Source organism: Microtus pennsylvanicus, chromosome 10 (genome assembly GCF_037038515.1).
Source record: "Microtus pennsylvanicus isolate mMicPen1 chromosome 10, mMicPen1.hap1, whole genome shotgun sequence".
NCBI classification, from domain to species: domain Eukaryota; kingdom Metazoa; phylum Chordata; class Mammalia; order Rodentia; family Cricetidae; genus Microtus; species Microtus pennsylvanicus.
Genome location: NC_134588.1, coordinates 88,526,633 through 89,095,676, shown reverse-complemented (window position 1 = coordinate 89,095,676; position 569,044 = coordinate 88,526,633). Strand labels below are relative to the sequence as shown.

General features: G+C 45.7%; 17 protein-coding genes, 3 non-coding genes and 1 pseudogene across 75 annotated transcripts; 12 read left to right on the top strand and 9 right to left on the bottom strand.

Moving 5' to 3' along the window:
* The first annotated feature begins 2,640 nt into the window (after positions 1-2,640).
* Sh3bp5 (SH3 domain binding protein 5) lies at positions 2,641-63,926 on the top strand. Its single transcript, XM_075989027.1, has 9 exons — positions 2,641-2,957; positions 4,684-4,746; positions 25,338-25,466; positions 53,951-54,115; positions 57,539-57,669; positions 59,432-59,474; positions 60,091-60,310; positions 62,043-62,303; positions 62,561-63,926. The coding sequence occupies exons 1-9, from the start codon at positions 2,811-2,813 to the stop codon at positions 62,767-62,769; spliced, it is 1,368 nt and encodes a 455-aa protein (XP_075845142.1). The 5' UTR covers positions 2,641-2,810; the 3' UTR covers positions 62,770-63,926.
* A 1,582-nt stretch (positions 63,927-65,508) lies between these two features.
* Capn7 (calpain 7) lies at positions 65,509-105,565 on the bottom strand. Of its 2 annotated transcripts, XM_075989024.1 has the most exons (21): positions 105,236-105,565; positions 101,569-101,677; positions 97,302-97,459; positions 96,372-96,439; positions 94,104-94,304; positions 91,181-91,267; positions 88,041-88,167; positions 85,658-85,743; positions 83,508-83,601; positions 81,409-81,555; positions 80,447-80,553; positions 79,582-79,702; positions 75,542-75,686; positions 74,418-74,517; positions 72,383-72,518; positions 71,639-71,714; positions 69,688-69,833; positions 68,759-68,821; positions 67,966-68,096; positions 66,737-66,829; positions 65,510-66,650 (listed from the first exon to the last, which is right to left on the bottom strand). In XM_075989024.1, the coding sequence occupies exons 1-21, from the start codon at positions 105,335-105,337 to the stop codon at positions 66,506-66,508; spliced, it is 2,442 nt and encodes an 813-aa protein (XP_075845139.1). In that variant the 5' UTR covers positions 105,338-105,565; the 3' UTR covers positions 65,510-66,505. The 2 variants fall into 2 exon arrangements, with proteins under 2 accessions (XP_075845141.1, XP_075845139.1); XM_075989026.1 differs by lacking the exons at positions 69,688-69,833; positions 72,383-72,518 and having other exon boundaries at positions 65,509-66,650; positions 105,236-105,479.
* Positions 105,566-114,705: 9,140 nt separating this feature from the next.
* On the bottom strand, positions 114,706-121,782 carry LOC142858157 (E3 ubiquitin-protein ligase TTC3-like; annotated as a pseudogene).
* An 18,051-nt stretch (positions 121,783-139,833) lies between these two features.
* Positions 139,834-202,260, top strand: Dnah1 (dynein axonemal heavy chain 1). The gene is made up of 77 exons (XM_075989018.1): positions 139,834-140,127; positions 141,091-141,163; positions 142,862-143,036; positions 143,368-143,524; positions 144,422-144,554; positions 150,194-150,355; positions 150,892-151,144; positions 153,712-153,869; positions 154,691-154,902; positions 155,440-155,738; positions 156,659-156,809; positions 157,519-157,712; positions 157,884-158,109; positions 158,645-158,764; positions 159,171-159,253; positions 160,116-160,257; positions 160,690-160,845; positions 161,223-161,421; positions 161,585-161,838; positions 163,532-163,744; positions 164,783-164,947; positions 165,368-165,489; positions 165,627-165,732; positions 166,205-166,384; positions 166,616-166,756; positions 167,152-167,315; positions 167,506-167,619; positions 167,929-168,117; positions 168,349-168,454; positions 168,987-169,100; positions 169,825-169,974; positions 170,315-170,401; positions 170,512-170,698; positions 172,376-172,467; positions 172,592-172,746; positions 175,429-175,606; positions 176,407-176,601; positions 176,683-176,802; positions 177,040-177,198; positions 177,290-177,397; positions 178,840-178,980; positions 179,121-179,281; positions 179,719-179,876; positions 180,430-180,603; positions 181,321-181,359; positions 184,585-184,763; positions 185,708-185,938; positions 186,442-186,638; positions 187,094-187,229; positions 188,296-188,504; positions 188,694-188,865; positions 189,531-189,722; positions 190,081-190,191; positions 190,991-191,176; positions 191,466-191,657; positions 192,524-192,691; positions 192,771-192,962; positions 193,140-193,271; positions 193,728-193,853; positions 194,049-194,168; positions 194,278-194,427; positions 194,511-194,671; positions 195,405-195,630; positions 195,763-195,958; positions 196,268-196,419; positions 197,031-197,227; positions 197,456-197,600; positions 197,827-197,985; positions 198,065-198,196; positions 198,754-198,924; positions 199,186-199,365; positions 199,439-199,615; positions 200,143-200,317; positions 200,424-200,550; positions 200,875-201,226; positions 201,474-201,708; positions 202,137-202,260. The coding sequence occupies exons 1-77, from the start codon at positions 139,834-139,836 to the stop codon at positions 202,256-202,258; spliced, it is 12,759 nt and encodes a 4,252-aa protein (XP_075845133.1). The 3' UTR covers positions 202,259-202,260.
* Positions 202,261-202,751: 491 nt separating this feature from the next.
* Bap1 (BRCA1 associated deubiquitinase 1) lies at positions 202,752-211,360 on the bottom strand. Its single transcript, XM_075989019.1, has 17 exons — positions 211,181-211,360; positions 211,057-211,086; positions 210,881-210,935; positions 209,787-209,919; positions 209,272-209,391; positions 208,747-208,808; positions 208,532-208,674; positions 208,189-208,267; positions 207,649-207,772; positions 207,207-207,354; positions 206,590-206,771; positions 206,083-206,213; positions 205,077-205,555; positions 204,804-204,964; positions 204,334-204,426; positions 204,167-204,239; positions 202,752-204,005 (listed from the first exon to the last, which is right to left on the bottom strand). Exons 1-17 carry the CDS (start codon positions 211,215-211,217, stop codon positions 203,872-203,874), a joined length of 2,184 nt encoding a protein of 727 aa, XP_075845134.1. The 5' UTR covers positions 211,218-211,360; the 3' UTR covers positions 202,752-203,871.
* A 52-nt stretch (positions 211,361-211,412) lies between these two features.
* Phf7 (PHD finger protein 7) lies at positions 211,413-225,240 on the top strand. 2 transcript variants are annotated; one of them, XM_075989020.1, is made up of 11 exons: positions 211,413-212,186; positions 213,214-213,323; positions 214,551-214,603; positions 215,712-215,803; positions 221,171-221,272; positions 221,696-221,820; positions 222,273-222,432; positions 222,924-223,030; positions 223,397-223,513; positions 224,066-224,187; positions 224,480-225,235. In XM_075989020.1, the coding sequence occupies exons 2-11, from the start codon at positions 213,283-213,285 to the stop codon at positions 224,704-224,706; spliced, it is 1,146 nt and encodes a 381-aa protein (XP_075845135.1). In that variant the 5' UTR covers positions 211,413-212,186; positions 213,214-213,282; the 3' UTR covers positions 224,707-225,235. The 2 variants fall into 2 exon arrangements, with proteins under 2 accessions (XP_075845135.1, XP_075845136.1); XM_075989021.1 differs by lacking the exon at positions 223,397-223,513 and having other exon boundaries at positions 224,480-225,240.
* A 9,631-nt stretch (positions 225,241-234,871) lies between these two features.
* Positions 234,872-247,844, bottom strand: Sema3g (semaphorin 3G). Its single transcript, XM_075989016.1, has 16 exons — positions 247,696-247,844; positions 245,629-245,789; positions 245,459-245,521; positions 245,106-245,225; positions 244,778-244,868; positions 244,549-244,665; positions 244,244-244,389; positions 243,932-244,046; positions 243,752-243,821; positions 243,329-243,473; positions 242,855-243,086; positions 242,675-242,766; positions 241,779-241,820; positions 240,152-240,386; positions 239,770-239,903; positions 234,872-237,412 (listed from the first exon to the last, which is right to left on the bottom strand). Exons 1-16 carry the CDS (start codon positions 247,808-247,810, stop codon positions 236,948-236,950), a joined length of 2,343 nt encoding a protein of 780 aa, XP_075845131.1. The 5' UTR covers positions 247,811-247,844; the 3' UTR covers positions 234,872-236,947.
* Positions 247,845-255,972: 8,128 nt separating this feature from the next.
* Tnnc1 (troponin C1, slow skeletal and cardiac type) lies at positions 255,973-259,124 on the bottom strand. Its single transcript, XM_075989015.1, has 6 exons — positions 259,001-259,124; positions 257,572-257,602; positions 257,204-257,350; positions 256,797-256,911; positions 256,278-256,414; positions 255,973-256,192 (listed from the first exon to the last, which is right to left on the bottom strand). Exons 1-6 carry the CDS (start codon positions 259,022-259,024, stop codon positions 256,161-256,163), a joined length of 486 nt encoding a protein of 161 aa, XP_075845130.1. The 5' UTR covers positions 259,025-259,124; the 3' UTR covers positions 255,973-256,160.
* Positions 259,125-260,594: 1,470 nt separating this feature from the next.
* Nisch (nischarin) lies at positions 260,595-296,025 on the top strand. Of its 2 annotated transcripts, XM_075989013.1 has the most exons (21): positions 260,596-260,806; positions 262,801-262,884; positions 263,872-264,054; positions 274,885-274,933; positions 275,953-276,116; positions 276,404-276,499; positions 277,654-277,749; positions 278,668-278,820; positions 279,429-279,497; positions 279,897-280,082; positions 280,251-280,379; positions 281,910-282,023; positions 282,310-282,421; positions 286,420-286,544; positions 287,427-287,476; positions 289,150-290,553; positions 292,390-292,780; positions 293,274-293,430; positions 293,792-293,920; positions 294,405-294,566; positions 294,788-296,025. In XM_075989013.1, exons 1-21 carry the CDS (start codon positions 260,711-260,713, stop codon positions 295,396-295,398), a joined length of 4,560 nt encoding a protein of 1,519 aa, XP_075845128.1. In that variant the 5' UTR covers positions 260,596-260,710; the 3' UTR covers positions 295,399-296,025. The 2 variants fall into 2 exon arrangements, with proteins under 2 accessions (XP_075845129.1, XP_075845128.1); XM_075989014.1 differs by lacking the exons at positions 286,420-286,544; positions 287,427-287,476; positions 289,150-290,553; ... (3 more) ...; positions 294,405-294,566; positions 294,788-296,025 and adding an exon at positions 282,965-284,050 and having other exon boundaries at positions 260,595-260,806.
* A 3,574-nt stretch (positions 296,026-299,599) lies between these two features.
* On the top strand, positions 299,600-328,972 carry Stab1 (stabilin 1). The gene is made up of 69 exons (XM_075989011.1): positions 299,600-299,788; positions 304,964-305,100; positions 305,370-305,485; positions 305,690-305,775; positions 305,841-305,910; positions 306,243-306,338; positions 306,607-306,717; positions 306,968-307,164; positions 307,358-307,491; positions 307,650-307,777; positions 308,006-308,100; positions 308,263-308,397; positions 308,524-308,664; positions 308,813-308,875; positions 309,113-309,226; positions 309,320-309,373; positions 309,546-309,626; positions 309,847-310,005; positions 310,423-310,485; positions 310,650-310,745; positions 311,118-311,204; positions 312,123-312,234; positions 313,071-313,257; positions 313,343-313,436; positions 313,550-313,708; positions 315,829-315,924; positions 316,559-316,654; positions 316,790-316,837; positions 316,947-317,077; positions 317,242-317,353; positions 317,641-317,718; positions 317,797-317,895; positions 318,014-318,112; positions 318,233-318,364; positions 318,586-318,714; positions 319,156-319,212; positions 319,537-319,620; positions 320,349-320,544; positions 320,654-320,749; positions 320,832-320,877; positions 320,956-321,032; positions 321,146-321,271; positions 321,368-321,441; positions 321,546-321,620; positions 321,847-321,969; positions 322,257-322,304; positions 322,516-322,593; positions 322,698-322,844; positions 323,294-323,434; positions 323,524-323,583; positions 324,455-324,631; positions 324,703-324,789; positions 324,880-325,029; positions 325,133-325,189; positions 325,281-325,479; positions 325,843-325,992; positions 326,071-326,175; positions 326,341-326,448; positions 326,533-326,726; positions 326,824-326,968; positions 327,053-327,186; positions 327,273-327,438; positions 327,528-327,637; positions 327,726-327,845; positions 327,919-328,068; positions 328,143-328,250; positions 328,340-328,486; positions 328,566-328,682; positions 328,773-328,972. The coding sequence occupies exons 1-69, from the start codon at positions 299,708-299,710 to the stop codon at positions 328,827-328,829; spliced, it is 7,725 nt and encodes a 2,574-aa protein (XP_075845126.1). The 5' UTR covers positions 299,600-299,707; the 3' UTR covers positions 328,830-328,972.
* Nt5dc2 (5'-nucleotidase domain containing 2) lies at positions 328,858-337,011 on the bottom strand. Its single transcript, XM_075989012.1, has 14 exons — positions 336,747-337,011; positions 333,108-333,292; positions 332,926-333,000; positions 332,641-332,696; positions 332,446-332,539; positions 332,229-332,357; positions 332,079-332,139; positions 331,891-331,993; positions 331,694-331,795; positions 331,375-331,456; positions 329,673-329,759; positions 329,448-329,588; positions 329,286-329,350; positions 328,858-329,203 (listed from the first exon to the last, which is right to left on the bottom strand). The coding sequence occupies exons 1-14, from the start codon at positions 336,964-336,966 to the stop codon at positions 328,942-328,944; spliced, it is 1,662 nt and encodes a 553-aa protein (XP_075845127.1). The 5' UTR covers positions 336,967-337,011; the 3' UTR covers positions 328,858-328,941.
* Positions 337,012-338,919: 1,908 nt separating this feature from the next.
* On the top strand, positions 338,920-342,010 carry Uqcc5 (ubiquinol-cytochrome c reductase complex assembly factor 5). Its single transcript, XM_075989010.1, has 2 exons — positions 338,920-339,223; positions 341,906-342,010. Exons 1-2 carry the CDS (start codon positions 339,073-339,075, stop codon positions 341,995-341,997), a joined length of 243 nt encoding a protein of 80 aa, XP_075845125.1. The 5' UTR covers positions 338,920-339,072; the 3' UTR covers positions 341,998-342,010.
* A 2,558-nt stretch (positions 342,011-344,568) lies between these two features.
* Pbrm1 (polybromo 1) lies at positions 344,569-445,200 on the bottom strand. Of its 47 annotated transcripts, none has more exons than XM_075988950.1 (34): positions 445,063-445,200; positions 441,590-441,729; positions 441,262-441,385; positions 438,849-439,001; positions 438,111-438,208; positions 434,202-434,349; positions 431,807-431,944; positions 428,076-428,192; positions 422,631-422,699; positions 420,943-421,041; positions 416,499-416,584; positions 415,779-415,874; positions 414,743-414,834; positions 410,577-410,790; positions 407,372-407,513; positions 405,708-405,805; positions 403,696-403,740; positions 399,489-399,765; positions 396,722-396,827; positions 395,410-396,052; positions 391,447-391,658; positions 382,798-382,983; positions 381,419-381,576; positions 380,565-380,828; positions 377,678-377,823; positions 374,973-375,130; positions 361,752-361,935; positions 360,703-360,913; positions 359,590-359,806; positions 356,250-356,414; positions 352,776-352,931; positions 349,601-349,671; positions 349,281-349,497; positions 344,569-347,398 (listed from the first exon to the last, which is right to left on the bottom strand). In XM_075988950.1, exons 3-34 carry the CDS (start codon positions 441,307-441,309, stop codon positions 347,226-347,228), a joined length of 5,187 nt encoding a protein of 1,728 aa, XP_075845065.1. In that variant the 5' UTR covers positions 441,310-441,385; positions 441,590-441,729; positions 445,063-445,200; the 3' UTR covers positions 344,569-347,225. The 47 variants fall into 47 exon arrangements, with proteins under 47 accessions (XP_075845065.1, XP_075845071.1, XP_075845069.1 ...); XM_075988956.1 differs by having other exon boundaries at positions 359,590-359,791; XM_075988954.1 differs by having other exon boundaries at positions 382,798-382,980.
* Positions 445,201-445,205: 5 nt separating this feature from the next.
* Positions 445,206-451,906, top strand: Gnl3 (G protein nucleolar 3). 2 transcript variants are annotated; one of them, XM_075989008.1, is made up of 15 exons: positions 445,206-445,428; positions 446,669-446,727; positions 447,129-447,266; positions 447,372-447,476; positions 447,670-447,750; positions 448,138-448,270; positions 449,350-449,462; positions 449,724-449,841; positions 450,104-450,191; positions 450,525-450,699; positions 450,779-450,921; positions 451,006-451,142; positions 451,228-451,388; positions 451,555-451,615; positions 451,714-451,906. In XM_075989008.1, exons 1-15 carry the CDS (start codon positions 445,416-445,418, stop codon positions 451,788-451,790), a joined length of 1,602 nt encoding a protein of 533 aa, XP_075845123.1. In that variant the 5' UTR covers positions 445,206-445,415; the 3' UTR covers positions 451,791-451,906. The 2 variants fall into 2 exon arrangements, with proteins under 2 accessions (XP_075845123.1, XP_075845122.1); XM_075989007.1 differs by having other exon boundaries at positions 451,549-451,615.
* On the top strand, positions 448,312-448,388 carry LOC142859242 (small nucleolar RNA SNORD19). The gene has a single exon (XR_012912156.1). It is a non-coding gene; the product is annotated as a small nucleolar RNA SNORD19 (small nucleolar RNA).
* Positions 449,510-449,589, top strand: LOC142859250 (small nucleolar RNA SNORD19B). The gene has a single exon (XR_012912163.1). It is a non-coding gene; the product is annotated as a small nucleolar RNA SNORD19B (small nucleolar RNA).
* LOC142859244 (small nucleolar RNA SNORD69) lies at positions 450,397-450,470 on the top strand. Its single transcript, XR_012912158.1, has one exon. It is a non-coding gene; the product is annotated as a small nucleolar RNA SNORD69 (small nucleolar RNA).
* Positions 451,907-452,214: 308 nt separating the features above from the next.
* Positions 452,215-469,924, bottom strand: Glt8d1 (glycosyltransferase 8 domain containing 1). 5 transcript variants are annotated; one of them, XM_075989003.1, is made up of 11 exons: positions 469,150-469,392; positions 464,822-464,936; positions 464,388-464,441; positions 464,205-464,303; positions 456,201-456,414; positions 454,528-454,645; positions 454,240-454,324; positions 453,843-453,955; positions 453,399-453,565; positions 453,194-453,306; positions 452,215-452,764 (listed from the first exon to the last, which is right to left on the bottom strand). In XM_075989003.1, the coding sequence occupies exons 2-11, from the start codon at positions 464,850-464,852 to the stop codon at positions 452,580-452,582; spliced, it is 1,179 nt and encodes a 392-aa protein (XP_075845118.1). In that variant the 5' UTR covers positions 464,853-464,936; positions 469,150-469,392; the 3' UTR covers positions 452,215-452,579. The 5 variants fall into 5 exon arrangements, with proteins under 5 accessions (XP_075845118.1, XP_075845119.1, XP_075845117.1 ...); XM_075989004.1 differs by having other exon boundaries at positions 469,270-469,379; XM_075989002.1 differs by lacking the exon at positions 464,822-464,936 and having other exon boundaries at positions 469,270-469,924.
* Positions 469,925-475,828: 5,904 nt separating this feature from the next.
* Nek4 (NIMA related kinase 4) lies at positions 475,829-524,328 on the bottom strand. Its single transcript, XM_075989001.1, has 15 exons — positions 524,041-524,328; positions 516,415-516,681; positions 514,755-514,952; positions 514,452-514,559; positions 512,083-512,237; positions 507,912-508,053; positions 503,732-504,118; positions 491,810-491,959; positions 490,331-490,480; positions 488,980-489,046; positions 487,449-487,555; positions 485,734-485,822; positions 482,970-483,172; positions 482,032-482,165; positions 475,829-477,079 (listed from the first exon to the last, which is right to left on the bottom strand). The coding sequence occupies exons 1-15, from the start codon at positions 524,131-524,133 to the stop codon at positions 476,987-476,989; spliced, it is 2,343 nt and encodes a 780-aa protein (XP_075845116.1). The 5' UTR covers positions 524,134-524,328; the 3' UTR covers positions 475,829-476,986.
* Positions 524,329-528,287: 3,959 nt separating this feature from the next.
* On the top strand, positions 528,288-540,916 carry Itih1 (inter-alpha-trypsin inhibitor heavy chain 1). The gene is made up of 22 exons (XM_075988949.1): positions 528,288-528,431; positions 528,681-528,701; positions 528,924-529,090; positions 529,559-529,663; positions 530,005-530,167; positions 530,605-530,718; positions 531,731-531,856; positions 531,942-532,058; positions 532,694-532,862; positions 532,948-533,067; positions 533,930-534,111; positions 534,345-534,530; positions 535,881-536,020; positions 536,602-536,756; positions 536,843-536,857; positions 537,315-537,335; positions 537,709-537,789; positions 537,876-537,989; positions 538,885-539,086; positions 539,856-540,028; positions 540,383-540,494; positions 540,645-540,916. The coding sequence occupies exons 1-22, from the start codon at positions 528,318-528,320 to the stop codon at positions 540,772-540,774; spliced, it is 2,727 nt and encodes a 908-aa protein (XP_075845064.1). The 5' UTR covers positions 528,288-528,317; the 3' UTR covers positions 540,775-540,916.
* Positions 540,917-550,551: 9,635 nt separating this feature from the next.
* Itih3 (inter-alpha-trypsin inhibitor heavy chain 3) lies at positions 550,552-565,227 on the top strand. 2 transcript variants are annotated; one of them, XM_075988948.1, is made up of 21 exons: positions 550,552-550,925; positions 551,530-551,550; positions 552,063-552,229; positions 552,317-552,421; positions 552,635-552,797; positions 553,170-553,283; positions 554,157-554,282; positions 554,519-554,635; positions 555,248-555,416; positions 555,961-556,086; positions 556,316-556,497; positions 557,916-558,101; positions 558,215-558,354; positions 558,985-559,139; positions 560,730-560,762; positions 561,028-561,063; positions 561,203-561,316; positions 561,832-562,036; positions 563,941-564,113; positions 564,304-564,415; positions 564,999-565,227. In XM_075988948.1, exons 1-21 carry the CDS (start codon positions 550,833-550,835, stop codon positions 565,126-565,128), a joined length of 2,667 nt encoding a protein of 888 aa, XP_075845063.1. In that variant the 5' UTR covers positions 550,552-550,832; the 3' UTR covers positions 565,129-565,227. The 2 variants fall into 2 exon arrangements, with proteins under 2 accessions (XP_075845063.1, XP_075845061.1); XM_075988946.1 differs by lacking the exon at positions 561,028-561,063 and having other exon boundaries at positions 561,128-561,316.
* The last annotated feature ends 3,817 nt before the right edge of the window (positions 565,228-569,044 follow it).

Below are 569,044 nucleotides of genomic sequence, written 5' to 3'. Positions count from 1 at the left end.
GTTGTGAGATGTCACGTGGTCCTGAGACTTGAACCTGGGTCCTCTGGAAGATCCAGGGCCATCTCTCCAGCCCCCAGTCATCACTGTGACGCAGGGGAGAAATAATTTAAGCAAGGGAAAAGTCACTTTAGCTCCTGGCTGTAGTTCATAGTTGGCTGGCTCTGTCAGGCCAGAACATCATGGTTGCGTTGGAGGCTGATCATCTCGCGATGGCCAGGAGACAGGCAGGAGGAGGAAGGGGTCAGAGTAAGCACCCCTTAAACTGGTATTCCGCAACAAGCACCTGCTTACTCCATGGTTAGCTGTGCATCTGTATGACCAGTTCTAGCATCCTCCTCTCCTTGTTCTCCTTGGTCTCTCTTGCTTTCTCCTTCCTTCTTTTTCTTCTTCTGTTTATTCTCTCTGCTTATCAGCCCAGCCTATCCTTTTTCCTGCCTTGCTATTGGCTGTTCATCTTTTTCCTAGACCAATCAGGTGTTTTAGACAGGCAAAAAACACTGCTTCTCAGAGTTAAACAAATGCAACATAAAAGAATGTAAGACATCTTTGAGTCATTAAACTAATTTTCCCCAGCATGAACAAATGTAGTGCACCTTAAGCTGACATTCCACAACAAGCACCTGCTGTTTTGTTTTGATGTTCTGGCGCTGTGGCTCAGGCTGGTCTGGAACTTACGACCTTCTGGGGCTTGGCTCAGGTTGTAGACTGGAGTTTTCATTTGGTTCCCTGAAAAATTCCTATGCTTAAATCTTAACTCTTAATTGATGGTTTTAGGAAGTGAAGCCCTAGTTGGTCACAAGGCCTGGAGAGTGGAGGTCTGAGCAAATGGAATTAATATCCTTGCAAAGAAACGCCCAAGATTTTCTTTCTTCTTCTATTTTTTTTTTAATTTTTTGTTTTTACATCCCAACTGAAGTTTCCCCTCCCTCCTCTCCTCCTGGTCACTCTCCTTGCCCTCTCCCCACTCTACCCCTTCTCCTCCCTTTCTCTTTTGAAACCAGTGGGTCTCCCAGGGGGCTTAGATCAGTCCCGTGCAGGCTCCCAGGTTGCTGTTTCAGTCTCTGTGAGCCCCTATAAGCCCAAGGTAGTTTTCTTTTTTAATTAAAATTTTTTATTTATTTTACATCCCAATCATAGCTTTCCCTTCCCTCCTCTTCCCATCCCCTCCTCCCACTTACCTGCTGGCCCCCATCCAACCCACCCCTCCTAAACCTCTGCTGGTTGGGCTAGGGTTGTTTCAGACAAGCAAGAGAATGAATGGGAAGTCATTAGACCCTAACCTAATAAGGGAACTGCTAAATGCAAAAAGGGATCAGGCTCTTCCAGACAGGCAAATCGAAGCATGGGAGGGGTGTGACACAGATTCTCTGGTGCTGACTTTGAAGAAGGCCACCACCTGACAAGCAGGGCACACAGCCCCTAGGGTTGTGCCCAGCCTTGTCTGTCAGCAAGGAAGCCGGATCCTCAGGCTGAATTTAGCCAACCCTGAATGAGGAAGTGATTCTTCCTCAGAGCCTGCAGAAGAAACACAACCTGACTGAAACCCAATTTAACCTGTGAGACCTGGAGTAGAGACTACACAGTGGGTCTGACCCTGGATGGCCATCTTGTTCCAGCCTTATCATTGGAAACAAAGAACTTCAAACCATCTCTCCCAGAATTGCCAGCAAGATGCCAACAACGAATAGCTGTGATCTCTTTAGAAATAAATCTAGGCCACACACCTGCACCGTCTCCATTAGACAGGAGTGCAACCTTCCTGGAGTAACCCCTTCCCTTTGCTTCTGGAAAAAACCCAGCGGCAGCAACTTTTGTAGTAAGGTGGCTTTGATCAGGGGCTCCTGGAAACTTCTTTCTCAAGCAAGCTGTCCTCCAAAGTCCATGTGATGGGCCATAGCTCCCTTCCACAAAGTGTCCATTTTGCTCAGGACATCTGACCAGGTACTTCCTGACCTCACAGTGGCCTTGACACCCGCAACTACACAGAGAAACGCCTGTACTTTGTGATGCCCAGTTCACTAGCCAAGCTCTGGTTCCTCGTTTGATGCTGGGCAGGAAAACCACGTGGTTCCTACAATGACCAGGTGTACCCACGAACAGGCAGTGTGATCTCTTTTGGGAAAAAAAAAAACGCCCCAGTCCATGAGATTCCCCAGCTCCACGGGTTCTCAGTGCTTCCTGGATATCCAGGTAGGCCCGAAGAGAACATGCCTGTGTTTGCGACAGTGGACCCCAGCCTTTGGACGTCCCTTCGGTGGTTGGCTGGCTAGCCTCTGCACTCGCTATACAGGTGAGATCATTGTAGAGTTCCCTAGTTCCCTTTTCTGGGAACCCGAGTGGATGCAATTCCCCAGGTTGACCCCATAAACAATCCTACCCAGACTTCCAATGGTAGCTTCGGAGAATGGAAATCACCTGAACTTCCTCCGTGCCTTGATTGGCTTCACTGGAGGCAGGAGGAAGCTTGCTTAATTAAAGCAGCCGGCCCAAGCGCGGACTGGTGAGCCACTGGGCGGCGCCTGCCCTAGTGGTCATGGCAGGGACTCCAGGGCACTGGGCTTTTTGTGACAGAGCATCGGGTGACGGGCAGACTATCCGGCGGCCAGGGCGAAGCGGGCGCCCTGTGCTGCGAGCCGCGGCAGACAGGGGGCGGTCGCGCCCACTTCCTCCGCCGCTCGGCACCCGCGGGGCGGCGCACCCGGGTGGCAGCACTGCGCCCAGACCTTCCCGGCTGCGGCGAGGCGGTCCTCGGCGCGCTCAGATTCCACCGCGCGCTCTGCGACCCGGCTGCGGAGCGTTCGGCTGCCCGCATGGACGCGACGCTGAAGCGGAGCCGCTCTGAGGAGCCGGCAGAGCTCCCGCCACCCGCCCGGGAAGTCGAGGAAAAAGAGGAGGAGGAGGAAGAGAGGATGGAGCAGGGCCTGGAGGAGGAGGAAGAGGTGGACCCCCGGATCCAGGTAAGACGAGGGAGAGGAGCCCCCGGCCCCACCCGGCCAAGGCTGCCACGGAAGTCGGTGTCTACGCGGACCCACGCCTTGCAGCCCCGGGTGTCTTCAGTCGCTGGGTGGAGGCCATTTAGATTCAGGACCTGCACCGAGGCTTGGGACACCCCATTTCACTATCTCCCCGCGGGAGGCTGCCGTGCCCGCGTGGACGTGGCCTGATTATTTGGGGGATTCCTGTAGACCTTTGGCCCAACCCGAGGGTCCTTTCAACGCAACCAGCGGTTCTGGCGGATTGCAACAAAGGGAAAAGGGGGGCGGGGGCCCCGAGCAGAGTCGGGGTACCTTGGTGCGGCTCTCGATACCCTGAACGCTGCACAGCCTCCGGGTTTCGGAGCAGCTTTACCCCGGTTGCGTGGACGCGGACACCATGGTGTGCGAGCGGGGCCGGGTGGTTGTCGCCTGCCCCTGCGGCGTGAGCTGCACCGGTGCCCGGCGCCGCGTAGCCCTCACCTGGCAGAGATGCCTGGTCGCACCCGCCCTCCTTTTTTGGTTCATTGTCAACACACAGAGGGCTTCGTTGCCTTGGCCTGCTTTTCCTTGAGGTCGGGTGTGAACACTAACTAGGGACAACTGATGTGCAAAGCACACGCATGGAGGCAGAGAAGGGAATGGCCTGGCTTTTCATGCCTCCATTTCCAGGAGAAATGATTAAAAAGCAATTTCTAAGCGAGATCCAGAAGTGACAGCTTAACCCCTTCACCCTCCTAAGCAGGAAGCACAGCAAATTCCTTTCCATAAATCTTTTTTTATTGCTGTTAAGCATGTTCTGCAATTTCTGGGTCAGTAATTGGTTTTAAGTGCACAGGAAGAAAAAGCTTGTTTTTAATTCAGTGGTTACGATTTAAATTCATTGTTTTTTTCAAATTAATACACTAAAGATCAGTGAGATCTTAGCTACTCTTAATTCAGACCATAGGTTTGGTCTACAGAATTTTGTGGTTTTAGCCTGTGTTAGCAAGACCCTTTGTTCAGAGTAGAGATGAGTTAACTTCATGTTGGCAACTTCTTACGAAATGTCAGGTTGTAAATGTTTGAAAAGAGCAGGGTTAATGCTAGTTAACCAACAACATCCCCCGTCAGGAAGACTTAGTAATGGCGACTAGGGAAGAAAATCCATCTATAGGGAAAGACAGACCACTTGATGGGCCAATGCTAGAAGTCCGTCTTTTACTTGCCTGGCTCACTGGGTTTGTGATTTGGCTTGGTCTTCTGTAAAGTTCTTCTCTAAAGCAAAGGGTGCTGTTTTGACTGGGTGACTTACTGTTTGTAACAGCTAGTTCGCCTAGGGGGAAATGACCTTTCAGGGAAAAATAAATCCCTAGGACCTTAAGATGTTGTCAAAAAAGGACAATGTCAAAAGGTTTTAGAAATGCCAAGCCTTGCAGTGGTGGCGCACGCCTTTAATCCCAGCACTTGGGAGGCAGAGGCAGGCGGATCTCTGTGAGTTCGAGGCCAGCCTGGTCTAGAAGAGCTAGTTCCAGGACAGGCTCCAAAGCTACAGAGAAACCCTGTCTTAAAAAAAAAAAAAGAAGAAGAAATGCCAAATGCTTTGTTTTTAAGCCAAACCACCACTGTTTTAAGAACTCTCATCATTGAGAGTGATTTTCCAGGTGTAGACTAAGTTACTCTAGTAACGAAAGGCATATCCTTCAAATCTGTCTCTCTCTCTCTTCATCAGGGAGAACTGGAGAGGTTAAATCAATCCACGGATGACATCAACAGACAGGAGACTGAACTTGAGGTACGGAGAGCTGGGCCACTGTTCTTGGGTGAAATAGTGTCAGCACCCTTGACCCTGGGCTGGTTTACTTTGTTTTAATAGCTGGAGGTTGACTGCAGGAGGCCCCTACTCTGGTGCCTGACAGCCAACTACACCAGAGCCCAGGCTGTGGGCAGACACATGTGGATCCAATTTCATATGTTGTTTTCATTATGGAGACTCCAGTGGGGCCAAAATCAAGGGCTGAGCAGAGTATTAAACAGTACTTATGTCCCAGATATCCTGGTATCTGTGGAAAAGCTGAGAGAATTGTGGTTTAGCTGAACTCTTTAATGGAGAAGAATAAATGAATTCACATCTCTTCAGTATTTTTATTTAGGGTGCCCCCTCCCATTCATGCTTGGAGCTGTTTAAGGTTTCTTTCCTCAGACTTGCCAGATATTTTACCTTCCCATACTGATAATTCACTCCTCTTTCCACATTCTTGCTCATTCCTTTGTTTTCTGCGTGTATAGAATGTAATTATCTTAAGGGTAACAAAAAGCTGTTTGGACTGGGAAGAGCTTTCCTGCTGGGAAAAATCTTGGGAGATAACATCTTGATTTGAATTTGAAGATTTTCCAGCTTCCTGTAAACAAGTTAGGGTTCTCTGAAGCTACCCATTTCTAGTAGTGGTTGGGGATGCTAGCCAAGGTGAGTGACCGTTGGCTTGAGGGACTGCCAAGTGTTGTGAGAACGCCAGGCCCCTCAGAGTGAGGGTGTGGGGGATAAGAAAATACTTTGCTGGAATTTATTGGCAGTCCGCTTTCTGATAACAGCAGATACATGTTGGCGGTGAGTCACACGCGGCTGTGGGGCGGCTCATCCATCACTAATAATCATGATGATCTATATAAGGAATTGGCAAACTTTGGGAAGTTGAGCAATTGAAAACTCTCAATCTCAGGTTTCTAAAACATTAAACAAACAAGCAAAAATATCTTTACCATTTCTAGGGAACAGTAACACAGACCAAAGGCTTTCCCTAAGCTTTCATTTGGTCCTGTTATAGCAGCCCAGAGCTCTGGATAGTTGACTATGGAAGTCATGAGCGCTCATGCTTTTCGTTTTGTTTTCTTAAAAAAAAAAATCTCATGTAGTCTTGGCTGACTTTAAACATTCAGTATATAGTGGAGAATGCCTTTGAACTCTGGGCCACTCACCCTTCATCTAGGTACTGGGGTTACAGGCCTGTACCGCTATAACCGGCTCCTCTGAATCTTTAATGTCTGCATCCCAGTGTACATAGACAAGTTGGAAAAGTATTATTTTTTGTTTCGAGCCAAAGTTTTGGCTTGTTTATGTTAGCAGCATTGGAATGAAGTCCAGGGCCTTATGCACGCTAGACAAGCATTTTACTGATGGACTCGTGAAACCAGCGATGAACAGAAATCAGGAACAGCTGGCTAGGCATAGCACGCGTGTCTGCAGTCCCCGCACCTGGGAGGCAGAGGCCAGGGGAATTAGGAGTTGAAGGTCACATAGCCACAACCAAGTTTGAGGCACATGAGACACTGTCTCATGGAGGGAAGGGGGAGAGAAAAGGAAGGAAGGGAAGGAGGGAGGGAGAGAGGGAGGTAATCAGGGACCATTGAGGCAGAGGCAGAAAACAGGAGATGGCAAGGGGGTGGTCTGGCTTTCTGTTTCGGTTTCCAAGAGAGATAATAGCCTCGTTTGTCCCTTTTGTTTGCTTAACCCACTGTTAGTCACCATTCTGGGTAACGAACAAGATAATCCCATAGCCCCATAGCTCATTCTCCGTGGCACCTGCCTTATGGGGGTTAGCTTGGTTCATTTGTTAAACTCTTTTTAGTCCTTATTTCCGAATTCCACAGATTTTGTGTGTCACAGGAAGCCACTGGACAGGTGTTTCCTGCCAGGCTCTGGGGCACATTCGGAGCCCTGGTGTATTAGGAACAGAGCTTATAAAATGAATCTCTTTCTATATAGAAAGATGTCTATTAGAATGGCTTAAAGACTGTGGTCCAGCTGGGCCAACAATGGCTGTCTACCAGTGGAAGGTTCAAGAATCCAGTCCGCGAGGCTGATGTCTCGGCTGGGCTTCAGCATAAACCAGAATCTTGAAGAAGCAGGCTTTAATACCAGTGAAGGAATGGACTTGCAGCAAGAGTGAGGGCGAAGAGCTAGGGAAGGAGGCGTTCGAGACAGGGTTTCTCTGTGGCTTTGGAGCCTGTCCTGGAACTAGCTCTTTTTTTTTCTTTTTCTTTTTTTTTTAAATATTTATTTATTTATTTATTATGTATACAATATTCTGTCTGTGTGCATGTCTGCAGGCCAGAAGAGGGCACCAGACCTCTCTACAGATGGTTGTGAGCCACCATGTGGTTGCCGGGAATTGAACTCAGGACCTTTGGAAGAGCAGGCAATGCTCTTAACCACTGAGCCATCTCTCCAGCCCCTGGAACTAGCTCTTGTAGACCAGGCTGGTCTCGAACTCACAGAGATCCGCCTGCCTCTGCCTCCCAAGTGCTGGGATTAAAGGCATGCGCCACCACTGCCCGGCTGTTCTCTCTCTTTTCAAATATATCTTAAAACAGATTAGATACAAAATGTCCAAATCTAGTTAGGGCCAAGATTTAGAATAATTACAACAATACCTGTATGTGTATGTATTCGTACATAGCATATAATGCCTTTAAAACTAAACTGCTTTCAGCATTTCTCCTCCCTGTTCTGAGAGGAGGGTATCTTAGGACTGTGAAAGGGACTGAGAGCAGGAGGGGAAGGAAGGTCATGGACACCTGCTAGTTTGTCGTTCAGCTCCTGGGCTGCTGTCAACAGCTGACTCCTCCCAACCCCCTTCCTCTGGGCAGTCAGAGCCTTGCCTGGTGAATGTTTATCTGCTTCCCTTGCTCTCAGAGGAGGAAGAGCAGTCTCACAAGGTGGCTTAAAATTAAATCATTGGAGTCCTCCGAGTGTATGAGGCCTGCCCCGGAATCTATCCTTTCCTCCTCCGGGAACTAGCAAACATTTCACTTAAGAAAACAAAAACCAGCCTGGCGGTGGTGGCGCTGCCTTTAATCCCAGCACTTGGGAAGCAGAGGCAGGCGGGTCTCTGTGAGTTCGAGACCAGCCTGGTCTACAAGAGCTAGTTCAAGGACGGGCACCAAAGCTACAGAAAAACCCTGTCTCAAAAAAAAAAAAAAAAAAAAGAGAGAGAGAGAGAGAGAAATCAGCCATGTTTTGAGCTTGGAAACTCTGGAGTAGGCAGGAATGAAGGGCACCGATTGGAGAGCCTGGCTTCTGTCCCTAGTGGGTTATCCGGCCAAGTCAGAAGAGGAAAACCCCTTTATTAATGGGCAGTGTCAGCACAGCCTACCAGTTTCTCCTGTGTGTAGTAGACATGGTGGGCACTGGGCCAGGAAGGTCCCATGAAGCAACATGGTGCTTTGAAGAAAGTGCTAGAGCATTTGAAGTGATAACTGACTTTAAGTAGCCAATAACTATGTCTTGAAGCAGGCACCAAATTCTAGGCCTGATGGCAGGGCAGTTGGGCTGTGGGAAGCCTGACTGTGTTTTCCACACGAGGTCTGGTTGAAATGAATATCAACTCGTCCTTGAGGTTTTTTGAGACACCTGAGACGCCAGGGGCAGCTGCAATGGACAGAAGATGAGGCCTGGGCCTGCTGCCCCTTGGATAGTGGAGTGAGAGAGGTTCCAAAAGAGGACACAGGAGGCCCTGACAGAGTGGAGACTGTCACAGTCCAGGCCTAAAGGATTCCGGTCATCTTGAAGTCACCCTCCAGAGCAGCCTAAAGCTGGAGCAGAAAGAGAGCCGACGTGACCCATTGCCTGTGTGAGGACTGGGGAAGGAGGTCGCTGCGTTTGTCTTATCGTTAGCTCCAACAACATAATCCTGTTTTCTCATGGAACAGGAGGCCAGACGCCCAGGACTGGGCTCCCTTCCCAGCTTGCACAGGGCTGTCTTCTCACCAGGAAGAAGGCGGCTATCTCGTCCTCTTATGAGCATGCTAATCTGTGTGCTGGGCCCTATCCGCACAGCCTCACTTAATGTTGCTGTTTTGAAGGCCCCATTTCTAAACACAGCGGAACAAGACCTAGTGCCTTTAGTCAGTCTGTAGTCCAGTGTTTTTTTGTTTTTCTCAGTGGAGCACATGATGAGGCCCCTCAGTCTGTGAGGTAGACTTTGAGAACAGGGTTAAGAACTCACCAGAGAAACAGGTGAGTTTGTAGTTGAAGTTAGGAGTTTAGAATCTGTCTGCCCCTGTTACTGGGCCATGTTAGCAGCTGGCCCAGACAACAGGTCTCTGTAAAACCTCTACAGGACCTGCTGCTTTCCATCTGATGTGTGTGTGTGTGGGGGGGGGGGGGAGTGAAAGAGAGAGAGAGAGAGATACTTCTGAACTACATCTCCCAGCCTACTCTGTAGCCAAGGCAGGCCTTAAGCTTACAATCCTCCTGCCTCAGCCTCCAGAGTAACTGTGATTAGTCTGCATCACCATGTCCAGAGAAAATCGGTGCTCAGGCCTTGTGCTTCAGCCATGCCCCCGCCTCAACTTAACCGTCTTTGGTATCAGGTGAGAAAACAATCATTTGATTTGTGTGGAGTGATTGGCTTTGAATCCCATCTTCCCTGCTTACTAGCTGTGGGACCCTGAGAAGGTCATTTGATGTGTGAGCCTGTTTCTTCCTTCGTAAGATAGCTGCGTTTGAGACTCTGCTGTGAGATAAGACGGAGCTGTGGAGAAGGGAGCAGATGGAAAGGAAAGACCATGACTTTAGCATCACATAATTTGGGTGAAAATAGGAGGTCTAATGACCTTGAAGCGCCTTGGGTCTCATCTGTGACTGTGGGGAGGTCCTCAGGTGGCTCAGGGAGCGAGAAGAGATGCTGGGTGTGTATCTACTTTTGAGGGTCATTCAGGGTGGAGTACTTATGAGGTGTTTGGATGGCAGGAGGGCTGAGGCCTGCTTGCTGAACAAAAGTCTCTCGTGAGTTGTCCATCTAGGCTAGGCTGGCCCCAGGTCTGGTGATGGCTCAGTTGTCCTCCCCTAGGTGTTTCCATGATCGTTTTTGGTCAGAGAAGACAGTGCTGGTCAAGGAACCAGAGAGAGGGCTTGTACTGGCCAGGATTAGGCAAGATGACTTTGCAGTCATGAGGTCAGCAAGACTTTGTGCTGAGGCCATCTGCTGAGTCACAGAAAGAGCTTGGTGGGTGTGGTGACTCGAGCCTGTAATCCTAGTGCTCAGGAGAAGAAGGCGGGACCATCAAGGTCACCCTTTACCACACTTCCAGTCCTAGGCCTTCCTGGACTATCCAAGGGCCTGTTTCAAAAAGAAGTAACATAGCTAGCCAAAATGTGCTGACGTGCTGAGCGAGCCCTGGTCCACCTTCTCATGGGATCTGCTTTTAGGTAAGTGGCCCCATTATGACTGTGTGACCGTAGATCATCACTTAATGCACCAGGCCTCAGTTTCCCCATTCTAGTGATGGTAATGGTGCTGCTGACTGGGCGAGGAGAGGGGTGCAGCATGTTGGGGAATCTAGGATGTGTCTTTAATAATGACTGATTATGAGCACCTGTGGTGTGCCAGCATCTGGGTTGAGCATTGAGTCCTCAAAACAATTTTATGATATATTCTTTGCCTTAGTTTTGCAGGTAACAAAACTATACAGAGCCAGTGCAAGCATCACGCCTGTAATTTCAGCCCTTGGGTAGCTGAGAGAAGGGTTATGAGTTCAAGGCCAACCTAGGCTATACAGAAAGACTCTTTTTTTTAAAATTGATTTTATTTGAGCTATAGATTTTTCTCTGCTTCCCTCCCTTTCTCTCCCCTCCCCTTCAACCCTCTTCCATGGTCCTCATGCTCCCAATTTACTCAGGAAATCTTGTATGTTTCTACCTCCCATGTAGATTAGATCCATGTATGTCTCTCTTAGGGTCCTCATTGTTGTCTAGGTTCTCTGGGATTGTGATTTGTAGGCTGGTTTTCTTTGCATTATGTTTTAAAAAACCACTTATGAGTGAGTACATATGGTAATTGTCTTTCTGGGTCTGGGTTACCTCACTCAAAGTAATGTTTTCTAGCTCCATCCATTTGCTTGCAAATTTCACGATGTCATTATTTTTCCCTGCTGTGTAATACTCCACTATGTAAAGAAAGACCCTATTTCAAAGAACTCCAAACAACACCACCACCAAATCAACCAGTCAACCATAGAATCCAAGTGTCTTTCTCTGTGACTTGCAGCTCTGGGCACCACGCTGTTCTTAGGATCTTGAGGAGAGCCGTGACCGTCCTTGATAAAACATAAGCTGTATTCTCCTTTACTATCCCACAATCTGTCTACCTATGAAGGTGTTAGCTCATGAAAGGACAATAGTCTGCCATCTTTTACTACATTAGCATTTTAAAATTCGAGACAGGGTCTCCCCATGTAGCCCTGAGTGACCTGGAACTCATGACCCTGCTTCCTGTGTGTGCACCACTACACAGGCCTATGGTAACATTTTCACACTGGCCTTCTGTGGTGTGGGAAGGGGGAGAGGAGACAGGTCTCATATAACCCAAGCTGTCCTCAAACTCCTGATCCTCCTGCCTCCATCACAGAAGCTTTGGGATCACAGCTGGGCACTATTATATCCAGCTGTAAGGTGGCCTTTAGCATTAGAATGGGATGACGTGGTCTTGGGCAAATGGCTGTATTTTGGAAACATTAGGTAAGAAAAGTGTGTGTTGGGGCTGTAGAGAAGGCTCAGCAGTTAAGAGTACTTGTTACTCTTCTAAAGGACCAGAGTTTGGTTCCCAGCACCCACCTCGATCATTTGCAACCACCTGTAACTCCAGCTTCAGGCAGTCAGCACCCTCTTCTGGCCTGAGAGTAGCTCCCCCAACAGTATACATTCACAAGACTCATATATGCACATAAAAAACCCCAAAATTATAAGGTATATACAATAAAAACATGCATATGAGAAGAAAAATGGTCTACTTCCAGTATCCCTACTGTGGGCTGAGCAACGTGCTGTGATCACCAGTTAGGGCTAAGATAACAGAAGCTGACGGTGAGTCTTCTGAGCTAAGCATGGTAGCTCATGCCCGCAATCCCAGCACTGAGCCTTAGGCAGGCAGATCCGGAGCTCACGGTAACCTCGGCCGCGTTAGATCCTGTCACAAAGACGACGTTGGCAAATCTTTTTTTAGTTTTTAGTAGTTTGACACTGCTGTGGCATTTTACTTTCTGTGTTTGTTTTTATTATGTTCTATAGAAATATCAGTTCACAATGGAGTTTAACAATCTGTCACCTTGTAGTTGGAGAAGCATGGCTCCAAAAACTAAGAGTCTACACTCAGATGTTTCCGCCGGTTGCTGCTGCTTCTGGGAAGGCTGGTGCCTTTATTTTCTATTTCTTGGCACTTTTCTGAATTATTTTCAATGAGTAGATTTTATCATCTTAGGCAGGAGGCTAGGGGAGCAGTGAAACTATTATTAAAGGATGCTTTCTGTGCCAAAGAAATTACTTTTGTGGGGGGGGGTGTTTTTTTGTTTTTTGGTGTTTTTTTGGTTTTGGTTTTTTGTTTTGAGATGGGGTTTCTCTATGCAGCCCTGACTGTCCTGGAACTAGCTCTGTAGACCAGGCTGGTCTCAAACTCACAGAGATACACCTACCTCTACTCCCAAATTCTAGGATTAAAGGTGTGCACTAGCCGGGCGGTGTTGGCGCACGCCTGTAATCCCAGCACTTGGGAGGCAGAGACAGGCGGATCTCTGTGAGTTCGAGGCCAGCCTGGTCTACCAAGGGAGTTCCAGGACAGGCTCCAAAGCTACAGAGAAACCCTGTCTCGAAAAACCAAAAAAAAAAAAAAAAAGAAAAGAAAGAAAAAAAAGAATAAAGGTGTGCACCACCACGCCCGGCAAGAAATTTGATTTCTATGGAAGGAATTTTAGGAACCATAAACGCTGTTTGGCAATTCTGCCTAAATTGTAAGTGGACCCCAATGTTGGTGGGTGAACTGGTCAGTTTTTGTCCTCTTGACTCAAATCGGAGTCACATGGAAAGAGAGAACCTCTATGGAGGCATTTTCTCCATCAGACTGGCCTGTGGACAAGCCTGTGGTACATTTTCTTGACTGAGTATGGTGCCACCCCTGTGCAGGTGGCCCTGGCTTGTGTCAGAAAACAGGCTGAGCAAGTCGCGAGGAGCAAGCCAGTGAGCAACATCCCTCCAAGTTAGTTCTTCAATTCCTGCACTGCACAATGAGCTATAAGCTGGAAGGTGAATTAAATTGATTCTTCCCTAACCTGCTTTTAAAGTCAGTGTTGTTACAGAGGCAGAAAGCAAACGAGGACAGTCAGGTTGCCTGATTGGGGTGACTCCCAGGGGAATAAAGAGCATCTTAAAGGCAATTTAGATTGGGCTGTAACCAAGAAATGCTTGTTTGGGTGGTTGATGAAAAGCAATAGAAAACATTGAAAATAATAATATAATTTCTGTCTGTATTTGAGTATTTGAATACCTCTGCCCCATCTCGATTTTGGAAACTCTCATCTAGCTCAGGTAGGATTATAGGTCTTTTGTTTGCCCTGCCCCCACTTGGTCTCTTGAGCTAGGTCTCAGTCTGTATTTCAGACTGGCCTGGAACTCAAGATCCTCCTGCCTCTGTCTCCCGAAAGCTGGGGTAATCGGTGTGAGCACCATGCCCAGCGTATTTGAGTCGTTTCTAAGTGGACAAGGACTTGTGGGCACATGTAGGCTCAAGTCATGCATTAAAGGTTCAAGGCTTGGACAGATTCATTCACTTATAGCCACAGTAGCAAATGATGCAGTCTGGGCTTTGGCTAAAATATAGAAATACCCACGTAATCCTAAAGTTGACACCACTGACAGAAAAAATGGAATGTCTCATTTTGAAGCTGTAAAACCCCATGAGAACATTCTTGGGTCCTTAGCTGGGACTGTCACTGGGTGACACATGCCTGCTATTGTAGCACAGACTGACTTCTCCCAGGTTGCAGCCCTGTCTCTGAGGTGTACTGCAGAAGGCGGGCTGCGGCAGTTGACAGATGGACTCAGCATTGTCTCCTTTGTCTTAGGAATGATCAAATTGACAGAGCGCTCTGGTCCCCATGGACCTTAACCTTTAATACTGAACCATGATTTTCTTTCCTTCCTTAGTATTTGTTGTGAGGACATTTAACATCGCGCGTGTGTGTGTTTTGGCTGGGGGTATTAAACATCTCTCTAACTCAGTCCTTGGCAGGCATCCCAGTTGTCTTTGCTCAGCCCTTCTCTCTGGACTTCCTCGTTCTACTCGTGGATGTTTTTTAGCAGTAAGCATAGAGGGCTCCCTGCACCCCCAGCGGATTCTAACCAAGAGCGTCACAGAAATTTGCAAAGCGACTCTCAGAGAGCTCGGTGAATCAGCCCCTTTCATTTCCTTACAGGAAGATGGAAATTTTTTGTTCTATTCTTGTCCGAGCTTTCCTTTGCTGTGTTTTGCTGGATTCTGTGAGAGATACTCATGTTTGCACTGACTGAAATGAGCTGCTTGCAGGCAGACAATGAAAGGAATATCCGCTGTTTGTTGTAGCCAGGGCCAAAGCCGCTCAGCGGGGCTGCTCTCATTGTTTGGCATCAGACTCAGCCAAAGAACGATGAATGGGTTCTTACGGCGTCTTTGGCCAGCAGCGGAAGGGCTCAGGCTCTTGTGATAGATTTGAAGCCCACCAGTTGAATGTTTGTCTCTTCTTTGATGTTTGACTTTTTGGGACGGGGGGAGAGAAGAGGAGAAAGGGGATGGTGGTGGTCTTTCTGGCTGCACCTACCTCTTCGGTGTTGACAGCAGCCATTTTATTTAGGACATGGTTTGTGCCTCAGGATTTGGAGAGAAGGCAATGAGGCTCCGCTGGCCTGTCCTTGCTTGAGGAGTCTCCTGCAGTTGCAGCCAGGTAGCGGCTGGACTGTGGTCGTCTGAGGGTATGATGGCATCCACAGTGGCCCACTCAGGTGCCTGACAGGCTGTTGGCCTTTGGTTGGGAGTTAAGCTAGTGGTTTTAACTAGAGCATTGGAAAGTACCTCTTCTATATGGTATTCTCAGATTCTCTTTCTTAGGATGTGTGGCATCTCCCAGAGTGTTGCTGGTTCCAAGATGACCACACGGAAATTTGACAGCTTTTTCTGTCTAATCCTTCGAACTTTCTGTATGGCACTTCTGTGTTTTCTTGATCCAAGCACAGACAGACCTGACTTCAGATTCCTCCTAATGGGAGCAGTGCTGAAGAATTCTGGGTCGTGTTTGGAAACCACCATACTTATGATGGTTACAGAGACACAGCGACTCTCCTTTCCTTTTGGGGCACACATCACAAGCAGTTCACGTTTCTGAGAGGTTTGTTTTGCTGTTTAATGAGCCAGCAAAACAAGGACTTCGGTTAGAACTCGTGAGCCAACCACATGAAGGGACAACCACATGAAGGGACAGGGAGCAGGTGTTGGCAGTGCTGTAGGTCTTGATTGGACATAGGGAGCTGTTGCTGCTTTGCCATTCTTTAGTAATGGCCTCTGTGAGCCTTCGAGATGGCTCAGTAGGTAAGGACACTTGCCAAGCCCAACAGCTTGAGCTGGATCTCTGTGACCCACGTGGCAGGAGAGAACCAACTCCTGCAACTTGTTCTCTGAACTCCACACACATTCCATGACTTTGTGTGTGTGTGTGCATACACACACACACACACACACACACTCAAATATAGGGGTTTTTTTTTTAATTATGTTACATCTTCAATGCCTGTTGGAAAAAAAATTGGTGCCACCTAGAGCAGACGGGACAGAAATTATACTTGCTAAGTTGAAGAGCATCTTCTAAAGGTCCGTGGCCACTCCCGCCTTGGTGTGCCCTTCCTTGCTGGCTGCTGGGTCCCTTAGAGAAATCAAATCCCAGTGTTGATTCATTTTCTAGAAACTGGATCTACTTCCCCACTGGAAGTTGTTCAAGAAGCTGCCCTCTAATACTGTGAAGCTTAGAGTCAGAAACCTCTGAGGAGAGTTTTGATAGGGGTAACTAGTAGAAAGAAGCTCCACAGCCCATTGTGGTGGAGACTGCTGTTGGCTGCTCGGGAGAGTTGCCTTCCTTGTGCAGCCTTGGAGACATTCGGGTTTTGTTTTGGCGGGTGAAGGTGGTGCATGCCTTAATCTCAGCACTCCAGGAGGCAGAGACAAGCGGATCTCTGGATCTCTGAGTTCAAGCCGCCCTGGTCTACAGAGCAAGTTCCAGGACAGATTCCAAAGCTACAGAGAAATCCTTTCTCAAAAAAAAAAAAATTTACTCTATTATTTGATAGAGGGTCTCATTATATAGCCCCAGCTGCCCTCAAACTCACCACAAATATCAGGCTGGCCTCGAACTCACAGAGTCACAGAGATCCACCCACCTGCCTCAACCTCCCCAGCACTGGAATTCAAAGTATGTGTCACCATGCCCTGATTTTTACTGTTAAGGTGTGTGTGTGTGTCTGTCTGTCTGTCTGATTTAGAAGCCAGAAGGAGATATCTGAGCCTCTAGAATTTGTCACAGGCGACCGTGAATTGTGGCATGGGTCCTACGAAACAAGCTTAGGTCCTCTCAAGAGTTGGGCTTCTTGACCCCCAAGGCATCTTTTCAGCCCTGGCTTGTTTTTGCTATTCTGGATTTTAATTTTCCTCTCTTTCAGATGCAAAAGTCAATACTTATCTGGCAGGGGCTGTTAATGATTAAATGGTGTTCCTGCAATGCCTGGTATGTAATTCTGAGCTAGGGCCAGGTCTGCCCTTACCTCCTCTTGTTGACTAACCTACCTAAAAATAGCTATTCAGCGAGCGCTTACTATGAGCTAAGTATGTGTTAAGTGTTTGTGTAGGTAATCTTGGTCTCTTAATAATAGCCCTGGAGGATGTTGAAGAGAAACAGAAGAGGTGGTAAGTGTGGGTCCTCCCAGGTCACACAGCCAGTGGAGTTAGAGCCAGGACTGAGGCTGGAACCTCTGTGCTCTAATGATTTGGGGGTCCATGTTTGGGAATGGGGAAGAGGCCTCTGAGACCCCTGTTGAGACTGGCAAAGAGAGTGCTGGCCTACAAGCTGGCTTGCCCGTCTTTGTGGCGACACCATGCTTCGCGTTTGTGGGGGACACCCTTGGTGTCCTCTCCTGTGACCCGGAAGCATCCGAGTTAACTGGTGGGCAGAGTCCTTTCCAGCTCTCCGTTCAGCAGCCTTGGGATTTCAGTTTTCGGCTAGTCACATGCTCCCCCCAGAACAAGCACCTGTAGTCTTGACACACTGGGAAGTTGAGGAGCTTTCTGTCAGTCTGTGCCGCAACAGATTAAACTTTAATGTAGTTTAATTTTTTTACAGTGCTAGGCATTGAGCCTAGGGCCTCATGTATTCAAGGCAAGTCTATGCTACTAATATGCCCAGCCTTTTTTTTTTTTTTTTGGTTTTTCGAGACAGGGTTTCTCTGTGGCTTTGGAGCCTGACCTGGAACTAGCTCTTATAGACCAGGCTGGTCTCGAACTCACAGAGATCCGCTTGCCTCTGCCTCCCGAGTGCTGGGATTAAAGGCGTGCGCCACCTGGCATGCCCAGCCTTTACATTTTTTTTTTTTTTTTTAAAAATGTGTAGCCCAGGCTGGCCTCGAACTCGTGATCCTCCTGCCTCTGCCTCCTTCAGCAAATCCTACCGGCGTGCGCCACCACAACCGGCCCAGCCTTTACATTTTTTATCTTGAGATATGGTCTCAGTAAGTTGATCAGGCTGGCCTTGAAATTGCCATTTTTTGGCCTCAGCCTCCCAGGTAGCTGAGATACCCAGTACCATAAGAGCTGACAAAACTCAAGCTCTATTGAAACAGTACTTAACACAGTTTTCAAGGGCCTGGAGAAGTAAGGTTGAAAGTGGGAGGCTTCTGTCCTCAAGCCCCGTTTTTCTCCCAGAAGCAGACGCCTTTTGACAGCTGCCTCTGGTGTGTCTGGAAAGTGGTGACAGGGACTTTTGACACTGACTCTTTGTACCCTGTGTTCTGTGTGCTCCTTTGCTTCCACGCTGATAGCTTCAGCCAGGAGAGAGACAAACTGAAAGCCAGCAGAAATGACACAGCTCGGCTTGCCTGGAATGCTGTGGTGGGCGGACACAGGCTGCTGAGGGCAGAGGCAGCGAAGGCAGTGCCGGATGACCTCCAGCGCTTCCGGCGGCTGGGCTCTGAGCTTGCCCTGTTGTCCTGGTTCTGAACTCTAGCTTCTCAGAAAGTGGACCTTGTATTTGGAGCGGCTCCACTGGTGGTTGATAAATCTGCCTGGCCAATGCACACGTCAGTTGCATGTCTGACATGTGATGACCCAGATTTGTTTTGAAGCACGGGTCTCAAATTAGAAACAGTTAAACAAACCTGTTGGCCTAAGCCTGGAAACCATCTGCTTGTGGTTGAGTTCAGGGAAGCTGGGCAACTTGGGCCGTTCTGCCTTCCCGTACTTAAAGAATCCTGCGGGTTCATGAATGCGTGTGTGGCTGACACACAAGAAAACATGGGACCTGCCAGTCTCTCTAGCTGTGTGTCTTGGCCTGAGCCCATAGGGTGGCCTTCCCTGCAGTTCCTCCTTGGGGGTCTGCCTGGCTGACGCATGCACTGGGTACTTGCAAAGGCTGATGAGTTTCTTCGTCTCTGGAGTTTGGGGCCTTGGGTGTTGAAGCATTTCTTCCTAATGACTTTAGCCCCTTTCTTGTGGCGTGGACCTATAGCATTGGTGACAGAGGTGACCTGAAAAGGAGCCATCTCCTAACTAAGGGACTGGATCACTGCCCATGTTGTTAAAAATCAAATCAAGGCCGTGAAAGATGAGACTGAAGGTTTGCGATCAAGGGACAGTAGAAGGATGGACTAAGATAACTAAGTGAAATATACGAACCCCGGGGAAAGCCTTGTTCCCGCCTCCTCTCCCTCACTCGTTTCCTTTGCCCCCCCCCCCCTTCCTTTTTCTTTTCTAGTGTGATCTGGGCCAGCCTACAACCCACACTTCTCTTGTCCTAGCCTAGTGCTGGGATGATAGGTGTGCGCCCTCAGACTTTCGTGAGATAGTTGGTGTAATGTGCACAGTCATATATCGGGCCAGGGTTAATGTTCTGATTTTGGTCACTGAGCTATCACATAAGGCAATTTTCGCTCTGGAACATGCACACCAAATGTTCACATCTCCACTTTTCCCACACTTCTTTTCGAATCTGAAATTATTTTAGAATGAAAAGCTTTTTACAAGCTTTTCTTCCCATTCCGATTTTGACTTGGAATCTGGACACCTGCCGCGTGTTCAAAGGGAGGCTGTGAGCTTCTGTATGGGCCCAGGTACTCGTCTGCCTGTGTGGGAGTGTTTCTAGTCAAATCAGAGTTAACGAGAGCCCTTCTGTATGGAGGGGATGGATTCTACCAAGGCCTAAAATGTCTCTAAAGCCCTCCCCTTAATTTTGGGGGGAACATGCAGGAAGACACTGTGATGGCCCCTATCTTTCTCTTGGTTCAGAACCAGAAGGGTTCGTGTGAGGACATGTAAGGGTTAGGTTAAGGGGCAGGATCTGACTTGGACACCACAACTGTCCAGGGACCTGGCACCTGCCCAGGTGTAGATACCTCTGTGCTCTGCCCCACTGTCCACTCGAAATTCTTGAAGTCCGCAGGAGTCATCTCTGGGAGCAAAGGGAAGAAGGAGTTGTTGGATCTTTCTGGGAGAGCCTAGATTTCCCAGGGATCTTGGTGTACGTGGCTGTCCTCACAGTTACTACTGTGACTCTCATCCTGCAAAGGTGTCCTCCAAGTGACAGACTCCATGACCACGTTACTCTGTCCCTAGCAAGAGCCCAGGTACTTGGCTCCTTTGCTACCTCTTGTTCTTGTCTGCGCTTGGGTTCTTGGTTGTCTCGTCTCTCCTTCTGGCTTTCTCTGTTCTGGTCTCTGTGGAAGGGGCTTGTATCAGAAACATGGCATCAGGGCTCCCCACTGTGTGGAGAGAGTCCTCAGGGAGGGAACCAGCAAGACTGGCAGGCCCCCAAACAGGTCTCTACTACCAAAGTCAAGGCTTAAAGTGGGGAAAGAATGTGACCAAGGAGATGGGGCTGTGATAACAGTGATCTGGAGGTCTCCCCAATATAGGGTTCTTGTGCTTTCTCCCTCGTCCTGTTCATTTCCTCAGTGGCTGTGGGGTCCTTCTAACTAAGGTGTCTTTGTCAGGTGTGGGACCTGCGTAGTGGTCAGGGGTGTCATGTGCTACACAGGGCTATCCCCAGCCTTTGCCGCTCTTCACTCTGGCTCCCCCTGGCCGACTCTGCCGCCTCCTGGCCCCGCGCCCTCCTGCTTTGCTCAGCCTTCCTGACCTGTCTTTTTGGTCCCTGCTCCACCCTGCACAGTCAGCAGCTTCAAAGCCTGCTGTGGGATTCTTCAGGTAGAAGCTGTCCTGGCTCCCTCTGTCACAGGGCTGAGAGAAAAACTGACAGACAGTGGCAGCAGCCAGCAGGTCCCAGGAGCATGATGCAGTCATTAAGAGCAAATTTTACAGATAGGGCTGTGCTGTCCAATATGGCAACCATTAGCCGTGTGTGGTTGCTGAAGTTAAAGCTTAAATTGATTAAAATGTGTTGCAGAAACAACATCAAGTGTTCTTTAGCCACCTGTGGTATGGTTATTGCCTCTGAGCCCTTCAGATAGTTCTCTGAACTGGCAGAGAGCACTTTCCTTCTCCTCCAAACATCACTCAAGTGCTTTCTTCGCGTGTGTTGGGCGCTCCCACAAGTACTCTCAAGGACTGGATTGGACATCTTTGGAGAGCACAGTTTGCAGTGAACTCACTTTCCCAGCTCAGGCTCCCCACTACCGGCCGGTAAGCCCAAACGCTTCAGTGGTCCCTTTTACCGTGACTCTGGAGTGTTCTTGCCGACAGTGACATGGCCATCACTCGGGTTCATCCCTCACACTGGGCAGCTGCCTGCTGGCACCATTTCCTCCGGGTCCCAGGACTGCGTGTACACCGACTCCACGTAGTCATTTAAACTGGTGTTTATTTTTACTTCACCCTGCCCAAAGAGGAAGCTTCATTTCTACACATGGGCAACCATCCAATAAAAGGTTATTTTTTCCCCTCTTCATGTCAGTTTCTCTGTGTAGCCCTGACTGTGCTGGAACTCACTCTAGACCAGGCTGGCCTCTGCCTCTTGAGTGCTGGGGAGTGCTGGGGTTACAGGTGTGTGCCTGGCTTTATACACACACACACACACACACACACACACACACACACACACACACACACACACATATATTGTGTATTTCTCAGGTTTAGAGAGAGGAAGATCCAAATTGCATCTCATCACAGTGGAAGTGTGTTTGTCTCTTGTCTGCATTCTGTTTCTTGTGATGCCACAAGGCACATGGCCTCTGGAAAAACCCGGGGGACACTCATGAGAGGATGAGGGTGAGAGGGCAAGGGAATGGACTTCAGTGACTAAAAGGCACTCGCCACCAACACTGGCTTGAATGTTTCTTGGAGTCACTGTATCGGTGAAAGGACAGAACCAACTGTACAGTCAGCCTCCGGCCTCCACGTGAGGCTGCGCACACATGGCTACACACGAAATAATTTTTTAAGAATGAAAAGTCCAGTCCTACTGTATTATGAAAGTGGGTTCCAGCATCACCCAGTGGATCCTGCAGACCGCACGCTAAGGGAACCACTAGAGACCTCTGCATGCTGGACTGGAAGGTTCACTGTCGAGCGTGAGATACCTGCCCTGTAGCCTCACAATCACACCACCTGGCTCCAGTTTTCTTATCTGCATTCTATGGCTGGCTGTGGTTCCTGTTGATCCTGTCTTACAGGGTCATTTCCAGGCTCAGCCCAGGCATTGGAAGCCTCTCTTTCCAAACCAAGGCTGTATATTTATAAACGGCATCACCAAGGAACCTTTGAAGTCCGTGCCGTCTCTCATATGTAGGACAGTTATTTTGAAAACTCTGCCACCCCATCCTTATGCAGCTGGTTCTGGGGACTCCTCCATGAAACCACTCATTATTCCCAGTTTACAAGCGAGGTGGTTGAGGCTCAGCTAAGTTGATTGGCCAGAAAACAGGGACTTATCCCCAGTACAGTGTGACAATGACACCTGTTCCTAAGGCACACTGGCTCTGGGTGGCTTAGCTGGAGTTCGTATCTGATGTGGGGCTGTGTTTTTGACACACTGACACATTCAAACAAGGAGACCGCCACTGTCAGCGATTCTCTGCCTAAGTAAATTACCCTCCCTGTGAGTCACAGAAGCTTAGAAGATCTGAAGACGTGGCTCAGCGGGAACCAGTTCAGAACTCCTTGGCGTGCAGATTTTTAAGTCAACCGGGTTGCTGGGTGTGGTGGCACACACCTATAATGCCAGCACTTACAGGTGGAGGAGGAGTGTGAAGTCCAGACCAGCCTGGACTGCCTGACAAGCCAACAACCCATCTCAGAACAGCCCTGGGATGGTAAAGGGCTTTGTTTGTTTTCGTTTGGGTTTGGTTTGGTTTTTTGGGGTTTGTTTGTTTGTTTGTTTGTTTTGGGCGGGGTCAAGCTGGCCTTGAACTCCAGATCTCCAGATCCTCCTTGCCTCTAAATCCCTGGCTCTGGCGTCACAGGGCTCCTGTGAGCGCGTACAATAGTTCACGTTTTTTGACAGGTAAAGACCTGCCCATCTTCCGGAGGTGTTTGTCCTGATTACCTGTCTTCATGGATTGTTTCCCAGGAAAGCAACTTTCTGTGCACTCCATCCTGAAGCAGCCCTACTCTTGGAGGATCATTTGACTATGATGTAGCCAATCAGACTGCTTTGCTCCCTCAGCTATGAGCAGGAAAGGTTTGGAGGGATGTGAGTGATGATGAGAACTTTAAGTCAGGGAGGTAGAGGAGGCTTTTCTAGAGCTAGGGAATGGAGCAGGAGGCACGAGTCTGTGGCAACTAGCTGTTCAGATAGTATTTAAGGAAATCTTTTTAGCTGAGCTAAATCCCACCCACTGTACGCCAGTGACTGAAGCCCTCCCAGCCAGCTGTGTTTAGTTACAAGGCTGTACCGGGGATGGCGCCGAGATCGGCCTTCTCTTCCTACCCGCATTAGCGTAGCTAATATAGTAACTCAAGGTACACATTGTAGTCTCATGGTTTTTAAAGGGCTAATGCAATTTGCAGTTGATAGACGTCCAATTCCGGCTTGAGCAAAAGAGAAAGCAAGGATGTGGGTGGTGACGGGGAGGGATACTGTCTTAAGGAAGAGAAGAATAGTAGAGTGTAGGGCTGCCTACCACTGTGCTCTGTCGGGCTTTCTCATGGTTCCATCCCATTCTTCGGCCACCTCAGCTGGAGTGTGGTGGGATGGAGCTGACGGTGTAATGCACATGTGTATAGCTCACTGTTGGGGAAATGATTGCCAAACCTGTGTGTCCCCCTCCCCGTGCCCTTGAGCGGTCACATTTTCAGTACAGAGAGTCACAAAAGATGTCAGCCAGGCTGATGATGGGCTCACTGCCCAAGGCACCTTCAAGAAGGCCCAAATATATCAGGTCGTTTGCCCTGAAATCCATCACAAGCTATGATGCTAGCCTCCCAGGGAGGCTAAGGCAGGAGGGCTATGAGTTCAAGTCAGCCTGGACTACAGAGGAAGGGACCTGTCTCTTACTATCCCACCCCAGCATGGATGATGACTCATAGAATCTGTAGCTACAGCTCCATAGGAGGATTGCCAGCCCTGGCTTGGGGCTTATGGCTGCTGTACCATTCTGGGCACCCTGAACCCTGTAAGCTTGTGGACTTGCCATTCTCCAGGAGGGAAGGTTTCAATTAGGAAGAGATGACTGTGTATACTACAAAAACCATGACGGTGATACAGAACTGGGGCAAACAGCTGGTTCAGAAGTGGGATTCGGACTCAGGAGCTCCCAAGGACGGCAGAGGCCACTCCCTCGTGTTCTGGAAGGCCAGCAGCATTGTCAGACACCCCCCCCCCTTCCAAGCCTATAGCTTGAGATGATGATGGTATGAACTGGGAGAACTGATCCTCCACCTGCACGAGGTCCTCCAATTCCACATGTACAACACAAGTTTTTGAGGAGGAGACGTCTGGCTCCCTTAGATGCCTGTAAACTTTGCCATCCTTTTGTTCTTCTCAGCCAAGGAAGGCCATTGTGTCCTTCTTGGGATCAGCCCCCACTCCCCAAGAGTCTTTTCCCCCTCAGGCTTCTGTGTAGATCCTGCCTGCTCCTTTGAAGGTTTTCTAGGGGTCCTCTGCAGTAGCTGATGTAGTGAGAGTCTCTGCTTCTGAGTTCCACGGCATCCCTAAATTCCACAGCAGCTCTGCACTGCCAGGCTGGAAGGGCCCTGAGGTCAGGGCCCCACATAGGGTAAGCTTGCACTCTGTTTAACACGTGTGAGTCCCGTGGTTTAGAGCTCCGAGGAAGTGTGGGAAATGGTGTGGTCATGTGAACTGAAACCACCAAAGACCGCTTGAGAGCTCTTACCCAGATCAGGAAGGTTTAACATACACAGGGTGTCCAATATAAGTCATTGTAGCCAGAAGTTTCTGTCCACCTGGCCCCACAGCCATTCAGTCCCAAAGAAACACACAGAGATTTATATTAATTATAAACTGGCATCTTAGCTCAGGCTTATTATTAACTAGCTCTTACAGCTTAAATTGACCCATAATTCTTGTCTATGTTTAAGCACCATGGTACCTTTTCTCAGTGTAGCATTCTCATCTTGCTTCTTCTGCGTCTGGCTTCTGACTGCATCTAAGCTTTTCCTTTCCCCAAAATTCTTAGTCTGGTTACCCCACCTATACTTCTTGCCTGGCTACTGGCCAATCAGCATTTTATTAAACCAATACGAGTGACAAATCTTTACAATATACAACAGCATTATCCCACGTAAGTCACTAGACATTTATTTTGGTTTTTCAAGACAGAGCTTCTCTGTGTAATAGCTCTGTCTCTTCTAGAACTTGTCCTCTATACTAGGCTGGCCTCGAACTCACAGAGATCCACCTGCCTCTGCCTCCCAAGTGCTGGGGTTAAAGGTGTGCACCACCACTGCCCAACAGTTAGATACATTTTTACAAGATTTTTAAATCACATAAATAAAATACCTAAATTACATGGTGTGGTGGAGAATGCGGATTAAATCTCAGTGCCAGGGAGGTGGAGGCAGGAAGATCTGAGTGTTCAGTGCCATGGTGAGGTGACTCGGAATGGGTAACTGGATGGGTGAGTGATTGGAAAGCCTAACGTGTACGTGTAGCTAAAGTAAGTTGCAAATACGGTTTCTTCTCGGTCATGTGACAAGCTTGAAGCTCTCATGTAGCTGGTGGTAGCACTGATTGGACAGTGTGGGTTCTGGATCCTTCTTAGAATGACTGGCAGGTTTTGGACGGTGCCATGCCTGGTACTGGGTTCCTGCGGTGTGTGAATTCCATCCAGGTGTCTCTGGTCAGATGCAGCAGGTGTTGGTAGCTTCCTCCCTGAGCCTGATGATGTTTCCTCCATCTTCCCCCTGGCTACAGGACGCACGTCAGAAATTCCGATCCGTCCTGGTCGAGGCAACAGTGAAGCTAGAGGAACTGGTGAAGAAAATCGGCAAAGCTGTGGAAGACTCAAAGCCCTACTGGGAGGCCCGCAGGGTGGCACGGCAGGTAAGGTCTCCTCTGCCACTGCTCCCAACTGCACTTGGGGGTCACCCACTGTAGGTCCCATGTGAAATGGCCATGGCTTTGTACAGTGTACAAGGATGGCTGTATTTGATCGCTTTTCTTAGACCCTGCCTCCATGAGCTCATGACACCATTGACACCGTATGGGTGCTGATATGTCTCTTGCTGCATGACTTGGCTGATTGCTCTGAGTCGGAGAGCTAGACTAGACTCATGGGCATTGCGAATGTGTCCAGAGTTGGTGCGTTCCTCCTCTCGGGTAGCACGTCTTACCTCCTGACATGTCTACTTTTGTCTAGGGTATTGCCTACAGAAGGAATCAATAAAGAAATAAGTAAATGATGGGTGTGGGAACCACAAGCCAATCCTTCATCCTCCTCTACCTCCCTGACTTAGAGTTCTCATCATCACTCACATCCCTCCAAACCTTTCCTGCTCATAGCTGAGGGAGCAAAGCAGTCTGATTGGTTTCATCCAAATCATACTTGGTGGGTGGGGCCTCATCTGGCTACCACTCCACCCAAGTGGGTTTCATAACCTTCCTTTCTTTTCTGTTGTCCAAATCACCGTTGGGACAGGGGTAGGAGGGAGCTGTATTGGGAGGCACCTTATCTGCTAGGGAGCAGTGGATTGTGGCATATCTCTTCCTTCTCTTCTCTTCTCATTTTTGACACTGAGGATGACAACCATGGTCACCTAGTCTCTTGGGAAACTATCCAGTTATCAGGTGTAGCCAGATAGTTCCAGGTCCTAGCAGGGAGGTAGCTGGCTGCAGTGGACAGAGGCAAGATGAGTCTTGAGGGAATTGAATCTACAGCTGAACCTGCAAAGCCTCTCATGGACCTTTTTCCTGCTTGCTGGTGGGAAGTGGGGAGAAGGGTTGGGATGCCTCTGCCCTCAGCTCCAAGGGACTTTGGTCTCTTGTGGAGGAACTGGAAGCTTGTGAAGGCTGAGGCAGGCAGGATGTTACATTTCACTCTTTGGGTGACAGGTTACCTGGGCTTGAGCCAGATGTTGTGAGTGGCCCTGTAACCTTTCTGATGGTAGGAGAGTGTCCACCTCAGCTGCTGCCAAGTGGGGTTCCTGTTTTCTTCCTTGGCCTCATCCCAGATCCCTTCCTTTTGATGTTTGCAAACCCTTCTGACTTGCCCAGCAAGGGTTGTAGCTGAGGGTCCTGCCAAGCACTTCCTCTAAGAGTACATCCTGAGCTTCTGCATCCTGTTCTTGAAATGCTGATGGCATTGTTCTTAGGGCTGAAATGAGAGGTTGTGTCTGATAGCAGAGTCCCTGGATGAGCTTGGCTTTCAGTGTCTTTTTTTTTTTGTGTGTGTGGAAAATTTAGAACTGGCTTACTTGCTCCCTCCTCCCCTTCCTCCCTCTCTGTCTTTGCACTCTTCAGCGGTGGCTTCGCACATCTGGAATGCCTGTGTCCCCAGCCAACATCTCACTGAATCCCACAGGATACTTACAAGGAGAAAAACCTTTCCTACAACTTGGCTTTCTGTAACGAGTTTAGAAAGACATGTAGTCATAGGATCAGCAAAAAATTATAACTGTGCATCAGAACTCTGCGTGGCCTTGTTCTCAACGTCAAATCGTTTTCCTGACAATAAATCAGGCTATCTTGTGACCCTGAGACCAAGTCCAGGTAGTACAAAGAGGAGCCAGACCATGCCATCTTTTCTAAACTGGGCTGGTGCAGGGGACTGGCTTGAGAGCTGTTGTGCTTGGGTGAAAGCTTGCTTTCAGGGCGGCCCTGATGTGTCTGCGGTGGCCTGTGCCTCTGCTTGCTCTGTTCTGTGGGGTCGAACTGCCTCAGTGGTATTCTTGGACCTCTCGTTATCACTGGCAGTCCAACCTTTGTTTATTTGATAGGTTTTTTGTTTTGTTTTTCTCTTTTTAAATTGGTAAAACAAGACTATAACAAGAAAATTTCCGTTTAACCATCTTAAAGTGCACCAATTGAGTGGCCTTAACATTTATTTTGCTATGCAACCTAGACCACCAGAACTTTTCTCTTCTCCGATTTAGATTCTGTAGCCATGACTAGAGAGTCAACTCCCACTCCTCTCACCACAGATCCTGTCAACAATCCTGCTGCTTCCTCTCCTAGGAGCGTGCCTCCTCTAGACACCCCATTAAGTATTGAGTTATCAAAGAATGTTCATTATCTGTGACTGACCCATTTTATTTGATGTATGTCCCCAGTTTTCACCCCTGGTGTGTCACATGTCAGCATTCCCCTCATGTGTATGTTTATTGACATCTGTTCCCTCCTTCTACAATGTGGGTTCTAGGGAGTCAGGCCACCGCCACACAGCTGCCCAAGAAGCAAGATGTGAGGTAACAAACCATGAGCCTTGTGGTAAAATATAAAATAGTAGAAATGTGTTAATTTAAGATGTAAGAGTTAGTTAATAAGAATCCTGAGCTAGTAGGACAAACACTATGTAATTAATATTAAGCCTCAGAATGGTTATTTTATAAGTGGCTTCAGGAACAGGCAAGCAGAAAAAAAAAAACAGTCCAGGGGGTCCAGGGAGATGGAGAATAATTGTAGCTACATCTGGCGCCCAATGTGGGGCTGACCCATGTGACCCACTTCAGCTCCAAGTGCTTGTACACCTGCTTTGGATTAAGAGGAAAGTAGCTGAGAGCGCACCCACAGCTCAATACTCCCCACCTGAGCAAGTACCTGGATCAGGGCTGCTAGGTGTACACAGGCAGGAGAGCATGGTGGATTCCCGCCACCACACACAGACATTTCCAGACTGTGCAGCATGCTGCATGGCAAATTTAGCCTTTACTGAGACAAAAAGGGTTTATGTGCCGCGTGCTGCTCCCCAAAGTTGAGGTGGTAAGCAGAGCTCCCACCGGGCGGTCCCAGAGCTGACAGTGAAGGTACCGCCACCATATTGAAAGGCTGAGAGAGGCAGAGCCAGCATCCAGGGCCACTGCCACCAAGCTGCTTACCATTTTTAAAAAAATGCTCCTGGTCTGGAAAGGATTACAAATACACAGTAGGACAGATTCAAGCATAAAAGACCTCTAAATGAGTCACAGTGTGTTTTTTAAAAAGTGTACATAGGCTTGGGAGAGACTGAAAAAAGAGTATAGACAGTTATAAAAAGAAATAAATTGTTTTACAAAACAAACCAAAGTCTTTAAGGAGACAGTAAAAATATTTTTAAAAACCCACATAAAGATTAAAAATACACAGAGTCTGGATTTGTATATTGTGTTTTCTTTGAATTTTTTAAACGTATCTTGACTTCAAAATTTGAGTCTAAGGCCGGGCGGTGGTGGCGCACGCCTTTAATCCCAGCACTCGGGAGGCAGAGGCAGGTGGATCTCTGTGAGTTCGAGACCAGCCTGGTCTACAGAGCTAGTTCCAGGACAGGCTCCAAAACCACAGAGGAACCCTGTCTCGAAAAATACCAAAAAAAAAAAAAATTTGAGTCTAAGGATATGTTACTTTGGAAAAGAGGTTCTGCTTTTCTTTCCACAGAGGATGGGAACCTATGGATTCCTTCCAGTCCAGTGTTGGTTGTCATAACAAGACACCCTGAAAGGTCTCTGTGAACCCTAAAAATACTTCACCCAACAAGCAACAGGAAGCAGTTTAGAGAAACTATGCCCAAATTCCCAAAATAATTGTTTATAAATGTTTATTTTCACTTTAAAAGGGTTGGCTATAAATGGTTAATGGTCATAGTAAATTTCTTTAAAAAAAAAACCAAGGGGAATAAGATATGAAGATAAAGTCTTTACATTAGTATGGATTTTGATCTATTGATACAAATGTAAGGTCCAGTTTGTTAACACTGTGTGTGTATGTAAAAGTATTGTATTTATGCAGCTCATTTAAAAATATAATGTACAGTTAAGAAATACAGATTAATAGTCATCTATAATAGTCAAACTTTTAGTCATGTTAGTTAGGTTTTCTAGATATACAGAAATACATTTAAATTAGAAAATCTTCAACACTTCAAAGACTTATAAAATATTTCATTTAAAAGGTTTTAAGATTGTAGACTTTTCTTGACGGTGAGACATGTCTGCTTCTGGCAGTATTAATTACTAAAGAGAGGTTGATGGGCATTGGAGAAACTCATTATGGAATTTGCCTTCAGTGTGACGAGGCTAGTCGTTTGGCAAGAAACTGCTCTTGCCTGGACTGCTTGGTAGTATGCTGTATGAACTGGACATGCAGGACCCACAGAAAAGTGAATGCTAAACTTTCCAAAGACAGGACAGTCCTTCAGGGTTCCTGCTTCACAGAAGAAGCTGCCAGACATTCTGTAGGACACAAAAGAAACAAACAAACTTTGCCAGTAAAAGGCAGGTCAAATCTTCAAATTTTCTGTTTCACTGAAAAGTCTGCCAGATATTTTGGGACCTATAGGCTGAAGATGGATGCCCCAATATTACAAAAGAACTTTGGGTGACTGTCCAGGCAGCAAGATGTCTGTCACTCTAGTCTTACAGTGCATTTCCTGTTTACTTAGGTAATATTATATCCTCATGGGGTCCTTGGAGTTCAAGACAGATAGCTATAGTTATAGTTTTCCTTAGTTATAATAAAAGATAAATTAGATATAAAACTTTAGACTCACAAAGATAGATGATAAAATATTTAATTTTGTCAGATACAAATAGACTAAATCTTGTTAACTGTAATTTTTACTTGATACTTGTTTTGTTATATATAAATTTTACTAAGTTAAAGTTAAAACCTTTTTATTTATACAGAAAAGGGGAGATGATGTGAGATTCCCCTCTATATGCTGTGATTATGTTTTATTACCATTGATCAATAGAGAAGCCACTTTGGCCTATGGCAGGGCAGAATAGTGCTAAGCAGGAAAACTAAGCTGAATGCCGGGAGAAAGAAGACAGAGTCAGGCAGATGCCATGCAGTTGCTCAAGAAGCAAAATGTGAGGTAACAAACCATGAGCCTCGTGGTAAAATATAAAATAATAGAAATGTGTTAATTTAAGATGTAAGGGTTAATCAGTAAGAAACCTGAGCTAGTAGGCCAAAGAATATGTAATTAATATTAAGCCTCAGGATGATTATTTTTTAAGTGGCTCTGGGAGAAGGTGGGCCAAGAAAACCTGGTCCAGGGGGACCAGCGGGACATAGAATATTTGTAGCTACAAACTTAGATACTTAGGCCTGGTGATCGGGTTCTTTGTCCCCTGAGCCATCCCACTGCCCCCATCTTTTAGGGTGATGGTACGCTCCTGTTTGAACTACCACATGGCACTCATCTCTCAGCACAGGCAGCCTTGTTGTTGTGAAATGGTTGGAATGTGGAGGCTGAGCCCGTTGTCGTCTGTAAGGGCAGTGTCAGCACAAAATGACCAGGTCAAAAGGCTCAGCGCTGCATGTTTATGGGGCCACATGAGGCCGTGGTCTACATTTAACCTTCTGTAGGAGAGTCGCGAAGTGAGGAAACATTTGGAATTTGTAGAGTGACTTGGCTGGAGGAGAACTGGCAAAGCTTGACCTGTGACGTTAGACTTGCCCGGCCTAGGATCCCCAGGTCACCAGTTAGCTATGGGACCTTAGCAGTTCTCTTAGAGTCTGAGCCTCCCGTTCTAATAAAATGGGTTCTCTGTCAGTTAGCTCTGCTACAAATCAAGCGTCTTGTGATGTAGTGGCTTGAAATGCTTATTTAGCCTATGGCTTTGCTAAGCAGTGGTTTTGCCAATCCTGTGTGTACGCAGTTGGCTGCCAGCAGCTCATCCTGGATGACCTTATTTTTTAGACTTGGTTGGTTGTCACCTGGGGTGGCAGGGGTGACTGTCTCTCATTCAATAGGACAGACTGGTCCCTTTCACGTGGTGTTGGATTTCAGGAGCAGAAAGAGCATGCCCTTCTTAGGTCTCTGCTTGATTTTATGTTTGTTGATATCCTTCTTGCTGGAGTGAGTCACATGACCAGCCCTGTTCCAGGAGGTGGAGAAAAATGATCTGCACCTGTAGGCATTTGTGTAATTTACCCTGGTGATTATTTTAGTGTCCTGGAAGCATTAGATAGAAAATGCATTGTTCTAGATAATCTTTCTGTCAAATATCGTATATCCATGGTGAATCTGCCTCCTTAAATACAATGAAACATGACTCCACAGTTAAGCACACATACTGTTCTTGCCGAGGACCCTAGTGTTTCTCAACACCAACTCCTGGCAGCTCACAACTGCTTATAACTCCAGCTCCAGGGAGTTTGATGCCACATACATACACACCTAATTATAAATAATGAAGATAAGTCTTTTTAAAAAGACAAAAAAAAAAAACCAAACCGAACAAAAAAAGAAATAATCTAGATAGAATAAGAGAAAGACCTTACCTGACTGGGAGCAGATACATATAAAGAGATCAATACCAAATGCATTCCACAAATGCAGCCAAGTTCCCATCTATCTGTAGCTTGTTTATGTACCATGGATGTCCTAGCACGTAGGAGAGCGAACACATTCATGTTGGCAAATTTCCCCTTCTTTTTTCTGAAATGTGTATCGCACAGTTAACTCCTTAACCAACTCATTGCCACCAACAGCCCACGGCTGTGTGAAGCTCAGCTAGCACACGGCTCTTCTCCATGAGGTATGTCACAGTCGTGTGTTCACCAGCACTCGGTCTCTCTATCACCGCCCTTTGAGGCTACTTTAAATAGCAAATCGCAGAAAGAACACAAATGTAAAAAAAAATAGACCATGGAGAGAGGATCCTCTTACTGCATGAGAGCAGAACCAGAAGGCAGAGATGGCAGGCTGCTGTCGCTCCCTGCATGTCTCTCAATGACCCTGGGAGCATCCCAAGCATTGATTTGGGGTTAGAAGGAAGCTTAGCAACCAGGTACTCTTACAAGTATGGAATTCATGTGTGAGGCGGGGGTCACCTGGGCTTGCTAAGAGCCAGAGGCCCCGTTAGTGTGCTCCCATTAAGAAAAATTAACCAGAAAAGTGTCAGTCTCCTGGAACTGGAGTTTTAGATGGTTTGTGAGCTACCATGTGGGTGCTGGGAATAGAACTGGGTCCTCTGGAAGAGCAGTTAAGTGTTCTTAATCGCTCGGTCATCTTCCCACCTCTCCCTCCTCCTCATTATTTTACAAATGATAAAATTAATATCAGAGCCTGACGATTGCTTTGGGGGCCTCTCCCCAAACCTTTCCCGTTCGGAGGCTTCATCTGAGAGAACATGAAGCAGGTTAATGCCAAATGACTTAGTAGTTAGTTTTGGTCAGGACTGTGTGGCGATCTGACTGGCCAATAGGACATTGTCAGAGAGCGGGTCTAGCTTGAGTGTGCGTCATTTCTCAGAACAATTAGGTGGAGGTGGCTGGACGCCTTAGTGGGAGGCATCTTGAGAGGGCAGGAAATTCAGAGTGATGGGGAGGTTATGACAGGATGTGCGTGGAAGGCCAAGAGTCAAGAGGTTAAAGATGGAGGGGAGAGGGGAGGTACTCTTTTACACACTTGAGGGGACTTCCTTTTAGGACTGGCCTGGGGAGGTTAAGCTGGCCACAAGGCCCTGCAGTCCTGAGTGAAGGTGACCAGGCAGCTTGGCCTGTGGCAGTTAGATGTTTGTGTCAAGGTGTCAGAGTGGGATTAGATTCCTCATTCTCAGGGGGATAACAGGTTGAGGAAGTACAGAGGGGTTCCCAGACCCTGAGAAGAGAGTAGGAAGGACTGGACCCTGGTTTGCCTGGTTCTGGCTGCCATCTGATTGTTGGCACATTGTAGGCACTTAGGGACTGTATAATCATGACTGACCAACCCATGGGCAAACTGAGGAGACTGCAGGGCGCACAACGGACTGATGTCTGTCTGCAGGTCCTTCCTCTCTGCTCCCTGTCTCTTCTGGGCTGGGTGTAGCATGAGTAATAAAAACCCAGTGACAGATATTGGGGTTCAAGTTGAAGATCAGAAAGGCAAAGCAGCCAAGCCACTAGAGAGCTCTTACCTCTGCCAGGGCTCAGACAAACAAAGGGACAGTCCTGCAGTGCTCTCCACCAGCCTCAGACTCCACTCTCCACTGAGTTCCTGTCTCTTCCCCTTTATATTCCTCTCCTCCCAGCCATAACCTGTCCCCACCTCCCTAGTGCTGGGATTAAAGGCCTGTGATTCCCCCATTGTGTCAGCTCTGTTTCTCTTTTAGACAGATTCAATCTTGTATAGCCCAAGAGTCGCCTTGAACTCACAGAGATCCCTCTGTCTCCCAAGTCCTGGGATTAAAGGTGTGTGCCACCACTCCCTGGCCTGTATGGCTGACTAGTGTGGCTGCCTTGCCCTCTGATCTTCAGGCAAACTTTACTTATTAAAACACAAATAATCGATCACTATAGCTGGCGTAGCCAGAGGTTTTTTGATTTTTATGTTGGCTGACGTGCATGTCTGTCTGTCTGGAGCACGTGTGCTGTGGTATGTAGAAGTGGTGAGAGGACAGCCTTCAAGAGTCAGTTTTCTCTTTCTGCCATGTGGGTCCTGAGGGTTGAACACGGGTTTGTCAGGCTTGCTGGCCGGTTATGCAGGAGGTGCTTGTCTTAGCCTGGGCCCCTCACAGCACACTGTCTGTCTGTCTTTGGAACTGCAGCACGGCTTCATTGTGCCTCCTTCTGCCCAGTCAGTTCTCACTGTGGGACTTGGGTGAGAAGATCTGGCTGGATGACGTACATCTGTGGCCCCGGTCACATTCCTCTGGGTGGCCACAGGCCAGTTTCTGGGAACTGCATCATGCATACTGCCTCTGAACTAAGCCTGCAGTGGAGTGAGGGGGGTGCTCGGCCCCCAGGAGAAGTGATTTACAGTGTGGAGGAAGTGGAAGGCTGCCTTAGCCTCTCTCATGCCCAGAGGATGTGCCCTGCTTTGCAGTCTTGGCTGCAGAGTCTGGGAAAGCTTAGATTCTTTTCCTTCCTTGTCTTTGTGTGTGTGTGTGTGTGTGTGTGTGTGTGTTTTGAGACAAGCTTTTTCTATATAGCCCTTGGCTAGCCTGGGACTCCCTATGTAGACCAGGCTGACTTTGAGCTCATAAAGATCTCTCTCTCTCTCTCTCTCTCTCTCTGTGTATATATATATATATATATATATATATATGGTTTTCATTACATAGTCCATGGTGGCCCTGAACTACTGATCCTCCTGCCTTAGCCTCCCAAACATTAGAATCACTAGTGTGTGTCACCTGCTCAGAAAACCAATATTTACTTTTTTTTTTTTTTTGAGACAGGGTCTCATAATGTAGTTCTAGCTGGCCTGGAACTTGCTATGTTGACCAAGCTGGCCTAAAATTCTGAGGGCTCTGCCTGCCAAGAGTTGGGATTAAAGATGTGCAGCCTCACACCTGACTGAGAAAGCAGCACTTTTAAATTCAAGTGGGCTCTGGAGATGAGTGGCAGCCTCTGCCAAGCCAACACCCCCAGCGCACAGGGATGCGTCTTGACTGCAGCGAATTCTTCCACACCTTGGGGTTGGCTGCACCTCCTGCTTGGCTATTGAGCTCTGCCTCAAGCATCCTGGCCCATCTGGAGGAGGGTTCTCTGGCAGTGGCATGGACGCACTTGCATTTGACTCTTCCTGAGTGCAGGTGGCAGGAAGATGGTCCCAGAGGATTGGTTGTGCAGTCTTAGCCAGGCAGTGAGGCAATAGGAGGCCATTGTCATTCCCAGAATTCTTTACCAACAGCCTGCTTTTCTATCTCCTGGGAGTCGGCTTTCCTCTGGGGCATGGCTGATTCCCAGGAAGCCTTGCTGGGTGGGCATCACGTGGGCACCATGGCACAGCGGTGAGAAAAGAACGGTGTTGTAGAGTTCTCTACACGGGCTGAAACCACGGAGCCCCTTGGTATTTCTGGTTAGCTGCTATGTATTTTTATACTTGCTGCGTGGCTCGAGCTGACCTGGAACGTGCAATCCTCCTGCCTCTGCCTCCGGTGAGCTGAGGTCACAGGCTGGAACCTCCACACCCACTTGTGCTTCCTGTTTTTACTAGAATGTGGCACTGGAGTGGGTGGATAGTCCCTTCCCGCCCTCTCTGCACGCCTCAGGCATTCCCTGGAAAGAGTTGCAGAAACTCTTAATTTGGACATGTTTCTGTAACCAGTTTGGTCAACATAGGTAGGCCTTTTATGCTGTCACGCAACATGTTTGAGCTCTGGCCAGAGGGCAGGGCTTCTCAAGAGCACTTTGGTATAATTTCGGTTCCTGTTTTTGTTTTTGTTTTTTTTTACTTTGGGGGTGCCCCTGCTTTCCTTTTTCCCACCCCCACATGTGACTTTATATTTCCCCCTTCGACTTATATTTCCCCATGAAAATGACCCTTTAAAAAAATCTGGTCAATTAATTGGGTTGGGAATGTGGCTCAGTAAAACATTTTCTTAGTCTATTCAAGGCCCTGGGTTTGAGAACCAGAATTGCCAAAACAAAACAAACAAACAAAAAAACCATAAAAATGACATACATACAGCTGTACTCCCAGCATTCCAGAGGACAGCAGGTTAAGGCAGCCTGTGCAAGAGCATGTTGATGTAAAAACACAACTCTCACCTCGAAGGGAATAAGAATTTATTCTGGAACTAGATTTGAGTGACCAAGTCCCAGGAAACTCAGAGCTAGGTTACCTCGGGTTCCCTGTTTCCACACAAGCAGCTTCATGGAGTTTTCATTTTTTTTTTTTTTTTTTTGTTTGTTTGTTCTTTTCATTGAGACAGGGTTTCTCTGTATAGCCCTGGCTGTCCTGGAACTCCTCCTGTAGACCAGGCTGGCCTCGAACTCACAGAGATCGACCTGCCTCTCAAGTGATGGGATTAAAGGTGTGCACCACCACATGGGCTCATGGAGTTTTATAGTAACAAAACAAAGAAGGCTATGAATCAAGGCACTTAGAAAATAGATTGGGTGCATTAGGGACACGGTAACAGCAGGAATGGGGTCGTCTGTGGGCCTGAGATGCTATTCAATGACATTCTTGGCTTTTGGCTCGGTGGATGCTAGTGGTCTGTTACATTACTAAATTCCTGAAGGTTTTTATCTGTTAGTCACAAGATGTTCTGATACGGACTAGGCACGGAATGGCTATCCAGGGGCCTCCAGCTAGCCTAAGATAAGGTAATTGGCCTCTGGACCTGCAGCATTCCACAGCCGGTTATCAGCCAGTCGGCCTCCCAGCGCTGCTTCTTTCCAGGAATTCTCTCACAAACAGCAAGCACCCTTAACCCCTGAGCCATCTCTCCAGCCTCTTGTATTTATTTTTATGGGCTACATCTGGCAAGAAGGAAGCTGCCCTGAGGTGTTAGCAGGTGAAGGAGAGTTTGGGGTGTTAGCTGCCCTTCCTTTGGGCTTCTGACTCACGGCTTGTGAAGCCACGCAGCAGGCCTGTTGTGCACACACCCATGGCTTAGCTGGGGTGAGCCAGGCTCAGGCACCAGCGAAGATGATCTGGTGCGGCTGTGCTGGGTGATTGACAAGCCTGGAGACTCGGCTAAAGAACTGGAGGTTTTTCCTGCCCCGTAAACTCCACTAACAAAGCTGCTGGGGGCTGGTCAGCACCAGACAGAATTCCCAAGGTCTTCATGGGAGTCTACGTCAGCTGGCTCTCTCTGAAGAATCTCCTAGAATTCGGGGCCCCTTCGAGGCTGTTTCTTCCCTTGACTTCTGCAGCCACTTCCAGGTCTCTCTCTTGGTAGTTTTCTCCTCACTCTAGCTCCTCCTCCCTCCCTTCCTTTGTTTATTTGAGATAGTTTCTCTCTGTAGCCTATATTGACTTAGAACTCACCGTGTAGCCCAGGCTTGACCTCCTGGCAGTCCTGCAACCTCAGCCCCCTGAGGAAGCCTGGGGGTTAACTTCTCAAGCTACCACACCCGACTTCAGCTTTCTGCCCGCCTCTTTCCTCTTGGTTTGCATATTTGGTTGTAAAGGTGGTGGGTTTCATGATAGTGTGATCATCTGTGATGCTGTCTTCTCCTCTTCGCTGGCCCCTGTCCTCGGCTTTTGTGTAGTCCTTTTTATATAACGTCTTCTAGATGGGAATTAAGTCGATAGTTTTGAGACAAGTCTCGCTGTGCAGGCTAGGACGTCTGAATCCTTAGTCTCCTCCTTCAGCCTGTTTTTCTGTTTGAGTTTTGAGAACTGGTCTCCTGTAGCCTAGGCCTGCACTGAATTTACTGTTCCCAAGAATGATGACCTTGAACTCCCAATCATCCCACTCACCTACCATCCGTATGCTGGGACTGCAGACACGGAAAACCACACATGGCTTCCTCTTTTTAGCTTGGTTTCCACATGTGAGATAAAACACATGATACCTGCCCTTCTGCCTGACATGACTGGCTGGTTTCAGTCAGCGTGACAGCCAACAGTCAGTCGTCTGAGAGGAAAGTCTCAGTGGAGGAATTGCCGGATCAGATTGGTCTGTGGGCATTCTGAGGGGCGTGGTCTCATGAGCTGATGCCCGAGGATCCAGCCCCACAGTGGGTGACTCTGTCCCTACAGAGGCCTACAGTCCTGAGCTGGACAGGAAAAGTAGCTAAGGATGAGCCGGTGTGTGAGCCAGCGAGCAGCAGCAGCCTCCATCGCCTGCTGTGTTCCCTGGACTGGGTCTCCTGGGCAGAGGTGATGCTGTGTGGAATAGCAGAGTTCGGCCTTCAGATTCCTGCCACAAGTTCCTGCCTCAGCTTCCTTCCAAGAGTGCCCGGAAGCATGGGCTGAAGGGAGGCCCATTTCCCCCTTGCTGCTTTTGCTCAGAGTTCTGTCACAGCGGCAGTGAAGTAACCAGAGCAATGGTTATCTCCAGACCCACTAATGCTTCTTAGAAATGGCATGCTTACTCGTCGTGGCGGATAACACACCATGTTTTCTTTACCATCTGTTCATGGGCATCTAGGCTATTCTACACCTCCGCTGTCACGAGCAGTCCTGTGATGAATGTGGGCATCCCGGGATCTCTGTGGTATGGTGACTTAGAGTCCTTAGTAATGTGCCCAGAAGTTGTGCAGTTGGGTCATAGGGTAGGGTAGTTCTATATTTAGTGTTTTGAGGAACCTCCACACGGGTTGCCATAGTGACCTCTTCATGATTATGACTGCCTTAATTAGTTAATTACGGACTATTGACGGTTCGCTCTTTCTGTGTAAGATTTCCCTAGACTCTTGGGAGTCGCTGCTTCCTTAGAAGGGAGAGCAGCAGCTCTGCCTCATTTGGGCCGTGACGCGCGGTCTAGGGAGCCTCTGTGTCCATTTTACTGGAGGATGGTTTCAGTGGACACCAGAAAAGCTACTGTTTGCTTGTTAGTTTGCCCCGACCTTGGCAGAAGCTGCACTCTGGGGGAGCTGCTGGGTCTCTTTATTTGTAAAAGGGATGACTGTGAGAGCTTCCAGGGCTCCCAGATCCTAGAATTCAGGTTCCAGCCTCAGGCCCAGGCTAGCCCACTGGAGCACCCAGATCCTAGAATTCAGGTCCTGTCACGTTCAGCCTCGACCAGCAAGGAAGACGCAACACCCGGAGCTCTTCTTGCAGCAGTTTATTCAGGACCTTGTCTCTTTTTCTCTCTTCCCCTCTCTCTCTCTCTCTGGGCAAACCTCTCCCAGCCCTTAAAAAGGCACGGGCTACCAACCCTGGATTGCCAGGTGGGCACTGCCCATAGGTTCACGCATATGCAAGCAGCTGACAATCATTGCGTGATCACAGCATAAGTCAGGTTTTAGCCATAATTAGGAGCTGATTATCAGATGTGGCTCGACGCAGCTCACTACAAGGTCCCAGCCTCAGGCCCAGGCTAGCCCACTGGAAGTCTCTGCATATAGAAAAGCCTGGAAAGTCTGTTTCCACACTGGCCTGGGTCCTCCTCCAAGGTGGTAGGAGGTATCTGTACCAGGCTCTTTGTATTTTTAAGTATTCTTTTTTATTTATGGGTATGTGTTCGTGCATGTGTGCACAGGTAAATGGTGGGCCAGCAGAAGGCATCGGGTCCTCTGGAGGTGTAGGTGGGTGCTGAGCTGCACAGGGGTCCTTTGGAAGTGTTCTTCAGCTCTGAGCCATCTCACCAGCCCTCCCATATCTGTGTTCCAGGATGAACGGAGAGGAGGGAGGGCATTTGTCCCTTGTTTTAAAGACTCACGTAGTATATTACTTCCCTATATTACTAGAACCTGGTTATGTGGTCACAGGAGCTGTTAGGCTTGGCTTTGAGCTTGCTAGATCGGTTTGTTTCCAGGGACAAAAGGGAGAATGGATATTGGGTGGCCCCTTAACAGCCTCTCCATCTCTGCTCTGTGGTTTACTATCTTCTAGAAAGGCGCCTGGCTGGAATAGACCACAGGCAGGCATATGTGACCCACACGGAGCAGACGTGGGACCCCTCTGGACAGAGAAGCACTGTGTACCCACCCAGATTCCTCGGCTGACTAATGTGCCAGCCTTGCAGTGTGGGCGACTTCCTTTCTCTTGTGCTGTATCAGAGTCCTGTGAGGAAAATCCTTGCCTCCCACACATCTGTAAGTGGATGTGCTTGTGTTTTGTAAAGTTGTAGAATCCACTCAGACTTCCTTTTAGAAATATGATTTTGAATGACTCACTTCCCAGGGCCCTCTCAGAACAAGCCCTCGTGGCTGGTACACACTGTTGGGATAGCGTTGCCCCTGCCCTAGCCCATCTCCCGGTGCCCCTGCATCTCTGCACCACCTCCCAGCCCAGCCGTCTTTCCAAAGTCAGTTGCGCTGATAGCCTCACCCAGAGGAGCTCCCACATGGTTAATCTTACATGTTCTGTGGTCGAGTCATGGTGCCTGGCATGTGGCCAGACCTTACAGGGGTTTCCATGAGGATGCTGAAGCAATTGGCATCTGAACAGAACAAAGGGACCTCCCTGCAGCAACCGGACACTGTGCAGACTTGAACTGCAGCCCTGTCTCTTCCTGGAGACTCTACTCCCCTCTGCAGCATCTAGGCTCACCTTACCACACAATCACAGGAGACGGAACTTCAAAGTCAACTAACTGCTCGCAGGCTTGCAAGATACATGAGCCAGGTGCCCAGCCAGATGGTCAGGGTCAGTCAGGGTTTGATCCCCAGGGCCTGCATGGTGAAGGAGAGAACCAGCTTCCACAAGTTGTCCCCTGAACCCTCATACTGTGCCCTGGCACATGCATACCCCCCCCATGAATACACAAAATAAATAAAATGTAATTTATTTAAGAAAAAGAAAAGTTAGTACTCTGGATTTGTGCATGCAACTCAGGTCCTGTTCCCTGAAGAGGAACTGCTGAACACTGTGCCTCAGAGGCAAACAGAGGGCAAGAAGTTTTCAAATTCCGACTGCCCTGGCTGCTCCAGCTGCACAACTCGACTCGGTGCCGCTCCCCAGCAGCCCACAGCTGACTGGGTGCTCTCCTTCAGCGTGCCGCTCCCCACCAGCCCACAGCTGACTGGGTGCTGTCCTTCAGCGTGCAGCTCCCCACCAGCCCACAGCTGACTGGGTGCTGTCCTTCAGCGTGCGGCTCCCCACCAGCCCACAGCTGTCGAGACATGGTGTTCTCCTCACAGTTCCCGAGTAGTCAAGGGGTGTTTTGAGTCATTCCGCATTCTGTCGCCTTTCCTCCCCAGATTGACTAGCCCTCAAAAACATAAAAATAAAAAAGGTTTGGGGCTTAATGGAAATTTTAGAATTTTGGATGTTCAACTAATAAAACCTATGGAACTGTTATAAAAGCTGAAAAGTCCAAGATCAGAAACACTGTAGTTCCAAGGGTTCAGGAAAGGGATGTTCAGCCTGTGGCTGAGTGAATGCAGCTGTACCGGCTTAGAGGCTGGGTCAGGGGTGGGAGCTTGGTACTTCTAATGGGCTAAGTGCACCAGGCAACTGCTAGAGCCAAGTGAAACCCTAGAAGTCAGAGCAAGCAGGCGTGGGAAGCCAGGATCCCTGGCTGACCTGGGTTTCTAGGTGCAGATTATCTGTTGTCCTGGTGATGAGACTCAGGGTCTCCAAGGTGTTTGCAATGCTATTGAGAAAAACAATCAGCTGGCAAAGAATTCAAGATATTGGTTTCCAAAAGTTTGATAATTTTCTTTCTCTTTTCTTTAAAAAAAAATTTGTGTGTGTGTGTGTGTGTGTGTGTGTGTAGGTCAGAAAATAACTTACAGAGGCCAGCACTCCCTTACGCCATGTGAGTCTTGGGAACCAAACTCAGGCCATCAATCTCCAAAACAAATCTTTACCTCCTGAGCCATCTCACTGCATAGCCCTTTTTTTAACCGATAAATCAGTTTATTAAAAGAACTATCTTAGGCATCTGCGTTGGTGACGTCAGCCTCCTGCTCAACACTGCTTTAGCACTCAGAAGTGTAATCACTGAGTGCCTGTGGATTCTCAGACTCTCTCCACATTGTTTTTCTTACGGTGTTTTTGTTGGTGATGGTGGTGGTTTTTGTTTTCTCGAGGACTGAGCCACACTGTAGACCAGGTTGTCCTCAGACTTGCAGAGATTTGCCTGCTTCTGCCTCCCAAGAGCTGGCATTGACTAAAAGTGCAGGCCACCGTGTATGGCCTCTTGTAGTGATTCTTAAGGTCTTGATGAGATACAAACTTATAGCACAAATAATAAAAACCCAGAGATAGATATTGGGGTTCAACCTGAAAACCAGAAAAGCAAAGCAGCCAAGCCACTAGAGAAGTCTTACCTCTACAAAGGCTAGGTGACTGCAGACTAAGAAGGCTAAGCCTCTCTCTCCTTCCATTTTATATCCATCCCCTCTAGTGCTAGGATTAAAGGCATGTACTCCCTAGTACTGGGAGTAAAGGTGTGAGCCACCACCACCTGGATTTGTTTCTGCATTGATCTTGTGTAGCCCAGGGTGGCCTCGAACTCCGAGATCCATCTGCCTCTGTCTCCCAAATCCTGGGATTAAAAATGTGTGCTACCACTGCCTGGCCTCTAGTGGCTTAGCTTTTTCCCTTCTGATCTTTAGACAAGCTTTATTTATTAAAACATCAATAAAATATCACTATACAAACTAGTCTTTTCGGAAATGCACACTGGTGCTTTCATTATCTGAGGATTATTTCCTTTATGCCTCTGGGCAAGTCAGCATCCACTTTTCTCCAGACTTCATGGGGGACCTGGCAAGGGCCATTCGGGTTCTATGGGTGTCTTTCTGTATTTTGAAAAGTCATAGCTGGGATATTAGCTTCCTGACCAAGGGCAAACAAAGGTGAGGCCAGATGAGGGTTAGAGAGCTCTCCTGCATCCTTGACCACACCTCAGAAGATGCTGGGCGGTTTCAAAGTTGCTTTCACACATGCTACCATATGGCAAAACACAAAACCCTGGACCTGTGAGTTCCAAGATGTTAAGGTTCCTTCCCCCCACGCCTATGTTTGCTGAAGTCTCTTTGGGATCGGGGTTATGCAACCTCTAGCCCGGAAAAGATGAGGTACGGTGAGGGGATGAGCTAGGGAAGGAGGCATTCGAGACAGGGTTTCTCTGTGGCTTTGGAGCCTGTCCTGGAGCTAGCTCTTGTAGACCAGGCTGGCCTCGAGCTCACAGAGATCCGCCTGGAAGGGGGCGTTCTTGTGGTGACTTACGCATACCCCTGGCGGTGTGCTTTCACGTTGTCCTTCCTCGGAGACTTCCAAGAACAAATGTGCAGGGAGATGGATTTTATTGTGTGAGCCGCTGGAGAGCAAAAAAGAATCACAAATGCCTTAAAATAAGTGGCCACGAGGGGTTGCACACAGCATGGCTCATAGCAAGACACCTTAATTAAACTAGTATTTCTTACACACTGGCAGCCTTGTAGGTATGGGAAGGGAAAACCGCAGCAGTGGGGCTGGAGAGGCCCAGTGGAGTGGTTAAGAGGGCTCTTGCATTTCCACAGAGCTGGACTCTGGTTTCCAGCATCCATTGGGTAGCTCACAACTTCCATAATCCACCCAGCTCTAGCAGATCTGATATCCTCTTCTGGCCTCTCTGGGTACCTGGACACATGTAGCACATGCATGTGCACGCTCACACACTCATAAACTCACCCCCCCCACACACACACATACACACACATGAAAGACAAAAGCGGCAGCTGTACCCTCAGGAGGCTTCCCTGGTCCTAGGGAAGACTGTGCCTTACTGTGAATGAATGAGGGGATGGTGTAGATTGGACTTTTGCTGTAGCGTCTTGACCCCAAGGCTCTCGGGCGTGGGAACTGGACAGGTTTCACCTAGTGGTGTTGGTGCTATAATTCGAGTTGCCCTTCGGTCTCCTCCCATCACGTTCTCCCTTCACGCCCCCCCCCTCCACCCCCGGCTCTGTTGCAGGTCTTCAGACAGGGAGGCCGCTGAGCCTCCACCATAGAGTGAAGTGGTGTTTGCTGAAGTCATTCTGTATAGAATGCTGAGTCCTCAGACTTCAGCTCTTTGAAGGGAAGCCACAGAAGCCCCCAAACTGAGGCGGCTGGAGCCTGTCCAGGACAGATGTGCCCACAGGCCCTGCACATGCGGTAGGGGCCGTGGCCAGCCACTCCTGACTTTCTGTCACGGAGGCATGGAGACGGTTAATGACTGTGAACTTACGTTAGCACGGTGGAAAGCAGCCTCCAGGTGGGCATAAGGAGCGCACAAGGTTGACTCGAAGACCGGAATGGGTCAGGGTTAGTGTGTGGGCTGGTGGAGTGGCAGACGGAGGCTGTGGGCCTGTTGTGGCGACCCCTCCGCCCACCCCTGTCTCTGAATCTCTGAACGTGATGATCTCGTGTCTCTTCGCGTCTTTATAGCGTTACGGAGTTTCTCTGGCCTGACGGTGATTACTGTCCTGGGGACGGGGGGTTGGCTTGTGAGTGGTGTGCTGTCAGGCAGATGTCTGTGCAGGGAGAACCTGATTGTGGCACACTGGGGATGGGGACACTTCCTCCTCCATCTGCCTGTGGGGTGAGAAGGATGCTATACTGAAGTGCAGGCGGGTTTGGGGGGCCCTATGGTGTGGTAGCTGTGCCGCTCTTGACCGTACTTGAGCTGCTGCAGGGCGGTGCAGAAAGTCATCAATAACTTTGAAAGTTAGCGGCCACAGGTGGGACATCTAAGTTAAACAGGAGCTCAGGAAAGAAGAACCACGTGTGGCAGCTCACACCTGTAATTCCTGCACTGGAGGCAGAAGCAGGGGGTTCTCGTTCAGCCTGGGTTACATAGTGCGACCAGCCTATAGAATATGAAAAAACTGCCATTTATGCATCTTATAGAAGGCTAATATTTAGAATGTGTAAAGAATTTTTTAAATGAACATCAAGAAAACAACCCAGTTAAAAATGTGGTATAGAACTAAACAGAAAATTCTTAAAAAATGAAAGACAAATGGCTGAGAAACACTTTTAAAATGCTCAATCTGGGACTGGAGAGATGGCCCAGTGGTTAAGAACCCTGGCTGCTCTTACAGAGGACCTGGGTTCAGTTCCCAGCACCCACATGGCAGCTCACAACTGTCTATGACTCAAAGATCTGACACCCTCACACAGATATACAGGCAGGCGAAATATTAATGCATATAAAATAAAAATAAGCAAACTATTAAAACTATTTTAAAAATGCTCAAAATCTATAGTCATCAAGAAGATACAAATTAAAACTACTCTAAGATTTTCATCTCCAATCAGAATCGCCAAGATTGATAAGACAAAGGACAGCACAGCTGGCGAGGATGCAGGGAGGGGAAGATTTATTTACTGCTGGCGGAAGTGCAAACGGTTACAGCCACTGTGGGAATCAATGTGGAGGGGCCTCAAAATTTGCTCTGCCACAAGACCCAGCTGTGCCTCTCTTGGGCATATACCAAAGGACCCTGCGTCCTACCGCAGAGACATGACCCAGCTGTGCCTCTCTTGGGCATATACCAAAGGACCCTGCGTCCTACTGCAGAGACATGACCCAGCTGTGCCTCTCTTGGGCATATACCAAAGGACCCTGCGTCCTACCGCAGAGACACTTGCTCCTCTGTATGCGCTGCTGCTGTTAGTCACAATGACCAGAAACGGGAAGCCGCCTGGATGTCCATCAGCTGCTGAGTGGGCAGTAGAATAGGGTGTGTTACACAGTGGAGTGTAATCTAGCTGTTAAGAAAAGGAAATGTGCGGGCTCAGGGATTTATTCAAGAGAGGAGGTGGAAACCTTGTGAGAACCAAAAGCGGTGACTGACTCCAGGGAAACGGTGCCTTCTGGACATAACAGGGCTGATGGCCATAGAGACTCACAGAGACTGTGAAAGCACACACAAGCCCTGCGCAGAGTCAGCCCACATCCCAGCACTGCCAGGGGGAAGTGGGCACAACGTCCCACCCCCTCACCAAGAAGATATCTGCAATTGATGCCTGCTGGGAAAGGAAAAGAATCAGTCTTCCCTCATGGCATGTACTTGGTACATCAGCCACACTCCAGGGTAGACCTCGTGCGTAGGAATAGTTGGCCAACACAAAACACACTCCGTGGTTGAGGCGGGGGACGGGCAGGGAGCATGTGTTCTGTTTTGGTAGTTTTTTGTCTTGCTGGGTTTTGCTTGTTTTGATTTTCATTTTGTTGTTGTTGTTGAAAGGAGATGAAGTTGGGTGAGTTAGAGATGTGGAGAGAGCCTGGGAGGGACTGGGGAGGGGAAGGAATATGATCAAAATAATATGGTATGAAAGAAATGTCAGGGGAAGAAAATGCCTGGCTCAGCAGTTAAGAGTGTTTGCTCAGCTGTGAGGGTCAGGGTTTGGATCTCAGCACACACACATGACAAACTGAGCATTCTGCAGATGTCCTAACTCTAGCTCTGAGGTGTCCAGTGGCAATCATATGATCATAGGTACACAGACATATTCACACTCATACACACACACACACACACACACACACACACACACACACACACCCCAAATCTTTTTAAAAAATAAAGACAGCCCAAGCAGAGTTGCTCAATAGCTGTCCCCTGACACATGTGCCTCTGCCTTGCAGGACCCTTCCTGTGGGTCCCTGTGGTGACATTGTGCTTAGATAGTGTGAGACTTCCTGGGTGTTATCAGAGGCCTTGGCATTTCAGCTAGAGACGGGGAGCTACTTGTTCAAGGTTGCAGGCCCAAGACAACGGTCTTTGTTGGTGCCAGGAATGTGCCCTGTTCCTCCCGTGTCTCTGGGCACAGCCTCCTGCCTCATAGTGACCCAATTGTCTAAGCCTTCAATGCCGGTTCTGTACAAGGCATTGGAATGTGTCTTTTGTTAGCATGCTGGTGTAGTGGGAACTGGGACACCACAGGGGGCCTGTTTGTATTGAGGATGCTGGGAAATATGGGTACCTTTCCTCACAGTCCCCAGGTCAACAAGGCTATACCTGCAGGGGTCAGAACTTGGCCAACGGCTCCTGATGTTTCCAGGTCCTTGACACTGGGACCAAGACCAGGGTTGGGGGAACACTGTGTCCACTTCCAGCTTCCTAGTTCTGTTTTCGTTGAGAGGTTAAAGCACCTCTTTCTATTTATTATTATACGTCTGGTGTGCATGTGTGCACACCAGGGTGGTGGTCAGAAAGCACTTGTGGAGTCAGTTTTCTTCTATATACGTGGGTTCTCAGGATTGAATGCAGGTCATCAGGCTTGCTTGGCAGATACTTTATCTCTGCCTCTCTCTTTCCCCATCTCCAACCATCTCTTCCCTCATCCCCTCTCCTTCCCCCCTCTTTCCCCATTTACTCTTCTTTTTTTTCCCTCATTCCCCTTTCTGTGATGGACCCTGGGGCCTTATGCATCCTAGTCACTGAGTTGCAGCCCTAGCCCACCCTAGGTCCTTATCCACACTTTCGCTCCTGTCAGCGCCAGCTTATTAGCTGCCGAGGACTGTCGTGAGGATGATGACAGAGTATGTGGCTTTCCCCTAGTGAGCGTTCAGCATTTCCTCTGGTATAAGGCAGCATGCCGCCACCTTGGAGTATTGGGCAATGAGTGACTCAGCCACTTGTATGCCCTGAGTCCGCATTTTGCTCCCCAGTAGAAGGAAGGATGATTGTATCATCAGATTCATATGTGTCTTAGACTCCGAAGCTAGCTGCCTATCCTGCAGATGGCATGGTTGCAGGCCAAGTCATGTGTTGGATGTGTGGGATGGAGGTTCTGTCTCACTGCCTTGGGGAAACTGCCACAGCAGAGGGTAGTTTGTAGCTTATAGGTATAGAATGTAGTTCATTCTTGCCCAATGTGTAGGGCCCAGGAAGAACGGTCACTGCTATCTGTCCCTGTCCCATGCACCTGCCACATGCCTGGCCCAGGACTCCTGCCATCAGGAGCCCCGCAGCAGATGGGCCTGTGCCTGCTGCAGCACAGCAGATGTGGGAGCACTGTGGGTGCATCCTTCTGGAGAAGGGGGCAGGGAGAAGGTGGCATCTGTTGTGTATGTCCCTGAAGCCCCAGGAGCACTGTGGGTGCACCCTTCTGGAGAGGGGGGCAGGGAAAGGTGGCATCTGTTGTGTATGTCCCTGAAGCCCCAGGAAGAGTGTGATCTGGTATGGGTTGTTCCTAGAGGCCCTGCCGCACGTGGCTGGCATCTGTCTAAGTCGCTCATAATTGTGACGGAGGTCCAAGCACGAGGAGGAAGTAGAAATGACTGGTGCCGATTCAGGCTGAGTCCCAGGTCACTGTCCTTGTCCTTACTGTTGACTGTAGATTATCCCACCACCCATCCATGATGTCAGTGTCAGAAGCAACCCAGCAGCAATGCTTCATGATACAGGGACCAGGGGCTCGGGCTCCCGATTGATGTGTCTGAGATGCATCACTTCATAGCCTTCCTTAGAAAAACGAGGGGGTTTAGATTGGGTGGCCTATAAACCTCATTACGCCCAAACCTCTGTGGTAGCCAAGACCAGTGTCTGGATGCCCTTCTGAGAGCGGTTACGAGAGGCGTGCATGCTGATCAAGGGATACCCTGCCTGTTGCCCTCTGGAAACATCTACTTTTCACCCTACCTCGCCTGTGACACTGTGTAGAACACCCGTACATCTTCATGTGCTTTGCACACACGACTGACTAGTGTGTAATGAAGGTCACCTATCCAGTTTGTTCATGAGCAGCCTCTCTGAGTCACGGAGGGATTCCAGTCCTTTCCTGTGGGTGTCTTACAGCCCAAGCAGAGCTAGTGTTTGCTTCAGTGGTACTCTAGCTGCAGGCCTCACCTCTCCAGTTTGCTCATTGGTTGTCTCTGCTGAGTGCACCACTGCATGACCTGAGCCACACCTCAGAGCCCAGAGCCCAAAGCCCTTAGTCGATCACGTGGTCGGTCGGGCCTCTGCGGTGCTTCACAGGATGATTTTGTTAGGTGTGTCAAGGATCTCTGGGTGTCATCTTTCATACCATGGTGGAAATGAGGAAGTTGAGTGTGTAGCTCAGCCAGAGAACACTTGCCTGGAGTGTGTGAGCTCCTGGGTCCCACCCACAGGATGAATGAATGAATGAATGAATGAATGCATGCATGCATTCTCGAACTAGAGAACCAGCTCTCTGGGATTGAAGTTCCGCATCTTGTGATCTAACTGGGAGGCTCTCTCAAGTTAAATCTCGAATACAGATATTAGCTCTTGGATGATTCTGATGGCATGGCCTCAGGCCCAATGCCCGAGAAATCTATCCTAAGAGACTTTAACAACCATCCTCTCTCTTCACACCATCAGCGCTTCGTGCCTCTCACAGTTCATGACTGTCTTCATAGGAAAGTTCCTAACTTTCCTGGGGCCCCTTATTTAAGGTTGGCCTCTGTGTTCTGGAGCCGAGTATCCAGGAAGTATTCAATAGAGGCAGAACCACACCCTTCTGTGTCTTGCTGGCCAGTGAGCCATAGAATGTCCCATCCCCTTGTGTGCCTGCCTTGTGTTGTCCTGTGTGTATAGTTTAGGGAGTGTGTGAGAGGAGTGCCCTGTGTGTGTGGTAGTGTGTGCCTGTAGTCCCAGGTGGGGTAGAAGGACCAGGCGTTCACACCCCACCTCTCTCTGTGTAGGTGCGAGGTCGTCCTGGACTACATGACACGGTTTCAAACCAGAGAGAGCGAGCTGTAGGTGGAGACCACTTGTTCGTTCCCAGCCACCCAGACGCGAAATAATCACACAGAAACTGTATTAATCAAAACACTGCTGGGGCTGGAGAGATGGCTCAGTGGTTAAGAGCATTAGAGCATTGACTGTTCTTTCAGAGGACCTGAGTTCAATTCCCAGCAACCACGTGGTGGCCCACAACCATCTGTAATGAGATCTGGCACCCTCTTCTGGCCTGCAGGCATACATGGAGGCAGAATGTTGTATACATAATAAATAAATAAATAAAATCTTTAAAAAAAAACACTGCTTGGCCAATCACTTAGGCATACTGCTAGCAAGCTCTTGAATCTTAAATTAACCCAGTTTTTGTTATTCTATATTTTACATATCTCATGGTTTATCATAAGGTTCTATCTCCTTCAGCGGCTACATGGCATCTCCCTGACTCCTCCCACTTTCTCCCCTATTTCTGCTTGGAATTCCAGCCTTACTGTATTCTGCCCTCCTATAGGACCAAAACAGCTTTATTCATTAACAAAACACATTCACAGTGTACAGAGGGGAATCCCTTATCAGAGACCAAAGGAGAGGGCGGTGTTTTATGGAAGGTGGTCTCCAGTGTATACCCCAGAAGTCCCACAGATGCTTTTACTTGACAGGTATTCCTTATATAGCACCTCACTTCTTGGCATCACTGTGACAAAATGCCATAGACTGGAGACCTTAAACAGCAGCCATGTTCTGGAGGCTGGAAGTCCCCAGAGTCCCCGCTGAGTCAGTGCCTGCTGAGGGGTCTTTCCCGAACTCCCACCGCGTGCTCGCTGCAGGAGTTCATGAGCATCCTTTTTGGGGGATTTTTTTTGCCTTTTTATTTATGTGTGTGTGTGTGTAAGAGCATTCTGGGTGCCCTGGAGCTGGAGTCACAGGTGGCTGTAAGGCACCTGACCTGAGTGCTACCGAGCACTTGAACTCCTGCCATGGTCTGAAGGAGCAGGAAGTGCACTTAACCTGAACTAAGTCCTTTCTAGCTCTCAAGTTCATTCCTAGTTACATATTCAAGTTTGAGGCTTGTCTGGGCCATACAGAGTCCCTGTCTCAAAATTAGAGTGAGTGAGTGAGTGAGTGAATGAATGAATGAATGAACAAGCAAGCACGGGTTGGGGAGGTGGCTCAAGGAGTCATGTACTTGCTATCCAAGTGTGAAGACTGCCGCTGCAACCCCTGCACCTACCTGTAACCCAAGTTCCTGGAGAGGGACAAAAACTCTTGGAAGAAGCTGGGTATCTAAACTAGCTGAACTGACGAGCTCTGGTTCAAATGCGAGGTTCTGCCTCATATATAAGGTGGCGAGCCACTGAAGACACCATTGTCAGCCTCAGGCTCCCACACCCATGTGCGCCCATACAAGGCAAGTGAACACATGCAGGCCTGGAGAGGTGGCTCAGGGGTGAAGAGCACATACCACTCTTGAAGAAGACCTGGGTTCAATTCCCAGCACCCATACTGCACAGCTGAAAGAAAACCACTTTTAACAAATGAACACACATGTGCCCATGCCACATACACACTACAAACAAAGTAACAAACCACAAAGGCTGATGTGGGATGTCCTTCTGTATATGTGTTGCTCTTGTTGGTTAATGAGTAAAGCTTTCTTGGCCTATGGCAGGGCAGAAGATAGCTAGGCTGGAAGAGACAGAGAGAGAGAGTAGGCAGAGGCAAAGAGATGCCATATAGCCAGGGAAGGAGACAGACACCAGAACTTCACCCAGTAAACCACAGCCTCATGGCGATACACAGAATAAATAGAAATGGGTTAATAAGATGTAAGCACTAGCTAGGAATATACATAACCCATTGGCCAAGCAGTGTTGTAATTAATATAGTTTCTGTGTGATTATTTGGATCTGGGCAGCCAGGAAACGAAAGTGCCCTTCAGCTGCAGATGGGGCTCGGTCTCCTGTGTGGCCCTCCTGTGGTCTGGAGAACTAGGACTGTGGCTGTGCACAGGCTAGACCAGGAGGATGCCCATCGCGGGCCATCATGGGTCACTGAGCTTCCCTAGGGCTGCTGTGCTCTGTGTGCTCAGCTTCTTTGTTTCTTTTCCTCTTAATTTTCTTTGCAAATTCTCTTCAGTATATGTGACAATTTCCTCTGTGTCATGTGAGACTTTTTCTGGGGAAGGGTGAGGCCCTGTTGATCCCCTCCGAAGTCCCGGGGGCTGTCCTGTTAGTGTCCTGTCAGGGCTTCTGTGATTGCCCCAGGGACCCTGTTGATTTACAGGAGAGAGGGAGTGGCAGATTAGCAGGTTGCAGTGGCCTGCCCTGTTCTGGTGGGTGGGAAACTGGAGGTGAACCCAGGGGAGGCTGGGGCCTGTAGTGTGGCGCAGCTTTCTTTGTCGCAGGGAGCACGTGCTGCAGTGTGTGTGTGTGGGGGGGAGGTCGGAGACAGCCTCGGTGTAGCTCTTGGCTAACAACTGGCCTGTGAGCTGGGGAGTCTTCCAGCTCACTGGAGTGCCCGGTTACAGATGCGTGCTACCAGGTCTGGTTTTATGTGGGCTCTGGGGACCCGAACTTAGGTCCTTACGCACACTCACACACACACACACACACACACACACAGCAGGCCAGCTCCCCTGCCTGTCTCTGGTGCGGTCACATGATGTAGCCTACTCTTGAGGGAGGAGCATCAAATGCCCAAAAGTGGTGTGAGAGACACCTGTGCACATTTATACTCCCTTGATCACTGAGGTAAAATTAATTTCAGTATGTTTGATTTAGTCTACTGTATCTCGAATATTATCTCATCATTGATCAGAAAAATGGCTAATGGGATAATTAACATTTTTGTGTTGAGTCTTTGAAATGAGGCGTTTTTTCTTGTGTCTGTGTGTCAGGTGTGCATATCCACGCGTGTGGCACACACATGAGCAAGTCCTCATGACTGTCCAGCTACATGCGCATGTGGGGGGGTGGGCACCAGGGTCTCCTTCAGTCGCTTGTCCCCCTTATTTTTTGAGGCAGGGTCTCAGTCAAAGCCAGAGGTCTGAGATACAGTTAGTCTCTCTAACCGCTTGCTTCAAGGATCCCGTCTTCCTTTTCTGAGCTGCAGCAGCTGCCACAGCTCCCCAGTGTTTCTGTGAGTTTGGGGACCTGAAGCTCTAGTCCTTGCTTGTGTAGCAGGCACATTCACCCCCGAGCTTTCCCGGCCATGAGAGATGTTTGTATTCGTTCCTTGCTAACCACATTTCAGATGCTCATGAGTTACGTGTTGGCCTGAGATGGCTCAGTCAGCACAGAGCTCACTGGGCGAGCAGCAGGGTTCTCTATCCCCAGCACCTGTATAAGATTACAGGCATGGCTGGGTGGTGGTGGCGGCGGCGCACGCCTTTAATCCCAGCACTCGGGAGGCAGAGGCAGGCGGATCTCTGTGAGTTCGAGGCCAGCCTGGTCTACATGAGCTAGTTCCAGGACAGGAACCAAAAGCTACGGAAGAAAACCTGTCTCGAAAAATCCAAAAAAGAAAAAAAAAAGATTACAGGCATGGTGGGACATGCTTGTAATCCTAGCTCTGGAGAGGTAGATGCATTCCTGGGGCTCACTGGCTGGCCTAGCTTAACAGGTGAGTTTCAGGCCAGTGAGGAACTTTGTCACAGAGAACAAGGCTCCAAGATAAACCTCAGGCTTCTACACACACACACACACACACACACACACACATACATATATACACATGTATACTCACATGCACACATATGCTCACACATGCATATACATAAACCTATGTACACACATACACAAAAACATCGCACGTGCTGGGTCTGCTGTAGCTGTGAGGATGGCTGCAGTTTGTATTAATTCCTTCCCAAAAGCAGGGTTGTACTGGTCATGCCTGGCCTGGCTGTGCAGTCATTGTGGACTGAGACGGTGGCCACACCAGGCTGGCACTCGTGTTGTGGGGTGTTTGCCTGAAGCCTTGCTTCTGGCTGGCTTTGGAGCTCAGGAAAGGCTGCTTGCATCCTCTCTGCCTCGTCTGTAGCATGAAGTCCCACAAGTATGGTCTCTGGGGCACTTTTGTGTGGTGTGAAGGGAAGGTGCCCAGGGCTGCTGCGTCTGCCTGGCTCAGGTCTTCAGAGAACGTCCACAGCTGCCTTAGCCCTTGCCATCACAGACGCAAGATCTATGCATTTACTTCTCTGTTGTGCTCCAGACTGCCAAGACTGTCTGCTCACCTATCTGGGTTCCACTCAGCCATCAGTCAGTCACTTCCCTGCTACCCTGTCCCATGTATGAGTGCCTGTCTGTGGAGCCTATCCAAGAGAGGCAGACGCAGACAGATAAATCTTTGGCCACTCCTCTCTGAAGGGGGCTGGTAACGAGCTCGGGGACTCCTGGTCTTTGCCTCTGGCCTCACAAGCCCTCCTCTCTCAACAGGCTCAGCTGGAAGCTCAGAAAGCCACACAGGACTTCCAGAGGGCCACCGAGGTGCTCCGCGCTGCCAAGGAGACCATCTCCCTGGCTGAGCAGCGGCTGCTGGAGGATGACAAACGGCAGTTCGACTCTGCATGGCAGGAGATGCTGAATCATGCTACTCAGAGGGTAGGAGGGCCGTGTGTATGCTGGCCATGGGGAGCTGGGCCTGTATGCTCTATGTTCTTTGACTCCCCACAGGAGTGTAAGTAGGTTCCTGGATGGCGTGGAATACTTCTGTAAAGGCTGTCTGCTCTCCCGAACCTTTCGGCTGGCCTGGCTTTAAGCCACGCTCAGGCATGACAGTCTCCCAGTGACACGTGAGGATACTCATTCTTTGTATTGCCTGAAACTTATCTGGTTCACATAGACCCCGAATGTCTTGGCAGTGGAGTTGGGTTTCCCAGAGGGGCCAGGATGCTCTCCAAGGTCAGCTCCCAGTACCCCAGAAGGACCATCAGTCCTCAGTGGAATCCCTGATAACAGTTTGAACCTGCACTTGGGTGTGTGTGTGTGTGTGTTGGTGGGTGAAGTGCCTAGCCCAGAATTAAGTGGACACTCAAGCAGGGTCTTCCAGGCGAAGTTGGGGTCTGGGAAGTGATATGCAGTAGGCAGTAGCTGGGAGTGATTGTCACTGTGGGATTTATGTCGCCATAAGGTGGCTCTCCACCTGCTCCCAGGACGCACTCTCTGGCTCAGAGTTGGAAGTAATAATTGTCTTGGTCTAGGTAGACTACTTAACAAAATACCATAACTGCCTGGCTCCCACACAGAAATACATTTCTCACAGTTCTGTAAGCTAGGAAGTCTAGAACCAGGGCTGGGAATATGAAGGAGTGTACTGGTCCCATAGCATTGCTCTCTCAAGGCCCACAGTATCGCCACCCTAGGGGACATTCCTACTCCAGCAAGTGGGGCCACCTGCTTGACTCTGTAGACCCGAGTTTGCTGGGGTCACAGAATATTCCCGGATACTGCTTCCTTCTAGCCAGGTGCAGCTCTTGTTCTTCTGAGTCTTGGTCCCCTTGGCACAGGCCTGTTCTCCCGCGAGGCCAGGGGGCTGTTGTAAGGCAGGCAGACGAGCTGCAGTCCCTGGGCGCAGACTGTAGCTCTGGTTTCTGTGATTGTCAGAAAGGCTGTCTGTGGGGTTAGAAATGAGGTCCAGGAGCCGGTGCCAGTGGCTGCTCCCCGACAGTGTCACCTGCCACAGTGGCTCAGTCCTGGGTTTCTGATGATTGAAAGTGCCTGACTTACAAATGATTTCAGGAGGACTAGCTAGCTCTGCCCGTGGCTTGGCAGCCTTGAGCTTCCTGCCCCCTAGTGGCCATAATGCTTGTAGACCCAGCAAGGCTGAGAAAAATCTTACTGGGTCAGCTACAGAGAAAGCTAAAGGGGAGGTTGGAACCAGTGCAAAGCCAAGCCGGGTAGAGAAAGAAGCAGCTAAACAAGCCTCAGGCCTGCCCTTCCTCTGGGACTCTTCCCCTCCAAAGCTGTAGATCTGTAGCAACAAGTAAGAGGTAATTTTAGAGACTACCAAATGCGCCTGTTCATGGTGGTGTGTGCCTATGATGCCAGGCCGGAGACTGAGACGGAAGGATCAAGGCTACCCTGGGCTATGGAAGGAACCCCATCTTTTAAAAAAGGAGGAAGAAACCATTGTATGTTACTATGATTAGGAAAGTCCACGTTTTAGTCACGGGCTAATGGCTGCCCACAGAGGCTCCTGAGACCCACATAATGTCTCCAGGAATCACATGCTTGGCCTGTGGAAACAAGGCTCTGGGATCTGCAGCAAGCAGGCTGTAGAGCTTTGCAAGATAGCTTCAGAGCCCTTTCAGTTCAGTTGGGGCTTCGCAATGGCCCAGGCCCATCTGATGTGTACCCTTTGACCACCAAAACAAAGGACCCAAACATCCGGTTCATCTATGTCTATATATGTTATGAACCTGTGTGATCAGTGGGGAGTTCTGGGTCACAGGCCAGGCCTTCCCCATCACGGATGGTACTTCCTTTTTTCTGGTTCCTTCATGGTTACATAGCGCTAGGATGATTCTCCTTGAACTGGTGAGAAATGATCCTCGCCTCTGGGCAGGTACCTCAGTAGTGGAACAAGTGCTTGGACTTAGCTTGCAAGCCATCAAATCCATCCCCAGCAACAAGGGGGGAAGCACACATAAAAATGCTCTCGAGACCATGACCTTTGCCCTGCCTCAGCCTGCAGGATAATAGAGACCCAATCCTCCCTGCAGTCCAGATGCTCATGTTTGGCTCTGAAATAGCGTGAACGACTGTGACCCTCTGTTTAAATTGAGCATTTCTCCCAATGGGGCTCCTGGGGACCATTTGCCAGGCCTTGTGGGGCTCGCATGCTGGGCTGCCTTAGCAGAAGGCCAGGCAGACACCGACTGACTTCTGGAGATGCCAGAAAGCCTGGTTCATTAGGGGAACGGAGCTTTTTATAACCCTCTCCTCTTTCTCTCCACATGTTCCTCACCTGAGGCCATCTGTCTCCTCTTAGTCTCCACTCTAATGGTAACATGAGATGGCCATACTTGAAGTTTTAGCAGAAGCTAACAGTCTAGATGTCAGGAGCCCCAATATTCTCTGGTGGTCACATGTAACACCATAGACAGGCCATGGGGACAGTTCTTGGCTTGGTGCTGGCAAACAGCAAATGGTTCCAGTAACACTTCCGAGCTTGCAGATGAGCAGCCTCCCTCTGGGCTGTGTCTGGTTCCCCAGAACCAGAGGGAGGATTGGCAGCAGAGGTCTCTCCAGCTCTTGGCTGCTTTGATCTTGAAGCGGCCTTCTAGGGAAGGCAAGGACTTTCAACTCTCTGAGACAGGAGTGCTGGCAGCCTGGGAGGGAGGAATTAGCTTTTCTGACCAGATGGAGGAAGAGGTAAGTGTGGCATGGATACAGGAAGGCTGTCCCTGCTGGTGAGCTGGCAGCAAGGGCTCCTGGAGAGGAAATGGCAAGACGCAGCCAACCAACGGCTCCTCCAGGCTTCCAGGATAGCCATGAAGGCTGGGATAGAAGAGTCACTTCCTGGAAGGTTGCCTGAAGGGGGGTCGAGGGCCACCTTATGGCCCCTCCTTGGCATAGAGGTGCAGTGGGAAACAGTTTGGAGCTGCGAGGAGATGGGAAAGCCCTTTCCGTCCAGACGAATGTTTCAGGTTAGGGAGAGGCTGTGGACAGGCCCCAGGACAAGTCCCATGTTGGGAGAATCTTCTAAACCACCTGACTAGAGGAGAAGACCTCTTTCATCTTAGACAGTTGTCCCTGAGCTAAGGTCTCCTGAGCTAAGGTCTACCTCAGAGAAGGATGTGGAAAACTAAGCACCATTGCCCTTCTTTGTACGTTATGTGTAGTCACGCCGTGGCAAGTGGGGCATATGGATGCCTCTGCCTCCCAAATGCTAGGACTAAAGTTGTGCACTACCACCACCCTGGCTTCAAGGAACTTTTTTTTTAAATGATATGAGTATGAACAGTACGCCAGCTGGGCACCATTCTGAGCTTAACCAGGCTGGCCTCTGCTGTTGTTTGAAAGGTCATGGAGGCCGAGCAGACCAAGACAAGGAGTGAACTGGTACACAAGGAGACAGCAGCCAGGTACAATGCAGCCATGGGCCGTATGCGGCAGCTGGAGAAGAAACTCAAGCGGGCCATCAACAAATCCAAGTAAGTCTGGGCACATCCTTGCCTGGGTGGGAGCGGCTCTCTTCTGCAGCTGCTCCCCCTGTATGTACCGTCACTGAGGGATTGTCTGGAGCTTGCTGCCTAGCGCCCTGTGCCCCTGTAGTCACATGTGACACCCCATAGTACTCCTGCCGCTGCCGCTGCCATGGGCAAGGATGCTGGCAGGAAACAGGAGATGACACGGGAAAAGGAAATTCCAAAGCAAACCATTATTTGGCCTATAGATTATGCTTTCGGAAGCTTGCTTTGTATGCTTGGCTTTGTAGCTGATGGTGTGGACTGGACAGGCCCTGTCCCTCAGTTTACCTGTCAGCATCATGGGGGTGAGTTCTGCTCATCATTCATGAAGTAGCTGATGAAATGCTACAAGTTTGGGTAGCTGTGGGTGTTTTCCCCAAACTCTTCTCAGTGACACCCTCCTACATGTTGACAAAGTAACAATCAGTGGGAAGCACAGCTGGGAAGACCGGGTCCCTTGCTTCATTCACTGGGCCTTTGAGAGAAAGAGCGAGCCAGAGCTGGGACAGAGAGCATGTGCTAAACTGGCTATCTGCTCGTCCTGAGACTGACAGAGAACCAGGGTTCAGGTAAGTAGGGGAAGGCGTTATTAAAGGAAGAGGTGGAGCCTCTGTGTTCTGTGCGCCCCATGTCGTCTCCAGGGCTTGCCTCTGCTTTCTGCCTGCTCCCTCCAACACACATACACATCCATGCATCAGAGAAAACGCTTTGTTTGCCACTGCACTTCCAGGGGACACAGCTGGGAGAGGTGGTGAGGGACCCTGGAAAGCCCTTCCCTCCCCTATTGCAGAGGGGAAGTCTCCGTGCTTGCTTTGTATGGTGTGAATATGTGGAGTTTAAAGTCCATGGTGCCTTCTGCACACCCCTCTCACATTTGACCTGCTCACTCATGACTAACCTGTTAAGGAAATAAACTCCTGTGGCCACACTCTGCCAGCCTCTCCAGACGCTTCTGATGACTCCTGTCTGCTTGTGAGACTAAACATCAGTCTGTGCTTTCCATGGAAAGTGCCTTCCCCTCCTGCTTTGGTCACACCTGCTTCCCTTGTTCATCTTTGACAAGTTCACACACTTCCTTCACCTGGGAATCTCATACACCTACCACACTCTTCTCTGCACCTTGGCTGGGCTGATATCCACCCCCATTTAACCACTTATTCCCACATTTCAGATTTTCCTTACACACCAAAGAGGTCCTCCAATGTATCGTCATCAGCAATTACAGAGGCAGGACTTAGGAATTTGATGGACGAGAAATAGCTCAGACACCAAAGTTGCTATAAAGTGCCAGCTTTCTGTCTGACCCAGAGTCCAGGGGTCTTCTCTCTCTCCTTGCCTGTAACCTGGTTAGCTCACCAACACCTAGCCTTAATCACTGTACAAGAGGACGGATCTGAGATTGAGGAAGTGGTGGTCCTGCTATACCCAGCTGACAGGGAGTGGTATTGCTTTCTTCTATAGTTGGTCCCAGCGGAGGAAGCGTTTTCAGCAGCCTGTTCCTCAGTTCCATCTTCTTTATTGGTCAGCAGACCCAAGCAGTCTCCTAGAGTAAAAGGAACCAGAATGCAAGGTTTCTAAAATTTTGAAATGGGAACGAAGAGGCCTTGGGTGAGCCAGGAGCTCTGCTGGTGTCTGTCGCCGCCATGGCCTGACTAGCTGTAGCGGATTTATCTATAGGAGTTGACCATAAGATCATATTCTTACCATTTCTTCCTGTCTTCTGCAGGCCTTATTTTGAGCTCAAGGCAAAGTACTATGTGCAACTCGAGGTACGTGTGACCTTGGATTTGTCACTGTTTTGTGTCCTTCCCCCCCCCCCAACTCAACTCTAGTGTGGTGCAGGCCTTTGAATGACCCATGTGAGGGGAGGACAAGGAAACATGTTCCTCCACCTCAGTACTCAAGAGGTCTTGGGCATTGTGTGTCGTCTAGAGCTATTTGCCGCTCACTACTCACTGAATGGTACTAACTTATTTGATCTTGGTGTGAGTGCCCAAGACAAGTGGTCCCAGAAACTTCTGTAGTAGAGTTCCCAGGCTCTCCATCTACTTCCAGAACCTTTGGGGGATTGGGTCAGCAGTCTACACTGGAAGTGGCTCTACAGGTGATTTCAAATATGGGGCCAAGAACTTGTCTGTGACCTTCCCTGAGGGCTACATTCCATTAATAGCTGTTTCTGCATATTTTTGTGTCACATAGACCAGTGTTGAGATGATAGTCATTTTCTTTACAGTGAATGGTTAGCCACAATAAAAGTAACTGGATCCTCCTTAGGTCATGTCTTGGGTGTTCTAGAAAGTTCTGTTGTAGTCATCTGTAGTCCCTCTCTCAGTGGGGATATACAGAGCCACTTTGGCTTACCAGATCCTCCATCTTCCCAATCAGCAACTGAAGAAGACAGTGGATGACCTTCAGGCCAAGCTGGCCCTGGCAAAAGGCGAGTATAAGGCAGCCCTGAAGAGCCTGGAGAGAATCTCAGATGAGATCCACGAGCGCCGGCGTTCCAATGCCATGGGGCCTCGGGGCTGTGGCGTGGGGGCTGAGGGAAGCAGCATATCAGTGGAGAAGCTGTCTGGGAGCAGACCTGAGCCTGATGCCATCTCTGGTGAGTCTGGCCAGTGGGGACCACACAGCATATGTGATCTGCTTTCAGGGCCCTCTTGTCCCACAGGCCCCGTCTTTTGCCCATCACTAAAGAATTGGAGAGTTGGGCAGCCCTGCAGGCTATCTGGTAATTTCTCATGATTTGTGGGACACTATGTTTGTCGGATTGCTACTGAATGTTAGCATTCCATGATCAAGTAGGTTTGGGAAATGTTCCAGCTCTATCCTTACCCTTCTCAGAGAGTCTAAGTTCACTTTAGAATGTTCAAGACTTTAAGACCTTCTGAGGGAAGATTAAAAGGGACTTGGGATCCAGATCTGATTCAGACCCCATTCTACCATGGCATGGAGTGGGCTAGCTGGGGTCTTGGTGTGTTAGCTGCTTCAGCTGTGTGAAGGGGATAGTGTTTTCTCTGCTGGGTAGAGTGGTCAGGAGGGTTGTGAGAAGTGACACCTAGCAGCTCTCCCTGGGGTCTGAAGCACATGGGTCTCTTCTGTCCAAGGATATCCTGTGCAGACAGAATAGAGGACTGACCTAGTTTCTGTTAATCAAGAAAGCTACCCTGTGACAGTGAACACTTTGCAGCTTCTCTTTTCCTGTGGAATAATCCATTGTGGCTCTTTTAGGCACCTTCCTCAGCAATTCTTTTTTCTTTTCCTATTTTTATGAGTTTTTCCTACATGTATCTACGTATACCACATTCTTGCTTGGTGTTAGGATACTAGATACTCTGGAATTACAGTTGTGAGCTCCCATGTGGGTGCTGGAAATCAAGCCTGGGTCCTCTGGAAAAGCAGCAGGTGCTCTTAACCACTGAGCCCTCTCTAGATCCATCCTCAGTAATTCTTGAAGGCCATCAACAAAGGTTGAATTGCCAGGTTGAAGGGAAATGAAACTATAATGTAATCAATAGCTATGAATGAGTTGCTTTATATCACTTCATTAATCCTGTACGTAGAGCATTTGAGCAGTCAGGTAGCTTGACAAGGCCACACAGTCAACAGTGGGGTCCGGATCTGAATTCAGTCTGTCTCAAGCAGTATAGCACTTATAGTAACCCTCTCTGGAATGCTAGAAGATCATTTTTAAAGACACTATAGGCTTAATGAGAACTAGGAAGGATCTTAAAGCGAAAATGCAGGCTGAGAGGCTCTGAAAACAAGAATGGTGTGTCTCTGAGCCTTGGTTATTCTGGTTCACAAACAGGCACATCGAGAACACTGTAAATGAGTTGTTCTTTGTTGCAGACAGTGGTCTAGGCAGGCTTATGAGATCAAAAGTTACTACAGACATACATTCCATGCAGAGTTGCCCTTTCCAGCAGCAACTGCTGCTTATGCTGGAAGGAAAACCTTCAGTCTTCATTGTAAGATTGCCTCCATAGGACACATCACAAAGGGCTAGTGTCTAAATTTATCTTCCCTTTTTCTTCAATGCTGGGAAGTGAAATCAGGCCTTTGTATATGCTAGACATGTGCTTTACCCTAGCTATCTTTTCTCTAGGTAGCACCTGCTGGCATAAAATCATAGAGCAGGAGTTAATTTTATTTCTAGAACAGTGACTTTCTATGGGATCTAGCAGGAGGCGAGTCAGAAGGCTCAGGACGGTTGCAGAACCTGCACTCCATGCTGTGGGACTGCCTGCCTGCCAGCAGAGAGCTTGTCTGCAAGCCTTTAGGGACCTGGGCTACTTGTTACCAGGCTCCGTGTGACGGATGTTCTCACCCCACAGTGGCTTCCGAAGCCTTTGAAGACGACAACTGCAGCAACTTCGTGTCTGAAGATGACTCAGAAACTCAGTCTGTGTCCAGCTTTAGTTCAGGACCAACAAGTCCATCTGATATGCCTGACCAGTTCCCTGCAGTGGCAAGGCCCGGGAGCTTGGATCTGCCCAGCCCCGTATCCCTGTCTGAATTTGGAATGATGTTTCCAATACTGGGCCCTCGAAGTGAATGCAGTGGGGCCTCCTCCCCTGAATGTGAGGTGGAACGAGGTAAGTTCGACCCCCGGCACTCTGCCTGGCCAGCTTCAATCGTTACAGAATTTAGGCCCCGAGTCTCTCCTAAGAAAAATCCCCTTGGCAGGTTCCTGCTAGAGAGGTTAGCTTCCTAACTCATCTTAGGATACACACAATGTGTTATCCAATGCTGGAGAGCCCCTGAGATGCATGGTGGGTGGCAGTGGGAATGGTAGAGGGCTTAGGGGGCTGGAACTGTCAGCTCCCATTCGGCACCCTTTGTATCTCTACAGGAGACAGAGCGGAAGGGGCCGAGAATAAAACGAGTGACAGAGCCAACAACAACCGTGTTCACAGCAACGGTGGTGGCAAGGGCAGGAGCCAAAGCAGCACATCCCGTGAAGGCCAGGCCTTGGAAACCCGTATGAAGCATCTCTCCCTACAGTGCTCAAAAGGAAGAGATGGGATTATCGCTGACATAAAAATGGTGCAGATTGGCTGACTCACCCAGGGCTACGGCCCATGTGCAAATCACATTTATACATGAAACTTGAGGAACATCGTGCCAATACTCATTTAACATAAGCCAGATAGTATGCATTTACTCTAAACTGCACTAACCAAGTTTCACTGACCTTGAGGGCTGAAGCGTTTCCCTCTGGTAAGAGCTCTTGGGCTGGTGTTTTTCAGAGCAGAGCCATCACAGGAAAACTGTGACCAGGGTCACAGCCTTTGCGGAGCGTTCCCTTGTAGCGGCAGTGTAGAAGCAATAACTAGTTTATGTGAGAGAAGCCGAGCCAGGAGGGGAACTGGACACTTAACCAGACTGGGGTCACCAGCCTACATCTCTATCCCTCTATTTGGGGAAACTGAGATGTTCTCTCAATTATATCACAGGGCACCAAAATAATTTTAAAACTCACACAAACAGAAACTCAAGTGTTCAGAACACATTGTTTTGATCCAGTGAAATCTCAAAAACAATGCCAAGAACACAATTTCATTTTCATCACCTCTGGTGCAGAGGGATTTTTTTTTTTTTTAAAGCATGTCTTCTGGGACACCCATTATAACCATTTCCTAGGAAAGGTACCATGAACTGCACTTTTTGGGGGTGGGAAAGGTGACTGAATGCCAATATGGGGATGGGGAATGAGGGAGCAGGGACATAGCATATGGGGTTTGTGGTTGCAGGAGGTTTACAGCCTAACTTAGCCTGCCAGCCGAGGGGGTTTATTCTAGAAGTGCATGCCACTGTTCTATCTACTGAGACTATTTAAGGTTTATGCTGCACCTAGTATTCTTTAGAGGGAATAGGCATGTGCTGGCAGGGGCTGGGAAATAGAAGCAGTGGATGTTATGCCAATAGTAGTATGTTTAGACTCTTAGTGTTTATACTTATGCATATTTAGGGCACTGTATTTTATTTGTCCTGTTTTATCAATTTGGCTTTTCTGAAGAAAGCAACCCCATTTCAAATTGTCTTTTAATTATGTCACAGCTTGTATATTTTAGCCATGTGTGTATAGCTTCATACAATAGTGATTTCTTCTTTTTTATTGATGGATACAGTATCCTAATTACAAGGTTATTTTGTACTTGTTTTAATACCTTGAGGGTAATAAAAACTAAGAAAACTTTGTGACTTCTGCTGAGAAAGCCACTGTTGTGTGTCTTCCACTCTGGGATGTCCCTTGCTTTGTTAAGAAGGACCATGGGATGCTGTGGCCCTCTGCTTTCATCCTGGTAGTTTAAGGTCTGAATTAGAATTCCACCTTTGGTGTTACAAAGGGGAGCAGCGAGGAGAGACAGAGGCAGGCAGCCACAGGCCCAAGAAAAGAGGGTCTCTGCTTCACTGGTCAGTGTAGTCTCCTGGGGATGGCTGGGGTGGGGAGCTACAATCCTGCAGTACAGGTTCACCTGACTCAGCCTGGCTCTACTAGGAAGCTGAGAGGACTGGATTTTAATGTATATGCTACACTGAAATGTGTTGTGGGAGGACATCCTAGTTAGCTTTGCCCTTTACTGTTAGTCCCTCTCACATTACCTCAGGGATGTTTACAGCTGAGGTAATGTACTCTAATGTTCAGGATCCACCACAGGATCAAATACCTGTCACCCTGAATGTTGGTCCTGACATCTGCCTTCTAAGTTGGAGTCACATGGTAAAATCTCGTGAGTATTCATGGCAGATGGATTTTGTGTTGTGAAGCATAGCACTATATCCCTTACTTGAGCACTGGGGCTTCATAATCTGGCTTCTCCCCGCTCCATCAGCCTGCCACCTGCTTGTCTCCTACATCAGGCTCCTGTCTCATCACTTCCTCTCACATGTCCCACTACAACAGTGTGCCATCACTGTTATTTTGACTTTTTTACTCGTCACCATGTCTGAAATTCAGCTACTAACCAATTTCAGTTTTTTGGCCCTCTTTGGCTTTTTTTCCCCCCTAAGGTGACCACGAACCATATGCTACTAATTTTAGGATGTCACCTTTTCTGGATAATTTTCTTTTTTGTGTCAAGGGGGAGTTTCTTGAAGCTCAACATCTATGCATGTACTGAAATGAGATAACCTGAGCCATCCCCTCCTCTTACTAGCAATTTCTAATTTTTCCATTGTGTCACCTTCCTACAACACAGATCCAACTGTCAATTCCAGCCTGCTGTCCCCACATAGAAAGCAGCTGGGCTGCAGGATTGTAGGAATAGTGCCTACACTTGATTTCTCCATGGAGCTTGCTTACAGGAATCAATACTGTTTACATATAGGTCTTCTCCACTGGGTTTTTGTTTTTGTGCTGTTGGGGACTGAACCCAGGACCTTGGGCATGCTAAGTGCTGTGCCAATGAGCTACCTTTCAGCCTTCTATTAGTTTTTTAATGCAAAAAATTAACCCTTTTCCTCACATTTCAAGTTTATATGGCTAAATCAAAAGTCCTAAGAGTTTAGTTAAGTAAAATTTCATTGATAAATACCTTCCAACTACTGAATTAAGATATCCTTGAAGCACAGGCCTTTAATCCCAGCACTCAGAAGGCAGAGACAGGCGGATCTCTATGAGTTGGAGGCCAATCTGGCTTAGAGAGTTCCAGGACAGGCTCCAAAGCAACACAGAAACCCTGTCTCAAAACTTAAAAAAAAAAAAATCGTCAAAGCATGTATTTTCAATATACATCTGTCTTTTACAAAAAGCACAGTAGATTAACTCAAATCAAGTTCTGGAGGTTAAACTATATAATTTCCATAAGTATAAATATTTTATTTCAATTAAAGGCAGTAGAAATAGTTTTGATAATTATAAAGTAGAGACAATAACAGATCCCATCCTATTTTTCAGGATTTTAAAATCTTGAGCATCATTCTGCATTTACACAACACTAATTCCTGGTAACTCACTTTTTATGAATGCTGTATAACTCGATCACCACATACTAAAGTCTCAAGGACTCTCCAAATTCCTGTTATGAAAGCACAAACTACGGAGCAGTTTAAAACTCTACACACTAAACTTTAACATTTCCAGTCTCAGATTACTACATTTCACCAACCTAAGAATTAAAAAATGGCAACAATAAATATACCTCAGTTCTCTCTCTACAATGAATGATGTATCTAACACTGAGAACCTTCATTCTTAAGCCTGAGCATCTTCATGCTAAGCTAAATGGTACTTTTTAAAGCTTTATTCTTTCATGACATCTAGGCAACAAACATTTAAACACACAATGGAAAATTCAAATTAGTTATAATGGCATGATTCATTTGGTAATTAGTTGCCTCAGATGTATGGTGGGATTCAACATGAACAGGTTAAACTTACGTGCTCTGTAAAAACGGGAAACATAATGTAAGGATTTCAAAATACTAAAATAGCCTGCTCTTGCATTCAGTGGATCTGTGGCCCTTGTTGTCCTCATCTTGTTTCAGTTCCTTTGTCCTGTTAGCAAAAGCATCTCACAGTGATAGCTGAATCTAATCTGTAATCATATATAATTTTTATACAAAGTTAGCCCCTAAATACATGCCAACTCTGTATGCACAAAACCATGTAAACAGTACCTGTAAGATTAAGGTAATTCTATGTACAGTTCCTAGCAAACAGCATGACAAGTACCAGATTTCACTGTAGCATGTCTTTGAATTCCATTCTGATGGTTTACCATCATAATTTGTCTCTGTCTGAAGAGCCGATGACTGCAAAATATAGAATCCAGTAATAGCTGAGATTTCTCTATCACTGGAGTTGTGTTGTCTTGATGGGGACAGTACTATTAAAGTCCAAGAAAAAAGGTCCTTCTTGTTTAGGCAAAAAAGTACTTGGGATGATATTAAAGATTCCAGCAGGTATATTTTCCAATTCTAAGTAGCAAAATCCACACCTATATTGAAGGAAAATGAGAATAAGGTTATTATGTGACCATAATGTCACATAAAGTGTACACTGAACACAAAATGCCACTGTTACCTATAGTCACCACTAGATTTCCTCTGAAAGCCATGAGGACCAGGATCTCCCGTTATGGAAACTGCTACCACCTCAAATCCAACACTGTATTGCCTGGTATTAGAAATCAAACAGCATTGCTATATTAGTAAACAGTTTAAAAGACACTGCAAGGTGCAGGTGAGCTACTGAAGTATGTATGTGTGTATGCTCCACTCTTTACCAACAAGAAAGCACCCTAAAACTCTGCATACTGTTTTTACTCACAATTTCTATCTTGTTTTAAAATGGAATCCATAAAGACTAATAACGCATCAAGCTTACCTTAACACAGACTTTTGCTTTTTGTGACAAGGTCTCAGAAAGTAACCCTGACTGTCCCAGAATTCACTATGTAGACCAAGCTGGCCTCGAACTCAGATCTCTCTGCCTCTGCCACCTGAGTGCTGAATTAAAGGCATTGTGCCATCATTCCCAGCTAGATTTTTTTTTTTTTTTTTTTTTTTGGTTTTTCGAGACAGGGTTTCTCTGTGGTTTTGGAGCCTGTCCTGGAACTAGCTCTTGTAGACTAGGCTGGTCTCGAACTCACAGAGATCCGCCTGCCTCTGCCTCCCGAGTGCTGGGATTAAAGGCGTGCGCCACCACCGCCCGGCTAGATTTTTTTTTTTAAACTACAGGCTCCCCAGGGAATAATATAAAAGATAAAACATCATTTAACATAAATTTCTAGATGAAAGACTGTCGGTGTAACTGACAGAAAACCCTACAGAACAGAAGAAAGCCCTCAAAATCTAAATTCACAGAATAGTTAGTATGTGACTCATATGGCATTCCAAGACACACTCATTCACAGAGAAAAAAAAAGCTGAACTGCATTTCATACCAGATATCATCTGTATTATATTCTAGAAGTTACTGTTTACTTTTAACATCTAGTCTGTAATCTAGAACTGACTTTTAGGCCTGGTGTGAGCTAGGTGAAGTTACTGTCATACATGGACACTTACTCAGGGCTGACCTCCCCTTTATAATGCTGTAATTATCAAAAATACTTTGCCTATGTTTGCATGGATTTGTTTCCAAACGTTGTTCCCTTAAGATCAGTTTTAATATATCCTCATTAATTTAAAACTAAGGATTCTAAGTTAGTAAAAACATAGCTCAGTGCTAGAGTGGTTGCTGACCAACACAAAGCCCTAGGGTCATCTGCAGCACGAAAAGGAAAAAAAAGGCAGCTACGAATCACAAACCTTGGTCCTCTCAGTTCAATCAGTAAGGGTCCAGTTTTATCTATATGGAACTGGTAGATGGGGTTATTTTTGTGAGTCTCCTGAAAATTTCCACATCCTCCAGCACTCTGACCACTCCACTTTCCATTAATCTATAAAATAAAGTTTGTCATAACAAAATTTCACATTCTGATTCCACCATAGTTTTAGTATGTTTCTCCAATCTTTGTCACTGACAGCCTGTCCTCCTTCAGCCATTGCTTTACTATACTCCGCCTCTCACTCCGTTAAATTGTTCTCACTACCAGGAATTCTCCTTAGACTCTTCTGCATATTTATTTTACCCACACTGCAAACTATTTTCAAATTCTTTTTCAGTTCATCTAAGTGGACTTCTGATAAGCAAGGCTATCCTAATCCTGTCTCTAGAATTACTTTTATTCTATTTCCATAGAAACAATGTTGCTCACTGATCTTTTATTCTAACCAAAATAAGCAAACACTTTTCCCCTTTATTTCTGTAAAATCCCAGGAAGTGTTTTAATGGCAGTGAAATGGATTTCTTTTCTTTTTTTTTTTTTTTTGGTTTTTTTTGTTGTTGTTGTTTTTTTTCGAGACAGGGTTTCTCTGTGGCTTTGGATCCTGTCCTGGAACTAGCTCTGTAGACCAGGCTGGACTCGAACTCACAGAGATCCACCTGCCTCTGCCTCCCGAGTGCTGGGATTAAAGGCGTGCGCCACCATCGCCCGGCAGAAATGAATTTCTAAAAAGCTAAAAAAAAAAAAATGAGATTACAACCCACAGACTTTCTTACCCGTTTTGATAAGGTATATGGTGAAGGGATCTTCGAAAAAGTAAAGCTGCACGCTGAATATACCTAGATTTAAAAACATGGTAAGGCCCACCAAAAATTATTCTGAGAAACGTCACAGGAATGAATCACAATGATTAAGGGAATACACTGGCTCTATTCTAAAATACTAGTTGGGATCAAGTCAGACTTAAGTAACCAGGAACTAGAGGATTCTGGCTTAGTCTGTTACTGTGTATGACTCAGGACAATTTTACCAGCCTTAGCTTCTGCAACTTGGGAACAAAGAGGCGAGGCAGGCGGGTTTCTGTGAGTTCAAGGCCAGCCTGGTCTACAAGAGCTAGTTCCAGGATAGGCCCCAAAGCTACAGACAAACCTTGTCTCAAGAAAAAAAAAAAGACATTCCATTCAAGTTGAACTTCTTATATCTGACAAACAAATCTATGTACAACAGAAGGACAGTTACCTTTGAAGCAATATAAGTAAACAGTTGAAAACTGTTTTCTTTGAACTTGAAATTCTCAAGTTTTACAGGTGTGTGCTGCCATCATTGTACCCTACTGAAAGCTGCCATTTAATTGCACTTATTAATTCAATATACCACATTATCTCAGGAATAAACCATCACTATGAAAATGTGTTTACTTAAAATGTTATTCAAAGTAAAGTACAACTTACATTTTTACAGGAAGCATAATTATTTAATAAACATACAAAACAAAATGATTTTCAGAAATAATTCTTTTCTCTAGCACTTTAGAAGCTGAGGTCAGAGTATATGAATTCAACACCAGCCTGCGCTACATAGTGACCTTGAAGCCATACAGCAAGACTATCTCAAATGGCCCCACTTATAAAGCAGAACATGGCATAGACCCTCATTACTGTATTTTGTCACTGCATGGCTGGTTCATGGTTGGTGAATTTCTTACCCGGACTGTGTAATGAATTGTGTTCTGTTTCTCATACTGAGAAACCACTAAGGTAAAGGTGTGAGTCCCGGGCGTGGTCAGCTTTATCTTGGTCAGGTAATGAGGACTGTTGATCCGAATCCCATCAATGTATGGAGGTGGGTCAGCTGCACACAATCGAGTTTATAGAAAAGATTTTCAGAGCCAGGATTAGCTTTCTTGGAGGTTAACATTTTCTTAAAGACATAAAAAATTATATAAAGACATCTATTTAGCCCCACCCCAGAACTAAATAAACCTTGGAGGATGTTAAATTAGTTTCTTAAAGTCCCTCTTAACTACTAATCTTATCTTCCTTTCACTAATGATTTAGTGGAGCTTTTTACAAAGGGGGTTTTGTTAACAGTGATTTGTGTGTGTGCACATGTGGAGGTCAGGGGTAACTTGAGGGAGTCAGTCTCCCCTTCCACCATATGGATTACAGGGATTGAATTCAGGTTGTCAAACTTTGCAGCCAACACCTTTATCCACTGAGCTATCTCAACAGCCCATGGACTAAGTTTTTAATCTGTGTCTGTTTATTTTGTTAATGGAGAGCAAAAATACCTGATCTAGTGTGATGAAAATAAAACTGTAACCCTAGAAGTATCCTGAAAAATCACTACACATAAAAGAGGGAACACTGTTTAACTAAAAAACAAACAAAAAAACCTTTAGTTTTAAAAGTAAAGGGGGTAATAAAATGCATTTATTTGATATTATAAAGCCATATAAAATTTTCATGCATGGAAATTATTTTTTTTTAGTTATATGATGATCAACATTTGAAAACAGCTAGTTTGACTTGATGACCACTGGACCTTATGTGTCATGCCAATTTCAAAACTGAGATACTGACTACTAAGGTTTAGTGCCTTCCATAACCAGTGTAATGGTGAAGAATTCATATTTTCCTTTATGACTGAACAAAGAAAAACATGAACTCATTCTGATCCTCTCTAGAGCTACCTTTCGGACTGGCCTGTTCTTGTCAAGGTCAACAATGACTACCAGATGTTAAGTCCAACTGTATCTTCTCTGACCTCTCAGACAGCAGGAAACAGGTGTCCTCATTTTTCTCTTGGAATACCTCCTCTGCTTAGGTTCTATCAAACCTCACTGTATCATCCATTGTTTCATCAAGCATCCTGATCAAGTTTTCCAGTAATAGTGCCAACTCCTTTGCCCAGCCTCAAGACGTATGAGAACCTAAGGGTCAGTCCTGGGTATTCAGCTCTATCTACAGCCCTCTCCAAAAATGATCTGTACAGTACAGGCTTCAGATGCTACCTATATGCCTCTGCATCATCAGTTTGTACCTCAAGTCCTTAACCTGCCTTATATCCCTGTTCAGAAATCAAGTGCCCACTTGGCATCCTAACCTAGAAGTCATATTACCTCAAATTTAACAAGCCAAAAATTAACATCTGATTTTTCTCTATAACATAAATCTGCTCCCTCCTTGCATCTGACCAATTCTTATCCGTCTTAGTAACTATTACATCTGATTCTAGGGTCCTTACTGAAACACATATCTGTCCTCCTTACCTTACACTACAACAACCCAACTTCAAACCATCATTTCTCAAGTAAAATTGCTTCATTTTGGGCTGTAACTAATAAATGTTGAGAAGAAACTCAATGCTTTTTAAACCCAAGCCATGTCATCTTCCCTCTGTTCTCTTTTGGGCAGTTTGTAGACTTTTGCACCTCTTAGAAATCAAGTTCTGGTGGTATGTACAAGAACATATAAACCCAAATTCCAAGAATCTCAAAATTAAAAACAAGACCTAAATACACAATCTGTTTTGTTATTTTATTAGCCTAACAGCATAATCATTATTGATTTCTACATGCCACCTATATACAAGTCTTTCCTTTCCAACTCAATTATATAAATAAGAATGTTCAATGTCTGCTCAGCAGAACTTACCTGGGTAGTAAACTTTCTTGCCATCAGTCTTGTACACAACCATTGTGATAAACTCACGGTTATTTGCAAAGTCATCCTAAAATCACAGAGAACGCAAGGTGGTTAGGAAAATGGATTCAGGATGTTCTCTATTCTAAATGCCTACTGAATTCATTTTCTTTTTTTTCTTTTTCTTTTCTTTTTTTTTTTTCCAAGACAGGGTTTCTCTGTGGTTTTGGAGCCTGTCCTGGAACTAGCTCTTGTAGACCAGGCTGGTCTTGAACTCACAGAGATCCGCCTGCCTCTGCCTCCCAAGTGCTGGGATTAAAGGCGTGCGCCACCACCGCCCGGCTGAACTCATTTTCAAGAACACTCAGCTACTTAGTTCTATAGGAGCCATGCTTTTCTGAATAAATGACTATGTGAATGATTAAGATTACAGTAAACCTTTCTACAATCAAAACTAATGATCCAACATTTCCAAATCCCTTCCAGAATAGTCTAAGCTTACTATTCATAAATTCCAAAGTATGTATCAACCCTTATGTTCTCACTGAAAAGCAAGCTTCTCCTTCAGAGAAATATGATTAAGACTTTAGTGCATAATTATTAGGAAACTGACCTGATGATAATAATTATATACTTGAGAAAACATTTTCTGACCACCTATATACATGGAACTGGCTAGTCATAAAGCTATGGCTCTAACAATTGTATTTGAAAGAATTTCTATGTGGTGAATGTGGCATTAGAAGGTATCCATACCTTGTCTGTTATGTGTCTACTAAGCAAAACCCAAACTGCAGCACCCCCTTGTGGACACTGCACCTCCAGTTTGTACTGGGGATTGTTGGCCAGGCTATAAGCATCTTTCACAGGTCCTTGTTTAGCATCCCAAGAACTAAAAGAAAAATTAACAAAAAGACAGCAATGATTAAATTTCCAGTAAAGCTATTTTTAAACTTTTTTAAAAAAAAATAATCTTTTTGGATACTTATTTCATTATTTTATGTATAAGAATGTTTGGTCTGCATGTATCTTTGTGCATGTGTGTTTGGTGCCTGTGGAGATCAGAAGAGGGCATCAGATCTTCTGGAACTGGAATTAACATGATTGTAAGCAACTATGTGGGTGCTGGAAATTTAACCTGGGTTCTCTACAAGACCAACAAGAACTCTTAACTGCTGAGCCACCTCTCTAGTCCACAACTAAACTTTTAAACACTACTTTAAAATGTTTCCCTGGGCGGCAGTGACACAGGCCTTTAATCCCAGCATTTGGGAGGCAGAGGCAGGAGGATCTCTGTGAGTTCAAGGCCAGCCTGGTCTACAAGAGCTAGTTCCAGGACAGGTTCCAAAGCCACAGAGAAAACGCTGTCTTGAAAAAATAAAACATAAAAGTGATGTGTTTCCTTCTGCATTGCTGGTACAATGCAAACTGGTACAACCCCTTTGGATGTCATTGTGGCAATTTCTCAGAAAATTATGAAACAACCTTCCTCAAGACCCAATAATAACCACTTTTGGGTATATACTCAAAGGATGCTCAATCGTGCCACGAGGACATGTGCTCAACTATGTTCATAGCAGCTTTGTTTGTCATAGCCAGAACCTGGAAACAACCTAAATGCCCCTCAACCGAAGAATGGATAAGGAAAATGTGGTACATTTACACAGTGGAGTACTACATAGCAGAAAAAAATAACGACAGCTTGAATTTTGCAGGAAAATGGATGGAGCTAGAAAACATTATTTTGAGTGAGGTAACCCAGACACAGAAAGACAATTATCACTCAGAGGTGGTTTTTAAACATAAATTAAAGAAAGCCAGCCTACAAACCACAATCCCAGAGAACTTAGACAACAACAAGGACACTAAGAGAGACTTACATAGATCTAATCTACATGGGAAGTAAAAAGTAGAAAAAGACAAGATCTCCTGAGTAAATTGGGAGCATGGGGACTTAGGCAAGGTTCAAGGGGGGAGAGGAGAGGCAGGGAGGGAGCAGAGAAAAATGTAGAGCTCAATAAATATCAAAAAAAAAAAGAAAAGAAGTGATGTGCTTCAAATGCAAATAAGCTTTCAAAGATTTTTATTATTATTATTTTTAATTATTTCAACTTTATTTTATATACATTGGTGTGAAGGTGTCAGATTCCCCCCTAGAATGGAGTTACAGACAGTTTTGAGCTACCATGTGGGCGCTGAGAATTGAACTCTGTCCTCTGGAAGAACAGCCAGTGCTCTTAACCACTGAGCTATCTCTCCAGCCCTAATCAATTATTATTTTTCAAAACAGGGTTTCTCTGTGTAGCCCTGGCTATACTGGAACTCACTACGTAGACAGGCGGGCCTTAAAGGTGTGCACTACCATTGCTACACATTAACTATCAGAATTTTTTTTGTTTCATCCTTTAAAAAGTTTTTGGTGTAATAAAGTAATATCGAAAAAATGTCTACTACAAATACCAAAAAGAGGGCCTGATGGTCCTTCTGAATTGATCACTGTATTTAAAAATTTTAATGTGGAGAATAGGCACTGGAGAGACAGTTTGTGGTTAAGAGCATGTACTGCTCCTGTAGATGACCTGAGTTCAATTCCCAGAACCCATTTTGGGTGACTCAGAGCGGCCTGTAACTCCAGCTCCTGAGAACCCAACATCCATCCTCTTCTGGCTTCCCAGACACATGCACTCATGTGCAAACCCTATTCTCATTTGCCACATAAATTTAAAAATTTTTAAATCTTTCAAATGTAGAGACTATTATGATGCATACTCTAAAATGTATAAAAACTTACCTGTGAATGCAAGTTGATTCTTTAAAAAGAGCTGGATTCCAACTCAAATACACTACATCATAATACTGGCAAAGATCATCCCAGGAAATCCAAAATATTCCTAAAAATTAAATGTCTTTGTTAATCTAAAACATATCTTAGCAATAAATAAGAAGACTCAGTGGTTAAGAGCACCTGGCTGCTCTGCAGAGAACCCAGATTCAATCCCAGCACCCACACAATGGCCCACAACTCTTTTTAACTCCCGTTTCAGTAATCCGTTTCCAAGGTCACCAAGCACACACATACTGTACAGATATACATTCAGGCAAAACACCTACATATGTAAAAAAAATAACAATTAAAAATTAGAAACTCTTGAGACAGGACTATCTCATATTTATTTATTTGTTTGTTTGTTTTGTTGTTGTTTGGTTTTTCGAGACAGGGTTTCTCTGTAGCTTTGGAGCCTGTCCTGGAACTAGCTCTTGTAGACCAGGCTGGCCTTGAACTCACTGAGACCTGCCTGCCTCTGCCCCCAAGTGCTGGAATTAAAGGCAATGCGCCACCACCTCCCAGTGGTCTATCTCATCTTGAAATGATATTAAAGGGCTGGAGAGCTCGAGATAGCAAATGTTAGTACTTGCTGCTCTAAGACCTGGATTTGGTTCCCAGCACCCACACAATGGCTCATACCCATGTGTAACCCTAGTTTCCAGGGAGTCCTCTTATGATTTCTGTAGAGACTGCACACATTTGGTGCACATACATGCAGACAAAACACACATATAAAAGCAAGTAAAGGCTAGGGAGATGGCTTAGTCAGCAAAGTGCTTACTGCACAAGCATGAGGACCTGCGCCCATCTCCAGTACCCATACAGAAGCTGGGCATGCCAGTGTGTGTGTATATTCCCAGTACCGGGGAGGCAAAGACTGGAGGATCCTGGGGTCTTGATGACTAGCTAGGCTAGTCAATCAGTAAGCTCCTTGTTCAGCAAGACACCTTGTTCTCAAAAAGTAAGGTGGAGAGCAACAGAGAAAGATATTTGATATTGAGTTGTGACCTCCATATGCATGCACACACAGGCACTCATACACACCTCCCAATCCCAAAATGGTATTAAAGTTACAAAGAGGTATTTACCATTATCTATTTTCTGAGCTGTTCGGGGATCAAAGTTTAAATACTTTTGCAATTCTGGGGTCCAGTTTTTCACATCATTTTCACTGTACCTTCCTTTCCAGCGTAAATGGCTCCAAGGGTTTTTCAACTGGATAAACCGCAGGCCCTATATTAAAAGACAAAACAAAACAAAAAGATTAACAACAAAAGATAACATTAAATTGAAAGAGATTTACCATGTTGTAATCTTCTTAGAATAAACTTCATTACTTATCAAATATCAATTCTTTTTTTAAAAATATTTATTTACTATGTATACAATGTTCTGTCTGTGTGTATGCCTGCAGGCCAGAAGAGGGCACCAGACCTCATTACAGATGGTTGTGAGCCACCATGTGGTTGCTGGGACTTGAACTCAGGACCTTTGGATGAGCAGTCAATGCTCTTAACCCCTGAGCCATCTCTCCAGGCCCTCAAATATCAATTCTTAATTCACAGCAATATTTTCTAAAAGGGGAGCATAAAGGAGTAGAAATTTCTGCTAAATGTCCAGAGGCAGATCCTAGGCATCAGAGACATTCAAATGCATATGACTGGAGATTTTACTGATAAGCAGAAAGGGCCCAGAACAGAAGAAGAAATGCAAGAAAAGTTCAGAAAAAAAATTAGTATATGCAGCAACATACAAATTCTAGTTATTTCCAGCAAAGGAGAAAGCCTTAATATAGGTTAAGAAATGTTGTAAGGTGAGTGAACAGAAAAGCAAGGGCCTTGAACCATGGATGGGCCTTAGAGTAAACTATGGGACAGTCCCTCCAGGAGACACAGAATTGAAGGAGGATGGGAAATGGAAATAAAGATCACAGAGCATGCAAACATGTTAGATACAGATACACACACACACAAAATACTTTTAGGAATATATTAATAAAAGTCACAAATGAGATTTTAAGTAGCTTTAAGACTGTGAAAAAAAGTCTTATAGGCATAATAACATTTTAGAAGGAAGTCAAAATTGGTAGGGCATGGTGGCAATATGGCTTTAATTACAGCACTTGAAAGGCAGATCTCTGAGTTCCAGGCCAGCTAGGGCAACATAGTAAAACCCTGTCTTAAAATTTGAATAAATGTTTCAAAGACTAAAGCAGCAGAAAATAAAACTACACACCCAATAAAGGACAAGCCCAGAAAAGGTTCAAATTTATACACAATTAAAGAACACTAGTTAACGCTTTCAATTTCAACACACATCAAGAATTTGAGCAAAGATCAACTCTGACAGCATGAAATTCACAAGCAAGCTTAAAGTGGGCACTCTACAGGTTATAAAACCTGCTCAAGCTGGGCAACAATGCACATGATTGCAGTCTGAAAGGGAACATTATTAGTGAAAAAACTATTACTGGGCCACAGCGTATTTTGGTTACACATACTCTAATAAAATGCCTCAGTGTGTACAGAATGACTGTACAGATTACTGTAAAAGCACTAATCTAACTAGAAAAGCTGCTGTTTCACTATCCAAACTTAATCACAGGCCACTATCTTACTATTCTATCTTATTGTATTACTTATAAGTAATTATTATATTATATATCTTATTATATTACTTATATATATTACTATATACTATCTACTGCACTGACACCAACCTCACAGGAGGCTCTAACAAAGGAGCTCTGGTGGTAGTGGCACAGGCCTTTAATCCCAGCACTTGGGAGGCAGAGGTAGGCAGATCTCTGTGAATTCGAGGCCAGCCTGGTCTACAAGAGCTAGTTCCAGGACAGGAACCAAAAGATATGGAGAAACCCTGTCTCAAACAAACAAAAAAGGAGCTCAGGCCTGGATAGTACGATTCTAAAACAAGCACACCTTTTGGCTTTCCTGAACTTTGCATTAACTTTTTACTTTTTGCTTTAAGGATTCAATTTAGCCGGGCAGTGGTGGTGCACACCTTTAATCCCAGCACTCGGGAGGCAGAGGCAGGCGGATCTCTGTGAGTTAGAGTCCAGCCTGGTCTACAAGAGCTAGTTCCAGGACAGGAACCAAAAAGCTACGGAGAAACCCTGTCTCGAAAATCAAAAAAAAAAAAGATTCAATTTTACTGACATGTTTAAGGAAATAAACAATTTTATACAACTTGGTTGGGGTTGGAATCCTGCCTAATTCATAAAGCCTTAAGATCATAAAGTTTTACCAAGGATTGAGGATTGAATCTATAAATTACACCAAGGATTGAGGATTGAATCTATGCCCTCATGCCTGCTGAAGTGCTCTGCCACTCAGCAACATCATCCAGTGGAGGATTTAAAGTTTAACTGTTGTGGCAGGCTCATACTGCCTTTCATTCCTATACAATTATGTGTCACAACAGCATTTGGCCAGTAGTGGACCTTATATATGACGGTGATCACATACAGTGGTGGCGCACGCCTTTAATCCCAGCACTCGGGAGGCAGAGGCAGGCGGATCTCTGTGAGTTCGAGACCAGCCTGGTCTACAAGACCTAGTTCCAGGACAGGCTCCAAAGTCACAGAGAAACCCTGTCTCGAAAAACCAAAAAAAAAAAAAAAAAAAGATTATAATGGATCTGAAAATTCCTGCTGCTTACTGACATCATAGCCATCCTAAGGTCAGAGTGCAATGCATTATACATACACATTTTAACTAAGTAAGCTAGGAGGCTTGTTTAGAACTGAACACACCACAGGCCAAAATATCATGAATAACATTTATTACTGTTAAATACTATGCATTTGTTGTTTGAAAGGTCTCATTACATATCCCAGGGTGACTACGTAGCCCAGGTTGGCCTTTAGAGTTTGTTTCTTACCCTGTATCTGGAATTCTGGAATTGTTTTTTAACCTTTTTTAAAATTTGCTTTTCTTTTATTGTGAGGCTTGTAAAAATAAACCTATTGTATTTGTACAGTCAACTGTAAAGAGTATAGCACATATAATTATGCAAAGTACACAATATCTAATAATGACAAATACTTCTGGCACTAGCTTATATACTCCCTATATTTTTTTATCATCATTTTAGAATATACTCCTACTGAAAAGGAAAAAAAAGGAGCCAGACATGATGGCATGTACCTGTAATCCCAGAGCTTGGGAGGCTGGGCAGAAGGGTTAGGAGTTCAAGGCCAGCCTGGGATACCTGGCAAAACCCTGTCTTAAAAAAAGCCTTAACTGTCAAACTGTATGCAGCTACCTTAAGCTAACAAGAGCTTCACACATCTTGTGTCTCCTGCTGCACCATTTTCTCTTGTTTGATTTAATCTGGTATTTCTTCTTGAAGGCCCTAGGAGCAAGACAGACAGACAGACACAATATTGCCTAGCTGTATAATAGACCATACCATCTAGGCTCTGTAAGGAACTCTCGTGTCTGCATAACAAAATCACGGACAGATTTCTTGGATTATATCCTGGGCTAAATAGCCTATTTCTGTGTGCCAACTTGACAGTTTAATTAACAAATAATGGGTACTGCTTTTGCTGAATGATCACACCTCTCTATCCAATTAAGGAAGGCCACTTGTATCTTCTACTGCAGAGAACTCATCAACTTTTCATTTAAAAATAACAATAACCTGCAGAGTAATAAGGTCACATTTGAAGACCTCAGGATGCCCAAGGACATACTGAGAAAGGCTGTAAAAGGCCTGACAGCATGCAAAAACTTCAAGGAAGAGAAGTGCACGTGCACACAGGCCCAATCATCTCTTATTCCTAGCCATTTTCCTATATTTCCTTTCACAGATATATATCTTCTATGCCCTTGAGCTTTCTACCATGACTAACCCAGAGCACCAACATGCTACCTGGGCCCGTCAGAGCTATGTACTAGTCTCATCTGTGGTGACTATCCTGGAGAAGAAAAGGTGTGCTGGCATCTCTGTTCCATTGTCACTGCATTTCATCTGCACCTTTGGTCTCCTAATTTCCAATGGCAGAAACCAAGTTGCTTACACTAGTAGAATGGCTCTAAAAGTCTGATCACTGTGCTACTGTAAGATGTTATCAATCAAGAAAGATAAAATTATAAGGCTTAACCTTGAACTCTCTAATATCCAAAACAGCATATGCATGTGTGGGAACCAGGCCCCACTTCTCCCCTTCCGCTTCGGTCATCATTCCAGTTGACGCAGTGATGAGGACATCCCCTTTGTGAAATCTGCACGGGCACCAGAGACAAGCAGTTAGAGCACGACACACTTTAAATCTCAGATCACGTCATCTTTCTTACTGTCTGCTGGCTTATACAAAAACTTCACATTTGAAAACTGTTTTAAAAACTGGCTATTTTAACAGATGAATTATCATTTTTATTACCCACCATCCCACCAGGACAACTTAATTCTCAGGCACAAACCTATCAGTGAAGAAAAACAAGTGCTAAATTTTTACCTGACAAACAAGGATACAGATGTGAAAGATTAAATTTACTTCTCCAAAATGGATTTGGCTTTGTTTACCAAATCACAAGTTTCCTACTTCTGATACTCTATGTTTGTTATGGTTTGGAGAGTTTCCCAGAACCTCCATATAAATTTCCCATTTGCAGTTTAAACTCTCGAGACTTCTTTTCCCACCTTCCCTCAGACTTTATAAGTACTTTGGCAGGAGCATATGGTTTTTCTACATTCCACATTCCATATTCAACAACTATGGGACATCTCAAATTTGGATTAACTGTGTCCACAATTAAGGACAACTAAGGCTGTCAGTTAGCACACATGTAAAATGACTGCTTTTACTGGAGGTAGTGTGTGCAGAGATGATTCCAGAAAGCTGAGGCAGGAGGATCACAAGTTGGAGGTCCACCCATACTTCTCAAAAAACAGTTTCTGCCATCCCTACCCTAAATAAAGTGTGCTGCCTTTAAACAGGAAGGGAGAGAGTGAGGAAACACACTTGCCTTTGATAAAGCATTCTGAATGAATTATCCTTACTGAAGGTCTGGCTATCTGAATGCATCGCAATCCTCTCTGGTATCCACCCAGTCAGTGCATGCAAATCAATATTCTGAAATATAAACACAATTCAGAACTGTCAGTGTTTTTAGGCTGTTAATAAATTCGCAGGAGAGCTACTGATTTGGCATAATGATCTTGAAGATAAAGTGGCTTTTCTGCTTTCTGAACTCGAGAATTCTTTAAGAAAGATTTATGTGTATGGGTGTTTTGCCTGCCATATGTGTCTGTGCACCACTTGTATGCCTGGTGCCCATGGAGACCAGAACAGGCATCAGATCCTCTTGAACTGGAATTACAGACAGTTGGGAGCTGGCATGTTGGAAGCTGGGAACAGAACTCAGGTCTTCTACAAAAGCAACAGGAGTTCTTAAGTGCTAAGCCATCTATCCAGCCTCATAAAAGACTTTTTTTTTATTGGTAGATATAAGAAGACTCAAAATGCAATACAAGAGATTGCTATGATGACAAGTTATTTATCACACAGTAAGTTTTTACAATCAGTCAGTTCTAGCATGTTACATACACTCCTACTCTTTCTTTCTCTAAGTTGAATAAAAAGGCAATCAGCTAGGTAGGCATGATGGAGGTAGAGGCAAATAAATCTCTGTGAGCTCAAGGCCAGCCTGCTCTATATAGCCAGTTTCAGGACAGCCAGGGCTACATAAAGAAACAGCATCTCAAACAAACAAACAAAAAAAAGGGGCAATTAATTACAAAACTAAACTAAAAGCATCTGAAAAAACATAACTGAATGTGCAAGTTGGGAAGTAAAACTGTTAATATCAATATAAGAATGATCTTTCCATTCACTGCCTTGCATTGTAAGATCCTGAAGAATGACTTTTAAACTTTAAAATATATTAGGTAGCATAGTGTGTGTCTGTAACACATATCCATGACTTACTGAGTTGGATCCTGGGAAATCATATCCTCCCATAACTTTCATGTATGCTTTCTCTATAAGTGATACCCATAATTCACTTTTATTGTTGGAATAAGAACACAACAATTCTCCTTTATGATCAACAGGTAACTGATCATCAATTATCACCTGCAGAAAGAGAACATTAACTTCATTAGGTGAAACAATCTTTAAATCTCAATTAAAAAAAACCAACTTTATATCAACAACAGCCACAATGTACCTATTATTAAGATAATGACAGCTTTATAAAATGCTTACCATTTTAATACAATGTCTTTATTCAGTCTTACAAGCTAATCTCACTGACAAGAAAGCCAATAATTACACACGAGATGTGTATGTGTGTGTATATATATATACATATATATTATATATACATATATATAAATCAAGATTTTTAGGGATTCTAGAATGTATACTATATTTAAAATTACAAAAGAGCCTCCCTATTTTTGGTATATCTTTATAAAAAGATTTATACTATATATGATTGTACCAGTAGAATAGTCTAACTAAAAAATACATTTAAATAACTGAGCAAGCAATACCACAAAGATTTGGTATCTAATTAATACCAAAAATTACTTGGGAAAAAAAAGAAGAAAATGATTTGGAATACATGGGGCTAAAATAAGAGTTCTAATCTGAAAATAGTACAAAGATTATTACTTCAAAAACTTTTTGAAACAAGCTATGTAGCCCAGGCTGGCCTCTAGCTATCCTCCAGTCTCAGCCTCCTGAGTCCTAGGTATAGGTATGTGCCTATGTGCCACCATGCTCAACACTGAAAGGGTCTTTTAAACAAGAGGTTACTATCTTTCTCAAAATTGTTTGTTTAGTTTTTAAGTAATCAAAGTAATTCTAAAGTGTTCCCAAACAATAGCATCAGCATTAGGATTAGCACTGAGACTGTTAAAAAGGCAAGTTCTGGCCTCATCCCAGATCTGCTAAATGAGAAAGTAAACCAGGGCTGGAGATACAGGCCTATATTCTAAGCTACTCCAAAGGCTGAGGCAGGAATCAGAGGGTATCACTATGTAGTCTTGGATGGCATGAACTCACTATGTAGACCAGGATGGACTCAAGAGATCTATCTGCCTGCCTTTGTCTCCTGAATGCTGGGAGTAAAGTTATGTACCACCAACCTCTTATTAATTTATAATTTTAAAAAAAATATTATTATCTGTGAATGTGCATGATGCATGGACATGTGTGGAAGGATATGTCACAGCAGGAGTGAAGGCACTCAAGTCCCCTTCCACATTTACATTCCAAGAATTGAACTCATCCATTAGGTTTGCAAGGGAAGTGCCTTTACCCATGAAACAATTTGGCTGATCCCCATTTTCTTTTAATTAAAAGAATTAAAGAGCCTTTCCATTGTTCTCAAGGTGAGGCAAAAGCATTACAGGTTTGAGGCAAGAATGGGATACATTAACCACACCCTGTCAGAAAAAGGAAGCAAAACAAAAATTTAGATCAGATTAAAAATTATTAATCATTAACAATTATTTTAGAACTCTGAATAAGGTATTTGAAAACCAATTTTTAAAAAAGACTTTAGTGCAGTGACTCATACCTGTAGCTCCAGCTATTCATGAGGATCACTTGAGACCAACTGAAGACAATTTGAGCAAAACAATTAAATATATAAGAAAATATTTTTATGGGACTATAAAGACAGCTCAGTGGTTAAGAACACTTGCTGCTCCTCAAGAGGCCAGAGTTCAGCTCCTAGTACCCATATCAGTTTACAAGGACCTATAATTTCTAGTCCCAGGGACCTGACACCCTCTTCTGGCCTCCACAGGCACCTGCACACATGTAATGCATGCACACAAATATACACAAATTAAAAAAGTCTTGAAAAATTTTATACTTGTTTTATTTTTAATTACTAACAAATGATTCTATTAGTAGTAGCATATACAATATATCACATATTTAAATCAAACCAATTGACTTTTAAAATCTTTACACAGTCAACTTTTCTTAGTTTGTTTCCCTCAAGATTCAAGGGTGAAGAGGTAAAGAAAGAAGAGATGGAAGTAGGGAATGGGAAGGAAAAAGATATTCACCTTTCTTGGGACACCATTGAGGTGAAGTTTTACCATATACTTTCCACAGGGATTGTACTCTGGTTCTCCATCCTTATTCTGTGGATAAATTATGCTTTGGAAAGAAAAAAATAAGTATTAAAATACCAATGTTAATATTCAGCATCAACTAATATATAAAATTTTATATTACATTTAAACACAAGCCATTCACTGATAAATATTTTCTTCCAAACTTTATAAAAAATGAACAGACTATTTTATTTTAATATTTTAAACATTGCTTGGTTATGGTTTTCCTTTTGAGATAGGGTCTCATTATGTAGCCAAGCTGATCTTGAACTCATAAGCTTCCTGCTTCAACCTACCAAATGTACCATTCCCAACTTAAGGAAATATCTTCTAAAATCATAAACTAGAGCATAAATCTTCACAATATTCTGCGTTAGGGTCTTACATACTTCAGGCTGACTTCTAACTATATAGCAGAGGAGGGTTTTGAACTTCTGATCTTCCAGCTTCCACCTCCAGAATGGCGGGATGATAGGTGTACTCCGTTATGATAAGTTTATACAGTATTGAGGATTGAACCCAGAGCCCCGTGTACTAGGTAGGCAAGCACTTTATTAACTGAGCTACAGTCTATAGTACTCAATTTTTAACTACAAGTTTTAACAAATCACATATTGAATAAACATATTTTAAGCCAGTTAAAATTATCTTTTATCATTGGTTTTAAAAAGATCATTTCAATAAATATAATTAAAGCACTTAGCACCATTCTAATAAGGCTACACAAAATTAAAAGTATATAATGAATTCTAGAGAGATGACTCAGCACTTAAAAAGTACTTCTCGTCTTTGCAAAGGACCTGGGATCTGTTGCTAGCATCCACACGGTGGCTAATACCCATTTTAACTCCAGATCCAGGTGATCCAAAACCATCTAATTTCTAAGGGCACCAGACAATTTTTGTGTAGAGAGTAAAGACACAACACATATGATCATACAATTAATAAATTACAAAGTTGCACAAAAGGCATGTGGTGCACAGATATACATGCAAGCAAAACATCTATCCATACACATTTTAAAATTTTTTTAAATTATACAATGAGATATTTTAAGAATTTTCGTTACCAATTTTCTTTTAAAAGTGTGCACCAAATCAAGCACATTCCAAATTGTTTATTTATATGGCAAATAAATGAAACTAAGCACTGCCTGATTTATCGTTTATTCTTAGGACAAGCTAAATGAGAGCATGGTTATAATTATACTGAGTGGCCGGGCGGTGGTGGCGCACGCCTTTAATCCCAGCACTTGGGAGGCAGAGGCAGGCGGATCTCTGTGAGTTCGAGACCAGCCTGGTCTACAAGAGCTAGTTCCAGGACAGGCTCCAAAACCACAGAGAAACCCTGTCTCGAAAAACCAAAAAAAAAAAAAAAAAAAAAAAAAAAAAGAATTAATTATACTGAGTGCTTTTAAGCTTAATATAATTTTCAAAAACTGAACAAAACTCAAACATTTCAATACAATTTAAAGCTGTTATAGTCAACAGAAATGCATGCCATTTTATATTTTCCTGTAGCCATATTAAAAGTTAAAGATGAAAAGCATTTAATTTCAACACTAGGGAGGCAGAAGCAGGTAAATCTTTGTTAAGTTTGAGGCCAGTCAGGCAACATAAAGACCATGTCTCCAAAAACAAACAAAAAAGTTAAAAATCAGATTAATTCTGTAATATTTTTTGCTTAATCCAATTATGATTCCAACAAATACTCAACACTTAAAGAAATATTTTCCAATTCTACAATTTGTATGTTAAGTTTTCAAAATCTCATGGACCTCTTGCACTTGCCACCCATCTTAACCTATTCCAAGTGTTCAATAACCAGTGGCTAACTTTCTGTACAGTTAAAATTACCAAGTATAAATAGGACATGGTTTCTACCTTGATTACATCAATTTCTAAACACATTCCACATACATTATTTTGCAACGTATGTACATGTTCTTTAGATGAACTTCCCACATTCAGGAATCATCTATTTAACCCACAGAAGGGTCATAATAATCTAGTGATATACCCTCTCCACTACTACATGCATATGGTCTAAGCCTTAAATTTTAAGTAACAATTATATGAAGGACAAACACAAAAATTTACCTGGTAATCAACTTCTTATTGAATCGTCTCTCATAAGCTGCACTGATGGCCAATGATGCCACAAAGGAACAATCTGATACTATTGTCTGTTAATAAGAGCATATTCTTTCATTCATGTAACCAGCATTTGTACAATATTTATACATTACATCTACCACTTTAGCTTTTATATTAAATATCTTGATTAATATTCAAATAGAAAAATAGAACTGTCATGTTACTAACTCATATATTTTATTCAAACAAATCCTAGAAAAAGTATCGCAATGAATACTTTTAGGTTTGTGGTGTATTATATACTTTTATGGGGTGGTGTATTAGTGTGAGTGTAAGCATGTACACGCAGGTATATATGCAGGCCCAAGGTCAATGATAAGGATTGTTCCATTCAATCACTTTCTACCTTTTACTTTTATTTTTTTTATTTTTTATTTATTAATTTTTTTTTTGGTTTTTTGAGACAGGGTTTCTCTGTGGTTTTGGAGCCTGTCCTGGAACTAGCTCTTGTAGACCAGGCTGGTCTCGAACTCACAGAGATCCGCCTGCCTCTGCCTCCCAAGTGCTGGGATTAAAGGCGTGCGCCAACACATATACATGTATGTGTGTCTGTGTTTATTTTCAATTATGTATCTCTGTATGTGTCTATTTGGGGCTATATGTGCACATGGAGTGTGGAAACTCAAGGAGGACAAAAGAGAACATTGCAGGCTTATGAGCTCCAATATCATGCAGTGGGAACCAAACTTATCCACCCTTTACTTTTTGAGAGGGTCTTTCACTGAACTTGAAACTTCCCAATTCAAGTAGGCTGGCTGGCCAGATAACATCAGAGATCACTTATCTGCATCACCAAGGCGGGGTGTTACAGTAGTACACAGCCATCCTTTTCCTTTTTAAAAAAAAAATTTTTTTTTGATTTTCGAGACAGGGTTTCTCTGTAGCTTTTGGTTCCTGTCCCGGAACTAGCTCTTCTAGACCAGGCTGGCCTCGAACTCACAAAGATCCGCCTGCCTCTGCCTCCCGAGTGCTGGGATTAAAGGCGTGCGCCACCACCGCCTGGTTTACATAAAAATTTTTAAAAAGGCCGGGCAGTGGTGGCGCATGCCTTTAATCCCAGCACTCGGGAGGCAGAGGCAGGCGGATCTCTGTGAGTTCGAGGCCAACCTGGTCTACAAGAGCTAGTTCCGGGACAGGCACCAAAGCTACAGAGAAACCCTGTCTCAAAAAACCAAAATAAGGCCGGGCGGTGGTGGCGCACGCCTTTAATCCCAGCACTTGGGAGGCAGAGGCAGGCGGATCTCTGTGAGTTCGAGACCAGCCTGGTCTACAAGAGCTAGTTCCAGGACAGGCTCCAAAAAACCACAGAGAAACCCTGTCTCGAAAAACCAAAAAAACCAAAAAAAAAAAAAATAAAATAAAAAAAAAAAAACCAAAATAATAATAATAAATAAATAAATAATAAAAAATTTTATGTGTATGGGTGTTCCAGTCTGCATATAATTCTGTGAACCACATGTTTGCCCACTGACCAAAAAAATTAGAAGGCATTCAATCCCCTGGGACTAGAGTTACAAACAGGTATGAGCTTCCATGTAGGTGCTGGAAATTGAACCTGGGTCCTCTGGAGGAGCAGCCAGTGTTCTTACCCACTAAGCCATCTCCATCCCCTCCTGAATTTTTATGTGTTTCTGAGGATGCAAATTCAGGTCTTTATGCTTATGCAGCAGGGACTTCCCTAGCCTCCAAGAGTTAAATACTTAAACAATTAAGTATAAAATTTCCTTGGCAAGTATAAAATTCAATTCTCAAGTTTCACACCTACAAATGCAAAAATCTATACTTGGGGCTTGGATTGTAGCTTAGTTATTACAGTGATTGCCTAGCATGCACTAGATCCCAAATTCAATTCCCATTATTGGAAAAAAAATCTGTAATTGCTCAGAACAGTTTCTCGTATTATTTTCTCAATGTTAAAGACAGAATGCACAGATTGCCCTAGGCATGGTGGCACACACCGTGATCTCAACTACTTGGGAGGCTGATGTTGGAGATCACTGAATTTAAGGCCAGCTCAGGCAACAGAGCAAGATGCTATCTCAGAAGAAAAAAAATAACAAATTTTCGGTCTCATTTTGAGATTTATCTTGTCATGTAGCCCAGACTGGTCTCAAACTTACTATGTAGCCCACGACAGCATTAAACCATGAGAGCTGAGATTATAGGTATGTGCTACCAAATCAAGCTGGAAATAATGTGAAGGATGAGAAAATTTTGCAATTATACTCATGCATCTAAATATATACAATCTAATAAAAATCAAATCTAAATTCAAATTTCCTTAGAGTACCAATTTTCCTAAACATTATACAAAATAAATGTTTACCTGCTTTATACTAAAACTGGATACAGTATATATCATTGTAGGGTTGTTGGTGAGATCTTCTGGTCGTACCCACTTAGAAAATGTAGTTTTTTGTTTAGGTGATAATGGAAGCTTGCCCCATCTATCACTGAGGAAACAATAAAAGTTAAAAGAATATATTAATTTTTAAAGATGACTTGAGAGGGAATGAGACCTCCTTTTTGGCATAGATATCATACAGCTACACTTCTGCCTTCCTAAAATAATCAGGCAGATCTGGCTCTTTACACTTAACCTTGAAATCAGTCAACCTGGGGCTGGAGAGATGGCTCAGAGGTTAAGAGCGTCGCCTGCTCTTCCAAAGGTCCTGAGTTCAATTCCCAGCAACCACATGGTAGCTCACAACCATCTGTAATGAGATTTGGTGCCCTCTTTTGGCCTACAGTCATACACACAGACAGAACATTGTATACTAAATAAATAAATAAATATTTAAAAAAAAAAGAAATCAGTCAACCTGAACACCTTCTCCAGTTTAAAAAAATAAAAGTGAAGACAGAAGCTTATATTTACTTAGAAATATGGTATAGACACTTATCATAGTTATGATGGTCAGGAAACTCAGCAATAAAATGGAGTCATTAACAATACACACTGACCCACTGAGGACCTAGGAAGCTACCAGCTCTTTCCCTTGCTCTTGAAAAGGCAGAGAGACCAGCAAATTTACTAAACAGTGACTTTGTGCCGAGCATAACGCCAATATGCTTTATATATTATTCTCCACTTAAATGCTCAAAATAACTATTCAGTTAAGAACTTTTTAGAAAAGCACAAACTGGTTGGTTACCAAGGTCATGAAGCTAAGAGGTGACAACCGAATCCAAGCCTGTGGTACCACATCCACCATGTCACCCACTACACTGTACTCACTCTGTGCTGTAGGATCTCTTTAAAGCTGACATAAAACCCGAATAAAATCCACCTACCTCCCCAAACCCCAAGTCTTCACCTTCCTACAGCAATGGCAACATGGGTCTCTTTGGATTTCAAAAGATTTTGCGGTAATGTGTAATATGCAAACTAAAACAAATTTGTGTAGTTCTTTTATCCAAGAATGTTGATGAGTATTAGATAAGAAGATTTTGTGCTCAAGTATGACCTGAAAACCTAAAGTACTAGTTTCTTCACTGTAGGTAGAACACCTCTAGACTTTTATGAGCCCATGTTGTTGCAAATCTCTTAGATAGAAACAACTGCCTACAACACTGCTTAAAAACATTTTGTTGTTTTTACATTTTGAGAAGTGGTCTTGAACTTATGATCACCCTACCTCTGCCCTCAGGGCGCTGTGACTGCAGGTGTGCCGTCACACCTGGACTCTCAAACATTCTGATCATCACCTCACAGAACCTCTGCTGTTCAGGTAACACTTTAGCTAGAACCTGTGTAATGTCAGGAGCCGAGTATAAATAGAGACAGGGCTCAGTAAACTTAGGAGTTTAAAGGACAGCAATCACAAACTCGTAAGGAAGAAAATCAAAACTAATTCAAGCCTATAATTTTATCTATTGCTCATCCATTATTAGCCTTCCATATAACAGATACTAGAGAATAAACTGAAGAAAGATTCCACGGTATTTGTTCTCTCAAGTCACTGTTAGTGATTAAAGTCAGTGTTAAACACATTTCTTTTCTTAGACTCATAAGGGTACTAAAAGTATTTTATAAACTACAATGCTTATGATTTAAAGGTTAACATATCACCAGAATAAAAAAAAATTTAAATCAGTCTCTAAATCATTGGTTCTCAATCTGCAGGTCATAACCCCTTTGGGGGAGTCCCATATAAGATATACTGCATATCAGTTATTTACATTACATTTCATAAAAGTAGCAATATTACAGTTATAAAGTAACAACGAAATAATTTTATGGTTGGGAGGTCACCACAACATGAGAAAGGGCCGCAGCATTAGAAAGGTTGAGAACCACTGCTCTAAATTATGTTAAATTATGAAACCTTTTTCCTGTCAATCTGTTAAATAAATTTAAATTTTTACATTTTTTCTTATAATTATTCTCTATGTAAAATAATTTAGATGACAAAAGTGGGAAAATACTGCCACTTAGTCAATTTTAGTATTTATCTATTCTTCAAATGGATAATATAATTCAATATATTATAATCTTAAATATAATTCACTCAGTAAGTAAATCTTGAGTATTTACTATAAAGAGATATTATAGAAATTTAAAAAAAAAGAAAAAAAAACAGATATTGTGCTAGATACAGGGTAGAATTTAGTTAAACAGACAAGATCTCTGTCCTTACAAAGCTTATAGTTTCCAGATGGGGACATGTATTAAGCAAGTAATTATCAAAAAAAGAAAAAGTGGAGGGGGAACTTCTAACTGTGGAATTTAGAAATCCCAATTTAGGAATACTAATTCCTAAACTGAGGGAGCTTTGTCGATGGCCATACCACCCTGAACACATTGATCTCCTGCAAATTAAAAGAGTTTTTGTATTTCATGTTTTACTTTTTCAATCATATTACTAAATTGTCTCAACTTTTCTATATTTTTCTTTTGGACATTCTCGCATGAGAGATGTGATTTAATTTGCTACATTTAAACTGAAAACACAAATTTATATCTCCTTAAATATAATCATACTCTAGTGTAAATACATATATATAGCACATACTAGAGTGATTTACTCTAATAATTCACAATTATAGTATCTTTTGTGTAGGTATTTGAGTGTATCTCTAAACACTTAGATTACTTTCTGGGGTTTTTTCTACAGTGATCCAATCATTAACTAGACAAATGGTTGCTCAGTATTTACACTGTACCAAGTATTATATTTATTATATTAAGCACTATGTCTATAATGTTAGGTTAAAAAAATCCCCTTGAGCCCATAACCAAGCCAATTAAGATCAATGTGATATAATGGTTCTCTATCATCATACTCTATTAAACTGACAACTTCATGTTGCTCAGATCTTTATTTCAACCTCTTTATCTTTCCACCTCTTTCCCAAAAGTACTCCTCTTTTCCAACCAACTTTGCATATAAAATTTAACTTCAAGGCTATGAATTAAATTGAACTTCAGAGTATTGGAAATAAAAGTTAAATGTGCTTACTTACCAAAAAGGCATTGGATAAGCAAAACGTTCCCTCAGATCAACACTCATGAAAGGAACATATTCTATACCATTTATTTTTGATGTTGTCCTATAAGGCACAAGAAAAAGATCTAAGTTTTCAAGTCTATCTTATAAATCACCAATTTTAGTTAAACTCTAAGTTTAAAATACAATAGCATCTCAGTCTTTTAGCTAGTACTGAAGGAAAAGTTTCTTTTCCTTTTTATTTTGGTTTTTTCAAGACAGGGTTTCTCTGTGTTGCTTTGGAGACTGTCCTGGAAAGAGCTCTTGTAGACCAGGCTGGCATCGAACTCACAGAGATCCCCTGCCTCTACCTCCTAAGTGCTGGGATTAAAGGTGTGCACTAACACCGCCCGGCTCTGGTATTTCTCTTATCAAAACCATCCTAATAAAGATCTGAAAACTATGAAGTTGTCAATTTAATAAAGTACCATACTTTGTCATTGAAATTTTTCCTTCATTGCACAGCATGGTGGCGTATGCCTTTAATACTAGCACTCAGGAGGCAGAGGCAGGCAGATCTCTATAAGTTCGAGGCCAGCCTCATCTACAAGAGCTAGCTCCAGGACAGCTAGGGATGTTAACTTCCTAGACTTGGGACAAAGACAAGTCTAACCTAAGACCAAAGAAAAAAGCACTAACTTAGTTATTTGGGGATTTAAAAAACAAGCTGGGCAATGGTGGTACAGGCTTTAATCCCAGACAAATCTATGAGTTCAAGCCCAACCTGGTCTACAGAGTAAATTCCAGGGCAGCCAGGGCTACAAAGAGAAACCCTGTCTAGAAAAACTAAAAGGCAACCAAACTAACCAACTAACTAAAAGACACAATAAACTCTTAAAAATGTGATCTTTCTATCTTCTGGCTATCAGAACATGGATGGGTCCTGAAAGAAGAAAGTGGCATAGAAAGAGCTATGATCTGTCAACAAATTCGGTGAGATTTGTAGAAGTTCTGCATGTTTTATGTTGGGGGCGGGGGTTGTCTGTTGTTGTTGTTGAACTAAGATAGGGCTTTGCTATATAACCCAGGCTATCAGGCTGGCCTCGAACTCAAAAATCCTTGCACTGGAATCTCAAGGGCTGGAATTGCAGCACGTGCCACCAGGTTTAGTAGCTACTTCTTTCTTATGCATCTGCTGTTTTTTTCTTTCCTTTTTTTTTTAAGAGTAGTTGTAGTCTTTGGGTAATATACTCAGTGAACCTGAAGATTAATGTAGTCAGGAATGGATACAATAACTGTTGGGACAGTGTATACTCATTTCTTTTTTTGTTTGTTTGTTTTTTCGAGACAAGTTTCTCTGTAGCTTTGGAGCCTGTCCTGGAACTAGGTCTTGTAGACCAGGCTGGCCTCGAATTCACAGAGATACACCTGCCTCTGCCTTCTGAGTGCTGGGATTAAAGGTATGCGCCACCATCGCCCAGCACTCATTTTCACTTGTATGAAGGACAGTTGTGTTTTAAATGAGTTGTTTTGTTAAAGTGTGGAACTTCAAATGTGTAGTATATATAAAAGTAGTATATAGATTCTGAGTAGCCAAAACGATGAATTCTCACTGTACTGGCTAGCCTCAATTGAGAAAATGCCTCCATAGGATCAGGCTGTAGGCAAGCCTGTAGGGCATTTTCTTAGTGATTGACTGGGGAACACCAGTTCATTCTGAGTGCCATCCCTGGGCTGGTGGCCCTGCATTCTATAAAAAAAACAGGCTGAGCAAGCCATGAGGAGCAACCCAGTAAGCTGCACCCCTCCATGGCATCTATATCAGCTCCTGCCTCGCTTGAGTTCCTGACTTCCTTTGATGATGGACAGTGATGTGGAAGCATAGTTGAATAATAAACCCTTCCATCCCTAAAATGCTTAGGTCATGGTGTTTTATCATAGCAATAACAACCCTAATTAAGATACTCAGTAACTTAAAGCCTCATCTTTAAAAGGACCCTTTTGTTGTTGTTTTGTTTACATACTATTTTTATTAGGCAAAGGAAGCAAACTAAGAGATGTGTAATGGAAATCTTCAGGAAGAAAGGAAGATGCTCTGGAAGGCTGTGACCAAGGAGGGAACACTCTTCCTTTCAGCTCAATCTCTGAAAACTTAAAATTAACATCTAAATGACCTGCCCGACTCAAGAACCATCAGCTGGCTCAGAGATTTATCCTCTTTCACCTGATCAACTGGTTCAGAAGACAGAAAAGGATCTCTACATTATCGAGGGTCTTGCTGTTACTGTTTTTTTTTTTTTGTTGTTGTTTGTTTGTTTTGTTTCAGGCAGGGTTTCCTTTGCAGCCCAGGCTGGCCTTGAACCTGAATTTATAAGTATCCTTTCCCCAGAGTGCTGGGATTACAGGCAAGTTCTATGTCAAGCTCAGGCTTTGAATTTTTAATAGCCCCCAAGACTGCTTTCAAATACACAGAGCTGTCTGTCTAGATCAGAAGTCTATGAACATTTTCTGTAAAGATTGACATAATACACAGTTTAGGTTTTATATAGTGGTCTCTGTCATAATTCTGTTTTCATTTTTTTTAAACTCTTAAAAAGTGAAAAGTAGCCAGGCGGTGGTGCACATCTTTAATCTCAGCACTCAGAGGGCAGAAGCAGGCAGATCTATGTGAGTTCTAAGCCAGCCTGGTCTATAGAGAGAGCTCCAGGACAGCCAGAGCTATACAGAGAAACCCTGTCTTGAAAAAAACCAAACAAATTAAAGGATTCATAACTCCAGACTTTTGTTTGCTGGCTATTTCAAAGTAACCTTCCATCCCCGTGAGACTTGTGGTTACAAATATACACAGAAAATGAGCAGCCTGCCATAACTGCTATGTAATTATTCATGTAATTCCGAATAAAATGGTCTGCACTGGTTATTTTAAAGTTTTCATTACCCTGAGTCATGAGTGGATTTACCTGAGTACTTCTATTTCTTCTGCTGTGTATCTCTGTCCTTGGGCGTCACATGACTGTGGACTTATAAATGGCTGAGGCTTTTCAAGGAAAGGATTAGGTCCCAGAGGAAAATGTGTTCTTACTGGGGCAGTCTTCACTTTCATATTTGTTGATTTGAGTTTGCAAAGTGGCTTTGTCAAAGGTTCACTCAATGCTTCTGCTCTAAAACAGAAGCACAGAAGAATTGTTCTAGTTTTTTTCTTACATTTATGCTTTTGCCTTTTATGAGACAGGGTTTCAATAAAGAGACTGGCCTCAAACTTGCCACGTAGCAATCTGGCCTTGAAGCCCTGATCCTCCTGCCTCTACCTCTTGGGTATTTCATTTAAACTTACAGGACACAAAACTTACTTTGAGTTAGTAAAGCATCTTAATGTAAAATCAGTTCATAAAATCCTTACATACTAACCAAAATTTCTCCATGTAAGCTACTGCACATATTTTGTAAGTAATACTTAAATGAACATTTTATTTATTATATGCAAGGTAAAGGGTGTATAATGATGTATAAATCATATCCTTAAAAGATTTTGTGGATAAAAAAGATAACTGTCAAAATGACAGATGCCAGGACAGAAGCGTTTCATGCAAATGAATACACAAAAGAAATAATAGCCCTAGTCACCAAGAAAAGAGGGTGAATGGAGGGAAGGGCACTGAGACTTAATGCTTGAGTCTTAGAGAACTTCCTCTGCAGTGAAGAACACGCAGTAGTACCAAACAGCAGAGCAAGCAATGGTAATATCAAAGGATGGATACAGACCCCGTCAAAAGTACAAGTGAGAGACAGCAGGAGACGAGGTGAGAGGAAAATAAATTGATTGACAGGGGGCATCACATGACATGCAAGGGGATTTTGACTGTTCTGTCAAAGAACTAACAAGCTAAAAACGTTCTTCACCTAAGATCCACATATGAGCTTCATGAGTCTTATAACACTCCAAAATTATATGCCAAGAACACTAGACATACATTTTCCTAGAAGAAAGTCCTTAATCTTCCTTCAGCAGATCCTCAAAGGACCCTCTAAATGATACCTTGCCCTACCTACCTTCACCTAGGATGAACTCAGAAATACTGGATGGCTTATCTACACAAGAATAAAAACCAACTATGATTAGAGCTGATAAAAGAAATCATGATGGAGAAGGCTACCATGCCTGGTGAACACAATGATTCCCATGTCATAGAAACTGGAGAAGGCAACTGTGTCAAGTGCTCATACTTCATGAGTTTGGGTAAACAAACTAAAGCTTCACTGATGAAGCAGAGAAGGGATAAGCTATTCTGCAATGAAAGGACTAGAACATAGCTACAGGTAAAGCTTCAAACTAAGAATTTCAAAAATCCACATTCTAGAAATAGATGAAATTTCTACTCCTTTCCTTAACAAGAAAGTTTTCTACCTCAGCTCTTGAAAGAGGCAGCATCATTCACTTACACAGATCCATTCATTCACCAAATACATGCTGAACACATCTACACTAGGCATTCTGCAGGGTGCTGCTCACTTAAGCAGTGAACAAAATAGGCAACTCTGTCTTCACAAGTTTCCACTTAGGGAATAAAGGTTGAATGTAACACAGACATCAACAAAAAATACAACAAACTGGTCTTTTTGTATATTCCACAATGCGGTAATAACAATGGAAAAGAATATTGAAACAAGCAGAGCAATCAGAATGAAAGTGTTGGAAGAAATTTAAATTCACCTTTAAATAAAATGTTTCTAGCAAGCCTCAGGACACAAGCTTAAGATGAAGGCAACACATACAGTTTGATGTTGGGGATGAATGTAAGGCCATTCTCAATGTCTATCTTTTAATAGCAACTCTGGATGGCTTTCTGAAAAGGCTGTTTTGGAAGTCTGATATTATACAACACAGAGAAAGGATTCCATCTGAAATATGACTGCGGGGAGCTGGGAATATGGTTCAGTGGTAGAATGAATACCATGCACGAGATCCTGGGTTCAGGCCACAAGACTACCATAGACACTCAGTAACAGGGCAATAAAACAAACCAATTATCACAGTTAATTCTCTAAATAAGCAAAAACTAAAAGACTTCTTGACTAATGAATAGGCTACTTATTTGGTCTGAAGCACTAAGTCTCAGCTTATGGACGAACATTTAGACCTCTATCACACATTTAAGATGTTATGATTAAAAAAAAAAAGAGCACAATTCATGCTGTCCATTGATAAGAACTTAAGTGACAAAACTCACCTATCTAGTGCCTGTCGAGCCAACTGTTTCAATTTATTTTGCAGAGTCTTATCAGCAGTTTCATAAGACTTAAGAGAAAGAGAGACATTCTAAAGCATAGTTCTTTAATTTGCTTAATCCATATTTCTATGCAAAATTAAATATATCTCTTGAAATTATGAGTAAATAAAGACAACATTTTATTTCTGTCTTTAAAGGTTATCACTTAAAACCATATTGAGCATTTTATCACAATTCTGTAGACAATGTGAACTAGACCATAAATGTGTAAACATGGACCATGGGAAGGCTGCGCAGGAGGAACCAGGGAGACCAGCACTTATTTATGTTCTCCAGAGTTGTAGAAATCAAGGTGGGTGGTTTTTCTGACCACAACAGCCTGCCAAAAAGCTTCCATGTGGAAGACAATGGGAACATCCTCTACTACATTACCTCATCCTCCTCCTAAATTCATGGTACTCTTAAGTACTAGATGCCCCTTGAAGCTGAGCATCTCAATCAAGGTCCATTAGGGAGTACTAAGAGCCACTCAGCACATAGATTTTATATCGCAAGTTAATGAAGCTCTCCCAAACTACTACTTTATTTTTTACTGTATGAAATTGAAAAAAGTTTATGCTAAATTTACAGATTCATGATAGTGAATCCTTCTTATAGTAGTTTTAGTTACATGATAACCTTAAACAGTTTAAATATAATAATAAGCAAATATAATGTTTTAAAAGCAATTGCTTAGTGACTCAGTAGCAGCAAAACTTTCATAAAGGTATAAAACTCTATTATTAGTGATCTACTCAACATTTTCAATGAAGATTAAATTAGCTTTATTCATAACAATAGAATGTAGGGGTTCCTTCAAATTAAATTCGTAAATAAGAGAAGCAATTTCTTAACATAATTCCATCAAGTTTAACTCATAGCTATACCTACGGTTTTTAGACAGAGATCCACAGCTTCTGTATATAATTCTATGGCATCTTCCACATTTCCCTTTTCATCCTCATCAAAGGCTTGCGTAACAAGAAAATGGGCACGCTCCAGATCCAACTGATGTTTTGATTTCAAAGGATCAGCACTCTTTGACTGAACTAGTACAGAATAAAAAAAAACATGTAGAAAGATTATTTAAATGTAGCCAGGGAATACCAACATTTTAATATATTTAAGACATTCCTTACTAAATTTTACATCCCTCATTTAAAAGACTTAGCAAGCTATACAACAAAAATCTTTTAAAAGAGGAATAATTTCTCCTTTCTCTCTCTAATCTTAAGTCCCCTGGCCAAGCCCAATTGTTCAGACATCAGAGACAGGGTATTAGAAATGCTTTATTGAAAATTTTCCTGAATCTTTTTCTACTAGCACTCCCTTCATTAAAATAAAAAGCAAAACAAAGGAGAGTCTTCTTCATATCCTTCTCCCTCCACATGAACAAAGTAAAAACTTAGAAAATGCTAACTATTAAGAAACATATAGGGCTGGGGGCATAGCTCAGGGGCAGAACAAACTTGCTTCACAGTATGCCCTGGGCTCTATGGCTACTACCAGAAAAGGAAAAGCGGAAGAAGAGGTGAAAAGGAAAAGAGGAGGAGAAACGAAAAGAAGAGAAGGAAAAGGAAGAGGAAGAAGGGATGAGATGGGGGAGAAGTAGTAATCATCATATTTTAAGGTAATTTTTTAGTACATAGTACAGATAATACTAGACCATGACGATAAGTTCCTGCTCTGCTTTTCTTATCCATCTGAGTCCAGAAGAAGCCATCATGCTTTTACAGGAATTGGTTTTTGTGTGTGTTTGTGTTTTGTTTGAAAGATGTGCTTATGTCCATGGGTATTTTTCCTGCATGTACATCTGTACACTCGATCATGCCTGGTGCCCTTGAGGTCAGAAGAGGGTATAAGATTCCTAGGAAGTGGAGTTACAGACAGTTGTGAATCACCATGTGGGTCCTCTGCAAGAACAAGTACTCTTAACTCCTCAAGCCATCTCTCCAGTCTACAGCACACGTGTAGATGCTCAACATCATTACTCCTCAAGCAATGCACATCAAAACTCAATGAGATATAATCCATCAGTATGGCTAAATATAAAAGTCATTAACAAGGCAATACTGGAGGCAGAGCTCTGTAATCCCAGCACTTGGAAGGTGGAGACAGGGGTATCAGAGTTTGAAGCTGGGCAGCAAGGTCTAGTCTGTTGCAGAGCTATGGATATTGCTCAGTGGCAGGGCACTTGTTTAGCATATATCAGGCAATTCCCAGCACTCTCCACATACACAGAAAAGAGGAGAGGGAGAGAGAGCTTGTATATAAGAGTAAGAACATAAGGGAACTAAGAAACTGAAACCAGCTATGCTGCTGGTGGAACAGTAAGCATAAAATGTGCAGCCATTTTATACCTGAGTGTACACAGTCCACTATGCACAGAATTACATAGTACCTGAACGTGCACAGCATTACTCACAATAGACAAAAGGAAGAAAACCCAAATATTTACCACTTGATAAATGGGCATACAAATTGTAGTATGTTAATACAATGGACTACTATCTAGCCATGAAAAGGAATAAAGTACTGATATATCCTATTGCTGTGGAATAATCTTTTTGTACACTGTGAAGAAGTGTCACTCTGGTCGGTTAATAAAAAGCTGAACAACCAATAACTAGGCAGGATTTCCAGGCACAGAGGATGCTGGGAAGAAGGGTAGAAATGCAAGGAGACACAGAAGTAGCAGGAAAGCAGTATGGGCAGTACGTAAATGATGTAAATAAGCCTCAGGACAGCATACAGATTAATAGAAATGGGTTACGTTATAAGAGCTAGCCAAAAACAAGCTATTGGCTGAGGTTTCATAATTAATAATAAGTCTCCATGTTGAGATTTGGGAGCTGTCTGGCAGGACAGAGAATGACTAGCTACATCCTATAACATGAATAAACCTTAGAAACATTAAGCTCAGTGAAAGAAGCCAAATGACAAAAGAGTAATTAAGAGATTAGTGTTATTCTTCTGTAAGAGAGAATCACGTTCATAGTATCAATTTTAGAATTTACTTTCCAGGATCAAATGCAATTTGTTTTTGTTCTGCATTGTTGCTATATTGCTCAGGCTGGCCTTACATTCATAGACTCAAATGATCCTTCTGCTTAAGCCTCCTGAGTACTGGGACTGCAGGCTCATACCACTACACCAGTTTAAAAGCAATTTTTAACATTTTAAAATATAACACAAACTAGGGAGATATTTCCTAATTCTCTAGGGGAAAAAACTGTATTTTTTTCACAATTGTTGGAAGAACTTGAAGAATTTAGAGATCACTGACTGGAATGAATATAACAGCCCATGGACTAAGAAGATGAAAATTCCCTCAGTTACTAGTTCCTACTCCTAAGCTAGTATTATCACACCTTCTTTTCCTTCTAGATAAGTCTATGTTCACATTTGGCTAATATGTTTCAGAAAGAGTTTCTAAAACATTGCAATGTTCCTATTTTTAGATTTCCACATCTGGCTGCTTAGGGCTTCCTGGGGCTCTTGTACCACCCACCCATTTACCATTCAGCTCAAACATTAATTCAGTACATCACTGTTGAAATAAACTAAAATATCTATAGAGAGAATAGGGAAATAATGGAAATAATCCTGAAGGATTATTTTATGAACTTTAAAAATAATTTTCTTGGGGCTGGAAAGATGGCTCAGCAGTTAAGAGCATTTACTGTTATTAAAATAATAATTATTAAAATAATTTTCTTGGAAAACAGTATATGAAATAATGTGAATCATTTTTTAAACAAGGCAATTACATTTAAGAGCATCATTTACTTGGCTGGGAAAATGAAATTCTTTTTAATCATGCAGCAGGTCCTATGCCCCTTCACCCCATGTTAAGAAGGAAACCCAGAACCTAAAGCATGCTAAATAGGTCTCCTAGCTGAGCCACTCCCAGAGCTCCCAACAAGATATTCTGAATGCAGCGATTAGTGTAACGTTCTGTCAAACAATTCCTATAATTCAGGCAACTTCTGGACACCACTGTTAAGCAGCCTATCAACTTTTAAGAAGACTGTCGTAAGAGGGAATCAAAAGCAGATCACACAGACTTCATCCTAATTATATGCTTATAACTGCTCACTCATTCCACTGAGGAGGGGTGGACGGTAACAGAACCCATCTAAAACGAAATCCTGAGTAGTCCTCTGTGAATTAGCCAACAACAGAAAGAGATAAAAGATTTAAAAATCATCCTAAAGACAAATATTTTCTTCTTTTTTTCAGTTTTTGAGACATGGTTTCTCTGTTTGCCTTGGCTATCCTAGAACTTGCTCTGTAGACCAGGCTAGCCTGGAACTCACAGAGATCCACTTGCCTCTGCCTCCCAAGTACCAGGATTAAATGCGTGCACCACCACCACCCAGTGAGATGAATATATTTCTAAGCCAAAGGTCATCAATATTTTTCTTTTCTACCCATATAAACAACAGATTTTGACACAAACCCTTTTTCACTAACAAAACTGACCACTAAGCTAATAAATATGTCTCTGGTGGCACCTGCTAAGCTGTTCATAAAGCTAAATACAAGCTGCTCCAGGTCTTTGCTTACATGTTGTCTTTCCAAGGTGTAGCATAAAAACAAAAAAACAAAACAAAACAACAAAAAAAAAACCCAGTTCACTCAAGGTAGAAGACACAGAGAAAAGTCTGAGAATCTACTGCCTACTGCTGAAGTCTTTAAACAGTAAGAACAATTCGTGTCCTAACTTCAGTGTCAGAACTAACACTTTAAAACAGGTTCTGACATGGTATTCACTGCAACTCTGTCAATGATAAATTCAATGTGGAGAATTTACTATCTCTACAGCTAGAGAAAATTAGGAAAGTGTGCTCTACATAGGTCTCAGCATTTTTCTTATTTCCCTATCATGATTTCTTAAATCTCTTTAGGAGATTCTTCTCAGTGAACAGAAAGAGCGAGTGTCAAGATCTAAGATGAAACTAGGCAGTGGCACACACCTTTAATCCCAGCACTCAGGAGACAAGGACAGGTGGGTCTCTGTGGTTTCCAGGCCATCCTGGTCTACAGAGTGAGTTTCAGGACAGCTAGGGGCTACACAGAGAAACCATGTCTCGAAAAAGATCCAAGATGAAGAGGAAAGACAAATACAGGATTAATGTGGCACCTTTTGACTAACCTGCAGAGTGCAGAGCTTGGACTCTTTCCAGATATTCACTGATCTTTTCTTGGATCCGTTCTAGGCTGGATCCTGCCATCTCAGCATAAATTAAGGCTTGTGCAGCTTCCTTAAAAAATAATAATAATATAAAGAATTCAAAAGACTTTCACAATACAAATTTTAATTACTACTTTCTAAATTTCTAGTCATTTCATAACAAAACAAAAGCATCTACAAATTCTTTTTATACAGCAAGTAAGTTAAAAAGTTTAGTATCTTTCTTTCCATTTTTAATATCCTTTTTATATTCTGCTTAAAATTGAAGAACCCAATTATTAAACATTTCTTCAGAATAGTTGTGACTTACATGTTTTCTGTGTTCCTTATGTGTAAACTGTATACTCTGAAAAGACACACTGAGTGACTTACATGTTTTCTGTGTTCCTTATGTGTAAACTGTATACTCTGAAAAGACACACTGAGTGACTTACATGTTTCCTGTGTTCCTTATGTGTAAACTGTATACTCTGAAAAGACACACTGAGTGACTTACATGTTTCCTGTGTTCCTTATGTGTAAACTGTATACTCTGAAAAGACACACTGAGTGACTTACATGTTTTCTGTGTTCATTATGTGTAAATTATATACTCTGAAAAGACACACTGAGTGACTTACATGTTTTCTGTGTTCCTTATGTGTAAACTGTATACTCTGAAAAGACACACTGAGTGACTTACATGTTTTCTGTGTTCATTATGTGTAAATTATATACTCTGAAAAGACACACTGAGTGACTTACATGTTTTCTGTGTTCCTTATGTGTAAACTGTATACTCTGAAAAGACACACTGAGTGACTTACATGTTTCCTGTGTTCCTTATGTGTAAACTGTATACTCTGAAAAGACACACTGAGTGACTTACATGTTTTCTGTGTTCATTATGTGTAAATTATATACTCTGAAAAGACACACTGAGTGACTTACATGTTTTCTGTGTTCCTTATGTGTAAATTATATACTCTGAAAAGACACACTGAGTGACTTACATGTTTTCTGTGTTCCTTATGTGTAAACTGTATACTCTGAAAAGACACACTGAGTGACTTACATGTTTCCTGTGTTCCTTATGTGTAAATTATATACTCTGAAAAGACACACTGAGTGACTTACATGTTTTCTGTGTTCCTTATGTGTAAACTGTATACTCTGAAAAGACACACTGAGTGACTTACATGTTTCCTGTGTTCCTTATGTGTAAACTGTATACTCTGAAAAGATACTGAATGACTTACATGTTTTCTGTGTTTTTTTATGTGTAATCTGTACAACTGTGGAAAGACACACCGAGTCTTAAAAGCATGAAAACAGATGTAGGGCTTAGCTATGTACAGCAGTTGCCCGGCATGTGGAAGGAAGGCACTGTGTTCAATATCCAGAACCATCAAAACCAAAACCAAATAAGTAAAACCATCACCAAAACAAATTATCAATTAAAAAAGTCTTAAACTGTAAAGGTTAAAAGTCTCACAGTAGAATATAAACATAAAGTAGATTTCAGTTTTATAAAACAAACTTAAGAAAGCCTAATTTGCCTTCCAGTTTTCCCTAACTTCCATAGTCAGTTGTACTATGGCTAGCAAGGGAGAGAGAGCTTCTACTTTTCCCATCACTGTTCTAAGGTAAACTGTGTGCTATAATCAGCTTCACTTTGCAAACCAGATTTTAAACAGAAACTGTTTAACTGAATCCTACAAAGTCAGTAAATGAAGTTTACAACCCATGAGAAATTCAACCATAAAAGCCAGATGGGGTAGAAAACATTTCTTCAGGGTCCATAAAGCAGGTATTTCAAGGGAGAAAAAAATAATTTTCCATACAAACATTAAATATCTAATCTTATATATTTATCATAATTATTAAAATACATTAAACTTCAATGAACTGAACCCCTTGTATATAAATTAAATAGTAACCTGAAAATAGTTTACCCTTCACATTAAGTACTGATTTTCAAATAATCACCTTGCTTTCTAAAAAGTCAAATAACTATCAATCTTATTTTACTCATTTCACTTATATTCAAAAGTGAAAACATAATCAGGGGCAAAGTTCAAACTCCCCCCCCTTAATTAAAGACACAGTTTCACTATGTAATTTTGGTTAGCCTGGAAACTGAGATGAAGACCAGGCTAGCCTTAAACTTACAGAGCCCCACCAGTCTCTACCTCCCAAGTGCTGGGGACTACACGCGGGTAAAAGGACTCTGGATCTCTCTCCCTCTGTCCCCTGACCAACCCTGCAGTTCCCCCCCCCCACCCTCCCCCCACACACAGGGTCTCATACGCCCTAAGCTGATCCTCCTGACTCCAGTTTTTATGAAGCACTGGAGAGCCACAGCCATCCTCAAAGGATTTTAATTCTTAAATTACAACTTCTTCTAAAAGAAAATGGCTCAATAGTTTCTTTCGTTTAAAAAAAAAGCTATTTTTATATTGTACTATTGGGTTTTGTTTTTGAGACAAAGTCTTACAATGTAGTCCAAGCTGGCCTGAACACAGTGATCCTCTTACCTCTTGGTCCTGAGTGCTGGGATTACAAGCAAATAAGCAGGTGCTACTCCTTTAGGCTATGTGGCAGTGTTTCACTGGTTTAGTAGTAGGGAAGTCATTTCACAAAACTAAAACGGAATTTTCTTTTTAGGAACTCTCAACTGGTAGTCAGGCATGCTGGCACATTTCTGAAATCTCAGCACTGGGGAGGCTACGGCAAGGAGAGGACCAGCCTCCACTATAGAGCTAGATCCCAGAGAGAGAGGGTCACGGACACACAGACACACATACGGACGGACGGATACACGGATACACAGACACACACACACAGGGGTTGTAAAATCTAAAACTAGAAAATTTGAAATGAATGATCCTAAAACACACCAAAAGTCTCTAAGTGTACAGTAGATCTTAAAATAAAATCAATAAAATATTAAGGGAAAGCAAACCATGCTTTATTGATAGCACATATGCGGCGGCGGCGGCGGGGGGGGGGGGTTTACTACCACTGTATAATCAAGAATGCCTACATCATGAAGCTGTAACTGGAGGGGTGTTTTTGCAAACCCTCAGGATAAGCTGCGGAAACGCATGATCCTTTGGTTTAGCTATTGTGCTCCCAGTCATTCATCCAAAAGAAGAATATCACAAATGCCCAAAAATTTAGCTCTAAGGAACCCGCATCATTACATTGCTAGACCACAACCAAACTACGGAATAGGCTGTAAGTGTGGTTAGCTAGAACAATGCAGAAGTGAGGTGTCAAAATAGTATAAACGATAGGATTCAAGTTTCGGAGTGAAAAATCTGTGTACACAAACGTTTAGGAAACAACCATTAACATACACATCAAATGCTGGTAAGAGATGAATTTCTTTTCTAATTTACATTTTCCTTTCTACATCGAACATGCCCTCTTGGCATATTATGACAGATCATCCACGGCTGGCCACACATCAGGGCCAAGGTACAGCGAAGAGGCCGTCCACTCCCCGCCCGCAGCCTGCCTGCCGAGCCGAGGGCATCTGCCAGCTAGACCGCGGCCTGGGCAGCAGGACCCCGCCCCTCCGCCTCGGGCTCCGCCAGCGCTCGCTCCGGGGAGCCGGCCGAGCCCACCCGACGCCTGGCCTTACCTTGTAGTAGAACACCGCCTCAGAGTAGCGGCCTTCGTGGTCGCGCTGCACCGCCAGCCGCGCGAACTGCACGGCGTCCCGCTCCAGCGCCGTCGCGTCCATGGCGCCCAGGCCCCACGCCGGAGGAGGCAGACAAGCCCTGACGCCGGCCCCCGCCGCCCGCACACGTTGCGGGCGGAGCGGTGAAGTTGACTTTCGAGGGCGGAGGAAGGGAAGACGGAGCCTCTATTCCCTCAGACCGGCCAGGACGCCTGTTAGCGCTGAACAGCTTCGCTTCGGAGCCCTCGCTGCCGCCCCTCTTCACATCCACCCCTCCTCGCTCCGCCCACTGGCGGCATTGCGCAGGCGCACTCGGCCCCAAGGCGCACCCTCCGGAGAGGGCGGGGCTCAAGGCACCGCAGGTGGGCGGGGCCTAAACGGTGTTCCGTGGGATTGGGCGAGAAGAAGCAGGTGCCAGGTCGACGCCGAGGGCTTCTCTACGGCCGGCTGCCTAGGAGAGGCGGCCACGCAGGTGAGGGTGTTCCAGACGGTTCTGGTTTTGCTTAAAAGGAGCATGCGCTTGAGAGCCTTTCATCCACTAAGTGTCTGGTAGGCGGAAAGAAACAATCAGTAGCACATCCCGTCGTCAACTGGATTAATTAGGGATAAATCAGAGATATGAAGTGAGGCTAGGACGTGCTCTTGAGATTGTGTTCATTTTCACAAACTAAAACATGACCTTATATGACGCCCCAAGATACACCTAAGTGTGGTAGTGTTTGAATTGTCTACGAACCAGATGATGTATTTTTACTTGTATCTTTAGACAGGTTTAACGTTGTAATTAAATATGTGATATTTTAATTGCCTTCTAATGTTCTTTTAAAAGTTTGAATTCAGCGGTGATAAAAAAAATAGGGGAGTCTAGAACTTGGATGAAATTCAAAATTCATGCTGCGTCAAAGTAGCAGGTCTTGACAAAATTATATACTGTAGTATGATTCTACTAATAAGAAACGTTAGAGCAGCAAATGGTAACACATGCTGGGAAGCCAGCATTCTGGAGGTTGAGGTAAGGGACTAGCCCAGCACATTTTACACAGCGAGAACCCTTGAACAACCCCAGGAAGCATATATCTGTCATAGTGCAATGCTTCTCCATCAAACACGAACACACGTCACCTGGATATCTTGTTCAAAGTTGATAGTTAGCTGAGCATAGTGATGAATGCCTTTAATCCCAGCACTCAGGAGACATAAGCAGAGGCACACAGAGCCCTGAATTTGAGGCCAGCTTGATCTTCAGAGCATATCCCAGGACAGTCAGGGATACAAAGAGAAACCTTGTCACAGAGAAGAAAAAAAAAAAGTTGATTGTGATCCAGTCCAGAGTGGTGTCAGCTGTCCGCAAACTCAAGAAAGACTCCCTAGTAACAGGAATGCTGGTGGTTCAGGAAGTTCATTATCAAGGTCACAAGCATGTAGATGCTAGCTACTAGAACTAGTCAGTGTCCAGCTAAATAGGCTGTGCTTAGCATCCCTGTTCATCTTGACTACATGGACCTTTCACCTTCCTTGTTCCAGCTACGACTGTCATCTCCTCCTTCCCTTCTTACTGTCTCAAACCCCAGCTTTAGGATTTTCTCCACACCAGCCCCTCAGAGGCATGGGTCCAGGGCTCTTGTTCCATGTCATCTCCTAGGGAAGCTCTAGGCTGAGGCTTAGTCTTGGATGGTCCATCACAAATGCACCGTGATGAGACAGGCAAATCATGTTTCAGGTGGATAATTACACATTTGTATACTTGTTCATCAGTTGAGAAATATTTACTTATTCTCACACACACCAGGTCCTTCCTCACCTGTCAAATCTCCCAGGTTTCGCGAAGCTCAAAAAGGATGTTCATGAACCTAAAAGGCAAGAAGTGCTTTTAAGAGTAAATACTTTTTTCCCAGAGCTGGAGAGATAGATGGCTCAGTGGCTAAGAGCACTTGGTTCCTGCAGAGGACTCTGGAGGGATTCCCAGCATCCACCTAGTGGCTCACAATATCTGTAATTCTGGTTTCTATGTCCTTTGCTAACATCTTAGGACATCAGCCACACACCAGACTACATTCAAGCAAAATATTTATGTACATAAAATAAATAAATCTAAACATAACTTTTAAAAGAAGTACTTTTTCACAAAAAAGCCATGAATGTTCATAGCGGCTTTATTTTTAAATTTATCTTGTAATTAGTAAACATACATATCCATGATGCCTTAACAATATTTTTGAAAGGTTAAATTGAGCCAACAAATTCATGTAGTTTTATTCTTACTAGCTAAAAACTAGAAATAATTCAAAGCACAGATAAAAAAGTCGTGATATATTTACACAATGAAATTCGGCTCGGCTTCATTACTGACACATCCTATCTAATATGGATGAATCTCAAAAATATTATTCTGAGCAAAGAAAGCAAGGACAAAGGAGTATGCTCTCTGACCCTATATCGTTAACACTCAAGAAAACATAAAACTAAATTATGACAGAAAATATGTCAGCGTGTACCAAGAACTGTGGGGCAGAGTGGTTGATGGGGAAGGATCACTGAGCTCTCAGTGTTAGTGTTTCATATGAGTATAAAAAAATTTCACCTTAATAAAATTGGTTTTTAAATATAAAAATGATCATAGGAAGGACTTCGTGAATGTGAAGTGACTTATCAGTTATTTCATTACTACTCCTAGCCAGGCAGTGGTAATTTATTACTTCATTCAATAAATATGCTGGGTGTTAAGGCAAGGCGGCCTGCTGACCCGCACCAGCCAACAGGTGGCAGCACCTTTGGGTGATTAATGATAAAGCTGTCAGGGCTGGGAGGGCCTCAGGAACAGCAGCTGAATCAGCACTGAGTCCATGCTGGTGGGTATATAAACTAGAGCAAGCACTTGGAAAATGGTTTGGTAGCTGCTTATTGTGTTAAAAGAAGCATAGCTTCTGATTCAGTAGCTCCCTTTCCAGACCCATATGCAGGAGAAATGACTGTGCATATCCACCGTGAGACATAGATAAATATGCTTTCCTCAACTTTTGAGGAAATGATCAGAAGGGGTCAGGGCTGGAGAGATGGCTCATCAGACTCCAGTTCCAGGGGACTCAACATCTTCCTCTGACTACAGGTATCATATGCTACACAGACATACATACATGCAAAACACCCATACACATAAAATTGAATTAAAATCTAAGAAAAGTTTTAAAAGAATAGAATGGGTAGGTGAATGAAGTCATATTTATGCAATTGAATAGCACACAAGGTTTTTTGTTTTATTTTGGTTTTGGGTTTAGTTTGTTTTTTTGGAATAGGGTTGCTTGACTGTCCTCGAAATCCCTCTGTAGACCAGGCTGGACTCGATCTCACAGAGATCTGCCTGTCTCTGCCTCTCAAGTGCTGGGATTAAAGGTGTAGGGTTAAAGCCACCACTGCCTGGCTACAAGAAGTTTTAAAGGGACATTAGAATGAAAAAAGAGAAAAACAGGATGAATCTCAAAGACATGAGGAATTAAAGAATCCAGGCCAAATGCTACCACAGGGGCCATGACAATCTGAGTGGCGTGGGGCCATGGTGACACCCAAGCCTGGGCTGCTACCAAGGACCATGTATGGGTCTCTGGTCCTACCACAGCTAAGTTCTGTGTTGATGTCCATTGTCCATGGTCCCACCAAAAACCACGTGACTGCTTGGGGTCTGGGCCACAGCCTGTGGCCGTGTTAGTGGCTGATGGCTGTGCTACCACTGGGGCCATGCCAGTCTGGTTGGTCTACACTGCCACACAGGGCCATTGTGTCCAGGCCTCAGCTGCTGCTGTGGGCCATGTCTGGGTCCATGTTCCTACTACAGCTGGGGTCTGTGATTATGTCCAAGGCCCATGTAAACACCAGAGGTAATAGAAACCATGCATGTTGAAATCCAAGGGCTGTGTTAGGCCAGCCAGGTCCTCCCTCTCACTGGACATTGCAGCAGGAGAATTGCCACCTTCCCCACACTCACAGAGATGGCCCCATGGGCCTAGGAGAGCTGGCCCACCCCCATGGGAGAACACCCTCCCCACACACCTCCCATTCAATGAGAAGAGATGGCCCCACCCCTCACTCCAACCCTCACCAGCCAGACCTACAATCCTGAACCTTGGGTTGGTCCACCATAACATCTACCCCATCTCTGACCTGCTGGAGTGATTACCGGGACTGGTCCTGAAGAATAACTGCACAATCTCCATGACTCTGGGAAACAGCAGGGGATCCGAGAGGAGTTTCAGTGAGGGCCCAGTGGTGATGGTGTGCCAGAGCCCTTGAGCCAGACCAGTGACTCACTGCAAGGAACATTTTGTGGGTGGAACTGATTGAACAGAAGGTTATACTGCCTGACACATTGCAGTTCCCAGTGCCGCTAGGATGAATGAGAGGCAATGGGATGAGGGAAGAGCGAGGAATTTTCTTGTTTGTTTTGTTTTTAATTAATTTAAGGGAGGATGTTGCATGGGGGGGGGGCAGATATGGGATGATTGGGAGTTGAGCGGGATTGGGATGCATGATATGAAATTTTTCAAAGAATCAATAAAGAATTATGTTTTTAAAAAATCCAGGCCAAAGGGGTATGTATCTATGATTTCAGTTGTATGAAACTAGATCTGGCAAAGCTGATCTAAGTGAGAAAGTTGAAATAATGGTTATTTCTGGTTAATACTATCTAGGAAAAAAATAAAAGGGGGTATCTAGGGTGTTGGAACTGTTTTATTGTATATTTTAATTTTGATATGTTTTAATAAGTACATAGAAATGTAAATTATTTTAGATATACATCATTAAATGCTTATTAGAATTTAATAAGCATGTGTGTTTGTGGTATGTTTAGAAATAAGTGGTCCCTGCTCAAGAGAGAACTCACTGCCTGGCTGAGGATGATGTGGCCAGCTGCTGGCCTCCTCCTAGTCTCTTTCTGCCTTCAAGTCGAAGCCACTCTCTTCTTACTCTTGCCATGGTCTGAATGTGTCCCTCCAAAGTTCAGACTGGAAGTTAATCTCCAACCTGAAAGTATGTGGAGCAGAGGTTAAGTCTTGAGGGTGGAAACGACTTGTACAAGAGGCTTAACACAGCATCTGGCCCTTCTGAGCCGGTCCCCTCTGCCATATGAGAACATGGCAACAAGTCACCTTAGCTGGGGTCAGTACCAGTGCTTTGATCTTGGACCCCCAATCTTCAGAACTGTGAGAAGTAAGTTTCTTTTGTTTCTAAGTTAGCCAAGAAAGTATTTGGGGGATTGCACCACAAACAGACTAAGACAGCCAACTCCCAATTGATCAAGACAATGATACATCAGCCGGGCATTTCTGCCCAAAGAGGGGCACCATGAAAGGACAAGCTCCTCATCAGTCTGGAAGGTGCATTCTATCAGGTCTGCCTAATGACCCCTAGCTGCCTTCCGTTCTGTCTTCCTCCCATTTCCTTCCCCAGATGCTGTTCTTAACAGGCTCCTTAGACTCCTGACTCCATTTTAGCATATGATTTCCTGAGATCCTAGTGTGTGACAACAGAATACCATCAAGACCTCGACTAAAGAGCAAATGCTACAGTCTATAACATGTGGGTGGACACAGCATGTTTATCTAAGCACCCTGCTGCCAGCAGGAATGTAATGTGAGCCACATTAGTTGTAAATTTCCTAGGAAACATTTTATTGTCTGCTATTCTACTTGTTTATTTAAGACAAGAGTCTCATTGTTTGGCCTAGAACTCAATACCTAGATTTGGCTGACTTTGATTTAGCAGCAATCCCCCTGCTTCTACCTCCCATAGACACATTATTTTAAAAGAAACAAAAAATGATGAGGATATGGTTCGGTGGGTAAATGCACTCTGGCAGAAGTGTGAGGACCCAAGGCTGACTGCCCAGGATCCCAGTAAAAACTGGATGTGAGTGGAGAGACGGGAGATGTAGAAAAAAGAGTCCCTAACAGCCATGGCTGCTAGCTGGGCACACGCATTGGGGGGAAAAAAGACCTTGACTCAGACAAAGTGGAAAGCGAAGATCAACCCCCAAGGTTTTCCTCTGGCCTCCACATATGGACTTCATCATATGTGCCCACAATCGTATACATTGATGTGTGTAAACATACATTGCCACACACAGAGGAGGTAAAGCAAGAGAAACTGGTTTTTGAAATATAATTCAAAATATATGTTTAACCCTGTATCTTGGAAAATGATTCGTCTCAACTAATACAAAAACCACAGCACTTTACGTTCTCTTCTGTGCTAAATTCTGAAGACATAGACCACTGTCCCTGTTTACAGCATGTGTCGGTTTGAAGTGGTCACCCTCATTGCAAGTGCTTTCAGAGAAGAGAGGTTTATCAGAAACAGAGGAAGTGAGCACCACTGTAGACAAAGGAGAAGTGTGAGAACAGCATTGTTATTTCTAGCCTGGATTATTGGAGCTGTCTCCTAGGCTTGACCAGGAAGCTGTACCGTTCCTGTTCTCCTCCCCTGGCTTTCTCAGTGACATATACCACTCATTTTCGTCACATCATGTCCTGAACTCCACTTCTCCAAATTTATGAAGAATAACTGGCACATAGTTGTCCTCTACGTTTCTATCTGGTCAACCAGGCAGAACAGTAGGTAACTCCAATACCTATGTGAATAACCCAATCAGCATTCCCAAATTCCCCTGATATACTTCCTGGTGGGAAGGCAGTCCAGGTTCTCTTTGGAAATATTCATAGTTATATATCCTTTTGAAAGGTGTTACAGCTGGCCTGCAAACCATTAAAAGATCCAGATACACTCTCAGAACTCCTGGATCTCAAACTATGAAAGCATCGGATTCAAGTCCAGGATCTTGTCATATAAATCAGACTCAGGGCAGGAGTAAGGTGACTTGGCTGTGTGTTTGGGGGTAGTGTCCAACTCTGAACATTACTGTCTTTGATTGAATTAAAGGATTAAGAAATCGGTTCACAAACACACCCAATGTGCAGACCTAGAATTATCACTACAGAAGAAGTCTTCAAGAAAATTAAGAGGACTGTGGTGGCCCACAACTATAATTCCAGCAATTGGAGGGTGAAAACAAGAGAATTAGGGTTTCAAGGTCATCCTCAGCTTCACATAGAGAGTTTGAGGCTAACCTGGACAACATGAGACCTTTCTCCAAAAAGGGGAGGAGGGGAATAAACATGGGGGATAGCATATAAACAATTTGAAATTTGGGTACATATCTTTATATTCCATTTAACGTCACTTGTATTCATCTGGAAGTACTCCTGTTTCCTTGTCAGGATACAGTCATACCACAGGGTAGTCAGTCTTTGTGAGTTGCAAATTTGCACCAAGGATGTGACAAAGATTTGTAAACCTGCTTTCAACACATAATCCTGTAGGCAGATTTTTCTTTGAGCCACCAGCTTTTACACACACACACACACACACACACACACACACACACACACACACACACACACAAAGAGCCAACATGGAAATTTTTAATTATTATGAAAGCTCAACCAATAGCTTAGGCTTGTTTCTAACTAGCTCTTATAACTTAAATTAACTCCATAATTTTTCATCTACATTTTTTCACACACTCTTTACCTCACCTTCATTTGCCCATCCTGCTTTTTCCAAGTCTGACTGGTGACTCTGCCTTTCTTCTTCCCAGCATCCTCTCTTCCAGAAAATCTGCCTAGCTATTGGCCGTTCAGGTTTTTAAACCATTCAGAGCGAAACATCTTCACACATTGCAGAGGAATATTCTACAATATCGTCTGTGGGAAAAGAAACCTATGAATACTCACATTCCATAGTCCCAGCTCTTGGACACTGCTGTTGGTCATAATTGTCTTGCCTCAGTCTCCAATTACTGAAGTCTATTTTAATAGATTTTAGAACGTAGTTTGAGATTATTCAGTAATGATGAAATAATAGTATATTTTACCACATGGGGAAAGATCCCCAATGTAGTTTATAATTAAAATGTAGCTTGTATTATAAAGGCTCCAATTGAAGTAATATGCTAGATAAAAGAGCTTTATATGTATTGGTATGTATTGTTAGCATATATTAATATACATAATGGTGGATTTTTATGGTGACATTTTCTGTAGATTAAATTGTCACTACACAAAACTATGAAAAAGCATCAAAAGAAACTAAGATCTCAGAGTAACTGCTTTCTTGAATGTAGACAAAGATGTAGTCAATGTAATACTATCAAACTGAACATAGTAACATAAAACACATCGTATATCATGACAGAGTGTGGTTGTGCCATGATGTGTGACTTAATATGTAAAGTAGTACAGGTGTGTGCATCATATCTGCACTTCCAAATTTCCTGGTGTGTGTGTGTGTGTATGTGTGTGTACGTGTGTGAGTGTGTACGTGTATGTATGTGTGTGGTGTGTATATATGTATGTGTCTGTGTATGTTTGTATGTGTGTGTATTGTGTGTGGTGTGTATGTATATGTATATATGTATGTGTGTGTAGTGTGTGTCTGTATGTCTGTATGCGTGTTTGTATGTGTGTGTCTATGTGTGTATGTATGTGTGTGATATGTGTATATGTGTGTGTATTGTGTGGTGTGTGTATGTGTGTTGTGTGTATGTGTGTTGTGTATATGTGTTTATGTGTGTATGCATGTATATTTGTGTTGTGTGTGTATATGTGTGCTGTGTGTATATATGTGTGTGTATGTATGTGTGTTGGGGTAAACACGTTACCTGGATGATTGGTTAAATGGTACTATATTATAAGTATGATCAAGAAACTTATAGGGACTGGAGAAATGGCTTAGTATTTAAGATCAAAAGATGCTTTTCCAGAAGATCTGTTTTCCATTCCAAGAACCCACATGGTGGCTCATAACTGTCTATAACTCCAGTCCAAGAGGATCCGACACCCTCTTCTGGCCTCTGGTGGCACCAGATATACATTCCAGCGAAATATCCACACATGAAATAAAAACAAATATTTTAAGAACTTAAGTCAAGTCTATTAAATATGTAGCTTTCTGTATATCAAATTATAATCTCTGTATAAAATTAATTATATCATGTAATATTAATAAAATAAGGGAGAGTATGGATGTGATAAGAAATAGCAATGTACTAGATCTATCTACAATTAAGAACTAAGAAAAATAAGAATTAAAGAGAATTTCCACACTCTAATTAAGCACACTTAAGAAGTCTAGTCCTCTGTACCTTAGCTGGAATAATTCCACCCTACAGAAAGCAGCCACTTGGCTGTTGTCTGTGCATTGTGTCCACATTCTAGACTGTATCATTATAAATACTTCTTTCCATTGTCTGAAAGAGTTTGCTGGGGCCATCAGAACCTTTGATAAGAGCTAGACAGGGGCCATATAAACACGTAGCTTTCGATCCGGCTTTATTCGTGCTCTATGTGCTCTACGTGTGTGGTCACATCTGCTGTTGAACACTAGGCAGTGATGTAAGCCAGGCTTGTGCACATCCCTCCGTAGACTGAAGTAGCCGCTGAAGTGTGGTGGAGGACGATGCCGCTTCCATACTTGCGCTCATGTTCCTCTGAAAATAGCTGATCATAAACACGGCGCTTGCCAAGCTGCACTTCTTCAGGACATTCTTCAGCTGTGGGCAGCATCTCAGTCTGGAGGCAGACTGTTTACTGTTTGTTTGTTTGCTACTTTCTCAGGAAATTCACACAACAGGTATCAATAGAAAACCTACAGTAAGCATCATAGAAAGACAACTTCCCTGCTGTGGGAAGTCCTTCTGTATATGTGTTGCTTTTATTGGTTAATGAATAAAGATGCTGTAGCCTACGGCAGGGCAGAATGGAGTAAGGCGGGAATTACAAGCAGACAGAGGAGGAAAGACTATGGAGTCAGAGAGATGCCATGTAGCCACTGAAGGATACAGATGTACCGGAACCTTACCGGTAAATCACAAGCCTCACAGTAAAATATAAAATGATAGAAAAGGGTTAATTTCTTTTAAGCTGGAAGAGTTAGTTAATAAGAAGCCTGAGCTACTAGGCCAAGCAGTGTTGTAATTAATATAGTTTCTGTGTGATTATTTCAGGTCTGGGCAGCCAGAAACAAATGAGCGGCCTCTGCCTACATCCCCTTCCCCACCAAATATGGAAGCCAAACACAGATATTCTTGTATTCAGCATTGTACTCTAGGATTCTGCTAAATAAATCCTGTAAGGAAAAAACTACATATTAAAAGAGTAAAGTGTTGGAGAATATTAACTTGGTAAAGGTGTGTTATATTTGTTTATACTGCATTTGTTTAATGATGTAAGGATGTGTTATACTTTTTTGTGCTGCATTTGTTGAATTATGAAAAGATTGCTGCATTTGTTACTCTTTGCCTGCCTAAGGTACCTGATTGGTCTAATAAACAGATGAATGCCAATAGCAAGACAGGAGAAAGGATAGGCAGGGCTGGCAGCAAAGAGAATAAACAAGAAGAGAAATCTAGGCTCTGAAGGAAGAAGAAGAGAAAAAAAAGGAGAGAATGAGGGACAAACCTGGAGTAAGAAACCAGGCGGATGCCAGACAGACAAACATAGAGAAGCAGTGAAAGTTAAAAACAATGACATCTTGAATTCTGAAAAACAGTGACATCTTGAATTTTGCATGCAAATGGATGGAATTAGGAAACACTATCCTGAGTGAGATAACACAGACCCAAAAATATGAATATGGTATGTACTCACTCATTAGTGGATACTAGCCATAAACAAAGGACATTGAGCCTATAGTTCGTGATCCTAGAGAAGCTAAGTAATAAGCTAACCCAAGGAAAAACATATATAGATCCACCTGGAAATTGGAAGCAGACAAGATCACCTGACAAAATTTGGGAGCATGGGGGCAGGTGGTAGAAGGAAGGGGAGAAGGGGAGGGTTGGGAGAGCTTGAGGGAATGGGATAGTTGAGATGGAGGAAGGACAGGTATGAGAGCAAGGAAAGAGATATCTTGATTGAGGGAGCCATTTTGGGTTCAGCAAGAAACCTGGCTCTAGAAAAATTCCCAAGAATCCACAAGGATGACCCCAGCTAAGACCCTAAACAATAGAGGAGAGGGTGCCTGAACTGGCCTTGTCCTGCAGTCAGACTGATGATTATCTTAAATATAACCATAGAACTTTTGTCCAACAACAGATGGAAACAGAGGCAGAGACCCATATCAGAGCACTGGACTGAGCTTCCAAGGTCCAGTTGAAGAGCGGAAGGAGGAAGAGTATGAACAAGGAAGTCAAGACCCTGAGGGGTTCATCCACTGAGACAATGTGCCTGGGCTAATGGAAGCTCACCAACTCTACCTGGACTGGGAATGAACGAGCATGGGTCAAACTAGTCCCTCTGAATGTGGTTGACAGTAGGGGCAGACCGAGGGGCCAATGACAATGGCACTGGGATTTGTCTTTACTGCATGAACTGGCTTTTTGGGATCTTATTCTCTTTGGATGTATATCTTGCTCAACCTGGATGTAGTAGGGAGGGCCTTGGATTTTCCAAAGGGCAGGGTGCCTTGCCCTCTCTTAGGATTGAAGGAAGAGAGGGAGGAAGGGAGGAAGTGGAAATTTGGATTGGTATTTTTTAAAGTAATAAAATAATAATAATAGTAAAGAAAGTAAGATATACAGAAGGAAGAAAGATATAAAAAGCCCCAAGGCAAAAGGTAGATAAAAAGAAACAGGTTAATTTCAGTTAAAAGAGCTAGCCAGGAACATGCATAAGATAGGCTGAGCATTCAAAACGAATAATAAGTCTCCATGTCATGACTTGGGAGTGGCCTAAAAGAAAAAGCTTGTTACTGTAAAGTTTTTTCTTAATACCCAAGACATAATAGTGTATAATAAAGAAAATTCTGCAGAATATATAAAATAAGAAGTTCAGCAATACTCTTATAGGCTATGAGGTCAAGGCATAAAAATGAACTGTGTTTCTGAACATTATCAATGAACACACCTGAAAGTAACTTAAAGTACATTCCAAATATCATCAAAAAGAAAGAGGGAACAGAGAGATGTCCCTCTGGTTAAGAGTACTAGCTGTTCTTCCAGAGGACTGGAGTTCAATTCCTAGCACCCACATGACAGTTGACAATGACCACAACTGTCTATAACTCAAGTTCTAGGGGATCTGACACCCTTTTTTTCCATAGGCACCAGGTACACATGTGGTGCACAGATAAGCAGAAAAATATCCACATAAAATAAAAAAGTAAGTAAAATCTCAAAAATGAAAGAAAGAGCAATCATTGAGGAACATTTAGTTGCAAACTGTCAAACTCTGTAATGTCCATAGAATTTTTCAAAGCTTGGACACAGCCAAGAGTTGAGGAAGGTAAGGTTTTAATTAAACACCAATGAAGATGTGTGTGTGTGTGTGTGTGTGTGTGTGTGTGTGTGTGTGTGTGTGTGAGAGAGAGAGAGAGGGGGGGGGGGTTTGGACAGATGAGCAACACCTACTAAACGCCAAAAATACTAAGAAAATAAAGTAAGCAATCCAAATAGTGGCTCAGCATCAGTCCAGAAAAATGGGACCTTGCAGGATCCAAACACAGGCACCCCAGGAAATTGTGTTTACAGTCTGTTATCTGGACCATCACCTGCTCCAGGTGTGTGCTCCAGAGATGTACTTGCAAGCAGGCTTTGTGCATAGCCTGTGCTCATCGGGCTAGGCTCCTGTCTCCAGTGTCTGAGGCACGCATATGAGCACCTGTGGCGAACACTTCAATGGCATGGCTTGGCCGTGAAATAGAGCACTGTCAGGTACTGAACCACTTAGAGTTGTGCACAAGTCTACTGTGTTTAGCCATGATTCTAGGTAACAAAATGCACTGACAGGTAAGGAACCACCAGTCTTCCTGGGAGTAGGATGTTCTTTGAAGAGCAGAGGGAGAATTGACTTACCTTCAAAGGCCTAGGGTTGAAAGAGGCAGGGGAGGAACCTAGGAGGCCCTTGGCCTGATCAACAGAAGACGTTAACTCTGATGTCCAGATTCAAGGTGGCTCTCGGTCCTCAAAGTAGTGCAACCACCTACTTGGGCTTCAAGTGTGCTAGTGGTGACAGCCATCCAGCGCCCAGATACCTCACCAGTTACACCGCTGTGGGACTGCTCCACAAAATTGCTAGGTGTTGGTGCTGTGGCAACCGCGTTGGTGCTGGGGCAACCATGGAGCACTCCCTCACATTCCAAGAATATAACACTGGTGACAGACAAAAGAGACAGATGGGTGGAGGGTCTGGGACGAGTGAGGAATAGGAGAAGCAGCAGTTTTGGGGATCAGGCAGGGGCAGCATGGGAGAAGCATTACCTTCTGGGAGCTTCTGAGATAGGGGAAAGGATGTTGGGCTTTCTTCCTGCCTCAGTCACCCAGGCATCTGGAACTTGCATACCATGTAGCATTCAAGATATCTTTATGAGAAATAAAGCTTTTCCCCTGGTTTTCAAATACACCACCTGCTCTTCCTCCTTTAGAGTACTTTACTGGTAGCTTTAAAGCAATCTGGATGGCATAACTACTGTTACTGGATGTGTGTCAAGGAGGGCTATATGCACACCGTGAAGGCGAGAGCCATCAGAATACCCTGGAGCTACAGTTTCAGGCCGTTGTGAGCCACCAGATATGGGTGCTGGGAGCTGAACTCAGGTCCTCTGCAAGATTGGTAAGCCATTGCTCCAGTCCCGTAACAAGCATTTCTAATCCCCATTGTACAGATGAGGAAACTGAGTTGCTGAGCCTAAGAAGTAGCTGGCAGGTAACAGATGACAGGATTCAAATCCAAGGTGACTTAACTCTAAGGGCCATGTTCCTTTCATGCAGTCAGCTGCTCTGAGCTGGGATGTAGCTCACAGATAGGCACTTGCCTCGAATGGGACATCCATGTGAGATACCTCTAGCACTGCAAATGAAACACACAAGTAGAGAAAAATCTATCCTAGCGTGTCCTCGTTCTTCAAAGAAAATGAATTACATCCTAATATCTAATATTCAGAGTTGTACGGATGAGTAGGCTTTGATGCAGCATTCTGTCGTTTCCTAAAATGTCCCTTTATTTTCTCAGGACTGTTCTGCATTTCCTGCACCCATGACCACCCAGATGTGGTGACTTCTGACAGAGAAGCAATGTAACATACTGCCTGCGATGACGGCTGCTGCACATGTCTAATTAAAGTAGATCGTGGACGACAGCTTCAGTTGAGATGGATTTGATTTTGATGCTTAGAATATCTTGGTGTGGTAGTCCACAACTGTGATACTAGCATTGGGAGGCTGAGACGGGGAGATTCTTAATTTAGGACACTTGAGCTACATCAAGAGACCCTGTCTCAAAAGGAGAGGGTAATATCCATATAGCACAGAACTTTATCTCATTTAAAGGTGAATTATCTCATTATTCAGTGAAATTTTTGGAATGTTTGTCTCAACTTCTTCGAATCGATAATGTGTTTCTTTGTAAAAAAAAAAAAATACCTACAGGCCTCCTGGTAAGACAGTAGGAGGGATATTGTGCCATATTCCTGAAGCTTGGTGCGGATCCAGAGCTGTGGATTCCAATGGGAACACAACCCTCCACTGTGGTGTGTGGACAGGAAACATCGCTAGCTAACCAATTGCTTGAACCACAGAGCAGAGAGTGAAGCAAGAACAGAGGTAAAATCATTCAGTCCCATTCCCAATGCACTTCTAACAGAAAAGGAATAGAGCAAGCGACAGCAAGAATAATAAAATGAAGAACTAAGCTTGGACCCTCAGAAAAGTCCTCGTGTGTCTGTCTGTCTGTCCAGTATCTCCGCATCTCCTCTTCCGCTTCTCTGACCTGTTGAAGGCTTTCCATTCATCAACACCCTAGTGAGATCCTGACGTGTTGGGGGAGGTGTGGGGGTGTGTGGATGTGTTTCTCTTTTCGCCAGCCTCAGAGAGTTAAATTTCACCCTGATTACTGGCCCCAGAAAATTAAGTTTTACTCCCTCAGAAGAGAAACTCAACTGAGTGGTTAGCCCACAATCTTCATGGCTCCCCCACAACTCCTGAGCTGCTGAGGGCTGGTCCTCACAGCACCATTGTAACATTTAGTTCTTTCTGTGTTTTATAATCTTTTCCGGATTTCAGAGTTTCCATGCTTTGTAATCTATTTAGAACCAACGTAGGCAACTGTCATTCCAAGAGCATAATTGGCCCATGACCTTGTAACGAGCCCTAGCTCCGTGGTACATCTCTTACCTTCTGAATAGTTTGACTCGGGACTGGGAGCACTAGCCATGACTGTACAGACCAACTCCACATCAATCAAGGACCAATGAGCACTAGCATGATTATCTCGAATATCACCCAGTGCATCTCTTGCACTTGGAGTTTATCACGAATTTCACAAGATAGAACTAAAATTCATATCACAGAATATTAAAATTATCTCAAAGGGCATATTAAAGGTCACGAAATCAGTGCTGGTTTAAGATTTTTGTGTGTGCCAGGTACATGTGGTTACTTGCAGAGGTCAGAAGAAGGAGGTATCAATTTCCCTGGAGCCATAGTTAAAAGTCAGACCAGGATTGAGCCAACAACCTGACTCAGAGTCTGTGATCTCCATCAGAACTGGAACCCCGGGAATGGGACTGAACCAGCTACCTAGGACAGAGAGAGAACAAGCTCCACCAGGAGCAGAAGCCAGGAGCAAACCCAGTCCTGGGACATGGGTGGATCAGGATTGAGCCAGCGACCAGATCCAGAGTCAATGATCTCCACCAGAACAGGTGCGGGGGAGAAACTGCAGATCCAGATGCAGAACTCGCAGCTCTTTCTGCAGCACCATGTCTGGCTGCATGCCACCATGCTTCCTGTTACACTTTTCCTATTCCACAGTAGGCCAAGCAGTCAAGCCCCTCGTTGGGGTGGTGCTCGACGATCCTTTTGAACCAGTTTTCTGCTTCAGACAGCTCCGCAGGCTGTCCTATTCCAAGGAGAGAAATAGCAAGTCCATAGACTACTAGTATGGAATTAATCATGGCCAGGTTCAATTGCCTGATTGTCTGAGGATCTAAACCATTCCACAACTCTGTAAAGGCCTGGGCTGCGCTGCGGCAGCGCGGCTCCAACAAGGCTGTGTACCCATCCTGAATTAAGCTTTTCAACATTTTCATGATGTTAGCAAAATTGTGGTGTACGGCTCTGGAAGATTTTGAAAACTGTTTCTCCAAAATGTTTTTCAAATCTACTGGTAAAGTCACTTGTGAATTAGAACTGGGCTTTTCTGATTCATTGTTTTGTGATTTTTGTTTTCCTTTATGTTTTGGAGGCTGACTTGGAGGTGGCAGAAATTCAGGTTGACAGTCACAATCGTCTCCCTTCAAAGCCTCATCTGCCAACTTTTGATTCTGATCACCACCTTTGCCATCCTGTACTTAGTTTTTCTGAAAGCTCTCTCTGTTTCCACAAAGTTAAGCGATGTTCTAAAAGCAGGTGCTGATGAGTTTCTAGGTATGTAAGCCCTGCTTTCATAAAAAGCTTTAAGTGGATTCTTTTTTTTTAATTATTTATTTATTATGTATACAATATTCTGTCTGTGCGTATGTCTGCAGGCCAGAAGAGGGCACCAAACCTCATTACAGATGGTTGTGAACCACCATGTGGTTGCTGGGAATTGAACTCAGGACCTTTGGAAGAGCAGGCAATGCTCTTAACCACTGAGCCATCTCTCCAGCCCCTTTAGGTGGGTTCTTATTTGGTGTCCGACCATCTGAGACTCGGTACAGTCCTCCACTAATCCGAGAAATCCATTTTCAAAAGTTTTAAAGGGAATTCTACTTCAGCCTGGTGTTCTTCAAAACAGTGACCCTCTTTCCATCACTAAGTGCATTTCTAAACTGTCCCAAACAAAGAAAACAGAGAGCTCAGTTACCATAAAGAAGATGGTTTTCAGGTCCAGGCCAGCAGCCCGCAAGCCTCCATGTCAACCCGATCCATGCAGCGAGCGGCCAGCAGCTGCCCATCATTTTTTCAACAAGTGTCTGTAGGCCTACATCATTTCTTCAACAATAATATTCTAAATATTTTCTAAAATATTTTTGTTTTGGTCATCTCTGTGTCGCATCGTTTGATAATTTGTGGAATGTATATGGGGTTTTTGCATAAATAGAATACACCATCAGCAAATTTGATATTGACTCCGACATAGACTGCTAAGTTATGAGATACACTGGGTTCAAAAAGCCAACAAAAATCTAGAGATATTATTTGCTATAAACGTAAAAGTAGACAAGGCAAGTGGCATTAAATTAATTTGCAAATCTCACACTTCCTAAGTTTACCTGATTAATTCAATGAAGGTACAAAGTAACTTGTCTACAGCCTAAGCCAGCATTATGGAATTGTAACACTTGTTTTGTTACATAACCCACTGGGTACCTCCTCCTAGCTTTGAATGAATCCTTCAGGCTTTGTGAGTAGATGATAGCGCTGGAACTGGCATGTCCCAGGTGTGACAGTCATGGTTAAGGAGTGAAAAGTCAGAAGGCATCTCCAGAATCCATTCTTGGAGCTCAGCAACAGCTCCCCTCGTGTGCGCAGTGGCACACTTGGTTCACGCATTTCAAAGGTCACCTTCACTGTCTTGCTGCCCCAGAATTCCCATGGGCAGTTGCCATGGGGAAAGGATTGATGCAGTACAGATGGAGAGAGAGGATGGTTTCTTCTGCTCCCGAAACCCCACAAACACATTCTCTAAATCTGGCTGTTAATGTAAACTCCAGGTCATAAAGACAGGAGTAGACACATTTTGTGCTTTTCTTTTTATATCATCCCATTATACAGAGAACCACGATGGTAGGTAAAAAGAGAAGACCAAAGTAAAGCAGAAAGCTGAGCAGGTCCCCTTTTGAGATTTCAGAAACCTCTAGGACTTTTACCCATTCATTCACTGCACAGGTCTTTACAGTACCGCGAAGCATCCATCTCAGCAGCCTTCCTTGGCTACACCTCTAAGGGCTTTTAAAATGTGTGAAGGGTTGAAATGAAAACTCCAGGCAGCATACTTGAAACACGCATCTTCGTTTATCTGCTGCGGTGATAAAATACTCTTGATGAAAGCGGCTTGAGAAAGGGTTTGTTTACCACAGCTCTAGGTTACAGTTCATACTGGCAGAGGATCCCCAGAAGCCAGGGCTTGTTACGGGAGGTCCTCCCACTCCTCCAGCCTATCGCCGCTGAGATACCAGCTCCTTGGGGCGTGGTCTCTCTCCCTTTAAAAAAGCGGCCACTTCCCTCTCCTCTCTCTCTTCACTTCCTGCTCCGCCGGTGACTTGACTTCCTTCCTGGTTACGCAGAGGGCTGACAGTGATCTGTAAGTTTTTTCCCCTTTAAATAAATACCACCCTATTAATCATAATTCCAAACTGGTGTGGCATTGTTTGTGACTTACGCCTTCATTTGGCGCCCAACGTTTGGTTTTAGAACCTCTCCCGGCTCGCAGCCGCGAGTTCGGCTTGGCGGCCGGAAGTTCGGCTTGGCGGCCGCAAGTTCGGCTTGGCGGGCGCTTGTTCAGCTTGGCGGGAGCCCTTGCTTCCTCAGCCGCTGCCTGTGGATTTAAACTCCACAGGCCCACGTAGTCTCTGCCCGCCTGGTTTGCTCTTTTCTGAGTCGTTTTTAAATCCCCCTTGCAAGCACAGCTCTTAAGTGGCGCGAACCAGAGCACGCGGTTGCTGAAAGCTGCAACCCCTCAGGGTGACTCTGTCACGTGGAGGCATAAGCGGCTTCCAGGTTGCTCTTCTCTACCCCTGGATTCTGGTTTCTGGTTCCATCTCTGGAATTGATTTAATTACATTTACTTTGTTGAGCAACTTACATTTTCCAGTTTTTAACAAATACTAGGCGGACTCTGAAACAGGACCGTGTTTTCGTCGAGACTTGGCAACAGCGCCACCTGCTGGATAATAGGTAATATGGCAGTTCCCGTTTCCAACGCGAATTTTACTGTTCTGGTTACCAATACAATGGGTTATATCATGCAAGGTTTATATGACTATGGGGATAACTTAATTTACTGGTTACTAGGTTTTAGTATTCTTTTGCATATTCTATCATTTAGGAAGATCATGGCACTCCTAAGAACCATACAATCTTTACTAGAAACTCATGCAGGTCAGGAGATTAAGGATTCAAAAGAGACAATAATAAAAAGACTTGAAATGATTGAAGAAATGATTGGAGCTGGTGAACAGAGTAATAAGGCACAAGGACAGGATACAATGCCAACACCAGCTATTAGAACTGGCTTACCAAAGGTTTTAGCAGCATACCCTATACTTAATTCTGACAAAGCGTCAACTTCTAAAGGCTCAAAGGGAGTCAGAGAAGCTAGATGGACGCCAATAGCAATGAATGATCTAAAAGAAATTAAGCAAGCTATTGTTAATTTTGGCTTGCACTCTGCATACGTAAAGGAAATGATAAGGACTTGGGCTTCTAATGCTAGAGCTACCCCCCATGATTTCCATCAGTTAGTGTCTGCAGTTTTAGATAATGGACCTTCCTTGATGTTTGGAATTTATTTTAGAGAAGAATCCAAACATATGGAACAGCAAGGAAGAGCAAAAGGTATTGAGGTTTCCCAAGACCAAATTCTTGGTGCAGGAGAATATGCTGATCCACAGGTCCAAGCTCTTTATGATGATGAAGTACTGTGTCTATGTCACCAAGCAGCTTTAAATGCTTGGAATAGGATACAAGATCCAGCAAAAAGGGTTGAATCATATACCAGAATTAGGCAGGGACAGAGAGAACCCTTTATTGACTTTTTGCAAAGATTAATTAAGGCTCTGGACATAGGGGTAACAGACCCAGAAGCTAGACGAATACTTCTTGAATCTCTAGCTTTTGAGAATGCAAACATAGAATGCAAAAAGATAATTGGGCCTTTAAAGTCTAGATCAGCACCTATGGATGAATGGATTCAGCATACGATGAATGTTGAGACGTTTAGCTATAACGATGAATCTTGGGTAGGAGAAGCGATTTCCACAGCAATGAGGAGACATCAAACTGCCAGGTGTTTTAATTGTGGTAAATTAGGACATCTGAAAAGGGATTGCAGGCACAGAATTTCTAGGAATATTATCTCCTCTGGGAATGACAAAGATAGGAGACCTAGGCCTTCAGGTATATGTAGGAGATGCGGTAAAGGCCGACATTGGTCCAATGAATGCAGGTCAACAACAGACAAACAAGGCAACCCGATACCGTCGGGAAACTCCTTGAGGGGCCTCTCGCAGGCCCCCAAGCCAACAGTGGCCCAGTCATTCCCAGTCACAGTGGAGAACGTGCCTCACCAAGAAAATTAAAAGCTCCAATTTCTGCTGTAAAAAGTAATACTGGTCTAAATGATGAAATCCATGTGGAGGATGAGTCAAAAAACCCAGTTGGACAGAGTAAACGTATATTTTGGCAGACTTCTATTAATGATCAAAGACCAAAGCTAAGAGTCTGTATAAATGGCACTTTTATTGAAGGCTTATTAGACACAGGTGCGGATGTAAGTATCATTACCCCAGAATCTTGGCATCCGAATTGGCCTCTTCAAGAGGTTGATGTTCAGTTCCTGGGAATTGGAACCCTATCTCGTGTAAAACAAAGCACAAGATGGGTTGAATGCATAGGGCCCGAAGGGCAAATAGGAAGACTAAGGCCATATATAGCCAATATTGCCATAAATTTATGGGGCCGTGACCTGCTACAGCAATGGAATACCCAGATTAACATTCCTGTAGTTCCAGGAACTCATAATTCTGGGAAGGATATGATGAGGTATTATGGAAAAAGGTCACTAGCCATTCAGGCTGTACAAGAACATACAGCAAATACCAAACCTTTAGAGGTACCAACAGCCCTACCTTTAAAATGGCTAACTGAGAAGCCAATATGGATCAAACAGTGGCCTCTAGCTGAAGATAAACTACAGGCATTGGAACAGCTGGTGCAGGAGCAACTAGATGCTCACCACATTGAAGAATCAACCAGCCCTTGGAATTCTCCTGTGTTTGTTGTAAAAAAGAAATCTGGTAAATGGAGAATGGTGACAGATCTAAGAGCTGTCAACAAAGTAATTCAACCTATGGGCTCACTACAATCTGGAATTCCTTTGCCTTCTCTGTTACCAAAAGGATGGCCTCTTATAGTTATTGATTTGAAAGATTGTTTTTTCACTATACCGTTACAAGAAAAGGATAGAGAAAAATTTGCCTTCACAGTGCCTACTTATAATAATTCTCAGCCCAATAGGAGATATCAATGGACTGTCCTCCCACAGGGTATGCTCAATAGTCCTACACTGTGCCAATATTTTGTAAGTAAGCCATTGGAAATAATTCGTAAACAATTCCCCAAGTCCATTATTTATCATTACATGGATGACATCTTGTTATCTGATTCAAATAAAGATACTTTAGAAAGGATGTTTGAAGAAGTAAAGAAAGTCTTGCCTAGGTGGGGATTACAAATTGCCCCTGAAAAGATTCAAAGAGGAAATTCTATTAATTACCTAGGTTACAGAATAGGGTTAGAGAAAATTAAAACGCAAAAGGCACAAATTAGGAGAGACCGGTTAAAGACTCTTAATGACTTCCAAAGATTGTTAGGAGACATTTCCAGTCTACGACCAGCTGTTGGGATAACACCTGATCTAATAGTTCATTTAAACAAAACCTTAGATGGTGATAAAGATTTGAATAGTCCAAGAGAACTGACAGCTGAAGCAGAAAAGGAACTGACAATGATTGAGGAAAAATTACAGGAGGCACATGTGGATAGGGTGAACCCAAATCTTAGCTGCATCCTAGTCATATTGCCTTCCAGAATTTCTCCTACAGGGATTCTAATGCAGAGGGAAGATATTATTTTGGAGTGGATATTTATACCTAATAAACCAAGTAAAAAATTAAAAACTTATGTGGAAAAAGTCTCTGAATTAATTATAAAAGGTAAGCTGAGACTTCGTCAACTAGCAGGTATAGACCCAGCAGAAATTATAGTGCCTTTTACTACTGAAGAAATAAAAAAGTTATGGGAAGACAATGAACCGTGGCAAAGAGCTTGTGCTAATTTTTTGGGAGAAATTAATAGCAACTATCCCAAAAGTGGTAGACTTAACCTCATAAAAAGAACTTCTTGGATTCTTCCTAGAATTGTACGTGATGCCCCAATAACTGGAGCCCGTACGTTCTATACTGATGCAAATAAATCAGGGAAAGCAGGTTACAAGTCAGATGAATTGAGTAAGGTGGAACAAAGCCCTTATAATTCTGTCCAGAAGGCAGAATTATATGCCATTCTTATGGTGCTAAGGGATTTTAAAGAACCTCTTAATATAGTTACAGATTCACAATATGCAGAAAGAGTTATCTTGCATATTGAAACCGCTGAATTTATACCAGATGACACAGAGTTGACTTCATTGTTTATCCAGGTACAAGACATAATCAGGAACAGGCTTTGTCCGATGTACATAACACACATCCGGTCCCATACAGGTCTGCCTGGTCCTCTAGCCCAAGGCAACGCTGAGATTGATCAATTATTGATTGGAAGTGTGTTGCAGGCCTCAGAATTTCATAAGAAGCATCATGTCAATAGTAAAGGCCTAAAGAAAGAATTTTCCATTACTTGGCAACAAGCTAAGGACATTATAAAGAGATGTCCTACTTGTTCTTTCTATAATCAAACACCGTTGCCTGCAGGGAGTAACCCAAAGGGCACTAAGAGAAATGAAATCTGGCAGATGGATGTGTTCCACTTTATAGAATTTGGTAAATTAAAATATGTACACCACACCATAGACACGTATTCAGGTTTTCAATGGGCTACTGCCCTGAGCTCAGAAAAGGCTGATTCAGTAATCACACATTTATTGGAAGTTATGGCCATCATGGGTATACCTGCGCAAATAAAGACAGATAATGGTCCAGCATATGTATCTAAGAAAATGAAACGCTTTTTTGATTATTATAATATAAAACACATTACAGGTATACCAAATAATCCTACAGGTCAGGCAGTTATAGAAAGATCAAATCGTACTATAAAGGATATGCTGAACAAACAGAAAGGGACCGAAAATACCCCCAGAAATAGATTACATAATGCTCTATTAACCTTGAATTTTCTTAACGCTAATGAGAAAGGAACGACAGCAGCAGAGAGACATTGGATAATGGAAAAGTCTGCTGAACTAAATCAACCGATTTATTTCAAAGATGTGCTGACCTCTCAGTGGAAGCCAGGAGATGTGCTACGTTGGGGAAGGGGTTTTGCTCTTGTTTCCACAGGAGAAGAAAAATTGTGGATACCATCAAAATTAATAAAGTTTCGATTTGAAGAAGAGAAACCTCTTGGAAAGGAGAAATGACAACTCATCCACAATGATTATATTCATACAGGTGGTAAGAAAAACATATAGAATGGGGGCAGGGTTCTGTTCTTATCTCCACAGGAAAACACTCATCTTTGAGAAATTCAAGGGACCCTGGATGTTTGGATACTGACAGATGGAAAAATACCTGCCCGATAGGAAATATCAAGAAAACTGAATGGGCTGTGTAAGTAATATTAAACCATATTTCTAAATTTATAAAGCTGGTTTTGAAGTTGGACTCTGGCTCAGTCCCTCTCCAATTCCAAGCCTGTTAGTAAGAGAAAAACCCAGAGTTTCTGGAGTTTCTGTCTCATGTCAAGAGCCATGATGTGGGACAGAAAGAAATATGAGTTTAGAAAACATCTTTGCTTTTCTTCATATCTATCATACTTTTCATTGAATATATCTATCATGTCTTTCATTGAATATATATATATGTCTATATGATTAATGCTTAAGTTTCTCATAATGAACAATGAGTTTTTCCTGAAGTGACATTTGAAGTTTCCAGGAAGAAGATGGGGCCCCATAACAACAACTCCACCTGGTTGATATGACGTCATGATACTGATAGCGCTACAACAAGACCTGCTTTGGGTACCAGCTGCACAAGACAGTTCCAACTTGGTTAGCTGAAATGGTGCACATCTTATACAACATTTTGGCCAGACCTGCACAAAATACTCAGAGACTATTGGCAATATTAAAAGACTTGATCTTGAAATTTAACCATCATTTTACTTTCACAGGATCCCCCAGAAAGAACGTCGCCCCCATGACAGCTGGAAGTAATTCTAGAGGACGACGTCCCCTCTCCCAGTAAAGTTTGCCCTTGGGTTTAGGGACATCATTTAGGGGTTGATTATAATTAGTATACGATTGAGGGTTGGGGGAGGAATTTGATAAGCTCAGGGATCATTTTGAAAAAAAAAAAAAAAAAAAAGAGGGATGATGGGATAATAGATTTGTAATTGTGAGTTACTGTTTTTAGACAAATATATTGGTATAGATTCTTGTATATTGATACAAAGTTAAATTATATTGACTATTGTATGCATGCATGTTTCTACCTTGTTTAAAACATTTTTATGTATTGACATATATTGTATTGTATATATTTACCATATTGCTGTGTACATTTCTACCTCTGATTAAGATACTTATATAATGTTTGTGTATTGATATATATTTACCTACTGCAATGTATATTTGTACATTGTTTATATTTGGAGGTCATTGTCCTCATTTGTTTCACAGTTGTTTATTGTCTTAATCTTTAAGTTAGATAGATATTGAGAATTATATAGACTAATAGCCATCTAAGTTTGTCATTTATAATTAGACTAATCAGGTTCTTTAGATATATAGAGATTATACTCAGTATAGATAGTCTTCAACTTCTTCAAAGAGCTGTAGAAAATGGCCTTTAATCTAACTCAGAGTTTTGTGGTAGTGAGACACAATTGCTCCTGGCAACACCACTCTATTCCCGAGAGAATGTTGAGCACCAAAGACACTCCACCTGGAGCCTTTCCTTTTGGCAGAACTGGCCTTGGGGCAAAGAAATGCCCATACCTCAACCACTGACAAAGATACAGAGCATGCATCAATGGATAAAACAGGGCTGTCTTATCCTGCCAAGACAGGGTAAGATAGTTTTGAAAAGTTGCTTGCCTTTGAAAATGGTGTGTCAGTTATGTTAGGCCTTAGCCAAAGTTGGTTGCTTCAACACTGCTAATGTGACTTTGGGTGATTGCCTAGGTAGCTAGTTGTCTCTGTGATTTGTTGCATGTTTTGGAAGTTGTTTTACTGAACTTCCTAATTAACCAGGTAACATTATTTCCCTTCTCAGATCTTCGATGGGGTTGAAGACTATATAGATGTAGTTACTTTTCTCTCATGACTTGGCCAATTTATTTATTATACAAGACCTAAGCTAGTTAGAATAGGATATTTGTACTTATTGTATATAATTTCATAGTAGGTTTAGAACTCTCTTATTTAAACAAAAGGGGGAGGTGTTACGGGAGGTCCTCCCACTCCTCCAGCCTATCGCCGCTGAGATACCAGCTCCTTGGGGCGTGGTCTCTCTCCCTTTAAAAAAGCGGCCACTTCCCTCTCCTCTCTCTCTTCACTTCCTGCTCCGCCGGTGACTTGACTTCCTTCCTGGTTACGCAGAGGGCTGACAGTGATCTGTAAGTTTTTTCCCCTTTAAATAAATACCACCCTATTAATCATAATTCCAAACTGGTGTGGCATTGTTTGTGACTTACGCCTTCAAGGGCTACTCCTATTGCACCCATATTCAAAAGGCAGAGAGCAATGCACACATGCATGCTTGGGTCTCTCCATATGTTTCTACAGTCCACCCGGGTCAGGAATGGTGCCACCCCTGGTTGACTGGCTTCCTACTTTAGTGTAATTGAGATAACCCCCCATAGGCATGCCTAGAAGCCCAACTCCTTGGAGGCTCCTTTGGTAAGATTGACAATTAACACTCCTACAGCATGTGACTCTCAACTTTCACTTCATAATGGTTCCTAAGAAGATTTATTATAATATTGGGAGGGTTTTTTAAGAACTGAGGGGGTCTTTTCTTTCTTTGAAGTGTGTTTTTTTAAGATTTATTTTTATGTATATGGGTGTTTTGCCTGCATGTACTTCTATGCACCAAGAGTGTGCCTGCAGAGGTCAGAAGAGGTCCCCTGGTACTCGAGTTACAGATGGTTGTGAGCTGCCGTGTGGGTGCTGGAGATTGAACCCAGGTCCTCTGGAGGAGCAGTGAGTTCACTTAACCATTGGGCCATCTAGTCGCACCAGAAGTGATGTTTTTAAATGAAAAAAAAAATCATATTACTTTTGGGTTGTATTAGTTCCTTTTCTGCTGCTGTGATAAAAGACCATGACCAAGGGCAACCTAAGGAGGACAGAGTTTATTAAGGCTCTAAGTACATCTTAGTTCCTCTCGGCTCCAAAGAACTTGACGGACAGCCACTAAGTAACATTTCAGCAGAATGGATGATGGCTCTGTGACCTACCAAGGGCCCCAAACTTCCAGGGAACCTGCGTCTTACACCTCCCCCTTTCTAGAACAATCCACTTTGAGAAACAGGCTGCCAGCTCACCTTTTCCTACCCAAGCTCCAGGGACGGTGCAGGAGGCTTGGGAGCTTCTGATGGCTCACTGGGCAGGCTTCATCCTCCACTAAGCCTGAGTTTTTCCATCCGCACAGTGGGGACGATGAATTCTACTCCGCTCCATATGAACCCATCTGTGTAGAACAGGACCTGACTTCTTTAGGCGTCTGCTGAAAATGCCCTGTGGAAGATGTCACGTTCTCAGGCCTATCATCTGGGGCTTCAGCCTAGACAGGTAGTAAGCAGGAGAGACTCTCCTGTCTGTTGCTCCTGGAGAACAGGGGCTCAGAATCTTGGACCCTCTTCCAAGAATGGTCTTGAATCTTGGGTGAGAGGGAAGCATTCTAGAAGGGAGGGCATGAGGATCAACTCGGGACACAGCTGGAGACACATCACTGCATGGTCACCTACCAAATAGTATTGAGGAGAATGTGTGTGCTCTGCGGGCTGGGACAGCGATGTGGAGGGTCTCTGCAAACACTACACTCAGAAGAGTGTACACACAAGGAAAGAAGAAAGTCAGCATGACTCAGCATGACTCAGTAGCCAGTGTTGGTTCAAACTTCAAGAGTCTGACACTGGGTAGTTTATTTCAGGCATATTTAAGCATGGGAAATTTTGGAGGGAAAAACTTTCCTGGTGATAATTAATTCACTCTTATGTGCACAATAAAACTTAAGGCCCAGCTACATCAAAACTCTTTTGTGGCATCTTCCATGAAGATGGGTTCTATATATTGACTGCACGTGACATTTGAAGGGTCTGGGGGAAGATCTACTATGGTCTCAGTCACACAGATAACGCAAAGGTTCCCAGGCTATTAACGACCTCTGTTCCCAGTCTTCTGGGTGGAAACAGGTCAAATATCTCTCCCTGTGGGCCTAACATTCCTGGTTTCCCTACTGCTTATCTGTGAGTACAAGGACCTGTGTCCTCTACACATTAAGAGATGGCTTCCTGAGGGGGAGTGGTCTGAGATGGAAAGGAAAAATATAGGAAGACCAAGAAGGAGGAATTCCAACCCACAGTACCGTGGGGCAAAGCGTGGAGCAACATGGACTGGGGCTGGGGTGAGTAAAATCTGTTCCATCATGGTCCCCAACATCCGATTCCTAGATGCTTCCTCCCCAGCTCTGGGTTTTCACTGCTTTTTCTGTCAAGTGACAAATGGAGTCAAAGGGAAATTAATCAGTCTAAACTTTTATCAAAGCAATGGATGTACCGCTCCAAAATAGGAGAATGCTGGACAGGGCTGCTGGGCCTAGATAGCTGCTAGTTGGCTGGTGATGGGCACCAGGGAGTAGGAGGAGGAAGCCTTAGACTTCTGTCTCCAGTTTCCTTCAGACTCCTGCTTTTCTCTGAAGTAGCAGACACTGAGTGGTTAGCAAATGAAGCCATGGTTTGGACTCAGAAAAGGTTGCTCCAGCTCCAGGTCTGATGGGTGATGGCAGCTGGCCAAGAGGAGGTGCCAGAGAGAGGTGCTCTGAAGGGAAGGTGTGAGCCTCTGCAAAGGCAGACCTCTGTCCCCAAGCAAAGCTTCTCTCGGCCTTAAGGTTCCCCCTCCCTTGTTTCTCTGGCCCATTCATTCACATTATACAGCCCAGACTGGGATCAATTTAATTCCAGGCACTTAGTGTCCACTGCAGGCCTGGCAACAAGCCAGAAATACTAATACAATGAATAAGATCCATACAATAATAATCACCAGACCCTGCTACTTCCTTCAGTATTAGTATATCTCCGTTACCTCAGTTTTCCTACCTATGAAATGGGATCGTTATGGGAAGCCTCTGGGAAAGAGCTCCCAAATCGAGATGGGGACATTTTTTCTTTTCTTTTGGTTTGCAGTCTACCTCTTCCCTTTACAGGATAAAAGCCAGAGGACTGTACAGTGGACGCCAGCAACCTTCCAGTTCCCGGGTTATCTCTTCCTTCTCTTGGTGCCTATGCTTGTTGCAAATAATTTTTACTAAATCACTGGAAAGGAAACCTCAGCGGACTTGATGTTACTTTTGAAATGGAGGCCACAGTAAGACAAGGACATAGGGCTGGAGAGATGGCTCAGAGCTTCCGTCCTTGCTACTCTTATAGAGGACTGGAGGAGTTCGGTTTCCAGCACCCACTTGGCAGTTCATAACTGGCTGTAATTCCAGGTCCAGTGGTTTCAGCATCTTCTCTGGCCTCCATAGATAATAGGCACCCACATGTTGCACATACATACATGTAGGCTAAATGCTCATACACATAAAATAAAAATAAATAAATCTTTTTAATGCCATTAAGAAGAAAAAATGACAATCCCCTATATATCACAATAACTACTGTCACATTAAATAAAACAAACCATCAGGTATGAAGGCACATTGCCTTTAACTCCAGCAATGGGCAGGCAGAGGCCTGCAGATCTTTGTGAGTTCTGAGTCAGTCAGGGCCACACAGTGAGACTCACCTCAAAAAAAGTGGAGGGGTTCTGTAGATCTTTGAAGTGTTTGAAGATGACCTTTCTATCTAAAATATATCTTTGTTTGACCTTGAAAACATACCTAATGTGACTATAAGTTCAATTATACTAGGTAATTAACTACTAACCTTATTTATAATATGTATAATATTTCCTTATTATCCTCAACAGTTGGTAATAATAATTTTCAAGGACTAGAAATTTGCATTACATTGTTAAGTGAGTTACATAGGTACAATACTTTGAACAAAATTAGAAAAGTATGTACAGTATGTCTTAACAAAATTAATCTCAAATTTGTATCAATATAGAAAATTTGTATACAATATACTTCCTCCAGGAATCTCAGAATCAGACTGTGTGTTGAGAGTTGTTTCCTCCTGCTTTACAATCCTCTCTAGGGCTGGGATTAAAGGCATGTACTGCCCGGTTTCTATGGCAACTAGTGTGGCTCCTGGGATCAAAGGTGTGTGTTACCATTACCTGGTCTGTAAGGCTGATCAGTGGGGCTGTTTTACTCTCAGATATTCAGGCAGGCTTTATTTATTAAAATACAATTGAAATGCCACTGGAGAGTGGGGAGAAAGAAACCTGTGACCATAATTGTGCATGCCTTTAATCCCAGCACTTGGGAGGCAGAGGCAGGTGGATCCAGCCTGGTCTAGGTGGTGAGTTACAAGCCATCCAGAGCTACAAAGTGAGACCTTGTCTGAAACAAACAAAAACTATTCAATATTTAGGACAGGTCAGGGAACGATCTGAACCCATGCCCAGTTTGAAGCCGATGCAGACACTAGACAGTGACCTACTATCAGGGAGGGTGAGGCAAGTGCAGCCACAGGAGGCAGATGCAGTAGCGAGCTGGGGTTGGGAATGGAGTCAGAGGAGGGAGGTGACCAGCTGAGCCTCCAGAGACCCAGAACCAGTGTTGTGTGACACGGTGCCCTGTGATCATCTGTCTGAAGCTATGACTTGAACGCCAAAATCCAATTCATAATCTCAAATCCTTTTCGTTGATATATAGTTGGTTATTGTTGATGGCGTTTTGTTGTTGTTGTTGTTTGAGACGTGGTCTCTTGCGTCCACAGCCGGGGAATGACCTTGAACTTCTGGTCCATTCACCACTAGTTTGGAGACAGGCCAACACTCTACCTCTGAGTTAATCTGCAGCCCCAATGGCTTTGTTTGTGACAAGGTTTCTGGTAGCCCAGGTTGACATCAAACTTGCTATGTATTCGAGGATGACCTTGCCTGTGCGGTTTCACCCCCAGTTCGCTACCCATTATTCAAAGTTTCCACGCTGCATTTTGTTGTTTTGTCAGAGAGCCCTAAAGGGGGAAATAGGGGACGGAGTCTGGATTTGAGAACTAGACGCCTACCTCCAGCCCGGCGTAGTGTAAATGGTCTCTGCTGTGACTAGCCTTGAAGAATCAGACTTGTCTCGGGTGAAAAGTTCGTAGCCGGAAGCTCCCGCTCCGCGGTGCCGGATGGTCCCGCCCCCTCGCAACGGGCTCAGCGTCCCTGCCTAGAGACAGGAGCGACAGACGACTTTGCTGTATAGGGGAGCCGGTAGGTCCGTGAGGCGGCGGGATGATTGGGTCGGGGAAAATTCAAAAAGGCATACAAGTGAGTGGACACGGAGAAGGTACTTTTGCCCACTTAAGATCACCGTTCCCTCCCTCAAGTGTGGGTCCCCTACCGAGCCTTTGCGGGTCGGAGCTGAGACAACAGGCTATAGGAGATGGCACGTTAACCAGCCTTACTGTTAAGTTCTGTATTTAGCACACCGTTTGGGGTGCGGATCCCACCCCTGTGAAGGGAGCGCGATTCAATGCCCTCCTCCCTGTGACAGGCTCCTGCTAGGATCCCTGCAATGAAGGAGACAAAATTCTGGGCCTCACAAGACACCATTCTCTCTCCTTACCTGACCACAGAGTTCTTGTAGAGATCGACTCTATTCCTTCCTTTACAAACCCCATCCAGGTATTTATTGGTTTTCACAATAATTCAGCAAGTGCATTCTGGGGACCATCCCAGGGTAAGGACCTTGTTTGCAGAGATCAGTGTTACTTGAATATCCGTTCGACAGGCATGAGAGAGCACAGCACCATATAATTTCTGACTCTGACCAATGGTGCAAGAAGCGGTGGGCACAGAGCTAGTTTTCCTCTGCCAGACACATCAGAAGGATGAGGAAAACCCCAAGCCTGTGAGAGAGCTGACCACCTACTGTGCTGTTTGCTCTGTTTGCCCAGTGTTCTCAGCAGAGGCAGAGACTCCCAAGATCCTTCAGAGGATGTTCAAAGCGGTAGAAGTGCAGGGTTCTTTTTGAGTCAGGGGATGGATGACTGGGAAGCACAGATTCTCCCAGGGACGCCTATTTTGCACGCACCTCAGGCTTCTCCAGACACTTCTCTGGACCCGAGTTTCCTTGTTTGTAACTGTTGGTAGTACTCCGGTAGTGGCCGCTATGAGGGCCACATTCCTCCCTTCCCAGCCCCACCTCCATTTATCTGTACGCATTCAACCAAAGGGTTGAGCGTGTGCCTGCCTCTTGCTGGCCCTGAAACCTCGGCCAGGTCCTGCAACCTTTTGAGGGTTCATTTTCATCTCTGAAAAAATAAAAGTAGTCTCAATTTCCATGTAAGTTCAAACGGGATCTTGTATGAAATGACTCTGCAATCATCCCTAGTTCTGGGCCTGCCAGGACCAAACCTTGCCACCTCACTTCCTTGTTTCCCCCACACAAAGAAAGGGAGAGAAAGGAGTTCCCAGAGTGACCAGCACTGGAGGCCTCATTGTGAGGCACATGCCAACCACATTCATTCCCAGGTAGAGGCCACTGTCACCCACGGAGCTGTGGGAAGAAGACCAAAGTTTGTCTGTCTGTTAAAAATTCCTGCACACACTGGGTTGTATAAGATCCCCAGGCTGGGATGGGACTGGAAGGGATTTGTTGTGATGGGTTGGAAAGCAGAGGGAAATGAGATTCTGAGTCTACAGCCCACCTCCCATCTCCCTTTCTTGGGCTATGTCTTGATGATTTCCCTCCACTATCAACAGTGCACTCCCTTCTGCAGCCTCCTTAGAGAAAAACAGCTTACAGAACAGGAACAGTAAATCCACTCAGTCAGACTTCTGAGCTCCTGGCACACTGCAGTTTCCCGGGCCGTCATGTGTGTGCTAATCCCCACGCCCCGGTAAAGCGGCCAGGCATGCTGAAGATACTGGAAAGAGACCCCAAGGACAGAATGCTTTCCTGTGGAGATGGGACCCTGGCCTCTCAGAGACCAGCTGTCTGTTTGAAGCTTTTGTTCAATGGTGCTGTCCGTGGGTTTGCAGAATGAGGAAGCTAGAGCTCAGGGGGTCTTCTTGTCCACTCTTGTCCTGAAAGGGGCAGTGACACACAGGTAGGCCACACTTGGGATCATCTTTAGTATCTGCCCTAGGAGGCATCTGGTCACCAGGAATAGGTTCAGGTAGAGTTTCCCATAGGGAGGCCTGTCAGGTTTACCTACTTAGAAGATGGTGAGCCTTCATGCTGGGTATCTGGGGCTTCTACCAGAGTCCCACCTGCCTTTATTTGTCCTTCAAATGGCCTTTCAACTCACCATCTTCTGCTCAGGAAGTGCTCAGCTAATGCAATTGTCTTCTGGGCTGCTGTGCAACTTTGGTCCATATAGTCCCATCCCGCTCCCCATGGTAGTTAGATGAGACCCTCTGCTTCTGTGTATACAGAGCTAGTTCCAGGACAGGCTCCAAAGCCACAGAGAAACCCTGTCTAGAAGAAAAAATAATAATAAAAAAAAGGAGATGCCAGTCAGTCCCACTGAGAATGGAAGACTCCCAAAACATCCCTGTGTGAGAGGAGCTGAGGAAATGCCAGTAAGATGAGGGCTTGCCAGCTCAACCCTCTGGTTTTTGTTAAGATGTCTTCTTTTGTGCTGGGGAAATGGCTCAGTTGGTAAAGTGCTTGTGGCACAGGCCTGAGGACCTGAGTTCAGATCCCGAGAACGCATGGAAAAGCCAGGTGCAATGACACATACTCATAAGTCCGGCACTAGTGGGTAGCAGAGACAGGTGGATCCTGGGAGCTCATGACCTGCTAGCCTAACTGAACTGGTGTCCTCGAGGTTTCATGAAAAACCTTGTCTAAAAAATAATAATTTGGGCCGGCGGTGGTGGCACACATTTTTAATCCCAGCACTGGGGTGGCAGAGGCAGGTGGATATCTGTGAGGTCAAGGCCAGACTGGTCTACAAGAGCTAGTTCCAGGACAGGCTCTAAAGTTACACAAAAGAAACCCTGTTTTGAAAACTCAATAATGGTAATAATGTGGCCTATAAAATGCCTTAGCAAGTATTTGTCACTGAAACTGATGACCTGAATTCAATCCCCAGAACCTACATGGTGGAAGGACAAAAATGACTCCCGAAAGCTGTCCTCTGACCTCCACACATAGGCTGTGGCACATGTATAAACATGTGGAAATGTCTTGAGGAATATAGCTGAATTAAGCTCCTGTCCTCCACATGTGCACACACAAGTGAGTACACCCAGACACATGTGCACACACAGGTGAGTACACCCAGACACATGTGCACACACAGGTGAGTACACCCAGACACATGTGCACACACATTCATGCAAAACACACATAATATTTTTTCACTGATCTTTGTTAGACCTCCTTTTACCTCTGTACCCTAACATGAAAACCTCTTCTTCCCTACACATTTATCTAACTTATTGTAACATTCTCCTGCTTAAGGATTTCCCCTGGTGATAATGATTTGAGGTAACTAAAAGGTAGCTGTGGTATAGGAAGGGCTTGAATAATCACCCTGTAAACCCTTGTCCTCAAGGTGGTGGATGTGGCCATAGCCCAGAGACACCTGCTACTCCTCTGTGAAGACAGGAAGGCTTATAGGAAGATCTGTGGGCCCAAGGATGGTCAAATTTCTCATCATATTGGCCAGATCAATGCATCTTCTGACCCCTGTGATATGGGGGAAATGAACTGGGCAAGCATGGGTGTGGGTGGGTGTGGTGGCCTTGTGCCCACATGGAGGAGGAGGAGGAGGAGGAGGAGGAGGAGGAGGAGGAGGAGGAGGAGGAGGAGGAGGAGGAGGAGGAGGAGACGACTAGTCCAGTAGGTCTGGGCTAGGGTACTGGGACTACTTTTGACTGTATTGAAAGCCTTTGCAGGGAAACTCACTGAGTGAGTGAGCTCTGGGTCTCCCCCTTCACCTCCTACAGCAGGGAAGCCAGGCCTTGCTGGCTAAAAGAAGGGGGAATGTGGGAAGGTCAGGAGGCACAGAGCTGGAGGCATCTACAGTTTCCTTCCCTCAACCCTTGATTCTCCTGGAAGGCCATTGTCACCTGTGGGACTCTTGGCATTGTCCTTTTCTGTTACCCATGTGTAGTAGACTTAGACTTGATGTAGAGAGGCAGTCTGGAAATCCATGAATCACAGTGTTACCTGGGCCGAGACATAGGTTGTCCAAGTGTGAATGATGCTTATCTTTTCGTAGGCGCTCTAGTCGGGACAACTCTCTGAAGAGCAGCATGGAACGGTGTGATAGAGAACAGCCAGGAAGGAGCTCTCAGGACTTTGGATGCTGCCCAGTACCGACTCATGGAAAACCAGAATATGACCTGCAGAAGATACTCCAAGAATCATCTCATCATTTAGAAAAAATATCTTCCATTGCTGACCCCAAACCCCCACCTTTACCCCTCTCAGATTTAGGGCAGCCCCGGAAGTTACCTCTGACAGGCACTGATAAGAAGTACCCCCTAATGAAGCAGCGTGGGTTCTACTCTGACATCCTCAGTCCCGGAACCTTAGACCAGCTTGGGGTGAGTGTGGCAGATGTCCCTTGCCAGTTTCAATCCCTGCCAGGTGGGTTCCATTCACCCATCTTTTTGTCCCACTCAGTGTCAGTCCATTGGTCCACTTAGCTACCTGACAGCACCTATGTATCTGTCCATCATCCCTTTGCCCTACCACCCACCTAGCTCATCCATGCTTCAGGTCACCACTTGTCAGTTCATTGCTATGCTCTTCCCATGTGCCAGACCCAGAGCTGAGCACAGGAGACAGAGTAAAGATAAGACATTCACATCCCCGCTGTGATGGGCTTCGGAAGTCCCCCAGTACCAGCTCTGGTTAAGAAGGGGTGTGTGGACGAGGCAGCATTCTGCTGAGATCTAAAAGCTAGCGATTTACTTGCTGGATAAGATAGGGGCTGAAGAACATGTCAAGCAGGGAGAAATGCAGGTTGGAAGACCCTGGGATCCCGAGAGAAGGCGCGGCCCGGGTAAAGAAGTGCATGTAGAATGTAAACAGAGAGATCAAGGGATGATGCTGGGGCCTGGAGGGAGATGAGGGAGACGGGAAGGAAGCTAGAACAGGGTTCCCAGAGCCCTGCAGGTTCCGAGCAGCCTTAGGGAGATTTTAGGCAGGGGAAAGACTGGAGAAGCAGCGAGGATGCACTGGTACCTGGCTCACCAGTAGTGCTAGAGTGGCCCCTGGGAAAGGAACTAGCTAGAGACAACTCCTGGCTTTGCAGTTTCGGACACATGCTGGGGTGTTCTCTGGAAGGAAACTATGCTGGACTCAAACAGGGCAGCCAGGGGTGCCCCAGGTGACCTCAGTCTGTCATCCACCATAGAGTTTGAACAATGTGTATAAGCTCACCCCCATACTTCTGGGGTGCTCTCTGGTGGGCAGTTGGGAAACACCCAGCCTTAGGATCATCCCTGGGTCCTGACTGTCTTTGGGATGTTTATACACGCTCAAGGTTTTGTGCTTTGTTTCAGAATGTGTGCCGTGGCCCCTACCTGTCCCAGAATTTGATTCGTAAAGCTGACCTTGACAATTTTACCCCCAAAGGTCAGTACTGGGAGGTTTGAGCATATAGTGTTAATGGACATTCAGTCTATCTCAGGCCTCGGGGAAATGGCCTCTTCCTGCAGAAAGTCTTAGCTTCTTCAAGGGTGAAATGATATTAGTGAATTATGAAGCTTGGCAAAGACCCAGTTCACAGTAGTGCTTTGTCCTGACCCTCAGAGGAGCTGAGGGAGAGCCTGGCCTTGGGCTCCTGAGGGCCATAATTCTCTCTACTGGCCTAGGCTCGGTAGGGTTTGAGTTTTCCTCATCCCTCAGAATATGACTGTCGGGAAGCCAAGATCATGTTTGAACCGTATCTGAAACGGAGCCTGGCACAGGTAGATGCCAGAGAAATCTTTCCTAATGGAGAGAGGACTATCAGTGGGCTTCATGGCAATCCTCAGAGCATGCCTGGAAGCAAGGAGAAGATGGCCTTAGCAGAGTCTAGGTTATAAGAAGGGATTTGCCCCCATTGTTTTCCTTCTTCAACAGACAATACAACCCTTCCATCAGACCTAGATACCCCACGGTCCCAAGCATCCATCCCTATTTCTACCCCAAGAAAGGCTTTGCTTCTTCCTAACACTGTTCAAAATAGCTCTGTCAGTCCCCAAGTCTGTGAACCCCTTAAAATGGCCCAGAAAATATCAAAACCATAGACATAATGTGTGTTTGTGCAAGGGTCTAGCCCGTTCTCAACCGTCTCACAAGCACTTAGGATTTGGGAAATGGCACTGAACCCGGGTCTCAGCCTGCAAAGGATGTGAATGGTGCACCTCCCATCCATGGCAGAAGTGGGCCATAGGGAAGGCCAGTGGCTCAGCAGCCTACTCGCAGAAGGAGAAACATCCCAACAGGCCCCAGGGTGTTGTCAGGCACTGATAGATGTTTATTCAGTGACCCGAGGCATCAGCAAAATCTCAGACACTAACCCAGGCTTCTGTGTGATTCCAAAGGCTACCCCTAAAATTAGCTCATGCCTCTAACTGCTTTTTTGCTCCAGAGAGGAGGTGGGGTCCCAGGAGGGGATCACAGGGTCACACAGAACATAGGGGAGAGTAGTAACACATGGTGTTCTACAGCATAGTCCCACACTTTTTTTCTTTACCTATATGGTCTCGGTTCATCTGTGTTTCAGAATACCCCTGTCCTGGCTAGGATGATAGGCCGACCTACCTACAACTCTCTCTCTTCCCACTGTCTCCCTCTCCCAGAATTAGAATGGAAGCCTCTGTCTGTCATTGTCTAAATAGGGGCAGCATCCATTTGGTGGCACAAGGGTCCCATAGAGACCACTCCTACGGTATCCAAAATGCTTCAGTCCCGGAAACAAGTCCAAAGAATATGTGGGGTTCAGACTCTGACATGTAACACACCGTGGGTGTCTGGGATTGAGTAGCAGGGAGGGCGGCCCCCACTTTATCTTCCTGTCCAGCCATGACTGTCACTAGCATTGGTCCCCGGTATCAGAATAATTGATAGCTTGTGAGGGAATGGGCAATGTTGACCTTGGACTGGCCTAACAGCCCGCGGTTTCTCATTTCTCCCGACCCTGCCAAGCACCAGGCAAACCTAAGCGCTGCACATTGCAGGACATGCCGCCCTGCATCCTGTCTGAGGACATGCCTTATGGGGTGGCTCAGAGTAGAGCTGTTGGTCCTGGCCCGACCCCTCAGCTGCTCATGTCTCCTCCACCCACAGTTGAATCGTTCAAGGTCCCTGAGGACTTCCAGGAGCGTGTGGAGCAGCAGCGCATTGGCACCACCACACGGCAGCACACTCAGACGGACTTCCCGATCCAGGCCTATGAACCCAAGGTGCAGGTCCCATTCCATGTGCTGCCTGGCCAGTGCCCTCGGAAGACTGAGATAGAAAGGTATGCCATGAGGGCTGCAGAGGGAGCCTGCCCTGGAAGGGGGGGGGGGCAGCATCCGCCAGGCTCCAGGGGTGGGGCACTGCAGACCATGAGGTGACAAGCCCACAGCAGGGCATGTGTAAGTGTGCAAACAACTCTTATTTTAAAAAAAAAAAATAGGAACAAATGGCTTTCCTTGCTGTGGAATTTGGGAGGGTAGCAATTAAATCAATGAAATGAGGCTGCCAGGGCAGGCTAGAAGGGATAGTTGGGGCCCTGGGTCTTTACTGACATCCCTGAAGCTACCTCATAAGATCCTATGCCATCCTATGACTCTCCCTCCTCTGGCTAGGAGGAAACAACAATACTTGCGCCTGGACATTGAGCAACTGTTGGCCGACGAGGGCATCGACTCCAACAAGCTCATGCCCAGACATCCAGACCCGCAGAACCCTCAAACCATCGAACAGGGCCATGATCCACTCTTCCCCATATATCTCCCATTGAAGGTGAGCTGCACTGCCATGATTGCTGATAGGTGGTGGTCCTGAACCCCAGGGGAAGCTCAAGGAGTCACATGACAAAGGGGACTCCCACTTCAGCCATAGGCACTCATTTCTCACATGATGGAATAATCACAACTCACCCCAGGTGTTTGTAGATCCTGGGTTGAAGCAGACGTAGCCCCCACACAAGTAAGTCATCATTTCCCCACTTCTTCCCTGGAATTGTTTACAGACCATGTGCCTGCTCTGTACCCCAGCCCTGGCCACAGGCATCAGTAAGCAGCCAGGATGAAGTGTGTACTAGGATCCTGACCCCCTGACTAGAGCCCCTGGTGATGAGAGCTTACAAAATGGGGAGAGGAGGATGTAGGAGGGATTTGGTACCACTTTCTCAAGGTACAAACAGGGGAACTGAATCTGGGGAGGAGAAAGAGGGAGCATAGTCAGACCCTGGCTCTCGATGTCTTCTCCTCCCTTCCTCTGTGGCCCTGTGTATCCCTTGGCTGGAGCCCCTGTGGGAAGCAGAACTGACCAAGGTCACCCTCTGAGAGCACCTAGTTTTTGTTGTTTCTGATCAGCATGGATTTCTCAGGAAACCCCAGAGCTATCTGTTCCCTTGGGCCTGAGCTCAGTGTTTCCCCACAGGAGTCAAGAGAGCCCACGTCCTCCTCTGAGACCCTGGTCACCCTTGCACTGAGCCCTGAGTGACTTGGCTAGACATATATCCAGGGCAACACCCCTCGTTCAAACACTGGGGGTCAGAGAAGCAGCAGAGTTCTTACAGATCAGTCTAGTACTGCCTGGAGCTAGCTACTGAGGCTGCAGAAGCCTCTGGCATGCTCGGTTTTGCTTGGGCACTAGGGGAACTGCTTCATTGGACAGTTGTCTGTTTTTGCCAAGGTGTTTGATAATGAAGAGTTTGATTGCCGAACTCCCAAAGAGTGGCTCAACATGGGCTTGGAGCCAGGATCTGAAAACAGGAAGCCTGTCCCTGGAAAAGCCCTTCTTCCCACCGATGACATTCTGGGCCATGGTAAGTAGGACTACCCTGGGGTTGGGAAAACTGTCTTGTCCCAGCAACCCCTTGCCAAGACACTCAGTCTGCCCCGGGACCAGGTAACCAGGAGAGCTAAAGTCTCTGTTGAAGTTCCCCAGCTATGGCACAGTCCAAGAATCTGGACGCAAAGACCAAGGACAGTGCTGTCAGGAGGACTGGGGACAAGACAACAAAGAAACAAACTTTGGGAGGTTAGGGAGATGGCTCAGTGGGTAAGAGTGTTTGTTGCCCAAGCATGAGGACCTGTTCCAGATCCCCAGAATTCAGGCAAAAAGCAAAGTGTGGTGGGTACACCTGTAACCACAGTACTAGGGATGTGGGTAGAGTGGGGAGATCACATGGGCTTGCTAGTGCCAGCCTGGCCAAGAGATGGTGAGTTCTGGGTTTGGTGAGATATCTGCTATCAAGAGAGCAGGCAGAAAGCAACAGAGGAAGACATCACACACACACACACACACACACACACACACACACACACACACACACGGAAATGTTTAAGGGCACAGTTACAGACCATCCATCCATCCTCTCCTGCTCTCAGCGACTCCTCTTTCCCTCCTGGGTTTTTGAGACAAGGTCTCTCTGTGTAGCCCTGGATGCCCTGGAACTCACTCTATAAACGAGGCTGGCCTAAAAATCATAGATACACTTATCTCTGTCTCCCAAGAGTTGGGATTAAAGGTATGCACCACCACCCAGTTTCTGCTCTTTCTCTTGCATGAACAGCACACTGTCACAGAGTTGCTCAGAGAGGCATGCATACACAAGTTGTCACATACATCCATGGTCACATTCACTATGTCACACACCATCCCCCTTCCTGGCATGTTGTATTCAAACACATTTCCACCACATTGTCACACATCCACCCCACATCCTAATGTGTCTACCCCTCTGTCACATCTTCCACGTGTCCTCGTGTGTCTACCCCACAGTCACATCCTCCACGTGTCCTCATGTGTCTACCCCAGGGTCACATCCTCCACGTGTCCTCGTGTGTCTACCCCAGTGTCACATCCTCCACGTGTCCTCGTGTGTCTACCCCAGTGTCACATCCTCCACGTGTCCTCGTGTGTCTACCCCACTGTCACATCCTCCACGTGTCCTCATGTGTCTACCCCACAGTCACATCCTCCACGTGTCCTCGTTGTCTACCCCACTGTCACATCCTCCACGTGTCCTCGTGTGTCTACCCCAGTGTCACATCCTCCACGTGTCCTCATGTGTCTACCCCACAGTCACATCCTCCACGTGTCCTCATGTGTCTACCCCAGTGTCACATCCTCCACGTGTCCTCATGTGTCTACCCCAGTGTCACATCCTCCACGTGTCCTCATGTGTCTACCCCACAGTCACATCCTCCACGTGTCCTCATGTGTCTACCCCAGTGTCACATCCTCCACGTGTCCTCATGTGTCTACCCCAGTGTCACATCCTCCACGTGTCCTCATGTGTCTACCCCACAGTCACATCCTCCACGTGTCCTCATGTGTCTACCCCACTGTCACATCCTCCACGTGTCCTCATGTGTCTGCCCCACTGTCACATCCTCCACGTGTCCTCGTGTGTCTACCCCACTGTCACATCCTCCACGTGTCCTCATGTGTCTACCCCAGTGTCACATCCTCCACGTGTCCTCGTGTGTCTACCACTATGTCACATCCTCCACGTGTCCTCATGTGTCTACCCCACAGTCACATCCTCCACGTGTCCTCATGTGTCTACCCCAGTGTCACATCCTCCACGTGTCCTCGTGTGTCTACCCCACTGTCACATCCTCCACGTGTCCTCATGTGTCTACCCCAGTGTCACATCCTCCACGTGTCCTCATGTGTCTACCCCACTGTCACATCCTCCACGTGTCCTCGTGTGTCTACCCCACTGTCACATCCTCCACGTGTCCTCGTGTGTCTACCCCACTGTCACATCCTCCACGTGTCCTCATGTGTCTACCCCAGTGTCACATCCTCCACGTGTCCTCATGTGTCTACCCCAGTGTCACATCTTCCACGTGTCCTCGTGTGTCTACCCCACTGTCACATCCTCCACGTGTCCTCGTGTGTCTACCCCACTGTCACATCCTCCACGTGTCCTCATGTGTCTACCCCAGTGTCCCATCCTCCACGTGTCCTCGTGTGTCTACCACTATGTCACATCCTCCACGTGTCCTCATGTGTCTACCCCACTGTCACATCCTCCACGTGTCCTCATGTGTCTACCCCACTGTCACATCCTCCACGTGTCCTCATGTGTCTACCCCAGTGTCACATCCTCCACGTGTCCTCGTGTGTCTACCCCACTGTCACATCCTCCACGTGTCCTCATGTGTCTACCCCAGTGTCACATCCTCCACGTGTCCTCGTGTGTCTACCCCACTGTCACATCCTCCACGTGTCCTCATGTGTCTACCCCTCTGTCACATCCTCCACGTGTCCTCGTGTGTCTACCCCAGTGTCACATCCTCCACGTGTCCTCGTGTGTCTACCCCACTGTCACATCCTCCACGTGTCCTCATGTGTCTACCCCTCTGTCACATCCTCCACGTGTCCTCGTGTGTCTACCCCAGTGTCACATCCTCCACGTGTCCTCGTGTGTCTACCCCACTGTCACATCCTCCACGTGTCCTCGTGTGTCTACCCCAGTGTCACATCCTCCACGTGTCCTCATGTGTCTACCCCACTGTCACATCCTCCACGTGTCCTCGTGTGTCTACCCCAGTGTCACATCCTCCACGTGTCCTCATGTGTCTACCCCACTGTCACATCCTCCACGTGTCCTCATGTGTCTACCCCACAGTCACATCCTCCACGTGTCCTCGTGTGTCTACCACTATGTCACATCCTCCACGTGTCCTCATGTGTCTACCCCACTGTCACACATCCTCCACGTGTCCTCATGTGTCTACCCCACTGTCACATCCTCCACGTGTCCTCATGTGTCTACCCCACTGTCACATCCTCCACGTGTCCTCGTGTGTCTACCCCAGTGTCACATCCTCCACGTGTCCTCGTGTGTCTACCCCAGTGTCACATCCTCCACGTGTCCTCGTGTGTCTACCACTATGTCACATCCTCCACGTGTCCTCGTGTGTCTACCACTATGTCACATCCTCCACGTGTCCTCATGTGTCTACCCCACTGTCACACATCCTCCACGTGTCCTCGTGTGTCTACCCCACTGTCACATCCTCCACGTGTCCTCGTGTGTCTACCCCACAGTGACATCCTCCACGTGTCCTCATGTGTCTGCCTCACTGTTACATGTCTACCACAACTGGCACACCCTTTCCATCATATATCCATCAGATGCTACCCACATCTGTTTACTGAATTTCTGTTCGGTTCCCACAGTCATTAAGTCCCAAAGAAATCACACAGATGTCTATATTAATCATAAACTGATGGGCCTTTTAGCTCAAGCTTCTTATTAACTCTTATAACTTACATTAGCCCATTATTCTTATCTGTGTTAGCCACATGGCTCAGTACCTTTTTCAGCAGCGTAGTCACTTCTTGCTTCTTCAGTGTCTGGACAGGACTGGGGAGGAATGGGCTTCCTCCTTTCTAGAATTTGTTCTCATTGACCTGCCTCTACTTCCTGTCTGGTTGTCCCGCCTATAATTCCTGCCTGGCTACTGGCCAATCAGTGTTTATTTAAACCATAATTGACAGAATATAGACAATTGCCCCGCACCACACATCTGTTAACAAAATGCCTATGGTACCTCCATTGTCCTCTGATCTGTGGCCCAATGGGCACTGAAGTTCTCTTCAATTGCCTGCTGTTAGGAGCAGTGACAGGGCCTGCCTGCATGACTGGTCCTGTGCAACCTTCATAGGAAGGTTCCTCAGGCTGCTCCATCCCCTCTCTGGGGTGGATGGTGATGTGTGGAGAGAGTAGTTCCAGTTATCCAGTCATCACGTGGAAAACAGGACTAGATGAGCAAGAACAGGGCTAAAAGTGTATATCCTCTGGGAGGCCCATGACAGTTCTCTGAGCAGGCTACAAATATGTTTCATTTGAAAAATATATTAATACTGGAATCAATTTATCTGAAGCAGACAAGAAGCCCAGAGTGTTTCCTTTACTTTGGGCTTAAACTATAGAAATGTTTAACTAAATTGATTCCAGTTCTCCAGTTCCTGGCAATTAAGCCATAGAGAATGGGAAGCATTAACCTTAAATATGCTGAATTCCAGCCTTTTTGCTTCACTGGGGCCCTAGCCTTGAGCCAGGTACACTAGAGCAAAGAGGGGCTCACAGGGAGCTTCTGTCAGGGACCTCGTATTTTGTCTGGTAGTCTCTTGGGACATATTTTCCTATAAGTTGAGCCAAGATGAAGATTATTTTTTCAAAAAGGAAACATCCCAGGAAGAGAGACAAGCAAAGTAGAACCAGATAGGTGAAGGGCACACGGCGGTGCTTCCTTGACTATCTGATGTCAGAGGCAGGCGCCATCTTTCTGGAATTCCAGCCTTCCTTCCTTAACCCATACTGGAGAACCCATTTTAAGCCATTCCGTGTGGAGAAGTTCTCTGCAGGCTACTGTGCGTGCATCTTACTTTTTCAATAACGTATTTAATACCAACTATGCTCCAATCTCTGTCCTGAGTCCAAGTCTTTAGCTGTGCTTAAGGTGGGACAAAAATGGCTCCTGGCCTTGGGGAACCGACAGCAGCATGGCCAAGCATAGCAGGTTAGAGAGCTATGTGCAGCAGAGATGCTTCTCCAGGGGGAACCACTCGAGCAGGGGACAAATCATCAGGCGGTAGTCATGGCCGGTGCAAAGGGCCTGAGACAGAGCAAGCCCAGAAGTTACACGGATAGGCAGACACACGGTATATGAGCAGAAAAGACAGACGTTCTTAACCCTGCCCTGCCCTGTCCTGTCCTGTCCCATAGTGGTCAATGGCTATATCCAGAGGTGTCTCGATCACCTTAAAAAGGTCATCTAACTTCACCCATGATGACCACTTGTGGTCCTCAACCGTTTAATTTCTGATTTTTGTTTTGTTTTCTTTATGGATATTTTGCCTGCATGAATATCTCTGCACCATGCATGTGCACCTGGTGCCCTTAGAGGCCAGAAAAGCATGTCAGATCCCCTGAAATCAGAGTTACAGACAGTTGAGAGTTGTCATGTGGGTCCTGGGAATTAAACCTCAATCCTCTGGAAGAGCAGCCAGTGCTCTTGACTGCTGAGCCATCTCTCCAGCCCCCAACCCCTTTAAAAAGCTTTTCATTTTGAGACAGGGTGTAACCGAGTTGCCACACCGTCCTTGCACTCACATGGTAGCCCGGTCTGGCCCTGAACCTTTGGCATACCAGTGTGGCCCAGAGTGCCACCAGGCTCCACAGGGCAGGTTTTTGTTTGGCCACACCTTTTATGGTTCCCCATTCACCTGTGTCTTTCTCCACTCTGGTGAGGGTTGTATCCCAAGGCCTAGTCTTTCTGGGTCCTCCTGTGACTGAGGCTTTCTCAGAGGTCAGCTCATCTGAGAGGAAGCAAAGCTGGAGCCAGAAAGGGGTGTCCTGGAAAAAGAGGCACCAGTGTAGTCACCTCTGAGCTCTATTTACAACATTGGCTGCCTCACTCAGAAACCCCTCTGTTTTAGAGGACCCCAAGAATCAGAACCTGGATTATAAGTGGTGTGATGTTGGCGTCCTTGACTACGACGAAGAAAAGAAACTGTACTTGGTGCATAAAACGGACAAGAGAGGCTTGGTGCGCGACGAGATGGGGGTGCCCATCGTGAATGGAGGTGTCACCCCCAACGGTACAAATTCCATGCCTTTCCCAGGTAGATCCCAGCTCGAGCGTGGCCCAGCCTGTGACTACAGCCCAACCCCACCAGCTCAGTTCTGAATTCTACCTACCTGATTTTATTAGCCAGGTCCTGTCCCCTAACCAGTTTGAAGCAGAGGACCTGGAGAAGGCAGAAGGCCACTCACTAGCCTGTGGGCTGTGAGCAGCTGGCCCCGTGGCTTTCAGCGTGGTATCATAAATGAAACCAAGTTAGTCATGTTTGCTCTGGAGCATGGAAGAAGGGAATAGCCACCTGGATGGCCACCCCTGTGTAACTCCTGCCAGGGCATACTCTTTACAATTTACAAAGTATTTTCACATGCATCCATTATACCTTATGAAGTGGGCAGAGCAGGAAATGGCGTTTGACCGTGAGGAGCACCACACCCTGAGATAACAATGACAACTTGCTCAGAGGCAACAGCTGAGGCAGAGCCAACCAGAACCCAGTACTCCAGCCCAGAGTGCCTGACTATGTGTCCCTTTTACCTTCCCACCCACCCCCAGGAAGGCCACCTCTTCTGGTCTCCCAGTACTGGGTGCCGCGAATCCAGCTGCTTTTCTGTGCTGAAGATCCTCGCGTGTTCACACAGCGCGTGGTCCAGGCCAACGCTCTGCGCAAGAACACAGAGGCGCTGTTACTGTACAACCTGTATGTGGACTGCATGCCGACTGAGGGCCAGCGGGTCATCAACGAGCAGAGCCTGAGCAAGATAAAGCAATGGGCTTTAAGCACACCGCGCATGCGCAAAGGGCCGCAGTGAGTCCGGGTGCTGCAGCCTCCCTGAACATTTCTATGGGGGTCGTGTTGCCAGGGTACAGAGCAACCGCTGACACATCTCTGCGGGGTGATGTCTTAGTTGGGGCTTCTGTTGCTGGGGTGAATCACCATGACCAAAAGCAACTTGGAGAGGAAAGGGTTTATTTCATCTTGTCCTTCTGGGCCCATCACTGAGGGAAGTCAAGGCAGGAACAGGAATCCGGAGGCAAGATTGCTGCTTCCTGGCTTGCTCCTCATTGGCTTGCTCAACCTGATTTTTTATACAGCTTAGGACCACTTGTTCATGGGTGGGCTAAATTCACTCACAGCAATCATTAATCAAGAAAACATCCTAGGCCGGGTGGTGGTGGTGCACGCCTTTAATCCCAGTACTCTGGAGGCAGAGGCAGGCGGATCTCTGTGAGTTCGAGGCCAGCCTGGTCTACAAGAGCCAGTTCTAGGACAGGTTCCAAAAGCTACGGAGAAACCCTGTCTCAAAAAACCAAAAAGAAAACATCCTACAGACCTTGCCAACAGGCAATCTGATGGAGGCATTCTTCAACTGAGGTTTCTCTTTGCAAATATCTCTAGCTTGTATCAGGTTGGCACAGGTGACTTGCTGTCCAGTTCCCTCACTGTAGATAGAGCCTGACGGACTCATGAATTCTTGTGATGTTGAAAAGGCTGGAGCGCACTGACGCCTCTTTCTACTCTCCATGCTGAGGCACGGCCTCCTCAGGCTAACCCTGTGACTTTTTGCTCTGCCCTCTCATTCTTTGAGTATGCTCCTACTTCCTGGCATAGCAGGAAGTCCCGGGCTTAATTTGTATATTCCATATCCAGTCTTGAAACTGCCTTTTAAAAGAAAAACCTTTTAAATGTTGTTTTTATGTGTGTGAGTACCTGTTCCTATGTCTATGCAACATGTGTGTGCCTGGTGTCTGTGAGGACCACACGTGGGAACCAGAGTTACAGACAGTTGTGAGCTGCCATGTGAGTGCTGGGAAGTGAACCCAGGTCCCCGAATAGGCTCTTTCTCCAAGAAGCTCCAGTTACTTTTAGTGGGGAGTTCAGAGGCCAGGACTTAGGCATTAAATGTATTGCCACAAATTCCTTAGAGTAGACAGGGTCAAGGGGAAATGTTCTTCTGGACACAATCTTATATCTAGCACCTCTACCTCTCCTTGTTTTCCCTGTGTCGATCTGTTTTCTTCAAGCATGAGCCCAATACCTTCAGACTGACTCTGATGTCACATGGCTCATTCTCACTTTGACATACGTGTGACTGTCTTCACCTGAAGAAAATCGATTTCCATTGTTCAACACACGTTGCCTTATATGGTCCGTCCTTGACTACACCAATAGTAGTTTTGAATGGGTCGTGCCAGTTAGGAAAAAATAAACTCGGTACGGTTTCTAAATTTCATTTGTCTGTTTTGAGACAGTCCTGAACTCCTCATCCTTCTTCTACAAGCACTCCAGCACTGGGGTTACAGGCATGGGTCATCACTGCAGTCCTGGGGTTACAGGAATGGACCATCACTGCAGTCCTGGGGTTACAGGCATGGGTCATCACTGCAGTCCTGGGGTTACAGGAATGGACCATCACTGCAGTCCTGGGGTTACAGGCATGGGCCGTCACTGCAGTACTGGGGTTACAGGCATGGGTCATCACTGCAGTCCTGGGGTTACAGGAATGGACCATCACTGCAGTCCTGGGGTTACAGGAATGGACCATCACTGCAGTCCTGGGGTTACAGGAATGGACCATCACTGCAGTCCTGGGGTTACAGGAATGGACCATCACTGCAGTCCTGGGGTTACAGGAATGGACCATCACTGCAGTCCTGGGGTTACAGGAATGGACCATCACTGCAGTCCTGGGGTTACAGGCATAGGACATCATCACTCCAGTCCTGGGGTTACAGGCATGGGCCATCACTGCAGTCCTGGGGTTACAGGCATGGGCCATCACTGTAGTCCTGGGGTTACAGGCATGGGCCATCACTCCAGCACTGGGGTTACAGGCATAGGACATCATCACTCCAGTCCTGGGGTTACAGGCATGGGCCATCACTCCAGCACTGGGGTTACAGGCATGGGCCATCACTCCCAGCTTCTCAATAGACATTCTGGCACTTGTATCCTTTTTCTCTCTTCAGGATGGGAGAATATAGTCAAAGTATTGTGTTCAAAGCTGATTTGATTTGAATCTTTCTCACCAATAGGATATTTATATATCTTATGAGATGTAGTTTGGCTCAATTAGTTTAATTTTCTAAGTTAAGATTTTAAAATTACATTTGGAGAGAGAGAAGAGATGTGTACATGCCACAATACATATAGGGGTCACAAGATGACTTTTGGGTATCTGTTCTCTCCTTCTGCTATGTGGATTCTGGGAACCAAATGCAAGTCATCAGGCTTGGTGACAAACACCTTCACCCCCCGAGCCTTCCCACTGGCCCTCAGTTTGTTTCTCCTACATATAAACTATATTTTCATTCATAATTAAACTCAGCGGAGTGTATGAACCCGCTGACTTCCTGTCTCCCCCTCTGTGGCAGGGTCCTGGAGCACCTGAGCAGCCTGGCCAGAGAAGTGAGCCTGGATTATGAGCGAAGCATGAACAAGATCAACTTTGACCAGATTGTCTCTTCTAAGCCAGACACGTTCTCCTATGTGACTCTTCCCCAGAAAGAGGAAGAGAAGGTACCGGATCAAGGTGAGAGCCAGCGGACTCTGGCTGCCCACCTGGCCTGCTCGCCCACCCCGCCTCTCTTTCTGTTCAGTCACTAAGGCCTCATAAACCTGGTACTCGCTTGTGCCCACCCTGTCCCTAGACTTTATACCCTTTTTTGCCAGATACCCAGGAAAATCTTGTCCAAGGAACAGTGTGTGTGTGTGTGTGTGTGTGTGTGTGCGCGCGCGCGTGCGCGCATGCACGCGCATGTTTCCAAATAATGTAGAAGCCACAAGGTAAATATGTACCAGGAAGCCATTGTCAAAAGTAGACATTAGGATCATGATAGTCAGATCCCAAAGGTATATAAGCCTTTCTTCCTTCAGTAACAAGAATAGAGTTGGCATTGCTACAGCTCCATGGACGTGTAGAAGATCAAGCCTCAGAACAAACTCAAGAGTTCTCCTTGCTTTGAGCCCAGCCATACATGCGGAGTACATTTCCTGGTCACCACTTCTTTTGTGTTGTGCCCAAGATACAGGCTGGGATGTGGACAGCAGCCAATATATTCCCTCTTTGGGGTCCCAGGGCAGGCTCCTGACCAGCCTCTGGCTTCATATAGCGTGGATAGAAGATAGGGAGGGGTCCACGAATGAACCTGGAGGGACTCTCAGGGCAGGTGACTCACTGTGGGCCTCAGGGCTCCTCCCAAAGGCTAGAGTAGGGAAAGATTGGTTCTGGGAATGAAGTGACTCTCCTGGGAAGGAAGCGGTTGTGTCCCCTCCATCAAGCACTCTAGATAAGTCCTGTCCTCAGTGTGTTCCAGGCAGGTCTGATGCTGGCTTTTGCCCCCACCTCTGCAGGGCTGGTGAGTATCCCCAAGTACCCCTTCCGGGAGCAAAAAGAGGATTTCACTTTTGTGTCCCTGCTCACTCGGCCAGAAGTCATCACTGCTCTGAGCAAGGTGCGGGCTGAATGCAACAAGGTGACCTCCATGTCCCTGTTCCATTCAAGCCTCTCCAAGTACAGCCGCCTGGAGGAATTTGAGCAGATCCAGTCTCAAACCTTCTCCCAGGTACCTGGGCATCAGAGCATGGAGGATGGGGCCTCAGGCCCTTATGGGAACAACACAAGCAAGCATCAGGGCCTGCTGGAGTGGGGCAAGGGTGGAGCAAGGATGGAGCCAGGGTAGAGCTCGTCTTGCAAGGCAAGGAGAATCAGGGTGGGCTTCCTTTCCAGTCCCTCGGAGCCAGCCCTGGTGGCCTTAGGGCAGATCTCCTATCTTAAGGGAGATCAGGAACCACACCCCAGGGTGTGAGGGCGTAGCTGCAGCCTCTCTCCACTCAGTTTGGTCTTTCTCACATCTGTGTACTCCCCTCTCTGCCTCCTCCTCTTCTATGTGTCTGCCTCTTTCCCACGGCTGTTTCTGAGTCCCTCCAAGCAGCTCTGGACCCCAGATGTCACACTGAGGGTATTGGTCCACAGAGCTTGGCCACAAGCTGTAGGGGATTCCCCTCCATTGTCATATGGGTCTCGAGTAATCTTTGAGCATAGTACTTGTGGACGATGGGTCCCTGGGGTGGCTTTTTGATGGCATTTGTGTCTACTTCAGGTGCAGATGTTCCTCAAGGATAGCTGGGTCAGCACGCTGAAAGTAGCCATGCGAAGCAGCCTCCGAGACATGAGCAAGGGCTGGTACAACCTTTATGAGACCAACTGGGAGGTCTATCTCATGTCAAAGCTGCGCAAGCTGATGGAGCTCATCAAGTACATGCTACAGGACACGCTACGCTTCCTGGTGCAGGACTCACTGAGCAGCTTCTCACAGTTCATAGGCGATGCTTGCTGCAGTGTGCTTGACTGCACAGATGACATGCCCTGGGGCGAAGACCTTGTCAACAGCCCCTACAGGTGGGTCCAGGTGGGCAGAGGCACTGGGAAATGACTTCGTTGGGCAACCAGTGGCCGGGTACCCAACACACTAGGTTCTTGACATCAGAGTTTGTCCATCTCTAGGTTACCCAGAAGTGTTACCCTGTAAGCTCTGGCTTACATTCTGGTGACGCTCATGCAGTCACTGACTGGTCATGCAGTCACTCTTTGAGTTGCTTGGATAATACTAAACCCTTGCCATGAACCAGATATTGGTCTTAGGGGACTCTGAGATGCAGTTTTCACTGTATCTTACTTCAGCGGAAGGCAGGCATAGCAAGATATCTAGTAGTTACTAACATTGTCAATTTTATGATGTACTCTGGGGTCAGGGAGGAAGTAGCAGCTGAGGCATGAGGACACTGGCGGTAACTGAAACAAAGAAGAGACTTGGGACAGCTGAGGAAAGACATGCTAGCAAGTATGGCCGGAATACGGAAAAGGAGATAGGCCTGGTGAGAGGAAATGGGACAGGCCAGAGGGACCAGTCTAGATCACCAAGAGCTTCCTGGGTTCAGTAGTGGGGACTGGATTTAGTTTTAATAAGTTGGAAGCTATCAACAGAGCCCTCAGTGGGTCAGCAAGGCTTTGATGTGCCTCAAACTTCTGAAGCCAAGGGTAGCGGGCTCTCAGGAAGAGCATGGGGCTCTAGAAAATGCCTAGGCCTGGCCAACCTGTCCAATGACCTCAAGACCAAGGTAGGATGGTGTCACCTCTGTAGTGGCCCAGGATTTCTGGGGCAAGAGCCAAAGAACCTCTCTAACCAGCCCCAAGCTTTCTTTCTAGTTCATTGGTGGGTTCTGTAGAGAAAGAGGAACAGTGTTACGTAAAAGGAGCTTGAGATCCCAGTTCAAGCAGGAAGGCCAGGCCTTCTCAGTGAGCCCAATTCTTGCCTACAGGCCTCGGAAGAACCCCCTGTTCATCGTAGACTTGGTGCTGGACACCTCAGGGGTACACTACAGCACGCCCCTAGAGCAGTTTGAAATGACTCTGCTCAACCTCTTTGACAAGGGTATCCTGGCCACCCACGCTGTTCCCCAACTAGAGAAGGTATGTGCTGCAGGCTAGGCCTAGCCGTTGAGAGCCACAGTGCGTTCACAAGGACCAGAGTAGTTCGTCCTCACGGGCAGTAACTGTGGCTCTGAAATTCATAAATATCTCCTTCCATTCTCACCACAAATGGAACTACAAACATTGCTGCCTTGTAGACCTGGAAAGATTAAACAAGTTAAACCCACTTTACAAGACAACTAAGTATTAGGACATCAGTTTGATTCTTACCCTTACTGGAGTAATCCCGCCCCAGCCACATCTGCCCTGTATCCCACCCTTGGTCTTCTCCCCCTCGAGTGTCAAGCCAGATGGAGTTCCACACAGATAGTATCCAGGTCTCATGTCACCACAGCTGCACAGCAAGCTGCACACAGCCCACTCTCCAGGCCCGAGAGCCTCTGTAACCCGAGTCCCCTCCTGTACTTCCTGCCATCCGTCAGTGCCATCAGCAGCCTGGTTGCCTCATTTGCTCCTATCCTTGGCAAGTCTGAGTCAGGCCAGGAAGAGAGGATATGGTCTCACAGTAGCTTCTGCGTTTGTTTTCATCCATAGTCATTCCTCAGGCATGTCATTGCAAGCCCTTACCTCACTCCTATGCCACATTGCCTGCGCTTGCCCACACTGGTGCCCATTCCGTCTTTAGACCACTCTGCCACCCACTCCAGGGCTCATTCAGCTCTGCTTTTTCTTGTCCTTTTCCTTAAAGCTGGTAATGGAGGACATCTTTATCAGTGGCGACCCTCTGCTGGAGTCAGTGGGGCTTCATGAGCCACTGGTAGAGGAGCTGCGGGCTAGCATCACCAATGCCATGCGCAAGGCCATGATCCCACTGCAGGCCTATGCTAAGGAGTACAGGAAGTACCTGGAACTGAACAACAATGACATTACTGCCTTCCTCAAGTATGTGCGTGAGTGCATGTGTCAGTGTGTATGTGTGAGCATGTGTCGGTTTGTGTATACGTATGTCAGTGTGCATGTATGCAGGTGTGCGTGTGTCTGTCTGTTTGTGCATGCATCTCCTCCCATCCTGCTAACCATCCTCTGCTCTCTGCGTGTGCTTTCTACCTTCAGGGACTATCAAATCCAGTGTCCGTCGGCAGAGGAAGTTCGGGAAGTGGTAATCACCCACCTGCAGGAGAAAGAGATTCTAGACAACTCCCTGCCCAGCAGCATCGTCATTGGGCCATTCTACATCAATGTGGACAATGTGAAGCAGAGCCTGTCCAAAAAGCGCAAGGCCCTGGCCACTTCGATGCTGGACATCCTAGCCAAGAACTTACACAAAGAGGTAGACAGTGTAAGTAACGACTGGCCTGTCCCCAACGACCACGGCAACACACAAGCAGCCTCGCACGCATGGTGCACGCCCACTAGTAAGATGCTCCAGGTGAAGACTGGGGTGTTTTCAGGGGCCTGAGTCAAAGAAGGGACCTAGAAGTCACCCTTGCTTATGCCTGTCTGCATTCATCTGTCTCCATTTGCTAATAGAAGGTTGATACCGCCATCCCTAGACTTTTAGAAACCTTCTGGACAGCCTGGGCTGAACTGTTCCATAGAGCCGAGGGTATGCAAGTTCAGATGTCAGAAACCCTAAGTGTGTCCTGGGTCCTGAGGAGACTGAGAAGGTGGAGCACACTGGGTGACGCCTTTGCCTCAGGAGAGATCTCAGCAATCTAGTGAGCCTGCCAGGAGCCTCGCTCTTGGAAGCACGGCAGAGTATGGCTATGGGAGAACGACTGACTTCCACGCCCTAGGGTCCTTGAAGAGAAACAGGCCCCAAGGTAGTCAGGGCACAAAACCGTCCCTAGAGCCCTCCAACTCTCGCCCACCAGATCTGTGAAGAGTTCCGCAGCATCAGCCGCAAGATCTACGAGAAGCCCAACAGCATAGAGGAGCTTGCTGAGCTCCGAGACTGGATGAAGGGCATTCCTGAGAAGCTGGTAGTGCTGGAGGTAAGGCAGGCCCACCAGTGCTGGCTGGCCAAGAAGCTGGAGGTGGGCGATGCATTAGGGGCCCAGGGGCTGGTTGCCTAAAACTATTGATCAGAACTTGGGGGCTGGGACAGGCAGAGGCTGGGGGAACAGAGCCAGGTAGTGAGGTAAAGCAGGTATCTAGGGACTGGTAGGAGCCAAAGGTTATGTTGGGGTTGCTGTGGAGATTTGGGCAGTCAGGAGGTCTGAAGGCATAGGTCAGAGGATGGGAACCAGAGATATGGTGGCCATGGCTCTAGGAGCCCTGGGCCTGGCTTTAAAATCTGTTGAAGCTTGCCCTCTTGAAGAAAGCACCTTCTCTCTGCCCCACCCCAGCCACTCCAAGTAGCCCCTCCCCAGCCCAGTTCATCATCCCCTGCTCATGTAGGAGCGGATTGTAAAGGTCATGTCTGACTACGACGTCATGGACGAGTTCTTGTACAACCTTACCACAGATGACTTCAATGACAAGTGAGCAGGGAACGTTGTTCCTGACCCTGGAGGCTGGGTGGGCAGCAGGAGCAGGTAGACATCCCAGTGCCCCAGGTCAAGCCAGATCCAGCTGATAGCATGTTTCCTTCATCCTACCTCTGCTCACACCTACCCCTGCTCACACCTACCCCAGATCACACCTACCCCTGCTCACACCTACCCCAGATCACACCTACCCCTGCTCACACCTACCCCAGATCACACCTACCCCTGATCACACATAACCCTGCTCACACCTACCCCAGATCACACCTACCCCTGCTCACACCTACCCCAGATCACACCTACCCCTGCTCACACCTACCCCAGATCACACCTACCCCTGATCACACATAACCCTGCTCACACCTACCCCAGATCACACCTACCCCTGCTCACACCTACCCCAGATCACACCTACCCCTGCTCACACCTACCCCAGATCACACCTACCCCAGATCACACATAACCCTGCTCACACCTACCCCAGATCACACCTACCCCTGCTCACACCTACCCCTGCTCACACCTACCCCAGATCACACCTACCCCTGCTCACACCTACCCCTGCTCACACCTACCACTGCTCACACCTACCCCAGATCACACCTACCTCAGATCACACCTAACCCTGCCCACACCTACCCCTGCCCACACCTACCCCTGCTCACACCTACCCCAGATCACACCTACCCCAGATCACACCTAACCCTGCTCACACCTACCCCTGCTCACACCTACCCCAGATCACACTCTAGCTGCTTAGGTTTGGGGCCTGGGCACCTGCAAGGGTGGCCTTTTCTTTCTATCCTATCATTCCAGCCATGGCATTTTCCCAAGTCCTAATCCTCTTTCCTGCCAGATGGGCTGCCAACAACTGGCCCTTTAAGATCCTTGGGCAGATAGAGATGGTGCGGCAGCAGCACATTGAGGATGAAGAAAAGTTCCGCAAAATCCAGCTCATGGACCAGAACAACTTCCAGGAGAAGCTGGAAGGACTGCAGGTGGGGCTTGGCTTAGGGATCTGCTAGGATTTGCTCCCCATCACACACACACACACACACACACACACACACACACACACGCAGTTGTCATACGTCTTGCATTTAGGAGATGCCATGTCAGTATATGATGGATGACTGGATGGACAAATTTGCAAAAGGGCTGGGAGAATGAACTGAAAGGCAGAGATGCCTGAATAGAACATTCAGGAAATTTAGCAATAATGGACACAATGTTCTCTACTGTATGACTGGCATCCCGGTGGGCAGTGAGCACAGTGTTTGTCCCCAGTCTTGTAACAGCCTGCCTGTGACTCTGGCAAATGGCTCAGCACAAAACAAATGCTCTGGGCCAGGAGTCAATACCCTGGGTGTGTGGAGTGCATGCTCGTGGTAGGACTCAGATGCATTTGACCTTTGCTCCTTAACCCACAGCTGGTGGTGGCTGGATTCTCCACCCACGTGGAGATTGCACGAGCACACGAGATTGCCAACGAGGTGCGGCGAGTCAAGAAGCAGCTGAAGGACTGCCAGCAGCTGGCAACGCTCTACAACAACCGCGAGCGCATCTTCGGCTTGCCGATCACCAACGTAGGCCTACTGTGGGCGCCTTGCCCCACTTCCCAAGGTTTCAGGAAGCAACTTAGATCTGCAGCCATAGCAGAGCCCAACTGCTCTAGGGCAATCCTCGGGCATGCTGGGGTAGAACTGAGCTGGCCAAGGGATAACGGTAACCTTCCCTGGCTCTCAGGATAGGAGAGCCAGTAGAAACAAGCAGCAGGCTTCTAAAGGTCATCCTAGGCCTTGGAGCTCAGCATCCAAAGCCTAGATTTGGCAAGAGAAGGGACTGGGTCTGTGGTGCAAGAATGGGAAAACAGCCAAGAACAAAGCAAGGAGGACCTGACTGGTAGAGATGGTGTGGAGGAAGCCCTGTGACATCCTGACAGCCCTACCCTCTGTCCCTGTAGTACGACAAGCTCACAAGAATGGTGAAGGAATTCCAACCGTACCTAGACCTGTGGACCACAGCCTCAGACTGGCTGCGCTGGTCTGAGAGCTGGATGAATGACCCGCTGTCAGCCATCGATGCCGAGCAGCTGGAGAAGAACGTGGTCGAGTCCTTCAAGACCATGCACAAGTGTGTGAAGCAGTTCAAGGACATTCCAGGTATCTGAGGACATTGGCCAGTCAGAGCTTGATAGAGTTTGTTCTTCCCTGCCCAAGGCTGGTCAGATGGCATGACATCCAGCCAGCTCTTCCCCGGAGCCCCCTCCAACCTATCTGCTTCCCTAGACTGGCTAACTTACATGCCCTCCCGCCTACCCCACAGCTTGCCAGGATGTGGCTTTGGACATCCGGGCGCGTATAGAGGAGTTCAAGCCATACATCCCACTGATCCAAGGCCTGCGCAACCCTGGTATGCGGAACCGGCACTGGGAGGTACTGTCCAATGAGATCAACATCAATGTCAGGCCCAAAGCCAACTTGACCTTTGCCCGCTGCCTCGAGATGAACCTTCAGGACCATATTGAGAGCATCAGCAAGGTGGCTGAGGTAGCTGGCAAGGAGTATGCTATTGAACAGGTGGGTACTCAACCACCAGCAGGCCTGATCCCATCTGGCCCCTGCTAAACAAGCCAGTCTTGAGTTCTTGCAATGACAGCCATTTGAAGTGTAACAGCAATGGCTCCATCCCTAGGGTGAGGGTACGTCTTATTGAAGGTTAATAATACAGGTGGAAAGCTTGGCAAAATACCACTGCTACAGGACTCATAATACCACCACTGCTACAGTGCTCATAATACCACCACTGCTACAGTGCTCATAATACCCACCACTGCTACAGTGCTCATAATACCACCACTGCTACAGTACTCATAATACCACCACTGCTACAGTACTCATAATACCACCACTGCTACAGTGCTCATAATACCACCACTGCTACAGTGCTCATAATACCACCACTGCTATAGTGCTCATAATACCCACCACTGCTATAGTACTCATAATACCACCACTGCTACAGTGCTCATAATACCACCACTGCTACAGTACTCATAATACCACCACTGCTACAGTACTCATAATACCACCACTGCTATAGTGCTCATAATACCACCACTGCTACAGTGCTCATAATACCACCACTGCTATAGTGCTCATAATACCACCACTGCTATAGTGCTCATAATACCACCACTGCTATAGTGCTCATAATACCCACCACTGCTATAGTGCTCATAATACCACCACTGCTATAGTGCTCATAATACCCACCACTGCTATAGTGCTCATAATACCACCACTGCTACAGTACTCATAATACCACCACTGCTACAGTGCTCATAATACCACCACTGCTATAGTGCTCATAATACCACCACTGCTACAGTACTCATAATACCACCACTGCTACAGTGCTCATAATACCACCACTGCTACAGTGCTCATAATACCACCACTGCTACAGTGCTCATAATACCCACCACTGCTATAGTGCTCATAATACCACCACTGCTATAGTGCTCATAATACCACCACTGCTATAGTGCTCATAATACCACCACTGCTATAGTGCTCATAATACCACCACTGCTACAGTACTCATAATACCACCACTGCTACAGTACTCATAATACCACCACTGCTATAGTGCTCATAATACCACCACTGCTACAGTACTCATAATACCACCACTGCTACAGTGCTCATAATACCACCACTGCTATGCTACAGTACTCATAATACCACCACTGCTACAGTGCTCATAATACCACCACTGCTATAGTGCTCATAATACCACCACTGCTACAGTACTCATAATACCACCACTGCTATAGTGCTCAGTTTCCCTCTTGAGAGTAGAAAGGAGCTAATAGCATTATCATCATTTAACAGATGAGTACAGAAGTCGAGAATGTAGCCAGGCTTGATGCATAAGTTTAATTCCCCATGCTGCTAAAAATTAATTAAATTAATTAATTACAGAACCTTAAGGCTCAGGGAAGTCCAACAGTGGCCAAAGTAACACATTCTTTAGAAGTGACCACACTCCTAACTGGCACCCAGCTGCCTCCCATGCTGCCTGCAACTGTATGCGCTCCAGTCAACCCTGAATTCCGGCAGAGGCCCACTGGGAACCTGCTGATTTGCCAGTGGGGCCCATACGAAGGCCATGGCCTGGCAGAGTCCGTGATTCTCTACCCAGTGCTAGTCAGACAGCATAGCCACCAGCCCTCTCCGGGCACACAGCTCTGCCTCTTCCCTATCTCAGGCTCTAGACAAGATGGAGAAGGAATGGTCATCCATCCTGTTCAACGTGTTACCCTACAAGGAGACAGAAACCTATATTCTCAAGAGCCCAGACGAGGCCTCCCAGCTTCTTGACGACCACATTGTCATGACCCAAAGCATGTCCTTCTCGCCGTACAAGAAGCCCTTTGAGCAGCGCATCAACTCCTGGGAGACCAAACTGAAGCTGACCCAGGTGGGCCTTCTTCCTTTGTCACAAACCCCCCCCCCCCGCCACAAAGGAACACTGTTCACCAAGTGGCACTAAACTTAATGGGTATAGCCCATTGCACCTGCTTCCCCAGCTCCTGGCTCGCTTGCTCTGACAAGCCTCCATCTGGCTTGGTGCCAGGAGAGCTCCATCCATGTACAGGTCTAGCTACTGGAAGGGGCCGTCGAGGCTGTGGAAAGAGTGAAGCTTAATTAAACAATGTGGCTGCCTAAGTTTGGGACAGTCTGGTCATTGGGACTTCATGCGTGGACACTGTGAGGCCCCCGGGCACCTCAGGATCCTTTTCCAGCCTGTCCTGAGCCTCCCATTTCCATCCCATTTGCGATACTTTGAGGAGAGGGGCCAGGGTGCTTGGGACTACAGCTCTCTCGGGCTTTCAAGACCAGAGGCAGGGGCTTCCCACAGAGCCCTAGAGAGTAGGCCTGACCGTGTGTCCCACACAGCCTTTTCCTTCCGTCCTTCTTGGATGTTGTACATATGCCAGTGAAGGCCAGAAGTCAGGTCAGTTGAAGGGAGACTATACAGCATCGATCACTGGCCCCCCTGCTGTGCTCACACTGCCCCCCCACCTGTAATTCCAGCTCCACCTCCCATGTCCGACTCATCCACACCAGCCTGCAGGGTATTTCCAATGAGACCCTTGCTCCACGCCCCTTAATGGGGCTTCCCACATACTGGGCCGTAGAGATCCAGGAGCAGAATGACCACTAGTGTATTCCTCAAGAACAGAAGGCTTTGTCCACTTGCCTGGCAGGGACCTGAACCAGAGCTAACCATGGTGTTAATCATCCATCTCTCATGGGCAGAGCTGAATGAATCAGTCTGCACTGACAGGAGAAGATGGGAAAGGAAACGCTCCGTGTGACGTCATCCAGCAGACACTGGCTCTGCTGTGGGTGCTCTGCCCTGCACTCCTAATGGGGTGAAGTGTCTCCATCATGGACACTAACTCCAGCTAGAGCCCCCAGCTCTGACAGTGCACACCCTGCCCCGTCTTTCCAGGAAGTGCTGGAGGAGTGGCTAAACTGCCAGCGGTCCTGGCTCTACCTGGAGCCCATCTTCAGCTCTGAGGACATCACCCGGCAGCTGCCTGTGGAGAGCAAGCGCTACCAGACCATGGAGCGCATCTGGCGGAAGATCATGAGGAATGCCTTTGAAAACCGGGAGGTGAGCCCCAGGGGGCTGGGAGGGCAGCTAGCACCCCTAGGGGACCCTAATCACATTGCTGGGTACTTCTCCGTCTTTTCCCTTCCTAAACAAGAATTAAGGACCAATCCGAAGGCTTCGGTTGTGGCTCATGTTCTTGGAAGTGGACTCCTGGTACCACAGATGCCCCTCAGAAACAGAGGTCTTAGCATTTTAGAGATCCTGCCCAGTCATGCAGCAAGACAACTCCTTACCCTTATTACTCTTCCTTTTTTTTTTTAACTCCAGCATGGTTCCCGGGCTGATGGAGGCAATCGCTCGCCCGGGGATCCATTTCTTGCCCCCCACCCTCCCTGAGAGTGCCTGGCTGGCATGGGTGCTGTCTGCTGAGCCCATCCTGCTCACTCCTACTCTCTCCCTGGCTGGCTCTGGTTCCTGCAGGTGATCAATGTGTGCCCTGACCAGAGGCTGCTGGACAGCCTGAGGGACTGCAACAAGTTGCTGGACCTGGTACAGAAGGGCCTCAGCGAGTACCTGGAGACCAAGCGGAGTGCCTTCCCCAGGTAAACACCACAGCGTAAACCACTTGGTGGGCCCGTTAGTGCTCCCCCAAGCCAGTCAGCACCGAATCAGGCTATGGGGGCAGCCAGAGCCCAGCAAGTCCACCTGACCTTTCTCATCATCCCTGTTCCCCTGGAAGATTCTACTTCCTGTCAGATGATGAACTACTGGAGATCTTGTCGCAGACAAAGGACCCCACAGCCGTGCAGCCCCACCTGCGCAAGTGCTTCGAGAACATTGCCCGGGTGTGTAGCTCGGCCTGAGGCTTGGCCAATGCACTAGAGTACTCTCTGGAGGAGACATCTCTCCTCTCGTGTCAACCCCTCTTAGAGATAAGATGGCAAGAGTGACCCTGATCCTCAGAGACATACCTGGGGCTCGTGGGAGGGAGGTTATAGCTAAAGAACCCACCTCTCCCCTTGAATCTGGGAGCCCTGTGGTCCTAACTCAGCTAGCAGCTCCTGTCTTTCAAAATCCTGAGATCTCTGGGGAGTGGAAATGCAGAGGGAAGCCTAGCCTCATCCCCAAGGGCTTAAACACAACCTGTGAAATTGCTGTTGGAGAAGGCCCAGTGAGGGCCAAACACTAGGGGTGCCCCTGCACAAGCAGGATCAGCTCCACGAAGGGGCAAGGGTCTAGTCAGGTCAGTCTAGGGTTGAGGCCAAGCCCTCTGGCACATCAGAGTAACCCACTCCTACCCACCCCCACTGCCCTCAGCTGCTCTTCCAGGAGGACCTGGAGATCACACACATGTACTCAGCCGAGGGTGAAGAGGTGCAGCTGTCCTTTTCCATTTACCCCTCCAACAACGTGGAGGCCTGGCTGCTGGAGGTGGAGGCCAGCATGAAGGCCAGCGTGCGCGACATCATTGAGCGGGCCATCAAGGCCTACCCCACAGTGAGTGCAGCCTTCCCGCTCGGCAGCCTCCAGAGTGCTCCCTCATCCCCGCCTCTCTGCCCAACCCACCTCCACCTGCAGAGGCTCGGCGCTTAGTAGCTGCTGCCTTCCTGAGGGAACACTGGAATCCAAAGCTTGACAGGCCAAGGCACAGACAACAGTTCACGCTAGGACGAGGAGGGGGGCGGGGCTGGCAGCGCCTGAGCCAGGCGACGGATATTGTCTTTGCAGATGGCCAGAACTGAGTGGGTTCTGAACTGGCCAGGCCAGGTGACCATTGCTGGCTGCCAGACATACTGGACAATGGAGGTAGCCCAGGCGCTGGAGGCTGGCAACATTAGTAGCAAGCTGTTCCCCCAGCTTTCCAAACAGGTAAGGTTGATGAAGATCGGTGTCCCCCACATCCCAACACTCAACACCAGTTCTCCAGCCTGGAAGAGGGGAAAGGTGAGGTCCACGGCGCAGATCAGATTTAGTGGCGCCAGCAAGAAGGGGCCTAAGGAGGGCTCCGAGACTGGGCACTGCCTCTCTCCTAACGGCCTGTGAGGCTGGCACTAGGCTTTGCCTGTACCATCCCTTGGACGACCCGTGCTCCATGCTTCTCGCCATATTCCAGACTCCCTTCCCAGCCCTGAACACACTGATGGCACTGCACATCACAGTGGCAGTCCTTGCTCTCCTCCCATCCCAGACCAGCACAATTCCCCTGTGGCCAAGGGGCTCCCTTTAGACCTCAGATCTCTGTAGCGATTTCCCCATTCTTTCAGCTCAGTGACCTGGTGGCTCTGGTGCGGGGGAAGCTGTCGCGCATGCAGCGGGCAGTACTTTCGGCACTCATTGTCATTGAGGTCCATGCCAAAGACGTGGTGAGCAAGCTGATCAGTGAGAACATCGTCAGTGTACATGACTTTGAGTGGATCTCTCAGCTCAGGTGAGGGCCAGAATGGGCGAGGCTGGGGTGGGAACGCTGGCAATCACACGACATGTGTCCCTGCCCTCGAAGCAGAGAAAAGATATACAGGGGTGTCTTTATTCTCTAAAATCACCCCCTCTTTTCAACTGTATACCTCTTCAATGGCCTTTGGCTCCATGTCCAGAAATCCATGTCTCTGCATTGCTAGGTACTACTGGGCAAATAACGACCTGTACATCCGCGCTGTGAATGCCGAGTTCATCTACGGCTATGAGTACCTAGGCAACAGTGGGAGGCTGGTGATCACACCCCTCACTGACAGGTGAAGGCCCCTCCCCAGCTGGGCTTTGAGTAAGGGAAATGGATAGCCCCAGGTCAGCCCACCCAGGGGTCTCTGAACAAAGTGTGGCCAGGTATAGCAATAGGACAGGAGAACTACACAGGTAGCAGCCCCAGGCTCCAGTCCTGACCCCTGGCAGTCATGGCTGGCATACCTGGTCCTGAGAGAGGAGCGAGAGCTACTGATCCACGGGGCCCTGAAGGGGGAAGTGCCTCAGGTCTGTAGAACAGCTCAGGAAGGGAATCACCCAGGATGGGTGTGGCCTGTGCCCACCTCCTTTCACTCCCACAGGTGCTATCTGACCCTGACTGGAGCCTTGCACCTCAAGTTTGGAGGTGCACCAGCTGGCCCAGCTGGCACTGGGAAAACAGAGACCACGAAGGATCTGGGAAAGGCCTTGGCCATACAGACAGTTGTGTTCAACTGCTCTGACCAGCTCGACTTCATGGCCATGGGCAAGTTCTTCAAGGGTCTGGCCAGGTGAGACTGGGTACGAGAAGGCACGGGGAGCAGCATGGGAGAACACTGGCTAAGAGGAGCTCACAAGGGACAGGGTGGAGTAGCAGGAGTCAGAGGATCAGCTCAGTGGGCTAGGGTTGGTGCAGCCGAGTATAATTGAGCTTCCTCCCCAGTGAGATCAGAGGGTTGTTGGAAGGAGGTATCAAGTGTGCACTGAGCGCATACCCTACCCAAATGCCTTGTTTGGCTTAGTGCTGGGGCCTGGGCCTGCTTTGACGAGTTTAATCGGATTGACATCGAGGTGTTGTCTGTGGTGGCGCAGCAGATCACCACCATCCAGAAGGCACAGCAGCAACGGGTGAGCACTGGTCACCCTAGAGGGATGGCACTGCCCCCCATCGCCCGGAGTGCTTTGTCTAGAAGGGTTTTATACTCAGTTCCAAACCCCACCTTCTTACCTCAGCCTGCAGTGAGGTAAAGGGAGCCCTGTCCTACACCCTGGCTCATATGGAAAGTCCAGGGCCCAACCTTGTGCAGGGTAGCCAAGGATCTTGCCCAAGGGACAAGAGCTGAGAAGCTGACACACCCCCACTTGAAGTCATGCCCTAGGTTCTGTTCTGGGCTGAATCTAGGTCAATTTAAGTAAATCGTAAGGGGCCAGTCATAACTGACTAGTGGATGTGGGGAACGAGCAACTGTGTGGAAACCCCTGAGGAACGGGGCCAGGCCCTAGGAGCCCATGGGGGATCATTGAGACCTAAGGTCTTAGGCCAGATCCCAGGAGATCTAACCAGGTCAGTGGCATGTGGGAGGAGCCCAGTCAGAGGAAGGGAAGGTCTGCGCATCTTTAATCCCTTTAATGTGGGCCAACCCCTGAACCCCATCTACAGGTGGAGCGCTTCATGTTTGAGGGTGTTGAAATCCCCCTTGTACCATCCTGTGCCGTGTTTATCACCATGAACCCAGGATATGCCGGCCGCACAGAGCTGCCTGACAACCTGAAGGCAAGTTCAGGCCCAGGGTGACCAGAAGGTAACAGAGCTCTAGCCTGGACCCTCTAGGATGCTAAGCCTCTGGTTCAAGAGCACATAGCTAGCTGCCCGGCATGAGGAACTGGGATTCTCTGTGGTGGTGATCCTGTCCCGGAACCCACTGGACCATACACAGCTACAGAGTGGGGGCCTGGGCTTGTCTTCAGGGCGTGGGGGAAGTCTGGGATTCCTTTGGGGTAGGAGGCAGAGCATCAGACAGAAGGGGCTAAGGTGGATATGTGAGAAAAGTGGGAAGACAGAGGGGCCCTCTCCTGGAAGTGCCATGGAGAAGGTGTTCATCCATACAAAGATTCAAAGATTCATCCATACAAAACAGTCCTTTCTTTTTCTTTTTTTTCTTTTTTGTTTTGTTTTGTTGGTTTTTCGAGACAGGGTTTCTCTGTAGCTTTGGAGCCTGCCCTGGAACTAGCTCTTGTAAACCAGGCTGGCCTCAAACTCAGAATCTGCCTGCCTCTGCCTCTCCAGTGCTGGGATTAAAGGTGGCAGCATGCACCACCACTGCCCAGCTGCCTTTTCTAGTAGTAAGCACTGCACAGCCACTGTAGAGAGGAAGCCTCGGTGCGGCAGGGGTGGCACAGAGGAGAATCCCAGCTATGGATCAGATAGTCCAGAGAAAGACTAAGTCCCTGGGTGGGCTGTGATCTGTCTGCCTTTTACATGTGTGTTGTACGTCCAGGCTCTCTTCCGACCTGTGGCCATGATGGTCCCCGATTATGCCATGATTGCTGAGATCTCTCTCTACTCCTTTGGCTTCAATGAGGCCAACGTACTGGCTAAGAAGATCACCACCACCTTCAAGCTGTCTTCCGAGCAGCTCAGCTCCCAGGTAAGGCCCTGGTTAGTTCCACAATCTCAGGCTGAAGCATTGCCATCCACTCCAACCTCCAGAGCTGTTCCAAATTCACCTTCTGTGAAGGAGAGATTCAGAATGGGCACTCCTATATGCCAGGGGCTTGTAGGGCTGATGAAGTAGAAGGCACCAAGGCAGCCCAGAGAAGGGGCACCTAGCCCAGGCTCCCTGTGCAGACCTGTGGGGAAAAGGACATCTCAGCTACAAGATAGGAGACGAGGCATGGCCAGGTTCCATGTGGGAGGAATGCTGACGACAAGGCAGAACACTGAGAAAGGACATCACTCACACATGCCCTTTCCTGTGGTGCCAACAGGATCACTACGACTTCGGGATGAGAGCTGTAAAGACTGTCATCTCAGCAGCTGGGAACCTCAAGAGAGAAAACCCCACCATGAATGAGGTGAGCTCTCTCCACAGAGCTCCCATGTCTCAAGAGGGCTTCAGGAGGGTCCTAGCCCTGGAGAAGAACACAGCCCACCACCCTGAAACCCTTACCATCCCCTCCTACAGGAGCTGATCTGCCTTCGGGCCATCCAGGATGTGAATGTGCCCAAGTTCCTGCAGGAAGACCTCAAGCTCTTTTCAGGGATTGTGTCTGACCTGTTTCCTACCATCAAGGAAGAGGAGACTGACTATGGCATCCTGGACCAGGCCATCCGCAAGGCCTGTGTGAAGAGCAACCTCAAGGATGTGGATGGTGAGCTCCAGTCCCGGGATTCCTACAGACCCTGGCGTTCCAGTCTGAGGAAGTGCTGGCTCCAGCCACCTTGGAATCCAGGGTTCAGAGACAGGGACAGGGCGGTGCTGTCTCAGGGTCTCTCACCACTGACCAAGGTGCCCCTGGACTTGTCTTTACTAGTGCTCTCCAGGTGATGGGCAGCATGCTTCTTTACCGACACCCCATAATTTAGGCCCTCTACCCATGGCAGGAGCCATCCCAACCCAAAGTCCCCTCTCTAGCCTTGCCTTGTCCTGTAGTAAATGTTTGCTGACTGTCCTAGTTAGGATTTCTATTGCTCTGACAAAGCAATGTGACCAAAGCAATTTGGAGAGAAAAGGGTTTATTTCATCTTATAATTCTCAGGAAGTTAGGGCAAGCACCTGAATGCAGAAACTGAAGAAAAGGCCATGGCAGGTGCTGCTTTTTGTTTCTTTTGTTATTCGAGACAGGGTTTCTCAGAGTAGCCCTGACTGTCCTAGAACTCACTCTGTAGGTGAGAACGGGCCTTGAACTCAGACGTCCACCTGCCTCTGCCTCCAGAGTGTTGAGATTAAAGGTGTGCACTACCAGTGCCCACCTGGCCTCAGCCTTGCGTTCTTAGAGCACCCAGGACCACCAACACAGGAGTGACACTGCCCACAGTGAGCTGGGTCCTCCTGCATCAGTCACTGATGTACCGCACTCTTGCCCACAGGCCAATATGATGGGAACTTTTCTCAGTTGAGTTTCCCTCTTTCCAAATGACCCTAGCTTGTGTCAAGCTGACGCACGCTGGTTGAGGCTGTTTGTGCCCCCCAGCTTGGCTGCTGGTGCAGAAGGACACCCCAGCCTGGTCACCACATGTCTATGCAGCTTGTATTCTTGATCCCTACAGTTTCCTGGCACAGCTGCTCCTTCTCCCAGCACCTCCCAGAACGTCCTTAGGGGTGGGGACCCTCTTAAGGAAGGCATGTCTTGCCGCACCGCTCTCCACTAGGGTCTTGACCAGCTGATTTGCTCGTCTTAGCCCTCCAGGGCCCCTACTTCAGTGCTTCCTGTGGATTTCTGTTCCTTGTGTAGCACAACTCCCTTCCCTGGCCACCTCCTGCACTTAGACTCAACAAGCTTGTTAAATCAAGCCCTGGGCTCTTCTCTTCCCCCCACAACCTTGGGCCAGCCCCCATTGTTTGCAGTCTGCCCCCTTGGCAGGAACCCCTGAGCCTGACAGAGCCACAACCACCCCAACACCTTGGGGAAAGGAATGTTCTCTTTCTGAAGGCTCCAACAGACTGGGATTCTGACCCTTGCAGTTCACCTCATGCTGGATAGCACTTGCTCAGGCCGGTGCTCTATGGAGGCTGGGTAGTCACTTCAGGGAAGAAGTTCATTCTGATGCCCATAATGGCTGACCACCCAACTAGATGATGTTAGGCAATGGTAGCAACAATAACACTGGCTGGCCTCCAGAGAGGTTCTTCTGTGTGCCCTGTAAGCCCTGTGCTTGGGGCTGCCCATGCTCCTACCTAGAGCACAGCTGTTACTGCTTTCCCCACTTTGCAAAAGAAGACACGAGGCTCAGGGGGTCAAGTGGCACACCCAAGGCCACACGAGCTGGCCTCAGAGACACAGTTCAGTCCCATCCTCTAAGCCATGTTCCCCCGCCTTGTCCCCTAGGCTTCCTGATCAAGTGCATCCAGCTCTATGAAACCACGGTGGTACGGCACGGCCTCATGCTTGTCGGGCCCACAGGCTCTGGCAAGAGTAACGTAAGCAGAGGGCCTGGGAGGGTGTCTCCAACAAGGGCATCAGTCTCCGCCTGTACCCCATCGGCCTCTGCCTCCCCGCCCTCTGAGAAGCCAGGAGGTTCACTTTCTGGTGGTGACTCCACAGTGTTACAGAGTCCTGGCGGCTGCCATGACGTCGCTGAAAGGGAAGCCGTCCATTAGTGGAGGGGTGTATGAAGCTGTCAACTACTACGTGCTCAACCCCAAGTCCATCACAATGGGCCAGCTCTACGGGGAGTTTGACCTGCTCACCCATGAGTGGTGAGTGACCCCCAAGTTGCTCCAGGGATGCACTCTCAGGCTGCCTGCAGTGGCCATTGGGAAATTCAGCTCTCAGCAGAAAGCCTGGGGTGAGAGCCAGCATTCCACTTCCACCCTCAGTGACTTTCCTCGGTTACATCATTTGCACAGTGGGGACAATAATGGCAGTGTTGCTGTGGAAGGAAAGGAACCTAACACATGGAATGTGCCAGGACGGTGGTTGGCATGGACGGATGCTCAGCAGATGGCTGTCTTTACCCTGAGAGAGGTGAAGAGGTCATCCAGGCCTTGCTCCCAGGCTAGGGCATGTATTTTTAGGGACCGGAGTGGGCTTGGGCTAAGGGCAGCTGAATGGAAACCTCCTTGAATGCTAAAACCTGAGGATCTTTAAAAAAAAACAAACCCACAAACAACCAAAAGTCCTGAGCATCTTTTCCACTCTGTTTCTCCAAAGCCACCACTCTCCTGCTGGAAGTATCTTCTTAGCTGTGGTGCTCCATAAGCCCGGTAAGGGGTGGGCGCTAATGAGGAGAGTCTCTTCCTTTTCCAGTGTGCACCTGCTCCACATCCCCAGTTCTGTACAATGGTCTTTCCCATGCCTACCCCAGACTCATGTGAGTGGTGGTGGGGTCCATAGGCGAGCTCAGGAAAATGCCTCATTGAAGACAAAAAGTTATTGAACTCTTATCTTCCAAAGGATGCTAAAGAAGATTTTATTCAGGACCATGACCATAAGTATAGGGACTGCTGGGGCATCATCTCAGGGTAGGGGACACAACGGGCTCAGCTCCAAACACAGCATGAGCCAGTGTTCCTACCAGTGGGTAGAAAGCTTCTAAGAGGGCACGTGAGGGGAAGGGTGTTTCTGACTAAGCTGACCTCACAGGATTCGTAAGATGGACCAAGTGGTCAGACCTCATCTGGAGAAGGAGAGGGATGGGGAGCACAAAGAGGTGTTGAGGTGAGCAAGTGTGTGGGGTAAGGGCTTGTCTAGATGACTTAGCAGGGTAAGGGCTTATCTAGATGACTTAGCAGGGTAAGGGCTTGTCTAGATGACTTAGCAGGGTAAGGGCTTGTCTAGATGACTTAGCAGGGCTGCCTGCTCAGGCAGAGTTTATGGATGGTGCACATGTAGGCCTCCGGGACTCTCAGGGACCAGAGCCTCTTTCTCCAGCATACAGACATTCTGAAAACTGAGCCTTTCTTGGGTTCTGAAAGCACACTTGGCCCTTCTCCTGTTCTTCCCACCTTCCAGAACTAAATGTACCCCCAGCTCTGCTGTTGTCCCCCACCATTGGGTCACCACCACTGACTTCCATTTAATGTGACTTCTATGGGACCTCAGCAGGGAGGGATAGAAACATGTTTTGTTTTGTTTTGTTAATTTTTCTTTTATTATGTATACAGTGTTTTGCCTGGGTGTATGCTTGTACACCAGAAGAGGGCACCAGATCTCATTGCAGATGGTTGTGAGCCACCATGTGGTTGCTGGGAATTGAACTCAGGACCTCTGGAAGAGCAGTCAGTGCTCTTAACCTCTGAGCCATCTCTCCAGCCCCCGAAACATGTTTTCATTATACCATGTTACACTAAAAACTCAGTTTTCTCATTGTAATTTTTGAATAAGTAGAGATAGGAAAGTGTTAAAAAGATGAAAACCAATGATCACAGTACATTATATATAAGTAATATCCAAAAAAATTAAAGATAGCTTTAAGGAAATCAATTGGCAGGTCATAGATTTGTAAATACATTTGTATCTATATGTGACTTTAGAGTTTTATTCAAAACATAGTAGAACCCTGGTTGTCCCCACCCCACGCCATCAGACATTTCGCTTTCTGTAGATTCAGTTCCCTGAGGTCAAGCGCAATCTGTAAATATTAACTGGAAAGTTCCAGATTTGCAGAATGCATTTTAAATTGTACGTCATTCTGAGTAGTGGGGAGAAATTTTGTACTGAACCATTCCACCCCACCACGGGAAGTGACTCAGCCTTTGTCCAGTGTGGCCACGCTGGGTGCACTGTCTCCCCGTTAGTGACTCAGCCTTTGTCCAGTGTGGCCACGCTGGGTGCACTGTCTCCCCGTTAGTGACTCAGCCTTTGTCCAGTGTGGCCACGCTGGGTGCCCTGTCCCCCCGTTAGCACTTGTTAGGCACATCGGTTATCACACTGACTCATGGTCGCTCTCCTTAGATTTAAGTAACCCTGATTTTAACTATGCCCCATAGTGTGAATTTTTACTGCACTATCCTGTTCTGTTGGTTAATGTACCTAAATTATAAATCAACTTTCTCATACATATTTATAATAGGATAAAACAGCTTATATATAGTATTATGTACTATACACAGTTTCAGATAGCCACAGTGTAGGGGTAGGAGAGGATCTTGGAATATAGCTCTTGAAGATAAACCAATGTCTTTAAGTAAGAAACCTGCTTGTTCTTTTTTTTCAAAATTGACCAGTGCTTCAGTAACTGCTTAGCAAATACATCAAAAACTACATCATATCAGTGTATGAAGACAATATGATGAAACGCATTATTAAACATAACTAATACATGCTAATAAAATTTTTTTAAGGTAAGAGCCAACTGGATGACCAGGTTTTCCTGGGAGCCATTTGTGCCCACACCCCTGAGTCCCTGGCACCTACAGCTCTCTCCTCAATGGTTACAGGACAGACGGGATTTTCTCCTCCCTCATCCGAGCCGGGGCCATTGCTAATGACACCAACAAGAAATGGTACATGTTTGATGGGCCAGTGGATGCCGTCTGGATAGAGAACATGAACACAGTGCTGGATGACAACAAGAAGCTATGCCTCAGCTCTGGGGAGATCATCAAACTCACAGAGGTGTGCTGGCTGCCCACCCACCCAGTCTTTTCAGCATCTAGTTGGGTCTGGAGACTGCACCAGGCTGGCCAGGCCTCATCCCACTCTATCCCTACTTCACTGAGGAGCCTGGATGGCAGCATATCCCTACCAACCCTGAATTCCCTCCTCTAAGCCTTGTCCTATGCAGCTATCTTTCAGAAGACCTGCTTCCTATGGTGTTTAAAGCATAAGGCCATGACAGTTGCCCTACTGTACCCTGGATTATGCTGCTGCAAGCCTCCCAGGTCCACTCCACTTTTGGCCTTGTCTACCCCGTCTGCACTATGTATTAATCCAGTTCTAGCAATGTATGCAGGGACTGGGGACTTGGTAGCACAAACCTGGCCACAGGGACCTGCTTGTTCTGTGTAGCTCAGCTCTGAGAAAGCTATGGGCAGCTATGGCCTGGCTATGAGAACATTTCAGAATGCTCTGACTCCTGAGAACCTGTGGCAGCTTATGTGAACCCATGTGTGACGGGAGCTCAGAAACAGAGGCCATATGGGGTCCTATGGGGTCCCAAGCCTCGAGGAATTTCACACTGGCCAGAAAGTCCAGGACTCCCCAACACCAGCTCTCCCTCAGGACTCTGTGGATGCCCACATTACCAGATGAGGATTCAGGGATCCCTGAGCCGCAGCCCCAGCCCTGTTCCATCCAACTGCTGCCCACAGAGCCTCCTGGCAGGGTGGGCAGACAGCTTCCCAAAGCCCCATGTCCCTTCCCCTTACTTGAAGGCAGGTAGCTGGTCCACTTAACATGTTGTATCTTGACACCAGGCAATGACCATGATGTTCGAGGTACAGGACCTGGCAGTGGCCTCACCCGCCACAGTATCCCGTTGTGGAATGGTGTACCTGGAGCCTAGCATCCTGGGGCTCATGCCATTCGTTGAGTGCTGGCTAAAACGTCTCCCTTCCATAATAAAACCCTATGAGGAAAATTTCAATAGCCTCTTTGTCAAGTTTCTGGAGGTAGGTGAAGTCGCCCAGCCAAAGGGGTGGCAGAGTACTGGTCACCGCTAGCCATGAGAGCCTGGCGCTTGTTCCCAACAGAGTTCCATCGCCTTCATTCGAGCCACGGGGAAGGAAGTGATTGCCTCAACCAACAGCAATCTGACCATGAGTCTCCTCAAACTACTGGACTGCTTCTTCAGACCTTTCCTACCCAGAGAGGTACAGTCCAAACAGTGAGGCTGCAGGATTGGTCCCTCCCAGCCCCTGTTCTCCTTGCTCGGGCTGCAAAGAGCCTATGAATATCACCACCAGCTTCCTGGGAGAACAGGATTGACTCCCCACAGATCATGAGCCCACCCCATCCAATGCGTTGTAGGGAAGCAAACTACATGATATTCCCGCTTATGCTTCCCACTACTGCCCCCGACATAGCCTGATGCTGCTCTTTGTTCCCAGGGCCTCAAGAAGATACCCTCTGAAAAGCTGAATCATATCCCAGAACTGATAGAACCCTGGTTCATCTTCGCGCTGGTCTGGAGTGTAGGCGCCACAGGGGACTACCTCAGCCGCCTCAACTTCAGCCAGTGGCTAAGGATGAAGATGATGATAGAACAGGTGAGAAGCAGGTAGGCCCAGGCCAGGCCTCTGGGGACAATGGCAGGCCACTCACCAAGACTCACGAGGCCGCTTCCCTGTGTCTTGATAGATGAAACTACTTTTCCCAGAAGACGGGCTGGTGTTCGATTACAGACTGGATGACGCTGGGATCAGCAGCACCGAGGATGATGACGATGAAGAGGAGGAGGGCAAACAGGTGGCCATGGCCTGCCCAGGATGGGGGAGGGTAGAACCCCAGACCCTCAATGAATAATGGCCCCTTCGAGAAAGCCACATTGAGGGTCACCAGGTCTGAGGTCGTTGGCTGTTTCTATCACCATCCCGAACTTTACAGTCTACTGGGTGATCACTATTGTGTTCATCTTAAAGACATGAGAATTGAAACACAAAATAGTCCTAATCAGCTGGGCAGTGGCAAAGCTGAACCTGAGCATGGAGTTTGGAAGTTCCGGAGTGCCCACTTCCCATACAAACGTTTCTCCCGCACTGGTGCTGAGTCCAAGGACCAGCCCACTTTTCTAGTTAGCAGCACCCATTTTCCCTAGAAGCAAGCTCCCTAAGGGCCCAGGAGCATGCCTGGTATCCAGCTTTAGTGTCCCCATCTTAACTGTCAGCCATTCAGAGCTTCTGAGTCCACTATTATTCCAGGGAGGTGACAGAAAGTCACAAAGTAGCGTCTTGCTGTGGAACTTCAGGGTACATTTGGGTCTAAGAGTCAGAACTGCCACCAGTGGGACATGTTGGTCTGACCAAAGTGAGTCCTTCATCAAAGGAGTTTTGCAAGGGCCATGGGCAAGGGAAGTCATGAAGCAAGGACAGCGAGGAGATGGGGTGAGGTGGCCCCTCCGCATCCAGCTGTCAGTGCCCTGGGTTCTGGTGTCCCCGCTCTATTAGCATAAAAATAAACAGTGAGCACCTTTGCATCCCTGGGTTAATCAATTTCCAGAGCATCTTCTTGCCAAGACCTAGGGACTGGCTGTGTGTGGAACACCATCACTCAGTGTAAACAAAGACTTCTTGTTCATTCCCAGTTGCCCAGACCCAAATAATCACACAGCAACTATATTAATTACAACACTGCTTAGCCTATTAGCTCAGGCTTCTTATTAACTAACTCTTACATCTTAAATTAACCCATTTCTATTATTTTATATTTTACCATGAGGCTCGTGGTTTGTTACTCTTACTTCTTGGACGGCTATATGGTGTCTGCCTCCTTCAGCAGTTATATGGCATCTCTCTAACTCTGCCTACCCTTTCTATATATATCTCTTCCAGCCTGGCTATATTCTGCCCTGACATAGGCCAAAGAAGTTTTGTTCATTAACCAGTAAAAGCAACACATATACAGAAGGACATCCCACATCAACTCAGCAGCTGCAGTCAGGGAGTCCCCACCTGCTCAGCTGTGTTCAAAGAACCTCTATTTCTGGTGGTTTGTGTTGGGAGCCTCCCATTCCATACAAAGAGCAGACCACAGTAATTCCTATCTCTCAGCAGTAGCTCTTCCCCTAGATGTCCTTGCCAAGACCCAGAAGGACAATATCTCGTCCTCCTGCTGTACTTAGCAATGGGGCTACAGTCCAGAGGGGAATGGGAAGGGATTTCAGACCCAGCCTGAACCGGATGTGGTTCCAGGTTGCCTGGGTAAAGTGGATGGACTCCTCGGCTCCCTTCACCATGATGCCAGACACCAACTACTGCAACATCATCGTGCCCACCACGGACACCATGCAGATGTCCTACCTGCTGGGCATGCTAATCACCAACAATAAGCCTGTAAGTTACCCCATCATGCCCTGTCCCCAGCCCACCCAAGGCTCAGGTTAGGGCATGGCTAGTCTTTCACACCAACCAGTGGTGGTCCCCTCTGTATTCGCCCTGTATGTGCCCCACCTTCCCAATCGCTACTCTCCCAGGTGCTGTGCATTGGGCCGACAGGCACAGGGAAGACACTCACCATCTCCAACAAGCTTCTCAAGAACCTGCCACTGGAGTATATCAGCCACTTCCTCACCTTCTCAGCCCGCACTTCCGCCAACCAGACCCAGGACCTCATTGATAGCAAGCTGGACAAGAGGCAGGACACTCTGGTTCCTTCCCCAGCCTAACTGAACCAGCTGCCTCGCCTCTCCCACCAAATTCTGCCCCTGGCTTTGCCTGAAATGACCCAGCAGATGCCAAAAATCCCACTAGGAGTTCTAGGGTGCTTTTCAGATCTCTCCTTGCCTCTTTCGGGATCCTCCTAGTCTTTCTGTGGGGCTTTTACTGGCCACTAAGGCAGGGCTGTGAACTGCCTTAGAGATAGCTATTATCCACCTTTCTCAGAAGTAGGACACTTCTTAAAGACCTCAGATACAGATCAGCTGGTTCTAAATGTCCCAAGTCAGAGGGCTGGTCATGAGGTTTGGCAATTTAGAGAAGGCTAACATTTAGTAAGGTGCCATTCAGTTGCCTCTTGGATTCTTAGAAGGCCTGGTGCCCATGGGTGCTGGGCTCACATAGCCCCTCCCACAGGCGAAAGGGTGTGTTCGGGCCACCTCTAGGGCGCAACTTCATCTTCTTCATTGATGACCTGAACATGCCAGCCCTGGAGACATACGGTGCCCAGCCACCTATCGAGCTGCTGCGCCAGTGGATGGACCATGGTGGCTGGTATGACCGAAAGATCATCGGTGCGTGCTGTGCTGGGACCGTAGGGAGTGGGCTGCATATGCTGGGTGAAGAGTACTGTAGGTGCAGGGCAGAGACCATTTCAGAGGCCCCCAAAAATATTTTAATTCCTCTTGAAACTGGAGGTCAAAAAAAGGTTTCCGTGCCCGTTAACACATTCCTTATATCAGCTCTGCCGTACATTGCATTTTTGGATGCATAAGTGTACGCATGTTTGCACAAGTGTGGGCACATCTGGGCAGCTTTGTGATGAGTCTTTCCCTTGATCGCTGTCCACTTAGCTGAAGGAGGGTCTCTCGCTGAACTCAGAACTTTCTGACTCAGCATGTCTAGCTAGCCACCTTACCCCTGCCTCTACCTCCTAAATTGCTGAGATTACAGACACACTGTCACATCTACCTGGCTTTTATGTGGGTGCTGGCATGTAACTCTTCAGAGCCATGTCCCCAACACCATAAATTACAGTTTTAACATGCATTCTTACCAAGGGCAAGGGGCCCACAGAAGTCATGTCATTCTGGGTAGACCCCTGACTGACTTCCTACTCCCGCTTAGGAGCCTTTAAGAACCTGGTGGATATCAACTTCATCTGTGCCATGGGTCCCCCAGGGGGAGGCAGGAATGCTATCACGCCAAGGCTGACACGCCACTTCAACTACCTGTCTTTCATTGAGATGGATGAAGTCAGCAAGAAACGCATCTTCTCTACAATCCTGGGATGCTGGATGAGTGAGTATAGGGTCAGGGCAGGAGAGGCCATGGACAAAGGCAGAGACCCAGGGGAGCTGTCACACCACAAAGACAACAGGATAGCACTGGGCAGGACAAAGGCACCGAGCCACCAAGTGCAGCCCCAGCTTTTCTCCTTTAGTAGGCAGTTACGGCTGGCAAGTTCATGAACCTCTCTGAACCTCTGCTTCTTTACCAATGGGTGCTAATATTAATCCCTACCCCTCCAAGTCTTGAGAGTTAAGGTATGGCACATAGCACCTAATATAAAGCCATGGAGCAATTCTGCATATTGCACATGTGATAGATATATATCTCCATATATGCATAGAGACATGTGCTAGTGTTTGCCCAGAAGCTCACATGGAATGACTGTAACTTTTGTAGAACAGGAAAACCCATAAAGACCAAAGGGACAAAGTAGCCCTGCTCCATCCTGGGGCTTGGAAAAAGTCCACCCAGGATGCTCTTTCTCCAATAGCCCACCTCCCACCCAGCACACCCCACCATGGAATGCCACTTGGCACCATGCTGGGCAGAGAGTGTGAGAAGTCAAGCCGTCCATCTGGCCTGGGCCACCCTGCCAGAGCAATAGGTCAGGGCTCTCCTTCATATACGACTGGGCTCTAAGAAGGGATGGGAGGCAGCTGCTTGAGGAGCTTCCAGCAGGAGCTTCCACCTAACTCTGAACCTGGTATCTGTTCCTCGACCCCGCAGATGGACTCCTTGGAGAGAAAAGCTATCGCGAGCCCGTGCGTGAGTGTGGCCTGGGCCTGGGAGGGTGTGGAAGGAAAGGGACAATCCTGGACTCCGGTTCTAGCTGGTGTGTTAACACTGGGATCAAGGACCAGGGCGGGCCCTCCTGGGGCTCACATGGAGTCAGCATAGGCACTGACTGCCCCTCAGGTTCCTCTGCCTGTCTTAGAGCCATTCTATCCCTCGGTGCCTAGTTAGTGTCACACTGGTAGCAGGAAATGGAAGACGAGTAGACAAAGAAAGTAGTCCAGTGAAATCTGCTGTCGAAAAGAACCATCTCCAAAGAAAAGCCCACCTTCTCCAAGGAGCAGGCGTGAGCAGGAAAGCGGGCAGTTTGAAGTTAGGAGGCAGGCATCCCCCTGTGGCAGCCTCAAGCAGCTCTAATCTGTCAGTCATAGCTCCTGTCACCTTGGCTAGGAGGGGACTTCCTAGGCTAATGTAGACCAGACTCCTCCTCTTTGACCTGGTGAAGGATGAGTCACACATCCCCAATCGCAGTATTCCCTGTTCTACTTGGCCACTCTGTCAACATATAAAGATGTGGACGTGGTGCCTTATGCCTTTCATCTCAACGCTCAAGAGGCTGATGTGGGTGGATCTCTGTGAGTTTGAGGCCAGTCTGATCTGCTCGTCTATATAATGGGCTCGAAGACAACCAGAACCACATAGTGAGACCCTATCTAAAAACAAAACAAAAACTTATAAGCATGTCCCATTTTCTTTTGTCTTAACCAAAACACAAAATTATCTATACCCGCCAGATCCCTTCATCACTGTCTCGCCTCTCCGCTCAGCCTTATAAAAAAACTGAAGAGCTCTCCTCCCACTGGTGCTTCCCTATCCTCCCTGTCTTCCATCCAGTTACCTCTTGTCAGTAGTAACAAGAGTGTAGCCATACCAGTAATCAAACCTCAGGTGCCTCATCTACTCTGAGAACAGCCTCTTCTTCCAGCAGCGTCTCCCAGGCCCTCCTCCCTCCCTGGGTGGACCAGTCGGCTTTGTGTTGCTCTGATAAACTAGCCAAAGGAAGGAACACTTTCTTTTTGCTCATCGTTCCAAAGCTTCACCCATGATTGGCTTGCTCTTTGCTCTGGGCCTGTGGTGAGGAAAACACCATGGCACCAGGAGAACATGGTACGGAAAAGTTGTTCACTGCGTGGCAGCCAAGAAGTGAGAGCAGACGAGAGGATTTCAGGGCAATGTATACTCTTTAAAGGTGCTGCCCACACAATCTTCTTCCTCCAGCCCGGCCTGCTTCCTTCACATATTCATTATGGGCCCCATTTAGTAAGCATTCATCAATTAATTAGCCGACTGACGAGGTTAGTGTGCTCATGATGCAATCACCTCCCAGAGGTTGGATCCACCAGCTGGGGACCCAAGCTCTAAATCACAGGCATTTGCAGGGGGCACTTCAAACACAAACAATCATACGAGGCTCCCCATCCTGGACTAACCAGAATTTGACCTCTTAAATATACTGTCCTCAGACAGTCTTAACCTGGCTCAAAAGTAGAATCATCTTTATTTGGCCAGCATCCAAGTTCACACCCTCAGCTCAGATTTCTCCATAAATATCTAATTCCACATTTCTCAGACGTCAACTGTGTATCTCAGCCAAACCTGTCCAAACCCAATGCCCCGTCAGCCCCCTTCTCTGTCCCCTCACTTTGGTGGTGACAGCTCCATCCTTCCAGATGCTCCCAACAAGATCTTCCCCATCATACTCTTCTCAAACCATATGACAACTGTCAGAAAATCTATTGGCTATCACCAGAGAGGCTGTCGTGAATCAACTCACCAACCTGTCCTCATTCACCTCATTATTGGGACAGCCCCATCCCTGGTCTACCAACTCTGCCTTCACTTACCAGTGATCTATCCTCCTTTTGCTGCTAGAGGGACCTGTTAAAACATTAAATCAAGCCAGGAGGTGGTGGTGCATGTCTTTGATCCCAGCACTCAGGAAGCAGAGACAGGCATATCTCTGTGAGTTTGAGGCCAGCCTGGTCTACAGAGTGAATTCCAGGACAGTCAGGGATACACAGAGAAACTCTCAGCAAAAACAAAACCAAATAAAAATCAAACAAACAAAAACATTAGATCAAGCTGGGTGTTCTAGTGCCTGCCTGTTATCCCAGCTACTTAGAAAGCTAAAGTAGGCTAGCCTGGGCAACACTCTGTCTCAAAAAATATACAAAACCACGAATATAATAATGTTATGCTCTTCTTCCACTTAACCATCTTGGGCAAGCAGTAGTCCAGGTCACAGCAGCGCCAGGAAACATTGTCCATGCTTCACATCCGCCATCGCGTCTCCCACTCAGCCTCCCCTCGTTGGTCTTTCACTTCCTATCCTCAGGGTGCTGTTCTTGTTGGCCCCTCTGCCCAGAACACTTCTCCTCCAGCGATGCACATGCTTGCAATCTCACTTCTTGATCTCAGCTTGAATGTCTCCCTTCTCAGTGTGATATCACGCAGCATTTCTGTAATCACACCGAAGCCTAACTTTGAGCTTCCCCAAACTTTGTTTTGCTGTAAGTCTCTCCATAGCATTTGCTCTCTCCATTGATCTGTTCCCAAAACAGCGCTTGTTAAGGGTGAAAGATGTCTGTTTGGGTCAACCTCTATGTTCATCACCTAGGATACGTTTGCTCGTCTGACCCTTTTCTTCTGCCAGTTCTGAGTTCTTCCTATACCCCAAGTTCCCACCCTCAGAGTTCAGTTCCAGGTGGAGACAGGCATATTTTTCATAGAACATGGGTATGAGAGCAAAGAAAAGCAAGATGGAATTCAGGAGCTCCACAGAGGCTGGTGAGCCCCAGGTCGCCCTATGCCCACCATCGAGCCCACCACTGAAGCCTTGTAGGCCGAGTGATCCTTGCCCATATGTGACTCAGCACTGCTGTGTTCAGGTCTTAGCATAGGCTCAGCAGGCAGGAAGGGCCCAGCCGGTACCGAGCCCACTGACACCCACGATTCTGTGATTGCATCTCAGCGCCCTCACACAGCTGGTTGTCAGGAATGTGGATGTCAATATTTAGGGCACACAGAATAAGAGATCTCCGTTCCAAGTTAGGCACAGTAGGAAGGCTTTGCAATAGAGGAAATATCTCAGGAGGGGTCGAAAACCTGAGGCTAGTGGATGGGTGCTGGGGGAGCCGAAGGGGCACAGTTAGGACCTGTAGAACCTACACTGGGCACTCCTGTCTGTGTGACCCACAGCTGGGGCCCCCAACATCGTCCATTTGACGGAGCCCCTCGTGGAAGCTACCATCAGGGTATATGCTACCATCACCTCCCAGCTGCTGCCCACTCCAGCCAAGTCCCACTACACCTTCAACCTGCGGGACCTCTCCAAAGTCTTCCAGGGAATGCTCATGGCTGAACCAGCCAAGGTTGAGGTGAGGATCTGCCAGGCCCCTCCCCCATGCCCAAGGTGCCCTTACCATCCTCCCCAGACCTCTCCCGATTTTAGGCCTTTCTACCTAAACAGTCCCCAGCCATGATCTGTCTGGGCCCTGAAGAAACTGGGATACAAAGGGTCAGGCCCACCAGAGCCAGACCTTAGCACAACTAGGCCCATCTCATTAGTCAAACTCATGTCCAAAATTGTGACCATGGTGAGGTCTTGCCAAGAACAAGTCAGGAGAAGGCAAGGGGGTAGGAGAATTTCTAGTAGAGGCCGTATGTGCAGGAAAACGTGGGGAGAGGTGAACAAGGCGCCTCTGAGAACTAAATGTGCAGGTGTAAGGAGCAGGCAGTGGGATCACAGGAGTCACAGTGGGCAGACTATGGGTCCAGTAGGAAGCTCAGATGGGGAGCCACACTGGAGCCACTGGCTAAACAGCCAAAGTGCAGCTAGCCCTAGGAGGTGGGATAGATAAGACAAAAGTTGGTTCTGGCCTTGTCGGGTTCATAGCAAACCTGGAACTTCCTTAGTGTGCCCAGTTACCCTGAGGAGCATTGAAGTGGAACAGTGGGCAATGGATCCAAACAGACAGAGAGAGATAGGCGGGGCTTGCTGAGCAGTTAGATGTGGGGTGTTGGGAAGGTATCAGGGGAATGAAGTATCCTTCCCAGGCATGGAGATTGGAGGTTTAAAGAAAGAGAAGTGATAACTTTAGGATGCCCATGACCAGCTACTAGTACTGGGTGTCTGGTGGACACTGAGATCTAGGGATAGCGTGGCCCAAGAAGCACTCTGCAATTCACTTGCAATTCAGTTGGCCAGAGGCACATCTTCCAACAGCTCTAGTCCCAAGAAGAGGCATGTCCCTACCCTCTGTCTCTCCTCCTGGTTCTCTGGGCCTGGGACAAGGCAGTCACTGACACCAGGCACTCACAGGACAAGGTGCAGCTGCTGCGGCTGTGGTACCACGAGAACTGCCGTGTGTTCCGGGACCGACTGGTGAACGAGGAAGACCGCAGCTGGTTTGACAATCTCCTTGAGACCCACATGGAGGAGTTAGGGGTGGCCTTCAGCAATGTCTGCCCCTTCCAACCCATTCTTTATGGGGACTTCATGTCTCCAGGCTCAGATGTGAAGTCCTATGAGCTCATCACCAGCGAGAACAAGGTGAGTTGACGCTCTGCTCTGATAGGTCCCCAAACACTTCCAAGGTGGAACTGACTAGACTCCAAAGAAAGCAGCACTAGTGGGTGAACCCAAAGCATCTATTGGGACTTTATGAATACAGAGAGTCACAGATTCCTCGTGAAGCATGGTTGAGAGAAGCTATCCTAGTATTCCACATGAGGGTGGGTGCTGGGGCTGTCAGAGTATAGAGACTTGGCTAGGAACTGTTCTAGAGAGAGAGTGTGGAGACTTGGCTAGGGGCAGAGCTAGCATCTGCCTAGGGTCCTTCCAGCATTCAAGCAACAATCTGGACTAGTTTGTCAGCACCTGAAGATATATAAGGCACAAGATTGACTTGTAGCCCCCAGGAAAAATCTGCAACTTGCCATATCATAGAGTTCTCCATCACTCACAGTTCTGGGTCTGAACAGAGAGCAGGAGGGAACTGGGGGACCCTTCCACGGCGGAGAACCTGACATCCCCCACCGTCTCCCTGTCCCCAGATGATGCAGGTGATTGAGGAGTACATGGAAGACTACAACCAGATCAACACAGCCAAGCTGAAGCTGGTCCTCTTCGTGGATGCCATGAGTCACATCTGCCGCATCAGTCGAACTCTGCGCCAGGCATTGGGCAATGCCCTGCTGCTGGGCGTGGGTGGCAGTGGCCGCAGCTCCCTCACTCGGCTTGCCTCCCACATGTAAGGGATGATGGTAGACAGTGGGTGGCATGTGGCAGACTATTTAGAACAGATGCTTTTCCACCATGGGAGAATCCTGGTGTGGCTCCAACACAAACCTCAGCATGTGAGCTTCTGCAAATGGGACCTGGACCCCAAGAAGAGGCAGCAACAGTGCCCTTTGTTGATGTGGATGAAGGTTAGAAGCAAGCATCCCAGAAGGATGCCTAGGAGAAGTATCCATTGGCCTGCTATCAGAATCAGAGTGTGGAGGGTTGGGAATTAAATGGACAGACTATAGGAATAGTAAGCAAAGGCCAGGAAATAAGAGAAGGGGTACAGGACCTAGAGAACCTGCAAGTCCACTCTGGATAGGAGCAAGATGTCAGGTAGCCAGCTGGGGTATGAGCAGCCACCATCCATCAGTGCCTGGCCTCAGGCCTCTGACGCACCTTGACCCAAACTCCTGCCTCCAGGGCTGAGTATGAGTGCTTCCAGATCGAGCTGTCCAAGAACTACGGCATGTCTGAGTGGCGTGACGATGTCAAGAAGGTTCTGCTCAAGGCTGGCCTGCAGAACCTGCCCATCACCTTCCTGTTCTCAGACACCCAGGTGCAGCCACACAGCAGTGGGCAGGGCTCCGGGTGGGATGAACAGAGTGTCCCCAAGTGGTATCCTATAAGTGGTCAGTCCTATACCCTCAACTCCCTATACATCAGGACCAGGTAGGATTATGATTGAATTGGTCAAGAGAGGAACCAAACCCAGCCTCCAGGGGCTTAGGGAAGACGGAGGTCATTATTTATGCTCCAAGCATAAAAAGGTGCCCTGGCACAATATAGCACACCACCCACAAGCAGTGACTTCCTACGCTAAGTACCTAAGGACCACAAGTTTGCTCCTGAGGGACAGGGGACCCATAGTTCCACTCTTTGGGAGTATATAAGGCCTTATAAGTCCTCTTTCCTGGTCTCTGAGTAGAGGCCACAAGACAATCATTGTAACACTCCAGCCTGGTTTTCAGTACAAGTACCAGGGAACGTAGGCTCCAAGATCATACTCCAACCCTAGACAAGCCCCTCCCCTCCTAGACCTAGGCTCCAAGATCATACTCCAACCCTAGCCAAGTCCCTCCCCTCCTAGACCTAGGCTCCAAGATCATACTCCAACCCTAGACAAGTCCCTCCCCTCCTAGACCTAGGCTCCAAGATCATACTCCAACCCTAGACAAGTCCCTCCCCTCCTAGACCTAGGCTCCAAGATCATACTCCAACCCTAGACAAGTCCCTCCCCTCCTAGACCCAGCCAACCCCTTCATAAGGTCAAGAAAATGAGATTTCCCTCTAACACAGGCCAGAGGCCTCTGTCAGTTGCTTTTGTTTCTTCCTGTGGTAAAATAAGGCCTGGAGGAAAGCCAGGGATCAGGAAGATGTTACACCACCACCCAGGACCTGGGGCCCTGCCACAGCCCACAGGTTATATTCAGAGTTTCCACAATGGGCCCGATCTGAATACAAGTCCAGGGATTATAAGACCACTTGAGTGACCTTGGCCTAGGTCTGTATATGGGGCTGTTACAAAAGTCCAGGAAGACTGTTCAAGAACTGTGATACGGGGGGGGGGGGGGGGGGGGGGGACACCTTCCGTAAAGGCTTAACTCCTTCCCCTCATCCTCCAGATCAAGAATGAGTCCTTCCTAGAGGATATTAACAACGTCCTGAACTCGGGTGACATCCCCAACCTCTACAATGCAGATGAGCAAGATCAGATTGTCAACACTATGCGGCCCTACATACAAGAACAGGGCCTGCAGCCCACCAAAGCCAACCTCGTGGCTGCCTATACTGGACGTGTGCGCAGCAACATCCACATGGTGCTATGCATGAGGTACAGGCAGCTGTCACTAGGTCACGCTGGGGCCTCAGGGATGCTAGAAGGGTCTTATGAAACCAAAGGTGGCCCCAGGCCTGGCCACCATGCCATTCAGACCAAACTACTAGGCTGGTCTGGCTGCTGTGCCACTGGTCTGTAGATGGGCTCTGAGTTCTGAGCCTCATGTGGATCCTTCTCCCTCAGTCCCATCGGAGAGGTCTTCCGAGCTCGCTTAAGGCAGTTCCCCTCCCTTGTCAACTGCTGCACCATTGACTGGTTTAACGAGTGGCCAGCAGAAGCCCTGCAATCTGTAGCCACCATGTTCCTGAACGAGATCCCAGAACTGGAATCTTCCTTTGAAGTCATTCAAGGGCTGGTAGGTGTCTTGGTGAGAAGCAGTCTCTGGGGGAGAAATGTTTCCCTTCGGGTAGAGGCTTGGGGTTGCTGAGGCCTAGATAAGAGCCCTACCACTGGCAGCAAAGCTTTGGTGAGATGGCATTGCCTGTCTATGCCTCATTTTCTCCATCTGATGCCTTGAATCATATGGGGACCTAGTGTTCTACAAACGGCTAGCATCCCCCATTCTTCCAAGAGCCCCCTGACACCCCTCACAGACTGATCACACAAACAGGTTAAGCCAAATTTGTCTGCTTCAGTCTCAGAGAACATTGGCCTTCTGAGGGCCAAGAACTAAGACGAACCCAACATTTCCCTGTCTTAGACCCAGCTTCTGAAGGGATGCCATCTTAGGGCTTTCAGAGAGAGGTAGGCTCAGGGAGCTGTGGCAAGGGCCCTGGGCCACAGCTTGGAGACCCCATGGTCAAAGCCAGCTCTGTTCTTGACTAGTATGGGCCCTGGGCTTTCCATCTGCATAAAGGGTACCTTGACCTGGGGGTTTTGAGGACCTTAGGAAACAGTGAATCTGAGGTAGAAGAGTTCTGTTGTGGCCCTTTCCTCAGGACTAAGACACAGTGGCTTTGTGGGTCTCCAGTACCTGGTCTTTGCTGAAGTGCCACAGTATCCCTGGTCTACCATTCACAGATTCAAGTTTGTGTATATATCCACCAGTCTGTGGCCAAGAAATGTATTGAGTACCTGGCAGAGCTGACCCGCCATAACTATGTGACCCCCAAGAGCTATTTGGAGCTGCTCAATATTTTCTCCATCCTCATTGGACAGAAGAAAATGGAACTGAAGACTGCCAAAAACCGCATGAAGAGTGGCCTTGACAAGGTAGGCCTGAGGACGGCCTTATATAGATAGTGGCTAGCAACTGGGGGTTCCTCCTGCTGGGCATAGCAGTCTTGGATGCCAAGGTGACCCAGAATTTTAGACTGTAGCCTGAAGTGCTGCAGGGGATGATTTCCTTCTCAGCAAAAGAACAGAAACTAAAACCGTGAAGAGAGAGGGCAAGCAGTGGTGCCCACAGCTTCTCAGGGAGTAAGGCCTCCTCCACTAGTAACCACCAAATGACGTGGGGGCCGTGAATGACAGTGATCCAACAGGGCCCCCCTTCTCACAACTTGGCTTCTCTCCAGTCCCTGTAAGACCTGCTGTTTTGTTTTTTCTTCTCTGCTCTCCCCTACCTCAGCTGTTACGAACTTCTGAGGATGTGGCCAAGATGCAGGAGGAGCTGGAGATTATGCGCCCCCTGCTGGAAGAGGCTGCCAAGGACACCTTGCTCACTATGGAGCAGATAAAGGTTGGGGTGTTCCTGGACCCACCTCCTCTCTGATCCTGTCTGAGGATGCTCAACCTCTCAAAACATCAGATGGCTAGTCCCTGGCTTTCACACGTCCTCTAGCCTTTGTCTACTTCATTTTCCTCATTCACCAGTTGTCCGTTTGCTTTTTTTAATTGCATTTTTATTGATATTTATTGAGCTCTACATTTTTCTCTGCTCCTCTCCCTGCCTCTCCCCTTCCCCCTTCAATCCTCCCCCAAGGTCCCCATACCCCCAATTTACTCAGGAAATCTTGTCTTTTTTGACAAATACTTAAGCAGAACTATTAATACTTTAAGCCAGGCACGCCCTTGGCAGGGGTTCTATGAAGAGCAAGGCAGATGAATTCAAATAGGTCGAGCAATGCTGATGAGCACATCTCAGACTGAGTGGCAGGACCACCACCAGCAGATTCTGCACAGAATCAGGGTTTACAGTAAGGGTCCAGTCCTCCCAGCACGTATCACCATTATTACCATGGCAGCTTTCTGCCAGTATTTAAGTGTCCTGCTCTCTAGAGTCAGAGTGTTACAAAATGTTTCCCGGGGAGGTACATCTCTGCATCGTACGTGATGGCCATGTGGGCCAATTGGGCTGGGACACCCAAACCTAAGCCCTGATGTAGGCACTCAAGATACAGAAGGAACTCCTGGCCTTCCTGGGTCTCTACAACCTATTGCAACTAAGAGAGAAAAGGTGGCCATCTCAGCCCTCAGAAAGGGGAGATTTCTGTCCTTGCCACTGGCCACTAACTGGATCCCCTGTCTCCCATTCCTAGGTGGACACAGCCATAGCGGAGGAAACCCGGAAATCAGTGCAAGCAGAGGAGATTAAGGCCAATGAGAAGGCCAGCAAGGCCCAAGCTATTGCTGATGACGCACAGAAGGATCTGGACGAGGCATTGCCGGCCCTGGATGCAGCCCTGGCTAGCCTCCGAAACCTCAACAAGAATGACGTGACAGAGGTGGGCAGCTGCCCATCTTCTCACACTCACTATCATGTCTCTTTCTGGTGTCCTCTTAGGTCCTATGGTGTCCCCCAAGCCCCCCCCCCCCGCATATCTTTTGGTAACTGTGTACCAATAGGTAAGGGCAGAATGAGAGCCAGATACTACCTTCTTGTTCCACTTGCCTTGTGCCATCCCCAGTCAGTCCCAAGGCTCCAGGACCTATGGCAGTAAAGACTTGGTTGGTAGGACCCACCTCACCAAAGGGTAGGACCTTCCCTTCTACACCTCTTGACATGGCCCATAGGTACGTGCCATGCAGCGCCCACCCCCAGGAGTGAAGCTGGTCATAGAAGCTGTGTGCATCATGAAGGGCATCAAGCCCAAGAAGGTGCCTGGAGAGAAGCCAGGCTCCAAAGTGGATGACTACTGGGAGCCAGGCAAGGGGCTGCTGCAAGACCCAGGCCGCTTCCTCGAAAGCCTCTTCAAGTTTGACAAGGTAACCATGCTAAGCATAGGGGTAAGCCCGTGGGTAGGATGCAGTAGGATGGAGAAGTGCCTGCCACAGCAGTATCTTCAGGTACTGTGGTCTTGTTCTTCCTCTACCTGTCCTGCCCCCAGCTGCAGCACACATACCCCTGGGGGACATAGAGGTGTCTGGTACCATGGGAATAGAGCTGTCCCACCCCTACCCCAAGTAGCTGTCAGGGGGGATGACAGCCTCTCCCTCCCCAACAGATGCCTGAGGAAACTGGGATCAGGCCAGGAGGATGTCGCCCACAGTCACTCCAAGGCTTCACAGCCTGGAGATCCCCACCCCCACTGGCCATAGTCAAGAGGTTCACCGCCTGTTCTATGTTGTCTCCCTCCCTAAGCTTCAGCTTGCTCTGGCTATCGCTAGATCCTCTGCAATGTCCATCTGGGATTTTTCAGTGTCCATGGGCATCTGCTCTCTCGGGATGAAGCCCACAACCCCTTCAGTGAACCCCTCTCCAGTCCAGAAGTTCACTGAATGTCAGTTGCCTGGCCTACATGGGCTACCCCCTGCCATCACACATCATAAGGCAGTGACCAGTGTCACAGCAACTGGACTCCCTCACAGCTTCCATAGGCCTCCTCCTACTGTTCCATTAGATGAGAAACCAGACACCCTTCTCAAAGAGGCACTCAGTCCATGAGGGCTTACAGCCTGAGCTCTGACTCCTCTAGGCTTGCCTTAGCTCTGATCCTTGAAGAGCCTGCCAGCAGCTCAGCTCCCAGGCCCATGGTCAACAGCGGTGGGAACAGCACGGATGGGGGAGGCTCTCTGGCAGGCACCTAAGATGCAAGGAAGCAGTGTCCTGAGATCCATGATTTCCACCCTAGGACAACATTGGGGAGGCAGTTATCAAAGCCATCCAACCATATATCGACAACGAGGAGTTCCAGCCAGCTGCCATTGCCAAGGTGTCCAAGGCCTGCACATCTATCTGCCAGTGGGTGCGCGCCATGCACAAGTACCACTTTGTAGCCAAGGCCGTAGAGCCCAAACGGGTAAGGACTATTCAGAGCTAGAAGGGGCTAGCTCCCCTACCAGGTACTGGCTACAAGCTGGCCCTCTTCCTGCCTGCAGCAAGCCTTGCGGGAAGCCCAGGATGACCTGGAAGTGACACAAAGGATCTTAGAAGAGGCAAAGCAGCACCTGCGTGAAGTGGAAGATGGCATCGCCACACTGCAGGCCAAGTATCAAGAGTGTGTGACCAAGAAGGAGGAGCTGGAAATGAAGTGTGAGCAGTGTGAGCAGCGCTTAGGCCGAGCTGATAAGGTATGTGCCCTCTCCGACAGAGCCTACAGGCAGGACCGTCGGGAAGAGAAGAGCTTCTTCCCCTGGGCTCTCCCTATCCCCTTCTTAGCAGCTGATGGCCAGGGCCAGAGTGGGCAGAGCCAGCCCCAGGCCTCAGCCCAGCCTCCCAGAGCCCACACCATAAGACTGTTTTTACAGCTCATCAATGGACTATCAGATGAGAAGGTTCGCTGGCAGGAGACTGTGGAGAATCTGGAGAACATGCTCGACAACATCTCTGGTGATGTACTGGTGGCTGCCGGCTTTGTGGCCTACCTGGGCCCCTTCACGGTAAAGAGCCCCCACCCTACCCTGGACCAGCTTTATCCATCCCACAAGGAGACCCTCCCTAGAGGCCTTCTCTCTGTGAGGGCAACCTGTGGAGTACCTCTCCTTCCCTCCCGCATGTAGCATGAGGATACTGAGCAGGTACAAGTTGTGACGCAGGTCAGAAGAGTCCCCCTTGGAGTATAAAAAGGCTCGCACATATCACCTGTGCCAGATGCTGCTCTCAGTGTCCCATTTAATTCTCACAGCCATCTTTAGGGCAGGCATTGCAGGTGTGACCCCTTTCATAGACAAGGGTCTGTGGTTTGTAGGATCCAAGCAGGCCTGAAGTGTCTGTAATGTCTAGTCCATGTTAGCTAATGCACTGAGCTTTGACTTCTGCATGCCTTTACCAAGCAGTGTTGTAGCTAGAGGTGAGGAGGATCCTGTGTGGTGGTCTCAGGTTTTACATCTCTCCAGGGCCAGTACCGTACATCACTCTATGATCAGTGGGTCAGGCAGCTCACAGTTCACCAAGTCCCGCACACCTCCAAGCCCACACTGATTGCAACCCTGGGAAACCCGGTGAAGATCCGTTCCTGGCAGGTAACTCTCAGATGTCAGGATATGGAGCTGGGCTGAGATCCTCCTGCCTCCTTTCTACTCCCTTTACCAACTAACTCATTGATGCCTCCTCTCTGTCCTCCTGGGTGTAGCAAGCGGGTAGTGAGAGTAGCTAATGTCCCAGCCACCTAAGCTCATATAAGAACCCTGAACAGCATGGCACCTGGATTCCCACAGATTGCTGGCCTCCCCAATGATACTCTGTCAGTGGAGAATGGGGTCATCAATCAATACTCCCAACGCTGGACCCACTTCATTGACCCTCAGAGTCAGGCTAACAAATGGATCAAGAACATGGTAAGCAGACCCACTAATGCTGCCTCGTCAGACAGGCTCAGCCAATTCTAGGGAAGCAACTGAGCCTTGGGCTGGCTCTAAGCTCCCATAACCCCACCTTCCCCTGTAGGAGAAGGACAATGGGCTAGATGTGTTCAAGTTGAGTGACCGTGACTTTCTGCGCAGCATGGAGAATGCTATCCGCTTTGGCAAGCCATGCCTTCTAGAAAATGTGGGTGAGGAGCTAGATCCAGCACTAGAGCCCGTGCTGCTCAAGCAGGTAGGCCTGTTGGGAAAGGGGCAGCTATGGACTGCAGGTTCAGACACCCTGACCACAGTGCCCGCTCATCCTGCCTGCCACAGACATATAAGCAGCAAGGAAACACAGTGTTGAAGTTGGGAGACACAGTGATCCCCTACCATGAGGACTTCAGGATGTACATCACCACCAAGCTGCCCAACCCTCACTACACGCCAGAGGTTTCTACCAAACTCACCCTCATCAACTTTACACTGTCACCCAGGTGAGCCTCCACCCAAAAGAACAAAGCGCCAGCTGTCCCTTCCTGCCGTCTGACCCTTGGCCATCTCTTGGCCATCCCTAAGCTGCAGGGACTCAAGAGGTCTGTCTTTCCTGCTTAGTGACCCCATCAACTTCCTCCCCATCACTCTGGTATCCCAAAGTGCAGACCTTCCATGGGCCCCTCTTATTTCATTTCCACCTAACAGTGTTCCTCTCCCCCCCTACACACAACACAGGCACACACAGGCCTGTTGCATATAAAGCCTTCATTTGAGTAGCTACAAGCAGTGGGAGGGGAACCGTCCTCTTTATGTTTTGTGCATTGGTGTTTTGCGTGCATGCATGTCTGTGTGAAGGTGGCGGTCTCCTAGAACTGGAGCTACAGTTATGAGCCCCCATGTGGGTGTGGGAATTGAACCCAGGTCCTCTGGAAGAGCAGTCAGTGCTTTTAACCACTGAGCCATCACTCCAGCCCCAAAACAGGCACTCTTACGCCTTATCTTACTTGATCATTCATAGCCCCTTTTGCCAAAGAACTCAGGATCTAGCTGGCCAGCCCCTGCTATTCAAGGTCTTGCTGACAGCCATTAGTTTGAAAGCAGCCCAGCATCAATCCTACAGATTGAGGGTAGGCCTCCCAGGCTGACAGTAGCAGTGGTGCTGAGTTAAATGTGGGCTTACATTGAGCCCTAGAGTTCCCCAGGTACTACAAACATGGCCTTCCACCCCGGTAGTGGCCTAGAGGACCAGCTACTGGGCCAGGTCGTGGCTGAGGAACGACCTGATCTAGAAGAGGCCAAGAACCAGCTGATTGTCAGTAATGCCAAGATGCGCCAGGAGCTGAAGGACATTGAAGACCAGATACTGTACCGCCTCAGCTCCTCTGAGGGTAACCCTGTAGATGATATGGAACTTATCAAGGTGCTGGAGGCTTCCAAGATGAAGGCTGCTGAGATCCAGGTTGGAAACTGCCTTCGCCAACCTGAACCCCTCCCCCCACTTACCCCAAACCTGCTTCAACCTACATTTTTGACCTATTGCTCTTTATAGCCTCCCTGGACCTAACACCTTTCCTTTTTCCCCTTTCCCCAGGCTAAGGTCAGGATTGCAGAGCAGACAGAGAAGGACATTGATCTCACACGCATGGAGTACATACCTGTGGCTGTCCGCACCCAGATCCTCTTCTTCTGTGTGTCAGACCTGGCTAACGTGGACCCCATGTACCAGTACTCCCTGGAGTGGTTCCTCAACATCTTCCTCTCAGGCATTGCCAACTCAGAGAGGGCAGGTAGCTCTGTTACACTGGCACAACAGGCCCACTCTAAAATGGATGCAACACTTATGGGCACATTTCTGTGGTAGAGCACATATAGGAACCCTCATCTCTGTTCACTTTTATATCATATACTCATGATCCCAGAAAAGACACCACCTTCCATCCCTACCCTACTTAGAGCCCTTTTCTGGAAACACTAGCTGTCTAGGGAGATGCACAGCGTACCCTGATAGCTGCTGGGAGACTTTTGAGGCTGGGCTAGACCCTGAGATTCTCTCTCCAATTTCCCCATGCTCTGTCACCGCCTCTCCTACCCCATAGACAACCTGAAGAAGCGTATCAGCAACATCAACCGCTACCTAACCTACAGCCTCTATAGCAATGTCTGCCGCAGCCTCTTTGAGAAGCACAAGCTCATGTTCGCCTTCCTGCTGTGTACCCGTATTATGATGAATGAGGGCAAGATCAACCAGGTGCAGAAGCTGGCAGGTGGCTCAGGGCCTGTCTGTCTGAGGGTTACCCTATTGTGGGCGTGAGAACTCAGCATAGGTATTACAGGAAAGCCAGGAATAAAAGGCATAGCACAAGTAAAGGGGACAAAGGTCTTTGGAAGCACAATTACTTGCTTAAACACAACAGGGAATTCTGGGTTATTATGGCCCAAATGATGCTCTGAACACTAGTTTTTTTTGTTTTGTTTTGCTTTGTATTTCAAGACGGGGTCTCTCTGTAGCTTTGGAGCCTGTCCTGTAACTAGCTCTTGTAGACCAGGCTGACCTCGAACTCACAGAGATCCACCTGCCTCTGCCTCCCAAGTGCTGGGATTAAAGGTGTGTGCCACCACCGTCCAGCAAACACGGGCCTTCTAAGAGCCTTAAATGTGCTGCTGAGCAGAGATTGTCCCAGGGACAAACTGTTCTGAGCCTCCCACACTTGTTTAGTCAGGAGCTCTCATGGGCCTCATAGCCAAGAAAGGACAGAAGAGTAGACACTAGGAGTAACCCAGTTTCTCGGGTGAGGGGCCTAAGGACACGAAGGAGCTGGCTACAGGGTGTAGGTATCAACCTGACCTGTACTCTGCTAGGCTGAGTGGCGCTACCTCCTGTCTGGAGGCTCCATCCAGACCATGACTGAAAACCCTGCACCACACTGGCTATCGGACAGGGCCTGGAGAGACATCTTGGCACTTTCAAGCCTGCCAGCTTTTGCCATGTTCTCATCTGATTTCGCGAAGCACCTCCAAAAATTCCAGGCCATCTTTGACAGTGCTGAGCCTCACCGGTGAGCTGGATCCCAGACTAGGCTACCAGGAACACAAGAGAAGACCCCAGGAACAGGCTTGCCCAGAGGCCTTATCTGAAATATTACCTAGTACTGCCTTGCATCCATGGGAATGTCTCCCTGTGCCTCTAGCCCTGTTCTCCTGGGAAACCCCACCTTCTGGCAAAGTTCATGGGCCAGTGGCTTCACATGGGCCTGGCTCTCAGGGAGATGTGGGCTTTGTTTCAGGGAGCTCTTGCCTGGCATCTGGAACAAATTCCTGGATGATTTCCAGAAACTGCTTGTTCTCCGTTGCCTGCGTGGGGACAAGGTTACTAATGCCATGCAGGACTTTGTGGCCAACCACCTGGAACCCCGTTTCATTGAGCCCCAGGCAAGTGCTGGTCTCCAGGCAGAGCTGGTATCCTGAGTCTCAAGGATATGATGGCCTTGAGGACTACCTTCCAGCCCTGTCCAGTTAGAACTCTTGAATAGGGACGTTCTAGGACTCAGAAGGCTCTTCTGGAACTGCTTCAGGAACCTCAGGAGTCCTTGCCCTTGCCCTGAACCCTCCTCTTATCAACCCCATGTGGTCTCAGCATATCTCCCCGTCCTTCCAGACAGCCAATCTGTCTGCGGTGTTCAAAGAGTCCAACTCCACGACCCCCCTCATCTTTGTGCTGTCACCCGGCACTGACCCGGCTGCTGACCTCTACAAATTTGCAGAAGAAATGAAGTTCTCCAAGAAGCTCTCTGCCATCTCCCTGGGCCAGGGGCAGGTAAGGGTAAGGCAGAGGAGGAGCAGGCTGGGGAGGATGGATGAGCAGCTGTCACCTACTCAATGTTCCTGTTCTCTAGGGCCCTCGGGCAGAAGCCATGATGCGCAGCTCCATAGAGAGGGGCAAGTGGGTCTTCTTTCAGAACTGCCATTTGGCACCAAGCTGGATGCCAGCCCTGGAGCGTCTCATCGAGCACATCAATCCTGACAAGGTGCACTGTGCTGCCTGTCATTGGGTCCTTCTCAGTGAAAGGAGTAATAAACCACCCATCAACGACTGAGGCTGCTTCAATGAGACAGTCCCACAAAGCATGCAGCCCAAACCCAGATGCAAAGCATGTCTATCACGATGCAACTAGATTAATCTGGACTTCTGCTGTTGTTGTTTGTCTTTGTTTTTCAAGACAGGACAGCCATGGCTGTCCTGAAACTCACTCTGTAGGCCAGGCTGGTCTCAAACTAAGAACCACCTGCCTCTGCCTCCCAAGTGCTGGAATTAAAAGTGTGGGCCACCCATGACTGACTATTCTGGATTATTAACTAGATTATTATTGTCCCTCCAAATTACTGAGTCTCAGGGGGTTGGTGACTTCCCTAAGGCTACCCAGCACAGAATGGTGACCCTAGAGTTTGCTAAGTCCTGTTCTTAGCCAGTTGTCCACATAGCCGTGGAACTCAGGGAAGGAGTAAGTCAGAGCAAGAGGGTGTTTCTGGATAGGAAGGAACCTTCGCTGAGGTCTTTGTGTTTATGACGTGCTGTGACCACCAGGTACATCGGGACTTCCGCCTATGGCTCACCAGCCTGCCCAGCAACAAGTTCCCAGTGTCCATCCTGCAAAATGGCTCCAAAATGACTATTGAACCACCACGTGGTGTCAAAGCTAACCTGCTCAAGTCCTACAACAGTCTCAGTGATGACTTCCTCCACTCCTGTCGAAAGGTGATGGCTCAGGGGCTAAGAGCACTGGCAGCTCTTCCAGAGGACTTAGTTCAAGCCCAGCATCCACACCAGGCAGCTCTAGCTCCATGGGGATTTGACACCTTTGGCCTCTGTGAGCAACAGCACTCATGTGCACATACTCATATACTTATACACATAATTAAAAATAATTTTCTATTTTTTTAAGTGAGGTACATCCTAAGCTCCCACCTACCTGTCCCACCCCTTCCTCTTATGACCCTGTCCCTTTCTGTCCTGCAGGTTGTGGAGTTCAAGTCACTGCTGCTATCTCTGTGCTTGTTCCATGGGAATGCACTTGAACGCCGTAAATTTGGGCCCCTGGGCTTCAACATCCCTTATGAGTTCACAGATGGAGATCTGCGCATCTGCATCAGCCAGCTCAAGATGTTCCTAGATGAATATGATGACATCCCCTATAAGGTAGGCAGGGGGCAGGTTGGGGACCACTGACTTGGGCACTTTTACTAAGGACCCTTACCCACCCACCACACAGGTTCTCAAGTACACTGCCGGAGAGATCAACTATGGCGGTCGTGTGACTGATGACTGGGACCGTCGCTGTGTCATGAACATCCTAGAAGACTTCTACAACCCCGCTGTGCTCTCTTCTGAGCACAGTTACAGTGCCTCCGGCATCTACCACCAGATCCCACCTACCTACGACCTCAATGTGAGTCCACAGGAGGGGGCCAGTGGGGCTCCTGGGGTCCCATGGAACCCTGACGCAAAAGGGCACAGGAGAAAGGAGGTATAGCCCTGCCTTCCAGAATACCTTTCTATCAAAATCCCACCCACAGCAGAGGCAGTCACACCTAGTGGAGACAGGCTTCTGTGGGGGTAGGCAAACCCTCCTCACTTATTCCACGTATCACTAGTGGGTGGTCATGCAGGCTATGTGTGGGGTAGAGACACTCCCTGAGGACATACTTGACATACTTCTAGGGTGATGGGGGAAGTATCCTGAACTGAAGTTGGGTTGGGTGAGCAAGAGGGAGCATGTCAGGTTTGAGCAGCTACAGAAACAAGTAGAGGGATGGCAATAAATGGCTGAGAGGAAAGCAAGAACCACAGTACAGCATCACAGAGACCATTGCAGTTCCAGAAACAACAGGAAGGTGAACCAGGGAGGGTGACCGTGACTCCAAAGGCTGGCGAGAACAAGCAAAGGCCTTCAGTTTCAGCCCTCTTGCTTCCTAGGGCTATCTCTCCTACATCAAGAGCCTTCCACTCAATGACATGCCTGAGATCTTCGGTTTGCATGACAATGCCAACATTACCTTTGCCCAGAATGAGACTTTTGCTCTATTCGGTGCCATTCTCCAGCTGCAGCCCAAATCATCCTCAGTGGGCGGCCAGAGCAGGGAGGAGGTGGGTAGTAGTGGAGGGAAAGGGTCAAGGTCTGGACAAGGCCAGACTGCCCCATCCTGCCTTCGAGGTAGCCAGTTCAGTCCTCTCATCTTTTTGTTCCCTGCAGTCAGTAGAAGATGTGGCTGAGAACATTCTGTTCCGGATCCCTGGGCCTATTCCCTTAGAAGAGGTGATAAGCAAATACCCTGTGCTATATGAGGAGTCAATGAACACAGTGCTGGTACAAGAAGTCATTAGGTAATTTCTTGCCACACCTTAGCCAACCAGTCAAGGGCCACTGTGCTATAAGAATAACAACAGGTATTGCTATTAGCCAGCTGTCATGCTAAGTGCTAACTAAACATCTGTCTTCTAATTTGGCTGCTTATTTTCATTTTATAGATGAATAAACTAAGGCCTAAGATTGACTGTCTTAAGTAATTGACATATTTACTAAGGGCCAGAGCTGGGATTGTACCCAGAATGCCTCACCCAGTTCCGCATTTAACTTGTATTCTGTCATTGTCTATGGGCACAGATGGAAGGGCACAGCCCACTAATACCTTGCCACTGACCCTACAGGTACAACAAGCTCCTAGTGGTGATCACGCAGACACTTAGTGACATGCTCAAGGCACTCAAGGGACTAGTGGTAATGTCCTTAGAGCTGGAGCTGATGTCCACCAGCCTGTACAACAACGCTGTGCCTGAGCTCTGGAAAACCAAGGCCTACCCATCACTCAAACCACTGGCTTCATGGATCATGGACCTGCTACAGCGCCTGGACTTTATACAGTCTTGGATCGAAAATGGCATCCCCCCTGTCTTCTGGATCAGCGGCTTCTTCTTCCCTCAAGCTTTCCTAACTGGCACACTGCAGAACTTTGCCCGAAAGTTCGTCATTTCTATTGACACTATCGCCTTTGATTTCAAGGTCTGAACACAAGAGGCGGTGGTGCACTACAGTCATAATTGCCTAAGTTTGAAGCAATCCTGAATAGGAGATGAAAAGACCCAGGCCAAGAGCCCCAGAGATATTCAGAGGGGAAGGGCAGACGACAGGTCACAGACTAAAATAGCAGATAGGTGATAGGCAGACAGCAGCTTTCAAGAGGGAATTTGTGCCTTCTGATACAAATCCTAACCGTGCTTCAATGTGGGTGTCTGTGTGCCCACCACAGGTGTTGTCCAGGACCCCATCAGAAATTGGCGAAAGGCCTCGTACAGGGTGCTATATTCATGGACTGTTCCTGGAAGGTGCTCGCTGGGACCCATTGGATTTCCAACTGGCTGAGTCACGGCCCAAAGAGCTGTATACAGAGATGGCTGTTATCTGGCTCATGCCAGTAGCCAACCGAAAGGTTGAGACCCAGGACTTCTACCTGTGCCCCATCTACAAGACTCTGACCCGCGCTGGTAAGGCAACCCAAGCAGGCCATCCACACTACAGGTAAAAGTCTAGTCAGTTTACACGGACCCAGGATAGCTGCCTGGGAGAGCTGATGGAAGTCTGGGCCAGTGCAGAGTTCAGTAATTCCCTGCTTGCTTGCCCTCCTCCTTAGTAATCTATCATGCATCCTAGGAGTCTATAGGCCCAACTTCCACCAGGGGCTCAGAGAAAGAAAACAGGGAATATAGTGGTGGTGGCAACTCCATCCTCAGTGCCTTAACTCTAGGGAGGCCTGAGCCCTCATCAGATCAAGTCACCAAGGATCCTGACTTTTGGGCCCTGGTCCCTTCCTATTCCCAACTCAAGTCTGTCAAACTCATTGTTCATGTTCTTCCCCCCTAACCCAGTGGTGAAAGAGTAGAACCTAACCGTCCCTCTTTCTTGCATGCTTCAGGAACATTATCAACCACAGGCCACTCAACCAACTATGTTATTGCTGTGGAGATCCCTACCAACAAGCCTCAGCGACACTGGATAAAGCGTGGTGTAGCCCTCATCTGTGCCCTGGATTACTAGACCCAGATAGAAGGGCCAGAGCCATTAAAGTGTTTCAGTAAGTCCCGTTGTGCCTTGGCTGTGTACACGAGGCCTCATCTACAGGACCACTGTAGGGGAACAGGGATATAGCAGTCACAGCAGAGAATTGTCAGTAAGGGATGGGGGGAGGGGGCACGAGGCAGCTCTGGCCTGTTGTACCTACCCAAACACAATAAGGGATGAGACATTGAGACATGCAACCTCTCAGGTCCCAGTTCCTCTCCAAGAATTCACCGGTTAGACCTACGGGCAGCTCTTGGTGCAGAGCCCCAGGACCTTTTCAGATTCAAAGCCATCAGATCTGGTGAGAGCCAAGCATTCTCACCTCAGTACCCTACCTTGTCCACAACCCATCTGAAACACCACCCCAAGCCTGCCATCACAAGCAGTCATTCCTGGCTATCAGCAGAGCTTCGGGGCCACAGTCTCATTCCCCTAGCCCCGCCCACAGACCTCAGGACGGCAAGCAGAGGGCCATCTCGGCACACTTTTATTCACTCACTGACCAGTATTTACAGAACTGCAGGGCAGGACTGCAGGGCAGGGCTGCAGCACCATCTCCCCCACAGTCACGATCTACAGATAAGGGCCTGCTTGGATCACCTAATCAAGCAGAACACAGAGCTGTTTGGGGCTGGAGCTTGAAACAGTACTGAGCTTATGACCCACTGTCATCAAGCCCTATGGGAACACAGGAGTTCTAACCCATCTTGACCCTATCCCCGACCCTGAGTACCCTGCAAGAGGCCAAGGAAGCTGACACAGTAAGGAGAACTGAGTAGTGCCAGCTTCGTTCAAGCAGCCCTGTCTCTGATATCCCTAAGAGGAGGGAGACATGGTAATACTGAGGGGCTTAGGTAGAGACTCATCTGACCCCAGAGACAGAGATTAGGAGCCCAAGGTCGGCCCATAGTCAGGGCCACAACACTAAAGGCAAAGAGCCCCAGAGCCTTGCTTTGACAGAATTAGCAAGTGTAGATGGAACCAGAACAGTCTGCATGCCACTGGGACAATTCAACAATTCAACACTTCTCTCTGCTATAGCTGTGGGACCCCGGTAGGCTGTGCATCCTACTAAGACACCCCATGCCCATTCCAGCTCAGCAGCCTGGTCCCTGAGTTTGGCTCTCTCTCAAGAGGAATTCACAAGGACAGGCTAGTAGCTGGGGCTAGAGCACCAGGGCCAAGGCCTTCTCAATTTCCCAGCTGGAACCCTGGTGTCATCCCCAGCAGGATGACAGCTGCTGGGAGAGAAAGCAGAGTCAGAAAGCTGGCCATGATAATATAATGGCAAGAAGGGCAGGAGCCCAAAAAAAGACATTTCCGATAGGTAAAATGTATATCCTGCTGCTCCATGGATGGTCGTGGAGGTCATAGCACCCTCCAATTCCAACTGCTGCTTCCTGCGCATCATGGGGCTGACTTGCCCTGCCAGGCCCCAGAGCACAATGCAGGACACACAGCTCATTCCCACTCCCAGGGCCTGGGCCCTCGCTGAACCATTCATTAATACTGGGAAAAGAAGAGTGGGGCAGGGAGGGCCCTGGTAAGGGCTTTGTGGCAAGAGAGGCTGCAGTTAGGGCCAGAGGTCCTCACTGGCGTTTGGCCTTGTAGGGGCGAGAGCGTTTCCGCCGGTCAGGCTTCCTCTGTTTGTGAAGCCGACCGATGCTGACCCCTTGGCGGCGCCGCACTGAGATGTTCTGTTCCACTAGGTTGGCCAGCATACCTGTGGAAAGCAGAAACTCCTAAGTAGGTGGCTGGCTTCCAGGTTCCATGTGCTTTAGTCTGATCAGCCTCAAAAGAATTCTTGTGGGGTGTGCATGGGAAGCTGAGGGACATAACACTCAGCAGGGGAGGACAATGAAGACACTATAGAAGCCCCCTCACCTTCCTGAGCCAGCATGGAAATGAAAGTACAGATAAACTCGTCATAGTTGTGGGTCCTTCGCTGGTCATCAATCTGTAGGAAAGAAAGTACATGAGGACACCAGAGCTCCTCAGAGCAACTGTCCTTGGGAGAAGACAGAAGGACAGGCAGTAGAGGGATCACTCACCTTGAACTTCTTCCTTTTCTCTACTTCTTCCTTGAGACAAGCCTCATAGTTTGCAATCTCAGCTTCCACACACTTTAGTAGTGCTAGCAGCTCCTGTCAGAACCCAACATTGTACCTTAAGGGTCTGACTGGCACCAAAGCTCCATTACCAAAAAGCAACTAGAAGCAAGGGTGTACAGCCATAGTCCAAGGGGCTATTGAGACCACCCAACCCAAAAAGGCTATCAGGCACCTGGCTGGCCACCAACTTTCACAACAAAATTCCAATCAAGAACCCAATAACAGCTGGGCATGGTGGCTCACACCTTTAATCACAGCAGGCAGATCTTTGTGAGTTCAAGGCCAGCTTGGTCTACAAAGCAAGTTTGAGGACAACAAAAGCTCCTACATAAGAGAAATCCCATCTCAAAAAAAAGGACCCAGTACCTAGGCAGTGCGGCCTCTACTATGAAAAGAAAGCAGAGACTCACCTTAGGTGAGTACTTCTCTCCACTCAAGGGCTCACTGGGCCTGTTCAGCACAGACTTGTCTCTGCTATCTGTGGCTTCCACCATCTCCTTCTCCTCTAGGCTGCTGGACCCCTGGTTGCCTTGGCTTGATCTGGTAGAAGGTGAGGAACCCTTCCCACCCTCTGGGAGAGGACATAAAAAGATGCATCAGAGTACATGATACGTTAGTAGTCACCTGGCCACCTCCCCCCTTCTCGGGTACACCTAGTGGTCAGTGAGGCACCCAAGGCCCACCTGTGAGTGCCAAGGGACTCAGTACACCATCTTCAGCAAGGTGCAACAGGCCTGTGCTAATGACAGGACCCAGGTCACGGACAGCACGGTTGTAGCGTATGCAGTCAACACGCAGAAGGCTGTCATCCTCTCCAAAGAGCACCTTGGAGATGTGAGAGGTGACAGGGCTAGAGGGCCGTGTGGGGTTAGCCGAGCGGATAGGCGAGCGCAAGGGGGAGTTGAAAGCACTGCCAATCTCAGAGGCTGTGTCCGTGCTCTCATTGCTAGGAGTGGGTGAAGGCTGCGAGTGTGTGGGCACAGCCACAGCTGGACTCCCAGCCCCACTGCTAGTCTTGATGGACAGAGGAATTGAAAGGTCTTTCTGAGACTCCTGAAGCTTCTCAGTTAAGACATTGATGGTGTTGGGCTGCAGCACTGACAGTTGCCCATCTGAAGAATTGCTCAACGATCCTGGCTTCCCTGTCCCCTTCCGCTTGTATCTGTGGGGTCCAATAAGAGGTAAAAAGAGGGAATGGACCAAGTGACCACACCCAGCAGTGTCCAGAATGGCTCAAATATATCCTCTTCTCCCCAAGCCAATCTGGAAGCTCCTACACTTGGTCCAAGCAATCTGACCCAGCAATGGCACCCTAAGTGCCACAGTACAGATAGGCCTCAAAGGACTTCCTCTATTCTAGCTAGCTCATTTCTAATCTTCTAATGCTATCCTACTTAACAGACCATCTCTCCAACCTCTTCTGCTACCCCAAGTCTTTGAGGTCCAGCTAAACGATCACCTCAACAAGACACGTCTTGATATATGGTAAGAAACTTACCTCCCCGCTAAACCCACCACAAGTTCCTGAAGACTTGGGGTTTTGCCCTTCAGGCTAGCCTCCTAGCCTCCTCCAAGGTCTTGCATTCTCTAAGTGCCTAGTGTTCTCTGTGGAAATGCCTTCTCAGATACAGGGTGGAATACACAGAACAGGACCCAAGGCACCCCAAGCGTTTTGGAGCTGGGACTGACCTGATGGCAGAGCTGGTGTTCTGCACCTCATCCTCATCATCCTCAAAGTCATCCTCATCATCAGAGTACTGTTGGGGTGGTCGGACCGGACCGCGGCTGCGGCCCACACCGGCCGCCAGGTCTTCCTCCTCCTAGGGCAGACAAGCACAGTATCGAGGAAGGCTACTCACCTAAACTGGGCATTGCAGCTAGGGAAGAAGGTAACTTGGCTCTCAGCTGTGCAAAGTACTTCTAAAAGAAACAGGATGCCCTGCCATATGCTTTTGTTACCAGGAGAAACCATCCCATATAGAACCAAGGACTAAGTACCTAATGTACAACTCACAAAATGGATTTAAAGCCAAAGGAGCTCTCTTGGCCACCTTAAGGCCATGCTATTGTGCTATGGTGGGGACTATGAGTGTCAGAGAACAGTCATCAAGGCCCAAGCAGAGTCAAAGAATAATTACCAGGGACCCAACACTGTTGCCTCTCATAAGAAAACTTGCCAAGGTGCTTTCATCTTACCTGCATAGGCGATTTGGCATAATTGTGATTGTCTAGAAAGGCTGGCAGTCGCTGAACAATAGGGGCAGGGTTTGGGGGAACCCCATTGAGACTCCCTGGAGGCTTCACCACCAGCTTAGATTTGCTGGGAGGACTGTGGGTCGGAACTTGTGGGCATGAACCAGCCACCTCCTCTGCACCATCTGAGACATGGCAGAGTAGACAGGACATTCAGGTGGATCCTTAAGAGAACTTTACAGCAGTCTCCCCAGTCTAGTGACAGTTGTTTCCCCAGTGAAGGCGGCTAACAGGACAGGCCACTAAGCTCTAAGTCATGGTTCCACAATGAGATAGAGAAAAAACAAGGCAACAAGAAAGGCAGCCTTTAGAGAAAATACTGGGGGGCGAGGGAGGAGGATAGGGGCAATATGGAGGGGCAGGGGTCTAAGGTCATGACAGTCCCTTACTCTACAGGTGTCCTTTAAGAAAAACTCACTCTACTCTCCCTCAGTGTTGTGAGGGGGAATTTCAGACCTCCTGTTGAAGCCCCTACACCACTGCCCAAGTACTTTCTTAAAGTGCTTGGGCCTCCCATGTCAAGCTATCCAAATGGCTGAGGCCCCAAGTCCCTCAAGTACCTGTGTGAGTGCACTCAGAAGCCGCTGGGGCCCTGCCTGCCTCCAGCCTGAGGGGGGACTTGCTGCTTGCTGGCTTGGTCTCCTCGGGCAGTTGTGACTCTTGAGATTTGTGGGTTTGAATCAGCTCCGGCTGTGTTACTCTAATCAGCTTAAAACACAACTCAAAGCTTAGAGGAGAAGGGGTAGAGCCAGGTTTCCATCTCAGACAGCTAAAGGCTCTGACCCTACTCATTTATTTGCTAGAAGATAAAAAGGTCAAACCACACTTCTTTTTAGAAGCTTCCCCCCCTAAGTTTTGCCACCCCTGCAAAGGAAAGAAATGGTCAGTTAACCCTGAATCTACAAGACACCATGATCTGGGAATTAGAGACAGACACTACAGTGTTGGAGAGACAGGGAGCAGAGTGTATGGCTGGCATGGCGAGGCAGGAGACCCACTCACCTGCTGCAGGGCCTCCAGGACTGTTTGTCGGTTCACCTTCAATACATGTAACCTGGCCTCATACTTGATCCTGCGGTCAGGTACCACAGCCATCAGGTTGAAGCGGATGTCATGGTATGGTTCCCTGTAGTCACAGTGAAAGCTATCAGAGCAGTCTCTACCCCAGCTATGCCGACAGACTAAGGCAAGTATCTTGTAGTTGAAGGTACAGGCTTTAATCCTATAGGCAGGCAGTAGCCAGTCACGTACTAAGAAACCTGAGATGTACCTTCCATGAACTATGTGAGGGGCCTGTCAGGAAGTGAATTAGCACACTTGTGCCACCCAGCCACAAGGCTTGCCCTTCCTCTAACCCAACCCAGAGCAGGCCACAGGCAGCCTAGGTAGGAAGACAAGGGATTGGAAACCCAAGACCCAAGCCTGATCTTGCCAGATACACCACATGGCCTTACAATTTACAGAGCATCTGGCACCTCTCTTTCCCTCCTAAAGGAGACACAGTTCCAGAAGGGCACAACAGGGCAAACTGAGGGTCTTTACCCTGCAGTAGCAAGGCCAATTCGTTCCATGATGACCCGCCGGGCTTTATCGGTCCACTCCTCATCCTCTCCCCAGGGCCCTAGGAGAGAACAAGATGAGGAATCAGCAGGTAGGCAATCCTGAGATGGTGTGACCAGGGATAACAAGGAACACAGATTACTGTGGTTGAGCCAGGTACAAGCTGGTCATGTAACTTGGAGCAAGATTAATTCTTGGTCAGTTAGATGTCTTTGGTACCCACCCAGTTCATACTACTGAGTCTCAAGAACCTAAGGGCCCTGAAACCCAGATAACCAGAAGGAAGCATGACAAATCAAGCAAGCCACTTCCTCAGGATGCCTACCGTGATCAATAGGGTAGACTTTCAACCCATCCAACTCAAAGAGCCGCCCTGTGATAGGCACATAGCTGACGAAATGGAAAGCCTCCATGGTCCGCACTGCACTGAGGCCATTCTGCTTCTCGGGAAGATGACGTGGTTCTGGCCTGGAAAAGGACAAAGTAAGAGACATCCTCCGCTGCCCCTCCCCCATATCAGCAACCACAGCTCTCACCTACCTGGCATGGCTATTATGTGCCTTGGCCAGCTCAGGAGCATTTCCAATTGCGTATCCTTTACTCTAAGAAGAAAATAAGACTACATGCGAACAGATTCTTAAGTGAGCCTCTGGGTGAGGGCAGAGTTCCAGAGAGCAGGCTTAGAGGCATTCCAGGAATCTCAAGCAGCACAGGTAACTTTCCTAAAGAGCTAGTGGTGGCAGATGAGTGCACGGGACCTCCCAAAGGGAGGGGCCATACTGGCTTTGCACAGTAATCAGTGACTACTGGGGAGCAACACAGCCTGCTACAAAAAGTTACAGGAGAAAAAGTCCTGATGTGGGTGACTTGAGTTTCTCCTTCTCTATTATCATCATCTCCTTCTTAACAGCAAAGTCTAAAACCAACCACCTTCCACAAAACTTCTGAGTCAAATAGATGTTAATTATCATTTGAAAAAGAAATGGCCGAACAGTACCAAATCTCATGTAGTAGCATTGCCAAAGGCTCTGTTTGTGAGCCGTGATTTAAAGCACTACAGCATACCTCTGGGCTGAAGCCTTTGGTGAAATCCTTCATTCGACTCAAGGTGGGCCCCAGATCCACACTGCTGCAGTTCAGGAGCACGCTCAGCAAGGCATGAGTGGCGCAAGAGTTGGGAATCAACTGTAAATCAAAAATAGTCACTCATATACCCCTCACACACTCTTTACCGTAAGCTTCCCCAAGCCCACATTCACTGAGAAGACTACAAAAAGATGCCAGCAACCCTCATCGGTTTCCTTTGTCTCACTCAGACTTTCCTCATACAACACAAACCAACTAAGTACCAAGTATCTAGGGACGCAGAGAATATCCTGAGATACCATCTACTCTAAAGGTATTCCCTTCAATGAAAAAGAGCTAGTTCTGGTTTGCCATGGGGTTTCCACAACTACTCCTGGTACCAGTCTAACTCTTCTTCCTGCTTCCCCCACTGTCACTTTCCACGCAAAACCAATTAACAACCAAAAACAAAAACCAGCATCCTGCCCTTTGAACTAGCTCAGAACTCAGCAGACCTGGTGGGCAAAGAACATGTTATTGACAATATCGTCATCAATCACAGATGTCTCATCCACGAATGTAGAAACCTTGCGGCGGGACCTGCGTTCTTCGATCCATTTGAACAGGAAGATAAATCCATATACAGGCCTAGAGAAGGAAGAGGCAGGTGGCAGTCAGTATCCCCTTCTTTCTCTCCCTAAGTCTGCACTGGGGGTGGGGGACTAGTGCTCTAAGTCCCTCACTCTTATCAAGACTAACTCCAACACGAGCCTGAGACATCACACCCAGAAGCCTCTCCCAGGCAGTCAAGTGTGAGCTTCATGCTCTGAAAGCCCACTCAGTCACATTATGAAGTCTGGGCAAGAGAAGGAAATCTGGAACCGGTGGTCCAGGGTGCACCAAGGTGGAAACTCTGATGAGGAGTCCGCACCAGCTCTCATTTGTGGACCTTAGCCTCAAGCCCCAAAACCGGGGAAGCGTATGGACTTCTGAACCAGTCCCTTCACTTCTAGGAAATAAAAGCGGACTTCTTGGATCATTCCTGTCAGCAAGCTCCTCTATTCTACAGATCACCAAAACCAGAACCCGAGTTTAGGTCCCTGAAAAGGGCCGTGTCACACCAACCAATCAATGCAGGACAACTTCGTTTAGTTTGGAGACATAGTCTCACTATGTAGCTTAGGCTGGCCTCAAACTCAAGACATCTGCCTGCCTCTGCCTTCCGAGACCTGGGATTAAATGGACACAGCACCACTCCTGGTCAGGACAAATTCTGTGTGCACAGCACACGTGGTCATGTAATTAACGGACTGTACACTTATAAAAAAAAAAAGCGCTGTGCAGCCAGAGGCTTCTAGCTGCAACACCAGACAAGGCAGCCGAACTGTACCCCAAGAGTGGTTAGGGTTAAAAGGTGGGTTACTACTTCCTGGAGGGGAAGCGCTGAGGGAAGACTGGGAATTAAACACAAAAACAAAAGTCCAAGGAGGACACCCACAAAGAGCGAAGTTTTCTTATGCGACATTTTATACTACTACTGCCTCCCTTGAAGGGGTACTATTTCACTGCCCTCTCCCAGCCCCCCGGAGGTAAGGGCCCAGCCACTCACCCCTGGCATTTACTCTGAAGATCATAGATCTCCTCCACTTGCACCCCTTTGACACCTATGATCAGGAAAGAAGAAGTCGGCAAGGCAGCCCCAGGCTCTGCAGGGAGAACTCAGGGGGCACCCCCACACACACGCCCCCTAACAGCCAGGTCTCAATGGTCAGAGGCTGCTCTTACCGAAATCTTCCACCAGGAGGGTGAAGAGGCCTGGGTGGGACAAGAGGAGGAGGGATTGTCAGGCAGGAGCGTCCGGGGCCCATCCGGCCTCCCCAGCCCCCGGCCCGCCGGGGCCCCTCCGTACCCGGGTCACTCTCCAGCTCCAGCCAGCCCTTATTCATCTTCCCGCGGAGCGGCCCCTCAGCGCCATGTCCAGGCCCTGCCAACCCCACGCCGCTCCCAGTGGGAGCGCCCACTGCACTCGGGGCTCCTCAGCCCCACACAGACAACGGGCCGCGTCGCGTCACTGGTCCGCGCAGGGAATACGACGTCATCACTACGCGACGACTCTGGCCCGGGACTGGCCTTCCGCCCGCAGACCCGTAGAGGCGGGCTCGCGCGCACAGCGGCGAGCATGCGCACCGAGGCGAGTATACGCGCGTGCGCGGGCAGGGTCGGGGCGCGCGGCCGTTAGCGGTGCTCGTTTTGACAACTGCCCGCAACGCTGAGGTCTCTGCGAGCCACATCGTCCACGTGACCCAGCCCCCGTTAGCGCGTTCGTCTCCGACAGCGCAGTCACCACGCGGGGCGGCCGCCCGTGAAGTAGCTACCACGGCTTGTGTCAACGAATAAAGCTCTGGGACAGCGGCGCCCTCGGCGACAGCTGGGTGGGCAGCCTGGGCTGGCAGTGGTGACTCGTAGCCTTCGTGGGGAGCGAGAGGCGGAAGCAACCTCCAGCCTGGCCCCGAACCAGCTGCCCGGCAGGTGTGACCTGAGCCTGGTCTGGCATGCGCGGAATGCTCCTTGAGCCCCTCTTCTGGCTGTTACCTTCGGGGGACGGTTGTGGCCACACCGACACCTATTTTCCAAATAAATCGTTTATTCTTGCGGCAGCGGGACCGAACACGTTACTATAAGTTTAATTTTCTCAGCAAGCATTTACCCAACACTTTTCAAACGGTGAAAGAATTTGGTAAGCGTTTTGAGAGAGCATCCGCCAGATTAGGAAGTCACGGACTGAGCAGCTTGTTTTTAACCACATCCGTCCTCAACTGTTTTTGAAGATTGTCCCATCTTACAACTACCAGTGTGCACAGACTTCTACTCAAGTAACGTCGTGGTCCAGCGATGCAAAGGACTGAAGTCTCAAGGTTTATCTCTATTCTAACACGGTTGGGTTTAGGGTCAACAACTATGAAGTGGTTAAAGTAGATCCCCCCCCCCGCCCCGCCCCAGGGAAATAGCAAGGTTAGTCTCACTCCAGCCTGTCCACGTTTAGTAAGAAAACAAACCGATGTCAACTCTGTAACTGCATCTCCTGTGTTGGGAAAACCTAGCCTGAAGTTTCAATGCCTTGTAGTAGCTAGCATTTATATCCAATAGTTAGACGTTCGTGAAGATATTTATTAGCCCCAGTCTTGACTTGAGGCTTTGGGTCATGAAGTATAATATGTCTCTAGAATGACCTAATTCACTGAACTCTTTAAGAAATGTTACCCTCCTTCCCCTTACTAGACATAGCCCTTCATGGGGTGACTCCTCTAACCCTTCCTAATCCTCTGGAGACTTTGTAATGACCAGTGAAACCTGGATAACTTTGTAGCCTTTTTACATTGATGACAGGAGTGGATGGCATTTTAACAGGTTACATCTAGACAAGGATGGGCAGGCCAAACCTCAATGGCCAGCTTAACCTGGTAAAGTGGATGAGAGCCAAGGGGGTGGTCTTTACTGTTACTCCTCCCTCAACTAGATGGAGTCTCAGAGCCCTTTCACTAGGAAAGAGCTATGGTACCTAACTGAGTAGAAAAGGCGCCTACACTTGGATACAGAAGGTACATTTTTCTTGAGTGTTGTCCCATGCACTTAGTTAAAAACAGAACCGTTTAACTTCAAGTCTCACTTTGGATCACTGATTCTGACCTTGGCCAAGATGTTTATCTCACTGTACCTCAGTCTCCTCAACTTGAAAATAAGGGTGATAATTGTGCCTCAGTGTGTGGTAAGTGCCTAGAATGGTTCTTGGCGCGCTTAAATCTTTTTGGCCATTACTGGCATTAATATTGGATATACCCCTTTTATTGAGTGAGTTGAAAAGTGCACTATTGCTTTGATCTTAATGAACTTGATAACCAAATGTAAAATCAAATTGCTAATCTACCTTATTTATATTTATAGCTGGAAAAACCTGTGCTGTCTTCATAATAGTACGGAAGAATTCTAGATAGGAAGGAAAGAAAGAAGCGAATGAAGACTGTAAAAGAAACGAAGGAATGTCCAATATTGAGGTAGAGTAGGTGACCTGGAAGAGTTGGGGGAAATTACAGTGGCCATTGATACATGTTGCATTGTCTGTTCCCTTTGGCTAGGGTTAGACAGTATTAAAGCATACACCAGTCGTCCCCCACCCCAAAAAAGTAGCCCTCCCCGCCTTCCCAGTGCTGTCCCCAGTGGCAGAGTGACGACTGTGGGACCGTTACTACTTAAATCTCTATCACACCTATACTGCTTGTTAACTACAAGGCCTGAGACAAATCACATGCCTCAATTTACTCATCTCAAAAGCATGCTTTATAATAGTACTCCCTTGGTAGAATGCTCTGCAGATCTGTTGAACTAATTCATGGTAAAGTACCAAAAATAGTGCCTACCACTGGGAAACAGTAGACTTCAGCCTAATTTCAGTGCTGTGGGTAATTGGCAGAAGAAAATAAAAGGAAGGTTACTCTTGAATTTGTTCAACCCAGGCAGTATACACACTATCCTCAAATAATTTAGTATATTTTATACTTCATTTTTGTTTTTGTTTTTTTTTATTTTTTATTTAATTTATTTATTTATTAAGGATTTCTGCCTCCTCCCCGCAACCGCCTCCCATTTCCCTCCCCCTCCCCCGATCAAGTCCCCCTCCCTCATCTGCTCGAAGAGCAATCAGGGATCCCTGACCTGTGGGAAGCCCAAGGACCGCCCACCTCTATCCAGGTCTCCTAAGGTGAGCATCCAAACTGCCTAGGCTCCCCCAAAGCCAGTACGTGCAGTAGGATCAAAAACCCACTGCGATTGTTCTTGAGTTCTCAGTATTCCTCATTGTCCGCTATGTTCAGCTAGTCCGGATAGGCATCCTCATGAATATTAACCTTCATCAGGCGATGAAAGGAGACAGAGACAGAGGAGCACGGGACAGAAATCTCAAGGTCCAAATCAGGAGCAGAAGGAGACGGAGCACAAGCAAGGAACTCAGGACCGCGAGGGGTGCACCCACACACTGAGACAATGGGGATGTTCTATCGGGAACTCACCAAGGCCAGCTGGCCTGGGTCTGAAAAAGCATGGGATAAATCCGGACTAGCTGAACATAGCAGACAATGAGGAATATTTTATACTTTAAAAACGAAATATGAAAAGCCTTTAGAGAATTTGGTCCCTAATCAGATTATAGTGGCATTTTAAGGGAAAGCCAGAAGGCTTGTCAGTAGCATCATCCAAGTGGTCTTACACTTTTTTCTCTTACATAGAAGAGCTGCCAGGACTAAGAAGGTCACCCCGAAGACTCTATCTTCGGGCCCTGGTAAGAGAGATGAGATGATGTTCAGTTGCTTCCAGCCTTCAGCAAAGAAGGCCACTCGAATGGGGCAGTGAACTCGCTCCTTTCATTATCAACCCCTACTTCTTCCCCAGATTCTCTTGAGATTAAGATCCTAAAGAATTCAGTGTCTGACTCTGGGCGGTGGTGGTGTACTTGGGGGCAGAAGCAGGTGGATCTCCATGAGTTCAAGCCCAGCCTGGTCTACAAGAGCTAGTTCCAGGACAGCAAGGACTGTTAGACAGAAAAACCTTGTCTCAAAAAAACCAAAAAAATAAAATAAAAATAAAATAAGAAGAAGAAGAAAGAAAAGAATTCAGTGTCTGTAGTTTTAAAGTTTCATATCTGAAGTTCAAGAAAGAACTTAGTTAAAGCCAGTTGAGAACAAAACAATATAAAGTGTTAGTCTCAGCTTATGCTTACAGTGTGACCAAAATTATATCAAAGCCTGATACCTAACAAGAATTAACCTCTGTCCTTGCCAGAATTCCTCTGTTCCCGGGAGAGATGCTCCCTGGCTACAGTGCTTTAACTTCTGCTTTGTTTTTTGCATTAAAGCGATGCAAAAGTGACGCGCATCAATAGAAACCGTACTTCATGTTTGGGGTCTTGATGGCTTCCCAAGCTAATGATATCTAGTACAGTATTCTCTTGCAGTGCTGGGCAGTGGCAGCAAGGCACAGCTCCTGGTAAGCCCAGTAAAAGAAAACAACCAACTGTTTGCAGTGTACTGTGCTGCTAAGCTATAGTGCTCCATAGGCTACACCTAGTAAATGCGCTTCCAACTTAGGGTGTTTTCAAAAACCCTTTGAAAGTAAAGGAGCCTCTAGACACTTAGATGGTTAGGCCCACTTTTCTGTTTTTTGTTTTTTTGGTTTTTTTTTTTTTTGAGACAGGGTTTCTCTGTAGCTTTGCTTTGGAGCCTATCCTAGAACTAGCTCTTGTAGACCAGGCTAGCCTCAAACTCAGAGATCCGCCTGCCTCTTCCTCCCGAGTGCTGGGATTAAAGGTGTGCCCAACCACCCTCCGGCCACTTTTCTGTTCTTAATATCAACTTGAATCAAGCCTTTATTCTTAATGTTTACTCTTCCAGTTTGCCTGCTATGCCTTCAAGAACCTGGTGATCCTGAAAAACTAGGAGACTTTCTTCAGAAAGACAGTCTTTGTGTGCACTATTTCTGTCTTGTGAGTATTAAGACCCTCCTGCCCTATGTGTCTTACAGCTTTTGTTAGACAAGTACTTCTGCGTCTAGCCTCAAATTTATAGCTGCTTGTTTTTCCTAGTTTTTAATCTTTTTAAAATTACTTTTTAAAGGGGCTAGAGAGATGGCTCAGTGGTTAAGAGCATTGCCTGCTCTTCCAAAGGTCCTGAGTTCAATTCCCGGCAACCACATGGTGGCTCACAACCATCTGTAATGAGATCTGGTGTCCTCTTCTGACCTGCAGACATACACGCAGAAAGAATATTGTATACATAATAAATAAATAAATATAAAAAATTACTTTTTAAAATAATAAATGACATGATCTAAAATCCTGACAATATAAAGCATAAAGGCCCTCTTCCTTAAATCATGTTCCCTCTTCTTTTCTGCCTCCCAGAAACCAATGCTCACTTGGATCATCTTTCTAGTTGATTTTCCCCAATATGCTTTTTAAATAAATGTAACCTGAATACTATAAAATGAACCAATCTTAAGTGTACTGTTGGATGAATTTTTCAAAGATTTATTTTTATTTTATTGTTTTGCCTGTATATATGTCTGTGCACCATGTATGTGCAGTGCCCTCAGAGGCCAGAAGAGAGCATCAGATTCCCTAGGAGTGGAGTTACAGACAGTTGTGAGCTGCCATGTGGATAACTGGAACTCAAACCCTTGTCCTGCCCAAGAGCAGCTAGTGCTCTTCACTGCTGAGCCCCATCTCTAGCCCTTGATTTTTGATAAACTGTATATCCTCGTGTAATCACCATCCACATTAAAATAAATAACCTTTCAGTCATCTCAGAAAATATACCTCATGCCCTCTTCTAGTCAGTGCCACCAGAGGCAGGCATTAGGAGGATCAAGAGGTTAGTTTGTGTATTATTTTACTCCATATAAATTAAACCATACAGTTTATATTTTTCTATTAGGTCCCAACCCCAAATTGACAGTCTAGGTCCAGCTCAGGCTGGACTCTGACCAGGTAAACAAAAGGATTGTTACTTGAAATCAGCATTTCTCAGAAACCTTGTAAAGTGGGTTTCTGTTTGTCAAGAAAAGCAATGCTAAAGCCATTGCTTCCCTTAGCTACACACCCCTCCCCGCAGCCGCCTACCTCCGGAAAGGGCATCTAGTTTCCTGTTAACTGGAGCAAGCCTCCCGCAGACAAGAGCCCTGTGCTAGTTCCAGGCTGTTGCAGCCAGCTCGCCGAAACCACAGCTCTTCTTCACTGGCTGTTCTCTATCACACGAGAGATAGCCATGCAGCAGTCTGATATTTTCAATAAACGTTTCTCTGTACCCATCGAGTGGTCTGATTTGGTTGTTTCACTGCACCCACGCTTACATCTAGTGCAGAAGAGAGAAGAAACATTGGGTCCCACCCTAATGCCTCTTCTGACCAGACTGTTGATTTGGCCCTCCTGGGTGCAAATCACTTACTTCTTCTGACTCCTGCACCTACCGTGTTGGACTACAAAGTTCAGAGTCTGCCTCTCCAGCCATTTCCTCCTCCGCCTCCTCTAGTCACTATCTTTCAGGTTAGTATCCTCTCCAAGCTGCCTGTTCTGGCTTTGACCCGCTGGAGCTCAATACAAAAGTCATACTGGTATGCCGGACTAGCTTCACACCCTCCTGTGCTCCCCATCAGTATGGAAAAGGATACCTGTCCACTAATCCTGGGCATCTCTCTGACAAGTCTTGATGCCCTGGGGATGTCTTCAGATTGAGATTCTGTCTGTCCTATGGCATTTACCCCTCTCTTCCGCCCTCCCTGTATCTCCATTCCTATGCTATTGAAATCCTTCCCCTGGCAAGATTGCTATTTCAGCCCCCTTTCATAAATCCCGCCCCCTCCATCCTGCTGCCTTCTGCCCCTGTCAATTCTATACTGCTGCCCTTATAAGGATGGCTCCCTTCTGAATTGGTCTTTCTCCATCTTTACTTTGCCTGCCAGAGCCTGAACTAACCATGGATTCTTATCAGACTCATATTAGTTCCTCTCTCCTTCCTCCTCTAATCTTGTTCCCTCCTCAAACTCAGAGAGTCCATAAACCTGGCTTACATCTGGTGCTGAAATGGCTTTTTTCCCCCAACAATGCTTGAACATGTTAAAAGTTATCTTTTCGACAGTTGGTGGAAATTTGATTTGCTTTAGTTAAGTGGACTTTTGTGAATAAAGCTGCTAAAAACATTCATGTGGAAGTCTTTTTGTGACATGCATTCTCCTTCTCTGGGCAGATGCCTAGCAGTGGGATTATTGAGTACATCTAAGTATACATGTGTAAAGTTGCCAAGTCATCTTTCCAAAGTTGTTGTACCAGTTTGCACACCCATTAGCAATTTAGGAGAGTTGCAGCTGACAATTTTTTACCAAAACTTGTTATTGTCAGTCTTTCAGCCTTCCTACTGGATGCTGCTGGCATTTTACTGTGCTCTTAATTTGTGCTTCTTTGAGGAATAAAGATATTGAGGTTTTCATGTGCTAATTCACATATCTCCTTTTAAATCTTGTAGGCCCATATTTCTGTATGGTGTGGCAGCCAGGCAACAAAGCCATAGACCCCATCCGAAGGGGTCCTGTGGCTCTGCAGACAAGCTGTCTCTGCCTAACAATGGTCAGGATGTTTGGTGCTCCTTCCTTTGTAATTTGAAGGATATCTTATAGAGATGCTAATTCAGGCCTACCCGACAGCTTGCATACTCAGCAGACAGGTAGATGTGGACACAAAAGGCCATTTACCTGGTTACCTAGGAGATGAATCTAATGTATCCCCCCCCCCTCAATTTATGTGATGGTATATAAGCTGTTTGGATAATAAACGAAGGAGATCTTCAGGAGAGAAGAAGCCTGAGATGCCCTTTCGTGATGACCCTGTAAGCTGTGTCTGATTATTCCTCGCGACTCTGTACCAGTCCAGTTAAGGAAAAGAGTTATCTGTGTTGGAGCCATATGGGCTCTTAACATAATGGCGCCCAATGTGGGGCACCACTAAACTCCGAGATTAAAGAGAAACATGGTGCTGGCCACTGAACCCCGAGAGGAATGCTGGAGAAAAAACAAGAAGTACAAAAAAGTCAACGTGGTGCTGACCGCCGAACTCTGTGAAAAGCCGGAAAAAGGACAAGGTGAAAACCGTGAATGCTGTCCGCTGAACCCCAAGAGAAATGAGAAAAAGGACGGAGGAGAACATGAGGCTGATCTGCGCACCCCAAAAAGCAAGGAAGAGGTGAACAGATGTGAGGAGCCCGTAAGAAGAAATCGGTGGATATGTGAGTAGTGAGTGCTCAGAAACAGAGATGTAAAATGGAGAAAAAAATGTAGAAAAGCGGGACAAAACTTAAATCGGGAGTAAAAATTTATAAATAAGTTATATATATGGGATAAGAAAAAGGTATTCAGTTGTTTATGTTGGTAACTTAAATGAGAATGGAGCAGAAACAATGACAGAGTTATTGAAAATCTATAAGCGTGATAGACACAAAATTGTAACTTTTATTGCTTGCTAAATGAATAGAAAAGATAAAGGAAAAATGACTTTTGGCCCAAGGATCACCAAGTCACCACTGAGATTGAGTAGCCAGGTGTGCACAGTAGCCAGCTAGTCAACCCAGCTGGGGGTAGAAGACAGACAGAAACAGTTAACCTCACACAGTCTATAAAACAGAGGAGAGGATTCAAAAATTCTCCTAATTTTATGATTTACAAGTTAAAATAAAAAAGATAGTTAAAAATCCGCCCGCCAGAGCTCAGGAAGGCAGTCTAACAGACAAAGTAAGCCTATGTCCTACCCCCTGCCCTGCAGCACAGCTTCAACAAAAAAAAAAGACAGGTTTAAATTAAGACAGCCTCTGAGATATATAAGCTGTTTGGATAATAAATGAAGGAGATCTGCAAGAGAGAAGAAGCCTGAGATGCCCTTTCGTGATGACCCTGTAAGCTGTGTCTGATTATTCCTCGTGACTCTGTACCAGTCCAGTTAGGGAAAAGAGTTATCTGTGTTGGAGCCATATGGGCTCTAACAAATCTGTTTGAATATTTTTGTCCATTAAAAGAAACTAGATTAGCCAGGTGGTGGTGGCGCACGCCTTTAATCCCACCACTTGGGAGGCAGAGGCAGACGGATCTCTGTGAGTTCGAGGCTAGCCTGGGCTACAAGAGATAGTTCCAGGACAGGCTCCAAAGTAAAGCTACAGAGAAACCCTGTCTCAAAAAACAAAATAAATGAATAAATAAAACAAACTGGATTATAAACCAGACATGGGTGGTACACACCTTTAATCCCAGAATTTGGGTGGCAGAGGCAGATGGACCTCTGTGAGTTCAAGGCCTGCCTGGTCCACAAAACGAGTTCCAGGACAGCCAGGGCTGTTACATGGAGAAATCCTGTCTCGAAAGAAGGACAAGGAAGAAGAAGAAAAGAAACTGGATTCTTTTGTCTTGTTGGATTGTAAGAATTATTTATATATTCTGGATACAAATCCTTTTTAATATATATTATTATTTCTAATAGTGCTTTGAAATTTCTTTTAAATTTTGATGATGTATTTATCAGTTTTTCTTTTGTGGTTAGCACTTTTTGTGTGTCCTAAGTGATACTTAAATACCACTGAAGTACCTAGATGTCTTTATCAAAATCAATTGGCCATATATTTATGGATCTAGGTAATCAGGACAGCTAGGACTGTAACACAGAGAAACCCTGTCTCAAAAAACCAAAAAAAAAAAAAGAGGGGCGGTGCAACTCCTAACCTTTTCCTGTTAATGCAGAATGGCCATTAAAGAGGGGATTTTGAAATTCCATTTACCTTCCCGTTATACTCTGAGAAAAATATTCTTAAAAAAATACTGTACTAAATAGGGTAAGACTGTGGGTTCTGTAGGCCTAGTGTGAATGCCAGTTTTGTCATTCCTTGCCATGCGATTGCAGCCATGTCACTTGCCACATCATGCTTCAGTGGCCTCCTCTGAAATTAAAGCCACAATAGCTCTGTGTCGTGTAGTTGTTACAAGCATGAAGTGAGTCAGTCTAGCGAGCACATGTCCCCTCTGGTCACAGAGTGACAGGAGCAGCCCTTAGCAAATGAGGGGCAGAATAGCACTGCATAAAGGTACTGGTTCTGAAGCCCAGTGGCCTTTACCAAGGTAGGTTTTTCGATATTGGGTTGTTCAAAGAGTTAATGATTAGAAAGTGCTGGAGTATCTGATACATACCACTATCAGACTTCATTAAATGAATTGTCCCTTATACACCAGTGTGTTCCACCAAGCTCCATTTCCTTGGTCACCGTCACCCCACTGTACCATTTCACTGACAATCTTACATTGACAGCCGGTTCTGCTCCTCTAGATCCTATCTAGCAAGTTGCCTCAGAAGGGCCAACCCAACAGAGGTCTCCATGGATTTATGCCCAAAGACATCAGAAAGGAAGCAGCCCGGGCTTCTAAGAAGGTTAGAATTCCTTGAGATGGGGATCCTGGAGTGGGTAGGCCTCTTATACATGTTTCAGAATCTGTGTGTGTGTGTGTGTGTGTGTGTGTGTGTGTGTGTGTGTGTGTGTGTGTCTGTCCCTGGGAGTCAAACCCAGGACCAGAGTATGATAAGCAAGCACTTTACCACTGAGTTACACCCCTAGCCCCAGTCCTCCTATGTCCCATCTCTTCTGGGATGTTTCCTAAGTAAGGAGAGGAAGCAGCATCCTGAGAAATCAGGAGGAATCAGTGCTTCCTGACATTCAGCTCTAGAGTACCCTGGACCACTGAGGGAAAGAGGATAGCTGTTGCTTCCCAGAATTCCCAGTCAGTAGAAAGAAGAACCACAACCTCTGTTTGTCTTTCTCGGGTCACAAAACATTTTCTGGAATCTCATTTGCAGATCTGCTTTGTGTGCAAGAAAAAGGGAGCTGCTATCAAATGCCAGAATGGCCAGTGTGCCAGAAGCTTCCATCTGCCTTGTGGCCAGGAAAGGGGTTGCCTTTCACAATTTTTTGGAGAGTACAAGTAAGTGAGGAAGGAGAAAGTTGGGGTGCCCTTTTGTAACCTGCTGTTTAGACACCACTGAAATCAGAACCTAGTTCTCACGAGACTGTTGATTCTCCAACAAATCTGTCCCTCCACTTAATAATGGGAAACAGTGTCTTGACTTGGAAGTTTCACAGGGGTTTCTTCTTGCTTCCTGCCCCCTCCTTAAATTACAAACAGCTGGGGTTCTAAGACAGCTGCACATAACTAAATAGGGCTTTAAGTAATGGGAAACCATGGAGACAGTCGTCAGAGCTTTGCTCACTGGGTAAGCAGCCATAAGAAGTCATCTAGAGGGTCTTCACTTGCTTTTCTGAGGGTCTAGCCATTCACTAGATACCAAGAAAATAGCTGATTGCCCTTCCTAGGTCAGGCAGCAGGGAAGCTGCATCAGTGACAAACCAGAAACCAAATCCGTTTACCCACCACAGATCATTTTGTGGAAAACATCGCCCAACACAGAACATCCAACAGGGGAGTCTGGGGGAGGAAAGCTGTGTCTTGTGTTGCGAAGACTTATCCAAAACAAGTGTTGAGAATATCCGGAGCCCATGTTGTAGTCAAGCTATCTACCACCGAAAGTGTATCCAGGTGGGCTTCCTTTGCTCTAGGGGGACCTCTCATGATTGCCCTGGCCCTGTGCTTGGAACCAAGGCAACCTGGAAATGCTCAGGCATGTCTAACCTTCAGGACTACACACTGCAGGCCGGTATACAGGAACTGCTTCCGGGTCAGTTAGAGAATAATCAGCCCAGTCTCTGGTTATCCTTGGCCTAGGGCCTCATTCACGGTAAGATTTAGACTAGGCAAAATCATCAGGATTGCCAAAAGCAAATGGGTATTTCCAAGAGTGAGTCCAAGAGCTCAAAATCAGCCTCACTGCTAGGACAAAAGAAAAGCGAATGTGTCCAGCAAATGACCCCTGCTGAGTCAGCACTGCTGAGACCCTAGCCAGAAATGACAACCGAGGCACTCCTGGGCACTCTTCAAAAGTGTTCTGGTCACAGGCCTGACACCTGATGCATCACCTAGCACACCCAAACTGGCCTGATGGTTTTCACAAATGCCTTCTTCTCTTACAGAAATATGCCCACACGTCAGCGAAGCACTTCTTCAAGTGCCCCCAGTGCAACAACAGAGAAGAGTTTCCCCAAGAGATGCTGAGAATGGGGATTCACATTCCAGACAGGTAGCGGAAAATCTGTACAGAGGGCCTGAGCCAGGGAGTGGGTTGCAAGGGTAGTTCAGAGACTGGCAGCAGCTGGGCGCTGGTGTGCAGTGAAGTAAGAAGAGTGCTTTTCAATCATTCAAGAAAAGGAAGGGGGAAGTGGACAGAAGGCATAGTCCTGAAAAGGTGCTTTGAAACAGAACAGAAATCTCTGGGGATGGGGAGTGTGAACTCAAGGGCGGAGCTAAGGACCTCTGCCCACAGCCAGACCACCCCCAACCTTGTTGGCAGTGCTGGGCAGCCTTTGAACTCTTGCTGTGCTTAGCTTGGATTCTCAAGGGTCACCAGGGGATTATGTGTCCTTTACAACTTCTTCTCCCCCTGCAGAGATGCTGCCTGGGAACTGGAGCCAGGGGCTTTCTCGGAACTGTATCAGCGCTATAAGCATTGTGATGCTCCCATCTGTCTGTACCAACAGGGCAGAGACAGCTTTGAGGATGAAGGGTAGGAAGAAGCTCTGGGGCAGTGCCATCTCAGGTCTTGGCAGTGTTACTAAAGCAGGGCGTCTGCTCTTGCCCACCCTCTGGATAAACCCAGTTGCCAAGTTCCATTTTAGACCAGCCTCTGACTTACTCATGCACAGACGGGCAGGGCTCCTCTGCAGGGTCTGCTGTTTGTGTCCACTGGAGAGGCATCTGTGCCTACCTGTCGCCTCCCAGGGCCATGGGGTGTAGTAAATGAGTATAGTAAAATTAAACTAATTTAAAGTGCCCTTAGGGTTGGAGGATGACTTAGTAGTTAAGAGCACCAAATGTTCCTCCAAAAGACCCAGGCTTTATTCTCATCATTCTCATAGCAGCTCCCAGGGGATCTGACACCTTCTTTGGCAATGTATGCACGTGGTACATATACATGCATGCAGGCAAAACAGAAAAACACATAAAAATAAATTTCCCAGGAAGTTCTCCTCGTGGCTGAGGCTGGATGGTAGGTAACATTCCAAAGTGACAGTTGGTGTCCTGATTGACCCTACACCTCTCCATGACTCTTCCGTAGACAGTGGCGCCTCGTTCTGTGTGCTACATGTGGATCCCATGGAACCCACCGAGAGTGCTCCTCAGTGAGACCCAACAGCAAGAAATGGGAGTGCGGAGAGTGCTCACCTGATTCAACCATGGGTAAGAATGGGGTGGGACCTAGGAGGTGGTGGTGGGTGCGGTACACATCTTTCATTGCAACACTCAAGTTCAAGGCTAGCTTGGTCTACAAATTGAGTTTCATGACACAAAAAAACCCTAGGATAGGGATGAGAACTTGTCCTGCCTGGGAATGGAGAAAGCATGTCACAGAGGGGAACTTTGGATGGGCACCATGGCTTTGGAAGGGGAGCGGCTGGTAAGGGGTGGAAGGACCTATACACAGGAGAAACAAAAGTTGAGTTTCCCTTCCCTCCTCTTTCTTTCACCACAGATTATATATCTGAAGACTCAGCTGACGTCCCCTGCTGCAGCAGTGCCTTCCAGCCCCAGGAGCATTTCTCCAGGGCCACCGACCTGGAAGAGAATGCAGGCTCTTCTTGGACTGAGTGGATACGACCTTCCCTATCAGAAAAGCCTGAGTCCTCTGGTGGCAGAAGAAGACGCTCCTGGAGATCCAAAGGAGTCAGAGTCACTAAGAACTGCAAAAAGTCCAAGTAAAGCTTCAGAGGAGCTGCTGCCAAGGACAGTGGAGTACCAGACAGCACTGCTGCCTCAGTTCGGAGAGGTAGCACTTTGAAACCATGGGACAAAGGGGACAGCAGTGAGATTAGTATCCAAGAGAAGGGCTCTCAAGGGAGGCTGGGAGCAGAACTGAGTAAGTCTGCATGCCAACAGCTGAGCATAAGGGCACCTCTGCTCTTTCTCCCGGTTCTTTTCTCCCTTCACAAAGACTCTTCCGCCCTAGATGGTTTGCATGTGCCTCCTCCTGCTTCACTTGTTTGTTATTTACAAATAAAGTTGTCTCTCCAGTGATGGCTCCTTGTGAGTTTGCTCTGGAATCTATCTGGTACACTAAGGAATCTGGAGAACAGAGTAAAGGAATAAGAGAACTCAGCTTTCTGGTCCCCAAAATGAGTCACTAAACTATTGAACGTAGAGCATAGATGTTCTTTGGGAAGGAATCAGCTTGCAGAGTAAGTGGGACCCTAGGGGCACAGAGTATGGCCCTCAAGCAAATAAACTGAGATTAAGTTCCAGAAAATGAGCCATTTTGGCAGTCCACTTGGGTCTGAGAACAGGCCCTTGTGGCAAGGCTGGGGTCCCTGCACTCAACATGCTTATGTGGGGCCGAAGGCTTCCACTCACCCTAGCCAGTGTGGTCTTAGCTCTGTAGCTAGAGCGAGCCACTCTAAGCCCCACTGCCTGGTGGCAGGAGCACTTCTGACTAGCATGAGAACTTGCATACCACAACATCCACATTAGGCAAGGCAGCTCGGATGGGAATCTGGCAGAGAGCCTGGGGAGAAACTGAATAGAGCCTATCTTATATTTGTATGTTTTTTAATTATTTCATGGGGCTTGGGTTAGTGGGAGAAACTCAGCATTGCTACATACTGAATTCCCAAGGTTCCAGTGAGTCATTGTCACTAACAGTGGAGGACAGTGCTCTCATTTCAAATATTGCTAAATCTTGCAGACTTAGATCCAAGATGTATATGGTGATTGCCCTCAGATTTGACTATATTCACTTGAAATCATAAACATTGTTTTGTTACTATCAAAATAAACAGGAAAGTAATATATGTAAAGGTATGTATTTTTAAATCTGTAATAAATTCATTTAAAAATCTGCAGTTCCTAGGAGTGGAGTTCAGTGGTAGGACACATGCTTGCCATGTGCCAGGTTCTGGCACGACTCACCATCCAGCACTTGCATACTTATGAAAGTCATTAGACTAGTAAGGCTTAAAAGGATAATAATGAAAACCACTCCTAGCTCACCCTTCTCTATTTCTAGTCCCACTTCCTAATGGCAACTACTGCCATTTTAAAGCAGTTTCTTGATTTAGTAGTATTAGAAATTATTGACTTCTTATGTTACAGTGGGCTTAGCACCTTAGGAAATTCCCATTTTCAGTCTTCCGTGATAATTTATATTATCATGACTATAATAATATGATTTACTATTGATCCAGACAATACATTATGGTTTAACTTTTCTCCCCCTAAATTAGTAACTGCCCTTTTTTGCTTTCCTTTGGGTTTGGGAGTGTGGGTGGAGAGGCATTGTCTTGTTTTCAGGCAGTATCTTGATGTGTAGTAGCCCTGGCTGGCCTAGCACTTGCTATGTAAGTAGACCAGGGTGGCCTTGAACACACAGAGGTCTGCATCTCTCTGCCTCTAGAGTGCTGCCATTGAATAAACTGCCTCTTTTATTCACTCTGTACCTATTGCTAACTTCAGATAGTATATCATTGTCGCTGTACCTCGTTTCTGGGAGGCCCGCCTTCTATAGCCAGCCTAAGCTGGCTGCCCCTGAACCTTCTGAACAGCTGCTATCCTAGGGGTTCCTGGAACTAGACCCTTTTTCTTCATTTTCTATTTCATAGGTTTGATGGGCAGGATGTGTCTTGTTCCTGACTTAGAACTTGTCTTGTTCTGGCCTGGAACTCACTGTAGCCTAGGCTGGCCCTAAGCTCTCTAGGCTGGCCTGAGCCCCTCAAGTGCTGAAATGACATGTTTGGGCCACTATTATGGTAGGTGAGTTTTTGTTTTGTTCTGTTTTGTTTTGTTGAGACAAGGTTTCACTGTGTAGCCCTGGCTGTCCTGGAACTCACTCTGTAGACCAGGCTGACCTCGAACTCACAGAGATCAGCCTGCCTCTGCCTCCCAAGTGCTAGGATTAAAGGCATGTACCACTACCGCCCAGTTTTAACAAACTTTTAAAAGATTTATTTTATATATATTAATGTTTTGCTTGAATGAATGTCTGTACACTGCCCCAGGGAAGTCAGAATTGAGTAGGATCTCCCTGGAACCAGAGTTACAGACAGATGGTTGTGAGCCTCCATGTGAATTCTGGGTCCTCTAGAAGACCAACAAACATTCTTTTTTTAAAATATTTATTTATTTATTTATTTATTTATTTATTTATTTATTTATTATACAGTGTTCTCTCTGTGTGTATGTCTGCAGTCCAGAAAAGGGCACCAGACCTCATTACAGATGGTTGTGAGCCACCATGTGGTTGCCGGGGATTGAACTCAGGACCTTTGGAAGAGCAGGCAATGCTCTTAACCACTGAACCATCTCTCCAGCCCCCCAAGAAACATTCTTAACCCCTGAAACATCTCTCTAGCTCCTTAAACAAAATTTTAATTTTAAAACAGTTTACAGGGGAAAAGTGAAGATGGGGAGAGAATTCTCACATATCCAAACCCAGGGCGTCTTGCTGTTGTCTTAGCTTCGTGTGGTAAATTCCTCACAGCAAATAAACCAGTGTTCATACATAATAATCCACTACAGGCCACACATTATTCAGCTTTTCTTGTTTTTTTTTCCTGTATTTTTCTTACGTTTTATTTCTGATGTCTACCCAGGATACTTCCATAGCACCAACACATGTTTTTGTCTTTTTTTTTTTTTTTTTTTTTTTTTGGTTTTTCGAGACAGGGTTTCTCTATGGTTTTGGAGCCTGTCCTGGAACTAGCTCTTGTAGACCAGGCTGGTCTCGAACACACAGAGATCCGCCTGCCTCTGCCTCCCGAGTGCTGGGATTAAAGGCGCGCGCCACCACCGCCTGGCTTTTTTGTTTGTTTGTTTGTTTTTTGAGACCAGGTCTCACTATGTTTCCGTAGCCCTAGATCCACCTGCCTCTGCCTCCTGAGTTCTGAAATTAAAGACAGGTGCAACGTGCCCCGCCACCTTGAATCATTTTCAGGTTCCTCTTGGAGGTGATAGTCAGATTATTCTGTGACAGTTTTGCAGAGTAATATGGGGTATTTTATATAGTGTCCCTAAAGAGGGTTAAGCTCATGACTTTTATCGTGATTAGATTGGAGTTATGAATTTTGAAGAACACAGAGGTAAAGTGCATTTTATCACATGAAGTTTCATGCTGTCAGTATGATCCAAGGCAGCACTTGTCAGCTGTACCCCTTTGCGTGCAGCCCACAATGTGTGGGGGCTTACGCACCCTTTTCTTTGAGAACATAGGTGACATTCTTCTGCATAAATTTGCTTATTTTCTCCCAGTTATTTATTTACTCAATCATTTTTATTGTTTATATTTTAATGTGTATTTTTCATTTTATCACTAATATCACCATGGGCTTGGAAATGTGTATATTATCCTTTGGGTTTCAGTTCAATATGATTTTTCTTGTCTAGATTGTTCAAGTCTTGGCTTTTAAGCACTTCTGTATTCTTTTCAAACATCTCTATCATTGCGTTTTGTTTTGTTTTTTAATACATCCCTAACTTCTGGAATTTACTGTGTCCCAAGAGTATCTTGTATATTTGAAATGCTTTTCTTGGTATTGGCATAAGAACAGACAGGAGGACCAATGGAACCAAATAGAAGACCTGGATATCAATCCATACATCTTCGAACACATGATTTTTGACAAAGAAGCAAAAAATAACAAATGGAAAAAAGAAAGCACATTTAACAAGTGGTGCTGGCATAACTAGATATCAACATGTAGAAAAATGAAAATAGACCCATATCTATCACCATGCACAAAACTCAAGTCCAAATGGATCAAAGACCTCAACATACAGCAAGCCACACTGAACCTTATAGAAGAGAAAGTGGGAAGTACACTTGAACGCATTGACACAGGAGACCACGTCCTAAATATAATCCCAGTAGTACAGACACTGAGAGAAACAATTAATAAATGGGACCTCTTGAAACTGAAAAGCTTCTGTAAAGCAAAGAACATGGTCAACAAGACAAAAACGACAGCCTACAGAATGGGAAAAGATCTTCACTAACCCCACATCAGACAGAGGTCTGATCTCCAAAATATACAAAGAACTCAAAAAATTGGACACCAAAAGAACACATAATCTAATAAAAAAAATGGAGTACAGACCTAAACAGAGAACTCTCAACAGAGGAATCTAAAATGGCTGAAAGACACTTAAGGAAATGTTCAACATCCTTAGTCATCAGAGAAATGCAAATCAAAACAACTCTGAGATTCCATCTTACACCTTAAGAATGGCCAAGATCAAAAACACTGATGACAACTTAGGCTGGAGAGGCTGTGGGGAAAAGGGAACACTTCTGCATTGCTGGTGGGAATGCAAGCTGGTACAACCCCTTTGGATGTCAGTGTAGCGATTTCTCAGAAAATTGGGAAACAACCTTCCTCAAGACCCAGTAATACCACTTTGGGGTATATATCCAAAGGATGCTCAATCGTGCCACAAGGACATATGCTCAACCATGTTCATAGCAGCTTTGTTTGTCATAGCCAGAACCTGGACACAACATAAATGTCCCTTGATTGAAGAATGGATAAGAAAAATGTGGTACATTTACACAATGGAGTACTACACAGCAGAAAAAATAACGACAGCTTGAATTTTGCAGGAAAATGGATGGAGCTAGAAAACATTATTTTGAGTGAGGTAGCCCAGACACAGAAAGACAAGGATCACATGTACTCACTCAGAGGTGGTTTTTAAACATAAAGCAAAGAAAGCCAGCCTACAAACCACAGTCCCAGAGAACTTGTTTAGACAATAAAAAGACAAGCTCTCCTGAGTAAATTGGGAGCATGGGGACCTTGGAGGAGGATTGAAGGGGGGAGGAGAGAGGCAGGGAGGAAAGCAGAGAAAAATATAGAGCTCAATAAATATCAATAAAATACATATATTAAAAAACAACAAAAAAGAAATGCTTTTTTCATACAGTCTATTGGAACAAATTAGTAGTAGATGTACCTTTTCAACTCATGACTGTTTCATAACTGAGTCCCTCAACAGATGATTCCTTTGTGAAGGACAGAAATGGAATTCTCCAATGCACATGTCCCCCCCATGCCTATTCCCTTTCCTGGGGCCAGAAGCCTCAGGGCTTCATTTTGTCTCCTCCCTGATCAACCTCCTTTCTTGTCAGTGCATCTGTTTTTTACATTTTTGCCCTCTCCTATGCCATTGCCAGTGTTGAGCTCAGACCCACCCTTCCTTCTATCAGTCACAGTATAACACATGATAGCTTTTTGCTTAAGATTGGTATCTGTGGCCTTTCACAGGCCTACACAGCTGCATCTCCCACATAGTGCCCCCCCCACGGGCGTTCTGCTCTGTTCTTTTCTGAACTGCTGGGCCTCAGGTCCCCAGAGTGGAGAACCCTAACTTTCCTCCTAAGCATGGTGAACTGAATGCAATGGCCACCTCTTCGTTGCTGAGTTCTCATTTTTGGTCTCTACTTGTTCCCTTGCAGCCCGTGTCTTCTGTCAGTCCTACAGTTCTGGGTCTGTCTCTCCTGCTGGAGTGGAAGCCCCTTGCAGGCAGAGACCTGTTTTGCTAGCCGTTTTTTTTTTTAGATTTATTTATTAAGTATACAGTATTCTGTCTACATGTATGATGCCTGGCCATCATGTGGACGCTGCGAATGGAACTCAGGACCTCTGGAAGAGCAGTCGGTGCTCTTAACTTTGCCTTTCTTGTTGATGGTGCCAGCCCAGCCACCTCCCCAGGAAGGTGGCTATCTACTCTCACTGGGTTTTGATTATGTTGTTCTGGTATTAAACACCAGAGGTCAGTGTTAGCGCGTTGAGGAATGAGATTATGAAAAGCTTCCTTCTGTTTGGGGAATTATACTTAATTTTAATTAATGCGCCTCACTTGTTCTAAACATATTAGTTCAAGTTTATTCATGAGGTGTATTATGTTAGTGTTAGAGATGAATATTAAAGCTAACAATGACACTACCATTCAGGTCACACTACTTGCATAGTTCCTCTAGACTCAAAGTGGCCTTCCTAACCCTGGCTTGCCTCCCTCACCACTAGTGGGAATATCCAGTCCCAAGGATATTTAATATGATTCTATTGCTCTTCTGCATTGCCTTTCTACCTCATATACATACACACATGTGCACACAGGCAGACACCCACACAACTAGTCTGTGATTGCGTGGGCAAGACAAGAGATGCTGTGAGGTCACATCTCCACTGACCCTGATGTCAGCCCCCACCCCACCCCGTGTTCCAGCATCATGGAGGCCCCCAGATGTAAAAAGACTCCTTTTGACTAAGCAAGGAAACCCTATTTTAAAGGATCAGACATCATGAGGCCCAGATGGAGGAGTGAAGCCTGACAGCCCCTCCCCCTTGACCCTGGCTTTTGACCCTAGCCTGCCTGCATGCCTGATAAACAGGAAGGCATCCGCGCCATCCGTGTCCATCCTTCTAAGTGCGTCTGAAACCCGTCTGGGCCATCAAAGCCATCCCTAGCCATCAGGATCAGACTAGAATGGACACCATCCTCAAGGAAACAATCCCCCATTGTGTTCCGCTCCTTGGAAATGGTGGATTTGTAAACAGGTTCTTACATTTAGACAGATCCTGCCCTGGCTTTGTGTTGGGGTGTTGTTTTTTCTCCCCTGAACAATGTCCTTTCCATTTGGAACAGCCGTTCACACTATTGTCCTAGACCCTTGGACTACAGGAAACGGCCCAGATTCTTATCAGCTGAGGCGGGTGGAGGTGGTAGGCACAATGAGATCATGTCCACCGAGCCAGCCGCTGTTCTGACAGGGCATTCCTCTACATCTGTCTGTGGAGCAGAGCTGACTTGACCTCCCAACAGGCCAATCCGGACTTCAGGTGTCCCTAGTACAGTCCCTTTTATTGGAAGGTAGAAACTTGGATTCTGTTCCAGAACTTTTTTTTAATTCACCTTGGAATCCTAATCAGGTCACAGCTTTCTGATGGCCCTGATTGTTCCTCTCTGTCCAATGGTATACTCATGGGAAACAGATACCATTGTAAGATTAGAGCCTTGGAGCCTATTCCTCCTAGCAGTCCCCCATCAGTGGGACAGGCTACCAGCTGGCTGGAGGCCTCTAGGAAGAAATCCCAGCATCCCTTACAAGCCTCCCTGGAGACTTCGCAGCAGTTCTTACCTCCAACAGAGAAAGGTTGAGGAACTAGAAATTTCCTTAATGAAACTCCATCAAAGAAAGTGAAAGGCTTCATTATAAGGCAGCCTTGGAGGAAAGGGGGCGAGGCGAACAGACTGGGCGGGGGTAAGTGGGCACGGGGCCATTGCCGCTTTCCTCATCTCCAATAGACCAGAGAGGAAGGTGAGTCCGGAAAAGGAGCCGGGTGGGACCCCAACAGTCCCCAAGCTTATCAGATATCGTGTCCAAATCTGGCCCTGGACTCCTAAGTTTGCAGTCTTAGAAAACCATGGAGCTTGGTTTCTGGTGTGTGCTCAAGCTTCTCCTCATGGAGGACACCCCTGAGCCCAGGACTCAAGTGGGGCTGGGTTGAGTCATTATTCCAGTGAAAACTGGAGTATTTCTGAGTACCTCTCTCTTAAGAAAATGGTGCCCATGTGGTGGTGGCACATGCTTTTAATGCCAGCCCTTGGGAAGCAGAGGCAGGTGGATCTTTGTGAATTCGAGGCCAGCCTGGTCTACAGAGTGAGTTCCAGGACAGTCAGAGATACAGTTTAGAAAAACTAAAAACAAAACAAACAAAAAACAAAACTAAAAAAAAAACATGGTGCTACCTAGAGAAGCCTCCATTTCCTGGGCTGACAGAAGTGTGCAAATTGGTCTTCCAGGGAGCCAGGCTGCTGCCACCTACAGAGAGGTTTGTCTTAAAGGAGACAGTCTCTTGGTAACTTCTATATGTTCACTCCTCGAGATTCTTGGGATGTCTAGGACCTGACCCAAGCTTAACTAAATCAAAGAGAAGCACAGAAGCCATTTGAGAAAGAGAGAGGCTGCTCCCTCATTCTGACAAGCTCCCCACCCTCCCTGAGAAATCGCTCTGCTCAGTTCATGACAGTCACAGCCTCTCTGCCCCCCTCCACCGGACAACCATACAAGACACTGGAAGAGGCAGAAGAGGCTGAGGAGGCAGGCTGAGGGTAGGAGAATGGAGGCAGAGCAGGAAAGACCCCAGACCCACAGTTCCTGTGCTACTGGGTTTACAGCTCTGCCTTCAGGGCAAAGGAAGTGGAGACCAACTGACATCTGGGAGTCAGGACCTCCAGTGTTTACCAACTTGGGAGGCAACGATTAACAAATTAATCTCATGTGTAAAGGGAAGGAATTAATCTAATCAGCACTTTTAAAAAATGTGCTCTTCAGAACATTAGAAACAAGATCTTAGCAGCCCTGAAAAAAAAAAAAAACAAGAGACAAAGGCCATGCCACCCGTAAAGAGGAGGTGGGTGAGAGGCCATTGCAGGAGTCCACAGAGGAGTAACCCCCAGGCACGGGGCAACCGTGAACACAGAAATCCTGCAGTCTGACAGACCATGTAGACCAGGAGGTCATGGAGGGTTTCCTGGGATTAGCAGTTCACAGGACACAATTTTGGCAACACTTGACTAGTTAGTCTCTTTGTCTCCACCTCCTTTTAGCTCTAAACCTGTTTGGGAGATCAGGAACCAGGGGTCTGGACAGCAGAGGAAGTATGAGAGTCGGAGGGAAAAGCTGCAAGAGAAAGATAGAGAGAAGGTGAAACTACTGAGGCCGGAAATTGGGCTTGAGCTAAGAAGTGAGGGGAGGAAAGATGGGCGATGCCTCTGGGAACGTGGGTGGCAGCGACAGCTGGGAGCAAGGGCTGCACGGTGTGGCCAAGGGGAGAGAGGGCTTAAGGGGGCCACATCTGTACTCTTTGCTGGGCCAGTACCAAGTAAACGCAATGGCGATGCCTCTAGTCAGTGTGGATGATGGTTTGAAGTGGGGCAACGGAGCGTCAGGTTCAGTGAAGCCTAGGTGTCTGTAGAGGGGGCTCAGGTTAAAAAGAGGACCTGGGCTGGGCGGTGGTGGCGCACGCCTTTAATCCCAGCACTCGGGAGGCAGCGGCAGGCGGATCTCTGTGAGTTCGAGGCCAGCCTGGTCTACTAGTGCCAGGACAGGCTCCAAAACTACAGAGAAACCCTGTCTCGAAAAACTAAAAAAAAAAAAAAAAAAAAAAAAAAAGAGGACCTGGTTCCAGAGTCAACCTACAAGATGAGATCAATGGCTGACCTGTTTTGCTACTCTCTAAGGGATCTATCCAGGCTAAATGTCACAGCCAGTTTCCTGGGGAGGTAGGTTGCTGTCCCCCTCTGTTTTGAAATGTTCCTGTAGTTTTTCCCCATCTTGCCCTAGCATCAGTGTAGACTTTGGGAAGGATGTCACTGGAGCAATGGGGATCGTGGTCAGAAAGTCTTCTGAGCAGGCCCAGTAGCTCACTCTCAAGGTCTCCCCTCCTCCACAGAAGCTGTAGTCTAGCCTGGCCCGGGCATGATTTCGGTGGCCTTAATATACATTAGTGTATGGCTTATAATGAAGGCAGTACCAGGCTAAGAGGCAGTGTTACAAATGTCAAGAGTTGTGAAAAAGGAACGGAGCCGCCTACGTGCCTGTCTGCCCTTTGCCAGATTCTCCTGCCCCCTCAAAATCTTCTGAAGTTCCAGAAAGGTCAATGTTATAAGCCCTCAGGACAGGATTTTCCTTGTGTATTGAGTAATCTCTGCTTTATGAGCAAAACCCTCTGACTTCTTCCGCTGTCGTACACTGCCTGTCTGCTAGAAAATGCCATCTCTGCTGACCATTTCCGGGAACACATAGTGTTCTTCCTTCCTCATTGGTAGCACGCATCCATCAGTTTAGTACAAAAGCACACAAATACAGTCATGATGTAATTGGGTGATATAAATATTTTTTTCATCCCTTTATGGCTCTGCGTCCCTCATCAGAGCTCAAAGGTAACCACGACAATAAAAATATCAACAGCAATTTCAGTAAGTATGCTTGGAAGACCGAGAAGCCAAAAGGCCCGTTTCAAAACACTAGCTCAAACACATTTCACGCAGTGTTCCTAGGTGCTCGTACCACGGTACCATGGGGAGGGCGGCTGTCGACAGGAGCTGTCCTATTCCCAAGCAGAGGGGAACATTGTTCGGGATGTCAAGTTCTTTCTCCCTATGTTTTCCAGGGCCATTTCTCCAGAGGATCCTAGCCAGGGCTTGGCAAAGTAGAATCGGTCCAAAGGCCACTGAGGGCTAGGTTGCCACTTTCTGTCTTCTTAGGGCCTCCTCCTTCTAAAGGGTCTACCCCCTTCATTTCCTCTATCTCCACATCCCTTCTTTCCCCCAGCTTCCACCCATTCCCCTCGCCTCTTGTTTAACCCACCAATATCCAAGGGGTGGCACCCACAAGTAGAAGGGAATCTGGGTTTGGGCGGGTGGATTTCAGGGCTGTTTGCCGGATGAGCAAGTGGAGAAGGGGTGCACGTTCAGATCCCAGCACTGGGGGGGGGGGGCAGATAGGGGAAATAAACCCACAGTTTGGACTTCAATAAAACAAGAACCTCTATCTTGCTTTCTCATCTCCTCCCCCCACCCTCTCTTTTCTTTTTCCTCCTTTTCAAAGGAGGGATCTCACACTTGCCCTCTTGTGCGTCACTAACTTGTTCACCCTCGGGCTGGGAATAGCTTTTCATTTAATTGTCCTCCTCCCCCACTCCGCTCCCCAGCTGGACAGACAGCTGATGGCAAAGCCCCTCCCCTCCAGCTGGGCCAGATGTGCCCTTGCTACCCAGCCTCTCCTAGAACAGCAGAACTGCCACTCCACCAGTTTCTTCTCCATGGTCTCCATGAAAAAGAGAGAGTGAGAGCTGGGCTCTAACTCAGCGGCAGAGCACTTGTCCAGCATGCGTGAGGCCCTGGGTTCAACCCCAAGTACCACGAAAAACATGGGAGTCGTATAAATGAGCCATCATGACCACCCTATGTCTAGCAGAAAATATAGACTCAGGGTTGGAAATGTCTGGACTACCCAGTAACTCCTGAACCAATTGATGTCACTTTGATTCTTAAGGACACCTGTCATGGACCTGCCAGGGACCTGTCAGGGACCCACCCCTCTCTAGTTCCTTGTGACCCTAGACAAAGCCCAGCATGCTGGCCCTGCCCACTGGCTGCAGTTCTCAGGGAGCCCACTTCTAACCTCACTGTTAGAAAGTAGCCCGTGCCTCCTGCAGCTGCTTTCTTCCCCTCTCTCCACCCCACAGACCTCCTCCTGATGGTGAGGTGCGGGCACCCCACAAACGTGGCCTGACAGTTTGGGACCTGGTAAATGGGTACCATGCTGGTGTAAAGGGGGAGCCAGGCCACCTCCAGGCTCCAGCAATCCCTTCCTCTGTAAGTATGAGAGGGTGATGGGCTGAGGCAGAGAAACGTCTATCAGATACCAACCATAGAGGCAGGTGAAGAGCGCTCCCCTCCCTCCTCACTCTGTCACCTTCTCTCACACCTCTGTTGGGGCAAGAGCTTCTTCGTGAGTGCCATCTTACGAGGCTGCTTTCCCCTTCTCTGGTGAACTGCCAACACACCCCTCAGAGCCACCCATACACCCACTCAGAATGGCCATTGTTCTGCAAGCTGAGAAAGAACCACCCAAACATCTTGCCTCTGGGCACAACGGGAAATGTGCTCCGGAAGCCACGCCATCTCTGAGAACAAATAGCAGGCCCCTTGGGACATATAATCAAGGGGTGCCAGCTCCAGCCTGGGACAGAGAACACAGAGAAGGGCAGGGGGAGGCTGAGGTGCACGGTCCCTTCCACCAGCCTCTAGTCTTGCCTGTAGGTGGTAGAGAATTCCATCTCTAAGAGATAACCAGGTGCCCTGGCCTCCTCTGCTCTAGCTGGGTGGGAGGGAGATGGTGTTGAGTCCTCCAGCCCAGCCTGTCCACCCCCTCCTCAGCCATCTTCTATGCGGCTTCTACCTCCCGGGGTGTCCTGTTGTGCTCAGCCAGCACCCGACTCTTCACCTTCTTGCCCAACTCCAGCCCTGCCCAGCTCTTGCCCTTAGCCTGCTTTCCCCGGCCCCGGGAGGAGCCTGCGCGCTCCCCCACACCCCTACACCATACGCGTTCACAGTACTCATCCACACGGGGCAGGTTTGCAAAACCAGCGAGCTGAAGGATGTCCTTATACCACGACTTGGGTGAGGCGGAGACCAGGCCTCTCCAGTCTGAGGGTTCCTCCAGCCTTGGCTCCCGAAGGAACAGGCTGTCCAGCTGCACAGCTGCGATCACCTCCAGGGAAAAACGAACCACAGTCTGGGAGAAGCCATGCTCCAGTGTGGTGCAAGTATAGTTCCCTGCATCCAGGCGGCTGAGCCTCCGGAACAGCAGCCCCTGCTCTGTTTGAACAACTCGCTCGTCTGTCTTTACCTACAGGGTGGGTAGGAGGGCACAGGAGACATTAGCAAGGAGTTGGGGAGGACATTCATCTCATTTTCTTTGCCCTGCTTTTCCACATTTACCATCCTTAGGTGTGTGTCTAATGAGGTTTTACTCTGAGCTAAGGAGAATTCTACAAACATGCACATATTCACACACACACACACACACACACACACACACACACACACAGGAGCGGTCATGCTGGCCCTTCCCTGTCTCGGTCTGTCCTGCTCACTTCCCCACAGTGTGAGACCCACAGCCCAAGCCTGGGGTGGGCTAAGTGCCCACTCAAGTGTGGGAGGCAAGAGCTGGCTCTGAGCCCAAGTTCTTCTACTAACTAACCCCGTCTGGGCTTTGGTCTGTGCATCTGCACGTTGAGGGTAAACCGCCTGGGTGGTTAGCATTGTGTTACCTCATCTTGTTGCTCCCCCTACTCCAGGGAATCTCCTTAGTGCCCAGCCCTGCAGCTGGTCCCAGGCTTGTCCTCCCTGGCTCCCAAGCTGGAGGAAGAGCCCTTCCCCCTTGTAACTAAACCCCTTCTTTTTTCCCTCCTCATGGGAAACCCCTTCCCAACTCTGCTCTGCCTCACACTCCAGACTGAAGCCATCTTGGGGGTGGATGGACCTTCCCAGTTGGGACCAGAAGAGGGCTTGGCTAGACAACTGGCTTCTGAGGAAGAAGCTTAGGGCTAGGTGTTTGCCACATCCACGGCTGTCTCGCCTGTGTGACAAATGCCTCTCAGGTGGTGGCCGTCTCAAAATGAGGGGCTCATGCTTCTTGGAGCTTGGCCCCTGGCAGTTCCCTAGCAGTCTGCTCAGAGTTGAGGTGTCTGATTAGCCGACTTTGTTTACTTTGTTCCTGGCGATGGTTTCTTGCATTGACTTTGCTATCCTTTCTTCTGTTCTATTTTTCTCTTGACAAAAACTTAATCTGTTCAAGGAACCAGGAAACATTCCTAATGGCTCCTTGAATATGGAGGAACTGATGCGCCAGTTCCCTCCCTTGATTCAGGCCATTAATGTTATGATTAAGACTCTGGCTCACTCTCTGGGGGAATTTACAGATACCCTAGAACAGAAAGAGCTCATGATAGGAGATTTGGTAGAAGATGGGCAAATTATGAAGGAAAATGTATGGAATGGCATGAATTACCATTTATGGAGAGGCTAGCCAGAATGAGAAACCCCTGGTACATTTTAGATAGGAAAAAAAGGCAAGATATTCTTGATAACATGAAGCCAGCCATTCAATATTGAAACAAACCCTGGGGGTGGAATCCTGAAGAATGGTGTTTGGGTTACCTTGGCTACCTTGAGGGCAGATATGATTTAGGGCCATGAAAAAGCACAGTTAGTTAGTGGTGTGAGACGAATTTCAAAGAAAAGCTCTGCCCACCTGGCCCTGACCACAAAACTTGCTGAGAATAACCAATTGTCTGTAATCATTTTTCTATGGAAACTTTTATGTCTGCCAACTTCCTTCTGTAATCTCTTAAAAGTGATGCTTAAATTTTAGTAAAGTTGCAGCAAATTCAAATCTCATTAGAGTTGTGTCTGTCTGTCATTTGCCGAATCCTGGGTTCCCCTAAGCCTTCACCCCTGTTCTCCCTCGGTCTTAGATCTCCAAGAGAGTCAGTCCGCGGCAGGTGTTGGGGACTGTGGATCCTCAGACCCTGAATTCTCTATGACCCCTTGCCTTCCGGAGTAAACAACTTGTTTTCTTATGCTTGTAGCTTCTCTGAGCATGAGACCTTCCTGATGGCAGGGGAATGGTTTCTGGTGGGCTTGCAACTGAAAGGATCCCTAGAGCCGGAGCTGCCCTGGAACAAAACGAAGTTGGCGTTCTTGGCATTCTTGTTTCAAGGATGACCCGTGTCTCTCTGTGTGCATGCGTGCACACATGTGTGTTTCAATCTCCAACCCCTTGCCCAACTCGCTAACTGACTTGTGGTAGGCAGGCTGTATGGTCCAGGCAGGCCTGTACAGCTAGCAAGAGAAGGTAACATAGTGGTCAGGGACCAGGGCTGAGGCAGAGAAGAATTAAACTCTGGGGAAGAGACCCTTCGAAGCTGAGCCATGTGTTAGCACAACAACTTGCAGACCACCTTGGACCCCATTCCCTCTCTCCAACCTCTGCCCCACCCCTCACAGGCTAGAGAGGCTGACTGTAGCTACATCCAGCCTAGGTGCTCCCAGAAGCAGAAATATGGAGAGGTCTTTATAGGTACCTTGGGGTATAATTTTTCTCAGGATGATCTTTGCCAGTTCACCCCAGAGTCCCTTTCTAGAGCTTAGGGTTTGGAGTTCATGGAGGGAAGCAGTTCTCAAGGTGGGGTCTCCACTCACCTGGTCGGTCCCCTCATCCCCCGGTCTCTGTAAGAACCAGCGCACTGCAGCCTGGGGAGACTTGGGCAGACACTCAAGGAAGGTGCTGTTGTACTCTGTGCCAAAGACTCTGGTCGCCAGTCCTGAAGCTTCCTCTGTAGAGAGGACCAGGTCAGGTCGGCATGGGAACTCAGGGACCCCAGCTCTGAGGACCACAAACTAATTGGCATCAGATGATGACTTAGACATTCATCACCCGCAAGACATTCTCAGTGCGAAAAGAGTGTAGCCCCACAAATAGGGAAACCGAGGACTTTATGGCAATAGGACTTTTCTAAGCCCATACTTCCCAGGGATGAAGTCCAGCTCACAGGTTAACCCACATCCCCAGCCCACCACTCACTGTCGTGGTTCTGGCCCTGGCCCAGACACTGCAGAGCAGGGTTGCCATGCCGGATGTCCTGCCTACGAAACCGGCGCTTGCCCAAACTCGGACGGTAGCGGGTACAAGACGAACCATCCCAAGCACAGTATGGGTCCCGGGCCAGGCAACACTCAGCACAGGCACTGCCGTAAGTCTCACACTGGTGCAGCTGCAGCCGGGCCACGCCCAGTGGAGAGCCCACATACAGCGTTTGCTGGGGAAGGAACACAAGAAGAGCCGCGGGTGAGCTAGGCTTCACCAACAGGCTCTCAACTCCCAGATTTTCCCGAGATCCATCAGTTTCAGGAAGACTTCCAGCCTGGAGATGATGAATGTTCTCCAGACCATGTGCTAGGCTGTGAATGGAGGGTGGTGGCCTGGTGGCTTTTCTATAAGACTTCTTCGGAGCCGGGCAGTGGTGGCCCATGCCTAATTCCAGCACTTGGGAGGCAGAGGCAGGCAGATCTCTGTGAGTTCGAGGCCAGCCTGGTCTACAAGAGTTAGTTCCAGGACAGGCTCCAAAGCTACAGAGAAACCCTGTCTCGGGAAAAAAAAAAAACTTTTTTGGGTCTTCTTTGCTGTCAATCTTTGCTGGCTAGCCTAAGGGATTTTGGCTGATTGACCTCTGACTTCAGAATTGTACCTTGCAGGCATGGCCAAACTCCTGACATTGTGATATAACACTGTCATCTGCAAAGTTCATGTATGAGCAACTGAGTTATCAAAAAAAAAACCTAGGGGAGGGAAAAACCAACTAGTGTTTTAAAGTTAGTTCATAATTCTGTGTTGGGCCACGCGCATAGCTGTCCTCAGCCCCATGTAGCATGTCCACAGTGTTCCCAGTGTAAAAAATGAGATTTGGACCAGTGTTATGACTCTGCAGGTAAAGGTACTGCCACCTCGCCTGACAGTCTGAGTTTGTCCCCATGTGCTAAGAGGACAGAATCCACTTCTACAAACCATTCTCTTATTTTCACCCTCCATTTGCCACGACAATGTTCAGGGGCCTGTAGACTCAGCCTCCTGCTCACTGCAACACGAGCCTGGCAGGATAGTTTTTAAAGGTTCAAGAAGTTGGCTCAGGGGCTGGAGAGGCACAAGGACCCAAGCTCAGTCTTCAGAAACTACATGTGAAAAAGCAGGGTACGGTGGCCCCGCCTGCAACTCCAGGCTGGGGAAGCAGAGACATGTGGCGCTGGGGATGGGTGGCCAGCCACTCCAGCCTAATCGGAAAGCTCCAGGCCAACGAGTTGTCTCAAAGAAAGGTGAGCAGCTCCTGAAGAATGACACTAAGGAGATAGATCCTCTAGCCTATAGGCAGACAGACAGACAGACAGACAGACAGACACACACACACACACACACACACACGGCTAAGGGCATACAGCATACCACTAAACGAAGTAACCTTGTTTGATTAGAAATCTGGATTTTATTTCCCATGCTCCCCCAGGGGCTTCTGTGGCTTTATCTGAACACATGACACTCTGCTCCCTGCTGGACTCGGCCTTAGCTGCGAGACCTAATCAAATCTGATGGGCCCAGCTCTCCAACAGAATCCAAAGCAAGTTTAGGAAAGGGGACATGGGGAAGGGGTGGGCCTTACCCTTTTGACAGAGATCTCCATCTGGGTGATGGGTGTTGGTACCTGCAGAAGAGATGGGGTCTTAGGATGGGCTGGTGAAGACTCTGTCCAGCATCCCTGCTTTCAACATCTCCCAAACCCAGTATAGGAGCCAGTTGCCCTCCACCTGATCACTGTACCTGCTGGCAGCAAAGGATAGGTGGGGTTGGGGAAAGGTGGTGCTTGCCTGTAATCTCAGCACTTGAGCAGTCAAGGCAAGAAGACGGAGAAGTCAAAGCCAGACTGCTCTATATAGTAAGTCTCAGTCTAAGCTAAGCGACACAGAGACACATGATCCCCCAAAATGAAAGCAAATGCCGGCTACAGTGGTGAATGCCTTTAGTCCTAGCACAGAGCAGACAGAGGCAGGTAGATTTCTCTGAGTTTGAGTGCAGACAGATAAATAAATATACAGCTGGGTAGTCTTTTCCTGACATCCAGAAATGTCCCCTCCTCCTGGCTGGCCTACTGGTCAAGCGGGAGACTTGGCACAGAGGTCCAGCATCCCTTCCCACAATGTTCCCCAGCCGTGAACCAACTGCTCTAAATCATTTGCCTCATGTCCAGAATCAAAACAGCCTCCCAAACAGAGTCACTCCCTGTCCAGATCTATGTGGGGAGGAGAACTCTTGGGGACTTGGCGTCTCACCCACTCTATCACTGCAAGTTGAACCTGATAAGGCTTTCCCTCCCCAGAAAGCACCAGGCATTTGAGTCTACAGTCCACTTGCTACCTTAGCTCTCCCAGTAATTTAGAAGCACCCCAGGGCCGCTTCAGCAGTGTGTGCCATATTTCGAGCTTCTCCCCTGGGTTCACTCCCCTGGAACCTACCCCAGGCCCAAGGGTGGGAGGTAGAGCCCCCCCCCCAGTTGCTCACCTTAAATACCTGGAGCTCCTCCAGGACCACTTCTTCAGGCTCAGCCAAGCCACTAGCATGGAGGGCCATGACTTTGAGCACAGACCCTGAATCTGGAGCAGGGGAACAAGGGTTAGTGAGACAAGAAGGAAGGAACTACCCTATCCCCACAAACCTGGCTACCTCTATTTGCCCTCCTACCGGTCCCTAGGAAGATGACATCGTAGACCCCATCCTCGGCCTCCACTCGGTCCACCACAATCTGGCGCAGCTGCTGAGACAAGTGAGTTTTGACCAGGACAGGGCGTCCATGCCTGGGCCTCACAGGCTGGAACATGAGTGGGTGGTCTCGGACAAACTGCAGCACCTCATCTGGGGAGTCCTTGGTGCTGCCAAAGGGTCGCCCAGGCTGTGCGGTCATCTTGCTAGGGCACTGCAAGTGGCAATAAAGGGAACACTTGCAGTCCCCAGGATGGCACTGCCAGGCTTCTTTCCACCTCCAGGCAGGGGAGCACATAGCAGAGGCTCTCCTCCCAAGCCCTCTGGAAACCCGGCCCACAACTACCATGGGATGGATGAAAACCGGAAGCTTTTCCTACAGAGGAGCTCCCCCGACCCCTACCACCTGCATCATCTACTTAGGACTCCTTTGCCTGGTCCCAAGCAGTTACTTACTACGCCAGGACGGGGGAAGGGCACCTTGCCCCCATAAGGTCCCCACTGATGCTGAGGGCCATCTCGATGGGCAAAGGGCCCATTGAAGACCTCCCAGATGTCTACCATGTGGTACACACAGACGGCAAAGCCCTGGAACACAGCACTGCCAAGGACAAACAGGGATAATCAGGCCAGGCCGAGGGAGTTGCAGGTGATACAAACTGGATCAGTAAGTGATACGGAAGATGACAGTGTCTACTGAAAACAAAGACTGGAACGCAGGACACAGAGACAGTGACAAAAACAAGGTTAAGATGAGAGAATAGTCACAGCGTCACCGAGTCAGGGAGAAGAAGCACAGAAAGACTGTGGCGTGAGGGCAGAGGCTCAACAGAGAAGCCAGACTGAGGTGGCTGGGTGCGGGGCGTAAAGCGTGCCCACCTGACGGTGCTGAACAGCGCATACACCTCAAGGTTCTTCCCTGCCTTGGGCCACAGCAGGAACACGTCCTCTGGGACACAGAGAGAGGCTTTAGCATCATAGCAGCTGCCAGGGTTCTGACTTACCTGCTCAGAGCCCTCCCTACCCCCAGAACCCAGTCCTGGTTGGCCATTCCCTTACCCAGTTGGTCAAAGTGAGTCTCAGCCCCACCGGGGCCAGGCACAGAGCATACCAGCCTGGCCTTGAGGAAGGTACTCCACTTGTTCACCAGTACCCGCTGGCCGCCAGCATCATTCTGGGGAATGGGAGGCTGGAGTTGGATTTATGCCCCATGAGGGTGGGCCCCACTTCCTGTTCCTCTACCCCAAGCATAGGGAGAGGGATGGATTTCAGCGCTGTGTCCTTGCCTCAGTTTCTCTACTGTGGAGGGACAGTCTAGGAAGGAGGTTACAACAGGGATCTTGAACCTCACCACCCCACCACAGCGCTTACCACACAGACGCGGCCCACGCGGCTGATGGTGACGTGACCTGGGCCACCATCTGGTGATGGGACAGTCTCAGAGAAGAAGAAGTACACCTTGTCATCATCCCGGTCGGAGTTATCCGGGATCCGAGCAGCCATCACAAACCGGGGGTCTGGGAGAGCGGCAGGGCAGTGATGTGACTGGAGAAGCCACATGACTCCCCCACCCCAGGAGCTGGAGGTGTGGCCTGTCCATCTTGTGCCACCTTCTAGCTATCTTCTGTCACCCAGAGGGATGGATCCCAGGCAGCCTTGCCTTCAGGGGGCCTCACCATGTAGGATGCTCTGGTCAGAGTCAGAACGCAGGGCTGGTCTGGTACCCCCACTTCGGAAAATCACGGCCTCACGTCCAAGAAAATCAGCAGTGAGGCCTGTGTACAACTCCCCACCTAGAAGGGGCCAGAGTTAGGAAAGGGCCAGGCCCAGCAACCAGCCCATCCCTTCCCAGTGCCACAGGCCAACTCTCACCCTCCCGGCTTACTCTGGCTTGGTGTCACCCACCTACAAAGGTGCTGGCAAAGGGACGGCTTGGTTCGTGTGGGCAGCGCCCCCTTCCATTTTCCACAGTGCTAGGTTCCAGGTGGAGCACATGCTAGAGGCAGGAAAAGGGCACAGAAAAGTGACCCTGGCGTGCAACTGGAGCATAGGATGGGGGTGGGGGAAGAAATCCTCATCCAAGGCCTCTCTGATGGGGTCAGCACCCCAGCACAAAGGCGCCTTTCAAGCCCCTGCCCCCTCTGTCTTACCCTGGTTCAATGGGAAGCGTTCAGACAGCAGGGAGGAAATGTCACTGCTTCCCAGTCTCTCATGGGGCCAGGCCCAGGCTCACCTCCCCACGATGTCCCACTGTGATGAGGGTGCAGATGGGCTGAAAGGCGCCAGTGCCGCAGGCCAGCAGATGCGTCCGGTTGTGGGGTTGTAAGACTCGCACAAAGTTGGCACACTCTGTCTGCAGAAGGGAGGCGCCCAAGGGTGAGGAAGAAGTGCACCGTGCCCTTGGGTTCTAAGGCTCAGCCCTGCTTCGTATCAGCTCTGAGGACTTGGGTGAAGGTCACATTCTTCCCAGGCCTCCCAAACACTCAGGATCTGCTCCAAAGGCTCCAAGCAGAGACACCAGGGGAGCGGCTGCAGGCCATGGCCTGGCAGTGGGTAGCTGGAAAGGCTCTTGTCAACAACACTCACCGAAGGATCTCTTCCCTTCCGGACACACTCTGCCCTCTGTCCTGGCTGTGGCAGCCACAGGACCTGAAATACAGCCGGTGTCTCAGGGTCCTTCCACTCAGAGTCTCGAGCCTCCCTCTGGCCTCCCATCTGGAGGTGCCCCATTTTCACCCCCCATCGGTCCCACTCACCTCCCGGGGGTCTGGCCATGCCTGATCCAGCCTCAAAGAGTAGACGGCATCACGGGCTCCCAGAAAGAGGCGATCCCGATACTCGTCCAGGTACATGACTTGGAGGTCTAGGGAGCCCCGTGGGCCCAGAAAGATGGCAGAGCGGTTGGCAGACAGGAGATCTAGCAGAGATCGGAGGGGGGGAGGGCAGGGTTAGGGTCTGCTACTCAACCCCAGTCAGATAGTGCAAATGGGGATCCCAGCTGTACACACTCCGCACACGTGCATCTGGGAAATGTTGCCGTGCACAGGGTTGCTGGAAGGCTTTTGGGACATGGTTCTTGGGGCAAAGAGTAGAAGCAGCTCTCAGCTCCCACCCAAACTAGCCCAATTTACCTTCATTCTTTTTATTTTAAAGTGGTCCTGGAGATCAGACTTAGGGCCACCTTCCATCACGTTCAGCACCCAAGCATTCTACCCCTAAGCAAATTCCCAGTTTCCCTCCCTCCTCCATTCTTCAGACTCTTGCTCTTTCAGGGGACCACTTCCCCGGATCCTATCTGTACCTGCTAAGCGCCCAGGGAAGACAGCCCCACCAACAGAAATTATGTCAGCAAGCTCAACAAAGAGCTCGGAGAGTCAGGAGGAAGGTGGTAGAGTGTGAAAATCTGCAAGACGGGCTCCGCCGGGAAGGTGGATAGGTCCAGGCAGAGGGAACAACACAGCACAGGGCAGGTTAGACACAGCCAGACAGGACTCCAGCCTCAGAGTTGTGGACAAATGACATTCTCCCTCACAGACACTGCCCTGCTGGCTGACCCCAGAGATGGAGGGATCGAGGGCCCCAAGAGTTGTGGGTCTTGATATAGTTCCCTGGGGAGGTAGGAGTGATGCTGCAGTGAATTGCTGGTGGTCTTGGCACTCTTGGGAAGGCCCAGAGCAACCCATAGCCTAGAGCTCCTCCGGCACTCCACGCCATCCTCAGACTCATTGCTGGCCTCTTCAGGAAGCCCTCCTTGGTTAATATGGACTCTTCACTTCTGTCTTGCACGCCATTTCTAGCAGCCTGATCTCCCCTCAAAACCGAAGCTCCCCCTTGGTCTCCACAGCAAGCTTGGACCTTCCACCTTCTAACCGAGGTTCCCAGAGGAGGGTGATTCTTCCCCACAAGGGCAGTCAGCAGGGCTAGTGAGATGGCTCAGCGAGCTAAGACCCTTGGTACCAAACCTGACAACCTGAGTTTGATCCCTTGGGGCCTCAATTCTGCAACTTGTCTTCTGACCTCCACATGTGCACCTGGACAACACATTCTGTCTCTCTCTCTCTCTCTCTCTCTCTCTCTCTCTCTCTCTCTCTCTCTCCTTGTCTCTCTCCCTACCCCTCTCTCAAATGAATAAATTAATCAATGTGATACATTTTTGGTGAAGAAGAATCTGTAATAAAATCTTAGTCTTAAGCATCTTTCCCCTTAGACGGTCAAAGGAGACGGTACCACACAGCTAGATTAGATGGGAGGCCCCCTCTGCACACATGTGCACACACACACCACGTTGGATGGCAGAGGGAAGCAGAGGCTCTCCTGGACCTTAGGTGGAGAGGGGATGATAAGGTGAGCTTGGATGATAAGCCAGGACAGGCTGCAAGAGGTAGAAGAGGCTTCTCCCTTCCCTGTGGCTCAGGACAAGGGCTGACTTCTACCCACACCCTGGATGTCCACCCAGACTCTCTCTATACACTCCCTTTTGCCTGTCTCTCTGTCCCCCTCCCAGCTCTGTGCCCATCCCTACGGAGGTCTCTCAGGATTTCCATCTCCCTCCCTCCCCTTGCAGCAGCCTCCTCAGTTTCCACCCTGTATTAGTCTCCCACTTTGGCCATGGCTCTTAGGATGTGTCTCTATTTCCTCACAGTCATCCTTAGCACCATCCAGGGGCTAACCAAGGGATCTACAGAGCCTGGTTCTACCGCTGCTGCCGCTGGCTAGCTGAGGGATGTCCTACAGCCACAGACATTCACAACATGCACACACACACACACACACACACACACACACACACACACACACACGAACAGGGCAGCACTGGCCAGTACCTCTGTAGGAGAGCCGCAGACGGGGCACACTGGGGCTGGGACCAGGACTGGGGCTGCCCCCATGGAGCAAGAGGCTCCCCAGGAGGCAGCAGATGGCCCAAGCCGAGGGGACCATGTTGGGACCCAAGCTCTGATCCAGCTGCTGGATGTCCTTTGCGCTGCTGCCACCAGGCCTGCTACTTATAAGGCGGTGGCTCCACCCAGTGCTGGGTGGGAGGGCGGGAGTCCGAGGGAAGCAGAGGAGCTCCAAGGCTGCCATCTACCTGCAGTTTCTCCAGCCACCCCAGTTGTCCCATTCAGTGCCTGTGCAGGAAGCCAGCCTGTTCCCCTCTTAGAAGACTCCCTCCTAGCTGAGGTGCGGATAGTTTAAATGATGGACACGCACGAATTCAAGTACCCAGGCTCCTTGTGACAAAGGGGCAAGACAACCTGAAAAAGAGGTCAGGGTCAAGTGGGGGTTCTGCCTTGGCTCCCTGCCTCTCCAGAGACACCGCTGACCTGACTGCCCAGCTCTCCTGGACTGCCGAAGTTGCTGGGGATAGAGAGCTCATTTCCAACCCAAGCAGCTCATCCTGGCAGGGGCTTAGGAACCCACCGCATGTCTCAGGTCTGCACTGGTAAGAAATGAATGGCTAAGGCAGTAGTTCTCAATCTGAGGGTTGTGACCCCTTTGGTGTCTAAAGACCCTTCCACAAGGGTTGTGTGAGACCATCAGAAAACACAGATAATTAGCCTGGCCCTGAAGGTGCACACCTTTAATCCCAGCACTTGGGAGGCAGAAGCAGGCAGATATCTGAGTTCGAGGTCAGCCTGACCTATGCAGTTAGTTCCAGGACAGCTAGGGCTGTTACACAGAGAAACCCTGTCTGGGGACGGGGGTGGGGGGTGGAGGACCACAGATATTTGCATTACAATTCATAACAGTAGCAAAATTACAGTTATAAAGTAGGAATGAAAATAACTGTATGTTTGGGGGTCACCACAACATGGGGAACTGTATTTAAGGGTCTGCAGGTAAGGAAGGTTGAGAACTCCTGGCCTAAGGTCACCCACACAGACTTCCCCAGGCTCCACAGCCCCACCCTGAATCTATCAGGTTCTGCCTCAGCTCAGGCTTTCTCTGAGGTGGGAACAAGGTTTATTGGAAACCCAGGGGACCTTCCATTGTCTTGCTTTCTTCAGGCCCCAGAATTTCAGAAGCCCAGGGAGCAGAGCACAGTGGGTCAGTGGAGAGTTCTTCCCAAGCCCACAAGTCCTACATGCCATGGTTCTGCCTTGAACTCTGGTGAGTACAGGAAAGGAGCTGAGGGAAGATGCGGCGAGAAACTGGATCTGGGTAAGTGGGAGCCTCCACACCACCATTTCAGAGCCCTTTCTGTCCCTGCCATCCCCAGCTTCTACCTCACCCCACCCACCACCTTCCTTTCAGAATCCACTACCTACAAAGTTAGAGCTTCCAGGATTCTAGAAATGCCTGTAGGGTGGGCCTCTAAGATGGAGCGGCCTGCGCTCCCAGAAGGTGGGCGGCAGGAAATTTAGGAGCAGCTGTTCAGAGAGGTACCTGACTCCGATCATAGCAGAACAGGCTCAGCTCAGCCCTGGGGCCCTCTTTTGCTTCTGGGACCCTATCTCCCCTCCCTATCTCATCTCTGGAAAGGAAACAGATTAGCCCCTTGGCTCAGCATGAAAAGGATTCATAGCTTACAATTTCACCCCCCCCCCAGTCCCCTGGACCCTAGAACATTAATACGGTGTGGGGGCTTTCTACTTGGAAGCAGACCAAGGGCTGCTCGGAGACACTAACAACCACCCCCATCCCACCCCTGCCTCGGTTTCTTCTGAAGAACCCCAACCAGTGCCCTTTAAAACCTGGGTCTGCCTTCTCCCCCTAAAGCCAAGGGACCAGTCATCCTGGATATGAACTTACACACTGAAGAATGGTTTGTCTGTACAGAGACTGATAGAGTCGACTCTATCCTGGAAACTCAGTAGGGTGGAGACATTCTGCCTCTACTTTCCTGGGGAAGCATTGTGATAAAGCCCAGGCTGAGGCTTTATGCCTTGCTTGAGATCGAGCTGGACACGCGACAAGTTGAGACTGTGAGCAGGGTGCCTCCTTGGGCCACCACCTTGAAGGTGTATACTCAGCCAGACCCTAGCTGTGGCCTTCAGGGCAGGCACCTGGGGTGGCAGGGGCACTTCATGTCGTAGAAAGAACCTGTGACAGACTGGAGGCCCATCCTCAGCTGTGTGGACTCAGTCGAGTGTCCCATTCCTTCGCTCGCTCTCTCTCCATCCCACCCTTTCTCCTTTTCTTCCTCAGTTTCCCAGTTTAGACTGCAGGAGGCCGATCTTTCCTAAAGGACCCTTCCCGCCAGCTGCAGACCCAAAGGTACCCTGAAGGCTCAGATCGGAGCCTCGCACAGACACCTGGTGCCATCTAATGGACAAAGGTGGAACTTCATGATAGAACCAATCTGGTTTTGTGCTGGAACCGCCTCAGTTGCCTAAGACACCACAATGCAAAGACACGGAAGCAGAAAAGATGCTCTGATGAGTTCTTCTAATGGAAAAAAAAATCAAGAGAGGTGTCCCAGAGAAAGCCCTATCCAATCAAAGGATGACACAACTCCACAGTAGAGAGAGCAGGAGTAAGTGATGCATGCCAGTGACATGGCATTAAGTGGTGAGCGCTTGGGATCCCTGGCGGGGCTGACTCATGTGTGCTCAGGTAGCAGGTGCCACCAGATGGGTACATGCATGGTTGTGTAGCCCAGCCGTTCCTGGTACAATTCTGAATCAGTGATGCCTGGAAGAAATGGCTCCCTTTTCTGTCCTCCACTCCCATGGCATTTTCTAGAACTCCCTTCAGTGAATGCATCCTGATCTTCATCTCCCCCAGAATGGTTCCCACCTCTGATAGCTGGTGAGGACAGCCAGGGTGAGCATAGACATTCCTGCTCTCCTTCCAGCTCCTTCCTGACAGTTCTCACTTCCAAACCCCAGGCAAAGAGGCAGCTGTGTAGCAGGCTAGGCCTCCCTCCTCTTTCCAGCATAGTGGGCCCGACTCCGTCCCCTCTCCAGTCACTGCTCATCACCCTCTCTCCCACACGGACCTGAGGCACTCTTCAAGTGCTCACCAAGAAGGACATGCCTTTCTGTGTGCATCTTAGAACATACCCTCCAGTCGGGCGGTGGTGGCGCACGCCTTTAATCCCAGCACTCGGGAAGCAGAGGCAGGCAGATCTCTGTGAGTTCGAGGCCAGCCTGGGCTACAAGAGCTAGTTCCAGGACAGACTCCAAAGCTACAGAGAAACCCTGTCTCGAAAAACCAAAAAAAAAAAAAACCCCAAAAAAACCTCTTAGGCCCAGCATTGTGGCCCAGCACTGGACAATGGTGGCCAAGCCACCCAGCCTCTGCATCACCCTCGACCGGTTATTTTCATCCTTCTTCCCTCCTCCCTCTGTTCTTCCTCTGCTGTTTGGCTGTTGTCCACACCATTCGCCATCTGACTTCTGTTCACTCTCTTCAGCCCCCTCAAATCTGGTTTTCATCCTACTGCCCCCTGGGACCCTCCCATCCAGATAGCTAAGGCCTAGAGGGAGGAGGAGGAAGGGGAGGAGGGGGAGAGAGAGGACTCTAATTCCAAACCCCTGGAGCCATTAGCTGTCATCCAGGCCTGTTTCTTTCACCCATCGACTCCTACCTGTGTGTCCTATCCAACTGTTGGTGTCAGGCCCAGGCAGCCAGTCTCTGCCGCTTTCTCTGGGACTCTCATTCGTGGACAAACCTGGGAAAGGTTCCCTGCTGTGCTGACCCTTATGTTCCTGGCTCTCACTCTGCCCCTCTTCAGTGCCCCTCTGTGCATCTTCCCAGCAGCTCAGCGTTGATTCTTCATCTTCCCTGTCATCAAGTCATCAAAACAGCCCCACCTTTATCCTGAGGAAACCAATCCGAACTCTGAGAGTCTACCAAGGAACCAGCCTCGGGCCTGGAGAGGTGACTTGCTTGGTCTAGTGCTTGCTCTGCAAGTGTGGAGACCTAAGTTGGAACCCCAGAACCCACGTAATAAAACAGGTTTGGTGGCATGCTCTTGTAATCCCAGCACTGGGAAGGCAGAGTCAGGACGATCCCTGGGGTGCAATGCCCTGTCAGCCTGCCTCATCTGTGAGTGCTCAGGGTAAGTGAAAGACGCTGGACAGGACCTGAGAGATGGCACTCGGAAAAGACGCTGGACAGGACCTGAGAGATAGCACTCGGGAAAGACGCTGGACAGGACCTGAGAGAGAGCACCCAGGAAAGATGCTGGACAGGACCTGAGAGATAGCACTCTGAAGCTGACCTCTGGTCTACACACACACACACACACACACACACACACAGAGAGAGAGAGAGAGAGAGAGAGAGAGAGAGAGAGAGAGAGAGAGATTTTGAAAAGAACTTGGACTTGGGAGATGGTACAGTGGACCAAGTGCTTGCTTTGCAAGCATGAGGCCCTGAGCTCGGCCTCCAGGATCCTCATAAAAAGTCATGCATGGTCATATCTGCACCTGCAATCCCAATGCTGGGAGCAGGGAAAGATAGAAGGATTGCTGGGGCTGCTGGCCTAGCTCAGTCTCTGTGAGAGAACCCGTCTCAAAGGAATAAGGCCGAGTAATGGAATAAGACACCCAGTGTCTTTCTCTGGCTTCTGCATGTACCCAAAAGTGTGGGTATACATACACACATGTATACATGCACCCAAGAGTGCACACAACACACACACATACACATACACACACACACACACATACACACATGTGTACATGCACCCAAGAGTGCACACACACACACATACACACACACACACATACACATACACACACATGTATACATGCACCCAAGAGTGCGCGCGCACACACACACATGTATAATGCACCCAAGAGTGCACACAACGCACACACACATGTATACATGCACCCAAGAGTGCACACAACACACACACACATACACACACACACACGTATACATGCACCCAAGAGTGCACACAACACACACACACACACAACACACACACACACACAAAGAGCCTGTACCCCTTCCAAATCATCAAGGTCTTAAAAGATGAAGAAAGACTGAGAAACAGTCTGACAAGGAGCCAGGATAGCTAACATACATTGTGTACGTTATACACATACACACTGCTGGCAGGCCTCCTGGCTCTCTCTCTTGCAGCCCTTTTCCCTCTGCAGCTCCAAGAACGCCTCACTCTATACATAAGCTGAGCTGTTCCGAAGCGTGTGATGTATATTGTATCGCTAAATTGTTGTGTGTTGTTTAAGCTTGTAGAAAGTGGAAACTGGAGCCAGGCGGTAGTAGCCTGCGCCTTTAACTCCAGCGCTCGGGAGGCAGAAGCAGGCAGATTCTGTGAGTTCGAGGCCAGCCTGGTCTACAAAAACTAGTTCCAGGACAGTCTCAAAAAACCAAAAAAAAAAAAAAAAAAAAAAGCAAGTTCCAGGACAGGCTCCAAAGCTACAAAAGAAACCCTGTCTTGAAAAACAAAACAAAACAAAAAAATAAAAATGGAACCTGGGAGTCAGGGGAAGTTCTTTTGTACCAGACTCCAGTATGTTTATTTTAAATATTCTCCAAAATGTCTCCTGTGGCAGACTTGCCCCCTAGCTCTGCAACAGGAGAGAGATAACTAAAAAAGTCCAAGAATAAAAACACTGTGTCCTTGAAAACAGCCAGAAGGTCAACTGTTTCCAACTGATATTACTACTATTTAATCCTAGGTTGTACAAATGTCTGCAGTGGTGTGGGGGTCAAGGTCATCACAAGGGAGCCCACGGAAACAACTAACCTGGGCTCATAGGAGCTCACAGACTCTGGACCGACAGCTGGGGAACCTGCATGGGACCGATGTGTGTGTCCTCTGCATGTGTGTGACAGTTGTGTAGCTTGGTCTGCTTGCGTGACTCCTAGCAGTGGGATCAGGGTCTGTCCCTAACACTTGGGCTGGCTTTTGGGAACCTATTCCACATACTGGGTTGCTTCTTCCAACCTCAATGCAAGGGAAGGAGCTAGTTCTACCTCCACGTGATATGCTGAGCTTTGTTGACACCCATGGGAGGCCTGCCCTTTTCTGAACAGAAACACAGAAGTGGATGAGGAGGCAGGGGGCAAAGGAAAGGCAGGGGGAGGAAATGGGAGGAGAAGAGGAAAGGAAAACTGCAACAAGGATGTAAAATAAATGAAAAAATTTTAATCAGTAAAAAGAAAAAAAAAAACAAACGGAAAAAAATGTCTGCAGTGAGGATGAAGGCACCAGGAAGAAAGCTCAGCTGGGCCCCGCTGGCTGCTTCGGCTTGTCCTGCGGTTTCTACTGCGAACCGACTCGAAGTTATCTATCTGCTCTTCTACTCACTGAGACGGTCTCCTCCACCACGACTCCCCACATTAGGAACACCACACAGTCATCTAAACAGGGCTGCCCCAGCTGATTTCTGCGGGATGATTCTAACTCTCCCATTGGATGGTATTGCCTTCTGGGCACGCTCTCAGCCAACTCTCCCATTGGATGGTATTGCCTTCTGCGCACGCTCTCAGCCCCGCTGAGAGAGCATCTCTGCTGGATGACTTGATGTGCTGCTAGCTACCGCTTCTCTCCATCTGTGACTATTTTTGACTTTTGCTTGCTACATATTTAATAAACTCATTTATAAACTGTAGATCCTTCACTGAGTACCACAGAACAGGGGGCCAGGCACTGCCCACCTCCCCCTGAGGCAACTGGGGTTCAGCTTCTGTCCCAATGCTCATTTCAAGTCTTCCCGCTTGCGCCCCATAGTTGGCCCCTTGGTGCTCTTAGGGGTTCTGCTCCAGACCTCCTCTTCCAGGAGACATTCCAACGTGACTTTATGTCGTGCCACCACACCATTCTGCTTTCCTCATTGAATGCCTTTTCATTTCCCACAGATGGCTAGATTAGGAACACAGATTCTGAGATTAGGAACGAGGCCTCGCTCTGACATGCCACAGCATCTAACCTTTACATACTACAGAAAGGGTATGTGTGCGAGCTTCCTGAATGATGCCCTGCCAGCCTTCACCACCAACTGAGGCTCCTCCTCCTCTTGGACATCATCCTTGCTGGGTCACTCTGGATGTCTTCATAGGACCCCCAGTTCTCCAGTTTCCAATCCCAAAGGCAGGCCTGTGGGGACCCATCTCCACTCCTCCCGTGGCTCTGCAGGGACTGAGAGCTCCTGGCAGCTCTCGCCTGGCCAGAGGCATGTCTAGAATTCCAAGACTCTCTCCGGAATGTGCAGCCTGTCTGGAGAAGGCTTAGGCTGCGGCACAGGTGCAGAGGCAGCACAATAGCAGCGCTGAGCTAGGACAGCTGCTAACATTCTGGCTGGAGCCTGGCTGTCATTATCAGCTGTCTGTCCTGAAAGCATTGCTACCAACACCTCTACTTCCTTGCAAATGCCCAGTTACCCCTCCCCAGTCACCGTTCTGGCTGCAGCTCTGACCTGGGCACCCCCACTAAGCTGGTGATATCACTAGATCTCAGGCCTTCATTTCCTGTCAGGAAGGAAGACCAGATGGGTGACTGGAGGCCAGTCTCGGAGGGCCAAAGGAGCTAGACAGTAGGTCCACCTGACCAAGTCTGTCAGAGTCCTTGGCTGGCTGCAAGGTGGCTAAGCCCTCTTATAGATTTGCCAGATGCCCTTGGCTCTCTGGGTCATTGGGTCCTCATCTGTAAAATGAATGCTAGATTGTGAATAAACTACCTGCTCGCCAGAGGCCAGGAACCAATATTCCTGGTGGGAAATACAAGGCAATGGGAAGATGTTAGTGCCACAAGCCTGCTAGGTCTCACGAGATTTAGCTTCGTTCCAACCAGGATGGAGAGGTTGCTGTGCCGGGAAGCATCCAGTGCTCACTGAACTAACTGCTCCCCGTGAGGATGGCTGTTGGCTGCCATGCTGACTGACCCGGGCAGCTCACCCCGATCCCAGAGCCTGGCTAGACAGGGAAAGTGGGAATGGGCGGCACTTAGTGAAGATCGTGTCACCCGAGCTTGTTAGAACACAGATTCTGTGGCTGCCGCAGAGCCCAGTCACTGGGAAGGCACAGAGCAAGTTGTCGTTGACCTGATGACCTCTGGCAGAAGGTGGCTTGAACAGTCAGAACACAGGCTCTGCAGCTAGCTTTACATGGATGGGGTCATCAGGAAGAAGGGAACCCTGAGAAAAGACTGGCCCCAGGAAAATCAGAGCAAGATACCAGCCTCTGGGGAGCAAGGATTTATTTGCACCCCCCGGGACAAGAATGGGGAGAGAGTCTGGGGGTGGGGTAGGGGGGACACCGTTAAAGGACACAACCGGGTTCAGAATCCAGAGAACCCAGTTGCACCCGTACCACGGGATCTGTCTGGAGAGGGAGCACAGGCGTGGGCAACTCTGAACAAAGCCAGTGTCTACTCCACACCCTTCATGAATTCCAGGAACTCTGTGGAAAGAGGACAACGTGTGGGTCAGAGGTAAGGCCCTGGCAGAGGGTGGACAGCAGCAGATTGGTCCTCCCACCCACTCACCGTCATAGTCAATGCGGCCATCATTGTTCTTGTCGCCGTCCTTCATGAGCTCTTCAATGTCGTCTTCTGTGATGGTCTCGCCCGTAGCCTGCAGCATCATCTTCAGTTCGTCCAAGTCAATGTAGCCGTCAGCATTCCTACCGGGAGGGCAGGGGAACCTCAGAGCTCACCCGACAACCCCAGGAGGCAGGGCAGGGACACTACACAGGATGGGAGATAGACCACGTGGTATCTAGCATGGGATCTGAAACTCCTTCTTCCTTCTTTTCTTTTTTATCTTTCTTCTTTTCTTCTCTCCCTCCCCCCTTGTTTTGTTTCCTCAAGACAAGGTTTCTCTACGGCTCTGTGTAGCCCTTGATGTCCTGGAACTCACTTTGTAGACCAGGCTGGCCTTGAACTCAAGAGATTCACGTGCCTCTGCTGTGCTGGGATTAGAGGGGTGTGCCACTACCGCCTGGCTGAGACTACCCCTTCCCACTCTCTACTTGAGTCAGGGACAGAAGCCAAGCACATTCTCACTTGTCAAACATGCGGAAGAGATCCGACAGCTCCTCCTCAGACTTCCCTTTGCTGTCATCCTTCATGCACCGAACCATCATGACAAGGAACTCGTCGAAGTCCACTGTGCCGCTGCCTGTGGGTAGACAGCAGGGCCGGAGAGAGGACACAGTTAGCACCAGGCAGTGCCCTCCCACGCAAACACGATAGGGCTAGAGTGTTCATTTGCCCTCTCTTCTTATTTGAGGTAGAAGCTTGATCTATAGTCCAAGCTGGCCTGGAGCTCCCTATGTGACCCAGTCAGACGGACTTCAAACTCTCACAGCCTTCTTGGGATTACAGGCATGAGCTACTTGCCGAGTTTCTGGGTGAGATGGTTAAGATTTGGAGGCCTGTTTGTGAAGATTGGAGTGGGTGAAGGGGCTTACCATCCTCGTCCACCTCATCAATCATCTCCTGCAGCTCCTCGGGTGTGGGGTTCTGGCCCAGCATCCTCATCACCTTGCCCAGCTCCTTGGTGCTGATACAGCCATCCTCCGCACCCAGGACAAAGATATCAAAGGCGGCCTTGAACTCTGTGTCCAACAGCAGGGTGAAGAAATAGGATCAGCAGCCAGGACACTAGAAATCCAGTCCCAGGGCCACCAGCAAACTGCTCACTTCCCTCCAAGAGTTCTTTGAAGTCACAGCAAAGAGAACCCACAGACTATGGCCTCTAATCCGGGGTTCTTTCCTGGAAAGGCATCCCCACAGCCCCTCCACCTACCCCACTGTCTCCTCAGTGGGAGACACTTACCATTCTTCTGTTCTTCTGTCAACTGCTCTACCTAGAGAGGAAAAGGCAATTCAGGACCCAGACTCAGGCCTCAGGGGAGACTGCTGGAGAGACTGACCCATTCCAGGTGGGAAGGAGGCACGCACTCCCAGGTTACAGAGGAAGTCCTCTGTCCTCCTTTCCTGGGCCCCAAACACCAAGGTGACCCAGCTGATCTTCCAGAGGCTAGGCTAGAGGCCAAAGTGACTGGCGGGCACCGCTTCCAGGAGCAAGGTGTCCTGAGTAACAATACCCATTGACCATTCCATGCCCTTTAGGTCACCCTAATGAAACCTAAACTGTGTGGCCTTAGTTAGAGACAGCTGTCCCTCAGGTTGAGACAATAAAACTAATGTGAGGGTGAGGGAAGCCACCCTCTGTAACCTGACCAGGGTGGCTGGCCACTCTGCTATTTTTAGAGGACAAAGTTAAACCTGGTGATTGTTCTGGGGACTTTGGTATGTGGGGGTGGGGGAGGTGGGGCAGTGTTATCTGCCCCCCTGGCCTACTGGTGCTGCCTCAGGAGCCAAAATTAGTCCCCAGCCCCGCCAGGCCTTGTATGGGCACTGGGTGGAGGGATACCCCCCCACTCCAGCTCCACGGACTCCTACAAGTTAGGCAAGGATACCGTAGGAACCAGCTGCAGCCCTTCCCAGCTCACAAGAGGGGCCATATTTTGGGGGCTGGGGGAGAATTCCCTGCGAACAGCTGTTTGCTAGGATTTTCTTGTCCTAGCAAACAAGGTAGAGGTTATAGCAAAAGCCCCTCAGGGTCCCGCGGAGATTGCAGAGTCTTGGGGTGACGTCCTCTAGCCCTGACTCTTACCACCCTCCATGTCTACTACCTAAAGCTCTGAGCCTGCCAGACCTTACAATAAGAACAAGGCTTCAGCTTTCGTTCCTCTCCTACCTCTCCCCAGGCCTGGATCTTCTAAGCACCTTCTCCATCCCAGAATTCACACTCTGCAGCCTTCCTCATAGTTGTCTCCCACCTCCTAAAGCTTCTTTAGCCAGCTAAGGGCCTGGAGCAGGGTGGCAGAACTGAGAGAGACGAGGACTCAGAGAGACAATGAGGAAGGAACAGAGATGGAAAGACCTTGAGGAAAAGAACAAAAGACCTAAAGAATAGAAACACAGATACAGAGGTGGAGCCAAGACGGTGACAGACTAGACATTAGAAACAGAGGGGGACACTGGATGCTAGAAGTTAAGACCACACCCTCTAGCTACCCTGAGAGCCCTCTCCAGACCCGGAGACTCCTTCTTTTTCTGCACTATCCAAATGTCAGCCCCACTATTCCTTTGAGGGGCTTAGCTACGGATGTATGGGGCGCCCGTCTCCCATTCTGAGCTGAGTGAACCCCCAATAGGTCTACCCACCCCAACCCTTTTAAGACTTATCTCGCACTCACCGCAGCTTTGTAGATGTCATCCATGCTGAAGGCAGTTCACAGGACAGGCTACTGGGGTTGCCAGCCTGCCAGCCCTCAGCCTGGGCTTAAATAGCTCTGCCTCCCTCCACCTCCTGCTGCATTCCCAGCCCAGCCCACCACTGCCTGTAATATCCTCCACCCCCTCCCCTGGTCCCTGTAATCTCAGGCTGGCCAGAGTCCCTGCATCCTCTGCCTGGGCCAGGATCTGTGAAGGACCGCAAGGACCAGGTCTCTGGCCGTCTGTTCCACAGTGAATTCTCAAGAAAAAAAAAACCCAACTTATTATGTTTATTTGTGTGCGCATGGAGGTCAGAGGATATCTTGTAGGAGGCATCCATTTCTCTCTACTACCTAGATACCCAGGACTGAACTCAAGTCTCAGGCTTGACAGCAAGCACCTAAAATGGTGTGTGTGTGCGGGTGTGTGCGTGTGCGTGTGTGTGTGCATACATGCCAGCTCAGTAGCCCCAGGAAAAGTTTTTTGGATGAATGAAAACGTGGAATCCAGGCCCAGATAGGAAATTAGGAGTAGTGAGCTCCAGACCAGTCAGGACCTTAAGAACAGTTCAGTCTTCTACATAATCAGAGAGGTGGGTGGAAACACCCTCATTTTCCAGGTAAGGAAGCAAGAAGCTTTCAAGTGGACAGTGACTGGCCTCAGATCAGGCTGACTAGAAAACCCCACCTTATTTACAGCTCTCGGGAGTGGGTGACATGCACCAGAAACTGGCAGTGTAAGCCCTGCCTAGAAAAGCCTACGTGAGGTTCAGAGCATAACATGAACTGGTAGGGGAGAGTCAGCCAGATCCGCTATGCCCCACCTTCTGTTCAGTATTCACTTTGGACCTCAGGCTGCTGTGCTCTGTGATTCAACAAGTATTCCTAAAGAACCCTATCGCTATCAGGATTCTCTTTCCTCTTCCTCTAGTTGGGTCACCTCTTCTCCGGCTCAGTCTTCCCCTTGGCTAATGAGGCTTTCTCATTCAACCACTGAAGCTTTGTGTTCAGGGCCAGTGTGTGTCCCCCTCAATTTGAGCTCTTGCAGGATGTCATCTGGGGAACCAGATGGGCAGCACAGATCCCCCCCCACACACACACACAACACCTGCACCTCTGCTTCATATACATTCCCTCTGAACGCACCAGTTTGCAGCCTAGCACACAACGGGGATGGGCTGAGCAATGCAGAATCACCACATTCAATTCTCCATCACTACATGAAGCAACAGACCCGGAGGATCAGAGAGTCCAGCTCTAAGTCCAGTTCTTATCGTCTTCATCTTGCTCTTGCTACACAGGGAATGAGCCTAAAACAGCCAGGCGAGACCTTATTAATGTTCCCTCCGGAAACGTAGGCCAGGCGAAGCATACTGACTTCAGAGAGTTCAAAAGGCCCCTGGCCTCCGTTGCTGAGGGCGCAACGGATAATAACCACAACTGCCAGAGAAAAAGCTACACAGGTACAGAAAGGGCCACGGGTTAGCCCGCGGGAGCTACGCATGCGTGCCGTTGGCCGGCCCGTCAATCACGGGCGAGGGGCGGGGCGAGGGCGCGTGGAGGCAGTGGGGGCCAAGATGGCGGCGCGGGAGCGGGCGGGGGGCGGCGGGGGCCGGGGGCCGGCGGGACGCTGACCCCGCCCCCTACTGCTGCCAGTCTGCGCCGGGCGTCGGCAGCGGTGGAGCCCGCAACATGGCGGCGGCGGCGCTCAGCTTCGGGCCCGAGCGGGAGGCCGAGCCGGCCAAGGAGGCGCGCGTCGTGGGTTCCGAGCTCGTGGACACGTACACGGTGTGCTGGGGGACGCGGTCACCCAAAGCGTGCATAGCGCCTGGAACCCGGAGTCCAAGTCGGGGGCTCGAGGAGGGGGTCAGGGTCGCACGTCCGTGAGAGGGGGGGGGAAGGGTCTGCGGTAGCGACGAGGGAGCCCTAGAAATGGGGTGTTGAGGGGAAGGGGCTGGGTCGCATAGGTCCCGGAGGAGGTTCTAGGGCGGGGCGCGTGGAGGGGGTTGGGGGGGGGAAGGAGCCGTGCTGGAGGAATCCGAGGGTAAAGGAGGACCTGGGGAGGAAGGGGTGTGCTGATGAGATGGAGTCCTTCTAGATCCTCCAAGCAAGGAGGGATGCCAGCCTAAGAGATCTTGATTAGGGAGTCTGGGAGGAAGGGACTCGAGAGGGGTGGTCTCGTAGATGGAACCGGAGGAAAGGGCCAGGGATCTTCAGGCGGTGAAGGAGAGGGGGCGGATCTTGATCTGCACCCCCACCCCCACCCAAGCCTGTCGCAGTCCAGATCAACCCTGCGATGTGAGGAAGGGGTATGGGAAAATGGGCCCTGGGAGTTTGGGGGGGGGGAGAATTGGACCCTAGTGGTTGGGAAAAGGAGAAGTTACCTCAGGGCTGAAGTACAGGACCTACAAACCATAGGGGACTTCATGGCTTAGGGAAGAGAGACAGTGAGCGTCTTTTACATATCTTTGTAGGCTACAAGGGAGGCCCGACAAAAAAGGAAAGTAGTTTTGGTGATGGTGTTAGAAGCCCTCTTGGTCTGGATAGGTTTGGATGCCAGGCTGCCAGATGAAAACTTGTTCTGTGGTGGGGGCTCATAAAGCATCTCCCCGTCTCCTTGTCCTTTGTTCCCAGGAGGGTGGACAGTGGTAAGGGCCTTGGCCCTGCCTATGCCTCACCCTATTGGCTCCCATGCTAATACCGCATCCTGAGGGCTATTCCTCTAGCTCTTCTTTCCCCAGCAAGGAAGGGGGACTGTGGAATGCTGGCTGGTGGCTCCTTCTGGAGCAACAGGCTGGTGTTGGAGAAATGGCTGCCTCTGGGGGTCAGAGGAATCAGCCGAGTTGACTGATCCCATTCGCCCGTTCCCTGCTACACAGGCAGAGGTGGGAAGCTAGGACCATGGAGCGGGCTCCTCTAGTTAAGGGATGAGGTCACTCAGCTATGACTAGCTGCAATCAGTAGAGGTTCATTCCCCCCAAAAGCTCTTCCTTTTCGGGGCTTTGTCCTTCCTCTAAGTGACAGGGAGCATGGTGGTGATCATCATTTGTCCCTGGGTGTGCTGCGTTGGATGTTAGTAACATACCTGTCTTTTGTGTGGCGTTAGGGCCTGCACAGTCATTTCATACTTAATGCTTTACTCGATCCTTAAGCCTACCAGGTTTTAATATGGAGGAATTGAGGCCCAGAGAGAATTTAGGCTCCCAGTCACTTACATAAGCTGCACATAAGCCACACCCAGGAAATGGGATAGCCAGATTTTTGAACCCAGGTTTTCTTAACCACCAAAACCATATTGTCTTCTGATTGGACCACTGCTGCCCCTGGGAGCGTGGTGGTGCCTCCAGCTCCTGGTTCAGCAGCCGAATTCAAAAACACAGCCAGAGGGAAATGTTGGCCGAAGACCTGCTTCTAGGATGGAGTCAGGGTATCTGGAAAGGTGCATAGCAGAGACACCGGTCGTGCCAAACCCAGCTCTGCTCTGTGTCCCTTACGAGGGACAGCCTGCCTACCACTCAGGTTGAGGCAGGATGTAAAAATCTCAGTCGGTGTATTTCCATTCCTTGCTGATAATCGAAGCACAGCTTGACCCCCCCCCCCAGACCTCACAGGGCTGTGGGGAAGGCTAGGAAGTCTGGGCCACCACTGCTCAGTAGGGGTCAGGTGCACATTGGATGTACAAAGAGCCTGACTCTGGGTTTTTGGGGAGTGGGGTCTGAATACTTTGCAGCTATTGTGGGAGCAGGGTTCCCTAGTCACAAGGAGTCATTTTTTCCCTTTAGGTTTATATCATACAGGTTACTGATGGCAACCATGAGTGGACAATCAAGCACCGTTACAGTGACTTCCATGACCTGCATGAAAAGGTAATCTTAAGAGCTGGGAACCTGTATCTCAGGGCTTAGGGGCTTGAGGACCAAGTCTCCATTGTGCTACACACAAGTTTTAGGGTAAAACTGCCTCCACATCTATTGTTTGCTAATCTTTAAAAATTTTATTTATAACTGGTCATAGTGGTGCATGCCTTTAATTCCAGCACTTGAGAGGCAGAGGCAGGAGGATCTCTGTGAGTTTGAGGACAGCCAGGGCTACACAGAGAAACCCTGTCTTATAATAAAAAAATTTAAATATATATATAATTTATTTATTTTAGGTGGGAGGGGGTGCACACGTGCCACAGCATATGTGTAGCGGTCAGAGGGCAGCCTGTGAGCAGTCATTCTCCTTCCACCACATCGGCCCCAAGGCTTGAACTCAGCTCATCAGATTCAACAGCAGGCACATTCACCAGATGAGCCCTCTCTCTCATGGGCTTTATAGCAGACCAGTTTTTAATACATCTGACGAAAGAACTGGTTGGGCCTAGCAGTCCAACCCTAGCATGAGACTGTCTAGATTAATATGTTTCAATTTTAATTTTAAAATTGCTGTATTCCTGAGGAGAGTACAGGCTCGAACTTGTTTCAGAAAGTATATTTTTTACTCTTTGATAACGGATTGAGATTATATTTTTTCCTTTGCTCTTAGACAGAGCTGCTTTTCTGAGGGCTTTTTTACAATGAGACTGAAATACAACACGGACTCCTTTGGTTTTTGAACTTCAGGGGGCCATAAGCACTACTTTTCCCAATGTCCCCAAAGACCAAAGATGGACTTTCTCACTTGGAATTGTATTGGTATTTCCAGTACCACTTGGATTGGAAGAGGCCACATTCCAGGTGCCCTAGCTGGGAGCACTCACCCTGGCACTGCTGCCAAGAGTGATTGTAGAAGATATGATCCTTGCCAGCCTGGGGCTTACATCCATACAGAGCTACTTGGTCTGTGGTTGATGTGCTTGTGTTTTCTTGCAGCTTGTTGCAGAGAAGAAAATTGACAGAACTCTCCTTCCACCCAAAAAGATAATTGGAAAGAACTCACGAAGCTTGGTAGAGAAGCGGGAGAAGGACCTGGAGGTGTACCTCCAGACCCTCCTGGCCACCTTCCCTGATGTGGCTCCCAGAGTTCTGGCCCACTTCTTGCATTTCCACTTCTATGTAAGTTCCCTTTGGGTTCTCAACTTTGAGGAGAAACAGACTGGACCCTGGCTCTGAGGTTAGAACGTAGAAGAGCAGAGTCAGGTAGAGCAGGTCATGTTTGTGGGTGGGTTTGTATAAATCAGACTGACCACTTATTTTCTTCTATTACAAGGCATTTTGTTTTGCAAAAACATTTCTTGATTTTTAAGGTAGATTTCCCTCCTAATGGGTGAGGATGGACAGGAAAGAAGTGAAACCTGGTCTAGATACACTGTTGGAGTTGGGCTGCGGCTCAGCACCAGTGAGGGAATTAGTCATTCTTCTTGGATTTTAAGGTAATTTTATCTTTAGTGTTGTACATTTGTGTGGGGTGTGTACATGTCAGTGTAAGCACCGTGTAAACCAGAGAGGATGTTGGGTCCCTTGGAGCTCGAGTTACAGGAGGTTGTGAGTCACCCAGGGAAGTGAATCTGGGTCCTCTGTACGTGCAGTTTGCTCTTTTAACTGCTGAACCATCCTTCCAGTCTGGAATTAGTCATTTTTAATTAATGAATTGCCATCATAGGGCCCAGGGTCGATGGCTCCACTGCTGGCTTCGTGGAGCAGCTCTCCTCTTCCTCTGCATAGATCATGAAATGCTACCGCTGACAGAATAAGTCCTGCTGAGCAGAGGGTTCATCAGTATGTGGCTGCCCAGAACTGTATAGCAAGACTGTGTCTCAAGAACAATAAAAAGTAAAAAATAATTAAGTTGTCAGACCTTAAGAAGTGTGAAGCCAAAATATCAAAAACCAGGAGCAGTTTTCTTCTGAGAATTTATTCTAAGGAAAGCTAAGGCAACTGTAAAAGGATATGTGAACAAAGGTAGTTATTGCAAGATACGGAAGACAACACAAAGAATGGTGGGAAGAAGTTTCTTAAAAAAATATCAAGTCATGCCGGGCGGTGGTGGCGCACGCCTTTAATCCCAGTACTCGGGAGGCAGAGGCAGGTGGATCTCTGTGAGTTCGAGACCAGCCTGGTCTACAAGAGCTAGTTCCAGGACAGGCTCCAAAGCCACAGAGAAACCCTGTCTCGAAAAACCAAAAAAAAAAAAAAAAAATATCAAGTCACACCAGGTATGATGGCACACACCTGCAGTTCAGCACTTTCCAGACTGTAGGTCTTGAAAATTCTCCATGGTGACACAGGCCTTTATCCCAGCAGCTAGAAGCAGGCAAATCTCTTGAGTTTGAATTACCAGGGCTACATGATGAAACTCCTGTCCCCAAACAGACAAACGAAACAAAAAAAAAGTGGTCAGCCTTACAACTGGACCTTATATTGCTGGTGTAGCTGTGGACCTTCTGCCATAGAAAATGCATGTATGAGAGGAACAAGTCCTTGCTATTCAGGCGCACGCCTTTAATCCCAGCACTTGAGAGGCAGCAGCAGGTGGATCTTTGTGAGTTCAAGGCCAGCCTGGTCTACACAGCAAGCTTCAAGCCAGCCAAGGCTACTCAGTGAGAGTCTGTCTCAACACCCCCCCCTCGCTAAACTTCTTCCCCCCACACACACACCAAAACAACCCAGTATATAGATTAGGGTTCTAGTTTTATAAGAGAAAGGATCACATTGATGTAGTTGTCTGTGAAGAACTATGTGGGATAGTCTCTTTGAGAGGTTTTCTGATAACATATATCTACTTTTTAATTCTTTTTCCCTTAAATGATGAAGATGCCCTTGGCTTATAGGAAGTAAGTACCTTCTTTAAAATAAATCTTTCTTCTGAAACCACAGAGTAAGACTCCTGAATCTTTTTTGGAATACTAAATAGAGCCTGGAGATTTGGAGTTTGGTGATATCACAAGCTGGAAGGGACCAGTTAGAATGTGTCTGTATACCATCTCCTGTTGTGAGTGTCTTTTTACATTTCCTTGAGTAAGAAAAATTCTCATTCCCTATGTGAGTCTGTCAGATAAACTTCACAAAACTTCCATTTTCTGCTGAAGAATGAAACCCGATAAACATCTCTTTGAAAGTATAATTTGTTGCTTAAGACTGTCTTTGGGGAGTTTTTCCTAGCTACTGCAGGTTTGCCCAACTCTGAGCCATGAAAGGCCTAGAATACTCTTTTTAGTTAGACTTACCTGCCATAGTTCTGGGGCAAGCCTAACTCTGTGGTTCTGGTTTGAAGCATGGCCTCAGAACTTTTTGGACATATTTGGCATTATTGACATAAAATATATGCATAGGTTAAATAAATGTGAGAATTTTAAAAGTAATTAACTTGTCTTTAGATTAAGATGGGTTCTCAGCCATGGTGAGGGGCACTACTTAGCAGCATCCCTGGCCTCTATCCAGTCCGACTGGCACTGCCCTTCCCAGTCCCATCCACTCCAATTCTGTTCTCTAGAGGAGACAATGCCCATCTTCTCATGGTGGGGAGGGGGTAAAATGACCAAGCTGATACCCTCTAGGTCTTCCTTTCAGTTTAATTTTGAACCAACACAGTCTTAAGAGCACTGTCAATTTTTTCTGCAGGCAGGAGCTCTCCAGGGAATCTTTGTCTTAGCCAGTATCTACCTAGGGATTGTTGCAGATACATCTGTCCTGCATGCTGACATTGGATGAAGTGGGGGTACCCAGGGAAGCCTACTTGGTTATGGTTTGGACTACTTATATTTTATTTTGTTGAGTTGAGACAGGCTTTGAATAAATAGAGTTTGCATAAGATTTTCCCGCAGCCTACAGTGACCTTGAACTTGCAGTTATACTCCTGCCTGCTCTTCCTCCTGAGTACTGCAATTACAGCAGATACCCACACACCTGGTTTTCTTGTGATTGTTGCTGTTCTTTTCTGTTTGTTTGGGGAGAAATACCTTTAGATTGAGATACAACTCACTCACTATAAAGTTCACTGTAAGTATATCATTCAGTAGTTTTCAGCCGATGCACAAAGGTGTGAAGTGAGCACGGCTGCATTGATTCCAGCATGTCATCACCACAACCCAGCCCTGTGTTTAGGGCAGTCACTGCCTGTTCCCTCCTTTCCCCAGCCCTCAGCACTCACGGCCTTGCTTTCTGCCTCTTTGAGTTTGTTTGTTCTCAATGTTTTGCATAAGTGGTTCATATAACATGTAGCAATTTCATTTATTTCTCGGATCCATTCATGTAGCATTAATCTTTTAGTCCTTTTATGACTAAAATATTCTTTGGATATACATTCAGAAATCCCTTTCTAATCTGATTTTAAATTCCATGGTTTGAAAATGTTAAATGGTAAATAGTCCGTGAGTTTTAGACATACCATTCTGAGTAGTGTGGAGAGCTCTTTCGCAGGATCAGCTTTGTCTGGCGAATCACACTGTACATACATCACTCTGTAGGCCACCATCTCAGTTTGTCAGATCGAATGTTACAGGTAAATCTGATTTTATGTGGTAATAAATAGCCCAAAGCACCTGAGTCATGATGTTGGCAATTCAGATATGCCAGAATGTAGCCATGAAGTGTTTCCTGTAAGTGAAAAGGTAAAAGTAGAAGATACGTTGAGAGACCATATTACATAATTTTTATTACAGCATTTTTGTTTGTTTGTTTTTCGAGACAGGTTTTCTCTGTAGCTTTGGAGCCTGTCCTGGAACCCAATCTGTAGACCAGGCTAGCCTTGAACTCAGCAACATATTATTTTAATAATTTTAGAGTATTAATGTTTGGCTCTGCCTTCTCTTAGATTAGACTTTATCACGAGTATGCATCTGTAGGAAAGAGTGGTATGTGAACTATCCGTGGGTTTTAGAGTGTGCCCTCCATGACTAAGGAGGGACTGCCATACCATCTTGTGTTTATCCTTCATCCCTGTATCTGAGACAATGAACACATTGTAAGGGCTCCAATAGACAGCTAAAGCCAAGCTCCATGCTGAGCCTTACCTGTGTTCTTTCCTATATGTGCTTGTACAAATCCTTTGTTATTTCTGGTCTGAGTACTTATGTGTTCTAACCACAACCTTTTCAGTTGAAGTATCACAGCAAATCTAGTAGGATTTTCTTCTTCACAATTTCCTGGATAGAAGAATCATTTTTACTGTGATCTTAGCTAATTTATTTTCCTATCATCTCTTCAAGACTTGTCTTGGGCATATCGGAATCCCTGCATCTCCACTCCCTCATGTTCAGACTGTTCTGTTTCAATACTATAGTAGCCAAGATGGCTGCTAATGACTAGCAGTCTACTAAGTGCTGAGTGTATTCCATAGATGTGCTGAACAGAGGAACAACTCGTGCTCCAGGTGGGACAGAGTGGGCCGGTTGGAGAGTTCATGATACTCAGAATGGTGTGCAATTTAAAACTTAGGAAGCATTTACTTCTGGTGTTTTCCATTTAACAACTTTGGACTGTAGTTGATCATGAATCCCACTGAAAATGAAATTGGATAAAGGGAACTGGGGGAGACTACTGCAGAAGGTTTTATGTATGTCTGTGGTATACCCAGAATAGGAAGGTGAGTTATATAATAACTTGGCTTTTTAAGGAACCACCAGATTCTTTTTGGCTTTTTAAGGAACCACCAGATTCTTTTCCATTCTTAGTCACAATGCGTATGTTCCATTTCCCCACATCCTAACCCGCCTTTGCACCTGTCTTTGTTTTATCTAGATGTCATAGTAGGTGTGAAGTAGTTCCATTGTGGTTTTCGCTTACAGTTGCGCCATGATTAATGATGCTGAGATTTTTTTTAAAATATGCCTATTGGGCATTTATATCTTTGGAGAAATGGATTTAGATCCCTGTCTGTGTAACATTAGGTCTTTCTTTTTTACAATTTGTTGTTGTTGTTGTTGTTTGTTTTGTTTTTTTGAGACAGGGTTTCTCTGTATAGCTTGGAGCATCTCCTGGAACTCGCTTTGTAGACCAGACTGGCCTCGAACTCAGAGAGATCCTCCTGCTTCTGCCTCCCAAGTACTGGGATTAAAGGCATATGCCACCACTGCCGGGCTTATAATTTCTTTTTATTTTGTGTGCATTGTTATTTTGCCTGCATGTATGTCTGTGTGCGGGTGTCAGAAACCCTAGAACTGGAGTTACAGACAGGTTAGAGCTGCCATGTGGGTGCTGGGAATTAAACCAGGTCTTCTGGAAGAGCAGCCAGTCCTAGTAACTGCTGACCATGGTCCCTTTCTTTTTCTTTCTTTTTTGTTTTTATTTTAACTTCTTTTTGTTGAGTTGTAAGAGTTCTTTATATATTCTGGATGCTAAACCCTTATCAGAACTGTGATATACAAATAACTTACGTTCTACAAAGGTTTTTTATTTTGTTTTTAACTTTGTAGTATATTCCACAAAGGTCATTTTTTGTTTTGTTTTGGTTTGGTTTTTGGTTTTTCAAAACAGGGTTTCTCTGTAACCCTGGCTGTCCTGAAACTCTCTCTGTAGACCAGGCTGGCCTCAAACTCACAGAAATTCCCTGACTCTGCCTCCTGAGTGCTGGGATTAAAGGCATGCACCACCACCATCCAGCTTGTTTTGTTTTTAACCCTTTACTTTTTACTTTGTTTTTTTTCTTCCTCCCTTCTTTTCTTCTTTTGTCTCTCTTTCGTGTGTGTGCTACAGATCAAACTTCAGGCCTTTTATATCCTAAACATGGACTACCATTGGTTTGTACCCACAGCGGTTCACTTTGTTTGTTGTTGCTGTTGTTTCTTAGAACATGATCTCTGTGTAGTCCCTGCTGGCTTAGAACCTTAGAGAACAAGCTGGCCTCAAACTCACCATCGTCCTGCCTCAGCCTCCTGAGTACTGTGATTATGGGCATCTACCACCACACTTGGCTTCCTTTACTTGATAATATCCTTTAAAAATATTTATTTTTATTATGTTCATGGGTGTTTTGCCTGCATATATGTCTGTGACCATGTGTGTATAGTGCCTATGGAGGCCAGAAGACGGGTCAGATCCCCTGGCACTGGAGTTATGAACAGTTGTTAGCTATGTCGGTGCTGGGAATTGAACCCTTGTCCTCTGTAAGAGCAGCAAGTTTTCTTGACCACTGAGCCCTTGATAATATTCTTTGAAACATACATATTTTAGATTTTGACAAAGTTTATTTTTTTGTATGTTTTGGTCACTTGTATTTTTCATGCCATATCTGAGAACCCATTGACTAATTATCACAAAAAAATTATATTTTCTCTTTTATGTTTTGTTTTTACATTTAGGACTTTGATCCATTTCAAGTTCATTTTTGTATATGGTAAAAAATATAAAGTCCAGTTTGATTCTTTCATTATTTGGATTTTAATGACAAGGGAAAAAGCATTTCCCTCCCCAGCCAACCCAGAACTGGGGAATTCCAGGGGTGAGGCAGCCTTTGTTTCCTCCTCCACTGGATAGCTGTGCTCCTCGCTTCTTGGACTCACAGTGATAGACCCCGTCCCAGAATGTTTAGAGAAGTTCCAAACTCAGCAGAATGCAATCCCATGGATAATCATAACCAAGATCATCCTGAAGCAGGCCACATCACAGTGGGCTTGGAAATAGAGCCCAGTCTGTCTCCCAGGCCTGCTTGTTTCAACCAGTTTATTCCAATTCAGTTATTTAACTTCTCTGTGCCTTATTCTGTTTTGTGATCTGGAAGGTGGTAGTCTGGGGGTTGTTTGGAGCCTGCCTGAGTTTTTACAGTGAATATCTGAGGCTTAGAAAAGGGGTGGGTCAGGGCTCACCACATGTCACCATGCTGGGCTGCTCTGGTAAGAAAGATAACTGAGTTCCCTTCAAAGGTGAGGTGTATATCATTTCCTTATTTTAAAGCCACTTGACTGTAACCAGAAAACAGTTTTTTAAATTTGAAATGAAATTGTCGACTATCTTAGTATTGGCTTTTTTTTTTTTTTTTTTTTTTTTTGGTTTTTCGAGACAGGGTTTTTCTGTGGCTTTGGAGCCTGTCCTGGAACTAGTTCTGTAGACCAGGCTGGTCTCGAACTCACAGAGATCCGCCTGCCTCTGCCTCCTGAGTGCTGGGATTAAAGGCATACGCCACCATCGCCCGGCAGTGTTGGCTTTAGATCCATTTTATTTTTATAATTAATTTGTTTTAGTTGCAAAGGGCTGAGGTTGTGAATGATAACAAACCTGTTTGGTGTGTTTGTTTTTCAACTTAGAGTCTTGAAGCTTTTTAAAATTTATATGTGAATCCTTCAGTGGGGAATTTTGCTTAAAGTTGAATCACATATAATATGCCTGACTCCTGGTAGACAAAATGCAAGGCCCCTCCAACTATAACACGTGTGTCCAGATCACACCTGGGTGATGGCCTCAGTGCCAAGTAGTTCCTGCCCAGTGAATGTCCACTGACAGGCACACTGCCTTAGCATGAGCCAAGCAGAGGTGGCAGGGACTAGCGAGGGGTTTCTAATTGAGCATCAGATCTGTATTTGGGGGTACACTTACAGCTGGGCTCTGTGAGTAGGCAGCTAAAGATATAAATAGCCTAAGTAGTCCGCATGGTGTTGGGGTACAGCCCAAAGAGGCCTAACTGAGGTAGAGGCCTGACTCTGTGCCCTTTGCCTTCAGGTGCACCTTGGCCAGAGGAAACTAGTGCTTTAGGTTTGCCGACTAAGAAATTTCTAGATCCTTCTGGTTCAGACTCTCTCCTGAGGTGAAGGTCAGCCTGAGGAAGCCAAGTAGGAAGGCCAATAGTGTGCTCTTCCTGTGCGCAGAGAGGAAAGAAGATTCCTCAGAAGTTAAAGCTCTTGCCTCTGGGTCTTCTGGGAAGCCCAGCTCTGACCCTTAGCAGGCTGTCTTCCAGCGTGACTCTTTCTCTTCTGTCCAGATCAACACCAGTTGCCCAAAGAAATGTTCCATAGGAGGTATATTTCTGCTGGCAGTGGTGACAGGGCAGGAAGCCCTTTTTTTTTTTTTTTTTTTTTTTTTTTTGGATTTTCGAGACAGGGTTTCTCCGTAGCTTTTGGTTCCTATCCTGGAACTAGCTCTTGTAGACCAGGCTGGCCTCGAACTCACAGAGATCCGCCTGCCTCTGCCTCCCGAGTGCTGGGATTAAAGGCGTGCGCCACCACCGCCCAGCTAGGAAGCCCTTTTTTTCAAGAGCCTTCTAGCAGGCTCCTTGTGTCTGTACAGTGCCTGAGAGGCCTGTGGAGTTGAGGTAAGTGTGGCCGGGCAGCCTCTGGTACCTTAGCACCAGGAGGTCTGGCTATAGGAGGATAGGAAAGAAGGCCGTGCTTCTCAGAAGTGCGTGGGAGACTTGCTTGTAGGCCATCCCAAGCTTTTCCTTGACTTCGGATCCTCACAGCTGCCAGGGTAAACTCATGGGCTTTAGGAGGTTGTAAGAGACTGAAGTTGCACTTCAGAGACCCCGTAGCCTCTACTGACTGGAACCCTGTTGCTCTGTTAGCCTCTTACATTTGACCTGTGCGCTGAGCTCTCTAATGCTGAAGTGCAGTGGCTTATCTTCTCTCTCTGGTGAGGTGGGAAAGGAGCAATTCTTAACATATAAACTGAATTTCAAGCAAACTCTATAAGCACAACTTTTAAAGATCATGAGGTCAAGAGAAAACTGGGATAATATTCTTACATTCTTAGAGTAAAAGAAGAGATCTCATAGTCACAAAGGAAAAGAATTAAAAGTTAAACATAAAAATAAAAAACCTCACTATGTTAAGAAAACCACCTTGAACAAAGGACAAACGTGCATGCAGGCTGGAGGAAACGATTACTGATATTCCCAGCTGTTAAGATTGCTGTTGTGAGCTGGGTGAAGGGCTCATAGCTCCCACCTACTTGGGAGGCTGAGGCGGAAGGATTCTGAAATTGAAGCCACCCAGTTAAAACAGAATAAAATAAAAGGTTGTCTGCTGTGGTTGAGGGATAGAGGCCCCAGATTCAGTTCCTGGTATTTGAGGCGGATAGCTGTGATGTATAAAACATTATAAGGAAGAGACAAACAATTCATGAGGTCACAGGAAAAGGACACCCTGTCCTCAGCCACCTGGTGCTTTCTAAGTCCCATAAATGCATAAGAGATTGTGTGTCCTGTGAGTTGTGAGGGGTTATGTGCTGCCTCTATCTGGGCTTGCTTACAAAAAGACCTGTGGACTGCTGTCAGTCAGTTTAATTTCTTACCTGTGGGAGGTGGGGCTAAAGGTTTTGGCGAGTGTCTCCAAACCTCATGATTGTTTTGTTACTTTTTTTTTTTTTTTTTAGATTTTTAGTATTTCATGTGTCTGAGTGTTTTGCTAGCGTGTATGTATGTGTGCCATGCCTGTGACTGGTGCCTGAGGAGGTTAAATTCCCTGGAACTGGAGTTACTAATGGTTGTGAGCCATGTGAATCTAAACCTAAGTCCCCTGGAAGAGTAGCAAGTGTTCTTAACCACTGAGCCATCTCTTTCCCCACGATTGTTTTGAGTGCAGAAGCAATTGGCTATGTTCTGAGAGGACCAAGATCAAGTGCTCGAGTGTAGCCCTGCTGGTTTATAGTCATAAAGCTGGAGCGTCAACACCTTCCTCCTGTGTTTGCTTGTTTGTGTAACAGCATCTATAGGGTGGTGGGAGAAGTCAGTGAGCCAGGACCTACCTAGTACTTAGACACCGTCTGCTGTGACTTAAAGCCAGCGTGGTAGCTGTTAATGTGAGGGAAGACTGGTTCTTGCTGTTCGCTTTGTGGCTTTGTGTGGCATTTGGAACACCCTTGCTGTATCTTTCTAGTGACCCTGGGGCTTTGTTGTGCTGCTGTGAATCTGGGAGGCTTGAACGCACAAAAAAGACATCCTTCCTTCCTTCCTTTTTTTTGTTGTTGTTGTTGTTGTTGTTTGTTTTTCGAGATAGGGTTTCTCTGTAACAGCCCTGGCTGCCCTGGAACTTGCTTTGCAGACCAGGTTAGCCTCAAACTCACAGAGATCCATCTGCCCCTGCCTCCTGGGTGCTAGGATTAAAGGCGTTTGCTGCCATAACCGCTTAATTTCCACTCTTTGAAAAAACATTTGACCTGAGAGAAGGTGGAAATAGTCATTCCTAGGGAAAGTTGGTGCTGCAAAGTCACGTATTCTATTAGTCAGGGCCTCTTTTTTCCCTAAAGAATCAGGATTTCTTCCCTGGGCACCCTCTCCTGGGAGCCCCATACTTAGTGAGGAAGCTGCTGACTCCCCCAGCCAACCCTTGGCATAAGTCAGGCTTTGTTGGCCCCTGGGCTGCAGCCCACTCAGCCAGCGCCTGTGCAGACTTGCAGTTGTTTTTGAGGAAATGCTCAGCTCTCCATATATCTGAAAACAGTTCCCTTTCTAAACTTCTTTTTTTAAAAAAGATTTATTTTTGGTGTACAGTGTTCAGCCTACATGTACACCTGCATGCCAGAAGAGGGCGCCAGATCTCACTGAGGATGGGTGTGAGCCACCATGTAGTTGCTGGGAATTGAACTCAGGACTTCTTTCTGGAAGAGCAGCCAGTGCTCTTAACCTCTGAGCCGTTTCTCTAGCCTCCCCCCTTCTAAACTTCTTGCTTCATTCTACGTTTCCTCCCTCCTTTAGTTGTTCTCTATCTAAAAGCTGTGTCCTACTTGTTGCCTGCAGGCTATGTGTGGTCTACGATAGCTATGAATGCAACCCAACACAAAACAGTAAACTTACTTAAAGCATTATGAGATGCTTCTTGTGATTGTATTGTTGTTACTTGATTGTGCAGTTCTCAAGTATGAATTTTGTTGGTGACAGTGTCTTAATTGCAGTGTCAAAAGATTGGACACTCCTGAGATCTAGAGCTGACCCTGCAGGAGCGAAGTGAGTGGATAGCAGGGACTGTGCAATTCCAGCGATGGGCAGATGGACCTCTAACTGCAGGGTTTGTATCTCCACAGGAAATAAATGGCATCACTGCAGCACTGGCTGAAGAGCTCTTTGAAAAAGGTACATAGCCATTGGCTCTTGAAATGCTGGGGGCATTGCCTAGTGCCCAGGGTGGCACTGACTTTATATTAGATCCTACCCATCTCCTTGAGGGTGTCAAGTCCTTGGCCCTGGTCCCCAGTCTACCCACTACTTGCCCTGTAGGTGAGGATCCTTCGTGTTTAAGATTCTCTATTATAATTTATTATTGCGGGGTATGTGTATGTGGGCACATGTGTCACAGCACACATGTGGAGATAGAGGACAACTTGGTAGAGTCAGTTCTCTCCTTCCGCCTTTATGTAGGTTCTGGGGATCAAACTCAGGTAGCCAGGCTTGTGTAAGGTGAGTGCCTGGGACTCACCTACGTCTCAGGATCTATTCCCAAGTCACACGGGGTGTTGGAAGGTGGCTGGCATGCTGCCATCTTGCACCTGGTTTGTCCTTGCTTGAAAGTGTTCAGATCGCAAGTAGAAGCCAATCTTGGGTCATGTTCATATTAACAATTAACAGTAGTAGAATGAGCACGCCCCGCCAGCAGGCTTACATTTAGCATCTTACTGCTTTCCCTGGGGTAAAGGTAAGGGTACTAGTGGTCAGAGGTATGGAAACCTGCTAGAAGGAGCAATTTAAAGCCTAAACACTGGCATCTTAGGTCTATAACTTATGACCTTAGTCTCTGTATATTAGAGGGTGCAGGGTAGTTGTGACACCTAGAGTACTGCCTCTCCCAGCCTCCTCTTGGCTCGGTGCCTTAGCTCTCCACCACACCTCACCCTTCAGGAGGGCTCCCCAGTTGCACAGCCCTTCCCTTCTCCCTCATCATGTGTCCAGGATTGCCCTGTGCCCGGTATGAGCTCAGAAGGGCCAATCCTATGTACCTAAGACTGTAGCTTCGCATGGTGGGTGGGGTGGATGCTTGTCATAGGTGCTTGCTGCATGCTTGTTGACTGTTGGCTTGGTGCTTGTCTCCCCTGGCTGTCCAATAGGCTGGGACTGGACTGGGGCTGGACACTCACTCTTGAACTTGACTGTTACAGGAGAACAGCTTCTAGGAGCCGGTGAGGTCTTTGCCATCAGGCCCTTGCAGCTCTATGCTGTCACGGAGCAGCTACAGCAAGGAAAGCCTACTTGTGCCAGCGGTGATGCCAAGACTGACCTTGGGCACATCCTAGACTTCACCTGTCGCCTTAGGTACCTTAAGGTACAGTTACAGCAGCATAGCTGTAGAGCGTCTCTCAGTTGTCTGACAGCTCACCAGCTGGCAGTGTGTGAAGGAGACTAAGACTGGGCTCTCAGTGGATGAAAGCCTCCTGGTGTTGTTGATACTGTGTTTCTGCCTGTGAGCGCCAGGGGGCATCGTGGCCCATTGTCTGAATACAGTTGAAGTGGTCAGAGCTTTGAGTTTGACAGCTGTGGCCACATTCACCCAAGAGCGCAGAATGGGAGTTCACTACAGCACCCCTAATTTAAATCCATCTTTGACCTCAGGTTTCTGGCACAGAAGGACCTTTTGGGACCAGCAACATTCAGGAGCAGCTCCTGCCCTTTGATCTTTCTATATTCAAGTCTCTTCATCAGGTAGAGGTAAGGCCCAAGGCTGCTAGTGAGCAGGCAGGGCTGAGCCTGCCCAGCAGTGTCTTGCTCTGTTGTCTCTTTGCAGGTAATGGTTGTGATAGCAAGTGGTAAGGCACCGTTGCTTTAATATTTGGCAACATGTTGACAGATTCTGTCCAAGGAAATCAAGCCAGAAAAGGGGAAAGCCAGAAAGGAGCCTTTTCTGTCCTTAGCTGGTTTGCAGTTCTCCACCCCTATTGTAGGCAGCAGAGGTATTAGAGACCAGAGCCGCAGAAATTAGTTTGCTGCGGCCTCTCATGGAGTCAGGATCATGTGTTATTCAGGTAGAAGTCATAGAAATCATCCTAAGGCCAGACGGAGGCAATTCCAACTCTTTGTTTTCCCAGAAGAATGCTTTATATTACTTTCTACTGAATTCTGGTTCCTAACACTAATTTTGTTGTCATTTTTAAAAAGAAAGGGGAGTCAGTAATGAACAATAAAAGCTGTTTTTTATAAAATAAAACCACATGTTTCCTGAACTTGGTTTTTGTCTTCAGCTCTACCCAGTGCCCATGTATTCTTGACCAACTCTCCCCAACTTCTCTGTGAAGTTTGGATACTTTTGTTCTCAATTTTACAATTGAGGAAACTGAGGCTTGGGGAAATGAGGAAGTTAGGCCAGGATATTGAATTTGAATTCCAGAAGCCTGCTTCCATTGACCTGTATTGCCTGAGGACAGAGGGTCAGGCTGGGTAAGCAGGAGAGATGCTCCATGTGCTGTGGCTGCATGCCCCTGTTCTCCATCACTGATTCCCAGCTCCTACCTTTTCTGTTTCCTTGGCAAGTTCCTGGTAGCCCTTAACCACAAAAATGGAATTTGTGGCTCATAAGGAACCTGAGCGTCCATTTTTGAGGCAAGATCAGGCTGGCCTCGAACTCACAGAGATCTGCCTGCCTCTGCCTCCTGAGTGGAGTCTAAAGGTGTACGCCAGCATGCCTGGCTACATGCCTTTCTTACTAGATACTTAAAATGTTTATCTGCAACTGAGACTCACTGGGGAATAAAAGAGGCCCAAGTTTATCTAGGGATTTGAGCTTGCCTGTGGGATGAACATCTAGTTCCTAGGGTTTCTGAGGGGCCAGGATGCCATTTCTGAGACACAGCTGTTGTTTGTTCCAGATAAGTCATTGTGATGCTAAGCATATCCGAGGGCTGGTCACCTCCAAGCCAACATTAGCCACAATGAGTGTCAGATTCTCAGCAACCTCAATGAAGGTGAGCTCTGCCTTTGTGTTTATACTGGGGTCTGGCCTGGGGGGCATAGCCTTTGTTAGTGAAGCCGACTGAACTTTCTCTGAGCCCAGCAAGCACTGGCTTAGCCCTCATTTGTATCTCATCCTCCCTGGACTTGCAGAGAAAGGTGAGGTGTAGAAGGGCTGGACCCTGTTTGGACTGAGTAACAGAAATAGCCCAGCTGTTAAGGTAGGGAGTTTCTTTTACCATTATATGGATGCCATCATAATAATATTTAAGTCCTCCTTCAATATAGGGAGAGACTCATTTTGTGACTTCTGATCAGGATTTGGGTTTGTTGAAAATTCTTTCTCTTGAGGCCACTGACTCAAAGGAAGAAACTGTACAGAGAGTCGAGTATAGATGTCCTCTGGGAAGTACTTCTTGCCATATAGCTGAAGGAGCTCAGGATAACCCCATATAAGAAGATGTCTTATAGACATCAAAAGTCAACCGAGAAGAACTGCCTCCCTCTCCTGTGGTGACTGATGCCCTGTGCTGCTGTTCTCGTCTCGGTGATAATTCTCTCCCTGGGAAGTAATGGTTAAGGGATTTGTTGTTCACAGTGGAGACCACTCTGAAAGCATGGTTGTCCGGCAACATCATGAATTCAAACCTTCACCTTCTGAAGGTTTAAGCCAGGAAAGATATCACTTGTAGAGCAGAGGCCCCGGGGGGGGGGGGGACTTGACTAGCATTTGTTCCTGAAGTCACAGGACCAGAACATATTCCACATCTTTCAGTTATTTCACAATCACTTTAAGACACATAAAGCAAAGCCCATTTTTAATGCAAACTCATTTCCACATGCTAAATATGCTCTAGTGCTTCCTTAAATTTTGCAACAATAGCGTATTCTACTCAGTGTTGCGTGAGGGCTCAACAGATGTTCTCATGCAGGAAGTCCTTGTTCCTGAAGCCTCAGAATTTGATGAGTGGGAGCCTGAAGGCACAGCCCTTGAAGGCCCTGTGACTGCTATCATCCCTACATGGCAAGCGTTGACCACTCTGGACCTGAGCCACAACAGCATCTCTGAGATCGACGAATCTGTGGTATGCTTGCAGCAGCCTCTCAAGGCCTTCAGACCTTCCAAACCCGAGGAATAGCTATTATATTTTACTTTTTCTGAAGGCTCACCCCCCCCCAGAAAAATCTATTAAGTGCTCTACATATTATGTGTAGTCTTTTTAAGTTGAATTTCAAAATGAGAATGTTTTAAAATGGTGAGTTATTAATAAAACCAAGTGAAGTATATAAATTATGTATGCATTTAATATAACCAAACCATGGTAAATGATAATTCCTTTTAAGGAATAGCAGAAAACTCATTGCCTAGAATATAGGTGTGCCTGTGTTAGAGCGACATCCCAATGGTCTTAAGAATGTGCTTCTTTTTGTGATCCTGTGGGGGAGGACAGGGTAAAAAAGGACAGGTTCCCTTGTTTTTGGAGGACATTACCATGTGTTACCATGTGTATTACTTAAGCCAGTTGTTCTGTCTAAACAGTAGATTCCTTTGGATTTCTGCTGAGTGGGCAGTGGGAGGTGTCAATGACCCTGCAGATAAGCCAGCCTGAAGCGTGTGTTTAGCCACTGGGTACATGGACTGTTTAGGGTCCTACCTCCTTGAGTAACACCAGACATTCTTTTCTTTCATAAGAAACTGATCCCAAAGATTGAGTACCTGGACCTGAGTCACAACGGAGTGCTAGTTGTGGACAACCTACAGGTAAGGTCTGCCCACTAGCTCTCTAGGGCCCTGCTGTCCTGATGGGTCCGAGACTGGAGAAGCATTGCACCCTAGGGGGTGGCAAGCATAGGGGCTGTGGCCTTCCTCTTGGGCTTCCAGGGATGCACTGATTGTTTTAGTTCCAAAGTGTTCAAAAAGCTGAGTATGTGCAGAGTGTGATGATGATAGGCAGGCTGAGTTTTCAGTGCCCACCCCTGACCTCTGCAGGGGATACCATGAGACTATGGCATGTGAAAGAGGGAAGAGGGACTTCCCTTCCCAGTGGTTGTCAAAAGACTTATAAACCTGCCTCACAGAACTGGTCCGATTGGTCTGAAAGGGCACAGTGGCCTCTCTGGAGGCCTAACCTGTGCTGCCACTGTGTTTCTCCTGTTCCAGCACCTGTACAATCTCGTCCACCTTGACCTGTCCTACAACAAGCTCTCCTCCCTGGAAGGCGTGCACACTAAACTGGGCAACGTCAAAACCCTAAACCTGGCAGGCAACTTCCTAGAGAGTCTGAGTGGCCTGCACAAACTCTACTCTCTGGTTAATCTGGACCTCAGAGACAACAGGATTGAGCAGGTGAACCCCAGCCCTGAGACCCTCGGGGATCTGAGATTGCTAGGCCTTGTTTGTTATCTTAAAAAAAGAAAACCAATAGGATTCTGTTCACTTAAAAGAAACCATCAAGTGTGTAGTCTGTTGCTGAGTTGTTAAAAGAAGGGGCTAAATGGCACTTCTATCTTGCAGTTGGAGGAGGTCAAGAGCATAGGCAGCCTACCATGTCTAGAGCGTGTGGCCTTACTGAACAACCCTCTGAGCATCATCCCTGACTACCGGACCAAGGTGCTCTCCCAGTTTGGCGAACGAGCCTCTGAGGTAAGCCCCAGAACCACCCACAGAGCCCAGAGACTGGCAGGATGAATTCCAGTTCTACATAAGCAAAGCAAGGCCCTCGTCTGCATCAGGTCTACAAGTCCACTGCTCCTTCTCCCATCAGTTGTGTGTTCCCTAGCAGGCTTCATGTGTGCCAAATCTTCAGGCCAGGAAGGCTCCAGGAACACATAGGCACAGAGGGATTGTCTTCAACTTTTAAAACATACACTGGAAACTGAGCAGTGGTGGTGCACGCCCTTAATCCCGGCACTCAGGAAGTCCAGAGGCAGGTGGATCTCTGTGAGTTCGAAGCCAGCCTGGTCTACAGAGTGAGTTCCAGAACAGCCAGGGCTACACAGAGAAACTCTGTCTTGAAAAACCAAAACAGAAAAAAGAAAAGAAATACATTAGATATTTTAGACAAGGGGCCTAAAATAGATGTCTAAAATTATGTGTAAGATTTTTATTTAATTTATGTAAGCTTCCTAAAATTACCAATTTTTTGAACAGCAGGTAACCCTGGTACTTAACTAACTACCAGCCTTGAGATTTTATTTTTTTCCTCTACTGGATCAATCCAGTCCGGTGCCTGCTGCCTACTGCTATGACAGACAGTGCAGGTGCCACCATGCTAACCACGAAAGTCCTTACCCCAGGTGCACTCCTTTCCCTCCGTCTCCAGCCACTTTGGCTCCATTCCCATTCTCTCACCAGTTCGTGGAACCTATTTTCTCCAGATCCCTGGCCAGAAGATAACTGTGGCTCTGTTTGCATCTATCTCCAGCCCTTCTCTGCCCCCACCAAGTGCTGCTTTGTCCATATTGTCACTAAGATAATTTACATAAGAGGTTATCTCTTGCTGGAGAGAATTGCTTATACTTTTAATTCCAGAATTCAGGTTCTGAAGAAAAAAAAAAGAATTCAGGTTCTGAAGCAAGAGGGTTACCCAGAGTTCAAGACCAACCTGGGTGACAGAGTGAGACTCTTCTCAGATAGATGGATGGATGGATGGATGGATGGATGGATGGATGGATGGATGAATGTTCTTCCCTTTTTGGCTCCAGAGCTGGAAGGCCCCCTGATTCCACCTGCCCAAAGCTTTTGGAGTATCCTTCAAGTGGTTTTTCTGCTTGCATGCTAGCCTACAGCTCTCCGGAATGGGACTCCTGCCTTCTTCCTCTACTATTATCTCTGCCCACTAGTCCCTTGTCCAGAAGTTCTCTTCTTGCTCTTTGACAGTCAACTCCGCTTGTGTTCTGCCTATAAGTAGGAACTCAGTATATTCAGTCCCCAAGAGGCTGCTGCCCCCTCTTAATAGAGAAGGACTCCTGAGATGTCCTAAGCTATGTGGGACCGCCATGGGCCCTCCAAGGTGGTTCCAGATTTCTTATGTTGTGGTGTAGAGCCTCTCTTAGCCTCCAGTATCTTGTTGAGGGCCTATTGGGGTGCTCAGACCCAGTCTTCAGAATCTCACCATTCTCCCAATATTCTTTGCCAATTTCAATGCTGTAAGCTACCTTCTGGATTTTGTAGATCTGTCTAGATGATGCAGCAACCACAGAGAAGGAGCTGGACACTGTGGAAGTACTGAAAGCCATTCAGAAAGCCAAGGATGTCAAGTCCAAACTGAGCAACACAGAAAAGAAGGTAAACATGGTAGAGGGAGCCAGCCAAGGATGGAACTTATCTTGGGGAAACTGAGCCATGAACTCCCTTAGGGTCTCTGATCATTAACACCGCTCCTGTCCCCATGAAACCTCAGGCTGGGTCCTCAGGCGGTGTACAGTAGTGGTACCTACTATTCGATTCTATGAGAGCATTCTCAACATTCTGTGGTCGGGGAATGTTGACTCTTCTTCACGTCCCTGGCCTCAGCATTTCTGTTCTTCCTGTCCTTCTTTCTCGCGTGGACTGACTCAGTACTCTTCCTCAGGTTGGTGAGGACACCCGGCTCCCAACTGCTCCCTGCGTCAGACCCAGCAGCTCCCCTCCCACTGCAGCTCCCACCTCAGCCTCCCTGCCTCAGCCTATCCACTCCAACCAAGGTAATCATGAGTAGAACTTGTTCCTAGCTGAGCTGCTCAGCACTGCCTGGACGCAGGCAGGGTTAGGCTTGAGAGAGAAAGGTTGGCACTTGCTTCCTACGGGGAGGGTGGCACATTCTGCAGGCTGGCTCCTTGGATGGCACATAGCAGGGAGGTGCCTGGCCTGATTTCAGCACTGTTGTTTGCTTAGTAAGGACCCCCTCTCCCTTATGGGGTGTTGGACAGAGAACTGAGACTGCCCTTTGAGCAGGATTAGGCTGTTGGCTCATGAGAATCTGTCCCTTGCAGACAGTGTGGGCAGGTCAGTTCCTAGACAGTCAGGCCTTGTTACTTAACTGAGTCTGGAGCCCTTGATCCCTGTGTGGAGAGCTTGCTTTTATCATTGTGATGCCTCTGACTCTCAAGGTATAGCTAAAACCCCCAAATACTGCATTTATGGGACCAAGATGGGCTGTCTGTTCCCATGGACTCATGGAAGAACACCCCCTTTGATCTGCCCATTGTCTGTGAGCATTTTCAAAGGGCTTTCACCTCTGAACCCAGGCATCCGCGGAGATGAGTGAGTGAACCAGGTGCCATGAACGTGGCTGCCAGCCTGGCCCCGACGGAAGAGGGACAGGTATGCCGTCCCAAGTGGAGCTGAGGCTCGGGACACACAGGAAAGAACGCCGCCTGCCCAGGCTCCTGGAGACGCAGAACTTGGTGTGAGGTCTTGAGAAACTAGTTTGGCCCTAGGTTTTAAGAGCCAGAAATACATTTCTATTTCTTGACCTTGTGACCCCACTGGAGAAAACTTTTCTAGAGAGGGCTAAGATCCTGGGGAAGGGGAAGTTTACCCCACTAGCATCAGTGAACTGTGGCGTGCAGCTGTGGCACAGAACCCTCCACAGCAGTCCTGTCAGGGTGAGAAGCAGAGGTACAGAAAGACAGTACTCGCTCATGTTAAGGCTTATGCTCAACAGCCTGAAGTCACACTGATATGCAGAAGAGAAGCCATGAAAATACAACAGTAGAGCTCGGTGCCAGCATTTGCCCACTGACTTTGTCAAACTCTGACAAAAAATAAATTTATTCTTTTTTTTTTGTTTGTTTTTCTCCATAAAAGAGGAAGAAAGTTTGAGTCTCTGTGAGGAAGTTTCTCTAACCTCTCTTCAGGTCCCCACAGTATTAGTGATACCACATAGAAAGCAAGTAACCATAGACTTCTGGGACAGGGCCATACTAAGGTCCCAAGGTCCAGGATGTAACCTATTCTAGCATTCGTTGAATCAGTGCGTGTGTGTGTGTGTGTGTGTGTGTGTGTGTGTGTGTGTGTGAGAGAGAGAGAGAGAGAGAGAGCGCGCATGTGCGCGCGCGCGCACATATGTGGACAGGCAAGTGAAGAACAAGGCTAAACACAGATCCTGGCTAGGCAGGAGGAATGAGTGTCTCCTCCAGGCCGCAACTGCCAGCAGCCCTCTACCTTGTGGTGGTGAAGTCTCTGCAGCCTGGGGAAGCCTCATCTACGCCTTCCGTGGTGCCCTTTTACCCCTGGGTGCTCTGTAGTCTGTCCCCCTTTTCCCAGTCATTGGACACTGAGAGATGTTGTCACAGATTTATACCTCTTGTAAATAAACTCCAGTGGATGTCTTTGTGTGCACATCTCTTTCCTTTGGGCGAGAAATGACAAAGGTCAGACCCCTGTCTGAGGACTGCTGGTGTCCCCTATCCCATCTGCTGAGTGGCCCTTTCTGGCCACTTGTTTGTACAGGCATGGTCCAGGAAGGAAGTGGACAGACTGTCCTGTCTGCATTTCCTCATGCCCAAACAAGGCTGGGGTGGGGAGGTAAGGGGTAGTGGCAAGAACATAATGCCTTTTTTTTTCTTTTTGTCCTCACAAATGTGAGGCACCTACATATATGTTTGTTTGACCATGTGTTACTGGAGCTGGCCTGGGTGGACAGTAGTTTTTCTATGTGAGAATAGTTTTACTGACCACGGTGGCTCCCAATCTAAAACACACTTGTGAAGAAAAACTGTCGAGAAAACACTAGGCCTCTGGTCATCACAGCTGTTAGAGCAGTGGATTGTTGTGACTGAGAGGAGCCAGTGTCCAGGATGCCAGAATCCATTCTCCAGCCTTGTCGAGGGCCTGAGAGAAGGTTGTTGTGGAAGTGATTAGAAGCAGGCAGGCAGCTGAGTTCATGTTCCATCCTCCTGGCCATGAGATCTCGAGCACCATGCAGCACTTGGAAGCTCTGCAACCTCTTCTGTTCTCTCAACCATAAGTGGACCCATCCCACTTCACCGATTCTAGGATGCGCACTTCCACCTATGACTTCTCTGAAATTGAGATGCGTCTTTCAGTCAGTGGCGTCCCCTAGTTGCTGTCAGCCAGCTGGTAATCGTGATGGAATCGTGGGAAATCCTTCCGTGGACTTCTGCTATGACCAAGATGGCCCCTCCTCCACAGATCTTAGATTTGATGAACTGTGGTAAATAACGAGGTGCGCATGAGCTGATGCTGGGGAAGCGCTTAGCAGTGCTGAGACTCAACAGGACTGGTCAGTAGGGACGCTTTCCTTTATCTTGAGTTGGGGTTTTAGGGCAGTACCTCTAGGAACGTGGAGCTACTTGGGGAGAGAGACTACACCTATGGAAGAATGAGGTAGAACAGTTTGGGAATACGTTTAGGACTGTAGCAGAAAGATGGGTTGGGTTAAGATATTTCAGTAGCAGGGACAATATAAGCAAAGACCGGGGATGCTTGGTGCTTGGCTGTGTGCTTGTCCCCTTCCTCCCTTGTAGCCTCTGCAGCTTAGCTTCATGGGAGTATCTGGGCTTGGGCTGCCTGCTTACCCTTTGGGCAGAGAAGCTGGGCTGGTTGAGTTGTTCTGTTCTAGGCAGCAGTCAAGCTGGACAAGGTGTCCCAGGCTCTGAGGGTTCAGTCATTTAACTGGGCCATGGTGGCTGTTCAGCAGCAAAGCCAGGCTGTGGAGGCAAGGCTCTTCTAGACCATCCTTTTGGTGGTGGTGGTGTTTTATTTTTGTTGTTGTTGTTTGTTTGTTCTGGTTGTTGTTTTTTTAAGTGGGAAAGAGGGGTTTCCCTTACCTGGCTTGCAAACTCGAGTGAAATAATAGATCCAAGCGGCCTATTCATAGAAGACCTTGAGTATGGCTCAAATAATCGGTACATCTCAAAGTACATGATTAGGACAGTCAGTAGGGCACCTGGTAAGGAAACCTGTGGGTTCAGGCTCCAGCTGTGTTCAGCAAGCCCTAGAAGAATCAAGTCTGCAAAGCCTGCCTTCTTGGTAAAGGGTCCTGTGCTTGGAGTTTGCAAGCCCTGCAGAGATACCAGATGAGGGAACAGGGTCATGTATCATCCTTTCTTTGTGTTCCAATATGTCCACAGCTATTGATAAGTATATCACCAGATTGCTTCCCTGACAGGTGGACCAGCTTGTACCCCAGTGCCCACCTCTTTCTAGTTAGACTGGCCCAGGCTGCATGCTCTAACCATGCCATAGAAACAGAAAAGGTGGTCTTCTATTTCAATTTGTCTTTCTTTGTGTAAGCATTGTTTTGCATGTTATATTCCATGGAGTGTCTGTTCATATTCTTTGCATTCTCATGGAGATGTCAGACAAGTTATTCCCCATTTTTGTAATCTGTAAGAAGATCTTTAAGATACTTTAAGATAAGATCTTTGTTTATACTCTGAGCACATTTTTCTCTGCGTTTCTCTGTGCGTTGTTTTGTCTGTCTATAGAGTGCACCTCTAGGGGTTTGGTCTTCATGATTCTCTCCCCTGCTTGTCTGCTCAGAAAGCCTCTTCCTAACAGTAGAGAGCAGCCACATGTTCGACCCTGAGTTACTGAATTACTGCATTTTATTCTGTGACCTGTAATGATGGATGATTTGGGATCTGGCTAGTGCCCAGCCGTGCCATGTGCCCAGGACTTAGCTTCTTGTTGAACAGCTGCTCTTCCCACCCACTTGCCTACCTCGTCTCTGCAGGAATCATGTTCGTACAGGAGGAGGCCCTGGCCAGCAGCCTCTCATCCACCGACAGTTTACCCCCTGAGGACCGGCCCATTGCCCAAGACTGTTCCGACTCCTTGGAATCTATCCCCACAGGACAGGTAAACGCCCTTGCCTGCTTCTGGGTACTATTTCCTCAAACCATGATGCTGCTGCGTAATATTCTTCACAGTGGGGTGTGGCCTGGTGAGGGTATGGCATGTGTTGCTAGGGCTTCTGGGGGTACTTTGCATGACATGCAGTCTTTCTCTTAGATGTGACTCTAGTTGGGTCATCTTCATAGACCAGTTGCATAAGGATATGAGTTTGGCCTCCTCCACCCCAAGGAACAAGCAATACTGGGGCCCTGAGGGACAAGGAAGGTGGCATTCTTTGGATACACATGAACTGGCTGTACAAGGGGAATCTCCCCTAATGCCTAGCACCCTGAGGCCACTCTGTCCCTTCTCACGTCACCTTGGTGGTCTGAATAGTGAGACTATAATACCTTTTTTGTAACTGCTGTCCAGGCTTCTGGGCCCATCTCTGTGTTCCTGGAAAATAGAAGAGGAAAATGAGTGCCTGGTGCTATGTGCTCCACGCCTGGGCCTCCCTGTTCCCTGATCCCTACGCAGCAGGGCCATGGCCATGAGATGCTAAGACAGCTCACAGAGCTTTGTCCCCAGTACTCTATCTTAATGTTATAGGAGAGACAGAGACCTGGTCTCGGCACTGGGGGACCTTGCCAGGACCACCTTTCATCATGTCACTGTCTGGAGCCAGACCTCCATGGAAACAGGCTCTGACCCACGGTTGGGTGTGTAAGCTCAAGTCAGATGGGTGGGAAAGCCAGCACTACTGAATGTTAGCAAGATAGCCAAGTGAGCACTTCACCAAGTTCCAGAGCACACCCAGAGTGGAGGACAGGTGGCCAGGCAGCACCCAGTGAGCGCCAAGGAACAACTACCTGCAGCAGCCGAGGCTCACCTTCTCTCCTCTGTCAGGTGGCGTCTGAAGGCTTAAGGGATGTGCCAGGAGCTGTTGGTGGTGCAAGGTAAGGAAGAGAGCCTTGTCTCCGGGGTAGACTGAACACCCAGTGGGCTTTGTTAGTAGCCTGTCGGTAGAAGTCTGTCTTTACTCCAGCACAGTTGAGAGGAGCTCCATCTGTTTCCCCTCAGCTGTCTAGTGGACATTGTTTTACACTGGAGGTTGGCAAATCAGAGCCAACGTGGGCCATGGTCTGTTTTGTACTGTGAGCCAAGAATAAGTGTTCTCTCTCTGTTTGCTAGTGGAACTTTTGTTGTTTTTTGAGATAGGGTCTCACTATGTAGCTCAAGCTGACCTCAAATTCATGACCCACCTCCTCCCTCAGCCTGAGTGACAGGCACAGAAATAAACCACTCCACCTTGCTTGATTTTTTGTTGTTGTTGCTGTTGTTGTTTTGTGTTTGTTTTTTGCCTTTGAGACTGTCCTGGAACTTGTTTGGTGGACCAGGCTGGCCTCGAACTCACAGAGATCCGCCTTTTTCTGCCTCCTATTGGCTGGGATTAAAGGTGTGTGCTACCATGCCTGGCTGCTGCTTCTTTTTGTTGATAATGTTTTTAAGATCTGCTTGTTTTTCTGAGCATGGTGATGCACTTCTTTAATCCCAGCACTTAAGAAAACAAAAGCAGACACATCTCTATAGGTTCCAGGATAGTCTGGTCTACACAGCAAGTTCCAGAACAGCCAGTGGTTCATAAAGAGATCCTGTCTGAAAACAAACAAAAAATCATTTATTAATTTTAAGTATTTATGAGTGTTTGCCTGCATGTATATGTTTAACTGCATATATATGCACCACATGTATGCTTGGTGCCTTTGGAGGCCAAGACAGGGCATCACATCTGCAACTGGAGTTACAGATGGTTATTAGCCACCATGTGGGTGCTGAGAAACAAATATAGATCCTCTGCGAGAACTTTTGAGTACATTTAACTGCTGAGCCGCCGATCGAGCCACTGATTATTGCATTCTTAAATTCCTGTTTAAACAAGATTACATGGATAGGGCTAGCACACACATCAAGAAATGTTAGCTCCTTCGCCCTTTACAGGAGTTCGTTTTTTTTATTTGTTTGTTTGTTTGTTTGTTTTTGAGGCAGGATCTCTACATAGCCCTGGCTGGCCTGGGATTCACCATGTAGACAGACTAGCTTCAAAACTCACAGAAGTCCAAGTGGACTTCTGCCCGGTTCTGGGATTAAGTCATGCTCCACCATGCCTGGGTACAGAAGTATATTTCAATTTCTTATTCATGGCAGGGTTGTAGAGGTCATGAGGGACTGGAATTTAAATGTGATGGTCCTTGGACTCACCCAACTTGATTTATTGCCCTGGAAAGCCAGAATGTCCCTAAAGGTAGTCATTTTTCAACAAAGAGATTCACACCTTGGAGTACTTCATTGCCCATTGACACCTGGTAACATGCAAATGACAGAACTCTATGAGCACTTCTGTTGTGGAAGCTAGGTTGGTGAAGCAGGTGTGTGTTGGTGGATAGCTGTGCTCTGAGTATGAGGAAGCCTGAACTCAAGCTGGCTACCCATCCTGGTGGCAACTGCTTGAACAGGCTCAGCTCTGTGAGAGGTTTAGGAGACCATGGATTGGCTTCCCAGGATCAGAGTACTATGGCAGCCTAGGGAATAGGATGTTCCTCTGTCCTTGATCCAGTCTCTTCTTGCACAGCCCAGAACATGCAGAGCCAGAAGTTCAGGTGGTGCCTGGGTCAGGCCAGATCATCTTCCTGCCCTTCACTTGCATCGGCTACACAGCTACCAACCAGGACTTCATCCAGCGTCTCAGCACACTGATCCGCCAGGCCATTGAACGGCAGCTCCCTGCCTGGATTGAAGCTGCCAACCAACGAGAAGAAGCCCATGGTGAACAGGGTGAGGAGGAGGAAGAAGAGGAAGAGGAGGATGTTGCTGAAAACCGCTACTTCGAAATGGGACCCCCAGACATAGAGGAAGAGGAGGGCAGTGGCCAGGGAGAAGAGGAGGATGAGGATGAGGAAGATGAGGAAGCTGAGGAGGAACGTCTGGCTCTCGAGTGGGCCCTAGGCGCTGATGAGGACTTCCTGCTGGAGCACATTCGCATCCTCAAGGTGCTGTGGTGCTTCCTGATCCACGTACAGGGCAGCATCCGCCAGTTTGCTGCCTGCCTCGTGCTCACTGACTTTGGCATTGCTGTCTTCGAGATCCCACACCAAGAGTCACGAGGCAGCAGCCAACACATCCTCTCATCCCTGCGTTTCGTCTTCTGCTTCCCACATGGCGACCTCACTGAGTTTGGCTTCCTCATGCCAGAGCTGTGCCTGGTACTCAAGGTACGGCACAGCGAGAACACACTCTTCATCATCTCGGATGCTGCCAACTTGCATGAGTTCCATGCTGACCTGCGCTCCTGCTTTGCACCTCAGCACATGGCCATGCTGTGCAGCCCTATCCTCTATGGCAGCCACACCACCCTGCAGGATTTCTTACGCCAGCTGCTCACCTTCTACAAGGTGGATGGTGGCTCTCAGGAGCGCAGCCAGGGCTGCTTCCCTGTCTACTTGGTCTACAGTGACAAGCGCATGGTCCAGACAGCTGCTGGGGACTACTCAGGCAACATCGAATGGGCCAGCTGCACACTCTGCTCGGCCGTGCGGCGCTCCTGCTGTGCGCCCTCTGAGGCCGTCAAGTCTGCTGCCATCCCCTACTGGCTGCTGCTCACTCCCCAGCATCTCAATGTCATCAAGGCCGACTTCAACCCCATGCCCAACCGAGGCACCCACAACTGCCGCAACCGCAATAGCTTCAAGCTTAGCCGTGTACCGCTCTCCACTGTGCTGCTAGACCCCACTCGCAGCTGCACCCAGCCACGGGGAGCCTTTGCTGATGGCCATGTCCTTGAGCTGCTGGTTGGCTACCGCTTTGTTACTGCCATCTTTGTGCTGCCCCATGAGAAGTTCCACTTCCTGCGAATCTACAATCAGCTTCGGGCCTCCCTGCAGGATCTGAAGACTATTGTCATCTCCAAGAAGCCTACATCCAGGCCAAGATCCCAAAGTTCCCTCTTGGATGGTCAGCGTGCCAAGGGCAGGACCAGGTGAGACTAGCACAGACTTAGGGCATGGGATTGGCTTGGGTGTGGTCTCTGGGCACTTGTACTTTAGGGGAATCACCCCTTTACTTTCCCCTTTTCCCTGGCTCCTCTCCAGCACTGACCACCCTCAGCCCATTCTCCAGATCTCCAGAAGCTTAAAAGCAGCTCAGGCAAGCTGTCCCATGCAGGGCAAGTTAAGGGAGCCAGTCCTGTCTTCACTTTGTCCCAGGTCCTACCACTGTCCTCATATGCCCAAGCATGGTTTCTGGGTACCATCTTCCTCCTCCACTCCTCAGGGGTCTCATCCACTGGCTGTCTCTGTCAGCTCAGGTCTGCTCCAGGAACTCCATTCCTGAAAGCAGCTCCCAAGCTTAATTTTTGGTATCACACACAAAGCCCTTCTCAGGAAGGGCTGAGGTGGATCTACTGGAAGCCCCTCCCAAAGGACCTTCTGAAGACCAAGGTGTTAGGGTAGGTCATCTTATCTTCAGGGGAAATCGAGGTGCTTAGCAGGAAGGATCAAGCAGCTAGAGCTTCTTCTCATGTGTCCTCTCCTTGGAGTCCTTGAGAGTGCCCCTGGTCTCCGTTGTGGAATTTCCCCACCTGGGGTCAGGGCACGAATCTAATAGTTGGTGTTCTCTAGCCTGGGAGAATGCCGAAACCCTGTCTTCACCTCTGGCTCTCCTTAGCATCTCCTGGGTCATCTTCCCGCTCAGTCACCGGCTAATGATCCAAAGGACTTCCAGCTCCTACAGCTGACTTCCAGCCCCTGTTCTACCTGTACAGAAGTGGCTGTCCCCACATTTCCCCTCACCATGTAAAGCTTAGTTAGTATGCACCTTGTCCTCCTTCCGAGTTACCACAAGCCTGGCTTGCAACTGGGACTGCTGCAGAAACCAGACCCCATAAAGATGTATCTGTACACCCAGCAGCTTCATGGGTATTTGATCAAATACAAGATCATGGCCCCAGGGATTACAGCAGTTGGACTGATCTGATGGATTGAGAGGGCAACATCCACCCCCTTTGCTGGGTATGGCCCTATGGATCGAATGCTGGAGATCCCAGCTCCCATGAACTTCAGGTTTCTGAGTTGGTCTTATGACTGGGATAGACCAGTGACATTGCAGCATGGCCATGTGCAGTGGTGGTTGAGAAAGCTAAGTGCCTGGGCCACCTAAAGACATCCTCCCAAACCAACCGAGGAGTGTTTTTGAGTTTTGGTTCTTTCCTCTACTAGCCATACACACCCAGGTTCTAACTTGGGTTCTTGCATAAGTACTCTAGGGTAGCGTTTCTAACACATCTGATACCTTGCTCCCAAGTCATAACCCTGCAGTGGCCTTTCTGATGTCTTTGCAGTGCTTTCAAAATGGACTTCCAGGGCTGGAGAGATGGCTCAGTGATTAAGAGCACTGGCTGCTTCTCCAGAGGACCCTGGTTCAATTCCCAGCACCCATATGGCAGCTGCAACTGTCTATAACTCCAGTTCCAGGGGATCTGACACCTTCACACCAACGCACATAAAATAAAGTTAAATAAGTTTAAAAAAAAATAAACTGAGTCCATGAGCCAAAGTCTTTATTACATATCTATGGTCGGCTCAGCCCTGGCGTGGGGGGGGGGGTCTGCTCTGCCCACATCTGCTGAAGAAGAGGGCCTGACACTTTCCCTCTGCTGTGTGGTCCTCCCATGAAGAACCTGATGAAGTAGGTCTCCCAGTGCCTCCAAGGGTAGCACATGGCATACAGTTGACCTTTACACTCTAATGTGCATAGATATGAATCTCTGTGGGTTCACATGTTTATTTGGCATTTCTTGGGTCACTGGGAGATGTAGTGATGAGCAGCGACCACAGGAGGCCCCAGCAGAAGCTCCAGCTCCAGTTCCTGCTGCAGCTCCGGATCCAGCTCCAGTTCCTGCTGCAGCTCCGGCTCCAGCTCCAGTTCCTGCTGCAGCTCCGGCTCCTGCTGCAGCTCCGGCTCCTGCTGCAGCTCCGGCTCCTGCTGCAGCTCCGGCTCCTGCAGAGGCTCCAGCTCCAGCGGAGGCACAAGCAGAGACCCTGGCACAAGCTGAGGCCCCTGCCCAGTACCCAAGCGAGCGCCTGATCCAGTCCACATCTGAGGAGAATCAGATCCCTTCTCACTTGCCAGTCTGCCCGTCGCTCCAGCACATTGCCAGTCTTCAGGGGAGCGCCATCATTGATCTCTTCCACAATAGCATTGCTGAGGTATTGGCCCAGGCGCTGCTCTTGCTGCCTGGCACTTGTGTGGGGAAAGCTGTAGGCTCTGCTGTGCTACCAGTCAGTCTGAGGGTAGAGCAGGGTTTGTGTGGGGACATCCTTAGGTCCCAGATTTCTCTGACATCATGTGGTCATCATCTCCACTTGCTCACAGGGTTGAGGATCTGGTCAAATGGTCTGCCACTTACCTCCCAATCAGGTGTGCCCTGTCATATCTAACTCTGTGTAGCCCTGGTGCAGGCACAAACACCTCCTTTTCTCATCTCTTCTCTGCTCTGAGTTTGCTTGCGATGAGCTTCCTGTCCCTCCTCATCCGAGTCCATGAGCAGTTTCTAAGACCAGGAGTCACCACAGTAGAAGGCGGGCACAGATGGAGGGATGGGCTGCCTGGAGTCTGCACTCAAGTGTGGTCTTGGAGGAAGGAAGGTGTGGCCTGCCTCACTCCATTCTACAGGCTCCCACATTGCTCCCCTGTACCCAGGTTGAAAACGAGGAGCTGAGGCACCTCCTGTGGTCGTCAGTGGTGTTCTACCAGAGCCCAGGACTGGAGGTGACCGCCTGTGTGCTGCTCTCCACCAAGGCTGTGTACTTCGTGCTGCATGATGGCCTCCGCCGCTACTTCTCAGAACCACTCCAGGGTAGGCACTCCGGCCTGCAGGGGCAGCATAAAAGCCAGCTGTGGACTTGGGTGGCAGCTCTGTGCTCAGAGTCCCTCATCTGAGGAAGGGGTGACAGCAGTACTTCCCTAAGGTTAGATATGGGTGTGCCATGCCAGGGAGTGCTTGGGCACTGACTGTCACGCGCAGGGATATGACAGCCTCTGTCTCTTGGATCTCAGTGGGAGTCTCATCCAGTGATTTGGTGACTCCGCTGAGCTGATGATGCTGGTACCCACACCAGGTCTCTTGAAGTCCTCTGTGCGTGCAGGTGGTGGTGGCTCCTTGCCAGGTGGCACTCCCACTGGACATGTTTAACCTTGGCCTCTTCTCTCCACCACAGATTTCTGGCATCAGAAAAACACGGACTATATCAACAGTCCTTTCCACATCTCTCAGTGCTTTGTGTTCAAGCTCAGTGACCTGCAGTCAGTCAATGTTGGCCTTTTCGACCAGTACTTCCGGCTGACTGGTAAGTGACCCAGTGTGGTTTGTCCCAGTTTGGGTGAAGGCCAGTGTCGTCAGTGGGCCTCTACCTCGAACACATGGGTGCATTATCACTAGACACATTATGTCCACTCACAAGTCAGGTACTCGAGTGGGAGGAAGCGGCTCCAGGAACTGCTGAGGTGGCAGGACTCCCATACCAGGGTTTATAGACGTGGGGGGCGGGTATGCAGAAGCCAGCCAACCCTAACTGCAGCAGAGTGGGCCCTCAGCCTAGGGGCAGGATGTTTCTGACTCACACTTCCTGAAGAGAGAAAGCTAAGTTCTTCCCCTAATGCCTCTATCCCTTCCAGAAAAACGTCTCAGCCCTTCCTGCCTGAGATATGGCCACTTCCCTGGGTCCATGATGCTCTCCTACACGGACCCTCTGGGTCCTGGTTTTCTGGGCAGGGACTTTGCAGGGGATGGGAGTGGTGGCCTGTACCTGTGACCAGCCCCTTCTTGTGCAGGTTCCTCCCCAGCGCAAGTGGTCACGTGCTTGACTCGTGACAGCTACCTGACACACTGCTTCCTCCAGCACCTCATGCTCGTGCTGTCCTCGCTGGAGCGCACGCCCTCACCCGAGCCTGCCGACAAGGACTTCTACTCAGAATTTGGGGACAAGAACACAGGTATCCTGTCCACTCCAGAGCCCTCACTGCATCTGCCGAGCTGGCCAGGGCTTTATGTGGGCCTCTTCCATGGCAGACTCCATCCAGGAGGTAGCTCTCAGCCCTGGAGCACCCTTAGCTACCTCTCACTTAGAGTCTAGGGCTGGTGTGGGGCTGCTGTTGCTTCTAACCCCACCAAAGGCTAGCTCAGGCTACAGCCCTAATGTCATCTCTTCCTGTAGGAAAAATGGAGAACTATGAGCTGATCCACTCCAGCCGTGTCAAGTTCACCTACCCTAGTGAGGAAGAGGTTGGGGACCTGACCTATATCGTGGCACAGAAGTTGGCTGATCCTGGAAAGGCTCCATCCCTCAGCATCTTACTGTATATCCAGGCCTTCCAGGTGGTCACACCAAAGCCTGGACGGAACAGGGGCCCGCTGCGCCCCAAGACACTCCTGCTCACCAGTGCTGAGATCTTTCTCCTAGATGAGGACTATATTCACTATCCGTTGCCTGAATTTGCCAAAGAGCCACCACAGAGGGACAGATACCGGCTAGATGATGGCCGCCGTGTCCGGGATTTGGACCGGGTACTTATGGGCTACCAGCCCTACCCACAGGCCCTCACTCTTGTGTTTGATGACATGCAGGGTCACGACCTCATGGGCAGCGTCACCCTGGACCACTTTGGGGAAATGCCAGGTTATCCTGGCAGGGCTGGCCAGGGCCGGGAGGTCCAGTGGCAGGTGTTTGTCCCCAGTGCTGAGAGCCGAGAAAAGCTCATCTCACTGCTAGCACGTCAGTGGGAAGCCCTTTGTGGCAGGGAGCTACCTGTGGAGCTCACTGGCTAGTGCAGGCCACAACAGTCCTGGCCACCTGTTGTGTGTGGTCTGGTCTGGTGCCCGTGGGGGCAAGGAAGCCGGCCTTCTGTGTTCCTTTTACGGTGTTCTCCCCTCCCTGGATTCTATACATTGATTGCCCGTGGCCCCCATACAGCTCCCACAGAGAATGTGAACATGTGTGTTGTGTTCATTCTTCCTAATGCTGGGAAGAAGTATGCCAGCCCCACCAGAGTGTCCTTGTGCCGTCAGCCTCCCTTGTGCCTGCCTCTGACATGGTACAGCCAGGCACACAGCATTGTTTGTCCGTGATTGTGATGCTCTTGTGAACGCGTGGCTCTGTGAACCTGGTAACCTCCACCTCCTTTCCTAGAGTGTTGAGTCCAGTCCGCTGTTGCTGTTGTTGTGGGCATTTTGCTGCTAATTACGAAGCTGGTAGCAGAATACACAATGGAAGCTCCCATTTTGTGGGCTTTTCCAAAATGGAGGCTTCCTCAGGTCCAGACAAGAGGAAGTCCTATGGGGAGTTCCCAGGCCGTGGGGCCAAGAGGAGCTGGTGCAGGGGACGTAGAGCTGCCAGCACCAAGCATAATTCCTGTTGCCTATTTTCTCTATTCTAATAAAGTGGAGTTTGACACAGTCTGGGTCTTCTAGGTCAAAGATAACTGGGGCTTCAACCAAGGGCATGGTCAGTATGGAGGAGACTACAGACGGGGCGGGGGGGGGGGGGACCTCTGGATAGGGCCATGTTTGACTGTGGTCAAACCTGGAGCCAGGCAACGAATAATCCACGCAGTTCTTCGGGGCCCCCCTCCACCTCTTTCCCTTCCTCCGTGTGTCCTGCATCTGGGCCTCGCCCACTTGAAGCTTTAGTCTAAGGGTAAGGCCTGGAGACTGGGGTTGCTAATTTGTGTACGACCAGGGGTCTGATGAAGATGGCCTATGAGTGGCAGTAGGAAGTGGGCGGGGCTATGGACAGTGGCAGGAAGAGCCTCCGGCTTATCTCTGCCTCTAGTCAGGTTGAAAGTCAGCAGCTACCTGAGGGACCCTGCAAAGTAGGACCCCAGGTTTCATGGATGATCAACCCCTGAGTCCCACCCTTCCTCCACCGTTTCCCACTACTAAAGCAGGGCCTGTTCCCCACTCGCCTCATCTGGGTCAGGTTCTACACTGCTGCTCCCCAGTTCGTTAGTCTAGTGGTGGGTTTTTGTTTTCTTTTTTTTTTTTTCTTTTTCTTTTTGGCTGTCGTCAGAGTAAACCCTAGCATGGAGACCCTGCTGCCCTCAGAAAGGGTGTGAGTGTAGAGGAAAGAGAAGGAAGTCAAAAGAGTTCCCGGAAAGGGCTTCTCCCCCTTAATGCCCACCAGCCAGACCTCCAAGGCCAGCCTAGCCCTACACACTGGCAGGGTGGGACCCGCCAAGGAAGAGCAGGGAAGTATGTGGCCCTGGGCGCCAGGACCACACAGCATCCACTCGAGTGGAAGGGGGTGATGGTGCAGCTGTCCTAGGGTTCTATTGCTGCAAAGAGACACTACGACCACAGCAGTTCCTAATGGAAAGCATTAGATTGGGGCTGGCTTACAGCTACCATCATGGCGGGAAGCACAGCAGCTTGCAGGCAGGTACGCTAGCAATAACTGAGAGTCACATCTGTCACAGAATCAGGGAGAACTGTGAGGCACCGGCCTGGTTTGAGCGTCCGAGACCTCAAAGCCAGTGACACACTTGCTCCAACAAGGCCACACACCTAATAGTGCCAGTCCCTGTGGGGCTATGGGGGGGTGGCATTTTTATTCAAACCACACACACACCTATAACCCTGATGTAAGCAGGAGGCTGGGGCAGGATGATGAGAGCCCAGCCAGCCTGGAGTAGACAGCAAGACCCTTGTTTTTAAAAAAAATTAAGAAGCTAGGCTTGGTGACTCAGGCCTATAATCCCAGGAAGGTCAAGCGTCTGAGACCAGTTTGAGCTATGCTGTAAATTCTAAGGAAGTTTGTTTCAGAGAAGGGAGGAAGAGGAAGGGGCCGGGGAGAAACAGAAAATACAGCAAGTAAGAGAGAGCAGTAACAAGTAGCTGCGCCTCCCACTCTCCTCCTGGGGGAGCCTGGATCCGAAGCATAAACTCAGCTCAACTACCCGGGGTTCTGAGCCTACATCCTCTAACAATAACAGGAATAGTAAATCAACTATCTTCATTTTATTCTGTGTCTCTTTTACACATCTGTACTGGCCAAGATGGTACCCCTGCTCTTTCTCAGCTGACACTCCAGGGGCTACAAAAAATGAACTAGTAAATAGGACAGTGGCCACTGATGGCCAGTGCCGAGGGGGATGAAGCCAAGCCCTAGGTTGCCTGGAAGCCTGGGGTCGGGTCACGGAAGTGCTCTGAACCCTCATATAAAGGAAGACCGGGGCTGGGGTGTAGGCAGCAAAGCACCTGCAGCCCGACACACACAGCCATAAACTAGTGAAATACAGCAGAATTTATCAGAGCAAAGGAAACCTAACTCTTTAATCAGGCAGCACTGAAGAACAGTAGTTGGACAGACCCAAACCATACAAGACTTAGAGGAGACAGAAAGGCACAGAGAACTTTCAAATTAGGCTTGGGGGCTGTGGTGGCGCACGCCTTTAATTCCAGCACTTGGGAGGCAGAGGCAGGCAGATCTCTGTGAGTTCGAGACCAGCCTGGTCTACAAAAGCTAATTCCAGGACAGGCTCCAAAACCACAGAGAAACCCTGTCTCGAAAAAACCAAAATAAATAAATAAAACAAATAAATTAGGCTTGGGTGGCAGCTAAGGTCCCTTACACATGCTGCAATTGAGATCCAAGTGCCTGGTCTTTTGGGCACAGCAAGAGATTTTAGTCCAAACAATGGCTTCAACACCAGACCCCACACTTGCCTGGAAGGGAAGCAGCAGGTACCCTGGAGCTTACTTTTTGTTTTTTATTTTTCGAGACAGGGATTCTCTCTGTAGCTTTGGAGCCTGTCCTGGAACTCACTCTGTAGCCCAGGCTGACCTTGAACTCGCAAAGCTCTGCCTGCCTCTGCCTCTGAGTGCTGGGATTAAAGGCCTGCGCCACCAGCGCCCTGCTCCCTGGAGCTTACTTTAAGAGAAAAGCCCCAGCTGGCCAAGAGGCAGAATAGAAAAATTTTACAAGAATGTGGGAAACACAAAGTCCAGTCAAAGCCCCATACACATTAAAGCCAAGTGTTGGTGGTGCGCTCCTTTAATCCCGCCACTCAGGAGACCAAACTCAGATATTCACTTGAGACGAACCTGGTCCTCAGAGCAAATTCCAGGACAGCCAGCGCTACGCAGAGAAACCATGTCTCGGAAAACAAAACAAAACAAAAGCAAACCCCCAAAAACTTAAGTATTTTAATAAGTGGTGACTGAGAAGCCTGCACACGTGTTCTTGAATGTGCTTTAATTCTTTAACACTGCTTTTAGTAAAACCTCACTTCTAGTTCATACTGGCCACTCCTGAAATTCTTTTCTACTTTGAACCTATGAATTATGGGTTTGCCTAAGTGGATATCCCTAAAAGATTAAAGAAACTCCTTAGGCTGTGGAGCTGTGGCTGTCAGTCACCTCTGACATCTGAGCGGAGCTGGAGACATCACAGAAACCCACCACAGGCATAGAAAGGATTGATGTGTGGTAGGCAGTGGGGGGAGGGCAGGCAGTCGGGGGAGGGGGACCTGTAGAGCCGGGCTGATGGGGGGCCATGAGGGCCAAGAGTGGTGCAGGCTGGTGAGAGAAGAACAATGTGGGGGGCTAGTCTGGCCCTAACACTTCCCTCTACTGATGTTGGGGGAAAGAGTGAGGCAGCTGGTCCAGGGGCAGCCAGCCCAGAACAGGGGCCACCCCACTACCTCCTAGCCAAGCCAGCCACCAGAACCCCAAAGGCTCTGAATGAAAACCCGGCTTGACAGAAGCAGGAAAATTGTTTATCGGTGTTTGAATTTGCTTCAGAATCTCCCCTAGGCCCCAGGCAGGTGGCTGATGGTTGCTTTGGACCTCCAGACTGTGATGTCAGGATCCTGGGCCAGGAAGGCCTGAACTGGGCCCAGGTCGTCCACGTGGGGGTCAGTGGCCAGCGTCTTCCCTTCCGCCTGCAGGCTGCTGATACGCAGGAGGAAATCCTGGTGGGTTCCTGTGGGGGTGAGCTGACGGATAGCTTTTAAAGCGACTGCTCACCCACCCCGTCCTGCCTCCTTCCTCATGCCTGCCTCTTGGAGCTCACGCACGGCCTGCCACTGCAACCTCTGTCTCCACACAGTTTTTCTCTCAGACAGCGGATCTGCCTACCATGGCAGAATCCAGGATTCTCCTTTTGTTCTGCTTTTTGATCTTCTGCCTGGCAGGCTCCAACTTCATCGGAGGTCAGAAGGTGAGTGGAATCAGTCTCAGGGACCAGGGAGGGAGCCTGCATAGCTGGTGCGTGTATGGGGTGGGCGCTATCAAAGCAGCTGGTACCTGTCTGACGTCCATGAGGGCCCAGGTTGCCAGGCTGGTGTCCCACCTCCCCAGGCTGAAGTCTGTGGCTGTTCTACCTGAAGTTCAAGGCTACAGCAGCTTGATCTCTATGTTTGGCAAACTGTGTACTATGTATGGGCAGTCATCCTGGTTTCCCCAGCCTGTGAGAGAGCGGGAACAGAGCAAGCCCCATCCTCCTGGCCTCTCCACCCAGACTAAGGCCATCGTCTATGTGGTCCTTACCTGGGGCTTTTTAGATGTGATCACTACCCAGCTTCTAGGAACTCTAACTGGAGAGACTCATTCAGAACCTGGCCACACATGTGCCTGTGACCAGCTCTGAGCCTGTCTTAGGTCTCAGAACTGCCCCTGGCCAGCCCTGGGCATGGCCTCTTCAGTCTTTACAACCTCTGGCCAGCTTGTTCTGTTCTTTTGTTGGGCATCCAAGGCTAGTGAAGGATGGCTACAAGCTGCCCCCACTACAACCGCAGTCTAGACCGCAGCCTGTGATTGCTGCTCAGGCCTGCAAGTCCCCATGTGGGTGCACCGTGTGGATAAGAGGTCCCTGCGGCCAAGAGTGCCAGGCTGCTGTTCCTGTTCCTAAGTCTCCCCATCCCATAGTAGGGAGGCTGCTTGCTGCTTGGGCTTTGGGAAGAGCTCCACACCCTGACTGCAGAGACTGAGCTTTGGATCTGTAGCTGGGCAAGGGAGATTCCCTTGTGAGACCAAGTTCATCTGTTTCTTGAGCAGTTTCAAAATTTCCTGTGGTAGAGAGGGGATCTGTCACCAGGTAGCTGTGGGGCTCTTTGTCTTTACACTCCCTGTGGTTCCATGGGGGGAGAAATGATTTCAGGGCCAGGCCAGGGCTGGGAGGGGCAGGTGGGACACCGGGGGAGCATGATGGTGGAAAAACCACCAGCTCCTGGGGTGTGTCTGGCTGGAAATCACCTTGTCACCTGTGTTCTGGGCAGTGGGGACAGAGGTTAGTGAGAGACCTCAGATTGGAGGGCTTGTTGATTGTTTGTTTGTTTGTTTGTTTGTTTTGTCAGACTTGGTATAGTTCTAGACAGTCCTGAGTCTGTAATTCTGGGACTGGGGCCCAGCCAGCCTGGACCAAAGAGGTCCTAAGGCCCCTGTAGTAGAAATGCCCTTTCTTTCTCTCACAGTCATTCACCCTATAAGACGTGAGACACACGCTGCAGCCAGGATGGGGAAAGGCACCCCTGGGTCACATAGCCAACGAAGATGATGGCAAGAGGGCTTGGCACAGCAGGCTTGGGCAGTGGAGGCGCCCAGAGCTCCCTGAGGGAGGATCTTAGCATATGTCCATCTAGAAGCCCAGGGACTACTTGGTATCGGCATAAACCTGGGGTCCACTGTCAAGGTACAAAAGCAGGGGCATCGCCAAGCCCCCAGCTCTGTCCAGTCTCCTGTAATCCAGAGGAGCAGGGCTGGGGGCAGCTCAGGAGCCCTTCCTGCCTTATGGGGTTTAGGTTCTAGGCTGTCAACCTAGAGCCTCTTCAGGACCTTGGTCCCAGCTTGGGGAGTTTCTTTCGCCTTACTATTGGGCTTAATAGCTCATGTCTCTTCGGCTTCCCCAGCAGCACCTGCACAGGAGACAGATACTGTAAACTCAACCCTGAACTGAGTGCTCTAGCAGGTCCCAAGGTGCCCCCCAGAAAGCTGAAGTCCAACCCCATCCCTCTCAGCTGGATCAAGGCCGATTTGAATGCCTTTCTAGGGTGTGGTCCCGGGAGAGGTGCTGATTTGGCAGTTGGCTTATCCACACATCACCACTTCACACATGCTCACAAAGCTCCAGCTCCCCCACCCCCCTCCGCCCTCCCTCACTCTGAGCGACAGCATTACCCAAGCCCGGCAGAGCATCCTACTGTCCTGATCCGAGTGGCGGCCTCACTGCAACCTCTGCCTGCCTCTGCCTCCGCAAGTGGTTTGGAGGGTCCCACTGTCAGCCAGCACAGGCCCTGAACCTGAGCCTAAGTCGTTCAGTTTCCCAGCTGTGCCCTGGTTCTGCAAAGACGGACTTTGTGATGACGAATCCAAACCTAACATCAGGACCCAAGCAGCCAGTTCTGAGGTTGTGCTGAGTAACTTCCCTCTTGCTAGACCGCAGAGCTGAGCAGAAATCACAGCAGCAGGGATGGGCGCCTGGGACTTTGTACCCCCCCGAAAGAAAGTGTTTTTCCTTTTCTCTGGTTTTGGGAAGTCACTCATGTGTAGCTCATTTTAGGAGAGGGATTCTGGGTGCACCCCTTTGCAGTACTGTGTGGTCAGCAGTTTCAAGAAGAGAACATGTGGCTTCTCCAAGCCGTTCCTTCTCCGAGCCTGTCACTCACAGCTAGGAGCTCGGTCTGCCCTCCAGGGTACAGCCTGTAGCTTCTCTTTGGCCCTAAAGGTGTCCTCAGTGGAGGTCAGTGGAAGACTGCTGTCTCTGCCTGGGACGACAGGATGGAGGCAGGAAGGGCCTCTTCACACCTTCCACCCCCACCAGCATGACACCCTCAAGTGATGCCCTCACGCACCCCGCCCCGCCCCACCTCTGCCCGGACTCAGGTCTCTACACAGTGTCGCTTTAAAGCACTCACTGAAGCCAAGTGTGGTAACTCACACAACAGGTGGACATGGAGGTAGGAGGGGCGGAAAGTCAAAGCCAGCCTGGGGCTACATGAGACATGCAATATAAACATATATGAAAGCTTTAAGAAATAAATTTACTGGGTGGTGGTAGTGGTATATGTATGTATGTATTTATTTATTTAAAGATCTATTTATTTATTATGTATACAATGTTCTGCCTGCACAACAACCATCTGTAATGGTATATGTATTTAATCCTAGCAGTCAGGAGACCGAGGCAGGTGGATCTCTGAGTTCAAAGCCCCGCCTGGTCTTCAGAGCGAGGTCTAAGACAGTCAAGGCTACCTAAAGAAACCCTGTCTCAAAACAAACAAATGAGAAAACAATAAACAAGTAACCTTAAAAACAACAAGCAACTCATTAGCTGGGTCCTGGGGCCACACCCAGCTCTGCTCACTCAAGCTTAGCTGGCTGTTGTCAGCCTGGCCCCCAGCCGCTCCCCATCTCTTGCTGCTGTGCAGGCCACACGTGGTCATTGCTCTTTTTCATCCCAGCCTTGGTTCTGTTGCCCCTTCAACCAGACACTGACTCTGGCCAACTCTCTTACAACCTTCAGGTTCAAGTCGTGGGAGTAGTTTCAGTAGTCAGCATGGCACGGCTGGGACTCACCTGGGAAGGGGGTCTCAGTGAAGGATTGCCTAGGTCAGGCTGGCCTGTGTGTGTTTGTGGATGCCTAGGTCAGGCTGGCCTGTGTGTGTTTGTGGATGCCTAGGTCAGGCTGGCCTGTGTGTGTTTGTGGATGCCTAGGTCAGGCTGGCCTGTGTGTGTCTGGGGATGCCTAGGTCAGGTTGGCCTCTGTGAGTCTGTGGATGCCTAGGTCAGGTTGGCCTCTGTGTGTCTGTGGATGCCTAGGTCAGGCTGGCCTGTGTGTGTCTGTGGATGCCTAGGTCAGGTTGGCCTGTGTGTGTCTGTGGATGCCTAGGTCAGGTTGGCCTCTGTGTGTCTGTGGATGCCTAGGTCAGGTTGGCCTCTGTGTGTCTGTGGATGCCTAGGTCAGGCTGGCCTGTGTGTGTCTGTGGATGCCTAGGTCAGGTTGGCCTCTGTGTGTCTGTGGATGCCTAGGTCAGGCTGGCCTGTGTGTGTCTGTGGATGCCTAGGTCAGGTTGGCCTCTGTGTGTCTGTGGATGCCTAGGTCAGGCTGGCCTGTGTGTGTCTGTGGATGCCTAGGTCAGGCTGGCCTGTGTGTGTCTGGGGATGCCTAGGTCAGGTTGGCCTCTGTGTGTCTGTGGATTCCTAGATCAGGTTCGCCTGAGTGTGTTTGTGGAAGATGATGTGGATTATGTCAGTTGACATGTGAAGGCCCAGCCACTGTGGGTGGCACCATTTCCTACACAGGGTTTCTGAGCACTAAGACATTGGCTGTGGCTCTCCTATGCTTACAAGATTGTGGATGTGAGCCTGGCGGTGGTGGCACACACCTTTAATCCCAGCACTGGGGAGGCAGAAGCAGGTGGATCTGTGAGTTCAAGGCCAGCCTCAAACTAGTTCCAGGCCAGCTAGGGTGTTACACAGAAAAACCCTGTCTCAAAAAAAAAAAAGGACTGTGGCTGTGGTATCACTGGCTGTTTTAAGTTCCTGTTGCCTCGACTTCTTTGCAATGATGGACTATAACCTGAAAGTCTGATCTGAAATACTCCTCTAAGTATTTTATCAGGGTATTTTATTAACAGAAATAAAATTGAACATCCTGGGTCCTGTTCTGCCAGCTGCCCCCGCTGCCTGTCATTGCCTGGACTCTGGGTCCCTATCTGCAGGTGAGGCCTTGGGCCATGACTGGCATCAGGGCTGCCCAGCATAAACATATCAGGCCAGATCCTCAGCTTAGGGCATGGCTGGTGCTTGGCTGGAAGCTTGAGCCTTGTCCTAGTGTGACAGACTGAAGATGAAGTCACTGTATTCTCCCCACCCCCAGGCGGTGTGGGCTTGACTGTCCTGGAACTCCCTCTGCAGACCAAACTGGTCTCCAACTCAAAGAGATCCACGCGCCTCTACCTCCTGAGTGCTGAGGCTAAAGGCGTGCACCATGACACACAGCTGAAGTCACTGTTTTCTTGCAAACAGTGTGAGGCTTATTGCGTGTCTATCTGGACTAAAGAGGCAAGAAGGAATTCTATGCAATGAATGTATACCAGGCCCTGCTTCACATCCTGTCCCTGTACCAGGTTGGCAAAGGGCTACCTCGCCTTCATCTCCTCACCTTAGAGGGAAATGATTCTCCTGTCGGAAGATAAAGTCCTGAAGACTTTCAGCCGTGGACATGGAGACAGGATGTGGCATTAGCAACTCCTCATAGGGAGGTTTCTCAAGACCTTCCCCGGCCTCGTTCCCACCGAACAGAGGGGAAATCGTGGTCTTGCTGTAGCCAGTATGGACTCAGGGCTAGACCAGGGTCTGGGCCCCTTCCTCACTGTGCGTTCTGCCTACGGCCCAGGTGCGGTCGAAACGCTGTGACGTGAAGACCAAGTTTGTCACACACTCACCCTGCACCGCGTGCGCAGCTGTCAGGAAGCGGCTGTGTCCCTTAGGCTGGTTTCGGAACTTCCCAGAGAAGATACTCCTGGACTGTCGGTATGGGCACACCGCTTCCTTCCCACGTTCAGAAGGGTGGCAGGGGACCCAGAGGAACCTCACTGACCTCCAGGTCGGGGCAGACAAAGTATCATTAACCCGCACACCTGTGTCCCGGGGGCTTCCCGGGCACCTACTATATGCCAAGCTCTGGGCTCGGCCATGGGCCAGATGGAGAGGCCAGAGGTGTGTGGATATGATCCCTGAAGCTCAGTGTGAGGACGGTGGAAGTATGCAGCACCTCACCACCGGCCTCCTCTCTCTCCTAGCTATGAGGTGCAGCTGGGGGGCTCTCTGGTCTCCTTAAGTGGCTGTAGCCAGGAGTGCTGGAAGGACGTGGTGCAGAAGGCCTGCTGCCCCGGCTATTGGGGTTCCCAGTGCTATGGTATGGAAGAGACAGCCCGCCGCTCCGCTCCCTCTCTGCCCCAGCCCCACCTTCTCGTCTGAGAAGAACCTATACTGCCCTCAGCCTGGTGACCGCTCATTGAAAGCCACCCTAGCTCCCTAGCACTAGCTGTCCAGGGGGTGGGACCGGAAGAAGAGGTAAGGGGACTATTTCAGAGAAAAACTGAGTTCTTGGGGCCCACAGAGTGCCCTGGAGGTGCCGAGACCCCGTGTAATGGCCATGGGACCTGCCTGGATGGCATAGCTGGAAATGGGACCTGTGTGTGTCAGGTAAGGGTTGAACAGGGATAAGGTGGGCATGTTGGGGAAACCCTACTGACTTTGTGCATTCACAGGAAAACTTCAGCGGCTCAGCCTGCCAGGAGTGCCGAGACCCAGGCAGATTTGGGCCTGACTGCCAATCAGGTAAACTTGCAGGGCCTCCTGGTAAGGCCAGTCCTGCCTGCCTTTAACCCCTCTGAACCCCTCAGTCTTGCCTTTCCATCCTTGAATGCTTGCCTTGCTTCCTTATGCCCTGAGGCTCTTTGTCATCTCGGAAGCCTCTTCCAGGAAGCCCTCCATGATGTCCCCCCCCTTTCACCTGGCTCTGGGCTTCCCCCTTTCCCTGCGATCCTGTACCACGGCTCTGCACTCCCAAGATTATTCCTACATTCCAAATACACAATTGGAGAGGAAGTGATGTTCTCGTCTGTTCCTGGGCGAGGCTGGAGTTCCACTTGCTCTTGTGTCTCTCTCAGTTTGCAGCTGTGTACATGGCTTGTGCAACGATGGGCCACGGGGGAATGGGAAATGCCTGTGCTTTGCTGGATATACGGGCACCCGCTGTGACCAAGGTGAGCAGTGCTGTCTGGGAGGGACAGTAGGTTTTTTGTGGCCAAAGCAGGGGAGGACAACTGGGTGCCAGATAGTGTCTGAGTAGAAGCAGGACCTGGGCCTGCAGCCTGTTAGAGGTCTGGGAGTGTGTCATCTCAGCTTCCAGTGTCTGGAAGTTCAGGGAGGTGGGGCAGCTGCCTGGAGTCACACAGCAAGTGGAGCATGGAGCTTTGTGAGCCCTTCCTCCCCAACCTGAGGTTGAGCCTCCACGGTGACTTCTCCTCTCAGAGGTTCCAGTCTGCCAGGGCCTGAGATGCCCCCAGAATTCCCAGTGCTCCGCAGAAGCACCCACCTGTAAGTGCCTGCCCGGATACACTCAGCAGGGCGGCGTTTGTCTTGGTAAGCCTGTGATCTGGAGGCGGGGGACTTGGAGAGCTGAGTGGGTGGGAGGTACTGGGAAGGGAGCCTTTTGTACCAGAACGTGCAGTCTGTCCACTCACGCACAAAAACCCAAACCAAACCAAACCAAACCAAACAAACAAAACAAAACCTGTCCCTAAGAGGCAGAAGGCCTGGGGCTCCTCTGATGGAAACCATGATGAGAAGGCTCCTGGAATTCAACTCACTTAGGCTTTCTCTGCCCTGGCAGCTCGTGACCCTTGTAAGCTGTCCCCTTGCTCCCCACTGGCCCGATGTTCAGTGAATCCCAAGGGGCAGGCTCAGTGTCGCTGCCCAGAGAATTACCACGGTGATGGCAAAGTGTGTCTGCCCCTGGACCCATGTATCACTAACTTTGGTGGTTGCCCCAGCAACTCTACCCTCTGTCTGTACAAGGATCCAGGCAAGGTGAGCTAGGACACCTGCTTTTCCACTCGGAGCAAGTCACCCCAGATGCCCCACTTATAAGATGCGGGGAGAATGCTAACCCTAGTCTTTGAGGATGGGTGGCAGGGCTGTGTGAGGGAGACATATGCAAGCAGTTTCCCTGAATTCTGACTGGCGGATGCTCCACCCCTTTCTGGCCCTGCCATTTGCCCAGGCTGTCTGCATATGCCAGCCAGGTTTGATGAGTCTTAACAACGATGCTTCTGCGGGATGCTATGCCTTCTGCAAACCACATTCCTGTGACAAATCGGCCACCTGTCAGGTGACCGCTGATAGAAAGACCACCAGGTGGGCACAGGGGTCAAGTGGGAATGGGCATGGAGCAGGGAGGGTGGAGTGGGCAATGTACTCAGCTGTATTCCTCCATTCGAGGCCCGGCAAGGAGGGCTGGGGAGGACCAGGGAGATGGCCCGTCATGTCTCTGACCAGTCTCTCTGGGTCTCCAGCTGTGTGTGCAAGGATGGTGAGGTGGGTGATGGTCGTGCCTGCTACGGACACCTGCTCCATGAGGTTCAGAGGGCCAATCAGATAGGCCTGATGGTTGCGCGTTTGAAACTGGCCATTGCCATGCTGGGTATGTGTCCTTCAGCCTACTTGTGACAATACCCCTTCGTCCCACAGAGCTGGGAGGGAGGGCCAGCCTCTGCACAGACTCTTGTTTCTTTGCCCCAGAACTGGGTGAGGCCAGGATAGCGGTGGGAACTGGTCCCAGCGCTAGTGTATCTTCCCATGCTAGGCATCTAGACCCACCCCTCTGGAGCTCCCCGTGTTTATTCTGACGTGACCTTTCTCCCCCTTACAGAGCAGGGCTGCCAGGAGATCCTTACCACATCGGGTCCATTCACTGTACTGGTGCCGTCCTTCTTCGTCTCTTCTGTCCCCTCCAGGACCATGAATGTGAGCTCTTTTTCCCCAGAGAGCAAGCCAAGGTCTCCCTGTACATGATGCTCTGAAAACAGAGACCTGCAAGGCCTCTCCTCTCTGTGACTCAAGCAGGGGGAGTTGCAGAGGGCTGGCCTGTTTGGGTTAACCCAACACTCCGTCCCTGTGTACCTGCAGGTGACCCTCGCCCAGCAGCTCTGTAAACAGCACATTATTGCAGGGGAGCACATCCTGGAGGATGTAGGGCCCTCGAATACCCGCAAGTGGTGGACGCTTGCTGGCCAGGAGATCACCATCAACTTCAACCATCTGGTATGACAGGGACCTCCAGGGGATTGGCAGGTGGATGACAGAGCTGGGACAAATGTGCGGGGGTGGGAAGGAGCTGCAGGACAGAGGGCTGGCATAGGGGACGTGGTCCTGTGTCTGTCTCATCAGAGATACACCTATAAGTATGAAGACCAGCCTCAACAGACGTTCACCATCCAAAAGGCCAACTATGTAGCAGCCAACGGGGTTTTCCACACGGTCACTGCCCTACGGAGGCAGCTTCCCCCTCCACTCCCAGGGGACCCCAAGGTGAGCCAGCAAGCTCTTCTCCACCCTGTGCCCTAGGGGATGGTGTTTAAATCCAGGCATGAGGCTGCTCTGGCTTGTGGAAGCATGGCTCCTCCTCCTCCCGAGGCTGAAGTAGCCTCATCCTGCCCTATGGCCCTTATACCTGCAGAAAACTGTCAGCGAGATCCTGGCTTCCACAGAGGCTTTCACGCGGTTTGAAACGATCCTGGAGGTGAGCTTGGGGAAAGCAGCTCTCCCTAGCTGGGCTTCCAGACCAGAACAGCTCACTGCCCCAGAATCTGTGCACTCATCTTCCCAGAGCCTGTCCCCTCACAATCTCGGGGCTTTATGGACCAATGCATCGCTCATGTCTCCCTTAAGCAGGGGGAGCTCCCTCCTGTCTGACAGTGGCAGGAGCCAGGAGCTCTGAGGCCAGGATCTAGCCAAACGTTTCATTCTGCTGTCATAGAACTGTGGACTTCCATCCATCTTGGATGGGCCCGGACCCTTCACAGTTTTTGCCCCAAGCAATGACGCTGTAGACAGCCTGCGAGATGGTCGACTGATCTACCTTTTTACATCAGTAAGCTCTCAGGGGAGGCGGGCTATGGGCTGTGGTTGCTAGACTCCCACCCCACCCCCATCAACCTCAAGCAATCGATCCCCCCCCACCCAGGGCCTTTCCAAACTTCAGGAGCTGGTACGGTACCACATCTACAACCATGGCCAGGTACTTCACAGTGTCCCCTGTTTCAGGGGCTACTGCAGATTTTGATCTTTCTGGGGGTTCAGTGTCCTCATCCTCCCTTCTCCATTTCTGGGGACTCAGAGTCACTGTGCATCACCTGTACAAGGTGTGGCCAGTATCCAATCTGAAACCACTCACTGTCTTCCTGCCCCAGCTGACGGTGGAGAAGCTCATCTCTAAGGGACGTGTCCTCACCATGGCCAACCAGGTCCTGACTGTGAATATCTCTGAGGAGGTGAGATCAGTGAACAGGTGCACACATGGATCAGAAGGCTGCAGGCCTTGTTCATGCCTGACAGCATGCTCCAAATACCGTAGTGGGCAGGACACTTGACAAGGTCCCAGCTGGGCTAGGAGAATAGACATAGGTCCCACAAGTATGAAGTAAAGCCACAGCAGACAAAAGCAGAGCAGCAAAGGCCGGCTGGGGATGGCATATGGGGTCTGTGTTGCAGGGGCGCATCCTGCTGGGACCTGCGGGCATCCCTGTGCGGAGAGTGGATGTGCTGGCTGCCAACGGTGTGATCCACATGCTGGAAGGCATCCTGCTGCCCCCCACCATCCTGCCTATCCTACCCCAGCACTGTGATGAAGAGCAGCACCAGATTGTGCCAGTGAGCCCTGCCCTGAACCCAGACTTCACCCTGTACCCAGATCCCTGCCCCTAGCACACGGACAGGAGAGAACGCTGGTTGGGTTGCCATCATGGGATATTTGAGACTGGCTTATTTTGGCTCACAGTTCTGAATGCATGGTACAGTGACAGTTCAGCTCTTGCTGAGGGAGGGCCTTGTGGCACAAGGGCGGTTGGACATAGGTGAAGAGATCAGAGCGACAAGCGTCCAACTCATTCCATCAGCTGCTGTGGTGATAAGCCTACCCTGCATGAGGGGAGCCTGGTGGCCCACCTGCCTCTACAGGCTTCCTCCCAACACCTTTCCTGACCTCTCTACAGTTGGCTCTTTCTCCTTCTTCGGATCTTTGCTTGATGTCTCTGATCCTTTCTCTCTGCCCTGCGCTGCTCTTCCCAGGGTACTTGTGTGGACTGCCAAGCCTTGAATACCAGTGTATGCCCCCCAAACAGTGTGAAAATGGTGAGCACCCCTAGCCTTGCCCTCGGGGATCCCTTTTTGCCAGTATCCCAATCGTACGTCAGTTGCAGTGGGGAGTAGAGGCAGGGAGGCTAGACCATACCTGGAGGCTCAGTATGTCCTAAACCCACCTACTCTGCTGACTGACTTCGTATGGCGTGTTCTAGGATATCTTCCCCAAGGAGTGTGTTTATACCCATGACCCAACTGGACTCAACATGCTGAAGAAGGGCTGTGCCCACTACTGCAACCAGACCATCACAGTGAGCCTGGGCAGGCCTGCACTCTCTGAAGACCCTGGCCACTTCCTCTTTGTTTGGGGGATTCCCAAGTTGGGTTGGGGGGAGGGCTTCCCTTCCCAGGCATTCTTTTTGTTTAGTTTGGAAGGATTTTTGTTGGGTTTTTTGTTTGCTTGTTTGTTCATCTTTGTGTCCGTGGTAGGACTAGAACCCAAAGTCTCACATACTAGGCAAGTGCTTTGCCGCTGAACTACGCCCCACATCCTAATGGTTAAAGAGGTGCCACTGGGGGATTCCTACCCATCCCTGTGCTCTCGAGATGAGGCCAGCAAGCAGAAGCATCCTGTGTGGGATCTGGTATGGCCTGGATGCTCACACACGCTCTGTCTCTTGCAGAAACGTGGCTGCTGCAAAGGATTCTTTGGGCCTGACTGCACACAATGTCCTGGGGGCTTCTCCAACCCCTGCTATGGCAAAGGCAATGTGAGTCCCCACCCTGGTAGGTGTCATGAGGCTGATACCTTCCCTGGCTGGCAGTGTCAGAACCAGGCCTGACTCTCTCTTGTCTCGCCTTCCCCACTTTAAGTAGTTGATGTTGGACCAAACTGTTTTACTAGAAATTATTGCTCTCAGGTCTAGAGAGATGGCTCAGTGGGGAGAGCACATGCTACCCTTGCAGAGGACCTGATTTGGTTATCAACACCCATGTTAGGTGGCTCACGACCACCTGATAATCCAGTGCTTCTGGCCTCCACCGGTTTCTGTACTCAGGTGCACACATACACAAAATTATTTTCTGAGATAGGATCTCTATATAGCCCTGGCAGTCCTGGAACTCTTTCTATATCCCAGGCTGGCCTGGAACACACAGAACCTGCCTTTGCCTCCCGAGTGCTGGAATTAAAGATGTGTGCCACCACGCCCAAATGCCAGTATTCTTTAGTATTCTGCTTTTGACACTTTGAGATGTCAGTGCTGCACTGAGTGTTTAGTGCCTGCACAGAAGAACTCAGGAGTTACTGTCTGAGTTACACATAAAACCTCCGGGGCCGCTGGGCAGTGGTGGCGCACGCCTTTAATCCCAACACTTGGGAGGCAGAGGCAGGCGGATCTCTGTGAGTTCGAGTCCAGTATGGTCTACAAGAGCTAGTTCCAGGACAGGCTCCAAAACCACAGAGAAACCCTGTCTCGAAAAACCAAACCAAACAAAACAAAAGGTTGTGTGCCTTCAGTAACTATCTGCCAGCTTGGCAGCTTAAGTTATTTTGGAGGTCTCTTACAGGGTGAGGTCTCAGGAAACAGGGGTTCAGGGCCCACCAGGAAGGGAGGTTCAGAGGGTCGGGGGGGGGCCTGTGGTGACCATGTCCTTGACTGACCCCTTCTGTGCCTGCCATCTTCCAGTGCAGCGATGGCGTCCAGGGCAATGGAGCCTGCCTCTGCTTTCCAGACTACAAGGGTATTGCCTGCCATGTCTGCTCCAACCCAAACAAGCACGGCGAGCACTGCCAGGAGGGTGAGTGACCGGGCCCAGGCCACCTCCCAGAGAAAGAAGCTCTTAATGGAGCGAAGGTGACTAAGGGCTCCCAAGGAGGAAGAGGGCCCTAAGCGGAATGCTGGCCCAAGGAGTAGTACCAGTTGGAGAACAGGCATAGATACTGCCTTTTTCACCAAGAGAAAACCATGCCTTAAAGCAAGCACGTTTTAAACAAGACTGTCTCATAGTGAGATTGGAGACAGAGTAGCTAGAATGATGTGACTAAAAATTCAAAGCTAGGCTATGGTGGCACCTACTTTCAATTCCAGCACTCTGGAGGCAGAGGCAGATGGATCTCTGTAAGTTCGAGGCCAGCCTGGTCTACAGGAGCTAGTTCCAGGACAAGCTCCAAAGCTACAGAGAGACCCTGTCTTGAAAAATCCCCCCCAAAAAAAGAAAAAACAAAAACAGCGACTGGAGAGATGGCTCAGTGGTTAAGAGCATTGCCTGCTCTTCCAAAGGTCCTGAGTTCAATTCCCAGCAACCAAATGGTGGCTCATAACCATCTGTAATGAGGTCTGGTGCCCTCTTCTGGCCTTTAGGCATACAAACAGACAGAATAATGTATACATAATAAATAAATAAATAATATTTAAAAAAGAAAAAACAAAAACAAGAAAATGGCCTCCTTCATAGTTTGCTTATCTGCTCTTCGAGTTTGAATGAGCTATGATTTAGGTACCCTAATAGAGGGTCAAATAACAAAGTCAAGTCTCTTAGCCACTCCATTCTCCAGCCCCTTTGCAAAACCAATCTTGGCTGGCATCAAGTCCTACTTCCTGTCCAATTTCTCTGTTCCCACTTCTTCCCCATAGACTGTGGTTGTGTCCACGGTCTGTGTGACAACCGTCCTGGCAGCGGAGGAGTGTGCCAGAGCGGCACATGTGCCCCTGGCTTCCAAGGCCGCTTCTGCAATGAGTCCATGGGACACTGCAGTCCCGGAGGGCTGGCTCAGCTCTGCCACCAGCATGCTCGCTGCGTCAGTCAGGAGGGCAAGGCCAGGTGAGGACTCTGCCTTCCTCTGTGTCCTGCCATAATTCTCCAGCCTCTTCCCCAAGCTCAAGTGGGCCTCTCCTCTCTATCCCAGGTGTATCTGCCTCGATGGTTTTGAAGGTGATGGCTTCTCCTGCACACGCAGCAATCCCTGCTCACACCCAGACCGTGGTGGCTGCTCAGAGAATGTCAGTTTCTCTCTTTACCCTTTCCCTAGTGTTCTGACCCAGATGCAGGATGGGGCTCCTTGGCCTCCACCCGTGGCCCTGTACCCGGAGCCACTTATTCATAACCCACACAGGCTGAATGTATCCCTGGAGACCTGGGCACCCACCGCTGCGTTTGCCACAAAGGCTGGAGTGGGGATGGCCGCATGTGTGTGGCCATTGACGAATGTGGGCTGGACACTCGAGGTGGCTGTCATGTGGATGCTCTCTGCAGCTACGTGGGCCCTGGACAGGTGAGGAGCAGAAGGACAGCTGGGGATTTGCCCCCACCCACTCTGACTTCAGGAACATCTACTCCGAGCTCAGAGTCTGGACCCACAGGTGCAGACGAAGTCCTGCACCCTGATACTGGTCACTCGTGTGTTCCCTGGCTCCATATGTGTTATGGGGCAAGCTCTCTCCTACACTGGGGAATACGATACCAAGCAAGACAAGAGGAAACCTGCCTCTAGAGGTCCCACACTTCTAGAATAATCTACAGTAATCTATCTCTGGAACTTCACAGTCTAGGCTCAAATTACTTGTTGTGGGATCTTAAAGCATTTTGAGGTTCATGAACCCGAGTTCTGGCAAGTGTTCAAAAATATCTAACATGGAGTCAGGTGATGGTGGTGGCACATGCCTTTATCCCAGTACTCGAGAGGCAGAGGCAGGCGGATCTCTGTAAGTTCGAGGCCAGCCTGGTCTACAAGAGAGCTAGTTCCAGGACAGGTTCCAAAAGTATAGAGAAATCCTGCCTTGCAAAACCTAAATAAATAAATAATATTTAAAAATCTAGCACGGACCAGGCACAGTGGTGCACGCCTTTAATCCCAGCATTCAAGGGGCAGAGGGAAGTAGACCTTTGTGAGTTTGAGGCCAGCTTGGTGTACATAGAGAATCTCAGAACAGAGACACATAACAGACCCTGTTTCAAAATAAAACAAAAGAATATCTAAGGTGGGGGAAGAGAGCTGGCTCCGTGGTTAAGAGCACTGTGGCTCTTGCAAAGGACTGGGTTAGGTTCCTCGCATCCGTAGGGCAGCTAACAACTGTATAGCTCCAGTTCCAGAGGATCTGATGCCTTCATCTGGCCTCTGCAGGCACTACATGCGTGCGGTGCACAGACACAAAGCAGGCAAAACTCCCATATATAAAAATTAAGCATAAATAAATCAGGGCTGAAAAGAAGGCTCAGTGCTTAAGAGTTCTGGCTGCTCTTACTAAGAACCCAGGTGATTCCCAGCACTCACATGGCAGTTCACAATTGTCTGTAACTCTGGTCACCGGGGATTCAGTGCCCTTTCCGGGCCTCCACAGGTACCAGACAGGCACATGGTGTACACATACATGTAGGCAAAATATCCATGCATGTAAAATAATTTTGCATACATAAATAGTTTTTAAAGAATATCTACTGTACTAGCAGGGAGGTTAGGTTGGCTGGCTCAGAGTCAGCCCCTTCACGGCCCTGTTCTTTCAATTCTGTGGTGGCCTCTGAGTCAGCAGTCTGTAGAGTATTGTCAATACAAAAATCAGGTTGGGCTGGGCGATGGTGGCGCACGCTTTTAATCCCAGCACTCGGGAGGCAGAGGCAGGCGGATCTCTGTGAGTTCGAGACCAGCCTGGTCTACAGAGCTAGTTCCAGGACAGGCTCCAACTCCAAAGCCACAGAGAAACCCTGACTCGAAAAACCAAAAAAAAAAAAAAATCAGGCTGGAATAAGGGGTAAAGCCCTGAACCCCATCCAGAGCCTTAAAACTTAGAACTCCGTAGGAGCTTGGGAGCACTCAGGAGGCAGAAGCAGGGGATCTCACATTCAAGACCAGGCTGGATTACATAGCCAGACCCTGTGAAAGGAAGAAAGGAAAGAAAGATAAAGAAAACTCAGAACTGAGGTTTTGAATGCTTAGATATAGATGCCCTCCCACACACACACACAACAGTTGCTATCAGGGAAGAGGGTCTCACTTGTGCTTACTTGCAGTATAGACAAGCCCAAAGGCCTGTCCATTAGGGGAAGAGACCAGAACAGTTGACTGGGTGACAGGAAAGGAGGTGGGGTCCCAGTGCCCTTCCAGGGGCTGGTCTTGGCCAATCCCTGCCCACTTGCCAGAAGACACTGACCTCAGGCCAATGACCTTGACGGGGGTTCTGAGTCTAGGGTGGTGCTGAGTCTGCACAGAAGCATCCAGCCAGTACCATCTCTGATCAGTCTTAACCCCAAGAGCTGATTTCTCCTTGGGGTTCCAGAGCACAGATCTGCAAGGACAAGACAACAAGAGCTCGCCTGGGGTGTGGGCCCATCTCCTTGGGATCAGAGGAGGAGATGGGGCCTGTGGTGTGGGATAAAATTCTGTTACTTCCTCCCCAGAGTCGATGCACATGCAAGCTGGGCTTTGCTGGAGACGGCTACCAGTGCAGCCCCATCGACCCCTGCAGGGTGGGCAACGGTGGCTGCCATGGCCTGGTAAGAGGGGACAAGGGCTTTGAGGCCCTGGGGAGGCTCTCTGGGGAGGGCTGTTGCAGCAGGGCACGTTTGTCCTTAGCACTTGTATCTCCCTAAACTCCAAACCCTGACACCACTCCCTCATTCTATCACAGGACAAAGCCCTTGTGCTGTGTTATTAAGGCCTTAGACCCTCCTAGAGCCTCTCAACCTGCCCAGCCCCTCTCACTGCCCCATGCCACCCCGTTCCTTGTTCCTCTGGCCCCGCCTAGTTCCTTGCTGTCCCTTGACTTTCATACCCCACAGTATCTGCCTTTCCCAGACACTCCTCAGGCCTTGCCCCTCCTGCTTTCAAAAACTCAGGCTCCTGAGGTCAGGGTTACCTTTGTGGCCGTATAGCACTAGCTCCCCAAGTCTCTACTGGTGGGATGATCCCTCATCGAGTGCTCTGTGGTACTGGAGCAGGGCTACTGAAAGGGCTTTTTGAACACAGGCAGGATAGCTGAAGAATTTAGTGGCGGCACAGGTAAAGGGTGGGGAATAGGTGATAACGGAAGGAGAAAAAGATGAGAGTAGATGGTATCCAGCTTGGTGTTTGGATGATGGATGGATGGATGGATGGGGGCCACTAACTGTCTGTTCCTCACTCTACCAGGCTACTTGCCAGGCAGTTGGGGGAGGTCAGCGGGTTTGTACATGCCCCCCTCATTTTGGTGGTGATGGCTTCAGTTGCTATGGAGACATCTTCCAGGTACGTGGTGCACAGATTTGTTCTCTCCCTATGTCTGTGCCATTCTCCCATGTCCCCATGGAGAAGGGGATGATTGGGGACTTGAATTTGTTCTTGGGTCTATGGCCTCAGCTTTTTTTCCCCCCTGCCCCTTAGGAACTGGAGGCAAATGCTCACTTCTCTGCCTTCTCCCAGTGGTTCAAGGTAGAGACAGGGTTGGGCTCATGTCTCTAAGGCCTTCGTGGATTCAGGAATGCTACCTAGAACTCCCAAGAGTCACCTTCATCTCCCTGTTCCCACTCACTGTGTGCAGAATTCAAGTGTCACTCTTCCTGCTGACACCAGAGTCACCGCCCTGGTACCTTCTGAAGCTGCCATCCGTAGGCTGAGCCGTGAGGACCAGGCCTTCTGGCTGCAGCCAAAGATGCTGCCAGAATTAGTCAGGTGGGACAGCTGGGAAGGGCCTGGGCCATGGAAGGGATTCCGGGTGAGACCCTGGACCCTTCCCAGACAGGATGGAGAGGATCCAGTTCTTTGTTTACCATGTATCTACAAAAGTGGGGAGAGCCCAGGCTTAAGGTTCAGTGCCCCCCAACTGTTCCCCATAGGGCCCATTTTCTCCAGGGTGCCTTCTCAGAGGAGGAGTTGGCCCGGTTAAGTGGACAACAAGTAGCCACACTGAGCCCCACGACACATTGGCAGATATACAACATCAGCGGGGTAAGAGCTGAACGCTGGACATGTCCCACAGTGGCTTTCTCCCAATACCTGGGCTCCCAGGAAAAAAGCTTGGGGTTGCCCAGGGCTGATTCAGAGACCACACACATAGTTGTCTCATTAGAAGTGGTGTGTGCCAGCGCATGTAACCCTGCCCCTCTTTATGTGGGTACTAGTGATGGTCTATGCACCTACCTGGTAGAACCTGAGGCCTGGTAGAGTCCAGTGGGGTGTCTCTTATACCATGTATCAGTGAGCAACTAGAGTAAGCTCTGTCTGCTGCCTTCCAGAAAGTCTGGGTGCAGAATGTCAGTGTGGACGTACCCGACCTCCTTGCTACCAATGGCATCCTACACATTATCAGCCAGGTATGGCAGGAGAAGGGAGCATGGGGAACCTTCTGGGCCAGTAATGACGAACTGACAGCCCCTCCTGCTGTATACCAGGTCTTGTTACCTCCAAGAGGTGATGTGCAGACTGGGCCAGGGTTGCTGCAGCAGCTAGATAGGGTGCCTGCCTTCCACCTCTTCAGGGAGCAGCTGAAGGTAAAGGGGGTTCCTTCAAGGGGAGTGAGTTCCCAGGAGGCTGCAGGGGTCTGGCTGGCTCCCCGCATCAGGACTGAGGGCTGCCGTACTCATCCTTGCTCCCTGTCTCTATTCCTAGCATCACAAACTGGTGGCCCAAATTGAGGCTGCCAAAGCCTACACCATCTTTGTGCCCACAAATCACTCTCTGGAGACCCAGGGCAACAGCAGTATCCTGGTGAGGCCTTGGGGATGGGCAGGATGAGCCCCCTTTGCCAAGATGCAGGGGAATGATGATGGCATGATGCTCAGGACCCTTGAGAGTCTTGGAAACCCTGAAGTGACTCCTCCCTGGCAGGACATAGACATAGTCCGGCATCACGTGATCCTTGGGGAGGCACTCTCTGTGGAGGTCCTGCGGAAAGGAGGACACCGGAATTCGCTTCTGGGCCCTGCCCACTGGCTGGTCTTCTACAATCACAGCGGCCAGGTTTGAAGGGCAGGGATTAGGAGACTCTTCCCCTAGGAAGAGTCTTAGGACCTGCCTTTGAAGCTTTCCCACCAAGGAGACCCTAGCCTCTGGTCTAGAAAGACTTCCCTTTCATTCTTGGAGCTACCCCCAGTCCTGGAGTGGTTTCTTATCTTGTTGTTTCTAAGAGGGAGGCTAGTGGGAATGGGTAGGCAGATCCAACCTGCTGTCTTCCGTTGCAGCCCGAGGTGAACCACATGCCACTGGAGGGGCCCTTTCTGGAGGCTCCTGGCTGCTCCCTCTTTGGTTTGGCAGGGATCTTGACAGTGGGGTCCAGCCGCTGCCTACACAGCCACGCAGAAGCTCTTCGGGTAAGAAGCTGGCGCCAGAGGGATGTTAAATGTCAGCAGCTGCAGGGGCTGGAGAGGTGGCTCAGCAGTTAAGAACACTGGCTGCTCTTCTAGAGGTCCTGAGTTCAATTTCCAGCAGCCACATGGTGGCTCACAACCATCTATAATAGGATCTGATGCCCTCTTCTGGCCTGCAGAACAGTTATACATAAAATATACATAAATAAATTAAAAAAAAGATCTGCAGCTGGGAGTGGTGACATACACCTCTAATCCCAGAACTCTAGAAGCTGAGGCAGGCAGATCCCTTCTTAAACATCAGGCCAGTCAGGGCTACATAGTAAGACCCTGTTTCAAAAACAAAAGTGAAACCCACAAGCAGCAGCTGCTGCTTGGTCTGAGTAGCAGGAACACTTGGCTAGTCTATCCTGGACCAACTGATACCTTCCCCTTCTTCTCCAGGAGAAATGCATAAACTGTACCCGGAAATTCCGCTGCACTCAAGGCTTCCAGCTGCAGGTGATGCTGGGCTCAGTACAACCCCGTACTTACTTCCATGTCCCCACTAAAGTCCCAGGTTCAGTCTTGCTGGGAACTGGCCCAGGATGGGCAGGGGCAACTCCCTGTTAAGACTGAACCATAGCCCTGGTCTGCTCAGGGGAGCTTCATTGTTGCCCTAGTCCTGATCCCTCTGCCGTCCCCTCATCAGGCCCGTCTGTCTTGGCCTCTACCTCTCCCTTCTACTACCCTTATGCTTGTCCAGTATAGTTGTTTATCTCCCTCGAACAACCCTGTCTTTTCCCAAGCCGGCAGGTGACCCTTCCTGTGTGTCTCCAATTCTAGGACACACCAAGGAAGAGCTGTGTCTACAGATCTGGCATTTCTTTCTCCCGGGGCTGTTCCTACACATGTGCCAAGAAGATCCAGGTTTGCTCTGATGTGTCCCCTGCTAAGGCTTTGCCACTTTGCCCAGGAAGGAGAGCGGAGTAGGCCCAGGGAAGAGTTCAGACTGAATTTCAAGGACAGAGATGCTGAGTCTTCAGCAAAGACAGCAAAGCTGGGGCTGGAGAGATGGCTCAGAGGTTAAGAGCACTGACTGCTCTTTCAGAGGTCCTGAGTTCAAGTCCCAGCAACCACATGATAGCTCATAACCATCTGCAATGAGATCTGGTACCTTTTTCTGGCCTACAGGCATGTATGCATACATACATACAGACATGTATGCAGACAGAACACTGCGTATATAATAAATACATTTAAAAAAAAGACAGCAAAGCAAGGGTCTTAGGACTGTCCAAAATCAGAGGGCTACTGTTATTCCTGTGTTTAACCCCTGGAGAATGGACATGAGAGATACAGAGTTGAATCCCAGAGCTGGCACCATCAGCCAGCGCAGTACTGAGGCTTTCTTGTTTCTTCTGTGCAGCCCATGGAGTTGCCACTCTCCCTTGTTTGAGTCTACCCCCACCAGGGGAGGGTTGTGGAGGGCAGCCCCCGCATCCCCTGAGGGTTTTGGTCTGCCCTCCCTGGGTCTGTGCTTCCAAGTTGCTCTGTTTGGTGACCCTGAGATGTAACCATCTCTTCCTGGCTAACGACATCCATCCTGGCCTACCCTGGGCCTCTCTCCTCCCCTTCCCATTCCCCTGCCCCTACAGGTGCCCGACTGCTGCCCAGGCTTCTTTGGCACACTATGTGAACCATGCCCAGGGGGTCTAGGTGGAGTGTGCTCAGGCCATGGGCAGTGCCAAGACAGGCTCCTGGGCAGCGGGGAATGCCGCTGCCAAGAGGGCTTCCACGGAACAGCCTGTGAGATGTGTGAGCTGGGCCGCTATGGACCCACCTGTTCTGGAGGTGAGGTCTGCAGAGAATAGGGTGGGGGCCCTTGGGAAGGGGAGCAGACTGGGTACTACACCGTAAAGAGCAGGAAAGTAACTCCTGTCCTTTGTTGTCCCACTTCCAGTATGTGACTGTGACCACGGGCTGTGCCAGGAGGGGCTGCGAGGGAACGGAAGCTGTGTGTGTAATGTTGGTTGGCAGGGTCTCCGCTGTGATCAAAGTAGGTCCCAGGAGGTTAGGGTCAAGTGACAACAGGGGAACAATTTTGCTCCGAATGACCAGAACCTTCTGTCTACTCCCAGAAATCATCAATCCTCAGTGTCCCAAGAAGTGTGATCCCAATGCCAAGTGAGTGAGCCCAGCCTGTGGTGGGGTGACTGTGGGCAGGACAGGGCAGACAGGCTAAGTGGCTGCCATCCCTCCCAGCTGCATACAGGACGCCACTGGAATCCCCGCCTGTATCTGTGCTGCAGGATACTCAGGCAACGGCAGTTATTGCTCAGGTTGGCCATCCGGATGCCCTGCATCCCACTCTGGAATGCTTGGGGTGGTCGTCCCACAGTCCCTCTAACCTTTTCCTTATCTCCTGTCTGTGTCTCACAACCTCTGTCCCTAGAGGTGGACCCATGTGCTGCTGGCCATGGGGGCTGCTCGCCCTACGCCAACTGCACCAAGGTGGCTCCCGGGCAGCGGACGTGTACCTGCCAGGAGGGCTACACAGGCGACGGAGAGCTGTGCCAGGGTGAGGTGCCCCAAGATAGACGCATGTGAAGGCAGGCCATGCAGATGGGCGGGGGGCCATCAGGGCTATTCCTCATCTCGGCGTTTCTTCCCCTAGAGATAAACAGCTGTCTCATCCGCCATGGAGGCTGCCACGTTCATGCTGATTGCATCCCCACGGGCCCCCAGCAGGTCAGTTGACACTTAACACTGAGGCCTCCGTTCAGACTACTAGTTCTGGGGTGGCCCTGCCATTCAGGGCCCCATGCAGCCACAATGATCAGGATTTGCGACAGGTCTCTTGCAGCTGCCGTGAGGGCTACAGTGGTGATGGCATCCAGACTTGCAAGCTTCTGGACCCCTGCTCCCAGGTTAGAACCTTATATCCTAGCGCATTTGTCGAGAGAAGGGCACTGAGACCAGACACAGCTCTCCTCACCCCTAGGGTGGGCCCAGGACCTTCCAACCCCTAGCTCTAGTTGGATGCAACAGCAGAAATAAAACTGTGAGAGGCAACCAGGGACTTTGAGGCATCCTTCCTAAGGCTGGTCTTTCAGAGGTGGCAGGACGCCACCACAGCCTTCCTCTTCTACCCAGAACAATGGCGGCTGCAGCCCTTATGCTGTGTGCAGAAGCACGGGGGATGGGCAGAGGACGTGTACCTGCAACCCAAGTCATACCGTGGGAGATGGGATCACCTGCCATGGACGAGTTGGACTGGTAATGATGCCCAAGTCTGACCCAGGCTTGACTGTGGCTATGCCCGACACAAACCTGAACTCCAGTCTAGGCTAAGATCCCAGATTCAATTCTGATCCTTGACTATGACCCCATGACCCTGAATCTGACCCCTAATTCTTCCTGGGCTAAACCTCATCTGCATCACATGCAAACAATCCTGGCCCCAGATCAGAACCCTCCCTGGCTTTCCTTTCCTCATCTCTGCCTTGGCCAGACCTTGGTGGGGGGGGAGCACCCAAAATCTGAACTGATCCTTGCTCCCCCAGGAGCTCCTACGGAACAAGCATGCCTCGTTCTTCAGCCTCAACCTCATGGTGAGTAGCCAGCCTAGGCCTTTGAGGCCTGCTGGGCAGATGCCAACCTGCTCTGGACCTCTGTGTTCCCATCTGATTGGCTGGGGGTGGGGTGGGGAGGGAGTTGGCTGGCGTGGACTCTTCAGAATTTCAGTTTTTCCCAGATCATTAGACGTTCCAAGTTGGTCCCAGATTGTTCCCCTTCCACTCACATCGTGTCCTGCCTCCCCAGGAATACAAGGAACTCAAGGGTGATGGGCCTTTCACCATCTTTGTGCCCCATGCTGATTTAGTGAGCAACATGTCCCAGGTATACAGCCCTGGGAGAAGTCGGGAGAGAGATGAGTGCTCTGGTCACGGCATGGGCAGAAGTGACCGTCATTGGCTCCCACTGTCTTCCTGACTCTATGCTAGGATGAGCTGGCTAGGATCCGTGCCCATCGCCAGCTGGTGTTTCGCTACCATGTGGTTGGCTGCCGGCAGCTGGGGAGCCAAGACCTGCTGGACCAGGAATATGCCACTGCCCTGTCTGGACACACGCTGCGTTTCAGTGAGAAGGAGGTGAGCTCTCACACCGTTGGTCCTACTGGCTATAGAGTCTTCCTGCAGGATTCAACCCCCAGCTCAGCCCCCTTCAAACTGTCCCTGTGCCCCTGCCTCCATCCCTTTACTACTCAGCCTGGATCCAAATGGGAGGGAGTGGAGTCCGGCCCAGAGAATACCCACACCCAGGGCCCTCTCCGTCAGCACTGGCCTGCCCCAAGTCCGGATTTCCAAGTCAAGCTGATACCAGCATCATGCTCCCACAATACCAGGCCTAGTGTGGTTCCTTGTACAAGCGTCTCATAGTGATTCTGCCCTTTCCTGACTCATCTTCTACCTCAGTCCAAAGCCCAGCACTGTCTACCAAAAAAACTCTCCCCACCTCAAGCCCTGCTCTGGCCTAGGCACACCCCGTAGCTTCAATTCCAACCTCAGCGTTGCCCCATGCAACCACGGTCCTCCCACAGGGCAGCATTTATCTCAATGACTTCGCTCGGGTGGTAAGCAGTGACTATGAGGCCGTGAATGGCGTCCTGCACTTCATTGACCGTGTTCTGCTGCCACCGGATGTGCTACACTGGGAGGCTGACACTGTCCCCGTCCCTCGGGTATGGCTGGGCAAGAGCCTGGGACTGGGTGGCGGGCTGGGATCCTCTCTTCCTGCCTGACCATGTGACCCATGCATGCTCTTTCCCAGAGAAATATCACCGCCGCTACTGAAAGCTTTGGTTACAAGATCTTCAGCAGCCTAGTGACGGTACTGCTCTCATGAATGCGGGCCTGCCAGTGTGTGCGCATGTGTGTAACAGTATGCATGCTTTCCTCTTTCTGGGAACCAATGTGCCTATGGGAATTTCCTTGTACCATGTAAGAGCCTCTCGGTGTGGATACACGTGAGGAAATGCAGCCAAGGTGTGTGGAGACTTTTCCCTGCAAGTGTTCCCCTACCTACAATTTCAATTCACAGTCAACAATGTTGGCAAGATGGCTCAGTGGGTGAGAGTACCTGCTACCACACCTGACAACCCTGGGACCCATGCATCAGGAGAAAAGTGACTCCTGTAGGGTCTCCATGTGTGCAGTTGCGAGCATGCCCCCTCTCCCATGTCACACACACACACACACCCCAAAACAAAAACCAACCAGGTTAAGTATAATAAAAATATTAAATTGAAAAGCCCTAGAAATATCTCACATTTTAAATAACTTTTATTATGGTGTATTGTTTCAATTTTATTGTTCCTCTCTCTCCTCTCAAGACAGGGTTTCTCTGTGTAGTCCTGGCTGTCCTAAACCAGGCTGGCCTTGAACTCAGAGATCTGCCTGCCTCTGCCTTCTGAGTGCTGAGATTAAAGGCATGCGCCACCACCTCCTGGCTATTTTTCATCCCTTATTGTAACTAGTTTATAAATAACCCTTTATCACAGGTAGAAGAAAGCAGTATATATATATATATATGTTTCATAAATACATGGTTCATATGTATGGGCCACTGTAATTTAAGGCATCTGCCCCTGCAGATGAGGGGATGATGGTCCACCCAGGACTGCAGATCAGCGTGGCTAGTTATCTGGGCCGGTTTCTCTGCATCTTTCTCTAAGTGTCACACCTTTGCTCCGCCCCCACAGGTGGCTGGTCTTCTGCCCATGCTTCAGGATACAACTCATCGTCCCTTCACTATGCTGTGGCCCACAGATTCCGCCCTGCAAGCCCTGCCTCCTGACCGGCAGAACTGGCTCTACCATGAGGACCACCGTGACAAACTGGCAGCCATTCTTCGGGGTCACGTGATCCGCAACATTGAGGTGGGCACAGACCCGATCTTTGGTCTCTACTGCCCTCATGCCCAACTCCAATCATGTCTTCATCTTTTTAGGCCTTGGCATCTGACCTACCCAACCTGGGCCAACTCCGAACCATGTATGGAAACACTATCTCTTTCTCCTGCAGTCGTGCTCGGTCTGTGAGTCCGGGGAGAGAGCTTGGTTAAGGACAACAGGGGCAGGGCAGTGAGGGGCTGCAGTGCCCATGATCCCTACATCTTCCCCTTTAGGGTGAGCTCCTGGTAGGTGAAGACAACACCCGCATTGTGCAAAGACACTTGCTCTTTGAAGGGGGCGTGGCTTATGGCATTGATCAGCTGCTGGAGCCACCCGGCCTTGGTGCCCGCTGTGATCGTTTTGAGACCCAGACACTTCAAATGGTGAGGAAGGCCACGGGCCACAGGTGCATGGCAGGGGCCCAGCCTACCTGTCCTGTCCTGTGCACCCACCTGACCCTGCAGTGTTGACCTCCATCCCCTCCAGAAGACTTGCAGCGTCTGTGGGCTGGAGCCACCCTGTCCTCGGGGCTCACAGGAGCTGGTAAGGGCCTAGAGGCTGAGAGGAGGGTTGAGGGGAGGGGCCGAGCACCATCAAGCTCAGGCTGGCTGTGGCCTGACTCCTTTTGACCCAGGGCAGCCCCAAGTCCTGCTGGCGTGATTACTCCAAGTTCTGGGCAACCCCACTACACTCCCTGACAATGCGTGGTGGAGCCTGGATACAGCCTAGTTTTTGGAACCACCATCGACTGGGTAGGGGCTGCCACCGAAACTGTGTCACAGTCATCTGGAAGCCCAGCTGCTGCCCTGGTCACTATGGCATTGACTGCCAAGGTAAGCATTCTGAGAGCAGCAGACAAAGCTGACCAGCTCCTCTAGCCTCCAAGATGGCCAGAATCAAAGCTCTGGCTATTGCCCTTTAAGAAAGGATTTTGGGGTGCTCTAGGGTAGGGGAATGCTTCAAATGCGTGAGGGTAGGTGTACAGAAGATTCATAATCTGGCACGGAGTTCTGAAGGCTCTGGGTATTCTCTGGGGTCTGATGGGGGTCTCAGAGCTGTGAGGACACGGGTGAACTGACATTCCTTGAAGAGCCTTGGCTGGCACTCAGTAGGGGAACAGACGGCAGATCCCGGGATGCAGGTATGTGGGTGTTCTCATGGGAACCTCTGGTCCCTTCCTCTACGCTATTCCCTAGCTTGCCCTGGTGGCCCCAAAAGCCCCTGCAGTGATCACGGTGTGTGTCTGGATGGCATGAGCGGAAGTGGGCAGTGTAAATGCCACTCGGGTTTTGCTGGGACAGCCTGTGAATTATGTGCCCCAGGTACCTTTGGACCCCAATGCCAAGGTATGTCATCTCTGTCTTGTCCCATTCGATCTCGCCCCACTTCCTTTGCCCTGTGTGTCAACTTGTCCTTCTCCCCAGCTTGCCATTGCACCCCACATGGACGTTGTGATGAAGGCCTTGGGGGCTCTGGCTCCTGCTTCTGTGATGAAGGCTGGACTGGGCCACGCTGTGAAGTGCAGCTGGGTGAGTAGCCCTTGAACCTGGGCTGCTGTGCATTTGTGCACACCCTGGCCGCACACCCCTCCGCCTAGCTGCACACACAGGTGGAGACCCCTATGGTGGGTGGGAGGGGCAGCGGCTAGGAGGGGAGCTACTGACGTGATCTTATGGGATGGGTCCTGGGGACAGAGTTGCAGCCCGTATGTACCCCACCCTGTGCAACCCAGGCCGTGTGCCGTGTAGGCAACAGCTGTGAGTGCAGCCTGGGCTATGAAGGGGACGGCCGTGTGTGCACAGGTAAGCAGGAGGCTGTGAGTTGCTGGTAAGAAGTCCTGGACCCACCCTAGGTATGCGGCTCAACCACTCCTTCCTTGCCCCCAGTGGCAGATCTGTGCCGGAAGGGGCATGGCGGCTGCAGTGAGCATGCCAACTGCAGCCAGGTGGGGACAATGGTCACTTGCACCTGTCTGCCTGACTATGAGGGCGATGGCTGGAGTTGTCGAGCTCGCAATCCCTGCTTGGACGGCCACCGTGGAGGCTGCAGCGAGCATGCTGACTGCCTCAACACTGGCCCGGTAAGCAGGTCCCGGGGAGCTGAGTAGTCTGGGTGTAGAGGCCTCACAGCCCACTCCTCCAGTCTCTGTGAGCATCCACTGCTCTCTCTGCCCACAGAACACACGGCGCTGTGAATGCCATGTAGGCTATGTGGGTGACGGACTGCAGTGTCTGGCAGAGCTTAAGCCACCTGTGGACCGATGCATGAGCAAATCAGCTCCCTGCCACAGAGACGCTCTGTGCACTGACCTGCATTTCCAGGGTATGCTTCCTTACCCACCTCCAACCCACTGTAGTATCCCTGGTTACTGTCCTGTCAATCATACACCCTCCCTTCTTCCTGCAGAAAAACGGGCTGGTGTCTTCCACATCCAGGCCCCCAGTGGCCCTTATGGCTTGACCTTCTCAGAGGCCAGGGAAGCCTGTGAGGACCAGGGAGCAGCCCTTGCTTCGCTCCCCCAGCTCTCCGCTGCCCAGCAGGTGCACAGGACTCAAGGGTAGGAGCTAAGCCTATGGAAGCCCATTGAGTTGGGCTCTGGTCTCAGCATCTCCTCTTGCCCCTACAGCTGGGTTTTCATGTCTGCTTCATGGGCTGGTTGGCCAATGGCTCTGCTGCCCACCCTGTCGTCTTCCCAGCGGCAGACTGTGGCGATAATCGTGTAGGTATAATCAGCCTTGGGGTCCGCAAGAACCTTTCGGAGCACTGGGATGCCTACTGCTACCGTGTGCAAGGTACGGCCACTCTACCCACCTCTGCTTACCCCCAACCCCTGATTTCTCCAATACTCCTCTCTAAGCTGATATGCCTTCCCTTTCTGCAGATGTGGCTTGCCAATGTCGGGCTGGCTTCGTGGGTGACGGGATCAGCACATGCAACGGGAAGCTGCTCGAAGTCCTGGCTACCACTGCCAACTTCTCTACCTTCTATGGGGTGTGCAGAGGTCTAGCCTCAGAAGTGGGAATGTAGGCAGTTGGGATCCCCAAAGAAAGCTTGTCCACACCCCATCTCCCCACCCTAGATGTTGCTGGACTATGCCAACGCCACCGAGCGAGGTCTGGATTTTCTGGACTTCTTGGACGATGAGCGCTCCTTCAAGACACTCTTTGTTCCTGTCAACGAAGGCTTTGTGGACAATATGGTAACGGCAGGGGCTTGGGTACAGCTTGCGCTCTCTGGTGGGCCTAACCCAACAGATCTTACTCTGTTCATAGACGCTGAGTGGCTCAGACCTAGAACTCCACGCTTCCAATGCCACCTTTCTGAGTGCTAATGCCAGTCAGGGGACATGGCTTCTTGCCCACTCAGGACTTAGCCTCTTCATAAGAGATGAAGGCCCTGACAACAGTTCTAGGGTCCCTCTGGTGAGTCTGGCCTTACCAGTACCCTCCTGGCTCAACCTTGCTTACCTGGGGGCCTGACTGCAGTTTCTCCACAGACCCCGGGGACAGTTGTGGTCAGCCACATCCTTGTGTGGGATATCTTGGCTTTCAATGGTATCATTCACGCTCTGGCCAGCCCCCTGCTCACGCCGCCACCGCAGTCTGTGAGTGGGCAGAAGTGGGAGACAGAGCCTCAAGGGGGAGGGGCTATCTCTGGCCTGGTCCTTGACACTCACCCCCTTTTTGCTTACAGAGGCCGGTGCTGGGACACAAGCCTCAACCTGTGGCACTAAGCATGGGGATCGTGGTAGCTTCTGGAACACTGCTGGGGCTGGTAGCTGGAGCCCTCTACCTGCGCGCCCGAGGCAAGCCCACAGGCTTTGGCTTCTCTGCCTTCCAGGTAAAGAGGGGTTGGGGCTGTGGGGACAGGGTCCTTCTGTCATGTGTGGGGGCCTTACCAGTCACAGCTCCTCTTCTAGGCAGAAGATAATGCCGATGATGACTTCTCCCCATGGCAAGAAGGGACCAGCCCAACCCTGGTTTCTGTCCCCAACCCTGTCTTTGGCAGCAATGATGCCTTTTGTGAGCCCTTTGATGTGAGTGTGGGGTGGGAAGTGTGGCTGGAGGGGGGTGGGGACAGGCCCTGGGCTTAGCCTTACTTGGCTGCACCCTGCCTCCCCCTGCAGGATTCGCTCCTGGAGGAGGACTTCCCTGATACCCAGAGGATCCTCAAGGTCAAATGACAGTCTGGAATGGAAGCAGAGGCACATGGAAGGACAGAGAGCACTTTTATTGCTTGTCAGGGTGGCTGGGGCTAAAAGAACGGATGGTCTGTCTAGGACAATAAAAGTGCCCTCAGCGGATGTGGGCCATGTCGCCGAGAAAAGGTGTCTTCATGCATCCAGTGCAGAGCTGGTCCATCCAGAGGGGCGCCTCGTGCTGCAGGGGTGTTCGACGTGGGTAAAACGTGAAGTCCACACGGTAGTTGAGCAGACAGCTCAGAGAGGCCATGTAGAGGTCAGAGAAGCGCACGAGGCGCCTGGAGAAGTAGGTGGGGTTGTGGAAGGTGCGGAAGATGCTCCCAAACTGCGCATTGAATAGGGCCTTGGTGATGCATCTGGGGAGAGAAACAGGGCGCACATCAATGCACTGAGAAAAAGCTGGGGCAGGGTCCCTGTCGTGGCCCCGGGTCTGCTCACCTCAGCTCTTCCCGCTCCTTCATCCAAGTAGCCAGCACCTGTCGCGACTCTGCATCCTGATAGGTCTGGGGGAACACAATATGGGGAGTGGGGTAAACACGATTTAGGAGGTGCAACCCCAACTCCAATTTACCAGCCCCCAAGCCCTCCCGTTGTTCCTACCTGCATGCGTTCCAGCAGCCCGGTGAGCGCCTGCTGCCAGGTCAGCGAGTGCATGTACTGTTCCGTGTTGATGATGCGGATCTCGCGCTCCAGCTCAGGGATGATGGCTCCCGTGCGCCAGCCATGCCGCAGCATGAGATCCTAGTGGAAGGGATGGGAGGCAGACCTCAGCACCAGCTGGCAGCGCTCCCTCCTTCCCCGGGGAAAAAGCCCCCCACCCCTCACCGCCAGGTCACTGTAGAGGTGGTCACCGAAGTAGAGCACACGCGGTCCTCGCCATTCTGTCAGTCGAAGAAAGTCAAACAGGTTTCCCTGGGGAGGGGAGGGCACTGCTGAGCCAGCTGGGCTCCCTTGACTGTGGGAGCCTGCCTGGCTTTGTCACCAGTCTTCCCGGCTCTCCCGAGGCAGCCAAAGCCAGCCGGATGCTGGGCTGCCCTTTCCCGTGGCCTCCCTGCTCCATGGCCCTTACTACATCTCCCTTCCAAGAGAAAAGGGGGGCAGGGCTGCTTGCAGCAGAACATCTCTTGTAGGGGTGGATTGGCCCTCACTCCAGGGCCTCTTCCAATGACCTTTCACCCACCCAGATAAGGGCATTAATCCCTGTTTGTGAGAAACCACAAGGCCCTAGAGCAAAGAGCCCTGAAGTTCTTGTGAACCTCCTCAGTCTCCACCCACAGGGCCCTGTGGACCACCTACAGAGCGCACTGGCAAGCCATGTGCTTCTCTGCTCCAAGGCCAGGGAAAGATGACAACACCAAGGGACAGCCATGACTGAGGACGCTTCAGGGGTCGGGGTGCCATGTGCTTCTCTGTTCCAAGGCCAGGGAAAGATGACAACACCAAGGGACAACCATGACTGAGGACGCTTCGGGGGTAGGGCTGGGGGTGGATTGGCCAGAGTTGGGAAGTACAGGGGCACCCAGAGGTGAACACTCAGCAGAGCACAGTTCATAGAACAACTCGCAACAGTGAGCCACAGAGAGATGGGAGCTGGGGGTGGCATCCAAAGGGCAGTGGAGGACATGTCCCCTAGATCAAGAATCTCAAGGGGAAGCTGGGTGGTGGTAGCGCATGGCTTTAATTCCAGCACTCGGGAGGCAGAGGCAGGCAGATCTCTGAGTTGGAGGCCAGCCTAGTCTATAGAGTGAGTTCCAGGACAGGCTCCAAAGCTACACAGAGAAACCCTGTCTCGAAAAAAAAAACAAAACAAAACAAATAAAAATAATCTCAAGGGGCAGATGAAGGAAAGATGCAGGGAAGGGCTCCTGAGAACTACACAGGGTTCTAATACAATGTTAGGCCTGAGAGCTGCCAAGAAAGCAAGTCACTTTCCTGCAAAGAGGGCCACCGCAGTCTGATGGTAAGACAAGAGTTGGGGACTGGAGATCTGTGTGCGGCAGGCAGGATACTGAGCAGGGGCCTGCCAGCTGAGTTGAGGCATCTAAATGAAATGCCGTTCTCCTGGCCCCAGGACCATCTCAGCTAAGATGTCAGCTCAAATCTGGCCTTTCCTCCGAGTCACCGCACAGGAAACCAGGATGCGTTTCTGTGTGCGCGCACACGCGCATGTGTGGTGGTAGTGGGTGTCTCCCCAGCCTCACCTCAGGACTTCAACCAGGCTGGTTTTGCCTGTCGAGTGTGCATTCGAAGGCTTTTGTACCATGACTCAAGCGGGATATTCTAAAGGATAGCAAGGCCTAGAGGTGATGACCAGGGTCTCCAGGCTACTGAGTAGATACAGAATCCAAAGCAAGCAGTGTGACCAAAGGCCAAGCTCTCCTCCACTGTCACCCAGGCTTGTTTCCTAGTAGCCCTGTCCTGGTGCCATTTGCTCTAGTCCACAGTGCAAGCCAGATCAAGGCCAGAAGGCTGCCCCTGCATAGCCCAAGGCCACCTATTAGGCACTGCTTCCCCAAAGAGTCCTTACCTGCCGGTAGATCTTGCCCTTTTCCAGCCGCGTGATGCGGTCCCAGTGCAGGGAGCCTTTCTCATCAAGCTTCCGGAAAGGCCTGGGTGAGGAGTAAAGAGCCTGGCTTGCGTCTGTGACAGAGCCACAGCTTGAGCGCCTTCCTTCCTGGACCTATAAAGTCCCCCACTCAAGCGGCACACTGTCAAGCAAGGGGGCATCTCCATCTAAGCACAGAGAATACTGAGTCTGGGCCAGTTGGGTTTTGTGTCCAAGTCTTCTCATTGAGTGGGGCCTGTAACCTCCTCCCATAACCCCAAAGTCCCTGCTAAGCTCATACTTGCGCCGGTCGGTGAAAAAGTTGGGCTTGTCTGCCTGGACAATGACTACATCGAAGAGCTGTCGCCAGTCAGGACCTACCATGTGCCGCATGCCTTTGTCCCTGTGTAGAGATGGCACTGGCTATAGTCCGGGAGCAGTACGGTGTCATCCCCCGTTCCAACCCACACACACCCTTCACAGCGGGCCTGGACTCACACAAAGCTGAAGGGACTGTTGGTGATGAGGAACAGCTGCTTCCCGTGGGCCACCAGGCGGCTCAGCACTGCAAACGTCTCGTCTCCTCTCAGGATGTACTTCTCTGAAATGGAAGGTGGGCCTGTGAGGGCCAGGCCTGTGATCCTCTGCTCAGGCAGGCCACGGTAAGGACGACTCTCCACCCTTACCCATGTCTTGCTCAATCCACTGGTACATGAGGCCCTTCACGTGCACATCCCGGATGGCATCCTAAGAGGAACAAGGAGACAGTGAGGACATGCCAGGGAGGAAGGCAAACAGACTCGGGCTCACCTAAGGGACAAGGCCCTCCTCCTCACCGTCACATCCTTGTAGAGGTGTACTTGGTCAAACTCCAGGCCATGGCCCAGAAAGTAGTCCACCACACAGGACAGTAGTGCCATCTCTGGTAGGGAGAAGATGTCCATGAACTGCTTGATGGAAGGGCCCTGGGGACGGAGGTCAACTCTTAGCCGCTGTTCCAAGTACTAGAGACGGAGGGATCTGCCTTGGGGCACCGGCAGGCTGTGTGGGTACCTTGCCGTAGAAGCCGCTCATCTGGTATAGCGGGATGTGCTGGGTGCCACCGTATAGGTCAATTACTTCATCATCTGGCACGGGCTGGAGACCCCTGAGTTGGGGGTAAGTGGGGGGACAGATACCCTCAGCCGGAGCCCAGGAAGCAGGACAGGATAGGAACAAGGGTAGATTGAGGGTAGAACTGACACTAACCTGTAGGCTGTTCCCAGCTGTACATAATGAAAAGCATCAATCTTCATCAGAAGGCTCTGGAAGCATGCACGGGGCAGGGCCAGTGGTGAGGACGCAGGTTTTTTTGTCCTTGGACCTGAGCCAGCTTCTTCCCCAGTACCCCCCAACCCTCCGCAACAAAACCTCTACGGACGCTACTAAGGGGGAAGTGACAGCCGAGGTCAGGGTGGCCCGATAAGGAGAGGAGGCTGAAGAAGCCGGCCCTGTGCACATCTAGTCAGGAAGGGTCAGTGTCCAGCCACCCACCTTCTGAATGTCATAGTGGAGACCGCGGATGGCAAAGCTGGGGTCATAGTCATACTTCCGAATTCCCTCAGGGTACTGTTGGACAAAAAGCCAGGAGCAGGGCCAGCCCTCAGCTCAGGATACCAGGGGAACCCCAAGACTCAGCCTGGGTCCCACTGGCTTCTAGGGCTTGGCCGCCTCACCTTGTAGTGCTCTATCAGGATGTCCCTGGCAGCATTGAAAATCTCGGGGTGCAGCGCATCTGCATACTGGGCCAGCGTGTAGTCGTAGTCAAAGCCGTAGACTTCAACGTCACTCAGGCTGATCTCATTGTTGGCGTAGATGGCTGCTGGGTTTAGGAGGCTACAGACCTCAGGGGGCAGAAGGTCTGGAGGGAAGGAGATCCAAGAGGATGGTGCCATTATGATGGTCACAGCTAAGGCAAATGGCCCAAGTACTTTGTGGGTACCCAGCCCCATGGGCCCCACAAGATACTGAATTATTACATCTTGGCCCAGTCTGCTCTCCTCCGGGGGCCTGGTCATAGCTACAAGCCTCCCTTTCTATGTTAATCTGTCATTTGTGGTGCCCCACAGACACCAGTGTGTGGGAACCCTGGCAGCACTACTCAAAACCTGTCCAGGAGCCCCACTGTCCACTGGCCTGTCTTCCACTTTCTTGGGGTTACCTGTCAAGGGCAGGGTGCAGGGACTGTGGACTCCTCACACAAGATGCTGGCTGGCTCCATTTTGGCCTAACTGGAGGCCAAGGCCATGAATGCTGCTTTTTCACTTTGCCCAGAGAAGTGGTTGGGGCCCAAGAACATTAGAGGGGTGGAGAATCCCCCAAGGCTGCCAACTTGGAACACCTGCCCTAGCCCTGGAGAGCAAGGTCCCTCTAATCGGATTTCAGCTGCCTGCCAGACCACATAATGACATTCCCAGGCCGGAGCCAGAGAACATGCTAATCACCACAGGAGGGATGTAAGATGTCGGGGTTTGGGACACTACCCAGCTTGCTCTCTTCTGGTGACAGTCACAAGCCTCTAAAAAGAGTCACAGAAGAAGGCCAAGCCTGGAACTATGTCAGGAAGGTTCTGGGGTCCTAGGTTCACCCGCTTTGTCTTCCCCATTTGGAAAGTGGGCATGGTGTATGGAGAAAAAGGACATGATAGGACATGGGCTGTGAGCCAGGCAGATCGGGCCCTCCCTCCCTCTCATGCCTATGAATTTGAGAATGTTATCTTAGCCCCTGGGCTTGCTTCTCTTAAAAGGGGAATAAAACCAGAACCAGTCCACTTCATGCAGCGTTCTTGCCTGTACCCACACAACATGCAGGATCAAATGTAGGATGTGTGCAAGCTGGGTCTCGCTTGGTCAGTCCCGGAGTTGGAGAGGAAGGGGAAGAGAGGCAGGACTGGGGTAAAGTCCAAACCTCCAGGGAGTCTGTCATCAACCACACTGATTCTGATCATCAGCCGAAAATCTCTGGCTCCACAGCACGTCTAGCGGCTCCTGTGCGGGGCAGACACCTCGTCTACGTGCTGAGCTGTTGCCTCAGAGGCCCCTTTGGAACACAGGGCTCCACCCCCATTTCCTTTAGTGTCAAGTGTAGGGAGTTAGGTGTGGGAACAGGTGTGGCTAGTTTCTCCGGTGGCCTACAGCCAGCAGTGAGCAGCTGTTCTGAAGATCCCCAAGTGCAGACAGAGCTCTTCACTGGGGCATGCTTAAGACACAGCGGATGGCCTCCCCCTAAAGAACAGTTTCTGAGAAACCCATCACCTGGTGTCACCAGGACCCCAGGTCTCTGCTGCAAAACATAACTAGTAATTTCCACAACCCTACACTCCTGGAATGTCAACTTTGCTTATGGCTTGCGTTAGTGTCCAGAAAACCACTGGGGTGGGAAGCAGAGGCATGGTATCTGTGGGCCCAAGTTTGCAGAGTTCTGACTAGGTCCATGCCTTGCCTCTACTTTCCAGGGTCTTCTGGGGGATTAAACCTTCCTGGAAACAGTAGGATGGGGAAACATACGGGGCCCAAGGTTACTTATCTCATTTCTGGACCAAGGGAATCCTAGCTCTGGGTGGTTAAACAGGCCCACTTCCTTCCATAGGTTATCAGTCGTGCTGAGTAGGCCAGGAGAGGGTATGCCATGACTCAGCGGTCGTCTGGTGTGCTTATAGTATCACTGGGCTAGCCCCAACCTCCTCTCGTCAGGTTTTAGGGCTCTAGCAGTTTAAGACCATGTGCGAGTTTTTCGGATCATCTCATTCCCTGCTCCAGTCTTGTGAGGTAACCACACATCTATCTCCACTGTCCAGAGAACCAAACTTGGGGAGGCAAAGGTCCCCAATCAATCGATCCAGCACCAGACAACTAAGTTGAGAGGCAGGTTCAGACCACGCCACCTGCTTCGGCCTCCTTTTCCTTCTATCATATGAGGACAAGCATAGGCTAATGGTCCTCCACTGCTCTCTGAAGGGCTACTAGCCCTAGCCTTGACAGTTTTGTCCAGACTCCGTCAGAAAACCTAGCCTGGTGAGGTCTGGGTTCAGAAGCAAGAAGTTAGTTCACACTGGCACGTTAGTGGAGGTGACCCTGCACACAAGAACTCGGGGGGGGGGGGTCCATAAGGATCCGAAGACACAGGAGGACCCTGAAGGTTATGAAAGTAGACCCTCCTCCCCAACACCGCCAAGACACACAGGCTTCTCAGACACTCAGGGATTTTTCTAGGTGCAGAACAAAGAATTCTGTAAAGCTGCTTACCCTGCAATATTCCCAGTCCTTAAAAGCAACCATTCTTCAGAGGTCTCAACTATTCTGATTGTGGCTTGTCAAGAGATGAACTCTGGCCAACCTGCAGGTCTCCACACAGCTGGAGTGGAAACCCCTGCCCAGTCACAGCTGGAATCTCCCGACAGAGCCACTCTGTTTTACCAGACAATGCAAGCCACAGCACCTCTGGGGCTTCCTCTAGAAGCCCCCCCCCCCCCCCAGCTTGTCCTTGTTCTTTCTGAGTCATCACCACAATCCTGGGACAGGAGTCTGAGGGTCTTGGGAGGGTGTGAGGAGGCCGGGGTGGGGTGGGGTGGGGGGCACCCTGCTGGGCAGCGACAGGGGCCACAGCCCAGACCACATCTATCTGCGGCAGAGACAGGGCCCCACTAGACCCCACCCAGACAAATGGACAGATGTTCCACACTCAGATCTCCTGCCTCATCAGCCCATTTCAGGGAGAGAGAAAAGGCTAGGGGAGGGGAAGTGCCCTGTACAGCTCTGGCTGGGACTACAGCAACATCCCGGGATTGCAGGGGGCTACAGTAACTTTTCGGATCCTCCAACGCCTTTACTCTAAACAAGCTGTTTAGAGTGTTGTAGACCGCTAGAGGCAAGCTAAGAGGTGCCTACAATGTCCGGCCGGTGTCGCCTTACGTCGGGCCGTCGGTGAGCACCGCTCGCTCAGTCTTTGTCCACACACTGGTAACTAAAAGCCAGCGGAGAACAAGGGTCTGAGGTTTCCACCGCCGCTGCCCAAAGACTGGACCCAGGAGCAAGACCCAGGGACGCGTGCGCAGCGGCTGCTCCAGGCATTTCAAGCTCCCGCACCCAGAAAACAAAACCTCCGCGCGCCCCGGGAGTCGCGGTGCTGTGCAGAGGCACCGCGTACCAACCCGATTGAGCCTTCCCAAAACGCCATCATATTTTGGGACCCTGGCAAGCCCCACCGGGCACTTCCAGTAAGCTGCTCCCGGGAAGGTTGGGGACGGTGCCCCGGCCGTCTGTTGGGCGCCACTCGGCTGACGCCCTCCGGCGCACTGCCCACCCAGAGTCACCCACCGTGCACCAGCCTCCGCATGTCCTGGTAACGAGCCCACAAGTGCGCGCTGAGGTCCGCGCTGTCTGCGGGCGCCGAGCGCGGGGTGCTGGGGCAGTGGGCTCCGGGACCCGGCGGGCCGCAGCCAGGGCAGGAGGGTGAGGACGAGGCGGCCCGCGGTCCGCCGTGGCCTCCGCACAGCAGCCAGCGCCGAGCTGCCGCCCGCAGTCCCGCACCCGCCATGCCCCCTGAGCGCTGCCCCCGCCGGTCCGCCGCCCTCCGACTGCCCGCCCGCCACCGTGGCCGCGTGCTTCTCAAGGCGGCCGACCAATGGGCGAGGCGCTGGAGTCCATTCGGCCAATGGGCGCACCACTCGGCCTGGGGGGCGGGAGGTCCCGGTCGGGGCGGGGCGGGTTCCCGACCCCCTTCTCCTTGTCCCCAGCTCGGCCCAGGGGCTCTGCGCCCCCCTTTGATCATCTCGGTGATGGCCGCACCTTCTTCCCTTGCGCGGGAAGTCGGTGGGCTTAAGAGCCAGAGTCTCGGAGAGGCCCTGGACGGTCCGAGGAGCAGGAGGTGCCGGAGTGCACAGCTCCTCCTTCATCCCACGGTCTTCAGCCTCGAGTTCCCCCTGACCCTGGCGCTTTCGTCCCCTCTCCATAGCTCCTGCTCTGGCCCTGTGCCCCTGCCCAGTTTCTGACCGACTGCACGTCGGCGTGCACGCCCGACTGGAGCTAGGGCCGCTTTATTCGCCTAACGCACCGCGAGCCCTTTCTGCCTGCAGTGATCATCCCGAAATGGGTGAGATCACTTAGCCTTCAGGGCAGCTGACATCTGCTAAGGTAGCTTTTTCTTTGTATCGCCTGGTACCCAGCACGGTGACGGATTCAGCTAGGAGCCTATCTCCTAGGCGTACCCTGAGAGGCTGTGGGCCAGGATCATTGCAGCCACCTGGTTCTGGCGGCTGTCAATGGATGTGCCGGACAGTGCAGGCCCACAATTGAAATACCGTAGACTGTTCAATCGCTGTCTCAGTGAAAGTCTTTTCCGCTTGAAAGCGCTCCATCTGTTTTCTTAGGCTGCAGGTGTACCCCAGGAGAGGCTGGTCCAGTATCCAGGGCCTTGGTGGTGAGCTGTCCATCTGAGCACACGGGGACTGCTGGTTTAAGGAGGCGAGGTGTGTAACGTGTGTGTTTGTACTTCCGCTCTATCTAGGCTGAGGATCGGGTGTGACAATCCTGGGCTGGGTACTGGTAGTTATGGATGTCAAAAGGACTCGTGGGTGACCGAGCCCTTGCAGGCCCCAGTGACCAAGGTGGGCTGTGGAGACCTGGCCACATGTGAATCTCTTGAAAGTGGATGGACGCTCTACATGTTCCAGTCCTTAGAACCTAGAGAAATGGGGACAAGCGCCAGGGGTTCGCCGTGTGTGTGGCTTCTCTCTGGCCTGCCCTCCAGTTTCTTCCCGACTGCACGTCGGTGTGCACGCCCGGACAGGACCATAAAGCTCCTCACAGTCTGCTTATGACCCTTTCCTGGATCCCAGTCATTTAATTCTCTTGGGTTGTCCATCCCCGCAGCATCACAGAAAGGCTCTGTTTTACAAGGGTCCCTATAGGGTATGGCTTGGCAACAAAGTCACGCTTTTTACCATGATGCTTTTCTGCAACTATCAGGTTATGATGCATAAAAAAAGCACCTACAAGTACCCGGATAACGGTAAGTTCCCATTCATCATAGATTCATATTATTTTTAGAATAGTTTGTCGTGGACAATTATACTTTTTGTTGTGATACTGATAAAGTTCAGCTTTCAAAAATGCATATCGAATTTTGTTATTTTAGAAGTCAAGTTCAACCAGTCACATCCCAGAAATAAAAGGAAGGCGTCACGTAACTGCATTTTAGTTTTATCTTCTTCACAGAGGGTCGTCACCTCCGTCAGAGTATTGCAAAAAAAGATGGCGATGGCAGAGTAGGGGGCGCGGCAATCAGCTCCGAGCCCCAGCAGCTGAGAGCAGGTTTGAGGGTGGCCACGCCACGTTGGAGACCCCGCCCCCTGAAGTTGCTCCGCCTCCAGAGTCTAGGCGCCTGCGCAGGCTCCTTCAGACCCGCCCAGCCTCACCAAGCACGCGTGCCCCAACAGCACTCTGATTGGAGAGTCTGAGCGTCCCGCCGCGCTCTGATTGGCGGAGCCGACCGTGCTCTGGGCCTGTCAGCCTCTGCGACCCGACTCTCACGGCCTGGCGGTGGCGCCGCGGCGGGGTCTTGGGTCTCAGTCCGTGGGACACGGCCCGACAAGCAGGCCTGTGCGCCTGGTTCCGGCCGTACCCCACTTCCGACTCCTCGGTCATGTTCTTCAGGGCCCAGGTGAGGCGAGCTCTGCAGCGGGTGCCCGGGAAGCAGCGATTCGGCATCTACAGGTTCCTGCCCTTCTTTTTTGTCCTGGGAGGAGCAATGGAGTGGATCATGATTAAAGTGCGCGTGGGCCAGGAGACCTTCTGTAAGTGGGGGTGCAGCAGCCTCCATTCTCCTGTGGGTATGCGATTACAGGCCGCTGACTCCATTCAGGGCAGAGCTACTTTCACTTTAGGAAAGGACAAGTGTTCTGGCAGCTCTCGTGCGGCACGGACGTGTTCCGCTCACCTTGGCGTCCAGCCCTCTTTCTCCTCCAGCACTTTTAGAGGGCACGGGCCTCCTCTCAATGCTGCCGTCCTTCGTAACCTGTCCTTGGCCCTGCTGTTGGTGACATTGACCTTAAGGAATAGGGGTGCTCACGTGCGGAAGAGGGACCAATCCTGAGGACGTAGACATTCTGGTTAAGTCTTTTGAGATTTGTAGCCCAAACTCTGGAGGAGGACGCTAGCTTGCCTGACTTAGCTGATTACCACCGTTTACAGGCAGTCATTAGTGTCTTTGTCCCAGAATTATGAAAAGAATGCCTGACATGTCTGTGGACTGCCTCTGGCACTGCCAGTTCCCGTCAGGACTTCTCCGAACCTCTGGGCCCTTTGTTTTGCCTCTCATGTAACTTCCATCATTTGAGAATTGCCAACTCAAAATTTTAAGTTGTTATGTGAAAGCCTCCATTGATTCTCTTTCTACTCTGATAAAGGGCCTGTGCTGGCCTTGAATCTTTAAACTTGCAGCCTCCTCTTGCCTCAGCCAAGTCCTGGGATAACATAGGCATGGGCCACCACTCGGTATTTAATTGCCATCCATGACAGGTTCTAGTGAACAAGGCAAAGGATCTTCCTGGGAATAAGACTTGGTGTCGCTTGGTGGTAGAGTACTTGACTCATGTTGGCCCAAGCTCAGTTTCCAACCTGTCTCCCACCACTAAGCATGCCATGAGAAGTATTAGTAGCTCAAGAATCCTGGTTGAACACCTCATTGGATCAGGCGTGGGAAGGCTCTTGGGAAAGGATAGGCATTTAGGACTGTCCGCCAGACAGCCAGGTGAGGGGACCACTGACTTCATGGCAGTGGTAAAGGGAACGTGGAAACATTTGTGTGTGCTGTTTGAAGGGCTGCAGCAGGACTGAGCGAAAGGAGCTGTGGGTGGGAGGGTCCCTGGGTAGGGCCGTAAAAGAACTGGACAATAAGGATTTATCTTAATGATTGAAGGGGCTCTTTTCAGAGAGATTGGTAGAAACACAGGCAATGTCTGCTGGCCAGATTTGAGATGATGGCCTAGTCTAAGGGACGAAGGAGTAATTCCCAAGAAGTGAGTGGAGCTGAGACAGCCTAGAGGTAATGCTGAGTCTGGTAACTGAGATGGGGCATGGAGGCTTCTCAAGGAACAGCCGAGGCAAAGGTGCAGACAATAGGCAGGGCAATCCTGGGTGCCATTTAGGACATGATGAGATGGTGTTAACTAAATAGCTCAAGCTCAGGAGGACTGATTGGGCCAGACATCTGGATTTGCAGGCCTTTCAGTTCAGTTGTGACAGAAGCAGACTTCAACATTTTAAAGTGACTTGGAGTGGTCGGAAGGAACACCAGGAAGATGATCCTTGAAGACGGGTGATAAGGAATTGCCAATGAAAGGGGTGACCATCTGTGTAGGAGACTGAAGGATATGCAGACGCCGATAGCAAAGTAGGGGCTGGAACTGGGGCTGTAGCTCACTTGGTACAGCACCTGTTTTGGCATGCAGGGGCTTTTGGATCCATTCTTCAAGAAAAGTGTGTGTTGGGGGAGAGAGGATGAGGAGGGGGCTGGGAGACTACAACCTTCAGGAGAAGTACTAGTGCCCAGTAGGATCAGCCTTAAATGTCAGCCAGAGAGTTCACTACAGTGGCCTTTCAATGAGAAAGAAGGGGAATGTTCTTAGTCATTCAGGACTTTCAGCCACGTTAATGGAATCAGTTGGAGGTGTCTCAAGCAGCATGCATTGAAAAGTGAGGTAGTTGGCGCAATCTCTGGTTGGGGTTCTGGAGGGCTGTCCAGGAGTCCCGGTAGGGAGGAGAGTTTGAAGAGCCAGCAGAAGGTGGTAGTGAGCTCCAAGAACAGCAGAACTCTGAGCAGACTTCTTCCATGGAACACTGACTGTGGATGTAAAGGAGGCCAAGGGCGGGCACTTCACCACCTAGAAAATGGGTGGTCAAAAGGCACGGAGGAAGTTACCAGTAATGGGCAAATAAGCCCAGGAAGAAGAGAATCTAAAAAAGGAAGATGTTTACTTTTTACATGAGGGTAGAAAATTAGTGGTCTGAAACTGAGAACAAGGAACAGGACTTCCCTCCTTACTTTGGTTTTGGAACTAGGAAAGGGAGCAGGTAAGAGCCCTGAGGCAAGGAAAGTCTTTGAGAACAGAAGGATGCCAGGACTTGATTCTGAAGACACTGATATTTTTACTCTTTTGTAATCTCAGACTCCTCATCATAGCACTCATTCAGCTCATTTTATTTTGAATAGTTTATTTGCCATTTGGTTAAACAGTGTTAAGATTCAGACAGTCAAGACAGACTACTGGTTGACTTAGACAAAACAAAACAACCCATGGGGGCTGTTTCTAAACCTTGCTGATTTTTAGTGCAGTGCTGGAAACTGCACTCAGGCCTTTCCTTCTGCTAGCTAAGCACTCTGTCACAGAGAAAGACAACCCCCCCTCCCTCTGCCAAGTCTCTTTTTAAAATTCATGTTTCTTAAAGATTCTAAGCAAAATTTTTGTTTGATACAGATGACGTCTACCGTAGAAAAGCTTCAGAAAGACAGTATCAGAGAAGGCTGGAAGATACATCAGAGACTGATCTTCATAAGTTAATAAAGTAAATACAAATTTTCAGTGTTGATTTCAGCCATTTTATGTTTTCATAGTCTCACTCTTGCCCAGGCTGGCCTTAGACTCAACGAAATCCCTGCCTCTGCCTTTTTAGCTCTGTTAAAATTATACTTTTCAAGGGGGCTGGAGAGATGGCTCTGCAGCTAAGAGCACTGACTGCTCTTCCAGAGGACCTGGGCTCAATTCCCAGCAACCACATGGAAGCTCACAACCATGTGCAACTCCAGCGCCCTCTTCTGGCATTTGTGGACACTGAACACGTGGTACACAGACACACATGCAGGCACAACACCCATACACATGTAAAGAAAACAGGAGGCTAGGCTGGATTACATGAAACCCTGACTTGAAAAAAAATAGAACCAGAAAGACTCAATTTTTTCTAGCAACTTTTTTTTTCTATTTTAAGTTTGTCTGTTAATGTTAGGATCAATTCAGTGTAAAAAGAGTCATAACTGTTCAGATTGCATCAAAGTACTATGAATACAAAGTTAATTAACTGTTGGTCACCAATAATGATCAATAGTACCAGGGAGAGAAATGTATTGCCCAGAGACACTTCATATTGATTCAGTTGCTGCGTAAGAAGTTGTGGTGTGAGTCTCAATCATGTGGCTACGCTTTGTTTTAGAAGTTGAAGTGTAGTCAACTTCAATGAGTTGAGTAACAGTAAATGCCAATACAACCCTTAGCCAGCTTCTGTCTGCTACAGTTCCTTCCCTGTCCACCTCCCTATCTCTTCCCCATCAGTTTTATTAAAGAAAACCCTTTTGAAAATGGCAGGAGCTGATTTTGATATTTAATGTAAAATGTTTTCAGAGTACATTAGCTTGAAGGCTGGGAGTAAGAACTCATCTTTGTTAACCAAGGTGCAAATTGTGTGTGTAGCTGGGCAGCATGGTAGGGCACACCCTTTACTCTCAGCACTTGGGAGGCAGAGGCAGGTGGATTTTGAGGCCAGCCAAGGCTACACAGAGAAACCTTGTTTTGAAAAACAAAAAAATTGTGTGTGTAGCTGGGAGGTGGTGACACACACCTTTAGTCCCAGCACTCAGAGACAAAGACAAGCATATCTCTGTGAGTTTGAGGCCAGTCTGGTCTACAAAACGAGTTCCAGGACAGCCAGGGCCGTTATTACAGAGAAGTCCTGTCTCGAAAAACAAAAAAGAAGAAAAAAATTGTGTGTGAGGGTATGTGCACATGCATACAGGTGTGCACAAGGGGCCAGAGAGCCCTGAGAGCAGGAATCACAGGTAGTTAGTTGTGAGCCTCCCAAATGCTTAAAGGTGTGTTCTACCACCACCCAGCCAGGGTGTAAAATTTTAACTTTCTACAATATTGTTCAGTTTTTCAAAATTTTAAAAATTACACCATATCCTACCATATTCGAGGATATCTCTGTGACTGAGGCAGCACCCTAATTAAGCCTAGGGCTCTGTGGATGCTAGACAAGTGTGTGCATTGCTTTGCCTTTTTTTCCCCCAATGGGCCTTATAAATTATCCAGAATTATTCTGAATCTGCAATCTTCCTGCTTCAGCCCCCTAAGCAGCTGGGTTAAAGGTGTGAGTCACTGGGCCAGATAGATAAAAACTAGCATTCACTTTAAACTTCCACTGTGAAGAGAAAAAATCATGGGGTTTGGAGCTTCACTTTTTTATATGAAATGATGGGGAAGGGCCTGCATTAGGCATACAGTAAGTAACGAGGGCTATTTTTATCTATTTTATCTATCATGCAGTTTTGCAATGGAAGACTTATTTAAGTCTGATGATTTTTACCTTAACCACATTAGTCTCTTTTTCACGTTTGAGCTTTTCACCATGAGTTTCCTCTCAAGAAAAGTTAATTTTTGGACCATGGAGTTTTCCAAAGCAATTTTTCTCCTTGTAAAGGAATAACAAAACGTTTTGTCACATTTATGAACACGTAACACCCCAGATAGGGGAAAGTAATAGTCTGTTAATTTATTCAGTGCTGAACATTCAGTCAGCTGACCCAGCATATTCTCAAATTAAAAAGCACAAAGGCACTTAGCACTTGTTTATGTAGTGCTGGGTGGAATGTTAGAGATCAGGAATCCTCCAACTGCTCACAGGCATAGGTCCCTCCCTACAGTCTCAGGACAGAATCACAGGGCTATGCAAAGTGGTATTAGGAAAAAACAGTAGGCCGATTTTACCATCATTTTCTACTAAAAGTATAACACATTTTAAGAACTTGTAAACATATTAAAGATGTGTCTGGACCCACTTGTTTTATGATCACACAAATAAGCTATTTCAAATGAGTTCTTCTGTTCTCTGATAGAATATACTTCCCTTACTGTCTTCATTTTTGAAACTTGTGTTTTGTTCTGTCCATGCTGTCAATCCTGAGGACATGGTAAGAATTCTTTGACTGCACACTGCATTCCACCCTGACCAGAGAGAGGTGCATTCTTCCTTGAACTGGCAGCCCTATCCTCCTTAGCATGAAATCAGGGCTTGTGCAAGTCTTCTTCATTCTGCTCAAAACACTTGACACAGCTTTAACAGAACCACCAAACCTGGCTAATCCAAATCACTTTGCAAACTCTTGTTTTTATTTGGATTAAAAAGCTTTGATGAACAAACATATGATACATACATGGTATAGAACCAGTTACCACTTAAACTTCAGATAATGATATAGTACAGAAAACAGAATAAACCAATTTTTAATCATGTCTGGAAACGAACGTTCAAGCTGAAAGTTGTGACATCAATCTGAGGATTTTACACAAGTATTCCTCCCCCCATCCCAGTTCAGAAGGGGAAGGCAGGTGTAGTAAAACCAAGGTCTTTGAAATCAGTTGGCTGACATTTTAAACCTATAGGCCCCCCAACTCAATATAAACAATATTCTTCATAGGAACTTACATTTTGAAAACAAGTATTTCTTAAGCCATATTTCTACATTTCTTAAGTCATGAGAAAGTGTATTGTTTACTTGTACTGCATTAAGTCAGGGCTTTTTCTTTTTTTGAAGATGGCTGACCTCAAATCTTATATTCTAAGTAATAACTTGTATTCTCCAGAAGCATGATTCTAAAATAAATAGTATCTTAAATGGTTTTAATTAATTAACTAATTGTTTTTTAAACTTCATCAGGGCCTGCCTCAGTTGACACCCTGTGCTGGATTTGTACTGCCTAAGGGAACCTGGGCTGGCTCTTGGTTCCTACAGCACCAGTGCACTGGGAAGGAGCCAGGAGGGAGTGCTCTGGCTTCTAGTGCCTCTGGTTGCTGACAGGGGAGGGTTTTTAGAGGCTCCTCAGGGAGCCTCATCTAAACCTTTAAAAAGGGAAATAATATGAATGCATGAAATAAATAAATAATTTAACCAAAATTAAGTTTCTGGTTCTTTGGTGTAATTCAAGGATACCTAAAAAGAAAAGAATCTGATCATTACATAGTCCATGATGAGTCAATGGTCCAAATAACCAGGAATCAAAGACTTATTTAATTCAGTTTAGCAATAAAGTACTGGCAAAATCTGTCAGTACTTTTTTAGAATTTAAAATTCTTTAAAATACTCGATGAAAATTGAGATCCAGTGGTTGACTATTGGCATTAAGTTACAAGGGTTCCTGTATTTAAAGTAGGTACCAGGGACTTCTTTCCATTATATACTCTCATGATTTATTAAGCATGGCAGTTAAACATGAGTACTGATTCGTTGCATTTAAAGGAAAAGACTGTCTTAACAATCATTCTCAGTGGAGAGTGGAAGCGTCCACACAACACAAACATCCTATTAGAATAAAGCAGGTTTAAAAAACAGACCACCATGTGAAATACTGTCACCTGAACATTGTACACTGCCTCAAAATGTTTATTCTAGGGCCATGTTAGAAAGACAGGGCGCTGTGGCTGCTGAGTGTTACAGCACCCGACTTTAATCTCAGCATTTGGGAGGAAGAGGCAGGCCGACTGAGTTTGGGGCTACTCTGGTCTACACAGTTCCACTCCAGCCAAAGCACATAGTGAGACCATGTCTCAAAAAAAAAAAAAAAAAAGAAAAGAAAAGAAAAGAAAGAAAGACAAGGTCACCAAGTCCAAGTGTTTGGGATCTGTAATAGTCTTTTTTTTTGTGAACATTTTCTTAAAGTATAATTTCCTTTTCCTATAATCCAAAGGACAAGCTGAATTTCAAAACATTTTAGAAAGTATCATTTCTGGTTGAGAATTCCAACCCTCAAACAAACAAAACACCACAACCAGTAACAAGGAGATAAAGAATCCACAGCATCTGCATATGTAGGCAATCTACCCTTGGCACAATTATGTGCAAGGCAAAGCTGGTGTCCATTTACACTCTTTCTTAGACTAGGCATTATATTTAAAATAAACCACCTCCATGCGTACTTCAGTACTTTCTTCAGTGTTTTCAAGGTAGCAGATATAGTTTCAAATCATAACATGAAGGCATAAACTGAATCATAAACAGATCAAAAGTACTCTTGAACTTACCTTCCAAAACTAAACAACTCAGATCTGAGCACGTGTTCTGCAAAAGTAACTGACAATACAGGTCTAACTCAGCACAATTACTTCTCCTTCAGTTACACTAGTTGTGGATGGGTACAGAGCACTGATTTTAGATTTCTATGGTGAGCTTCTGTGTTAATAACAGCAAATATGTTGATTCTGTCACATATCTACAGTCTAAACAATCTCACAAAGCACTTCACCTGTAAGAAAACTTGCAGATATTTAGGCATGTGAAACATACATATACACTCCCTAAGATGTAAACTAGGACCAACTTCACATTTCATTGTCAATTTAAACTAATTGTAAACTTTTTTCATTGTTTTTTCTTATATGTGTGTATATAATATATATATATATTTATAAAAAAGAAAATCAAAACCCCAAGCCAAGCCAAAACCTTTGATGATTTAAATCCCTTAAAAAGTAAAGATAAAACTATGACTATATATAACCAATTATGAAACTGGTTTTAAACAAAGGAAATGTATGCAAAAAAAAATCTTTGTGTATTTGATAGTCAACTTAATATAACAAAACCAAATTGAAATAGCTTATTAAAAGTGTCCTTATATAAAAATGACCTTGTGATGTACAGTAAAATGCAATAAAAATTATCCTTTGTTCTTCCCTCCCACCCCCAGTAACTAAAATGGCTACCGTTCCACAACTCTTTGCTTCTACAGAAGAAACACAGTGATGTGATTAAACATTTTCTAGGTTGTATGCTTGTCGAATGTTGAGAGTGTCTCGAAGCATCAAATCCCGGAGGCGCCAGAGGGCGTCTGCCATGGTGGTGTGTGCCCCCTTGCTTTTGAGCCAGTGAGAAGGCAGGCGGCTCTCCTGTTCTTTCGATAAATGGACATCCCGTCTTCGAGCTGAAAATTTGAAGTATAAACAGAGAAACATTAGAATTTTAAGATGATAAAATGACCCCCAGTATTAAGGGCTGATGCATTTACTAAAACAATATTTATTAAAACTGAAAATGTGTTCTAAAGATTATGAATCATAGCAAATTTCTTCTTTTATTAGGCATTGATATCTGACCATTGATACCTTGTCAGTACCCCTGATATTAACAATTATTTTAATGTTATAAAAGGTAAAACATAACCTAATACTCTTAATAGATAACATTTCCTAGCTGGGTTTAGAAATGAATAAGGAAGCTAGGCATGATGGTGCATGCCTTTAACCCCAGCGCTCAGGAGGCAGAGGCTGGTAGATCTGAGTTCAAAGCTAATCTGGTCTAGCCAGGGCTACACAGAGAAACCCTGTCTTGGAAAAAAAAATAATAAGAGCCAGTGGTGGTGGTGCACACCTTTAATCCCAGCACTGAGGAGGCAGGGGCAGTCAGATCTCTGGTCTATAGACCAAGTTCCAGGATAGCGAGAGTTCCAGAGAAACCGTGTCTCGAGAAACAAAACAAACAAAAAAGGAATAAGGGGCTGGTTCAGTTGCTAAGAGCATTTGCTGCTCGCGCAGAGGGCTGGGGTTCAGGTCCTAGCATGTACAAGGCCACTCACAACTGTCCATAACTACAGTCTAGGTGATCTGATGTTTTCTTCTGGCCTCTGAGGACATCAGGCATGCATGTGTTGTGTATATAAACATGCAGGCAAACACCCATAAAATAAAATCTGTAAAGAAATGAGTAAGAGCTGGGCATGGTACTATGCACCTGTAATCCCAGCTCGGGAGGAGGCTTGCCATTCAAGGAAAGCCTGGGATACATGTAAGAGCCAGTTTTATCTCAAACATCAAATCAAACCACAACAAAAATCCAACCAGGATCAGGGAGATGGCTTGGTGCATAGTAGTGCTCACTGCACAAATCTGGTATAATCAGGAGTCGATCCCTTATCGCACACAGAAGGGCAGATAGATGTGCTGGGTATCAGGTATCCTGATAATTTTAAGGGAAGATGGGAGTCAGACGAGAAATACCCAAAGTTCAAGGGGCACTTAGCCTAGAGTCAACAGTGCAGCAACATAAACAAGAGAGACCCTGTTTCAATAAGGTATAAGAACCAACTCCTGAAAGTTGTCTTCTGTCCTCCATGTAGCCAAAGAATATGAACAAAGACATACAAGTTTCTTATCTACTGAGCTATCTCTGCAGCTTACAAGCTTATTCTTTAAGACGAATAAGCAGAAGCTTCCAAATTCCTTTCCAGGAACTAGGTAACACTACTTCACTGTATACTGCAGATACATTGTTCACTGAACTAAATGAATTACTTAGTAGACTAAACAAATATGCTTTCTAGTTTTTTCTTTTTAAAATCTGACATGTATTCTAATGCTCAAATATCTAGAAAAAAGTCAATGTATTTGAGAAGACGAACTTGAATGTATTTGAACAGCTGAACTTTGATTTTTAGACCCATTTTCACTGGGTCAAAGAACCTATTCTATTCTATGAAATATATAATTTATTTTACTGGTATAAGAAAAGGGGGGGCCAAGTGGTGGTGGCGCACGCCTTTAATCCCAGCACTCGGGAGGCAGAGGCAGGCGGATCTCTGTGAGTTCGAGGCCAGCCTGGTCTACAAGAGCTAGTTCCAGGACAGGCTCCAAAGCTACAGAGAAACCCTGTCTCGAAAACAAAACAAACAAACAAACAAACAAACAAACAAATAAAAACCAACCAAAAAACCCCCCCCAAAAAACAAAACAAGAAAAGGAGGAAAATATAGAATCAGCACAAATGAGAAAACTGGGAGGAAATATGTATTTCATCAAGGCTCTCCTTACCTGCTAGAGTTTGGTCCCACTTGCTAATGCTGTTGGATTCAGCACTGAGTCCTTCAATGTATTTCAAGTAGGCCTCTGAGTGGAGAAGTCTTTGGGTCTTTGGTGGGGGAGCCACAAACATGGGTGTTGTTGGCTGCTGTATGACAGGGGGGCCAGTTGGATGAGGACCAGGATATGGAGGTGGTGCCTGCTGCCCTGTAGGCCCCAAAACTCCTACCTGAAACAGCATGAGATTAAGGCAAAAAGATAGTCTGCATATGTTCTGAGAAGACAATGGCCAAAAACCTTGAGTCCAAGGAAAATCAAACTAGGAGGCTCACCTGTTGTCCATACGGACTTCCACCTGGTGCTTGAGTCCCTACCATGGGGGCTACTCCTTGATTCATCACACCTATAATTCAGAATGCAATGGCACAATTAGAGGCTCTGGGTTTCACTGACTGAAAATGTCTGACAAGAGCTGATACCATTTATAATGTATGTACCTTTGCCCTTGAGTGTGGATAGGAACCTTAAATACTCCAAACACAATCTAATTAGGAAATTTATATTCTTTTGTTTCTGGTTACTTAAAGTACATTTTGTCAGAGGTACATTAATTATCCCAGGCTTAGAATGTTTTGAACCCTGGGTGAGATACAGTCAGAATACACTTCTGTTTTCAAGGCACTTTTCTGACCATATCGTCTTGTGCGATTGGAGCCTGAGGAACCCGGCTCAGCAGTAACCATTGTGCTGGGGCAGGAAACAAGGCTGAGGCAGAGCAGTTACCTGAGCCTTGTGGAGGCTGGAGGCACTACCTTAATGTTCCTTTGCAGGCCACCAGCTGGTTCTACCTCAGGCACTAATATTGGCAGAGGGAAGACATTTCAGTGGATGATGTGGAAGCAGGGTAGCCTTGTTGCCATCACCTCGGATTCCAAATGACAAAGGAATAGAAAAAGACTTCATGGCCCTATTCTCTCCGGGAATCATTGGGGAAGTGTCCGCTGGTGAATGTTCATGAGCAATTGTTGTCTCACAGGCCCTCGTTGATAGAAATGGACTGCCCTAAATTTAGTTTTTTAAGGCCATTTTTTCCTCAGGGCTATCTGCTACTTTAACGAAACAGAAATAACCAAGGGACTCAAGCCATAACCAAACCTTCTACAGCTGTTCCTTAAGGGATAAGTCCTGCCAGTGAGATATAGAGGAGCCAGGAGGAACTAGCTTCCTAGTCTTCTGCTCCTCTGGTGAAAATGCTGGTGCTTATGTTAGCTCACACCTGTGACTCTAGACCTGGGAAGCTGAAGCAGGAAGACTGCTGTGAGTCTGAGGCCGGCCTGGGTTATACAGAAACTATGCGCATCTCCCAAAGCTAACGTTCTGACAGGCAGAAAACTGGTCACTTGAAAGTTCAGAGTTTTTAAGTGTCACTTCCAGGACGTACAAGGCATTTTCTTTGTTGAAACAGAGAAGAAAAAGAGTGAAACAAGTTTCTGTTTAAAAAGGAGGAATACGCCAAGTCCTTGCAAATATAACCCAATCACCGTAACAGCTGTGTCCTGGTGATTTACCAACTGCACAAAGTAGTAATGGCAGGTAAGCTGCTGCTTCAGCAACACATTAGTAAACCACAGTTCCGGCTCCCTTCAGGTCTCTCTTCTACCTTAGACTCTACAGACTTGGAGGCTCCCCAAACTGACTGTTATCACAGATTTGTAGGACAGCAGAAGCAAATCAGCAACCCCCTCCACTTCCTGTTAACAAGTACCATGACTGGGGTGGTCATTGTGAACGTGAGCTAAGACAAAAGATAGACCTCTTGAAGCTCAAAGTCAGATCAGCTGTGCATGAGCATACAGAGAGCTCCGTTTCCCTGACTATTATCAGGTGTGCTGTGCTTTCATTCAATGCAGTTTGGATTCTGTAGGCAAAAGAAGCAATGATAACAATGCCCCACACCCACCAAAACACAGCTGCTATATTGGGGTGTGTACTTGCCTTAAACAGGACTTCTATCAAGTGCTATATACATTTAGAAGGTGCCAACTCCAATAAGGTTTTACTGACTGACTCAAAGAAACCTGTGCCAAGGTATGAGGGCATAGATTTAGGACCAATTTCACTAGCCATGTAAGAAAAATTGCTTTCTGATTGACTTCTGGTGCCACGGCATCTCACATGAGTCACCACATCCAGAATGGAGTACAAATGCCACAAACATTCCTTCCTTTGGGAACATTTAAAAAAATCTTTGGTGGAGTTGTGGCCATTCTTGAAGGAGCAGAGAATGTGGCTGAAGTGCAGGGGTGGAATGCATGCATGTCATCCCTGCACTTGGGATGGCAAGGCAGTAGAATCTCGAGTTCCAGGCCAGCCTTGGCTACATAGCCAGATTCCTAGCCAAAAAAAACCAAACCAAACCAAACCAAACCAAAACAACAACAACAACAAAAAAAAAACAAAAACAAAAACAACCCCAAAAACCAAACCACACCAAAAAAACAGAAAGAAAGAAGTATGGTGGAATTATCATTTGTTTCCCCTACACACTCTGAAATATTATTTGAAACCATGTAGATAGAACCTTATGGGCAGTGGGTCAAGCATAATGCAATTAAACCTGACAGACCCCAATCCACATTTCACCTGGGTTTTGGCTCTCTAAGATGACATTTCAATAATGGATCAATTGCTGCTCCAAGTCATCTAAAAGCCACATCTCCCCTAACTAGATTATAGCCAAAAGTAAGTTCTTTTGCATATGATGGAAGTTATTACGAAAACTTGTCATTTTCCAACCTTTCAAATTTCATTATAAAGTAAAGCAATATAGTGGTTTCTGAGCTCTATTTATATATTTCTCCATAAGACAACTTCTGGGTTCTGCTGGCAAGCAAATATGTCCATAGCTAACAAGGTGTTATTTAAAGTGTTGTGTCATGCTTGTTAGGGAACTCAAGACTAAATCAATACAAACTCCTTCCCTTCCTACGTTCTGCTACAAAGGAAAGAATTTCTGAAGAGCTTCAGTATGCTGTTCTGTGATCACCTTAAAAGGCTGTGGAGGAGGCAGAGATGGTGCAGGTGAGGGACTCTACAATGAAGACCCTGTGAGATAAGAATTTCAGCAGGTGAAGAAATGCACTTGGAGCAAACAGTACTTTTATATATGACTCTGGACTGGCAAGTCACTGATAAGAGGTTGTGGCCCTCAAAGCTTTTCAAACATGTATCTGATAATGAACCGTGCCTCCCGCTCCTTGATATATCTAGGTCTGACCTCTGCAATGCATCCTGTGCTGCTGCCAGGTAGCAGATACACAGGGCACAGGTAGTAGTAGGTCACCTGCTCAAATGTAGGATGGGCCCTACTGCTGACAGCTCTGGGATTCTTAGTGAGGGAAGCCTGGCCACCATGGGCAGCAAGTGCCTCCTGGAAGAAGTGGCTGAGGGAGGAAAAAGAATAAAAAAAAAATGAGATTAATGAGTGAATGAGGATGATGTTCTTACCGGGTGGTGGGATGCCTGGGAGGCCAGGAACACCTGGCGGAAGATGGTGAGGTGGAGGCCCCCCAGGGTGAAGTGGCTGCATGCTGCCCATGCTAACAAGGCCATCAACTGGGCCCTGCAAAGGTGGAAGGCCTGGCGGATAGCCACCCATCATGCCTTGAAGGACACAACAAATTTCAGACATGCATCATTAACATGCAACATGAGCTAAGTAATAACAACCCCCTCCATGCACTACCAATGAATAAAGCACCCTTAGTACTGCATGATATCACAGCAATTAGTGCAATTATTTTGTTGCAATAATGAACAAAATAAAGTTACAAATATGAAACCCAACATTTTTGGATGAATTAGTATTTAGTAAATTATTGTTTATAATTATTCTTAATAAGCTAAACATAATGTTTTCATTTAATAATAAAGAGGAGTTCTAGTAACAGCTTTCCCAAGATCAGAACTATTGCAAGCTGTTCAAACAGTGACCACTTCTGCCACCTGCAACTCCAAGTGATCAGTACATACCCCATTACTCCACTCTGCCCGCACTCACATCCCTATCGTGGGTGCACATGAAGGGAAATAAGAATGGAGGGAAATGAGGTGCACAGTCCTGATCACAAGGCATGGTTCTCCAGTTTGGGAGCAAAAAAGTTTCAAGACTTCTTCATATACTCCTCCCTTCTATCTCCACCACTGCTGTTAAGAATGGATTACGTTAAGGTTTGAGCTGGAGAACAACTTCTAACATCCATCACAATAAATAATATTTCATCTTTAGATTTCAGAATATGTTAAGGAGAAATCTAAACCTTCTCACAACTAAAGTCCAGGTTGCTTAGAAACCGACACACAGCAGGCCTGAGGGGACAGCTGGGGAGCTTGGTTCTGCTGACAGGAAGAAAGGCCAGCTGTTATCACTGTCTCCAGGTTCACAAATCTCCTCATGTAAACCTTCAGTTGATAGGGGTTTTAACTGAGGTATAGAATTCCTAAGAACAGAGGCTTTTGTTCCTTTATTTTCCAAGCATACCATCATATAACAAAACATCTGCTAGCCAGGGAAGTATTACAACAAGTATTTTGGAAATAAGAAAATTATTTTGGTAAGGATACACCAATCAAAAAAAAAAAAAAAAAAAAAAGAATAAACTACGACTCTCCTGGAATTGTAAGAGTCTCAATGGATGTAAAGCTCCCCCTGGAGTACAGTCACTTTTAGGCAGTTTCTCACATAGGGCAAAGGCATAGCACCAAAATCCTCTTCGAAGAGAATTTCAGTTTTACTTTGAAGTGGTATTAGAAACCATTTATTTGTACAAGTTTAGTCTTTTAAAGGTATGGCATACTGAAAACCCTGAAACTGACTCACCTTGCCTCCTCCTTAGTCATATCTAAACTGGCTAGAGAAACTTACAATTATACAAAACAAATCTGAAATATTTCTATACATGAAACAGCATGCATTTCAGTTTTGAAGAGTTCAAGGTTAAAAACGACTTTGAGCTGATACCATCATCTTAAACATGATGAGATCCAATGTTGCCAAACTGCCCTTTCAACACCACCAGGTACAGCTTTGAAGGATAAGTAGGTGAGAAATTGAACAATGTTAGGAGGCTTTGCTTTCAATTACAAAAGCCCATCTGAACGCAGCCGCCATAGGCTGTGGTTGAAGATTAAGTTATTAAGAACTGAAAGACACAACACTTGTCTTCATTAAACTGTACTTTGGCATTTATTATCCCAGTCACATGTGTTCAAATGAGCTTCGATGCTTGTAAGCAAAGCTGGTCTCAGACAACAAGAAGGCTAAGACTCAGGCCCTAAGCAACCTATATTCCATGGAAAAATCACCCTCTTAGCTGCAAAGCTCTCACTGTGGACAAAGGCTCTTTATTGTAGAGATTCTGTCCTTCACTCCTGTGGCCCAGAAGCCTGGGCAGCACACCTTTAGTAATAGAGCAGTGGTCTTTTAGAGGGACCATCTTCCTCAACCACAGAGCTATATGATGCTATTCCCCAACAGGGAGCTAAAATGCTGCAGCTGCTAATTTTTGTTTCTTTTTAGCTATTTGTATTCATTTTGTTATTATGTTCCTGGGTTTTGTCGTCAAGGACATAGTGCCACAGATTTATACATCAAATAGAACAAAAGAGGATGTCAATGAGGGAATCCTAACTTTCAAAGTCCCCGTGATCAAGACCGATTTCTGAAAACCTCTGGAACCCCATTAACCAAAATGGGCCATGGAATAGAGCAGGCGATTATGAGATTTGTTAGATCAACATCAGTCACACTGAAAGCACCGACAGCCATGATTCAGACGTGCTTTGGTGAGTGCAACTGCTGAGTTCAGCGACAGTGCATCTGAGAACTTGCCATCACAAAAGTTAGGAGCAACAAGGGAAAAGTTATCCTATGCACGCTTCCTCTAAAAGCAAAAACGAAAAAGGCAAAAAACGAAAACGGCAAGAACAAAAAACAGAAAAAACAAAAACAGTATCCCAACAAAGCTGCCTTGAACAACACTGTCTTGGACTCCGTGCAAAAGAGGTCAGACTATTGTTTAAGAGGAAATACAGGTGGCATGTGCAGAGCTCACCAGACAAGAAGAAGTAACAAAGGAAGGCCTGAGAGGTGGTCTGCAGGCTTTCGTGGAGACATGTCAGACAAGATTTCAATTCAACAGTAGTCAAATTTGCTATGGCTACCAGAACCAGAGACAACACACACAAGCAAACCACATTCATCATTTTCTTTAACTTTTTTTCCTATTCTTTCTTTCTTTCCTTTCTTTCTTTCTTTCTTTCTTTCTTTCTTTCTTTCTTTCTTTCTTTCTTTCTTTCTTTCGTCTTATTGTCTTTATTTAAATATGTGACTGGGATACTAACAGAAAATGCAGTTTAATGTAATTAAATAGAAAAGCATTACAGAGTGGGCACAATGAATTGAATGAGGACTTCCCCCCCTACTAAGCAGTCATGCACATTGGTGACCAAGAAAGGATTTAATAATTCATTGTCAAAAATCCTTTTAAGTGGTCAGGCTTTTAAGGATGGCTGCAGCAGAATAAGGCAAACTGAACTGGCATGAGACAGAACACCAACACCACCTAAAGACTGCTTTTATGTTTTCCTTGGAGTTCTTCAGAACAGAACTCAAGGTCTGTTTATATTTCCTGCTGGAGTGCTCTGTCAAGAGCAGCCTGGGGTAAGAACATTGCCAGACCATGCCTACAGTAAGGGAAGAGCTGCTACCTACCAATTGCCAGGGCTGGGCCCATGGCCCACTTTGGGATAGAGAAGAGGCATTGCCTGTATGGGAAAAGCAATACAGGACAACATGGATGACTTGAAACTTTGAATCTGTCATGAGAAAAGGCTACAGACTGTGGCCTACTCCTTTTGGAGAAAAAAAAAATGAAGGAATTTCTTAAAGTGGAAAAAAATGGTCTTAGCTCCTGTTTTTACCTGCAACAGGTGTCAACTGCTGATTGAGCATCCCCATTGGTGTTGGTGGTGGCACCACCCCCATGAGAGCCCCCACAGGGGTGCCTGCTCGGGGAGAAGCACTCGGCTGCTGTTGCTGTGCTGCTCGCTCTCTCTCCTGCTGCTCAGCAACTTTAGCTGCCCGCTCTGTAAAGGCATTTCAGATTTTCAATTCTGTTTTTAACCCAGGAATTCAAAATACCATCCATTGCATTCAACAGGACTAGTAAAAACACAGGCAACAGTTCTGTCTCAATGGAAGGAACGGTAGATGACTAGTCTCAACACAGGAGTCGGGCCGATTTCACTTGATAACCTAGAATTCAGCTTTCCTATCCCATCTTGAGAACTGGTCTGCAAAGATTTCAAGAGTGTTAAGACTGAACACACATTCAGAAAGCACAGGTTTTATCGAAACACATCGCCAGCGTAACCACCGTGGGTAATCTCACGAGGCACTCTGAAGATGAGAAGCGCTATCATTATTCTAGTATTAATAGCATTACAGATTATAATTTCAACATGAAGCAATTCCATGGCCCATTATAATTTTTGGCACAATTGTACTTACTCTAATTTCCTGATTCCTTGTATCCAATTTTACTAAAATTTGAGGACTCATCATTAATATCACAAGTTTAGCAGCTGAAGAAAATTAACTCTGTAAGGGAAAAGTAGCTTACTCCCTCAAGTTTAAGATCTTAGGAAACGTGAACAGCCAGTTTCTACACTCTAATGAGGCAAAGGAAGAGGTCATGATTAACAGACTCCAAGGGAGGAAATACATGATTAGCTAGACTACAGTCATCAGAAGCGGGGAACTAATACATACATGTACGTAGCAATGGACAAAATTCTCAAAGAACCAGGTTTCCTTAAGCTGAGTTCAAAACTGATCATAAATTACCCTAAATCAGCAAGAATTCCAGCATCTGCACTTAGTGTACCTGAAATGCAAGAGGAGCACATATTTTTGGGACCTCTGGGCTATGAGCCAATAGATCCTCACTTCCTTAAGCTACTCTGCACCTCTAGAGCCAGTACCTTCAGCAGTCACACTTCTAGCAGGCCAGACCTTCTTTGAGGGCATATTCCCAAAGTTCCCACCACACAGGGTTTATTTAGCTAAGTAGGAAGTCCTTCCCATTCTTCAGATGTGGAAACAGAAGCTGGGATACAGGCAGTGACTTGTCCAAGAATACAGGAGAAACAGCAACTTATGGCCCTGACACCTGGTGTCACATTTCAACTTTCACAGTTAACTCTCCAAAAGACTGCAGCTATCTGGGGGAAACAGCTTGAGGTCATGCGGCTTTAAAGAGACTCAAGAACCAACAGCTCCACTCCTTTATGGGAGGATGTGAGAAATGTGCAAGTCAAAGGTCCCCAAGGCTGTGATGGAGCTGGTGTGGACACCTGTCATCACTAGCACTACCCATTCTGACATCCTCTGTAATCTGAGCACAGCAAGTGTGAAGGCCAAACCCATCCTCACAGCCTGTCTTCCCAAGATAGTACTTAAAAAAAAAAACTATTGGTGATCTAGATGCACCAATATTAAATCCAAACTGACATAAATGAAACAGTAAAACTGGGAGGGAAAAAGAAAAATTGAGAAAAATTGAAGTTTGCAAAAACAGAAAAGGTCAGGCGTGTGGATCAAATATTAGTTCTTCCTGAGAGAAGCTGAACTGGGAAGCTCTGTAAGTCAGAATTACTAAAACTATGCCAGCCAAACTCCCAACTTTGGGTTTTGAATTTAGTGGGCAGAGAAACCCAAAGTTCAGAGTTTGAATTTCAGGCTATTGAACCACGCAACTCCCGTCTCACTAGGTCCTTCCTAATTCCAGACACCCCACTGCATGAGCGAATTTCTCAACTATCATTTATTCTTCCTTCGGCCGGGATACAGCTTTTCTGTCTTCACATTATCTCTAGATCCCTTTCTCCCATCCATACCACCAATAACTAACTACCCACACAATACTAGCTGTCTGCCTTGAAACAGGCTTTACACTATATTAGCCTAATTTCTTAGACAGCAGTCCTCCAACTAGGTGGTATATTTGGTCGTAACTTGCAGTAAGCCCTGAAATATCAAAGTGTTCCAGAGTTACAGGTTCTTATGGAACTGACTTAGAGTTCCTCAAAGAATGTTTCACAAATTAACTTTCCAGGGTATTCCTAGATACCACATAAATATCTGGTCATACTTCAGAAGATGGATGACAAATAATAAAAAGGTTCTTTATTATTAATCTATTAATCTAGGAGACTAACTCAGGACTATGCCTAGAATTTGGAATGCTTCTGAAAGAGGTTTTGCCACAAAATATTTTTTGGCAGAGCATCTTGCAGGGTTAGGCTTCACTAGAAGTTCCGTAAGGAAGACCGTCAGATAATTTTATAAGAATTATAAAAGTAATAGAAATATAACTTTTTTTTTTTACAAAAGAGTTGTTTTGGAGATTTCATAAACTTTAGTAAAAGAAGCAGCCTTCATAATATATGCTTGCTGGAAAAAAAGGGATCTGGACTTACTCAAGAAGTGTACTGACCACTGTGGGGAAGGAGACTTTTATTGGAACATTATCTACATACAATCTTTAAAATGGAAAAACTACAACTCAAAGGTTAAAAGGCCTGCCTAACTAATGTATTGCTTTCTCTCATTCATTAAAGTCATATCCAATATTAACTAGAACAACAAAAGATCCAAACCACCACAAATCTCTTAGAATTTATGGCTATGAACCACCAAATATTTGAGTACTAATAATTCATGGCTCAAAGTGATCTAATTGCAGAGTAAAGGGGAAATGAAGACAGCTGAGCTTTGTCAAAAGCATCCAAGTATTAGGTATGAACATAGACACAGCACCAGGCACACCTAGTCTGAGCCTAGAGTTTAACTTACAGCTTTTGGCTGTTAAAAGACATAACAGAAGACACCTATTTTAAAAGGCCACTTGTAGGTGAATTTTAATCAAAATTAAAGTTAACATTATTGAATAGTCACTCCCCTGCTCAATGTGTGTGCCTACAGGGATAAATGAAATAAAATCGTGCAATTTTTAATACCATTTTTTTTTAGAAATTTGTGGCAACACCACCACCAGGATCTGAGGCCAAGTTAGAGGCAACACTCCGTGTACTGGCATCGACTGCCAGTATACTTCTGTTAGCTGGAACAGTCCAAAACACCAAATTCATGTGCATGTGGTAAGAACAAGAGAGTAAAATCTGCCTATGCATGTGCATTCCTGGAAAACACTCCTTTCTTCTTAGGAAGTGGGGACAGTTGTGCCTGGACTCTATTTACCTTCATATTCTGCTTTCTTGGCTGTCTCAAGGTTTCTCCACTCTGTCCCCACCAGTCTGCTGAGCTCCCCGAAAGAGTAGTCTGGGTGTTGGGCTTTAATCACAGCTCTCATTTCACTGCTGAACAGAATGTAGCCACTCATGTTGATTTTCCGTTTAGAACCTTCCTTCTTTGCACTGCCTTTGGCAGACTTTGGGGTAGACTGTAAGACAGAAAGCTTACATAGGGTATCAGAAGATTGCACCAAGTTAACTACATAGTTTCTGGAAGCCAGACACATATGGTTCAATAATAAATGTTTTATAGACATACTCAGTTTGTAGCTCACATTTTCTTGGTCAAAATATACTGCTTTCTTGCCTTGTACAAAAATAAGTGAAAATTTCATTGAATTCCATGACTGCAATCTACAATGGTGACCTCACAATTAAGTCTTGAAAAAATTCTGAATGAGGAAAATAAATACAATAGGAATCACCTCAACCATAAAAAGGGGAAAATTAAAAGACACAAGTATCCAGGTATGGCAGAATACATCTATAATCATTACTTAGGAGGTGGAAATGGAGGCAGAAGGATCACATGTATGGCCACTGAAAATTAAGGGAGTTAAGAGCATAATACCATTCTTTATTTCTTTTTTTCACTACAAGGCAAGAAGCCTTCAATTAAATTGCTATTAAACCATCTCTATGAAATTTAAAAGAGTAATTATTATTGGCTTGATGATGTGACATGTATTTTTGTCAATTAAAAATAAATTAGTAAATAAACAAAGGCTCTGACAAGCAAATAAAACACCATCATTAAAATAAATAAATAAAACAAAAACAAAACAAAAAAACACTATTATTCCTTTTTGCAGATTTCTAGGCAAAAGCTCACATATTAAAAGTGCGTGGCAGTGTATGCCTATACTTCCAGTGCCTGGGAAATGGAGGGAAGAAAAGCAAGAGTTCAAACACACCTTAAATACACAACAAGTCTGAGGCCAGCCTAGGTTACCGACATCATCTCAAACAAAACAAAGGCTGGATACACAGGGGCTGCAATGTCTGAACCTGCTGCAGACCAGAGCTGAGAACAAGGCAGGTAATGGGCATGTCACCTTACCTGCGGGGGGGTGTAGGGCATGAGGTCCAGCTCACTGGCCAGGGGAGTCTGAAGCTGAGGTAGAGATGGAGGTTCAATGACCTCACTATCCTCTTCTCCCATCTCTTCAATATCATCATCTCCACCTTCTAACTCAGCAAACTTAGCTTCTAGCAGTTGTATCTTCTTTTCCAACAAAGGTGAGGGTTCTTTCTGAGGAATGATTGGTTTTCTGAAAACAGTGTCAAAAATAAATAGATAAGTAAGTAGATGTGAGTAAGTTGCTGATCACTTCCAGGTTGTCAGAGAGCAGATTTGAACATCTACAAATGACATTTTACAACCTTCCACAGTCACTCTAAGCCTTAGAGACTAAGGGCAACAAGTAGCTTAAATGGGTATTTGTGATGTCACTTCTACTTAGAAATAATTCTGAAGAGGGGCTGGAGAGATGGCTCAGTGGTTAAGAGCATTGCCTGCTCTTCCAAAGGTCCTGAGTTCAATTCCCAGCAACCACATGGTGGCTCACAACCATCTGTAAAGAGGTCTGGCGCCCTCTTCTGGCCTTCAGGCATACAGACAGAATATTGTATACAGAATAAATAAATAAATATTTAAAAAAAAAGAAATAATTCTGAAGAATACTCACAGAGCACAAGTCAGGTCTAATGGACTATATGTTAAAAGGGAATTGTCATAACCTATGGAAATGAGCAATGCCCCCACAGAGAGGCTGCCAACCAGAACTAAGTATTTCTGTCTTCATTATACAGTCGCTCATGTCTTAGCCAAGGTACTATTAGAAGAACTGTCCAATAATTTTTTTTAATTGAATATTTTCCTTTTCTCTCTGCAACTAAGTCTCACTTTGTAGCCCAGGCTGATTCAAACTTATACAATCCTCCTGTCTCAGCCTCCCAAGTATGGGAATTACCACGTTTCACTAAATTAATATTTTCAACTGGAATTATGTAATGATAGTTCAAGACCTAATAACTCAAAACATTGGGCTACACTATTTTGATAATTTAGCCCAAGTGTCCTTTCTCCCTTAGTTTTAGAAGCTTTACCTGAAGTAGTAAATTTCATCATCTACAACTTTAGCAGAGAGTGAAAACCTCTTCAACCCCTTGAATTTCTTCATCTGCTTGTCACTCTCATTATAGCGGCTCTCACAAAGCAGAATGTCATTTTCTGGTATTTCAGTTGGCCTGCAGGAGAGGAAGTCCTTGAATGACAACACAGCACATTTTCCTGAAAGAGTAAATTGGAGATAGATTGAATGAGTAGGCGCTGTCATGGTTATTAGGCTAGGCTGGGCAGCTAGTGAGCCCCAGGGCGTCTCCGCCTCTCCCGTGCTGGGTGACAAGTGCACACGACCAAACCTGGCTTTGTGAAATGAGGTTTGGGAGACTAAACTCAGGTCTTTAAACTTGCAAGGCAAACCGAGCTGTTTCCCCAGTTCCAAATTTTATATTTTTATGTTTTGGTTCACAGTTAAATAAATCAAAAGGATATAAATAGCATAAAGATATATACAGATGAATAGAATGAAACTGAAAGCCTAGAAATAAAACCTGTACAACTGGACAACTAAATTTCTACATGAAAGAAGTCAATCCCCACCACATTCCACATTAAGTCAACTCAGAATGGATTAAATGCCTACATGGAAGAGCTACAGAATAAGGTTCAGAGGAAAACCTAAGGTGTGATCTCTATCATCTGATTAAACAGTGGCTTCTTAGAACAGACATTAGAGGGACACATAACAGCACAGAGGACAACAGCCAGACTTCAGGGCTGGAGAAATGCCTCAGTGGGTAAGAGCATTTATAGTTTGTTTTTTTTTTTTTGTTTTTTTTGTTTTTTTATTTTTTTTGGTTTTTCGAGACAGGGTTTCTCTGTGGCTTTGGAGCCTGTCCTGGAACTAGCTCTGTAGACCAGGCTGGTCTCGAACTCACAGAGATCCGCCTACCTCTGCCTCCCGAGTGCTGGGATTAAAGGCGTGCGCCACCATCGCCCGGCTTTGTTTTTTTTTGAGACAGGGTTTCTCTGTGGCTTTGGAGCCTGTCCTGGAACTAGCTCTGTAGACCAGGCTGGTCTCGAACTCACAGAGATCCGCCTGCCTCTGCCTCCCGAGTGCTGGGATTAAAGGCGTGCGCCACCATCGCCAGGCTCATTTATAGTTTTTTAAAGAGGACTGAGTTCAACTCCCAGCACCCACAACAGACAGCTCATTACTCCCTGGAACTCCCACTTTGGGGAAGCCAACACCTTTCTGACCACCTTGAGGACATAGAGACATACAAATATATGCATAAGTAAATAATGAAAAAATTTAAAATGTAGACTTCATCAAAATTAAAAACTCTTGAACTCCATAGGATCCTACTGGAAAAGTGAAAAGACAACCTACAGAAGAAAAAAAATTTCAAATTATGTATCTAGTTAAGTATCTAATACCCAGAATATTTTTTCAAAGTCCACAATTTAACATTTATAAGATTCTATTAAAAACAGAAAAAAGTCATTAAAAGACATTTTCCCAAAGATTTAAGATTGTAGTAGGTGCAGGAAAATGATCGCTAGCATCATTAATCATTAGGGAGATGCAAATCAAAACTACAATGTACCACTTCATATCCATGAATATGACTTCTAAGAGGAAAAAGGAACAACGGCAAGTAAGAAACTGGAGAGAATAAACTGATGCAGCTGCTATGGAAAGTAGTCTTAACAAAGGGAACTGGAGGAGGATTTGGGGGTGGATATGATCAAGTTTGTATACACGCATGAAACTGTCAAAGAATAAATGGAACTATATTTTAAAAATTAAACATAATTACCGCATGAAATGCTGCTTTTGGGTGTCTAGCCCAAAGAACTGAAGGATCAAACAACTGTATGGCAATGATTCTTACAGCATGTACAGCAACATTATTAATAGTAGCTACAATGTAGAAAAAAAACTAAGTTGGCTAACAGATAAATGGATAACAAAGCATCATGCATATCTGTTATGGGACATTACTCAGACTTACAAGGAAATGAAATTCTGATGCATGCAACATGGACCAATCTTGGAAACATTATGTTACATGAAATATACCAAGAAAAAGACAAAATATCCACTGTCCTGCTTATGTATAATACAGAACATACAAAATTCATATGATTGAGTAGAATAGATTCCTAGGCAGGGAGGAGCAAGGAGGAAATGGCTCAGCGGTTAAGAGCATTGCCTGCTCTTCCAAAGGTCCTGAGTTCAATTCCCAGCAACCACATGGTGGCTGACAACCATCTGTAATGAGGTCTGGTGCCCTCTTCTGGCCTGTAGGCATACACACAAACAGAATATTGTATACATAATAAATATTTGAAAAAAAATCCAATCAAAAGTGACAAGAACAACCTTGTTTTTATTACTGGACATACTAAAAATGCTCACAGCCAACAACTCATTGTATACATACACTTAAAACAGGTCAGAAACATTTATTTATGTATTTTTTTTTCGAGACAGGGTTCCTCTGTAGCTTTGGAGCCTGTCCTGGAACTAGCTCTTGTAGACCAGGCTGGTCTCGAACTCACAGAGATCCGCCTGCCTCTGCCTCCCGAGTGCTGGGATTAAAGGCGTGCGCCACCATCACCCAGCAGGTCAGAAACATTTAGAAGTTCAAGAGCGCTATCACTGCCTTAGAAATACATGGCAAACTCAATAGACTTTTAGTTAGAACATCCATTCTTTATGTTTTAGAGAAGAAAAAACAGAGATGCAAAAATGATTAAAAAAATTCTCTTCATAGCTAAGGGATCAAATTATTAGCGAGAGACCAGAGATAGGATAGATCTGGGTGAGTGCTTGCCTAGCATGCACGACCAAGCATGGTTAACTCTGCCTGTAACCCATAGTGCTGCAGAGGTGGAAGCAGGAGTGTCCAAGCTGAAGGTCCTTCTCAGACACATACTGGGTTCCAGGTCAGCCTGGGCAACAACAAGACTCCCATTTCAAAACAAAAGTCAAGTGATAGGAAGCCCTGAAATAAATGTATCTAAGTGCTTTGGCTTGAGTTCTTACTAGGGCCCCTAACCACAGGTGAAACACAGCCTTGATTAAACCTAATAATACAATTTTTCTCTAAAAGCTGTTGGATTTGGGAGGTGGAGAGATGGTTCAGCAGCTCACTGGCTACTCCTCAAGTAGACCAGAATTTAATTCCTAGTACCTATAACAGTTTACAACTGTATATAACTCCAGTTCCAGAGCATCTAATGATGCCCTCTTTTGGCCTCCATGGGCACGAGGCATGTACACAGCATGCAGACATATGTGCAGACAAAATGTCTATACACATTAAAATAAGATCTTGAACCGGGAGGTGGTGGCACATGCCTTTAATCCCAGCACTTGGGAGGTAGAGGTAGGCGAATCTCTGTGAGTTCAAGGCTAGACTGGTCTACAAGAACTAGTTCCAGGACAGCTAGGACTGTTACACAAAGAAACCCTGTCTTAATAAACAAACAACAACAACAACAAAAAGATCTTGATAGGAATTACAATGAATTTATAGATTAGTTTGGGAGAATGGATATCCTTAAAATAGTGAGCTCTTCCTTTATAATATAACAGATCATTTTCATTAATTGGGTCTTTTGTAATTTGCATAACATCTTTAATTTATCAATATATTGTTTTGCTCCATATATCCAAATATCAGCATTTTATTATATATAAAGATTAACATAGTTATCGTTATTCTCTTTCATATATTTTGTAATTGTAGTATATATAATACAACTTAACCAGACAAGCCACATTTTAAGTGCTTGAGAGTTACATGTAGCTAGTGGCTACTGTAATAGATACATTTTAATACCTATGAAGTAAAATAAAAACTTCTCACAGAAAACAAGACAAAATTTATACAACCTTGAGACATATAGAGATTAAAGTAACATACAGAACCAAAAAAAGGAAAAGGAAATATACATGTAATATATATATAAATATATACGTCTAATATATGCATACATATATTATATATATAAATATATATGCTGGGCCTCAGCAAAATAAAAAATTTCCTCTGCTTTTCAAAAGACAGAATTAAGAAAATAAAAAGATAAGTCTTCCTCCAAGAGGAAATATTCATGAGCCAGGTAACTGGCAAAGAATTTGTTTTTACAATATATTAAAAACCTCTTACAAGTCAATAACAAGGAAAACAATACAGTAACAAATTCCTGTTGTTGAATATGCCTGTCACTTCTAGTGTTCTCTACTGGGTTTGCTTGTAGGGGAATTAGGTATCAGCTTTCTCTGGTATGCTAACCCATATTAGGTTATTATTTTTTTAATATAAAGTTTTCTTGTAATTTTTCCACCACCTTTTTGCTCTTATGGTTTCATGCATTCTTGCTCCTAGAGATGGATGAAGCATGTATGTTTAACTACAAGTAAATTTAAGTAGCCTCAACAAAATATTTTAATGCATTTGTCTATCTACTATCTGACCCAATACATGTGTGACAAGTAAGGTAAATTCAATTTGCTGTCTCCAGTCCCTCTCTCCCCAAATACTGGTCAAGCAATACCTGTTTGTTAGTTGAGAGAACACATGTACATTTGAGGCATGTGTTTAAAATGTCCTCTCCCATACGTTCCATGAGAACTTTTTTTTTTTTTTTTTATTTATTTATTTTTTTTGGTTTTTCGAGACAGGGTTTCTCTGTGGTTTTGGAGCCTGTCCTGGAACTAGCTCTTGTAGACCAGGCTGGTCTCGAACTCACAGAGATCCGCCTGCCTCTGCCTCCCAAGTGCTGGGATTAAAGGCGTGCGCCACCACCGCCCGGCTCCATGAGAACTTAAAGGCATTATTTATCATTAAATTTCTTATAGCGGTCTGTGTATGTGTCTTTTATTTTTGCTTTATAATTGATGAATTATAAGAAGGTGCAGTCCGTGCTGGCCAGGAACTTTCAGTGATCCTGTGTCTCTGCCTCCTCGAATGCTGGGATTAAGGACCTGCACCACCACACCTGGCTCTTAACACATCATGAAGGATTCCTAGGTACTGAATATTTAAGTGGTGCAATCTTCAAATTCCTTCTTGATGGCACATGGGAATAAAGTATCTTGGTATTTTCACTTACTAACTGTAATAGTTTATCAGATTATCTCTTGGATTTTCTCCATACAGTGTTTCTTTTTTAAAAATTCTGGCTCTTTTTCCTTTTAAAAATTTAAGGCCCAGAAAGACAAATATAATATGTACTCACTCCTAAGTGGCTTTTAGACATAAAGCAAAGAAAAACCAGCTTACAATTCACAATCCCAGAGAACCTAGAAAACAAAGAGGACCCTAAGAGAGACATATATGGATCTACACAAAAAGGAGATAAAGATCTCCTGAGTAAATTGAGAGTGTGGGGGTCACAGGGGAGGATAGAGGGAAGAGGAGAGGAAGGGAGGGAAGTGGAGAAAAATGTATAGCTCAATATAAAAATTTAAACTATTATTTTTCTTGCCTTACTAATAAAACTGCTAAAACATTAAATAGGTTTACAATGAAGGAAACAACCAACAAATATACTAGGAACAGAATGTCCAGTAGGTCAGTCCTGGAATTATTATCTTAGTGGTTAAAGTAACATTTCTGTGGCTATTGGATCCTCCTCCTTTTTCTCCTCCTCCTCATCTTCATCACTGAGACAGGGTCTCTCTCTGTAGATAGATCAGGCTGTCTTTAAAAGAACAGAGATTCTCCTGACTCTGCTCCCAAGTGCTAGGAACAAAGGTGTGCAGCACCACACCTGGACACTTGACCACTGCTTAAATGGGCTAAAGGCAATTCTTCCCCAAAAGTGACAAGGAACATGGCTGTCAAGATAGTTTTCTAAGTGAAATATGCCTACCAGCTCTACACCAGGAAAGCTACAAATAGATCTATTTTCAAATCTTGTTTGAGGAAAAAAAATAAGATTTATATTCAACAATGTACCAAGTTAACATCATAAAATTATAAATCCTTTCAAGTTTAAAGAATAAAGCCCAGCTGGCTGGTGGTGGCACACTGCTTTTAATCCCAGCACTTGGGAGGCAGAGAGGCAGGCAGACATTTGTGAGTTCAAGGCCAGCCTGGTCTATGGAGTGAGTCCCAGGAGAGCCAGAGCTGTTACACAGAAAAACCCTGCCTTGAGAAGCAAACAACAAGCAAACAAAAAACTTCACACCTTTGGTTGGTTGGTGCATACTGAGATGTAAAAATGGAGCTAAATCTTATTTTATGAGCACTAAGTGGGGGGTTTATATCAAAATGAAGCAACCATGTCTCACTGTATGTTTCCTGTGCTGTTCAACATTACAGGCAGGTCAGTTCAAACACACATGTTCCAACTGGCTGTAAACCAACTACCAACTACTGAAACTGACATACAAGTGGTAAGAGTACCAAGTTTTTGTTCTGATCCATTTCTTTGGAAGTAATTTCACCTTTTTAGAAAATACCACCATTTTTCTTATATAGTCATGTTGAGAATCAAGTACGATTCTGGATATAAAGCTGGTTTAAACACTGTAAGAGTCAATACATTGGAACAGAAATCTGTTTTTAAATTTTTTTAAAAGATTTTATTTTTTATTATGTATATTGTTCTGCCTGCATGTATGCCTAAGGGCCAGAAGAGAGTGCCAGATCTCATTACAGATGGTTGTGAGCCACCATGTGGTTGCTGGGACTTGAACTCAGGACCTCTAGAAGAGCAGCCAGTACTGCTGCTCTTAACCATGGAGCCATCTCTCCAGCCCTGTAACAGAAATCTTTGGAAAAATAATTATCCAATTAAATTAGTGAAAACAGTGATATAGGGGGATGTCAACAGCCATTTCTTCTCAGAAGCACCAAGAAAATTTGTTAAAACTGTTAGAATAAAAAAAAAAAATTAAGGGGTGAGGCCTGGAGAGAGATGGCTTAGTGGTTAAGAGTGCTTGTCGCTCTTTCAGAGAATCAAGTTCGATATCCAGCTCCTACAGTACCTAGGTTCCTGTAACTCCAGGTCTAGTGTCCTCTTTGGGTCTCTATGGGCTCAAACACATATACTAACACACACACACACACACACACACACACACATGAAATAAAAAAAAATATTATTACATGGCTGGAGAGATGGCTCAGAGATTAAGAGCACTGGCTGCTCTTCCCAGCAACCACATGGTGGCTCACAACTATCTGTAATGAGATCTGGTGCCCTCTTCTGGAATGCAGGCAGAACAGTGTATACATAATAAATAAATAAATCTAAAAACAGTATTATTACATTTAGTGTGTTTGTATGTGCTATAGGTGTAGAGGCACAAGTATGTCAGAGAATAACTTGTGATTCTCTCCTTTCATCATGTGGGACACGAACAGAACTCAATTACCTACTCAGCCATCTCACTGGCATAGAGCCAAAAATTCTTTATCAAACTCTGGAATATAGCCAAAGTTTCATAACCATATAATGTTTAATATGAAAATGTGGCTGAAGCCTTGAAAGGTGAGCTTTGTAACTTAGCTTCAACCTATCCTCTTCTAAAAAAAAAAAATTTTTTTTTTCAAGACAGGGTTTCTCTGTAGCTTTGGAGCCTGTCCTGGAACTCACTCTACAGACCAGGCTGGCCTCAAACTCATAGATTCACCTGCCTCTGCCTCCCCAGTGCTGGGATTAAAGGGTTTGGAGTCTGTCCTGTCCTGGAACTAGCTCTTGTAGACCAGGCTGGCTTCGAACTCAACAGAGATCTGCCTGCCTCTGCCTTCTACCATCCGGCTCTAAATTTTTAAATGTATTTTATATTTATCTGTACTTGCATATATTTCTCTAGCACCACGTGTACGTCTGGTGCCCACAGAGGCCAGAAGAGGGTGTTGGGATCCCCTGGAACTGAAGTTATAAACAGCTGTGAGCTGCCATGTATGTACTGGGAATTGAACCTGGGTCCTCTGGAAGAACAGCTCTTAAATCACTGAGCCGTTTCTCTAGCTACCTGTGCCTTCCTCTTTTTTTTGGGAGGGGGAGGTTGTTTTTGTTTATGCTTCAGCAACAGTCTTGAAGATAGCCTGGGTTCTTGGTATGGAGTTTCCAGTTTCAAAAGCAGTGAGGAACACTTCCCTTCCCCTGCAATCCCTGAAAGGAATTTTAGCTGACTGCTTGACTTGTGGGAAGCTTCCTGAAGGATGAACCTTGCAAAAAATTTGCCTGTTTTGTCAACTATGGAATTTTCTCAGTGAGGTGACATGACTACACTACTTTTGTTGAAGACATTAGTTTGTTTAGGTTGCTACAGCAATACTACTGTAGACTGAGAAATTTCTAAAGAATAGAAAAATTTCCAGTTTTAGAAACTAGGAAGTCCCAAACAAAGAGAGAGTAAACCAATTTCTATGATCCCTCTCTAAAACTGTTAGTTTATTTAGTGCACAGCCTTTATGACCTAAGCATCTCCCAAAAGATCCTATTGGGATTAAGTTTTGACCTATGAATCATAGAGGGGCACACATATTGAGACCACAGCACATTAAAAGGCAAATTAACGGGCTGGAGAGATGGCTCAGTGGTTAAGAGCATTGCCTGCTCTTCCAAAGGTCCTGAGTTCAATTCCCAGCAACCACATGGTGGCTCACAACCATCTGTAATGAGGTCTGGTGCCCTCTTCTGGCCTGCAGACATACAGACAGAATATTGTATACATAATAAATAAATATTAAAAAAAAAAGGCAAATTAACCACATATTATCATTTGGGGCCTAAGTATCAGATGACTTCCAGGGCAGGCATATATATTTAAGATGTGGTAAGAAGTAGTGGGGAATGGAATGCTTTGGGAAATAAGTATTCTGTTTGTCTGCAATCCTGGAGATGGAAACCGGGGATTTAAGCAAGAGTTCTACATGACCAGCCCAAATAAGGGATGTTATTTGTTTAAAAAAAAAAAAAAGAAAAAAGAGAGAAAAAAAAGTAAATTTCTAGTTTAATTATTATGTTGACATTAAAACTTTATATTGAAATAACTTTTTTTACAAGAAAATTTCTAAGTGCTATTTCTAATAACATTTTAAGAGCTGAAAGGAATACTCTGGAGAGAGGTAACTGCAACAACCACTTTTCTTATAAACAACAATCATATTCTAAAAATACCTTATAAACTACTGCCACAGTTTGCAAGCAAGAGATCAGAATGAGGATGATATTAAAGCTGAGCTCTGGGTGAGGGCAGCTCTTGCTGGTCTGACTGACAAATGTGAGAGCATAGCACATCAGTAATATTTTAGAGATTTTTTTTAAAATTTTTAAAAAAGATGTATTTAGCCGGGCGGTGGTGGCGCACGCCTTTAATCCCAGCACTCGGGAGGCAGAGGCAGGCGGATCTCTGTGAGTTCAAGACCAGCCTGGTCTACAAGAGCTAGTTCCAGGACAGGCTCCAAAACTACAGAGAAACCCCGTCTCGAAAAACCAAAAAAAAAAAAAAAAAAAGATGTATTTATTTATTGCTGGGCGGTAGTGGTGCACGCCTTTAATCCCAGCACTCGGGAGGTGGAGGCAGGTGGATCTCTGTGAGTTCAAGGCCAGCCTAGTCTACACTGTGAGTTCCAGGACAGCCTGGACTAGGCAGAGAAACCCGTCTTGAAAAACAAACAAAATTATTTATCTCTTATGTTTATAGTATTCCTCTCGCATGTATGCCTGCAGGCCAGAAGAGGGCACCAGAGACACCTTTCCAGAGATACTGTTAAGTAGGTTTCCAGGATGCCTTCAAATACTAGCTACATTTTAGGGTTGGCTGGTCAGAGCTAACTGTATCATTAGGTTATCTGGGATGGCCTGAAAGAAAGGGCTAGAGGAGCACTTTCAGGTCTTCCAGTAGTCATTTGCAGGTGACAATTTGGTGATTGTTCATTCTCAGGGCACATAATCACTTATTTTTCAATAAACTCCATCTTGTAGGGAAAAAACAATGTAAGTACCAGCCCCAAGTTTCCCCTTTTTTAAGTCTTGGAAGATTTTCTAGCCTCCTGGTCTAACACATTTCTTTGAGCAGCTGCCACATAGTGGAACTTTGACAGGAGAGGCTGTTGACTGGGTGGTCTGAACGCTCACTCAACTATTCCATTGCCTGGGGTGGTGACTGTGGTTTAGCTACCAGACTTTATTCAGCTTTTAGGAAAGCCCAGTTCTATCTACTTGTTAAGGTGAGTTATTCTTTTAAAAAATTATTTACTTGTACTTTCTGTGCATTGGTGTTTTGCTTGTATGTCTGTATGGTGTCAGATCCCTGGAACAGGAATTGTGAACTGCCAAGTGGGTGCTGGAAATTAAACCTAGGTCATCTGGAAGATTAGCCAGTGCTCTTAATTGCTGAGCCATCTCTCCAGCCCCTCTGTGGACTTTTTTTTTTTAATTGGGAATTTAATTTTTCTTCTTTCTTTTTTTAACTTTTACGTCTTTAAACTCAGCATTCAGGAGGCAGAATCAAACAGTTCTCCATGAGTTCTAGGGTAGCCTGGTCTGCATAGAGTTCCAAGTCAACTGGGGCTACAGGCTGAGTGAGGGTTGTCTCAATTTTTTTTAGCTGTGTGTATGTATGAATAGGGTAGCACATGTGGAGGTCAGAGGACTACTTAAAATATTCAGTTCTCTCCTTCCAGTGTGTAGTTCCCAGGGATTGAACTAAGGTTATAAGGTTAAAAGGCAAGTGCCTTTTACCTGATAAGTCATTTTGCCATGCCCCATTCCCTTGAAACGTTTTATATAGATCTCATTATGTTGCTCAGGCAAACTTCAAATTCCTATGCTCCTAGTCTGCAAGTACTTGGGAATACTGGTCTATACCACTGGCCTGGTTCAACATTTGTCTTTTAAAACAATTAACTAAGTCAAGAGTCCCCTGCTAACAACTTTCATGCAATCTCAATGCAGCCCACATTGTGCGGAAAAGGATGGCCGTTGCTTACAGTATAGCTTTGCTATATACTTTAAATAAAAAAACAAAACTCGAGAATGAGTTTGTGGTGGTGGTGAGACGGCTCAGCAGAAGAGCACTGGCTGCTGTCTTGCAGAAGACCCAGGTTTGGTTCCTAGCACTCACATGCTGGCTGATAACCATCTGTAAAGGTCAGGAGATCTAAGTTTCAGGCAAGCCTGGTCTACATATCGAGTCACAGGCCAGTCAGGGCTTCATTGTGAGACATCATCTCTCTTTAAAAAAAAAAAAAAAAAAAAGGAGTGAGCTAGGTTGAGGCAGGCTTTGAGGTGCACACTTGGAAGATAGAGGGAAATGGACCTCTGTGAGTTTCAGGCCAGCCTGCTCTACATAGTTGAGTTCCAGGACAGTCATAACTATGTGAGAGCCCCCTCCTCGTGCTCTTCAAAACAAAAACAAAAATCCTCAATATTGTTCCTGGAGCAGCAGTATATATTATTTGTGACGAGCTATACTTCTGTAGTCTCCTATGCTCCTAGGAATTTATTGCTAGAGGCAATGTTCTTTGGGTTCTACTGAGGGGACATGGCTTTCACCTCTGTCAAAGGAAAGGTAAAAGTCATATGAAAAGTTGTACCAAAATTAAAATTAAATAAAAATTAACCCAATAAATTATACAGCTTCCCTAGCAAGAGGACACTTCAGCCTCACCTTCAGAATGCTTCTTTTTAATCTTGTTGGGCTTACACTAGAAAATGACTTTAGTCTGGATCAGACTTTAAAAGGAAGATATTTCCTGCTATAGAAAGGTAAAGTTTAATGACTTTACTGGTCTTAGTTCACTTTCCTCATGACAGAAAGTTGAAAATGTCCTGAATCATTCAACAGTGTTGCCATATCTAATTCTGAAAATAATTTTAAACACCCAAACAATTTAGCTAACATATCATCAAATAAAAACTAACATATGTTTGACTCTGCAAATTCCTTTTTGTTTGAGATCCACGGAGGCTTCTTTAAAACCATGAACAATAAGGGACTGTTTGTAGCTATGCAGGTTAATGGTAGAGTGTGTGCCTTAGCAAGCGCAAGGCCCTGGTTCAGCCTCTAACGAGGAGCGTTGGTGGGGGAATCTGCAAAATATTAACTATCATTGTAAAGCTTATTACTAGGAATCTTTTAGGAAGCCATCTCAAGGGATATACAAAGTTAGCATATGATCTAGTGGCTCTCAGGGCATGGAGAAACACAACAGTTGGCAACACTGTTAACCTATGATGAGACATACAACTAGATCTAAGAAACAGTACTGTTTGGCTAGAATCTCCAGCTCACCCCTGCTTGAAGCAGCCATTCTTCCCTCTCAGAAAAATTGTCAATTGGTAGCTCCTCCCCAGAGACTGCCAGCTCTCCAATCCCTGCCCAAAGTGGCACAAACCCCGCTTGTGGAGTCCCACCCCCAATCTCTGGGGGCTGGAGGACTCACCCAGGAGTTGCTTTGCTCAAATATACCCGGTCTTTTACTTTTTAATTCAGCTTGATCTGGCTTAATGTGTTGGTGGAGAAACCTATTGTCAGGCTACAGGAAGCCTATCAAATACCTTTGGGAATACTTGGTAGATGACCAAACAGAAATCAAGACATTAGTTTGGAAAGGAGAAAATAAAATGATCAAGTTTAAGAATCTAACGGAAACTGAATCATTAGACTAGTCTCCCTATCTCCTACTTTACTCTTACAACATTGTTCACACAGCTGCCACAACGATTCTTACCTCTAAGTATGTGTGTCACCACTACCACAGTTCTGTTCATTCCGACCATTTCAAGTCCAATCACTGCACTGTCTACAAGATCTACTATGTGAGTATTCAGAAAACTCTGAGGGTGTATTCCTTACACCACATTCCCTCCCTATGCTCTAGTTACCCAACCCTTTTAGGTCTCACACACAAACAGATAATCTAAGCCAAGGCATTTGCTGAACCCAGAAGAGAGCCTCAGATAATTCTCTTTTATTTTTAAACCATACTAGGGTCAATTCACATAGCATCTATCAGCAAAATTATGACCAATCACATGACTTTGCCTCAACATTATTGTCAATCTTCTTTGTTTTATTTTCATTTAAAACTCTAATTACCACTTGGTGTTCTGTTATTTATTTATTGACTCCCCAGCCTTTGTTCCAATGTCTTTATGAAAGCAAAGACTTTGGTATTTTTATACTGCAATAGACCCAATGCCAAGAAGAGTGCCTTGTAGAACAGTTAATGTTTAATCAATGTTTTGCAGAACAACTGTGATGAAAATTGACAAATACTTACCCAGAATACAACTCATGGGGCAGGTTTCTTCCAGATTACTCAGAAACACTTCTTTTTTGTAGAACATTTTTGTGGGCTCATGTTCTGTTTCTTCTGGATGAATGAAGATGGGGCCATAAAAGTATGCAGCTCCATCTCGAACCCATACTTTTTCAATTCTTGGCGAGAGAAGAATAGAGAAATTAAGTTATAATAATTTAGTCTTGATTGATTATCTAATAAAAAGTACACTAACTAAAATGTAATAGTATGCAGCATCTAGAGGAATTTCACAAATGCTCCTCACACTTTAAGATACCTTCAGAGAAGACAACTCTGAAAAAGAAAAGGGCAATAGGCCCCTCTGTGAGAAAAGACTTTAACACAGTATCAAGGTACGTAACTAAAACACTTTATGCAGTTCACACATTTTCTTCCTGAGATGCTCAGGATAAAAATGAAAAGAACTAATCATCTGTTACTGGATTTAGCAAGTGTTCCTTCACAATAGAGGCTCACAGCTTTTGGGGGAAGATCAAGCACTAAAATGATTTCCCCTTCAGCTGCTATATTTATTTATACATTTATTTTTTTATCAAATTAAAAATTAATATTATTGTCCCACATTTTCAGGGTTCCAGACAAAATAAAACGGCATCTTCTTTTGAGTGAATACTAAGTCTTACCTTTCAATTTACTATACTAACTTACAGGAGTCACCCTTGACTCCTCTACTCTTAGACTCCATAGTCCACTGATTAGGAATGCCATTAGACTAACCTCCTAAATAATACTGTAACCAGCCACATTTAAGAGGCTATCCTTCTTGCCTGGATTATTACAGTAGCCTCCTAGCAGATCCCTTTGCTTTCCATTCTTGAATCCTTTCAGTTTCAATAAGGAGAAAGCAGAGCAATCTTATTAAATCAGGAGTCAAATGTTACTGCTCTACTCAAAACAATACAAAGATACTTTAACTCTACAAAAGTTCAAGTACACTTGAACGCATTGGCACAGGAGACCACTTCCTAAATATAACCCCACCAGCATAGACAGTGGGAGAAACAATTAATAAATGGGACCTCCTGAAACTGAAAAGCTTCTGTAAAGCAAAGGACACTGTCAACAAGACAAAACGACAGCCTACAGAATGGGAAAAGATCTTCACTAACCCCACATCAGACAGAGGTCTAATCTCCAAAAAATACAAAGAACGCAAGAAATTGGACACCAAAAGAACAATAAAAAAAAAATGGAGTACAGACCTAAACAGAGAACTCTCAACAGAGGAATCTAAAATGGCTGAAAGACACTTAAGAAAATGTTCAACATCCTTAGTCATCAGAGAAATGAAAATCAAATCAACTCTGAGATTCCATCTTACATCTGTAAGAATGGCTAAGATCAAAAACACTGATGACAACTTAGGCTGGAGAGGCTGTGGGGAAAAGGGAACACTTCTGCATTGCTGGTGGGAATGCAAGCTGGTACAACCCCTTTGGATGTCAGTGTAGCGATTTCTCAGAAAATTGGGAAACAACCTTCCTCAAGACCCAGTAATACCACTTTTGGGTATATATCCAAAGGACGCTCAATCGTGCCACAAGGACATGTGCTCAAGTATGTTCATAGCAGCTTTGTTTGTCATAGCCAGAACCTGGAAACAACCTAAATGCCCCTCAACTGAATTTGGATAAGGAAGATATGGTACATTTACACAATGAAGTACTACACAGCAGAAAAAAATAACGACAGCTTGAATTTTGCAGGAAAATGGATGGAGCTAGAAAACATGATTTTGAGTGAGGTAACCCAGACACAGAAAGACAATGATCACATGTACTCACTCAGAGGTGGTTTTTAAACATAAAGCAAAGAAAGCTAGCCTACAAACCACAATCCCAGAGAACTTAGACAACAACGAGGACACTAAGAGAGACTTACATAGATATAATCTATATGGGAAGTAGAAAAAGACAAGATCTCCTGAGTAATTTGGGAGCATGGGGACTTTGGGGGAGGATTAAAGGGGAGAGGGCTGAAGCAGGGAGGGGAACAGAGGAAAATGTAGAGCTCAATAAAAATCAATTAAAAAAAAAAAGAGTTCAAGTGCTCATGATGGTCTCTGGAAACCTTACATAATTTGCATATTATCCTTTGCCCCTTTCTACTACCATATACAGGATTCACTCTGCTAGTAGCAAATTGCTGGTTTAAGTGTGGTGTACTTATCCCTCAAGCCTTTACATTGGCTATTAACTCTGCTTGGAATGTTTTCTCCGATATTCACAATTTCTTCATGTTAGCTCAACTGCCAGATTTTAAGTGAAATTTATACAGACCATTCTCTCTGTTCTGACCCCCTTTCCTGGCTCCAATTTCAACAGTATGTATCAGGATCTAACATACAACTTTACTTATCCAAGATGCTTTTATTTATTTTCCTATTTGAACAAATCTCTACTGAAGCAAAATTATCTTTGATTTTTTGAGTGTTTGTCTGTTTTGAGACAGGATGTAGTCTGGAACCTTTGCTCTTCCTGCCCTAGCCTTCCAATTGCTGGGACTGTACACTTGTGTATACCATTCTGCTTGTCACAAAAGTAGGAGCAGGGAAAATGTGGTGTGAGGAAGCTGGAGAAACTGCCAGGGGAGTGACTTTTGTGTTTGCTCTGAGCGTGGAATACTAAGTCTCAACTCTCAGTCCCAACCGCAACCTAATTCACCTGCCCACACGAGGGCGCACCAAGCCATGGGATTTGATGAAGACACAGTCGCCAACCTTCAGCCACATGTCATTGTAATGAAGCTGTTCAAAGTAGTGGCAACCTGGTTCACCATTGGACATCTCCACAGGAACATCTTCTTTTTCCTGTGGAGAGGAACAAATTTTATACAACCTTCTTTATCGTATTTAATTTTAAAGGATTTCCCCCTCCCTCTGTGGTAACAGGGATGGAACCTAGGACTCTGTACGTGCTGAGCAAGTACCGATATCTCAAACCATTTATTTACTTATTTTTAAAACAGGGTCTTATTAAATTGAGCCTGAACTCTTTCTATAGTTCAAGCAGGTCCTAAGCTTTCCTTTCTCTTGCTTCAACCTTTCAAAACCCTGGAATTATAAGCATGTGACACCAGGACCAGCTTCTTCTTAATAATATCTTTATAAATTAAGTTTATTCAATCTCTTCTAACAATGTAGCTCATTTTATCGCCCGCTTGGAAAGTAATACTCCTTTCTGATCCCTGCAGGATTCACAAATATAACAAGTTGGCCTTTAAGTTGCCTTTGTGATACACCCAACAATTCTGCCTATCGTTTCTATTCTAATTTCCGATTAAATCTCTAGTGAAGCACCCAGAGAAAGTCATTCATTAACACAACAGAAATGAATGTGAGGACTGGTTTCCTACACGACAGAAGCACATACCAAACTCATCTCCAGACTAAGTAGGAAAGTGGAGTGGCAGAGCAGATAAACTCCAGGAGCCATACCAGTGATGGGGCTGAGGTCACTTTGGAATATTTACCTGACACCTACTCCTCTCCAGACCTGTTCTATATTACGGGGAAGGCTGATAACAACAGGCTGGGGATGGAGGAGGTACTGAAACTGAGGAGACCCACACTGCCCAAGAAAAGAGTCCAGGCCGGGCGGTGGTGGCGCACGCCTTTAATCCCAGCACTTGGGAGGCAGAGGCAGGCGGATCTCTGTGAGTTCGAGACCAGCCTGGTCTACAAGAGCTAGTTCCAGGACAGGCTCCAAAACCGCAGAGAAACCCTGTCTCGAAAAACCACAAAAAAAAAAAAAAAAAAAAAAAAGAGTCCAGTTAGAAGCCTCCCTCCTTGTCTGGATCTGTGCTTCTAATCTTCTGTTTCCATAAAGTATAATAACCCTCTACTGTAGCCTCTTCTTAGCTACCATTAGACAAGTAAAGCAGGGAGAGGAGAACTAACCACTATCTTGGTACCTTCCCCTGACCTCTACTATACTTTCTTTCTTTCCTTCCTTCCTTCTTTTTTTTTTTTTTTTTTCCGAGACAGGGTTTCCCAGTAGCTATGGAGCCACTCCTGGAACTAGCTCTTGTAGACCAGGCTGGCCTCGAACTCACAGAGATCTGTCTGCCTCTGTCTCCCAAATGCTGGGATTAAAGGTGTGCACCACCACTGGCTGGCTTTCTGATTTCTTCATCTATAAAATGAATGACAGTGTGCCCCTCAGATGGGATTGTTGGAAAGCATAAGTGATACAAAAATGCGAGTTTAAAAAAAAACTAGTAATCTAATGAAATATAAAAAATCCTTTGAGTCAGACAGTAGTAGTGCATGCCTTTAAGCACTCGGGAGGCATAGGCAGGCACACTCTATGACAGAGTGACTTTCAGGACAGTCAAGACAGAAAGAGAAACCCTGTCTCAAAAAACCAAAATAAGTAAATAATCACAAAACAACAAAAACCCCTTTATTTTGAATAATCTCTTCATTTCTAAGTGGAACATTTTCTTCCTTGATAATTTTGATCATGTTTTTTTAAAAAATGGATTTACTTCACTTATAAAAATACCATTTCTTCAATTTTCATATGATATTGATTTCATATTTCAAAATTTCATGTTGTACAGGAGACCAACATACAGTTTTCTGATGGTCTTTGCAGGGTACAGAATACAGTTTGCTCTGGCCTTTCACAATGAACTAAGAAGGGGTTTTGTTTCCACACTGTCAAGTAGCTTAAATAGTTTAAATAGTTTTTTTTTTTTTTTTTTTTTTTGGACACGGTTTCTTTATGTAGACCAGGCAAGGTCCCGAATTCAGAGATCACTCTGCCTCTGATGCTTGAGTCCTGGGATTAAAGGCATGTGCCACCATGGCTGGCTTAAACAGCTTTTACTTATAGCAGCCCTACAAAGAGTTAAAAAGAATCCACCTATGGATGCTTAGTACTCAATATTCATTGGTCTATTTGATTTAATTTTTTATGATTATGAGTATTTTGCCTGCATATATGTCTGCTCATCAGTACATGCCTGGTGTCTGGAGAAGCCTGGAACAGGAAATGAGAGCCTGCTGTGAGCTGCCATGTGGATGCTGGGATCAAACCTGGGTCCTCTGATAGTACTCTTAATGGCAAAACCATTTCTCCAGCCTCTAGCCCTAGCCCCTTGATTTACCTTTTTTTTTTTTTTTTTTTTTTTTTGGTTTTTTGAGACAGGGTTTCTCTGTAGCATTGGAACCTGTCCTGAAACTGCCTCCCAAATGCTGGAAATTAAAGGCGTGCACCACCAATGCCCTTTGATTTACTTTTATTTATTATTTCTTGGTTTTCTGAGACAAGGTTTCCAGGCTGTCCTGGAACTCACTCTGTAGACCAGGCTGGTCAACAAACTCACAGAGATCCACCTGCCTTTATGTTGGCCCTTGACTTACTTTTAAATACTACTTTTAATTAATTTTTTCCTTTTCCACAGGTTTCTTCCTCTTTGTTTGACTAAGGTTTTATACCCTCAATCTTGTACTTTCTTTTCATTTTTTTGAGTTTGAATACATTAATTTCTGGAATAAATATTTTAAGGTTAAAATTCATTTCTAGATGGTTACTATCCACATACCTTTTCCAAGTTAAAATTGTCTTCTGCTCGACTGTCCTCTGAGTTGTCTGTATTCTTCTCATCATCTGCTTTATCTGCATTTGCAAATACGGAAGCCACTCGAACCACAGGCAAGGGCACATCCCGAGGGACAAACCTAACTGAGCTGATGGGCATTGTCCACAGCTTAATTTTCTTAAAAGATTTGGTTTTGGCAGAATATCTTGATTCACAGACAAAAACATCCTCATCTCGAAAGTTTTCTGGGCATAATTTAAAGTATTCCTGGGATGAATTGGGAATAATAACACAAGTAGGTGAATATTCTGAAAATTACTTTCCATATACTGAAAAATGTTCTTAAAGCTTTAGACAGGTCTTGTGCATATGACAGACAGCTGCACATTTATTACCTAAGAACAAAACTGACAGGTAGTAACGATTACCTTTCAGAAAACACCGTCTTTAGAAAACAGCCCAGCAAAATAAAAACATGAATATATCTGTATGCAGATAAATAATACACAGGAAATGGTCTCTCACAATTATATTCATGTTAATTTCTTATAAATAGATGTAGGTGAAAGATGTTTGAAACAGAGTTTCTAATTTTCTATTTTTCTTTTTCTTTTCTTTTTTGTTTTTTTTCCAGACAGGGTTTCTCTGTGGCTTTGGAGCCTGTTCTGAAACTAGCTCTGTAGACCAGGCTGGCCTTGAACTCACAGAGATCTGCCTGCCTCTGCCTCCCAAGTGCTGGGCTTAAAGGCCTGTGCACGGCACAGCCTGAGTTTCTAATTTTTTTTTTAAATACAGAGTTTTATATTTAAAATTGTATTTCCAGATAATGATATCACCGGAATGAATGAGTTTCTTACCTTGACAAACATGACTACACATTTGCCTAGAATTTTACTAACAGGAACTTTATTGTAATAGTCACTCTTAAAAACTTCTTTTTCCAGAAATTTTCGTGTAGCCAAATGGAATGTTTCATTTGGCCGATAAAACCAACAGCCGTACAGCCATTTTTCACCTCAAAAACAGAGAAAGAAAAGAATTATTAAGAGAAACCTCATATTCTTTGCAGAATTAGAAAACATTTTACTAAGCCATTATGCCAAGGTTTAAACACTGTGGTTTTAGATCAAAATTTCTTGATAGAATTATTTTAGAGGAAATAATATTTTAAAACAGAGAAGCACTATGAGACCTAGAAAACAGCACTTAGCCCTTCAGAGGAGAGGAGGAGGTCAGAAGAGCTGCTGGGTCGATATACACTGGAGCACTGTGTTTCAGTGAAGAAGCGGGCAAAGGGAAGGACCTAAGCAAAAAGGTGGTGGAATTCAAAAGCTGATTGGTGGCTTAAAGAACTGGACTGCCTATATCACATTTGAACATGCCGTTAGCTTCATTCTACTGTCTCAGAGGCAACATTCTATTATTTTGGTTTTCTGTTTTTAGTCAGGTCTCACTGTAGCCCAGGATGACCTCAACCTCCTGAGCGTTGGGATGGCAGGTATGTGCCACCAAAACAGCTTAAAGGCGGTTTTTTGTTTTTGTGGTTTTTTCTTTGTTTGTTTTTTTGACAACAAATTATAAACTCAGTTGTATGTTTGCTTACAATGTTTTTCTTTACTAATAAGCTTTCTTGATGTGTGACATCCATTGGAAAAAGTCTGCTAGCTAAAAACATAAGTCTTTTGCTCATCCTACAGGATGAGCATCATAGAGGAATCTCTGCCTTCCTACAGAGTTTAGCTCCAAGTGTTACTGAGTAAACAACTCTTCTCCACACATTAAGAAGTTAATTTCTGACTCTGCTGTGGAACTGCCCAACAGTGTTAGATCCCATGTTTGTATACAGTATTGTGCTTAATTATATTTATTGGTACAGTGAACAGTATATTGATATAACTATTGTTGGAAAGCTTAAATAAATGAGTTAAAATTTTTCTTCCAGAGGATAAAGGAAAAGCAAATAGTTGTATTTCAATCTGTCTTTAAAATTTTTTAATATTAAAAAAATATGTATGTATAAGTGTTTTGCCTGCTTGTATGTATGTGTTCCATGTGTAGTTCCGGCAGCTGCAAAAGTCAGAAGGGAGCATCAGTTCTCCTGAACTAGAGTTAGGGATGGTTGTAAGTCATGAGTAGGTATTGGGAACTCAACTCAGGTCCTCTGCAAAAGCATCAAGTGCTCTTAGCCACTAAGCCCTATTTCTAGTACTTGTCCTTCAATTCAAAACAAACTTACCAGCTGAATCCTCCCACAGTCTCTCAATACAGACTATATGTGGCTGTAGATTGGCCTCTGCAGGTTCAACATAGACATAATCTCCAACATGATACATGCTATTCTTAAAGCTACAGTCCTGGCTGTATGTACGATGTAAGCCTGAGAGGCCTGCAGTACCTGAGGAGTCTTCACTTTTTTCAGCTTCTTGGATTAAAAAAAAAAAAGATACTCATTAAGACCATGAGTCAGACAAACATTCAAACAACATATCACACTAATACATTGAACTCTTTCTCTTCCCTCTCCCCTCCCTTTTCTGAGACAGGGTCTCTCTAGCCTCAAACCTGGGGTTCTCTTGCATTAGCTGCAGGGACTATAGGGATGAGCTACCACAGCTGGCTCTACTTCATTCTTTGTGTGGCACTCAGAGAGGACTCAGGAAACGCAGCAACATCAGTACATTCTCAAAGGTCTTTACCTCAAACTGCATTTTGATTTCTGCGATGAGGGTTTCACTAAGCTGTCTAGTTCTTGAATTCATAGCCTCAAGTCCTGCTCTGGCCTCCCAAGTAACTGGAACTATATGTGTTCACCATTATAACTAGCCTCAAAATGGCCTTTCTGAATGAAAACCAACTGAAAATGATATGTTTTGTTCTATAGTTTTTTATAGAACAAAAATAATCACCTTAATAATATACACCTGTATATTAATTTAAGAATTCAGAAAGGCATTACAGAATAAATCACATAATCTTACAGAAAATACGATATACCTCTTTTCCATACTGATATTTCTGAAATTATTTCTTCTAAGTTATTACATGGTTACATTAAATTTAGTGGCATTTTAGAAATAAATATGTATGGCACACAATGGTAAACTATGTGCATGTATGTGTATAAAATACTATAAAACACTTCCTCAGACAAAATACTTTTAAACAAGGTTTTGATTTTGTTAGGCAAGATCTTTCTCTCATTCTTCTCCTCCCCTCCTTTGTGGACCAGATGCTGCAGAAGCTCCTTTTGCTCCTCCAGCCAATAGCCTTTGAGATACCAGCCCCCTGGGGTGTGGTATCTTTTGCTTTAAAAAAGCAGCAGCAGCCCTCTGCTCTCTCTCTTGCTTCGGACTCTGCTTCTGGCTACCAGATACTTTTCCTGGTCGTGCAGGAGGCTGCTGTCTAAGACGGTGATCTGTAAGTTTTTCCCTTTAAATAAATAACCCTTTTATTAATCATAATTCCAAACTGGTGTGGGATTGTTTTGTGATTTGCCCCTTTATCTGGCGCCCAGCGTGGGGAAAACCCCCCACTCCCTGGCTCGGCAGCCTGCCGCACAATGTCATGATACTGATAGCACTACTACAAGACCAGTTTTGGGTACCAGCTGCATAAGCCAGTTCTAACTTGGTTAGTTGAAATGGTGCACATCTTTTACAACATTCTGGTCAGACCTCCACAAAATACTCAGAGACTATTTGCAATTTTACCAGACATTGATCTTGAAATTTAACCATCATTTTACTTTCACAGGATCCCCTAGAAAGAACGTCGCCCCATGACAGCTCGAAGTAATTCTAGAGGATGATGTTCCCTCTCCCAGCATAGTTTGTCCTCAGACTTAGGGACATCATTTAAGGGTTGATTATAGCTGGTATACGGTTGAGAGTCGGGGGAGGAATTTTATAAGCTCAGGGATCTTTTTGAAAAAAAAAGGGGGGGGGGAATGGGATGATGGAATAATAGATCAGTATTTGTGAGTTATTGTTTATAGATTATTACATTGGCATAGATTCTTGTATATGGACACAAAATTAAATTATATTGAATATTGTATGCATGCATGCTTCTACCTCTGTTTAAAATAATTTTTTATGTATTGACATATATATATATATTTACCATATTGCAGTGTATACTTGTACACTGTTTACATTTGGAGGTCATTGTCCTCATTTATTGCACAGTTGTTTATTGTCTTAGTCTTTAAGTTAGATAGGTATTAAGAATTATAGATTAATAGTCATCTATGTTTGTCATATTTATAGTTAGACTAATCGGGTTTTTTTAGATACATAGAGATTATAATCTGTATAAATAGATAATCTTCAACCTCTTCAAAGAGCTGTAGAGGCTGGGCGGTGGTGGCGCACGCCTTTAATCCCAGCACTCGGGAGGCAGGCGGATCTCTGTGAGTTCGAGGCCAGCCTGGTCTACAAGAGCTAGTTCCAGGATAGGAACCAAAAACTACGGAGAAACCCTGTCTCAAAAATTCAAAAAAAAAAAAAAAAAAAAGAGCTGTAGAAAATGGCATTTAATCTAACTTAGAGTTCTGTGGTAGTGAGACACAATCGCTCCTGGCAACACCGATCTATTCCCAAGAGATTGTTGAGCACCAAAGCCACTCTACTTGGAGCTTGTCTTCTTCTTAGCAAAACCAGCCTCTGGGCAAGGAACTGTCCAAAACTCAACTACTGACAAACTACATAGCATCTGGAAATGGATAAACAGAACTGTCAAATCTTGCCAAGACAGGCTAAGACAGTTTTGGAAATTTTCTTTCCTTTAAAAATAATCTGTCAGTTATTCTAGGCCTTAGCCAAAGTTGGTTGCTTCAATGCTGCAAACGTGACTCTGAGTGATTGCCCAGGTAGCCAGTTGTCTCTGTGATTTGTTTCATGTTTTGGAAGTTGTTTGTTTGCACTTCCTAATTACTCAGGTAAACTTATTTCCCTTCTCGGATCTTCGATAGTGTTGAAGACTAGATAAATTTAGTTACTTTTCTCTCATGACTTGGCCAAAGTTATTTATTATACAAGACTTAGGCTAGTTAGAATAGGATATTTGTTCTTTTTTTAAAAAAATATTTATTTTATTTATTTATTATGTATACAATATTCTGTCTGTGTGTATGCCTGCAGGCCGGAAGAGGGCACCAGACCTCTTTACAGATGGTTGTGAGCCACCATGTGGTGGCTGGGAATTGAACTCAGGACCTTTGGAAGAGCAGCCAGTGCTCTTAACCACTGAGCCATCTCTCCAGCCCCTAGGATATTTGTTCTTATTGTATATAATTTTGTAGTGGGTTTAGAACTCTCTTACTTAAACAAAAGGGGGAGGTGCTGCGGGAGCTCCTTCCGCTCCTTCAGCCAATAGCCTTTGAGATACCAGCCCACTGGGGCATGGTATCTTTCGCTTTAAAAAAGCAGCAGCAGCCCTCTGCTCTCTCTCTTGCTTTGGACTCTGCTTCTGACTACCAGACGCTTTTCCTGGTTGTTCAGGAGGCTGCTATCTAAGACGGTGATCTGTAAGTTTTCCCTTTAAATAAATAACCCTTTTATTAATCATAATTCCAAACTGGTGTGGATTGCTTTGTGACTTACCCCTTTAACCAGGGACTGAACCCAGGGCTTTATGCACATTACTTATGAATGCTGGCAATTATTTTACTTTTATTTAAAAAAAATGTTTTAATAGTTCCAATACAAGCTATCTGAGAACACTAGTGATTATTACTTGTTTAAAGGAAAATGCCCTTGGTATTACTATATACAAATGATATTCAAGTAAAGCACTCTCTGAAATAGCAAGTCTTAATTTTTCTGTGAACCTCTCCCCTCATTCTAATATTTTTTTTTTTTGGAGATAGTTCTTTTTAATTCAAGATCCACCTGCCTCTGCCTACCAAGTGCTGGGATTAAAGACGTGTGCCACCATCGTCCAGCTTCTGTGAGTCTCTTACCAAGATTATACAATATAGATATAATATTAATATAATATAAAATGGAACCTGGAGCCTCTGAGAGATAGTTCCTTCACAAAAAAAGTTCCAAGCAACACTTCCTGCCTACTTCCTTCTGGGATCTTTGATGGAGTTGAGAATACATAGTTATAGTTTTCCTTAGTTATGATAAAAGATAAAGTAGATATAATATTGTAACTGTAATTCTTCCTTGATACCTGTTTTGTTATATGTAATTTTACTATGTTAAAGTTAACATAGTAAACTTTCCTTTTTATTTAAACAGAAAAGGGGAAATGGTGTGGGAAGTCCTTCTGTATATGTTTTGCTTTTATTGGTTAACGATTAAAGAAGCTGCTTTTTAACAAAACATGACCAGGCTGGAAGAGAGATATATAGGGAGAGAAGGCAGAGTCAGGAGACACCATGTAGCTCTGTGGGAGACAGACGCTGGGGATGAAACTTTACCTGGTAAGCCACAGCCACGTGGCAATACACAGATTAATGGAGATGGGCTAGTTTAGGATGTGAGATCTAGCCAATAAGAAGCTAGAGTTAATAGGCCAAGCAGTGATTTAATTAGTAGAGTTTCTATGTGGTTATTTTGGGTCTGGGTGTCTGGGAACAATCAAGCAGTCTCCTCTAACACAAGTAGATTGTATATGAGCATGGATTTGTGTGCATAACCTGGTTCCAGGAGAATTGGTCAGCCTTGTCTAAAGCTTTATGCTTTTTGCCTTAAATTCTGACTCTGGCTTTTCAAGCCCAGGAGACTTCCAACTAGAGCACAAACTATTCACTCAACCTCTATCGTTTGCCCCAAGAAATCAAAGAAGGCTTAACACTCCACTAGGTTAAAAACATTTATAGGTGTTTATTTTATTTGGAATCTGTTTAAAAGTATACTTTTTATTTAACCTTTGGCAGTGATAAAGATCAAACAAGGTCATCGCTGTATTAGGCTAATATTCTATTACTGATCTGTAGAAGTAATCCCATTTTGGAGTAAGATTTGGTTCAAAGCATATAGTCCACCCTCTGGTTCTCTATCATGTAGTATATATAGTCCAATGAAGTCTTGAGACAGGCACTATTCTTCCTGGGGAGGATGCCTTCTGCTACCAGGTCATTTAATACTTAGAGCTTACATACAAATTCTGTGGGCTTTTCTTGCATGCTCTCCTCCATGATCTCCACTTTTCTCTTACAGAAGGAACCATCTTACTAGGGTTCATGGCCAATGCCAGCTCCACCAGATTCTGCCACATCAATTTGGCATGGTCCCAGACATAAAAAACTAAAAGCATTTAACTTGTGATGATGACTCCCATGAGCACTTAGTTCAGATGCTGCCTTTTGACACTATAACCAAACTTCTAAAGTATCAATAACTTCTTTGACAAGTTTTAAGATCAATACAAAGAAATAAAATGTGCATACCTTGACTGAAATTCCATTAAATGCATATTCTAATTTAAAACAGTAACAAAAATGTAGCTGAGAGAGATACAGCTCATTTAAAGTCTGTAAAACTTCCACCTGAGTCCTGCCTGTGGCTGCTGGCATTGTTTTTAGCACCTCAGCTGCGGCTCTCCCAATGTTTCTCACTCTCAGAAATTTGTGCTAACACATTCTTTCCACATCTAACTAAAGATAGTTTTCCATAAATTAAAATGTTGCCAACAAGCATTTTAAATTTAAGTACATATTCCAAATTAATCTCCAAAAGTCTACACCAACTTGAATCCCTCCTTGTGAATCTAAGAGCTTTGCTAAGTTTTTGAGAATTTTATACAAATAGAATCAGAAAACTGTACTAATAGTAGTGTACAAAATGAAAACAAAAGACTGCCTAGCCCTGCACCTTTATAGACAAGAAGTGAGCCCACCAATCACTCAGGTACAAATACCCCAAGGAAAAATTCTGAAGCAGAGCACTGTGCCACAGAGGACTCTTCTCAGTGAGTCCAATGGCTTCTGTCTAGCTGGATTCAAAAATTAATGAAATCTTTCATTCTTCACTTTTAACTGGAGTATCTGTAGCTATTATCCTAATCATGTATGCGCAGAGGGCATTTTTTGGTCAACATATCCAAAGTTAGAAAGGTATTGTTTGGATGAAGAATCACACCAGAGCCTCAATCACACACCCAGATGATTAGATGATGAGAAGGGACTTCTGAGCCAAGGGTATTTAGTTGAGTTACTGACACCAATTAGAAGGGATCTTGTAAAAACGCATGAAAGTAATTGGGGAGTAGATTAGTGAGGAACAAAGACTGAAAATAAATTGTGACTATGGCAAAAAGAAAACAAAAAACACCCTAGCTACTTACAACAGATTGTCAGCACAAAAATGACCACTATTTCTACACCTTTTTTATCCCAAATAAAACACTACAACAATAACAATAACAGTAATTTCCCATTCCTCCTTCTTGTTCCTGATAACCTTGAAATGCTAGACATTTCAAGCAGGTTCAAGCAAACACCATTTGCCTTTTTATATCTGACATATTTCATGTAGTATGTTTCAAAATTTATCATGCGTATTTAAATTTTTATGACTAAATAATATTCCATGAAATGGATATATTATAATTTCCTTATTCACACACCGTATGCTTGGGGTGTTTCTTGCCCTTTGACCATTACAAATTATGGTATTTGCTCCTGTTTGATATGTCAAGTTGTTTCAGTATCTATTCTGTATCCACTGATTTTTAATAATTTTTGTTCTAGTCATTACTAAAGAAGAAATATTGAGAATATAACTATTGAACTCTTTCATTTCAACTGTTTACTTTCGAATGCTCTAAATACATGTTTTAAATTATGTATGCTTATACGTATGTGCATGTGAGTTTAGGTACCCTTGGAGTTCAGAAGAGGGCTTTAGGCTTTAGATCCTCTGGAGCTGAAATAATAAGCAGGTGGTGATGAACTGCTGAAATGGATGCTGGGAACTAAACTACACTTCTCTAGAGGGCTTGATGTGCATTTAGCTGCTAAGCCACCTATATAGCTCATAAACTTCATTTTAAAGGTAATTTATATAAATACAAATTTGTTTTTTTCCCCCCTGAAATTTTTCTTATTACTTCATGGCTTTCTATCCTCTATTATTTAATATAAAGTCAGCCATTAATGATGCTGTTTTCTTATATCTGATGTTTTTGCTTTGAAATCCAGATTTTTATTCTAGCAGTTTATGATGTATCTAAATAGATCTCTTTGTGTTTATTTACTTGGGGTTTCTGTGCCTGTAGGTTAATGCTTTTCATCAAATTTTTGAAGTTTTCACCTGGTGTGGGACAACTGTCTCTATTCTGTCAATTATATTTTAAATAAATGCTGATTGGTCAATAGCCAGGCAGGAAGTATAGGTGGGACAACTGGACAGGAAGTAGAGGCAGGTCAATGAGAACAGGAGAATTCTGGGAAGAGGAAGTCTTGGTATGCAGTCCTGACCCCCCGCCACAGGAGAAGCAAGATGTGACTGCCTTGCTGAATAAGGTACCGAGCCACGTGGCTAACATAGACAAGAATAATGGGTTAATATAAATTATAAGAGTTAATAGTGGGCCAATCAGTTTATAACTAATGTAGACCTCTGTGTGATTTCTTTGGGACTTAACGACTGTGGGAACCAGGCAGGACAGAAACCCAGACAACATTCACCCATTATGTTTTCAGTTTCTTTTTTCCCTTCTCACTTCTTTCCACTAGTGTTACCATAATAGATACCTGGAGACCTGATACTAGGGGTTGCTACAATTTCTGAAAAAATCAGGAGTCAGTCAATGATTTGAGTGATAGTTACATTCAAACACCTCTACTCCATAAGGATCTGCCCTCAGTTGATTAATCTGTAGATACACTCACGGTTACTGTCAATTTTCACTGGTTTTGCTTTTCACCAGGTTCTTCTATCTTCCTCACGCATGTACATTTTTGGGCCAGCAAGCCTTCAGCTTTACTCAATTCATTTCACATCAACTGCTTTCAGTTGGAAAAGATATAGACCCTATTATCTGTACCACCTTGAATGACTGTATTCCCTCTAGCAGCGGCAAATGATGTTTTTGGAGTTACCTCTATGTTGATAAAATGACATTCTCACTAATTGGCATATTCTCATCCCGCTCCCTCATATATATATTTCAAGCCAATTAATTTTGTTTTCTGATCTCAAGGGAAAATATCTAAGGTCTGATGCTATAGAGTAATATACTTTTGAAGAGTCATATTTCTAGGTTTCAATGAGAACTGAAATGTTACCCAAAATGATCAATTTTGCCAAGTGTGTTGATGTATGTCTATAATCCCAGCATTGGGGGCACCGGCAAGGAGGATCACTTTAAGACTGGCACCAGCCTAGATTACATAGTGAGATCTTGCCTCATTCTCTCCTACCCTCATCACACCATAAAAGACTCTTGATTTGCAATGACAAATTCTCACTATTACGATATTTGCAAACTTGGCAAAGGATTTAAAGTACCACTTTTAGGTTGATATGATTAAAATGAACCTAGGAATGTGGTTCAACTGAAATCTCATCTACTTGCCTATTTCTCACGATGTTTAAGAAGAAAGCTATATTGTCTAAAGGTATGGCATCAACTGAGGCACAGGCTGTTGAGAATGCACTGGAGCCCCAGACAAGCCTCTCGATTATGTGGCGTTAGGTTCCCACACTTGGCACTTAACTGCCTGTTCCTGGAATATTAGCTGTGTCAGAAGTAACTTACTCAGTATGATAACCAAACAAATAAAGACAACATTTCTATCTGATCTCATCTTATTTGAAATAGTCAATAGTCTAGATCTTTGATCACACAAACTTCCAAAGTTAACTGTGGCACCTACTAGGACAGACTTCAATATTTCTTCATATTTTATAAGAGAAAAGGAACCAACCTCTTTTTTCTTCTTCTCGTTTTAGTTTATCTTCCTCTATTTCCTTAGGTAATTTTTCTTTTTTTTCTTTTTCCACATCATTATGCAAATGTTTTGTGGTATAGCTGAGTGCCGGAGAAAGAAGGATCTCTCCATTTTTGCAGAGTTCATCACGAATTCTAATAAAAAACTGCTGAAGCTCTACTGCATCTTCATAAATCTCAGAATCTGTCCTATAATGGAATTAAGAATATTCATTGACACATGAACTGCTTCTTCCATAGCACTCCAATTGCATGCTAAATCCTAGCAAATGCTTCATGTTCACTGATATAAGAATATTTTGGCTTAGTTAGAAGGGTGCCCCCATTAAGTCTGTTAAAACAGAGTATCTGAGCCATGCATGTCTGTGATCCAGCACTTAGGAAGTGGAGGCAGGAGGATCAAGAGTTCAAAGTTACCCTTATTTACATAGGGAATTTGAGACCAGTCTGAGCTACAAGAGACCCTATCTTAACAACAACAACAACAACAAGAACAACAAATAAATGAAAAATTGAATGCATTATTGAGTATTTGAGTTCTGACTTGATTTCCTTTTTCCCAAGGCACACCTCCTTTCTTACTCGTATCAAAAAAAGGACTAATTTTTCTCACACATACAAAGCATGGCAGAAGGAGCTGGCAGAATTAAGAACTGTACTATTGCCCCTGACCAAGTCCAATCAATCCTTAACTTGCATCTATTTTTTTTAAAGGAGCAGTTTCTCTTTGTTGTCCTAGCTGTCCTGGAACTTGCTCTGTAGACTAGGATAGCCTCAAACTTAGAAATCCGCCTGCTTATGCCTCCCAAGTGCTGGGATTAAAGGCATGCACCACCACCATCTGCACCAAGGCTGAATCTATTTCCTTAACTGCAAACCCACATTTATAGACGTTAATAACAAGTATAGGTCTAATAGTTAATTTAAATTTTAATTTCTCAATAGTAACTGATTTGGGAGAAATTGGCAGATACGAATACTGCAAGAAGGAAAAAAATTAGGTGCTATACTCAGAATTTTTCTCAGCTTCTTTCCTCATTATTAGGAAACTATAAAAATAAGCTTTATTGAGGTATTAGTCTCACTTTATTGCCCAAGCTGACCTGGAACTGTGTAGGGAGTCTAGGCTAACTCTGAACTTGTATGATCCTCCTGCTTCCTCCTTCTAAGTGTAGGGATTATAGATACAAATCACCAGGTGTGCTGACAATGTACTATTAATAGGGAAGTAGACATTCTGGTTAGGGAGTATGGCAGACAAAGCAGGGCCAATCAGCTAGCTGTCTTCTGATACTTGACACTAGAGCATCACACATCAGAGATACTTTGGGTGTCAACCCTGTCAACAAAGAGAACTAGCAAAGAAGTAACACTGCCATAACAGAATAACCTAAGGATATTCTGGAGAGGATCTAGAAACATGTTCTGAAGATCCGGAGATACTAATACTTTTAGGAGCAATAAAAATAAAATTTACTAAAGGAAGAAGCCCCTAAAATACCATTTTGAAGTTGTTCTTGAATTTCATAAAAGCTTACAATTTTAGTGGGAAAAATAAACATCTGGTAAATTCGTATTACATAGAGAGGGTAAATTTATATTTTCATCAGGACAACTGATGCAATTAAATTTTGTACAAACCACTAAACACATGAGATAGCCTTTAATTTTGTTCATTCAAAAAGTATTGTGAAGAATTTATTTATTAATCTTTGTTTTGATTGTTCTTGAAAGACTTCTGGCCGGGCAATGGTGGCCCATGCCTTTAATCCCAGCATTTGGGAGGCAGAGGCAGGTGAATCTCTGTGAGTTCGTGACCAGCCTGGCCTACAGAGTGAGTTCCAGGACAAGCTCCAAAAAACTAAAGAGAAACCCTGTCTCGAAAAACAAAAGTACAAAACAAACAAAGACTGCTGCAATATAATTATAATTTTCCAAAACATTCTGTTGGGGAAAAAAAGTAAATAGTGAAATTCTGTCAAGAGCACAGTAAAATAAAAAAAACTGGGGAAGGTGGTATATAACTTTAATCCCAGCATTCAAAAGGCACAGTCAGGCAGGTCTCTGAACTCCAGGGCAACCACGGCTATACAATGAGACTGTGCTTCAAAAAACAACAACAAGCAAAAACAAAAACAAAAAAAGAAACAAGAATTTGTCAACCCAAGAAAGCAGCTGTTCACTGTGCAAGAACAAAAATTCAAGAATTCAAGAGGGAAACCAACCAACTTTAATTTCTTTTTTTTTTTTTTTTTAAAGATTTTATTTATTACATATACAATACAGTGTTCTGCCTCCATGTCAGAAGAGGGCACCATATCTCATTGTAGATGGTCGTGAGCCACCATGTGGTTGCTGGGAATTGAACTCAGGACCTCTAGAAGTACAGTCAGTGTCCTTAACCTCTGAGCCATCTTTCCAGCCCCCCCAACTTTAGTTTCTTTCAGCTGTTAAGTAATCTTTTCAGGTAAGTCAGACATTCCGTAAAACAAAATAATTAAGACTACAAAGACGTTCTTACACTTATCTTTCTATGCAGTCTTTCTACCTGCAAGGGAACCAGAGCACTTTTTAGGAATATTGCCACCACACTGGTCAACTGTCACAACTCAGTATCATGCTGTTCCTGAATGGACCACCTATGTCAGATTCCTGCTCTTATTCACTGCTCACGTTCCTTCTATTACAGTTACGGAGAGCACTAGTGGGTAGGGTAAGTGGTGATGAATTAAGAATATTCTAGAAATCCACATGTGTATTTCATATGAATTTATTTATTTATTAATAAAACCTACACATATAGAATCAACTAACCTGGGCTGTACAGGCTCACTGAGACTCAACCAATAACCAGGTAGCCTGCATGGGACTGATCTAGGCCCTCTGCACATATAAAACAGTTGTATAGCTTGGGCTTCTTGTGGGAATCCCTAACAGTAGGAGCAGCAACTGTCTTTGACTCTTTTATAGACTTTTGGGACCCTATTTCTCATACTGGGTTGCCTTGTCCAGTCTTAATAAATGGGAAGTGTTTATTCTTATAGCAACTTGATATGCCATGTTTGGTTGATATGCATAGGAGGCTGGCCCTTTGCTGAACAGAAATGGAGTGGAATGGGGGGGGGGGGTTGAGACGCAATGGGGAGGGACTGGAAAGAGAGGAAGGAGGGGAAATTGTGGCCCGATGGAAAATAAACGAATTAAAAATTGATAAATAAGATTAAAAGCAAAAAGGCTTTCTTAGTACTTGAAATAAAGATTTAGGGGGATAGTGAAATAGTTCAAGGTTAGGAGAACTAACTGCTCTTACAAAGGACCCAGGTTCAAGTGCCAGCACTTATATGGTGGCTAACAACATCTGTAACTCCAGTCCTAGAGGAACCAACACCTTCTTTTGGCCTCAGTGGGCACTGTACATGTTTGGTGCACAGACATACATGCAGAACATTTATCTGTACATATAAAATAAAAATAAATACAGTTTAAAAAAATGGCTGGATTTAGACCAGTCTAACCTCAGAAAATAATTCAAAGCTCTTTAATTCACTTAAAGCATTCTTGGACTAATTCTTAGACATTCAAAGAAAAATCCTACTTTTAATTTCTATTACAAACTGTATTACTTAGCCTTTAAAAGGCATGTTCTGTGAATGGCTGTATTTTAGGTTTCTGCATTGCACAAGAGCTTCAGTTTTGTCTTCCTTTCACTGGTACTCATTCTGACACTTTATAGGACGCACCCGCTTTTGATATGTTTTGATGCCCCCAACGTTGTAAAGCAGAAAAAAAGTAGTTTTGCCTACCGAGAACTCAGGATACCAGGCTACTCACTATGACAACATACTTAAGGTGAAAAAGTGCATCAAAGCAGAATTCCTTTATCTGTTTTGCATGAAACATCACATATTGTCATCATAAAGAAATGGCTTTGAAAACATACCGGTTCATCCTTCTTGCCCTTTCCAATACTTCAAACATATGCTCCTGAAATAAATCAAGTCGCCGATAGCGATTACTCTCAACATTCTTCCTAATAATGTCAAAGGTAAGGGGAGGTTTGTTGGGAAAGTTTGGATCCACAGCAGGAATTTCTGCTAAGGAGTCACTGTAACATCTTCCTTCATCATCCTGATGACTCATGACTGACACAAAAAGATTATGGATAAGTTCTTGAATCAGCAAGGTCACATTTGGGACATGAGAATCCTCATCTCCCTCCAGGTCTCTCCGAGTTTCAAGGAGAACTTTATGTAGGACAAGAGCATCTTTGTAGATCAAAGACTCTGGCTCATTGTAGGTACAGGCATTATTAAACATCATGACAAAGTCTTCTACCATAGAATCTATATCTTGGTACTTGTTTGCCATCATGTGACTTCGGATTTTTTCCATGTCCATGGGCTTTTTAATGGTCAGATAGTAGTCAGGTAGCTCTGATCTAGAGGGGAGTCTTAGAAATATAGCACTGAGCCGGCGACCTCTCTTATCTGTGTAGTTCTTTACAGCTTCATATACTTCATTTAGTTTCTGCTGCATTGGAGTCATGTACTTTGACTTTTTAGGAGAAACACCACTTTTTCTACCTGAAGAGAGAGATGTAATATAATGTTAAGCAGATAAAATGTATAAGCATAAATTTTTACACAGCTGGTAGTACAACCATAAGAAAGGGGCCATCCCAAATGATTTGTAAAAACACAGTAATCAGTTTATCTTCAGTGAGATAGATCTTATAGACAAAAATAGATCTGGAAAAAAACCTAATCTTTTCAATAATATATATGTATATACACTTTTTTCAGACTAAGTCTCATTATACAACTCAGTTGGTGAACTCTCCACTCTTCTGCCTCAGTCCCTAAGGGCTGGGATTAAAGGTGTATGAATAACACATAAGCTAGTAATGCGAGAGGATTCATTCTGACACAACTTCAGAAGTTCAATCTCCACTGTTCTTGAGCTACAGTAAAATAAAACATAAAGTAAGACGGGAACAGAGTTGCAGATGTGCTTAGCCCACAGTAGTCTGGAAAGAAAAGATACCTCTCGGAGGCGCTCTACCAGTGATCCATTTACTACAACTCTTGTTTACTTAAAGCACAGTCAGAGTGTGCATGTGGAAAAGAAGGATTCCTAACAGTAGAGTGCCAGAAAATAAAAACACAGTCATCATTTAACTAAAGAAATGTCAAGAACTCAGCAATCTCTGTTTGGCAGACTGAACTGAAGAGCCAAATATGAAGCAGACTTACTCAGTTTAAGTTTGGGAGAAGCCATGTCATCATCATCAGGTAGTGGTCCCAGCTCTTTCCGTTTATCTTTGAGTAACTTCTCCAGGATATGAGCATCATTGTATACCTACATTCCAAAAATAAACTTATGATTATTTCCTAAAACACATTATAATTAAAGAAGTATTTATCTCTCTGAAGGCGGTGATAAATAAATTAATTTTCAGCACTCAGGAAGCTGAAAATTACAAGTTTGAGGCTGGCATCAATTACAGTGCAAAAACACCAACTAAACAAATAAAAAAATGATGAATATGTGTGAGTGTTTAGAATACTGTTTAGGACAGCTAATATTAAACATTTTGTTCTCTTCAGAACAATGACATTACCATCTCATGGTGATTCTAATGTATAGAAATGCATGCTAGTAAGCCCAAGTATGGTGACCCTCACCTTTAATCCCAGCACTAGGGAGGCAGATGCAGGCAGAGCTCAGTGAGTTTGAGGACAGTCTGGTCTACAGAGCAAATTCCAGGTCAGTTAGGGCTATTATGGCAGGGGAACCTGGTCTAAAACAAACAAACAAAAAAAAAAAAACAAAAACAAAAAGGAAGGAAAGGAAGGAAGGAAAAGAAATGCGAGCTAGTATCTGAGATTCACTGTGATAGAAGTTATATAGACTTATTTTTATTTCATGTGTCTAGGTGCTGATCCTGCACGTGTTTGTGCCTGATTCTGCAGAAGCCAGAAGAGGATACTGGATTGATGGAACTGTAGTAACAGAGGATTGTGAGTGCCACCTGGGTGCTGGGTACTGAATCATTCATCTGGAAGAATAAGTAGTCAGCGGTCTTAACCACTGAGTTATCTCTCTGAGTCTCAGTTTTGCAGGTTTTTACTGAAGTTCCAAAACACATTTATATGTTCCTTACTCAATGGTCTCGGTCCACAGTTGTCTCCTATCTCCCCAGCAGAGGCTGCATTCCCTTGAATGCCCACAAGAGCAGAGTGGCAGGAGGAATGTGACTTTTCTTCCCTGACTATCTCTCTCAAGGATGTACAGTAGCTGGGTATACTGAAGACAGTATAACTCTCATTATATAAAGGCCTATTTCTTCAATCTACAAGTATCTTTAGTGTGTATACTTCAAATTAAGGGCAGAACAAAGGAAATAGTTTGAAAACATTTTATTTTTGAGTATTTAAAATAGATTAAAGATAAGAAATAGAAAATCTATTGAAGGAGGATCATACATTGGTTTTACTGAAAAAGAATTAAAAATCATGGGCTAAAGATAAAGCTAAGAGGCAGAAAATACATAAAAGTCCTGGCCTCAACTGATTCTTCCTCATGCGCCCAAAAAAGAAAAAGGGTTTAGACACTCTCCAGCAGTGAGAGTGAATAATGCTCTCTTGTATGGGTTCAGTTCCCAGCACCCTTGTCACACAGCTCATCTGCAACTCCAGCTCCAAGGGACCCAACATCCTCTTCTGACCTTAACATCAGGCACACATATGAAATATATACAATACAGGAAAATACTCATACACATAAAACAAATATAAATCTTTAAAAAATCCTTAAAAATAAATAATAAAAGATAAAAGTGTGCAGTACCACCACCCAGCAAGTTATTTCTTTTATATCCCTTTAATATCTTTCAAAACACCAGAGTAAGTGCTGTTATTATTATTTCTAAATTATACACAAATACATAAATTAAACTAAGGTTTAAGTAGGAAAATTTCCTCATATAGAAACTGGTAAAACAGGATGAATTTAAATATTCATCTCTTTATTAGCATCATTATCATTTTGGTTTTTTGAGAACAAGTCTTTCTTACATAGTTTGGCTGGCCTAGAACTCTGTTTCCCAGTATACACCAATACACGTAGCTCCTTATTTTCGTATATGTATTCGTATATGTAAGCCAGGAGAGACGTTGGGTGCCTTTCTTGATCACTTTTCCACTATTTTATTTTTATTTTTTGAGATAGCGCCTTCTCAATGACCCTGGGACTCATTAATCTGGCTAAACTGACTGACAGTCCCAAGGTTCCTCTGGCCTTACCTTCCAGCACTGGGATTACAGGTATGTACTACTATACCAAACTTTTTTTACACTGGGTTTTGGGACCTGAACTTAATAGGTCCTCATGCATGCAGAGTAAGTACTTTACAGATTAAGCCATCTCCCCAACACAAAGCAGGATAAAAATTTAGGTACCATTAAGTGCATAGAAAACCAAAGGAAGGGGGCTGGAGAGATGGCTCAGTGGTTAAGAGCACTGACTGCTCTTCCAAAGGTCCCGACTTCAATTCCCAGCAACCACATGGTGACTCACAAGCACCTATAATGAAATCTGGTGCCCTCTTCTGGTCTACAAGGACACATGAAGGCAGAACACTGTATACTTAATAAATCTTAAAAAAAAAAAAAGGAAAAAAAAAAGAAAACCAGAGGAAGGTACTATGTATCTTCTTCAATCATGCTCTGTCTTATCTCCCTGACTTTCATCTAGGTTGGCTAGCCAGCAAGCTCTCAGGATCTTCCTGTCTCTTCCATAGTGCTGAGTTTAAAGGCATGTACATATACAAGTTATAGCTTGCTGGCAAGTCAGTCTAGCTGAGAGTCAGACAAAAAGTGACTAAGGAAGACTTCACCTCTTACCTTCCTTACACACACATGGAGGGGCGGGAGAGAAAAATGAACCTAGTTCTGATCTTTCAAGACACATTATTTTACAAAAAGAAAAAAGTATTCCCTCTAGGATCCCTCTCATTACCTGGGAGCCCTCCTCATTGTAGTGCCTGGCATTTCGGAACATGAGTTTCATGTCTTCCATCATTCCTTCTTCACCTGCATATTTGTCATTTCGGATGTTATGCTCAATTATTTTCAGGTCCATTGGCTCTAAGATGATTTTATAGTAATCAGGATAGTCCTTCTTGGATGGCTTAACCATAAATAGATCACAAAGTCTTCTGCCTGAACCTGGCTCTCGAGCTTCAAGAACAACATTGAATAAAATTTTCATTCGCTGTTTTCTTATGTTCTTTTTACTGTTGAGGGGGAAGGTAGAAAAGGGGAAAAAAACAACAGGGTCAGTTTTCTTTATCCAAGAGTGACCATGAAATAAAATAAATTTGTGGCAGGTACTTCATAATAATTACAATATATTGATTAGATGTGCCATAAACATAGTAAGCACCCTGGAAAGGTACAAGAGAATATTAGGAAAATTTACAAATGATTAAAATAATGATCCTGGCAGGAGCAACCAGTGACAAACCTGTTTAGAATAGTTCTCAAAATGTAATGTTGAACAAAAGATAGTGTGTGAAACCATAAGAAAATAAAATTTAATCACAAACTGAAATACAATGCAATAAAACTAGCTATTCCATTTTAAGCACAGACAAAACAAAACAACCCAACAGTGTTTCATCTTTTAAGATGTCTACTCCTAAACAGAATATTCTGGATGCCAGGAATAAAACAAAACAAAATAACCCACCAAACAAACGTCTTCATGAAGGCACAGATCTCTCTGGCATTGATAATATAAGGGTCAGTCCCTACTTATTCCTTTACCCAGCATCCCTGTCTAATTCAAAGTAGCTTCAAGTAGTGTGTGGTACATCTAAGCTTTCTCTACATTTTAGCCTTCAGCATGTATTTCTATCTTTCCTTCAGAGTCCACAATCAAGATAAGATCCTGAAAAACTGGTATGAGTGGTACAGAACAAAGTACAAAGACCAAAGATGAACACCAGAGGTTAAAAATGGTCCTACTTAATAAGACCTTACTTAATTGTTGAGAAAACCAGCTCAGAGGCTAAGTGAAATGTTCAAGGCCTAAAAGAGTTTATTTTCTAGTTTGATTTCTGGACAATTGCATTACACTATCAGGATAACTTTAGCTAGTCTGCCCAGCAGTCTCCAAGTGGTCAGGTATGTAAAAAGGAGACGACTTACAATTTAGTTTCTAGTCTGCAAACACCTGCTACAATCCTATAATATAGTATGTAGAGTACGGTTTAGTTGTTTTCCACCTTTTAAGGGGAGGGAAATTCATTACTGAAAAGAATTATATGGCTATGAGTCTCTAAGCCTCATCCTCAGACTATTCCCACTCTCCTGGGTCAGGATGACCCTGCCTCAATTTGATTTAAACACCAGAAACAGAAGCCCACACATGGATGTGCATATTTGTCATTCTAGCACTTAGGGGGTGGAGGCAAGAGGTTCAGGATTTCAAGGTCATCTTTGCATTCATAGCAAATTTAGGCAAACCTCATATACATGAGATGGGGGCAGGGTTGGGGGGAAGAAAGGAGGGCAGAGAAAGATCATGTATGCATTTGTGTATGTATAGTGTTTGTGTTCAAGTAAAGAATAATCAGCAATTGAAAACCCAGACACTGGCCAGGCAGTAATGGCACATGCCTTTAATCCCAGTTCTCAGGAGGCAGAAACAGGTGGATCACTGTGAGTTTGAGACCAGCCCGGTCAACAGAACAAGTTTCAGAGTTCCAGGAAAGCTAGGGCTATACAGAGAAACCCTGTCTCAAAAAACAAAAAACAAACAAGAAAAGAAAATGAGACACCCTTCAGTCTCAGTAATGTCTACCTGGCATGGATGGAGCTCATGACAAATTGAAAGTGGCCTAAGTAGGAGAGGAAAAAAAAAGAATTTCTGGCTCCCAGAATTGGTTCCATTATCATGTCTTTACTCTGGCTGCCCTCCTCCTCTGTGGCCCTGTGATCATTCTACAAACATCTCCTTCATATCCTTTGTCTCTCGGTCAAGTAAATAGTTGTTAGCTAACCTAGGAGATGATTCATCTAGTGGATAATATTTCGTCAAAGAAGCAATATGGGATGATGATGTGGAGAATGTGTTCTTGATTTCTACGTCTGTAGCTAATGGATACTATTAAGAGGGACAAAGCTCCAAAATGGCAGAGCTCCACACTGAAACAAGACAACTTTAATTTTCAGGGACTGAGACAATATTTCAGAACTCGATCAAAAGTCACAGATGCCATATTTAAAACCAAGTCACAAGTGGCTTATCTAGAAATGTCTAACATGTAGAACTTGACTTTAAAAAGAAGATGCAAGAAATCAGTTTTGAAATGCTAGGCTTAAAAGAGCTCACTAACTCAAAAAGAAAACAGTTCCTCGTTTCTGAAGTTGCAAGAAGCAGAACACTTAAGTCAAAGGCCAGATCTGAACCAGGGTAACTTTCTCATCTTCCCGTACCCAGCAGACCATTCCCAATTATCAGGAGACTGTTCTGCATGAAGCTACAACCCTTTTCATTTGGGACAGCATCTGTGGCCAACTTTAAAGAGATTTTAAAAGACAAAGTTTTTAACTGAATTTTGTCAAGTAAATTAGCAAATGGTTCATTCTCTCAATGCCAATCATCCTAACACTTAGTAGCTATGAATGGAATATATCCAGAATATGAATATAACTATATATAAATAATTGTTCTAATCTAGTAACTGCAATTTCCTTTCTCTATGTATATCATGAACAATATATAATTGGCAAACAAAATTATTACCTGTTTTGAACAAATCCAGTTTTGTTGCTTTGTTTTCAGTTTTCTAAATCCTTACATACTGTCTTTGAGACTGAGAACCATCCCAGTCCAGTCAAACTTCAGGGCTGACCTTCTATAACAACTGTGTTAACTTTAGTGGCTGCTATGTACCATGAACCTTATTACATGGAAGACTTCTGAAAGTTTCATATACTTTATGGAATGAGACAAATCCTGTATTATAAAAGTATAGAAACTTCAGCTCCCTTCACCCCACATTTCTGGCCATTTTCTTTTTTATTACCTTTATTAATGCTTGCATGTGTTTGCAAGTGTATTGTATTCATGCATGTGTGCATTCACATGTGTGTTCAGGCACATGTGTATGTGTGTGTGTGAGAGAGAGACTATATGCCATTTGTGTTCAGGCGTGTGCATATATTTTATTTGTGTGGATGTTCTGCCTACATGCATGTCTGTGCACCATGTGCTTGGGATATCTTCAGGGACCAGAAGCGGGTGTTAAGATTGTCTGGGACTGGAATTCGAGGCATTCTTAGGTGTTGAGGCTCACTCCCGTAATCAGAGCATTCAAAAGACTCAGGAAGGAAAAATCACTATCAATTTGAAGCCAGCCTGGTATAACAAGGAATTAAGAACTTGGAAGGATGAAATTCACAGGCCAATAATGGAGACTTGCATCTCAGGGTACACCAACTAATTTAGCTAATACCGCATAGCTTTGCAGTTATTTTCCAAGTTAAAAACTGTTCCCAATTGCTATTTGAGAGGGAAAGACAGGGCAGCTTTCGGCTCCTGAGTCACATTTCAAAACCTTCTGATTTTAGTAGATCTTTTTTAATGCAAATACATCTAAAAAAAAAAACTATTCGATGGTCATTCATCACTGTAACATGGCAGCTTATAGGTTGTACTGAAAATCCTAAGTAACATACTAAAGATGCCTTAAAGAAATGGATGCTTTTAAGAAGTAGGATATAGACAAGATCAGAGACTAAGAAAATTAAACAAGAAGCATTAGCCCAACACGATGCCCAAGTGCCCACAGGTACTGATAGCTGGATTGCCAATGTTGATTCTGACCTTTCCACCATCTCAGTCAGCAAGACATTTCTGAGATGCAATCAGCACCACAAGCCCTCTACCTCTTGCTAAAGAAGCACAGTCACAATGATAAGTGAGGAGGCTGTCTGCCCCTGGAAAGAAGTCAGCAACAAATTGAAGGAAGTAACGAACATATGGAGGCTAATTTTGACACACTAACAAGACTTTTCTTTACTCATAAAATAAACTGGTACTACAAACACTTGTTTCACATGCATAAGGTTTTTCTTCTCATAGTGTCAGTACTGACCATGTCACAGAAGGATTACACTTTTAAAAGTATGTTTATGCATAAAAAAGGTCTGCACACCTGGATAGCCTCCTGAGACCCAACATCTCACTGTCATGAGTATTCCTGGGAAAGCAGAAACAAACAATACATGTGAAGAGAAATAAAATAAGCAACATTGGAGGGTCATGCATAAGCCAAACATGATTGAGAAAGAAGATTATTTGGTCCAAAAGATAAAAGATCATAACACTTGAAACATTTCAACACAGAAAACAGAAAGCAGATTGTTCGGTAGAAGGCAGGGGAAAGGATGCATTTCCAGAATGAAAAGATTACATAGCCACAAATCATTTTCTTTTTCAGACTTTCAGTATAAAAAAACAACAACAACAAAGCAAAAACAGAATCATATACATTATTGAGGAGTACAGTGGTATTTGGAAAACATGGCTCTGACACCTCTGGCCAATCTCATGTTTCTTGACTCCTGCTGAAATGCTCTTATTAACAAAACCTTCTAACTAAAGTTTATTACTTTGTCACTGACCAATAGGACTGAATTCTCAGTCTTTTAATAACCATGCCTGCTTAGAGCCCCAAACTGGGACAGTTTTTTTTTTAATTGTTTTGGTAGAAAACTTATGGTTCTGCCACTTTTTCCCACTTCATTGTATGAACCATTTCCTAGGGAACCTACTCACAAGGCGACTTTTGTCTGAATTGGGATCTAGTAATTTTAATAACTATAGCTTAGTATTCTTTTTATAGGAAGTTGAAGAGCAATAACTTTATCTAATTGAACTATACCATAAACTACAGGCCCCAGAGATATGTACTTTTTAAGTACCTAGTCTAGGTTAATGCTTCCTTGGAACTGCTTCCTAACACTCAACTTATTTAAAATCATTTCCTCTAATACTGGGGCTAACTGCACCATCACTTTTGCCTCCATTACCTTCTTTTGCCTGAGAAGTTTCTATCTTTGATTGGTGACTGATCTTACTCAAAGATGTTCTTGATTTGATGTCTCTGATCTGGTTTCACATTTTTCCTCCGTTGTCCCTGGTATAACAAGGAATTAAGAACTTGGAAGGATGAAATTCACAGGCCAATAATGGAGGAGACTTGCATCTCAGGGTACACCAACTAATTTAGCTAATACCGCATAGCTTTGCAGTTATTTTCCAAGTTAAAAACTGTTCCCAACTGCTGTTTGAGAGGGAAAGACAGGGCAGCTTTCAGCTCCTGAGTCACATTTCAAAACCTTCTGATTTTAGTAGATCTTTTTTAACACAAATACAGAAATATGTCAAAAAATGAATTGGCTTCTTCATTCAATTCTGAGTCTGTCAAGCCCTCCTGCTATTAATGATTAGCTTATTCCTTGTTCAAGGGATCCTCCCAGACTGACTGCTTTACAAAGAATGTAAATCTTCAGGAAGAATATGGTGTTCCACAATGATCAGGCCAGAGAAATTCCAAGAGATGGTCTTGTGTGATTCCTTATAAGAGCCTAACTTCTGAATCCCAGGTAAGTTCTTCTTAACCAGTGAGGAGAAGAAAAGGATTAGGGAAGTTGAGAGGATAGTTAGGAAAAACAAAACAAAGCAAACACCCAAATAATCAATTTAACATTTTTATTGCCTACAACAGCTATGACTTGATAGTCTCAAAACCCTAAGTAAAGACCAAGTTAATGAGGAAAAGCAACAATCAGAACAGTGACTTATTTCACTGGAGCAGCAGCAGAGGTGACTTACTCCTTACCTTTTTCATTCCTACTCTATTTCTGCAACTAAGAAACAATTATCTAAGATTTAAGTGGCACTTTGAAAATGCCACCTTAAAAAAAAATCTGGACAGCAAAAAGAATAGTATGTTTCCCTAAGCTACATGTCATTTTTTTGTTATCTGAAAGCAATATGGTACTTGTGAAAAAGAAAATACTATCAACTTACAAATACACTGGAAAATACATACTATCAAAGCTTTTAGAAGAATTCATACTTCATAGCTTACATTTTTCTGCATTTATAGAAAATACAATAAGTAAGAACTCAGCTGGCTCCAGATATGAGAAGATCATGTACCTTTTTCTTTTGGCACTACCAGTATCAGAAGTGGCTGAAGAGATCATGCTGTCTCCGTCCTCAATGTCATCTCTCCTGGCAAGCTCTTTCTTCTTTGCCTGGAATAGAGTAGATGCCAGGAGGGAGCCTCACACTGTCAGGCATTCTATGAATATATGGATGTTAAAGAACTAGGCATATCACATTCATTTAGAGAGGTACCACCTCACATAGGATACATAAAACTGAACAGTCTCCAACTATTTTTTAATAACCTAATTTAACAAAAGCCTGTGTGATAGAAAAGTAGGCTAAAAAATGGAATCAAACTAAAACATAGTGCTACCTAGAGTATTTATGACTGTCAATGGCATGGTATAGTTAGAAGTTCCGAGACGAGCTGTGGGGTTGGCTGGCCCTGCAGGCCATGATCAAGTTATGTTAACTTAGAGGGGGGGCCTTTGGCATCTGATTTCTAAGGAGCAGTATGGCAAAGAAAAAAAAAGTTTAAAACTGAGAGGTGAAAATCTAGCTATATCTTTCATGACACATCTTTTAAAGCTACTTTGCAGACACAGTTGAAAAGCCCAAGCACAGCAATCTTAGAGAACAGACTAACTACAGCAAAGATATCTGAAATTCACAGCACTGAGAAAGAAGCAGTACTGATCATTAAAAAAAAAAAAAAAGCTCTATGTTTGATTTAAAATTGCCTTTGCTTCTTCTTGGTTCAAGGCTACTCATTTTCAGAAATAGTCAACCAAAAACAGTGAGACAGAGGCCAGCAAAATGGTTCAGCAAGTAAAGAATTTGGTTCAAGTCTGATAACTTGAGTTTTCCTGAACTCACATAGGAGGAGAGAACTGACTCCTACAAACTGTAACCTGACCAGCCCCCTGCCACCACACAAATGAAAAAGCAAATAAAACCCAACAAGAACAAAAAAACCTAAATGTAAGACAGTGTTAATCTGGAACTCGCTCAGAGTTCTGGCCTCGACCTCAGAGATTGCCTACCTCTGCCTCCCAAATGCTGGGATTCAAGGCGTGTACCACCACCACCTTGCTAGCCTGGGTTAATCTGTATTTCATATCTACCGTTTTGTCTTAAAAATCCCTAGATGATCAATAGCATCTAGTTCTTTCCAAGGTATGCTATGAGAGATCTGACAAACTCTTGGATGTTACAATGATCAATTAGCATTCAGATGTCCTGTTGTCAAAATCAGTAACCCCAAAGCGTGTGTGTGTGTGTGTACACTACAAGGTATTGTTATATATAGCACAACCTGGCTGGAAAATTAGGGTCTTCTTGCCTCAGCCTCCTCCTGGGTGCTGGGATCACAGGTCCTAAAAGACTACCCCATAGCAACAAAGTCTAGAACCAAAAAGAATAAACTGCAGACAGAACAATTACCATGTGGAATTGAAGGGTAACTTTCTGAGAACACTGAAACTGGCTCTCTCCACTGGGCTAAATCCTTGCTCCCTCTAGTACAATATTTATGTTACTTAAAATATTCTTTCTTCTCTATAGAGCTCTGATAAATCTAAAAAACATTCAACAATATTTGTAGTGGAAACAAATGACTCAATATTCTGAGGGTGGAGATAGGGGACACATATCCGAAAAGGACATTCCAATCACATAAAACTAATTCAATGATACAACAAACAGCAACATACCTGCATGACTTGCTGCAATTTCAAGACTCTCTTATAGATAGTTGAATTGGGAACATTATAGCGTTTGGCATTTTCAAACATTAAATTCAGATCACACTCCAGATGATCTAAAGTTTCATATTCCTGGTTTTTTAGCTTCGTTCTGTAAAAGACAAATAAATGATTAGAAGTTTCTATTATGAAAATTACCAACCATTCTTCCTGAAAGTTTATTACAAAAAACTTTCACAAGCGCTACATAATGTCTTTATTAATCACTTGTAACTGGCTTTTAAGTTAAGAAGTAAGGTCTAAAGAAATATTCAATTTAGACAATATTGCTGTTTACCTGAAAATCTAAAAGAATAAATTAAACAAAAGAACAGAGTAAACTATGAATGCAAACACACTAGGAAAATTCCCAGTGAAAAAAATCCTGAGGGAAAAGAAATTAGATTTTAAACTGCTTCAATGAATCACTGTGAACTCCTGATTTCTGAAAATTAAGATGTATACAAGTAACCAGTGATAAGGTGCTGAGAAAGCACCTAGAGTAACATATTTACCTCCAGAGCCAGAAAAGACACACAGATAGTGAAGGGGGCTCTCATGATGGGAAACAAGAGGCAGATCTGTCAGAGTCTATTTGTTACTATTCTTCCAGGGCAGTCATTTATAAAGAAGTTTAGAGCTGAGGACTGTTTATTTTACTTAAAATCCCTAGGAATTTGTATCTTAGACACTATTGCTATTACTATCACCTATGCTCTTCGTATAAAGTCTGTTGGCCCTAACTGTATGGATTTTGGATATAAACTTTTACATCTTTGATTAAAGTACCTACATGCTAATCACTGAAATAAAAAAAAAATTGTGCTAAGAGAATGACAATAGGTAAAAACAGCCTCATCAAATGGATGTAGAGATCCCAAACTTTCTCTTAGAATGGTACTATTCAATATGCATGTAAAGGTTCACTTTAAGTTTTATTCAAGTGATATTCAGATTCTGTGCAGTGCTTAAGGAGATGTAAGTATTGGAAAACATCTCTGGATATAGCAAAAACAATTAAGCACAAATTCAGTTCTTAGTACTAGCTCATGAGCCTAACAGCAGAATTTAAATTACGCTCAGTTTATTCTTGCCAAACCAAAGGTGAAGAAATAGGTGTTAAGAACACCCACAAAGAACACAAACTCTGGGCTGGCAAGAGTCAGTGGGTTAAAGCACTTGCTCTCAAGTTTGACATCCCGAGTTCAAACCCCAGATCTCATAGTAAAAGAACTGACTCCTGAAGTTGTCCTCAGACCTCCACACAAGTTACGGTATGCCTGTGACTGCATTTTACAGCTACATGTACACATGTCACAAAACAAAATCCAAACTTGAAAATGATAGTTTGCTAGTCACTGCTAGTATCATTTAATGGCAGTCTTCGGGGGGGATAGAAAGGGACATGGGGATGGCAAACCTTAGTACAATGGAGAGTGGCATGAGGAGTCACACTGGCCAGTTCCTCTAAGTTTGTTTGCTTTCCTTTTGGTGGGGCTGGAGACTGAACCCAAAGGCATGTTAAACAAACACTACCATTCACACAGTCCCAGTCTTCTACTCTACATTTGGGAAGGCATCTACCTCCCTTCCTTCTGCCAACAAATATTCCTAGGAGCATGCTAGATTGCACAGCCATTGAAATTGAATGAAATTTAAAATCAAGTTTCTTACTAGCATTCACCAAATTTCAAGGGCACACCATTTATAATCACACGTCTGACACACATAGTACGATATTTCTGGCATCACAGAAAGCATCTGAAGAGCATAGCTGGAGACACAACTACATCTATCTTTCAAAACTCTGGTGTGATGCCTCAAGGCCTCAACTATGTCCCTACTTCTCATTCTTTCACACTGGTACACTACAACACAATGGTTTTCAACCTTCCTAATGCTGTGACCTGTAACTACAGTTCCTCATGTTGCGATGACCCCTAACCATAAAATTATTTTGTTTCTACTTCATGAGTGTAACTTTCCTGGCACATTTTTAACTGTTATGAATAGTAATGTAAATATCTGACTAGGCTATCAGCTGTGACCCCCAAAGGGGTCACAACGTATAGGGTTGGGACCCCTGCACTAATACAAATACCACAAAAAAATTTAAATGAAGGAAGATGCAGATGAATCTTTCAAATTATATATTGTCTCACTTAACAAATCGATATTTGTATTATAAAATTCCAATTTGGAACAACTGTCAACTAAGATAGCCGAGGACTTTATTTGGCTTTTAAAATGAACTAGACCAATGACTAGAAAGATGGCTCTATAGGTCAGAGCTCTGGCTGCTTTTCCAGAGGACTGAGGTTAGATCTCAGCACCCACATGATAGCTCACAACTACCTGTTCCTGGAGTTCTAGGGAATCTGATATCCTCTTCTGGTCTCTTCAGGCACCTGGTACATACACAGTACATAGACAGACATGCAGACAAAATACCCATACAAATTTTTTAAAAGTAGGGGTTTTGGGAACAGGACACACTAGGACATGGTCCAGCATTTAAGAGCACTTACTGATCTTATAGAGGATCTGAGTTCAGTTCCCAGTATCCACATGGTAGCTCACAACAGTCTACACCTCTAGTTTCTAGGGATACAATGCCCTCTTCTGATCTCTAAGGACACCACATATGAACATGCTGTACATATGTACATGCAAGCAACACCCACACAAATAAAATAAATCTTTAAAAAGTTAAAAAATTAACTAAACTACTTGAATTTCTTTAAGTAAAGGAAAAAGAAACTAAAGAAAATTTTTTTAAATTACAAGGGAACTTCATAATGTCTGTAAATTTACTCTCCTTCCTAAGGCAAAGAATATAAAAGATAATTTTCTAATAAATGTTAACCTAATTTCTGTTTCATTTTAGTAGGCCAAATAAACTGATTTTCTATATGCTGAGGCAGAAGGACTTTGGAGACAGCCATGACTATACAGCAAGACTATGTCAAAAAAGCTAAGTAAATGAAAAAGTATCAATGAATGACAGTGTGGGCATGAAGGTTTTTTCTTTACTCAGTTATGAGACAGACAATTAAATACTGAGGTAAAAACCATTTTTACCACTTAATTCCTTATCTACTGGAAGGAATAGGTGTGTGCAGGCTCAGCTAACACGGAGACATATCTACACTGAGGAATGTAGAAGCGGTCTTACCTGATTTGTTGAAGTGATATGGGCATTTTAATCTGCTGATAATAATCTGGGTATTTTTTCTTTGAAGGCAAATGGAAAAAAGGTTCGGCTATTAGCTGCCCTTGGTTATTGCGACAGCTCCTGACTGTGTCATAAAGCTGATGAAAAGGATTTGAAACATCCATGAAGGAAGTAATGCTCTCGGCTTCAGACTCCCCTTCTTCATAACGTGCAGCTGAGAAGACAAAAACATATTTACCAGGGAAATAAAGACAAAACGATCCACGTTTAATCTTCGTGATTCTTAAAAAGATTTTATGTGTATGAATATTTGCCCCCATCTATGCATGGGTACCTGGGGCCTACAGGTCAGAAGAGGGCACTGGATCCTCTTGGTTTAGAGTTACAGAGAGAGTGAGCTGCCTTGTGGGTGCTGGGAATTGAACTTAGGTCATCTACAAAGCAATAAGTGCTCTTAACCACTGAGCCATCTATGCAGGCCAGAACCAACACTTTAAAGCGTGTTTTTTTTTCTTTCCTTATAAATTAGGTCCTACACCATGGCCCAATTTGATCGAGAGAGCTCAGAAATCCTGTTTTAGTCCCTTGGGTGCTGGAATTATGGGCAGGCTCAATCATGTTCAGAACCTATTTATTTTTTGGATGAAGGGTTCACTACATAGACTTGGCTGGCCTCCAACTTACATCTACCTCCCAAGTGTTAGGTTTATAGGTATGTGCCACTATGTACAGCTTTGAAGATGATTTTACAAGATCTCTAATTTTCCTTAAAAATAATGTTAAATATGGCTAGAGTAAGTACTAGAGAGATGGCTCAGTTAAGAATACTTGCTACTCTTCCAGACCTGAATTAATTTCCCAGAACCCTCAGGTGATAACAACCTTAACTGCAAAACTGCAGGACATCTGATTCCTTCTTCTGACCTCCATGGGCACCTTCAAATACATGGCATACACTCACAATACATACCACACATAAATAAAAATAAACACCTAGTATAATTGCACATTTTAGAAAAATATTCCCTGGAAATGGTAAATTCAAAAGCTGCACTCAGTTAAAACACTAAAAAAGTTTCTTTTTAAAATGTGATTTCGGGTTGTAAGATGGCTCAGTGGTTAAGAGCACTGGCTGCTTTTCCAGATGGACCCAGGTTCAAACATTCTCAGTACCTGCATGGCAGCTCACAACTGTCTGTTAATTCAGTTCCAGGGAATCTGACACTGTCACACCAATGTGCACAAAATTAAACTAATAGATAGATAGATAGATAGATAGATAGATAGATAGATAGATAGATAGATAGATAGATAGTGATTTCTTCTAGCCTTTGTTGACTCCCTGAAAGTCTTACCCTCTCTGAGAGTGAATTAGGGGGTGGGATAAAGGGTGGTGGGGGAAGGTGGAGTGATATGGGATTCCCTTCTGTACGCTGTGAATACTACTGATAAATAAAGAATCTGCTTTGGGCCTAATGCACTACAAGGCAGGAATTCCAAGCAGATAGAGAAGGAGAGAGTAGGCGGAGTCAAAGAAAAGCCATGAAGCCACTGCAGGAGACAGACATCGGATGGAACCTTACTGGTAGGCCACAATCACATGGCGATACACATTACTAGAAATGGGTTAATTTAAGATCTAAGAGCTAGCCAATAAGAAGTGTGAGCTAACAGGCCAAGCAGTGTTGTAATAATACAGTCTCTGTGTGATTATTTCAGGTCTGGTGGCTGGGAAACAAGCAGCCCCCATCAACAGTGGAGGGAGTGGAAATTGGATTGGGCATGTAAAATGAGAAAAGATAGTTATTTTTCTTAAAAAATTAAAAGAAAATATGATTTCTTCAGACTTCCTGCTATGCTCAGCCAAATGGAACAAGTAGTCATTTAGAGATCTCAGTACCAAAACAGAAGCAAGAGGTTCCGTGCTACAGTTAGGATCTGTAATGCATCCCCCACCCCAAAGACTCATGTGTTAAATGCTTGTTCCTCAGAGTTGCAGTACTGAGAGGTGGTAGAAACTAAAATGTGGATTAGAGGAAGTCACGGGGGCATGCATCTGAAGGAGGGAATGAGACCCTGCTTCTCTTCCTTCTCACTTCCCAACACACAAGGTAAAAGGTTTTACTCTATACCATGGCCCCTAGTATGTATGATATGCTGCCATGCCACAGGACTAAAAGAAACATGTCTGACTGATCATGTACTAGAACTTCCCAAACTGTGAGCCAAAGCAAGATATGGTTTATTGTCACTAGGTATTTGCTAGGAAAACAGAAGACTAACGCATTTACCACAGAACAAATTTAGATTAGGTTGATACTCTCAGACATGATTGCCCCACTCATTTCTAACATCAGAGAATGATTGATTCCTTAGTAAGGAAATGTTCAGTAGAAACTAAGTCATAAAAACACCAGAACAAAGCAAATAATTTTTATAGAAATACAAAACACATGCTGCTCAATTCTCTAAAGATTTAGTTACCTGCATGTATGTGTATAAGCTGTGTGTGCAGGTGCCTGAAGAGGTTAGAAAAGAGCTTTGTTTTGTAGCTAAGGCTGATCTTGAACTTCCTGACCATCTACCCCCAGAGCACTGGAATTACAAAATATATTACCACAGTTGCTTTTATGAGGCACCGGGGAACAAAACCAGGGTTTCATGCATGTACAGCAAGTACTCTACCAACTAAGCTACATGCCTGGCTCTCATTAGATTTTTAAACTTTATCTTTTTCATTACTTTTACATTAGTTGGTATCCTTCTTATACTATTATCAGAAAAATGCCCTGCATTATTCTGAAACATTCAAAACCTATTGAAATTTATTTTAAATTCTGTAGATAGTCAACTTTGATAAGTGTGAACCTGGGAGGAATATATATATATATATATTTTAAGTGCAGAATGTATCTATCAAGCCTGCTATAGTAAGTTATATAGTAGGCACTAGAACATATCAATGTTCCAATCCAAAGAACCTGTGAATGCTACCTATGTCAGAAGAACAACTTTGCAGTTGTGATAGTATTGACTTGAGTAGGCACTTAAAAATAATGGCAAGGATACCGCCATGAAGGAGTCAAAGAAAGAAGGAATAACAGATACTGAGGCTGAAGAGCTATAGTTTAAAAATGGAAGAAGGAACCACCAGCCAAGGAATACAGGTAGCCTCGAAAAACCAGAAAAATCAAAGCATCTATTTTCCTGGAAAACATCAAAATAGAAGGCTGGCCTACTTACCCACCTTGACCTTAGACACTTGAGCTCTACTGCTCTAAGAAACTAAATTTATGTTGCTCTAAGTCACTAAGTTGGCAGTAATTTGTTTCAACAATAGTAAACAAAGTAATAGGAACAAAGTGTGTTCAAGGTTGGGGTGTAGCTCAGTGTTAGGGCTTTGTCTAGCAGGAATGAGGCCCTGGGTTCAATCCCTTGTACCACCTGAAGGGAGTGGTGGGTATTGGCGGTTGGGACACAGTAAATGGATCTATGCCTAGCACCTCTTATTTAGCCAGCTATGAAAAGGGCCTATTAACTTCTAAAGACAGTATTTTCAAGTATCTTACAAAGCTCCATCTGTTTGTTTTTTACACACTTGGTCTTCTTCTGTAATACCTTCCCAAGGAAACAAATTTTTCATCACTATTGACAGAACATTTTCATTTGTCAATATCTGTATTCGAGAGTTCACTTTATTATAAGTCAATACAGCTACAGTTCCTCTTTGGTTATTTCTTTTTGTTTACTATTTGCCTGATACATTTTCTTTAAGAAAAAGTGTTATTTTTATTTTATGTGTATGGGCACTCTGCCTGCATTTAAGTACCATATGCATGCAGTGCACATGAAGCCAGAACAGGGTATCAGATCCCTTGGAACTGGAATTACAAAGGGTCATGAGGCACCATATAGGTGCTGGGAATTGAACCCACGTCCTCTGCAAGAGTCACCTCTCTAGCCTCTTGCCTGATTTATCTTTATCTACTCTCTTATGTTCAAGTTCCGTCCATTAACACAAAGCAATTTACCTTTGACAATTTTACTTATCCAAGACTGTATCAAGTACAACAAAACATTTTCTTAAAAAACTAATCAATTCCAAGAAAGATCAAAGTCAATGCAATTTCCCTCAGCCAGAAGAACTACAATATAAGAATGCCTACCAGCCAAAGCAGCATCCTCTTCACTTTCCGAACCATACTGAAGCGCCATGGTAATTGCTGATAAGCGACCTCCTTGGACTGCTCTTTTATTACTACAAAGAAAAATGAGCAATTAGAAGACAGGCTGGTGTTACAATTTGTTCATCTTATGAAACAGGAACTGTTAAAATGTACTAATATCAAGAAAAAAATAAGTTCTATTACTTGTCTTCTTAGTTTATAACAGTCTTCATAATCAGTCTTAGCAAAGAAAAGTATATTTCTTTGTTCTCAAAAAAGAAAACTTGGGGCTGGACAGATGGCTCAGCAGTTATGAACACTAGCTGGTCATCCAAAGAATCTGGATATGATTCCTAACATTCAAAGGGCAGCTCCAGGCTGCCTGTCACTCCAGTGCCAGGAGATCTGACACCCTCTTCTAGTTTCCGCCGGCACTGCACTCACATGGTGCATGGCCATACAAGCATGCAAAACACCTATATATACAAACCTTTACCAACAGACAGAAAGTGGTAGCAGAAAGCCTACAGTAAACTAATACAATTTGTTTTGTTTTTCACTTAACTGTAGTACATTACTCCATATTTTGTGGAAAATAAGGATTTGGTTATTTTCTTCTAAGATACTCATTTCACAATAACAAATTTTATTATGAACACAATATTTATTTAGTATAAACAAGTGTTTAATACCACATTTTATTTGTAAGACTAAACACTACTTAATAAAGCTTAAGTGTTATTTGAGAGGTGAGAAAAGATCTGTACAGAACCTTGACCTACTTGTGGTTACTTTTGTGACAGGCTCTTGCTATGGAACCTGGACTGGCCTTGAACTCACATCTTCCTGCCTCAGTTTACCAAATACTGAAATTTTGGTATATGCCACTATGCCCAGCTCTTACCTCAATCTTCTTAAGTAAAGTACTTGATACACCCTCCTCAAAACCTAGAGTAAAACTTTAAGACAGCCATGTGGCTAGCATGCCTATGTCACAGCATGAGTCAGCTCTCAGACTACAGCCTCTTACTCTCACCGGAAATACTTGCTAGTGGGGTTTCTTTCTTCACCAAGGCTGCTTTTACTGTGCGAAGGACCTGTCAGTCTGGCTGCAGCCAAATTTGATGCAGTCCTATCCAAAGATAAAATAAAAAAATAAAATAAAAAAACCCTCAGAGACTGAATAGCTAAAAATCAGAATGCTGGGCAAACAAAAAGGAGACAACTATTTCCTTCTAAGAAAAGTATAAAATATTTCTGAGAGTCTATTATACAGCAAGTTCTGTGTCAAGATTGGGGACATTGAAGAAAGGGACCAGGACTAGTGTTCATGGGCTTGTGGTTGCTACAGAACCAGAAGAAACAAATATGAGGGCCAGAAGAAAGCTTTGAAAGTAGTTACTCAATGTTTCCATTTCATTTAAGAGGAAATAGAATCCCACAACTAAGACATTTTCAAAGATATAGTTCTAATGAAGGACAAGCCAGAATGAGACCTGAATTGTTCTATCTAAACAATTTATTGCACACATATAACACAGTATTATTATATATTCACATACTATATATATATACACACACATATACATACATCTTTTCAAATACTTTCTTCAGCTACAATGAAGCAGCTAAAAAAGTTTCTATGGTTTTCAGATTCATACAGCAACTGTAAACTCATCTTATTTTCTACTGTATTGATTTTACTAGCTAAAAATTCAGCAAATAGGCACAAGGATCTTAGATATCTTAAACCTACCTTATTCGAAGACTTGATTTAGCCATTTCATGATGTTCAATTTCTGCCTTTTTCATATAAAATATTTTTTTAATCGAATTGGCATCCTAGCAAGATAAAATTACTTTGTTTAGAAAAATACTCACAAGATGGCTCAGTGGGTAGAGGTTCTTGCCACCAAGCCAGATGACCTGAGTTCTATCCCTAAGACCCACATGGTGGACGGAGAGAAACAACTCTTCCAAGTTGTCCTCTTATCTCCACGTTTAGGCCTGCACACACCCAAAACAAAGTAGTGGGATAACTCCCGACTCATGCACTGCTGGCTTGCACGTCACTGTCACTTAAGTCTGCATCTCTAACACTCTGCAGGAGCTCCCAGAGCACCTTCATGAGCTGTCACTGAGTATGACTTTAGAGGGCTGCTGCTCTTTTATAATTTGGCAAGTAAGAGGCACACTGGATCTAATGGGAAAATACAATGAATTCTATTTGTATAAAATGATCTGAAAATTAAAAAAATATATAATTCTACAATTTGAAAGACCATGCACACAAATTTCAGATAAATAAATGTACTTGCTTAAATTAATAGCAAACTAACACATTAGATCTAAAGCTTCCTTTCTTGTAGTTCAGGATGATTGTTGAGAAACATACTCATGCTCTTGGGTCATCTCTCTCTGTTTCCTAAGCACAGACCTTTGTAGTAAGCTTAAATCTATGTTAAACTTTAGTCCTAATAAACTCCAACTCTGCATCATAAAAATAAATGAATAAATAAAAACAACTTAGGTCAGGGAAAATAATTAGACTAAAAACTATTTTTTTTTTTTTTTTTTTTGGTTTTTCGAGACAGGGTTTCTCTGTAGCTTTGGAGCCTGTCCTGGAACTAGCTGTTGTAGACCAGACTGGTCTTGAACTCACAAAGATCTGCCTGCCTTTGCCTCCAGAGTACTAAGAATTCAAGTACTTCCTAATTCACTTCTGACACTCCTCCCCCCCCCCCCCCCTTTGTAGACAGGTTCTCTCTACAGAGCCCTGGCTGTTCTGGAATTCCTTAGGTAGACCAGAATGGCCTTGAAGAGATTCCCCCTGCTTCTGCCTCTTGGGTGCTAGGATTAAAGGTGTGCACCACTATACCTGGCTTCATTCAAACTTCTTAGCAATGAAAAGAAAGTGGACTGAGATGGGTAAACTGTAGAAATGGTTTTGCTACTCTCTTGACTGAGGAAGTCCTACAAAATTATACAAATCAAGAAGTTCAAAATTTCATATTAATTTTAGGAACAATCATAAGGGGCTGGAGAGATGGCTCAGCAGTTAAGACCACTGTACATTTCCAGAGGACCTGGGTTTTATTCCTAGTATCCACGTGGCAGTTCATGACAGTTTGTACTTCTAGTTCCAAAGATTCCAACACCCCCTTCTGGCCTCCCCAGTCACCAAAATGCACATGGTACAAAGACACACATGCAGGCAAAACACTCACACAAATAAAGTTAAAAAAATGTTTTTAAACAGAAATCAATGTTACAGATATTACCTCCCTTACATAGCTCACTGGGATGTGGGGTGGGGGAATATACCTGTGAAACTAGCCAGGCCATCACCAGTATAAATATCTGAGAGGCTACCAAGGAACTAAAAGATGTAACTTGAAAGAAGCACTATGTCTTGTAAGGCAGATACAGGTGGACCTCCATGAGTTAGTTCGAGGCCAGCCTGGTCTACATACAAAGTGAATTCCAGGACAGCTATAGTGGTTACACAGATGAACACTATCTCAAGAAAAGAAAGGAAGGAAGGAGGGAGGGAGGAAGAAAGGAAGAAGCACTATGTATAACCCCAGCAGTGTGATGGTGGACCCAGCAAGTATGCCCAGGCCAAACATTGGGGCACAAGGTCAGTAACCCAAAAAATGAGTGCTGAATTTTTGCTGCTTGCACATGCGTAAGAACAAGAGAGTAATACTGAATGAAGGGTTCAGATGTAGATTCTATGGTCACTGAACACATCCAGGTGAATAAAACACCCAAAATGTGTCATTTACAGAGCATGGCTGTGGTGGGCCAGCTCATCTATGAACTCTCCTGCCACAATGAAATGACTTCACTGAAAAAGGACAAACTATTTCTAAGTCGAGGAGGCTACACAGAAAAAAAAAAGACACCCTAGAGAAAACTAAAACTTAAGGCACAGGAATAAACTCAGCATAAAATATGTACAAATAAAAGCTAACTGTAACTACCAACAGCAATGTTGAGTATTTTGGCCAGCATTCAGAAAAATCTAATGATTTTCTTAGTAGAAAGCTTTCTGAGCACCCTTTTCTAAATACCCAATGATATGTAGTACATCTCTGTGTAGCCCTGGCTGTCCTGGGGTTCACTCTGTATACCAGGCTGGCCTTGAATTTACAGAGATCCACCTGCCTCTGTCTCCTGAGTGCTGAGATTAACGGCACACACCACCACTGCCTGGCTAATCAAAGACATCTCTACAACCAACTATTCATTATTAGAACCAGAAAGCTTCTAAGGGGCAACTGCAAAGCAATCAGTTATTCAATATTATTTACTACATTTCAAAGAATGCTTTTTGTATTTATGAAGTTTAAATGCAAGGACTAAATAGTTATTTAAAAAACTGTATATTTAGATGAACAGAAGATTAAGAACCTAAGAATAAACGCTTTATCCATGGTTAACTGATTTTGAGTAAGGATGCAACACAATTCAATGGAGAAAGAATCATCTTTTAAAATAGTGTTGGGGGTAATAACCCATGCAAAAGAATGCATCTGAATGCCTACTTAACATACACAAAAACTAATTCAACCTAGATTCAGGATCTAAATGTAATACCTAAACTATAAAATTCTAAGAAGAAAATACAGGTGTAAATATTTTTTAACTTGGATTAGGTAATGATTTAATTGTTATGATGCCTAAAATATAAGCAAAAGAAAAAAAGAGAAAGATAAACTAGAATTCTTCAAAATTAGTGAAACCATGTCAAGATGAATTACTTTGAAGGGTGAAAAGACAAGAGAATGGGAGAAAGTATTTTAAAACTTGGAGAGATGGCTCAGCAGTTAAGAGCTCTGCCTGCTCTTCCAAAGGTCTTGAGTTCAGTTCCCAACAACCACAATGTGACTCACAACCACCTGTAATGAGATCTGGTGTCCTCTAGAGGAAGAGACCTGGTCAGTCATCCTCATCAATTTAGACCATGAAACCCAATATGGACAAGTCCAATGGAACTACCATATACAGGCTGCCCATGCATGCTTCAGCATTGCTAGGGCATAAATTTCATTTTTCATTTTAAAACAAACTGATAAGAATAGGATACCAACAATATAATTTTATTACATTTTTAATATAACTATTAAAATGACAGTGAAAATATAAGTAACCAAATTTTAAAAATGGGCAAAGAATCAAAATAGGCATTTCTCCAAAGAGGACAATATCATACACAAAAGGTCACTAAGTACATGAAAAGATATTCAATATATTAAAGAAAAGCAAATCAGGGGCTGGAGAGATGGCTCAGTGGTTAAGAGCATTGCCTGCTCTTCCAAAGGTCCTGAGTTCAATTCCCAGCAACCACATGGTGGCTCACAACCATCTGTAATGAGGTCTGGTGCCCTCTGCTGGCCTACAGACATACACACAGACAGAATATTGTATACATAATAAATAAATAAATATAAAAAAAAAAAAAAAAAAAAGAAAAGCAAATCAAAACTATAATACACTATGATACTCCCAAGTTTGCTGTAATAAAAACAAAATGAAAAGGATGTGTTTGGTAAGAATGTCGAAAAATTGCAGCATTTGAATACTGGCGATATGTAACACAGAAAAGTTGCTCGGGAAACACTTTGCGAATTCTTCAGTAAGATAACTACATAGTTACTGTATGACCAAGCAACTGCATTCCTAGGTATGTACCCAAGTATAGTGAAAATGTATGTCTACAAAAACTTATATATGTGAATACTCCTATTTATAATAGCTAAAAATGGAAATAACTAAAATGTCTAATAACTGATTTAAAGAAAAACATATGGTGCCATCTTTAAGAAAGACTATTAATGATCAATCAATCATGAAAAAGAGGCTAAGCATTGGCACACACACAAATCTTTAAACAGTATGTTAAACAAAGAAATTAGTCATAAAGGAATCCATGTTTTATGATGTCACTTACATGAAATTTCCAGAATAAACAAATACATAGAGACAGAAAAGTAGATGAAGGTTATTTACACTTTGAGAAATTATAGGCAAATGAAAATGAGCACTAATTTACTGGTATACTGGCTACACAACTCTGTAATACTAAACCCCTAAGTTCTATATTTTAAATGGATGGAATTTATGGTTATAATAAACACTGGAACTAAGTTAGTGTCTACTATCATCAATGAAAATAGCAACGACAAAACACTAACCTTGAATACTTGAGAACCAGGCTCATTATATGTTTTGGCATTTTTTGCTAGAAGATCTATATCTTTGGCCATTGCATGAACAGTTTTGTAGCTTCCATTCTATAGTAAACAACAAAATATAGCAATTTTTATTAATAAGAATTAGTCAATATAACCTTTAAAGAAAAAGACTTGCCAGGCAGTAGTGGTGCATTCCTTGATCTCTTGTGAGTTCAAGGCCATCCTGATCTACAGATCAAGTTCCAGAATAGGTTGGGGGAGGCGGGGGGGAGAAAAGAAAAGACAAAGAAAAAGACTATTTTTTATTTGTTTAGTTTTTCAAGACAGTTTCTCTGTAGCTTTGGAGCCTGTCCTGAAACTCGCTCTTGTAGGTACTACAGTCCAAAATGTCACTGGGAAATTTAATTGTAAATAATACCTAAAATTATCTTCCTTTTTATAGATTATTACCAGTACCTATTTATAAGTACAAACCAGAATCTATATTATTTTCATAAACAACTTACAATTTTTTTAAAAAAATCAAGTGAAGTTTATTTTATGAGGTTTATTTAGGTTTTATTTAACAAAAACAGTTTACTATGCACCAAACACTAAGTGCTATGTGAATATTAAAGTAAACTTCCTCTATTTACCAGATATTGAGGTAAAGTATAAAATCAGTTCTACTTGTGCCTAAGCTATTACACATTAAAGCTCATTCAACCCAAAATAATGCAAGGATACTCATATAGCTGCTTCAAATACTGAGGAAGGAACACACATACCAGGTAAAGGCATACGACTGATGGCCAGTACACAGAAATAAACAGGGTAAGTTCTGAAAAGCAGAGAAAGCAAATGAAGTGTAGTGGAGGGTGAGAAATGGTAAAGCTGAAGCACAGACTGCGCAGAGAAAAGACAAATAAGGAAATTGGGATAGCCAGGCTAAGGAAAACAGTTGGTGAGCAAAGCAACATCTGAACATCCATCTTATTTGGAAGGACTCTCATAGGTGAGAGGGGGCCATGAGACTGAGCATTGGTTGCTTTGCCAACAGCCTAGCAGCAAGGCCAAGGAAAATCCCCATGTGTCAGCTAATTCACAGTTTAGATCTCGGAATGACTAAGTCAAGAAAGGCAGGATTCCTCCCTGACTTCTGTGAGGTCTAGCACCAGACCATAAAGCAACCATGGCTCCTGGTAACAAACAGTAGCAATGGGACTAGTACCACAAAGAAGCTGTCACAACTCTTTCACTACAACTCTGAGTTCTGTCTGTTTCCCAGAGAGCATTTTCCTTGGGGAAAAAAAGGAACACACACACCAGGCAAAGGACACATGGACAAGTACCTATTTTCATTAACCTTACAGTCAACTATCTATTATTCTAAGTAATTTTCATTCGAATATATCATAAAGTGATTTAGAAGAGGGTAAAAATCAACAAAGCTTTTATTGTCAATGTCATAATCAGAAATGTCTACAACCAATCCCACTTATTTAGCTATTTATTTATTCATTCATTTACTGACAAGAGATTGAACCTTAGGCCCTTGAACCTAAGCTACACTCGTCTCCTAAAATACAATAAAAAAAACCCCCACAATTAGAAGAAAGAAATATCTATTATTTTACTTTCTAAAATCTCCTAAGTATGCAAGCTGATCTCCTAAGTATGCACATGATTACATATGTTCACCTTCATACCTGTATTCTCTGGGCAATGGTCTTGAGATCTATAGGCTCCTTAATTATTGCATAATAGTCTGGATATTGCTGCAAGACAAAAACAGGTATGGTCAATAATCTAAAGCACTCAGAAGGTAAGTCTGTTCTTCAACCAGAAAACTGAGAAACTTAATGAAATCCATGGTGAAAGCATACTGAAAAAGAATTGTGTTTTTTCTTTCTTTTCTCTTTTTCAAGGAAAATGAGACAGGGTTGTTGGAGAAGGCTTGGCCCATTAGCTCTAGCTTCTTATTAGTTAACTCTTATATTCATTTAACCCATTTCTATTAATCTGTATATTGCCACGTGGCTGTGGTTTACCAGATAAGGTTCCCAGTGTTTATCTCCAGTGGTTCCACGGCTTCTCTCTAGCTCCGCCTTCCTCCTCCCATGCTATAGGCAAAGCCAGTTTCTTTATTCATTAACCATGAAAAGCAACACATAGACATAAGGACCTCCCACACCAGAGGGTGTCACTGAAAAATTTAGGGTAGCCTCAAACTCTTAAAATTCTTCTGCCTCAACTTCCCATTTGGCTGGAATATTAGGACCACATGACCAGACCTAGTTCTTAAGTTTGGGATGGACTCAAGCTTTTCATATTTGCAACACAACATTGGCATACACAATATTCATGTTGAACAACCATGAGATTTGAATTTGAACTCTTCCTCCTTCCCTCAAAGTATTTTAAAGACATTTAAGATTTTGTAGCATAGGTGAGATACACCTGTGGTATTTATCTAATCTGAGCTCATCTCAAGAAACAGGCACACTAAGGAATGTCCTTGTAGCTTTCATGATGCTTCTCATGCTCACTACTCTCAGGCTCTTCTATAAGTTTTACTTCTTGAAATAAATAATTGAAGTTGACCAAAATCCAAAAGTAGTTTGCTCTTTTTATAAGTCTTTAACACTTCTGAAATTAAAATATAATTACTCAGAGACTGAAACGGTAGGATTTGTTTGTGACAAGTCTAGGTAATATAGTAAAAATTTATACCAAAATAACAAAAATAAGTAATATTTAACATAAATAATAAGGATAAACTGTTAAATTATACTATTATGCAGCAGAGTAACAAAACCAAAAAGAGCACATGAGTTTGGGACCAACTCAATCAAAACAATCAGAAAATCTGCTCCATCTCCCTCCCCCCTCACACCAATAATCTTTTTTTAAAAGCAAACCTTTGGGGGCTGGATAGATGGCTCCAAACTTAAGAGCACTTGATGCTCTTGCAGAGAACCCAGATTTGATTCCCCGTACCCACATGGTGGCTCCAAACCATCTCTAACTCCAGTTCAGAGGATCTAACACACTCTCCTCTCTTCCACAGTCACTAGGTACACAAGGCACATAGACAGACACACAGGCAAAAGGCCTCTACTCATATTAAATTTTAAAAAAAAGCCATCTTCCAGTCAAGTAAAATTACAAATTATGCTTTCTGTTGAGGCCATGAAGAATATCACTTGGCTAACTTTAGTGATGTGGGATTCCCCTCCGTATGCTGTGAATATGATTTATTACCATTGGTTAAAAAAGAAGTTGCTTTGGTCTATGGCAGGGTAGAATATAGCCAGACTGTAAGAGATATATAGAGAGAGTAGGTGGAGTCAGAGAGATGCTACACCATGTAGCTGCTGAAGGAGAAAGATGCTGGAACCTTACTGGTAAGCCACAGTCTTGAAGTGATAAGCAGATTAATAGAAATGGGTTAATTTAAGATGTAAGAGTTACTTAATAAGAAGCCTGAGCTAATAGGCCAAACAGTGTTGTAACTAATATAGTTTGTATGTGATTATTTGAGTCTAAGTGGCTGGGAAACCAACGTGCAGTCTCCATTTACAAATGGAGCCAAACGTGGAGAATTACATCCACATAAAACCTGAGAGAGCTTGGGAAGGAATTCTAGACAAAAAAGAACAGAGTTAGGCATGGCTTCTTGGTAGCAGCATTTTCTTGGGTGGGCTCTGTTTGCTGGAGGCAAGCAGAGGTACAGCTCCTTTAAAAGAAAGCTTCTTGACTCAGCATTAGTAGCAAAAAAATGCATGGCTTCTTTAACCATGGTTCCTGGTTCCTGCTGGAAGCATGAACTTTGACTCTTTCGGGTGGTCCTGCACTTAAATGTGGTTCCTGAGCAGTATGTCACAAATTGCTTAAAGGCGACAAAGACCCGCTATGTCTCTAGAGCTAGGATGGTAAGCATGATTTGCAGAGGCGGCAAACATACAGCCAACATGCTGGACTGGGCAGAGACAACAGGCAAAGCTGCTTGTCAATCCTAGCCTTGTCCGCTTAGCATTCTTTCTCCCTCTCCTTCTTCCTTCCTTCCTTCCTTCCTTCCTTCCTTCCTTCCTTCCTTCCTTCCTTCCTTCCTTCCTCCCTCCCTCTCTCCCTCCCTCTTTCTTTCAAACTCCCCCCCCCCCCGCCTCCCTGTGAGACAGGGTTTCTCTATAGCTTTGGAGCCTGTCCTGGAACTAGCTGTTGTAGACCAAGTGGCACCACCACCACCAGGCCTCTATTAGAGGTCTTTTAAGTCTGAGTCTGTCCTATTGTGTATCATAAATCCTTGCCTGACCAGGAGCATTTTTTTTTCTTTTGAAATAAGTAAGTGGGGGCAGTGGTGGCACACACCTTTAATCCCAGCACTCGGGAGGCAGAGGCAGGCAGATCTCTGTGAGTACAGGCCAGCCAGGTCTACAGGAGCTAGTTCCAGGACAAAGCTACAGAAGTTCTCCAAAGCTACAGAAAAACCCTGCCTTGAAAAACAAAAACAAAAAAAACCCTCTAAACAAGACATAGTGTATTTAAAAAATGTACGTAGGCTTAGGAGAGAGAAGAAAAAGAATATAGACAGTTATAAAAAGAAGTAAAGTTTTTAAAGAGACAGTAAAAGTAATATAAAAGAGTCAGACATTCATAGATAAAAGGAATAAAAATAAATACTAAAAGGTAACAAAATAAAAAATAAGCCACATAAAGATGAAAAATACAGAGTCTGAATTATGCATATTATTGTGTTTTCTTTGAATTTTTTGATGGCAGAGAGACATTTGATTCTGGGAGCTGCTAAATTAAACCAACGTAAAGATATCATGACTTCAAATTTTGAGTCTAAGGATATGTTACTTTGGAAAATTGGTTCTACTTCTGTTTCCACAGAAGAATCTGTGGATTCCTTCCAGGCTAATGTGGTTTGATGGAACAAGACCCCCTGAAAGGTCTCTGTGAACCCTAAAATATTTTACCCAACATATAGTAGGAAGTGGTTTGGAAAAAACAATGCCCAAATTCCCAAAATGGTTGTTTATAAATGTTTGTTTCCCTTTTCCTGTAAGAGGCCAGAGGTGACCTGTGAAGATGGTTCGCTACTCTCTTGACCCAGAAAACCCTACAAAATCATGCAAATCGAGAGGATCAAACCTTAGAGTTCACTTTAAGAATACCCGTGAAAGGGCCCAGGCCATCAAGGATATGCAAATTCAAAAATCCACCAAGCATCTAAAAGATGTCACTTTGAAGAAGCAGTGTGACGGTACACGGGTGAAGTTGGTAGGTAGGTGCGCCCAGGCCAAACAGTGGGGCTGGACACAGGGTCAGTGGTCAAATAAGAATGCAGAATTTTTGCTGAACATGCTTAAAAATGCAGAGAGCAATGCTGAACTGCAGGGTTTAGATATAGACTCTCTAGTCATTGAACACGTCCAGATAACAAAGCACCTATGATGCGCTGACGAACTTACAGAGCTCATGGCCAGATTAACCCTTTTATGAGCTCCTCATGCCACATCAAGATGATCCTCACTGAAAAGGAACAGATTGTTCCAAAGCCAGAAGAGGAGGCTGCACAGAAGAAAAAGATATCCCAGAAGAAACTGAAGAAACAAAAACTTATGGCACGGGAACAAATTCAACATGAAATAAATGCAGACAAAAGTAAAAATAGATAAACAAATAATGTTTGTTTTCATTTAAAGAGAGATATAATAAAGAGATGAATACTTTGGTATGGAACTTAGTCTACTGATACAAATTTAAGGTGAGTTTTGTTATACGTATATTTCTTCTCTTGTTTAGTGTATTGTTTATACAGCTCATTGAAACATGTAATATATTAAAATTATGGATTAATAGTTATTTATAATAGTCAAACTGTAGTCTTGTTAGTAAGGTTTTCTACAGAGATATATTTCAGTTAAATAATCTTCAACACTTCAAAGACCTACAGAATATGGCACTTAAAATGTTTTAAGAACCTAAGACTTTTCTTGACAGTAAGACGTGTCTGCTCTGGCAGCACCAATTACTTCAAGAGGACGATGGGCATCAAAGAGGCTCCTTATGGAGTTTGGTAGCCATTTGGGCAAGAAAACTGATCCTGGACTGCTTAAAGGTATGCTTGACATGCAGGACCCACAGAAAAATGACTGGTAAACTTGCCTAAAGATGAGACGGTCCTTCGGGGTTCCTGCTTCATGAAAGAGTCTGCCAGATATTCTGCAGGACACAGAAGAAAGTGACTGACAAATTGCCAAATATAGGCGAAACAGTCTTTCAAATTTTCTGCTTCATGGAAAAGTCTGCCAGATACTATGGGCCTGTAGGTTCAAGATGGATGTCCCAACATTACAGAAGAACTTTGGGTGACTGTCCAGGCAGCAGGATGTCTGTAAATTCTAGAGTTTTGGAAGTTGCTTATAATGCACTCCCTGTTTACTTGGGTAATATATCTCTCTGGGGTCTTTGAAGAGTTGAAGACAGTTATAGTCTTCCTTAGTTATGATAAAAGATATCTGTTTTATTATATGTAGTTTTACTTTGTTAAAGTTAAAACCTTCCTTTTTATTTAGACAGAAAAGGGGAGATGATGTGGGATTCCCCTCTGTATGCTGTGAATATTATTACCATTGGTTAATAAAGAAGTTGTTCTGGTCTATGGCAGGGCAGAATATAGCCAGGCTGGAAGAGATATAGAGAGAGAATAGACAAAGTCATAAAGATGCCATGTAGCTGCCAAAGGAGAATGATGCTGGAACCTTACCGGTAGGCCACAGCCTTGTGGTAATACACAGATGAATAGAAATTGGTTAATTTAAGATATAAGAGTTACTTAATAACAATCTTGAGCTAAACTGGACAGTGGTGGCACACTCCTTTAATCCCAGCACTCGGGAGACAGAGGCAGGTAGATATCTATGAGTTCAAGGCCAGCCTGCAAACAGCATTGTAATTAATATCATTTCTGTGTGATTACTTGGATCTGGGCAGCTGAGAAACCAATGTGCAGTCCCCATCTACATTACTTAACCTGCAGCACTTAACCTTTAATCTTATTTTACTTATTAGTATCTAATAAAATTCTTAAAGTACTTAAAAATAAATACTTTAATTCATTTATCATTGATCATATCTCTTACCACTTTGGAAGGCAGTTTCTGAAAAAGTTCACTGATGAGCCGTCCTGATGGATTTGTGGCTACAACTATGGCTTCAAGAAGCTGCTCTAGGACCTCCTTTAGGTAACCTGGAGAAGACTAGAGGGCAAAGAGGGACAGGGAGAGAAACAAATCCATACATAAGTGCCAAATAGGAAACAATTTTTAAGATTACAAAGCTAATTCTAAAGAGCAACTATTGCACAATATTTATCCTAAGTTCAAGTTTCAAGAGTACATTAGAAATGCTCTAGTGTAGGCACAAGCTTGTGCCTAAGAAAGACTAAGTGAACTTGTGAAGCTCTTTGAAATATTTCTGTAATTAAGTCTCCTGGATCAGGTCCTACAATGAATCTTAAATTTGTAATAAACATTGTAAAATAAAAGTAGCATATATGTGAATGTGGAAATTCATATCCTTAAAACTAGAGAAAACATGCCCCATAATAATACTTGACTACTCTGTTCCTCATAGCTCCTCAAATTAAGTAAAAATCTATTGGACCTTCCTTGTTACCTAGTCTCTCTGGGTCTGTGAATTGTAGCACAGTTATCCTTTACTTTACAGTCCGGGGGAATGTATGTGTGTGTGTGTGTGGGGGGGTGACACACATGGTTCTCCCTGAGAAGGAGAAATAGAAGAGATCTTATGGGTAAACTGGGGGATGGTGGAATGGGAACATGAGGGATTGAATTGAGGGGAGGATGAAGAGGAAGAGTACTGAAAGAAACGACCTAAAAGGGGGGAAATTTCAGGGTCAAATACAGTCCTGATGCAAGAGAAACTCCCAGGAATCTACAAGGATGATCCCAGCTAAGATTCCTAGCAACAGTGGATACATAGCTTGAACTGGTCATCCTGTGACCAGGCAAGACTTCCGATGGAGGGACTGGGACACCAACTAGCCAAACAATCTTTCACCCACAGTCTGTCCTGCCTATGGGATGTGCTGGGCTAAGGGTGGCAGATTGCTGGAGTGGTCAACCAATGACTGGTCCAGCCTGAGACCCATGCCGTAAGAGTGAACCCACCCCTGACACTGCCTAAAGTGCTAGGACCCAGAGGTTGGATGACCCAGAGGCCTAGGATAGAACCAACCACGATTGGAGAAAAAAGTCAGCATATGATGCCTAACAATATTTTGCTATACTCATAGACTGAGACTCAGAGAGCCTCCATCCAGTAACTTATAGAAAACAGATGCAGAGACCCACAGTCAAACATTAGGCTGAGCTCAGGGAATCCTGATGAAGAGAGGGAGGAGGGATTGTATGAGCCAGAAGGTTCAAGGATATCACATACACACACACACAAAAAAAAAACCCCACAGAAACAACTAACCTGGGCTCATAAGAGCTCAGAGTCTGAACCAACAATCAGGGAGCCTGCATGGGACTCTCTACATATATGTGACAGTTGTATAACTTGGTCTACTTATGGGACTCAGGGGCTGTCCATAAGGCTTTGGCTAGCTTTTGGAAACCTATTCCTCATACTGGGTTGCCTTGCTCAGTCTTAATACAAGGGGAAGTGCTTAGTCTTACAGCAACCTGATATGTCACGCTTTGTTGATGCCCATGGGAGGCCTGTCCCTTTCTGAACAGAAACAGAGGAGGAATAAGTAAAATAAATAAAATGATTTATGTTCTAATTAAAATTTTGTAGCAGAACAAAATAAGACAATTTTACCTTAAATAAAAACTAGGAGCTAAAAAATGCCTTCCCCTTTCAAAAAAAAAACCCATATGTATATATATATATATATTTTCTTTTTAAAGCCCAGGATTTTCAACAAATATGAACATGCAAGATTTCTCCATTTTTTAGGCCGGGCATCAGTGATGGCGCATGCCTTTAACTCCAGCACTCAGGAGGCAGAGGAGACGCATCTGTGTGAGTTCAAGGCCAGCTTGTTCTACAGAGCAAGTTCCAGGACAGGCTCCAAAGTTACATAGAGAAACCTGTCTCAAAAGACAAACAAAAATATTTCTATTTCTCATCATTTATGCAAATGAAAAAAAGACAGGCAAGTCCTTTGTTGAGATGAATTTCAGCAGGAAAGGTCAAGAAATGAGAGAGGGTAGAAGGGAACCAAAAAACCCAAAATGCATTGTTTACATGTATGAAAGTATCAAAAATAAAAAAATTTACAAGGCTAAGTTCTAAATTTTATTTTCTGGCTATAGAAAGGCTGGGGCTTCAGCAAGCCACATTCTGCTAATTAATTATTTGCCTTCTTGGGTACTTGGAACACAACTGGTACACAGACATACATGTAGGCAAACACCTACACACATAATTTCTTAAAATTTTTTCAGCCAGGCGGTGGTGGTGCACATTTTTAAACCTAGCACTTGGGAGACAGAGGTAGGCGGATCTCTGTGAGTTCGAGGGCAGCCTGGTCTTACAGAGTGAGTTCCAGCACAGCCAGCGTTGTTACACAGAGAAATCCTGTCTTGAAAAACCAATCCAAACCAAACAAATAAGAAAACAAGTAAAAATTTATTTCTAGGGGACTGGAGAGATGGCTCAGTAGTTAAGAGGACTAGCTGTTCTTCCGGAGGACCTGAGTTCAATTCCCAGCAGCTCACAACTGTCTTTAACTCCAGTTCCAGGAGATCTGACACCCTCACAGAGACAAACATGCAGGCAAAATACCAAAGCACAAAAAATAAAAATAAGTAATTTAAAAAGAAAAAAACTATTTCTAAGCACAGGTAACAGCAACTGTAAAATTTCTGAGTTCAGAACACACGTGGCATGCCCTAAGATCACACAGTAAATAGTGATTTATTAAAATATTCCTGCCGGGCTGTGGTGGCGCACGCCTTTAATCCCAGCACTCGGGAGGCAGAGGCAGGCGGATCTCTGTGAGTTCGAGGCCAGCCTGGTCTACAAGAGCTAGTGCCAGGACAGGCTCGAAAGCTACAGAGAAACCCTGTCTCGAAAAACTAAAAAATAAATAAATAAAATAAAAAATAAATAAAAAATATTCCTGACAGCTGCTTACAGAGACTTTTATCAGGCATCACTATTAAGTCTATTTAATTCTTTTAAAGATACTGACAAAATACCTGGCAAGTACAATTTTTCTTCAATTTTATCTTTTTCTCCCTCACCCTCTTTTCCAGATACTGGCCAAAAGACTAAGCATCTCTCCTAGACACTTTGGCCGTTTTCACTCTTCTCTGAAGGTCCTCTCCCTTTATGCCATGCAGCCACTTGTCAACCTCCCTACAAAATGAATGACTTTCTTTCTTCTTCTCTTCCACTTACCTCCTCCCAGTAGCTGCCAAGATCTCCAGCTTGTTTGTTGTTTCTCCTCTCAGTTCTAACTGTCCTCTAGCTTGAAAAAATAAGGCATTCCTAACTAAGGCGATTCACCCAGCTCTTCCAAACTTTAATCACAACACTACCTACACTTACCCACTATTTTAATCTAGCAATACTGAATTGAACTAGCCCTTGAAAATACCATGATTTTTAAAACTGAGCAGGAAATATGCATTAATATAAACAGTTTATAAAAACACCCATGAATAACACTGAGTAACATTGTCCAGGATGTTTAAAATTACACGAAACTGGAGTGAGGTTCTCTAACTTAATGTTCACTTACCCTCTCAACTACCAATACAACTTCCCACAACAGCCCAGAAAAATTAGTTATCCCTACTTCCCAAGCTATCCATGCTGCTACATGCACACTTACGCCTTCAGTTCCTTGATTGTCTTGTGCATCTTCATCATCATCTTCATCATCTGCTTCTCCTTTTTGAACAAATTCATTTCTTGTTCGAAGGTACAAATCCCAGAGTTTACAAGCAGCTTTATATTCAGGGGACTCTGGCTATGTATCCATTAGCAAAGAGAAGAGAAAGGAACATTACTTTTATTGGTAATGGCTAGTTTTAAAGAATCCTGTTCAACAGAGATTGGTATTTTGAGGCAAATTTGAAAATATAATTATTACAATTATTTCAAAAAATTCTTTTTTTTTTTTTGGTTTTTTTCGAGACAGGGTTTTGCTGTAGTTCTATAGCCAGTCCTGGAACTAGCTCTTGTAGACCAGGCTGGCCTCGAACTCACAGAGATCCGTCTGCCTCTGCCTCCCGAGTGCTGGGATTAAAGGCGTGAGCCACCACCACCCGGCGTTATTTCAAAATTCTTATGATTAGAAGATACACAGGACTTCATTAACTTTCTAAAAAAAAAAAAAAAAAAGTGCATTTTAAGGGCATTCTTGAATAAATTTACAGAGATACTTGAGGCAGAAGACAAATGATTTGTTAACTTAAAATTAATTACTAATAATAAGAAAGTCACTATAAAAGAAATAACTGATGAAATTGCTTCTATTTTATAACAGACTAACAGTAAACTTCAAAAAGACCCACATTGGAGCATTGGACTGAGCTCCCAAGGTCCAAATGTGAAGCAGAAGGAGGGAGAACATGAGCAAGGAAGTCAGGACCGTGAGGGTTGCACCCACCCACTGGGACAGTGGGACTGATCTAACGGGAGCTCACCAAGGCCAGCTGGACTGGGACTGAAAAAGCATAGGATAAAACTGGACTCTCTGAACATGGCGGACAATGAGGGCTGCTGAGAAGCCAAGGACAATGGCACTGGGTTTTGATCCTACTGCATGTACTGGCTTTGTGGCAGCCTAGCCTGTTTGGATGCTCACCTTCCTAGACCTGGATGGAGGGGGGAGGACCTTGGACTTCCCACAGAGCAGGGAACCCTGACTGCTCTTCGGACTGGAGAGGGAGGGGGAGAGGAAGCGGGGAAGAGGCAGAAATTTAAAAAAAAAAAAAGTATAAAAAAATACCTAAATACACAAAAGCAGAAAAGGGTTTCAAAGAAACAAAGATGAGAGGAAAGTCTAATGAAAGAGCTGTGCTGGTCTGAAGGAAAACAGCTCTCCTAGGCTCACAGAAAGTGGCACTATTGGAAGTGTGGCCTTGTTGGAGGAAATGTGTCACTGGAGTTGGGAATCTGAGGTTCAGACACTCAAGCCAGTCCCAGTGTCATTTGCTTCCTGTTGCCCACAGATCCAGATGTAGGACTCTCAGTTACCTCTCCAGATATTTGAAACGTAATTTAAAAACGGTTAGCATTCAAAATACTTTTAATTCCCAGAACATAAAAATAAAGAGACAATAGAAGAAATACAGGCAAAATATTTGAGGAATCTATGAAAGAAATGAAGCAAAAATGCCTAAAAAAAAAATCACATGAATGATGTCTCTTTACTAATCAAAGAAATGCAAGCCAGGAATATTTGCAATGCAAGTAAGAGACCAGCCAGTCTTGGTTACCTATTGAGATCTTGCCTCAAGAAAACAAAACAAAGCTGGGAGGTGGCGGCACACACCTTTAATCCCAGCACTTGGGAGGCAGAAGCAGATGGATCTCTGTGAGTTCGAGGCCAGCCTGGTCTACAAGAGCTAGTTCCAGGACAGGAACCAAAGCTACAGAGAAACCCTGTCTCGAAAAACCAAAAGAAAAAACAAAACAAAACAAAAAATTAAAAAATTTCCCCCAATCAACTATTCTAACAAAAATCAAAACAATAATAAAAGAAGACAGAAGAAACTACTCCTTATCTGAATGATTGCTAAATATTAAAAAGCTAGCTAGGGGCTACAAAGATACCTCAGCGGTTTAGAGTAATAACTGATCTTACAAAGGACCAGTTTGGTTCCAAGCATTCACACAACAGCTCACAACTATCTGGAACTCGCTTTAGAGGATCTGATGCGCTCTCTTCCAGCCTCTGGGCATTACACATACACGATGTACTTATACACATATAGGCAAAATATGCATACACATTATATGTGTATAATATAATATGTATAATATAGAACGTATATCTTTTCTAAGTATATATATAAAGATGTACATATTAAACAATCACTAGACATGGTGGCCTACACCTATAATTCTAGTACTTTGAAAATGGAAGCAAGAGGATCAGAAGCTCAAGGTCAGCCAATATCTATATAGTACTCCCCAATAAAATAAAAATTAAAAATTTAAAAGATAAAAAAACAGACAACTATAAAATTTGATACTTTCCAAATCTGATGTTTTCTTACCTTATAATAGGCCTTTGCATTGTTAAAAAGCAACTGGAAGTCTGCAGTAAGCACATTAACGTCATCATACTCTTCCATTTTAAGTTTCTGTTGGATTTTCATCAAGTCAATGGGCTGAGAAACCACTTCATAATAGTCTGGTTGATTTCTGTTATAATTTAAATATCTTTTAATGACATTAATTCAAAACAAATAAAGTTTTATTTCAAAACTATCTGTGTAATATTCAACATACCAAGCAACAAATCTAATTAGAATTTTACCAAGAAACTTTATTACTAGACCTCATTACTAGAGCTAAAAAGAAATAACGAAAGCAAGGCACAGATGTGTTCTCTTTTCAAAATATGTATAGTCATACAAAAAAAAATCTAAGTTAACATCAATGATCAACTTTATATGCTAAGTATCTAATGTTAAAGTTACCAGAACTAAATCCATGCCATGGTTTCCTCTAGGAAAATGATTTACATTTCCTTATTTTCAAAGTGGCTCAAAACAAAATCCAAAGCTCTTTATAAAAACTACACAATGAGCCAAGTGTAATGGCACATACTTTTAATCCCAACACTGAAGGCAGAGACAGGTGGATCTCTGTGAGTTTGAGGCCAGCCTGGTCTACAAGACCTAGTTCCAGGACTACATCAAAACCCTGTCTTGAAAAACCAAACCAACAAAACAAAACAAAATAAAAAACTGTCAGAGTTTAGCATAGGTGATGTGGCAGTAGCTCACTCCATTTTACCAGATGGCACATGGTTTTGTCTTGTTCTAATTACTCTGACAGAATTACCTCTGATCATGGCAGTGCCTGCCAGGCTTCTCTACTGTTTCATTTGTACTTTATGGGGAAATACCTTCAGAAAACCCATTCCAAATCATAGTTTCAATTTACTCAATTATTATGTTCATATGGATTTCTGAGTTCCCACTATACAAAATGGGTTAAAGACTACTATGACAATTACGATTATTGTTTTTGAGACAGGGTCTCCCCAGGTTGTGCTGAATCTCATCATGTAGAATGGCCTTGACCTCAGACAGAATCACCTGCCTCTCAATGCTACCACACATGGCCTATGTTAATATCAAACTGCTTTAATGTCTGGCTGGTGGGTATCCTTTTAAGGTATTTTCTATGTTTTGTATTCATTTTTTCATGTTTTGAGATAGGTTTTTCGAGACAGGGTTTCTCTGTCTAACAGTCCTGGGTATCCTAGAACTCACACTGTAGACCATACTGGCCTTGAACTCACAGAGATTCACCTGCCTCTGAAGGCATGCACCACCACCACCCAGTGTTAAAACTACTTCCAGGGGGCTGGAGAGATGACTCAGAGGTTAAGAGCACTGGCTATTCTTCCAGAGGACCTGAGTTCAATTCCCAGCAACCATATGGTAGCTCACAAACACCTGTAATAAGATCTGGTGCCCTCTTCTGACATGTTGTATGTATAATTAATAAATAAATAAATAAATCTTTTTTAAAAAACAACAACAAAAAAAACTACTTCCAGCTCTTCTGGAGGAATACTATTTAGTGGCTCATATCAGAGAAGAACAGCAAAGAACCATCTTGGCCTGATACTGATATAGACAGGTGGTACTTAAAGACTTTCTCAGAATGAGCATTAAGACCTTGATAATTTGATATCCAAGATGGCTTTCATTTGGGCCAAGAGTTTATTCTTTCTTGCTACTATTGGACCAAAACATCCTTTCATGCTTGTAGGTAGACAACATCTGTAAGCAACTGAGTCTCTACTAAGGACATGGACCTGAAGAAGTAAGCAAAGTAGTGCTTCTTAATTCTAGAATTACCATACTGACCAAAAAAAAAGGGGGGTGGGGATGGATCATACAATATTATCAAAACAGAGATCCTTTTCTTTCAAAATGCATGGCTTTACACATATTTTCACTAAAATTAAACAGGCACAATAGTATAAAAGGGTTGGGACTGTAGCTCAGGCTTAAAAGTGTTTGCCTAGCATATACAAAGCCCTAGGTTCATTTACCAGTACTGTAAAAGCCAACAAACAACAAAAATAAAAAGTATGATCTAGACTCAACAACACCATTCGTGTTTTTATAAACCCACCCAGACTTTTCTTCACAGGAATATGCAAACAAAACTTAACATAAATAGTGCTGTGTAGTACACCTTCTTTTGTAACAGCTTTTCTCCTTCTAAAATAAGAAAAGACACCTTGACATAATACAACCACAGAGAACAAAGATCAATTAATGTTTAAGCCAGAACACTAAGAAACACTAACCTTGATGTACAGGACCTGCTAACTACTTCAAAGCCACTTTCCCTTCTCAGAGGATGATGGCATTTGAATACACAGACCATATTTCCCAGTCCTACTACAGTTACGCTTTAGCCAACACAAACGCTAAGGTGTGTCATGTTCAGCTTACATCCCTAATGCAGCCTCCCTTTCCCTGCCATCTGAGGGTCGTTATAGCGAATCACCTTGGATCATGATGATACCCCAAGGACAGAAGAACAGGGACATACACAACATGTCCCTGAAGACTCTGCCAGGCAGGTCTTCCAACACAAAAGAAATTTCTCTTTTGTTTCAACCACTGCTACAAGAAAACAAACCTTAATACATTCTAAAGTTATCAAAATAAAGTCTCAAAAGAGATTCACAGCCAGTGTGGTGGTGGTTCATACCTGTAAACCTAGCACTCAGGAGGCTGAGGCATAAAACACTGAAAAAACATGTGAGTCACTTAGGCATAAGGCTCATATCTTAAAAACTGCAAGGTAACAGTAGTCCAGCTTCCACAGTCTGCACCTGCACTTCTCAGTACTAGTGGGCTGGTAGAAAGCAGCAAGCAGAGGGGTATACATTTTTCCTTAATATTTTATTTTTAATTATGTGTACATGTGTCAGTGTGGGTTTGCGCATGTTAAGCACAGTGTCCAGAACAGGATGCCAGAAGAGGAAGTCAAATCACCTAAAGCTGAAGTTACAGGTGGTTCTGAGCTGCAGCTGCCTGACATGAGTCCTCTGAAGGGCAGTATACTTCCGTAATCCCTAAACTATCTATCTCTCCAGACCCCAGGGCATACCTTTCCTATGAGGAGTTTTATGTAACATAATGGTTAAGAACACAGGCATCATGGAAAACATGAGTTTTAAGTCGGGCAGTGGTGGCACACGCCTTTAATCCTAGCACTCGGGAGGCAGAGGAAGGCGGATCTTTGTGAGTTCCAGGCCAACCTGGTCTACAAGAGCTAGTTCCAGGGAAATCCTGTCTCGGAAAAAAAAAAAAAAAAAGAAAGAAAAACATGAATGAGTTTGAACTCTATCCTTTAGAACTTGCGGAAGTTCCTATCTGTAAACTGTGATGTCAATTTCTTTTTTTTTTTTCGAGACAGGGTTTCTCCGTAGTTTTTGGTTCCTATCCTGGAACTAGCTCTTGTAGACCAGGCTGGCCTCGAACTCACAGAGATCCTCCTGCCTCTGCCTCCCAAATGCTGGGATTAAAGGCGTGCGCCACCACTGCCCGGCTTGTGATGTCAATTTCTAAAAAGCATTTATGTAACATGTATAGAGAATGCGTGGCACTCAGGCAAGCAAGATATCTCGTAGTAAAGGCACTTGCCACCAAGCCTAACAACCCGAGCTCAATCCTTGAGACTCACATGGAGAAGGCAAAAAAATCAACTCCTACAACTTCTCAGTATGCACAATATAGCCCGCATACATACATAAATAAACAAACAAATATCTTGATGAATAAGACTGAAATTAAGATAGACTAAAAGACCAAACTGAATCCCAGACTTAAACCACTCCTTATGAAGGAAAACTCTATTAGCGAACACTTTGCCTTAGACCCTGTGTCAAATCCTCCCTTTGGACATAATAAGTGTTCCCAACTCACCTCCGCTTTGGTGCCCTGATGAACAGTTCACAGAGGAGTCTGCCCTGCTCATCCTTATAGTCTCGGATGGTGTTATAGAGTTCATGGCACACAGCAATCTACACAAAAGAAGAAAAGAAAAATCTTCAAAATCCAATGAAAATCTAAGGATTATCAACAATTCTTTAATAAAAACATCTCTATAAAAGTAAAACAGAAAAACCCTCAAATTACCCAATGGGATCCCATGTCTGAAATATGGTGAAAAGACATATTCTTTAAAATAATGTTCGGGAGGCAGAAGCAGAAGCTAGCTCTACTTTAAAGCCAACGTGGTCTACATGGTGAGTTGCAGGCCAGCCAGGGCTATACAGTAAGACTCTGTCTCAGAATACTTAAATAAATATATACATAAACAGACAGAAAATACTCTTGCTTTTGTTTATATTATACACTGGACTCTATGTTCCATGTGAAAATGGAGCTAGCGACATAATGCCAAATCTCAATCACTTGAACATGACAGGCACACAATTTTTGCTGAATGAATATATAACATCAAACACTGATATTTTCATCTCAAAATATTACATTACACTATTACTTTTAAGACTTGCGACTAAATATATATTTTCATAAGAGAAAGAAATGTATCAAACCAGAGGGAAAAGAAGGCAATGTAGTTCAATTCCTTCAAAAAAGGAAGTGTAGGCAAACCACAAGAAAGCAGGCAGACACCACAAAGCCTTAGTTACTCACAGGATCTACAGTTGGAAGATTGGACAGTCTTCGCCTTTTCCTGCTTGGGCCTGGTGTGGGCACAGAATGGTGCCCATCATCAAAGTCTCCACTAACACTGCTGGAAGGGGAGGTAGCTCTTCTTCTCTTGGAACCCATGGAATCCAACTTCTTCTATAAGAAATAATTAACAAAGTACTTATATTAATCTTCAACAATGTCAACAAACTCTCAGCTAGACACATACCACCAAACTTCTGGTTGATTTAAAATAATTTGTTCCAGAGGAATTTAACTAGCTCTAAGTTCTTTTGTTAATTTAAATCCCGGACTTCAGTGTTTTAAGCCTTTTACTCATCAGAGTAATTAATACACTATCAAACACGGATAGGGCAAATATAGCAAAAGTATACAAATTTATATGTCAATAATTCTAAATTATTCAACCACTTCTTGCCCCCGATTTATCCAGGAATGTGGCTTCCTAATCCATATGCAGTCTTTTTAAAAAAAATTATTATTTTTGATGTATATGGGTGTTATGCCTGCCTAAGTAAGTATCTATGCACCACATGTGTGCCTGATGCTGAAGGGGGCCAGAAGAGGGCATCAGATCCTCTGCATTGGAGGTACAACTGGTTGTGAGCTGCCAAGTAGGTGCTGGGAAATGAACCCAGCACCTCTGGAAAAGCAGCCAGCACTCTTAACCACTGTGCCATCTTTCCAGTTGCCCATGTGTAGCCTTTATGGTGTGCTGGAAACACTGATCTCTAAGATCTAAGACCCCCGAGGCAGCTAAATAAGCATAAGCTCTAGGGTTATTACAAAGGGTTAGCAGCCCCATCGGCTTTCCTGCATGTCTTACAATTACACCCATTACCTAAATGGGCCATAGGGTAGGGGAAAAACCCAAGAAGCGTTACCTAAGGCAATGAGTGGTGCAAAAGGGGGTGGAAAGGTGACCTTTCTAGCACTGCAGAAGTACCCTAAAAATGAATTCTCCACTTACAGCACAATTCATAAAAAATATCCCTATGAAACATATTCTCCCCTATATTTTATCTGGGAAAAACTAGCAATCTGTGCCTTGAACTCTTTTATTAAGTCTTCCCTCTCAGTTCAATGACTGACACTGTACTCACAGATTTTGAAAATAGCTTTGAAACTCATTAGGTGATCTGGAAGAATGTTATATACACGGGCTCTTTTTGGAAGCACATAAACATCTGTTCTTGGCTTTAGGCTGCATGACATTTTCGTTTGTTTGTGGGCTTTTGATACTTCTTAATTGTTATTTGCAGTACTGGGGCCTGAATGTAGGCCTCACACATGATAGGAAAGCTCTCTAATCCAGAAGAAACTGTGAGTGTGTGTGGTTGTGTGTGCACGCACACCATAGGTTTTGTTGCATGTCTTCCTTTAGCACTGTCCACCTTTTTATTGAAAAAGGGCTGTTCACTAAACCTGGAGTCACTGAGTACATGAGACCTACCCGTCCCTGCCCCTCCAGTGAGGGGCTACGGACACTAATGGCTTTTAGGTGGGTGCTGGGGATCTAAACTTAGTCCTCACATTTACACAGCAAGTTAAGACACTTTTCTTTGCTGGGCATAGTGGTGCATGCTTTTAATACCAGCACTTGAGAAGCTGGAGGCCAGCCTGGTCTACCTATTGAGTTCTAAGTCAGTCATGGATACATAGTGTCTCAAATAAAACAAGAACAAAAGAAAAAAATTATTCTTAATATAACTTTACAATATATTCATTTGGCAATAATGTAAGGAATGCAACCACTGGAATAATTTACTGCAGGTAAAGGGTATAGGCCCTGAAAGCTCTACAATGCTTATATAATTGAACAGCAGTATCAAATAGAGCATTGTAATTTCAAAGAACTTTTCTAAAGTTCTTTCTAAAAGTTAACAGCAGGCCCAGTTTCACTCAACATTTGGTTTCAGGAAACTCAGACAGTAGCAGCTAAACAAAAAGAACAGTGGAGCACTAGCTGCCTGTACCACAGGGAAGAAAATTGGGGATCGCCAGGAAACAAAGAGGAACAAAACAAAAAAAACCCTAAACTAAGAACAAAAGGGGGCTCCTATCTCTTGCTCTGAACTAAAGTTCACACACTGTTAAAGGAACAGTGATCATGTTCCTTCCTCTAGGCTTCAGTTGGTTACTAAGTATATTAGTTTGAAATTGACTAAAAGTGGTTAAAGGCTTCTACAAATGTTCTGTTGTTGCTGTTTACTTTATAAATGACTGCTAACTGATCACAGTCCCACGACTTAATGAAATTAAGGACTAACCCTTGGAAACACTGATAAACACAGGAGGGATTCAGATAGGAGGAATTATAAAAATTCAGAATGTTGGAAGGGAAAAGGTAAAGAATGACAGGAACAGAAAAGGGTGAAGATGATCAGTAATTTACCAGCTTTACCAGAGCACAACCAGCGCCTCGAAAAGCCAATCTCCTCATTATGTCTGAAGGCCAAATGAAGCCAGTGAGAGAAGATAAAGTTTTATAAGTGCTTATTCGGTTAGTTTATTCAGAACTGAAAGAGAAGAACAAGGCAGAGAAAAGGGACATAGGAGTATAAATGAGCATAAACAGACAGGAAACATAACATTCAAATAGAGCTGCTAAAGAAAAAGAAACAGGCATATCAGTTCCCAGGTGACCTGACATTTCTTCCATTTAAAAACCAAATGCTTCCACATGCTTTAGAAACGTCTCGCTGAGTTTCACCTTTACTCACATGAAATGACTGTCAATTCCAGGAATGAAGCATGCCTGCCCAAGTGCCCCCTAGTCAATAAGAGCAGAGTTCAATCACAGAGCTGGAATGGAGAGTGAACACATGTGGGAGGCTCACATGTGACACCAAGTGTTGGCAAGCTGGAACAAACCAAGAACGGCTCATGAGAGCAAACTCTACAAAATTCTTCCTCCCCTCCACCCAAGTATCAGAAAAAAATATTTCTTTCCAAAAGTTCTACCTGTTCTGGAAAGACATAGATAACATTCAAGTTTAGCAGAATTTTAAAAAGTCTACAATTACTTTAGTTCAAAATTACTGCTTTTTCTACTGCACTGGAAAACAAATGACAAAAGTGTAAATTATTAGTGCTGAGTATGTTGAAGTTTTAGATGATCTAATAGCCCAAATCCTTTAATCATTAATACACTTTCAAAAGATAAGAAAAAGATGTAAGGGAAGGATGGTTTTGATTTTACTTATTCAAAGGATGTATTTTACAAGAAACAATGGATCTATACTCAAGAGTCCCTCTTATTTATGTTTGTTGTTACCCAAATCACAACTTCTTAGTTCTATTTCTTCATCTTTAAATGAAAACAAGGACTGGGCCAATAGCTAAATTGGAAGAGGGGTTGCTTATCAAGTGGGAGGTCCAACGCTCAATCCCCAGCAGAAAGTGGAACTAACTGGGTGTGGTGGTACGTGGTAACACTACCCACTGAGGAGGTGGAGACAAAAGCCTAAGAGTTCAAGGTCATCTCAAAATAAAAAACAAAATAAAAACAGTAAAGTATACCTATACCCTTTGACAGGGAAGAAACGAGGTACATTAAATTACTTTGGAATTTCAAAGCAAAACTCTTGAGCTCCCTAGGCACAAGAACTGGGTCCTCTTTATTTTTGAAGCTCCATCCTATAAACAGTGCTGGAAATAAAATAAGTATGCTAAAAATGCATGAGATGTTTAAAACAAAAGTTTGTGTAATTTAAAAATGGTCTCTAAGCATCACTTCACTATTTCTATCTATAAGCAGAAAATAAAATGATTCTGGAATTTAATTCTAGATGTTAGGATGGCCTTATTTATAGTCAAAAATCCAAGAGTCTAACAATGAATGTGGACGCTTCCAGTGGACAAATACCTTAGTGATCTGGGGAGATAGCAAAGCCAGAGTGCCTGCCATGCAAGCATAAGGGCCTGAGCGGAGGTCACCAGCACCCACATACAAGGCAGGCACAGCTGTCAGGACCTGTGACCCCAATACTGAGAGAACGGGAGAGAAGTAAAGACAGGAGGCTCACTGGGCTAGCTCCAGGTCTAACAAGAGTCCTTGCTTAAAAAATAAGGTAGCCCTGGAGTGATGGCTACGCTTCTAGAGGACTTGGTTGGATAAGATTTCTAGCACCTACATGGCCGCCATACTATCCCCAGCTCCAGTTCCAGGGGGCCGTCTTCTGGTTTCTTCAGGCATTAGGCACATGGAGTTAAAACATCCATACACAGAAAATAAAAATGAATAGACTTCAACATAAATGAAAGCAGAAAGCAATAGAAGAAGATAATGCCATGGAGCTCTAGTCTCTACATACACATGCCCACATAGACAAAAATAAGTTTTCTTTTTAAAAAAAGAAAATGTGTAATTGTGCAAGTAGTTAGTATAGCCAAATATCTGACAACTTACTAACATTCAATATTTTTTTTTTCAGTACTACAACACACACTTTAAAAATCTTGGTTAAAAAGATGACTCAAAGACCAAAAAAAGCAAGTAATTATAATCATACTTCCCACAGGAAGACCATCCATTTGTCATTTAAGCCTTTAATATTTATGCCTCAGTTGTTTTCTTTTGTTGGTTTCTTTTCCTTTCTGCAACAGGGTTTCACACATCCCAAGCCAGTGTCAGTCTCCTGCCTCACATGCTAAATGCCAGGACTCCAATCATGTGCCACCATGCCCATTTTAGCCAGTGTGGAGGAACTGACCTACTGCTTCACACATATACCAGACAAGCACTCTACCAACTGAACTCCACACCAGCCCGACTATCTTTTCCATAAACAAAGTGATAAAAAAAAACAATATTCAACAACTGTGTTCTAACATAAAGAAGGTTACCACATCAGCATTCTTCTTCATGTTTGATATCCTAATAACGGTCTGTTATACAGATACATAGTTTCCGTATCTTTAGGAGTTTGGTAAAGCACTATAATGATCTATATTTCATACTCCAATGGAGAAGTCAAGATACGTCTATTCCCATTGGTGCCTTTGCACATACACACTCGTTACTATTTTCATCACAAACATTTCTTCAGAAGATACTATCCTCACTGTCCCCACCCTCCAGCAGTGGCGTAGGCCTGCAAATGCAGCACTCAGGAGACTGGCAGATCATAAACTTGTCAACCCGGCAACAAACAAAGGCCAGGTCAAAGATAAAAAAAGATACTTTTCAATCTTTCACTTCCAATATTAAAAACTACTAAAGCAAAAGCTAGTCTTTAATTTCTATACCGAGTCAAATCCACTTCTGAATTATATTTGGAGAAAGGAGTATTACTAAATAAGGGGGAGAATGATACTTGGAAACACTTTGTTTCACTGGCAAAAGGTGTCCCTATGCAACCTAAGCTGAACTGAAACCTGCCATCGCCCTGCCTGGACCTCCCAAGGACTGGAACCAACAGGTGTATTCTACTGTGCCTGGCTCATAAAGTCATTTTTGAAAAGTCTGAGTTAACACAGCTCGAACCAACGTACACTTCTACAGTTATTCCTAGAATTTCTATACCCACGTTATTGCGTTTTTGTCATTTGTTTTCCAGGAATTTTGTATTTTTGCCCCATCTTTCAAATCAAAACTATTTTAATAGCAAGACTCACTTCGTTTTCAGAAAGTAAAAAACTTTGAGGCGGAAAATACTTTTAAAACTAGAAAATAGTCTTGACGTTTTAGATAAGATGATGTATCTAACCTCTAAATAAATGTCTCACTGAAAAAAATATTCGGTTTGGGCAATCACACGGAAAGAGGGGAAAAAAAACAAAACCAAACGAGGGAGTTTTTGCCGAACGCACAAGAAACAAAAAAACAAAAACCATCAACAACAAAAAAGGAGGCCTTGCGAGGCGGAGGAAAAGAAGAGTTTGCCCGACCTGTCACTGCTTCTGGGGACTAAAGGAAACGTTGACAGCTTGGGAGCCGCCCCGCGACGGGCGGGAAAGCGCAGCGCGGGGAACTTCCGGGCCCCGGTTTGCCTTTGTCCCCGCCGGCAGGTGCGGCCGGGCTGCTGGGCCTGTCCCGAGGCCGCCGCCGAGCCCCGCCCCGCGCCCAGCCCGACCAGCGCGTCCGCACCACGGGGCGGGGCCTCCGCTACGGCTCCAGCCCGCCCGGGCCGACACAAAGGCCCGGCGGCCGGCCGAGGAGGAGCGGCCCCACCCGCCCCGGGCCCGGCCTTACCCCGCCGCTCCGCCGCCTGCAGCCCCGGCCGCGGTCCCCGACCGCCGCGCCCCGCCCCGTGGCCGCCACGGCTGCTATTGCTCCACTGGCCGCGGCCGCTGCCGTCGCTCAGGCGCACCCGCCGCCCTCACCGCCCTCACCCCTCCCAGTGCTGCCGTAAATCCAACCCGTGGCCGCCAAGCGATCCCGACTCTGTGCGACTGGGTGTGCGCGCGCACGCGGCCGAGCCCCTACTCGCTTTACGGCAGTAGTTTGAGCGCGTGACGTTGGCCCCTAGCTTCATTTCGCACGTGGCGTCCGAGGAGACTCGGTGTCCCTGAAGTCTCTCCAGCTTCCGAGCGTCCACTGCCAGCATGAAGCGGCCAAGTGAGTGGGGTAGAGAGCCGGGCGCAGTCCGCCCACCGGGAAGGTCCTCTTTCCTGCTCCAGCAGGCATTGCTCTGTCTCCGTTGAGCAGAGGGTTGGAAGGCCCAGGCCCGGCTTCGGCCTTATTCACCAGGGCCTGTTCTGTGGAAGGGAAGCTAGGCCCAGATGGGGAATCCTAAGTCAGATTTGTGTGGTTAACGTGTCTGAGCCTGTTTTCGGGCCCACGATTTCCATTGGTTTAAGGACTATTCAAAACCACTGTCGGTCTCCCGTTGTGGCACGTGCCGGTAATCCCGTCCAAGGAAGAGTAACGCAGGAGGATCGAAACTTTGCAGCCAGCCTGGCATGTGTACTGAGAAACTGGCTCGAAAATGTGAAAAAGAGAAACCCCTGCCTCTCCTTGAGACTTGTGGTGCTTTCCTCTAGAAGCTTGTTTCACTCGATCTACTGGGTCAAATTGACGGATGCTTGAAAGTGTAGCGTGATTACTGGCATAATTTTGCAGGAAAGGTTGAGGCAGGTTCTATGTAGCCCAGGCTAGCCTTAAATTCCCGATTCTCTTGGTCTCAGCCTCCAAAATGTCGGGATTATATAGCCACGTGTCCGCCCGCCTTCCGATTCCTCACCTCCATAGTCTCATCTAAATTGGTGGTTGACTTACTGCAAGAATAGCACATTATGCCGGGCGGAGGTGGCACACTCCTTTAATGCCAGCACTTGGGAGGCAGAGGCAGGTGGATCTCAGTGAGTTAGAGGCCAGCCTGGTCTACAAGAGCTAGTTCCAGGTCAGACTCCAAAGCTACAGAGAAACCCTGTCTCGAAAAAAAAAAGCACATCAAAACATTGTACTTTTAGGTTATCAAAAACTAAGTGTACATTTTTCAGTGTATTTTTGTAAGTCCCCAGGCTTGATAGAAGAGCGTCTTGAGGGTCAGGAATATAGCTAAGCTCCTAAAGGTGCTTGCCACCACGCCTTATTTCTCAGACCAAACAAAATAAGTAAATGAAATATAATATTTTGGTAGGTGGAGGGGAGAGATGGCTTAGCATTTAAGAACAGTAGATGGTCTTAGAGAATACCCAGATTTGAGTCCAGCACCCACGTGTCAGCTCACTGCTTTCCAGGGAGAAAAGAAGCCATCTTGTGACTTCCTCTGCAAGAGCGCTGTAAGCATATCATTGATGCTCCAACAAGAGCAGGCAAAACATCCATACCTAATTGTTTTGTTTGTTTTTGGCAGAGTTAAAGAAAGCAAGCAAACGCATGACCTGCCATAAGCGGTATAAAATCCAAAAAAAGGTAAGTGTTCCTGGGAGATCTGTACCAAATGGACTGCCAAGCTGGTTTTTGCATCCTCTCCCCTCCGTAGGGAAGGCAGTGTTGGTGATTTGGGATTAGACATGGATACAATCTCTTAACCATTAAGAATGCAACTGTGGCAAAGTACACTGCTCACTATTACATAGTCTTTACAAAGAGCTGAGTATACATATTCTGTGCGATTCCAATTGAATTCCTATTTTTCTAAAGTGCCTCAAATGCATAAGTTGTGTCTAAGACTGACTTATTGCCTAAGTTTTAAGTGGCAAAGTGTTTTTGTGGCATGACATTTTTCTTTTATACAGTACTGAGGATTGAACCTATGACCTCATGCATGCTAGGCAAGCCCTCCTCCAATTTTAGAGTCTTGTTTTTAATAGGTCCGAGAACATCACCGAAAATTAAGGAAGGAAGCTAAAAAGCGGGGTCACAAGAAGCCTAGGAAGGACCCTGGAGTTCCAAATAGTGCTCCCTTTAAAGAGGCTGTTCTTCGTGAAGCTGAGCTAAGGAAACAGCAGGTAAGCAGGCTGAAACTTCCAATAGAATATAGGGTGAGTATGTGTGGTTTCCAAGGTAAACCATCCGCCTCCGCCTCATTCATTGCTTTTATGGCTTCGATGCAGCTCGAAGAACTAAAGCAGCAGCAGAAACTTGATAGGCAACAAGAAAGGAAAAGAAAGCTTGAAGTTAATCCTGGTGATGAGCAGTCCAATGTGGAACCTCAGCAGGTAGGATTATCTCTCCTTAAATAGGAGTTCTGAAGCAGAACTAAAGGTGAAGAAGTAAAGATTCGTAGGAAAGTGTAGATTGTCTCCTATTTAAAATATCAGGTATATTGTCTGTAGTCATCTGTGGAAATGTTCAACTGGTAACAACTGCTTTTTGAGTTTACTATCTTTCCCTTATTTTTATGTCTTTTAGGAATGTGAAGAACCCAAAACCAAGAAAGCTAAATCGGGAAAACAGAATCCAAAGAAGTTGCATTGTCGGGAACTTAAAAAGGTATCTTGATATAGGTCAGTGTCGATGGTGTGAAGATTTGAGAGCTCCTTTGTAACATGGGAATCCTTAGAAATTGTTGCAGTTGAAGTTGGGAGAGTGGGGTAGTAGATTCTTAGTGCACTTGCTTCCTAGCACTGCCAACCCAAGCCCACTCTTCTCTGTTGCCAGAACCTGGCTATGTCTCCTCAGTACTTATAAGAAGGCTTGTTAAACTACACAGTTCATTGTGGGTAAATCATATGTTCAAGGTTATTTGATTTTATTGGGTGGGAAGTTGTCAACAGTCTTCATATTAAAATGAAGACATGGCGATCCTGTCTTCTGAGGGCCACAGTTGAGGGTGCTACTCAGGAGGGACTGCTATTCTAATAGCTTCTTACTGGATAGGTGATTGAGGCCTCAGATGTCCTGTTAGAGGTTTTGGATGCCAGAGATCCTCTTGGCTGTAGGTGTCCTCAGGTCGAAGAAGCTGTTGTCAAAAGTGGACATAAGAAGCTGATACTTGTATTGAATAAATCAGGTAGGTAGAAAGGGTCCCCTTTGTGTCTCATGTGCACTTATGAGGAATGAGGAAAAAATCTGAACAGTCTGATTCTCACTGAAGACTGATAAGATCCAACTCTGACCTCAGCAGAGCCAATGCATGTGCACTCTGGTGCCAAGGACATGGGGAGGAGGTGGTTTCAGCTGGATTTTTCTGTTCTGCTATTTAATGCTTAAATCTCCCTTGGTTTTAAGAATTTAACTGTTGTGTTTCATATGCGAACAGATAGCTCAGCTCTAAGCTAGGGTATAAGATAAGTTACTATATGAGACAAAATATATGTGTCTAGGTGGGTTTGAGCAGCAGGATGAGAACCCAGAAGAAAGACTTGTAGAGAATCATTTGTTCTTTCCTAATTCTTAACAGAATCAGGTACCAAAGGAGAATTTGGAGAACTGGCTAAAGTTTAACATAGAATTACCAGCAGTGGTTTTTAAGCCTCTACAGATTTGGGGGGAGGGTATAGAGGTCTATATAAGAAAGTGGTTTAAAATCACTGTTAGGCTTAGAAAGCTGGTACCTCTTAGTTAAGGGACATAGATGCTTAGATCAAGTGAGCAGTACTGGATGTTGATTTTCAAAAGTTGCTCAGTTGGAACATTGCCTGCCTACTACTCAAAAGATATACTTTTGCTGCCGAGCACACAGAAAACCAACCAATCCCATCACTGAAGGGATAAAGGGGAGTTTTAAAGTTCAAGGCCAATCTGAAAGACAGGGACTGTGGGAGGTAGGTATAACAACTCCTGAACAATGGTGGTACACGCCCTTAATCGTAGCACTGGGGAGGCAGGTGGATCTGAGTTCAAGGCCAGCCTGTTCTACAGAGTAAGTTCCAGTACAGCCAGGACTGTTTGATAGAGAAACCCTGTCTCAAAAATCAAAAAAATTAGCATCTCTCAAGACACAAGTGGTGTGGCATGAAGTTTACTTTTCCCTTAATTCCTTTTGATAAGTTGGGAAAATGCAAATGAATTCAATCAATAGTTTACCACATTTAATAAATTAAGCTTAAAACCAAACTTTAAGCATTGTCTTTTCCCAATTCTTACAAGATCTAGTACCAAAGGAGAATTTGGAGAGCTGGCTAAATTACTTGAATAAAGAATTGCCAACAGTGGTGTTCAAAGCCTCAACAAACATGAAGTACAGAGAGAAGATACTCAAGGTATACTGTACTGTTAGTGGCGGGGAATGTGGTTTTCCTCGGGTTTGTGATGGTTGAAATATGATGAGTGTGCAAAATGTTGATTAAGATGAAAAACAATAAGATCCAACTCTGATTTCATCAAAGATCATCTGAAAGGCAGTAGAGGACAGTGGTTTTTCTAAGAACTGGACTCTGGTGCCAGATTTATTGGGTTTCACCTGATGGTATTTACCAGAATTATTAATAAGAGTACTGTACCTTGGGTTTTTATGTGTAAAGGTAAAGAAGAAAGCTGTTCCAATCCAAAGTAAAACCTGCTGTGGCAAGGATGCACTCTGTAAGCTTCTTGAAAGTTTTCGGCAGTCATGTGGGAAAGATATTCGGGTTGGAGTAATTGGTGAGTTTTGTTCAGCACATTTACCTTTTTACTGTTAAGTCTAGAGACACTTAGCTAAGAACATCACATTGTGAACAGGTTTATCACAAGAGGGAAGGAGTCGTCTCAAATGTTGATTCTAGCTTAACTTACTAAAACACTTACCTACCAGCTTCAGAAGTTGGTGTCTAAGAGCTCTTGGCAGCCAGAACACTTAACCCGGTATGGGCAAAGAAACTATTAAAAAATGTATTTTATAATACGGGTTTGCTTTTATTTGTAGGTTTCCCAAATGTGGGGAAAAGCAGCATCATTAATAGTTTAAAACAAGAATGGATATGTAATGTTGGAGTTCCCATGGGACTTACAAGGTAAAGATTTTCAGACATCAGTAAAAGGTAACTTGGTGCTGGGCTAGGAAGATTCATTAGAAAGGCCAGGCTACCTACAATTGAGTTTGAAAGTCATATTTGGACCTGGTTTCCTAAGGTTAAGGAAATAACCGTGAAGTTTGGGTGCATAACACTGTAACATGCAGTGCTTATTTTAGGATTCTGTGTGTTAAGGTTTCTCATAAACATGGAGCAGTGATGACAAATTGGATCTGACTGCTGTGCTGAGTTGTTCAATCCAACCCTGAGCTTCATGTTTGTTCTCTTGAGTTTAGATAGACCAGTAACCATGTAATTCCATCTCTTTTTCAGGAGCATGCAGGTTGTCCCTTTGGACAAGCAGATCACAGTCATAGATAGTCCGTGCTTCATTATTTCACCCAGTAACTCCCCTACTGCACTTGCTCTACGGAGTCCAACAAGCATTGAAGTCCTAAGACCACTAGAGGCTGCCAGCGCCATTCTATCCCAGGCTGATAGCCAACAGGTAACAGAATTCCCCTTGAGCTCCTTACCACTGTTCTTTATCCACACAGATCAATGACGGTTCGTGTTTTGTTTTTAAGGTGGTTTTAAAATACACTGTCCCGGAGTTTAAGGATTCTTTGGATTTTTTTACTAAACTTGCTCAGAGAAGAGGTCTGCACCAAAAGGGTGGAGGGCCAAGTGTGGAAAGTGCTGCTAAGCTGCTGTGGTCTGAGTGGACAGGGTAAGGTCTCTTTGTATTGGCATTGAAGACAACATAGAATAAAGGGCTGGAACTGTGTTTGACAGATCTTGTTTTTAATGCCAGTGCCTCATTAGGTTACTACTGTCATCCTCCTACTTCCTGGACTCCTTCTCCACATTTCAGTGAGAGTATTACAGCATATATGAAGAAGGGCTTTAATGTGGAAGAACTAGAAATGAATAATGCACAGAGCATACAAGGTAAAACTGTTCTGTTACAACAGGGATAACAGTGACAGGATGCTAGAGGCCTTGCATTAACATGACTTTTGTTCCTTTCCTTTAGTCCTCAAGGGCCTTCATTTAACTAACAGAATCCTTTTCCGGTCTTCGGGCCTGACAAATGGAATAATAGAAGAAACAGACATACCCGAAGAATTGCCAAGACACAAAGAAAACAGACGGGGTGGTGGTGAAGATGACAGAAATGGTGATGGTGAAAATAATGTAAGTTTTGTTTCTTGAGTTAAAGCTCAAATGAATTCTCTAGCATTATAATGCAGAAAGAATGAGGGTCAGAAGCAGAAACAAGTTTGTGATCTAACTGACCCCATAAGGTTAATAAGATGTCAAGGGCTGTTGTGTACCACATTTCTTTGATCCACAGGCAGAGACCTCAGATGCACCCCCTGTAGAAGATACCACAGAGATATTACCTGTGGAATCAACAGCAAGTGAGTCTGGGACAAAGGACTTTAGAACTATGTAGTTTGAGCACAACTGCTTTTATTTTCTTATATAAAATTTTGTGGTTTTTTTTTCTCCTATACAGGTAAACCATCATTTGCTGTGGATAAAATGCATGAAGAGGATGATGATGTCTATGACTTTAGAACAGATTATGTATAACTGCTACAGATGTTAATGTTTTGTGTACAGTATCCCAGACTGGTTTGGCACAAACTGTAAATCTTGTGAATATGTATCATATATGTATATATATATTAAAACTACAAAAATGCTTACATGCATTTGTGTTTAAGATTTATTTATGGCCAGGCATGTGGTACATATGCCTTTAGTCCCACCCAGCACTTGAGAGGCAGAGACAGGCAGATCTCTATGAGCTTAAGGCTAGCCTGGTCTACACGGGGAAACTATCCAAAAAAATGTGTGTGGGGGCAGAGAGGGGTAGCCTATATGCAATGGGATGGAGGCTCTAGAGGACTACATTGGATCTCGGACTAGAATAATCCCATTGTGACCTGATGTGATAGAAGCTGACCTCTAGAAGAGCAGCAGTATTTACATTCAATATATGGAAGAGAATCTGTTCTCTGGAAGCAAAGAGATTTATTGGAAAACATTTTATTTACAAACTGAGCCACAGGTTACAAAATTAAAACCAAGCTGCAGTTCCTAACTGCAGCAGATAGATGAACTAGTGCTGCTGGTTTTATCAGTCTGTCCTTCAGGTCAGTCAACAATGTAGTAAGCAAGCATTTGGTAAGTCAGATGGAGACATTTGTAGTCATCTGGGAAGCTGACTGCCACGGAAGCAATTTGTCATCTCTGCCCAGCTGAAACACCCCTTTTCTGTGGGTTGCTACAGAGACTCAAGCCTGACACTGTTAACTTCCCACATGTGTCTTCCAGGATTTCCTGAGTGGTGTATTTAAGCTTAAATTCTAGTTCACTTTAGTTTGAGGCATCCATATGTCTTCGGATTAAGCTGAATTTGCCTGTTGGGTCTGGAACATACCATTTTTCCCAAACATCAGCATATGAAGCAGCTCTTCCCCAAGGCTTGAAGTGGCCATTCCAGTGAAGTAACTTGGCAGCCTTTACAAACTGGGGTGAATACCGTTTTCCAGCACTGGAACCTTAAAAAAAAATGCCAAATGATTACTAGTAAGACAAAGCAATGTCATGCTAAGCTGCAGAAACCTTAAGGGAAATACTGGGTACAGACATCCCTAAGGAAGAGTTTTTGATTTTTCGAGACAAGGTTTCTCCGTAGCTTTTTGGTTCCTGTCCTGGAACTAGCTCTTGTAGACCAGGCTGGCCTCGAACTCACAGAGATCCACCTGCCTCTGTCTCCCGAGTGCTAGGATTAAAGGCGTGCACCACCACCGCCCGGCAAGGAAGAGTTCTTAATTACCAATTTCTGATTAGCTTAAATCAGCAGCTGTCTTTTTGTTTTGATGTCTGTTAAGTGGCTCTAGCTGACCTCGAACTCGGGGTAGTACTGCTGCCTTGGCATTCTCAAGTGCTAGGATTACCCATGCCCAGCTTGCATGCTTAACACTTACCAAGGTGTCTGACGTTCCACATAGGGTCAATGGTGGAATGTTGTTGATAAAATACGATAAGCAAAGGAGGTGTGGTGATGCTGCCAGCCAGAGTTCTACTGTACAGTCCCTCTCTTGGTGAAAGAAAGAATGTCAATGAAGAGTACTGACCAACTTCTACTGGCAAAGACTTTATTTTAAAAAGATAAACCAGTTAAATACTTACTCTACATTAAGTTTCATCCATTTCTCCAGCTGGTTAGTTACATTCTGTCTCTTCCATTCAGTCAAGTTTGCAACAAAAACTCCAGGGTTAAAGGAACAGGTGCTGGCTTTCATGGAAAGCTTACGAATTCTCTCCTTTTTATAGTCAAGATAGCCAATATAATTGTACTGAAAACACAAATGAGATATTTGCTGCTTAAAAACTTATATAGCAAGTAAAGAAGTAGTTGAACTAAGAATTCTCAAGTTATTAGCAAAAGCAATGTAGGAGATTCGACAAATACAGCAGTTGGGATCTAGTTTGTCTTAGTTGATTGTAAAGTCCATAAATGAATCTACAGAAAAGTAGGCATGCGATCTCTAGTGAAGTAACTGGTTAATGTAAGTTGAGCCCTGGATTTAACACTTCAAGCATTCATAGGGAGTAAGGTTTGCAGTAATTTACTTGGTTCCCTGCTCCACGGATAATGACTTTAGTAGAGGCTGAATCACAATCTTCTGAAAATGCAGCAGCATGTCCTGGCTTCAGTGGTGTATTATACAAGGCAAGAATGTCACCTGGAATGGATAAAGTGAAATGAACAATTGCCTTGAGATTTTGTTCCTTCTGCTTCCCCTCCCCCCAACCCATTTCTTTCAAGATGGTGTTTCTCTGTAGTCCTGGCTGTCCTGGAACTCATCCTGTAGACCAGGCTGACCTCGAACCTGCCTCTGCCTTCTGAGTGCTGGGATTAAAGGCGTGCGCCACTACCCTGCAATCTATTCCCACTTCCAATGGCCTAATGCTCACCATATGACAACCCTTACAACCCAGAATCCAGATAAAACTCATTCTGTGGTACCTTGTACAATTACATCATCATCCATGTATATGGCCTTCTTTACACTGGGCACCAGAATTGGCAAGTAGAACCTTGCAAAGGTTAACTGAAAAGGAAAGAAGCATCAGCACAGGATACAGTAGCTGGGCTCTGTAAAAGCTATTAAAATATTCTCAGAACCCTTGTAAAAGCAGTCAGTGAACTCTTGGAACTGCCCAGATTTGGTCCCTAGAGAATTAGCACTGTGCCCAAATTATGCAAGTATTCTAATCAAATACATCTATAGAAACAAAGACACATGGAACTCACTGGTTTCATGGACTCCCCCTGGTCAGGATCCTGCTTTACTTTCCCTTCCAAAAGTTTAGTGTCAAAATTTACAATTTTGTACCTGATGCTTTTCAGGGAAACACTGTTAAGCCAGGACCTGATAAAGAAAAAACACACTTCAGTCTTAAATAGTCATGTTTGTAAAGTATAGCCTTATCTTTCTATACTTTTCTAACAGTGGCATAATGTAAGAGAAACCCAATACACTAGATGTATGAAGTTCTTTATCTCTAATACTGGGGGTTCCTCAACTGAGATGAAGGCATTCCCATCAAAGTTTCTTCTCAGCCAAGAATCCACAGGGGAAAATCTTCCCCCAAAACTTTATTGTAAAAAATCTAGACTTGAGAACACCCTGCCAAAAAATAGACTTCATTTCTGGAGGAAGTTAATTACACTGCCCAAGGTAACCGTGAATTCACAGTTCTCCCTCAGCCACCCAAATACTGAGATTACAAGGGTGCACCACCATGCCTGGCTGGGTCATAGAATTTTTACCCTTCCAAAAATCAAATCATAATGGTAGTAAAAACTAGTTATCAATAAAACTAGCATTTAATATTCAGCTATAGAATGATTATTTCCTGTGATGAATCTAAGAAACTGACCCACCTGACTGAGGCAATGTAAGGGACAGCCCATGTTATCTGCCCAAGCACACTTCTGAGTCCATTCTAAACCTGCAGTGTGTGCCGGGCGATGGTGACACACGCCTTTAATCCCAGCACTCGGGAGGCAGGCGGATCTCTGTGAGTTTGAGGCCAGCCTGGTCTACAAGAGCTAGTTCCAGGACAGGAACCAAAAGCTACGGAGAAACCCTGTCTTGAAAATCAAAGACAGGCTGGGGTGTATGAGACTGTCTTAAAAAAGTTAAAAACAGAAATCTACAAAACTTATTCCAAAAAGCAGCTTGTTTAACAGACTATCAGAATTCTAAGTATTTCTCTCCTTATGGCTTTCTCCATGGTTCACATTCATTAAAATTATGTTCTCATTCTTGAAAAACTCAGAACCCATTCAAGATGTAGAAACACACTGCAGGTTATTTATTTATTTGTTTGTTTGTTTTTCGAGACACGGTTTCTCTGTGGCTTTGGAGCCTGTCCTGGAACTAGCTCTGTAGACCAAGCTGGCCTCGAACTCACAGAGATCAGCCTGCATCTGCCTCCCAAGTACTGGGATTAAAGGTGTGCGCCACCACCGCTTGGCCCTTAAAACTTACTTTGTAGTCAAGGATGCCTTTGGAACTGATCGCCCTGCTTCTACCTCCCGAGTGCTAGGTTGACAGGCATGCGCCACCATGAACTGAACCCAGTACTTTATGCATGTGCATCTCTAAGAAGCTAAGACGAGTAAAGCAATATATTGTTTCCCTTATCAGAAAGTCAGGTTGCCAAACATTAGACCTATACTAAAAGAACTGCGGAATTAACAGTGTGACTTTGACAGCTAGTTTTGTTCCTGATATAAATTATCATTTCTCTTGCCATAGAGACATGACTCAATCACATGGAAAAAATATTTGTACTCTGTGTGTTTGTGCATGGTAAAACAGGAAGACATCATAGTATATTGTAAATGGTTTCTGGCTCAGCAGTGGGCTGGTGAAGAGCATAAGGCAGAGGCAGAATCACTAGGAAAGCAGTGCTCACCGGAGATGGTCTGCTGTACTGTTGAGGGTAACAATGTAAAAAATCACATTGGAGCGAGTGTTCCGATGAACACTGTTTATGGCCGCAATTGTCCCACCCAGCCTGTCTTCAGAGGCAGCAATGACCACAGGAATCTCTTCTTGTCTCCCATTTACTGGATGTTGATGAACATCTGTGGCAAAGTCTATGGGCTGAAGCCCCAGGATTCCTGAATCTGAAAAGAATACACAAGGAAAACACGGGGACACAATCTCAGGAATTTTTGTTTCACTTGGGTTTGTTGTTTGTTTTGTTCTTTGAAACAGAGTTTTACTATATAATCTTGGCTGGCCTGGAACATGCTAAGTAGACCAGGTTAGCCTCAAACTCAAAGAAGTTACTGTGCTAGATAGAAGTAAAGTTATGCACTACCATGTCCAACAAGTTTGTTTTTTGTTGTTGTTGTTGTTTTTTTTTTTTGAGACAGGTTGTCTCTATGTAGCCTTGGCTGTCCTGGAACTCACTTGATAGACCAGGCTGGCCTAAAACTCAAGAGATCCACCTGCCTCTGCCTCCCAAGTGCTGGGATTAAAGGTGTACACCACTACCACCCAGCTGCCCAGCAAGGTTTTTTGGTTTGGTTTGGTTTTTTTTTTTCTACAGAGTTCAGTGCACCACGATTAATAAAAACCCAGAAACATATATTGGGGTTCAACCTGAAGGTCAGAAAAGCAGAACAGCCAGCCACTGGCTCTTACCTCTACCTCAGTATGAAATGGCGATCCTGCCTCCAGGAATCCTCAGAATGAGACTGTGTCTGAGAGTTGTCTCCTCTCATAATTCTCACTAGGGCTGGAAGTAAAGGTGTGCACCACTACCGCCATTTTCTATGGCAAACTAGTGTAACTACTGGGATTATAGGTGTGTGTCACCACTGCCTGGTCTGTATGGTTGGCCAGTTGGGCTGTTTTACTCTTTGATCTTCAGGCAAACTTTATTTATAAAAATACAAATGAAATACCATTACATTTCCAGATTTTGTCTAAAATTAAAAAGGAGGCTATAACAAATATAAGAAAACTATATACAATAAGTACCATGACTATATATAATTTATGCAAGCAATAAATACATTAATAGTGTCTAGTGCATTTGACAAATACAGAGAAAATATCCCATAATTTATCCTATCCTGGTGAGTCCAAAGTCTTGTACCTAATTTACTTTCTACCATAACTTGCTTTCTGCATCTGGTAAACAAGGAAAACTATATCTAGTCTTCAACTCCCTCAGAGACCCAAGAAGGAAATATTAACTGAGTAAGCAGGAAGTGCATGCAAGAGACTTCTAAAGAATTTGAGAAATGACAGAAAATGCTGGCTGCCTGAACAGTCACCTAAAGTTCCTCTGCAACATTCTGGCATCCGTCTTCAGCCTACAGGCCTAGCTTATCTGACAGACTTTTCTGGGAAACAAGATATTCTAAAGGGCTATCCTGCCTTGTCTTGACAATGTTTGGCAGTAACTTTCTTTTGTGTCCTGCTTGTCTAATTAGGATAGCATACTGTCAGCAGCCAAGGCAAGGGCATTTTCTTGTCCAGTGTGGCATTTACTTTTGCCACAAAGAAAGTAAACTCCATGTGGAGTTTCTTCAATGCCCACCATCGTCTCTGAAGTAGACTGGTGCTGCCAGGAACAGACATGTCTCATTGTCATAATTAAAAAAAAAGAGAGAGAGCTTATTAAAACATCTTAAATGCTATATTCTGTAGATCACTGAAGTGTTTGAAGATGACCTATCTAAAATATATTTTTGTTTGACCTTTAAAATATACCTAATGTAACTACAAGTTTGATTATTATAGGTAAATAATTACTAACCTGCATTTCCTTATTATCCTAAACAGTTAGTAATAATAACTTCCAAAGACTAGAAATTTCATAACATTGTAAAATGAGCTGGATAGGTACAATACCTTGAACAAAATTAGAAAAGTATGTACAGTATGTTCCAACAAAATTTATCATAAATTTGTATCAATATACAAAAGTCCAATACAATGAAAGCATTTAAAACCAGTAGTTGTTTTTTAAAAAGTAGATTGAATACTCTTTCATTCTACCATATTTATATCCTCCCTTTTTTCTTTTCAGAGTAGATTCAATAATTTACCCTTTTATCCTATCATATCTATATCCCTTTTTTTCTTTTCAAAACAAGAACTAATTTTTTAAAACAAGGAATCTAATTTCCGTGTTTAGCTTTTTCCTGACCATTACCAATAAAAACTTGTAACCAACCCCTCTAAACAATGACAAATATCCATAACCCATTGAATGACCAAAAACCACCCACCCTACCTCTTGGGAATGTGGGTGTCATATTCTTAAATTTACTTCCTGATGTCTGGGTTGGGGGCAACGGTATCTTTAGTGGAAAAAAAAAGTGGGTTAATTGCCAAGTCCTAGGAGAAGTAGCTTATCATTTGCTGTCTAGCCTCTGCATAATCCCAAGTGCATGATCCCCAAGTGCTGGGATTAAAGGTGTGTGCCAAATGTGGTACATTTACACAATGGAGTACTACACAGCAGAAAAAAATAACGACAGCTTGAATTATGCAGGAAAATAGATGGAGCTAGAAAACATTATTTTGAGTGAGGTAGCCCAGACACAGAAAGACAATGATCACATGTACTCACTCATAGGTGGTTTTTTTTTTTTTTGGAAGCTATCGCGAGAGCCATAGTTACTACATTTCCCAGAAACCTCTAGGCAGCAGTGGCCCTGGGGGGTACACGAAAACTGGCTGAGTCCTCCGACGGGAATTGTAGTTCCGCGCTCTCATAGGTGGTTTTTAAACATAAAGCAAAGAAAGCCAGCCTACAAACCACAGTCCCAGAGAACTTAGACAACAATGAGGACACTAAGAGACTTACATAGATATAATCTATATGGGAAGTAGAAAGTAGAAAAAGACAAGATCTCCTGAGTAAACTGGGAGCATGAAGACCTTAGGGGAGGGTTGAGGCAGGGAGGGGAGCAGAGAAAAATGTAGAGCTCAATAAATATCAATTTTAAAAAAAAGAGTTTATTATCAATCTATCCTAATTTGCACCTTCTGGGGTCTAATTTTTTTGTAAACATATTTTATAGCCTACATAATAAATAGAATCTTGAGCTAAAAAATAATTTTTATAAAAGAACTAAAAAAAGCCGGGTGGTGGTGACGCACGCCTTTAATCCCAGCACTCGGGAGGCAGAGGCAGGAGGATCTCTGGGAGTTCGAGGCCAGCCTGATCTACAAGAGCTAGTTCTGGGCCGGGCACCAAAGCTACAGAGAAACCCTGTCTTGAAAAACAAAAAAACAAACAAAAAAATCTAAAAAAAAAAAACACACAAAAAAACAATAGATAGATAGATAGATAGAAATGGATAGAATCTCCTCTTTGTATTTTTTCAGGAGTAATTTATCAGAGAGCTGTCTCCTCTCATCTTATATTCCTCTCTAGGGCTGGGATTAAAGGCGTGCACCACTACCACACTGTTTCTATAGCAAATTAGTGTGGCTACTAGGATTAAAAAATTGTGCCACCACTGTCTGGTCTGTAAGGCTGATCACTGGGGCTGTTTTACTCTCTGATCTTCAGGCAAGCTTTATTTATAAAAGTACAAATGAAATGTCACTACAATCCAAGACATAGAAGGAGATAACATGAGAATTACAGTAGCAATTTACTTATTCCTTTTTTTCCTTTTCTTTTTTTTTTTTGGTTTTTCGAGACAGGGTTTCTTTATAGCTTTGGAGCCTGTCCTGGAACTAGCTCTTGAAGACCAGACTGGCTTCGAACTCACAGAGATCCACCTGAGTGCTGGGATTAAAAGTGTGAGCCACCACCACCTGGCTAATTTACTTCTTCTTTTTATTATTATTATTATTATTATTATTTATAAAATATTCTGTCTGTGTATATGCCTGCAGGCCAGAAGAGGGCGCCAGACCCCATTACAGATGGTTGTGAACCAAAATGTGGTTGTTGTGACTTGAACTCAGGACCTTTGGAAGAGCAGGAAATGCTCTTAACCTCTGAGCCATCTCTCCAGCCCCTAATTTACAATAAGGGATTCATTAATTTTGAAGCATACAATAGAAAACTGTGTTTTCACATACATAAGCACTTTTAAAGAAGTGGAAATATTTTAAAAAATAATCTGGCAACACTCTTGATACACCATTGATAAGAAAATTACAGAACCTTTCTAAAATGTATTCTGGCAGTTTATAAGCAGCCTTTAAGGGTGCATTGCCTTTGTCTTAATCATTCTCTCTTAAGGACAAAATCTGAACTAGAGAAGAGTCACATTTTTAGGCTGAAGATCTAGCTCATCAGTAAGGGTATACATTCCAAATGGATAAGACCCCAGGTTCAACCCAAACACACCAAAACAAGTCACCTTTTATTTATACTTACAAAAACCTAGAAACAGTCTTCAAACCACATATCACATGGAGGCATAAAAATCAATGTACTGGATCTTGATCAGAATTTACTCTCTTGTGCTTGGAATGAACCTTGGCCCTACCATATGTCAAGCAAGCTCTCTACTGCTAAGATATATTCCTAGGCCTATGATTTGAGTTTAAATAGGAAAATCTTTGGATTGGAATAGAAAATTAAATTTAAAAAGGGAGTTCAATACAAAATAACTGCAGAGAGTCAAGTAGGTGGTGGTGGCACACACTCTTAATCCCAGCACTGGGGAGGCAGAGGCAGGCGGATCTCTGTGAGTTCAAGGCCAGACTGGTCTACAAGAGTCCCAGGACAGCTAGAACTGTTACACAGAGAAATCTTGTCTTGAAAATCAAAAACAAAAATAAAAAAACAAAATAACAACAGAAAATAACTGCAGCATTATTCTGTAAACCATCCTTCTTGCCTTTTATGATACAGTGGGATTTCCCTCCATATTTATGATTTCCTCATTTGTGGATTTAATCAACCACAGGTGGAAAATATTAGAAAGAATAACTTGTTAAATATGTCAAAACTTGATTTTTATTGTTGGTACCTAAATAGTACAATACAATATGGATTGATGCTATACAAGATATATATATATATATATATATATAGATAGATAGATAGATAGATAGATATAGATATAGATATATAGATATATATAGATATTTTATAATACATAGTAATCTGTATTACTATGGCCAGGCAGTGGCAGCACACGCCTTTAATCCCAGGACTCGGGAGGCAGAGGCAGGCAGATCTGTGAGTTCGAGGCCAGCCTGCCTGGTCTAGGACAGGCTCCAAAGCTACCGAGAAACCCTGTTTCGAAAAACAAAAAGCAAAACAAAATAAAAAAATGGATGTACACAGTTATATGCAAGTTTTGTGCAATTAGATGCAAAAGATCCAAGTATCTGAAGATTTGGGTCCTACAGCCAATCCTATGAATACAGGACAGCTGTGTATTCACTCTGCTATCAATGAACACTGAGTCTTAGTATATCCTAGATGATGTCTAGCCCTAGAGTTACAACCAGGAATAAAGCACGTAAATTTTAACCAGAAAAATATCTATGTCTATGTATGTCTTGCATGTAATGAAGTTCTCACTGTGGGATTGCTATCAAATTCTGAAAGTTATTAAAAAAGAAAATCTATCTTCTGTGGATATAAATAAGCTTAACAGCATTAAAATTACACACACAAAGTCTTAAATACATATTTGAAGTTTACTTAATGCTTATGATAAAAATTACATGGAAAAGGTTGTCATGTAGTTTAGTATAATCTCAAATACATATAAAAATACAAATACTGAGAAAGGAACTAGAATATACCAAGTCAAATTTTTTTTTAGTAGTTTCTCGTGTCAGTGAAATAACTTCTTCAACTAATACTAAATGATTCTATCTCTGCCTCCAAGTGCTCGGCTTAGAGATACGAGCTAACTCTGACTTTATTTCCTTTCTGAGAAAGAGTCTTATGTAGCTCAGGCTTACCTCAACTTGGTACATAACCAAAGATGGCCTGTACTTCCTCCTAATACCACTTATTATTGTGTGCATGTGTATATATGATGTGTGGGTATGGGTATACCATGGTACATGCTGTTGGATTGCTATCCATAGTGAGAGAGTGAGAGAGAGTGTGTGTGTATTTTTATTTTATTATTATTATTATTTTGGTTTTTTGAGACAGGGTTTTTCTATAGCTTTGGAGCCTGTCCTGGAACTTGCTCTGCAGACCATGCTGACTTCAAACTCACATGAAGATCTGCCTCCCGAGTCCTGGGATTAAAGGTGTGAGCCACCACCACCTGGCATATGTGTATTTATTTTTTAAAACAAAGTTTTGCTATTGCCTGTACTAGCCCCAAATTCATGATTATTTGCCTTGCCTCAGCTTCCCAATTGCTAGGAATTTTGGGGTGTGTCATCACATCTAGCCTCAAAAACGATTTTTGCAAACAAGGACATTGTGGTTTGCATCTGAAATTCCATCTGCTGTGGATTATGCTCATTGCTAAATAAAAGCTGATTAGCCAATAGCTGGGCAGGCAGAGACTCAGCGCCAGAGTCAGACAAGGAGAATTTTGGGGAGAGGAAAGCAGAGTCTGAGAGTTGCCAGCAAACACAGAGAAGCAAGATGAGAATGCCGTACTGAGAAAAGGTACCAGGCTGGAGAGATGGATCAGTGATTAAGAGCACTGGCTGCTCTTCCAGAGTTCAATTCACAGCAATCACATGGTGACTCACAACCATCTATAATGAGATCAGGTGCCCTCTTCTGGCCTGCAGGCATATATTCAGTCAGAACACTGAATATATAATAAATAAAATTTTTTTTTAAAAAAAAGAGGGGGGTGGAGAAAAGGTACCAAGTCTCTTGGCTAAACATAGGTAAGAACTATGGGCTAATTTAAGTGTAAGAGTTAGTGAGTAAGAAGCCTGAGCTATCAGCCAAGCATTTATAAGTAATATAAGCCTCAGTGTGGTAATTTGGGAAGTGGCTGCCAGGTATTTGGGACTGAGTGGCTAATTCCATCACTATGGAAGCTGAAGCAGGATGATCAGGAATTCAAGAACAGCCCATAGTGAGTTTGAAGCCAGGCTCAGCCATAAGATCCAGTCTCAAAACAACAGAAAACAACAAAAAGATATCTACAAACACCCCGAAGCCTCAAATATCCTACATTACTAGGGTAGAATCGTATGAACAACTAGATAACTGTAATGTAATTATACAATAGAATGGTTTTTAATCACCTGATAAGACTTTGATGTCTGTTTTATCACACAGTCCTACTGCTGTGACCGCTAAGTTAAAGGAAAGCGACATACCTATCGACACTGCAGGGGTAGAGACAAGCATCAGATACCAGGACGCAACCTCTAAAGCTCTGACCTGATGCAATTTAAGGTCTCTGACTTGATAGAAAGGAATATTCTCTCAGATCAAGTCCTTAGCTAAAGACTTAACTACAGAGACAAGAGCGGGAGGAGTGCCCACGATGCCTTCTGTTGGGATAAACTGAACAAGCTCTGCGGACTCGGAAATACCGACCCTACATGCACTCCAGCCCCTCCCCCTTACGGCCATTGCCTAGCTCAGTTACTCGCTGTCCACCTTATCCAGACAGCCTGAGCAAAGCAATTACCAAAGATCAAACAGCCGTGTCTGGACAAACAGCTCCAGGAAGCAGAGCTTGCACACAGCCCCTGAATCTCCATTTAACTTCCACTTCCCAAACCTATGTAACCTGCAAGTATCCCCTCCTTCTTTTTGCAGACAGCCCTTCCCCACTGTGTCTGTCCTTTGCTGTTTGAAGTTAACAGCCCCCTCTGCTGAGGTCACTGGTCTCTTTTGGCTTTCTGCCCCTTTACACTGCCTCAGAGTCTTTCTAAGCCCAAGAAGTGAGTTTTCCTTTCTTTTTTTCTTTTACACAGTGCTATCAGTTACAATGCGGGACAACATACAGTAGTGTGGAGTCAGTAAAGGTTCCCATACCTGTTACGTCATTCCTTAGCAAACTACTCAAGCTGAGGAAGTTATGGTGCAAAACCAGTAAGAAGAGAACAACAGCCAGGACCCAGATGATGATGCTCACTGAAACAGATGAAACCTGCATTACATCTCTTGGCTTTGGTCTACGTATAAAAGCAATGGAATTTGGAGAGAGGGAGAACATACCTTTACGGAATGACATCCTTTTCTTCTGTCTTATACAAACATTAGATACTAATCCTATAAAATAAAAGTCCCCAAAGTCAGTAAAACCATGAGAATAGTCATCAAAAATACTATTCAGACACTTTTTTCTAAATTTTAACTTTCATTTTTTTTTTTAAATATTTATTTATTTATTATGTATACAATATTCTTTCTGTGTGTATGTCTACAGGCCAGAAGAGGGCACCAGACCTCATTCCAGATGGTTGTGAGCCACCATGTGGTTGCTGGGAATTGAACTCAGGACCTTTGGAAGAGCAGGCGATGCTCTTAACCACTGAGCCATCTCTCCAGCCCCCTAAATTTTAACTTTCAAGAGCCCAATCTGGAGCCAAAAAAAAAAAAAAAACCTTTTTAAAGATATATAGATAGATGTGTGCGCGCTATCTGCATACCTTTACACCAGAAGAGGGCATCAGTCACCATGTGGTTGTTGGGAATTGAACTCAAGACCTCTGGAAGCAGCTAGTATTCTTATCCTCTGAGCCAACTCTCCATCCAGTACAGAGTCTGAAAATTTTATGATGATCATAGTGCTTTCATGTGACATTTGAGACCACATAGCTTTAGATAGTTCCACGAGATTCAACACCTTCTGGCCTCTGCAGGTACTGCATGCACATGGTACGCACAGAGAGAAGTAGGCATTGTGTATACATGTAAAAATCTGCTTTAAGAGCTGGGCGGTGGTGGCGCACGCCTTTAATCCCAGCACTTGGGAGGGAGGGGCAGGCGGATCTCTGTGAGTTCGAGGCCAGCCTGGTCTACAGAGCGAGTGCCAGGACAGGCTCCAAAGCTACAGAGAAACCCTGTCTCGAAAAACAAAACAAAACAAAACAAAAAATCTGCTTTAAGGGACAATAAGTCAGGCTGAGGACACAGCTTAGTGGGTAAGAGTGCGGGCTGGGTTAAGGATGAGGATGTATCTGTGCTCGTATCCCCAGCTCCCATGTCAAAAATTGGGCATGGTCACATGCACATCTGTGACCTCGGCACTGTGGGAGGGAGGCAAAGATTGGAGGATCCTGAGGCTTGCTGACCACTGGCCTAGCTCCAGGTTCAGTAAGCAGAGAGATCAAGCAGGACACCGGAGGCCCTCCTCTGGGCTCTACACACCTGCATGCACAACACACAGAACCCAGATTCATCTCTGTTGATGAAGTGACCAAGTATTAAGAAAGTGGTATCCGCACGGGTGCTTTCTAGGCCCCCTCTGCTCATCTGACACCTTTACTTTCTCACAACAATTCAATTGAGAAGACTGTGGAATATATATTTATGAAATTAAATTGATTAAACAAATTCACCTAAAGTAGTCTTTAAACATGTAGACAGGGGCGTTTATTTGACAAAGGACTTTCAGCCAACCACACTGCTGAGAAAGTTAATTTACACTATGTGTGCATCAGGCATTTAACTTCCCAAGGCCTTTATAAAAGCAGGGATTCTGTTTTAAATAGGACCATGGGTCATATTACACATTTGAGGCAATGTAATTCAGACTTACAAAGAACGAGCTAAAACACATGAACACGTTCCTTTTTAGAACAGTATATATAAAACATATCACACCAATGAACTTCCTCTGTAAAAAATACTCATTATAGACTGGCAAGGTGGCTCAGCGAGTAAAAGTGTTTGCTTGCAGGATAAGCTTGATGAGCAGAGTTCGATCCCTGAACCCACAGAGAACTGACTCCGGAAAGCTGCCTGTCTCTTCTTCCCCATGCGCACCACGGCACCCGCACTCGCTCTCACTCTCTGTCTTTCTCTCTCTCTCTCACTCACACACAAATTTTTAAAATATGTATATATGTATTGTAAGTGTATGTATGTAACAACAATGAAAAAAGGTCTTTTTAATAATTTATTTAGCTTTATTTTTATGTGCATTGGTGTAAAGGCATCAGAACCCCTAGAACTGGAGTTACAGAGTTCTGAGCTGCCATGTGAGTGCTGGGAATTGACCCCCCGGGTCCTTTGGAAGAGCAGCCAGTGCTCCTAACCTCTGAGATATCTTTCCAGCCCCCACACAAATTTTTTTTAAAGTTAAGAACACAGCTGTGGGTTGAGAAGAGAGCTCAGCCCATTAAGAGCTCGCTGTGCATGTCAGGACCCAAGTTAGGTCCCAGAAACTCCATAAAAAGCAGGGTGTGTATCCCATCACTGAGATGAAGACTGCAAGATCCCTGGTGAATAGCCATCTTAAGGAACACCACCTGAGACTGACCTTTGTCCTCCACGTTTGTGTTCTTACACACATGGAAATGCACACAGAAAAATAAAAATACACATTATATGACCCACTCTTTGTCTCTATCACATCATAGGCTGAGCCTGGCCTACAGAAACGGCAGATTGGGAGCCAATCAATAAAGCCTTAACATCTGCCTGCTTTGAGCTAAAGTCCACCAAGACTGGATAAAATAATCTCATTCTAACCATTCCCAGCTAGTTGCTGGTACAAAAGGCAATGGTTTGTCTCATCAACTTCTAGTGATGCTAGTTACAGGTAACATTGTATATGGAATGGAAGTCACATGTATCTGAGCTACTCTAGTTAGCAGAACATAAGAAACACACCTCTAGCAAGTACCGAATACACTTAAGTAGATATACGTGACATAAAACACTAAGTTCTTCCAGTTACCTACATGAAAAATACCAGCTATCATAGTAAGTCTGATCAACGGTGTGCTTCCTGGTAATGAGGGTTCCTTGGTTTGTTTAGGAGCTCTCGAAATTTCATATAGTAGCAACATTTTTGCCAGAGTACAATTGTGTATAATTTTCTTCACTATGCAAATCCATGGTTATTTGCTCAGAAATTATAAAACTTTTACATCCCTAAACTATTTGTATACAAAAAAGCCTCCTTATAAGCACACACACACACACACATACACACACAGGAAACTCAGGACAGATATTGCCCATTACTATGAAAGAAATTTTAAGGAAAAAACTTTTTTTGCTTATTGTTTTTGAGACACGGTCTCAACCTAAAGCCCAGGCTGACCCAGGCTGACCCTGAACTTTTGATCCTACTGCCCAGTGCTGAGATTATTGGGTTGCACCATGTTTTAGCCGTTTCTTTTTTTTTGCTTGTTTATGTGTATACAGTATGTGTGCTTGCATGTGTGCATGCATGTTTGAGAGCAAGTGTGTGTATGTGGGGGAAGGAGTCAGAGATTGACGTCAGATTCTCATGTCCCACCTTACAAAGTCTCTCAACTGAACCCCAACTTGCCAGTCTTTCTAGTCATCTTGTTCTCAGGGGCTCATCTCTACCTCCTGAGTGCTGGGACTGCAGGTGTGCTGCCACGCCCAGCCTGCACTGACACAGATCCTGGGGACTTGAACTCAGGTCCTTCACTTGTGTGCTAAGTACTTTTCCCATCATCTCTCTAGCTAACTTCCACCTTTAAAACACAAACACACTCGCTCCCTGTATTTATAGCCACAGTCTCAACAACTATTTTGCTTATTTTCCCTCTTATTATTACAGACCACACATATGCACAAGATGCTATCCCACTGGTGCCAGGTTCCCTATCCTACAATTGCTTGTAGGGAGCATCATAAACGTCTTTCCATTCCCGGCGGATCACTCCCGCAGCATGCTAGCATGTTCTGGTCTTTCAGTTAGTTAAAGGCGGGAGAGGGGAGTGGAGGATGGACAGGATCGAACTCTGCCTCCTTCATACTAATGGACTGAAAAGATTTGCATCTTTGTTCTTCGACGTCCATTCCCATTTCCAAACTGCTCTTGCGGAGATCACCAACCACTATCCTCTCCTTGTACCACGAATCTCACACTTCCCTCTCGATTATGAAATTGTCACAGGTACGGATTTTTATCGCATGAATGTAAGTTCTATGGAAACAGGGAGCTAAATGAAAATATAAATCTGCTGCTGAATCCCTGAGCCTAAGATCATCCCCACCAAAGAGCAACAGGCACGTGGTATTTGTTGGGTAGTCTTGCAAATTCAGGAGCATCCAGTCTCCAATCAAGAAGAGAATGCCATCTTAATAATCAGGGACACTCTGTCCATAAGGGAAAGTATCAAATTTCTGTGGATTAGAAAAAAAAAAAAGATTGGCCGGGCGATGGTGGCGCACGCCTTTAATCCCAGCACTCGGGAGGCAGAGGCAGGCGGATCTCTGTGAGTTCAAGACCAGCCTGGTCTACAGAGCTAGTTCCAGGACAGGCTCCAAAGCCACAGAGAAACCCTGTCTCGAAAAACTAAAAAAAAAAAAAAAAAAAAAAAAAAAAAAAAAAAAAAAAAAAAAAAAAGATTGAAAAATTGGTGGCTCGGTGGATGGGTAGATGCGGGCAGCATCCACTCAGCTTCCGGCCTGGAGTGGCTAGCATCTCACTGTCTGCAAGCACGGCAGAGTCTTCAGAGATAGATGGCCCCAGAGAGACAGATCCCCAGAATGGGTACCCCATCTAGCTCACTAACTAGGGGAAAGCTCGGGCTTTTGAAATATACACCACCCTTGAAGGAGGGGCTAAGGGAAACTTTTAGGTGATCTTTACCAGGAGGGCTTAGTCTGGGAGTGTGAGAGCCATGGAAACCAACAACCAAATAGTTGGACTGAATATGAGGTCCTCTAGGTGGGGAAATGGGGGCTCATTCCATGAACCGTGGGGCAGCCAGGGCCTCGTGTCTCGGTTATCGTCCCTAATTCTAGGGGTCATTAATGGTCTCCTTACTCTTAGGAGCGACGGGGACGTGGAGTGGCAGTCCCGGGGTTCCACCACGCAATGACAAGCCAGGTTAGAGCCGCGTCAGACGAATCCTCGCCCTGAGGAGCTCGGCGCAGCCGCCTTTACCTGCGCCTGGAGGAGGGGCCGCAGCCCGCGCCCAGGCCCGCCCCGCCAGCTCAGCGCTCGCACCACAGGCCCCAGGCCCGGGCCCCCCGCGGGGCCGCCTGCGTCCGCCGCACCCCGGCCGCGGGCCCCTGGCCCGCGAGCTCTGCAGCAAACACGCTGTGCCACCAGGTCTCGGCTTAACCGTGGCTCCGCTTCCAGAGCGCCACGCGAAGCAGGCGCCACGGGGCAGCCCGGGTCCTCCCGGAGAAAAGGCCGTCGCTATGGAGACGCGGCGCGTTCTGGCGGCCGTTCGGAGGGGCAGGCACAGCCCGCGAGGCGCGGTTCTGGGCAGCCGGTAGCACTGACCGGTGCGATGCTCCGGCCAGGTCGCAGCCCCAGTCCTCGTGAGCAATGCGCTGGATTCCAGGAACTTTAGGAGACCTCTCTCCTTTGGCGATGGCGCGGGGCGGGGCCAGAGGGCGTCTGTGCCCGTCGGACACATCCGCTTCCGGGGCCACGGCCGTTGGACTGAGGGGCTCGGCGGGTCGACCAAGATACGCTCGGTGTCGCGCCCCACAAACCGTACTCCTTAAGAATCGGCTACCTCTGCTTTGTTGTCGATCTTCTTCGCCAATCATGCTGGAACATCTGAGTTCGCTGCCCACCCAGATGGTGAGGATGCGCGTCCCAGGTCCCCGCAGGCCCCGTTGGAGCGCTGGAGTACAGACTGGTGTGGCGTGTGGTTCACATCCTCAAAGATCCTAGGGCCTCTTTTCTTCCCCAGAAAGGATTCCCTTACCCATACTCCGTTAAGGTGCCCAAAGTTTCCCCGGGAAATCAAAATTTTCCTTTCTTACTGGGAAACTCCCGGTGTTGAGTGCTGCCAGTGCCAACACTGAGTTCTTCACAAGAACTTCAGTCCTTTGGTAATGGGACCAACCCCGCCTCTTCTCTTTCGTCCCTAGGATTACAAGGGGCAGAAGCTAGCTGAACAGATGTTTCAGGGGATTATTCTTTTTTCTGCAGTAAGTATTGATTTTTTACCTTTAATCTCATAATCCTGTGTCCCTCGGTTTGACTGTCTTTAATATACTTGGTTTTCTTTTCAGGTAGTTGGGTTTATCTACGGGTACGTGGCTGAACAGTTTGGGTGGACCGTCTACATAGTTATGGCCGGATTTGCTTTCTCGTGTTTGGTGAGTTGGGAAACTTGGTTGGACCTAGTAGTGAGAACCAGAATCAGCTCTTTCTTCGTCTTTCCTAGTAATGTTTCTTCCTATTATTGGGAAAGTAGAATATTAATGTCAGATGGTGTGAGCTGGCCGGAAGAGCAGAACTTTCTTTTTTACAGATTTATTTATGTATTACATATACGGTGTTTTGCCTGCATGTGTACCTGCACACCAGAAGAGGACACCAGATCTCATTACAGATGGTTGTGAGCCACCATATGGTTTCTGGGAATTGAACTCAGGACCTCTGGAAGAGCAGCCAGTGCTTTTAACCTCTGAGCCATCTCTCCAGCCCAAGAGCAGAACTTTCTAGTTTCCTTTTGCAGCTTACTCTAGGCAGGCTTTCCTACTGTGCTCGCTTTGCCTCCATCTTTCTTTTAGTTCTTAAAACTGTGTGTGTGAACACTTCGTGTTTGCTCTCACCTGTCTGGTCAGTTTGTTAATCTTTAGCATGGTGGTTATTTGGAGATCAGACATTAAACATACTGATCTTTTAAACTTTGGGTAGAAATAAATGCTGCCTTTTCTCTTTTCTAATCTAGCTGACACTTCCTCCGTGGCCAATCTATCGCCGGCATCCCCTGAAGTGGTTACCTGTTCAAGACTTAGGCACCGAAGACAAGAAATCAGGGGACAGAAAAGTTAAGAGACATGCTAAAAATAATTGATGTGAGCTTTCACGACTCAGCGCCCGCTTTCGTTTCCTGTAAAATGAGCTGAATGGCTTTCATAACCAAAACGTGAGCTGTGTAGAGATCCAGCTGTGCTTGTTGCTTTCTCATCCAGCTGGTTTTAACTTACAGCGATTTTATTCCATCTCTTCATAATCTTGCCATGGAGATTAAGTGGAATATAAGTGTGCAATGCTTCTTTTAGGTGTACATGATGAATAAAATCTCCTAACTGGTAGTACTTTTTTTCTTTCTAATATAGTCTTGTAATGGGTTCTCACTATGTAGACGAGGCTGTCTCCAAGCTCAAAACCCCAAACTGCTGGGATTACGGGTATATGTACCACACCTGGTTTTTAACTTTCAGAGTTTCACAATTTATTGTGAGTTTTTGAACTGTTTTAATGGTGGTCTTGTTTTGGTGGTGATGCTTTTTGTTTGTTCGTTTGTTTGGATTGTTTATTTTCCGAGATAAGATCTTTCTACATAGCTTTTGCTATCCTGTAATTATGTAGACCAGGCTGGCCCTTGAACTCAGAGTTCCACCCGCCTTCCCTTCCTGAGTACTGGGTTTAAAGTCATGCCCCATCACTCCTAGATCAAATGGTTTCAATTAAAATTCATAGTGTAATTCTATGTGTGACAAATCTTTTGTTGGTTATTTTGCAAAATTTTAGTAAAAAGACAAAATTAAATGTTATGTTTAGAAAATGTAAGCATCAGGCTCGACGGTGGTGGCGCACACCTTTAATCCCAGCATTTGGGAGGCAGAGGGAGGTGGATCTCTGAGTTCAAGACCAGCCTGTCTACAAGAGCTAGTTCTAGGACAGGCTCTAAAGCTATAGAGAAACCCTGTTTCGAAAAACCAAAAGAAGAAAAAAAAAAAAGAAAATGTAAGCATCATCTTGTTCTATCATTGCAAGTTCCTAGGTTTTTTTAAATTCTCACTTTTTAAAAAATTCTTTTTGCGCGCGTGCGCGCGCGCGTTATCTCCTTACACCGTCTAGGTTTTGGAGATGGAACGCGGGTTGTCCAATGCTTTTACTAGCTGAGCTGTATCAATAGCCCCCTTTCCTCTTTTCCACTGTTTTTTGTTTATATGTATTGTGTGGGGCCCTCATGTAGAGATCAGAGGACAGATGTGGGAATCAGTTCTTTCCTTCTGTGTGGGTTCCAGGGATTGAACTCAGGTTGGTAGGCTTAGCAGCAGAACCTTTTGCCTGCAGAGCCATTTCATAGCCCTCCCACCCCATAGGCCAGAGTTTTTTTATTTTAATTTTTATTTAATTTTTAAATAATTCTCATTGATTGGAGAGAAGGAGGTCTCAAGCTCAGAGACCCCAGGAAGCCATCAGACTCTAACCAGATGCCTGGGAGGTGGCTATGGGCAGGACTGAGAGTCTAACTCTACCCAGAGTACCTCCATCCCATTGTGCCGGAGCTAGACCAATGGTGGTCAACCTAGCCAAAAGGCCAGGGAGGAAGCAAGCCTGAGGTATGTCTGGGAGTGAGGGAAAGCGGCTTGGAGGGAGAGGGCTAATGGCTAGTAAGTCTCAATAGTGAGAAACGTAGCCATGCAAGTGTAGTGAAGCAGCCCTTTGGCACCTCTGAAACCAGCATCCAAGCTAGACGTTCCTCCTGATATTTCCAAAGACTGAAAAGAAAAATGTGCTTAAAGGTCTCATATTAACAGATATAGAAGAATTACTAAAGGCAATGTTGTATTTCTCAGGACTTCCCATATTATGAGATTAACATCAGCAAAGACCCTAATTTAACAAACTCAGAAAAGATTAAAATATTTTTCTTCTTTTTTTGGTTTATTGAGACTGGGTTTCTCTGTGTAGCTTTAGAGCCTGTCCTGGAACTTCCTCTGTAGACCAGGCTGGCCTTGAATTCACAGAGATCCGTCTTTCTCTGCCTGCCAAGTGCTGGTATCAAAGGCATGGTTCACCGTTGTCTGACCAGAAAAGATTCTTTTAAAGAAAACTTAAAAGACAGAAGAGGTAATAAATAGTAAAGCTACAAACTTGGAGGTTATAGGGGAATGTGTTACAGTTGTAGTGTTGCAGAGATGTCCTGACTTATCCGGAAGCTGGGCTATACTTAGACCTGCAGTAGGACAGCTCAGCCCTGGAGGAAAGGTCCTGTCGGAAAGCCAGGCTACCTGAAGCTGGGGTACAGTGGGGGATGGTCTCCCCACAGGATATAGAGATCCCGCTCTTCTGGAGAGCTGTTACAGCTGAGTTTTGCTCTGTTCCCTTAAGGGAGCTAACACTCTGCTAAAAGGGGAAGCCCCAGCAGAAATGTAGCAATCTCCTCCGGTTCTGGCAAAAAGTTATTTTTTTCTGCCCAGCCTTGCTCAGCCCTCCTTAAGGAGAGTCCTAGCAAGGTTCTGTTCTGCTCTCCCTAGGGAGCATCTCAGCAAGGTTTTTCAGCTCAGTCCCCCAACGGTGAATGAAGGTCATCACCCAAGAGTCTTTTGAGAAATAGATTTATTTGGAAAAAAAAGGAGGAGTCCAGGAGAGTGGATGCCTCTGCCAGGGAGGGATAAACTGTGGCCTCTTAACTGAACCGGCAGAGAAGCTTATATAGGGCTTCTTAAGGGTGGAGTTTTCCCAGGGAGAAGATGGGTTGGTTAGTTTAGTTGGTCAGGGGCAGAGATGGCTCTGACTTTATGGCCAAACTGTGTTTCTTTTACTGGTCATTTTTAGCTCTTTGACTCTAATTTTAGGACCAGGGTCATGTAGTGAGAGGCCTTGGGGGCTTCCCTTCAAATATAACAGCATATTTAGTGTGAGGCCTGGGGACCCAGTAAGACTTAGAGAGAAATGTAGCGAGAACCTAGCATCTTGGGCTTTTCACAGCTGACACGATCAGAATCTTGAAGGATTTCTAAGTGCAACAGCAATATGCAACCACGTGCACAGGACACGAGACTCAGGCAGGCCTGGGCCCAGCCACCCTCAGTCCCCGTGACCTGCTCCCATGCAGGTGTCGTCTGCAGCCTGGGCTGCCTGGGCCTGAGCCTGCGGCATGGGCAGGGTGACGAGAGCTCGTCTGTGCCGCCCTACGAGAGCTGATGTAAAGTTTTTGTATATTTCATATTCCACCCACCAGATTCTTCTTCCATTTAATAAAATCCTTTTTCTAAGTTAAAAATAAAAAAAAAAAAAAAAAAAAAAGGACCAGGGCATAATTCTTTTACTGGCTCTGATTCTTGGGACAAAGTATGTTTCTTTGACACTAGTTTCAGAGTCAGGGCATGTTTCTTTGGTCCTGGTTCAGGGATAAAGATATTTCTTTCCCTGGCTCAGGTCTCAAATCCAGGGTATGTTTATTTCACTGGCTTGGGGTTCAGAGTTGGGTGCTCAGTGATTGGTTTCCTGCTCCAATTGTCCCTTTTGCCTTGCACAGGTAGAGTTAAAACTCAAGGGAGCTGGAGCAATGCTCAGTTAAGAGCAAAGGCTGCTCTTCCAGAGGACCCGGGTTCAATTCCCAGCAGCTACATGGCAGCTCACAACTCTAACTCCAATACCAGGGGATCCAACACTCTCAGACATACATGCAGGCAAAAGGCATGTATTTATAGGGAAAAAAAGTTACTTTATGGTCTTGAAATAAAAAGGATGAAAACAGGAAGATAGCTAGTCAAAGGCAGAAATGAGGTTAAATGGTGAAAAAGATAAGAATTAGGGGTTAAAGACATGGTTTCAGCTAAGAGCATCAGATTCAATCCTTAGCACTTAATCCTTAATCCCAGTGTTTGTTTGAGAATCACACACTTTTAATCCCAGCGCCAGGGAGGTGGAGACAGGAGTGATATGGCTGGGCAGAGAAAGGAATATAAAGGGGAAGTGACAGGAGCTTACTGATTGTGGAATCTGAAGCTCTGTAGAGACAGGATCTCGCCCTTTCGGCGTGAAAATTTGGTTAGAAGTATAAGGTCTCTCTGATGGTTGGCTGCTTTGCTTTTCTGATCGTTAGGTTAAACCCCAATATCTGTAGGTTTTTATTATTCCTGCTACAGTGTAATTCTCAAAGCAAACAATCTTTTTTCCCTTACAAACAAAACATTTGGAGCCAGTGGTGCACGCCTTTAAAACCAGCACTCAGAAGCAGGTGGATCTCTTGTGAGTTTGAAGCCAGCCTGGTCTACATAGCAAGTTTAGGACAGCCAGAGCTTCACAGTTGAGACCCTGTCTGAGGAAACAGACAAACAACATTTGGAGTAATTTTCAGTCCTTTAAATAAAATGGTGATAGCTCTCTTTTCCATCTTCCTCTGGGAGAGGCAGCTTCACTTCTGCCTCTCTCCCCACTTCTCTGCTTCCCCCCTTCTGTCTCTTTCTCCTCTTCTCTCTCTTTGTTCCCCCTTCACCCTTCCTCCTCCATAACCCCCTGAATAAACATTCAACCTCAAAAAAAATAAAATAAAATGGTGATAAGGCTGAAGAGATGGCTCAGCAGTTCAGAGAACCTGCTGCTCTTGTAGAAAACCTGGGTTCAGTTCCCAGCACCCACATCAAGTGGCTCACAATCACCTACCTGCAAAGCCAAGTCCAGGGGATCCAACATCCTCTTCTGGCCTCCTCAGGCAGCTGCACACACATATGTCACACATATGTACATGCACACACAGACACACACTCATAAAATTAATCTTAAACACTGAAAATTTACCAAAGACTTGTATTTTATTTATAAAAATCTTTCTACATGAACATTACTTATTAAGTAACTAACATAACATGTGATATACAATTATGACTTTTATTTTTGCGATGAGGGTCTCTAGTATGAGCTGGCTTTGAACTTAGTCATCCAGCCTAGCCTGAACTCATGACCCACCTCCCTATGTTTCTCAAATGCTAGGATTTAAGTGTGCACCACTGCATCCAGCTGTACAGTTATATTTAAAATATAGCAACTCAGCCGGGTGGTCATGGCACACACCTTTAATCCCAGCACTCAGGAGGCAGAGGCAGGAGGATCTCTGGGAGTTCGAGGTCAGCCTGGTCTACAAGAGCTAGCAGGACAGGCTCCAAAACCACAGAGAACCCCTGTCTCGAAAAACAAAACAAAACAAAAAACAAACCTAGAAACTCAACTGACACTTTATTATACATAAACAAAAACATTGCCTGCATCCAATAGGGCTTTCCTTGGACACTGCGTAGTTGAAAAGGAATTCACATTTAAGAGATGTTTTTGCTGATAAAAAAAAAAAGAGATGAGTCACGAATCTATACTTTAGATGGCACAAGCGTCCTAAGAGTCTAAAGACTGAACCTCACTAAGATTCAGATTAAATGAAAATATTATAAAAGTTCATTTATGTGCAAAAAAAAGTTGTTCAAATGCAACATAGAACTTCATGTTCTTTACATCTATTCCCAGAATAGTATACTAAGTTGACATTAGAGAATAAACATCACTACTCTAAGGTTATAAACAATACCACATATTACGAGATGTCAGTTGTTTTTTCTCACTGTAGTACAATATAATCCAATGTTTTCTGGCCCCATTTCAAGCTAGTTAATATCTTAAAAAAATAAACTACGTATAATGTTGGCTTAAGGCTCAGTAAATAGTAACAAACAAATATAACATTTTCTCCATAAAAATACAATGATATCCCGTTTGCTTTTTCCTCTGTGAACTTGTTTCACATGAGTCTACTCCATCTCATGTTTCATAGTAAGAAGCCCCAAAGAGACACTGAAGACAGTGAGTGAGTAGCCTCTGAATAACTGAAACGGCCTGTTGTTGTTGTTTAGATGAAAAATCTTTGAAAATAGTCTTTAGTTCTGGCAGCACATTAAAACAAATCTCAAAAATTCACATTTTCTTCAAAAAACTTCAACTGGCGAGCTTTCACACTGTAAGTCGTATACTTGTCGCCCATGTGCTCCCGTAATCGTGCCTAGTTGAGAAACATAAGAAAATCAGTACATAACAGAAAAATAATTCCTGTCATCTTCAAACAAAAGTTTTCCTAAGCATCACACTGTAATAACAGGTCCACCTCAGTAGGAGGTACCTTAGCAGTCACCATTGTAGATGAGCAGGAGGGACACCTGCTTGTCACAGAACAGAACTGGTGGGAAGTTGTAGGCAGTTGGTTACACACAGTCCATCATCAAAAAAGGGGCAGTCTTCAAGCCCCAGATTATTCGTTAGGTAAGCTAAACCAATAAGGTGGAGAATTTGGGATGGGGGCAAGAAAAGGATGGGGATTTCTTGGTTTGGGGAACTTTTTTTTTTAAAAGAGGCCATGAATTTTTTATTTATTTACTTATTATGTATACAATATTCTGTCTGTGTGTATGTCTGCAGGCCAGAAGAGGGCACCAGATCTCATTACAGATGGTTGTGAGCCACCATGTGTTTGCAGGGAGTTGAACTCAGGACCTTTGGAAGGGCAGGCAATGCTCTTAAACCACTGAGCCATCTCTCCAGCCCAGTTTGGGGAACTTTAAAAAGCACTGTCTTGTGCCAATCAGCACACTGGCCACTTCTCCTTTTCTGCTGAATTGTACTTGAAAACTGCTTCATCTTCTCTCTCCTGAATTTGCTGTCTTACTTCCAACGATACCAGGAGAAAACCATATGGGAAATACTACTAGTTCTGTTTGCATAAAACTATTGTGTGTGTATGCGTGTGTATGGTCTGTGTCCAGTTGTGTGAGTTCAGACATGCTGTGCACATGTGGAGGTCAGAGGCAGTTCTGTGGCCCTGGCCTTCTGCTTCCACTTTTATGTGACAACAGCTTTTTCCCGCTGAACCATCTACGTAAAATTTCACAACTTACAGTCCAGACCGGAATCCCATCTACTCAAGTTCCAGGCCTGCCTGAGTGAGTTGAAGCCAAGCTAAGTAACTTTGTGAGGTCCGAGATAGAAAAGAGTGAGGCTTACAAGTAACCCAATAAGGTATGACATACAATATCTGTTGAAATGGACGCTTAAATTTAGAATAACACCTAAGATGCTGAATGGGTGTGATACATATTCTGATATAATTCACTGAAGATACAATGTCACTTTGATGGTATTCTGGTAAAAATACACGACTTGGAGATGGAGGCAGGAGGATTAAGCACTCAAGGCCAGTCTACATAGTGAATCTGAAACCATTTTAGGCAACATGAGACCCTGCCATTAAAAAAAGAAAAAAAGATAACCTAGCTAAGAACACAAGTCTATCACAGCAGCATTGGGAGGCCACTTTATGTTACAAAGATGTCTCATTAAAAACCAGAATGTGAAACTATTCATGAGAAAATAGAGACACATGGTGGCTGGGATGTTTGCCTCACATACAGAAGCACTGGGCTTGGTCTCTAGCACTGCACACGCTGGGTTTGGCAGCAGATGCCTATAATCACAGCACTTGGGGTGGAGAAGCCAGAGTATCAGAAGTTCAAAGTCATCTCCAGATACACAGCAAATCTGAGGTCAGCCTAGGCTACATGGGACCCTGTCTAAAACAGAAAAAGAGACAAGAAAACAGAAAAACAAAACCAAGTGTTATTTTATTTTTTTTGAGACAGGGTTTCTCTGTGTAGCCCTGGCTGACTAAGAACTTGCTCTGTAGACCAGGCTGGCCTTGAACTCAGAGATATGACCGCCTCTGCCTCCTGAGTGCTGGGACTAAAGGCGTGCGACACCACTACCTGGTTTCAAGTGCTATTTTATCGAACACGTGGTCAACTGAAAAATGACAATGTGGGGGCTGGAGAATAAGCATAGAATGAATGATGGAATATTTATTCAAGGGTTGGTTAGGTGACTCAGTGGGTAAAGACACTTGCCACTGAAGCCTGACTCTTTATATTGCATTCAATCCCCACAAACCACAGAGTGCAAGGAGAGCCAACTCTCGAGAATTGTCCTTTACTCTCCATGTTTGCCATGGTATGTGTGTATGTATGTATGCATATGCATGCATATGTATTCTCACATGCACACACATTAAATTAATGTAATTTTTATAAAGACAGGGGCTGGAGAGGTGACTCCGCAGTTAGGAGCACTCGTCCCTGCAGAGAACCTGTGTTCAGTTTTAGGCACCACATGGTAGCTCACGACTGTCCCTAAATAAATCCAGCCCTGGGGACCAAATACCTCTTCTGACCTTGATGGGCACTAGGCATGCCCACAGACAAACATGCAAACAGAACATTCATACACATAAAAATGAAATCTAAATTTTTTTTTTAACATAGGGTTTCTTTGTGTAGCCCTGGCTGTCTTGGAACTAGCTCTGTAAACCAGGCTGGCCTTGAACTCACACACAGATCTGTTTGCCTTGGACTCCTGAGTGCGAAGATTAAAGGTTGTGCCTCTACTGCCTGGCTCTCAATTTTTTTAAAGAACAAACAAAAAAATTTAAAGGATTTATTTAAAAAGATTCATCCAAGAATATTTAATAAGGGCTGGAAATTGGTTCAGTAGTTAAGAGCTGCTTTTCCAGAGGACCTGGGTTTAATTCCCAGTCAACACACAACCATTTGTAATTCCAGTTCCAGGGGATCCAATGTCCTCTTCCAGTCTCCAAGGGCAGCAGATCTATCTACATACATGCAGGTGAAACAGCCATACATATAAAACAGTCACAGCTCAATAAAAATAGCTTTAAAAAGAACATTTAACAAAATTTGGTAGGAACAATGAGTCTTAGTATGTGAATCAGTCAATAGCCATCAAACCTTCACATAGGCCTCCTTGCTGCCAGGTGAAAGGTGATCTTTCTGAGAGAAGCAGGACATCACCATGTCTGTCATCCTACTGCGAAACTGAAGCTAAAATTCAGGAGAGTTCAGCCAAGAAGCAAGAGCTCCTCTCTGCCTAGCAGAGCCTGTTGGACAGGGATTCAACTGTGGGTTCAGCCACACTAAAAAAAATGGGGCTTCAATCACCTTGTCCCAGACACATGGCACAGCATCCCAAGAAAACCAGAGACGACTACCTCAGTCCTCTTCTCCTCCAGCCAAATACCCCGACAACCCCTGCCCACTCATCCTGTCTCTCAGACAGATCTCTGTATCTCCCAGCTGGTTTGAAACACTGGGAATTGAGTGCCCTCCTCTTCTGCCACAGCCTTCTGAGAACTTGATACTATAATTATGTGCTACTAAAAGTTTACAACGTTTTAAACAGATTAAGCAAGAGAGAAGATTCAGAATATGAAAATTAGAAATTAAAATGGAACTATTACTTTCAATTCTATACAAATAAAATATTGTAAAAACTATAAATGATTATATGGCAACCAACTGCATAAACTGAGAAACTGAGAAAGTCCAAGAAATAAACAACCTATCAAACTGACTCACAAAGAATCAGAAAATCTGTATAGGCTCATAGTATAAGAATTGAATCAAACATTGCCGTATATTAGTAGAAACATTTACAAATCTTACATCTGATGAGAGACTTGTATCCAGAATATATAAAAATTGGACAATTTATTTATTTATTTATTTTTTGGGGGGACCTTGTCGGGGAATCGAAAATTGGACAATTTAAAGGTTAATAGAAAAAAAAATGATATTTATACCCTGGCAATGCTGAAGCATGCATGGGCAGCCTGTATATGGCGGTCCTGTTTGAACTTGTCCATACTGGGTTTCATGGTCTAAGTTGATGAGGATGACCTACAGGTCTCTTCCTCTAGAGGGCACCAGATCTCATTACAGATGGCTGAGAGCCACCATGTAGTTGCTGGGAATTGAACTCAGGACCTTTGGAAGAGCAGGCAGTGCTCTTAACTGCTGAGCCATTTCTCCATCCCCCTAAAGGTTTTTTAGTTTTGTTTTTTTGGTTTTTTGAGACCAGGTTTCTCTGTAGCTTTGGAGCCTGTCCTGGAACTTGCTCTTTTTTTTTTTTCTGGAACTTGCTCTTATAGACCAGGTTGGCCCCAAACTCACAGAGATCCACCTGCCTCTGCCTCCTGAGTGCTGGGATTAAAGGCATGTGCCACCACTTCCTGGCTTCTCCAGCCCCCTAAAGGTTAATAGCCCAAGTTTGAAATAAACATTTCTCAAAAAAAAAAAAGCAAATTGTTAGGAGTATATGAAAATATACGCAACATCATTAGTCATTAGGGAAATATAAGCCAAACATAATGAATACCATTTTATATCCAATGAATGGTTATAACTAAGCAGACAATAACAAGAATTGCCAAGGGTATGGATAAGCATAGTCTTACCTTATATACAGCTAGTGAGAATATAAAATGGTGTAGTTACTTTAGGAAACATTCTGGAAATTGCTCTAACATTTCAATATAGCTATTGTATGATCAAACAATTTTACTCCTAAAGGAAATTCATAAATCCAAGAAGAGTGGAGCCTCACAAAAACTCGCCCATGAGTGTTCAGAGGAGTTAAAAACAATGGAAACCACACAAATATCCATCAACTGATGAATAAACAAAACTCCCAGGGTAATATGTTTGGCCATGAAAAAGACTGAAGTATTGGTACATGTTATAACATGGATAACTCTTCAAAATATTACATGGAGAGAAGCAAAACACAAGGATCACTTGTATGAGATTCCACTTATACAAATTGTTCAGAATAGGAAATATATGCAAATATCTGCAGAGAGAACTATTTGTTCTTTGCTTAGGGGTAGGTGGGGACTCAGCAGACAATGGGGGACATTACTAGTGGCCTAAGGTTTCTGTGGGGAACAGTGAAAATGTTCAAACACTACTTGTGATAACCGAACATGGAAAACTACTGAAATATACACTTCAAATAGGCAAGATGCATGGTACATAAACTACATTTAAAATTCTTTTTTTTTTTACATTTAAAATTCTATAACGCAAGCAGCTTGACACAGCCTAAGCCCCTTACCTCTCTCTCCAATTCATCTTCCTCCTCCAAAAGGTCATACACCTGCTCTAGAAGCTGAATCCCCAGACCCTGGATTACATCAGCTCTCAAGACTTCAACTATTCTCCTGATCTTCTCAGAACCTGGTATGACAGCTAAATGTGCAGCAACAAAAACAGGGAACATAAATACACTACAGCAAAAACAATACAATCTCTAAAAATCCTGTTGCAATTATTTTCACATCAATAAGAATTTGGCTTAATGACTCCATTTATATACCTTTTTCTGAGCTGGGCATGGAGACACATGCCTTCAATCCCAGCTATCAGCTAAATAAATCTTAAAAAAAAAAAAAGAGTACTTGTTGCTAGAGGACCTGAATTCAATCCCAGTACCCACACCAGGTGTCTCACAACCATCTGTAATCCTAACTTCAGGGAATCGGAAGCCCTCTTCTTGGAATCCAGTGCCTCTGATCTCCATGGCACTGCACTGCACCGCACATATCCACAAATTTCAGCACTTGAGAGGCTGGGGCCAGAAGATCAGGGTTCAAAGGTGTCCTCAGCCACAAGCAAGTTTAATGGCCACCTGAGCTACATGAGACATTGTCTCATAAAGCCAAAACGTAAAGACATATATTTTCATGAAACTTTGAAATGTGTCTACTGACTATATATAGCTATCCAAACAAAAAACTAAAATCAAAAACAACTTACAGCATTAGCCTTGTTCTCCAATAACTGCATTTGCTACGCTGCAGTAAAAGAATAAACTACCTGGGTGGTGGTGGTGCACACATTTAATCCTAGTACTCAGGAGACAGAGGCAGGTGGATCTCTGTGAGTTCAAGGCCAGCCTGGTCTACAGAGTGAGTTCCAGGACAGCCAGGAGTGTTACACAGAAAAACCCTGTCTCAAAAACAAAACAAAGCAAAACAAAAATAAACTAGTCACCTGAAGGCAGCTCTTTGCAGTGAAGCTCCGCGTCTTCTGCAACTTTGCCGTGAAGTACCAGCGTGTCACGATACTTCCCATGAAGTCTGAATTCTGGCACTGGGTTTAGCACCGGGAGATCTTCACAGCTCTCTTTAGAATCCAGCTTAAGAGTCTGAGTCATCAGCTGTACCAAGTCACTCATTTCATTCGTATGACTTTTCCTTTGGGGGGAGGGGGAAGGGGAGGCTCCTTAATATTTACTTGACTTCACGACAAAAGCTAGACAGATGTGAAATGACCCTTAGGGAGTTCAGCTTGCAAATGCTCTTGTGCTGACTGTCTCGCAGATTGACCCTTCTACAGCAACTAGAATCTTGTAAAAGACAAAAATCAGCTACAGGGAGACTGTTGAGATGGCTCAGTGGTTAAGAGCACTGGCTGTTCTTCTGGAGGTCCTGAGTTCAATTCCCAGCACCTACATGGTGGCTCACAGCCATCTATAATAGGACCTGATACCCTCTTATGGCATACAGGTATACAGGCAGAGCATTCATACATAAAATATAAATAAATAAAAAATTTTAAAAACAAACAAAAAAATCAGCTACAGGAAGGCAACAGAGGGTGAACAAAATCAATAGGTGGCCTTGGAAAGGAGTCCAGGGTTAGTCTAAGGGCAGACCACAGGCATCTCGTGATACAGAAAGAGTTCCAGGCTTTCTGACCTGTAGAAGCAAGGGTCAGGGTTCAACAGTCACTGCTAGCAGAAGGTGAGAGGAATCTGCGAAAGTAGAGGGTCAAAAAGAAACAACCCAACTTTACATATAAATTCTACCAGCCATTTTCAAATGACTTAATTTTACACAAATGTAAGTGTCAAGAATAGTCACAGAAATACTAGCTTCAAGCCGGGCGGTGTTGGCGCATGCTTTTAATCCCAGCACTCGGGAGGCAGAGGCAGGTAGATCTCTGTGAGTTCGAGGCCAGCCTGGTCTACAAGAGCTAGTTCCAGGACAGGAACCAAAAGCTATGGAGAAACCCTGTCTCGAAAATCAAAAAAAAAAAAAAAAAAAAAAAAAGAAATACTAGCTTCAGAGAGCTAAAATTTACAGGGTCCACTCCACTCCAAACTAAAAAGAAGCAGGAAAAAGCACCATTGTTAAGGGGGGAATGAAATTTATGGAAACAAACCCAGAAGTGATACAAGTAACAGAATAAATAGATGAAGACATTAGTTATTATAAATATATCTCATATGGCTATAAAGAGAAAAGGACGAACATGCCAAGAGAACAGCATGGGAGACATTCAACAGGCCGATGTTAAACTCAAGAGACGAAACCACAAGGTCCTAGACGGGGCTAATGGACTAGACACAAGACAGTCAAGTGAGCTCAAATCTTTATAGCAATAGAATCTATGAAAAACAGAATGAAGAAAAAATGTAGAACAATCAGAGCATCACAGATATGTGTACATCTATAAGCAGTCTAATACTCATGTATTTAGGATTCCAGAAAAGGCAAGAGTATGTGTGTGTCACAAAAGCTCTAAGGAAAAGACAGTCAACACTGATAACTACCACAGATTATAGAGAACATGCTCTATAAGAACTCTGAATGAAGCCAGGGTGTGTGTGGAAGGGGGCAGTGTGCTTGCCTTTAATCTTGGCACTCAGGAGGCAGAAGCACGGAGATCTCTGTGAGTTCAACGCCAGCCTGTTCCACAGAGCAAGTTCCAGGACAGGAAGGAAACCTTGTTTCAAGAAAACCAAACCAAAAACAAACAAACGAACAAATAAACAAACAAAAAACTGAATGAATTCTGAATGAAAATTACATTATTTTCATGGAAGATAGATACATTTTAAATTTTTTAAAAAATCTATGGCCAGGCAGAGGTGGTGCATGCCTTTAATCCCAGAATTTGGGAAGCAGAGGCAAACAGAGCTCTGTGAGTTTGAGGCCAGCCTGGTCTACACAGCTAGTTCCAGGAAAGCTAGTGTAATGGTTTAAGTAAAATGCTGTAGGTCCCCGAGTGGCAGCAGGCAGTTGGCAGCGGGTCCCAAGACCACGCAAGCCATGAAGGCAGCCGGGTCCTAGGCAGGAAGCCTCGTGGCGGGTGAGAGAGAGAGATGGATAGGCACACCATGCAGAGTGCAGTTGGATATTTATTTAGTGGGTTATGGAAGGGAAGGGGAGAAGAGGGAAGAGCAGAGAGAGAGGCAGAGGGGGGAGAGAAGGAGAGAGGGAAGGAAAGAGAGAGGGGGGAGGGAAGAAAAGAGGGAGGGAAGAAGGGAGGGAGGGAAGGAAAGAAAAGGAAGGGACTAAGGCTGGAAGCTGAAGATCAGTTTTGGGAGGGAGTGGGCATGGCTTGTCTCTTAAAAGGGACAGGGCAGACCATTACAGCTAGGGTTGTTACACAGAAAACCCTGTCTCAAAAAAGCAAAACAAAACAAAATTATTTGATGTGTGCAGGTGTCTTTCTTGCATATATGTGCACCACATGCAAGCAGTGCTCATGGAAACAAGAAGATGATGTTGGATCTCTTGGAACTGGAGTTACAGATGGTTGTGAGGTGTCTTGTGGGTGCTAGAAAGTGAACCCAGGTTCTCTGGAAGAAAAGCCAGCCTTCTTAACCACCAAGCCATCTCTCTAGCTCCTCTCAGATGTATTTTAAGCTCCAGCATGTGCCACTATTTGTAATGTTATGAGTACCACAGGTAGGAATACTTTTTAGACTCAGTTCAAATAGAACTGAGACAGAAAACCAAGAACTTACCCCTCCCTGGAATCCCCATCTGATTTGTCAGTTGAGCTTGTAGAGGAACTTAACTCATCCTCAGACAGACCATGTGTCAGTCTCTTTTCCTGTTAGTAATTGGAAAGAACAATAAAACCAGAATGCAATACTCCAAATATTTAAGTGCAATAACTAGACACAATGTACCTTGCATGCAATTAATGAGAAACTGATAGAAGACTTGAAGTCAATTTATTCAATGAACACCAGGCAGTGGTGGTGCACATCTTTAATCCCAATATTCAGGAGTCAGAGGCAGGTGAATCTAAATTCAAGTCAGCCTGGTCTACAGAGTGAGTTTCAGAACCGCCTAGGCTACACAGTGAATATAAGATCAATCAGTGAGATTGTAAGACCCTGTCTTGAAATAAAAGTAGAAAAAAGGTCTAGGGAATATACCTTATTGGTACTATATTGGCCTACCACGTGTGAGGCCCCAGGTTCAATCCTCAATATCAAAGAGAGAGAGAAAAAACAAGATGACTCCCTAAGAAAGTATTCTAACTAAGCTTCCAACTGTTAGCAAGAATGCCTGGAAAATATATAGTCCTGGGACCGCAGAGGTCGCTTAGCCATTAAGAGCACTGGAGCCATTCCCCAGCACCCACATGGTGGCTCACCACCATCTGTAACTCAGGTTCTAGGGGATCTTCTGGACTCCATGGGCACCAGGCATGCATGTAGTGAACAGACACACATACAGGCAAAACACTCCTACATATTTTAAAAATGTGTACCCTCAACAAGTTAAGCATAATCCTTTTAATTACTATTTGAGTTCCATTTTGGTTTGTTTGCTTGTTTTGGGGGGTTTTGGTTTTGTGTTTTTTGATTTTTTTAAGACAGGGCTTCTCTGTGTAACCTTGGCTATCCTAAAACTCACACTTATAGACAGGCTGGCCTTGAACTCATAGAGACCCACCTGCTTCTGCCTCCCAAGTGCTGAGATTAAAGGTGTATGGCACTCCCTCCCCCCCACCCCCGCCATGAGTCCCTTCCTTAATCAAGAGTCAAAAAGACGGCTAGGCATGGTGGCACACACCTTTCTTTAATCCCAGAAATCGGCACACAGGTGGCTGGAATAAGAATGGCCCCCACAGATTTGAATGCTTGGTCTCCAGGGAGTGGCACTATTAGAGGTGCTCTTGTTGGAGTAGGTGTGGCCTCGTTGAAGGAAGTGTGTCATTGGGTGTGGGCTTTGGGTGTGGGCCAGGCCCAGGGTTTTGCTTTCTTCCTGCTACCTGCAGATCCAGATGTGGAACTCTTGGCTCCTCCAGCACCAAGACTGCCTGTGTGCCACCATGCTCCCCACCATGACGACAGTGGGCAAAGACTCTGAAACTGTAAGCAAGCCCTAACTAAATGCTTTTCGTCGTAAGAGCTGCCATAGTCATGGTGTCTCTTCCTAGCAACAGAACATTAAGACAGAGACTGAGACAGGAGAACTAAGAGTTCAATATCATCCTGGGCTACATAGCAAGATTTTAATAGTGTATGCCTGCATTCTCAACACCTAGAACATGGAGACAGGAGGATCTGGAGGTCACCCTCAGCTACACAGTAAGTTCCGGGTCAGCCTTGGAACCTGAGACCCTGTCTCCAAAAAGAAATGCCCCGAAGAAATGATGCTGACATCTTTGAAGTTTATGGTATTAGGGTTCCCAGGAACAGACCCTCGGGACTGTGGGATGCACCTGAGGGATGTTGCAGTCAGAAGAGAATCGTCGGGCAGGGGTAGGCTGGTCGTCTTCTTGTAGTTTCACTGGCTCCGCTGCACTGTGAGTTCTCCGGACTGAAGGGCCTGAAAATATGAACCCCTCAGTAGCTGTTTGTGGTGTACTGAGTACAGAGGATGCCATAGGAGGAGTCAGCCAGAGCAACCCAGACAGCATATTCCTCATTCTGGGGTCTGCCACTTCGGTCTAAATTTAGTTCTGGGGTTTTTTTTGTTTGTTTGTTTGTTTTTTACCAGCTTTGAAGCTTGGGCAAGTTACTTAACCCTGTGGAAACACAGGGTAACACTACCTCCCCCTTTGGGGATGATTACAGATATGAAACAAGATACTACCCTTTACACATTTACCGTAATGTTGGAGACAGGGTCACCTTTAATAAAGGAAAGCTGGTAACACAACTTTTAGATGATGGCAGTAAGAAGGCCCACAGAGGGGCTGGAGAGATGGCTCAGCAATTATTAAGAGCACTTGATGATCTTGCAGGAGACTTGAGTTCTATTCCTAGCACACACATAGTGGCTCACAACCACACATAACTCCAGTTTCAGGTAAGCCAATGACTTCTGACTTCTATGGGCACTAGGCATACATGTGGCTTACATGCAAGTAAAACATTCATATACATAAAATAAATCTAAAAATAGTTTTAAGAATAGAATTCTAGTCCCAGGACAGCCAGGACTGTTACACAGGAAAACCCTGTCTCGAAAAAACCAAAAAAAAAAAAAAAAAAGAATAGAATAGAATAGAATTATCCACAGAGTCGCAGCATGCACCTTTAATCTAGCACTCAGGAGGCAGTGGCAAATGGATCTCTGTTTTCAAGACCAGCCTAGTCTACATAGTAAGTTCCAGACCAGCCAAGGCTTACATACCGAGATCCTGCGTCAAAAAATAAACAAAGAAACCAAACCCCCTACATTTCTTAGCCAGGTGTGGCTCTCTGACCATCAGGGTCTGGATGGGAAAAATAAGTTAAATATTCACCTGATTTCCAGCCTGAGATGTCATAGTTCAAAATCCTCTGGCTTTCTCTGTCTTTTTAAAATTTATTTACTTGTTTAAGATTTTGAGATTTTAAATTTCTACGCTATGTGTATGAGTGTCCTGCCCACATGCGTATGTGCACTACATGTGTGCTTGGTGCATATGGAGGTCGGAAGAGGGTGACTGTTGGACCCCCTGGAACTGGAACTAGCTCCCACCTAGGTTCTGGGGTCTGAACCTGAGTCTTGAGCAAGAGCATCACGTCCTCTTAACTGTTGAGCATCTCTCCACTCCCTGCTCTCCTTCCAGTCTTCTTTCTCAGACACATGGTCAAGAGTCAGTACTCTACAATATTTTATAAGGTTTAGCTAAGAAATTTTAACAACTCTACAAAATCACTCCCAGATGGTCATTGCTGCTTTCAAGTTTGTACACCTAACAACCTGAGCCAATTCTTCTGGGCAGCCATCAACAACCAACCAGATAAAGACTTCAGCTTCACCTGAGGGGAGCGCATCTTCCCGTGACTGCTTTAGTCGCCGCCTCTCTCTGGCGGATAGCGGTCGATCCTTTGAAAGAAAGTCATGGAGTTATTTCTGCTTCTACTCAGTTTTCCATCACCAATGCAGGACACATCATGTAACTGTGCCAAAGGCCTCCCACTGGTCTCTCAAGGAGCAGAGAAAGCACTTTGTGTGTGGAGGTTTAGTCCACACAAGAGTAACCCTAGAAAAGAATGATCACAGCCCTGGCTTCGGAAAGATGCTCATTTGTGGACAAGTAAGAAATACTTTTGTTAAGATCTCCTGAGAAAATTGGGAGCATGGGGGTAGAGGGAGAAGGGAGGGCAGAAGGTGGGGAGAACTTGAGGAAATGGGATGGTCAAGATGGGGAAGGACAGAGACAGAGAGCAAGGAAAGAGATATCTTGACTGAGGGAGCCATTATGGGGCTAGCAAGAAACCTGGCACTAGAGAAATTCCCAGGACTCCACAAGGATGGCCCCAGCTAAGACCCTAAGCAATAGTGGAGAGGGTGCTTGAACTGGCCTTGCCCCGTAGTCAGATTGATGACTATCTTAAATGTCACCATAGAGCCTTCATCCAGAAACTGATGGAAGCAGAGGCAGAGACCTGCAGCAGAGCACTGGGCTGAACTCCCAAAGTCCAGTTGAAGAGTGGGAGGAGTGAGAATATGAGCAAAGAGGTCAAGACCATGATGGGGACACTCACTAAGACAGCTGACCTGGTCAGACATGGAAAGAACCAGCATAGGACCAAACTAGGCCCTGGAAATGTGGGTGACAGTTATATGGGGGCAGACTGTGGGGCCACTGGCAATGGGACCAGGGTTTATCCCTACTGCCTGTACTGTCTTTTTGGAACCCATTCTCTTTGGAGGGCTACCTTGCTTACCTAGATATAGTAGGGAGGACCTTGATCCTTCCTCAAAGCAATGTGCCTTATCCTCTCTGAGGAGTAGATGGGGGATGGAGTGGGGGAGAAGGTGAAGGGAATGGGAGGAGGGGAGGGAGTGGGAACTGGGATTGGTATGTAAAATAAAAAAAGATAGTTTTTTTAAAAATAAAATAAAAATAGAAAAAAAAGAAATGCTTTCACACTTCTCATATTCAGAATCTAGTTAGTCTTCTTACATGACTGCAAGTGGCTGTCTTAGGGAGTGCAGACCATACCCATGGCAATCAAACCAATGCTATAAAAGCACAAACTTGTGCCTTCTAGAACTGGTAAAGTAGGGCTAATATGTTTAATATGAAACTCCACAATATACATATATTGAATTATCCAAAGCTTCATAAGAACTATTTTTAAACCAGCACACATTCGTACAAACCTTGGACGACGACGATGAACTGACCCTTGAACTGTCTACAGAGCTGGCCACAGGCTGACTTTGGTTTCCATCCTTTAGTTGTGCTGATACGATATCCACTTTTCCAACAGGAGGGGGAGAAGGCAAAAGCCAAGGGGGTGATTCCTGGAACTTAAGTAATGGAAAGAGAGGGAAGTTATCAGTTTCATACAGAGCCATCCCTAAACTTCCAATTGGTAAGAGCCTGAGGTAAGAAAATCAGTTTTGAGACCTGCGTGTGCTACAGAGCTCTGCCAAAAGTGAATGACTACTTGAGAAGCTTAGGCAAAAAATATCTGAATGTATATGGGTGTGTGTGTACACACACACACACACACACACACACACACACACACACACATGTGTATATCCATATATATTTTAAGATAGTCAGGACTGCGAGTGATGCGTCCACCCACGGAGACAGTGTGACTGATCTATTGGGAGCTCACCAAGGCCAGCTGGACTGGGACTGAACGAGCATGTGATCAAACCAAACTCTCTGAATGTGGCTGACAATGAGGGCGGACTGAGAAGCCAATGATAATGGCACTGTGTTTTGATTCTACTGCATGTACTGGCTTTTTGGGAGCCTAGTCTGTTTGGATGCTCACCTTCCTAGACATGGATGGAGGGGGGGAGGATCTTGGACTTCCCACAGGGCAGGGCACCCTGACTTCTCTTAGGACTGGAGGGGGAGGGGGAGGGAAATGGGGGGATGGGAGGAGGCAGAAATTTTTAATAATAATAATAATACCCCCTTAATCTATCCAAAAATGGCTAGAAGGAGTTGGTGTAAGTCCACTGGGGTGAGGGAACCTAAATTAAACAAGTACAACATACAAAAAAAAAAAAAGATATGGCTTCCTTATTTAAGACTTACTTATTTTATGTATATGGTGTTCTATCTGCATATACACCTGCAGGCCAGAAGAGGGCATCACATCCCATTATAGATGGTTGTGAGCCCCCATGTGTTTGCTGGGAATTGAATTTAGGACCTCTAGAAGAACTGCCAATGTTCTTAACCACTGAACCATCTTCCCAGCACTGAATGGAAGATATTTTAATAAAGGCAGTGTCAAGGGCTAGGAATCCAGCTCAGTGGTAGAGTGTTTATATAGTATACACAAGTTCCTGGGTTCATTTTCCAGCACTGCATAGAAAATATATATATACACACACGCACGCACGCACACACACACACACACACACACACACATACATAGTCATGAAAAAATATTAAAAGAAAATACATGTTCAGCAACATAAACATTAAACAGCCTGTTCCTTTAGCTTTCAAAATGACCCACTTAAGCATCTTATCCTTGCCCAGTTTCTTGCTCCATTCTTGGCATTTCTTCTGCACTTTTGGCAATGGTTAATCATTCTAAACAAAAGTCAAACTTCTAGAGCCATGTCCCAAGCAGCACAATGACTCATTGCAAAGAGATTGCTTACCTGGCTCTTTGCCTGATCATGGTCAGTCTGTTCTCTTTTTTTCTGCCTTCGCTGTCGAGATACAGAAGGTTCAGACACAGAGCTGTGTGGCTGGAATCTTGGGGGGATGCTGTCCTGTTTTTCTATCATACATCCACCAGTAACTTGATCCTTAAAAGAAATAAAAAAGTAAAGAAACATACAAAAGAATTGCCAAGAGTAACAGAACAATCTTTAGATCTTCAAATGCCAAACTCTCCACACTTACTTCTGAAATTGCAAAATGAAAGGCTAGAGAGATAGATAAGCAGTTAAGAGCACTGGATGCTCTTCCAGAGGACCTGCATTCAAATCCCAGCACCTACATGGCAGCTCACAACTGTCTGCAACTCCAGGTCCAAGGGACCTAACACCTTCCTCTGGCTTCCATGGGCACTGGTCACATACCTGTGCACAGACATTTATGAAGGCAAAACACCTATATATCACATAAATTAAAAAATAGTAACTGTAAAATGGAAGTAAGAAGGAAGCTTTCTCTTTCTCAAAATGAATGCTTATGTTTACAGGAAATGATGGCCTTAATCATGTTCTAGTGTTTACTCTCTTGCCTCAAACAAAGGCAACTTTTTAAAATAAAATTCTTAGAAATAAATTTAAGAAAAAAGTATAAGACTATGGTTTGGGGTGTAGTTCAATGGCAGAGGACTTGCCTAGCAGCCTCACATCCTAGGTGCAGTCAACAACACTAAGGAAAAATTAAATAGAAGTTATAAGATGCCTACAGAACGGGATATTGTCAAATCTTGTGTCTCATAAGATGTGGTCCTAGAATAAAGAATTCTTTCAATTCAATAATACGAAGAGAAATAAACCAATTAAAAATTGGCAACAAGAGGCTAGAGAAATGGCTTTGTGGATAAGAGCATTTTCTGCTCTAGCAGAGGACCAAGTTCAGTTTCCAACAACCACACAGCAGCTTACAACTGTCTCTAACTGGTCCAGGGGACCCAAAACCTGTTTCTGACTTCATGGGCACCAGTAATGCATATGGTACACACACACACACACACACACACACACACACACACACACACACACACACACACGCTGGTAAACACACACATAATAATAAATTTTCAATAATTTGCCAATGATTCTATACACACTATTTCTCCAAGGAAGTACACAAATGACCAGTCCGTGTATAGAAAGATCCTCTATACACGAGTCACTAGGAAAATGCAAGTCAGAGCCACTCTGTGGGGTCTGAGGGAAGGATCAGTGAGGAATAACATGTACTGTACTTACAGAAGACTGGGGTTCGGTTCCCAGCACCCACATCAGGTGGTTCACGGTTCCAGGGGACCTGATGCCTCAGGCCTCATAGGACATCTGTCCTCATGTACACATACCCACACACTGACACAGATAATTTAAAAGTAATAAAAACAAATTCTAAAAAAAATATATATTAAGACTCTACCACAGACCTTTAGGCCAACAGCTATAATCACAAAGCTGGACTGCTGTGGAGTATTTGTTTATATTGTAAAGATGTATCACTATAATTGGTTTAATAAAGAGATGAATGGCCAGGAGCTAGGCAGGAGGGAATAGGTAGGACTTCTGGACAGAGAGAGAAACTCAGGATGAATCTAGGTGTGTGGGACATCCCAGTAAGACACTGAAGAAGTCAGACATACAATACAGAGGAGAGATAACTAAGCCACATGGCAAAACATAGATAATAAAAACATGTCAATTTAAGTTTTAAAATCTAGCTGGGAAAAGCCCAACTAGTTCTGCCCTCTGACTTCAGGTAAGGTTTATTTGTTAGAGTACAAACAAGATATCACCACATCTTCCCTTTTCTTTCTAAAATAAAAAGGTTATAACTAACATAAGAAAAACTGTATATAATAAGTACAATAACTATATACAATATATACAGGCAATAATACATTAACAATGTCTAGTCTATCTGCATTTCACAAACTCAGAGAAAAGACTCCATATCTATCCTATCTTGGTGAGTACAAAAGATTGTATCTTTTAATGCCTCTCAACCTTATATAATTTACACTTCTTTTTTAAAAATACTTATTTATTATGTGTACAGCATTCCTTCCATGTGTGCCCGCAAGCCAGAAAGGAGTGCCAGGTCTCATTATAGATGGCTGTGAGCCACCATGTGGTTGCTGAGAATTGAACTCAGGACCTCTGGAAGAGCAGTCAATGCTCTTAACCACTGAGCCATCTCTCCAGTCCCCTAATTTACACTTCTTTAGTGAATTTCTTTTCTGAATCTGGTAACAAGGAAAACTATAACTAAAAAGTATTCAACTAAATCAGAGACCTGAGAAGAAAATAATATAATTTGAGTAAATAGCAAGTACAAGCAAATGACTTCCAAAAAAAAGTGAGAAATGACAGAAACAGATGACTACCTGAACAGTCACCCAAAGTTCCTCTGTAATGTTGGGGCTTCCATCTTCGGCCTATAGGCTTAGCATATCTGACAGACTTTTCTGTGAACAAGGGTATTCAGAAGAGCTGTCCCTCCTTGTCTTGATGAAGTTCAGCAGTCTTTTCTTCCTTTCTTCCTTCCTTCCTTTTAAAGAATTATTTTTTTTTTATTGAGCTCTACATTTTCCTCTGCTCTCCTCCTTGCCTCTCCCCTCCCCCTTTCAACTCTCTCCCAAGGTCTCCATGCTCCCAATTTACTCAGGAGATCTTGTCTTTTTCTACTTTCTACTTCCCATATAGATTATATCTATGTAAGTCTCTCCTAGTGTCCTCATTGTGGTTTAAGTTCTCTGAGATTGTGGTTTGTAGGCTGGTTTTCTTTGCTTTATGTTTAAAAACCACCTCTGAGTGAGTACATGTGATCATTGTCTTTCTGTGTCTGGGTTACCTCACTCAAAATAATGTTTTCTAGCTCCATCCATTTTCTTGCAAAATTCAAGCTGTTGTTATTTTTTTCTGCTGTGTAGTACTTCATTGTGTAAATGTACCATATCTTCCTTATCCAAATTCAGTCGAGGGGCATTTAGGTTGTTTCCAGGTTCTGGATATGACAAACAGAGCTGCTATGAACATAGTTGGGCACATGTCCTTGTGGCACAATTGAGCGTCCTTTGGATATATACCCAAAAGTGGTATTACTGGGTCTTGAGGAAGGTTGTTTCCCAATTTTCTGAGAAATCGCTACACTGACATCCAAAGGGGTTGTACCAGCTTGCATTCCCACCAGCAATGCAGAAGTGTTCCCTTTTCCCCACAGCCTCTCCAGCATAAGTTGTCATCAGTGTTTTTGATCTTAGCCATTCTTAAGGTGTAAGATGGAATCTCAGAGTTGTTTTGATTTGCATTTCTCTGATGACTAAGGATGTTGAACATTTTTTAAGTGTCTTTCAGCCATTTTAGATTCCTGTTGAGAGTTCTCTGTTTAGGTCTGTACTCCATTTTTTTTTATTGGATTATGTGTTCTTCTGGTGACCAATTTCTTGCGTTCTTTGTATTTTTTTGAGATTAGACCTCTGTCTGATGTGAGGTTAGTGAAGATCTTTTCCCATTCTGTAGGCTGTCGTTTTGTCTTGTTGACAGTGTCCTTTGCTTTACAGAAGCTTTTCAGTTTCAGGAGGTCCCATTTATTGTTTCTCCCACTGTCTATGCTGGTGGGGTTATATTTAGGAAGTGGTCTCCTGTGCCAATGCGTTCAAGAAGCACTTGAACTTTTGTAGAGTTAAAGTATCTTTGTATTGTTTTGAGTAGAGCAGTAACATTTGACTCCTGATTTAATAAGATTGCTCTGCTTTCTCCTTATTGAAACTGAAAGGATTCAAGAATGGAAAGCAAAGGGATCTGCTAGGAGGCTACTGTAATAATCCAGGCAAGAAGGATAGCCTCTTAAATGTGGCTGGTTACAGTATTATATAGGAGGTTAATCTAATGGCATTCCTAATCAGTGGACTATGGAGTCTAAGAGTAGAGGAGTCAAGGGTGACTCCTGTAAGTTAGTACAGTAAATTGAAAGGTAAGACTTAGTATTCACTCAAAGGAAGATGCCGTTTTATTTTGTCTGGAACCCTGAAAATGTGGGACAATAATATTAATTTTAATTTGATAAAAATATATAAATAAATACAGCATCTGAAGGAGAAATCATTTGGGGGAAGTGCTTGATCTTCCCCCAAAAGCTGTGAGCCTCTATTGTGAAGGAACACTTGCTGAATCCAGTGACAGATGATTAGCTCTTTTCATTTTCATCCTGAGCATCTCAGGAAGAAAATGTGTGAGCTGCATAAAGTGTTTTAGTTACCTACCTTGATACTGTGTTAAAGTCTTTTCTCACAGAGGGGACTATTGCCCTTTTCTTTTTCAGAGTTGTCTTTTTTTCCTGACTGTTACCAATAGCCACTTGTAATCAACCCCCCTAAACTATGACAAATATCCATAACCCAATGAAAGACCAAAAACTGCTCACCCCACCTGTTGGGAATGTGAGAGTTATGTTCTTAAAGTTACTTCCTGCTGTCTGGGGACAACTGCATGTTTAGGGGATCCTGAAAAGAAAATTTTGGGTTGTCAAGTCCTGGGAGAGGTAGCTATATCATTTGTTGTTCAGTCTCTGTGTAATGGGAAAATGCAAGGCTTGTCTCAAATCCTGGCTAGAGTAGTCTGTGAGGTTGAATCATCTCAGCTAGCCACCTCAAAACTGTCCTGAACAGTTTGCAGTCCAAAGCCAATCTTTAGGTGGTATTTTCAGCTTAGTGATGTTACCATCATCCTGGTAGAATTGTCATTGTGAGGTCCCATCATCCTTTTGGAGACTTCAAAGGTTGCTGTTAGGTGTGGTCATGGTTCACTGTTGAAAACTTAAATATTTTAAATGTTATATGCAGCATATCTCAAAGAGGTTAAAGGATCAATATTTATTATGTACATCCAGAGTACAACTCCTGTGGAAACAAAAGTAAAACCCCTTCCCCAGTGTAACACATATCTTGGTTTCCATTCTAAGGTCAACACATCTTTAAAGTATACAGGTTTATTTAATTCCATAGTTTTTTTTCTATTATCCAATGTTTCTTGGCAGCTGTTGTTCCTTTCTCATTGACATTTAGAAAATTCAAAATTAATAAAGCATTATGCAATCTATTTCTGGAGGCCTTTATTACCCCTGCTTATTTAGCATATCCTTTAGCTCGATTTGATCTTTCTGTAACTGATTGCTCTGTAGGATTCTGTGGTATACCTATAATGTGCTTTATATTGTAACAAGCAAAAAAACTGTTACATTTTCTTAGAGACATGCTGGAGCACTGTCAGTCTTCATTTGTAGATATATCCATGACAGCTATACTTTCTAGCAAATGTGTGATTACCAAATCGGCCTTTCCTGAAAGAAAGCAGTTGCCCATTCAAATCCTGAATAGGTATCAATGGTATGGTGTACATATTTTGATTTTCCAAATTCTACAAAATGCAACACATCCATCTGCCAGAGTTTGTTCTTTTGAGCACCCTTTGAGTTACTTCCTACAGGAAACAGTTTGGTTGTATAAAGAACAAGTAGGACATTTCCTTATAATTTCCTTGGTTTGCTGCCAAGTGATGGGAAAATCTATTTTCAAACCTTTGCTATTGACATGATGTTTTTAATGAAATTCTGAGGCCTCCAGCATATTTCCTACCAATAGTTGATCATTTTATTCATTATCTTGTGCTAGAGGGCCTGGCAGACCCATATGGGATTGGATGTGTGTTATGCATATGGGATAATTCCTATTCCTGATTATGTCTTGTAACTGAATAAATAAAGTCAATTCTGTACCATCAGGTTTTACTAAGCAGTTTCAAAAACAACTCTGCATATTGAGAATAAGTAACTATGTTAAGAGGTTTCATAAAATCCATTAATACCATGAGAATAGCATATAATTCTGAGTTTTGGACAGACATAAATGCTTTGATCCACTTTACTTAAATTTTCTGATTTGTAACCTGCCTTTCCTGATTTATTTGCATCTATATAAAATGTAGGTGCTCCAGATATTGATGTTCCTCCATATAGTGTGAGGAAGGATCCAGTTAGTTCTCTTTATACATTGAATTCTTGCTTTTGGGATATTTGTTGTTTATCTCTCCCCAAAAATTACTGCAAGCTTTTTGTCAAGGTTCACTTTCTGCCCATAATTTGTCAGTTTCATCATTAATAAAAGGTACTATAATTTCTGCTGGGTCTATTCCTGCTAACTGATGAACTCTCAGTTTTCCTTTTAGAATCAACTCAAAGACCTTTTCCACATAAATTTTTAACTTTTTACTTGGTTTATGTGGTAAAATATCCATTCTAAGATAATATTTTCCCTCTGCATTAATATTCCTGTAGGAAAATGCTTAGAGGGTAACATAGCAAAATGCAATCAAGCTCTAGATCCAAATGATCTACATGTGCATCCTGTAATTTTCTTTCCCCCAAAGCCAATTCTCAGCTTCTGCTGATAATTCCCTGGGACTATTTAACACCTTGCCACCATCTAAAGTTTTGTTTAAATTAATCAGGTCATCAAGTTTTATCATAATAGTGTGCTATAGATGGGAAATTTCTCCTAGCAATATTTGAAATTTGAAATCGTTAAGGGTTTGCAATCAATCTCTTCTAACTTGCATCTTTTGGGGTCTAATTTTTTGTAAACCTATTTTATAATCTATATAATTAACAGAATCTCCTCTTTATATTTTTTCAGGAACAATCTGTAATTCCCAACAAGGCAAAATTTTCTTCTTCAAATATTCTTTCTAAAGTAGCTACACATTTGAATCAGATAGTAAAATATCATCCATATAACAGTAGACAAGATTGAGAAACTGCTTACATATCATTTCCAATGGCTGACGTACAAAATATTTGTACAGGGTAGGGCTATTTAACGGTCCCTGTTGGAGAATCTTCCATTCTTTTAATAGGCTGAGAATTATTACAAGTAGGCACTGTGAAGGCAAATTTTTCTGTCTTTTTCTTGTAAAGGTATAGTGAAGAAACAAGCTCTTAAATCAGTAATTATAAGAGTTCATCATTTAGGCAATAGAGAAGGCAAAGGAATTCCAGACTGTAAAAACCCCATTGGCTGAATCACCTTATTAACAGCAATTAGATCTCTTACAATTCTCCATTTTCCATTTCATTCATTCATTCATTCATTCATTCATTCATTCATTCATTTATTATATAATATTCTGCCTGCACGTATCCCTGTGGGCCAAAAGAAGGCACCAGATCTCATTACAGATGGTTATGGGCCACAATGTGGTTGCTGGGAATTAAACTCAGGACCTTTGAAAGAACAGCCAGTGCTCTTATCCTCTGAGCCATCTCGCCAGTTCCCCCATATTTCTTTCTAATAATAAACACAGAAGAATTCAAAGGGCTGGTTGATTCTTCAATATGCTGAGCATTTAGCTGTTCCTGTACCAACTGCTCTAAAGTCTGCAGTTTCTGTTTTAAGGCCTGTAGTTTCTCTGTTCTTAAAGGCCATTGCTTAACCCATGCAGGTTTGTCTGTCAACTATTTTAAAGGTAGGGCTGTTGGTGCCTTTGAAAGATCAGCAGCTGCTATGCCCTGTTGTACAACCTGAATGGTCAGTGACTATTCTTTATAATACCGTCTAATATTTTTCCCAGAAACATATGTTAATTATGGTTTGTTTCTAAGATTGGGGAATGTTAATCTGAGTATTCCATTGCTGTAACAAATCACATCCCCACAAATTCATTTCTATGTTAGCCATATGTTAGCCATATATTCCTCTCTGTTCTTTTGGCCCTACATATTCAATCCATCTTGTGCTCTGTTTTACCTAAGATAAAGTTCCAATCCCTAAAAGGTGAACATTTACCTCCGGAAGAGGCCAATTTGGATGCCAAGATTCTGGTGCAATTATTGTTACAGCCACACCTGTGTCTATAAGATCTTCAAAGATGTCATTTATTCATATTTTTAATTTTGTTCTTTGTTCATTTATAGAAATTTGCCAAAATATTTACTTTATGGTTTCTCCTCAATTTGTTGTTCTCTCTTCTTTTCTAGCATCCAAAGCAGTATGGTTTCTTACAACAGGCATTAGGTTCTTTAATTGTTCTGGGAAGGAGTTTCTTCCATGATGACAAGAAATGACTGAATCAGAATTGGCATGGGAGACTGGGAGAGACCTCTCAAGGCATTTCTGGTGGCAAAGGGTTACCCTTACTGTCCCTTGTTGATACACATTCATTAGTCCAATGCCTGCCCTTGCCACACCTCTGCATAATCCAGAACATCTAAAAGGGGTGTTCTATTTGGATTATGCTTAGAAAAAAACATTGTTTCTAGGAACACTCTGTTTACAATCCCTTTTTACATAATCTTGTTATTGCAATTGGAAACACTTGATATTTTGATTTTTCTTAAATCCTCTGGAAATCACCTCTCCTATCCAAACATCATCATGGTTATGAGATGAGATTCAATATTCATTGTATCTTAGATCCATTCCTCCAAGGGTGCTGATCTTACCTTTAATGGCCTAATTACCCCTTTGAATTGTGCATTGGCATTTTCAAAAACCAGAGATTCAATTATTATTTGTCTATCTTCTGAATTTGGTATCATTCTATTTATTGTGAAAGCCAATCTTTCTAAGATATCTGTAAAAGTTTCTCCATATGGAATTTGCTATCCTTGCCTAGACTGCTGACAGTATGCTGTCAAACCTGGACATGCAGGACATAAAAGAAGGTGACTGTGGAACTTTGTCAAGACAAGGTAGTATATTGTCCTTCAAAATTCCTGCTTCACAGAACAGTCTGTCACATATTCTAGGATGATGCCCCACTGTTGCTGAGGAACCTTTGGTAATGTCCGGGAAGCAAGCGGTCTCTGTCATTTCTTTAGTTTGGGAAGTTGTTTGCTCTGCACTTCCTGTTTACTTAAGTTTAAGGCTAGACAGTTATACCATTTTCTTTGTTATAAAATTCAGAAAAGAAACTTAAAACAAACATGCAAAGTTTATAAATTAAGACACATAAAAGCTTCAGTTGTTTATCTAATAAAACATTTTAAAATCTAAATAGATATGTTTAGGATGGTAATCCAAGTTATGATAGAAAATGGTTTGGTTATAAAAAACTTTGGACTCATAAAGATAGGATAGATAACAGAGTAATTTCTCTGAATTTACCAAATACAAATGAACTAGATATTATGAATCTAATTCTTACTTGACAATTGTTCTTATTGTATATAGTTTTGCTGTATTAGCGTTAAAACATTTCCTTTTTATTTAGACAAAAAGGGGGGAATGTTGCAGGATTTTTGATCATACTGTGAATCCCGAGTTTGCATTTGTGTTACTAAAATCAGTCCTGAGTCAGGAGGCCATGTTAGCAACTTGTTGACATAAAATAATCATAGAGAGTCAGAGGGTAGCTTTAAGACAATAGAGAGATGCACAGGAAGTAGTAGGTAGGAACTTGTGGTGGCATGCATGGGTTGTTTTTCTTTTAGTGGAGCAGAAAGATGTTCTCTTTTGGAGACACTGGCAAAGAGAGAAGGTCAGCTAGTTGTTACTCAGCCTCTCTGAGCTAGAGGTTTTCACCCCTGCCTTTGACTCCTGAGTCTTCCTGGTAAATAGCATAATAGAGATTTAATTAAAAGTTATATTTGGCAGTAGTGAAATAGTCAGTGCCTGCAGAAACAGAATTTCCTCCAAGCTGCAGCCTGAGTGGCCAGGCCACTCAAGAGAAGCAGCCCAGTAACTGTGGAGCCGCAATTGCGAGCTGCAACAGCAGCAGAAGTGAAGCCTCTGTGCTGATGGATAACAACAACTGCACTGGGTGCAGAATGGCAGCAGAGGACTTGCTTAGCATGTATGAAACACTGTGTTTGGGCACAGCATTAAAAATAATGGACAATAACAAGTCCTTATAAAAATTCTGGAGAAAGCAGAATCCTCATATATCACTACTGGGAAGCAGAAGACTACAGTTGCTTTAAAAAATAGCACTGCACTATCTTAGAAAGTAAAAACATGGTGGGGGTACTAGAAAGATGGCTCAGCAGTTAAGAACACTGGCTACTATTCCAGAGGACCCAAATTTGACTCCCGGCAACCAGCTCATAACCGGGTATAACTCAAGTTCCAGGGGAACTGATGCCCTCCTCTGGCCTCCACAAGCAACAGGCACAAAAGAGGTGCATAGGCATACATGCAGAGAAAACATCCATACACATAAAATAAACATTTTTAAATGTTAAACATAGATACAGTGAGATGGCTAAGTGAATAAAAGCTGCTCTGCCATGAAAGCATGATGACCTGATTTTGATCCTTTGAACCCATATAAAAGTCAGAATTAACTCTATAAATTTGTCCTCTGGCATCTGCACCCAGGCCATGGTGTCTGTGACACACACACACACACACACACACACACACACACACACACACTATCCACAATAATATTTTTTCATAGTGATATTTTCTAAGTTAAACAATTACTTAAAATTAAACCCTTGGCTTAACAATTCCATCCTTATTTACTCAACAGAACCAACTCCATGAAGTTGTTTTCTGTATGACATGGTGAGTTCTGCTCCCTTCCCCACATTATACACACACATTAATAAACAATGTTTTAAAAGTTAAATATAGAATTACATAAAATTAAACATCAGACCCAGTAATTCTATTCCTATTTACCTAACAAATGAAGATCTAGATCACACACACACACACAGAGTTGACAAGATGGCACAATGGATAAAGGTGTTTGCCCCCAAACCTGACGACCTGAATTCAATTCACCATTTGGAATCAATGGTGAAAGAGCTCCACTCTCAAAAGTTGTCCTCTGATCTCCACTTGCATGCCATAGCACACACATGCTCCACATACACACATACATGATTTTTTAAAAATATTATTAAAACACACACACACACACGAGCTGGAAAGATGACTCAGGGGTAAAGAGCACTATCTGCTCTTCCAGAGGACCTGGGTTTGATTCCCTGCATCCAACTGGCTGCTCACAATTGTCTGTAACTCCAATCCTAGAGAATCCAACATCCTTTCCTTGCCTCTTCAGGCACTGTACATACATGTAGGCAAAATACCCACATATATAAAAATAAACAAACAAAATTTAAAGAAGCACATACATAAATATCCATAGCAGAGCTAGATATTTAACTCAATAGTAGAGGACTTGCCTAGCTTAGCATGTACAAAGCCCTGGGTTCAATCCCCAATACCACACATGCATACACACACACACACACACACACACACACACAAATCTAAGCATTATATGTAGATACATACAGGGCAACATACTTGACAATAAAAACATACTGGCATGCAATGCCATGGATAAACTTTGAAAACCTAAAATATTATGTAAAGGAAAAGAAACCGGACACAAAATCATGAGTCTATTTACATAAGATGCTCAGAATTGGCGAATCCACAAATGTGACCATGGCTGTGAATGAAGAGGAAAGGGGAGTGGCTGTGACTACACATGCATGGTTTGGTTCAGTTTTGCTGTTCTTTTTAATAGGTGACGAAAACAGTTTTCTAGTTTAAACTTGTATAACAGACAACTGACATAACCATATGGTTAGGTTTTATTAATAGTTCAAAATTAATATTTATTTATTTTATAGGTATGAGTAATTTGTCTGCATGTATGTATGGGTACCACATGCATGCTAGTGCTAGGATCTCCTGGACCTGGAGTTACGGATGGTTATGAGCCACCATAGGGGTGATGGGAACCAAACCCAGGCCCACTGCAAGAGCAACAGGAACCAAACCATCTCTCCAGCCCCATACTTACACCTTTGCAACATACTTGCCGTTTTTTCTCTCTGAAAACCAGGTGTGTATCACTCACCTGGTCTGGCTTTTGGTCCTTCACCACCAGTTCATTCCCTTCCCCACCACAATCATCAGAGGACCGTCTGGGAAGCAGACTGTCAGGCTGATCACTGGACTTGGTATCACCCCGGAATCTCTCTTTCCTGTCTTGAGAAATACTGAATTGACTGTCTACTTCATCAGAGGCATCCGACTGTCTTGGTTGAGTCTCCTGAACTATGTCATCATTTGCTGAGTTCCTCCTTTCTGCAGGCAAGATATCGATATTTATTCTACTGATCGTAGCAAATGACTCTGCCGTATTGTTCATGATGGGTTTGCCAGTGTGGCCTTTGAGGCTAGCAGGTGATTTCAAGGGATCAACGGCCACTGGTTTCTCTTGGGACAAACACTTATCTTCACCCTGGGTAAAAGATGTTCTGAAGTTATTACAGTAACTCATATTGTATACAAAAATTAACTCTAAATGGAACAGCAGTTTCCTCAAGAAGTTAAACAGAATTACTCAATTCTACTTTTTGTCATGCACTATATTTTTACTAAATTATGATCATTGATGCTTTGCCTGCATGTATGTCTGTGTGAGGTGTCAGAAACTCTGGAACTGAAGTTACAGACAGATGTGACCTGCCATGTGGGTACTGGGAACTGAACCGGTCTTTGGAAGAACAGCCAGTGCTCTTAACTACTAGGAAATCTCCCCAGCCTCATGATGTGCACTTTAAAAAAAATAAATAAAAAAAGAACTCAAGAAAGTATGTGGGCCAATGACTCCAGTATCTTTATTTAAAAGGGTGTGCATAGTGGTACTCACCTGGGATCCCACCATCCAGATGAAATAGGGGGACAGTCATGATTTGAGACCAGTCTGAGGACAGTGAGTTCCAAGCTACCCAGGGCTAAATAGCAAGACTCTATTTATTTATTTTTTAAAAAAAAGGGGGGGGGGGGAAGGAATGCTGGATGTGATAGCACATGCCTTTAATCCAATACTTGGGAGGCAGAGGCCAGTCTGGTCTAAATACTGAGCTCCAGGACAGTCAGAGATAAATCATACAGGTCCTGTCTCATAAGAAAGAGAGAGAGAGAGAGAGAGAAAAGGTAGAGACAACCCAAATTCCCCAGCAAATCAATAGATAAAACGTGGTCTATACATGAGACGGTCTATAAACGTGGTCTATACATGAGACGGTCTATAAACGTGGTCTATACATGAGATGGTCTATAAACGTGGTCTATACATGAGACGGTCTATAAACGTGGTCTATACATGAGACGGTCTATAAACGTGGTCTGTACATGAGACGGCTTCTGTGAGCGCCCACACATGCCGTGTACTCACACACATATACAGACACATCAAACTTTTTAAAGGGAGGAGATGGCATTTTAACATGTGCTATAAAACAAAACGCTAAGTGAAAAAGCCAGATAAAAATAATATTGTATACAGCTGCACACTGGTGGTGCATGCCTTTAATCCCAGCACTCAGAAAGTAGAGATAGGTGGATCTCTGAATTCAAGATCAGTCTGGTTTACAGAGCAAGTTCCAGGACAGCCAGAGCTACACAGAGAAAAACTAAATATGTTTATATATGTGTATGTGTAGTATGATTCTATTTATATAGACTGTCTAAAGCAGAAAACTTCATTGATATAGAAAACAGAAATAGAGTGATAGTCACAGCTTGAACAAGTAAGGAGTTTCAGTTTTATATAATGGAAGAATTTCTGAGGACAGTGATGATGGCTATGTTACAACATTGTAAATATAAGCCAGGACACTGGATATTCTGCTTAAGAGCTGTTAAGATACAAAGTGTCAAGACAGCTCAGCTAATAAGGGCATTTACTGCCAAGCCTGATGACCTGGGTATGACCCGCTGGAACCTACATGGTAGAAAGAGAACACACTCCTACAAATTCTTTCCTTCCCTTCCTTCCCCCATCTCACTTTCTCTCTTACACACACCCCAAAATAAATGAATAAATAGACGAACGAATGAATGAATGAACTAAAGAAATGCTTCTCAAGGTCTGGGCACACAGTTCAGAGAAAGAGCCTCTGCCTACCATGCACAAGGCTGGGGTGAAAACCTTAGTATTGGTGGGGAAACTGTTTAAAAATGAAGAAAAAAGCACATGATCATGTCAATAGTTGCAGAAAAAATCCTCTGACAAAACTCAATACCCTTGCATGATGTGGAAAAACCAACTAGGACTAGAGGATACTAAGACAGTAAGGCCATGTGTGGAAACCCCACATTACACTTAGTGACAAACTCTAAACGCCTTCCCTTCCAGATCAGAAACAAAGTGAAGGCCTGCTCCCACTGCCTGCTCTCAACATAATACTGTATGTTGTAGCCAGAGCAGTTAGGCAAGAAAAACAATGAGGCATCTGCATTAAAGGAATACAGAAAATATCTATCTGATCTCTCTCTCTCTCTCTCTCTCTCTCTCTCTCTCTCTCTCTCTCTCTCTCTCTCACACACACACACACACACACACACAACACAGCACACACACATTCATATACACACCTAGCTATCTACCTAGTAGAACTAATAAATAAATTTAACAAAGTTTTTGTGAGTTTTTTTTCTAAGATAGGGCTTCTCTGTGTAGTCCTGGCTGTCCTGAAACTCCCTCTGTAGACCAGGCTGATCTTAAACTCACAGAGATCTACCTGCCTCTGCCTCCCACGTGCTAGGATTAAAGGTGTACACCACCATGCCTGGCTGATATTACTATATTAATACTTACTAATAAAATTTGAACAGATTCAATACAATGCCCAGCAAAATTCTTCAAAGACCTCGAAAGAACGGTACTCAACTTCATATGGAAAAGCAAAAAACCCAGGATAGCCAAAACAATCCTGTACAATAAAAGAACTTCTGGAGGCATCACAATCCCTGACTTCAAACTCTACTACAGAGCTACAGTACTGAAAACAGTCTGGTATTGGCATAAGAACAGGAGGACCAAGGGAACTGAATGGAAGCATGGGGACTTTGAGGGAGGGTTGAAGTAGGGAGGGGAGAGGCAGGGAGGGGGGCAGAGAAAAATGTAGAGCTCAATAAATATCAATAAAATAAAAAAAGAAAAAATAAAAATTGAACCATCAAGACAGGAAGTAATATTTGTTGGTGAGAACATGAAGAAATTGGAAATGCAGAAAGATACAGTTTCTGTGGAAAACTGTGTGGTGCATCAAGAGGCTAAACACAGAAATTATCACTTGGCCTAGCTTTTACATACAGGTAGACAGCACAAAAAGCTGAGAGCAGGTTCGAGCCCGAGATCTAAATGTTCACAGCAAGACCCAACAGGTGAAAAGAATTCAAATGTCCACTAATAGACGAGAGGATAAACCAACGTGGTTTACTATTCAGACCTAAAAGAAGTGAAGTCTTGGTATATGCTACATGGATAAACATTTAAAACATAATAACTCAGATATAAAAGGCCACCTGTTGTATGATTCCATTTATATAAAATATTCAGGAAAGGGAAATCCATAGAGAAAGAAAACACATTGGTGTTTGGCAAGGTAGAGAAGGCCAGAAAGAAGACAGCTCAAAAAAAAAAAAAAAAAAAAAAAAAAAGACAGCTCAATGTGTGAAGAGCTTCCTTTTGATGATAAAATATTTTAGAACTGAAAAAAGGTGATCATTGCAATTCGTGGGTGTGCTAAGTGCCCATAATTGTCCACAGGGCTTTTGTGGCGCTACAGAGATGGCGCTGCAGCTAATGCTTGTTGTGCAATCGTGAGGACCACAGGGTGCATCCCAACACCCACATACCAAGCCAGGCATCCAAATCATGCTTGTAACTTCAGCTCTAAAGGATTCAACGCCCTATTCTGGCCCTCACAAACACAGATGTTACACTTTCACACACATGGGAATACACTCATATAGACACACACACACATGAATATTTTAAAATAGTTTTTATGCAAATTTTATCTTAAGATAAAAACTTACTGTATTGACTTTGTGAACAGTTTGACAGTCTACTGTAAATAAAGTGAGAAACAAGGCTGACCCTCTCCAGTATGCTTTCTTTAAAATTGGAAGTAACTGTATAATGAATCTCTAGCAAAGCACAGATACTGACACATGACTTAAATGTTGGTGTAAATGGCCTGTGGTTCACAGTTCTTAAAGCACTGGCCCAGGGAGCATACCATGGCATGTGCAGTGGAGCCCTCAGAAGAGCAGGGCTGGGAGTGCATCACTTCATGATCCGGTTCTTCCCTTCTGGAAACTACAGCAGCTACAGGCTTGGCTCTGGAGTCACAGTTTTTAACGTTATTTTTGGAAGTTTTTCTTTGCAGGGAAGAAAAGAAAGTACTATTATCAACACAGTGATGATTGACAGTTTGAAAAATATGTGAAATGTGTGTCTACAATAAAACTACATCATTTTACAGAAGTTAGTCAAAACCTAGAAGGCATTTTCTAAAACCTTTGTCTTTAAGATATTCAAGATTACAGCAGAGCAGTGGTGGCACACGCTTTTTTGTATAATTTTTTTTATTGATATTTATTGAGCTCTACATTTTTCTCTGCTGCCCTCCCTGCCTCTCCCCTCCCTCCTTCAACCCTCCCCCAAGGTCTCCATGCTCCCAATTTACTCAGGAGATCTTGTCTTTTTCTACTTTCTACTTCCCATATAGATTATATCTATGTAAGTCTCTCTTAGTGTCCTCATTGTGGTCTAAGTTCTCTGGGATTGTGGTTTGTAGGCTGGCTTTCTTTGCTTTATGTTTAAAAATCACCTCTGAGTGAGTACATGTGATAACTGTCTTTCTGTGTCTGGGTTACCTCACTCAAAATAATGTTTTCTAGCTACATCCATTTTCCCACAAAATTCAAGCTGTCATTTTTTTCTGCTGTGTAGTACTCCATTGTGTAAATGTACCACATTTGGCACACACCTTTAATCCCAGCACGTGGAGGCAGAGGTAGGTGGGTCTCTGTGAGTTTGGTCTACAAAGTGAGTTCTAGGACAGCCAAGGCTACACAGAGAAATCCTGTCTCAAGAAACGGGGGGAAAAAAAAGGAAAGAAAGGAAGGAAGGAAGGAAGGAAGGAAGGAAGGAAGGAAGGAAGGAAGGAAGGAAGGAAGGAAGGAAGAAGCAGTAGTATTGGGCTGGAGTGGAGTGACGTACATGTCTATACATGTCTACAATCCCACCATTCCAGCACTTAGGACACTGCAGCAGGACACCAAGAGTCCAAGTTCTTGGCTACACAGCAAGACCTTATCTCAAAAGGAAAAACTGTTCATCCCAGGAGCATCTCTAACATTGCCTCCTTCCTCCCAAAGTTATCTTGCCATAGGCAGAACTAAGCTAACAAGACTGTGATAGTCTTGTCTGATCCTAAGTCTTAGATGCTGAAATATCAGTTTGCTAAAAGTAAGACCTGTGGTCAAAAAAAGAAATTCCTTTTCTCTTGAAGTTAGAATGAAGCGAAAACCTTCGAATGCTCAGAAATTTGAGCACCATTTTTCTTACATGACCATTTTCTTTCTTTTTTTTTTTTTTTTTTTTTTTTTGGTTTTTCAAGACAGGGTTTCTCTGTGGCTTTGGAGCCTGTCCTGGAACTAGTCCTTGTAGACCAGGCTGGTCTCGAACTCACAGAGATCCGCCTGCCTCTGCCTCCCGAGTGCTGGGATTAAAGGCGTGCGCCACCACCGCCCGGCCACATGACCATTTTCTTACATGCGAAAAGTTAATAGTACCTCTCTAAACAATTAAAAAATCACATACATTCGAACCATCAATGGGTCAAGGAAGAAATAAAGGAAGAAATGAAAGACTTCCTAAAATCCAATGAAAATGACCACACAACATACCCTAATTTATGGGACACAATGAAAGCAGTGCTAGGAGGAAAGTTCAAAACTTGGCCTTCTCTGCCTTGTTTTGTTTTTTTTTTTTGTTTTTTGTTTTTTTGTGTGTGTGTGGTTTTTCGAGACAGGGTTTCTCTGTGGTTTTGGAGCCTGTCCTGGAACTAGCTCTTGTAGACCAGGCTGGTCTCGAACTCACAGAGATCCGCCTGCCTCTGCCTCCCGAGTGCTGGGATTAAAGGCATGCGCCACCACCGCCCGGCTCTTGTTTTGTTTTTATTTTAATCTTTTTACTGGAAACAGCCTAACAAACACATCAAGAGATATGATTCTACAAATTATCTGGAAATCTGCTTGTCCAGTTTAATTCAAATATGGAATTAGCCTTCTTTCTATTTGATGCATGTGTGTATATATATACATAATTGTTCTGTGTGCTAAATAAAATTCTATTTATTTATAGTACTATAATAAACATGTCTAATAGCTATATATTACTATAATAACCACACTGAACCTCATAGAAGAAGAAGTAGGAAGTACACTTGAACACATGGGCACAGGAGACTACTTCCTACATATAACCCCAGCAGCACAGACTCTGAGAAAAACAATAAATGGGACTCCCTGAAACCGAGAAGCTTCTGTAAAGCAAAGGACACTGTTAATAAGACAAAACAACAGCCTATAGAATGGGAAAAAAATCTGCACCAACTCCACATTGGACAGAGGGCTGACCTCCACAATATACAAAGAACTCAATTAATTGGTCACCAAAAGAACAAATAATCCAGTTAAAAAATGGGGTACAGACCTAAAAAGATAACTCTCAACAGAGGAATCTAAATGACTGAAAGACACTTAAGGAAATGCTCAACTAGAGAAATGCAAATCAAAACAACTCTGAGAATCTATCTTACACCTGTTCTCAACTATGTTCATAGCAGCATTATTTGTCATAGCTAGAACCTGGGAACAACCTAAATGCCCCTTGACCAAAGAATGCATAAGGGAAAATGTGGTACATTTACACAATGGAGTAGTTAGTACACAGCAGAAAAAAATAATGACATCTTGAAATTTGCGGGCAAATGGATGAATCTAGAAAACATCATATTGAACGAGATAACCCAGACTCAGAAAGACAAATTTCATATGTACTCACTCATAAGTGGCTTTTAGACATAAAGCAAAGAAAAGCAGCCTACAATTTATTATCCCAAAGAACCTAGACAACAATGAGGACCCTAATATACATGGATCTAATCTACATGGGAAGTAGAAAAGACAAGATCTCCTGAGTAAATTGGGAGCATGAAAACCATGGGAGAGGGTGGGAAGGGAAGGGAGAGGAACGGAGGGGAACAGAGAAAAATAGATATCTCATAAAAACAATTTTTTAAAAAATCACATATATTCATGTCTTTGTGTGCACCCATGCGGAGATCAGAGGACGACTTGTAAGAGCTGCTTCTCTTTACACTATGTGGATCCTGGGGACTGAACTCAGGTTCTCAAGATTGGTGGCAAGTGCCTTTGCCTGCTAAGCTACCTTACCAGTCCCTCTAAATGGTTCTCCATGTTTTTTATTTCAATACTTATGCCAATTTTAGTATTTGCTGTGGTTTTGCTTCTATGATTTAGGGCTTTGCATACACAGGGCAAGTACTCCACTACCGAGCTACATGTTCAGCCCATTTGAATTCTACGACAAGCTTTCACTTAAGTAGACCTGGGTGGCTCACTCTCTAACTTGGACAGACTTTGCTTTTGTGATCCTGAGTAGCTGGGATCCCGTGCCACTAGCCCAGACTAACATGTATGTGTGAAAGGTGCCAGAATATGCCGCTCTAAGAAATGTGACTTTGCTGGGCAGGGATGGTGCACATCTTTAATCCCAACACTATGGAGGCAGAGGCAGAGGAATTTCCTTGAGTTTGAGGCCAGCCTGGTCTACACAGCAAGTTCCAGGAACAACCAGTACTGTTACACAGAGAAATCCTGTCTCAAAACAAAACAAACAAAAACCAAAACAAGTAAGAGTAAGAAGAAGATGAAGAAGAATTAAAAAAATAAAAAATGGAAAGCTGAGGTGGACATAAATCTGCAGACCTTAGTAAAATAATCCTAATTTTCTGTTACTTCCCACAGAGTTCTTTTTCACAGTTCCCTTTCCTGCCAGCCTACCACAGCTCCATTAGGGTTCACTGCTTCAAGCTCTTCAAGTCATAAAACTTCATTCTACTTACAAAACATAAAACTCTTATTTAATAGATTTTGTTACTTTTCTATGCAAGTTAAATTTTGAGGCCCATACCAAAAAAATAAAATAAAACAAAATAAAAGAAGGTAGAATTCTGTCCTCTTATGTATTCTAATTATGCAGTTTTACTTTTTGTCAAAAAAAAAACCCTCACTATAAATTTTATATATGAAAATCTAGAAGCTACCCTCTTTTGCCCCATCAGTGTAGTCCAGGTTTCTGTAAGGGAAGTATCTTACGCCTTTGTGGCCTCCAAAAATAAGGATATTTGGTGTTTTATATAAGGCTGCCTCAGGATGCTCCGCACAGAGGGTCTCTCTTCAGGTCTCTTGCTCAGCATTGTTCGGATCAGCTCTGCCAGCTCTGAGCTATAAACTTTTGGCATTGGTGGCAACTGCAAAGAATAACAATTCTGTAATTATGATTAATGACATTATGATACAAAGCAAAAACTGGCAGGGGTTTTCCAATACTGAAAAAGCATTAAAATATATAAAACTATTAACATTTATTATTTATGTAAAGTCATGCATTTGCAAAAGTAGAAAACAGCTAGCTAGTTTATGTGTCTGTTCTGGTTATAATAGCGAGCTGTAAGAATACAACAGCATTCACCTCAGCTCAGCAGTCCTGTCTGAAGACTCTGTCCTTCAGAGAGAAACACAAGTTTCTTTTTCAAGTTTTATTTATTATTAGTATATGAGCATGTGTGCATTAATGGTCATGCACACATTCAAGCCAAGAACAACTTTTGAGAGTTGGTTCTCTCCTCCCACCCTCAGTTCTAGGATCAAACCATGTCATTAGGCCTGCACTAATCTTTACCCATTGAGCTATTCCTTTAGCCCAAGAGCACAAATAAGTTTTATACACCAGAGCCGGGCAGTGGTGGCTCACGCCTTTAATCCCAGCACTCGGGAGGCAGAGGCAGGCGGATCTCTGTGAGTTCGAGGCCAGCCTGGTCTACAAGAGCTAGTTCCAGGACAGGAACCAAAAAGCTACGGAGAAACCCTGTCTTGAAAAATCAAAAAAAAAAAAAAAAGTTTTATACACCAGAATATTCAGTGCAGTATTGGTCTTGAAGTAGTCAGTAATAAGAAATAAAGTGTTCAAGTACAGAGGATTTAGAAGTAAGTTGTGCCACTGGAGTAGTCTGAATGTAATTGGCTCCCATAATCTCATAGGGAGTGGCACTTTTAGGAGCTGTGGCTTTGTTAGAGTGGGTGTGGCCTTGTTGGAGGAAGTGTGTCACTGTGGGGGCAGGCTTCGAGGTTCCCTAGGCTTAGAAAACCACCCATTGTCTCAGTAGACTTCCTGTTGCCTGCAAGTCAAGATGTAGCCAGCACCACGTCTACCTGCATGACACCATGCTCCCTGTGATGATAACGGACTGAACCTCTGAAACTGTAAGCAAGCTACCCCAGTTAAATGTTTTCTTTATAAGAGTTGCTGTGGTCATGGTGTCTCTTCACACCAACATGTTTCCCATAAACACTAGGCAGCTGCTTCAAAGTAGAAGGCAAATACTGACAGCTAAGTCAAAAATGCAGGCTGGGTCCCACCTCCACGCACAGTGGGACTCCATTTGTTTCTTGTTTAGAGAACTGTGTGTAAGTACATAGACACCCAGAGCTCTATCTGTTTCAAAGAAAGAAAAGAGAGGCCTTGGAATAAATTGCTAATCGTAGTTATCAATAAGATGAAAATAGAGAACTTTTTATTCCTTTTTAAAACTGAGTTCTTTAAATAGTATGCTGGAAAAAATTTTAAAGAGTTTCTATTTTGATTTTATGTGTATGGGTGTTTTGCCAGCATGCATGTAGATGTTACCACAAGCACAGGATGAGAGAGGTTGAAAGAGGGCATCGAATGCCCTAGGTTCTGCAGTTATAGGCAGCTGAGAGCTTCTATGTGGCTCAGTGCAAGCATTCTTAAACAATGAGCCACCTCTTCAACCCTTAAAATTGGAAGATTTTACTTGCGTCCTCTAAAATATTTTCATTGAATCTTTGAATAATCTTTAAGCCACTACAAAGGGCAACCAGCCTCGGGAAATAACATGAAGGTAGTATTTCTGGCATCCACATTATATTTAATACCTTCTGCAGTTCTCAATCAGTTACTTGTAATTATGACAAAGAGCACATTCTCACAGCATGGAGTCACTGTAAACAGGGCTCACTCATCCCTGGGTTACTGGGAGAGAGCACCTTTGCTTCCTAGAGCACCTACACATCCTGCAGTCAGTAGCAGGGAGGATGTTTTCAAACTGCCACCTCTTTGGAATCAATCAGCTACTTGTACATTAAATTAAGAGAAAAATCAAACACATCTCAATTTCAACTTTTTTCACAGAAGAGATCTTATATTACTAATTCGCCAGCTGGGAGAAATGAGTATTAGTCAGTTAACCAAAGTCATGAGTGAGGGCTGGGGACGTAGCTCAGTGATGGAGTGCTTACTCTGCATTTGCCCCAGGTTGGACCGAGGTAGGATGCATACAACTGTAAAGGTGTGTACTGAAAAAAAAAATCAACGATCATAATAATAGATATTTACAAAGCTGTATGATAGAAACCTGTCCAATTAATTCTAAAATTTGTTTTACCTTTCCTTCAATAATCCGATAAACTAAGGAATTCATGTCTTTTGCATTAAAAGCGTGCTTCAGGGTGGCCATTTCATAGACACAGCATCCCAAAGCCCAAACATCAGACTACAAAAGAAGAACAGTACATGGTTAAATGTTGAATAGCTTATTCACATTTTCCCCTCAAAACAAAGCATACATTTTCTTCCAAATGATTCATAGTTAATTCTGTTATCACTACTTATATGGGCTCTGAAATTCTGATGTGTTCCCAGAGACAAGATCAGGCAATACACACCTTTACAGCTGTATGCATCCTACCTTATAGTTGTAGGGTTGGTTTGAGAACAACTCAGGGCTCATATAATAGGGAGTGCCAATGAGGGTGCTTGCCATGTCGCTGTGGTGCTCCAGCACTCGGGCAATGCCCAGGTCGCCCACCTTGATGATGTTTGTTCTTGTTAAGAAGACATTCTGAGTTTTCAGATCTCGATGAAGGATATGTTTCTCGTGTAAATACTGAGAAGAGAGGAAACGTTTTCATCTTATGTAAGCATACTAATTTATTTTCTCATTTCCAGTTTTTTATATATATCACCAATAATTACATGAGTTAAAGAGTCTTAGCTATCTGCCAACCAAAAACATTACTGTTCTATAAGCTCTAAAAGAACTACTTTACAACTTTCAAAGTAAGAAAAGTGAGGTCCAGGGGCTGGAGACAGCTCAGCTGGCAAAGTATTTGCCACACAGCCTGAGACCCTGAGTTTAGACCACCAGCACTCTGTAAACAGCCAGGCATGCTGGCACATTCCTAGCCCTGGAGAGGCAAAGACCAGAGGATCTCTGGAGCTCACTGCCACGTAAGTGCATTTCATGGTCAATGAGAGACCCTGTCTAACACTTTAACATCTGGCTTCTACACACATATGTACATATGCATGTGCACATATCTATGAATGGGTATACACACACACAAAATTAAGCTCCACATATTAGTTATATTTGGTACCTGATGTCTTGACAACTGTATCATACTTTATAATGCCTGGATCCATTATAAACCAGGTATGGTGGCATAGGCCTATTAAGACCAACACTTGGAAGGCTCACAGAGGAGGACTGCTGTGAGTTTGAGATAATCTTGAGCTACGTAGTAAGTTCCAGGCCAGTCTAGACTAAAGAGAATCTTTGTCTCCAAGAAACAAATAAAAACCTACAAAACTACCATTGAAGGTAGAACAACTTATCCAAAGTCAGAGGTACTCTCCTCTCAGACCTATAAAATCCAGACAACATTTAAAGTACAACAGCATCACTCTTACCTTAAGAGAGCATGTGAAAATTTAAACAAGGTCAGTTAACTGCAGGCAAATAAGCCCAGGGCCTGCACGATACTTCAAAACCAGTCTCACACTTGCCGGGCGGTGCTGGTGCACACCTCTAATCCCAACACTCAGGAGGCAGAGACAGGCATGGATCTCTATGAGTTTGAGACCAGTTTGGTTGACAAGAGCTAGTTATAGGACAGCCAGGACTGTTACACAGAGAAACTCTGTCTCAAAATAACCAAAAAACATCAAAACAACAACAAAAACAAACAACCCAGTCTCACTCAGGAGATGTGCATTTTAAAACACAAATCTGTTCAGCATTTTTATCCACTGGGCCACAGAAACAGGACAACCTGAGCCCCACAGTGTCAGACTATTAACTGACCCAGCCATCTTTCAACATGGCATAGCTGACCAAACAATAAGACACACATTCATCCTTTGTTCCCTGCCAATTCAAGGCTCTAAAACTGACTTTGCTATGAATATTAAATGCACACAGAATTGGTATCTCCCGTAATTATATATGAAATCTCATTCACAACCCATGGGTCACTAGCCTATCATGTCATCCCTGGCACAGGAAAATACACCTGCTACCTTCCTGCCACACTGGAGCCTACAGGAATCCATGAACATGACAGTACCTGCAAAGCCATGGCGATCTGTACAAACCACTCCACCACCTGACTCTCAGGCAGAAGCTGTCCTTTCTGCTCCTTGAGCTTCCGGTACAGATCACCTCCTTCGCAGAAGCCCATGACGATGTAGAGCAGACCATCTCCTCCCTCCCACGACTCTTTGTAGGTGACAATGTTGGGGTGCTTCAGCTGAGACAGGAGCTGAGCTTCCTGCTCCGCAGCTCGGCGCTCGCGGCTGGAGGCATTTCGGAGGTTCAGTGTTTTGATGACATACTGACAAAGAAAATGCATACTTTCACAAGGTGCAAGATAGCAGAGAATTCTCTAGGTTCAGAAGTAGCTGAGAGTTCTCACGGACGTCCAGTCCTCAAAACCAACCACCTGAAGCCTATCAGATAAACCACTGGCTTGATTTTCAAGAGGCATAAAATTGCCAGGAGGATACATTGAAGAGGAGATGAATCAAAGAGCAAAAAACTGACCTACTGGTGGTGGTGCACGCCTTTAATACCAGGACTCTGGAGGCAGAGGCAAATTGATCTCTGAGTTCGAGGCCAGCCTGGTCTGCAGAGTGAGTTCCCGGACAGCAAGGGCTAGCTACACAGAGAAACCTATCTTGAAAAACCAAACCAAAAAAAAAAAAAGCAAGCCAGGTGGTGGTGGTGTGCACCACTTTTAGTCCTAGCCTAGCACTTGGGAGGCAGAGGCAGGAGGACCTCAATGGTCCAGCCTGGACTACAAAGTGAGTTCCAGGACAGCCAGCATTATTACACAAAGAAATCCCATCTTGAAACCACCCTCCCCCAAAAAGCATAAAACTGCTAAATGCTAATTAACCCAATTGAAAAATGGGGCACTGAACTGAACAGAGAATTCTCAACTGAAGAAGTTCAAATGGCCAAAAGACACTTAAGGTCATGCTCAACCTGCTTACCGATCAGGGAAATGCAAATCAAAACAACTTTGAGAAACCATCTTACACCTGTCAGAATGGCTAAAATCAAAAACACCAATGATAGCCTTTGCTGGAGAGGTTGTGGAGTAAGGGGTACACTCATCCATTGCTGGTGGGAATGCAAACTTGTGCAACCACTCTGGAAAGCAGTGTGGCGGTTTCTCAGGAAATTTGGGATCAACCTACCCCAGGACTCAGCAATACCACTCTGGGGAATATACCCAAGAGATACCCTATCATACTACAAAAGCATTTGTTCAACTATGTTCATAGCAGCATTATTTGTAATAGCCAAAACCTGGAAACAACCTAGATGCCCTTCAATGGAAGAATGGATGAAGAAAGTGTGGAATATATACATATTAGAGTACTACTCAGCGGTAAAAAAAAAAAAAAAACAATGACATTTTGAATTTTGCATGCAAATGGATGGAAGTAGAAAACACTATCCTGAGTGAGGTAACCCAGACCCAAAAAGATGAACATGGGATGTACTCACTCATAATTGGTTTCTAGCCATAAATAAAGGACATTGAGCCTATAATTTGTGATCCTAGAGAAGCTAAATAAGAAGGTGAACCCAAAGAAAAACATATAACATATAGTTATCCTTCTGGATATTGGAAGTAGACAAGATTGCTGGGCAAAAACTGGGAACTTGGGGGTGGGGTGGGATGGGGGTGAGGAGAGATAGGGAGAGAAAAGTGAGAAGGGGAGGATGGGGAGAGCTTGGGGGAATGGGATGGTTGAGATAAAGGAAGGGTAGATATGGGAGCAGGGAAATATATATCTTAATTAAGGGAGCCATTTTAGGGTTGGCGAGAGACTTGACTCTAGAGGGGTTCCCAGGTGTTCAAGGAGATGCCCCTAGCTAGTTCCTTGGGCAGCTGAGGAGAGGGAGCCTGAAATGGCCCGATCCTATAGCCATACTGATGAATATCTTGCATATCACCATAGAACCTTCATCTGGCGATGGATCGAGATAGAGATAAAGACCCACATTGGAGCACCGGGCTGAACTCCCAAGGTCCAAATGAGGAGCAGAAAGAGGGAGAACATGAGCAAGGACCATGAGGGGTGCACCCACCCACTGAGACAGTGGGGCTGATCTATTGGGACTGAAAAAGCATGAGATAAAACCGGACTCTCTGAACATGAATGAGAGCTGCTAAGGCCAGGACAATGGCAATGGGTTTTGATCCTGCTGCGTGTATTGGCTTTGTGGGAGCTAGCCTGTTTGGATGCTCACCTTCCTAGACCTGGATGAAGCGGGGGAACCCTGACTGCTCTTCGGACTGGAGAGGGAGGAGGAGGGGAGGGGGGGAAATGGGAAGAGGAAATTTTTAATAAAAAAAAGCATAAAACTGGGGGAATTATTTGCCATTGACAATTATGCCTTTTCCCCCAGAGTTGGGATCAAACCCCAGGCCTTGCGCATGCTAGGAAAGTGCTTTACTAATTAGTCCAGCTAATGATATTTTTCTATCATTTTCCCACTCCAGGTCACAAACAAATTACCTTTTCCCTTTGCATTTTACAATTTCTTTGACTCTACAATCCCAGTTACTTTGAAGGCTAAGGCAGAAGGGCTAATTAGGCCCAGAAATTTGAAACCCAACCTGAACATCACAGTGATACCCCAATCTCAAAAAAAAGCACAATAATAATAACTAAAAAGCGAATTCAAGATAACATACTATTAGACAAAGAGATTTAGAAAATCTCTAAATTCTCCCTACAAAAGGTATTAAGATATAGCTTAAATAGGCGTATGAGACACATTAGATACTTGTGACCCAATAAAAAGTATCATTGTTCCTCCATATAGAACATCATTCCCATTTAAAAATAAAGTCCTTTACCTTCTAATATACTATCCTCAATCATCTTATAGATCGATCATATACTCACTCCTTCAATAAATACATACACAAATGTGTTTCCTGAAGTCCACAGCACCTGCTCACAATGAAGTCTAGCCATTACTACAGCTAAGCTCTCACTCTTAGCACAGATGTTCCCTAAGTTCGTGCTACAGGTAGAGAACCTGGCATGAGAGGGGAGAGGGAGCTCTCTTAACAACTGGTTTGGTAGTACTGCGAGATGCCACTTTTCAGATTCAAAATTGTCCCCATTTCTGCAATATATCTAACACCCTGACAGCAAATCATATCGAAGTACTGGTTCATTAGCCTTCAGGTGATAGGATTAAATACTTTACACAAGGAAGGAGTAACATCAGATCTGAGCTCTAGAAACATCACTGCACCAAAAGGGATGGGTTAGAGAAAAGAAAAGAGGCGACAGGGACTCACTAGGAAGGAGTGGGCTATAGTGATAATTTATTTGTGTTTTATAAAGCTTGCCTGAAAATCAGAAGGTAAAACTAAGCCACAAGAGGCCAGGCAGTGGTGGCACATACCTTGAATCCCAGGATTTGGGAGATAGGGGCAGATGGATCTCTGTGAGTTCAAGGCCACCCAGAGCTAACACAAGATCAATGCAGAAACAGATCTAGGTGGTGGTTGCCCATACTTTTAATCCCAATACTAGGGAGTCACATGTGGGATGAGACAGAAATGCGTTCTCTCTCTCTCTCTCTCTCTCTCTCTCTCTCTCTCTCTCTCTCTCTTTCGGTTTTTTGAGACAGAGTTTCTCTGAAGCTTGGAACCTGTCCTGGAACTAGCTGTTGTACATCAGGCTGGCCTCAAATTCAGAGATCCACCTGCTTCTGCCTCCCAAGTGCTGGGATTCAAGGTGTGCACCACCACCTGGCTGAGTCTGAGGATTTCTTAGAGGTAAGTGCTCTCTAGTGACTCAGCTGCTTTGCTTTTCTGATCTTCAGGTTAAACCCATATATCTGTCTCTGGGTTTTTATTAACCATGCTACATTTGACACCTAATGTTTGGGGTACAAAATCACAAAAAAAGCCACTGCCATAGGCTGGAGCTACATGTGGGACCCCAGTTCCACCCGGCTAGGTTTTCCACCCCCACCTCCCCGCCCTCCCAGGTCTCTGCCAGAGTTTGAGATTTTTCTGTTGTAGCCTTCAGACAGCCCCTGAAAACACGTGCTTGTTTTCTAACAATCCTCTGTGCAGTTTTTCAGACAGCCACCTCTCTCTTTCTCTCTCCACCGAGGGTTGTGGGCTCTCCCTGAACCCCTTTCTTGGGCTGCTGCCAAACTAGGTAACTGCCTTCAAATCCAGTCAGGCTTTTACTGTTCTACACAGCAGCAATAAGTCTTATATCTGCATCAACATTGTTGACAGATTTGGTAAGACAATTGGGAATTCTTAAAGGGAGGAATTAGTTAAAAGACAAAGGTTTTCTAAAAAAATGGGAAAACCCATTACAATGGAGGGATTTAGGCCTCTGTATGATAATATGCTAAACAGTTTGAAAGTGGAACAATTAAATGAGATAACTAATTTAGATTGGATTTATGTAATGTAAATTGTAAACATTATCAGCATTATCATTTTTGTCTCATCACTAAAAAAGTTGGTTAATCTAAGTGCTAAGACACACGCCTTAGAAAAACCTAATAAAACAGATCACAGAGATGTTCAAATCCAGACAGAGAAATTTAATGGAGAGCCAATTTCAGCATTGTATTATAAGAATAGAGAGGAACATCCTAAAACCTAGAAGGCTGTTTTCAGACAACCAACCTTAGTATATCCAGTAACCTTACAGGAACTGTCAAATGGCAGAGGCTGTTATAGTTAACGGGACTCCTCTGTCAATGTTAGATTTAAGGGATTCAAGAAAGCAATAGTCTCATATGGCATGCATTCACCTTCTGTAAAGCAAATGTTAAACTCATGGTCAGTTTGTAATAGAATTATCCCTAAAGACTGGATAGAATTGGTTAAAGGTGTTTTAGAGCCTAGACCACAATTATAATGGAGTAACTGGTTTGGAAAAAGAGGCTAAGATTATTGAACAATAGAGATTTATAAGATTAATACATATGTATTTTAAACTTTTTGTCATGATATTAATGGTTATGTAGAGTATTAACTAATTCTAAAAAAAAAAGGTTTCATCTACCTTCCTGTACATGATTTCGGCCTTGAGTCGCTATCAGTTTTCTGCAGTGAACCATGAGCACACCTAGCAGACTTTAAAGTCTCTATAAAGACTCTATGGAGCCTCATAACGACGATACATCCAAGACTATGATAACACCACTGAACTGAAAAACACCACCTAAAGATCAGCTTTGGACTACAAACTGCTCAGAACAATTTCAAGGTGGCTAGTTGAGAAGATCCAGCCTCACAGACTGCTCTAGCCAGGACTTGAGACAAGCCCTGCACTTTCCCATTACACAGAGACTGGACAACAAATGATACAGCTGCCTCTCCCAGGACTTAACAATTAGCCCAAAATTTTCTTTTCAGGATCCCTTAAAGATACCATCACCCCCATATAGCAGAAAGTAAATTTAAGAATATGACACCCACATTCCCAAGAGGTGGAGTGGTTGGTTATTAGTCATTCAGAAGGTTATAGATATTTGTCATTGTTTGGGGGATTGGTTACAAGTTTTTACTGGTTGTAGTCAGGAGGAAAGTTCTTGTTTTGAAAAGAAAAATGGGGGATATAGATATGATAAAATAAAAAGGTGGATTATTGAATCTTTTAAAAAAGCAACTACTAGTTTTAAATGTTTTACATTGAATTGGATTTTATATATTGTATACAAATTTTGTATATTGATACAAATTTTGAATTAATTTTGTTAAAACAGACTGTACATACGTTTCTAATCTTGTTTAAGGCATTGTATCTATACAGCTCATTTAAAAATGTAATGCAAATTTCTAGTCCTTGAAAGTTACTATTACCAACTGTTTACGATAATAAGGAAATTGCAGGTTAGTAGTTAATCACCTAGTATAATCAAACTTGTAGTCACATTAGGTATGTTGTCAAGGTCAAACAAAGATGTATTTTAGATAGCCAGGTCACCTTTAAACACTTCAGAGATCTGCAGAACATGGCATTTAAGAGGTTTTAATAACATAGGTTTTTTTTTTTTATGACAATGAGATATGTCTGTTCCTGGCAGCACCAATCTACTTCAGAGAAGATAATGGGCATCAAAGAAACTCCACATGAAGTTTGCTTTCTTTGTGGCAAATGTAAGCCACTGGCAAGAAAGTGCCCTTGTCTCAATGCTGACAGTATACTGTCCTAATGGGACAGGTAGGACACAAAAGAGAGTGACTTCCAAACCTTGCCCAGACAAAGTAGGATAGTACTTCAAAAGCCCTGCTTCATAGAAAAGTCTGTCAGATATTCTAGGCCTGTAGGCTGAAGATGGATGCCCCAATGTTGCAGAGAAACTTTAGGTGACTGTTCAGGCAGCCAGCTGTTTCTGTCCTTTCTCACATTTTTTTGAAAGTCACTTGTTTCTTACTTGCTGCTTACACAGTTAATATTATTTCCTTCTTGGGTCTCTAAGGTTGTTGAAGACTAGATAGTTATAGTCATAGTTTTCATTGTTTATGAGACTCAAAAAAAATCACTAAAAAATGTAAAGTATATAAGGCTGAGAGACATCAAATGACAATTTTGAATGGTAATGCAAGTTATGATAGAAATTAAATTAGGTACAAGACTTTGGACTCACCAAGGTAGGATAGATGGGGTATATTTTCTCTAAATTTGTCAAGGGCAAGTGGACTAGATATTGTTGATATATTTATTGCCTATAGATATTGTATATAGTTAGTTATTGTACTTATTGTATATAGTTTTCTTATATTAGTTATAGCTTTTTTAAATTTCAGACTAAAAGGGGAAACGTAGTTATATTTTATTTATGTTTTATAAATAAAGCTTGCCTGAAGACCTGAAGGTAAAACTAAATCACTGGAGGCCAGACAGTAGTGACACACACCTTTAATCCCAGGATTTGGGAGACTTAGGCAAACGGATCTCTGTGAGTTCAAGGCTACCCAGGGCTACACAAGCTCAATGTAGAAACAGATCTAGGTGGTGGTGGCTCACATCTTTCATCATAGTACTAGGAAGTCACACGCCTTTAATCCCAGCACTGGATTTCTTAGAGTTCAGAGCGCTCTAGTGGCTTGGCTGCTTTGCTTTCCTGATCTTCAGGCTGAACCCATATATCTGTCTCTGGACTTTTATTAATCGTGCTACAGTGGCTATTTTGCTAGAAAGAATGGTGTCTTATATTGGGGTAGTACCAATAGAGATGAAGATGCTGGTTTGGTCTAGTGACAGTGATTTAAACAGCGTTAGGAACTTTAAAGATAATTGTCACAAGTCCAGTTTAGGCAGCTGCATGGTTGCTCAAGCTACTCACTGAAATAGGGACCTTGAGAAGCGCTGGTGAAAAGATGAGCAGAGCTTCAAGTACAACAAGCTGCACAAGAGATGGTGCTTCAGACAGGAGTGAGGCCTCGGGAACGCATGGCCCCTGCTCTCAGGAAATGTTAAGGTGATAGGAGGCTTGCAGATAAAGTACACTATTTAATACCACAGATTAGACAAAGTTTGGCACTATCATAGAGGAAATTGGGAAGCTGGCCTCGTATCTAAGATGAGTCCTTGCCCACCACTCTGGTCCTACTATTTTTGAGGTCGCCCACCGCGCACCCCTTCCCTCCACTCCCCTGGCAAGGTCCCAAATCCCAGACCTGCTTGCCGTCGCGCCGGTGCTTCACGAGCGTCACCTCCCCGTAACTGCCCCGGCCCACGACCCGCACGTAGCAGTAGGTAGCCTGGGGCATGTTCCCGGAGGTGGCCCACCGTCCGCAAGCTGCGGCAGCGGCGCGAAGAGCGGCGGGAAGCCCCGCTCATGCCCGACAGGAGGTAAACTCCTCCATAATCGTGGCCCCACAGGGCCAGGAGCTTCGAGGCCCGGCCCACCCGGACGCCGCTACCATAGCAATACAGGCGGTGGAGTCCCGCGCATGCTCAGAGTCGGAAGACCCACCATAGAGCCGACCTAGCCTCAGCTAGAGCGACTCCAAAGCCTCGGGAGGACCTACCATTGAGCTGGCACTGGAGCGGCCAGAGCGGTTCTGCAACCTTGGAGGACCTGCCATAGAGCTTCGCCTCCGGGAGGCCACCACGTCTCAGCTCCTGTGCTTTGGTTCTGCATTTGTTCAATTGTTTTAAGAGCGTTAAGAGTACGAATCATTCGTTCTATAAATATTAACCGTCTGGGTGCTTGGCTCACATTGTATTGAAAGAATGGCTGAGTCTAAATTTCACCAATAATGTTTGCTATAATTTTTTTCTTGAATGACAATATTCCTTTTGGTGGATTGAGAAATACGTAAGATATTAGTACACATCATCCCTAAGAGTTTCAACCTGCTTTATTGAGAATTGCAAAGATCTCTCACAGAATGATTGCAAAACCACTATCCTGAAAATCTTACCAGCTTCCTCCTGCTGCTTCCCTGGGAGTACCAAGACCCCCTTTTAACACCTGTCTGGGAAAGTACAAGGCTGAGAAAACAATCTATTAGCTATTAACCGACACCTACCTACCTTGTCAAAGAATTTGCTCTTAAAAAGGAGTAGCATTACTGATTATTCCTCTGTCCCTTTGATATATATATATATATATATATATATATATATATACACATATGTATACATACATATACATACATGTATGTATATATGTGTATATATATATGCATGTGTGTTCTATAAGCCAAGAGACAAAACTCTTCCTTCCTCCCTTCCTTTCTTCCTCCCTCCCTCCCTCCCTTCCTTCCTTCCTTTCTTCTTTATCATCAAAAAGTTCCCAGTTTGTATGGAAAGAGAGAATCCCATCTTCTTTAATTGCCAACTAGCAAATACAGCTTTTACACGGACCAACTATTATTGTTATTATTATGTTACTGTTGTTGAGAGAAGATCTGCCAGAGTACTCACCTTGCAGTCCTACTGTTCATTGTTGAGTTTCCAGGCGTGTAACAACAGGCTCCCAAACCTTTGGAATTTTTCAGTTTTCTAAGAAGCCCCTTTTCTCACTTCTCTATTTTTCCCTCATCATTCTCGCTCACTTTTCTATTTTCCCCTTACTTTCCATTTTGTTGTTGTTGTTGTTGTTGTTGTTGTTGTGTGTGTGTGTGTGTGTGTGTGTGTGTGTGTGTGTGCTTTAGACAAGATCTCACTATGTAACCCAGGTTAGCCTTGAACTCACAGAGGCGGGCCTGGCTCTGCCCCTGAGTGTGGAATTAAAGATGTGCACCACCATGCCCAGCCTTCATTCTTTTTTTTAAAAGGCCCAGTCACATCGGCATAACTGAATGAAGCTCAGCTTTTCCTACTACTGTCAATAGTCACTAAATAAAAATCTTTCTCCTCTTCTGTAACTAATGTTTGGCTTTGTTTATCTTTAGCAATATCATTAACTAGAATTCAATATTTGTTTATGGTTTCTTTTGTTTAGTTGTCTTATTGAAAGGAAATTGGCATTGCTAAAGTAATGTGCCTATCTTAAATATGTAACTAGATCATTTTGGCAAATGCAATCTCAAATATATTAAGACATAGACAGCTGGGTGGTGGTGGCATGCGCCTTTAATTCCAGCACTCTGGAGGCAGAGGCAAGTGAATCTCCTTGAGTTTGAGGCCAGCCTGATCTTTGAAGCAAGTTTCAGGACAGCCAAGACTTTACACAGAGAAACCCTGTCTTGAAAAACAAAAACAAAAAAACAAAACTCAAAAGATATAGACCAGACCAAACACAGTGGGGCACCCAAGTTTCATCATGGTAGTATCCCAGCTCCTAGCATTGTGCCAAGCCCGCCACGGGCTCTTTTCTGCTAGGAAAGGATTGAACAGCTACAAATGCACAGCAGCATGTAGACCTATCTAATCCTCCACCAAGGCAGAAAACAGGTCAGCAGGTCACCTGACCCAAGGCCAATGCCCTTTTCCCAGAAGCTGCCTCTGTGAGACAAAGTCCAGGATGAGCAAACAGATCTGCAAGGTCCCCTTCGTCTAGTCAGGGTCACATCCCACCCCAGGTCAAAGAACAACCTAACCAAAGGACTGCGTCCAGTGTGTTGTGGTTTGTTGGGGACAGGGAGGGTTTGCACATAAAAGCAGAGCAACTTCTTGGACAAGCCAGATCTCTGGGGACGCTCCCCTTGGAGAGCTCGCTTCCACTGCCTTTTATCTCAGGGGCATATCTATCATTACATGATGGGCTCTGGAACCTGAAAGCTAAGTTCAAGTGTGGGTGTCCCAGAGACATGTGACTAGAATTTAGAAAATAAAGAACAACCGTGTGAGACTCCCAGAGGCCTCGGCTGTGAAAGGGTGGTGCTCAGACTCCCAGAGGCCTCGGCTGTGAAAGGGTGGTGCTCAGACTCCCAGAGGCCTCAGCTGTGAAAGGGTGGTGCTCAGACTCCCAGAGGCCTCGGCTGTGAAAGGGTGGTGCTCAGACTCCCAGAGGCCTCAGCTGTGAAAGGGTGGTGCTCATCTATAGCTTCCCAAGCAGCGGCACTGGCACTCCGGCAGGGTGGGAGCAGGACAAAGCTGACTTTTGTTTTTCTTTCCAAATTTGGCAAGAAGGTCCAGAGAAATGATGCAATAGGCCTGGAGCAATGGTCACCTACTGTGCCTCCCCCAAGCTTCCCGCACAGAACTGTCATTCCCAGCATTGGCACCATCAGAACCATGTGTTTATCTAGGTGTCATGGCACTTCTAAGATGCCAACTGTATCTGGCCAAAGCATGACTGATTAAAGAATTTTGGAAGAAAAGCTTCATTAAGTTTAGAAACCTGGGGACTGGAGAGATGGCTCAGAGGTTAAGAGCTCTGACTGCTCTTCCAGAGGACCTGGGTTCAATTCACAGCACACACATGGCAGCTCTCAACTGTCTGTAAGTCCAGTTCCAGGGGATCTGACAACCTCACACAGACATACATTCAGGCAAAACAGCAATGCTCATAAAATAAATAAGGTCAGCTTATGAGACGGGTGCTGCCTGGTGCTAGCGCCAGAAGGAGCTGAAGCATTTGAAGGCTTCACAGTCCTCCTTGGCTGAGTTCAGAGACATACACAACAGCAGTGTGGAGTCTGGCAGGGGCTTTCCAGAGTCCTGAGCTGCCAGTCTCATAAGAAGAAGGCTTTAACTGCCATGGTTTTCAAAGACATTAATTTTTATATATGTGCACATATGAGTGTATGCCATGTGTGTGCAGGTACCCACTGAAACCAAAGGAGGGTGGCAATTCCCTGTAGTTAGAGTTACAGGGCATTGCAAACCATCCAACAAGGCTGCTGGAAACCAAACTTGGGTCCTCTGGAAAAGAGCACACACTCTTACTGCTGATCCATCTCTCAGCACACACCGCCCCTCCTTACTATAGACAAGGTCTCATAGCCCAGGCTGGCTTCGAACCCCCTATGTAGCCAAGGCTTTCTTTGAACTCCTCATCTTCCTGACTCTACCTCCCTAGTGTTAGGACTATAGGCATGCATCACTGATCTCTCTCTCTCTCTCTCTCTCTCTCTCTCTCTCTCTCTCTCTCTCTCTCTCGTGTGTGTGTGTGTGTGTGTGCATGCCACAACACACATATGGAGGTCAGACCACAACTTGAGGGAATTAATTCTCTGCTTCAATCCCATGGGTTCCAGGATCAACCATGTGGTCAGGCTTGGAGGTAAGTTCCTTATTTCCCTGATCCTGCAATTATTTTCAACTTCATTTAACACGTTTATTTCTCTCTCTATATATATAGTGCTGGGAATTAAATCCAGAGTGTGTGAATGCTAGACAAGCCACCTACCTCTGAGCTACAGACCTAGCTCATTGCCAAGTTTGATTCCCTAAATACTGCTATTTGCCTGTGCCGTGTCTAATATTTAATCTAGGTTTGTCCGGCACAGTATTGATTAATGCCCTGAGGAGAGTGACGGGAACCGAATGCCTGGAGACCATGGACGGAGCCATGGGGCTTCGGGTGCTGCTGTGCGTGTGCCTGGTGTCCCTCCTCACTCTGCAGACCATGCCTGCTTTGGGTTTGGCCACAGGCAGACCCAGGGGCAGCGAGGTATGTGACTAAGCCCTTAGGCATAGACGGGCAGTTGTTCCTGCATGAGGCCCTGGAGCTGCAGAAGATCCTACTTAGGGACTTGGGCCACCCCCAACCACCAGCTCATTTCTACCTGAAGAGGTTACTTCCCAACAGGAGGAGGGAGGTGGAGGAGTAGCAAACACAAACCCTGTTCCCACCCCATAACAGATGGGCCATGGTCCCTGAGCGTTTCCACTCACACTCACCCATGGTCTTGTTTTGCAGAAACGACAGGCTGTGGATACAGTAAGTGAAAGTCTTGGCGAAGGGTCTGAGGAGGAGCTTTCTCTCACCGGGTCAGTGCCATAGGCAGGGGCCTCCCATCCCCTGAAATGTGACATTGTTCGTACCTCGCCTCATGTCTCCAGCAGAGAGGGGTCTCTTTGGGAGGTCTGGTGTATTCCTCTGGAATTTGAACACCTTTGTTCTAGAGTGGGCAGAATCCCCCATTTATTTTTTTTACTTCAGACGGTTGATGGTGTGTTCGTCAGGAGTTTGAAAGTCAACTGTAAAGTCACCTCTCGCTTCGCCCACTACGTCATCACCAGCCAAGTGGTCAACAGTGCTGACGAAGCCAGGGAAGTGGCCTTTGATGTGGAAATCCCCAAGACAGCCTTCATCAGTGACTTTGCCATGTGCGTGATGCCCTCTCTGACTTCTCCACCCCAGTCCATTTATGTGTTCAGCCTGAGGCCAGCGTGGACAGATCTCACTTCTAGTCATGGCCAGGCCCAGCTTAGAGGTTCAGGAGGGAAGAGGTCCATTAGCATTCTCAACTCCTACCTTACTCAGAAAATTAGGGCCTCTGCTTCTTTTCAGCTTTTGGCTAAAGGAGCTAAAGCCAGCATCTAATCTTAGTTCTGTGAACATGGTGGTTTTACCTACTTTTCTCATGGGCCCTCTGAGCAGTGGACATTAAAAGCAGAAGACAGTAGATACCCCTTTTCAAGGAGTCCTGTGGACAGGGTCTTCTTAGGCTTAGCTCACTTCCAATACAAAGAACAACCTAGTCAGCGAAGGGGGGGGGGCACCACCACTGAGGCAAAGGACAATCTAGGCAGTGAGGGCGGTCACCACCACCGAGGACTTTTCTTTTTGTGCAGCACAGCAGATAGGAACGCGTTCATCGGGGACATAAAGGACAAAGTGAGTGCTTGGAAGCAGTACCGGAAAGCAGCCATTTCAGGGGAGAATGCTGGCCTCGTCAGGTAAGTTTCAGGCCTTGATGGCCAAGCCTCCCAGGCTGCCCCTTCTGCCCAGCCAGGACAGAGCCAACAGCTGCAAGGTGTTACTGGGTAGGAGAAATCTCTACTAGGATGGGAGATAAACTGTCTAAACTGTTTAGGCAAGAATGGGTACGCTTGGTCTTCTTATGCCCTGTGGAGCAATAGGCATCATTCTTGAGCTCCGGCTTTGATCAACCACTTGAGATAATTTTGGGGGCAGCATGATAATAAGAGAAACTGGTTCTGAGGGCAATGCTGTAGGTGTCAAGGATGCTCATGCCAACCTGTTGTCTGCCTGTTGTTGCCTCTGCTGACATGTCTAGAGCCTCGGGCAGAAATATGGAACAGTTCACCATCCACATGACCATTGGAGCCCACAGTAAGGCTACGTTTCAGCTCACCTATGAAGAGGTGCTAAAGCGAAGACTCACGCAATATGACATTGTCATCAAAGTCAAGCCCAAGCAGCTGGTGCAACATTTCGAGGTAGTTTGCATGTCCCTGGGAAGGACTTACCTCTCCCCAGGCCTGAAAACACAGGGGCTGAGCTTGACTCCTCAGGGTGGGCTCCTGTGGGTTTTTTATGGGCAGGAAGCTCCCTGAATCTCCCACCTTTCTCCTCATCCATAAACCCCCAGCTTATGTATCTGCTAAATGAGGGTATTCCTGCATTTCCCAGGACTGTCACCAGATTACAAAAAATACTGAAGACCCAGTTGTGTGTAAACCAACTTGAGGGACCGAGTTGAAGGGTTCAGGCATGAACATCTTTCTGCGAGCTCTGGACTGCCTTTGATGAACCAGGCTCTGCGAAGGGCTGGGTGGGGACTACACACACAGGAAGGCGGGTCCACAGAGCTCTTGGCTGAAATGTGGTGCTTGTTCAAATGGGCCTTAGCATAGAATTGGTTTCCATGGTGCAGATCGATGTGGACATCTTTGAGCCCCAAGGGATCAGCAAGCTGGATGCTCAGGCCTCCTTCCTCAACAAGGAACTTGCTGCTCAAACCATCAAGAAGTCTTTCTCAGGAAAAAAGGTATGTGTCATGGCAGGGAATGTACCCTTAGGGACAGTCCGGCTTAGCCCAGCTCTGATAAAATATCCAGGCAGGATTGCTAAGCTGTCATGGTGTGTTATTAGCCAGACTCTCCATCCACTGTAGCAAACACCTGAAAGAAACAGCATCAAGGAACAGGTATTTATTTTGGCTCATGGTCTCTGAGGTCTCAATCCATCATGAGTTTATTCCACTACTTCTGGGACAGTGAGGGAACATCATGGCAGGAATGCACATAGGAAGAGAGAGAGAGAGAGAGAGAGAGAGAGAGAGAGAGAGAGAGAGAGAGAGAGAGAATACCCAAAGGGCCATGGCAAAAATCACTTTCACTGGCACCTCTCCGGAAACTAACTTCCTTTAATCTAGACCAATGGTCTATTCAATGTTTTCTTAGTTTTTAGTTTTGTCTTGTTTTTGCTTTGTTTTGTTTTGAGACAGGATTACTCACCCTGTGTACCCCTGGCTGTCCTGGAACTCACTATATAGATCAGATTGCCCTCAAACTCATAGGTCTGTCTGCCTCTGCCTCCAGAGTGCTGGGATTAAAGGTGTGCACCCACCACTGCCCAGCTTACTTTTTGTTTTTAAAGAGAGTATCTCACTATATCACTATGTAGCCCAGGCTGGCACTCAAGTGGCTGAGGCCACAGGCTCTCCAGTTCAGATGACTGCTGTCTTTTACACTATCATATTGTTGTTACTTTATTCCTGCTTTTATTCCCTAAGTACTGATGGTTATTGCAGAAATCCCAATGATTCAGAAACATAAAAGCAAAGGAATAGGTCTTTTCTCTTACCACAGACAAGTATGCACACTCAGAACCTAGGTGACTAGGCTTAACTCATTCAGGTGTATACACACACACACACACACACACACACACACACACACACACCATGCATACATGCACATACAAACCTTAAGTTGTTTTGCAGACAATCTGTTTGCAGCTATCAGACCCCTGGTCCCTTATGCCTTCTTTGCTTTCAGGGTCACGTGCTCTTCCGCCCTACTGTGAGCCAGCAGCAGTCCTGCCCCACGTGCTCTTCAACCCTGCTGAATGGAGACTTCAAGGTGACCTACGACGTCAATCGGGACAAGCTCTGTGACCTTTTGGTAAGCCTATGGCTCGTGGTCCAAGCCCGAGAGAATGGGGAAAGGTGCTTAGGAGAGAGGCCTTTCTGGGTCTTTTCTGTTCTAGGTGGCCAACAATTACTTTGCACACTTCTTTGCACCCAAAAACCTGACCAACATGAGCAAGAACCTGGTTTTTGTGATTGACATCAGTGGCTCCATGGAAGGCCAGAAAGTGAAGCAGGTAAGTTGTGGCTTTGCCTGACTCTCCCAGCAGGAGCTCCTCTGGCTCATCTCGTCCTGAAGGTTGACTGCCAGAGGGGTTTGGTATCGTGTTGATGGGCAGAGACAAGGAGATGTAACTGGAAATTCCTACTCTGGAATCAGCCGGTTTCTTCACTGCAGTTGTAGGCGAGCATAGCTCTTCTGTCCAGTTCTGAGGCAGAGGATAATGGTGCCCACGGGTCATGGAGTTTCCCATGGAGAAGTGCTCAGTAGAGAAAGCCTGTGCCCTGAAAATGCTGGGGATGACAAATGATCTATGGCCTGGCTTTCAGTGCTTTGCTCAATGGGTAGTGAAGCCATGGCTGCACAGGACAAGCTTGAGAAAAACAGCTCTGTTAGGATCTGGGGGTTCTCTATTGATCCTGCTCCACCCAAATTCCTAGTCATTTCTTCTCCCTATACTTGATCCAGTTTCCTTCTTTGTGCCCCTCGAACACCCCAAGTCCCAGCAGCAGGCTACTTTCTTGGGTCTGTCAGACTGTCACCTCTGCTCATCCGCTGTGGAATTCTACAGTGGCTACCTGGGTTCCCGGAAGGAGCTATCCTTCAGTCATCCAGGGGCTATGTCCCTCCTCTCACTTCCTGTCCTTGCAGACCAAGGAGGCACTCCTTAAGATCCTGGGGGATGTGAAGCCAGGGGACAACTTTGATCTGGTCCTCTTTGGGTCTCAAGTGCAATCCTGGAAAGGCTCACTGGTACCCGCATCTGAGGCCAATCTGCGAGCAGCTCAGGATTTTGTGCAGCGCTTTTCTCTGGCTGGAGGTAAGGGACGGGTTCTCAGATTACCCTGGTATCACTTCTGTTTCCTTGGGATATGGGTGTACACTGATCCGATTCTTCTTTATAGCCACAAACCTGAATGGAGGTTTGCTCCGAGGAATTGAGATCCTAAACAAAGGGAGTCGCCCAGATCTCAGCAGCCCAGCCTCAATTCTTATCATGTTGACAGACGGAGAACCCACTGAAGGTGAGTTCTTCGAGGGCCGCCCTGGAAGGTGGTGAGAGCGCTACCAGACAGGAACAATTTGTCTGTTGGAGAGTCCACCAGGGCAGAAGGCTCAGGGCAAAGTCAAACGCTGGCCTGAAAAGTGTTCAGACTACAGCGCCTGTGGGAGCTCTGAGGTGAACCTCTGTCCTGTGAGGTGGTAGCAGCAAGTGCTTCTATCTGGTGCTTGGACGCTTAGCGACCCGATGATGGGCAGGATTTATAGGCTAAGTCTCATCAAGCTATTTATCCAGTACCTACTTTGTGACAAGTCTAGGACAAAAAGCTGGAAGGAGACACCAAGAGAAAGAGATGTGTCTCTGCCCTCAAGCTGGTAGAGAATCTGTGGTGGAGAGTATCTGCCTCAGAAGCTAGCAGAGCAGGGTGCCACAGGGCTATGGAATTCCTGACAAGGGGCACCTGGTCCAGGTGAGGTATGGGAAGTCCTCTTGGAAGAATAAGGTCCTGGGTTTGAAGGACGCAAAGGAGCGGGATGGGAGCTTGACAGGACCTGCCTACGAAAGAGGACGTGTGCGCAGAACGAACCAAAGTGAGAGCGGAAGGACTGGTGGGGCTTCACAGGCCACGATAAAGAGCCGTGGGAGAGAATGAGCGGCGTTGCGTCTGCCTGGAATGGGTCCATGTGTTGGGTCCACGTTGGTTGGGCCCACGTGGTTGGGTAGGACCTTCAGTGGGCTATTTCCAGCTGTTGGGATTGTCCTGTGATGCCTTCAGTTGTCAATGGGGACTAGAGTTGATCTGGAATGGGAACCTTCAAAGGCTTCTAAGGCCCCCTTATGCCTGAGATCCTGCATCCCATCACTGCCCGGATGTGTGACTGCAGGGGAGACGGACCGTTCCCAGATCCTCAAGAATGTACGCAACGCTATCCAGGGCAGGTTCCCACTCTACAACCTCGGCTTTGGCCACGACCTGGACTTTAACTTCCTGGAGGTCATGTCCATGGAGAACAACGGATGGGCCCAGAGAATTTTTGAGGACCACGATGCCACCCAGCAGCTACAGGTCTCCCCACCCCGCCCACACACCACCATCAACGTATCATGGGGGCTTTGTGGTCATTTGCCTAGCAGCCTAGGGACGATAGATATCCAGAGTTGAAACCAACTATATGACCTTAAGCAGTTACTTAAACCCCCTGAGCCTAGATTCCACCTCCAAAGTATGACATTAACATTCTGCTTTCTGAGTTGTCTTCCTGAGAGGTCCCCAGGTGCTTACCCTCCCTATCCCTGCAGGGCTTCTACAATCAAGTAGCCAACCCCCTACTGACAGATGTGGAGCTGCAGTATCCCCAGGATTCTGTCTTGGCTCTAACTCAGCACCGACATAAACAGTACTATGATGGCTCCGAGATTGTGGTGGCTGGACGCATTGCTGACCAAAAACTGAGTACCTTTAAGGCTGATGTCCTGGCTCGTGGGGTAAATGGTGGGCTGATGGGGGGCTGTAGAAACTAGGCAGTGTTTAGACACTCCAAGCTCACACCGTTCCCCACCCCGACCATCCCAAGGGCCTCTCTTTCCCCATGGTAGTGTCTTCCTCCCAAGGGAGGACAAATATATTCCGGTCTAGGGACTGGACAGACTGGAATGGAACCAATGTGGCCTCAATAGAATCACTCAATCCTATTGATTGATCACTCCTCACATCGCCTCCCCCCATCTTCCCACCCCAAGCATGAGAGAATGCTTCTCACTAGGTCGCATTTCTTGGACAACCTGACCCAGTGTCATGGTGCAGTGGATGCACATAAATGGAAGGTTCCACCCTCCAGGGCACGGAGTCAACCCACAGTGGGGTTGAGGGCTTAGAATTTAGGCCTGGGGGAGAAGAAAGCTATCTAGAATCTAGCCTTGCCCTGTCTGGCTATCTAGATTGTACTTTTCCTGTACCACAGAGGTAGTACTGCCCTTGAGTGCATGTGTGTATGTGTTGGGGTCAATGGAATAATCTGTATAGTACAAGATGCAGACCTTGATACAAGGAATGCCTTGTCCCAAGACTGCTATTGTAGCTGGGAACCACAATACATGTCTATAACTAGTTATGGGAAGCTGACCAGGGCAGCCCAGCTGGCACTCTGTGACCCTTGGGAGAAGTGAAAAGCAAAAACAGCAGGTATTTGTTGGCCTCTTCCAGAAAGAGTAACTTTATGAGGTCAGACCTGGGCTTCCTGTCCCACTGAATCTCTGAGGCCTAGGCCAAGCCTGACTCACAGGGAGGTTAGCCAACATCTGAGGATGGATGGATGGATGGATGGATGGATGGATGGATGGATGGATGGGCGGGTGGGTAGGTGGGTAGTTGGGTGGGTGGGTGGGCGGGCAAGTGGGTGGGTAGGTGGTGGATGGATGGACAGATGGGTAGGTGAGCAGGCGGGGGGCTGGATGGATGGGTGGGTGGGTGAGCAGGTAGGTGGATGGGTGGATGGATTGATGGGTGGGCAGGCGGGCAGGTGGGTAGGTGGATGGATGGATGCATGGATGGGTGGATGGATGGATGGGTGGGTAGGCGGGCAGGTGGGTAGGTGGATGGATGGATGGATGGATGGATGGATGGATGGATGGATGGGTGGGTGGATGGATGGATGGGTGGGCAGGCGGGCAGGTGGGTAGGTGGATGGATGCATGGGAATGAAATCAGATTCAGAGAGATGATGATACTGAGAATGGAGAAGCAGGGACCGGATGAGGGTGTTTGCCACAGCCTCAGTCACCATCCAGGGCTTGTACTGTCATGGCTTATGGCCTTTCTCCCCCTTTAACTCTCAGGAGAGGCAAGAATTCAAAGCAACCTGCCTAGTGGATGAGGAGGAGATGAAGAAGCTGCTCCGAGAGCGTGGCCATATGCTAGAGAATCACGTGGAGCGGCTCTGGGCCTACCTTACCATCCAGGAGCTGCTGGCTAAACGGTAGGGCCCCGGCGGCTGCCACGAGTGGACATGTTCACCCTTGTTCCTGGTAGACAGAGAATGGTGGTTCTGAGACTACAGGCTGTGAGGGAATCAGGGGTCCTTTCCCTCTCTGTTTTCCTCATCTCTAGTGTGAGTCTTCCACCTGGGTAGGGATTCTGGGACGAGGACGGCCATTTCCCCGTTGAGTTGCCTCAGAGGAGGCTGCCACTTGTTAGGGGGCTGCTTTGTCTAGACACACTCATTGACGCCTCACCATCTGTGAGGGGGTCCCTTAATTATTTCTACTTAACGGGAGAGCACTACAAAGCTCAGAGAGGTAGGCTACCATGGTCCTACAGCAGCCAAGCTATGTAGTTCTGAGGCATGTACCTTGACCCTGCCAAATATCCAGGTCCTCAGCACGGGAAGTCCTGTAACCATGTGGCCTCCCTAAGGTCACAGCCATTGTGGAGGGCGCTGTGAGTGCTTGAATGTTTGTTGAATGAGTGAAAAAGAGAACAGATGGGCAGGAAGCCGAAGGAGGGATGCACGCCCATCATCACCTGTGTCTTGGAGGCAAGTACATGTCTCCCACGCAGGATGAAGATGGAAGGGGCAGAGAGGGCCAACCTGTCATCCCAGATCCTGAAGATGTCCCTGGACTATCAGTTCGTAACGCCACTGACCTCTATGACGATCAGAGGCCTAACAGACCAGGATGGACTGGAGCCGACCATTGACAAGACCCCAGAGGGTACAGGCATAGGGGTCTGTGGTCAAGAAGGTCATGCGCCAAAATCCTCCTGGGACTTAATTCTTTTCTTCTTCCTTTTTTTTCAGATTCTCAGCCTTTAGGTGAGTTTTTGGCCAGTTGATTTAGCAGGGCTTCAAGTGGCTGGGAGGTGACATGCGTGTACCCTCAAGCACAAAACTTATTGTTTCTGCATCTTCCCCCGGGTCCCACCCCCTCCTGGGCCTCTTCCTTTTACCAAGGGGCCCTGCTACCTTCATCACAAGTTCAGAGCTGCGTCCTTCATGCTTCATGAGCCTCTGTCATCTAAAACCTTCCCCAGCCTTCCCTCAGGTCTCCATTGAGCCCCTCGGCCCAGTGTGTGTGTGTGTGTGTGTGTGTGTGTGTGTGTGCGTGCGCGCGTGTAGGTGGGGGACATTTGGGAGGCCCGGTCAACCTCAGCAGGGCTGAGTCCAGACCAGTTCATCTCTGCCTGAGGTATACTTGTGAACTGAGCTGCACGCCCTGGGGGCGGGGTGGATGTCAGAGTAACATTGTGTGTGTTTTCCTTGTCTCCTGCAGAGATGGTGGGACCCAGAAGGAGTAAGTAGCAGCCATCTTGGGCACTCCCTTCTCTCTTCTCTCCCTACTTACCCTGCTGGCCCCCAACTGAGCTCTTAGCTCTGACCAAAATCCTGGTTATCGCCCACCCTTGTTCCCTTCATGGCCTTACTGAAAATCCTTAAGACATTCCCCATTGTAGGCTTGGCTTCCCCAACCTAGATCCCAACTGAAGAAGACAGAGGGGGTCAGGCCACCTCATAGGAACAAACTTCTGTCCCCACACCCTGAGAGGCATTGGCGTGTATGTGAGGCTTCAGTGCCCCCATTGTCTGGCGCCTCAGGCCAATTGTGTGGATAGGGGTGTCTATGCCAGCCCGCCCCCCTCTTAGTTCCATTTATTCTCAACCCCCAGCATTTGTGCTGTCTGCCACCCAGCCGTCTCCTACAGTCCACAGTCCATTAGTCTCGAGACTGCCAAGCCGCGTGACAGGTGGTGAGTCTTGGGAGGGTCTGAGGGACTCCTCCAGCGGCCCCAACAGACCAACAGCCAATGCAATGGACTCTGTGCTGTCTTCCCAGTGGACACCGATCCCCACTTCATCATCTATGTGCCCCAGAAAGAGGACAGCCTGTGTTTCAACATCAATGAGGAACCTGGTGTGATCCTGAGCCTGGTGCAGGACCCTGACACAGGTGTGGTGGGGATGTGCTCGCTGCCAGGTGGGGGCAGAGCCAAAGCACCTCGACTCTCCCCATTTGAATAGAAACTACTGGGGATGCCTTCACTGTCTACCGCCTTCATATCATCCACTCAGCAGGCACCTCCTGCCTTCCTCTTGCCGTTGTCCCTGACTGCACCCTACCTAAGGTTTGAGTGTGCGATTCATACACAGGACCTATAGCCAGGCCAGCCTCATACTTAGTCTAATGCTCACGCCTTGCTCTCTTGACGTCCTTAGGCATTTTTAAACAAGGAGCCCCTCATTTCTGTCTCATATCAAGGTCTGAACATCACACAGGCCCTGCCGCACCTTTCCCACAAGTGTGGCTATACGAGCCCCAAAGCACTTCTCTTACGATGGCTATAAGTAGGGAAGGCTTTCCTGACCCCATCCCTCATCCAGCCAGCCAACTCCATGTCTGTTGAGCATTGACTGGGGCTGGGATGCAGTGAGAACAGGGTTGTCCTGAGCCCCTCCAGGAACAAAGGGAAGGGAGAAAACCATAGAAGATCAGCTTCTTGGATGTCAACTTTGGAGCATGAAGTCCACTTAGGGTCAGTGAGGATAGCTGCTCAGGGCCTGGCAGATGCATTTCCAGACCTCCCAAGAGACTGTCTCTGTGCGAGAGGGAGGTGGCCTCAGGAAACCAGAGTCCAAAAGAGAAAGCTAAGTATAGGGTGTCTAGTTGTTCCAGAAGGGGTCGGAGGGAGCATAGAAGAATCATAGGAGGTGTGAGAGTAAGGCCAGTCCTGAAGGCGAGACCCTTAAAGATGGCATTGCCTGGGGCATGTAGCAAACCGCCTGGAAAGGAAAGGTGGCGTGAGCAACACCCCATGTTGACTGGATGGCTTCTCACCCCTCTGCAGGCTTCTCAGTGAACGCACAGCTCATCGGGAACAAAGCCAGCAGCCCTGGGCAGCATCAGGGCACATATTTTGGGAGACTTGGGATCTCGAATCCTGCAACAGACTTTCAGCTGGAAGTGACTCCTCAGAACATCACACTGAACCCCAGCTCTGGGGGGCCCGTGTTCTCCTGGAAGGACCAGGCTATGCTACAAAAGGATGGGTAAGTAGGCCTGGTCTGTGCAGGAGGGAAGACACATGCCATGGCATGGGGTCAAGGTCTGAAGCTGTAGCCTCAGTTCTGCCTCCCGAGTCTTCTGGGCCCACATTTTACAAGCAGTGTGACCAAGTGATGCCCACATGTGCATGGTCAGATTCCAAATCATCCCTCTGTCCGTTTTTCTTTATTCCTGGGCATGAGCTTTGGGACTGGAACCTTGAATCCCACCCCTGTCTCCACCAAGCAAAGCCAGCCCCAGGCTGGGACAAAGGCCACTCCTTCCCCACAGCCCTCCTGCTTGCCTACTGCACTGAATTCAAGTCCTCTGGTCTTTCTTTTGGGCACCTGTTATGCCTATTCCTTCCTTCACTCATTCAGTTATCCAGCTAGCTCTTTGAGACACCAGTATAGCTACAGGAAGAGGTGTCCTGAGACCAAGTGGGCAGTTCAGGCAATGAGTGGAAGTCATGGGATGCACACTCAGATGTCCACCGATTGCTAGCCACATGACTCCAGGAAAGTTACTTAACCCCTCTGAACCTTGGTCCTTCCATGGAGTCAGAGAGTGGAACAACAGAGTGGTTCGGTTTACTCAAAGGACTTGGCATAGGGCCTGGTACATTTGAACCCATACGTGACAGAGAGACTTATGGGAGGGAACAAATAGCACCCAGACCTCACAGCATGAGGGCCATGGGGGGATGGTTGGAATATCTGGGTCCCAGAGGATGAGGGCAGCTGATCCTGTGCTGACATCAACCTGGTCCTGCAGGGTCGTGGTGACCATCAATAAGAAGAGGAGCCTGTTGGTGTCTGTGGAAGACAGAGCTACCTTTGAGATTGTCCTGCACCGGACGTGGAAGGGGAGTGCCGTCCACCAGGACTTTCTGGGGTTCTATGTGCTGGATAGCTCCCGGATGTCAGCCCGGACGCAGGGACTTCTGGGTATGACTGGCTGGGCAGGTAGAACTGTGAGTTGGTGCTCTGCAGCCAGTGTGTGCTCAGGGGACCCAGAGCACAAGGACAGGCCAGTCTCCAACATAATCCTTTAGGACCCGGTGCTTGTGGGCCTTGTCCCTCTTAAAGATGGCGATCGAATGCAGAACGAGAGGAAAGCTAGGCGAGCCTGGGAATGAGTGGGAGAAAGGGCGGAGGGCTCCAGGGACCTTATAAGAGTGTCAGGTCATTGGTCACCAGATTTCTGTGATATTTCTGTTACCCCGGCTCTCTGTGAGGCACTTGCCTCTCAGGCTCCTCTCCCCTTCGTTGGTAACTATGGCCTCCAATATGCCTCCACAGGGCAATTCTTCTACCCGCTGGATTTTGAAGTGTCTGACATCCGCCTGGGCTCTGACCCTACAAAGTCAGATGCCACTATGGTAGTGAAGAATCGGCAGCTGACTGTCACCAGGTGAGTGGCTTGATGTCTAGGGCTTCTGCTCTTGCCTGAGTTTTGTCCCCTATCATAATTCTATGTCATCCTCCTGGTGACATGTGGGTAAGGTGAGGGGCAGCCTTGCCAGGTCGAAAGAAGGATCCCAGCTCTATTGTCTGTATCCAGAGGCTTACAAAAAGACTACAGCAAGGATGCCAGACATGGAACAGAAGTGTCTTGCTGGTTCATCCACAACAATGGAGCTGGACTAATTGATGGCGTTCACACTGACTATATTGTTCCTGACATCTTCTGAACCCTCCAGCTAGCAATCAGTCCTCACCTGCAACCTCATCTGAGGAGGGAGAGGAGAGCATCGAATCAGCTCCACCTTCCTGAGCGCGCTGGTTCCTTGTGTCAAGACATCCTGTGATTTCATTAAAGAGAGGCTGTGTACAGTTTAGAGTTGGCTGCCTTTGGGGAACGAGGGAGCAGGGGAATAGTTCAAGACTACACCAGACCCAGAGATGGACAAAGGATTTATGTAGCACAAATAATAAAAACTCGGAGACAAATATTGGGGTTCAACTTGAAGAACAGAAAAGCAAAGCAGCCAAGCCACTAGAGAGCTATTACCTCTAAGAAATCTTCAGACTTAAAAAAGAGCAAGTTCCTTTCTCATCCTGTTTTACATTCCTCTCTAGTGATGGGATTAAAGGCGTACAACACTACCGCCCAGCCTCTATGGCTAACTAGTGTGGCTGCTGGGATTAAAGGTGTGTGCCACCACTGCCTGGCCTGGATGGTTGACTAGTGGGGCTGCTTTGCATGGACCTTCAGGCAAGATTTATTTATTAAAATACAAATGTGATATCATGACATTTCCCCTTTTGTCTAAAATAAAAAGGAAGGATATATCTAATATAAGAAAAACTATATACAATAAGTATAATACAGAATATATACAATCAATAACTACATCAACAATATCTAGCCCATTTACACTTGACAAATTCAGAGAAAATACCCATGTCTATCCTATCTTGGTGAATCCAAAGTCTTATACCTAATTTACTTTATATCATAACTTGCTCTCTGCATCTGGTAAACAAGGAAAACTATAACTATCTAGTCTTCAACTCCCTCAGAGACCCAAGAAAGAAATAATATTAACTGAGTAAGCAGGAAGTATGAGCAAGTGACTTCCAAAAAGTGTGAGAAATGACAGAAACAGCTGGCTGTCTGAACAGTCACCCAAAGTTCCTCTGCAACATTGGGGCATCCATCTTCAGCCTACAGGCCTAGAATATCTGACAGATTTTTCTATGAAGCAGGGTTTTTGAAGTACTGTCCCTCCTTGTCTTGACAATGTTTGGCAGTCACTCTCTTTTGTGCCGTGCTTGCCCACGTAAGGCAGCATACTGTCAGCAGTTGAGGCAAGGGCACTTTCTCGCCTAGTGGCTCACATTTACCACAAAGAAAGCAAACTCCATGTGAAGTTTCCTCAATGCCCATCATCTTCTCTGAAGTAGATTGGTGCTGCCAGGAGCAGACATATTATTGTCATAAAAAAAGCAAAAAAAAAAAACCTGATATTATTAAAACAGCTTAAATGCCATATTCTGCAGATCTCTGAAGTATTTGAAGATGACCTGTCTATCTGAAATATATCTTTGTTTGACCTTGAAAACATACCTAATATGACTACAAATTTGGTTATAATAGGTGATTAACTACTAACCTGCATTTCTTTATTATCATAAACAGTCGGTAATAATTTTCAAGGACTAGAAATTTGCATTACATTGTTAAATGAGCTATATGGTACAATACCTTGAACAAGAGTAGAAATGTATGTATAGTATGCTCTAACAAAATTAATCTCATATTTGTCTAATATATAAAATTTGTATATAATATACAAAAATCCAATCCAATGTAAAACATTTAAAACTAGTAGTTGCTTTTTAAAAATAGATTCAATAATCTACCTTTTTATCCTATCATATCTATATCCCCCTTTTTTCTTTTCAAAACAAAACCTTAAATCTAATTTCCTTTGTTTAGCTTTTTCCCTGACCATTACCAATAGCAACGTGTAACCAACTCCCCTAAACAATGACAAATATCCATAACCCATTGAATGACCAAAAACCACACACCCCACCTCTTGGGAATGTGGGTGTCATATTCTTAAATTTACCTCCTGCTGTCTAGGGGTGATGGCATCTTCACGGGATCTTGAAAATTTTGAGTTAATTGTCAAGTCCTGAGAGAGGGAGCTGCATCATCTGCTGTCCAGTCTCTGTGTAATGGGAAAGTGCAGGGCTTGTCTCAAGTCCTGGCTAGAGCAGTCTGTGAGGCTGGATCTTCTCAGCCAGCCACCTAGAAGTGGTTCTGAGCAGTTTGTAGTCCAAAGTCGATCTTTAGATGTTGTTTTTCAGCATAGTGTTGTTATCATAGTTCTGGAGGAATTATGATTGTGGGACCCCATCCTCCTTTTCATGTTCATGGTTCACTGCAGAAAACTGATAGGCTCAAACCCAAAATCATGTACAGAAAATTAGATGAAACCTTTTTCTAGAAATAGTTAATACTCTATATGACCATTAATATCATTACAAAAAAGTTACAAATGATAAAGCTGATAATGTTTACAATTGACATTATATAAATCCCATCTAATTTAGATATCCTCTCATGTAATGGTTCCATTTTCAAACTATCCAACATATTATCAAACAGAGACCCAAATCCCTCCATTGTAATGGTGCTTCCTATGTTCTTAATGTGGGAAAAAAAACTCTCTCTTTTAACTAATTCCTCCTTTTAAGAATTTCCAATTTTCTTGCCAAATCTACCGACCATGTTGATGAAGATGTGAGGCTTATTGCTGCTGTGTAGACCTGTAAAAGCCTGACTGGATTTCAAGGCTACCTAGTTTGGCAGCAGCCCAAGAAGGGGATTAAGGCAGAGCCTGCAACCCATGATGGAGAGGGAGAGAGAGAGAGAGAGAGAGAGAGAGAGAGAGAGAGAGAGAGAGAGAGAGAGAGAGCCTGAAGGCAGAACTAGCCAGTTTCGAGCTTCTGGAATTTTGGTGGCAGCTGGAGACTGTTTCAGAGAGGCTAAGCCAAAACAGGTAAAAAGCCTCTTTTTTTGTGAATTTGTACCCTAAACACTGGGCGCCAAATGCAGCATGATTAATAAAAACCCAAAGACAGATATTGGGGTTCAATCTGAAGATCAGAAAAGCAAAACAGCCAGCCGCTGGAGAGCTCTTACCTCTATGAAATCTTTTGATTGAAAAAATAGTTCCTGTCTTATCCTGCCTTATACCCCTCTCTAGTGCTGGGATTAAAAGCGTGCCGCACCACTGCCTGGCCTTTATGGCTGACTAGTATGGCTGCTTTGCACTGAGCTTCAGGCAAGCTTTATTTATTAAAATACAAATGAAGCATCACTACCAAAGCAGAGCGGAAGGAAAATCAATCAGTTCTGACTGTGCTCTGTTCTCTGCCACTGGCTGACTCCGCATCCTCTGAATCCCCTGACTGAGCCCTTCCTTCATGTATCCCAGGATCCCAGAGATTCTCTGGCAGTGAAGCCAGAGCTTCCAATTAACAGTGGAGGAAAACAGAGGTTAAGTGACCCATTGAAAGTCCCCCAAGTTTTTTGTATCTGTGAATGTTTGCTTTGTTACCGAGTATGTGATCAATTTTCGAGAAGGTCCCATGGGGTACTGAGAAGACGGTATATTCTTTCCTGTTTGGGTGGAATGTTCTATAGATGTCTGTTAAGTCTATTTGATTCATTACATCTGTTAGTTCTCTTATTTCTCTGTTAAGTTTCTGTCTGGTTGGCCTGTCCATTGGTAAGAGAGGAGTGTTGAAATCTCCTGCTATTAGTGTGTGGGGTTTGATGTGTGATTTGAGTTCTAGTAAAGTTTCTTTTACATATGTGGGTGCTTTTATATTAGGGGCATAGATATTCAGGATTGAAACTTCATCTTGATGAATTGTTCCTGTTGTGAGTATAAAGTGTCCTTCTCCTTCTCTTCTGACTGGTTTTAGTTTGAAATCAATTTTGTTAGATATTAGGATGGCCACACTAGTTTCTTAGGTCCGTTTGCTTGGAAAACCTTTTCCCAACCCTTTACTCTGAGGTAGTGTCTGTCTTTGAGGTTGAGGTGTGTTTCTTGTAAACAGCAGAATGTTTGATCCTGTTTTCATATCCATTCTCTTAACCTGTGCCTTTTTATAGGTGAATTGAGTCCATTGATATTAAGTGATATTAATGGCCAGTGGTTGTTAACTCCAGTTATTTTTTTGGTGGTAGTGTTTGTGTGTTTCCCTTCTTTGAGTTGTGTTGGTGGAGGGTTGTCAGATGTCTGTGCTATTGTGTGTGTTGTTGGCTTCTTTGGGTTGAGGTTTTTCTTCTAGTACTTTCTGTAAGGCTGGGTTTGGGGCTACGTATTGTTTAAATCTGTTTTTGTCATGGATTATCTTGTTTTCTCCATCGATAGTGAAAGAAAAAAAAAGAAAGTCCCCCAGCCCAGCCAGCCTGGTCTACAGAGCTAGTTCCAGAACATCTAGGGCTGTTACACAGAGAAACACTGTCTTATAAAACCAAAAAGGAAGTTCCTCAGCTTACGAATGACAAACCTGGGTCCTCAACTCATGCTGTCTGACACCAAGCATGTCAAAGATGTGCCCTGTGTGGCTCTTCCAGTCAGTAAGGAGGTAAACGGGAAAAGCATGCTGGGTAGCAGCATGAACACATGAAGACCATTTGCTGGTAGATTTGGGGTCTGAGGAAATCTTACAGGAGCAGTGTTGTAATATGAGCGGCAAGGCTGCGTCCCCGGCACCCGGCCGCCCGGATGGCTAGCTTATGCCCCGAAATAATTACATGGAAACTGCATTCTTTTAAGCACTGCCTGGCCCATTTGTTCCAGCCTCTTATTGTCTAGCTCTTACATATTGATCTAACCCATTTCTAATAATCTGTGTAGCCCACGAGGTGGCTTACCAGGGAAGATCTTAACCTGCATCTGTGTCGGGTGGGAGAATCATGGCGACTCTCTGACTCGGCTTCTTTCTCCCAGCATTCTGTTCTGTCTACTCTGCCTACCTAATTTTCTGTCCTATCAGAGGCCAAGCAGTTTTTTATTACTTATCCAATGAAACAACAGATAGAAAGATGACCCTCCTCCATCACTTCAGTGACATGTCCTTGTGGGGATGGCAGCCTGTGATAGCTGGACCTCTGTGGTCCATCCTGAGGACAGAGACAGTCACTTTCCAAAGCTGGGTTTTCAGGGGCCTAAAACAGCACCACACTGCCTCCTCACACTATCTAAAATTGTCCCGTTAAGGCTGCTTTCTTTGGGTTGGTCTTAGGACTCTTAAAATGAAACATCTCGTTTCAAGACAACACGCTCTGCTTTGGGGAACCATCTGCCCTACATGTGATGGGCTCAGTCTGGTTAACAGTTTCTACATCTTCCTCTTCCGCCTCTGCCCAGTCCCCATAACAAACAAAACTCATGGGGACCCAGGTTGGACAAAGCTTTTCTTTGAGTAACACAGATATTGTATTATGGGCTCACTACTGCAACAAAATCATTTTAAGGAAGGAAAATTGATTTTAGCTTACAGTTCCAGGAGAGATAGTCCATCCTGGCAGAGCAGGCATGATGGCAGGAGCAGTAGGCATCCACAGTCAGAAAGCCAAGTGGTGAACACCTGACTCAACTTTTCCTTTTATTCAATTGAGAAACCCAGCCCATGTTTTAGTATAGTACCACTCAATTTAAGATGGGGACTTCCACTTCCATTAACCTGATATAGATAATCCCTCACAGGCATGCTCAGGGATTAGGTTAATATCTAACCTAATCTAGATATTACATCACAAGCATACCCAGGGGCTAACCTACGCTCCTCACAGGCATGCCCAGGGCCTAACCTAAAGTAAATATTATATCATCGCCATCCCCAGAAGCTAATCTAAATTAGATATTATATCACATGCATGCCCAGTGACTTGTCTCCTCAGTGATCGTAGATGAGGTCAGATTCACAATAAGAATTGTGACAAGTTTACCCCCTGTTAACCTGGCACCTGGATGCATCATTTTTAACACGTAACCTTCCTCCCCTTTGTTCCCATAAGCTCACAGACATCTCAGTGCAAAATGCACTCAGCTCAACTTTAAAAGTCCCCAGGCTTTAACAGTATCAACACTATTTAAAAGTCCACAATCTTTTCTGAGACTCAAGGCAACCTCTTAACCATGTACTCCCATAAAATAGAAAATGAGTCTTGTACTTCTAGTATTTGATGGCACAGAATGAACACCCCTATTCCACGGGGTAGAATGGAGTGACAAGGAAAGATTGGTCCAGAGCAAGACAAAAACTCATCAGGGAAAACACTAAACCCTGGAGCCCATATTTGGCACCTGGGAATCAAGACAGGATCATCTGGGCACTAAAGGGTTTAGGCAGCCCTACCTCTCCAGCTTCACTGCCTGCAGCATACACAGCATCTCTACTGAGTCAGGTCCACCACATGCATTGCATGCAGATTTCCTTGGTAAACACCTTGTCATTGTGGCACGTCCTATATCCTGGGAGCTCCGTTGCAGCTTAGGCTTCCCCCACAGAGCTTCAGGCTAGTTTCTTGGGGCCTTCTTGCAGGAATTCTGACCCTGCTGTACATTGCTCTGACTGGACATACAGGCCTCAATAGTCCTCTGGAAGCATGGTAGAAGTCTCAATTTTAGATCTTTTTTGCCTGCAAATACTCTTCCACATAGTGGAATGCTGTGTAACAATTTCTCTGTGATGGAAACACTCTGTGCTGCAGGGAAGCTCAGTCAGAAAAGAAGCAACCAACTCAAAATAGCTTCAGGAAGTCCCTGGACCTCACCAGATTCACTAGGGCTCTCCCTTTCCAGGAATAATTGTCATAGTTACTGTTCTGTTTCTGTGAAGAGAAACCATGACTGATGCAGCTCATAAAAGAAAACACTGAATTGGGGGCTTGCCTACAGTTTTAGAGGGTTAGTTCATGGTCATCATGGAAGGAAGTAATCAAGCATGGCAGTGGAGCAGTACCTGAGAGCTTTACATCCTGATCCAGGGAGCAGGCAGAGAGAAGGAGAGACACTGGACCTGGTGGGGGCTTTTAAAATATCAAAGCTCACCCCCAGTGACTCACTTCCTCCAATAAGGCCACACCTTCTAATCCTTCTCAAACAGTTCCATTCTCTGGTGACTAAACATTCAAATATATGAGCCTATGTGACCATTCTCACTCCAACCACCATAAGCAGTAGACCCTTAGAGTCACTCTTAGACAAGACAAGCAGCCTGGAAGAACCAGAGATCAGCTGAGCCCATGAGGAAGGACAATCTCCAACCTGTTTATCTGCCCTAAGGCTGTGCAGTGTGCTCCAGGTTTCCAGCTTTTGTGAGCTGCTACCAAAGCTGGGCAGGCTTTGATGATGTAGCCACCTCTGCTCCTGTACGTAACCCTAATAAAACTCATTGGTTCATCAAGTTGGACTTTGGTAATACCCTTTCTTTGGTTTGTCATGGGCTATATATCTGTAGTGAGTAGTTGTGTGTGTGTGTGTTGTGTCTTCTCAGGAAAAGTCTGTCACACAACAGTTTCTGTGATAAAATACCCTGACAAAGGCAACTTAAGGTGGAAATGATATATTTTAGCTTACACTTCAAGGAAATACAGTTCAGAATCAGGGACCATATGGCGGCCGGAGTAGGAGGTGGCTGGTCACATTGCCTCCAGATGCAGAGACAGTGAGCAGTCTGCTCGGTGCCCAGTTTATTTATTTTTTTATTCAGCCCAGGATTCCAGCCCATGGAATGCCATGTCCACATCTAACGTGGATCTTCTCACCTCCACTAGCCTAGCCTAGATCATCCTTGACAGGTACCTCAAGAGGCTTGTCTCTCAGTGACTCCAGATCTTGTCAAAATCACAGTATTAGTTGTTATAGATTCTGAGTTCAAAGGCTACTCCAGCTTGCGGAACACAGAGTCCTTCAACAGCAAGTGTGTGTGTGTGGGGGGGGGTCACTGGAGGCTGAGAAGTCAGTTTATCTCAAAGGCATTCTGGGAAAGCAGGACTGGGTCAACCTGTTCATCTTCCCTTTCTGAGGAATGAGCAGCTGAAAAGCCTAGAAATCTAATGGAGTCTGTATAGTTTTAATTTTGCGTGATTCTGGTTTTCTCCAGGTTTTTGGATGTCCGTCTTAAGCAGCTATAGAATTTCTATTTTGAGTGGCCATTCTTCCCTCGCTGCAAGTGTCTAGGGAGGAATCGGTGGTTCGAATGGAAGAGGCAGGGAAAGGACCCACAGGTAGCTGTGGGTGCCGAGGAGAAACCATGGAAAAACATGCTCACCTCAACCCCAAGCCTAGTGGCTAGCAGGCGCTGAAAACGGCCATAGGACCGGGACATCCCCAGAGCCAAGAAAGAGACCTGGTTTTGTACCTTCTCCCCACCCCCCACCCCCGGGGCGTTGGTGGGTTTTTTTTTTTTTTAAAGAACAGGTCTGCTCGGCAGGGTCCAGCAGTGGCCTCTGTCACTCACCCTCTTTGCTGACTTGGTAGCCCTATCACTGCTCTGTGTCTCCTGTCACTTCCAAGCATCAGGCTAAAGCTTCCTGTAGTTTAGCCTCAGTTTCTGCTTTAGGCCGTAAGTCTGATAGTCGGGCCCAGAGCTTTCGGCTGAGGACATGGCACCATCCATAACATGGCGGCCTCAGCCCAGGAAGACAGGGTCTGCTCCACTCGGCATACGGAGGGTGTGCAGAAAAGTCATGGTATGGTGGGCATGTGGGGTGCATGTCCCGAGGAGGCCGGAGGCTGGTGGGTGGGCATGTGGGGCGCGTGTCCCGAAGAGGCCGGAGGCTGGTGGGTGGGCATGTGGGGCGCGTGTCCCGAAGAAGCCGGAGGCTGGTGGGTGGGCATGTGGGGCGCGTGTCCCGAAGAGGCCGGAGGCTGGTGGGTGGGCATGTGGGGCGCGTGTCCCGAAGAGGCCGGAGACTGGCAGGATCCTGGTGCGGCTCAAGAGGTCTCAGCCCGGGGCTGGAGAGATGGCTCAGAAGAGCATTGCCTGCTCTTCCAAAGGTCCTGAGTTTAATTCCCAGCAAGCACACAACCATCTGTAATGAGGTCTGGTGCCCTCTTCTGGCCTGTAGGCACACAGACAGAATATTGTATACATGATAAATAAGTTTGTTTTTTTTTTAAAAGAGGTCTCAGCCCTCATGCGGAAAAACTGATCTTTTTTGAAGTGCCAAGATGCTGGCAGGGTCCTGGGGCACAGAATGAGCATGAGGGGGCCTGTCCTGTCCAGGAAGGGACACTGAGACTTGATCACACAAATCTCAGCACAAGGTAACTGAATGGACTCCCAGAGGGCCTGCTGGGGCCGGGGAAATGGCTCAGGGCTTAAGACCTTGTATTGGTTTTACAGAGGACTTGAGTCCGTCTCCCAACACCCATGTCAGGGACAGGCACCTACACTCGTGTGAACATAACCCCATGCAGACAAATGGACACATAACACATAATTAAAATAAAATATATCCTTAAAAATGAAATATGCCACCATGCTATGAATGGCCACATGACTAGGACGTGATGGTCTGAGAGCCACCCAGAACTGATTTTCTTTTTTTTTATTAAAAGCACCTTTGGTCTAATAAGGAAGAAGATACCAAGGCTCTTGGACAGGCAGAAGGAAGGGACGTCCTTGCAGTAAAGATGCTAATGGGGGAGAATAAACTCAGAAAAGTAATTTGGAGTCAGATCTCTGAGAGAGCTAGGTCACAGGCCTGAGGATTTGCTCTGTTCATGGGTCCCTGGCAGCCACATCAGGTAATGAAGCAAAGGGCTCCGCCATGGGGGGGGGTCTCTCTGGAGGACGGCTGCCTTGCGAGGGCTGGAACTGGGATTCAGGCCCAGTCTAGGGGCAATGTGGGTGGTAAGGACAAAAGCCTTGAGCCCTAGATGTGAAGCTGCCAGCTGTTCTAAATGCAGCTCATGCCACCTCCACCCCCCCCCAACCGAGGAGGCCAGCGGCCACTTGTTTCCACAGCGTCTGCTTTCCCGAGGGCCTCCAGACTCCAGAGTGTCAGAAGCAAAGCCCCAACACTGTTTATTGTCCCAACTGGGTCCTCTTCATACAGTACCCTGGGTGGTTGCTCCACCACCCCCCAGTTCCCGGAGCTGCTGTGTGCCTCCGCTGCCCTGGCCCCACGCTGCAGGTCATTCACCCTGCCAGGAAAACACTGGGCTGGCGTATATAAGGAAAGCAGGCCAGGCCTGTGTGCTTAGCAATGGTGACTATGTGGTGGCCCTGCCTTCTCTTGGCCCTGCTCTGTGGCTCAGAGACCTCTGGCTTTCCAAGAAGCCCCCTCCAGCGGCTAGAGGTGAGTCTAACTTTCCATTTGATAGCAGAATTTTGAGGGTCAAATAGGCAAAAAAAAAAAAAAAAGGCTCATCCAAGCCCCTAAGCTGGGGGTGCAGGGAGGAGGCTGAGGACACTGTATTACTGGGACAACTCTGAACTCTGGAGAATGGAGCTACAGATTTGACTGATAAACTAGCTTGCTGTTTAACCCAGAGCAGGGCTATTCAAACTCCTGGGCCTCACTTGTAAAAGGCTAGGCCCGTCTTAGTTAGCTGCAGAGCAGGTGCAGAGACCTTGACAAAATGCTGAGTTGAGCCTGATGTGTGGCTAGGTGCTCGGGGAAGCTAACTAGAGAGACCAGACCAGGGCCAGGGGGAGCAGAATGGAAGGCTGAGTGAGTTGGGGGGGGGTACAAAGCATGAGACAGTGTGGGGTCAGATCTAGCGCCTCTCAGTAAGGGACCTGGTGACATACCCCTTTCTCAGTCTATTCCTAGTCTCTTTCTAACACATGGCCTGAAAGGTCCCGTGCCTCTGAGACCTGGCCCTAGCCCGGAACCTGCTCCCAGGCCATTGGTAACCTCATGCTTGTCCTGATCTCTCTGTTTGTCTTTATATTTACAGAAGCGGAGCCTCCCAGAAGGGGTAAGAAATTCCGGCAAATACAGACTGGGTGGGAGGGGCAGAACGGAGCGTTGCTTACTTGCTGAAGGTACAGATCGAAATGGCAGCAACCCCCAGAGCCAGAAAACAGCCTATGGCCCCAGCCCAATAGAGCCTTGTGTAACACAAGACCCATACAGAAAGGCAGGACCCTTCAAGAGGAATCTAGGTCAGGGCAAAGGGAGCCCTGGGAAGGCTTTCCTTGGGGCGGGGCCTGCTCAGAGCTGGGCTTTTCTAAACTCTCCCTGGCTGCAGCTGGGTGCAGATTACAGCATCAAGGAGGCGGGGCATGAACACTGTGGTCGCCAGCTGGACGTGGGACAAAGGACACTGCCCAGACTTCCAGTGTGGAGGACTGGGAGAACTAAGGGACCCCAGGACTTCAGAGCCCACCCGGGAGCATTTGGAAGGGAAATAGCAGGGCTGGCGGCTGGGTTTTCCAGAGTGCGGACTGGCGGGTCACTACCAGCCATCTTTGCCCACCTGTCCCACAGGTGGTCGATGGCATTGAGGTCTACAGCACCAAGATCAGCTGCAAGGTGACCTCCCGCTTTGCTCACAATGTTGTCACCACGAGGGCTGTCAACCGTGCAGACAAGGCCAAGGAGGTTTCCTTTGATGTGGAACTGCCCAAGACAGCCTTCATCACCAACTTCACCTTGTGGGTACCGCCATAGCTGCTGGCTCTACCTCCTGAGGGGTATTTGGCCCAGTGTGACAGCCCTTCCCCTAAACTCTTTATCTGTAGGACCATCGATGGTGTCACCTACCCTGGGAACATCAAGGAGAAGGAAGTTGCCAAGAAGCAATATGAAAAGGCTGTGTCCCAGGGCCAGACAGCTGGTTTGGTCAAGTATGTGTAGACCTTGGGCCTTGATAGAAGCAAATAGCTGTGATTACTGCGGTAGCAAACTGCGTGTGTCCTCAGAAGATCCCATTTTAAAGCAGACGAGGTTTAGAATAGATAGGGAGGTCTCTAACCCAAGAGCTGAGACTTGAACCCAGGGCAGAGGAATGATGGGTTCCTGAAGTCTTTGAGCTAAGCACCATCTTGTACCCTACCCAGGGCCTCTGGGAGAAAACTGGAGAAATTCACGGTGTCTGTCAACGTGGCTGCTGGCAGCAAGGTCACCTTTGAGCTAACCTATGAAGAACTGCTTAAGAGGCACAAGGGCAAGTACGAGATGTACATTAAGGTCCAGCCCAAACAACTGGTCAGACACTTTGAGGTAATCAGTCATTCCCGATTCATCCTTCATCCCTGCCTGGAACCACAGAGAGCCTGGGGAAGGGCAATGCGCCGGTGGGGGTGGGAGGAGGAGGGGCAAATCTTAGAGCAGAGCCAAGGATGCATCTCTAAGTCCTGGTTCCTGTACTTGGCCAACGGGTTTGGGATGGCTTTTCTTCCACAGCCACTGGGAACCGAGGGGAGGATGCTTTAGTGCTGGGGCTCTTGAGGACTGTGGGGCAAGTGCTTCTGCAATACTTGCAACTAGTCCATGTTCCCTCCATCAAGGCTAAAAGGAAAAGCAAACACCATGGCTGTGCCCCAGACCTCTGTGTCGCCCCAGTATGACATTTCCTTCATTTGGCCATTTCAGATTGATGCACACATCTTTGAGCCTCAGGGCATCAGCATGCTGGATGCTGAGGCCTCATTCATCACCAATGACCTTCTGGGAAGTGCCCTTACCAAGTCCTTCTCAGGGAAAAAGGTGGGCTTGGGGTGCAGGGGGTAGGACCTAGGCCTTGACTTTGCTGATTTCAGCATGGCAGGGGTATCTGTGATCTGTCCCAGTCAACTGGGTCATCAGGGAGGATACTGGAGGCAGGGGGCTGATGCTGAGCTGCTACAAGATTTGGAGTCTCAGATCTACCAGAAAGAACAAAGAGGGAAGGAAGCCATTTATAAATGACAAATGGACAGGAGAGGGGATGCAGACCAAGAACCTGGGGCAAGTTTTGCTGACTCCACATTAAGGGATGGCGCACTAAGGAGAACGCCCTTCTTGCTGCTGGGCATTGGCTCCAGTCACAGAGCCCTACCCAGCTCTTCCAGGGCAGGATCCCAGTGCTGATGGGAAGTGGATGAGAAAATATAAACAGCAAATCTCGGTCATCTGTGCTCTCCAGGGAGACTTTCCCAGAGCCTGCATTCAGGAGAGCTGCTGACTTCCAGGGTGTGGTCTTAGCCCCTCTCTGTAATACTCTCTTCCCCACACTCTTCCTCCTCCTCTGGGTACCAACTCCAAGTGCGAAACCACTCAACACAAAGTTCTCTCATACGGAGCGACACTCCCTTGCCCCAGTAACTTCTGGTGCTGAGCTAAAGGGTTAGGATGAGACAGTCAAAAGACAGGGCAAAGGCTAAATGAAAACAGCAACCACGCCTGCTCTGGGCAGCTACTGATCAGCCAAGGAAGGGAGGGATTCAGCAGGTAGGCATGGGAGTGGCTTAATCCATGGGGAGTTAGCACCTGATTCATGCGCCAAACCCTCACTTCTGTTATCAGGAGGTTTTTTTCTTCCCTGTCCATCAGTGGGGAGCCTTAACCAAACTGGGAAATGTTCTTCCTTCCTCTTCCCAGGGGCGTGTGTCTTTCAAGCCCAGCTTAGACCAACAGCGCTCATGCCCAACGTGTGCAGACTCCCTCCTCAATGGGGACTTCACTATCGTCTATGACGTGAACAGAGAGTCTCCAGGCAACGTGCAGGTATAGGTTCATGGCTCCATCAGCCTTGCTAATCTATATTCATGGTGGGCAGAGTCCCGGGTCCTAAGGGGCTGCAGCTACATCCCTCTCCTCCATCTTTATCACCAGATCCTTTGCATCTCCTGGAGAGGGGATTTGGGACATTTTTCCCTCCAGTGACAAACCTCTGACTGCTACTTGCAAGAAGAGGCATTGTTAAATGGGCATTGGCCCCCATCTCTTTCCCACCATTGCAGGTCGTCAATGGCTACTTCGTGCACTTCTTTGCACCAAAAGGCCTTCCAGTGGTGCCTAAGAACATCGTCTTTGTGATTGATGTCAGCGGCTCCATGTATGGTCGGAAAATCGAGCAGGTTTGCGCCTACCCAACCCCTCCCCGCATCTAAAGCAGCTCTGGGGTGTAGAAAGTGAGAGATTTTGTTTGTTGTTGTTTTGTTTTTTTTGGGGGGGGGTGTTGTTTTGTTTTGATTTTGTTTGTTTTGAGACAGGGTTTCTCTGGTTGTCCTGGAACTTACTCTGTAGACCAGGCTGGGAGATGCTTTTTTTTAAAATATTTATTTATTTATTATGTATACAATATTCTGTCTGTGTGTATGTCTGCAGGCCAGAAGAGGGCACCAGACCTCATTCCAGAAGGTTGTGAGCCACCATGTGGTTGCTGGGAATTGAACTCAGGACCTTTGGAAGAGCAGGCAATGCTCTTAACCACTGAGCCATCTCTCCAGCCCAAGATGCTTTTTTTCTTAAGTGGGAAAATGCTAGTGTTTCTGGTGGAAAAGGAGGAATGAGACAGAATATAAGACTATGCCAAGCCTTTACCCGCTTTCACCAGGAGTTGGGGGCCTTGGGCAATGCTTCCTCATGAAGACAGCAGGAACAGCATAGTCAGTCTAGGCTCGGCAGTGACCTTGCTCACTCTGGTCTCAGGTCTCAGCTTTATGGCTTATTTTTCTCCTTCTCCCCAGACCAGAGATGCCCTCCTCAAAATCCTGGATGACATGAAAAGAGATGACTATCTGAACTTCATTTTGTTCAGCAGTGATGTGACCACCTGGAAAGATACCCTAGTCCAAGCCACCCCTGCAAACCTTGAGATGGCCAGGGCATTTGTGAAGAATATCCGTGATCAAGGAAGTAAGGGTCAGGGGAGCACAGATGTGTATCCTAGCCGTTCCTTTCTCTGCACCAGCAGCCCATGTCTGGCATGCCTCTCCCTTGGGGGTAGACTTCAGGCTTGGAGACACGACATCAGGGTGACTTCTGTGCAGCCTAGGGGGACCCTTTCTTAGCATTTCTAACCATGATCCTGGAGCTCACGGGTCTCAGTGTGGTAGGGCCACAGAGAACCCTTCCTGACCGTTTCCTATGGAGACCACCTATGCCATCTGTATCACTCTCCTTTCCCTCCTGGTGACTCCGCCTGACTGGTTGCTAAGGTGCTATATAATCATCCGTGCCTACGAGCCTCTTAACACCCTTTGATGCCCGTGTGAAGATCTGTGTTGTTCATCCACTTATGCCAACATTTACTGAGTGCTTCTGTGTACTGGCTGACTCAGTCCTTGGTACAAGGGCATTCTCATTGGTACTGTCCCAATTTTCTTCTTCTCAACAGCCTTGTGTACTGGCACCCTAAGGACACCCCACCCAAAGGTTCTATCTTTCTGTCTATATACAGTGACCAACATTAATGATGGGCTGCTGAGGGGCATCCATATGCTGAAGGATGCCCGGGAGCGGAACCTTGTCCCAGAGAGGAGCACCTCCATCCTCATCATGTTGACAGACGGGGATGCCAATACCGGTGAGGGAGAGGGAGGTTTGAACCCAAGGTGAGTGCATGCCTGCCTTCTCAACTCTGGAGTCGGCTCACTACAAGACCTTAGACATCTTTTCCCGGGGTCCCTCAGCATCTTGTGAGCCCCTCAAAGGCAGGTACATGCCTCTCTTTGCCAAGGCACCCTACTAGATGTGTAGATCTCCCCAGACAGAGGAGGTGTTCAGGTCCCCAGAATGAACAGCGCTTTCTACAGGTGAGAGCAGACCTGAAAAGATTCAGGAGAACGTCCGGAATGCCATCGGGGACGAGTTCCCCTTGTATAACCTGGGCTTTGGCAACAATCTGAATTATAACTTCCTGGAGACTATGGCCCTGCAGAACCATGGGCTTGCCCGGCGCATTTATGAAGACTCCGATGCCAATTTGCAGCTGCAGGTTCGCTTTACCTCACGCGCTGCTTCTCAGGCAGCTCTTCCCAGATCTTAGAGGGCGCTTTCTCTCTTGAAATCTGCCTCCTGCTGCCTCCTGTTCTAATCTCCATAACACAGAGCTGCTTCCTCTGCAAGCCTGGCAGATCAAACATAAGACATCCAGTAAAACGTATACGCCTCAAAAGCAATGAACAATTTTTATGTAAATACGCTCAAATATCGCACAGGACTGTGGTTACTGAGTCTGTCATAAAAAGTATGTGACCAGTGATGAGGTGACTCAAACAACAGAAACACGTGTCTCCCCATCTTAGAGGCTACAAGATCAAGGCGACAGGAGGTTGGTTCCCTCTGAGGGAGAGGTCTGTATAGGTCTCCATTCTTTTTTTAAATATTTTTTAAAATTTGTCTCTAGTGAGCGGTGGTGTTTTGCCTGTGTGTATGCCCTGTGAAGTTGTCAGTTCCCCTGAAACTGAGGTTTCAGACAGTTGTGAGCTGCCATGTGGGTGCTGAGAATTGAACCCAGGTCCTCTGGAAGAGCAGCTGGTGCTCTTAGACAGTGAGCCATCTCTCCAGCCCCTAGACTTTATTCTTGACTCGTTGTGGTCCTCTTTTCCCTGGGCCTTCCCAGGCATTTCTTCATTGTGTGTTTGCATTCAGTTTCCTCTTTTAAAAAAAACACAAGGCACACTGGGCGAGGGCCCAACTTCATGACATCATCGGATTATCTTTGTGAAGATTTTACTTCCAAACAAGGTTGTAGTCTGAGGATTTAGGGCAACAAGAGTGCTTTGGGGATGCAGTGCCAATTCGACCTATAACAGATCTTTCTATGCTAAAATAATCTTTAAAAATATCTGCTAGCCAAATGCGTGTCTCATTCTTCACTCTGAAGCAAGCCACCTTCCCTGCTGGTTGGCAGCACCCCCACTTGTAGGGGACCCCAGAGCTTGGCTCTCTGACACACATTACTTTCTCTGGCCAATGTTTTTTTTATCCAAAGAATTCTATCCTTTGCTCCTGTTCTCTCCTGTCTTTAAGCGAGGGAGGACAGGGAGTGCTTCCCTAGACTCCAGGGCACAGACAGGGCCATTTAGAAGTAAATATCAATACTGGGCAGTGGTGGTACACACCTTTAATCCCAGCACTCGGGAGGCAGAGGCAGGCGGATCTCTGTGAGTTTGAGGCCAGCCTGATCTACAGAGCGAGTTCCAGGCTAGCCAAGGCTGCACAGAGAAACCCTGTCTGGGGGCCAGGGGGGGGAGGGGAAGAGATAAGAAAAAAAAAGATCAGGGGAAAAGAGCAGCTCAGCCCTTGGGGACTAAATACCGCTTGGTAGCATCTATGGAACCGACCTACCTCGGGCTTCTCCACGCCTACCCTGGCGGGTCTGAAATGACTGGGTCCTGACCTGACTACCAGGGTTTCTACGAGGAGGTTGCTAACCCACTGCTGATGAACGTGGAGGTGGAATATCCCGAGAACGCCATCCTGGATCTCACCAAAAGCAATTACCCACACTTCTATGACGGCTCTGAAATCGTTGTGGCAGGACGTCTGGTGGACAGCCACATGAACAACTTCAAAGCAGACGTGAAGGGTCATGGGGTGAGTGGGAACTGAGCCTGGGGTGTGCTGGACCCCAGGAGGGGCATCTGAGCCTGGCCTGCACAACTCTACCATCCAGCTCTCAAGTCCCTGAATGCTCCTATCCTACCTAGGCTTTGAACGACCTGACCTTCACAGAGGAGGTGGACATGAAGGAAATGGACGCCGCCGTGAAGGAGCAAGGCTACATTTTTGGGAACTACATCGAGCGGCTCTGGGCCTACCTCACTATCGAGCAGTTACTGGAGAAACGGTGAGTCGGCCGGCCCTCCACCACAAAAATACATGTTTCCTTGTGTCCTGCCCCTGCTCGCCATTTCAAGCAGGCAAACACTGCCAAGGTCAGAGGCTGGAGGGTCCTCTGGGACTGGGGCCCTCAGATCTTGCTGTCCCCGTCAGTACTCCCCAGTGATAAGGAGGCTGAACAGCAGTGAGTTGGGGAGGGTTAAGTCAACGGTGAGAAGCCCCAGTACCCAGAGGGTGGAGGGGGGCAATGCAAGAGTTTCTTTAGGAAGAACGAAGCCACGAAACTCCAGCAAACTTGGCCCAGATCAAGTGCTCAGCGTGTAGTTATCATGAGTGATTACAACAGTAGCCATTCCAAGTCCCTTGCATTTTATGGGTGGAGAAACTGACTCCTAGCGAGGAAATAATTTGCCCAAATGCTTCAGGAAACTAGCTGGGGAACCGGTATTTCTCCCCAGTGAGTTCCACTGAGCAGGACCAACAATGTGGGCAGTGTGTGTGTGTGTGTGTGTGTGTGTGTGTGGTGGGGGAGGGGGCCATTCCTGAGCTGTCCCTGGAGATTCTGGTCTGGTTGGGGAAGTGTGTGTAAAAGCAGCAGGTGTGTTCTGGGCTCACTCTGAACTGTTCCTCCTCTTAGCAAGAATGCCCATGGGGAGGAGAAGGAGAACCTCACAGCCCAGGCCCTGGAGCTGTCTCTCAAGTACCACTTTGTGACCCCACTGACCTCCATGGTGGTGACCAAGCCTGAGGACAATGAGGACCAGACATCCATTGCCGACAAGCCTGGGGAAGGTGGGCACAGGGAGAGGAGGCCAGAATCTAGAACCCCCCCTCTAAGACCCTGGGCCCTAGAATCCAGCAGAGGAACTGGCTGGGCTGGGGAACCAGACCTTTAGAAGAGGAGCAGGTTTGGGAGCCTCTGAAGGCGTGTGGCAAGAGTAAAGGGCAGCAGATCATGGGGTGTGGGCCAGAGTCTCTCTGTCTCCAAGGGAGGTAAGCCGAGTGAGCACACGTCTAGGCCATGCCAAGGAAGGACCTTCAGCTACAGCACAGGAGGGTTCAGTTAGGCAAGAGGTGCTTCAAACCCCAAATTTATACCTGGAACAAACTACCAGGGACCTGAGTGAGATCTGTGAGAAAAAAAGGCCCTAAGAACTGGAATCTGAGGCCAAAAAATCCTCCACAAGACCCCAGACTACTCCCCAGGGGAGCTCCAAATGTGTACTGTAGCCTCATGGGGAGCCTGGCACTCAGAGGCATGGGGGATCAAAGACCTCTTTTTCCACAGTCCTTGTTTCCTAGGAGTTCTTGGTTCTAGGGACACCATATGGGGACAAAGCTAGCTCTGAGTCAGGCCATGGGCCACTCTGATTGGTTACCATGGCCCCAGTCAGTGTTTATATCTAATGTATTTCTCTCCCCCCACCCCACCCCCCGTGCCTGTGCCTGCATATTAGAAGGTAAGCTTCATGGGATGGGTGGAGAGAGGGGGCAGGGAGGGAGGGAAGGAGGGAGAGAGGGAGGGAGGGAGAGAGGAAGAGAGACAGAGGGAGGAAGGGAGGGAGGGAGGAAGGGAGGGAGAGAGGAAGGGAGGGAGAGAGGGAGGAGACAGACTGAAGGGAGCTTTCAGGCTGACTCCTCAGAATCTTAGGGTTTCCATTCATTTGGTTGAAGATGGCTTCCCTACTTCCCTCTCTCAAGATGGATCAGGCAATGGCTGTGTCCTATTATTTTCAAAAATGAGATTTGTGGTACCTAGCACTTTTTGCCTGATTCCCAGCAACCCGCACAAGAGTCCTTTACAAGGACTCAAGCAGTAACTCATCTGGGACCCAGAGTCCATGCTGAAGGTCTCTGGGAGCCAGGGCACTCCACATTTCTTTCACGGTAAAATTAGAACCTCGTACCCTCTGGCCCACTAACACTGGGCAAGACTCAGCTCCTGCCAAGCTGCCCTCTTGCATCTCTAAGGAGCACAAATATAGTAAGGCATCGTTCCCCTCAGGGAAACCCTGTTAGAAGCAATTGCTGGCTCCTGTGTGTTAGGAGCTACCACCCACCAAGGACAGACACAATAGGATGGGTCTCACCCATGCCGTCTGGACTGAAGAGTTCACGGGCAGGGGCAGAGGTCTACTGCGTTGCTCACAGCAGGGAGGCCGATGACGCGATAGATTTGCATTTTAGTTGTTTCAGAACATGCTCATAGCATTAAAATGACATTCGTCATATCCACAGCCCTGTAAAGGGATTGCCTGGGCATGTTTGCCAATGTTAAAGCCCCGGTGGATACCAGCAGGCTCCAGGGTGACAGAAAGCACTAGCCTGGGAGTGGGGAAGCCCTTGGGTACTGCTCATGTCTGCCCTTTGGTGTTTTACTAGCCACCCAAGAGACCACGTCCATGGCCTACTTGAGTGAGTAAATGCTGCAACCCGCCTTGCCCACCACCACGAGCTTGCCCTGCCCTGTTCCCTTCGGTAGGGGGTCCGAATCAACCTGTCACAGGCAGATTGACCAGGTGTCCTGGGGAAGCTGAATGATGGTGAAGGGGAAAGAGGAAATGAAATAATTGGGGGGGGGCTGTCAAATGGGAAAGGCATAAGCCATACTATGAGCGGAGGCCCCAGATCTCTCCAGGACAGCTTGCTGTGTTCAGTCTGGTCTCACTTTGTTCCATAGCGGGCTACCAGTCTCCTTCAACCCCCTACTATTATGGTGAGTTCCTTGGCTCCTCCCTGGTCAAGGTTCAGGGTTCTGGGTGCCTTGCTCCTGCCCACAGGGCCAGTTGGCCTGGGAAGGCCTGTGGTACAGGGAAGGGCCCTTGGAGCTAGTCCACTTTCTGATGTGCCCTCAGTGGATGGGGATCCTCACTTCATCATCCAAGTCCCAGAGAAAAATGACACCATCTGCTTCAACATTGACGAGAAGCCCGGCACGGTGCTGCGCCTTATTCAGGACCCAGTCACAGGTGGGGCTGCAGGCTGGGGATCTTTCTATCAGGCTGAGTGCTCATGGACCAGGTCCTCCTCCATCTTCCTGTGCAGAGCACTCTGCACAAAGGAGGTGGGAGCTACCAAAGAACCAGAGTTAGTATGTGCTTAGAGTGGACGGTGGAGATGGGCTTAGAGTGGACGGTGGAGATGGGCTTAGAGTGGACGATAGAGATGGCGCTTAGAGCCGACGGTGGAGATGGTGCTTAGAGCGGACAGGCAGCCTGATTCTGAGGGTGGAGCCAGCCGGTATATAGGGAGGGGCTTCTCCTCTCACAACACCCCCTGACCCAAGAAAGAGAGAAAACCCACAATGTGGCAGCATGCCTCAGACCTTCTAGAACAGGATTTGGCTCTGACGCCCTGGTGTTTCCTTGGGGCCCTGTCTCAGCCTCCGCTCAGCATGCCTTGCTGAAGGAGAAGACATCCCTACAGGCCAGCATGGACCTGGAGGACCTCCCTAGCCTCTTTTCTTGCCCCACCCCTCTGGTAGGCATCACTGTGACTGGACAGATCATTGGAGACAAGGGAAGCAGCCCTAACTCCAGGACAGGAAAAACCTATTTTGGCAAACTGGGCATCACCAGTGCTTGGATGGACTTTCGGATTGAGGTGACCACAGAGAAGATCATGCTGGGCAATGGGGATGCACTGAGCACATTCAGTTGGCTAGACACAGTCACGATCACGCAGAGTGGGTGAGTTCTCTGACTGTATCTCCAAGGGCAAGTGCAGTCTGAGGAGGCAGGGAAGGGCTGGAGGGATCTGGACCAATCCCAGGACAGTCACAGGAGTCATAAGAGAGACTGATGGCCTGGATTCAGTTACCACAGGATGGCGACCATGGGATAGGGCACCAATCCTTGGGACCTTTGTCAGCCAAAGTTTGTACCCGAACAGTGTGCAGGGCTCACTTTGAGGGAAGTGAGGATGAAATGAAGTGGATGAAGGCCAAGTGTAGTGCTCACACACAGTACGGCTGCTCGGGAGGCCGAAGGGCAAAGGATTCGAGTTTAAGGACAACCTTGGCAACATAGCAAGACTCCATTTCTAAAATTCTATTTCTTCTTCTTCTTCTTCTTCTTCTTCTTCTTCTTCTTATTATTATTATTATTATTATTATTATTATTATTATTATTATTATCATTATTATTATTATTATTATTATTTGTGTGTGTGTGTGTGTCACAATACATGTGGGTAAGAGAGGACAACTTTGTGGAGTCAGTTTTCTCCTTCTCCTTTTTTTTTTTTTGGTTTTTTCAAGACTGGGTTTCTCTGTGGCTTTGGTGCCCTGGAACTAACTCTTGTAGACCAGACTGGCCTCGAACTCACAGAGATCCCCCTGCATGCGCTACCACCGCCCGGCTCTCCTTCTCCTTTTGCATGAGTTATATGGGTCCTGGGGCTTGAATTCAGGCCATCCAATTTGCACAGAAAGCACATTTATGCAATGAGCCATTTTACCAGCCCTAGCAAGAACCCATTCCTAGACAGAAAGGCTGGTTGGGGGTGATGGCAAACATCTGTAATCCCAGTACATGGGAGGCAGAAGCAGGATGATGCCACAAGTTCCAGGTCAGCATGGGTTACATGGCGAGTTCCAGCCTAGTATATGAACTCACAACACATACAAGACCTGCATAGGTTCAAGTCAGATGGGGTCCTGCACTGAGAGGGAGAAGTGGACTCAAAGTCCCACCCCCTAACCAAGAAGCTATTTGCGATTGATACCCAGCGGCAAAGGAAGAATCAGTTTTGTCTCGCGGAGTGCCACTGGGTACATCAACCACACTCCAGGGCAGCCCCAAAGCAAAATCCATGTTTTGTTTTGTTTATGGATCCTTTGTTTTGTCATCTCTTGTTTAAGCATTTTTGTTGGTCTTTTGTTTGTTTGCATTTGTTTTGATTTTGGTTTTGCGTATTTATTTGTGTGTATGCAGAAGGAAAGGAGGGAGAGAACATATTGTTGGGTGGGGATGATCTAGAAGGAGATGGGAGAGGGGAAACATGATAAAATATACTGTATGAAAAATCTTTTTTTACTTAAAATATTTTAAAACTAAGCAGGAAAGAAGGGAGAGAAGGAAGAGAGGAGAAGGAGGGAAGGAAGAGAGGAGGAGGAGGGAAGGAAGAGAGGAGGAGGAGGGAAGGAAGGAAGAAAGGGAGGAGGAAAAGGAGGGAAGGAAGGGAGGAGGAGGGAAGGAAGGGAGGAGGAGGAGGGAAGGATTAAGTAACACATTTGCCTCTTGCTGATCCTGCTGTTCCCAATGCTTCTTAGCTTTTCCTGGTTTTGCAATCCCTAGAGCTTAGTGGGCAGGGCTAGTGTACTATGCCCCTGAGGCTCAGAGAGGGTACAGTCTGCCCAAGATCACACAGAGCCTGAGCTGGACCCAGACCTCTTTCCTGTCCACAGAGGGGCTGAGGTCCACTCTGTGGAGGGCACAGATGACATATTTGCGGCAGCCTCATCCCGACTCTGAGCAGTGTTTGGGATCTATGTGCCCTCAGGTCCCCTGTGCTTGCTGAAATGCCCTTGATTGTGATGGCTGGTGCCATGGCCGCTATGTCTCACTGTCTATACCCTCCCCTTTTCTTCTAGGCTGTCTGTAACAATCAACAGGAAGAAGAATATGGTGATATCCTTTGGAGATGGGGTTAACTTTGTGATCGTCCTACACCAGGTTTGGAAGAAACATCCGGTTCACCAGGACTTCCTAGGGTTCTACGTGGTGGACAGTCACCGCATGTCAGCGCAGACACATGGGCTGCTGGGTACGCAATGCTCAGACTGCAGGCTGCTTAGTCTCACGGAACCACCAGAAATAGAATGTACAAAGCCATGTAGTCACCCTGTACCCGCTTCACAACATGCCCATGCAGCCTTTGCATCAATCCTGAAAGGCAGCTGTCCACGTCCCCATGGCAACAGGCAGAGGCTGACAGCTAATGTTTTTATTCCCAGGCCAATTCTTCCACCCCTTTGACTTTGAAGTGTTTGACACCCGCCCAGGCTCTGACCCCACAAAGCCAGATGCCACAATGGTGGTGAAGAGCCATCGGTTGACTGTCACAAGGTGAGGTGGCATCTCTGACACCATCACCCCACCTAGTACCAAGGCAGGAGGGAAGAGCCCTCTTTGCATGTCACCTTGTTTAGTGGGCCCTTGATTTCTGTGGGAACCCTCATTTCTTTCTGAGATCTTGGCCTTTTTAGACTCCTCCTAATCAAGGAATAGCTCAGAGATGGCCCCCTCGAAAGAACAATCACATGACTTCATCCTTGACAATAGAACTCTCAGTTCTTCAGCTTCAAGCCAGCATGGCAGCATATGCCTATAATCTCAGCCCTTAGGAGGTGGTGCCAGGAAGACCAGGAGTCCAAGGTCCTCGGTTATATAGCAAGTCAAGACCAGCCTAGGCTACAGGAGACCCTGCCTTAAGCATTAAAAAATCAAGCAAAAAAAATAAAAATAAAATCCCCTCTCGGGGACCAGTTGCAGGGTGTAGTTCAGTAGCAGGGTGCTTACCTGGGACATGTGAGATCCTGCAAAGTCACTAAAAAAGAATCTCCAGCTCCCCCACCCTTAGGCCCTCGATGCTCAGAGTCATGTCGCTCACATTGCGCATTGCAGTGACTCTTTTTTCTTCTGTTCCCAGGGGCTCCCAGAAAGATTACAGGAAGGACGCCACAGCTGGCACGAAAGTCGTCTGCTGGTTTGTCCACAACAATGGGGAAGGGCTAATCGATGGCGTCCATACTGACTATATTGTCCCCAGTTTGTTCTGAGTAAACATGGTGCCTTCTGCTGAAGTACAAGACTTGAACCGTCGGGAACAAGTGCTCGACGTGTGGGAAGGATGGGGACAATAAAGCATGTAACCAAGACAGCTGTCAGTCTCTGAGTTCACGAGTCACTACTGCAGAAGCAGGTGGCTGTTTGGAGGACAACTTCCTGGGGCTCTGGGTTGAGATAGGTGTGGGACAGAGTTGGTTGGGGTGACACCTTGGGGAATCCCAACCGATGCTGGGGGCAAAGGACCTCTAAGACATCAGGGAAGGTGAAACACAGTTTAAAATCCAGGGATGTCTTAAGTCAGGAGTCATGGTTCAAGATCTTCTCTTCTCATCACCATGGCAATGGAGGAAGGGTCTCTGTGGGCTCACGGTTTGAGAGGGTACAGTCCATCATGGTGGGACAGGCATGATATTGGAATTACCTTGGTCATGGGTGGTAGGAGCTGGCAGTGTGGCTTCCTCAGATTTCAGAGTCAGAAGCAGAGCCTAGAGCAGGAAGCGGGTCTGTCTGGATTGATTTTTAAAGGCTTGCCTCCCAGTGACTGCTTCCTCCAGCTAAGCCCCACCCCTTAAAGGTTCTACGACCTTCTCAAATAGTGCTGCTGTCTGGTGGACTGAGCGATCAAACACAGGAGTCTCTGGAGGGCATTTCCTATGTACACAGGAACAAGAGGGAACATTCATCTTGGCTTACAGCTTCAGATGACAACGTGTGGCTGCCTGGCTCTGACACTGGGGTAGTATGGTTGGAGTGTGTATCAGCAAACATCTGTTTACCTTATGGTGGCTCAAAGGGAAAACAAGAAAACCAGGCATGGGGGCACTAGCTTGTAAGCTCAGGGACTGGGAGTTAGAGGCAAGAGAACTGAGGTCATCCTAAGCTATATAGAAAGTTCTCAGCCTCTTTATCATTTGTATATAGGAGGGCTACTGATGTTTTTGAGTTGATCTTGTATCCTGCCACATTACCAAAGATGTTTATCAGCTGTAGGAGTTCCTATGTCGAATTTTTGGGATGACATGAGCATACTATATCATTTTGAAACAGTGAAAGTTTGACTTCTTCCTTTCCAATTTGTATCTCCTTTTGTTGCCTTATTGCTCTAGCTAGAACTTTGAGTACTATGTTGAATAGATATGGAGAGAGTGGACAGCCTTGTCTTGTTCCTGATTTTAGTGGAATCACTTTGAGTTTTTCTCCACTTAATTTGATGTTGGCTTGCTGTATATTGCTTTGATTATGTTTAGATACATTCCTTGTATCCCTGCTCTCTCCAAGACCTTTATCATGAAAAGGTGTTGGATTTTTTGAATGCTTTTTTATCATCTAATGAAATGATCATTTCTTTCTTTCAGTTTATTTTTATGGTGGACTACACTGATAGATTTTCATATGTTGAATCATCCCTGCATCTCTGGGATGAAGCCAACTTGATCATGGTGGATGATGTTTTTTTGATGGTTCTTGGATTTGGTTTGCCAGTATTTTGTTGAATATTTTTGTATCAATGTTCATGAGGGAGATTGGTCTGCAATTCTCTTTCTTGGTTGAGTCTTTGTGTGGTTTCAGTATCAGGGTCACTGTAGCCTCATAGAGAGTTTAGCAATGTTCATTTTGATTCTATTGTGTGGAACAATTTGAGGAATATAGATATTAGCTCTTCTTTGAAGTTCTGGTAGTGTTCTGTGCTGAAACCACTGGGCCCTGGCCTTCTTTTGGTTGGGAGGCTTTTGATGACAGCTTCTATTTCCTGACAGGTTATTGGTCTATTTAAATACTTCACCTGGGCTTGATTTAACTTTGGTATGCAGCACTTATCCAGAAAATTGTGTATTTCTTTTACATTTTCCAGTTTTGTGGAGTACAGGTTTTTGTAGTAAGACCAATGATTCTCTGGATTTCCTCAGTGTCTGTTGCTATGTCCCCCTTTTCATTTCTGATTTTGTTAATTTGGATGTTCTCTTTCTGCCTTTTGACTAATATGGATAAGGGTTTGTCTATCTTGTTGGTTTTCTCAGAGAACCAGCTCTTTGTTTCATTGATTCTTTGTATTGTTTTCTTTGTTTCTATTATATTGATTTCAGTCCTCAATTTGACTATTTCCTGTCATCTACTCCTCCTGGGCAAGTCTGCTTCTTTTTGTTCTAGAGCTTTCAGGTGGACTGTTAAGTTGCTAGTGTGAGATGTCTTTCCCTTTTCTTATGTGGGCACTTAGCACTGCTTTCATGGTGTTCCATAGGTTTATATATGTTGTACATTTATTTTCATTGAATTCTAGAAAATCTTTAATTTCTTATTTTTTTCCTTGACCCAGGAGTGATTCAGTTGAGCACTGTTCAATTTCTGTGAGTTTGTAGGCTTCCTTCAATTAGTGTTGTTGTTGAATTCTAACTTTAATCCATGGTGGTCTGATAAGATACAGGGGGTTATTCCAATTTTTTTTGTTTCTGTTGAGGTTTGCTTAGTTACCAAGTATATGGTCAATTTTAAAGAAGGTTCCACGAGGTGCTGAGAAGAAGGTATATTCTTTTGTGTTTGGGTGAAATGTTCTATAGATGTCTAATAAGTCCATTTGAGTCATGACATCTGTTAGTTCCCTTATTTCTCTGTAAAGTTTCTGTCTGGTTGACCTGTCCATTGGGGAGAGTGGGTTGTTGAAGTCTCCTACTATTAGTATGTGAGGTTTGAGGTGGGATTTAAGCTTTAGTAATTTTCTTTTACATATGTGGATGTCCTTGTGTTTAGGGCATACATGTTCAAAATTGAGATTTCCTCTTGATGAATTTTTCTGTGATGAGTATAAAGGGTCCCTTTTGATTGGTTTTAGTCTGAAGTCTATTTTGTTAGATATTAGGATAGCTACACTGGCTTGCTTCTTGGGTTCATTTGATTGGAAAATCTTTTCCCAACCCTTTACTCTGAGGTAATGTCTGTCTTTGAGGTTGAGGTGTGTTTCTTGTGTGCAGCAGAAGGATGGATCCTATTTTCATATCTATTCTGTTTGCCTGTGTCTTTTTACAGGTGAATTGAGTCCATTGATATTAAGCGATATTAATGACTAGCGATTGTTAATTCCTGTTATTTTCCGGTGGTAGCGTGTGTGTGTGTGTGTGTGTGTGTGTGTGTGTGTGTGTGTGTGCGCGCGCGCTTCCCTTCTTTGGGGTTTGCTGGTGGGGGGTTATTTACAGCCCCCAGGATTGCAACACTGAGTCATCCTCCACGATGGGTGGGTTTTCCAGTGATGCAGTGGTCTTGGATTAACTCATGGTTTTGTATTTAACCCCTCATCCATGCTTCAGTAAGTTCTCAATAAATACATTGGTTTACAAACTACACGAGAGTCAGTGGCCATGCCAGAGGAGCACGGTCAGCAATGGAGTCTGTGGAGTTCAAGTCACTGAATAGCAAAGCTAAACTCTGCGGAGGCAAAGCCTGGGAGGATTGGCTGCAGAATGTCCTCGGCTTCTGCTGTGCTTCCTCCTGCTTGCTGCTGCATGTTCCTCCTGTATTTGGCATGGTGTGATTATTGTGTGAAAGGATCCCACTGTATCTAGTATAGTGTGATGTTTCTTGGGAAAACCCCACGCCTCACCGGGCAACTTACTTGCAGGTCATAATGAAGATCATTTTTATAAGAGCAATGCTAATTAGTTAGATCTATGATTCATTTGGGCTTTCTGAGTTAACCTAAAAGATACAGGGGTTAGGACAGTTGGTAAAGATAATTAGGGAAATAGTTTAGGTTATTCTGCCAATTGCTCCAATAAGAGATACAAAAAAAGGCAAAAATAGGCTAAAAGTCACCTTTCCCTTTGTTAGACATGAGAATTGCAGAGGATGGAAAATAAGAACAAGGAAGTTCCGTGCATTGTGTGGAAAACAGGCTGAAAGTCAATGAAAGCAGTG

Coding starts and splice junctions, on each gene's coding strand:
- Sh3bp5 (XM_075989027.1), top strand. CDS start 2,811: ATGGACGCGACGCTGAAGCGGAGCCGCTCTGAGGAGCCGGCAGAGCTC. Junction 2,958..4,683: donor AGGTGGACCCCCGGATCCAG/GTAAGACGAGGG, acceptor TCTCTTCATCAG/GGAGAACTGGAGAGGTTAAA. Junction 60,311..62,042: donor TGAGCCTGATGCCATCTCTG/GTGAGTCTGGCC, acceptor CTCACCCCACAG/TGGCTTCCGAAGCCTTTGAA.
- Capn7 (XM_075989024.1), bottom strand. CDS start 105,337: ATGGACGCGACGGCGCTGGAGCGGGACGCCGTGCAGTTCGCGCGGCTG. Junction 88,168..91,180: donor GCTTATCCAATGCCTTTTTG/GTAAGTAAGCAC, acceptor TTGTTTCCTCAG/TGATAGATGGGGCAAGCTTC. Junction 71,715..72,382: donor GTAGACACATAACAGACAAG/GTATGGATACCT, acceptor CTGTGATTTTAG/GATGACTTTGCAAATAACCG.
- Dnah1 (XM_075989018.1), top strand. CDS start 139,834: ATGGAACGGTGTGATAGAGAACAGCCAGGAAGGAGCTCTCAGGACTTT. Junction 140,128..141,090: donor GAACCTTAGACCAGCTTGGG/GTGAGTGTGGCA, acceptor GCTTTGTTTCAG/AATGTGTGCCGTGGCCCCTA. Junction 157,713..157,883: donor GACATTACTGCCTTCCTCAA/GTATGTGCGTGA, acceptor TTCTACCTTCAG/GGACTATCAAATCCAGTGTC.
- Bap1 (XM_075989019.1), bottom strand. CDS start 211,217: ATGAATAAGGGCTGGCTGGAGCTGGAGAGTGACCCGG. Junction 211,087..211,180: donor GGAGCTGGAGAGTGACCCGG/GTACGGAGGGGC, acceptor TGTCCCACCCAG/GCCTCTTCACCCTCCTGGTG. Junction 208,675..208,746: donor GCACATAATAGCCATGCCAG/GTAGGTGAGAGC, acceptor GTCCTTTTCCAG/GCCAGAACCACGTCATCTTC.
- Phf7 (XM_075989020.1), top strand. CDS start 213,283: ATGAAGACTGTAAAAGAAACGAAGGAATGTCCAATATTGAG. Junction 223,031..223,396: donor GGGATTCACATTCCAGACAG/GTAGCGGAAAAT, acceptor CTCCCCCTGCAG/AGATGCTGCCTGGGAACTGG. Junction 224,188..224,479: donor CTCACCTGATTCAACCATGG/GTAAGAATGGGG, acceptor CTTTCACCACAG/ATTATATATCTGAAGACTCA.
- Sema3g (XM_075989016.1), bottom strand. CDS start 247,810: ATGGTCCCCTCGGCTTGGGCCATCTGCTGCCTCCTGGGGAGCCTCTTG. Junction 244,047..244,243: donor GCGTGGGCCGCGTCTGTGTG/GTAAGCGCTGTG, acceptor CCCATTCCCCAG/AATGATGCTGGCGGCCAGCG. Junction 242,767..242,854: donor TGTCATCTTCCTAGGGACCG/GTAGGAGGGCAA, acceptor CCCCTGCTCCAG/ATTCAGGGTCTGTGCTCAAA.
- Tnnc1 (XM_075989015.1), bottom strand. CDS start 259,024: ATGGATGACATCTACAAAGCTGCG. Junction 257,603..259,000: donor ATGACATCTACAAAGCTGCG/GTGAGTGCGAGA, acceptor TTTCCTCTCTAG/GTAGAGCAGTTGACAGAAGA. Junction 256,912..257,203: donor TGATGAGGTGGACGAGGATG/GTAAGCCCCTTC, acceptor GTCTACCCACAG/GCAGCGGCACAGTGGACTTC.
- Nisch (XM_075989013.1), top strand. CDS start 260,711: ATGGCGGCGGCGGCGCTCAGCTTCGGGCCCGAGCGGGAGGCCGAGCCG. Junction 290,554..292,389: donor CGTGCCAAGGGCAGGACCAG/GTGAGACTAGCA, acceptor TGGGAGATGTAG/TGATGAGCAGCGACCACAGG. Junction 294,567..294,787: donor ATTTGGGGACAAGAACACAG/GTATCCTGTCCA, acceptor CTCTTCCTGTAG/GAAAAATGGAGAACTATGAG.
- Stab1 (XM_075989011.1), top strand. CDS start 299,708: ATGGCAGAATCCAGGATTCTCCTTTTGTTCTGCTTTTTGATCTTCTGC. Junction 310,006..310,422: donor AGCAGCACCAGATTGTGCCA/GTGAGCCCTGCC, acceptor TGCTCTTCCCAG/GGTACTTGTGTGGACTGCCA. Junction 328,069..328,142: donor ACAGTTCTAGGGTCCCTCTG/GTGAGTCTGGCC, acceptor GTTTCTCCACAG/ACCCCGGGGACAGTTGTGGT.
- Nt5dc2 (XM_075989012.1), bottom strand. CDS start 336,966: ATGGCGGGTGCGGGACTGCGGGCGGCAGCTCGGCGCTGGCTGCTGTGC. Junction 332,140..332,228: donor ACCTCTACAAGGATGTGACG/GTGAGGAGGAGG, acceptor TGTTCCTCTTAG/GATGCCATCCGGGATGTGCA. Junction 329,351..329,447: donor GGCTGCTGGAACGCATGCAG/GTAGGAACAACG, acceptor GTGTTCCCCCAG/ACCTATCAGGATGCAGAGTC.
- Uqcc5 (XM_075989010.1), top strand. CDS start 339,073: ATGTTCTTCAGGGCCCAGGTGAGGCGAGCTCTGCAGCGGGTGCCCGGG. Junction 339,224..341,905: donor CGTGGGCCAGGAGACCTTCT/GTAAGTGGGGGT, acceptor TGTTTGATACAG/ATGACGTCTACCGTAGAAAA.
- Pbrm1 (XM_075988950.1), bottom strand. CDS start 441,309: ATGAGGAGATTGGCTTTTCGAGGCGCTGGTTGTGCTCTGGTAAAGCTG. Junction 410,791..414,742: donor AGAGGATGCTGCTTTGGCTG/GTAGGCATTCTT, acceptor TTGTCTTCTCAG/CTGCACGTTATGAAGAAGGG. Junction 349,672..352,775: donor CCCAGGCATCCCACCACCCG/GTAAGAACATCA, acceptor TCTGAATTATAG/GTGTGATGAATCAAGGAGTA.
- Gnl3 (XM_075989007.1), top strand. Junction 451,389..451,548: donor ATGGTGATGGTGAAAATAAT/GTAAGTTTTGTT, acceptor TTTGATCCACAG/GCAGAGACCTCAGATGCACC. Junction 451,616..451,713: donor ACCTGTGGAATCAACAGCAA/GTGAGTCTGGGA, acceptor TCTCCTATACAG/GTAAACCATCATTTGCTGTG.
- Glt8d1 (XM_075989002.1), bottom strand. CDS start 469,750: ATGTGTCCGACGGGCACAGACGCCCTCTGGCCCCGCCCCGCGCCATCG. Junction 453,956..454,239: donor TGATGATGTAATTGTACAAG/GTACCACAGAAT, acceptor TATCCATTCCAG/GTGACATTCTTGCCTTGTAT. Junction 453,566..453,842: donor TCCGTGGAGCAGGGAACCAA/GTAAATTACTGC, acceptor TTGTGTTTTCAG/TACAATTATATTGGCTATCT.
- Nek4 (XM_075989001.1), bottom strand. CDS start 524,133: ATGCCCCAGGCTACCTACTGCTACGTGCGGGTCGTGGGCCGGGGCAGT. Junction 483,173..485,733: donor GATGGGGATTCCAGGGAGGG/GTAAGTTCTTGG, acceptor CTCCCCCCAAAG/GAAAAGTCATACGAATGAAA. Junction 482,166..482,969: donor CTGCAAAGAGCTGCCTTCAG/GTGACTAGTTTA, acceptor CTGCACATTTAG/CTGTCATACCAGGTTCTGAG.
- Itih1 (XM_075988949.1), top strand. CDS start 528,318: ATGGACGGAGCCATGGGGCTTCGGGTGCTGCTGTGCGTGTGCCTGGTG. Junction 530,168..530,604: donor AGCTGGTGCAACATTTCGAG/GTAGTTTGCATG, acceptor TCCATGGTGCAG/ATCGATGTGGACATCTTTGA. Junction 534,112..534,344: donor ATGCCACCCAGCAGCTACAG/GTCTCCCCACCC, acceptor CTATCCCTGCAG/GGCTTCTACAATCAAGTAGC.
- Itih3 (XM_075988946.1), top strand. CDS start 550,833: ATGGTGACTATGTGGTGGCCCTGCCTTCTCTTGGCCCTGCTCTGTGGC. Junction 559,140..560,729: donor TGCCGACAAGCCTGGGGAAG/GTGGGCACAGGG, acceptor GTGTTTTACTAG/CCACCCAAGAGACCACGTCC. Junction 564,114..564,303: donor GCAGACACATGGGCTGCTGG/GTACGCAATGCT, acceptor TTTTATTCCCAG/GCCAATTCTTCCACCCCTTT.